Here is a 526465-nt window from a genome sequence, read left to right as displayed (position 1 = left end):
TGGGATTGTCAGTTTGCTTCAGAGGTAAAGTGGTAATGGTATGTGCTATAGGGTTTTCTGATATCATTGAACAGCTCTTAGTAAAGCTTATGTGCATTGTTTAATGTTGTAAAAAACACATTCCTTTGCTTTTTCAGTTCTGCCAGTAACTTCCTTAATCCAGAAGAGATAAGAATATGTTTGCCCTCTCTTTTTTCCAAGACAAGAGGCAGGAGAATCACTTAGCTTAGATGAGTTAGTGGCTCTCCCAACCAGACCACCATGCTTGTGTGTCTCTGCTCCCTCTGTCAAGCCCATAGCTTTCTCTTAACTAAATGTGATCTGGGTTGAATTCTAATTTTTTGTTTTGAAAACCTTATTTTATTTATTCTGGTCATGCAAAATGAAGAGAGAGAGTTTCTGGGTGTAAAACGTTTATTATATACAGTACAGTGACAGGTAAGGGAGTATATTAACATACTAACCAAGGTCATGAAAAGGTTATGTTTTGCCTCCTTCCCCCACCAAGTTTCCATGGATGTTGCACTACTTGTTTAGCTAAGACAAGTTTTGCATCCTTCTGAACTTTGATTACATTAAAATAATGGGATACAGATTTAGTAATTTAATTTGGTAAGTTGGAAGTCCAGCTCAGAGCTGTGCCAACTTCTTGATTCTTACGATGATGTCCTCCACTGTTGGTGGTTCTGGCACATGGACAGTGAGTGCTCCATTATGCTTGATGTGGCTTTTCATTTTACTTTCTTCATGGTAATATCCAAGCACAAGCCTGAAGAGATGGATCTGCTATTTGCCACTAACAGCTCAGCCTCATCATTCTCTTGGGGAAAATTGGCATTTGGAGTAATGCTTTGTTTTAATAGGGTTTTGTTTTCCTTTAATAAGGTCCTCCGTTTGTTTTTTATATATATGTATATATATAAACCCCAAACATACATATATTTGAATATAAAATCTATGTAAATAGACTTTTTTTTTTTTCAAAGAAGCTGAGGCTCAACAAAGATGTCTTTTTTAAAAGGGGAAGTGTGGTAGTTAAGGTGGTTCTTGGTGGCTAAAAGAGTTCATTCTTTAACCTCAGGCTCTTGGAAATTGTAATAACAGGTGGGCTGTATTCCCACAGTGGAAATTGTGACTTTATCTCAGGAATGGAGCAGTTAACTGCACCCTTTGTCTTTATACAAGTGCATGAGAGACTATGCTATCCTTCCTACCTGCTTTGAAAGAACAACAGAAACCCCAGAATTACTGTTAAAAAGTCTAGGCCCTTGATAAGCATCATTCAGCTGCAATGCTACCAGAAGTTACGCACTAGCTCCATCAGTAGGCTGACCTTTGACTTCAGTTTTGGTTGAATGAGTTCCTAAAACACAAGGCAGGTTTGCATTTGAGGCATGAGCTACCTGAGTGTGAGAAAAGGTAACAGTAATATTTTAAAAGAAGTGTTTCCTATCTCCCCTCAGACATTGCAATTAACCTGTATGAGGCCAGAACTATGTATTACAAACGAGCGGAGAGCTGTATTACCCCTGTGACTTCTGATTCCTCAGTGGACTCTGAAAGAATATTTCAAACAAGTTTGATTTATTGTTGCTTCACACTTCTTCAGCACAATAATATGCCTTGTTACCAGGTTAGCAAGCACTCCCTTCTTTTTATAGAAAAAGATTGAACAGGTCCTAGGAAATGCCTTCGAAATTGTATGGTAGTCCACACATCTTCTGGTAATAATATGTTCCCTATTCATTTTCATTTTTTTTTTCCTCTGTCAATCTCTAGCTTTGCAATCACACTCAGAGACCTTTTCATAACTCCTGACTTGGGCACTGCTTTCAGTCTGCTCACCCTGGTAGTTATATTGTGTGTGTATGATCCTCTGATACAATACATACATGCAACACTTTTATCTCCACTGGAGGTGAAGCTGCAGATCTGACCCAGACTGTGTGCACTAACTGTAATGTTGAAATTGCATATCACTGTCTACAAATGGAAGTGTGAAATTGCAGGCTGCATAATTTGCATTACGCTGGAAGGACGTATAAAGTGGCTGTAAGTGTAATGAGATATAATAAGATTTTTCCTTTATGATTATGAAGAGTATTTTAGAAATACTTTTAGGTAGGCCATTTTGTATGCCATGTTTTAGACAAGCGAATGAAAATTAAAAGGTGGCATTTATACATCTCTGAAGTTCTGGAGAGAAATAGTATGCAGAAAGCTCTGCTAGACTGGGGAATTTTCGCCATTGCCTAGATACTAAGTCTTGACAGGAATTAAGATACAATCTGCTGCGTGAGAAACATGCAGCATGCCTTTGTATCTGGTTATCTATCCTTCTGTAGAATCCTTTTCCAGACACTGCCTCCCTGGAACTCTAAGCTATGCTCACCAGCCCCACACAGATATCTTGCCAAAATGCGCACTGCCCCATGGCTGATAAGTTTTGGGAAGAGGAGGCTGCAGACAGAGCCAGCTCTTACAATGACACACAGAAGGCGACTTCTTAAATAGACTAATAAATGTGCCATTTTCTCTGGTTCCATCTATCCATTTCTGGCAAAGAAAAGCTATATGGTAGTGAAAAAAGAAGGGCTAAAGTCAGTGAGGTAGATGAGAGTGTATACAGAAAAAATGGCCCTTTCATACATAGAGATGAATCTCCTCAGACCCACAAAATACAGACTTTACTTTAGTGTTCTGGACTGGGCAGTAGCATGCTGGGGTCTGAGACTGTTCTTCTGCTCCCTGTTTTATTTAAATGGGTGGCCATGATTGTTTTGTTTGTTTGTTTGTTTGTTTTTTTCTTGAGTTATCTAGTCCGTAAATCCACCTGGATGTTTGAAGAGGCCACAGACTTCCTGGAGATCCAGGGTAAGGAAGCAGGCCAATTATGCCTTAACCACAGACTTTTCATAACTGCAGAACACTTGGGTGTAAATTAAAGGCAGTGATGGAGGGGCACTAGACATATGCTAGTGCCAAAAAAAGGGGCAAAAAGCCTCCATAAGAATTACAGGCAAAACCTGTAGGAGATCAACACCGCCCCTGTGGTGCATCCCCTATCAGTACCTGACATCAGATCCCGCTCTACAAGCCATCTCAGGCACTGTGTGATTGCCTCTGAGGGTTCCTCCCCACCACAGGCAGCCATGCCTTCCCTCCAACATCCGGGGTGCCAAGCAGAAATGCACAGGCCTCCATCATGGACAAACACCTGGCTTTCCTTTCAGGCAACACCCAAAGGGAAAAGCACAGATGTGGCAGACACTGAGGGCTAGTTTGCAAAAACCAGTCAAGGAAACAATGAACAGAAGGCTCAGCATCTTCTGCTAGTAGGTCCTAAACGAAAAGGTAAACCAAAGTTAAATTAGGATGCCTGATGCAGATGCATATTTGTTTATATCTGCTTGATAAACGATGCCCTGGATATGAAGGATGAAGTCAGGCACCCCTTTGTTTTTTCCCCCTGGTTTGTGAAAGTGAGGAGCTTGTCACAGCGTATCAAGTGTCTGAGTCACAAATCAGAAGACTTTAGCAGCAGATCATAGCAATAAAAAATGAAATTAGGCACTTCACTCTGAGACTGTTGCTATCTCTGAAATGGAGACTTTCCAGAATGGAGTCTTCTTTACTTATGCTGTGAGCAATTAAATATTCAGCATTTCCTGCTAAATTTAGGTTTATTGAAGTAAACAATCATGCATAAGGGCAGAACTGGACAATTCCATTTTTGGGTATTAATAATTCAGAACCATATTTGAAAACAACATAGGGGTATGCACAATACATCATAGAGGTTTTTATTATATCCACCCCCTGCCTACCCACCCACACAGAGATCTGGATACTGTTTCTGCTTGGAAATAATATAGCATCATCATATCTTAGGCTTGTTTAAGTATACAGATATACAGGATACATTTACAAGAATGCAGTGTTTTATGTGCAGCCTGATGAGTCATTCTTATTTTCCTGCAACCAAATCAGCCTCTTATTACTTAAAGTTGATATTGACAAACATTCATGCTCAGGATAACAGAAACAGTGTTTATCAGATTGCACAAAAATAGAGAAAACTGCATTCTACAATGTGAAAAAATACTATTCTAGGATAGCGCTCTGTCACTGAGCTCTCCAGTTTATTATTATGTTTAAAATCTGAGTCCTTTTATTTATCACATTTCCCTTATTTATCTTGCTATCACTTTAAGGCATGTAAAATTTGGTTGTTTGGTTGGTTGTTTTCTTTTTTTTTTTTTGCTTTGGCACCCATCTGAGAAATCCCTTGTACGATACTGGGTGTTACCTGTGTGCTCCCTGTCACTGCCTCTGACCAAAGCAGCCACAGAACCAAGAAAAATGTGGATTACATGGAAAAGGCAAGAGAAGAGAAGGAGAAATAGTGGATGCATCTGTTAAGGGTGTATTTTTACTGCAGTCTTGGGTTGTGGTTTTATTTAAGGCCTGATGCCTTAGCTGTCTTTCAGCAATTTCAAGATTGATTTAGCTCAAGTGTAAGAGGTTTCAGGGGTTTTTGCTTGCTCATGGTGAGCAATCCTGCCCCATTAGCCTCGGGACCTCTTTGCATATCTGCCAACCCCAAGATGCACAGGGCTGAGGAGAGGTGTGTGTGAGGCTGATTTCACCTTTCTGGAAATCAATCTAAATGCTGCTCCATAGACACTATAAGAGGTTTGACAAGAGACTTAATAACATTCAGACCCAAATCTAGCAAGTAAATTCCAGCAACGTGCTGAATTAGGCAAAAACCTAAGATAGTGAAAGAGGTAAACAGCTCAGTCCCTTCAATGAAATTGTTCCAGGATTATCCCAGTCGAATGAAAATCAGAACTTGCCTGAAGGGAGCTTGCTTTATTTCATAGCTATCTAGTTATTTTTTCTGATGCCCAGACCATCTGTTCCATTGGTGGGTATGCCATCATTCGCACACCCACTGAATGCCAAATTAATCCAAGTCACACAGCTTACACCTTCCTTCTGACTTAGACCAAACTATATTTTATTCCAGCATAAAATAGACATCAGAGCTAAGTTTGCTTTGCTCACTTCCATGGAGGAAAGGGTGAGCTTTGGGGCTCACTCTGATCCCCTAAGGGGATAACCTTCAAACTCCAGAACTTTGGTAGCAGATCCCACCACAACTCATCAGCGCTGGGCAATAATGGATGCCCAGTGGGAAAAAGGAATGTGAAAATAAAGGGAGCAAGGACACAGCCATGCTGCCAGAGCGCTCTCTCATGCTCTCAAGGTCTGTATCTTTGGGAAACCCTGAGTTTTTTTATCCAGTAGGTCTCAAATGGATTCCCTTTCCATGAGTCTTCTAAGCGCATGGAGACTTTTTGTGCCCACAGCCTCTTATGGCAATGAGTTACACAGCTGAGCTGTAGGTTGAAGAATTACCTTCTTTTGTTTTCTTTGAAACTATTACTATTGATTTTGTTTGATGTTATACTGAAGACAGCAAACAGTTGTTTGCATCCTTCTAGCCACTTTTATGGTGTGCCCTCCCTGGTTTTCTGTTCTCCCACACAAATGCTACTCTTCTCACTGACCACTTCTCATATCGAAATGATTCCAGACTTTGAGTATCTTTGTTTTTTCCCTACCCACTTTTTTTTTTTTGAGCTGGAAGGATGGGGACAGAACAGCACGCATTATTCAAATGCAGTTACACTGTGAATCTGTACAGTGACCTTGTGATATTTTCTGGTGTGGTCTTCATTTCTTTCCTCACATTTGATTTGCTTTTTTAAATGCTACTGAACACTGAGCTGACATTTTCATAGACCTTTTTATAATAACCTGGAGATTGCTTTCTACAGTGGTAACAGCTATTTTGGAGCATATCCTTGCATATGTATAGTTAGACTTTTTTCTCCCATGTGCATTACTTTACATTTGTCAATATTGAATTCAGCTGTCTTTTTATTTCCAAGTCATTCTTTCTTATGACATCCATCTCCAGCTCTTAGCAGCTGGCTTTAAATTTACTTCTTTGGATAACAGTATTGTCAGCAAACTTTGTTACTTCATCTTGTCCCACTTCCCAGGTCAGTTAGGACTAGATCACTCAGTATATTCCTGTGAGACTCCACTGGTGATCTTCCTCCACTGACTTTTATCCTTTGTGTCCTATCTTTTAACCATTTATTTCTTCATGAGAATACCCTCTTTTTATTCCACTGCAGCTTAACATTTTTAGCTTCAGGCTAGCTTTGTCCCACTAAAAATGTAGCTTAATGGCTTTGAGAAGCACTCGAATATTGGTTGTACTCAAAACCAGCCAAGTGGGACACTATGGAGGTAGGAGCAAACTGACTCTTTTCTGTCACAATTCAAAAACTGCTATCTCTCCCAGTGATCAAGGGTGCCTGAGACAATGTGCTGCTGCACAAGCATGCCCTAAGGATGTCCAAACAGAAAATGCACACAAACATCTACAGTAACAAAGAGCATGCCCATTTGCAAAGGTCTAGGTTTGCTCCACATTTGATTTGGGATTCACTAGGATGTGCTGGAACTTCCAGGCAGTAGATGAATATAATTAGCTGTGCTGTGGGGAGTAGCTTTGTTGATCTGAATTGATGTCAAGTGTGAGACAGACTGTGGCCTGCAGAGAAGAGGTCACTGAAATGTGTGGTTGGAAGACAACTGTGGGAGCTGCTGGCAGATTTGCAGACCTGGGAGGAAAACCGTAACGATGGCCTTGGGAAGAAGGGGCAGTGGAGGCAATTACCGAGTGAGACATTTCACACTGCAGTTCTGCACTGAATGCTGGAGCAGCAGTGATTTAATGTTAGAGGTGGTCAAACTAATAGCAACAAAAATATTAAAAATATTTAGAATTGTGAAAGTAAGGGGTAAATATGTAACTGTCACATAGGACTCACTGTTACGAGATGTTGCTGAAATGATGATTTCGTCAGAGCTCAGGTTTAGCGTGGGCTGCATCGACTTGCCTGGTGACAGGTCTGCCTTTGCAACTCTGCTACTGATGTTGCAAATCAGCTTTCTCTAGTGATCATTCCCATCAGTATCCCGTGTCTCCCTGCCTAGTCCTAATATAATTTTGAATGTGCCTGTTTATTCACTAAGGTCTGTTATCCAACAGCTTTTTTTTCTCCCTTTTCTTGAGAAAAAAGAAGTTATATATGTTTTCATCTTTTACTTTAAAAAACATGGAGCACTGTGAGCATTCAGTTCTTCAAGATCCTCAGCTGAATGGGCTTCATACCTGCGTTCTCTTGGTGCATCAAAGTTGGCCTTTTTGCAGGGAGGAGCCTTAGTTCCACCTCTCTTTTATCTAACTCAAAAGTAGGTCACTCCACTCAAAATATTGGCACATTTGAAATAAAGTATCACAGAGCACAGGAGTGAACTCCCTGAACTGGAGCATGAGTCAGGGAGGGTTAACAGTGAGTAAGGCAGGTGAAGCCTAACCTATTACTTGTAAATGAGCCAGTGTCTGACAAGAAACCTGTAACCTGTAGAAGAAAACTTCAGATGGCTGAAAAGTGGTCTGTAAAGCAGAGACACCGCCAGTGCTGAGGGAGGGAGCTGCAGCACGGCTGTGAAATAGCTTCCCTGGGCATGATAGCTCTTGCAAGGGCATCTTGTAGCTGAAACTGTGGGGATAGGTGGTCCCTCACGTGCAGCTCTGAGAGGCAGAACAGTGGCTACTACTTCTGAGCCCAGGAAATGGGGATTTTTCTGATTCAGAGAGTCTGTGGGTGACAAGGGAGGTAGTCAGGAGCAAGCTGGAAACCCAGGGAGGGAAAGGTGGGGAATTCCTATTACTGGAGCTGCAGGCAGGCATGACACAGCACACCTCCTCACTGCAGTGCTCACCTCTCCAACAGCAGGGATGGATAGCTGTGCAATAGGGGAGCGAAATATTGTGTCTGGGAAAGGCGGCTGCTCTAGTGCCACCAGTCATCAAGTGTGATCCACAGTGAGCAAGTACAAGCAAGCATCGTCATGGAGTACTGAGAGACATGCAACAAAAGACCACCAACATGTGTGGATGAGAGAAAAGTCTCTGAGAACAGCGATTTGATACAAAAGAGCTCATGCCAGTGCTCTGGGGCACCGCAAGCCTGACTGGCATCCTGGGGCTCGTCTACAGCCCCAAATCAGCCCCTGAGAAGGCCATCAGCCCCTGCCCCAGTGATGATGCATCAGGGCAGGTCTCCAGCTCCCCACAGGCCTGCCTGGCCTTGGGCCCCACTAAGCTGGACCCACCAGCAGGCCAGCAGCTAGGCCTGGCCTTAGCCTGTCCCCGGTGAAGTGCCTGAAGCTGGGACTGCCCCAGTGTTCCTGGCTGCTGGTTGGGGGAGGGGTGGGCTCTAGTGGGGAGGTCCTGGCCCAGAGTTTGCTGAAGCAGAATCCACTCCTGGTCACAGCACACTCTGGCTAGGAGGCCAGTTTTGTAGCACCTGGGCACTGCAACCGCAGCAATGCTGATTCATTGCCTATATCACATTTCTCAAGGAGGAAGCAGAAGAGGGTTTGTGCTAGGCAAAACCTCCTTGGATTTATTCCTGCCAGCATCAAAGCATATGGCTGCACCTGTGTGTCTCATCTCTCTGTCACCCCTGAGGAGGACCCTTCCTGCTCCCTCCCCCACCACAGCTTGTGTCTGGTGTGTGCTGGAAACTCTAGGATTGAGAAGTTTGGTAGGTGTCTGTGGGGAGTCATGGGGGCGCACAAGGTGCCATCTCACTCTGCAAGAGCTGCAGGGATAAGCAGCCATCCCTGGTATCCATATGTTGTGCAGGCAAAGCCACAGAGCTCTACTAGAGCTAGGAACTAGGATAACAGTGGAGGCACAGTGTTGCAGCCTGAGGAGCTCACTGCAGGATGCTGGAGTAGAGTTACAGGACTGTACTTCAAGAGCTATCTAACAGCTAGCTATCCTCAGTCCAAATATTACAGACCTTTTAGTGGATAAAAAGAAAGGTGTTCAGATATTTAAGTCTTTCATCTAAGGATGAATAAAACCGCTTGAACAAAAATATTTGCAATTATTTCACACTTGAAAGTGCTTGTGTCCCTTTGGTTAGCTGGCAAGCTGTGTAAGACAGCAGGCAGGGAAGTTTCCTAGGGTAAGACTTTTTGTCAAACCTATCTGAGAGAAACACAGTATGAAACAATTTCCCACTGCAAAATGGCCTTGAGCACTTTTTTGTCAGCTTTGTCTATTTTTGCTCAAGTATCGCCAGTGTTCATCGCTGGCTGAAAGGATCTGAGAAGCAGATTGATGCAGTGGGAATTCAGTGAAGCCAGATGCACACGCCTGCAAGAGAGGTGAATGAATCCTGCGTTGCAGAGATAAACGAGGTAAGGATTTACAGGTACTGCTGGGCCATGGGCATGCTGGTAGCACTCTTTCTTAGCCTGGAGATGGTCCTGCAGTTTGCTCTAGCCTGAACCAACTGCCACTGATGGTTTTGGGAACATGGTTGAGGGAGAAACCTGTATGTTAGATTTTGCAGCAGGTACTTGTTCTTGGAAACTTGATTGCATATTCTCATTAATTTCATTGAATTTGGATGCCACTTAAAAGCTAGACACTTTTTGTTGGATAACACCCTCACTTCCTATGGAAGAAAGAGCATGGATGGCGAGTCTTTCTAGCATGAATTCTGTGAGTTGAGAGAGGAATTTAAAGACTTGTTGGAGAGCAACATGCAACAGGGAGCAAAGCTGTCTTGTGATCAGTGCTGCAGCCTAAGCATTAGGCAGCCACTTCAGAGAGCTGATCCACAGTGCTGCAGGCAGCACATTTGTGTCTCCTTGAGGAAAATGTTTTCATGTATCAAGGATTCTTTGGGCAAGGGGGAGAAATACCTGTGGCCAGAGAACTTTAAGCTGGAGGTCCTCAAAGTTTTATTAAAGAAGGGCTCCCAGAGACAGAGCAGCTGGCAGCTGGCCTCAAAAGAGTGTGTAGCCTTTATGTTCAATAGATGGACCACTGAAAATGGACCTTGGGAAAATTTGCCTGTAAAATCTCCCAGGGATATATAGACCTAAAGGTTAACAAAGTCTTTTTACTGTCTAATGATCTTTACATGCTTCGATATGGCTAACTGTGGGTTTCATCCTAAGTGATGCTAGACCACTGAAAGCAAGCAGTGTTTTTTCAAGTCTTACATTACTACCAATCTTATGCTTTTGAACAGACCAAAAGTGGAAAGACAAATACAAATTATGTTCTGTAATCCATGTTTCAGGGTCCTGCAAACTGATTCTCAGTGGGTGGAAATCAGTAGCAGTGCAGAAAATGATCTCTTGCTGGTAAACTGAACAAATGTAAATAGAGATGAAGAATAGAAAGCCTTTCTGGCATACGTAGACCTGGTACCTGTGATAGAAATAGTGGCACAGCAGACCAGAGCTGAACTCCATCCCATAGGTGTGCTGTCTCTGACAGAAGCCCAGTATCAGCAGATTCTTCTGTAGAAAGAAAACAGAATAACATTCTGTCCCTGCTTCAGTTTGTGTGTGGGCTAATAAGACTGAAGGGGAATTATGTGATTCAGGCACAATATGGAGCTGCCTGACAGATTGCAGACAGATGTAAGCTTGCTTTGCCTATGCTCTGCACTCATGGAAGCTCAACTAATATATTCTTTTTCTCCGTTAGGCTTATTACATCAAGCTCAGCATTGTTCTGATAATGCAGTCACGTGGCTTCTGCATCTGAATTGGCTCTCTTCCTACCAGCTTGAAGCAAACTTGCATCTGTCTTCAAAATATGATGTAGACATAACCTTATAACAGGCCGCACTTCTCAGCCTGCATAATGTGGAGCTGAGACATGCTCAAAGCAGGAGGGAAAGGATCAGAGATCGTCTCAAGCTCTTTGAAGTAAAAGGGATTTAAAGATACATGGTAGTATACCATGGGGTTACAGTGAGCAGGAGCAGATGGTAGCTTGACTGACAAGTGGAGATGCTGAACATCTAAGTGTACTAAACTAACTGGGTCCCTGGAAGCAGAAAATTGAACAGTGTGTATTTCACATAGGCTTGTTACTGTGGCTATTCCCTTGCTAGCAAATTGCACCCGTGTGTGACCATTCTTCTTTATGCCTGTGCTGTGTTCCCTTCTTGTAACAGAGCAACCAAGTGATCTGATTGCCTCTATGCTGATACACATGCTTTGTCATAAAAATGGAGATATTGATTGTTCCATAAATTATGGTGATTATAAGTCAGAGCATTGCAGGGACCACCATGAGATAGCTAGAGAATGTCAGAAAGAATATAACTACTTCTGAGCAGGAGGAAAACTCTAACTTTTATTTACAGTATTCGTCAATATTCCTATATGAGCCTTCTGTTAACTCTTAGGTGCTTTTTGCTTTAAATTTGAAATTGCAAATAGGAACTTCCTGGCTTAAACTTCTTTTTTTTTAATGAAATAGTAAGTTCCTAATGTTATTTTGTGCTCTAAGTTCCCAATTCCACTATAAGTCTGATGGGTTTTATGTTTGGAAAAACTACCCACACTTGCCATAAAGACAAAAAAATTGAGCAGGTTTTTATTAGACAGACTCAAATTTCACCTGTATCCTAAATCCATTCCTATAAAATGCAAATGGATTTTTCCACTTTAGTCTTGTCCTAATATGTAAATGTGGATACTTTCCTGTACAATAGATTTGTTTTACTAAGCTTAGGCAGATTTTGTTCATTGCTGAAATGTGTATATCTGCCAATTCTAGTTAATTCTCCAGAGAAGCAGATGTAATAAGTGCAAGCATTTATGATTCTAACAACTGATGGAAATGAAAACAGCCATTCTTGCTACAATAAAAGTGTGTGTGTGTAGAACCTAACCACCAGTGAGAATATTAAATTGTTCACTTGAATTTGTATAGTAATAAAGATTGACACAATTTAGCAGTAATTTTATTTTTACAATGTAAAGTTGCAAAGGTAGTTATTTATGAGATCCTCTATTTAATCCTGTCTTTAGTTTGCTATTTACTGTTTAAAATCAAGACCTTCCATGCCTTATAAAGCTTGTACACAGTTGAACTTTCTCTGGGACCTTCACTTCTTGACCAAAATGCTCTGCCCTGGTTTCCACTGTGGCAGGCTTGGCTCCTACGCCTTTTGCTGTTCTGAGATTTCTAGTGTAGAGATGCTGGATGTTTTTACCTCCTGGTGACATTTGTAACCTAATGTATTTCTTATACTAAAGGGCCTTTTCATGAATAAAAGCTGGTGTATTATACTTCCATGAATTTAACACAGGAGGTTTGGGACCAAGGAAAGCACTCAGTAGTATAACTCTTGGGTGCTCTTCCAGATTGCTTGTTACAGTAAACTTTTTTTCTTATTTGTATTTTTATGAAACTTTACAAAATAAAGATCTAACTTGAGATAACTCCTCTGAAAACCCAAAGGACTCTGACGATTTTGCATGTGATTTATAAAGCAAAAGCTTGCTTTTCATTTTGTCTTAATTCCCACAAGCCTTTCTTGTGGTGTCTCAAGCATAGCAGTGAGAATTTATGATTTCAAGACTCCAAAATCACAGCATAATTAGCAGTGTTTGCTAATCAGCTGAACAAGTCACTTTGCCACCTGAATACTGCAATGATTGTTTTTCCACTGAGGAGAAAGAGTGAAGGGTTTGTAGTTTTGTTACATGGGATTTTAATTAAGCAGTAAATGGAAAGACAGCCTTGTATGTGCAGCAAAGCAGACTGCAGTAGCAACGTTCTGTGGTGATGAAGATATAGTCCTGCTTCTCCCTAGGAAGTTGTCTTTCTGAGTGGCAAGAGATAGATGTTCTAGAGAAACACATTTCAACTGTTAATAACTTACATCAAGAGAACTGTGGAAGCAGTGGATTTATCCCCAATTACTTTAGTTAAGTACTCCACTCCCTCCCCAGTGGATTCTCCAGTGTTTAACTACCATTAACCATTAGAAAGATTTTCTGAAAGGTCTGTTTAAATCTCGCATGCTGTAGCACAAATCCATTCAAGTTTTTCACTGTCTTCAGTCACATAGAGATTAATTCACCCAGGTTATTTTGCAATAATGGTTTAAATATTGAAAGACTCCTCATATTCCACATATTCTAGACTAAACAGCCCCATTTTGCTGTTTTTCTCATAACTCCTCCTCTTGCCTTCCCTAGACTTACTCCAGATGATCTCCATCTTTCCTGAAGCATGTGTTATGCCCAGCTGTACACTGAACTCCAGATGAGTGCTTATATACACCACCCCTCCCCCCCTTGAGACTCTATTCCTGAGATATTCAGCTCTGAAGCTACATTGGTGAAATACATACCTACATGACATAATATAGAATGCACAACAAAACATGTAGGACAGCAAAGTAAGGAATCTTCTTTGTAGGGTGTTTTAGGATTTTTATTTTTTAAGGGAGCATAGCTACACAACTGACATCTTCTATTTAAACAAAAATGTCTGTAACTGAAGAAATGTATGGAAATGGATGATGTGTATAGAAAAGGTGAAAGGTACAAACTGGCTTTGTCAGAAAGCTGGCACCAAGCAAAATATGGCAGCATGTGGGAAGAGTTACAAAACTTTTTGTAAGACCTGGGGCAGGAACAAAGAAGTAGAATCTGATGAGGAAACAGAAATTAATTAAAGGACTTGCAGAATTAATGTGCCTAGCTATTTAGTACTCAGCCCTTTCAAAGTACTTCTGGTGATTACACCCTACAGCATGAAGAATTAAATCCTTTAGTCTTATTCTAAACAAAACTAAAACATATCAGTGCATTGGCTGTATTTTCAGTTTCTTCAAAGTAGAGGTATCTAAGTACTCAGGACCTCATTTTTGGTTGCTGAGAAGTGGCAGAGCTAAGGTGTAGAGAATAAGGCTTACATTGCCTTGCAGTGAGTATTTACTCCTGGAGCCATGTTTTAGAGTAAGTGGAGATCCCTATGGGTTCAAATGCTTCCTTGCACTTCAGTTGTATGCATGCTAGGAGGTCTTAACTCAGGCTTTTCTGAGTCAAAGTCAGGAGGTCAGATCCTTGTCTGTATCACTGAACACTTGATATGAACTGTTAAATCTCAAATACTTCTTTTCTTAGCCAAGGGGGTGACATTTGAGCAATTAAACAAGTGACCAGAGAGAAAGCGATAATGGTGTTCAGAAAAGGGAAAACAGTGGTAAAAGCAAGAGGTAGTAATTTAACTTTTCCTGACTTCTTTACTGCAAAACTATTTGTGGAACAGGGAAACATAGTCTAGAGGGACAGACTGATGCAGCAATAGCTTGCCTGAAAGGAATCCACTGCTTGCTTTCCCCAGTTCTTTTCTCTCACGCTTTCCTGACAGTTTTCAGATTAGTTCATTGCCATAAGAAATGGGTCATCTCAGCAGCACTGTAGCAAATGCAGCACGGGGTGAGGACTCAGGCTTCTGAGCCTTCCCAGCTTGTTCTTGGCACCAAGAGACAGTCAGCTTTTCTCCTGGCACAGCTCAGTACCCATTGCTTTGGGGGCAGTGGCAGTTAGCATAGCTACTGCTGAAGAGATTAATCCCTCCCTGTGTTTAAACATCTCACAGATCAGGAACACTTTCTGATTTTACCCCAGCTGCCTGTATTCCCTTTTGAGTCACATTGGAGTTTGACTTTTTTACCTCCTCAAAATGGAAGCTTTAATTGTCCTTGTGTTACATCTCATTGTGGTTACAACACATGTAATTAGATGACCTCAGGCAAAAACTGAGTCTTACAATAAATTGACGTTGTTATCAGCCACTGGTCTACTGACCCACTGATTCTCATCTCTTGCATTTACTTCAAAAGCTGAGCACTACTCTAAATGGTTTTGTATTTCAAGGGTATGCCAAAGAAGTATATGTAGACTTCTACCTACTGCCCTATAATATTAGTTTCTGTTGCCCATATCCAGTAGGCATATAGTAGAGCAGCCATTAAATGTGATGTTCAATACATATGGCCAAAGGAAGTGTGTTTAGAAAGCATGGCTAATAGTGTAGAGACAAATTCCATTTTGTTTCCTGGAGATAGGAAGGCTGACAGACTGCTAGTTGCATGATCATTAGCTGAAGTGAGCTCTACAGCAATGCCTGAGGCAAAATAATAGTAATATGGTGGCAGATGCAGCGGGAACAGCACAAGTCAGCAGCACCAGTTAGCAATTCTTTTGCTTATTAGCAGAACATTCAGATTTCAGCCAGAATTATTAGGTTGTGTTTTTTCCTTATTTTTTCTTTCTGAATCCTTCCTACCTTCAGGTCTTTCTTCTTCATTGACACTAGTTTTTTTCAAAGCAATACCTAGAGACCTTAAATTTTGTTTTCTTTGAACAAGCATATGGGTAAGGGAAATTTTTTGTGGCCTAGGAGAGGCTATTTGTTTTATAACAGCATGCGGTGTTCAGGTTCCTAATTACTGTTACATTTTAAACATAATTTATGCATGTTTATTATTAGTACTCCAAAATGATGAGGTATAAATCTGTGTCCTGATGCCTATTCCTAGGACTGAAACAGTAAAGGACACAAAAAATCTGCTCTTAAATGTAAAACCACCGTGCTCTTTTACCATCTTCCTCCTTGATAACCTGGAAAAAAAAAAACAGAGGAGGATAAGGATTTAAATACATTCTTCATGATCTGTACTTCTTACACTGAGTGTGGCAACTGTAATAGATTTTATAGGTTTGCTCAAAGTCAACCAAATGTGAAACAATCTATGCAGAGCTGTGTTTTGTCCCTGAGGGGGACATCCATGAAAAACCATGAAGTCATATTTCATACTGACATATCTGCAACGCATAGTTCAGCCTTCAAATTTCACAGGTGCAACAAGTTATTAGACTTTAATTGCATTTTTTACTTCAGTTCCCAGCTGAAACCAGCCACTTCTCCACATTATTTAAGATTTCTTCAGATAGAAGCTTGTTTCCCGCTGCCCTCTCCAGAGTGAGTCAGTACAGCAGCACTGCTGTGGCTATCTCAGTGTCAGTGTTGAGCTACAGTGAGAGAGACTAAGACACCTTTCAGAATGTGTTTGAAATAGATCCATAGAGATGAGAAAACTATTCCAGGAGGTGAGTATGTGCATCTAAACCAGACCTTCTCTTCAGCACAACTAGACATTTGGAGTTACCCAATTGTTTTCTACTACATAGGGATCACAGATCTCTTTTAGGAATGTGTCAAAACTCCTTATTTTCTCCTATTAACCAGGGTGCCTGTAGTCTTGTCTATAATGGCTTGATCACACAAAAAAATAATTCCCAAGTGCTAGACTGGTCTGATTTTAAAGTGATATTTGACAAAAGTGACTGAATAATGGATGCTCCTTAATTATAGGGCATGCACAAGCTCTTGTGATTTCTATCAAGATGTATTATTAGAGATTTTTCAACCACTCATGTTTCTGTTTTGTTAAAGTTTCTGGGCAATAGCAAGTTGTCAGCTATTGAAACTTACTAGTCAGTGAGTTATATGGCCCTGAGTATCCACCTCTCACAGTTTCATTACAGCTTCAGTTCTTGGGTCCCACATGCCAATAGATGAATTTAGAACTATTCCTAGAGGAAGTCTGGGATGTAAGCACACACTTCAATACTGCTCTCAATAGGGATGGATCTAGGCAGATACCTGACTGCTCTCCTAAACTCAGAAAAGTGTGAGCATTTGTAGCAAGAGTAATTGCTAATGCTATTGCAAAGCTCATTAACCATGAATACTTGCATATGCAGCTTCATAAGAAATGAAGTGTAAACAGTGCTGTCAATCAAAATTTTAATCGCCCAAATGTTTGTGTAAAGCTAATTCAACATGATATGGACATATTAAAAGTGAAATCACCCTGAAATTTCAGCACTTTGTTGTGAAAGCATTTGCAGTGCTGACCCATCTCCACCTGTATTCTTTTAAAATGCTCTAGAGCTGTATCACTGCTGTGATTGTCTGGTTCTAAAATTGGTCTTGTAATAATAGAAACATGAAATTTGCTGACAGATTTCCCAGTGAGCAAGGGTGGGCTGAAGCTGCTATTTTAAGTACCCTTGTGAGGAAAGTGATTGGTAGTATATGCACTGAGCCCTGAATCAGCAAGAATGAGTGCAGGATCCCTGTTTCATGTTCAAGCTACAAGAAACATTGAAGAGGAACTCGAATAGATGGAAACACTATGAGAAAATCGTTTGGAAAACCAGATTAGTAATTTTGTTAGTAATAGAGAGATGAAGATTACTCAGAAGCATTCAGGTCTAGTCAGACATTCAGTTGATGAAAGTGGGCAGAAATTCAAAGAATTCAACAGGGTTATGATTTTATGCTTACTCAGGATTTGAACTCACATCTGAATGTGAATTTATTTTAACGACAATGTAATTACAGCTGCCATCACGTGAATACCCTTATATCTTGTTCTGCAATAAAGTCAAAAATGTCTCCCATCTCTGTATGAGCAGCTTGAACAAACAGGGAAAGCGGTGGACTAGGCAGTTAAACAGTCTAAACAGGGATAGACATGTTTAGATAATCAAAACCTACGGTAGATGACAGACCTCTAAAAAAGGTATTTTTTGACTTTAGTAATTCAGCTGCTCCTGGAAGTTGAAACCAGTTCTGGGGGTGATCATCCAGATTAGCTTCCTAAAATGGTCTGGGAAACGATGAGGTCTTAAAAGAGTGGTTAATAGTTGTAGTTACTGTGCCACTGAGATCTGCAGTACACTGAACTGAAATAGGTCCATATTTCTTTTCAGTTGAGGCTGTATTTAGCTGGAGATTATCCCTTGGCACGGCATGAAGCTAAATATGATTCAGAAAGACATTATCTCTAATAACTTCAGTGGTTTTGCACTTACTTAATTTTATTTTGTCAAGATCAAATTAAGCCAATTCTAGTCCATTAGGGAGGTGTATGCATGATGAGCCTGGGGATGTGGAAGGGGGAACCAGGCTTTGGACTGTGTGGATGCCAGCCCTGACAGCTCTCATACTCTCTCCCCAGGGGGCATGGAAAGAATGATGTAGCACAGCAGATTTTATCTGCATGTGATACTTACTATTATTGTAAGGGAATTTCAGGGTGTGGAGTTAACCCTCAAAAGTCTGTGTAACTATGTGCATATGTAGGTTTCCCTGCTCTTGTAGGGGGGTTAGACTAGATGATCCTTCGAGGTCCCTTCCAACTCTTGTGATTCTGTGATTCTGTGATCTGGCATCTCTTTCAACATCTTCCTGCTACTCTTGCCTTGTGGTGTTTCCGACTAACTGCTAGTTATTCCCAAATCCTGTTTACCACTTACTCCTCTATGTTTCATGATCTAAAGGAGGTAAGGAATGCTTTTCTGTATGCAGCCTTCCTAGAAAACAAGAGTAATCTGGACACAGTGCTTGGACAGTGTTTGGATTTTAAGGTTATTTTTTTAATATATTTCTTTTCCCTTAGAAGTGATGCATTTTACATTGGGGTACCTCACATGAATAAAATTTCCCAATGTTAAAAACCCCACAAAACCAATGTATGTATAATACCCAGCAGCTTTAGTAAAGAATAAATTAGTTTAGCCAGAAAAGGTGTTTGGACAGAAAAGGATGAGTTTAGTGCTTTGCCTCACTAAGTTTTTCTTGCAGTAAAACTGCCATGCCCAGTCTCTCCTGCAAATTTATCACATGTCCAGTATTTGCTCCAAAGTAAAGAAAACATCTTTTTGTGGAAGGAAGTGTTAAAGACAAAGCCCTAGTGTCCCTTTCCAAGCCTGCCTGCCTTTCTGGGCCTCCTGCCTGCAGTTCAGGATCCCAGTTTATCCCAAGGAGAGCAAAGAAGTGAAAAAGGCCCTTATTAAATCCATGGCCTTCCAGGCATCAGAGGCCAGGCTGTGCCTAAGCCAGGAGAGATGGTGGGAGCTGTGGTGCAGGGCTGCTGCCAAGCCCTTCTCCCATGACAGAGAGGTACCCAGGGCAGCTGCAGGCAGAGGAAGTCACAACAGGCATTTAGAAAGCAAGGAGCAGAGTGCACCCCTGCCCACTCATGTAAAATGGTCATGATGGGGAAACAATATGTTGTGTCCTGTCTTTAACAGCACAGCAGAGGCCAGGGTTTTCCTGCAGTCATGTTGGGAAGTATCCCTTCCCAGGGTTTTGCTGAGCAGTACAAGTCAACGCACCCTCTTCTTGAAGGCTGTGGCTTACCATCTTGGCTATATCCTAACTATATGTTTGATTCTGTGTTGCCTTGCCTGCCAGGAAGTAAAAATCAGACTCCTATTTCTTTGTGGGTTATTCCTTTTTTTTTTTGATCTCTGGAAACTGTAGCCCTGAACTGTGTTTTCAGTAATTGCAAGATTTATTTTTGTATTGCTGTACATTAATCACATTGAAAAGGGAGGGAAGCAAAAACAGAGAGGGAAGTGCATAATTATTCAACAGGAAGAATAACATCAAAACATTTATATCTAATTTTCTAAGACTTGAAAATGATGGTGTGATTTGGGGGAAACAGTAGAAAGAGCAAGCTGCTGAAAAAGTACATAAAGGCAAGTCAAAACTGCATAAAAGGCATGATGTTCCTTTAAAAAGCTACGTGTAATCACCAGGGTACCTGACTAACTGGTACATAACATGTTTGTCTAAGCATAGTAACTCTCCCACTGAGAGAAACACTGTGAGCCGAACAAGAATATACATGCTTTGGAAATACTTTTCCAGAATCATGATGCTTGTTCCATTAGTCAATTTGGTGTGCTTTCAATAGGTAGGAGACTGTTGAGCTTTAAGTGAAACAGTCACACAGCAAATACAGGGGGAAACAGGGGAGCTTAGTTTTAGAATATTACACTTCTGAAGAGAAGAAAATATGAGGACAAGGTACAATCCTCTTGGAGTCTGTCTTAGAGGCCCTCAAAATTCTACTGTACTTGAAGCCACAAAAATGCCGACCATTTATTAAACAAAGATAAAGCTGCAGTGGTCATGCAAAGAGAAGAACAAAAAAGAAGGAACTGAAAGCTGCAGCACTATTGCAAAGAAATAACTTTTCATGTCTTTCTAAATGTCTTTGAGTCTGTTATGCCTGACTTATTGCTGCTTTTGTCATTTCTGACGATTAAGTTGATTTTTCTGGAAAATGTTTTGTTGTCTTTGAGGTGAAAAATGCACCAGCAACATAAAAGCCAGCCCTGAGGAAAGGAGGGATTCCCTGTAAAGACTCTGGATTTTCGCTCCCCCAATGGTCAGTGCCATCTGTAAGCAGAGTGAGGATGGAAGGGCAAGAACTTTGGCCCAGAGTCTCTGAGAAAGGCTGAAATCACCTGTTTCCTTTGTCCTTCCACACTGGCAGGGCCCTTTGTCACATTGAGTGTGGGAAAAGCAAATAAATCACACATAATCCCTGTTGCTCTATAGCCCTCTGTGGCTGCAGGGATCGTGTTATACGTGGGGATGCTGGGGTGGGTGGCAGTACAGGGCAGTGGGACCATCTGCACTATCCCCTACTCGAGGCTTGGGTTTTGCTGAATGGCACTGGCTCTGCTCCAAAGCTGCCAACCGGTCAAAACTTCCAATCCCTTTCTGAATAGAATTGAATGCGTGGTTGATGGGGCCTGAAATATTGATGAACTATCGAGATTTTTTTTGTTTCCCGCACTCTAATTGATTCCTGGTGCCCAGTAAATGTAAGAAAAGCCCTGCACATGTGAAATGGTTCCCAACTACATAAATGGGAAAAACATCTCAAAAGGATAATCAATAAAGACCTGATTCTCCCTCTGCCTAGCTGGCTATGAGGGCTAAATTTGCTTCAAACCAAACCTGGTCCATTATGAACAAATGAAGTGGACCTGAGAAGTGGACAAGTGTTATGGAAATCCAAACATCTGTTTCCAGTGGTTGTCAGAGGTTGTGGCACACAAGGGAAAACAAAACGGACCATACTGCCATAAATGGGGTAGCTGTGATGAACCTACCCTGGAGCTGCCCTTGATCTGAGGTCTCAGTTACAGATTTCAGTAAAAGGTAAGTGTTCAGGAGAGAAAGAACAATGATTTCAATGATTTTGCTGGTGCTTGGACTCAGTATCTGCTCTGACTCTATGCGGTGCTCACTGCTGGCCAGGCCTTGAACATATGGGATCCCTTGGTGAGTCATGGGGACAAAACTGCAACTATTGAAGAGCATATTGATGGCTTTGATGCTTTCTTCAGCTGGAACAAATGCTGATACATTTGAATGGATTTGCATTCTGAAATGGTTTCAGAATACTTTAGCTATGTTCGGATTTTTTGTGGAATCGCAGGAAAGGGGGTCTGGGAAGCAGGGAGGAACCTTGTGCATGATCATGCTGTTCTTACATAGCCACAAATGGAGATGCTCTGTGTCCTTGGGGCAGTCAATTTGAGTGCTTCATTACCCTTAGGAATTTCATAGTGAATCCTGTATACAAGTATTGGAATTGATATTGTGCTGGCTAATGATGTATTACAGCAGGATGTATAACCTCATTTGGTGAGGTCCAGCATTATCCTCTGAAAACACAATGGGTACACAGACTTGGCTACCCAAGTACATGACTTAACCATCATTTTACATTGACTTAAGCACAAGTTACTTCGAGAATGGGCTATCTCACCTTCTCCTGCCCCTGCCCAAATATCTCTACTTGCTGCCTCCTAGGTATTCATACGGCCAGATGAGCTGTATGAGAATCGAGTCCTTCCCCTTCCATACCTCACCCAAAGAAGGGATGTTTTCTGGTGGATCAGGTCCCTGGTCTGGATGACTGTAAAGCTGCAGGAGTGCTCACACTGGCACCAGCAGCAGTGGTGAAGCTGAGGGATGTGGCTCTTCTGAGAACACTGACAGAGAATCATAAAATCATAAAATCATAGCCTAGTTTGGGTTAGAAAGGACCTTCAAAGGTCATGTAGTCTATCTCCCCTGCAATGAGCAGCACATCTTCAACTAGATTGGGTTGTTCAGAACCACATCCAGCCTGGCTGTGAATGTCTCCAGGGATGGCCCATCCACCACCTCTCTGGCAACTCACCACACTCACCACACTCACTGTAAAAAGTTTCTTCTGTACATCCAGCCTGAAACTCTTTTAGTTTAAAACAATCTCCCCTCATCCTAAACAGTGTCCCAGCATGGTTCTGCTGTCAGACTTCCTGTGCTGTGCTGAGAGAGCAGGAACTTTTGGACATCTGCAGAAGCAAGCCAGGAATGAGTCAAGAACTGAGCTGCCCTGGATTGTTTCCCAAATTTCAGGGCCTATTCCTAGCTTTGGGCTGTTGGTTTGGGGTTTTTTTAAATCTTTCATCTGTGCTTAGCTCAAGTTCTTGTCCTATTTTCCCCAGGCCCAGCTTGGGGGAACTTCCAGGTTAAGCAGGTGATAATGCAGCCTTTCCCTGCTGTTCAGTAAGGTCTTCTCCTTTCCAGGACACAGAATTGTACTGTTAGATGCAAAGGCAGGTGACAAGCACAGACATGGATGAACACTACAGAACTTCAGGCACAAAATCAACATGAAGGCTGCCAAACAAAAAAATAGCAAAAGAAAATAGCCATCTGCAAGGCAAACCGCAGCAACCCAGTCTAATTGCCTAATTCAAAGTCTCCAGCTAAATAAAGATAGCTCTGTAGATGCCTGAAGCAGCTCATCACCACAAAAGGCTCAGAAACACACAAACAAAACTCTGTGTGGGGAAAGGAGTGTGGGAGGAATAAGTCTTCAGAATAATCACAGAAATGATTAAATCAGTGTTTTTCCCACTTAGGCAGTAAAATTAGAAAATAATAACAATAATAGTGATAATGGTAATAATGCTTTGCTGTATTTACTGAAATAACACCAACCTGGACCAGAGATGCAGCTCCATAGATGTTGTGCTGAGAGACAACATGACCCGTGCCGTGTATGCAGCATGGCCTGGGTTGTGGAATGGCTTTAGGGAGTCCCCTGACACCAGGCAGGGTCCTCTTCGCGCATCAGAGCCGTACATCTTTTTCCCTCCTCCCTGCTGTGGCCTCTGGGAAGCAAAACACAGTGTACAGTCCACACCCCAAAGAGTATCAATGGAAACTGTGCTTTTACAATGACCGTCAGGACTTCTTTTTCTAAACTGGATGGTTACATTACCTCAGTATGGCAATTAATGACAGTTAAATATAAGCTGAGAATTAGTGTCTGCCAACTTGATATGATGTAGCCCTTAGCAGGATTTTTAAGCTATTTCCTGTGGAAATCATTTTTCTTCAATTACACTCCTTCAGCTAGTGTATAACCTGTGTATGTTGATTTTCAAATTAAAGCTTGGCATTGTAACAGTGAAGAAACACGGCATCTGCAGTAGAAATGCCAAAATCCTGGAAGCTGCTCCACAGGCAGATGGTAGCAATCTAAGCAAAGAAAATGCAAGAGGTGTGTTTTGAGGTTGCTGCATTTGATTTTAGGCATTTTTTTTCAATGTATGCAATATACTAGAATACATGTTAAAGCCCTGGCAACGCTCTGTAGAACAGGTGCCATTCTTAGCATTTGAGCAACAACATAGAGTTTCAAAAAAGAGAAAGATCATTGTGAATCATAACGATGATTTGGAAAGAACATAGAAAATGCTATCTCTTCAGCAATCAAGAAGAGCTCCAACCACTTCCCAGGATGCAGTTTCCAACCTTCATCCTACATAATGAAGTGAGCCAGGTTACACATGTGAACGAACACTTATTTAATAATGTTACCATAGATTTTCCAAGTGCATTAGTAATCCAATAAAATAATTTCCATGCTTCAATTAGATACGTGTGTATTTCTCCCCCCCATCTAATCGGGACGAGCTGAATTACATCAGACGGGGCCGTCATGCCTCCTTAGGCACGGACTGGCAGTTGTAAGATAGCAGAGCATTGCTTTGCTCTGCAGGCAGCAGACATTCCTGTTGCAGGCAGAAGATTATAACCTGTCAAGTCAAAGTCTTAATCTCTTCTCAGTTATGAGTCAGTGATGAAATGGCAGTCAGAGCATGCACAGGCAGCAGGAGAAAGATTTGTTGTGGCTAATGAGAACACTAAAGGAGAAAAGAATCAACTGACTTTTACTGAAAATGTAGCAGACTACAGTATGAGGAACAATCTGTAATAGCAGCACTCACAAGAAAATTAGAAATAAACAACCTAGCCATGATATGAGGAGAGTGGTGTATTTAAACCCACCTATTAATTTTGATGAATATGCTGTAAATGTTTTGACAGAAAAAGGAACATGTTGTGTCATGCTCATCTATGTACCTAGGGGATTCACAAATCCTGTAGCTAATATAAGAAAGATGGAGATCAGCTGGGTAAAAACACTGCTGACAAACAGCTGATCATTGCTGAAGTACTTACTGGTAGAATCATTGCTACCATTAATACCATATCTCTTATAATAATATTGTACAGTCTAATATATTCATTCAGGCATGGTGCAAACTCAGAATTAATTTCTCTCCCTCCCTTCAGCCAAAATAGAACGTCTGTTTCTTCTTTTTATCTTTTCTGTTTTTTTAAGAGATTCCTAAAAATGTAACTCAGACAAGCACTGTTCTGCCTTCTTTTTCATGAAGCAGGGATATGCTTCTGCTAGCATATATGTCAGACTAGAGATAAAGTCAGGCATGCATCTTTTCATGGAAGCACCTTGTTTTTTTACTAACAGACCATAAGACAGAAATCTTGCAGCCAAATTCTATGGCCCAAAATACTGGGGAGGAGAATGGAGAAAGCCTGGCAGGAGACACTGGCTCCAGCCATGGAAGATTGCAATACTTCTATTCACTTAAAAACCTGTAGAAAGGCTGTTTAATAATATTTTCCAAGACAATTGCTGGCTAGAAGTGTTTTAAGGTGTGATAGGTTGTACCAACTGCTAAGGGTATGTAGTTAGTGAATGTTTGTTTTCCACTGCCTAAATAGCAACCTTATAGTTAGAGGGCTCAAGCAGAAAGCTGGAGAGGTTGATTCTAAGAATGCTTCAAAGTCTCCTTAAAAGAATGCCTCCTCTAAGGAGACTGGTCTAGCCACCCCAGTGCCTGCCAGTGCAGCACCCCCAGTCTCTGCTGAAGGCTCGCTGTGAGAAGCCAGGTACCAAATAAAGTGCTGCAATGACACCACTACACTGCTTCTAGCTCTTGTTCAGAGTCAGGAAAGGCAGTGCTGAACAAGGCTTGCTGCTGTGGATTCAATTTGGGCATCTTCTGCAAAAGCGGAAGGTTTTTTTGACTGCTTTTCTGAGGTGCCTCCTGCAGCACTGTATAGAAAATGTAGCTGCCTAACCTCGGGCTTAGGATTCAGCTCTGAAAAGGGAGGGCAGTCAAAGTGGATTTATTAACTCTACCTATAATTGCCTCATTTCCTACTGCTACAGAGCTGTACTATGTATCATTCCAGGGATAATTTAGATGGATGAATATAAATGCACTGTTGCTAGAAAAAATATGAGTGTGAAGTGCACTTATATATCAAAAAATATCCATGGATAGATAATTCAACAACAGCATACCTGAGCTGAAGGACCATTTCACATAGCACCAAACATTGGTGCAGTCTTTTTCATATGCTCTGCCTCTCTAATTTTTTTCAGTCACCTTGTGTTTTCTAGAGCAGCTGCTTTAGATCCAGCCTCATCATCAGAAAGCACATAATTTAGCAGGTGTATCTTATGAAACTCAATTTCTGCCTGTTTTTTCTTGGATTCATTAAGCTTCTTCCATTCTCAGGATGATCCATGGCAGATTGCAATCTTCTCCCATTTACAACATACCCGTGGCTTTTTATTGTCTGTTCCTTGAAGATTAATTACTAATGTACTAACCCACAGAAGGTAGCATATAGCTACACATCATTTCTTCAAATGCCAAAGGTTCTTTCTGAGGTCAGTCTGGTGAGTTTTTGAGAATCAATACAGAGGGACTTAGGAATAAGAATCATTACAAATGCCCTAAATGATTAATGATTAATTTACATTAGCTAGGATGCCATATTTAAAAGTAGTAACATACTTCCACTTTTCAAATGCAAAATATTAGTTGTGTTACAAGTAATATTCCTCAATACCATACCTTGCGCATTGCATAGGGACAAAATATATAACAGAATTAATAACTTTGAATTAATATTAAATTAATTTTTAATTAATATATCACATTTACATAGTAATGTGTGATGGAGGGGTATTTTCAGGCTGTAGGGCAGATGAAGATTGAGCTATGTCATAAAATTCATGCATAAATTACTAATGGTACCCTATCTAAGGCTGATATATTGACTAACCCTCCTATGAACATCAAACAGATCAGTGCACTAAGAGGTTACTCACTAGCTGATGCTTGTGGTGTTTTCCTTATGGTAGTTTGAAAGGAAAAGAAAATAACTCAGATGTGGATGGTATTTTCACTATTGCAAGAAACATATGGCCCCATTTTGCAACATTTCTCTGAATTTGACTTTAGGAAACAGTTTTATGAAGTGCTCATACTCAGGCTCCCAGTGGTGCTGAGAAATGGGCAAGGCCAGAATGGCAGAATAGCTTTAAAGTTGGCTGCAGTTAAAGAGTAACTTGTATTTATTGAACCTGACAGTGCTCTGCTCACCTCCCATTACAATTAGAAAGCTAAATATAGGACAATACCTGTAGGTAAAGCTCCTAAATCATCTGTGAACTATCCATTTCTTTGAAGCTTGTTAAATGGAGGCAACCTAGCCAGGCATTCAACAGATCAACCAATATGCATATTTGTCCGAGCAAATTAAATTCTGCAGCAGTCTTATCACTGTATAAACCTTGCTGAGCTGAACCTCCTGGAAAATGACTTAAGCCTCAGTGGGGAGGAGATGCTAAATTGTGCCTTATACTGAAAATTGCTATGGATAATCTCATTTTTACACTTTAAAAAAATGTCACTTTTGTACACACATGACAATGTGCTTTTAACCTCTGTTGTGTCAAACCATACTGCACAAAGTTTGGGAGGGGGAGTGTCTCCTACTACAGATTTGTAAAAGCACTTCAGATAATGGGACTTTCATTAATAGTATTGCAATGAATTATTATAAATATTTTGTATTTATGAATATCTTATACTTGCACATGGAATATTTCTTTTCATACATTATTTAGACAAAGCTGGTAAGTGCAGCAAAACTGCATGAATGCCCCAGAGCTACATGGCTGTTCTAAACATAAAAGCTTGTTCATTTAAATTGCACATGTTCAGAGAGGGCTTTTGGATTTCCCTGTTAAAAAACAGCTTAGTACAGAAATACCCACAGAAGTTGGGGCTGGAGGGCACTTCTAGACTATGTCTTTACAAGAAACAGGGCCATGACCTCTTCCTTCGTCCTGGGTGCAAATACCGTGTTGTAGTTGAATACTTTCCCTCCTGAATGTGACAGCCAGAGTGGCTGTTTTTGGAGTCTTTTGGAGTGGCAGAATCTTTGGAGATTATGTCCCCAGGACAGTGACCAGTGCAGGGCTGAGTTCCAGTGGGGATGTTACTGGTAGCTTAGCTAGTAGTTTGGTACCAGTGTTTGAGCCTGCTGCCAGTGCTGGAGAGCACAGGGGGATACAAGTAGCCTGGGAGGCTCCTGGTTCATCTCCTTCCCTTTAGGCTAGGAATAAACTAACACCTCCAGAGGATTCCACAGCCTCCCTAACAATTTCTCTATGTATTTTGCCATTTTTCTATCCCTATTGTTGGAAATATTTTCATCACTTTTAATCAAAATCTATTTTGCTTCAGTTTAAGCTCATTATTCCCAGTGCATACCACATGAGATTGAGAGTACATTATTTCCCTCAGCTTTATTGTCACTTCTGCATTTTGTAAATGAAATATTTCTGTTTCCTTTAGTCTCTCCCTGTAGGTTATTACAGAAATGGCATGTCTTTTAGACCTCCAGTCATTCCAGTTGCTTCCCTCCAATTTTTGCCAAGTTGGCCCAATCTCTTCTGGAGTCTCACACTCCTAAGAGGCACCTTACCCACAGAATCTTGCACAGTAGAAAGACTTTGTATCACATATGCACGACATTCTTCTTGATACATCCCACTATGATGCAGTTTTTTTTCGCCATAGCATGCTTCTGATTTATGCTCAGCCTGTGATTCAGATCCCGTTGGTCCTTCTTGGTGGAACTGCTGTCAAATTCACGTTTTCCAATAATGTATTTAAGCAGCTGACTACTCCAGAAGAATATGGAGAGTTTGCATTTCTTTTATTGAATCACATCCTGTGATATACATATAAAACTGTTTAAACATTTTTGCTGATGCTCTACATTTTGCTGATCTTTCTTCAATGCCTACATCTTCCAATCTTCCATGGTTTTCAATTACTAGATTTTGAGTGGCAACTTGGCATATACTTATGGTTTGAAAAGTATGTTCAGCAGTCTTGTAAAGATTGTCCAGAAAGGCACCTGAGCAGTAGAGCTTGCTTTACTTTTGCTCCTCATTTTGTTCACTGTTCAAACCACAGCTGATAGCTTTCACCAGCTAGCCCTCTTGATGTTTATGCTGACTCCATCAAAATAGCTTTTATCTTGGAAGAACATGCACTGGGATAGCATCAATTACTTAATGCTTTTAACAATTCTGTGCTCTTGACATCCCTTGTTATAGCCAGAGAGACCACAGACTCTTTCCATGCTAAACAGCCCAATACCTTTCTTTCCTGCTTTCCCAAAGGAGGTAACTGATGCCTTGGGAAGTTTAGCATATCCTTCTTGTACAACAGCATCAGGTTTTAGCTGCGCATCCATGCCATCTTTTAAACAGTCATGAGCTCACTCTGTGTACATCTTTCTGCAGAATGCTTTGAGGTGCAGGGCTGAAGAGACGTGAGGCAAAGCAGGACTATTGGCACCCAAAATGCCAAGTGATTGTTTTCTGTCTAGCTTGCTCCTTTTTTCACTTTTTTTTCCCCCAGATGCAAGCACCTGAGTGCCATCACTCACCATTAATTGCCAGACAAAATGGGTAACACACATTCTGTCCCTCCTATACAGGCTAGCCAAGCTATGCAGAATAACTTATTATCATTCTTCATTATTTCTTGAGTGCAAGTGAAATGGAGTGTGCAGCAGAGGTGACAGGTACCAGTCTGGGAGACAACTGGTACAGAATATTAATCTAGTTATTGTGGGTGTCTCACTCTCTAACTAATGCTTTCTTTTGCTATTTTTGTTTGTCTCTTTTTATGGACTAATACAGATACTTTATCTGTGTCGTGCATTTTCTCCCCTTGGCTAATACTTCTGTGTAAGTAGAGTGGGATTCAAGGGCAAAACAACAATCAATATTACTAGAGGCTGTGGGATGTTAATTGTTCAGCCCTGCTTCATGCTTTGTTTTGCTTTTGGTTTGTTGTTTGGTCTGTTGTTTTTCTTTTCAAATCTTTTCCTTTATTGATTCCCTACCTCCCTACTAATCCCTCCCAGAAAAAAGGGAAGGCTGTCCACATCTTTCTAAATAAAAGTGACAGCTTGGGTGGTAGAGCTCAGATGAGCAATCATAGGTTATTTGTACCAGGAATTGCTGATGTTATTGAGGGCAAGTGCAAGTAAACAGGGGTTACCTACTTCTTCTTTAGTTGCTACCTATCCTCAACACAAAGTAGCATGACAGCACAGCCTACTGTGTATCCCAACATGAGAGAATAGCATGCACAACAGATGCTCAGGGGTGTTGTACTTGGTACTTGGGAATGCTCTGAATCTCTGACTGTTTTTTGAGACCCTATAGTGGGCACACAGGCCACCTAGCTTTGCAAACTAGAATCCTTCCACAGAGACTAAAGGGCCTGGCATCCTTTCACACCACTGTGGCTGCAAGAAGAGCTGAGAGAGATAGAAACGAATGGTGCCTGGGTCCCATGGAGACTGCCAAGATGTGCACTCAGGAGAAGCCCAAAGGGCAGTTTTATCCCTGAGAACACCAGCTAGAGAGCCATAGGCAGGACTTAGGAAAGGAGACAAGGTTCCTATGGACAGCTAATACACATGGGTCCTAATTAGCCTTCTTGTCTGAGAGAAGCTACATAAATGTACCATGTGGTCCCACTCTGTGTGTGTAAGGTGGGAGTTTGGAGAAATTCCACCACATAGGAATGTGGCCACCGCTGACAGACTTCAATGCACCACAGCAACTACTGCAGAAATGTGGCTACAGCCACATGCCATACTTGAATCTCTGCTCTGAGACAGGAAGAGGTTGTCATTGTGCATGCTTATTTTGTAGGAAATCACGCAAATTTATTTTTCCTTTTATTTTTAATCCCTCTCCTGGAGCATGTACCTTGTACCTGATTGTAGCTTGGCCTGTGAAACTCATGAGTACACAACAATCTCCTCTTGAAATGCAAGTCTTCCAGAGTTTCCTTATCAGAGCGTCTCAGGCTATATATGAATTATATCACAAGCAAGAAGGACCAAAGCAAACACTCCAATGTAGCAAATATTTGCTTTGTCTCATTATTTTATACAGCTAGTATTAGAATTACTGCTTTGACCACAGGTATTACTGTTGGGAGAGAGGAGGTGACCAGTGAGACAGTCATTTCTCCTTTACAAGAAAGGACAAATAGGAAAAAGCAGCCCTAGGTAACAAACATTTCTGAAAACCATACTCTGAGGAGCTTTTTAGTACAGGCAAAACAAATTTAAAAAGTGGGGGTTTGGAGCATCAAAAGGATAGCTGGAAGAACAGAAAGTCAGCAGTGCTGAGAATGATGGATCAACACAGACACAGTGTCTTTGGAGTATGGAACATCAATATCACAAACAGATGAAAAGGGATTGAAAATGAAAACAAAATTGTAATGTATCTGGGGAGACAAGGAAGTTACCAGTCAGAGGGAGGGGCATTAATTAGGACATGCAAAGTAGAAAATCATTTAGAGACACAGAACCCATTAACAGCTCATCGCCTCAAGCTAAATTTAAATAGGAGACAAAAAAATGGCACTTCTACACTGTCTGACACACACCCGCTACCCGCTACGCTATGTCTGTGATGAAAGCAGAGCTTAGTTCTGCAGTGGTTTATGAACTATATATATGGCAGTATCCCCCTGAAATGCTTTTATGTATTGGTGGGGAGGATGGCCACACTGATCTAGGCAAGGTGATGCATAGGCCTAGAGTACCCACACCAGAGGGGTGAAACTTCTCCAAGCTGAGTGGCCTGTCAAGGCTCCTCATTGACAAGACACTCTTGTCCCACAAAAGTACTATTAAATAACTCAAAGCAGTGCCTTTCAGACTCCTCGGATGCAGTTACCAGGCACATGGCAGACAATCTGGTTGATGGAAGTGTCCAATAACTGTGCAAAAGAGAAGCCCTGCGACAGTGAATTTTGCTGTTGTGCCTGTGGAAAAGTCTCACGACTCACCAACAAGATGCTGTGCAGAGCTCTTAAATGGCAGGGAAGGCAGTAGACAAAGACTGTCTAGCACTGCAAAAATAATGGAGTCTATCATTACACACACCAGAGATTCCCTGGCAACTCCTAACTCAGGTATTTTGTTAGCAAGCCAAAGAATACAAGCATGAAACAACTCCTGTGATTCTGAGAGCATGTAAAGTCTAATGTGCATTTCAATAAGCAAATAAAATCACCAACTGATGTGTACTTTGCAGGTTAAAACAATTCTGTGCTGCTGAAAATCTCCAGCTATGAATCTTCCACTCAACTAATTTCTTCCTGAACACATTGATGTGTGAAGAAGAAATCACCAAAACTACGTACATGTGAATCCCTTAAAGAGCAAATGTCTTGTGTAAATAACAGATAGGAAACTGAGTGAGATTTCATGACACATACTGGATTGTTTCAGAGACCTGTAACTTCTTATTTCCAAAGCTGTTCAGAAGAGAACATGGAAACAACTAAGAGAGGCTGCTACGAAACAGTAGAAAGCCATGGAGAAGAGGCAAGCTGCAGGGATCCTTCCTTTGAGTAGCCTCTGGGAAATGAAATCTTGTGGAGGGCAGCATAAAAGGGGCCTTGGTTTTGGCCACTTTAGTATTTGACAGCATGGGAAAATGGGGATTTAGGCTATTGCTGACAATAACAAGCCTAACTTTGTTTCCTAAATAGCAAGCTTGGCTAGATAACAACCTTTAGCCACCGAAATGAGTCCACACTGACATTGTGGCCAGCAGTGACAGAAGGTCAATTGTTTAGGAAGAGAATATACCTGCTGTCAAACAGAGTAACTGAAGGTGAATAGACAAGTAGTGCTCAGTTCCTTGAACCTGCAAGGGCCACTGCATAAGCCTCCTGAAAAATTACTCCAGATGCTCTCCAGTATTTTCTGTGACTAGAAAACAGGTTAGGACCATGCAACATGTGCATGGGAAGTGGATACAGCTTCACGTTGTTATGTTCAGGAGAGATCCCCACATCCACTCTTTGGGAAAGAAACGTAGGAAAGTACGTGTTCTCTGCCTTTGGTGTTTCTTAATTTCCTTATCCTGTAACCTGATATAATGTTCTTACTAGAGAGACCACTCAGAGAGCACAATATTAGGATTGTTGTATTTTATTTCCATTTTGGTTGTATTGATCAACTTTTAGCTTTAGATGAAGTGTAGCACTGTGATTTTGATTTTAGTGGCTGGAAGACCCCTCACCTATGAAGCCTGATCTCTTATGTCCTGAATTAATTCCTCAAGGTAGGCCTGAAACTGGGGCTGAAGGTTGGGAAGGATTGTTCCTCCATCTGCCATGTTAACTCTTGTCTTTGTTATGGGTGTAACCATTAACAGTTCCCTTGTGGCATAGAAGAATATTTGAGAGGAAACTTCTTGCTCCAGGAAATGCTCTAATACGCCTCCAGCCACTCGGGAGCAACGTGGAGATTGTACCCACACAGAGCTGCATTTCTCGTTCCCAGGATATTAGCAGATCTAAACATTTTTGCTCAACTTTGACTTTTAAACAACTAGATCTTTCTTTCAAACGAAGCAAAATCATTGCAGGAAAGATTCTTGGCAGCACTTTTTGCCCTGGCTTCCTGAGGAATGCACTTGCTTTAGAAACTGAATGAAAAACCAATGGCACATAAAGCTGCCTTATGACAGTGCTGGCAGTTCTACCAGTTTCTCATCCGCATATGATTACCAACCACTACGCATTATGTTAGAATTGTAACTTTGAAATGATAACCTCTGGGGACATGCTTTTTAACTTCCACGACCTCATTTTCTGCTCTAAGAGTATTGCAGAAGTGCAATTTGAATAGCGGATGCCAGCTTTTAAATGTGTGCAGTGATTTTAATATACGATTAATAATAGTACTGAAAAAGCTCTTCAGCTGAGACTGTCTGCATTCTCACACTCAGAGTCATCTGTACACCTGATGTTTGCTACAGCAGGGAACAAAACTCTCAGTGTTTGCAGCCAACTTAGGTCCAGTGTGGAACCCCTTAGGGTTCTTTTGGCTCCAGAAAATATCCTATTATGATGGCAATTTGGGTATTCCCACTTTATATCCCACAAAGCAGCAAGTGTGATGCTTAGTATGGCTTTAAAAAGCGGCTCATGTAGTATTTACCTTCTTTTGCAGTAATCCATTTTCTTTTCTCAGCAACCAAAACCAGTCTGTAAAGATGAAAATGTTCCTGCTCTAAACAGGAAAGTTTCAAGTTTTGTGGCTGAGAACATCAGCACCAGACTTCCAGCATGACACACAGAGCTGAAGACCCAAATTATAGGCCACTCCAAACTGAAAAGTTTAAAAGAGCCACTCCCCTCTTTCAAAAACTCCTCTGCATCTTTTTGGTTTCCCTAAGAACAAGTTGCTGATGATGGTATTTTCCTACTGTACTTACACCAGCCCGGATTTATAAAAGCCAGGCAGGCAACATTACCCAGCTGCAGCTGGAAGTGAGATTTGCTTGGGTACTGGTGGAGAAGGCTGCCCAGTGGGTAAGAAAGGCTCCTTGCAGAAACTCAAGACTTGTATCCTGTGATGCTCTCTCAAGCTCTGCCTGCAGCTGGAGCTTCCAGTGTGACCTACACTGATGCAGAGTTGCAGTTACTCAGTATCTCTGAAAAATATGTGATCCCTACACACACATAAGGAGCTTAACTTTGTATGCTTTCCTTTGAAAAACTGGTGCTTTTCCAGATGAAAATCTAAAAGCTATCATAGCATTTAAGACCAATAATAAGATTTAATTTCTTGATCATATTAGATGATGATCTCTTTAGTGGCACAAGCTGAGCTTTACCTAAACAGCTTGATGAGGCTTCAGTGCCTCATGCTAGCCTCTTGTTCAGCCATGTGTCAAACACAGAGAGCTGAGAAGTCTGAACTGCCACCACAGCCACATGGACGTACCAAACAGCAGCACAGATTTGACCAAAATAGGTATGCCCAGGTAATTATGGCTCGTGATCCAGGCCCCCTTCACCTTCTCTGCCCTTTGCTGTCTTAAGACATCCTTGTCCAGTCAGTGTGTGCAGGTGACGATCTCCACAGCTGTACCCAAGATTTGGGACACCAGGCACGTCCGTTTGGGATACTGGGCACTTTCAGTTGCAGATCTGCACGTGCATGGCTTGTCACAGGCAAACTACTAAGAGGGACGGTCCCAGTCCCCAAACCAGCATCTGTGTGATGCTGGCTGGTTATTTGCAGTCATAGGCATATATTTGGTGACTGTGATGGACTGCTGCTGATATCAGTCAGTGCCTCCTGAGGGACACAAGGCTGCTAAAAACACTAGCGCTAACTGGTGCCTTTTAGAAGCACAGCCATCTCCAAATGGCTAATTGTTGCACTACCTGCTGACAGTACGAAATACTTACTTTCTATTTGGGTTCACCTCCCTGAAATCATTCGCCCCCTGCTCCTAAGAGAACGATCGCATTCTGCTCTTTAATGCTGCAGGTATACAATATTTATAAACGCCGTGTACATGATGAGGCAATTCCTCCCTTCCTTAACGGGAAAAAACCCATCAGCCACCCAGAAGGCTGGCGTCCCTGGGGAGCTCTCGGGGACCGCCCTGCCGCGGGCACATGCTTCTCCTACAGCACCGGAGCAGCCGCACTGGGGTGCCCAGTGTCTCCGCTGCCGGCACCGCGGCTCCCCCGGGGTACCCCACTGTCGGATCGGCTCTGCCCGTGCGGAGGGGCGGGCCGTGCTGTGTCGTGTTGAACCGAGCCGAGCCGTGACGCCCCTCAGCTGTCCCCGCCCTCTGCCGGTCTGAGCCCAGCCCTCCCGGCGGCGGGGCCCGCTGTGCCATGCGAGGCTTTAAACGGCAGGTGCGGGGGAGAGAGGCAGACGCGCAACCGGCGGCTGCGGCGGCCCGGCGGTAGGGCGCCTTTCGGCTCGGCGGGAGCCGCGGCGGAGCGGAGCATGTCGGTGGCGACCGGGGGCAGCGAGGCGGCGGCGGCGGCAGCAGCGGGCGGTGGCGGCGGTGGGAACCGCGTTTTCTTCCAGAGTCCCCGCGGCGGCGGCGGGAGCGGCGGCTCCTCCGGTGGCTCCTCCCGGGAGGACTCGGTGTCGGCGGTGGTGCAGGTCCAGCAGCGGCGCCACCAGCAGGGGAAAGTCACGGTGAAATACGATCGGAAAGAGCTGCGGAAGCGGCTGGTGCTGGAGGAGTGGATCGTGGAGCAGCTGGGGCAGCTCTACGGCTGCGAGGTGCGGGGCAGAGATAGAGGAGCGGGTCGCCAGCGCGGCTGCTGCTGCCACAGCCCGCCCTGCCCGCCACTGCACCCCTTGTCCTCGGCATCCTCCTGCCGCCCCGAGCCGCGCTGCGGCCGGGGGGAGCTGCCGCTGCCACCTCCAAATGACATTCCCGAGCCGCCGCCCCTCGCCTCCGCCGTGCCCCTCCGGCGGAACGGGGGAACGTGTCCCCTGTCCGGCACAAAGGGTGGCCCCGTCCCTCCGAGGTGAACGGGACGGGACCGCCCTTGGGGGCCAGCGGCGGCTGCCACATGGGGGGTCCCTGCAGCTGCGGCAGGGCCGGGGGTGCGGGCGGCGCCGGGCTCCGGGGGCGGTGGTTGGGCGGGAGCCCCGAGCCCCAGGCAGGGCGGGCCGGGGTGCGGCGGCTCCTTCCTCGGGATGGGGGCGGTCGATCCCCGTTAGCAGCGAGCTGGCCCTGTGCCGGGCCGGAGGGGAGAGCGGGGTGCGGGGAGCAAGGCGGGGGAAGGTGGAGGAGGAGGCAGCTGCGCGGCGGCGGTGGTTGCTGCGAAGGATGGACCCCAGTGCGGGTACGGTCACCGTTAGATCACGGTTCTGTGTTACCCCCGGTCCCAGAAGCGGGGTAGGTAGTAGCCAGGAAATTACAGTTTGAGGATCATGAGGATGAAAATGGAAAACACTGGGGGTCTGTGTATTTAATTTGTAGGTATCAAGCCTGTTTGTCACTGGGCAAAAAAGTATTTCCAGTTGAACAGGAGGATTTTTCAAGTTTATTCGAAGGCACAGTAACTGTTCTATGTAGAGATGACAGTGTTGTAAAGGGAGCACCAGTACTTTGTTAAAGCTTCATTAGAAATGCAGACCTTCCGGTTTCCAGGGGATCCTACCTCGAGTATTTACAGTTAAAAAGGATCAAAGCATCTAAACTGAGGTTCACAGGTAGTTCTTCCCATCAGTAGTCTAATTTGCTTTTATTAATGACTTTTGAAGTGAGTGTACATTTTGCAGTGAGCATCTCCGGAGCCAACATCTCACTCCAGGGTGCCCAGCTGCTCCAGAGCTGGGAAGGTGAGAGCTTGACAGTCCCGGAGATGTGGATGTGAGGGCCTAAATAATCAGGCCTGAATATCTAACACATACGTAATACAAATGCTTAAAGAAACTTCCTTTTATCTCAAAACCAGTTTATCAGAAATTTGTCAGAGGGACACATAAAAAATGTGCATGTGACAAGTTAAACCTCCTTAACTATTCATATCCATCAGCCAAAGGAAGGAAAGATACAAATGGAAACTGGTTAAAACTAAGTAGTTGTTACTCTTGGTCTAGCTGTGATTTTCCTCCCCAGCCTCATGATTACTTAGGCCATGTAGCCTGTAGACTGCAAGGATTTCTCTAAGATCAGAAGTATTTGTGTCTGTTTGCATGAGCTGATGGTTTTGTGTCTGCACAAGCTGATAATGTGGTATTTGGCCTACTGGATCTATTGCCTCTTGCTTGACTCCCATTGTTCAAAATCACCAGGTCTGTTTGGGGTGTGTGCTGGGTGCTCTTGGCATACAGAAGAATGTAATACATGGGTCCAAACTGAGGTTCAGAGGAGCTATTGGTCTTCTTCATGAGATTCAAATAACTGTCTTGTTGGAGGAAAAAATCCTTTCAGTTTTTGCCTTACTGTGGTTGCCACCTCCAACTGAAACAGAAGGACGCCACCCTATTAAGATGGGGACCTTATATGGCTGCATAAAGAGACAGTTTGGTTTCTGAGGTGACTTTTAGGGGGGGAATGGTTTGACATGTCAGATTAAAATGTTTCTAGCTTTGAAGGTTGAGGGCAAAATGTGTAAGTCTTCATTGCTGTTATGCACGAACTCTATCCAGTGTCAGCATGGATGACAGTAGTGAAAAGGTCAAGCAATTCATATGCTATCAGAATAAAGTTGAAGGGGCATGATGAGTGTAGTGATTAAAGACAATAGCAATTTAATGCAAGATGCTTTGCTTCAATCTGCTTGAATTACATTTAGGCTTACAGATGTAGCTCTCAGCCTGAAACTTAATCACCTATGCAGACAGTTAATAACCCTATCTGAAGGCAGGTTGAGGGGGGTGTTGAGAATTGCTTGCTTTGACTTCCATGGGAGATCTGCCACAGCTTCTTGATACGATGCCACTTAAGTTCTGAAACAATCTGAAATCTTCCAGAATGTCAGAAATTACCATCAAATTGCTAATCCTGGAAGAGCTAACTAGTGTTAGTGCTTCATTGCTGTTCTCATTCGGAGCTCTGTTTCTAAGGAACAATGTGCTTCGTTCTGGGAAGAGCAGAAATAAGTAGAGGGCATTTGCAGCGTGGTACATTGTAAGTCTGCAAGAAGACCTGGGTGTTTCCTTGTGGAACTGCATAAAGGTAGTGCTTGCTCACTGTTTTCCATTTAAATAATGTTTTCTATTAAATTATGCTAAGATTCATCAGTAAGTGGGTATTTGCAGGAATATTCCCTTTATTCACATCTAAACATGTATTCATAGCCTGTTAAGTGCTTGCAAGTTAAGTCAGCTATAAGCCTGTTTTGGCTTGATGACAAGGTTGGGAAATACAGACAGGTTGGTTTGTGTTTATTTTCTAGTGGATCTTGTCTTTAGCAGTACACTTTTAGTTTTAAAAATTGGACACCAAGCAGGATAATAGTGGTGGGGAAGTCGTTTCGAAGGAGCTCTTTGAGACTATTTTTAATGCTGACCACAGATCTGTGCTACAAAGATCAGCATTAGAAAGGTTATTTTCACATGATGCAGACTTCAGAGATAAAAACAAGCCTGAATGGTGAAGGGTTTCTGAGATGGAAAACTTCAGTAGAACCAGAGACACTTAAGTAGAATTTGTTTGGCACCAGAACCGGTCAGGCTGATGTACTCAGGTCAAGTGCTTCAGGTGACTGTCAGTCTGGCTCTGTACTCCTGGAGCTGCTTTATTTAAAAAATAAAGTTTTATAACCTGCTTTTCTTTTTCTGTTTTCTGTGAATGCTGGAACTGAAATTGTGGTCACCAATTGGTATATTGAAAATGCAGTGCCTTAATTGCAGGACTTGAACCAACTTCGGTGTTGACCTTTGCTAGGTATCTTGTTTCTAAAAAATAGTTTTTCCACGGATGCTTCATGTTTTGGTCTAAGTCCATTATTGGTTAAGAATTGCTAAATAATGCTGCACAGAACAACTTACATCATCACTATTCATTCCCAAATGGTTTGCAACTTGTAGTTCAGCATGAAAGTGATGACAGTCTAGTTTTCCAGATGTATGATCTGTGTTGTGTGCACCTGCCAAAATTGAACAACTTTATACAGGACAAAAAAAAGCCACTGCATTTGTCCCCAGAAACCATTCAACCTTGGAGGTGAATTACTGTGCTCAAGGGTCCTGTCTGCTTGCAATTACAGCATTTGCTGTAAATGGCAGAATGCTGATGGAATGAGTGCATTGAGAGCAGACAGATTTTTGCATAGCATTAGTAAACAAGGAAGAAAGATTTTTGCTTCTGCTATGGGTTTGATGATGAGTATTTTTCAACATGGAGACTTGCATGTACAAATCAAATGAGCCCTTAGGCTTTGCACTCCAAAAGTTGAGTATAAGGCTTAGCTTAAATATGAGATACTGCTGAGCTTAGTTGGGTAATCAGCTATTTTATTAGAGTGTGTCTACTCACGTGTGGAAATCTGTGCTTGGCAAAGGATATGATGTTGGTCTGGAAGTAACAGGGCATTATGTTCAAGCTTATGTTTCTTCCATTCCAGGCCAAAACACCCTGCAATTCTGTTCCAAAATCCAGCATACAAGGAAATACAGGTAGAAGAGCTGCACATGAAAGCCCCTCAAGCATTTTCTTTAAGAGTAGAAAGCCATGGCAGACTGAGAGATGTCTTATGTAAGATTCTCTTCCACCTCCTGAGTGGCATGAAGGTCTGAAATGGATAAAGGATTTAATGGTGGCAGGGCCAATCTTTGGCCATTAGCTTCAAAATCAAAAAAGATATTGGTGGGGTATGAGAGGGAGGGGAGTGATTTGACTTGATCCTGCATGGATTGATCTCCTGTTCCCTGGCTGCTCTGTGTCTGCAGTGCTGAAGAACTCTCTCTTTGGCCGTCTTCCTGAAGCTGCTGGGATATGCTAGCACTGACAGCTTGTCTCTAATATAGCATCGAAGAGTCTGTTGGTCTGTATGCACTTCAGTTTGAACTGGCTGGTGCTAGGCAGGAGAAGGCAAAAGGAAGGCTGTAATCTAGGATGGAGGAAGAAAACACTAAAGTAAAACTTCCTAGCTTTCCCCTCCTGCTACGCAAATGTTTTGGCTGCAGTGGTAAAGCTAGTGGGAAGGTGTAAAAGATGGTCTGAGATTGTGGGGAAGGTGAACTGTCTGTTTTGTCAGGCTTTTTTGACAAGGATGGGGTTTTGCTGGAGGAATTCTAGTCAATGTGTTTAAAGCCCAAGGGCAGCTGGCTTGACTGTATTTTCAAAGTATTTTTCCAATGCTGAGTCTAGCTGCAGACTGATGTGTATTGGTGGTCTACCAAGAGCAGTGCTGCACATGCTGAATAATGGCTGTACAGCACCTCAGCTCCTCTGTGCATTTGCATCCTAACAGGCATGTCTTGTGATTTGGTGGACTCAGTTGCAGCTGTTTCTTTCCCTGCTGTTTGGGACTGTATTTAGATGGGGCACTGACCTTCCATGCAGTACGGGGCACCTTCTGCAGCCCACCAGCGCAGGGGTCAGTGGTTCTGCATGCCCCACAGAGCTTGTCTGTCTGAGGAAGTTGCCATGGTTACCAGTGATCTGGTTTGCTTTGGATATTGGAATAATGCTGAATAAAATGGTGCAAGGACTTCAGGGCCAAATGCCTCCTCCCTACATATCCCGGCCTTTCCAAACCAGCCTGGTCGGCAGGCCACAAAGGCTGCCGTGAACTGATGCGGACCTGATGGTATGATCAGGTGCTGCTTATTCCTTAGGTGAAGGTGAGGTAATGCTTGAAGTTTGTTATTCATTTCTCAGAAAGGCCTTTGGTGAGGAGATCCACTGAGTAAAATGCTTCCAAAACAAACTTTTCTGACTGTCTGACTCTTTGAATAGACTTCCTCTAACTTGGACTAAGATCCCACAATGACAGTTGCACACGGGGGAAAGAGGCTGAGAGGGGTCTGAGAATTAGAAAATGACACTTCTTGAAAGGATGCAAGTCAGTAGGAAATGTGATAAAGGATTTCCTTCCTTCTTCAGGAAATTGTCTGTTACATTCTAGATGCATTGGAGTAAAGTACTTGGAGGTCCATTAAATTGATTAGAAATGTATTTGGATCATTTCTTTTGGACAACTATTACAGATGTCAGATCTCCATGCTGCACTTTGGAGTACTTCCTTGAAGGCAGGGATGCTGCTCAGTATACCCAGTTGAAGGGTTGCTCTGATCAGAGAGCTACAAAGGACACGGGCAATACTGATGTAGCAATCACAGTAAAGCATCTGAATCCCAGAAGTAGAAAATAGGAAGCCCAAAATGGCATATAAAATGCATGCTGTTGTTTTCACTGAAGGGGTAGGTTTAGGTGCTTGTGAGGCTGCCAAGCATCTGATGGCCTTGAGGCCAGAGCCTTTTGTCTCCAACTGTGCTGCTTAAACTCTTATCTTAGATTCTAAAGATTCTAATCTAGTAGGAAATGTACTGCCATTCAGCTGTTTTCCTTCTTTTTAAAGGCAAAATTTGCACTGCATCTCAAAGGAATTAAAAAGAAGTTCAGCAAGGCCAAGTGCAAGGTCCTGCACATGGGTCAGAGCAGTCTAAAGTGAATACAGGCAGGGCAGAGAAAGGCTGAAGAGCAGCCCGGAGGAGAAGGGCTTGCAGATGTTTGTTGATTAGAAGCTCAACACGAGTGTGTGCTTGCAGCCCAGAAAGCCATCTGAGTGCTGGCCTGCATCAAAAGTAGTGTGACCAGCAGGTTCATGGAGGTGATTCTCTTGCTTTACTCCGTTCTTGCAGCACTGCATTCAGCTCTGGAGCCCCCCAACACAAGAGGGATGTAGATCTGTTGGAGTGAGTCCAGAAGAGGGCCATAAAGATGGTTTGAGGGCTGGAGCACCTCTACTATGGAGACAGGCTGAGAGCTGGGCTTGTTCAGCCTGGAGAAGACAAGGCTTCAGGGAGACCTTAGAGCAGGCTTCCAGTACCTAAAGGGGGCCTACAAGAAAGCTAGAGAGGGACTTTTTACAAGGGTATGTAGTGACAGGACAAGGGGGAATTGCTTCAAACTGGAAAAGGGCAGATTTAGATTAGATAGGAAAAAATTGGTCAGTATGAGGGTCGTGAGGCACTGGACCAGGTTGTGGCTGCCAAATCCCTAGAAGCATTCAAGGCCAGGTTGGATGGGGCTTTGAGCCCCAGTCTGGCACTGCCTGTGGCAGGGGTTGGAGCTGTTATTCTAAGAAAATTGTTCTTACTTGAGCTTTGTATGGTCTGGACATAGTCTCTGCACTGTTTATGCTTGGTTTTTCTGTATTAAGTAGCAGCAATATTCTTGACTGGTAATTTAGAAGCTCTGCAGCATAAATCTTTATTTTCCTTCAGCTATTCCATTGCAAATCTTTTGTCCTTTGGCTCTCCGTTCAAGATTCAACTGGTCTCTGCTGAAGCGGTAGGTGTGGTTGTTTTATAACAAGGCAAAGAAATAATTGATTGCTTACATCACTCAGATTTTTATAATTGTACTTCTTATAAAACAGTAGCTTCCAATCGTTGTGGCTACAAAGGTTCTTCTGCCTTTAGGCAAATTACTTTACTTGGAGTCAGTGCTTGATTATCCAGCATAACAAGGGAGGGGAGAGGGGGTGGAAGAGAGAACATGGACACAGTGGGGAAAAAAACATGGAATAAAAAAAATCAGTTGTAAACTATGCTGCAAATCGTGCGTTGACCACACAGCTGAAGGAGGAAGAGGGGCAGTCTGTCATTAATCTACCCCTTTTTCCCTACTCAAGTTCATCACGCAAACTCATCTACATTTGTTTTGGACTTGAGTCTAGCTTGGATGTGTCTGTACTTGTACAATTAAACTACAGCATGGATGATCTATTCACGGTGAGCTGGGAGCTGGTTTTATTGCACTTTGTTGAAGACACTGGGATGACGTGCACTGCTAGTCCCTTGTCCCCTGTGTTCTGACAGAGTGGGATCTCTCCCATTATCTTTGTAGCTTTGCATTAGCTGAGCTAAACTGTGCTATGGAAGCAAATGCCTGAAACAAAAATAACCCCATTTAAATGAGGAAAATATGTATTCCATGGCACATCTGCCTGTTCTTAAAAGGCATAGGAGATGTTTCTAAATAGGTATTGTATCTAAATATGTTCTACATGAAGTAAGACTTTATTTTACAAGTAGTATGATAGTTTAGTCTCATGACAACCTTAAACTAATTTTCTATTGATTCATGCTTTGCAATGGCTTGCTGAACTCCTGATGGCATTCTTGTAGTTATCCTTTTAGATTAGCTTATGTCCAGCCACTTGAAAGGTATTTTACTTGTCCCCAGATCCAACAACCTCCCCCCTCCCCAAACAAAACCCTGAACAATTTTGTTGGGAATATTCATGTACATGATGTGTGTAAAGCAGTTGTCTGATCAGCAGATGCTGATTAAAAGAAATGAGCTATCCTATCTCTAACCTGATTCAGTCTGTATTATGGTCACCTTGTCTCTTGTCACCACAGGTGATAAAGCAGCAGCAGCAACATCAATCCGTTCTTCCAGCAGCCCTGTGTCTTGCCTGCAGTATAAGAAAGCCAAGTTCTCATTTTTTCCCTTCCCTTTTTATTTCCCTTCCCTATATCTAAGTCCAGAAACTTCTATTTGACAGCAGAAATTGAGTAGGTTAGACATGACCATCCATCTGTGTCACCTCAGCGTTTGGCTGCCTGTCATAAGACATTGGCAATTCCTTTTGCTGTCCCCTCATGTGACGCATGGAGTTATGGAAGTCAAGGTTTCCAGAAGTTACTAATGTTGGAGAAGCGGGGATAAAATCTTAATTGTATGCAGTCCATGCAGCACCAATATGACTATTTCAAAGGCAGAATAAATTTAGTCTGTTAAAGATCTTTTTCTTGGAACAAGGAATCGTTTGGGCAGAGGTACACACTGAAACAAATCAAATTTTCTTTGAAGTGATAAGTATTTAATTCTGAGGATCCTATTTGAATAGCAGAATGGTTACCTTTTTTTTTTTCCCTTAGGGAGCATGATACCTATTCTAGGAACCAGTTCAGCATGGTATCTTAAACTGTTTTCATGGAACACCCAGAGCACAGCCCCAGAAGGCATCTTGTATCTTTTCAGTATTTATCAGTAGCACAAATCCAGTGGATTTAACCTGAGAGAAAAATCATAAGATGTACTATAGGTCTTTAATAATTAGAATGCTGGTAGTTTAATGCAGTGTAATACTATTCAGCATGTGGAGCAAAGCTGGTACAAAAGATAGTATTAACTTAGTGGCCTAATGGTAAGTAATAAGTAAGTAAATGGTGGCTTGTGCAGTGGCATGAGTCTACTGCACTGGAAGGTCACACTTCCAGTGGTGACTGAGAAGAGCTTACTGTTCTGAGTGTGCTACCAACAAGGTGATCGCACATTTCAGTCCTGTGTGTTGGACTTCATAAATGCAGATCAATGCTTAATGAATGTCCTCTTACCAGAATGTCTTAATAGGATTAATTTCCAAAATACAGATGGGAAGAATCTCAAAGGTCATAGGGTCTGCTTTCTCATTTGCAAATAAGCTCTTTGCATTTGATAAAATTTTTATTTTTAATGGAGTAACTCAGTTACATGAGGTTTCCTTCCACATTATTTTATAGATTTAAATATACCTTTTAAATCTTTTAGACACTAGGTTCTTTTCCACCCCCTTCATAAAATATATGAAGACATAGACAAAAGACCAGTGTTTGCTTTGGATGAAATTGTCTGGATTTTCACATTGGAATGGGGATTAAATAGATTTTAAATGTGCTTTACTGCCTGTCCTTACTCTGGGCATCATCGTGCTCAAGTGATAACCATAGTAGAGAGGTGGAAGTATCAAGACAGCGATTCTGCTTCAGGTCACTTATTACCTGTCTTTTGAGTAGATGTCTGCAGACTCTGGGAGAAATATGCTTGCTAATATTTCATGGAAGTAATTTATCAGTACTTGGAAAATATGATGTTAGCTGCTGTTAGATGTCTGAATCTAACTTATTTTAGCACTTGAGTGATAACTGCTTTGAGGTACATACATAAATTACTGTAGTACGAATTATTTGTTCTACTTTAGGTGACTGATATTTAACACTGACACATTTACTTTAAACATCACAAATGCTTTACGTTTTAAAAGATAATACATGAAACATACTTCATTTTTTGTCAGAAAGGAAATCCATATGTTCTGGAATAAATTCTTGGGTCTCTGTTTTTGTTACACTGGTAGTTACGCAATTTTGGGCTTACTGTCAAATTTGTATTCTTGTTTCAGGCGCACTGAGGTAAAACTGGTTAGTCTTATTTCTAAGACAGTTAATGAAACTTCCTAAATTTGGATTGTGGTTGAATTTCTTCTCTTAATATTGAAAACTGAATCCTCTCTGAGTGGAGAAACAAGTGTGGGGAGGATCGCTTGTGGGAACTAGCTCACTGCCAGTCAGAAACATCTCTGCTCTTACTGCAGCTGTCATCGTAATAGTTTACTAGTCTGCTTAGCTAAAGATTTAATTGACTTGCTTATAGATATTCACCTGCTATTTGCTTATCAAGACCAAACTCTTGGAAGATTTCCTTTAGTGTCTTGAATTTATTTTGATAACCAAAGAATGTACTTGTGCAAGGAAGCAAGATACCAATCCTGCACTTCATAATCTGGAGGCTGGCTTGTCTCGGGTTGCTTGCAACAGAGTCTTCCAGGGCTACTTCTGTAAAAGTAAATACTTAAACAGCCTCTCCACTTTGTTGTGTTTTTCAGTTGGTCTCTGAACAGTTTTTTCCGGGTCACTTTGTTGGCTTTTTATAAAGCTTATATGAAACTTCACCTTAAAGTGAAGCAGCCTTCCAGTATCTGAAGGGGGCCTATGGGGATCCTGGGGAGGGACTATTTGTTAGGGACTGTAGTGACAGGACAAGGGGTAATGGGTTCAAACTTAAACAGGGGAGGTTTAGATTGGATATAAGGAAGAAATTCTTTCCCGTTAGGGTGGTGAGGCACTGGAATGGGTTGCCCAGGGAGATTGTGAATGCTCCATCCCTGGCAGTGTTCAAGGCCAGGTTGGATGAAGCCTTGGGTGATATGGTTTAGTGTGAGGTGTCCCTGCCCATGGCAGGGGGGTTGGAACTAGATGATCTTAAGGTCCTTTCCAACCCTAACTATTCTATGATTCTATTCTATGAAAGTAGGTACTGACTACATTTGATACTACAATTGTTAGGTCTTACTCTGGATTAGCAGTTTGCAGTGCACTGAATGTAGCAAGTGGAAGGAGGCAGGACTGTTAACCAAAGTATGTTTTTTGGAATTTGACAGAAGCAGGACTGGAATCAAACAGGGATCCCATACAGTCTTTAGCTCCCTTCTTCCATGTTTTGTTGACCTTGGTGGGATAGTCACAGCAGATTATCCCACTTAGTACACCTGGAGCTGTTTGTTGAATTCATTTTAAAGATCCTTCAGGCACTCTTCTATCTTTCAGAGTCCAGGGACTTGCCTGGGGAGTGAAGTGGTGTTGCTGGCCCCTGGGAAAGAGGAGTGTCTGCTTTAAAGTGTGTTAGAACTCCTGCTGATGTTTCTTGACACCAGTGGAACAGCCAAAATGCATTGACTGCCAGTCCCTGGCCTGCCTGCTGCTCAAAATTAGTGTTTTGGGGAGGGAGAGGGCTAGCAGTCAGCACTGTAACACTGTAGAGCACACTGCTTATGCCCAGGCACCACTTGAAGAAATGAATTACTATGAACCATGAGAAGCATTCCAGGTCTTTTACAGGCGGAGTTTCTTCAACAAGATTATTATATTGCTCTGAAATTCTGCAGGATGCAAGAGTACTTGTTTTGGCATTACTGTATAAAACATTCCCCACCACCCTCAGAAGGCAGACTTCTTGTCTCCCATGTCAAATCTGACAGGACCTAATACTTCTGACTAAAGAAATATTGGCATTTGAAAACTCTCATATTCCAACCAATAACCCACTAATAGGCTGGTAAGGCAAAAATGCGGTGAGAAGACCATGAGTGTATCAGATGCTTGATGTATCTGTACTGTAGGACTTCTTTGCAGAAGTCAATTTACACACAGCTTCTCAGCACAGAAAAATCAATACTGGAGAGTAACTGATTATTTTTACAGGCCTGCTGAAGCTGAGAGCCATTTAGAGGTCTCCCTATTGCGTGTGCTCTTTCCTTGTGTTCTTTCAAGTGATCTGATAGAGTAATTAATCCTTGAAGTGCCCCAAGAGGCAAACCTACTTAATTGCACTGCTGTTTAGCCTAAATTCCCAGAGTGCAGAGGGCCTGGTGTTGATCCTGTTTGGTCAAAATGTTTCCTTAAAGTGTGTTCTTTGAGTCTTTTTTACCTCCACTATTAAAGCAATCAATTTGTCAAAATCAACCTAGCATGGAGTGTCCTTAGTGATCGGGGTCATGATAGGAGACTGTGGCACCACCATGGTGTGAGTGAAGGAGAAAACTGCTGATGAATCTCAGGGTTCTTCTGAGGTGCAAGATTGGCACATAAGATTCTTAAGCTAGTGTTGCGTAAGTTTTTATTTCCCTTTCAGAAAGGAATAATCTTTCCAGAGGCCAGAAAGTCAGTTCCAAACACGATATGTGTTTTCCCAAGTAAAGCTGAACTGGCATGGAAATGCAAGGATGAGATGTGGTAATCTATAACTGCAGAAAATGTCCTGTTAGTTCCTCCCATGTCATCTAACTCTGAAGTTCAGAGCACAGTCAAGCTTTGCTTCCATGTAGTGCAGCTTGCACTAGGGATGTCCTGCGACTGCTGTGTGGAAAGTCATCCCACTGATGTAATCCTCGAAGTACCTGGTGGCTTAACTTCTGTGCCTCTCAAGGATGACTATGTAACGGTGATTTAGCGTACAACATGTATTTGCTAATACCAAGCTATTTCTGCCCTGTGTGAAAGTGGGTGATGACAAAAACCATGATGTGTCCTTCCTATCTGCTTTGGAGTGTTTTGTTTAACAGAAGTGACAACCAAGCATAGACTTAGCATGTCCTATTTTTATGTTGAGACTACAAGGCATTTGCTTTGGAGATAGCACTTGGTTTTTAACAAATGTCTTGCTGAGGCTGGATCCATGTCATAGGTATGGTTAGGAAGTGCTGAATGCTTCTCTCTTCCTCTGCTCAGTGTAGCTTGTGATCAATGCCTCTTCTTCACTTAGCAATTTCACACTCTAGTGATTCCTTTAGACGTTTGTAGAGATGCACAAATTGCACAACAATTCCTTAACCAGCATGTTATGGATATTTTTGGATGAGCTGAAGTTATTTTGACAGTTCAGTTATGTAAACAATAAAATCCCAGTGTTAGTCCTAAAGAAGGCTAAATGAGGTCTAAAGCTTAGTTTGACTGAACTCTGTGCTTACTAATAACCCTGCAGTTGTAGAGTGCAAGATTCCTTCCTTTCTCTGGATAATAAGCAGAGGTGTTTATTTTCTTCTAATTAACATTATGGCTGAATGGAGTGCCTGATGTGCTGTATTACTGGCAGTTCCTTTTGGGGAAACGAGTGCTTTGATGTCCTAAAGTCTTTTCCTTTTAATTGTATCTTATCACCAATTGATTTTATTCTATGGTGTGATAAAGACTAGAAACTTATGGCCATCGTTACAGGGGATTGACTTTTATTATCAAAGTTAATGACACCATGAGGTGTGGCGTTCTCAAAATTCAGAATCTCATGGAATTTAGTCTTGTATTTCTTGTGGTACTTGTTTGTGGTACTTGTTTTCCGTCATCTAGTAGCAAAGGCATGAATCCCAGAAAACTTGCTGCTCCACCTTGTGTCTTGCCCACACCTCCACCTGCTGGCTGCATCTCTGTTTTACGGCCTGTGCCTCTGATAATTTACCCTGTTAGGATGCATACCACAAGACACATCTCCTGCCTTAAGAACTGCTCTGGAATTTAAGTGCTCGAGAGGGTGGGTGGTTGGGAACTTTTGGAAACCCTTGTCCTAGAAAATGCAAAAGCTGCAGTTGTTAATCGGACTCTGAGGAGATGGCAATTTTTGTACCCTTCCTCTGCTTACTTCTCCGCTGGCAGCAAGTGGAGATCAAGTTCTGTGCTGTTCTAAACACCGTGTCTTTAACTAGTGGAGAACAAATGCTCCTCCTCTTTAGAGCTTGCTTCTGGGCATCTCTATAGTAGGTGGTAGAAGGATATCCATTGGTCCTGAACCAATGGAGAGTGTTGGGTCATCAGGGCCAGGTGGGAAGGAGAATATGGAAAGTGAGTGGACCTGGAGAGGCAGAAGTAAGGTAGAGATGATAGAATGCATGTAGAGAGCATATGGTATGTTGCCTGTTTGTTTTTCTATGTTATGTCTTTCATTAGTGTGTATTTTTTATCTAGGTATGTGGGTACATGTCTCCTTGCCTAAACTCTGCTGGCTTGCTTCTAGCAGCAGGAATATGGACAGTAGAAGATGCCAATTTGATAAATGTAGGTAATTAATCAGTAGTCTGCTTTCTTCCTGTGCCCAAAAGTCCCTGATCCAGCTTCTGCCTTTCTGCCCCAAATCTTTCAAAAGTTTCTAAAGAACTTGTCCAGTGTTTATAGTAACTTGTGCAGTGTATCTGGGTGTCTTCATTTGCACTTGGGTAGTTGCCATCTCACTCAAGCCTATTGCTGATGGGTGAAATGGTCTTTGTAAATAGCTTCTCCTTAGACTTTCCTGGGCTGACAGTTGCTTAGTAAGACAAATTGTTTACAGCCACAAGGAATTTCTCATGCAACAGGAACCACCAGGTGCAAATGCCTGAGCTACAGGCTACAGAAAAAGTGGAATAGTAGACAGTTTTGAGCTGATGTTCTGCACTTTGCACCTCTTAGAGGCATGTTATATGGCAGATTTTTAATAGGAGCAATTTTCTACTCACTGAGCCTGGTTTAACACTTAGCTAATTTTAGTAGTCTAGCTATGGTACAAACAGTGTTTGAGACTAATGTTGAAAGACCATAATTTTTTTTTTACCTGTTCACCCTGTCAATGGCATTTCTGATATTCCAGACTACCTCTGTTTTCTCATCCTTTTGACTGAAAAAGAAAGAAAATCTTTACAAAAAGCCAAAACCTGAACTATACATGCAATTATTTCCACAGTGCTGAACAGGAGCACTAGGGCTGTGCTTCCGAAACACTGCAGGAAACTGGCAGGCAGTGCCTTGAAAAAGCATGTTGCTTCCCTTCTCATTTTCACAGCTGCAGTGTTAAGCATAAAAGTGGTGAACGTAGAGTATGTCTGACTCTGTCCTCCCACACTGCCTTATCTTTCATGTTGACTGCATCCTGTATGACTGTTTCTTTTAGGGAATCCAGGTTTCGATTATTTTATTTATTTTATTTTAATTTTATTTATTTTTTTGTTTTCAAGCAATCAGTTGTCAAATCAACATGAGTAAAGTCGCATTAAAACTTAAACTTAGCCTGGGAATTTCTTGCCCCCAAAGACAAAATACACAGACAAGAAGGGATGCCATCTGTGAGCTAGCAAAGACTGGCTCACAGAGGAGCTGTATGCAGGACTGTTAGCTCTCAGATCTGCTGCTGTAGATGAAGTCTTTGCTTGCTGCAGGGTAAGGAGAAGGGAAGAGCAAGCAGAGGCTGTGTGTTATAGGAGGGGTATTAACATATACAAAGACATGCCCATTTGACATTACTCTGCCTTACTCTGTGAGATGCTGCAGGTAATAAAGCATGCAGTGAAAGCTGGGGGGAAAGGGATCATGATCCCTTCTCTGCTCATACCTAATTTATGAACCCTCCCCTCTTAAATCTTGTAATACTCAGTGTGGAGCAGTAGTGATGCTGAAGCAGACTTTTGGTCAAAATATGGCTGCAGACCATTGGTACTGCTGATGAGGCTGGATGGCAGCAAAGGAAGGAAAACCTGAGCATCCTTCGGAAAGGAGGAAGGTCACAGAATCAGAATTGTTAGGTTGGAAAAGACTTTTAAGATCAGAGCTCACCCATTAACTCATCACTGCCAAGTCCACCACTAAACCATGTCCATAAGCACCACATCTACATGTCTTATTTTAAATACCTCCAGGGAGGGGCCCAGAACTGAACACAGTATTTGATGTGGGGCCTCACCAATGCTGAGTACAGGAGGGTGATCACTGTCCTGGCCCTGCTGGCTATGCTATTTCTGATACAGGCCAGGATGCTCTTGGCTGTCTTGCCCACCTTGGCACAAGTTGACTCATGTTCAGCAGCTGTCAGTCAGCACCCCAGATCCTTTTCCACCAAGCAGCTTTCAAGCCACTCTTCCCCAAGCCTGTAGCATTGCATGGGGTTGTTGTGGCCCAAGTGCAGGATCTGACACTGAGCCCTGTTGAACCTCATATGCTTGGCCTCAGCCCATCAATGCAGCCTGTCCAGATCCCTCTGTAGAGCCTTCTTGCCTTCAAGCAGGTCAATTCTGCCCAACTTGGTGTCATTTGCAAGCTTCCTGAGGGTGCACTTGATCCCTCATCCAGACTGTTGATAAACAAGACATTAAACAGAACTGGTCCAATACTGAGCTCTAGGGAACACCACTGGTGACCGGCTGCTGTCATCAGCAGCCCTGCAGCTAGCTCACCATTGCTGTGTAGGATGTATTTCTTGCTTGAGGTCAGCTGGGGATGCCTCTGCTGCTGTCTGCAAAAATAGTATTTGGAGGGAGATGTTGCTTTTCAGTGTCTGTTGTATGCAGTGTCTCACAGTCCTGTGCAGGGCACAGGCACAATATGCTGGTATTGTGCCTGTATCATGTGAGTTGCCTGGGCAGGGCCTGGCAGCCAGGTTCTGTCCCAGCTGGGATGCTGAGAGCAGGCCCAGGAGCCAGCCCAGCCCAGGGAATATTCCAAAGCCAGGCTGAAATGTGGGTTCAGCTAAGCCAGAGCCATGGCCAGGCAGGGCTGTGGGGAGCTGGAGAATGGCCCTGCTGTGGCATTGCTGGGGCAGGGGTTGGTAGCTGGGGGGGCTTACATGGGGTCCTGGGCCAGCCCTCTCAGCCCTGGCACTCAAGTGAGTCTGACTTTGGGACTGAGTTACCTGTAAGCAAAGCTCATTTTAAGATAAAAAAAGCTCATTTTCCTAAGAGCCTTTAATCCTGGGCATTTCTTAAATCTTTCAGGGGCAAATGTGGGAGTTTTCACCTTGTGGGGAGAGCTACAGGTCTGGAAAATAGGCTGTAATGTAAGGTGTTAGTTATAGTAACGTGTGTGTCAGAGACTGAGTGAAGATGTGGCTGCAGACCAGCTGTGTTGTCATAACCAGAGTGGCCACATGGACCATGATAAGGTGTGCGTCACACCGTAACTTGATTTTTATGTGAAGACTCATTTTTGAAGCGCCTTTCTTCAGACATGAAAACCATTTAAATGTCAGCTTCTTGAGCGACATTTCTTATCTTAATTTCCTTATATTACAGCAGTTTGATATGCTGAAAGATTCTGTTTGCCACAGACGCTAGGTGCTGAGGATGAAATAGCCGTACAAGGCAGATCAGAGAAGGGAGAGGAGGGGCAGGTTAAACCCAGACTCATGAACACTCTTTGTATGGACTGCAGTCCTGTTGGAAGCTTGGGGCTGGCTGGAATTGTCAGAAGGAGGAAAGATGGTAAGAGTCTGCGTACTGTTTCTTATCCATTATTGCTATGGAAGTTGCCAGTTCAAACCCCTCTCCTATCACTTTGTCATGGAAGTGCAGTGTCAGATAACACACGATGAAAGGAAGTACAGGAGCTAATGACTTTTCTGATTGTATCTTCATAATGTTTAGAGTACTGCCTGACCTGCAAAGGCTTCTGCAAAAATTCATGTAGCTAAGGGAAAAATGATTAAACTCATTGGATAATAGTTTCTTTGCAGCAATGTAAACCAGTCTTGGCTGCTGTTGTGTTAATGGTTGCCTTAAAACTATCAGCAGCCTAATGGCAGCTATGAAAATAGAAACTTGTGCTGCTCCATCCTATTCATCTCCAAAAAGATAAACATTTCCAATCCTAATGATCCATTTAACTGCCAGTATTAAGCACACCTCAAGAAAAGTTATATGCAATTAAAAAGGGAGAAGCCTGTTAATGTAATACTGAGGCTATGTGATTCAAGACAGTAAAGCAACTGGAGGACAGACTTTTAAAAGTGAGGTTAGTTTTAATTTGACTCTCGTATAATTTTATTCTTCCCATTTCCCAGATAAATATTTACACTGCTTTAATTCTGAAGCACAGTCTCAAATGCTCAAAGGTTAATGAACAAAGCTTCAGAACTAAGGGCTAGCTAAGTATTTCCTCCACGTCAGAGATGGAAACAATCACTTTATGACTTCCCAACGTCACACACATACTTCATGGCAAGATCCTACTACAAGACTGTTGGACTCATTCATCTTGTTTAACTGCAGGATTATCTTCATTCACTGTCTGTAATTCCTGTTTCCTAAATATGGCTCTCTTCACTTGTTTCAAGAACAGACTTCCTTGTGAATTGTAAACTTCTGCAAGCCCTGGGTAGCAGTCTTGTAGTGTATGAATGAGTTTGGTGTTCAGTTGTCATGTTTCTTCTGTGTGCAAGGTAGCCTGTCATGGTCCACCTGCTCTAAACCTGGATAACCTGGGCTCCCAGACCTGCACTCTAAGCAGCATGCATCACTGTGTACCTAGGCACTTTGGCCCCATATGTCCGTTGCTAGGACTGCTGGTGTCTTATTCCCATAGTTTCTTTGCTGCAGTAAACTGAGCTGCTCTTGATTTCCCGATGAATTGTGGGGCCCTGTCTGTCCCTGGGGCATATTTTGAGGGGGAAGGGAGGAAATTATTGTGGGAAAGCATCAAATGACTGAAATTGCTTTAGGGCTTCAATCAAACAGTGGAAGATCAAATCATCAAAAGGTGGAAGAGTACCAGCCCACAAGTAAGCAGTGGTGGGGTTTTTGCCTGTAGCTCCAAATAGACCAGAGTGGCTGGGAGTGGAGCTCTTGAGTGCATGGTGGACTACTTGTGTGGGTAGAAGCTCATTAGCAGCAATGCATGAGTAAAGGCCAAGGCTGACTTGCTACTAAACAAAGTGCTAAAAGAAGACCAGAATACCTTCTTATGAATAATAATAAAAGAAAAACATCAAACAAGACAGGTACCATTGCCTTGGCTGCTAGAGCAATGTGAAGATGCTTTGATGTAGAACTTTGGCCCAGTGCTCAAAACAACTCTTATCACCTGAGCTAGATTGCCAGGTTGAACATGTGTACAGCATAAGCCACCAAGGTCTGTTTACCAAGGGATGAGTAACTTTAATTTACCCTCTTGGCTTGTTCCTCTGAATTCTCTTTGTAGATTGGAAGCTCACCCAGCTGTTATTTCTCTTGTGGCACTATCTGAAATATTTCAGGATTTCATGTGAATGTTCCCTATTTGAGTGCATACCTTATGGATTCTCAATTCTAAAAAATAGTTCATTTTTTTTTTCTGTGTGTACTTTTTGTTTATTTGTAAGAACAGCAACAAGTAGGGACCTAAAAGTTAACCTGCTTTCCTTACTGTCTTTGTGTAAGTAGTGGTCCAGAGCTACATCTGAAACCACGGCAGGAAATCAGTTCTGGTCTGTGTAGAAACTAGGTAAAAATATGTCCTAATTTTTCTAATTAGGTGCATAATTGTTTAATTCCTTTGGATTGGAAAATGGTTTTGCAAGTTTGTGTATTTTGGTTTTGAATATATTTGTTTTACAAAAAATCTTGTGACTTGGTTTGTCTTTATTCAGTGGTAGATGCCAAAGGCATTATATGAAGGACCTCCAGCACTTTGAAGTGGAATGCACTTAAGAGTACTCTTGGCACAGCTCATCTCCAGCTTACTGCTGTAGGTAATGGGGATTTTAAAGGAGTATTAGATATATTAACTTTTAGTGTCAATGAATTCTGCACCTTCTTTTAAGTCTCTACCCCACAGACCAGTTAAAAAACTTGGGTTAGACTCTTTCCTGGTCATAAAATGCTCTCTGGATTCCTGTATTCTGCTGTGCTGAAATGACCAGGCAATGGCTGCTGCGCCTGTTTCATATTCAGTAGACTTCATCCTGTGAACTTGTTAGGAAGGCATCACTGCTTATTATGAATGTAGGATTTACTATGGTCCTGATTCCTGTGTTTGACACCAAATGTGCAGAACTGGACCCTTTATGCTTTATCTAAGCTGCTTGCCTGTGGGAGGAATATGGGTACAGTGTGCTTCACACATACCTTCTACAAGCTGTGAAGCTGGTTTTGAGGGGATTACTCAGTCTTCTCTTGCAAACCATCTGGGTCTGAAAGAATTTGAGGAGGATTAAAAGTAGCTATTTGATAGCTTTGGGCAATAATGAAAAAGTGGGATCCTTAAACAGTGTCTGGATGTAGCTACTTTAGAAACATCTCAATGTTCTTCTCTATTTTCAGAAGATACTTCTTCACCCCAGTCCTTTAGGTTGTTTTTGAGCTACCAGATAGAGACCTCTTAAATGGCATCCAAGGTCTCTGTTACAGGAGGGAGTCAGACATTTCTTAAACTGTTGCTCTGACAGTGAAATTTGGGAAAGAGGGTCAGGCAGGGGCGAAAAGTGCGGTTGCTGCTGTTCCTGGTGGAATTTGTAATGTCTAACTATGTGCTCATTCTGGAGATGTTCTGAAAGTGGTGAGGTGAACCTCAAACACTGCTTTCAGTGGCCATTTGAATGATTAAGAAAGCTAGCACCAAGTGTAGACCAGTGGGAAGGAGCAGATGACACCACCTTGAGTGGACTGGTATGACCCTGTGCCAGCCAGTGCCCCTTCTGAGCTAGGCTGAGAATGCTTTGGCTTGGTTTGCTGGAGCAAAGCTTGACTTTGGAGATTACATATGCATGCAGGCCAGCTCCCCTTACTTGGAAGAAAAAGTCAATCAGGAGGTTGGATTCAGGCCAATTACTCCATGAGAAAGTTCTCATACTGCTTCCATAGTTCAGCATGCTCACTCTCCCTGACCAGCTCTTGGAAAAACACTAGTATTTCTTTAACATTCGAGGGTGTCAGACTACTCATCTAAACTTTAAATTTGAAACTGGGTATTCTATTATTAGCTGTAGCCTGAAGTGATTTTCAGAATCCACCTGTCACTGATTATACTGACTCTTTTCTTGTTTTGCTTCCTTGTCTGTTGATAAGAGAAAATAATAAATGTACATTCCATACAGCTTGTGGCTAATGTGGTATGCTAATGTGTTTTTAGAATACCAAGAAAAAGAGCATTTTAAAGAAATCTGGTAGCATAGGTTGGACAAAGAGCAATCACATGCAATTGTGATGCTGCATGGGAAGTCTTCTAAAGCTCAAGGCTTTAATTTGTGTGGAAAAAAAAGATTTGGGGGCTACCTGAGCACTGATTCACCGCTACCAGTTTTAAGAGGGTCCTTTTCTAATGCAGAAAGTCTTCTGAGCTGGTGCTACAAGGTACTTAAAAGCTGAGTGTTTATGGGCATAAACACTTTTCCCAAGCTCAGAACAGCTTGCTGAACCATCCAAATACAAATCCTGAAAGCTGCTTCTCTGGACAGTACTAGGTTGGACTGACGCTCAAAAAGGGTTGGTTGTATTTTAAAGGCACTGAGTCTATTTGTTTATATTTTGAAGCTAAAATGGAAAACTAAAAGTGTTTTGCAGAAAATCGGTATGTGTGTGTCTTCTGCCGTGCTAACTTGTATAACACTAGCTTGAAATCGGCAGGGCGATAATGATGTTGTAGCATGATAGTAACTAGAATTTAACTGCCTATTTTCACAAAACTTAGAGACCCCCTGAGCATCTTCATCAAAGGAAAGGCCTTTATCCTTTATTAGATGGTAGTGAATCTACACAGGTAAGCTATTGTAGCATCCTGTATATTGTTAGTAAGGGAAGAGCTATATCTAGGCACCTGAGAATCAAGACATGAATTACAGGAAACCTGTGTTTCCTTAGCTCTAGTGCTCTGTAACTTGTGTCATTGTTTCTGCTCTGTGTAAGAGCATATATGAGGAATCCAGCCACAAATGTGGTAGGTAGCCCTCTTTTGACTGGCTTCTGTGTTGATCTCCAACAGACAAGATGTAAATCTGCTACCCAGCAGATCATAGCTCCATCTTTTTTTTTTTGTCTTTTTAGTTTATGGGAGACGGTGCTCACTTTGAAGTGGATGTTGTCCTAAAGAAAATTAAGTTAGTAATAAGTCAGACTTTGATGTGAAACTTATTTTCAAGCTACTAGTCATCCCCTGAATCTACTCAGTTGGTGTGCCATTTCCTTAGCAAAGGGTGGCACTGGCACTTTGTGTGCCACTGTGGAAAATGACAAAAGAACAAAGCAATCCACCTCAAAATACACCCCTGGACCACAGTGGCCCTGTATGTTATCCTGGGAGCTAGGTGAACACTTGTTCCTGTCTACAAGAAGTCTTGTGGAAGTCAGCTTTTTTGGGATGTATTGGATATGGTTTGTACTGTAAGCTATTTTGATGACTGAAATCTTTTAAAGGGGGGAAACAGCAGAGATACAAAGCAGGAGCAGTATGGAGCTTTGTCTCTTTTTTTTCCCAGGGAGGGAAAGGGAGTGTCTGACTTTGATCTTGTTCCCTTCCTTCCACCTGCTTCTGCATGCATGTTCATGCAGTTTCATGTCTGACAACTTGATTATAGTCTCTGGTGTTCCTGGGATATCTCCCATTTGAGAAAATCTGTAGGTGGAAATAGAAACAGGCCTGTGAGAATATGAAGAGTAGAGATTGTAGAAGTTTTCCTCATGAGCATTTTTTTTGTCCAGGCTGATCGCTCGCAAGGGGTTCAAATCTTAGACTTTGGATGTTTGTAGTTAGCCAGTTAAAAATAACTTGGTTGTTTAACACAATATTATACTTTGAATTCAAAGTTTCTTTGAACTGGCTATTCTGTATTACAGACAGAAAAAAAGATGTGCAGGAGTGCTTATGGATTAATTTTGTTGGTGTCAGTGCTGTACTGTGACTGTGAGATCAGCCTCGATGGGGCTTTTTGTCCCTAGAATGGAAGTAGGCTGCTGAAAAGATTTGGGTTATGTGCAGGTGTTCTGCATGCCTTGGTCATCTGAGGAGGAGCTCCACTGAAGGACTTTATTTTAGATTCCTTGGAGTTAGTTCCTTATCTGTGGTTATGGGATAATGATGTTATGTTTCTCACACATTCTTCGCTGTCACCCAAAGACTCTGGCTTTGAATGTGTATGCTAAGTACAGTGTGTCAGTGAGGGCACTGCTGCCCTTTACATACTACCACTCTAAGTAGTAATGTTTAACTGCCTGAAATTTTCTTTTCCTGCATTTCCAATCCTCTTTTTGATTTCAAAGGTAATATGAGAAGAATGCAAAATAGTCAGCTCTTTGACTAAGGTGTGCTAATGAGAAAAAGCTAATTTATACTCAGATTGTATTACTTCCTTTTCTTGGCGTCTGGAAGTAGAAAATTTCTACAAAAAGAGACTACAGAACTATATTGAATAAACAAATTAAAACCTGTCCAAGTTAAATGCTTAATTTGAGGCAGGCTAAGATTGGGGTATTTTTGGTTTCGGGTTTGGTTGTTCTTTTTCTTTTTCCAGTAAATTACATTTATTTACTGGTTGATAGTGCCCATCTTTAGAACTTTTGATGTGTTTCATTTGGTCTGGTATAAAAAGTTTGGTCTTAAAATACAGTGTAACAGATGGAAAAATGAAATTACATTAATTGTGATTTGTATCATGTCTCTTTTGGCAGAGCAGTGTAAGTAACACAATCAGCCAGGCTTTAAGACAATCTGTCCTTAGTCTCATGTCCTGACTCAACCTTTGCTAACCTTTATCTAAATCTCAAGAAGGCATTTGCTTCAGCTCCCCTGGACCAGCATAATGCTCTATGTTGCCTTCAGGATCAAAAATAGCAGCAGTGAACTTCAGCTATAAAGGAGGGTACAGGTCTTCTGTGCAGGTAAGAGATACCATTAGTGAGATTCATCTGCCTTGATACAGACAGACCTCTGTGCTATAGTTGCTTGATGCTTCCTTTAGTCTCCTGTTTACTGTAGATGGGTAATAGATGTAGAAAATCCCAACTTGTGAGTCCTGGGCCTTGGTAAAAAAAAAAGTCACTTTTGTATCTTTGCTTTAAAGTGTTGCCCACCACAAATGGTTCTGGTCAGACAAAGGTTTCATTCTGGAAGACTGAGCTTGAGTTAGACAGTTGAGCTGTATGACTGTTTCCATACTAAGAAACTTCATGTGCGTGTGGTCAGCATGTTTGTTTGAGAGCAGGGAAGATAAGGAAGGGAAAACGCTAACTGCCAAGTACTTGCAAGATGCAAGGTAGTGGAAGGAAAGTGAAACTCACAGGAATGAGCAGCTGAACTCTGAAACCAGATAAATCCTTGAATGGTTCCTTGAAAGTCTTCTAGAAACTAGCCAGTGCTGTCCAGAAGGAGGAAACCCATGCTGTTACAGCCTCACCTGATGCTTGCTCAAGCTGGTCTGGCTCCTTGCTGTAAATAAATTATTAGCTGTGTTCAAGATAGTGAAATTCTGAGTCCATATTACACAAATCTTGAGATAATTTAGACAAAGTTGATCCCTCTCAGCTCCTTAACTTCTCTTGCTAGCAGCTTCTGAATGATGCCAGTGAACTTATGATCAAAATAACTCTGGCTGTTGCAGGAGCTTTTGTAAGACCATTCAACTAAAACTTAGAGCCCTTGTGTGATAGGCACTTAGTTACAAACACAAATGAGAGATAGTACCGCTTTAAAAATGCAATGCTGAGGTGTCCAGTGATGGTGATTGTAATGCAAGCAAGTGAGCTGGTGTGGGATCCATCCGTGCTAAAGATGAGGGCCATTTTGAACCCAGAAAAGGTTCTGGGTGGCAGAAGTTTTGACTAATAATATTTTGCTTGTGAATACAAAGGTGACTTTATAGGAATTCAAGAGCTTGCCTTTCATGAGCTTGCAGAAGCAGGAGTGTCAGTTGGCTGGACGCCCTCTCAAGACTATCTAGTAAAGCTTTGCAGATTGTCTCTTAAGATACTTTCAATTAAGGTAAATATAAATGTTAAAATGCTTTAAGAAATGGCATCGTCAAAACAACTTCTAACTACAGTATTTTTGTGATGCTATTCCATGTTTTCTGGAGCCTGGAAAACATGTTTAAGCTTCTAGCCCTCTCCTCATGGGGTGTACAGAGAACTGGGCTCAAAACTTAAATCCTAAGCAAACTTTAGCTACTTTAGGTAGATCTAGTGCTAAAGCAGAAGGCATGTCTTGTGTTTAGTTGTTATATGGTCAGGGAGCGGTACACATAGAATTGTACAATAGTTAGGGTTGGACAAAATCCAACCCCTCTGCAATGGGCAGGGACACCTCACACTAAACCATGTCACCCAAGGCTCTGTCCACCTTGGTCTTGAGCACTGCCAGGGATGGAGCATTCACAACTTCCCTGGGCAACCCATTCCAGTACCTCACCACCCTTACAGTAAAGAACTTCCTCCTTATATCCAATCTAAACCTCCCCTGTTTAAGTTTTAACCCATTACCCCATGTCCTTTAGAAATTGGAAGGCTGCTATGAGGTCTCCACACAGCCTTTGTTCTTGTTAAGGCTACACAGCCCCAACTTTCTCAGCTTGTCTTCATACAGGAGGTGCTCCAGTTCCCTGATCATCCTCGTGACCCTCATCTGGACTTGTTCTAACAGTACCATGTCCTTTTTATGTTGAGGACACCAGAACTGCACACAATACTCCAAGTGAGGTCTCACGAGAGCAGAGGGGCAGGATCACCTCCTTCGACCTGCTGGTCACACTCCTTTTGATGCAGCCCAGGGTACAGTTGGCTTTCTGGGCTGCAAGCGCACACTGAAGCCAGCTCATGTTCATTTTCTCATTGACCAACACCCCCATGTCCTTCTCCACAGGGCTGCTCTGAATCTCTTCTCTGCCCAACCTGTAGCTGTGCCTGGGATTGTTCCGACCCAGGTGTAGGACCTTGCACTTGTCATGGTTAAACTTCATGAGGTTGGCATCAGCCCACCTCACAAGTGTGTCAAGGTCCCTCTGGATGGCATTCCTTCCCTCCAGTGTATCAACAGAACCACACAGCTTGGTGTCATCGGCAAACTTGCTGAGGGCACACTCAATCCCACTCTCCATGTCAGCAACAAAGATGTTGAACAAGACCGGTCCCAACACCGATCCCTGAGGACACCACTTGTTACTGGTCTCCAGCCAGACATTGAACCGTTGACCACAACTCTTTGTGTGCAACCATCCAGCCAGTTCTTTATCCACCGAGTGGTCCACCTATCAAATTGATGTCTCTTCAATTTAGAGACAAGGATCTCATGTGGGACAGTGTCAAATGCTTTGCACAAGTCCAGGTAGATGACATCAACTTCTCTACCCCTGTCCATCACTTTTGTAGCCCCATCATAGAAGGCCACCAAATTGGTCAGGCAGGATTTCCCCCTAGTGAAGCCATGCTGGCTGTCACCAAGCACCTGGTTGTTTTTCATGTGCCCTAGCATGCCTTCCAGGAGAATCTGCTCTCAGAGTTTGCCAGGCACAGAGGTGAGACTGACTGGTCTGTAATTCCCTGGGTCATCCATTTTCCCCTTCTTGAAAATGGGGGTTATATTTCCCTTTTTCCAGTCATCGGGAACTTCACCTGACTGCTATGATCTTTCAAATATGACAAACAGTGGCTTAGCAACTTCATTCGCCAGATCCTTCAGGACATGTGGATGGATTTCATCAGGTCCCATGAACTTGTGCACGTTCAGGTTCTGAAGATGGTCTTGAACCAGACACTCTCCTACAGTGGGCCTAAAGTCTTCATTCTCACAGTCCCTGTGTCTGCCTTCCAAGACTTGGGTGGTGTGGCCAGAGCATTTGGCAGTGAAGACTGAGGCAAAGAAGTCATTCAGAACCTCAGCCTTCTTCAAATCCAGGGTAGGCAGTTCTCCTGACAGCTTTCAGAGAGGGCCCACGTTGTCCCTAGTCTTTCTCATTATTCTCAATACATTTTTCTCAATGTACCTATAGAATCCCTTCCTGTTATCTTTCACATCCCTAGCCAAGTTTAATTCTAACTGGGCCTTAGCTTTCCTAACCTGATCCCTAGCTTCCTGGACAACATCCCTGTATTCTTCCCAGGCTGCCTGTTTAGGCATTACCTGGGTTTCTTATGGCCCTGGGAGGTAAGTATTCTGGCATTGTGATAGTCAGTGTGATACTTATGTAGGTGAGACTGAAGCCTATTGATAGAGGTGCATGTGCCTCTGGGTGATCAAAGTTTGTCTTAAAATACGATAAAACTTCACTTTTACTTTGTGCCAAGCAAGCATTCCTTATTTGGTTGGCTCTGTTTAAGTTGCTGCTCTGTAACTAAGGAAAGTTCTTCGTCTCCTGGTGTAGAGTTTAAGCTGCTTTTATTTAGGAAAGCAGAACTTCCCATCTTCTTAAGATAAACTGCAACATACCTTGTTTAGGCACTATAGAAGTACCAGTCTCCTTATTTGATGCTTCATTTCAGAAGAGCTCTGTGGAACCCCAGGACTCCATGTATGTTGTGTTTTGCTGGCTGAGTTTGCTGCAGGTGGGATTAAGGCTGTCAAAGCACTGATTTGCTCTAAAACCAAATGGCGTGCTTTTCCTCTGGTGAAACACAGAAGTTAAACTGTACCATTTGAAGGCCTTGAAGAGAAAACTGCTGTCATGGGAGGTGGTAGGGGAGGCAGAGGCATGTTCTTGTCAAAATGTGAATGCTTGTTTCTGGAGACACATCACAACAAGGTCCTTACATTAATGGTTAGTAGGCAGAGAGGCTACTGTAGTGGGCAGAAGTGGATTTTAGCAGAACAAACTAAGATGTAGCTGTGCGCCCTGCCAGAAACCTTCTCCTCTAACATGGCAAATCTTGTGCTGTTTGTTGAACCAGACGTCAGTTCTGCTTGGTTGTTCATTCAGCGTGTCTGTGTTTGTTGTGACGATCAAAGAATTATGTGGAGGTAGATGCAAGGTAAAGTGTCTGAGATTGTTTCAGAGTTTTAAGTGTGATAACAAGTTTTTTTATTGATGACCATAAAGTATTTTGAAATTTGACTTGTTAACCAATTCATCCTTTTAAGTAAGACTTATGCTCTGCTGGTTTCCCTGGTTGGAATTCAGAAACCGAGGAATTAATGTCTGACTTCAGTCCTAGCCTTCCTGACTTAACTTCTACACTTACTATTTTTTTAAGATGCAAGCCAGCTTATTTCATGAGTCAGTGGTTTCTTAGTGTAGTGCAGGTGATATTCTCACATTTTTGCCCCTTTTAATGAACTTGAGCATCTTTTAGCATGGGCCCTGCCATGATCTTAAACCTCAGGATTGGAGCCTTGGGAAAGTTATTAGTATGACCTCGATTATTTTGATGCCAGCTTTTCTAGGAGGAACTGAATGGAGGTTGCTGAGACTTAGCTTAAAAATATTGGAACTAGCGGAGGGCTGTTTTGTGTCTCTTCATAATAGCTGGCCCTGACAGTTTAACAGAGCTTATTGACCATCTGCTTTGTCTAGTTTGCCACATGGCAGAGTAACAACTAAGCCAAAATACTGGCTGCACACTGTATTAATTAAACGACTTGCTTGTGAACACTATGAAGGTACGAAATTGATTGATGTTGTACATTTAACTTGAAGAGTTTTGTCCTTTCCTCTGCTGCAGTTCTTTGGCTCTGCCAAATATTGAGCTGGATATTGAGCCAAAGAACATAAGAAAGGTGTTGAGAAGGGAGCTGTTCAACTGTGTATTAGAGTCCCTATTTATCTCCTTGCCCTCTGTCTTCTGTTACCCATTCTCAACAGATGGGACCCAGAGTGTATTACAGTTTTGTCCCCCTGCTGCTACTTCTGACTGCTGCTCCCTGCCTTTCACAAAGCTGGCAAAAGCAACAGCTGTTTCATAATTCCTCTGTTTGAAGGGAGGGAGAAATATAGCAAGGGGAGGGGCAAGAGACTGAAAGACTAGATATCTTGCTTGCAAAGGACTAGAGAGATGTTGTTCATGTCTCTTTTTTTCAAGAGCCAATTTCTCTTCTGAGAACAGCTTTCACATTCTTCAGTGTTCGTGTTCCTGGAAATACAAGGCATCCTTCTCCGAGGTGAGAGCAGAAGTTGAGAGCTTTAAGCAAATAGCATTGGTTGTGTCTGCATATCTCTATCTGGAGGAACCTGACTGTTGGCTGCTTCTTAGTGTGACTAATTCTGCTCAAAGGCACAGACCCCTGGGAAAGCAGTTTTTAAATCCAGACTGCTGGACTCAGAGACATAGAACATGTTATCTGAAAGGCATGTGGCAAGACTTTGGCAGTATCCAACAACTGACTGCCTGATGAAGGGACATGCTGTAGGTAGCATCTCTGCAGCTACAAGATGAATCCTGTTGAGCTTGTTATAATGAACAGATGGCTTGTTAATATGCTCTGCTGTGCTACAGCAAGCTGTACTTCTTCAAGGCCTTGCTACCTACACTTTCACTGCAGAAATCTGCGTACAGATCCTTTTTCTTCTGGTAACTTTCTGTAACAACAGGTAACTTCATACATATGTGTACATAGCTGCATATCTGTGGTCTGTTAACATGCTTCTGAAGGGTTAGTGTATATACATATGTATACACTGTGATTATAGTATACTGTTGAATGATGTTACATGACATAGTATTGCAACTCAGTATAACATAAATCTGAATGCAGCTTCTATTTGGCTGTATTTTAAATATACCTACACTGCTGGAAATGGTTTGTCTAGTAGGTAAATAACTTCAGGAGAATACTGAAAGACAGCTGTACTCATTTGGGTTCTCTGGAAAGCTGTCTAGTCTACTGCAGACAAAGCCCGTGCTAACACCTTCTTGTTTTGGCCTCTGAAAATTCAGTGCTAACTAGAAACATTCCTTTGATTGTGTTCTGGACTTCCAGGAGTTGCAGAGGATCTCCGATTTACATCGAAGTGCTTTGGATCCCAGGTAGTCCTGGGGTGTGGATGTCCTGCAGAACCAGGAAACTGTTTAAGAAATGACATCTTGAGTACGTGTGCAAGTTCTCTCCTTTCTGGGAAGCTTTGGTATTCCTGAAGATGGCTCCTTCTGGCATTTAAGGGATACTTGAGAAAATGACACTTCCCTTAAGATCTTCTTCTCACTTTCCCTCCCCCCCCCCCCTTCTTTTTCTCCTACTGTGTTAATTAATGTATTTAAGAATAGTCTGTCACTCTTGTTAACTTGAAAAGGTGAGGATTATAGCCCTTCTGCTTAGGCTCCAACCCAGTAATGAATGAAGGGCTAGGCTTGATGTAGCTTTTAAAAAGTAGTTCTTGCCTGGAGCTGTATTTCTGTCATAAGAAACAGTTTAAGCAGCTGTTTTCTTTAGCATGTTCATGGGAGTTGTGCTGCTGAGAAGGAGGGGGAAAAACTGTGTTCATCCTTTGGCAGCCTGTTGGGGTTCTTTCCCTTTAGTTCAGACCAATTGGAATTTCTGTCTTGACTTACAATCAGAGTCACTTGCCAGCCTGTAAGTTCATATCATTCAGGGGCCCTCATTAGCCCATGCTCTGTTTGCCTGCATCATCTTTCAGCTACAGTGATTTGTGAGGGCTTGCAGCTGTTGCACGAGCATCTGGAACTTTTACGGTTGTGCCGGGAAATATTGCCTGTTTGTTTATCCAAGGAGCATAAGGGCACCTGAGTGCTCTGGCCCCATTTTGTTTTGGGCTTGCTAACACTGTTATGATCATGTAGCCCGTCACAAATTTTCATTATCCAATGTGAAAAGGTCTGCCACATGCTCTCTGCCAGCAAGATAGCATGTCCTGGAAGATGATGGGCTCTTTGGCATTTAAAAAGTGAAGCTGTGAGTAAATTAGATGCTTCAGAATTACTTCATTTTGTTATTTTTATTCTTTTTTTTTGTTACTTTATACCAAGCCAAAACAACAAGTGTTTTGTCTTATGTTCTGGTTTTCTCCTTCAGTATGCTTTAAATAACTCTTCAGGCTGTGGTTATGGAGCCACAGAGCTTTTATTCCTTAAAAAAAGAAAAAATATATCCTTATCATCCATAACTCTTAATTCTTCTGGAATGCCACTGGCAAGAGAAATGCACATTTTAATTCAGGCTGTGACCATTTAAGCAATGTAAGTGATTAGAGATTGCTGACAAGTGCTGACTTGCAAGTTTGTGTGTGAAAAATGGAGGAAAATATTTTGATGTATTTATGACATTTGCTTAAGAAAGATAGATCTTGAAGTTGAAGCAGGAGAAAGAGAACAAATTTTAGGCTGACTGGACAAAGTGAGAATTCAATTGAAAAAGTGCCCTGTTTAGGGATCCTGGGAGCTGAAAGGAACGGTCCTGATGCTGCAGGCTACCTCAGAAGACAGGCTGGTATCTGTTCTTAAAACAGTTGATGCAGATCATCTGCAGGCTCTGTCATAGAATCATAGAATAGTTAGGATTGGAAAGGACCTCAAGATCATCTAGTTCCAACCCCCCTGCCATGGGCAGGGACACCTCACACTAAACCATGGCACCCAAGGCTTCATCCAACCAGGCCTTGAACACTGATACTTGCTCAGTTTGCTTTTTCAAGAAGGCGTCACCGTTTATAAGGTTGGCTGGCAGTTTAGAGTGCAATTCTTTGGCAGTGGGCAAAAGTTTGCTTTTCAGGATAGGTAAATGGGCACATAGGGACATAGGGGGCTTTGTAGTGGAATGGGTGGAAGAGTGAAGGAGGAGCTGGGACTTGGAAGGGTTTGTTGGAAGCTTTTCTCTTAGTGGTGCTTTGGACTTCACAGTGAACCCTTCTCTTGCATTCAGTGGTCCAGTTGAAAGGATGTGCTCTTAACTTGGAAGTACAGTGCTTTTTTACAACCTGTTTTCCAGAGACTCTTGGGCAAGAGTGCATGTGTATACTTGAAATGAAATTAATAGGAAGACATTTTTGCCAGACTTCTTAGAGCTTTTAAATGGAAGTATCCTTAAATGAAGTCTAAAGCCTAAATTTCTTTCGAATGTGCTACATTTGGATATAATAAAAGGATTTTGGAAAAGAGCTGGTAAAACTGGCAATTAGATGTTAACTAAAATGGGATGAGATGACATACAGAACTTATGAGCACCTATGTCAGGTAGTTAAATGGTGCTTTTGCAAGTGAGAAGGAGGGGTGATGCTGCAAGACAGAAATCCCAGTTAACATACTTGCTGGGATGGGAAGAAAATGCTTCGATGTAAGAAAGAGCTGAGTGCTTTCATTGAAAATCCCCATTTTGAAAGGAATTTATATGCCCATACCAGTGGCAGAGAAGATAGTCTGAACTTTGTTTAGCTTTCACCTTCTGTCACTCTCCCGTTGGCTCTGTCTTGCACTGATACAAACTTTTCAGATGAGACATTATTAAATTGTCAAGTGGTTGAGAAATGGAGCTTTCCTTGTATATTTCTTACTGGCTTATGCTATTTTGTCTGTTGAAAAGTGTTGGGGAAAGGCGCCTTTTTCTAATTTAGCAACTTCATCTGCATTGGCATCATGATTACTTTTCCTTGTAGACTAGGCAAGGATTTCTCAGCCAGGATAGGAAAGCACAAAGAGATATTCTGCCTTTCAGGAGAAGTGGCCGTGTTTCTGTTGTACTGGGAATCTGCGTCAGTGTCATAGTTAAAACTGTCTGATTTTTGAGGGCTGTCACATTTTTTTCTGAAGTTGTCAAGTACTCATATGCTAAAATAAGAGCAAATAACAAATTGCAACTGATGCTCGACTTCTATTTCCCAAATGAACCAAGGGAAATATTTAAATGAATGATGGGGCCACAAACCAAGCAAGGCATGCCAAACTGTGGTTTTTTGGCCAGCGTGGAATTCCTAGAAGCTGTTCTGTTCCAAGTCAGAGCTTATTTTGGTTTCTCACTGTTGGATGTTTTATGGCAGGAGATCTGAGCAAGTGGTTCCTAAACAGCTGCTTATACAAGAACTACTGTGTATGGACAGAACAGAGTCAGCACTGCAAGTGTGTGACCTCTGACTAGTGTTTCAGTCACCCATTCAAGCAACAGATAAATACCAAACTAAAAATAGCAAGTTCAGGGCCCAGGATAAGTATTTCCAGTCACCTACATAATAAGCTCTTTTGAAAACTTGTTAAAAACACAGGATACCAAGAAATTAATTTGCTAACCTTCCCCCAGCCCCAACCACTAAATAGTGTGTGTGTGTGCATTTTTTTTTTCACTCTTAGAAAAGCCCATTTAGCAGCTAATTAAAGTTCTCCTGTTGATTCTTTGGGAATTACTTCCTTAGCTCCAGTTTATTGGCCAAGGCGCCTGCACATGCCTCTGTTGCTGTTTATGGAGTTGTAGGCTGCATCCATACATAGGGAGTTACCTCCCTGCTGCTGATGGGTGAATGCAGTCAGTGACCTGTGAACAGCCAGCCCATGCTGGCTCTAAGGGTGTGTAAGTAGAAAGGCATGGCCTTCTGAAAGAACAGAGCCTTCCTTCCAGCCAAGAAAACTTGAAGAGTGTGTTGGTGACCAACAGTAGGCAGTGTGTCAGCTGGGCAAGCCTAGCCTCAATTGAGTTGGCAGAGTCTGAAGTGCAATAAAACTCCAATTTAGCTCTCCTAACACATCATTCTTTCAATAGGAGCTTTGTGGCCCTGCTAAAAAGCAGAACAGAACTGTGGGAAGAGAGGATCAAGGTGGTTTCTTCTAGAGAGACATCTTTAGAGTATTTAGCTGAGTTCATCATCATTACATTTTTCTATGGTCTGTATGGAGGAATTCGACAACTGTGGTCACTTTCATGCAGAAATATACAATGAATTTTAATGGCTGGTCAGCCTTTACTGATTAGAGAGCCCCTGACTTCCATCTGAAACTCCTGTTGCCATCACTCTTGGGTGTAGGTAGGCTGGAATCTACATAGAAACAGTTAGTTTGGGAAATTTTGATGCTTTGCTTATTACAAGCTACTAACATTATAAGTTGTTAGTATCAAGTAAATGTATCAATGTTTTTCAACTACTTGCTTTTTTTTTGTTGTATGATTTATTTGAAGTCTCATGTTGGCATAACTCTGTGGCACTAAGGCAATTTGGATGTGATGTGAAGCATCAGTCTGCAGTGCAGCAGAACCCAGCAGCAGGAGGCTGGTCTGGATTTTTTATTGCTCCAATTCTGTAAATGTTTAGTTGCATAGCCATTATATATACAGCTGTCCTCTGAAATTGGCCCTGCCTCCCCTTCCCTGAGTAACTTCACTTCAGTGAATGATTTGGCAGTACTTGAACCTGTCTCGCTGTGCTTTAACTTAACCTTCCCTTTCCTGTCTTCCAGCTGACTTTTGACACAGTTGGCTGTTTTACTTTTCCCCCACCCCTAAATGGGGTAAAATGCCATACATGCTAACCATGTTCTGATGTAGGACCTAAGCAACTGGCTTAAGCTTAGTGTTTGTGCAGACTGTAGCTGTAAGGAGTTTGTACAGAGGAAATCATGGTGTGTTGCTATTATCTTTCTGCCCTCTAGCCTTCTAATTGAAGGAAAGGCAAAACTGTAGTGGCATCTGCAAAAACAAGCAGCTGCCTCTGTGTTGAGTGTCAGTGCAGGCAGGCTTGTGTTCTGTGGAAGGGTGAAGATATTTAGGGAAGCTGGGTCGGGACCCCTTCTCTGGATGTGGAGGTCCTCTCGCTATCCTCTTCCCTTTTTGCCCATAAAGGGAGCTTTCACAGGAATTGCATTGAGGGATGATGTTCTTATTTCTGCTGGTAACCCTGATCACTCCATGCTGATGGAAGCACCCCAACTGAAGTAAGGGCACAACAGAGTTGCTTTGTTTTTGCAACAGTTGTGTGGTTGCTATTTTGGTGTACTTGCACACTATTTTATAATGAAACTTCACGTTGTGTTTACTGCTTTAGAGGAGCTGACTCTTTGAATGGAACTTGTAATTGGAATAGCATCTGTCCACTTCATCTGCTCTAGAGTTGCATGAGGGCCAAGAGGAGAGGCTGATCTGTGGTTGTGCCAGCTTGAAACAAACAACAGTGGTCTACAGTGACTGAGGGAAGAGAAAGAACCAGCTTGGGTAATGAGCTGGAAGAACTTGGCTTGAGTGGGTGCTCCTCCCCTGGTCATTGAAAATATTAGCTGCTGTTAATGGCTAAAATGAGGTTCACAACTAGAATTTTAAGTGTTTGTGTGTGCCTGTTAGTATATTTTTCATTTCCATTTGAAGTCTGAAGCTACAGCTTTACCTAACTCCTGGCACGTGCATAGACATTAAGATACCCTTATACTTAGATGACTCCTAGTAGATGTTTTCAATTTGTTTTGAACCACTTTTTTTAGTACTAATTTTCAAGTAAGGAAGTTTGATCTGTTCTTGGCTATTGATAACTAACACTAACATACAGGTTTAGTATCCCAGTTTGTCTAGGGTGATATCCTTATACCGGGATTGTCCTGCTTGACATAATTTTGTCCTGAATCCATTCCTCCCTCCCAAACATTCAAGCCTGTAACCCTCATGATTTATGCTTTCCAGGTGGCTAACTTTGCCCCCTTTCGTAGCCTTCAGAAAGGAATAAATGATCCTGAATATTCAAAACTCATAGAAGTCCCAGCCATTAAGGAGACATGCTCACAGGATCCCTCTCCTCTGCCTGTTTGTTGGGTTTTTTTTGCTGCATTTTGATCAAGGAAAGAAATAATTTGCTTCAGACGTGCTAGTGTGTTTTGTTTTGTTTTTAGTTAGCAGTGACTTTAGGACATCTTATCAAGTGCATAAAAAGGAACTGTATTTTTCACATTAACACTTGTAAATGGCCTATAGGAAGTGTGAGTGAAAGCCCTTCTCACCCTTAGTCTCATTTTCCCTTTGACTCCTTTACTGCTGTCTGTTGGAGAGCATACTCTGGTTTGTTCATCTAGATGGGTATGTTAGACCAGCAGCTTACTGTCATCTTTTGACAGTTCAGTTTTGCAGCCCTATGTGCTTTTTTCAGATACTTACAGTTGACAGTACTGTTTAAGCTATGTAGTTCTTCACCAGGAATAATGAATGAGATGTTGATGTAAAGCTAGAGAAGTTCTGTCTTCCCTTTTCTTCCTTGCTTACTGGTGGTCAGAAGTGAGCTCCTTGCTTTGAAGCTTCAGCTCATAGGACTTATTTTTTGTGAGTCACTTGTTGATCAGCTGCTTAAAGTGATGTGTATGGACACTCCGACATATTATTGAATATATGTCTTATGCGGTAAGTACTAGCCTGGAAAATGCAAAAGTATCTAGTCGCTGTCATATCCTTCACTCTGTCAGTGTGGTCCTTCTAGACTTCACTGGCTTAACTTGAATTAAGGTTATTTCTGCAAATCAGCCTCTGTATTTTGAAGTGGATGTGTTAGAAGGGTATGTTTGCTCCTGCTCAGACAAGGGGAGAAAGGAGAAGGAAGAATTCCTAAGCACACTGTTTCAGTGAAGGCTGGCTAGGTGACAGGATGGGCATGTTCTTCCGATTGTTCAAGGAGCATGGTGGTATTCTTCTTATCATGTAATCCTGTGTTTTTCTCATAGCATGTCTCTCGCTGGGGGCAACACCCACCTAATATGTGTACTGATACAGATCTTGAGAGTGGATCTTTAGACCTGGGAGCTTGAGAGTGCTCCCTGTTCCCTGGATTCAAACATGCGTCTTCAACAGGTCTTCTCTTTGGGGTTTCCCTGGAGTAAGATGTGCTCTTCATAATACAAGCTTCAGGCTATTTGCCCACTTATCTGCTAATCAAGGTAGGGTGAATTGTCAGATGCAGACAGGCTTTAGCTAGCTCTTTTTTCTCTGAGCCAGAAGAATGTGGATAAGCTTTGGTCTGGAAATCTGATGGCTGTGTTAATAAACTGTGGCACCTGAATGTAAATGCTTTGCCAATGGGGTTTATTCTCTTGGTCTGAAAGTTGCAGTAATGCAGCTATAGTTTCTGGACCACTGTCGTGGTTTAAGCCCAGCCCATAACTCAACAGATATGATGTGAAGCATCGCAAATCTTTGCACACTGGCTGAAGTCCAGCTGTACTTGCCTGTGTAGACATTATCCTTGTGTGTCTGTCTTTCCCATCTAGCTTAATAACCTTTTCCCGCAGCTTTGTCAGTTCTCTTAATTGCCAGGTACTGATGATTTCTAGGTAAGCTCCCCCTCTGCTTCACACCAAGGTGTGTATTCCTCCATGCAGAGCTGCATAAGCATTATTCTTGGTACTACTCTTGATTTAACGACTGGAAAATGCACTTTTTAAATGTCATATTTATCCAAGTTGAAAAAATCTGAGCTGAGGAGATTTGCAGTTGATGCCTGTCTCAACTGGAATACCTTGGGAAGATTTTTAGGTACGAATTCAGTTATTTCTCATGTTGAGACTGAAATCAGGAGGGGAAAAAATTTCTCCACATTGCACGAGAACTTTTAGCAGCTTAGTTTAAACTCTCGTATGTCTAATCTTGGAAATTTAGGAGTGAGAAGACTTGCTTTGTGTTGGAGATGCCTGTTGCCCATTGATGAATGTGTTCTCAGTTTTATCAAGGATCTCCCCTCCTCTTTCAGTTGTGCTTGTCATGTGTGCAAATTTGTTAAATATCAGCAATAAGCTCAAAGATTCTTAGGTGAATAAGTTACCTTTATAGGGAATTAGGAGGGGCTGGACTCTTGCAGTTGGACTCTTGCAGTTCATGTTGGTAGAGAGCCCTGACTATACTTCCTGGGAGCTGAGAGTTGCCTCTTTCTCTGCTTGCAGTGGTCCTTCCTCTGGCCCTTGGCTGAGGAGAAAGGGCACGTAAGAAGGAGGTAGAAGCAATACCCCAAAAGGTAGAGCAGAGGTGGTGGGATTTTACAGGAACCAAGCCATGGTAATAAAAGATGAGGACTAAATTTTTTAGAACAGGAGCAGAGGGAAGTGGGTACTCGAGGGCAAAAGTTAAATTGCCATTCCCCAGACCTGAGAACTGACTCCAGGGAAGATTCTTCCATGCTCTATGGGCCCTTGCTGTGTTTGTAAAGTGTTACCTCCCTCTAGTGGTGTGTGTACAAGGTAATAATAGAATCATAGAACAGTTAGGATTGGAAAGGACCTTAAGATCATCTAGTTCCAACCCCCCTGCCATGGGCAGGGACACCTCACACTAAACCATATCACCCAAGGCTTCATCCAACCTGGTCTTGAACACCGCCAGGGATGGAGCATTCACTACCTCCCTGGGCAGCCCATTCCAGTACCTCACCACCCTAACAGTAAAGAATTTCTTCCTTATATCCAGTCTAAACCTCTGCTGTTTAAGTTTCAACCCGTTACCCCATGTCCTATCACTACAATCCCTAATGAATAGTCCCTCCCCAGCATCCCTGTAGGCCCCCTTCAGAAGGTCTCCACGCAGCCTTCTCTTCTCCAGGCTGAACAGCCCCAACTTTCTCAGTAATGGGCACAGTCTCCTGCTAGCTCCAGTGGTTGAGGGTAGATCAGATGACACTCAGCATCCTTGACTTTTATCCAGCTATTTGTACCATGTTATGTAGATACAGATGCACTAGGTGTTCCTGTGAGATACTGGGTACCTTGCATAAGCCATTCTGCTGACGGGTGGTCACTTAGTGTCCTTCCCTTTCAGGACGTTTAACCGGATCCATGTGAGGTCAGTCTTTGAAGACAGGCTCAGCAGAGATTTCTGTTAAACAGCCACAATGCTGCAGATAATTATGATTATTTAGGAACAGTGGGATCACCAACCCAAAATGAGTCAAAAAATCTGTTAACTTTGCCTTTAATGTCTCTTCACATTTGCTTAATGGACAAGAGTGTTAAAGAAAGGTACCTCTTTCACCAGTCAGGTTGTGGTGAAAGGGGCTGCTGTTCTGGTTAGAGCAGCCTTGGTTCTAACACACCCAACACAGGCTTTTCTGTTAGTTGGAACCAAGACTGGATGGCATGCCCTTAGGGTTGTAGGGCATTGCACTCTGAGTTGCCTTTGAGATTGCACGTTCAACTGACCAGTTGCTAATGAGATAAGTGTCTGAAGTGGGAGAAAATAGTATGTAACTGCATGGTAAGAATTGTATTGTAGTGGAATCAGCATCCTAAACATGGTAACTGATTATCAGCTGTGCACACTGTTGCATGTGTTGGTTGAACCACTTCACTTGGACCAACAGAAATGAGAGAATTATTTTTTCATGTTTAACATTGGATTGCCATGGCTGCTACAGCATTACTGCTGTTAGTAGTTGAGAATTGGAGAAAACATTCTGTTATTTAGTAATTGGGTTGTACCACTAAGGATTCTTATTCCTACTGTAAATGTCCCCAAACCTGGCACTTCTGAGTTTCTTCCTACTCTTTTTAACATATTTCCTAATCTGTTGCTCTTTTTGTGCTGCCAGCAGCTTCATTTTAGCTTTTGTATTTTGACTCTCCACTTAAGTAGGATTAGCTTTACATCAGAAAGAGCTTCTTTTTTGATTCTGGATTAATATTTTTTGACCACTTAAACTGTTCTTTTTATTCTCATTTTTGTCTACTTTTGCCCTGGCTCATAAGTCCCCTGAAATAATTGAATACTTTGAAATGAGGAACACAAGGGTTTTTCCTGTGTGTTCCATACAAATGACTACTTGGGAGTATTCTTTTACCTGTACTAAGTGCAATCCATTCGTAATCCCACCAGGTCACATATGCAACCAAACGTCTTCTAGTACTGGTAGTTTATGGCACTTTTATATATCATCTTGAGACTTCGACAGTTACCTTGCATTGGGGCAGTGCCATCCATATCTGCAGATTAACTTGTTTGAAGCTAGCTGTATTAGATGTCCAGAATGTATTTCTTATTTTTAAATTAAATCTTTTTATATAATGATACTTCTAGAAGAACTGGTCATATTTTCTAGCTTGCTTTGGCCATCTTCCAGGACTTTGAGAGAAATCCCCAATTCAGACAGTCTTAAACTTTCATACCTCTGAAATGTATGGTACTTTCCTTCCTTTTTCTTCAACTTCCTCTGTTTGTCCTTTCAGGTTGTTTCTAAACTCACTGTAAAAATGATGGCTTTAGCTTCTCCTTTCTCTCCCAGACTTAAAATTTAAAGTAAAACCCAACCAAACCTATTTCGTTATTTCCCAGCATGGTAAAATGATGCACAATGAATGGGCAGTAAGGATGAGAGGCAGCAGGCTAATTTGAAAGCTGGGTTTATAGTGGCAAGTTATCCATAGGGCAGCTATCACCCTTTAAATTTTAAAGCTTCAGATAAATGCTTAATTGGTAAATACTTGTAACAATATCAGACCTGTTCTTGCTCTCCTGGAGGTGCTATCCTCAATAGCCAATAGACTAGGGAGTGCAAGAGTTCTTCACGTGCCCCTAGAAGATCCATCCTTTTGTCTTACTCTGCTGTGGAAAGTGATTTCAGAGGCTTTTCCCTTATTTCACTAAGGGATGCTCACCTGTTACTGTTCCGTTCACTGCTGGGGCTGTGATCACCTCTGCCAAAGGCTAAGTAGAAAACAGTTGGAGAGGTTGTAATGTCTTAAACTGCTACAGCTATTTATTACTTAATGTATGTCTGTGCCCCAAGGCATTTTCCCAGTAGCCTGCAAAGAATTCGTGCAACTTAAATAACCACAGGGCTGTCTTCCAATGTGAGATTGAGTTTAAATTGCATTAAATAGCACGGAAGCTAACGCTTGTGATATTCTTAGACTTCTGAATACTCAAGCGTAAAGCAGTTCATGTCTTGCTTATATTGTTAATGCAAAGTGGAAAGAGGGTGCTTAGAAAGAATGTCCATCCTCCCTTCCTCTGTTTCAGTTGATGGGTGTTTGCACTCACAACCCCCAGACCTCTTCTATTTTAGCTTCTCTGGGGGCTGCTCCCTGTCAGCATGCTTCCCCCCGTTCCCCTCCCATTGTCTGCTATTTGCAGCACCTTGTCTTCCTCTCACTGGATCAGAACATGGCAGTGCTTTGGTTTCCCTGCACAGCCTAACGGCATGAACAAGATTCTTAAAATATGACCTTCCTGCTATGCACAGCCCCTTTCAGGCTTGCTCCAGCCTACTCTGGGTCTAGCTGCTCAATTGTTGTAGGATCAACCACACTTATCTTGCCAATAAATTGAGGCAAACAGAAATGAGAGGGAAGGAAGAAAGAGTCATTACAGGTGTTGTGGGGTGGTCAGGCTCCTGACCTAAGCACATGTTTTTCATACGTAACATAAAACTCTCGGGATCATGCAGTATAATAGTTCAGATAGGGAAAAATGCTTTGATTATATTCTTTCATTCAGCCAAAAATAAGAGCAAGTGTTACCTTTTTGGGCTTACACCCCTCCATTTGTGTTGTCTATCAGAGTTCAAATTTGCTACGTAGTGGTGAAAATACACATGACCTTTTGCAGAAAACTTAACTTAATTAAAGGCCAGTATGTCAGGCACAGCAAGCTATCTTGTTTCTGAAGTATCCCTAACTTATTTTTTGTTATGGTTTTCGTTGAAGTAGAGGTGGTGTGTTACCTCTTATACCAAAGCTTAAGTGAATTACTGGCATAGTTGCCCTGTGGACAAATGGCAGTGTGAACCTTGAAGATGTAAGACAAAATTGATGTGAAGGAGGTAAGAATGATGAGGGACAGAAGCAAGAATTTCTCCCACATGACTGGTACCAATCAGGGTAAAACTAACCTTTCAGGAGTGCTCAGCTTCAACAAAGCGTGATCACGAAAAAAGCATTATATATCTTCTAGGGTATTCCCCCCCACACACTGTTGCCTTTCAACGTAATTTCAGTTTGCTAGAATGCTGTTCTGACAGGCAAGAATTCAGAATGTGTATCTTGACAAAATATTCGATGCGCAGAACACTTCTGAGCACACAGATGCACGTCCATGGATGTGTATCTTAATATATTTACAGTATTAATGGTGGTAACTCCATGCACCCTATCTCAACAGTATTTTTAATGAGCTGCTTAGAATGTTCAGGAGGTTTACTGTCTTATTTGGGGAATTTCTGGTTCTCAGTGTGGTTTGCTAATTAGTAGTATTGGATAGTAAGCTAAGGGTACCACTGCTAGGGATTAATATTTATACTTTCCAATCTGGTGGGTTTTGCTGAATAACTCTATAGTCTGTGGAAGACTTCTTACTCTTCCCCTCATGTTTAAATTGCTAGTGAGCCTATAGGATTAGATTAGGAACTTCCTTATTGCCAGATTGTGTTACAGTGACTAGTATTTTTATGATTCATCTCAGCAAATGCTCACACTTCCTTTCTGACTAAAATGCACGTTGACAAAGAGTGAACTTGCTAATTGGGCAAAGGACGTGCTTTGCGTACTTTTATTCATTGGCCTGCATGGCTGTGTACAGAAATGTTTCTGTACGCTTTCCTTCACAGGTGGGGAATGGGGAACTTAATCATCCTACTTTTCTCCTTTCTCCTCATATCCAAATAAATGTTGAGCAGCTGGAATTTTAGCTGGAGCTGTTGATACAAGTATTTGGCACTTTGGTACTTAACCTTTGTCAGATTAACTTGAGCTAATTTGTAACCTTCTTTGCTAATGTTTGAACTCTTATCCAGTAGAAAAGTGACTTTGGTGGCAGTTGCTGTTGGAGATGTTGAATGATTTCACAATTGTTAAAATTTTGCAGATCGATGGGCCCATCATATTTTTGTCAAAATGCTTCTTTAAAGGATCTTGAAAAATGTTGTTGGGATACAATGAGATAGCTGCTGCTGGGGATACTGGTCTTGTTGCTTCATCCTGGCTCTCAAATCCAGCCTCCCCTTTGGAGGCTTTTTCTTAGGTCCCTGTTTTCATTCAGGAGGTGCTAAGGTGATGCAGTGCCAGTGAGCTGATCAATGACAGCGTACTTGTGAGAGGGCAGACTCACAGTGCCCATGCATTGGCTTGGATGGAGCAGGGGAAGCAGAGGAGCCATGTGGCTGTGGCACTGAGGCCACTGTGAGGGTGGGACTTTGTGTGGCAAGGGGAGAACCTGAGACCAGAGTGTTTTGTCTGTGTAGTGAGATGCTTCTTTTATCATTTTGAAGTGCATTTTATGTTGTGAAAATGCAAATAATGGCCAGCAGACTGTGAATGCAATTAATAGGGATATCTGTGGATGAATTTTCTTTGGGATTCCAGAGCTTGGGGATCCTTCAAAATACGTGGTCTGCTGCTCTAAATCAGGGAGCAACGTGTCTGATATGGTGGTGGTGGTGCAGAGGCAGAAATGTATGGGCAGTGGAGATTAAAAATTATCTGAAATACTCTATGCTTTAGATTTTGCACTTCACTGGAAATCTGAACTTTTCTAGTGGATGTATGTGGCTTACAAGGATGTATGTCATCTTTGTAAGCCAACTTTGAACAAGAGAGATCTTCCATAGTGTAACAAAATAAGCAGTCCAATCAAGAATGAGTTCAAAGCAAGTTTGTGGATTGCTGCAGCTTTTATCTCCTTCTTCCCATAGCTCTTCTTCATCCTCTTGCCCAGTACTGTGAGAATAGCATGACTTGTGCTGCTGGGCATGGGTTAGTAACACAACACCTGGCTGAGATGGAAGGATTGTTTAAGAGCTGTCACCTCCTGTGGGGTCATGGCTTGGTCTTCTTCTGGCCCTGGAGCAAAGAATCAAGCCACCTTCCCTTACTGATTTCCTTCTTGCCTGACTGAAGGCAGATGGGGTTATGTGTGCTATCACTCGGCTGCTTTTGAAGTTAGTTAAAGGATATATATCTCTATCGACTATGTGGGAATTTTTGCTTTTCAGGAAGAAGAGATGCCAGATGTAGAAATTGACATTGATGACCTTCTTGATGCAGCCAATGAAGAGGAGAGGGCTCTCAAATTACAGGTAATATTATTTCCTAATTTCAAATTAGAATGTTGCTGAATTAATGCATCTGGTTCCATATCTTGTGTTTGATTAGAACTGAGAGGTTCCTAGGTCTGAGTTTAACATAATCTGCTGGACTATAAAAAGGTAATCAAAATCCTTTAGGCTAAAAATTTTCTGGAAGGTAGGTGATAACAGGAGTAAATAACGAGTTAAAAGAATAGAGTAATATAGGGAGATACGCTGAGACAGATTAGATTCATTAAACTTTTTACAAGTATATGAAATAAAAAACTGGAAATTGTTTCTCTGTCTATACCAGCTAGGATTTGGAGCCCATTGAGTTATCTTGGGGTAGCTTGTCTAAAAGCTTGAGGAAAGGATAAGGTGATCAGATGCAGGAATTAGTAGAGAAATTCGAAAGCTGTCTGCTGAAATTAAACTCTTCAAACCAATTCTCTAATTCTCTGAATTCTGCTTGAGGTTAAAGTTTATTAATGGAAGAATGGTGGAAGAAACATCATTATCTTAATAGAGATATATCTAATATATATCTAATTCAAGATAGAAAATGAATATGAGGGTCTCTTTATAATCTTTTCAGATGCATTGAAGAAAGGAAACCTGTGAGTGGTTTGCCCTCAGCTCTCTTCTGGGAGGTGATTAATGTGGTGCTTAAATGCACCACATCTGATTTGCAGTGCCTGTTGGCACTCTTTTCTCAGTGCCCATTGCCCAGCCACAGAGACATGGGACATGGCTCTACACTATTTACTCAGCGTTCATAAATAACTTTGCTGCTTCTACCTAAACTAGCTGCTGCAGCTGTGCTGCCAGGATCCCTGACCTAGCTAACAAACTAGCAAAGGTCTATAGGTCTGTACTTCTGCATCACAAAGACTGTGGTGCACTCACAGAAAGCTGCCTTTCACATGTGTATTCCTGGGAGAACCGTTCTTGGATTCTCATTCATTTTTCTTCAAGAGGGGGATTTTATAACTTCCAGCCTTGAGAAAGAAGCCATCACTTCTCTCATGTTGCAAATTATTCTGATCCATCTAGGCAGGGAACAAAGGTGACTTGCTGTAATGATAGGTTTTCAGTAGTTTCATAATCCAGTGTTTCCTGGTTCCTTCTCCTCTTCTTTCCCCATTCCCTTGCCAGTTTTTATGCTGTAGAGTTGTTTATGTTCACTGTTATTCTGTATTGGAACTGACACTTTCATATTTTGCTTCTAGGAAACTCTTGTAGATTGCTACAAACCAACAGAGGTAAAAAGACTTTTCTTAAATACTACTTATGTTTGGGAAGTGTAGCAACGTTCAAGCTAAAGTAACTTTTTTTTATACTGTTGATAAAGTAAATACAGGAATATTAACAGAGAACTGGTGGGCTTGGGGTTTTATATCCTAGGAATGTTTATTCTTGTCACTTGACTACAGTAGGAACAGGATTGGGCCCTGTGGAGGAGCTCCTGATCATTCCAGCTGAAGTATCTATTGTCTTCTGTAATGTTCTTGATTTTACTTTACCCACGCTGAAAGTTGTCATATTACAAGAGTACTAAACACAATTCTCGTCACATGGTTAAAACCCTACTATATTTGCATGAAAAATCAACTTGAGAGATGGACTGTGTGCCCTTCAATGTGAAGGCATTAAATTTTATCTCTGAAGGGAAAAATGTTTATTCTGGGAGCTGTTACTTAGGTATGCAGCTCAGCTAATTGTTTTTGTGAATAGACTTGAATACAGTTGTGGGATAACATGAACTAGCAGGATTTGAGCACTCCATTTTCAACTTGAATATTCAGATGTGTCCAGTGCCAGTATAGCTTACTTCTCATATAGTAATGTGTGCTTACTAGGAGGAGTAAATCATAGAATTATAGAATGGTTTGGGTTGGAAATACTGTAAGAAAAGCTTGGAATTGTTGTAAAAACCAACCAACCAACCAACCAAAAACCCCACGAAAATCAACCACTAGGTTGTGTGACATTTTCTTGGTTCAATTTATAGAGTCAGTGCTTTTCCACCTGTGGCTTTTGTGTAGTACTTAGTGTGGTTGGCTAATGAGATTTTTCTAGTCAGGAACCTTTCAGCTCTGCATGACTTCAAAGCTAGGCATTTGTTTTTTGAAACAAGGCTGCACATAGCTTGCTTCCTTTGTAACCTCTACAGCTGTAGCTACTTAAACTGTTGGGGCTTAGGGTAGTCAGGCTGTTAGGAAGAGCCACTGGTATAGTTAAATAGACACTTCTCTGTTTATCAGAGACTTTCTTCAGGGCTTTTCCTTTTTTTTTGGTGGTAGACTGGGAAAATTCTCCAGAATTGCTATTGCAGTTCATGGCACTAACTTTTTGACAGTGCAGGGAATTGACCCAGAAAAAAATAGCAGGCTAACGCTTCTATATCTTGGTCTGTGTTGTACCTTGGTTTCTTCACAGCAGATAACACAAGTCTCCCATTATGGAGATGACAGGCCAAAATCAAAATCTACAGTTGTCTCACTGTAGTAATGCTGCACTACAGATGACCCCTTTCAGCCTTTGAAGATGTAATATGAATTATTTTTCTTAGCTCTGAAGCTGGACACTTAATGCAAGGATAAATTTTGAGCTGTGACATGGGTGCAGGATAGATGTCAGTGAGGGTTCCACTGGAAACCTTGGTCATAGAACTGCAGGAAATGCTGCACTGGTAATTAAGTTGGCATGGCAGTTTCCAGGAAACAACATCCTGAACATGTGTACTTTACTGCTCTCAAGGCAACTGGATCAAAGTGACATTTTAATACTGAACTTGGGACTTGTCTCTTCAGTCCTTTGCTGATGGGATGGAGGCTGCTCCTGTACCTGGAAGAATATCCATCTTCCTTGACAATCTTTTGAGATAGCCAAGTTGAGCAGAGTATTTAATCCACTCTTCTGAGAGGACAGTTGCCAAAAGGGGAGCATTTTCCCAGGATTATTTTCACAACAGCAGCTTTTCCTTTTCATCTGTACTATGATAAGCCCAGTAATACTGCATGACTACTAATTTAGTCAAAATAGTGATTCTTTTTATTTGCCATGTGTGGACTAAAGAAGAGCCTTAAATTAGCTTAAGCTTGCTATATGAGGATCTGCACCTTGTCTGGAAAATCTGAAATCCTTTCATATTTTCAGACCATTCAAAACCACTGAGGTAATTGGTTTGTGAAGGGCTTTCTGGAAGATCTGTGGTGGATGAATGTGAGCTGATGGAATTTCTCCTGACCAATCAAATGCAATCAACCAAGTACACTAGGGATTTTAACATTGAGAGTTACACAGTTTGCAAAAAAGGCAGTAATCCCTAACTGGGGAAAAATGTAATATGTCATCTCTACTCTTCAGAACAGAAGGAAAAATGGTACAGCAGGTAGAAAACTTAATAACTTGAAGCTCTGACCTCATCTGTTTAAAAGCAAACAAACAAAAACACAAAACAAAACAAAAAAACCCTGAAAAACCAACAAAAACCAAAGCAAACCCCAAACAACCCCCTATGAGTCCTAATGTGTATTGTAAATAAGTTTTGCTTACTGCCTTCCACTTAGGCTAATGGTTAAGGAAAGACTGAGGGATTTTTGCATGTATTCTGGACGGACTTTTTGTCAGAAGAAGGAGAGTTATTCAGGTCACTTGAAAGGTGGAAGGAATTCTCATCCTTTAATAAATTGGCCGAAGACAATAGCTGACAGTAATGTATGAGGAACTGCTATGAAGTCTTTCTTCTAAGGGGAGATATATAGTCTGTTAAATGTGATCTAAAATGTTAAAAGCACTTTTTTTGTAAGCTAGCAGTTATGGCTGTTGCTTCAATTTGTATGGAAATATGCTTAATGTGGAAATCTTCTTGTGAAGAGCCATGTAGTTTGCTCAAATAAGGCAACTAAAGGTTATTCAGGAAAGCACACACAGTATGTTTTTGAGTGCTGTTTGAGTTTACGTGAATGATTCTTGAATTAAAATGTTGATTTCCTATCAAGATATATATGCAGTGCAACTGATGAGTCGTTCAGTCATTAAAAATTAGTTTTGTAAAATGATTTATGTAATTTCTAGGCACAGTTGCCAACTTGGTTGTTTCTACAAAATAATAATTAAAAAAACTTCCAACACCCCAAAACCACCCCAAAAAGAACCCCAGTGTGTTTATTGGTGTTAATTGCTGTAATATGTGACTTGTATTTATATTTGACATCATTTTACTTCAACCACAACCTCCTTTTTTTGTGTGGTTAAGATGTGCTTGTTGAAGAGAAGTTGAGTTTCTGCCTGACTTGAGGCATAGGCTTTGGGATCTCAAATGTGAACAGTGATTTGACATGTGATGGTTGTCTTCCTACCATGCACTACTCAGTGCCATGCTTTACCTGTGGAAAATCCCACTCAGACCTTTGTCAAGTTTCTGCCTTGGTTCTAAGTGATGAAGAATTTTAATGCAGGTTACAGGGAATTTTAAGTCTCATGTTAGCAGTGAATGTAACAAAGAAATTTAAATATAATCTGTAATCTTGATGATAGGGTATTGATACTTGACAATAGACTCATTATTTATAATAGGAAGGCTGTTGTGGCCATGAAATCAATGAGATTTTGTCAAGATGCATACTTTGAAGAGAGCCAAATTTATGTTATTGTATCTCTGCTATTGGTAGCAACTAGACCACCCATATGGACTGGGCTTTGGAGAAAATATGAAGTATTAGTGTCTGATATGAAGTAAAACTTCTGCTAGTGGGGCTGCCAAAGTTACCACAGGAAAAATGAATAATAGCCTGTTAAACTACTGTGGGAGAGAAATCCAGTGAATGGGCAATTTTTATGTTTACTGACTCTAAAAGATGCAGCTGAGCTACACAATGTCTGCACATAACCAATAGTTGATGAGAATGAGATAAATTAGATTTGGAGTTCCTTTGTTTCTGTCTTTCTTCATAGAAAGAATATGAATACATGAAGCTTCAGTCAAATAGGCTGGAGATCTCTCCCACTCAGGCAGGATTAAATCTGTCTAAACCATCTTGTTAGTATAATTTTTTATTTAGTGCAAAATGGGAGAAAAAGTAGCTGAAATTACATCCTTGAAGGAAGTTGCTTTGTTGGTAACTTGTAATTAATAACATTTTCCCATGCGATTTCCAAACAATGTGAAATTATTGTGAGTATTCTCTGGAGAATTTGGGCAGACATTTATGTCATTGACAGTTACTTCAGTGGCCAAACTATTTCAGCAGCTTTTAACACTTAATTCTGGGAAAGGTAGAGAGCATTTAACTATATGCTTCCCTAAGTTTAATTCTTAGTTGGAACAAGTAACGGGCTTGTGACTATTTTGGTTATGCCTTCAGATAATGTGTATTTAATATATAGACATGAATAAAAAGCTCAACCATGCTGAAATAGAATCTCTATAAACTTTTGACAGATTATATATATATTTTTTGTCCCTACTATGTTAGAAACCTGTATAAGTTAATATCACTGGTTTTGGTCTTTTTTTGTTCTTGTGTTGTGTTTTTTTTTTTAAATATAAATATAAGGCAGCAATACACTGCCTTATGATTAGATTAAAAAGTACATTTTTGAAGCAATAGTAACTAAGATGTGTTCAAAAGCCTCAGCAGTGTGTGCTGCCTTAGATCTGGGTGAGCCTAAGAGCTCATAGACATTTATTGCAGCTTAGCTGATGAGTGGTAAGTTATTAAGCCACTGTAACTGTATTAAGTGTCCATATTACTTGAAATCAAATAGGACAAATTGTAGGAAAAAAGTTAAGAAACAAGCATATTTAAAAGTAGTGCAGACAGAAGCATTTCTAGAAAAACATGATTTCTTGATCATCCATTTAACCACTCTGAATTCACTGAACTGAAACTGTTTATGTGCCTGCTGAGATCTGCCCTACATTGTACTACAGTGTTGGAGGCAATTAAGCTTGCATGCTTTCATTTCTGCAAGTGCTCATGAATATAACTTAAAATACCTATAGCAATATTATAGCAAAAAGAAAAAAAAAACTGAAAGAGGGTAGATTTAGGTTAGATATTAGGAAAAAATTCTTCACTGTGAGGGTGGTGAGACACTGAAGCAGACTGCCAAGAGAAGCTGTGGCTGCTTCATCCCTGGCAGTGTCCCAAGACCTGGCTGGATGGGGCTTTGAGCAACCTGGTCTAGTGGAAGATGGCCCTGCCCGTGGCAAGGGGTTGGAACTGGATGAGCTTTAAGATCACTTCCAACACTAATCTTTCTACAATCTTATGACTATTACAAGTATGGTGATTTGACAAGAATAAGGTGGGCTTGTTTTCATGCTGCCGAATTGGAGAATAGCTAGACTGCAGCCTTGACCATAGCAAAGCTTTGTTGTATGTAACCAGTGCCTTTTACTGTTTTAGCTCACCAAGCTCAATTGATGCATATTGTCCTCCTCTGGGCACTGATGGTGCTGAGGCCTCACTGGAGAGCCCATGCTGATTGGATTGTTCAGTGAAGCTACAGAGATTCTGCTGCACCCATTCATGCTAATACAAGGCAGCTTCTAGCCTCATTCTCCCAGATATGTGCCTTGTTAGTTCCCTTATTTGTATTTTGATCAGCTTCAGGCTTGCGCCTGTGTGGAAGTGAAGGTGTTTGGCAATAGGGTTCCCTTTTTTTCTTTTTAATTCCCATTCAGATGACATTTTTGAGCTATTGTTTGGTTTGTTGGCCAAGTAGCTATGGAGATTGCTCTTCTGGCTGACTTTACTTTTTACATCCAACTAATCAGGCTCTCTCCAGGAAATAGCCTTGGGCAAACAGTCAAGGAAATATTTTTTTTACTTTGCTGCAGGGAAATAAAGCTGTGGAGGAAAGCTGGTTTGGGGTTCTCTTTGTGCTCTAGTGAAGCAGGAGGACTAAAAACCCTAAATTTTGGTTTAGGAACTGGTCCTAGAACATGTGTACTGTTTGTGGAAGAGAGATCTGGAGAGACAAAGTCTATGTATTCTCCAGAATTAATTGGAAGACTTTGAATAGGAAGCCTGGAATTCATTGTCTAGCAAATAACCTCATTAAAACAGTGAATCACACCTCCAAAGCAGAGAGGTGATTTCCTCCCCTTTCCTGAATTATCATTTCACCTTCCTTTGTTGTCTTTAGAGTTTTCTTTTTAAATTCTGCATTAGATTAATGCTTTGCTGAAGCAAATGTCTTTAATTCAAGGGAAAGCTTTGCAGAAGACAAGTGCCTATGGCCAATTATAGATGAGTTCTAATGAACTATAGATTTAGTCTGTCTCATTTAAATTTGCCTTTACAACAGGAAAGATGTCTTCTAGAAACAATGATTTTGTATTATGAATTAACAGGCTTCTCAATACTTTCAACAAAACCATATGTAAAGGTGGTCTCACAGAATATCTGTAAAGAGAATTTAAACAGAGTTTGGATATTTTTGTGGTTATCTTTTTTTGGTGGTGTGATTTTTTTTGTTGGTTTTTTTTTTTCTTTTTCCTTTTTTTTTCCCCTCCCTCCCCTTTGCCAAGCCCCAAAGTGCTGTACAAGATTTTTCTTCTATTAAAAGCAGATGCGGCCTGTGTATTTCTGGTTGTAGCCCTCCAAGGAATAATTCATAAATTCTTGAGTCTTAAGCTGAATTACTGGTAGGGTTCTCCAACTCTACGAATAATGAAGTATTATGTAAGCATATATAAGTAGATAATCCAACCTGTGTTACAGAACTATTTTAAACATAGATTGGTACATGATCAGCATTCAAATGCATGATGCTAAGCTTCAGCATGTCTCCTAGAGGGGGATTTCAATAAAATTCACCATGTAAAATGAATTTTGTGTATGAGGTTGAGATAGATGTGGATATTACGCCTTCTATTATGCCTTGACTTGAATGTCCACAAGGAATAAAACCCCAGTTTTTGAGTGATATTTAAAGAAAACAAATGTGCATTACTGTCGTAAAGATGAGTTGGTTAATTATAAAGGGAAGGCTTACTGAAATGGTGTGAAGTCTCCTTTCCTGCCTCCAAGAAGGAAAATGTGCACCTCTTCTAGAATGCTGCCTTTTCTTGATGGGGAGCTGTCAGACAAGAAAGGCACAAGCACTGGAGCACAACTGTGTTGATGACAGCCAGCTCCATACAAGTGTCAGATGCAAAATGGTACCTAAACCAGAAATGTACTGAGCGAATGCTGTGGTTTGCACACTCGTGGGGTGTGCACAACAGTCCTACTGGGTTATGTAGAATGTCTGCCACATAAAAAATGCTCTTGTTGGGTTTTATTGCAAACCTTTATTTCAAGAAACATAGTTCCAGAGGGGTAAAGCATTTTCAGTTCTTGTATGTACTACTTCAAATGAATACAGCTCCCTTCCCCGTCATTACAAATAGCCTCAATTGCTTCAGATCTGCTAAGGGTGTTACCCTACAGTTTGGTTTATTTTGACAGCACTAAGAAGTTTCTAGGTAGTGTGAAACTTGCTTGAAAAGTTCAATCAAATATCTTCTTTTGCAAAAGAAGGTGCTTGTGGTACCACTTCCACTTCGGAGTATCAGGAGAACTCACCTCCCTTCTTGTAATGTCATATTGAAAAACAACTGACCCTGGCTGTGTTTCATATCCAAGGGAAACTTGCTCCAAATTCTTCTGAGTTGTGGAGGAAAATGGAGAGAGAGATGGCAGAGGTGCCTCTCAAACAGGCATATCCCAAATGGATACAGTCAGAGTACAATGGATTTACCTGTCCACTCTGCACTTGACCCTCCCTGCAATGCTCTTGCTTTCAGCTTCTATGAAGCAGTTGGGTAGTTCCCAGTTGTAGTGTCTTGTGGTGAATGAAGGTGGTAGAGATTATTTGTGGCTTTAACAGATGATTAATAAAGTCTTCCAAAGGGGAAAACTGAATTTCAGCTCACTCCTTCCCAAAGGTGTCTCTTAATCTGGTGTTTCACAAGTGAAAATAGCTTTTTAAGGAGAGAGCTGTTGAAGGCAATACTAATTGCATTAATCTGAAGTAAAAATCTTTTAAGGTAACTTTAGAGAGTTTATTTCTGTAAGGGTTTTACTGCAGGACTTCATTTAAGTTTGGTAGTAAAACACCTAAAAGTGTGTTTATGTGTTCCAAACAACACCATGCCACGTTAGTTTTGCATTATCTAGCAGGTGTTTACAATGATGAAAGGGTAATGCAGAACCAATGAATAGTGCATTGAAAGTTGTGAAGTTTTAGTTAACCTGTCTCCTTCCATTTTCTGATCTCTGAATAGAGGAGTACTGTACTCTGGGAAGTTTAGAGTGGGTATTGTTGCAGTGGCTTGTGGCTATATGGAAAAAGACAGATTTTAGTAGATAGAGGGAGAGAATTTGAGATCTTAACAAGTCTACTTCTCTGGTCATCCCTTTAGGCTGTCTGTTCAGGTGGCAAACGCAGTATTGTTAAGCTCTACATGTACTGTGTACTGGCCTTGATGTAGTTAGTTCAGGAGTGGAGGCCAGAATATGAAAGGCTCTCAATGAGCATTTGTAGTTCACACTGATGTGTATGCTGCGCTGCCTTTGCTGCTGTTAGTTGAAGCCGCAGCTAGTGTTGTTGCAACAATAACCATGATGCAACAGTACATTCAGTACAGTATAGATGTGCATAAACTATCAGAAAATTAAATTGCTCTGTTGGGGTGATACCTGCCAGGATTGTGGTACCACCACAAAAAACTGACCTCTCTTAAATTGAAATACACATTTATAGAGGATTTTCTTATGCACAACGTAGCACTTGGATAATGTATGATTCAGTGTGACTTTTCTGAAAGGTACTGTATTGCCGTTTAGGTGGTGACCTTGTACACTGGGATTTTTAGCCTCAAGCATTTGGCTAGGAAGTCATGCTTTTTGTCCTCATAGAATCATAGAATGGTTTAAATTTGAAGGGACCTTAAGGATCATCTAGCTCCAGCCCTGCTTCCATGGGCAGGGACACCTTCCACTAGATCAGGTTGCTCAAAGTCCCATCCAGCATGGCCTTTCGCATCAACCTGGCTGACTAAACCTGTAATTACATTCCATGTTTATAGCTAAATGATTTAATGATCAGAACCTTTTTGTAGGTGTATATGTAGTACTGTAAGATAAACCTTATTCTCCAATGTGACAGTAAGGGGGTGATTTAGCTTTTAATACACCTGCAGTTGCTATAAGAAATTATATTCCAAAAGGATTTCAGATAATGGTGCAACTGTAAGCTTCTGTTCTCCCACAATTTGAAAAGAGAAAATCTCCTGAAACTGAGGAAAGTATCACTGTGAATAAAGACTTGGCCCATTAATACTTTATTTCTGAATAGCGTCATTCACTGAACTCTACAACCAGTTTCACTTAGCATAACCTAGTGGTGCTGCCTCTGGCTCCTTGTTCCTGCCTTGCCTCAGACTGGCACAAGTGTTGGTGTGGGGCTGTGTGGTGAGCCTCACTAGAGAGCTGAACCAGATTCAAAAGTAACAGGGCAGGAGGAAAAACAGTTGAGATTTCAGCTGGATCAGCTTTCTGTTACAGCTGAGTATGCAGCCAACCAAAAGGCTAGTGCCAGCATTGAGAGTGGTGAGAGAAACACCCCTTTTTGCAGGAGTGTGGATTTCTGTGCAGGCTTAAACTGTGAAAGTCATCTTTAATTGTGTGCATTGTATCCAGACATAGATTTTGCTTGATTGAGCAGTTGGTAGAAGGGCCTGTGTAGTAAAAGCCTGAAAGGTGGCTAGTAACTGAGCCTGAACACTCACTCATTGAGAGGAAAAGCTAGTTATTCACACCTCCACTGTGTGATGAGAGTATGCATATAAGATTCTTGGAGATCAAGCCAGAGAAATTCCAGCTTAGCAGTAAAAGCTTAAATAAAAATGTATCACTTCCTTTGATGATTTTTTTCTTTTAAACCCAAAATCACGGCATTATGGGATCGTTAAAGTTACTCATGTTTTCTAATCTTTTTTTCCGTAGGAATTTATCAAAGAGCTGCTAACTCGGATAAGAGGAATGAGGAAACTCAGTCCCCCTCAAAAGAAGAGTATATAAATAACTCAAAGTAGTAGCACTCTGTAAAAGACATGGCAAGGGAAATGGGACTTTGAATACAAGACCTCTATTAAAATAATTGTCTTTCTTCACAACTTTTTGATTTCATTCAGTTTTGACTCAAGGAATTTCTTTTGTGTGTTTTAAGGGTTCTTTTTTAAGTGTCAATTTTTTTTTAAATCAAGAATATCAACAATTTGGATGCTGCTCAACTTTCACTTGAGGATTACTGAAGTGAAGAATCCAAGAGTTAGTGATGAGGGGCAGCAAGCCTGCTTGGAGAACCAGAAGATCTTATAAATTTACAGAGCTAGGAGACTTCTCCTTGCAACAAGTTGGATAACATTTAAGTTGGTTGTACATTTGACTCATGGATGTCAAGTTTCTTGTGCTTGTCTGTACATAAATTATAAAGTGGGTTGTGAATACTGTTTCACATGGATGGAAGGAAGTTTGTTACAGTAAATTATTTAAGTGGTGGTTATTGCAAATTTGCTACCAGAAGGTACCAATTAAGATTACTAAAATGAGTGCTGCCATTTTTCTAAATACCCTTAAAGCAGCCCAGTGAAGAATTTCATCATATCTTCTTATTTAGACTGCAGCATATGAGAATTGGGAAATTTAAGGGCTTAATTTGTAGACTTAAGAATTATTTGATTGATGCTTTGCCAGATCATTTCTTCTCCACCTCATGCTGTATTGGAACTGTGCTAACCTATACCGAATAAGGGCCTGCAGTGATATCTAGAGAAATGTCTATCACCATTTGAAAGCTGCTTCACGTGGAGGAAAGGCAGTGCTACCAAAATTAGTTACAAGCATTGTTTGTATTTAGTGATGTGGTCTTAATTGAATGCAGTTTCCTTTCCTGTTAAAGTGGGCAAAGAGTATTACAGTCTTTGTTTATGGCTTTGCCCTGAGAAGTGGGGAGACTTCTTAACTTGGGCTCTGTTACTCGTAAAAGCAGAACAGAAAAGAGATCCTTGCTCCCTCTTGGAACATGCCCATGAAAATGTTCAATAAGCTACCATATACTGGTAGGTGACACTAGTCAGGCATTTTATATCAAGGGTGCTCTGAACATATTTTATTTTTCAAAAGAAGTACATGTTTGTGAATTTTATGTATACTGGCAAGCTTTTTTAATGTATTTAATTTTGTAATGTTTACTGATGATTTTATTTACCAGATATTTACTCAAATAAATGGAACAACTTGTGACTTGTTACATGTATACTTCACAAGACTGCTGTTGCTGAGTAGGTTGATAAATGGATTTGCTCTTCAAAAAGAGAAGCCTGTGAGGGGGTAAGTACATGGGAATCCAGCTGTATAGACCTTAATTGGCTTCCAAGATGCCCAGTATCTCTGAGTCAAACTCCTGTAAGCTGGTGCACATCTTCACTTTTTAAAGTCTTCTCCAGATGAATCCTTCCTTCCCTCTGCCCTGGGGGGTTAAAAAAGGAGAAAAAAAAGAAAAGAAGGCTTGGAAATTATTTCAGATAAATGCTGCTGCTTCATTTTTTTCCTTCCACAAGAGGTGAGTGTAAGGGAGGGCTTACCCCGGGTGACTCAGTTCTCCACTGAAGGTGTGGCAGAAGGGGGTTTTTCAGGCACTCTGCCTTTCTCTCCACCTGTATCTCTCTGAATCTCAAAACATTCCAGCAGCTCTGAGAAAAGGGTTGGTCAGTTTGCCTGCAGCATCTTATGTTTAAAGCTTGAACCTTGCTGAAGTTGTAATTCAGCTCTGGTTTCCTCAGCGGTCATCCAGCAAACTGTTTGAAATTGTGAAGTAAAATCCGTGCTCCAAGGGAGATTGAGGGCAGCTTGTGATTTCATCTATATTTGCTGGGATTGCCAGCTGGTGTTGTCAGCATCATCAGAGGGATGTCTTTGGTTCTGAAAGGTCTGTATGAATGACCTGTCTTGCCACAAAGAGATCATTGCTCCTTGGTCTGTGCCTCTTGCAGAGGATCTGAAGTAGCTAGATCTAAATGACCAGATATGTATCAATATCACCTCCTGAAGGAGAGTTACAGGAAAAGCTTCCTTAATTCCTGAGGTAAGGAGCCTTTTGTTAGATTTTTCTCTTAACTCTGGAGGCAGAAATAAATGGTGTTAGAAAACAAGTCTTAGTTACTAGCAAAATTCTGGTGTTTTATTGGGCAGGTATTTTCATAGGACTTTTTCCAGAAAGCCTGTTGGTTTGTAAACTACTGAGAGCCTTTTGTGAACACCAAGTTTATGAAGTCTAAAATGGTAAAAACCTAAACCAATCCTTTTGATTTGAGACTTGTTAGCAATGTTTAGTTTTGAGTTAGTGTTTGAGCATGGTTACTGTTCCCTGGCTCGCATTTATTTAACACATGGGCTGAAACACCTGAGAGCAATATTCTGAGGTGATATTTAGAAACACTGAAACATGAAAGGTTCTAGTAATTTCCACGTCTACAGACACATTTTGTGATTTCACTTATGATGTCAAAAATATTTATTTTTTGTCCTTTATAATTATAGTTGTGTGTCCTATTTGTCTTGCACTGAAGTAGCTGCAGAAAGTAACACTCTACCCCTTCTATAACCAGCTGGGACCGTCCTTACTATTTTCTTGTCTTGTGTGGATGGGACAGTCACTTCCGTGAAGGGTTTCCTGTCTTCCAGCTGTACGTGTTTTGCTGTCTTACCAGTGTCAGGGAGCAAAACCAAACTTTAAATAGCTTTGTCTGCAGCTGGCCTGATTTTACTAGAGACTTACAGGGTCTTATTCTTGCTACTTTTTATTTAATGGAGATACTCTTGGCGTTGGTGTACGTGAGGAAAGAATCGACCCATTCACTGGAGATTTCATTGTGCTTTATGTCTTTATGCTGTGTGGGTGTTCTTGGCTCTGGCTAGTATTCAAGGGGCATGTCAATAGCACAGTGTTACTGAAACAACTTGAAATTAAATCTTACATCCCAGGCTCTTCACTGCCTTGGCTGGACAGCTTTCTTGAGAAGGACCAAGTCTGGCTGCAATGAGAGCATCCTCTGAGCTTTTTAAGCGGCTAGTGAAAAGAACTGAATTTCCTTCTTATAAATATGTAGCGAAGCTGAGGTTTTTGTTTTGGTATTGAGGTGCCTCTCCAGTGTACAAAGATTGCTTGCAAGAGTGTGTATTTCTGGGGTCTCCTTCCTGGCATAATTAGCCTTTGGATGTTTGACAGCAGGAGTTAACAGTATGATGTCTCGTGTGGTTGCTCTTCTAGTTGGCTTAGAAAGAAGAGGGGAGTGCTTGTAATCGTATTTAGTGAGCCTTGTGAGGCAGCAGTAGACAGAATAGATTATTCCTCTGGCACAGGGGAAAGTGAGCCATTCTTCTGCCAGCCTGGTTTTAGCCTCTTCCCCCCATTATTCCCAATGGGTTTTACTCCTAAATTGCCATTCATGCAGGAAACGTCTGGAGAAAATGTGGGAGGAAAACATTCCCTATTTGAAGAGAACATGACCAAAAAAAGCAGGAGAGCAAAATATCTCCTGCTTCTGTGCACTTCACATTTGTTTGACAATGAGTCATTATGGTAAGAGTAATTAGCACTTTACGCTGGGTGGGGTACTAGTGTATATTAAATTGGAATTACTCAGCAATCTATTTCTATGATGGTTTTGATGGACAAGACAACCTTAATGTAAACATGCACCTCCAGGGTAAAAAAGTCATGTGGGCCACATCAACAGAGAGCCCCTTGCTTGGAAACTAGAAGAAGATACAGGTCTCATTCTAAACAAGCAGTTGAACTCTTGGTGAAGTGCTGTAACAAAAGGATTAATTGCTTCTTGGCTACATAAGGTTTGTCATTGCCAGTATCTTGCACATATGTTGAGCAAGGGACTGAATAACTGCATGCAGTGTTTTTTAAAGGATGTTGAGAGAGTCAGAAGTACTGGGAATTGTAGGGGAAAAAAAAAACACAAAGAAAATTACCTGTTTTGTGTTGGCCATTAAGAAAACTGAGAAGAGTTTTTCTCTGCAGCATGTATTTCTGTATGGGAAGAAAAGGAAAGATCATAGAATGGTTTGGTTTGGAAAGGACCTTAAAGATGTCTTTTTTTATACTGGAGAAAAGCACAGGACGGAGAAATATCTGGATGATAAAGGAAGGAAACCTGAAGCATGGAAGAAGGTAAAACACCTCAGTGCTCACACAAAGAATCCTTTGAGCTCGCTAGAGGGAATAGGTGAGATCTATTTGTACACCCAAATTGAAATGGCATGCTTTTTTCTAGATAAGTTCCCATTAGATTTGTTGGTTTAGTTAAGATAACAAAAGGCCTTAAAAATCTAGATATCTGCTTCAATTTTTATAAATAAATAAATAAATATACTGATTTGTATATTTGTGTATTGCCGTCATGTCAGTACATGCTTATGTAGTGGTAAAATAAGATTACCAATACCAGCTCCATGTATACAACTGTACTACTATTTATTTCTATGTTACTACAATTTTTTTCTGGCAGTAAGCAAATAATAAGTGTGAGTGTAATTAAAATTGTTATTAAAAGCTAGAGAGAGATTGGAGAAATGTGCCTAGAAAGTACCTACTGCTGCAAAAATTTATTCTTTCTACTGTAGGGTTCTGCTATCAGTGTAAGTACAGAGTATTTCTGAAATGTTGAAGTTGCTACTTATAATAACTTTATCTAGTATGATGGGATTTTATTTGCCACTTTTTGTGGGTGGAACTAATGACCAAATTTTCTGAGCTATTAGCTTGCAGTACTTACAGACTTTTCTGGTTTCCACCAGAAATTGGAATAAGTTGTTTAAAATTAAAGAAACTGAGCAATTTGAGAACTTCTGAAAATGTATCTAAGCCTGAAACTTCTTCTGGAGGTGCAGTTAACAGGCTTGTTAAGTAGTAAACTTGGATGTCTTAAGTTCAAAATAAAAAGCATCCTGTGCTAGCCCTTAGCAGAGGTTTTGGTGTGACTGTATAATATTGGGTTGGACTTTGATAACTAATTATTAAAAAAAAGAAAGTAGGAGCTGATCCACTACAAGGACAGAGACTTGTCTGACCACCCCTCCTAGGGAGCAGAGTGGGACAAGAGCATAAGAAGCTTTCCTGCCTTCTAAAGGAGGATCCTACATCAGTGTCAGGAAGGCCTTAACTCTTGTCTTGGCTTTGTGGATGGGTCTTTGTTCCCTTATGTAACCCATAGTCATATTGGAGCAGTGAGTACTGTCAGGTATATGAAGAACTGGAGCATGCAGGTCTAGGACAGGATTGTGCTTATTCAAGATTGGTGTTTCCCTTTGTATTGCTTGTCCTGAGGCAAAATCAGAAATAGCCTTTATTTAATATATCGATCTAGAACAAAGAGGGAATCCCAATAGTGATAATACATTGAAAGGTTCCTGTCACCTAGCAAAAGAAGCCAATTTGTGACAGCAGTGGCTGTACAGACCCAATGAAGGAATGTAAAGGCTTGTGTGTCTTGTTTGACTACTGTATCATACTTGATCCAACCTGTGCCTGCGGCCTCAGGCAGTTTTGTACCTAGTTCTTGCAAGTAATAATCCTCAGTGAACTGCATGTTTTCTGTTGTGTGTCTCCAGTCTTAATTTCAAGCCTACCAAAGCAGTAGTTATTAAATCGTTTTTAGCATCCGCTGCCTCCAGTACTGTCATGGTGCATTTGTTCACAGTCTGCATTAATTTTCCCCATTTCTTCAAGTTTAACAGCTTGATTATTTCTCTTAAGGACTTTTTACTACTCAGTGGAAATGTGAATGTGTCATCTGGTGCTATTTCTGCCACAGAGGCTCTGCTGCCAATAGCAAATCAGTCCAAAGACTAGAAAGGATGCTGTAATTTTTAAGTGTCTTCTGAATTATGGCCTCATACGGCTGAAACTTACTCATTTTTTTGTCTGATTTCTTCACTTTCCCAAGTCTTCATCAGTGTGTGAATGCAACTCAACCACATAATATGTGGAGAGAGCAAAGCTCTAGACCTAACCCAACAATTTCTCTTAAATTTTGGGGGCTGGGGAGAAATGTGCCTTTAGGTTTTTCCACACATATCTGGAGGACACTCCAGCAGCATTTGCCGGACTGTAGAAATGTTCTCACTGAGAAACTTGAGAGTTTAACACAAGTAACAAAACAAGGAATAACTGGTGGCAGACATTCAAACTTGCCAAATGGAGCCCTTCTTTGTGTCCTCTTGGAAAAAAAAAAAACCTATCCATGTCTCCTGAGCTCAGTGCTTGTCAGAGATTAGCTCCACTGGGCTTTGTGCTGGGTCCAGGCAAGTGGCCCTGCAAAGAGGTGAGTAATGCAGATACAAGATACAGATAATTCAGGAGTAATGCAGATATAAGATTGTTTGTGTAATCACAGCCGACTTGCTCAACCCCAAATCCAATGTTTGGGCTGCTAATAAGCCAATATGTCAAGCACTGGTAGAACATTGGTAGATTGTGTCATCACCCTTTTCCATTTTGCAGTGGTTGTGATATGCGTAGGCTCTGCTGCTACTGCCAGTAAGAAATACTGCAGCTTTTCAGCCTTGAAACAGCATGGTTCTTTTGTTTGGGAGGGATAGGAGCATGTCACCAACTGAAACAAAAATAACTCTGCTATATGTACCTGAAAATCAAGTCTTTCAAATAAGAATAGGTGTGTATATGCTATTACAGACAGTGTCTGTTTCTGAGAGTGAATTAAACTGTTTAATGTTCTTCTATCTGGACCCATGCCTCCTAAACTCCAGCTGTCCTTTTAATAGATCTTTCACAGTCATCAGAAATGCTTTAATGTATTTCTTTGGGGATTTTTTCTGGTGCTGGTTTAGACTTAAAAAAAGAATAAAATGATCCCATATTGGAAAAGGCTATGTAAACTATAACTTGTTTTCAAGATTCCCCCCTTTATACTTATTTCAAAGGTATTTCTGTTTCCATATCAACAATGCAACACAGTAGTGCATATTTTATAATGGCAAATCCTTGGAATTCCAATAGTCTACCTCAAGAACTTGCTCTTTCTTTTGTCCTCTGGTGTGCCTTGTCTAAGAGCTGCCACTTAACATACTGTATTGATTATTTCTTCATCTATGAAGCTGTGCATTCAGCTCAGCACTTTATCACTCTGAGGCTGGATTTTCTGTCCTTGGCACAAGGACAGTGTGTTAAAAAACATATTTCAACTCTTAAAAAAATTACAATTTTGATACCAGGTTGAGTGGTGTGTGATAATTGTTTAACTTGTCCCCTTCTGGTTACCTTTTGAGTCTGAAAATCTGAGCACTTGCTAAAATCAGTATGACTTTTTTAGTTGTGGTCTCTTTAGCTGCTTCCTTATTCATTTGGTACTTGTGTTTCTTACAGTTTTTATTTATGGCTGTAGTTGGTATCTGCTCTAACAACTGTTTCCCCTCCCTCAGAATTCCTCTCTAGTGCTCTCATCCGTTTTGCAACAGAAATTCAAGTATGTCAAAATTATGCCACCTCTGCACCACCAGCAAAGATAACCATTCAAGAGACAGCAAATAAATCAGATTAACCCACATAGTGCTGTGTTTTCTTTGCTGAAGAAAGTTAGGCTACCGTGCCTCTTGTCTTTTCATGAAAGCAGATTCTTCCTTAGGAGGGTGGGTTTATTTTTCTAGGCAGGAAGCACCTGAAAGAAAGTGCTTAAAACTCTGGGAGTTTGTTAAAATATTTCAGATCAGGCTCATGTGAGAGGTTAGTTTTTTAAGAAATAACACTAGGACTGTTCAGAGCCTTTGCATCCAACCGCTGACTCTTGTTAACTAGAAATTGCGGAGCAGCTGTCAAATATGTGTCAGATCAAACAGCAGGTATGGTACAGGTGTATGCTGACCTTCCACTTTCAAAGTTTCCTCCCTGTCTGAACTTTGCTGGTCTCAAATGCTCAGAAATCATAAGGTAAGAAATGCAGGCACTCCGAGGCTATGGAGTCCTGAATCTTTTATAATGTGTATTGAATTGTTTGATGCTTTCTTCAGATGCTTTCTCAGGGGTCACTTGTAAGTTGTTCACTCTGTCGATGAAGGACTGAAACATCCTGTCCTGCCCCCAGCAATTTCAGGAACAGAAAGCCTTGGAAGCATGCTGGGCCAGTGATAAAAAGTGTCAAGGTCAGGGGCAATCAGGAGAATAACATTTCTAGATGCTGGAGATGACCATACTCCTGTTCTGCTACACTGACCTTAGGGACCTTTGTATCATGTGGAGCTCCCCTGGTGCTTGTAGCACCCCAAGTCTGCTTGTGCACAGAAACCCATGAGGTAGACAAGCTAGATAAAATGTGCTGACTCTTGTTGGGTTTAGACCTCATGTAGTTTACCTTCTATCCATTTAAATACAGGCTACTCATTTCCTTAACTGGAAAGAAACCTTCCCTTAAATTGGGTTAGTTGACAGGGCTTTCCTGTGTAGCTTCTGTGCTTTGCTACAGTACAGAGGGAGCCTGCTGGAATAAACGGTTCTTGGTGGGTGCTGGAAACAAATTTTGTACGAATAGTTGAGGACAGAGAGAAGCAAGCTGGCTTTTGAAATGCGTTTGGATTGAAATTGTGTTGCAGTGGAGCCTAGCTAACACTCCAAGCAATTATACTTCCAAATTTCACCCTTTGGGGACAGGAAAAGGCTGTCAAATGCTGGGCTGTCTTCAAATCATGGAAGTCTTTGAGTTCTGCCCATTGTTAAAAGGGTCACTTACTGAGAGCAAACAACTCTAATAAATGAATGGTTGTTGATGCTCAAGATTTGGCAGAAGTTTTTGGAGCTGTGCAATGGCATTTGGGGGATGAATCCACCGTTTTCTATGCCACGTGTTTGTAGGTTAGGGGGAGCAAACCAATATGACAACATTTTCATTACATCCTTTTTCTGTAAAGGACAGATTAGGTGTGTGGCTCAGCTACCCACACATCTTTCCCACACAATCTGGGACTGTTATACTGCTGTCAGGAAAGACAACCAGTGGTAGCTTTCTCTGCAGAGATTTTGACAGGCCTTATTTCATAAAAGAAGTATGTGAGTGCTACTGGGAGTTATTCAAAGTAAACAGTATCTTATTCTCCAGTTCATGGGACCACCCTCCTCCCCCAGCACAGGGTATCAGGAGGGTTCCCAGAGAAGGAATGGGGCTATGTTGGAAGGGCAGGCGATCCCAACCTGTTTGTCACGTGTCAAGCACCTGGAAGCTGAGCAGAGGTAAGTGCTTGAAACTAATTTCCATGAGAGCACAAAGAAGACTTGAAGTTATTTTCTTAAGGATATCAGTGAATCTTTATACTCAAAGTAAATACCACAAAATATTTTACCCCCTATTTGTTGGCGTTAACTAAACAGAATTGAGTTCTCTACTTCATCTGTTGTTCTGGCGCCCACTCAGCTTGTTGCAGCCTGATATTTCTGTCCCATTCGTCCTGTTCTGACCTAAATATCTCTTGTTGTCTGTGGTTTTGTTGCCTGGCTGTCTTCTGATTCGCAGATCTTGGAGGAATGCTTTCCACAAGAATGTATAAGCCAGCAGTTTCATTAACCCAGTGCCATGATGAAAACTGGCTGTTAATTCCTACTTGCGCTATCCCTACTTGGATCATGGCAGTGTGCTATCCATCCCTGCTTAGGGAAAGAGAAGGGCTTCAGTGAGTGCAGTCTGCCTGCTTGTTCCTACTGGGACTCATGTAAAACAGATCCTCATGCGCTCATGCAACGGCTGCCTGAAGTGATGTCAGCAAGTCCCATAGCTGAAAGCTCAGACATTGGTTGTACTCCCTCCTTGTACACATCTCAGGTGGGCATATCACCAGTCAACAGCAGTGTCAAAAAGTAAGGAGCAGCACCTCTTCACAGGGCTCTTAACAGTCAATGTACCCAAAGCTTTGTCTACTAGACAGTTAGTTGCCTGTAGAAAAACAAACACGTGAACTCTGCTGCATCTAATACTAGGTCACATTGTCAAAACAGGTTCTGGTTATTGTGGTGATGACAGCAAAAGTCTTCATCTCAAGTCCCAGTACCCCTCATAGCTTTGACAGCAGAGCTTCTCAGGACAGCAGTTTCCTTATTCCCTGATTCCTACTTTCCTAAAGAAGCAGAGTCAGTCCTTTTAGCAGCTGACATGTTAAAAGCATCCAGGAGGAGACTACAGGAAGCTGGCAGTGACTTGGAAAAACGAAGCAAATCTGCAGGGAGTCTCTTGGCTGATTCAGTGGCTTTCTAACATTTTTCCCTCCCAGCTGGACCTGCTACCAGGCAGCAAATGTCCTGTCTAGGCTGAACACATCAGAGGGAGAAGCAGCACACTGACCTCTAATTTCTGAGGATTAATGCATTTCACTGTGTAAGGCAAACACCTAGATGAATGCTGAGGAGCCTTGCTCATGTTTCTCTATCTCTTTCTCTCCTCCATCACCTCTCAGTTGCTCACTAGCTGAAGTAATAAATAATGCAGTGTTTTTAAAATAGCTTTGAAAAAAATTGGAATAGCTGATGTGCCCGGTGTAGTGTAAGATCACTTGTGAGGGCAAGCTATGGCAGATGTAACAAGTAGGAATCGTACAGAGGGACTGTTGGTTTTTGGGTATAGCTCAAAAGTTCAAATAGGAATAAGGTGTTTATTATTATTAATGGGAAAATAATCTTTATCTCTCCAGAATATTAGATAAACACCATTTCTTATGCCACAGAGGAATACTCTATTGGCAAATACAAAGTTCTTGTAGTCTGAATAGTCTAGCTTGAAGCTTGCCCAGCCTAACCGAGGATTTTTTCTTACTAGCAACACGTGCTATTTATTCTGCTGCAAGTTTATTGAGATCAGTAGCTGAGATATTCATAATTAACTACTGATTTGAAGGGTGTTGGTTTATTGGGGTTCCAGCATGGGCCACTTTGAAAAGACCTTTATTTAAAAAAGATTTACTCACTTCACAGTATTTTTCCCCTGGAACACTATGAATTTGAGGCTCCCAACTCACTGACCATTCTTGCAAATCTTCTGGGTATAGACAGGATGAATGACATGCACCTATTTAGGCCATGCTTGAGACTGCTTGATGCTGTAGCAGTAAATAAAAAATAACAAAAATCGAGGTTTTATGGTCATATAAACTGCCTTTTTCTCACAGGATGATGTTAACATCTGATTTGTATAGTAGGTAGTAGGGTTTTTTTGTCCTTTAAAAATAATGGGCTAAATTAAAACCAACCAAACAAAAAACCAAATCAAGCCTCCTAAACCACCTTCTGTTACTCCAACAGCTCTTTTTAAAATACAGCAGATAGTATTATATAAAATGTGTGTTTAACACTGACCACTGCTTCCTCCTTTGTCTGAAATGTGTATGCAGCCCTTTCTGCTATTTAAAGTGGGGAGAGGCACTTTGGTGTATTTGTGTGCCTCAACTCAGGGCATATGTGATTCTTTGCTGCAGAGCATGGCCTTCCTGGTGCGTGGAGCACAGCAAGGTCATCCACAGCAGGCTAAGGGAGGGAATAAATCAGTGAACCAAGGAAAGGCGGTCACTGGTAACTAGCTAAGAATAAAGAATAAAGGGCTCAGGTATGCAGTATTCACTGTCAGCAAACAGAGCTTGAAACCCTTAAGACAAATGGTGCATTTCTGAGCTTGGGGTGAGGCTTGGAGGACGCCTGAATTGTTATCAGATCTCGGGATGCTGTGGCCTGAGTGAAGGTCAGCTTCAACCAATGTTTGCTGACAAGCGCAATAGCAGAACTGCTGTCTGAGCTGGCTTTAATGGACTTAAACGAAACAAGAAACATTGGATCCTGAGTGTTGTTAAAAGGCTTCATGTATGAAGCCATTAACTCTTGGTTTTGCCTGGCTGGGAGATGGCAGAAAGCCTTGGGGTGCTCTTTCTGACCCAGCTGTTAAGGGAGGAAGAAACCCAAGTGCCTGACTGCAAAGTTTCCAGCCCAGTGGGCAGGCTGAAAAGAGCTGGATGATTCAAATGCACTATTAAAACACTACAGCTGCTCTGGGAAGGAAGTAACACATAGGGGGTTTCTTGTATGCTTAATCCGTTTTTAGTTTCATGTAGTTTTTTAAACTAGCTTCTCTGGCCATATAATGCAGCCTTGACATGCTTGCTTACAGATATTGCCAGCCTATGCTGGACCAGAGCTTGATCCAGCTCAGTAGAAAGGCCAAATAAAATAGTCCTAACCTTTACAGAGCAAGCCTCACACTGTTTCTGCTGTGCTTGCTTCCTTGGGGTGCTCTACTGTGCCTGACCCCATGGGCCCCAGGCTCTGGTCTGTCTGTCCTTTCACTCCCTTGCCAACACATCAACCCCTTCTGCTTTGGCAATCCTTTGTCCTGCAGGGGAGGGCAGCTTGAACTGCCTCCAAACCTCCTCCTTCCCCGCCCCAGGGCTCCACTCAGCTGCAGCCTCTCAGGGCTGTTCAGCAGTGCGAGGAAGATGTGCAGGTTTCTGGTTGAGCTGAGGGCTGGTACTCACAGCCAAGAAGCTGCACAGCATCACCCTGCAAGAAATTATAGGGATTTCCCAAGCTATTACTTCTGTGAAGTACCAGGGTGATGTGTGGCTTTCACCTGTTTGGAAGAGAGGCAGTTTTAATACAAATGAGCTTGGCTGCAATGAAGGAAAGAAAGCAGACAATAAGGGGTATTCTCAGCTCTGCATACTGGGATTTAAGCTTGCTGTATTGCCAGCAGCCTCCTGTGTGGCCTTAAGAAAGTCACTTCTGTGCATCAGCTCCCCTTGCAGTAATGGTCCAGGGCTGTTTTTGTCACAAGTATATTGTCAGGATAAATGAAGTTGAGGCAGAAAAACATGGTGGTGACCCGAGCCACTGTCTTGGATTGAATGCAGTGAACAGGGTGTGTAACACCTACATAGTTTCACTGTGGTGAAGCAGCTTTTCTTAGCTTGCCATGAAACTGTATTGATATTTTAAAGAGAAAACCAAAACCAACTGCAAAGTCCAGTGTATAGAGATAAGGGTTATTTTTAACAGCGGGGGAAGTGCTGTACTCACAAGGCTAATGCTACTCACAGTATGTGCCTTGCATTTTGTTTAACAGAAGCAAAGCCCTCTTGAGTTACAGAGCTGAAGGGAATAGCAAGCAGGTGTGCTAATAATTCCCATGTTACCATGTTTAAAGCTCGGCCTGTGTTTGTATCACTGTTACCCAGCAGTGCCTCCCTATGCCAGGTTACTTGAGGTGAAGCTGTTGTTTCCATTTAAGCCTGTGTTAATTTTCTGCTTTCTCTCCCCTCTCCCCTCCCTCCATTGTAGTCTTATGCTCTCATACATTAAAAAGAAATAAAATCTTGTAGGCAGAAACTTGGATTTGGCAGAGCTTTTGTTGTCTGGTTCAAATATTCAGAGTTGTATTTGCTGAGTCCAGCACCCTCCTCCTGCATTTGTGACCTTAGCTGTGGGTGCACAGAGTGGCTCCTTATTTGCCTGGTAGCTCAGTGCTTACTGAGTCAGTTTGTATGTGCAGATACCATTCAACATGTACAGGCAAGCTGACAGGTGAAACGGTTGCAGGCACAAAGCTCTTTTTTGCATGCCTGTCTGGGAAACCTGGCTCCCTTGGAAGGGCTCTGGCTATCTGTCCTTATAACTGTGAGGGTGCTTGTGGAAGGAGAGCTGCTGAATGAGCAAACAAGGCAGTTATTAGCAATAACATATTTTCATGAGAATTCCCATAAAAGAAGGGTAATTTTCTACAGGAATGTTGAAGGTCAATGTACAGCTTGTCCTCTGCAGTGACTGTCCTTCACCCCTTCAATGTGCAGGGAGATGTCCACATATCCATGCCTGTCAGCCTGTGGCACTGTGATAAAGCATCACTTACCTGGCAGTGGCACAACTGCCTGACTGCTGCTGTGTTCCTGGAGTGACAAGCAGACTTCCCAGGTGCATGGAGCAAATTGGGAAGGGGAAGAGCTGGAAGAGGAAAAGGTAGCAGCTGCTATTCAGAGTCATCGGGACAGAAGGTGTGAGAGGGAGAGGAAGGAGGTGTGAACGGGGAGGTCCTTATGCATTGAGCCATCCTGCTGCAGTCTCAAAAGTCCCTTGCTGTAGCCTCCTGTGTGCCTGCACTCAGAGGTGTAATATAAAGGTTATACCAATATGCTATTCCAGGCTTCATTTTTATTCAAGGGTGTGTGCGTTAAATTATTAATGTGCAGCACAGCAACTACCATGTTGTTAGACGGTGCCTCATAAGACCTTTTGAAATATTCATTACTTACTAACAGAATGAAACAAACAAGCAAGTAGCTAAAGGGTTGAGGGTGCACTTAGTTTTTAAACAGTTAAAAACATATTAGGCGACACTTCAGAAGACAGGCGCACAAAGGCCATTTGCTTTGTACTGAGCAGCCTGTGTGGCGATAGGAGACCATCTGGCTGATCTGGATTTCTGCGTGGGGCTCACTGAGCAGTTCAGTGATGGTGCTGTTAGGACAGTGATCCTGTAGCCTCAGCTGCCTGGCAGCTCCTGGATATATCATTTTATGTCAGCCACCATGGGAACTGTGCACCTTGCCTCATAAGGTGCATGTGCTGTGGGCAAATCTCACTGTGGTATGTCCTTGTAGACTTGTACTGGAGCTCTCACTCTGCCAGCTTCCCTCTATTTTCCCTTCTGTGTGGGTGCATGTTGCCAAAGCGAATGGATAGCGATCATGCTTCCCCCAGGCAAAGAAAATAGAAAACATTCCCCAGCAGCTTTCTTGGTTCCTCATTCCTAAATCCTGTTTATCTTATCAATATTCATGGTGCTCTACATATTTTCAGGGTATCTCATGGGCCGGTGGGAGGCTAAGTAGGTTCAGGAAAGAGCTCTTTTTGCTAGGGCTTGTGAAGCAACTTGCCCAAGATCATGCAAAAAAATGGGGTGTGGGGGCTTTTTCTCTGAGTTTGCTGGATTTATTGTTCCTTCTGGTTGCTGCTGCAGGAGCTCAGCATGATGGCCCTCCCACTATTGCTGTTGGCATCCAGAAACAGCAAGGGGCAGATGTCTGCACTGCTTTATAGCAGCTGGGTGGGAGGAGTGGGTATGATAAACAGACCTCAGTCCTACAGGAAAGGCTGATGATTTCTGTAACAGGTAGAACAGTAATATTGGGTCCCTGCTGAGAAGAAGAAATCAAACCTAACAGCAGCCCAACACCCAGCTCAGACCAGCACCAGATCTGCTTAGAGCATCTCCCATCTGTCTCTCAAAGCCAAGGGAAAGGAATAGTTTCACAGAGCCTCAAAAGCCTGACGGCTCTGGGGGTGGACTGAGGACATGTCTGCATGTGGGGCTGGGCTGTCAAATTTGTGTTGGTAAGGGCAGGTACCGGCCATGAGGATGGGAAGTGAGGTTAGTGCAGAGGGCAAGGGGGTGGATGTCCCTGGGGGAAATGCTATACTTGAGCCTGATCTCTCCTTGCAGCAGGAAGGGAGATGATGTGTGACACTGGATTGTGGTGGGGTAGCATGGTTATAGACAAGGGCTTGTGTCAAGCCAGGATAGCTGTATCTGAGAAGGAAGATGAAGATAGGAATTGACTGTGTGTGATAGAGATGTAGGGGAGCAGCATGTGTGTGAGGTAGAGGAGGGGAAGTAAAGGGAGAAGGAGATTGAGAGGCAGAGAACAGCTTGAGGTCAAATGAGTAAGTGGAGCAGGGTACTAGCAAGTGATATCCAATATAATAAAAATCCAAATGGAAAACTCAGTAAGGGTTAGGGAGCATAAAAAAAAGCATGGCTGGGAGAAAAGAATATTACAATAGTGGAAATAAGGTAAAAATGACTAAGGCTGCAGAAATAGTGGAAGATAATACAATAACACTAAACAGAGTAAGCACTAGTACTCATTTACTAAGATTGATCAATGCTGTATTTATTTGGGTGACACAAATATATTTCAGGATTGCATAAATGGATTTTATGGCTCTGGCCAGAACTGGCTGTAGTAGGTGACAGTAAATAATTATTGATGGAAAAGCTAGAGTTACTAATTATTGAGATTTCCTGACCCTGCTCATTATAAGGTCCTTGTTTCAGTTAGTTGAACTCTAAGAAGCTATGACTGGGCTGTAATTTTCCATACCAGCTGTCTGCCTCAGGCTGAATGTCTTTGAAAAACAGCATTTCAAGACAACTGGAACAGACTGGGAGCATGCAGGAGGTGGAATTTGGGACAGATAATAGGAGAATAAAGAATATAGAAGAATAAAGAAGTATAAAAGCATCATTCATGTGCCTGAGGACAAAATCAAGTAGACAAAAACCCAGCTGGAGCAAAGACTTGAGATGGACTCTAAGGGTAACAAGGAGGAATCCTGCAGGTATCCTAGCTGCTGAAAGAAATTCAGCGTAAATGTTGACCTGACAGAGGGGCAGGCAGCCTAGCAGTGGTTGGCTGAGGTGCCCAAGTACTTGAAAAACAGCTGCAAAGATAAAGGACCCAAATGCCTCCCAGTAGTGCCAGGCAGTGTATCAAGGGGCAATGCCCACAGGCTGCACCATGGAGTGCTGGGCCTGAAGAAAAAGGAGGGTGGTGCTGCATGGGAAAAGGTACCCAGAGGCGATGTGGAGGTTTTCAGGACAGAGCTAGACAAAGCTGCAGCTGACCTGATGTGGCTTTGCTGCCAGCCCTGCTGTGTGTGGGGGCTGGACTGACTCCCAGCCAGCATCTCCTCGGTGCTGCGATGCTGCAGTGGAAAAAAGTTGCTGTGATTATGCTCTAAATATGTTCTGTGACTTTTTGTTTGGGAAGCTTTGGTGCCTCGTATTTTAGCTTTGAGAGGCAAAAGATGTCAGATTTTAGGTCATGAATAGAGGACCCAAAGCACTGTCCACCACAGCAGCCTGTACTTCTAAGCCCATAATGACAACCCGAGTTTTTCTTTTATACTCTTCCTCTGCTGTCAGGAGGCATGTGAGAAAGCCTGGGGGAAAATGTCCTATCATCCCTGGTGCTGCAGGTGATAAAAGAAGCAAACCAGGCCTGGCTTTCAGTTGTGCTTCTCTTTCGGGTGGCAGCAGTTAGCTACACGTCTAAGCTCTGGCAGGGTTTGCACATATTTCTCCCCATTTGACATCTGAATGTTTCTGACATGCCTGGAGATCTGATAGAGAGGACAGCCTAGAAAAACACTGGAGGAAGAGACTAATTCTTTCTCCAGAGCTGGGATTAGATAGTGCCTCACGCAGAAAAAACAAAAACAAGAATATTGAATAACGGTGAATAAACCAACTATTTTGTGCAGTAAATGAGGAAGGGTTCCTGTGAGGAAAAAAGCTGTGGTCACATCATAAAGACTGTGTAGTTAGTGAAAATAACTGCCAGAAGTGATGGCTATTTTTCCTTAGATCTTGAGTACCATGAAGTGCTTGGTGTCAGGCAGCCAGGTTTAAGCAGGAAAGATCTCTCTAGCAGTCTTTCGCACAAGGCTCTAATTTGCCCTGAAACCAGGAGAACAGCATCTTGCTAAAACTGCACTGATGTATTTGTAGATCTCCTTTTAATTTAGCAGGCATGAGGTGCATGAGGCATGAGCGTAGGCAAACAGGGAGTGTACCTGTGTATCTCCTGTCTGTGAGGCAGAAACGTTACTGATGTGGTTACAGGGATTCAGTGGTTGTGAATATAACGAGTGAGAGTCCCAGAGCCCAGCTGAACAAGGTGGGGAGCTGAAGCTTAGCACAGAGTAGGGGATGTTCACTTGATGCCTCCCAAAAATCACTCTGGGGCATCCCACAGGAGGGAAAACCCTTATGTGGGTTTGAATTCAGAAACTAGGGCAGGAGAAAATGTGTGGTTCTTGCAGCAGAGAACAATCACCAGAGGAGCTCTTGGGGGGCTGGTGCAGTTCAGCAGATTTCTACATGACCTGAAAAAGGGGGTCAGCTGTGAGCTGCCAAAATCTGCTGACAGCATTAAATTGTTCAAATTAGTAAGGAGCAGGACCAGCTGTGAGAATGTGTAGACAAACCTGGTTAAGTCTGGGTCACAGAGCAAAAACATTACCTGTTAAATTCAATACAGATGAATGTTAAGGGGCGCACATAAGAACAAACCAGTTGTAATGTCATGTATAAAATAGCCCAGGTAGACCTGGAAAAGCTTTGAAAAAGAGCAACATGGGTGATCCAAGGTGTGGCAAAACTTTTCTGCAGGAAGGAAGATGCTAGACTAGAGAATCATAGAATCATAGAATAGTTAGGGTTGGAAAGGTCCTTAAGATCATCTAGTTCCAACCCCCCTGCCATGGGCAGGGACACCTCACACTAAACCATATCACACAAGGCTTCATACAACCTGGTCTTGAACACTGCCAGGGATGGAGCATTCACTACCTCCCTGGGCAACCCATTCCAGTACCTCACCACCCTAACAGGAAAGAATTTCTTCCTTATATCCAATCTAAACCTCTGCTGTTTAAGTTTTAACCCGTTACCTCTTGTCCTATCACTACAGTCCCTAATGAAGAGTCCCTCCCCAGCATCCCTGTAGGCCCCTTCAGATACTGGAAGGCTGCTATAAGGTCTCCACGCAGCCTTCTCTTCTCCAGGCTGAACAGTCCCAACTTTCTCAGCCTGTCTTCATACGGGAGGTGCTCCAGTTCCCTGATCATCCTTGTGGCCTCCTCTGGACTTGTTCTAACAGTTCCATGTCCTTTTTATGTTGAGGACACCAGCTGACTTTCTGAGGTGAGTAGCTCGAGACAGGACGCCTGCAACACTGGAGCGGAGCAGGGGGAGATCAGTGTCCAGGAGCCTCACATCAGAGCGACAAGAACCACTGAGGAGGGAGCCTCAAGTCCTTGACAGGACTTGCCCAGGAACTGGCAGCTCAGCTCCTGCAAGGAGGTGACTCACCAGGGGTGGAGACAGGAGGAGAGGCACCAACTGTGAGTGGTTAAAAACCTACCCAGGGAGCGTGACAACCAGGAGTGTGGTGACCAGAGCAGGTCAAAGGAGTTTGCACAGGCAGGCGAGTGGGATCGTGAGCGCTCGCCGTACGACCAGAGTCCGGTCTGGGAGCTCTGTCTTGACTGCCCCTATGGTGGCCAGCGTAGGCTCCCAGACAGAGCCGGTAAGAGGGGAGGCTGCGGTACAGAGGTCGGAGTGTAGAGAGTGCCTGCACTGGTCTGGTGAGGGAAAGGTGCAGAATGGGCAGGGCTGCACTCACTGCTCCCTGATGGAGGTCCTCCTCCAGCAGGTGGCTGAGCTACGGGATGCTGTCAGTAAGCTGCAAGATGTCAGGGAAGCTGAGAGGAAGCAGGACTGCTTGCTCCAGGCCCAAACAGCATAGGGGCCTCAAGCTTCCCCTCTACCTGATGGAGGAAAGAAGGAGGCTGTTGATCAGGGAAGCTGGGAATTAGTAACAAAAAAAAACAACAAAAGGAGGAAGAGAGCAATTAAAAGCAAGGGGCTTCCTCCTAAATCTGCTGTACCCACCCAGAACCACTTTGCTGTCCTGCAGGGGGCTGATGAGGAAATGCACTTGCACCAGAAACAGCCGGCTGGTGTACTGGTACAGAAGAGCTCTACTGGTGCCGCCAGGAAAAAGCAGCGGGTTGTAGTAGTAGGGGACTCTGCCTTGAAAAGGACAGAAGCGCTCATCTGTCGGCCTGACCCAGTCACAAGGGAGGTGTGTTGCCTACCTGGGGCAGGGATCAGAGATGTTGCGGAGAGGCTGCCTGCTCTAGTAAGTCCCAGGACTATTACCCGCTTCTAGTGATACATGTGGGTGCTAGGGATATAGATAGTAGTAGCCTGAGGAGTATAAAGAAGGACTACAGAGGTCAGGGGTTCTGGAGCTCAGATAGTCTTTTCGACAATTCTCCAGGACACAGGGGAGGACCTTCCAAAGGCAAGGAGGATTGGACAGGCTAATAAATGGTTAAAAGGGTGGTGTCATAGTCAAGGGTTTGGGTGTCTCAAACATGGGACCCACATTTGTAGGCCAGGCCTACTGGGGTCTGGTGGAGCTGCTCTGATAAAGAAAGGGAAGGTTGGCTTTGTTGGGAGGCTTGCCAGACTTGTCAAGGATGCTTTAAACTGGTTGTGTTGTGGGAGGGGAGCATCATTCCATCGCAACGCACCCTGTCAGTTACCAGCACCTATAATAAATGCTCGGAGCAATGTAGTGATATTCCAGCCGCTCCAGCCTATGAGCCAGCTTCATTTGGAGCTCAACTCAGGTGCCTCTATACAAACTCCTATAATATGGGGAACAAACGAGAGGAACTAGAGATGTGGGCACATCTATGGGGCTATGATATAATAGGCATCACAGAAACATGGTGGGATGGCTCCTATGACTGGAGTGTTGGAATAGAAGGTTATAGGCTTTTTAGAAAAGACAGGCCCGGTAGGAGGGGAGGGGGAGTTGCCCTTTATGTTAGGGATAGGCTGGAGAGTATGGAACTCTGTCTGGGGACAGGTGATCAGTCAGCAGAGAGTTTGTGGGTCAGGGTTAAGGGGAAATCGGTGATGGGACACATTACTGTGGGGATATGTTACAGACCGCCAGATCCAGAGGAACCTGTGGATGAAGCGCTCTACAGCAGATAGGAAAAGCCTCACACTTGCAGACCCTTGTTCTCATGGGGGACTTCAACCACCCTGACATCTGTTGGGGCAATGGTACGGCCCAGCACAAGCAATCCAGGAGGTTTCTCGATTGTGTGGAAGACAACTTCCTTCTGCAAGCAATAAAGGAGCCGACGAGGAGAGGTGCCCTGCTTGACCTTGTGCTCACCAACAAGGAAGAGCTTGTTGGAAATGTGACACTCCAGGGGAGCCTTGGATGCAGCGAATGCTTGGAAGGTGGACACAGGGACTTGGGGAATGACCCATCTTAAAAACCTGAATGTACACAAGTCCATGGGACCTGATGAAATCCATCCGCGGGTCCTGAAGGAGCTGGAGAATGAAGTTGCTAAGTCACTGGCCATCATATTTGAAGAATCATGGCAGTCAGGTGAAGTTCCCGATGACTGGAGAAAGGGAAATATAACCCCCATTTTCAAGAAGGGGAAACTGGATGACCTGGGGAATTACAGACCAGTCAGTCTCACCTCTGTGCCTGGCAAAATCTGGGAGCAGATTCTCCTGGAAGGCATGCTAGGGCACATGAAAACCAACAAGGTGCTTGGTGACAGCCAGCATGGCTTTACTAGGGGGAAATCCTGCCTGACCAATTTGGTGGCTTTCTATGACGGGGCTACAGAACTGACAGATAGGGGCAAAGCAGCTGATGTCGTCTACCTGGACTTGTGCGAAGCATCTTTGTTGCTGACATGGACAGTGGAATTGAGTGCACCCTCAGCAAGTTTGCTGATCACACCAACCTGTATGGTTCAGTTGATGTGCTGGAGGGAAGGAATGGACCTTGACACACTTGTGAGGTGAGCTGATGCCAACCTCATGAAGTTTAACCATGCCAAGTCAAGGTCCTACACCTGGGTGGGAGCAATCCCAGGCACAGCTACAGGTTGGGCAAAAAGGAAATTCATGGTAGTCCTGCAGAGAAGGACTTGGGGGTGTTGGTCGATAAGAAATGAACATGAGCTGGCTTCAGTGTGCGCTCTGAGCCCAGAAAGCCAACTGTATCCTGGGCTGCATCAAAAGGAGTGTGACCAGCAGGTCGAAGGAGGTGATCCTGCCCCTCTACTCTGCTCTCGTGAGACCTCACTTGGAGTATTGTGTGCAGTTCTGGTGTCCTCAACATAAAAAGGACATGGAACTGTTAGAACAAGTCCAGAGGAGGCCACAAGGATGATCAGGGGACCTCCTGTATGAAGACAGGCTGAGAAAGTTGGGGCTGTTCAGCCTGGAGAAGAGAATGCTGCATGGAGACCTCATAGCAGCCTTCCAGTATCTGAAGGGGGCTATAAAGATGCTGGGGAGGGACTATTCATTAGGGACTGTAGTGACAGGACAAGGGGTAGTGGGTTCAAACTTAAACAGGGGATTTTTAGATTGGATATAAGAAAGGAATTCTTTACTGTTAGCGTGGTGAGGTACTGGAATGGGTTGCCCAGGGAGGTAGTGAATGCTCCATCCCTGGCAGTTTTCAAGGCCAGGCTGGACGAGGCCTTGGGTGATATGGTTTAGTGTGAGGTATCCCTGCCCATGGCAGGGGGATTGGAACTAGATGATCTTAAGGTCCTTTCCAACCCTAACTATTCTATGATCCTATGATAAACCCAGATTCAGAAGAAATTCATGCGGTTCTCTAATCAAGTGGCTGACCTGAAGAGCCAAGTCTTTACCACAGTGTGTTGTGGGTGCCAAAAGTTCAAGGGAGACTGAATGATTAGTAGGAAGAGAAGGTCATTGGTTATTGCAGAAAGATAACTTCTCATAATTCTCATACATGTCTGATTCAGGACAAGCCTTGGCAGGAATGAGGAAAAAGGTAGGGCAGCCTTAGGGAAAAGAATCATGCAAGTTTTTCTTATTCCTATTTTTGTTTATGGTGACTGCTTCAAGAAGGGTTCCTGGGCCAAGTGGCTATTGGTCTGATGAAGTTGGTCTGATCTTATCTTCTGGAGAGAGCTGTCCAAGGGACAGACCCTAGGGCTATTACCACTTGCCGTCTCAGTGGAGTGTACAGATTTCTCATACAAACAGCAACTTGGTTACTGAATTTTGCTAAGTACTTTCACTGTTATATTTTAAATTGCCATTTTAAAATGCCTTAACTAGCTCTAAATGTTCCTAACTCTCCTAAAAGAACATCTGCTTTGAACACTCATTTCATGACAAGTCAAGCTGCATGGCCCTCATTCTGGTGTTAGGTAGGCAGCAAGTATGGTACTCTTACAGCAAGTATGGTACACTTACAGCAAATATTAGCTTTGGTAAAGCATCACTTTCTGCTCTGACCTTCACTAGACCGGTTTCTACGGCTTTTTTTTTTGGGGGGGGTAGATGATGAGTGTGCTCAGCATTTTGGTCATTCCCTCATTTGAGAGTGAGAACGGGGAAGACTAATAAAGGAGGGGTTTCTTCTGCCAGTATGTCCTATCAATTATCCTTTGATATGGAGAAGAACTTGTTCCTCTGTCAAAATAGGCCAATTTTGCACTGCGTGAATAAACAACATGAGCTCTACAATAACCACTGTGGTGGGAAACTCAATAGTCGATGCTCTAGTTCATCTCACCCCAAAGATTGTCAGGTTTCCTGTTAATTGCAATAATGGCAATGCAGGTGAGAACTGACCTTGGGATGAGGTTGTAGCTGAGAATGGGCTTAGAAAAGAGTGAGGATCTCCAGTAAGTTTTTGTGATGCATGTGGAATTCATGCAGAACAGCTAGAAACAGTCAGGTGCAATGAGTTATTGCAAGAATAGAGCTGAATAGCTGTATTGGAAGGAATAGTTGGAGGTCACTTAATCTAACTACTTGCCAAAAGCAGAGTTAAGCTCAATGTCAGATCAGGCTGGTCAGGGCCTGTTCGTGACTTAGCAGCTGCTTTGTACAGTTTCTCTTCCACTGCTCAGCTGTAGGCTAATCCCAGTGCAATGATCACTGTATGGATCACTGTGCCGTGGTCAAGGTTGTGAAGAAGTAATGAATCTTGCAAGGTCAGATTCTTTTTCTCATATCCACCCACATTACCTGCTTCTCACTGGGGCTGTGATGTTGGCAGCTCATGCAAGACATTGGGATAAAAGGACACTTAAGCTACCTGCCTGAGCTGGCAGAGTCAATGGCAAATACGTGCTACAAGCAAAGCATTTCTGATGCCTGGGCCTGTCCTGCCATACAAGCGACTGGGTAAGACTGAATCCCAGCTGCACTGTATGGAGCTGAGGAAAATTAGGAGCTTTTCCTGTTCATGAGAGCTAATCTTTGTCCAGCCTTTGGGTGTGGAAGGAGGGCCCTGACTGGATGCAGACTGTCTTGTGTGTTTTCTCTGTTTGCCTTGAGAGTATCTTCCCCAATAGCTTAACTTCTGAATCTTGTTGTCTTGCAGAGAAACTGACCAGTATGGGGACTGTAGGTGAAACTTCTTACTGGGTTGGAAAAGCCTGCTTTTGCCCCCCTGTGGCTCATTTATTACCAGCCTCCATTGCTGTTGTGGCCACTGTTTACAAGGGTAGGTTTGTCTTGGAAGTGTGTGTGTGACCGATTGGGTGTTCAAAGACAGTAGACACATCATTCTATCTTGAATTACTTCTTTTGGCTACTTTCTGCACAGTTTGTTGAATGGCATAAAAAAGCGCAAGTGAAATCCAAGTACTCTGTTCATGGTGTGTCTCTTCCTTGCCCCCAGCTCAGCCTCCCAGTTATGTTCCACTGCATGTTGCTGGTGAGCCCTGGTCTTATGATCCTGATCATTGTCAGGCTGGAGAGCCTGTGTGTCAAAGTCATGGCTGTGGATGACCTGTGGCAGGATAGTGTCCCAGGAAGCTGGGCATGGGGGCAGTGCACTGCTGCTCCCCAGCTTTGCTGTCTGCTGTGGCTCAACCGAGAGCTCGTGGGCTGCAGTTAATTTTTGCAAGCTTTCTGACACCTGCTTGCAGAATGAAAAATTAATATGCTTATGTGCTAAATTATGCTGTAGTCTAATTCCTGAGGAAAATGTTGATAGGAATGTTTTTGAGAAAGGCTTTTTAATATCCTTTCCAAGTGACTGAAGGAATTCCAATTAGACTGTAGATGTCATTTTCATTTCCCTTGTCGTTGCTGTCTAATTCTGAAAAATGCTTCCATCTCTAGTGCTTTCATGTATCATCTGCTCTTCTTATTTGTCCACCCGGCCATAATCCTGGTGGGTGACATGACAGCTATTTCTATGGCAAGAGCATTACAAATTCTAATAATATCTTCCACTGAAGTAACAATTTTATCCTGGTGTGGCTGTGCAAAATGGAGTTTTACATACATACATTCACCACTTCATATGGTTTTCTAATCTCACATTGTGCAGCTCCTGGTTACCACATTTCATGTAACTTAGAAAAAATACCCACAACCTTCTTTTTCTCCTTTGTGCTTGATTAAAAAAAAAAAAACCACCTTGTTGGTTTGGAATTAAGATTTATTTAGCTTTTGGATTGGAAACAAGCATTTAAAAATAGTAAGAAAGTGGACCTAAGAGCTAAAATAGGTTTATTTTGGTTTGTGTAGCAAGAAGTAAAACCCAGTCCAACGCCTCTGACTTTTAGCTGGTCAGCTTTGCTTTCATTTACTGCTATCCCATGCATCTTCTCTCTGGAAAGGATAAATGATATTTTTGTGCTGAAGATTTATAATAAATAATGGTTTCATCTGCCACTGAATATAACTGTTTTTTTCAAAGGGATGTGGCCAGTGCTCAGCAGTGTGCTGCAGCATTGCTCAGTAGTTTATGGGGTACAGTGAAGAGAGGACAATGCCCAAGCATAACGACAGTGAGGATTTGTGTGATCTGAATGTTAATGACTCAAATTGCAGTTTTCCCAAGGCACTAAGGTTAACTTCTTCCAGCATGGAGAATAATGAACAAGAGGTCTTCCTGGCCAAGTGTCATGGCTTTAGTTCAGCACGGATATGGAGGGAAGGTTGCTGCCGAACCATTAGCACTAGGGAGGTATTTTTGCAGTACCTGAGATAAATTTGTCCTTGATGATGAAAATGTGAAATGAAGGACTGGTGAAAAAACATCCAGTGACTTCTTTGGATGTTGGCTTAGGGCAAAAATGGTATTTCCTGTACACCTCTAATAGTTCAGTGTCTAAATACGTGTTTAAATGGGATAGCTACTGCTGCAGTCTTCACTCTAGGCTAGAGTTCATTTGTTTAAACTATTCTTTGCTACATCTGTTCTTGTATAATATAGGGCCTACCCTTGGCTGGATTCTTATTTAATTGATGTTGATCAGGAATAATATCTCAGGAGACAAAAGACTGACAGTGCGAAATAATGCAAAAGTGACTACAAGCCCCACAGCAAAAAATCTGTGGCTAATAGCAAAATGTGTAGCATATGACATCCTTAATCTCAGAGATATAAAACCTTCCAGAAAGGGATCACAAAAACTCTGATGTCAAGCCCCAGAACATTCTAGGATTCACCCAGAGTCTGGGGACTTTTCCCCACTCTCTGCTGCCTTACCTAGAAAAGCTGATTCCTGCAGGGAGGTGTGCGCTGCTGATAGCCCCCCAAAAGTCATCAAGACTGTAAACTTTGGCTGCTTTTTCATTGCTACTTTCATTTTCACTACTATTGTAGTATTTATTTTGTATATTTGTAGTATTTGTTTTGTAAGCTTTTTTTTTTTTTTTTAGCAGCCGTGTCTTGAATCAAGTTGATCAAGTTGAGTATCTCTGCTCTGACACAAAGTGTCTTTAATTCTCCCTTATTCTTCCTCACTTCCCACAGAGGAAGTACCATCCATTGTATACTGTAACTGACCATGCCAAAGCATCTCTGCATTTCCAGTTTGGGATCCTTTCTCCGCTGCTCCAGGGCAAATCTCACATTCCTAAGCAGCTCAGTTCAGTTGCCTAAACAACAGCCATCTAATGCTGTTTGAGTGCCTTGGGGTTTTTGACAGATCTTTCAGCATCAGCAGATGGGACATGGAGCCCACCAGTGGCCCATAACTTACAAAGGGGCATATGTAGCAGGCCGGTGTACTTTTGGGTATCCCAGAGGGCCTGAGGCTCCTATGTTTAGACAGGAGAACTGGACCCCCCCTATTCTAGAGTATCCAACTGAAGAAAGGAGGCAGCACCTGGGCCCAGAGAGAACAAAGCCAATAGCCAAGCAGCTGAGGGGAGCAGTGAGTAAGGCAGTTGACACTGGTGAGGACTCAGTTTTGAGTTTCTCAGGTTAGCATGGTCCCTCATACTCAGTTGGATCTATTTTGTCTGTTGCTACCTATCGTACTCTGGATATGGTAAGGTATAGGGAGAGTGCATTAATCAAAAGAGAGAAGCTGTTTTCCTATAAGCATTCAAAACCAAACAGACCTTTCTTCTTAAGGTGCAGGAAGAAGGCCAGAAAGAGAATGGTGGCTTCCAATGAGACTGCACAGGTAGCACTATGGTGATCACCTCCTGGGGCAGCTCTTGATAGTGTGGCAGCCTTGGCCCTAGGAGATCTGCTTTCTCTCCTTAACTCTGGGCTGGAGCAGCTGGGAGCAATGAGGACCTTCCCAGCTGTTGTCTAACCCTGTAGAAGAGACCAGCCCTGTGGCTGGAACCACATGCTCCTGTACCAAGGATGCTCCTACAACCCAAGATGGCTTCAATGCTAGGAAGAGGCAGGAAAGGGAGACTAGTATTAGGCAAAATGTCATCTAGATCTGTGATGTCTGAGTGAACTGTTTTGTAACCTGCCTGCTGAGCACAAAGGTAGGGGACCTCAAGAGAGGCTTGAATTGTTCACTTGGGGGTGTTGGCAGAAGGTAGGGGTTGTCGTCCTAATTGGTACCCATAAAGGCGTGCTCTGGGGGCTGTCTTCAGGTTGGGAGGTGGGAGACTGGTATCCCAGAATCCTTCATTAGCACTGTATGAAGTACTGAAGGGGCCATAAATAGGGCTCAGGAGGCAGGCAAAAAGCCTGCAAGAAGGAGGTGATGGGACAGAAAGGTAGGATTAAAGCATTTTGGGAAATGAGGAAGCTTCTGGGACAACATGGATCTGTGCAGGCTCTAAGACTATGCCATGGTTAAAATGAGGTCATGCTCTGCACCTCTGAAAAAGTTGTGAAGGAAATAAAGAGCCCAACAGTAATGAGCAAGGAAAATGAGACTACCTGCAATACTCAGCAACAGAGTTAGGGCAAAATATACCAGTGCTTTCACAGCAACACTCAGTGTTTAAAAAATAGGATGGGAGAATGAGAATTCTTGGGCTCAAATGGCAACCCTGATGGAGTAGTCATCCAGGGACGTGGTGGGTGGAGGATTATCAATGGAACAGTGTTGCCAGGCTACCAACCTTGCAGGAAGAGAAAGCAGTACATATTGGCGGGGGAGTGACACTGTGTTTGAAGGATAATAGGAATTATAATGGCATAGGAGTGTTCAAGGAAAAGCAGTATGCAACAGAAACCCTAGTAACAAGGTGTTGTGGTAGGATTGTACTGATGACCCGCTGCTTGGGATGGGGACTGATCATTGCAATGTGACCAGGCAATGTTACATGAGATGAGAAGCTGCAGTTGTAAGACAGGCAGTAAAGGGGCCAAGTGTAGTGTCCCTCTATAGAATGGATTGATGCCTTGTCAGGATGAGGTGTAGAGGTAAAAAATTTTGGCATGCTGTGTGACTGCTTCTTAGAATAACCTGCAGGAGAAGATGCTGATCTGTGTTTGGTCCCAAGTGGTGCATGAGACCTACTTCAAGAGGTAGCTGTCTCAACATAATTAGGTTTCAGCAAGAGCAAGCGAAATAAATTCAGAACATGAATATTCAGTTTCAAGAAGGAAGCTGTGAAAATGAAGCAATTTGTCAAAAAATAAAATAAAACAACCTGGAAAACAGTAGTCTAGGAAGTGAGGAAAAATGAGGTTTCTCAAAATTACTGTGTTAGAAGTTTAGGTAAATGTTGCATTGCAATTAAAAAGAAAACATAAATCCAGCAAAATCCCTTCAAGGCTTAATAGAGAAATTGAGGCTATCAGAAGGAAAGGATTAATATTAAAAAAAAAAATGGGAAAATTGCCCAAGTGAAGAGAGCTCATAAATTGATAGGTAAATAGGCAATTAGGAGGACTAAAAATACCCCTAAAACTTGGACAGCCTTGCAAACGATGCTGGAGCTGCTAGTGATGAGTTCTTCAAATGCAGCAGAATTTGGAAGCCAGACATGGAAGTGGTGGAACCACTTGCAGGCCAAAGATGCTCCTTGTCCAACTGTGCACTCAGTGTGTGGTACCAGAGAAGCTCACCGAATGTAATTTGCTTCTGCTGAGATGTCCCAGCAAAAATGAACTCACAGGATCCTTCAGAGCAGGATGTGTTGCTAATGGGGGTTTAATTACCCAGACATTTGTTGAAAACAAAAGATGACAGGACACAGATAGTTCTTCCAGCTGTAAGTGTGCTGGTGCAGAGTTGTGGTGGTGAAAACAACTGGGAGGGAAAGTACCTTACTTGTAGGAAGAGTTCAGGACTTAATGTTGGAGTTTATGTGACGGTGATCAGTCCATGGTCTTCTTGAAGACAAGAAATGGTGACAAGACACTTGGGGTCCTGAACAACTGGAAAACATGTGATACTGATAATTAAAAAAAGGGGAAGCAGGTGAATCCTTTTTAACCAATCTCTTCAGTTTTCTGAAAAATTCTGAAACAGTTATGTGGTGCTTTGTAGGCAGCCTTGAGACATCTCAACAAACAAAGTAGTATCCATTACGAATCTGTCAAGAGCAAAGTGTGTTAAGCCAATCTAAATTATTTTTACAGTATGGTAACACATCTTACAGGTAGGAAAGAATCATCAGGAGCTGGCGTTTGACGTTATTTCACATGTCTCTGTAGATAAGCTCTGGAAAAATTGCCAAAATGAAACTGTCATAGTGTGGGATCAAGACTTAGTGAATACCCATTTTCTCAGGTGGTGTCAAAGGTTTGTAGTTAAAGTGGAAGGACAGATCAAGCGGGGATTTGGGTAGTTTATATTGGGTATTCTTCCTTTTAGGACCCAAAAGCATTTTGGTAAATTGAAGAAAATGCTGGGAAATAAAAGGAGACAGTTCAATAGAAACAAGTGCAAGGTACTACCCAGAGGTAGTTAATAAGTGGAAGCAGTCAATATTTGCCCTGAGGCAGTCAGTCAGCATATGCAGTAGTCGATGTGGGGATGAGAAGGGATGAGAGTGCCAAGTTAGCAGCCTGCCAAAAGAGGTTCTGGGGCTCACAGAAGAGCACAAGCTGAACAGGATTGGCAGCTCCATGTGAAGAAGGCCAGCTTTGCAGCTGGTGGGGGAAGGAAGGTGAAACACCAGGAATTGGATACCTGCTGCTTTTTCTGAATAGGCCAGGCCAGCACTAGGGATTTGCACCTCATTTTGAGCAGTAGGGTTAAAGAAAAATTAGGACTGCCTGGGAGGATGAATGAGAGGAAACTGTGAGGATGATTATAGAGGTAGAAAACAACACCTGCTGGGATGAAAGAATGAGATCAGTTAATGTGAAGCAGGGGGATGAAGGGGAACAAGGGAGCAGTCTTTGAATATATGAAAGGTTCTTGCAAGGAGGAGGAGAACACAATATTTTCACAGTTATGGCAGCTAGGGCAAGAGGTAGTGGGTTTGACTCTGCAGGAAGTGCACAGAGGTGATTCAAAATAGACATTAGGAAAATATCTCTAAAATAAGTATAGCAAAGGATGATAGGTATAGCAACGGATTCCAGAGTGGCACAATTGATGATGCTCCATCACTGGAAATGTTTAGGACAGGTTATCCAAATCTGTCCAGGAAAAAGAGGTACAAAGTGATTCAACTACGGGACAAAATGATTCTAAGTCTCCATGTTCTTACTATTCTACGTTGTTCTGATTTGGTATTTTTAAATTCAAAACTTTTTCTGAACTGCTTTCCCTTCTGTGCTCTATTTTGTGTTCTTTTTGATGTGATGCTTTCTTTGGATAGTGCCACTGATGCTTTTCTGCTCATTTGTTTTACCTAATTCAAAATCTTAGAAATTGTTTGCATGACACTTTTGTTTCTAGTCTGCAAAACCTATCTGATATTGATGCAATGATCACTGAGGAGCAGAATTGCTTCAATGAAAAGCAGGAATTAGGAATACTTTTTGGTGTTTGTTTTCTGAGGACCCCTTGGCTTTATTGGGACTCTACACTTCTGTATTTTATTCTTCATCTCTCCTACCTCCTCCTGTTTTATTCTATTTTCCAAAGCCAGTAAGTTTATTAGCAAGGTACTTGTTGTTTCTTGTACTTGCATAGAACTGTTATCTCTCTGTAAGCATACTGCTTCACTCATTTTACTCAGGCTAGGTAATGGAGAAACCTCATCTAACTACTTAGTGAAGAGGTCTTTATATCATTGGTAACTGGAACTTATTAGGCATTTGCCATATTTGTGTCTGAGCAGGACAGTTGGGTTGATAAAAGGCTGCTGCCTGGCCTCCTGTGTGCATTGCTTTACTCTCAAGGTAATATTTTTCCTTTGTTAACCATCCACTCTTCCTGCCCCTCTTGTTGGAAGCAAATGGAGCAGTGAGTCAACATGTTTGTCTTCTGTGAGTAAATATTTGGCTTTCCCCAAGGCTTTCTGTCATGAGATAGTGTGGTGGAGCATCTGTAGCTCTTTCTGCCACCATAACCTGGAAGTTTTGCCTGGAAAATCTACATTCAAATCTGTCTAGCCATTTGGTTCTGCTTATGGAAAAAGTTTTCATCTGTAAGACACAGGGAACTCGTACTAGAGCCACCTGTTTAAAGTAGATTATAAGAAAGCCATACGAGGTTGTCTGACCACTTGTATGGGGTGTTTCAACTAAAGGATGAAATATGGGTGGGGACTGCCCGTGAGCAGAAAGCACAGGCAGTCAGTATGCAAAACCACATCTGCACTTAGACCACCACAGCTACATGCCTGGATAGCTTGTGCAGGTGTTACATAGTGTGGGTGAGAAGATCTGAGATGCCGGTGTCTCTGGTCACTTTGGCAGCCCTGGGATGGCCAACTGCAACTACACCTCTGCTGATGAAGACTACAGAAGACAAAATAAGTTTTCTGAAGGGCAGATGAAAAGATAATAGTTCTAGAATGTTTGCTTTGCCCTTCTGTAGGGTTTTTTTCACCTCTGGAAGCAAACAGGATATCTGTATGGGATTTGCCATAGCTTCTTTGCAAGAGCGAATGAGGTTAAATTCATCTCATGCCCACTGCAGTCCCCAGCACAGGAGTGGCAGCTACAGGGGAGCACAAGCAGACAGCTGGGTGTAATATAGCCAGAAGCAATGACTGAGCTGTTGAAGGCCATTGAAAATCTTGCCAGTGTCCTGAATGTTAAATTCACCAGATAGTAGCCTGGTCACTGGCAAATTCTGCTGGGGCCATTGCAGGCAGCCTTCACCCTTGGGTTTGGAGTGTCTGGTCAGACTTGCTATTGCTGTCCTGATAAGGCAGCTTTTTATAAAGGTACATGTGGGCTGGAAAGGGGTTTTATTCTCTGCTTGGTCTGTTTGTTGCGCAGCTACGCAGGAGGCAGGCCAACAAAAGGTACAGAAGAGTGGCTTTGAATGGATAAAGGGCTCTGATGTAGATGTATGGTTGCATCTGTTTAGTCTTCACGCTGCAGTGGTAATGTTCATCAGGGAGTATGAACCAGCTCAGCAGATGCTGTTGTCTTGGAGAGAATGTTAACACTGATGCCTTCCTTATTGCTCGTTTTGATCAATGATTTCAGTAATAAAGGAGAAATCGGTGCTTACCTATTAAGATTTTGCTGTAGAGCAAAGTATGACAGATAATAGACTTTGGTGGGTAGTGACCTTTATTTTCCTTGATAAATGCAAATCAATTGTATTCTTTATCCAAAGGCAAACTAACAGATAGCTACCAAAGGAAAGGACTTATATCCTTGCACCCCAAGGTGTGCAAAAACAGGCTGTTGAGAGAAACATGAGCACCCAGGTTGCTGGTGGTGGGGATGGGGAACTGTGGTGTGGGGTCAAGATGGGGTGAGTATGTTTATTGCACTCATAAGATGGGAGTACAGAGGTACAATCACTTGTGGAGAGATGGGTATTTTTGCACATTTCTGTTTCATGAGTTGGCTCTTCTGACTGTTTCTGACTCGGGGTGGGGGTTGGGGTGGGATGGCAGTTAAAGTCAGCAGAAATTAATTTACAGCATCTTGGGATAGGAAAGTCGCATTTGACATGAATTTTGCGGCTGAAATTCTTACAGTGATCACAGCTGGCATCCAAACGTCTGAGCCTGGGGAAATTGAAATTATTTCTGAGTTGCTCAGTTCTTTACAGCAGGGAGTTTGCTTCCTTACCTCTGAAAACCAGACTGGACCCCTGCCCCCCACTTTGGCCAGCATCACTTTAACATAACGTATTTCCCTACACGTAACCCTATCTCTCAATGAACAGGTGTTCTCTTATAGACAGCATTTTAAGCTTACCATTCAAGAGACATGTCAAGGCATTTTCCCCATGACATTCATCATTAAATACAATTTAAATTGACTTGAGAAAACCCTGTTTCTCTCTCATGGATTTATGGGTTTTTTTTTTTGTTTGGTTTTTTTTTTTTTTTTTTAGAGGGGAAATACCCCAGGTCATTCATGCGCTATAACAAGATGCTCATTCAATGATTTCAGGAAAGCAAATGCCCCCATTCTGTGGTCTTGCTTTGATTAGCACCCATTACAATACTTCTATGCTTGAATGCATTATGTCTTCCTTTAGCCCTCAGGACACTCATACTGCTCAGGCAGTGCTGTAAGAAAGAAATGGATTTTTTCTTTCAGAGTGTGCATTGAACTAGATGGCAGTGATTTACAGCATGCCTTAGAAAAAGTAAGAAGTCGGGGGACTCTGTGGATTGCATTCATAAAACCACCAGACTGGCACTTTGCAACACTCTCTTCTTGGTGAACCATTGCAGTTCCAAGCGTAACCTGTCCTATTGTTAATGCCATCTTGTGTGGTTTGACCAGATGTGCTCCTATGCAAAGCTTGCTTCTGTCTGTTTTAGAGAGGAACCAGGGACCAGGGGTCAGATTTCACTCTCGAGAGAGAAGGAGGCTGCTACAAGGTATGGGGCTCAGCCTGTGCTGTAAAGCAGAGCTCTTGGGCAAGCAGCTAGCCACTGCTGGCATCCAGAAGGGATGTAAGTGGATGTGTAAGAAACAGGGACAGCCAGTGGCTTTGCATGAAGACTGATGCATATTCAGAACTTGATGTACGTTGGCCAAGAACAAATACAGGCTAGGTGGAGAATGGATTCAGAGCAGTCCTGCGAAGAACTTGGGGTGTTGGTTGATGAAAAGCTCAACATGATCCAGCAGCGTGTGCTCACAGGCCACAAAGCCAACAGTATGCTGGGCTGCATCAAAACAAGCATGACCAGCAGCTTGAGGGAAATTTTTTTTCCCCCTTTGCTCTTGTGAGACCCCACCTGGAGTACTATGTCCAGCTCTGTCTACAGGAAGGATGTGTATCTGTTCCAACAAGTCCAGAAGAGAGCCAGGAAGATGATCTGAGGGCTGGAGCACCTCTGCTATGAAGACAGGGTGAAAGAGTTGGGTTGTTTAGCTTGGAGAAGAGAAAGCTCAGGGGAGACCTTAGAACAGCCTTCCAATACCTGAAGGGGGCCTGCAAGAAATTTGCAGGGACTTTTTACAAGGGCATGTAGTGACAGGACAAGGGGGAATGGCTTTAAACTAAAAGAAGGTAGATTTAGATTGGATACTATGAAGAAATTCTTCACTGTGAGGATGGTGAGGCACTGGCACAGGTTGCCCAGAGAAGCTGTGGATGCCCCATTCCTGGCAGTGTTCAAGGCCAGGTTGGATGGGGCCTGGAGCAGTCTGGTCTAGTGGAAGGTGTCCCTGCACATGTCAGGGGGTTGGAACTAGGTGATCTTTAATGTCCCTTCCAACCCAAACCATTCTTTGATTTCCTTCAGCAGCAGTTGTCTGGGACATCCAGCTTTAGTGGATCAGGACACTAGAGGAGGAATGGTATGAACTGCCTGACTGGTCTCCATGCATGTTAGACAGAAACACTTGCAATGAAAATCAGAGGGTGAGGATCATTAGGATAAGTCTCTGTCATCGGTATTACCTTTACACGTAGTAGTTTTCCTTATTCCAGAGAATATGGATGTATTGTAGCACAAAGCCAGATCCTTGCAAATATATTTCAAAGTTGATGTTCGCCAATATGCATATTCCTTCCTCATCTAGACAGCAACATTTGTAATTAAAAAGAAAGTTGTAGGAGCTTTTCTTGTAAGTGGGGCATTTTTTACCCCCTTTCCGTAGGGTTCCCTAATTTTTAATCAAATGTATACTCAGCTAGAACTAGACAATGACTCTTTTCTTCTTGGTTGTTTATTATGGCTGTTTTCAGGCAACTTGAAATAGCTGAAAATTACTGAGCTTGTTAAAGGGCATTTTGCACTGTGGTCAAATTTGGTTGAATTTGGCCTGTGGGTTTAAGAAACCCCTAGTGCACACACAGAGTGTGATTGCACTAGCTGTGTTTCCGCAAGAAAAATGGGCTAAAAAGATCAAGCTGTGTTTAGCTCTGAGGCCAAATATCACAGACTGGAAAAAGAGTTCTTGATTTAGTTCTAAATGAAAAATATTTGTTTCTAACTTCTGAGAATTCCTAGCACTGCAGTGTTTCCCTACTTTATTTAAGGATTTCAGCAATTAGAAGAAAATGAATAATGCAAAAAATGGATTTGCAAATTAATAGGCTGACTTTATGGTGCTAAAAATTAGGCTGCATTATGAATTATTCATGTATAGATAGATTAACACTAACTTTTAGTGTTCAGACTAAGTTTTCAGACTTTGTTATACAAATCAGCATAAATTTTAGTGTTTGTAGTAAAGAAAGGTTGTTAGAGTGTGTCATGAGTTGCTTGCTCAGAAACTTATGTTAGAAGATGTTAGAAAGATGCATCATGTTTTCTAAAAGGGCAGAAACCATAGTCCTAACTTAAGTGGCTAGGGACTTGCCATGGAGAAACTAAAAGTAGGTTATTAAACTTGGGGAGCAGTCCCCATGCTGGAGAAGCATTTGCCTGAAAAGGGCGGTCAATCCTGAAGCATGACAATTTTCAGGAAATTAAGGATCATTTGGGAATAGCTATGAGAGAGAAAGAAACACCCTATGACCATATACATATCTATGCCACAACAAGGAGCGCAACTAATTGAGTGAAATGTCCAAGTTTGGGATTCGAATGGACATGTACTCAGTACTTGGCTGTTGCAGTTCTCCACATTGTTGTCTTTGGCTGGAGGCTCCACAACCACAGTGAGACCTGACAGAGGTGACATACTGAGTCTTGACTTTTATCCTTTAAATCTGAAAAGGAAAATATTTAGCACCACGGGAATGTGACACATGGATGCAATTTACTGACAGACCATCTTTATATGTTCCAGGAGCATCCTGGTAATTAGCCATCAGCCAGCCCAGAGGTCCCTACCTGAGGTGCTGCCCTAGTTAGTGCTCTGTTTCAGGGCTCTGAGACTGAGTTACATGATGGTACTATCTCTGTGAATTCTTGGGGGAGAAGAAGGCCTGGAAGTTTCTCCTGTTTTGTTTTGCACACGTGTGGAGAATTCTTGAGTTTATTTGTAGAGAGGAAAGTAAGCTCAAATCCTATTGCCTTCCAAATCGCCCTTTAGGTTGCTCCTATTTAAAGTCAGATCAGTCTACAGTCCTTTGGGTAGCCTCTGTGGATGTTGAGCTTGTTCAAACCAGCTTCCTGATAAGCTGAAAACCCTAAATTTACTATGAGCTTTCTTTCCAGTATGTGTCTCCACCTTCATCTCATGCAATCCCTCTGGAGCAAAGTGACTTGCAGCTGCTACTGCTAGTGGTAATGAGCAGACCATTTTGACTGATAACCACTTCACACTGATGCTGGGGTAAAGAGTGCAGACAGCTCTTAGGCTGCAGATTATAAATGTGCGTCACTCAAGCCTCTTCACACTGCTAAGGGGAAAGGTAAAAGAAAAGGTGTGGGGAATATGTTGTTCTACTTTCAGGTTCTACATTTTTCAATACATCTTTTTCACTCATAGATGTTGTACTGTTCAAGTAGTTATCTATAGTTATAGCACCCCCGGCTTCTGTCAGTGATAAAGTCCCAGTTTGCCAGGTGCTGGGCAGCAGATGCCAAATTATTTATAACGTAATGAAGCCAAGATACTATGAATGGACAGAGCAAATTACTGAAAGGAGAAGCACGAATGGAAAAAGTAGCCGTGGGAACAGATGTATGCTTGCAGGCCATAAGCAAATGTAACTAAAGGCTTTGAACAATCTGTAGGACTTGCACACAAACACCACCTCTCTAATTTGCTTTATTCACTTTTTCCCTGGATGTCAGCATGTGGCACATTGGATGGACACTCAGGTGGAATTTTGTATAAAAGGACTTAGAAGAAGTTAAATGCTACAGTTTAGTTACCTTTGGGAGACTTTGCATCTGTTTTTGCAAACACTTATTGACAGAAGGGTGTTTTCCAAGTGGAGAGAATTTGGTTGATGCTGAGTTCTTGCTCTGTCAACTACATGGGGATTAGAACAGCAGCTGCTGCTTGTGTTTGAGGCTGGAAGGAGGGGAGACAGCCAATGTTAGCTCTGCATTGGGAACTGCCGAGAAAAGCAATCATTTCTCAATCACTCATTTTCTAAAATGTGATGGCTTTGCACTAAAGACACTGACTCTGAAACATCTCTTTTCCTTTTTGTAATACTAACCCATTTCTGAGAGACTGGGCACAGCTTCCTCCCCTCTCTCTCTCTTCTGTGATGTTTGTCAGTGCTTTTGCAGCCTTTGGCATCTTCCCAGCCAGAGCAGATTCCCTGCCAACAAACTCCTCTCATGGCTTATTTTCTAAAGGGCTGATTGCTTTGATGGATGATAAGGCTGAGAACAATGGAGGAGCAATAGGTTTTTAAATTATTATTTTTCAGCAAAACCCCCACCTCTTCCTTGCTTCTGAAAGACACATCGTGAATTGAGTCAGTCCAAACCTTGCAAGTTTTCATCATGAAGAAGACTGTCAGTGTGAAAGCTGTTCCTGTGGTGCTCTAAGTGTGATGGTAGGGGTGGGAAGCAGAACATTAAGGCAGGAAAGGTTAGGAAATTAAAAGGAAACTAAATCAAACGCATAAGCTACAAGAAAAACATAGTGAGTGGAGAGAAAAGGAAAATAATCAGTCAAGGGAGAGGACTGGAACAAAGAAGGAAAGAAACTGGGAAGCAGAGATGAAGCAAGAGAAACAAAAGGACTGAAAGCTTAAGAGAAACTGAAGTGAAATGCTAGAGGAAAGCAAGGCTTGTAGATATGCACCTGTGTGTACACCTGACAAAGAGGGATGAGCAGAAACAAGCTGAAAAAATAGAAAAGATAAATCTTACAATTCAGGCACTAAAAGAGTAAATCCAATGTGAAATAAAACATCAGCTGAGACAGGAAACATCAAAAAAACTAGCAAAGGACTAATTCCTTCCTTCCTACATCAGCCACCCCTGAAAAAGTTACTTACAACAACTTGTGGACATCTCCACAGCACCCCTTTCCCTGCCAAATTATCCATGGGTTCCTGCGAGATGGTTTGCTGCTCCTCAGTACTACTAGGGCTGACTGGGCAGCAACAATTGGTTTCAAGCCACTTTTTGAGACCTGTTTTCATTCTGTATGGGTTTGGAGATGAATTGTTTTGGCTGTGTTTTACAATTCACAATTGTCCTAACTGCACATGGTTTGATGCCAAATCTCCAGGTTTTGGACGCAAGAGTGTATTTACCCATTTAGGGATGGAGGTGACTCATGTAGCAGTCCTTGCTCTCAGGTACTGTTTGGAGCTCTCTAAATCCTGTATTTATCCTGTATTGTATAAACCCCTGTGAGTGGGAAACTGTCTCTTTTCCTTTGTGCCAGCCCTGATAAAACCAACAGGTTTCTGCACGATGTTCAGTAAATTCTCTATTTTCTCTCCCCAGTGGATAAGGACTGCAGGACTACTCAGAGTAACTCTAAGTGTCTGGTAATAGAGGAAATTCTGCCTTCTGGACCCCTTTTTTCCTCTACACCTCTAGCTCTTGCCATCACCATCCCGTTCCCATTTACTGCAGCAGCCCAGACAAGTGCATTCTAGAAATGATGCTTCTCTGTTTCATGGTAAATTTTCTCTCTTTCTTTGATACTGCTTGTTGTGTTCTCCACTTCAACGCAGAGTCAGAGACATTTCCTACTTGCCTGCTGCAGGCTATGCTGTACGGGTTGGTGCTTGTCTGCAGCCAGCAGGAATGGCCGTGGGCCCTGCTCTTCTGAGGATGGAATTGCACCAGGAGGGATCAATTCCAGAAGAGGGGGATGTGGACATGGATGCTCTCTAGCTGATTGGGAGCTAGCCTGGAAGAGAAGCTTTCTACAGAAAGGGAGAAACACAAGGTGTTTTCTCTCCCTCTCCAAAGCTGTGTTGAAGCAAGCTGGCTTTTGATGTGTAGGGACGTTCTCATTTCTTGTGCTGAATATAGCTACTGGTTACACTGTCTATAACAGTGATTAGATAATGTGTTTATACCTCTGCTGGTTTTAACTCTTTCTACTCCCTACGCTCAGAGTTTTGTCCCTGCTTTTGTTGTTGTTCTACCCAAGCTTACAAATCAGCCTCTTTAGGATACAAAGGGCACTTCTGAGGTTTAAAACACAGTTATCTGCTTAGCCACTATTGAGGTTTTGTGGGACATAGGTGCTGACCTGGAGTCTTGGTTTTTCAAAACATGCCCCTGGTTCCTGGTGATGGTGGCAGGTGCTGGAAGGTGGGCATTCCAGCCTGTTCTTCAAGGTGCATACACATTCAAACCCTTCCCACTGCTGCCTGGGTGCGGCAAAAGTCATGTCTGCTGGGATTATGCAGGCTTCAGTTTCAAAAGGACTTCAAGTGCCCATGTAGTCTGACCTCCTACACTTCAGACTTACTCTTATAAAGTAAGCCTGAAGGTCACAAAAATAATATGAATGAGTTTAAAGGAAATCAAGAATAAAAGTGAAATTAATTGCATTTTGCCTGTGCTTATTTTGTGGATCTTTGCTTCCTTTATCAATCAAAAAGAGATTATACTTCATCACTCGCTTAATACTTGGTTAAATATTATACAATCCATTGGCTCCAGCTAAATATGTCCCCAATTACATGGGGCAATTACATGGGGTTTCTACTACTAGAACTCAAGTCAAGCAATAGTCATTGAAGTAGATCAGACATCCAAATAAAGTGGCCTTCAGCTTAAGTTAGGTGCTGTGTAATCATGGCCCTCAGGGCATGGGGCTCAATCGCTTACAGCTTCTCATGTTCTTCCTGTAAGTGCCATTTTTCGAAATGAAAAATATCTTCCATTTTTCCTGTAGGTTATTTCAATTCATTATAAAGGCCCTTAAGTATTTCTTGAAGCCTCCTTAAGGGAATTCTATTTTTATTGGGATTCTGAAAATGAAATACATGGAGAAATGGGGAGAATTACTGTATTTCCTATTGCTTACCAAAATCTAACCTTATCTGAACTGAGCAATCAGAGCATACATAAGCATCAGGAAAGGAGAAAGTATTCAAGCTTGTGGAATAACAGCCTTACAAAATTCAAAGTACTAAATATTGGATGATCAGCTGAATGAAATCTCCAGGCCTAGAGTGTGGGAACATTAGCCAGACTTCTCAAAGGAAACAAAGCTTGTGCAGCTACACTTACTTCCTAGGCTGCCTGTCCTCCCCCCAGCGTAACTTACCCTCACTGGTCACCTGAGCAAATCTGATGGAAGCTCCGTGTTTCAGAAGACATGGAGTTGTTTCAAGTTTTGTGAAGGTGGTTGGTCAGAGGGGAGGAATAAAGTCTCCGTGGGATCTCTGTGGTAAGGGACCCACAGGTTGGAGGTAGTGCATTGGACCTGGAGGTCTCTGGGACTCTAAGACACCAGCCAGCAGGAAACCAGCTTTCTTAATCTATTGGGCCTCACACTCACAGGCCCTTGTTCTCATGGGGGACTTCAACCACCCTGACATCTGTTGGGGCAACGGTACGGCCTGGCACAAGCAATCCAGGAGGTTTCTCGATTGTGAGGAAGACAACTTCCTTCTGCAAGCAATAATGGAGCCAATGAGGAGAGGTGCCCTGCTTGACCTCGTGCTCACCAACAGGAAAGGGCTCGTTGGAAATATGACTCTCCAGGGGAGTCTTGGATGCAGTGATCATGAGATGGTCGAATTTGAGGTCCTCAAGACAATGAGAAGAACGTGCAGTAAGCTCACTACCCTGGACTTCAAGAGAGCAGGCTTTGGCCTCTTCAGGAACCTGCTTAGCAAGGTTCCATGGGATATAGCCCTAGAGGGCAGGGGGGCCCAAGACTCTTGGTTAATATTCAAGGATCACCTGCTACAAGCTCAGGAGTGTTGCATCCTGACTAGAAGGAAGTGCAGCAGGAGGGCCAGGAGACCTCCTTGGATGGATAAGGAGCTGCTGAGAAAAATTCACAGGAAAAAAGAGGCTTATAAAAGGTGGAAGCAAGGACAGGTGTCCTGGGATGAATACAGGGATGTTGTCAGGGTAGTTAGGGACCAAGTTAGGAAAACTAAGGCCGAATTGGAGCTAAACTTGGCAGGGGATGTTAAAGATAATAGGAAGGGATTTTATAGGTATGTAGCAGCTAAAAAACAGACTAAGGACAATGTAGGCCCCCTCTGGAAGCTTTCGGGAGAACTGGCTACACAGGACTTGGAGAAGGCTGAGGTTCTGAATGGCTTCTTTGCCTCGGTCTTCACTGGCAAACACTCTGACCGCAGCACCCGAGTCTTGGAAGGTGGACACAGGGACTGTGAAAACCTAGACCTTGGGCCCACTGTAGGAGAGGATCTGGTTCGAGACCATCTTAAGAACTTGAATGTACACAAGTCCATGGGACCTGATGAAATCCATCCACATGTCCTGAAGGATCTGGCGAATGAAGTTGCTAAGCCACTGGCCATCATATTTGAAAAATCATGGCAGGCAGGTGACGTTCCTGATGACTGGAAAAAGGGAAATATAACCCCCATTTTCAAGAAGCGGAAACTGGATGACCCGGGGAATTACAGACCAGTCAGTCTCACCTCTGTGCCTGGCAAAATCTGGGAGCAGATTCTCTTGGAAGGCATGCTAGGGCACATGAAAAACAGCAAGGTCCTTGGTGACAGCCAGCATGGCTTCACTAGGGGGAAATCCTGCCTCACCAGTTTGGTGGCCTTCTATGACAGGACTACAGATGTGATGGACAGGGGTGGAGCAGTTGACGTCATCTACCTGGACTTGTGCAAAGCATTCGACACTGTCCCACACGACATCCTTGTCTCTAAATTGGAGAGACATCAATTTGATAGGTGGACCACTCGGTGGATAAAGAACTGGCTGGATGGTTGCACTCAAAGAGTTGTGGTCAACGGTTCAATGTCTGGCTGGAGATCAGTAACGAGTGGTGTCCCTCAGGGATCGGTGTTGGGACCGGTCTTGTTTAATATCTTTGTCGCTTACATGGGCAATGGAATTGAGTGTGCCCTCTGCAAGTTTGCCGATGACACCAAGCTGTGTGGTTCTGTTGTTACACTGGAGGGAAGGAATGTCATCCAGAGGGACCTTGACACACTTGTGAGGTGGGCTGATGCCAACCTCATGAAGTTTAACCATGCCAAGTGCAAGGTCCTACACCTGGGTGGGAGCAATCCCAGGCACAGCTACAGGCTGGGCAAAAAGGAAATCCACGGTAGTCCTGCGGAGAAGGACTTGGGGGTGTTAGTCAATGAGAAAATGAACATGAGCCGGTTTCAGTGTGCACTCACAGCCCAGAAATCCAACCATATCCTGGGCTGCATCAAAAGGAGTGTGACCAGCAGGTCAAAGGAGGTGATCCTGCCCCTCTACTCTGCTCTCGTGAGACCTCACTTGGAGTATTGTATGCAGTTCTGGTGTCCTCAACATAAAAAGGACATGGTACTGTTAGAACAAGTCCAGAGGAGGGCCACGATAATGATCAGGGGACTGGAGCACCTCCCATATGAAGACAGGCTGAGAAAGTTGGGGCTGTTCAGCCTGGAGAAGAGAATGCTGCATGGAGACCTCATAGCAACCTTCCAGTATCTGAAGGGGGCCTACGGGGATGCTTGGGAGGGACTCTTCATTAGGGACTGTAGTGATAGGACAAGGGTTAACGGGTTGAAACTTAAACAGGGGAGGTTTAGACTGGATATAAGGAAGAAATTCTTTCCTGTTAGGGTGGTGAGGTACTGGAATGGGTTGCCCAGGGAAGTTGTGAATGTTTCATCCCTGGCAGTGTTCAAGGCCAGGTTGGATGAAGCATTGGGTGATATGGTTTAGTTAAGGTGTCCCTGCCCATGGCAGGGGGGTTGGAACTAGATGATCTTGAGGTCCTTTCCAATCCTAACTATTCTATGATTCTATGAACTTGTCAATGTTGTGTGAAGGAAGGGAGATGGGGAATGAATCTGTGTCTATGTGGGCAATTCTGATGTGTGGTTCAACACTTGGGAATGCAAAATAATGCTTCAGCCTCCCTCAGCCCCTTCCCCTGGTTCTGCTAACAAAGTGCATGAGGAAGAAAGAGGGCCCTTGGCACAGGCAGGGCTGGAGAGATGTGACTGAACTATGCAGCTGGCATCCTGGGAAGGTCTGACCACTGTGGTTCTTCTGTATCTCAGTGCAATGCTCCTTGGACACTGTGCCTGCACCATGTGGCTACCACCACAGTTGTTGTCTGGTTACAGGGGCCACCTGGTCTCACAGTCATGACCTATAACAGCCTCAGGATTTTTAATGGGAAGAAGGTGGGATGCTGATGTTCAGCAGAAACAAGATGACTTCCAATTATAGCTGCTCCTGCAGAAGCTTTGCCTGGTGCTGTTTTGTTTGTTGTCCTCTCTGTGAAGGTTGTGAGAAGGGAACAAAAAATACCAAGTGAGCTCTGCTTTAAAGTATAACCTCTATGGCATCTCTCCTTTTGCGTCAGAAATGTGCAAATAGAAAATGACAGCCGCCTTTTCCTTTTCTTCTTTTCTAGCTGCAGTGTGATTTCTCCCCTGCCTGGCATACTGATTTGCTGCAGAACCCAGGCAGCTATTCAGTGGAAAAAAAAAAATCATTACATACAAGCATGCTTTGCTCAGCGCTATATCATCACTGGACTCCATGTCTCTTTTTTTTTTAATCCCAGATCACAAAACACTTCTTGTGTAAAACACTGTCACATCCAACACTGTGTCTTCCTCTTTTCAACCTTTAGCCAAGGAGAATGATTTGGCTAGCTAGAATGTGTAGAGCTCATAAATCATCTCTTGGACATCTTAGAGATCTTCCTTATCCTTGCGTGTGCCACACAGTTCTTCCTCAGGGCATTTTTGCCTCACTGAGACAGCATGTCACAGTGCCAGGATTTTATGGTTGTAAGGCCTTTTTGTGTTTGAACTGAAAAGTGCGTAGAGCTTTATTGCTGCTGCCAGGCCTTAAAATCATTGGGAGAGTAGCCTGGAAGTTGTGAATTAAGATAGAATTGTTTGTGCTCTCATTTCTGAACCTGGGAGGTGCAGCCAAGCTTGCCTCTGGTGTGAAAAGAGCTACGAGCTCTTTTAAAACGTGCAATTCAGATAGAATTATAAAATGTTTGGGGAAGGATCCAAGGAAAAGGACAGATTTAGCACAGAACCCCAGGGGTGATTTAATCCATAAAGATGATGAAAGCTTACTGTAGGAGAGATTTTAATGCTTTTAGCAGATAACATTGGTGATGTGGAGCCTGACTCAAAGTTGACCTAGTCCAGACTGCTGTTTCTAACAGTGTCCATAGGTGAAGACCTATAGAAGACTGAGACAAGTATGTACTTGATGCTCTCCCAGGCTTCACTTTTAGGCTCAGATACTTCGTGGTTAGATGTGGTCCCTGGGCAGTTCCCTTCTGTGAGAATATGTGCAGCCTTCTCTTGAAGCCACAGAAACTTCTGCAGTGCCCTGTGTTGAGGCATTCCCACTACCCTGTTTTTGTTGTTTTGAGCTTGGCTCATGGACACTTCAGTTGGTGCTCCCCTAGTGCTGTTACTGTTACAGAAGTGGACAACCAGTTTTTACCCACCCTCTCTACACCCAGTCACAGTTTTGCAGACTTTTTTTGTATACCCAGAAGTCACTATGTCCTACCTCACTGATTTGTTCCTTGTGCAGCAGCTTTCCTTACCTTTGATCTTCTGCCCTGCCTTTCCCTGAATGTTTGTCAGCTCTGCCATAAACCTTTTGAGGGGTTTTCTTGCTCAGTTCTGTGTGGTTCATCTGCAGCTCTTCATGGCTGGTGCTAGTCCTTGCTACCCTGCATAACTTTGTATTCTTGGTCAGCTTCCTCACTTCACGCTTTTATACGTTGCCTGTAAATGCACTGAACAGCATAGGCCCCTCTTGAACTGTTGCTTATTCTTTGTTGAGAAAATATTGCTACTGTTTTCCCAACTGTGCCAGAATGTTCCATGGATGCTTGGTTTCTTTTAAACCTTAGGCAGAAGATTTTCAATGTCAAGGCAGCCTGTGTCAACCCAATCACCCTTATACACAGGTCTGTTGATCCCTTTCCAGATCTTCAGGGTGAGCAGGGCAGACTTTCTCATTATAAAAGCCATACTAACTCTTCCTGGTGTGATCATCCCAAGTAGATTGTACTTCTCTAGGTGCCCACTAATTTTGATCTTTATTACAACTTCCCCCAATTGTCCTGGTTCAAAGGCCAGGCTGCCTTTCCCATGTCTCTTTCAGTGCTTTTCTAAAAATTGGTGTCACTTCTATACCCACAGTCGTGACTGAATCCCTGGCAGTGTTCAAGGCCAGGCTGGCCTTCAGCAACCTGCTCTAGTGGAAGGTGTTCCTGTAAATGGCAGGGGGGTTGCAACCACATGATCTTTAAGGTCCCTTCCAATGATTCTATGATCTTATGAGTCTAGGAATGTTGTGATGCATCCTGAAGCTGAAGAGGTGGTCTCCAGGAGCTCAGGACCATATTGATGTCCTGGCCCCTTCTCTGGCCAGTTTATGGGAGCAAATCACACTGTTCTCAAGTGAAAGACTGTGTGCTCAGAGGGGAGGGCTTTATAGGCACATTGTGCAGAATCTTCTATCTTGAAGTACAGACAGACTGCATGCTCACATGGGAGATGAGGTGTACAGCCCCTACTGTTATGCAGCTTAGTCTTGCTCTGACCATCTTGCCTATGTGTGCTACGGGTGTAGTGGTATTTTCCTAGCTCACAGGGTTAGGGTTAGATAAATAGACTGCAAACAGTGAGGACCTTATTTACTACTGCAATTGGTGCCATAGTAGAGCCAAAAATAAGTGGGAGAGTGTACATACAGCCCCAGTGAAGCATCACTAACCTTGTGTGATGGAGTGAGGGCTAACACAAAGGAATGTGTTGTGAGGAGGGAGTCAGAAAGCCCTGTCTGAGCTCAGCAGAGACAGCCTCTCCTCATGGAAAAGGCACTGGTTTCACTTGTCAAAACACTGCTTCAGGCAGGACTTCTCAAACAGGGTGATTTTTGTCTGACTTGATCCCTTGTATCTGAACTTTTGGGCCCTGAGGTCCATAAATCTGTACCTTCAGACATGTCAGTGATCAGAAGGAAGTGCTCTTCATGGTCTGGTGGTGAAACTGAAATGGCAGGAAGATTCATGCCTTGTGAAACACAGACCAGCAAGTCTGGACTGTCACAGTGTGCATGTCGGCTGTAAGTCTGTAAACAGTAGTTGAAACTGGCTGGAGTAATGTTATTCTTTAAGTTGAGCTACAGCTTGGGTTTAAAATTCTACATGGAAATTACTTCCAGTGGGTAGTGATTTGCAGAAAAAAAAGATATGTTGTTTTACTCAGTGTCATGAAAGAGATCAGAGACTGATTGAGGCGTACTGAAGGGTGTGCTCTTTCCTGCTTTCTGGATTGTGCATTAGTCCAGCCACACCTAACAGAGGCATTTGCATGAATAAATAACTGCTATTTCCTGCACATCAAATTACTTCGAATTAGAATTTTAAATGACTTTGCAATTCCTGAACCATACTTGTTAGTGAGAGAGCGAACAGTGTTTTTACTGAGCTGCATTTAGAAAGGGACAGAGGCTCTTAACTCTTTCAAGAGAACAATTATTTCTGAAATGCATCTTCTGAGATGCATAGTGCATGCAGGGATCCTAAACTTACTTGCTTTATGCTGCTAACTGCCACTGAAGCTGGTGCTGCTGCTCTCTCTAGTGAGATATATTAATTTGCTGCTTAAACTTTAGGAGCAGAAGAACATAAACTATATTTGAAATGTCCTATATTAATGTCATGTTTCAATGACAATTACAGGGGCTTCTATACAGAGCAGTTCTTTGTTTTTAAAGTTTCCAGTGAGGTTGTTCAGGGCTTTTCATGATAGACCCTGTATGTACAACTATGCATGTAACTGTATATTAAGATGTCCCTGTTATCACATATAGAATCCACTTAAATTTATGGTGGGAATGTTCCACTTAGAGAACTGTGTTTTCTAAAAATATTCTTCTAATTTACAGGCCCTAAATTTCCTCATGCCTTGTGTCAGAGGATGATCAGAGAGCTTATCTGTCTTTCTATCTACCTGAAACACAGCCATATAATGAAAGGGATTGTATGAAATTGATGGAGCTAGGACATCATACTTTAAAGTTATGCGCTATGGGGACTTTGGCTGATATTCCACATCAGTGCATTGAAGAAAATAAATGTATTCGTGTTTCTTAGTTCCTACGAACCATATCTTGCATGTAAGTTAAATGACTTCCTGGCTATGTAGCATCATTTCACAGAGTCAAAGCCTCATTATGAATCTCTGCTTGAAGAACACCGTGCCCTGTTAACTGTTAATAAGAGTCAATGAATCCTGATTGATTCAGTGACCAAGGAATATCTGATGCTCAAGATCATTAAATATTATGAGAACAGACATTAATTTTAATATTTGCTGCCTATGAAGGAATGGATTAGTTAAAAGGAATAATAAAAGTGCAACTTGTTTTTCTGTATTATATGAAAACTATAGCAATATTCTGTAGCTAATAAACCGACAAGGGCAATGAAATGTAATGTTAAGATTCTTACTACCTTTAATCTTGCTGTGGCTGGAGGTAACGCAATGCACTAAGCAATAATAACGTGGAAATAATAAGACCAATATAATTGTAAACTGGGGTGGGGTTGGAAAAAGGAGAGCATGACATGTTTCTTGTCAGGTTTATGGCAGAATGATAGAATAATCCCTCCTGAAACCAATAGAGGTCTCCAAATTAACAATGACAAGAGAATTTGCCTTAAGTTTGCCTCATCTCTCCCTGAATGTCACAATTAATTTACCCTATCAAGTTATGGGATGGATTTAATGGAGAACTGGTGACAGGAGAGGCATTTCATTAGTGTTTTCCTTCTTTTGCCCTGAGGAGGTCTCTTGCCAGTCAGTACAACTATGGGGAACCTGCAGTGCTTCCTGGAGAGTGTCAGTGGTATGGGTGGTGACTGCTGAAGGTGAGCTCCTCTAGTAGCACGCAGACAGCTCAGGTTAGGATTTCACAGTCTTTAATGTCCTAAGTGGAAGGAAAGGCAATATTTGTGGTGTTAAAGAGTATTTGGATGTGTGATGGAGGCTGAAAGGACAATGTGTTATGGAATTGGACAGCAAAGAACAAAGGGAGAGGGGAGAAGCAACGGTTTGAAGCAAGAGGAAAATGGAGAAGCAGAATAGCATAGAGGGGCACAGCAGATGAGCAGGCAGACATTAAATGAGTGGAGCTGCCAAGCAGGTCCCAGAAGATGACACTGGGGAAGAGAAACTTCTCTCTGGGAGGCCTGAATTTACTGCCTACCCCTGGGGTATGATGGCTGTTGTCAGCTTGTGTCACCGTGTTGTCAGCTTAACCCCAGGAGGGTTTGATACAAGTGTAATGAACAGTGTGGAAAAGAAACTTTTTCTTATGCCACCTACTAGCTCAAGAAGCTCAACAATGAAAGGGCATGGTAATTCAAGCCTTTACCTTTTGAAGGGCAGACTGATGAATTTTCAGAGATCACAGTTGGCTGCAGAGACCACGGGCAGGAAAGGACCTGGTTTTGAATGTAATAGGAATAATGCTGGGCAGAAACCAGATAGGACAGTGCTGTACAATACACTTAGACTGTTAAATGGTTAACAACAGAGCTCCTGTTGTGATTCAGTCATGCCAGTAGCATAATGCCAGCTTCTGTCCTCATCTGACACTTTTGTGCTGCTTGGAAGGAACCGCTGGGGAAATATGCTTTCACAGATTGTTAGCTGTACAGCCTCATTCCTCAGAGCCTTGTATAATCAGGCATTGGTTGAGGAAGGGGAAATATCCAAGTGCTGGTCACATACCAGCTCTATTTTTGCTGTCAGCACAACCTCAAAGGCAGCTGACACTGGGTATGAGGCAAAGCTACTCAGGAGTCACCTCAATTAACAGCAAGGCTAGGACAGGGCCCCTGTATGGTGTCATAGATAAAGCTCTGCTACTTTTTCATTTACTGTGATGAACCTGACTAAAATGAGCAATTGGGTTCTTAAGCTAAAAGAAAAAAAGAAAGCCACTGGCAAACCACTAAAGCGGGATCCTCTCTGCATGTAACTGATGGCAAAGCATGTTACACAATGACAGACTACCTCCCTGTCAGCAGAGAAAGGGAGGATCACAGAGAAAGCAGTATATAGTCCTAATAGTTTTTTTTTTTTAAATTTTGGAATGATATCACACTGAAAAGCAAATCGTTGCAGTTACTGTTGAAAGATGAGCTTACTTATCTTTTTGGATACAGAAGATGCTCCAGCATTGAATAACTGTAAGGGCCTGCAGTGCACTGATTGCAAGATAAGATATGATTGGTTGCTGGACAGAATTCATTTGGTCTTGGAGCAGCACCTTGGTGATCTTTAAAAGAGTGTCAGCCACACATACAGAGCTGTACCAAAGTGAATGTAATGCACAGTAAATAGGGACTCTGTTGTTTGCAGGAAGATAATCTGGGAGCATCAGTATGACCAGCAGCCTGTTTTGTCACTGTATTGGTGACACGGAAAGGTGAGGGTAATTATGATGGCAGAATGCCTGGATTTCTGAGTTTACTCAGTCACGGTGAGCATTGTATCTTTTAGAAAAACCCATTCATAAATTTTGAGTAAAGTAACCTCTGTGGAGTATGTGCCTCCTCTTCCTCATGCCAGTCTGTGGTGGGGCAACATATGATTCTCAAGATCATTCAGATAACGCTTCTAATTATTCCCCATTGTAAACTTTTACTCTGGTGTCAAGGATCATGTTGTTATTTCAGGAGTAAGAGAATGTTTTTTACTCTTTCAGTCAAAAATTAGATCTTTTCAAATGGCTGTCATGGCCTGCGCTTTTTATATTGTTTTAATGAGACAACAAAGGAAAGAGTTTCACAGTGGGATGCAGAGTGGTTTTTGCCCATGTGATTAGGCTGAACATTTCAAAGAATCTAGGTCCCAAAGATCCCAAGGAAAAATTTCAGCTGAGCACATTTCCAAGCTGTGTATGCTGAAATCTAACCCAAGTCCTCTGAAGAAACCACATATAAAGTCCACTGGCTGGTGGAGTAGCAAACTTCAAACAATTTAACTGAACCACATAGCTGTATTTTTCAAACAGTCCACTAACATCCAGTTTCATTACAGAGAATGACTGTCTGTAAGGAACTGTTAGCTGAGTAAAGTGAATTGTTTGAACAGCACTGGGATTTTGAACTGTCATTGTGAGAAATGCTGCCTTTTGGCACAGCAGCCAGGGAAAACTGCTGCTTCTTTCTCTAGGAGGGAAGATGGTGAATGTTAATCACTTGTTGGCAAGCTGTCACTTGGTGGACTGCAACCCGAGAGGAGTGATTTGCTGATTAGCTAATGTGAGAGGTTATGAAATAAACATTTACACATGGGGTAAAAGTGACAGTAGAGTTGAGCAAGAGAGCTGTGTCTCCTGAGGCCTTAGATTGGTGATTTGGAAGCAGACGTTTTCTATTCTGAACTTAGAGAAAAGGGTGAAAATATCTTTGTCAGTTCTTTGTGGTGGTCCTTTAAATTCTTTGTGTGCTTGGGATTGATTCTGAAATAGATGGATCAAAATGAGAAATAGGTCTGTAATCCTGGGTTCATTGGCATGTGGCTTTCCAACATGAGGGCCTCTGTGGAGCCAACCTGACCACACAGCTATGCCACCCTCCCAGGATACTGAGATAGACTGCAGACAGCCCCTGTGAAGGAGAGAAGGTGGAAGGGGATTGGACAGATGGGCAGACCTCACCCATGGAAAAGACAAGGCTGTGGATGCCTTTCGTCATAGGACAGGGCTTCAGCCTCGTGATGGTTTTCATCAGGAGGCTGGAAGATGAAACTCATCCAAAGCACATAAAGAAGAAGAAAAAAAGCCCACAAAAACCCAAAACTCTTTGAACAATCTTATGATTACGTAGGAATTCAAGGCCTCCTTCATGTTCATAGCTGGAAACTGTTTTCTTAGATGAAGTTTTTGGAGGCTCAGATGTAATCAGCTAAGAAACTCTTCAAATAAACTAGCGGTGTGTTTTGATTTGGTGCAAATAAGAAGTGAAGTAATAGGAATAGCTATTCCAGGAATAGCTGAGGCTTTGAAATGCTGATTTTAAATGCTGCATGCTGCCATTCAGCTGTCCTGTCATAACAGTATGGAAAGAAAGACAATATACCTCTCTGTAAGTACACACAAAAAAAGTATTACAGCAATTGGAAACAGAATTCCACCTCTGAGAAGTAGGAGGTTTAATTTGGTTTGGGTTTGTTTGTTTTTTTACCTTTTATTTTTTGTTCTTTTGTTTTCCTTCAGTAATTGTTCTTTGCATCAAAAAGACAATGTTTCTTACATCAGCTACAAAGGATATCCAGTTATCATTTCTCTACTTCTGTTACTTGTCTTCACATCAGAATTTGAGAGGTCTGATCATATGGGGCACTGCTGTAAATGCACTGTAAATACTCATTTTCCTGCACCATGAACTGATGGGGAAGAGAGATCTGAGATGATGTTTGTGCTGTAAACAGAAGCCCAGGCAGAACACATACAGGCTCTGTGTACCAGTGAATGAAGGCTGGAGAGCTGCAGCTGCAGGGATCCCAGCATGGGTAGCTGCTTGCATACTTGCCTAGGGCTGTGGATAAGCTGGCACCTCATGCTTTGGGCATCATGAAAACTATGTGGCTCTGATAATGGAGCTGATTCTAGTCTACTTACAGCCATGCTTCAGCCCCACACCTCAGTCAGTATGGACATATAGAACCTGCCTTTTGAATGTCTTTCTAGGTTTTGCTCCATCTTCCCCTCTTTGGCCTGATATACAGAGAGTTAATTTTCAGTAATAATTTATCTGGGAGAAGCTACTCTCAACTTGCTGATGAGGGGATACTGGGAGGGGGTATTGCTACTCTTCCTTTCTCTTCCCTAAGCATTCCTCCTCTGAAGAGGCTATAAGAACTTCTTAGGCTGTGCTATCCCACCTATCATGTGGCTATTCAGAAATGGCCCATTATGCTTACTTTTTCACATGGGCTTGTTTCACAGGTAACTCACAGAAGAGATTTTAACATAGGCTGTTATGAGTCTATGCCTAAAAGTGATATGGAAAAGTAATGTTTTGTCTTTATGTACTTATTTATTCCCCATAGCTGGGGCAAAGATCTTTCAAAATCCATGTTATCTGCAGACCCTTGGTGGTTTTTCATGTAAATACAGTGATGTTTTCAGGATCTCTTAGCTCTTCAGCTTAGAGAGCTAAAGTTTTACTGAGTTAGTGAAAACTCACCCACCTGTGAAGCTTTACTTCAATGAGTAGCACTGTTAATGTCTACAACTCCTGCCTTACTCCTGCATGTTCATGGTGGTAATATTGGCACAGCAATAGCAAATTGCTCCTTCTCGTATGAAAATGGTGGTACATTAATTTCTCAGTAATTTTAACCTATTTAAGCTATTTTCTGAAATCAGAAATACTTTCAGGACCACAATTTTCCCATTGAGCATGAGTAATGTTTTTTTTTTGGTACCACAAATCCTAATAATGGATTATTCTATTTAGAAAGATATTAATGAACCATGTTGACTATATTGCTAGGTCATTTCTTCTGCCCTGTAATATACAAATATAAGGAGCTTGCAACTGAATGACACTACATCGAGGGCAAATGGAAAGAATTGCTGTACTGCATGGTGCATTGCCTCGTGCTTTCGTTGCTATGGGATGTAACTGTATTACCCGCTGTACTGATAGATTTCAAAAGGCTAGTTCATAAGCAATAATAGCATTTGTGGCAATCTGAGCTAAGTTAATGAAAAAGATAATAAAATCTAACGCTACAGGGCAAGATATCAGATATCTCCAGGGGTCATAAAGAGATCATACATCTGACTCCAGGGAAGAGAAGGAGGCAGTTGTATATATGGAGCACAGAAGAGACAACAGAAAAGTGAGGGTCACCTTGCTCAGCAGCAGTGTGTGCTTCTCACTGACAGAGGCAGGAGAGTATGTGCTAGATGTATCGCTGAGATGAAGAAGCTTATCAAGCTAATGATATTTTTAGTAATGCCAATACTTGATGATGTATAAGTTTCAGCTGATCCTGGACATTTGTCTCTATGTGTTGATTGAGATATTGGATTAAGTAGTTCACGTGTGCTTCTGCCTTGCCCATAGCAGACACATACTTAGTTGGGGGTTGATCATGGATGGCATTGGAATAGCCTTCTTTTTTTTTTTTTTGTTTTTTCAATAAACACTTACTCCAGTCTGAAACTCACTTCTGTTCCTGGTGTCAGCATAATATGTTATTGCATCTCTAGACAATATCCAGTGGTGACTTTTTCCTGCTTCTAACTCTAAATGCAGCAAGTTTTCTGTGTGGACACTTTCGCCACCACTTGAGGGTCCTGGCAGTGTCTTATGCACTGGGTAGTAGCAAAAATAGTGCATGTGCTCCTTGTAGGTATGTAATTGATAATGTTCAGTATGAGATGTGCAATGGTAATTGTAGCTGGCATCCAAGAACGTGTTTTCTCTCACAGACTTGTGCTATGTTTATTGCAATTATCTCCTTCATCCTGCTCTGCTCCTTTGTACGTTTTTGTTAGCATTTTTCTTTTTCTGCTTCTGCTCTCCTTTACACAGATCTGCTTTTGACTAAAGTAACAATTCTTATACCAAGTCCTAGCCATCTGAGGCCATCTAGTGCTATAGCCTGTGTCTGTACATGGCCAGAGGTAGATGATGACTAAAACCAAGAAAGCTAAGGACTGCATGAAAGGGTCTCTCATATATCGTTCCAGGTCTCAGAGACTTCCTAAATTAGGTGTTTTAACTACCATACTGTGCATTTGATAGTTTGGTATCATTTGATAGTTATTCCAATCTGAATAGAAGTTTTGACTCCTTTTTTTGAATGTCTAGATAAATATTATTGGTTTCTTATACATCCAATAAGAACTCTTAAGAGTTTTCCAGTAAAGTACTACTAGAAAAACATTCGTAGGAGAAACTGTGGGGACTGATGATTTTGGCTCTGCCTAGCCATTCACAGCGTCTTTCTCTTCTACTTTTGTGCATTTATGCAGCTCACATTCATCCTATACAGATAAAATGTTCACTGATAATCTGCACAAATGGAGACCCTCCTATCATTTACATTTTCTGTGCAACTCTTCTGTTAGATCCCATATGCATGTAAGAGCTCACCTAGAGGTTTGCCCCAGCCTAACTATGATACAATCTCATAATAATGTCATAATCCTCCAGCAGGATGAGAGGGATATGCTGAGGTCACGAGGATGATGGGAAGGACCAGCAGGGAATATCCAAAGCAGAAATAGAGCTACATAACTTAAAGCTCACAGCTTGGTGCTGAAAAGTGTCTTTGCTTTTACACAGTTCATCAATGGTGAAACAGAAGAGGTAGCAAATAGGTCTTACAATACTCAGCAGCAATCTCACATGATCTTAGTGCAGAGCTAACACACTGCATGGTAACATCTAGATATGTCCTTGTAGCCTATAAATGAGAAAAAGAAAGGGCTATATATTGATACTTGAGTACATTTTCTTTCTTCAGAACGACTACACACAGAAATTAATGGGAAATAATGAAGAAAGAACTTTAGATCCAAAAGCCTTTTAGTATGATTGTCTGCATCTTTTAAGTGTTTACATGGACTTTAGTATTCTAAATAGCTGTATTTCTATGAAAATTTTCCAGCTTCTTTTCACGTCTGTCAGAAAAGCTTCATTAATTCCTTGGAGCAGGGTTATTTGTCATGTTTCTCCTGACTTTTCTGAAACAAAAAAGTAAAAATCCAGCTGCTAGGTTTTACAGTAGAACAGAAAAAATAACAGTAGTAAATCTGCTTGAATTTATCATGAGAAGAATAATTATAATTCTATAAAGCTTCAATTGAAAAAAAGAAAAAAACCCAAAAAGCCCAAAACCCACAAACACTGATTAAAATCTACCATGTAAAAATTGACTGCTTCTACCCACTCCTCTCCACAGTTCCTGAGAGCATCACTGTGTTTATATTTTGCATGACTATGGTATGGAGCTACTGAAACTAAATCAGTTTTTAATAAAACAAGGTATTGAGGGATTTCTGTGGGGCTGAAGTTCAACCTAACAGTCTTGAATATATAACACCAACTATAGATTTTTCTTAAGTTAATACCAAAGGGACTTTTATTTAGCTTACTTTCTTTTTTTGCTCTACAAGAGAAAAATTAATCTCATCACCTCTAAGAAAGTCAAAGTTATTCCAGAAAAAGTGAGAGATTACAACGTTCCCAGCATTGCAAGTAGAGGTAGTGGTTTTAAACAATAGCATTCAACCTTCTGTATTGCTTCTCTCAGTCTTTCAGCACAGCCCTGAATCTCCACAGGATGGATTCTCAGCTGCAAAGCATCCAGATCCCAATTTATGTGTATGTGAATATTCAAGGTTAACAAGAATATACTCCCTGTGGGAGAAACAGTCAGTGCAATTCAGACCACATTCTTTTTTCCTTCCTTGCCCTAGAGGAGGCTGTTGAAAATATGTCTGATGAAACTGCAGGTTTCTATTCTACTCATGAACAAATATAATGTTTTTAATTGGGATTAGGTGAAGTACCTCTCCCCGTGACTAGATGGCCATCAGGCAGGATAAATGAGCTTAAATATCTGCTAAATGAGCTTACATATCTGTAAATTGAGGAGAGAATAAATTCAACTCTTTTCCCCACATGATAATTGCTGTCTTTTCCATTCCTGTACAGTGTATGGGTTGTGGAGTTTTTTGTACATGCAGTCAACGATCAATGACCCAAGCAGATGTCCCATGTCACAACTTGACTGGAAAGAAGGGAGGAAAAGATTCACGGCTTGTGTTTTCAAGCAGGTTGCCTTCTTAGCCAGGGGTAGGTCCCTGTTCATTGCCAGTTTTACTAGATTAGATACTTATGCACAACTTCTGCATATCCTCTTTATTTCATTTCTGATGTACTTATGCAGGCATTTGCTGGTTCTGGGGGTACCCTTCTTACACAGATTCCCATACATTGCCTGGAAGAACCAGGACCTTCTGGGACCTGGGGACTCTATGTTGGGGTAGGATGCACTGCAATGGCAGTGAAATATTTATTTTGCATCTATCATCTTGCCACCCAGCCACTGTGGCCACACATCCCTTTTCCTGTGCAGTGACCTGGTCATTAATGTGTGCTTCATTCAGGTAGTATTTGCTCAGGCATAGGAGCCTTTGGAGCAGCAGTGTCAAATGGGACTAGTAAGAGCATCCAGTGCTGCAGAACCAGTGAGGTGAGAGATGTGAGTGACTAGGGTATGAACTGAAAACCTGTCCAAATGAAGCCTGTGCATACGCCAACTTTTCTCCCCCTGTATGCCCTGGTTTCCACATTAAGGAAATGGGGGGTGCCTTAGGCAGGACCTGCAATGCTCCCCAGCAGGTGCTGGTTGCAGTGCATGATGTTCCAGGGCCCTGGGACATGCCATCTCCTGGAATGCTTACAGCTATGACTGCTCCCACTTACCCTGGGTGCGCTTATCCAAAATGCATATTAACTTGCCATGGTTAATATACATTTGAGTCTCTTAATGACACTTCAGAGCTAGCCTTATGTAGCATCACATAAGGCTTGACACAGCTGTTGTTTAGCTGGATGCTGGCACCTGTATGCACTCAGAACCCCTGCACCCTGCTCTCCACTATACCCCTCAGCACCCACTGTCATATGGCATTTCATTCTTCAGTATGTTCCAAAAATCCCAGATAAATGCATCAATTCAGAGCTGCTCTGCTGGTTCAGTTCCCAAGCAGCTGGCTGAGGTAAAAAAATGGGTTAAGCATTTAGGCACTGACCATTCTTGGATTAGACTGGGATACTGTCACTTTCTAATCTTTCCACTGATAAGATAGCTGGATCACAGTTTTAAAGTTCACTGCAGCTTAGGTATTCAGCCCTTAAAAATTTCTTACTTTGACTTCCTGAATTCTTCTTTTTAATTTCCCCAGAACATTCAGGACAAATTAAAAGGCGCTGTGAATCATCTCATTCATGCTTCGTACACAGGTAACGCTGCTGCTTATCTGTTTTATTGACCTGTTTCCATATAGCCAAAGGTGGAGCTGCAAGCTGACAGTCAATTGGTGATATTTTGCTTTCCTGGAATACCTGCACTATGACTGATTTTAAGAGTTAAACATTGAAGAGATCCCATCAGTTTTTAAAAGTCACATTCCCACTCGGTTCTTTCTCATAATCGTTGTTACATGGAAGATTACTGGGATCTCAGTAACAATAAAAATATAGGAGAGAAGTCTTTTGCCTTAGTCTGGTGTTTTGGATGATTTTTTTTCATATTGCACTCTACAGCATTTATGCATTTGTAAATGGTCTGTGCCTCTGCTGACTGTTTATTAGCAGTTTCTTCCCTGAAAACATACACACTTGGGTCTGCTTAAGAGCCAGAACACATCACAGATGAGATTGTGGGGGTGGTGGCCAAAAAGAAAAGCTGGATAGGGTCAAGGACTGAACCGTGGGTCCACCCCTTTCTGCTTACTGCCATTCTGCTCTTGCCTTTTCAGAGGAAACTACTGAACTTGGAAGGAAGACTCCACTGTTCCATGATCATGGCACTCTTTTCTTCCCTAACCCCAGTCTTCATAGCCATTATCTGTATTTTGATTGGGGTAATACTGAAGAAGACTGATGGAGAGAAGGAAAAATATGAGACTAAAAGCAAGCCTCTATCTCATCCGTGGGTGGATGAAGATTTAAAAGATGGCACAGACCACCATTTAGAGGAAGAAGGTAAGGAAAAACTTGTGCATTTGAGCACTTCTGTTGTTTGAATTTTATCTGCTGATAAGAATAAAGGAGATGCGATCTGGACTTCTCTGCAGTGACAGCAATACATAGTGCTACACTGGTGCTGTGCCCTGAGCTTCTCAGCTCCCTGGAAGGAGGCTGTCCCCATGTTATATCACTCTTGATGTAAATCTCGATTTCCTCCAGATCTGGCATGTCAGAATGCAAAAGGAAAATGAATTTTCCAAAGCTCCTGTCTGTCACTTTGCACATCAAATGTCAGATGTATTAGGGACAATGTAGGGAAAGAAAGGAGATACTGCTGAGGTCCCCCCAGCTTTTTCCCAGGTCTCACTAGTGTGAGCAAAGTGTAGACCTGAACAGAGAGTTTCTATCTGAAAGCTGATTTTGTAGTCTAATCCCACTTTACCATCCAGTGCTACATATTTGGTCTCAGCACCCCTAGAAAAGTTGGAAATGGGTTTCTTACACTTCTTACAGAAGTCTTTCATTTGTGACTTCTGAGATGTCTATTAGAGATTTAGCTGGATTGGAAGCGGGATAATTTGGGAGCTGAGTTGATCAAATATTTAAGAACAAAACATGGTAATGGTGCTAATCTGTTTACCCAACTGCATATTTGAATCTGTATAGAATGCCTCTTTTTTTCAGTAGTGACTTCTGATGCACAGCTTGAACAAAAGTCTGAGCACAAAATATTTCCTTTCTTCTTTTTGCTCCCTGACTATCCTCCATAAACTCCACTTATTTCTTTGTGCAATTAAAAACTTCATAGAAGACCTTTGTAGATTTTAATCTTGCAGATAACGTAGGATTTTTTTTTTCTTTTAAAGCTAGTTTCAAATGTTTTTTGTGGTTTTTATCCCATAATGACGCATTCTCTGTCTGCTTCTAGAAATCTTTAAACTTACATTGATTTTCTGCACATAGACCTGTTTCTAAGGACTGTTCTTTTGCTTTATTTCTCAGTGCTCAGTGTACTTTGTGTTAGTGTTCTTTGTCTGTTTCCAGAAATAGTTGATACTTGGAACATTTTGAACCATGTTGACTATTTCCCAAGTATTCTTAATGTCTTTAAAGATTACTTCATATGTCGTTTGCTTCTTTGTTCAATGCAAAATAGATTATCTATAAAATTGCTCCATATTTCTTTTGTCACTAATAGCTTACTTGTTCATTTAAATTGCCACAAACTAAAATTCCTGTTGATAGTTCAAGTTATAATCTATGAATTATCACTGACACACATCCTTGACTACAGCTGTTTCTCTCTGTTAAAAAATTTAGATCCTCTAAATAAACAAACCTAGTAACTCTTAGTAAGGAGTCTCACTGCCACAGCTCCATATATAAAATATTATTCTTTTAGGTCTTAGCTGATTTCCTTTTTATTCAGGTGCTAAATTCCAAACTGTAGTAGCTTGCTGTTGCTCAAAGGAGATGTATTTATTTTGAAACAAAACCTCTCTCAAGTTATCATGCCATCCAACATGAAATTAAGTTTTCTTGCTATGTTGCTTTTAACAACAAAGAGCCATCTTTCCCTTCATGGTGTGTGATTCAAACTAACGTCTTTGCAAAATAGACATGTCTTTTATTTCTAGGAAAATTACAATAATTGCATCATGCTTAGGGAAGTTTTTCTTCAATAGTGGAGAGCCCGGCCTAAGTGAGAAGAGACTATGGTAAGGATCTGCTACTCTGCTAATGCTGTAATTAAGGATCAAAACGTATTCACCTTGTCAGCGTTAAAATTTTCACTGACCACACTAGATGCTGAAACAGAAACATGGATTTAAATAGATATTTTCTTTGTAGAAAATAATATTTTACCTGCTGTGTAAATTCTGCTACTGTACTAGTGCATCTTACTTTATCAGGAAAGCTCATTTCTATTTTAATGTCTCAAGCTGGCTTGTGTTTAATGATAAAGTTCCTTTGAAAAGCATTTGAGTTAGGTGAGATCAAACATTTTTAAGGTCTTGTCTGAAGCTAGAATCTAGGGCTGCTGTAGGTGAATGAGTTGAATTTTGAACAGCCCCCTGACAGGAAGGGGTGGGTGAAGACCAAGTCTTTCAGTATGTTTCCAGGACCAAGGTGAGAGTACTTTGTCAAGAGAGTGAAGTGGTCTGTAAGAAAAACAGTGAACTTACTCAGGCAACAACAGCCCCGTGAACATTCCCTGAGGGGGCACCAGTAGGGATGCTGCCCCTCAGAGAGTCATACCTTCGAGCAGCAAAGCATTCAATGTAATTAGATGAACTGCTTGGACAGATTCAGTAGAGTCACATACTGACAGTAAAAGGTTGAAGGGGAGGGCCAAGTGCTCCCAAGCGTGTCTGAGTTATCGTTTCAGTAGCTGAAGAGAAGGATGTTTTTCAGAGCAGCCAGAAACCCAGTTCTTTGGTTAAGTGGAAAGCATTCACTCAGTCAATTTGTTTAATGCTTTAACTGGCAGTGCTTCAGATTTGTTTGCATACCCACCTGTCCTGTAACTTTTTCCTTCATTTATGAGATCCAGAATGAGAGACTGTCGGCAAGAATGGGCTGTGTATGTATTTATCTGGCTGTGTCTTGCATTAGGACATGTGTGGTTATCATTTCATCATTTCTTCAGTCTTGTCTGGAATGATGAATCACAAGGTTTGTCTTCTAGTGGTGGGCATCTAATCCCAAAGTGATGATGCCTCATCTCCCACTGCTTCAGGTTTACACAAATAGATCTGGATTGTTGCAAAGACAAGTTCAGTCTTTAGCTCAGGGAGCTTATTGTATATCGGTCACTTTATTGGTTGTATATTCAGATCAGTACAATTGACAGATAAGGTAAACACACAGTTTACAGTGCTGTGGAGGATGAGGTTGAATTTCATTTGTATCCTTGTTACCCTGGGGATCAGTTACAAAGATTAATAGCAAAGGCATTTTATTGCTGTGTATTTAGTTGTGGGGACTTTGATGATGCACTCAAGGACTAGAAAGCAATGTACAAAGGCTCAAAAGTTCCATCTCTTCTGAAAGTGCACTGCTCGTTGCTTGTGATACTTAGTATAGGTGTCTCCCACTTAAAGGATTTCTCTCTGCAAGTTCAAAAGATTTCCATATCTTTTAATACTACTACTGACATAAATGAGGCGGTAGCATTGAATTTTCCAATTTAATGACACTTCATGCTTTGTGTCATTTAGGAACACAGGACTTATGTAGAGATGATGCATTATTGTATTATTGTATTATTTTCCAGCCCTGGTGTATATCCTCTTGTGGTTTATAGAAAGCAAACAGATTACCTCTCAGCTTTCCTTTTACTACATAAACCAGCAAATCTCTTTATAAAACAGCTGCTCCATTCCTCTGAAGATCTTAAGAAACCTTCTGCAACTATATTCCAGTTTGAAGCAATTTTCACAATATTTTTGTGCTGGCTTTTTTCTTCCAGGGTCTGCCTCTTGATACTTCTGCTTAAGATCCCTGATTAACTCTTGAGGTTTTCAGGATCAGCCTGCTAACCACTGTTTATAACTCACTAGTAAGGCACTCCATCTCTTTTAGCCATGCACTCAGTTCAGGGTTGGATTCAGGACTGGGATTCCTGTAGTGGCAGATTATGTAGTAGTCTGCCATTGATCAAGCCATAAAAGACAAGACCAGTTGCCCAGCATTTTAAGTCTAAAGACCCGAAATCTGTCTTTATGTGCATTTGTTTTTCTATGCATCATGTCTTTGCACTGGAAGATTGGAGAGGAATTCTATGCTTAGAAAACAATTCCTTAGAGCAGAAACTGGAAGAGCTGGTTTAGAAAGCAAACACATTGGTCTTGACTGAGGTTTCAACTGAGGTTTCTCAAGGATTGGATTCAGGATAAATTGATAATACTATCAAGTGGTCTTTTCATAAAACCAAGAAGTGTGAAGGCAAAATTTCTTAATGACTTATAACTGGGAGCCAACAACAAAGGGAAGTGTCAATATATACAAAATAAGTGGCCAATAGAAATTAAATGACAAGTCATTGTTTTCAGTGTATGTTATTAGATATTCATTATAAAAATTTTTGCTACACACTGAGGCAAAATTATTACATCGTTTGTCAGCTCATTGTAACTTCCCATATGAACTGCTGAGAAGAACACAAGTATAATCCTAAAATGTATCCAGAGAAGACTTTCTGATAGAGAAAAAATACTTTTAACATGAGATTTCACTTGGGATGTCTGAGCCAAACCGTTTCCAGCTTTGCTTAAAACACAGGAAGACTGATGATTATTGTAAACATACAACAGAGTTCATGGCAATCTTTGGAATACTGGAAGGTAATAGACTGACTAGCATGATGTCTGCTGTCCATCAAATGATGCAACACATGTGATGTAAACAAGACATTTGTAGTATTGTATAACGTGACCATACAAACAGGAATATGTCTAAACACAGCAATTAAAGATACAGAGAATATGCACTAAACAGATGGTGCTGATTATGATTTTAGCTTAGCATATGGATAATGTTAACTGCTAAGAATGAATGGTAGACACATGATGGCAGAGAATAAATAGCTTAATTTATTAAAAAAATAATTTAATTGTCAGGAGAGTTTTGGCTTTGTGTGTCAGTTCTCTCACTTCTGGGCTCTCCTGCCTCAGTCAATATTCCCACTTTTGAGTGCATTAAGGGTTTTAAAGTTTTGCTTACAAGCTCATGCTTTAATTCTCTCTAGTCACCTCAACTTTGTCCCATGTTCAGAATCCTTGAATGTAGATTTCTTTTTTCACCATGTTGTTAAGTTGAACCACCCTGACCACAAAGCAGTTTCACTTTTCACTTCTTCTATTTACATGGTGGTGAAAAAAAAACCCCAAAACCAATGATGCAAAAGAAGCGAGCAAACCTCTCAAAATTTAACTTGGTTTTAGCTTTGGTGATACTCCAAGTTTTATACTTCCTGTCGTATGAGGTGTAGGTTTCTGTGTTACCTAATCCTTTCCTTCCATTCCTAGTTGCCTATAGGTCATTTAAGTGAGATATTTATTCAACCAATTACATTTGAGCTGATTTTTATACATCTTGATTTAAAGAAATGTCAAACTTCTCTGCTTCCCGATCCCTGAATTCTTCAGTCTGAGTTCTCCAGCTTAATTTTCCTTAATCCCTTTTTTCCCCCCAAGTTTGTTCCCTTAAAAATTGAAAGTCACAGTTATATCCCTACTTTTATTCAGCCTTCGATTTTGTCAATTAAATTTAATCAACTGATAATCTTACTATAGTGGTGCCTTTTTAGTTTTTTTTTTAATGTCCTCCCTTCTCACTGAAACTAAAGTGAAGAGAGTCACTGCATCAAGAGAAGAGCAGGTTGTTTGATTAAGGTATTGGATGCTTCAGCTAGGAAGCCTGGTTTCTAGTATGATCTTAATATTTCCTCTTCTGTCTATACCTAGGAAATTATGCTTCTGATGGATACTTGATAACAATGATGTGGTTGAGGCAATATGTCTCTATTAAAGGTATGTCCTGATCTAGATGTGACCTTGGGGGCCTCTGTAGGCTTCACACTATCACAGAAGACAGTGTATCTCAAAAAACAAGCCCTTTTTTACACATGTGTCCTGGGTTCAGGACATTTTTCTCCTTCTTAGTAGGTGGTGCAGTGCTGTGTTTTTGACTCTCAGCCTGAGAACTACACTGATAACACTGATGTTTTTAATTGTTGCTCAGTAATGTTTACTCTGACCAAGGGCTTTCTGAGTCTCATGCTCTGCCAGGGAGGAGGGGAAGCTGGGAGGAAGCAGAGACAGGACACCTGACCCAAACTAGCCAAAGAGGTATTCCATACCACAGCACATCATGCCCAGTATATAAACTGGGGCAGTTACTTGGAAAGGCTAGATCACTGCCAGGGTCAAGTTGGGTATCGGTCGGCAGCTGATGAGTGATTGTGTTCTCTTCCCTTGTGTCATGGGTTCAGCAGTAGCTCATGCTCTGCCAGGGAGGAGGGAGAGATAGGGCGCCTGGTCTGGGCTAGTCGGGGAGGTAAAAAAAAACAAAGCGTGTCTAGTACAAGACTCTGAGCATGTTCTGTAGTCAGACCATCATCTGTCTTCTTACAAAGAGTGGTGAGCAGCTTCTCATGAAACTCTGAAAACTGTAACATGGCACACCGTTGAACTCTAGGGAGGAAGGGAAGGAAATGAGAAACAGAATTATCCAATATGGCCATTCTCCCATTAAAGTGGTCCTCCAGCTTAGTATCCTGTCTTAGGAGTGGCCAAAAAAAAATGCCTATATGAGAGTAAAAGTAGTACATAAGCATATGTGATATCTCCCAACATTCCCAGTCTATTTTCTGCTCACAGAACTTCTGAGGTTAGTGTATATTTACTAACCTTCAAGGATTTTTTTTCTTCCTATTAACTTGTCTGGTAACTTCTAAACCTACACAAACTTTCACCATCTACAACACTCTTTGGCAACCACTTGCACATACCTCTCTGCAGCCTCTTGTGAGGTGAGGGGGGGGGGAGGGGAAACAAAGGGGGAACTGTGCAGATTTAGTTTAAACCACGACACCTTGTTATTTCCCTTATCATTATTATTATTGGTGGTAGCAGCAGTGGTTTGTGTTATACCTTAGCTACTGGGCTGTTCATATCTCAACCCATGGGAGTTATATTCTTTTGATTCTCCTCCCCATCCCTCTGGGAGTGGGGGAGCAAGTGGGGTGAGTGAGCGGGTGGCTGCATGGTTCTGAGTTACCGCCTGGGTTTAAACCACTACAACATGCTACTTTTTATTTCTTCGCAGTCTACCACAACATCCATTATTCCTTATTTTTTCATTGATATGCTCTCTGCACAAGTCACAGCAGGTACTGATATTGTTACTGCATCTTCATTCTTCCCTCCCTCTCATGTTTTGTCCTGTACAGGCACTTACAGTTCATCCAGTGTGCTGTCTAGGCCTCTGCACTGAACTGGCAAGAAGCAACATCCTCTCTGGATTAAGCACACCATCTGAGTGAGTTCACTAGCCACTGTTCTCATCCATATAAGTAACTTAGTCTTGCACTTCTTCACTGTGTTCTTCAACATTCATGTATGTATTGACGGTTTATCACCTACTTGACTTTCCTCTTTTTGTGTTTCAAAACCAGGTACAGAGATTACACAAACTGCCTCCTTCCTTTGTTCTGATTTGACAAATCTTCTTTCTAAAGATTTTCAGTATTTTACAGACTAGTTTTCATATCTCTAACTTGAAATGATTTCTTCTTTTTGAACTTTGATAAAAACCTCATCACAAGAAAGTAAATAGTGAGAGCACATAAAAACTCTTGGGACCTGAAGTGAGTTTTAATTGACTGTTTCTAGGCTAGAAATAGTCTATTTCCCAGGAGACTCAACATTGTAAACTTGTGAAATAGGTAGGGATGATCATCTTGGCACATTGATATAAGCACAAATAGTATAGTCTGACCTGTATTTTTCACCAGGACACTAACCCAACACCTACTTTCAGTACAGTTTTCTGGTCAGGTTCTGCCTTCCAATAGACAATACACAACCTCAGCCAATTTCGGGAAGTTTATTTGTTGTCATAAGGAAAATATTTCTCCCATTTAGAAACTACTCTCACGTGAGTACATATGGATAAAATTAACATATGTATCATTCTGTGTAACTACTAAATCTCAGTTATCTCAGCAATAAATATCTTTTCTGTAGTTTCAGTACTGCTATACAAGATGGTTTGGGAGGGAGAATTAGTTTTATTGGACCATTAAAGACAGTTGCAGGAGGCCAGCTAGCTTCCAGACCTGTAAGTCCTTTGCGAGGAGATTGCAGGAGAGGCTATGTCCCAAAGCTAGCTGATTTTCCATATTGTCTATGACAGTGGACACCTTCTGAATTTCTCTACTGGCCAGAAAGTTCTCAGCCAAGTCAGAAAGAGATGATGAGTTGCCATCTCCCTAGTCCTTATTTTTTCCCTTGGGGTTTTATACTTTTCTGGGTCACCACTTTTTCTCTGAGATACTTTGGCTGTCAGTTATCACTGTCTTGACTTCTGTCTGTGGAAGGTTTTGCATACTGGCTTCTACCAGCTTAACTTAGTGGTCCTTGAAAATGGCACCATATAGTAACATGTACAGCATGGAATGGGTGGAGAAAATGCAGAGTTTTAAACATCTCCCTGCCTTACCTCTCCAGCTACCCTACCACTCTAAAACATGTAGGATGTTGAACACTGAGTCCCCAGCAGCAGCTCTTTCTCTCAGCATCCTATTGCACCACACTACTTGCTAGTGTAAACATAACCTTTTACCCCTGTGGTAATCCTTTCACTGAATGGGGAGGAGGAAGAGCAGATAAAAAATAGGGGTGTGAAAGTTTCTGAAAGAGAATATCACCAGAATCCTAGCAAAGGGGCAAATCTTAGACAGTCAGTTGCCATTGAATAGTAAATAATTTCCTTTACTAAGTCTAAACCACAAAGGGAACACTAGGAAAAGGCATCCTTTTCCTTTTTCATTTGAGTGTGCAAGATAGCCACACAAATAATTTTTACAATGGGTCACTGCTTCCTATTACCTTGGAGTCAGGTCCTTGCAGACTGTGACTAAGAGTGCTTAATGCAGGCATGAAATGCTAAATAAAACAGATTTTCTGTGTGACTTCTTTGTATGCAAAATGAAATGTATGTTATTTGGGGACCAGAGTAATTCTGTTTAGACTCAACATATGACAGTGAATATGTTGCAGTCTCTTTCACATGCTGAGCCACACTTGTGAATATTTCACTGCTGTTTGTAAAATGAACAAAAAATCAGCTTGGTCTCTAAGGCAACTGCATGCTACTAAAACACAAAAATAATTGCTGTTTGAATTTGCACTGGAGATTGCTATGATTCCAGAATAATAGCCTAACAGTGACTGAAAAAAAACTGGAATATTTTTTCCTGACTCAGCCCTCTGTGGCAGATTGCTCAATACTATTGACTGGTCAAAATGCAAAGTTTAAATGGCTTTAAATTCCACATCATAGTTGCAAAAAATGCTATCCCTGCTGTTTCTAGGAATGTAGGAGAGAAAGAAGAGATCTCAGAGACAACAGAAGTGGTATTAAAAAAACCCAAAGAGACAGTTTTCAGTGAAATGAGGAACCATTTTGAGTTCTTAAATGAAAGAGAAGAAACATAATACCCTATATTTGATATGTTGTTATCCTAAGTATAGATGCCTGTCATCCATTTCCCCTTATGTTGAAAGTATCATGAAACCAAAGAACTTAACCACAAAGTCACATTTGCAGAGCCTAAACTTGTGCTTCTGCTATGAAACATGAATATGGAAAAAGCTGACATTCAGGTCTTCAGAGGAGATTTTACATCTATTGATTATTAAGTCCTCTTTTTAACTTCAGTAGTTTAATTAAGTCCTCTTTTTAACTTCAGTAGTTTAATTTTTTCTGATTAGACTGCTCAGAAAGGGACATACATGTTTGCATTTACTGATTGAGGAAAGTGGGCTGAAGGTTTGGCCACCTTTTCACCACTGTTTCAGCCTGTAACCCGTTTTTACAGGCAGGCCTGCAGACTGAAGTGGAGAGGACCATATCTTCTTTGTGGATCACACTTGCTACAGCCAGCCAAGATCCGCTTCCCTCTTGGTATTTAAACAAGGTGTTTATTCAGTAGCTGAAGCTAGGGATCAATGAGTTGTGTCAACTGGAATCTCAGACTTTGTCTCTATAGTGGTATAGAAGCAGAATGTATGCCAGTGCAGGCCAAAGTGCATTATGGTGGTGAATGCCAAAGATATAAACGGTGGTCTCCAGAGGTAAACAAAATAATTCCTATCTGCTTTTGTTTTCTCGCAGAGGTGGATGAAGAGTGGCAAGGTCCTGAGGAAAACGTTGCCCATGTCCCCTTCTCTGCGGAGCACTACACTGAGGCCGAAATGATTCAAAGGTCAAAGATGTTTTATGAGCTCCTTAATAAGAGGCGGTCTGTCAGGTTTCTTAGTGACGAGCCGGTCCCCAGGGAGGTTATTGATAATGTCATCAGAACAGCAGGTATGGTACCACGTGGTTCAAGGTCTGAAAAAAGAGGATCAGCATTGCTGTTCAATGGTGTAAAAATGATATGGAAAAGCCAAGGGAATTGGCATTTGGCTTATGGTGTTCCTAGTTTCACCTGTAGCCATAAGGCATGAACACCCATCCATTGATCAGAAATTACTCAACTTAAACAACTATGTTTGGCTTGTTTTTTTTTCCAAACAAATCAATGAAATTGTCTCAGCCATAAATGGTTGACATAAATGGTTAGGGTTTACTATGGGAAAGAATTTTCAGTCTAGAACAAAAAACTTTTCCAGTCCTTTCAAATAATTTCCAGTCCCCTCTTGCATATGGCCAGAGTGTTACGATGAGGACACTAATGGAGGTTATTTAACTGAATGTCAGAAATAATTCTTTTTTTTTTTTTGAGAATTTATGGATTTCAAAACATTACTGTCATGTGTTGGACTTATCTCATCTCTGCTTTAGAAACACAGACTTCAGCCAGGAGTGGTTTTGACCCTTATTAGTTCTCTTACTCTATGAACCAGCTACTGCTAATATAGACAATATTAGAGAAACTATATAGAAAACTGTAGGGGAATGTTCAGTAGCCTCTAGCAGGATTAATAATGCAGACATTTTTAGCATTTGAGGTGCATTGTTTTTCCATTAAGAACTGTAAGCAGCTTTGTTACTGCACAGTAACGAGTCTCCATCTTCCTCTAATTAGCTGGGAGTCATTAGAACACTGAGCATGTTTTGGCAAATGCAGCAAAGCGAACAAGCCTGGAGTGCAGATGAAGTACTTAGTAACCCTGAAAGCTTTGGACTGTGTAGAGAAAAAGAAAACAAAGCAAAGCATAAATGTCATCGGTTCTTAGGCAAACCTGAGAAGAGGCAAGGTTCACAATATAAACACATTTTAATATAAAAGGTAATTCAAGCTGCTTATTCAGTGTTTCTCAAACTGAAATCAGTGCTGAGGTAAGCAAATATTGTATGTGTTCAAGACCTTCAAATATTTTTGTATGTGTATGAAAGGCTAGATAGATCTAAATAGTTTCCTTATCTGTCAGCCTGCAGGGATAGCTATACTTTTCAGTTTCTGGCTTTCATCCTCTAGGCTGTTAAAATACTCTCCAATGATGTTGATGTGTAACAAGAAGGGCTGAATGAGCAAGTGCAGATTTAATATGTGCACACCTACATACACCAGCTGTCCCCGGGACAACAGAATCAAACCTGTATGCTATATGGCAGATGTCAGCATTGTGCAGCTCCTCGTCTTTGTCAGTCAGCAACAGATTCCTGGGGTGGACACTTAGCCTTGTTTCCTTGAAAGCCATTAGCTTTGCCCTTCAGCTAAAATTGTGTCTCAGAGTTGGATGCACAGTCAGATAGTGTGTTGCTGTTGTTATAACACTTTGCAATATCTTCACTGTGTGTATATATTGCATCATAACGCTACCTCATCACAGCAACCACAAAGGAATTTATACATCCCTGACTTGGTTTCCTGTAAGATGGCTGTAAGAAAGTACCAACCTCTGTTGTTGAATTGGGACTTCACAGTCTTTGAGAAAGAAATGGACACGATTGTCTGCAAAATTTATCTCAGTCCTTTTTTTTCACTGATTCATCCACTTGCTTTGCCATTGCTCAGCCTGAAAGCCTATGAGGGTTCCTCTCTGCACACCCTTTGCACTCTCACTGCACACCCTCCTTCCTGGGTTTTCATCTTTGCCTGTTTTGTACGAAGGTACTTCACCCAGTGGAGCACACACTGAGCCCTGGACCTTTGTGGTAGTGCAAGATCCATATTTAAAACATAAGATTCGTGAGATTGTAGAAGAAGAAGAAGAAATAAACTACAAAAAAAGGATGGGAGACAGATGGGTTAATGACCTGAAAAGATTGAGGTACGAAAAATTCAGTGAGCTAAGCGGTTTGAAGGGAGCTGTGTTTTAGTATAGGAAAAAACTATATTGGGAAGTTTTAGGCAGACTTTCCCCCTCCATCCCAATTTAATTTCAGGAAGGGGGGGGGGGGGGGGGGGGGGGGGGGGGGGGGGGGGGGGGGGAAATAGCAAAGCTGAAAAATATCCAGCTTGCTTTTTAAAACCTTTGCTTGTGATGAAGTGATAAAAGAAGCTTGTCTTGAATTCTCCTAGTATCCTTTTCCATTTCTTCATCCCTCTCACTTTTAATGTATTTCTAAGATTCACGTTTGAAAGAAAAACTTAAAAATACAAGTAGAATCCTGCCTTGGTGGCTGGTGTGTAAAATTGCCTCCAGTAAAAGAGATTATATGCTCTCCATCTTGAACATTTTCCAAGCATTTGGCTCTATTGTTATTTTTTTTTCTATGTAACCTCTGCTGTTACAATGCTTATCCCAAATTTTTTCTGCTGTTCTCCAAAAAATGAAGCTCCCTAGGTTGCTGGGATCCTTGCTGCCAGCTAAGGTAACCCCACAACTCGCCCCTGCGCAAGTGCTGAATTATGCAGTCTTTCATTATTCAAAAGTCTGACTTGCTTAACTTTACACAATGGGAAGATGTCTTCTGAGCCTTAGCTTGCCAAATGAAGCATGTGCATAAAGCTTGAAACCATATTTAGGTTTTCACCTCAGACCAAGAAGTTTTGGATTTTTCTGCTAGCAGTTTTCCCTAAAATCACCAAAAAGTTGGCACTGCTGGTAACAGGTGAACCTTCAAGTCTGCAAAATCCCAGGAATTAAACAATTTCAAGGGCAAATGCTTGCAAGGCCAGTTCATAAATAAGAGGTCAAGACCTACCTTCTATTTTTATGCAATTTCACTTTTGAGAGTGAGCACATCAACTTCTCAGCTGAATCTGTTGAAATAGAGACCTTTGTTCAAGCTTTTTCTTTTTGTCAGAAATGTTTCTATTTAAGCTGATAATAGTCCTTCACAATAAGTGTTCTAAGCTTTAGTTTACTGCCATAATTGTCCCGTGCCTTTAGTGTCCCTTTGCAGGCAGTAAATGTGACTTACAGAAAAGTGAAAAGGTTGCAAAATGAATGTCTGAAGTATTACTCTTTTGCAGAACAAACTGGATCAAAGAGTACTTGGACACTGCTCCATATCTGATCCTCATTTTCAAGCAGGTATATGGGTGGCTTCCCAATGGCAAAAAGAAGACCCACTACTACAATGAAATCAGTGTTTCTATTGCCTGTGGTATCCTGCTTGCTGCACTGCAGGTATGCTGACAGAACAGACATACTGGGAATCAGTATATTGGTTTGGATTACATACCAAGACTATTCTGCCCAAATGAGGGTGGAGCCCAATTTAGATTTTAACATTATCAGTCTTCTGGATTACTCCAATTTCTGACACTACATCTTAGTTTTGAGTTTTAAAGTTACTCTGTACATGTCTATGTCTGAGAAGGTGATTCCTATCCTCTGGTTAACAGGAATAAAAACATAATGAAGCTTATTTCCAGAGTTGTCACTCTGCTTCTGGCACAAGATTTAGCTCCTGTGGTTTCTGTCTTGGGCTGACAGGGTCTGCAGACTACCCTAGCACAGATGTGCAGTGCCACACTGTCCCCTTCTTTTCAGTAATCCCTAAAAAATTGGCTTGACCCCAAATCATTTTCAGTTCATAGTGTTGAAAAAAATCAGGGGCATATTTCACAGAAGAAGCTGTACTATTTCAATCAGTCTTTCTGAGGTGTTTCCAAAAGTGAACTGATTTCTAAAGCTCAGCATGTTTGACACTAGTCAGTGGATTTTCTCAGTGATTTCTTCATGTTCAGTTCTGCATGTTGTATCTGATGTACTCACACAAGTGTTTAAATAGTGAAGCTATTCCAATAGTTAACTTGGCCTGTCAGCAGGATAACAGCAAGGTGCTACCTCTTATGTCAGACCTATTTCCCACCAGGAACTAACATTTCTCCTGCATTCTGTTTTGAGTGATGCTTCCCTTCCCGAATTGCTGCTCCTTGGGGGGATCTTCAGATACGGGAAATCTGATAAGTGAGCAAGCACTGCAGAAGCACATTGCTGTGGTGTTGCTGCTCTGCAGCTGCACAGTGCTCTGTATTGTCCCTCCATGGAGCTGGGAGCAAAGGGAGTGTACAGGGAATGTGGCAGAACTAACACTATGTCACTAGTGCCTTAATCAGAAGTAGTAGGACTGACAAGGAGAGCCAGCCCATCATCAGGTGGGATTTCTGAGGCTCCCTATGAACTGATAGGCTCCTTAGTGCTGCCTCTTTCCCAACTTCTAGAAATCAATTGACACCGCTAGTGTAGTGAAAGTAGAACGATGTATCTGCCAGGGAAATGAATGGATCCTTAAGACTTTTAGTACAAGGCAGATGTATAAGAAGTTGGACAGAGTACCAGGAAAAAAAAGACTATTTCCAAGGCAGTAGATTGTCCAGTGGCTCCGCGTTCAGCCTTGTTTTCTAAATTACAGTTTGAGACTACATCATGGCAGTTCAGTGTGGTAAATTGTAAAAACCAGTTTTGGGGTTTGGACTAGATGATCTCCAGAAGTCACTTCCAGATCTAACAACTCTGATTCTGTGAAAAGATATAGTGCCATGGACGCATGATATTCAGCACCACCACTATTAGCTCTTCTCTTCAGAAGATCATAGAGATTACTTAACATGAGAAGCCCATTGTCTGAGCGCTTCTCCCTGGCTGACTTTCATATCTCAAAGCCTGTAGCCATGGGCCCCCAATTACAGTGAGCACTGCAGGCAAGGTCCTGCTGTACAGCACATGAACATTTCAGGCAGAATTTGCCATTGTTGAACTTCTCTGTAAGCAGAACAGGCATCTTTTTGTGGTACTGTTGAGGCTATTCGTAAATCAGATGTTCTAGAGCCTGCAGCAGAGTCTAACACAACAGCATTTCTGGGCTAATCAATAGGAGAATGTGTAAAGGCCCTGTATGAAATAATGGACACAAATACAGAGTGCAGATTTCTGTCTCATTCTGTTGCTGTCTGTCTTGCTGCAGAATGTGGGTCTGTACACAGTGACCTCCATGCCTCTCAACTGTGGCCCCCAACTCCGGGTGCTGCTCCAGCGCCCGGCAAACGAGAAGCTGCTCTTGTTACTCCCTGTTGGCTATCCCAAGAAAGATGCTACTGTGCCTGCGCTGACCCGAAAGCCACTGGAAGACATCATGGTAGTCATGTGAGCCCAGTGCCACTAGGAAGAAACACATTCCTACTGACAGCGTGTAAGCAGCAGCCCACTGAAGTTGTCACTGCTGTTTCTGTGTATCATCCTCCTATGTCACTGCTGTTCTGGCAGTTTGCACCTGTATTCCTCTTAGTGCTAGTAGTCTACCAATTGCATTGAGCAGTCAAGCACTGTGCATTTGGCAGGTGCTATTATCAACGAGACTAGGCAGTTGTTCCAGGAGACATGTACAATGGCATTTAAATGACCTTCATCACTCGATTATTTTTACGCACTGTAGCAATAAATCTTTACTTGAATGTATATTTTCCTTATACTTTCATGATTATCATTACCCAGCTATTTTCACTTCAGAATTTTAATGGAGGTTGTATTAAAAGATATAAAAGGTCAAACTCTGCTGTCTTATCTTGATCAGTGTGTGCTCTTTACTGTGCTCCCCTTCCCCTTCACTGTGTTCAGTTCTGCATAGAAGGAAGCTATTTTGCTCATATATAGTAGCATTTTCCCTGCTTGACTGATCTAAAAAAGCCTTGCCTACAGTAGGCTTTCTTAAACTATTGCTGGTACAGGAGTCTTTTTCTGGGGGAGTTCTAGTAGGATCAAGATGTCCAAGTAATTTCCTTGTTACCATTTATTTATACATGTTCCACGCACAGTTAGATCATATGGCAGCTATCTAATGTGTTCCCTATATTTGCTACTTCTGCTGGAAGCAGCCCAGAGAAAACTACTATTCCTGTTTATACATACAACTGTACCAGTTTAACACCCTGGAATTTAAACTGCTTTAGAGACCCTGACACATGAGAGATGCTTTCATGTCACACCAAATCAGGTATATTTAGGTTTAAGACCGCTTCCTACAAAAGCAATGCTCCCTACTACAAGCCCTGTCTACATGCAGGATGTGACTGGCCACTAGTGCGAATTGGTCACTGGAAGGATGGACGCTGCCGATGCCTGCGCTGGCAGAGCCCCCTCGTGGGGTTGTGGTTCCTGCGGGCTCTGCCAGCAGCGCAAGATGAGAACACTGAAATCAGAGAAGTCAGCCCCTGAAGCTGTCTGTTCTGTGGAATCTTTCCCCACCCTGCTCTCTGCTGCATGTAACGTAAGGCAAATTTGGTCAGATTGGCTTCAGCTTTCTTTGGGTGTTGCTTGAGTTAACTTGCTGCGTCTTGTCTGAAGTCAGTCCTATTCAACATGACTGGCTGGCTGTTGAGCAAGTGGAGGGGATAATTTGCAGAGGTACAGAGGTGTCAATGCCTCTGTCACCCAATTAAAAAAACTATTTTTCTCTTTGGCAGACCATTTTGCTGGTACCTAGACCCATTTCAAATCCTCAGCAGTATAGCAATGTCAGGAAGAGTTTCCCGTGTAGAACTATTCTGCAATGAGCTTTTATAACTACAGTAAAGTAAAAAAAGGAGACCTATATGTACATGCTTGCAAGGTCTAAAAGCTAGTCAGGGAGAGAGGGATGAACTAAACCAAGCCAAGCCTGGAAAGCTGCAGGTCCCCAGTTATCAGGAATCCATATTAAAGTTGCTGTAGCAAGCTGCCCTTCTGGTGCAGATGTTTCTCTGTCATATCAGGCCATTTCAAAGAATAGTTTATACCTGCTCTACATGTATATAAGCCATGTTTTGCTCATTTTAACTCAGAGTTCACATCAGTAGAGAACTGATTCTCCATTGCTTTGCAATCTCTTACAGCCACAGAAATAAATTGCTGCTGCCTGGCCTTGGTGTGCAAAATAGATGGCTTGTTTATTCCATGTCAGCATTCAGAGACACTTTTTCAGATTAATTCACTTTCAAACAGCATGAGTTTGCATATGTAAGGCCGTTTCTAGTATGGTTTCATAATTAAAATACAAAGAACTAAACCACTTCTCTAAAAATATACAAAAAATCATCACAATTACAAACACTGGTATATAACAATATACGTCTTTACACCAAAGAAGAAGATTAATGGTGGCTTTTTCCCCCATGTGTTGATTCCAAAAACTACATACATAGTAGCTGAAAAAACAAAGCCCTCACACCTACTAGATGGGAAAGATTCTATCCAAGAAGGCACTTCTGGAATCACAAAATGTAAGTAAAAGAAGGTTGTTTTTTTTTTTTCTCCCATACGAATGCTTATTCAAATGCAAATACGCCAGTAGTATTACAATTGCTGATTATACTGCAGTCTCATATAAATCATATTAGTGCTCCTGTTGTGACAAGCTTACTTAGAATTGCCACTGTTCTCTAATAAGTGTGCTGTCTTTAAACACAAATTAAATAAGAATATTTTTTTCTTTTCCATGCAGAAGATTGTAAGTAAAATTAAAGTTAGCATTTAAATTGTTTTACACTTTACTAGGGATTTTTCCTTTGTTTGGGTGAACAATGTTGTTTTTCAGGAAGAGAACATTCTGGGAGGAATGCCTCCCACACAACCAGTAGGGATTTGATTTTTATATTCTTCTTGTTATGTTTGAAACCAAGATTAAAAGACTTGAGGAGATCTGCAAAAGATGCTGGAACTTAGTGTCTCTCTTTGTGATACCTTATGGCCACATCTCTGAAAGGCTCTGGGCTCAGTTTACTCACTTCTAGAAAATGACTGTACACTCAGATGGTAACTGAGCCCTTTAGAAAACTTAGCTCTAAATACCAGTTTTCTAGAATCACAAAATAACCGAGGTTAGAAGGGACTTACAGCTTCCATCCTCTCCAAAACTCTGCTCAAAGCAGGCCTATTTAGATCAGATAGCTCAAGGTCTTGTCCAGACAAATCTAAAGAACTCTAAATATGGAAAGTTCATAACGTCTTAAGGAAACTTGCATGGTATTTTTTTCAATTCCATAGTGAAAAAATGTTTTTCTGCTATCTAAGTGGAGTTCTTAATGTTTCAGATTGTGTCTCTAGTCACTCTTGTGCCCTTTTGTTAAAGCATGACTGTTCCTTATAGCCAGATGTTTTCCTTGTTCATAAATCAACAGTTGGATGCCACCTTGTGAAAACATGGGTGATTTTGTGGTGACAAAAAGCTGCTAACACTGAATAATATTTTTAGGATCTTTCTTTCTTGAGCTGTGTGTACAAATTTGTGCATATTCAAGGATCCTCATTATTTGACATTTGTGAAAAAAATGGACTTGAAATGAGGTGCGACATGGTACCCAGCATCACTATCTGGTTAATTCAAGGAATGATTATCACATGTTGTTGGATCTTGAAACCATAGCAAACTGCCTGTCGCCTTCCATTGTATGGGTGGCTAAACATTGCTTTTGGTATGCTCTTGAATGCAGACCTTTAAGCTATTGCAGCTTACCTGGTTCATTTGCAGTACAGCTGACCACAAACTGAGGCAGGCAGCACTTCTGCTGCTACTCTTGGAGCAGGAGTATCTTACCCACTCCATCATCTTCCATTCAAGCCAGGTAAGCCAGAACTCAATTGGTTCTGCTAGAAAGTGATTTTCTTTTTTTAGTGATTCAGAGTGTAAGGTCTGAGGTCTCTGTTGTGCTGGTATATATGCCCATCTCCGCTATAGCTTAGAACTTACCTGAGCTTCCTGCAGACTACGAGGGCTGCAGTAATGATCTAAATGCACTGCTCTCAGCTTGAAGAAAATAGCAGGTTGTTGGTATTTGTCTTCTTTGCAAATAATTTAAAGCAAAGTGCCGCTGTCTTGCATTTGATGGAGATAACTGTGCCCAAGAACAGCTACTGAGTCTGCGCTGGTGCACAGGGACACATTAAACTATATTTTATCAGCACTTCTTACCAAATGAATTTATGCTAGTACAATAAAAGCAAAGCAAATTCTGCATGTAAGGGCATCTTAACATGTTGCTGTGTATCCCGCATGAACAGAAGAATGCAAGCCATAACCTCAGGTTGTGATTTTGCTCAAAGCTGCAGCACCTCAAAGACTTTTAAGCAAGTAGGCATGCAATCAGTATCTGATTGGTTTATTTCTTTGATTGCTATGTAGATCTCATGGATTAATGGAAAATGAATCTTAAGAAAGCATCTAGCTCATGCTCCAAGGCAGGATAAGCTGTACCTGAATGCCAGGTACTGACAGAACATGATTATGCGGCACTAATCCACTGCTCCCAGGAAAGCACTTGAAAGAAATGAAAACTCAAAAGTTGGTCCTACCAGTACAAGTGCTAGGAAGCTTTATTTTGTTCCAGAAGGGATCATGCCTTGGCTTCATGTTGCTGTCACTGGTCAGACCCCCATGGATATCATTAGGAAGAGGCTGGCTGTTGTCTTGGTTTTGAAGTGTTCTGCCCACCTGAGCTTTGTCATCTATTCTGCTTTGGCAGAACAGGCATTTTGTTAATGACTCAGAACTCTCAAGGTATTTCATTATTTCTTTGGCTAACATTACTTGAAACAGACATGCTAGAGAGCTCTAACCTCTCAGTCAAGTCTTTGTCATATAGATGGAACCTTGCATTGTGCTTGTGGAGTGTAAATGATGAGAACACTTAGTGGCATGAAAGCTGGGCAACAAGTCAGTTCAAATTTAAGGTGGAAGAGAGTCCTTAAAGCTTGAATCAGCACAGCATAAAGACACCAGTCAAAAACCACATCCTGTTCCAGATTGTGTGTATATGCAACAACTTATACTTAAAAGCCTTAGCTACAAGCCTGTAACTGTATTGGACTAGTCCTAATTGAAGCACAATGAAGGCAGTCCAAGACTCAGGTAACACAGTCTAAGACATGGGAAAACAAAGCTTGTCAGTGAGATGAGTGATGACCATAGAATCATAGAATAGTTAGGGTTGGAAAGGACCTTAAGATCATCTAGTTCCAACCCCCCCCCCCCCCTCCAAGAGTGTCAAGGCATCAGTTAACAAGTATTTTTTTGAGACACAGCATCAAAAGAGGAGATGTTTGAAGAATAATTTTAGAGTGCAGAAGTGTGAAGTACTTGGACTTATTTATATGGAGCTGTCCTGAGCCTGAGGGAAAGTTCTTGTCTTTTATATGAGGGTAGGATCTTGTAATTGAGATCACTAGTGACTCAGCTTGAAAGGGTGAGACCAGTCAGACAGTTTTGCCCTAGGATGTGAGTGTTGGTAGAGTTGTCCTGAGGAACTCCTCTTGCAAACACCATGTTCCAAGTATATATATCAAGGGTAGGCTAGACACAAACACAGCTGTGGAGATGCATGACAATTACAGATGTGCTTCCAAGAGAGGATCTGCTTTAACAGACTGATTTACTTTCCATTCGATATGCAACAAGGTCACTAGTTTGTAGATTAGTATTTGCACTTGATTTTAATGAAGCATTTATCTTGTTTTTGTAGTGCAAATAGTCCAAATATTGCAAGGCTTTTAACATTTTCAAACTATTTGTTTAGCTCACACATAGGATGGCAACAGTTCATGCAGGTTGCAGAAGGCTGTCATAGCCAAGTTTCTGTGGGACTACTCTTTGGTACAGAGAAATATATTCCCTAGTTTCTTGCTGTAGAAAGACATCTCTATGAAAGCAGTATTACCATGTGGAAGAGGTAACAGAAACTTCCTGGTTTTGCCTTCCAGGGACAAAAAAGTATGAGATATGATGTAAGTCTCATGCAGCAGGTGTTCTGAGTGATGTGAGATAATCCATAAGGCTGTTGTGACTTCTGGCTTTGTATAAGCAACATACTTAATTTCCACGTGAAAAAAAAAAAAAAGGACTAACAAAATAGTGAATTATGTTTTGTTAAAACTGCAAGAGCCTCTGAGAGTGCTGTCCCTGCAACAGACTTAAATGCTTTGCTGCAATCCCAAGGTCTAGCCAGGAATGGCTTCAATGTGAAAGACTGTGTGGTAGAAAGGAGTTTTGGGGTAGGGGTCTGAAAGATTTTAGCAACGGTAGTTTTGGCATCATAGCATGTTACTAATTATAATAACACTCAAGACCGTTTTGATCATCTCTTCTTCAATCTGAAGATTTTAGGCCACTTCAAGTAATAACATAATCTGTGTACCAGTAAACTTGTTCTTTGGGTTTTATGACCAAGAAAAAAGAAACAGAGTGAGACAAGCTGCAACTACTAGGCAATGCTTAAGTGCCCACACTAAGGGGTGAAAGAGTTGAGGGGAAGAAGAGTTTCCTGCCCTGCCATAGCAGTGTAGGTTGGGGATCGGCATCTGTTTGTTCCTGTTTATGATCTGTGATACATTAAATTTAGAGTTGTCTTAATTTGAGTAGATTATGTGGCTATTGAAAAATCTGTGTCACTCCTGAGATTATGTATAAAGGTTACTGCCTTTATATGTAATGATTTAGCTGCCTCCAAGCAGGATGTATAAGGCCTTTTATTTCTTGGAGTGCTTTTAGGCCTAATACAATACAGCAACTCATTCTCTAATTTTTGTCTCCATTTCCCTTTTTGCTGGAAGTTGAGATGAGGCACATGGTGGGAGAAGAATAATTTTAAATTCAGTGAAATATAAACAATGGTCTAAGTATAAAGGTGCTATAGGCAGTAAGTAGAGTGTTGGGCAGTTATACATGGCTTTATAAATATAAGTATTAAGTAATCGTGTATTTTACACAGTTTTGCAAAATAGCATGAAATAAGAGCATCCTCGAATTTAAACTAGGGTGAATTATCAATTAACTTTAGTATTATCTGGTCCTACAAAAGGAAGAAAAACTTCAAAATGAAGCATTGAAATATTTATAAACACACTATCTATTTAAAAATCAAAACCTACTGGAGATACTGAGTCATTTTGATCAACGGCAGTTTTTCATGCTTTTGAACATCATTGAAAGAATAGTGATTATTTCTTTTTACTGCTTTGGAGACCAAAGCAGCATATACAAGTGTAATCACTTGAAAGAGGATCTCTTTCATGCTGAACTGTATTTCAGACTGCCCTTGAAATGATATATTGTATTTTTAAGCCATCTGCTAGCTAAGATGTTAAGGCAACAACTGATCATCTGTATGTAGGATTACAGACTGTATCTCAGCTTAACGGTATGTTATGAGTTGAATAAGGCTTGGTAACTCATTTCTGTAGCTCAGTGAGATCTGCAAGACAAACATGATACACAAACTTTAAATATATTATGTCTCTAACATCTCACTTTGCTACAGTAGAATCATAAATGAAAAGTGCTCAATGCATGGTACCAGGCAGGGAGATTTTCTGTTGTGACTGCTAACTCCAGCTGTTCAAGTGTGTTTAAATGTGTATATATAAAAGGTATATGTATACATATAAAGCATAGGTGAAGAATGTGGCACAGCAGAATAATTCTTGCCCCATGTGTTACTGGATTTGTGCTTTGTAAGTGGCTGTAGTCTTGCCACTTTCCCAGGAAAGACATCTTTGCAAATACCAAACCTTGCTGGTTTCTGAAGGTATGCAATTAAGTCTTGGAAAAAAGCTTCACGGGAAGAAGGACTCTCTATAAGTGTCTAGCTTCTTATCACAAGGTAGGAATGTTTCACATAAGATCACCTTTATCTGCTTCTTCTCCCTGCTACCTGGTACACCTTGAATGCATTCATGGTCAGTGAAGAGTGGCAAAATTAGATTTCAAGTCGGCACCTCGTAACTTCATCTTCCTGCATCCATGCTGTTTGTACAATTACAGGCCTGACTTTTCCCTGTCTGAAGGTCATGTTTTCTTGTATTGACTGGATTCAGAACAAGACCTGACATGTAAGCAGTACAGTTATTTTCATTCTAATCTTCAAGCCTGTGTCTCTCTATACAGCCTATGTTTTGTAATATCAAACAACAGCTGATTTATTGTGAAGAGGACCAGAGCTATAGCATGATTCTCAGGTTTTGTGCGTGGGTTCTGGACACAGATCTAACCCTTTTAGATTACACAGAATAGCACTTCATGCTTTATCTGCCTTCACTATGCAACAGTCTGACGTGTGTGGTTTTAATAGAGAAGTATCAACTCTTCAAGGCTATTGTCAGCCTACAGAGGTAAATGACAGCCTTCCTGTACTTAATAACACCAAGGTATGAGCCATTTCTGGATGTATCAGCTCCATTAGCAAGACTGGTAAGCTGAGAGTTTCTCACATGTAACTTACTTCTGTTTAAAATGTATGTAACTTTACACCTGATACACATATGCAGAAATGTTTGACAGAAACAAGCATGAGTACTATACAAAGTGTGTTGAGCTGGCAGAAGAGCTAGGAAAACAGCAAGCACAGGTCAACAGCAATTTCTGTGTGCTTGTTTTTACTGAGATGTTTGTCTTATGTTGACAGAGCACCTGAACTCCATTCAGATATGTAACAAAAAAACATCTTCACTACAAAGTTTGTGTCTTTTCAGCTGAATTTGTTATATTATCTGTTTATATTAATTATGTTAATTAGATGACAGAACACAAGTAGAAGCAGGAATGAGGTAATAAAGTTTGCAGCAAACTGCTGTCAACTGTTGTCTATTTTGATTGCCAGCAGGAAATCTGGTAGATACCTCCTTTCCTGCAAATCAAAATGAGTAACTCTCTGTGAATATTACTTTCCCATTTCATTTAGTAAATTGTTGATGAACAAATTGCAAAGTTCGAGAATGTAATTATTCAGAATTAGTAGTGAATTTCTTTAGCACATAATTGATATTCTGTGGATCATTTGATTAGCAGCTGAAAACAGTTTGGAATTGATGCTGTAATTAGCTAGCACAGTGCTCACTCAAGTGAGCCTGCAGTGGTATAAATCTGGGTAGATCCAATTATTCAACCAGAATACACAGCAATGCAGCTTGTAACAGGAGACTACATGTTCACCTGCAGGAATCAAGCATGGAAGACTGGCAACCAGGGCTGGGTCCAAAATTGCCTCAGAATTCATTTACTTCTAATTCTGTGCTGTGTCAGATACCTGTGGGTTCCCACTTCATGGATTCAAATCTCACTTGGAGGTAAGGGAAGAGTGGTCTAAACGTGGTTGGTGCATGGAAATTGGCACAGAGAGTAATTATGAAGGGTGGAAAGCACTGTATTTTCTGTGGGATGTTCCTTCAGAACATGAATCATAGAATCAAACAGGTTGAAAGAGATCTACAAGATCATCAAGTCAAGTATTTTCATCTGCATAATCATGCAGCAGACATGTCCTGTAGGACGGATGTGATGCCCTTCTGCCTTTTAGATACAAAAAAGCAGAGTTCTCCTGTGAGCAGCTGAATAGGGAAATACTTTTTCTGCATGGATTATTCAGATCCCACTGATATAATAGGAGACTGTGTTGCTTGCAGACCAATATCCCTGCCCAGAATTAAAATATCTTTTGTAAGAAAAAAGTAAGTAACGTTTCAAATAATCTTTCTACAATTGGTTTATGAACTGCATAACTACCCTGGCACTTCTGTTATACTCTCTAAGACCTAGATATATAAATGCATTTATTTTTATTGCATTGTTTAGCTTCTCAGAATAAGTCTGTTCATGTGGAATGGGCTGTCCCTTGACCTTCTGTAGATACAGTAATCATTTTATCTCCAGCTGCTTCCAGCTGGCAAGAAAATAAAACATGAAGGGCTCCATTATATTTACTGCCATTTTCCGAGGACCACTAGATGGCACAAGAACACAGTGTAGGAGCAGAGGATTTTTGCCTTGACATGAGTTGGTCCATTAACTCCTCTTACTCTTACCTTTAACCATATTCAGTTACCCAAACCACGAATCTAGGAATATGCGTCTGAGAACTAAAACTTAGAGTTTTGCCTGTGACTGCACAGAAGGTCAAAATTTTGTATGAGCTTAAGAATTGACAATAAATGTAAAAGGTGAGAATCCCCTCATATGAGCTCTAATAAGCTTAGATAGGTGGGCTTTTCATCACTGTAGAAGGGACCCAGATTTACCTAGTCACTCAGTCACATACGGCTTTGTAGTGATACAGAACCAAAGTTTAATGTGAGTCATCCAGCAAACTGTCATGTTCACCAGGTGTCTTTTAAATAGAAAATGGTCACTAATTTCCAGCCATTTCCTTTCAGTGAATTAATTCCCCATATATTTCCCTTCCTCACCTGTGGGTCTTCATACCTGCATCCAGGCCTCTGAAATCCCCACTAGCCAGCAGCTAAGGTATGGCACGCAGGCACTTTTCTTCCAAAGAGCAAATCCCACTTTCATGCTACTCAGTGGCTCTTATTTGCTCTTGTGAAGCACAAGGCATGATTTGTCCTCTGGGTAAGACATGTGGGTGTAGAATTCCTGCTTTTTTGCCTGAGAGAAGAGGGAGCTCACTCTCTTTCTTTCTCTTCAGAGATTGCTATGTCATGAGTGAATCATGCAACACAAGACTGAGAAGAGCTGAGGAGAAAAATCTCACCCTCCTTCCCCCATCTTGCTTCTGAAGTAAATATTCATTTACTCTCCACTTAAGGAATTTGGAATGAGCTGTGTATGAAAACTAGAACTCTCTTTGTTTCCACAAGGAGTGTGAGAATTAAGCCTGGGGCTTTAAATAACTTGGGAAGTAAATACAAGACAGCTTATAATATGGACTGTGGTGGCCTTAGAAACCTATTGGGAGCATAGAAGGGAAAAAAGACCTGGGGGAGTGAAACACAGATTTGAAGGCATGTCTGTAATGTTGTGCTCAGACTAGGTCTGCTGTGTTCCAACAAAGAAATTGCATACTGGGGGAGGTAGGCTTGGGTTTGCCTGCAGGTACAGTGCACCTTTCATATGAAGACAGGTTGAGAAAGTTGGGGCTGTTCAGCCTGGAGAAGAGAAGGCTGCGTGGAGTCCTCATAGCAGCCTTCCAGTATCTGAAGGGGGCCTACAGGGATGCTGGAGAGGGACTCTTCATTAGGGACTGTAGTGACAGGACAAGGGGTAATGGGTTCAAACTTAAACAGCAGAGGTTTAGATTGGATATAAGGAAGAAATTCTTTACTGTTAGGGTGGTGAGGTACTGGAATGGGTTGCCCAGGGAGGCTGTGAATGCTCCATCCCTGGAGGTGTTCAAGGCCAGGCTGGACGAAGCTTTGGGTGATATGGTTTAGTGTGAGGTGTCCCTGCCCATGGCAGGGGGGTTGGAACTAGACGATCTTGAGGTCCTTTACAACCCTAACTATTCTATGATTCTATGATTCTAAAAGTTACTTGGTTGCAAAAGTAACAAGTCAGATGCCAGCATCAAATGAAGGAGCATGTGGTGCATTCCTCTTAGTGAAGATTCAGCCAGGTAGTTAACGCACAAGACTGGCACTCCTGCCCATATAATATTAGATTAATCACTTGACATGTTTTGTACTCTTTATCTGTCAATGCATTAACAGTGTGATTTGTGATGATAGTCTACAAAGGAAGCAGCCTATGATAACTTTGACCTTACAATGTCAAATTTGCTGCCTACATAAATTTTTCAGATTTCCTATTTAGCTTATCTGTGACTAAACCTCTTCTGTATTTGATCATTAATCATGAATGTATTCTTCCCGTAAATGTTATGGATTCTGAAAGGATACCAGGAAAATAGAAGGCTGAAAAAGAACAGACAAATGCTGCAGAAATAATTTAACACTGGAGAGACTGCCCGCAGTGTTTGTCACTTTGTGCACTTTGAGCTTTGTGCACTTGGGGAAGCAAAGAATGTAGGCTTGAACTTCAAATCTGTCTTGGCTGCTGCTTTCAGCAGTTCATTTCCCCCTGAGGAGGATGCCAGGTGTCTACTTGAAAACTGAAAGTGTTTCCAGGGAGGGTTTTCTGTCTGTGTCTGTGCTCCTGTACACACAAAGAAAATAACTTCTTACAAAGATTGGGCGCTAGATAGAATACATAGTGGGGATTTTTAAAAGATAGATTAATACCTGTTTAATGAAAGCCTGCTTACTATGTCTGTATAATGCTTAGATAAATATGACTGAAGTTTGTCCCATTAATGTGATTAATTTGTACCTTGTTGTGTAACATAACGTACACTGTTCTGCACTTCTGTCACTAGAGGCAATATAGAGCAGTTGACGGAGAAGTTGTAGAACACCTTTCATTTTTATTTTGAAAGGATTCCTAAAGGAAAAAACTTGGAGCAGAGGGAGCACTGAGAATTAGACAAGGAACGGGTCTTATGAATTCATGGCATATGTGGGAGAGAGCAGTTACTGTTTTGCAGATCTGCATTACTCAAAAGAAACAATTTCACTGCAATCTTGCTAATTATTCAGCATTTTTGTAAATCACAGCAATATGAAATTATTAGCTGCATGACCCCAGTGCAGAAGCTCCCCATGAACAATCTTAAGTTTGGAGTTTAGCAGCTTTGAATGCACTGGGATCACAGGGGCCTGAGTGTGTTCTCACCAGCTAGTGCCTGTGTGCTGCAGCAACCTGGGCATCGCGGAAACAACCAGAGTGTTCTCTTACAGCTGGAGCCAAGAATTTGCATCTGCAGTGCCCTCGGGGCAACCCCCCTGGTTGCTGCCCCCTCCTCTTTGCTGGCTGAACCTGGAGTTGGGGAACAAGAGCACCTTTGCTAGCATGGCTATGCTTGAAGTGGTTAAAATGAAAGAGGAGAAATCAGAGTCATGCTGAGGACTGCAGGGCTGACCACCAGCCACCTCACCCAGACTAGCCCATGGCTCTTAATGAGCTTGAGTGTGCCAAGTACCAGGCACACTATCAAAGCCTGTGGTGGTGCAAGCCAGAAGGAATGGATTCTCCCATGTGAAGAAAGAAAAGTATTTGGCTGAAGGAGGAAATAAATCACTTATCCCACAGCCTTAAAGCTAAACTCCCATGAAAGGCTGAAGCGTTGATTATATTTAGCAGGGGAGAGCCTAGGGGGAGGGCTCGTCAACTAGATTAAACCATTGTTAGGAGCAGAGCAGAATTCTCCTGCAGCACTTTCCATCACACCTGCATCCTGATGTGAAATAAAAAGTGTGCGTGTGGCAGGGGGAAACATGGAGAAGGGAAAAACTGCACTTGGAGAGCTGAAGTGGTTTCAGTTAGTGATGGAGTCACTCTTCTGTCAATGCTTTTGCCCTATTAGTTACTCTTATGGTGATTTCTCGCTGTTAATCCCCAGGATAGCCTCTGAGAGTTGTTTATCATTCTGGGGCAAGATGTTCCAGCCTCCTCTCACCACTCTGTCTTCCTGCACACAATGGTGCTGATATGTCTAAGTGTCCTGAAGAGCTGATGGCAGAGTGGGAGGATGTTTTCTCCTTTTTGTAAGCTCTCTGGGCCCATTACTTTTGCTCAGCACTGTTCTAGTTCCCCCTGCTTTCTCCCAGGCATCCAGGCTATGAGAAGCAGTACTGTCATGCTGCAGCAAACAAGATGCTGCACAGCTGCCGGGGCATTCATCCACACTGAACCAGGTGCTGTCTAACCTTACCTTTTCAAGCACATGTTTAAACATTGTTCAAAGCAGTCTGGTCACTGTGGGATGGCACAGGTGGGTTGGGCAGGACAGGGTATTATTCAAAACTGCCCTTTGCCCACTAGGTTTTACTAATTTCCTGGCTCTGCTGCATGACTTATCTCTCAGACAGAAGAAAAAGAAGGCTGGGAGAGTAAGCTTGTACCAGAGAGAGAAGGTATTTGAGAGGGCAGCTGGATCTTCAGCCAGGTTTTGTGGCAACAGAAGCTGGTTCTCTTTATGTCGAGCAAGCACATGAATATGAGAGGTGCCTTCAGAGACCATGAATTACAGTCTGACCTAGTTTGAGTCTCTCTTCTGCCCTTGTGTTTAATTCTTTAGGTCACAGCCATTTACAGAAGAAAATCTGTTAGGTGACAGTCTTTCCCAGAAGACTTACATGATTTTAGTTCTGGAACCATGTCCTGGTTTTGCATTGCTGTACAGGTCCTCAGCCTTAGCATCTCTGAGGCTGGAAGAGCAGGCTCGTACATAAACCAGCACTATGTATTTCCTAAGACCTAACCTTTGCCAGGGGGTAGAAACTGAAGACACATAAAAGCAGGTAATCCATGTACAGACCTGTTGACTTTAGAAGCCTGTGAGCTCAGAACTGAAGGACTACTGGGACCCCCAATTGTGGATGGAGGGAAGGTGGACTGGAGCCTGTCTCTCAAGTTGTTCTGGATACTTTAGGAAATGTTCCTTTAAACCTACTGAGATGGTCTCTCCTCTACAAGTTTTTATAACAGATTAGCCTGACTTCAGGAGGCCTTGTACAATTGCGTGAAAATGTTTCTTATCCTAGAGTATTCCTCTACCTACTTTATAATCTGAGAGATGAGGCCCCTCCAGAGCTTCTGAAGTGCCTCCTGAAGCTCCTGTGGTCCTAAGCGTGAAAACCCTCTCCTGAAGGGGTAGGTAAATGGCTGAGCTGTATGAAATTCAAATGTATTTTTCTCTGTCTGGTACAGCCAGCCTGTTTTTCAGTTTAAACCCATGTTTTTATACAGTAAATTGCCTTCCAGTAATTCAACAAGAATTTAAAAGATTATATATACAATTACAGACATCTCCAAATCTGTCACAGATGTCCTTGGGGTTATGTATGCCTAAAGGGAAGCCTTGGCTTTAAAAGGCAGAAGAAGCAGGAGAGATGAAAGGGAAGAGACCAGTTGTTTTCACAGAAATATGGGAATTATCAGACTGAGCTAGACTTAGACTGTGTAGTCTGGATTGGATACACTGAGTGCAGAAGGGGACTCCGATTACCATTATTTGCACCCACTGGTGGAGGACATGCCTTCAGTCATGTAGGCTGCTGGTGTCTGCATAGCTGAACCATCTTCCTTTGGAGCTGGAATCCCTGCAAGCAGAACTAGAACTTAATGACTCTGGTTGTTTGGTTGTTCCTCCTGGGAAGGGATCCACAAGCTGACGTCTGGTGTCAGCCTGAACTGAAGGAGGAGTAGGGAAAGAGGAGCCATTGCATTACTGTGGAACAGCTGCATTTTGGGATGAGTGCCAAAAGTGGGGGAGGAAAACTTCTGGAGGCCTGAAGAGATAAAGGCAGATCCCTCCAGATCTGAGGCTTCAAGAGGCCGTTGCTGTGTGTGGGCAGGAGTTGGGATGCTGTGTGGGAAAGATTTGCTTCAGTAGAAGGGGAGTTCCCTTCTGCATCTTCATGCAAACCACTTCCCCTAAATCCCAGGCTTTATCACAGATCTAGGCTAACTCTCTTGGGATGGGCTGCAGAGCTACAGCCTCCACCCCTTTCCACTCCCTGGCACCAGATACTGGTAACCTCTAGGTTTAAAGATGCAACACTTTTGGCACAGACGGTCTCAGAGCCCAAACCAGCAGTGAGGCTGTCTGAACCCTCTTCAACAGTGTGAGGCAGCACAGTATGGGAAGCTTATGCTCAGGGTGAGGAACTTGGCAAGTCTGTGTAATGTAGTTGCCACAGTTCTCAGCCTTTCATGGTTTATGCTTCATTGGGTTCAAGTTGGGGGTATTCCAGCAGGGCAGGCGAATATAGGGTTCAGTAATGCTGGCAGGTAGCTCTCAAAGGCCTGGCTGCTTACTATGAGTTGTTGAGCGTAAGGAACATGTATTGTTTTTACCTCTGGATGTTTAACATCAGACACTTAGAAACTCCGCAGGCATGCCTGTGCTTCCAGTGACTTCATTTAGAAGTGTCCAGCCACACCTGGGGGAGCCGTGAAGTGCAAGACGGGATGACAGCATCTTCTGTAAACACAACAGGATTTCCTGGGATTATGTTTGAATGCTTGGCCCTCTTGGGGAAGAGGAGAACGTATTTGTTCTCTGACAAAGCCATGAGGAGGCCTTCTGTATTATGTAATTTATAAGGCCGCCGGCTCTCATCAAGCCAGCAATCGGCTCCAAACTGAATGATTTAGGGATATCCACATAGTTGTGTTGAACAAATCCAAATTGCATGGGATACAGTTACATTAAAATCTTTCATTATTCTGTCTTTTTTTTTCTATTTTTTTCTTTGTAAGCATAAAAGGAAATGTAGTGTGAACCAGCTAGCTGTGTGTTACTTGCAGGCATGTGCCATAGGATTATGTTGTGACCCTGACTCATCTAAGTGCTTTTTCAATGGCTCACAGCTTTTTGGTATATTCTCCATAAAACTTTCTTCCTTTTTTGTATTTAAAATTTGTTCTGACTGCCTGAACAGGGCAGAATAAATACATCCTAATGAACACTACTATGAATGGGAAGCTACTTTAGCAAACTAATTTAATTTCCATGAACCTCATTGTTATTTTAATATATTCAATAATTACTGTGTGTTCTCATTGAGGGCAAATGCTTTTCTTGGAATTAAAACCATATTTTGAGCACAATGCTTAGTTCTTGTTGAGTGGCAGTGGGCCAGGTAAACCATGTTGTTCTAGAGCTATTTGCTGGTATGTGTAAGCTTTTTAATGTATAATTAATGCATAATATCTGCAAATAATGTGTATAGCAGTTATCAGGCAGCATTTGACTGGACTGTCAGTGAAGTACGCACAGGAAAGGACACACTGGTTCGAATTTCCCTGTCTGCTGATGGAAATAGTCTTTGTGGTATTTGTCCTGTTGTGTTACTGAATCCAATCAGTGCAACAAGTCATGGAGATCTTCTTAGGTGGGACCAATGCATATAATTTCAGAAATTCTGAGAAGCATTTTTAGGACAAATATGTTTTAAAGAATAAATCTAACTTGGACCAGTGATCATTGTTCCCATGTATTGTGGCAAAGTTGTCAGTACCATGCTGAAGTTCATTCTGATAGGGATCATAAGCTAGGAGATAATCAGTATCTATAGCATTTCCTATAGTATTACTGGAAGCATCTTCCCTAGCATGTACACTGTCCAAGTCCATGCAAGGCAGTTGATTCTGATCTCCTGAGGTTAATCTGGTTTTATAGTGGAGGGACTGAAGTGTCCCAAAGATGGGGTTCAAGTGGTTCTTTATTTTAAGCAGCCATTGGATTTCAGCAAACAGCAGAGAATTTTGAGGTGGCAGACAGCTCCTTTCCTGTCTGAGCTGTATCTTTTCTGGCATGGGATGCTAGAGATACTATCTTCTTTTCCATGTAGTGAAAGGAAGTATATCTTGGTCAAGATTAGTATTGACAGGAGATAACATTTACTTGGGAACGAAGATGTATTGTTCTAGCACAATATACTATAATTTAAATCGTTCACAATGCAATCTCTTCTGTGGGTCCAGTTTGTAAACTAAACCAGAAACTGATGTTTTAGCTCGGTGCATTCAGTTTTGAAGTACTGAATACTGCATATAACAACATCAGGAACAATTCTCATTTTCTTGCATCGTAACATTTTCTAAAGTAGTGGCTTTACCCCTCTTTCCATTGCCATCTGAATATAGAATCATAGAATAGAATCATAGAATAATTAGGGTTGGAAAAGACCTTAAGATCATCCAGTTCCAAACCCCCTGCCATGGGCAGGGACACCTCACATTAAACCATATCACCCAAGGCTTCATCCAACCTGGCCTTGAACACTGCCAGGGATGGAGCATTCACAGTGTGTCATTCTGGAAAAATACCCTGATGCTGTCAGGTTCAATAAACTTGTTTCAGCTCACCTGGTCTCACTATGCTATTGCTGGCTGAATGAATGAGTTAAAGGTTTTAGAATGAGATAGAAGCTGTTTAAAGGTACTTGAAGCTCAGTGCTGCAGATTGTGAAGAAAGTTGAATGTGTTCCTTCTGAGAACTGTGCTAGCAGTTTCCATCGAACACTGGTGTAAGGACCAAGAGGACATGAAAAGCAGAAGGCATAAGGAAAGGGTGTTCAGAATAAAACCAAATGAGGCACAATTTGCCAGAGGTACAATGCTATTCAGACCTCCTTTTCTCTGTTCCCTAGGGGACTCTATAGGAAGTGCCTCACACTGACAAAGGCATGTGATGGAAGGCTTTTGCTCTGTCCCTAGATGTTCACTGAAGGGTAGTTTTCTTCTCTGAAAGCACCTTGTTTAGTTGGATGGGATTAATCATTGCCAGTCTAGTCTTGAGGGGTTATGCTCTTCCATACCGTAGGTTTAAACTTGTCTTGGATGAGAGACATGATAGCAGAGTACTGTGAATTTGAAGCACAACTGTGATGTGCAGAAGTAGGTATCTGAATGTGGGCTTTGGAGTCAGTAGAAGACATGCTGCTCAGGGCAGCGGGAAGCTGGACAGGATCCCTGTTTTTGCTCCTGCCTGGGAATTGCTAATCTCAATGCCCAGGCTACATGTGGAAGCTGAATTTTTGCTAAAGGAGTCATCCTTCTGATTCTTTACTCCAGAAATCCGAAAGCTCAGGTGCCTTCTGACTCAGCACAGTTTGGGCAGGGTCAAAACATGGGAGCTGCTGTGTCTTTAGGGAGATGCCTCCGACTCCCAGGGATCGTCTGCTCCCTCTTATGACTTCAGTAGAGGTGGATGGAGGCAATGGACAGCTTTGTGCATATGGGAATTGGGAGCCTTTCACCTCTTTGAGAGCAATATTTGGGTTATCTTTAGTTTGGTAGGGCAAAGTATTCTGGCATGATTTTCAGGAAAGATTGCTGGGCCCTGACCTCCTTTGACCTGATTTAATTGAGGATTTTGCCAAGCTTATTACATGGGATTTTCTTTGGCAGCACTGAGTGAACAAAGCAAGCTGATCGCAAATTATCATTTACACGTGCACAGAACGAAACGTAAAAATAGCTCTTAAAAAAATGTTTCCTTTCCAGTGACATATAATAACCTTCCTTTAGTGGCCTGTCATAGACCTCAAGATCTGTATGACAGGTCACCTCAGCTTCCTCAGTTTTATGTCTTCCCAGACACATTACTAACACGTGGCTGAACACAAAAAACCTATATCTGAATATTAATTTCTCTTCTTAAACCAAATCACTGGTTCTAAAGATGTGCCCATTTTGTGTCTGCCTACCAGGAATATCATCCAGTACTGTCTGTTGCACCTGGTTATCAAAAAACACTTTTTACATACTCCCACATAATTATTTCAGGCAAAAAATAACAGCTGCATACACAAAGCATTTGCTTTGGAAGGGCTTACATATTCATTAAATCATGGGTGAAAACAAAGAGCAGAAAACTAAACTTATGTGGCCAGTGACCCTGGAGCACTACAGCTTGAATCTCAAGTATCTGTTTTGACCCCATAAAATCAGATATTTTTGGAATACATTTGAATAGCAAATACCTAAAGCTTCCTGATTGACTTGTAATGTGGCAGAAAATAAAGTTCATCAGTTCTGAGTAGAAATCAGGCTGAAGAGGGTTAATATTTTTATCTTGTTAAGAGGTGAATGTGCAGTTGGTGAATGTAAACACCCAGTGAGTATGTAGTTGTGTTCTAGCAGCAGCACGGTCACTGACGGAGAGAAACAGCTGGATGCAACATACACCAAACCCACCATCAAACTGGCAATAAATGGAGTCTATAGGGCTAATTCTGGGGCATGCCAGGGAAACATCTATCACATAAAAACAAAGCTCTCTGTGAATATTAAACCTCAGGATACTGGCCAGAAAGCTACTTGCAGTACAGCACATTTCAGGGTGTGAATGGATGAGACTACAGGATAGGTTAAAAAGGAATGACAGGAGAATTTATGAAGTTTCCTTACAGTTTCTAGGAAAAATGTAATTTTTTGAGAACATTATTCATTAACTGAAAAGGCTGCTCTGTACTGAGAAGTAATATTTTGAACTTCTCCATGGAAAAGAAAAAACATATTGCACTGAAACAGACAGCAGTCTTACTTGAAGAAACAGTCCAGAAATTCTCTGTTATAGCTCATCACCTCCTTGATGACAGATATATCTCTGGGCTTAAGACAGTCGATAAGAAAGCAAGCTCCTTGGGTGACACTGTTTGTGAGCAATTTTTGTTGTCTTCATAAGAATCAAGAGGTCATAAGGTCTCCCAGTGAATCCTCTACCATTAACAGTCTCCTCTTTCTTTGTCCTCAGAAGGTTACAGCAAACTGGTTGTCATCGAGTTAGTTGTACTCTTTTAGACAGCTTTTTATTTTCAAGCTGTGAAAATAGGACAATAGGAAGAAGATGAGGATTTACAGTTAGAATAACAGTAAGAGTCACTATTTTACAGAACAAATTTAAAATAACCTCATTGTCTTGTATTTTGAGGTATGCATCCTTCAGGACTGAAGAGATCTGAGTTAAGAAAAAGGATTTTAAAATTTGGGGGGGTTAAACAAAACTCTGGAAAACCTGCTGAAGTTCCTATTACTTAATTAGTTACAGGCCAGGTGCAAAACGCAGGCCTGAGCTGTAACCTTGATGTTACTATGCAACTATTGACTTTCAAGCCTGAGAGAATGTGGAAGGAAGGAAAGTGTCAGTTTTTCTGTAATTGAAAGCTAATGAAGCTACAGATTTTCAAAATGTTATTAGCTACCAGACCCAATAACTTGTCAAATCTGTGGAAGAAAAAACATTGATGATTAAACAGGTCTTGAGTCTTAGGGCTCATTCCACAATTGGCTTTGGTTTTGTTATTTAGAAGGTGTCTATATCTGACCTACCCTAACTGTGTATATATGTTGACATCAGTGGCATTCCTAAGTGTCAGGAAAGGAGACTAAACAATAATTAATGGGCTGCCAAAATTGCTGAAAACTGATATGGGAATTGAATGCTTCTCCTTTACCCCACCTTCTTTTTTTCTGCCTTCTACTTTCTGTTTGGTTGTTTCAAGAAACAGGTAAAGGATCACTTCTCTAGGATCAATGTAAGATACAAAAGAGGCACTGAAACAGACAATTTCCTCTGAATATGAGGCTTATGCATTGCCTATCAATCTCTGTAATTTCATCAATACGTTTTAAATTTTAAACAAATTCATCAAAGGTAGAAGTTTAAAAGACAGTAAGTCCATGAAAATATGAAAATTCTTTGTGAGAAAGAAGACAAAGTTTGAGTTCAGTCCTTACCTTACCTGTACTATTTGCAAATGTGATTGTCAGCATTCATGTTCTAAATTAGTTGTGACTTATGCAGCCTTTTGCCCAGTCAAACAGGTAATGTGTATGGCAGGGAAATTGAAGTATTGTGAAAGTCAGGGCAAGGGTGGAAAGTATGAGATACTAAGAAAATAGGGCAATTACCGTGGAAGAGATTTTGGGGACATAAGAGCAATCTGATTGATAGTGCAGAGGGAGCTTTCATTAGTATGATGCAGAGTTAAAAGTCTTTTAATGGCTATAAGGATATGTGAAATTCTTAAGAGCCTTGTCGTAGCAGGATTTGTGGATAAACGGTTCCTGTCTGGCAGTGCTGTCTGGACAGAAGCTTGTACCTGCAATACAATTTACTTTTCTGCATGTTTCCTCCCTTAGCCACCCTATCCCCTTTTCTCTTCCCCTGCTGCTTGACAAGCTTCCTCACTTACATCACTGCCAAGGTAGTCATAAGTCAGCTAGGAAATGAGGAATGACTAACTTCCTTCCCCTTGGGGAATTAGCACGCTGCTGCTATGAAACACTTAGGTCACCTGTCTTCCCAGCAAGAAAGCAGTAAGTACATGGTGTACTACAATAACTTCAGTGCTTCTCTTCCCTTTGGACGAGCCACTACAGTGGCTACAGGATCAGGGTTTTTTATACTCTAGGTGATTTCTGCTAATTTTTACCTGTATGAGTATTTTTCAAGTAAAGTTTTCTCAAAAGAGTCAAGTTTTCTGATGTCTCTAAAGAACCCTATGTTGTTTCTGAAACACTGCAACACTCCCGGGCTGACAATTGCAACGAGAGTGAATATCAGTGGCTCTAAAAGGGATCTATGTGACATTATAGAAACATAATAAAACATGGAATCACAGACATAGTCTAAAACAGAGTGAAAGGGGGTTTTTGAACAGAGTACAGGACCCCATCAAGGCAGAGCAAGCCTGACCATGAAATTGCGTTGTCTGTTTTGCAGATGTCATTTTGTTACTCTGCACCAAATTTCACCTAGTTAGGAAAGAGGCTGGTACTCCTGCCTTCAGAGATGCAGTGTGGCAGATTTAGCTCATCTTCTTTGGTGAATTTTGTGAAGCACAGCTAGAAGGCACTGTAGAAATGTAAACAACTGTTTGGGAGGTAGTGTAGTTCTGTGACAATCTGTGAAGCTCCTGGGAAAGAATGCACTGAGTTGTCTAAAAGAAAATGGAGTTCATGTGAACAGTTACATGAAGCAAAGAAGGTGGCAGAGATGGATGATGAGAAGAGGGAATTATGAAAAATATAAAGAAAAACATGGGTGAGTGACATCTGCCTGAGAAAAAAAAAGCTGGAGATAAAATGTCGGAGGGCAGTTCACAAATGGAAGGGGTGTACCCCCACCCTCCCCACAGCAGTACTTTCTACCTGTCCTTGATGGAATGCAAAGAAGAAGCTGCATCTGAATGCAGAGGTGGTGCCAGCCCTTGTTACAGAGAGAAGGCTCAAAGTTCATCAACCATTGGCACTGTGCATGCTTCTTGTCTGACATGGAGCTGATTTGCTCTGAAACGGAAGCAAATTGTTTTACAGCCCTAGGCTGCTCCTATAACACAGTGAACTTGACACAACTCTGTTATGGCATTGCCAGGCTGGAGCAAATTAAGTAATAGCGCTTGTTTTCCTGCCTCTGTTAAGTCATCCTGCTTTCCTTCTCCACCTTCTCCAATAGAAACCAGATAATTAGAAAAGGGGCCAAAACTGCAGCCATTGAGATTCATGCCAGATCTTAAGAAGAGTTCTTGAGTGTAAGCCTAGATGATTTAGAGAGAGCACCTTTCCTTCACTGCAGATGTTTTCAGAACAAGTTAACAGCATATAAATTAAAAAGACATTGAAGGCTGGGGCTTTAAGACCAATGTCACAGGTGGGCAAGCCAGTACAAGATCAGGCAGGTGTGGAAGCAAAATCAAAGGGATGTCAGACTGATTAAAAATAAACCACATCAGAAGTGCAACTGGTGAGGGACTTACTCACTCTGAGTCAAGTAAGGTAGGGAATACAGTATTCCTTTATGCTGTTTCCTGGGGGGAGTTTTGTCACCAGGTTAAGAGTTGAAGAAGGTCCAGTATGATAGGCTGTGGTCATCAGAGGAAAGATGAAGACTGAACTTACCTGGACTAAATGGGAGCAGATACTGGGATGTCTAGTGACCAGGGATCTGTAATTCACTCTTCCATAGCACACATTCGTTTTTTATGGGTTTTTTTTATGTTTGCCTCTGCTGCAGGAAGCGTCTTCATTACAGCAGTAAACTAGCTCATATTTGTAGTATTTTTGTTTCCTTATATTCCATAGCGTGCTGTGTTGTCAAGGAGCTCTAAAACCTGCGCTCTACTTTTTTCGGTATGGAGAACATTTCTATTTGCTGGGCTGGCAGCTGCTGTGTAAGCTTTTCAGTCCTTTTTAATCACTCTGCCTTCTTGTAGCAAGCTATTGTGCATTAATTCTCTGGGGCTTATTATCCAGGCTCCTTTAGCACACTCAAGAAGGAACAAGACATACTGAAGAAGACCCCAGGACATATCCTCTGCCTAACGAAACTCTGCTATGCCTGTAAAGCCACAGTGCCAGGAGAAGAGCGGAGAGGTCACAGCTGGGATGTGATCTGCTCTAGTTGATAATGCATGAGACTGCTTTGCATGCACTGGAAGTTAAGTCTGCTTTGAATGATACCACGAAACAGAAGGATAAGGATGCTGAAATCTTCATTTACCCATGTCCTTCTCACTTAACAGTCTGCAGTGCTGAAGTCACTGTGAAAGAGCAGTAGCTGTAAAGAGGAAGGAAAAAGTCCAGTATCACTGCTTTTGCTTGGGGTTTCCTCTGATTCCAGGGAATCTGATCTTAAGAAGCATGCCAGAGCAGAGAGGTAGGGCTCTTTGTAAGCAGCAACCACCTGACTGACTGAAGGAAATGAGATCATATGCCCTTGTGTCCCAGTGGATGGAGGTAACCTACCCAGATACGGCAGATTCAGAATGACACTGTCTGACAGAGATTTTGAATGAGAATACCTTTATATCCCTTGCTTGGCAGATGTGAGAGCAGCAAAGATCCTCACTTTTACAATGAAAAATAATTCTTCCCTGTTCTGCTTTGTGGTTGCTGCATGCTGACTGGGAATCTGTTGAGAACAAGTGATACAACATAAGGCTCTCTTCCCCTCACTAATTGAATCATAGTTAAGTGCAGGGACTAGTATGAAGCAAGCAGTTATAACAAATGCTGAAGCTTCAAACCCCAACAAACCTGTCCTTGACTGGAGACACATGCTACTCTTCCAGGTTTTACTTCAATAAAACTCCAAGGATTTGGACTCATTAAATATGGATTACTTTTTAATTGCAGTTTTTAACTCACTGGTTCTGCTACCTGTTGTTTTATCAAAGTCATGATCTCAGGGAAAAGCATAAGAGAGGGAACCAAGAGAGATTTGTTTCTGTGGTCTCAGGGTGTGGTGCAGTTGCTGCCTGGAGCTTTCTCACTGGTTTAAGTGTCTTGTGAAAGCATTGGCTATGGACTCAGTTACGTCTGAACAGACTAGGCTATGAACACCCTTATGAAGATACAGAGGTGCACTTACAGGTACAGTGTGTTCTTGCAGCTAGCAGCGCTAACATAAAGCATGCAGGGGGGCACACCAGCTGTGCACAGCTGCACCGTATTCAGCAGCAGAGCTGTTGAATATGAGCAAGGCTTTCACTTTGGTCTCAGTTCTTTCTTTCTCTCTTTGGTGAATGAATAAATCTACATCATTGCTGTTTATGCAATACAAGTGGGTGAGAATTAGCAGTTTGGGATTACTGGTTTGGGTTGTTAACTTGGGCTCATGAATAAGCAGAATGCCTAGTTGCAGGGAGTTATGCTCTAATTACCCTTGAGCTCTGCTGGTGAAAGAATGATAGAGAAAGAGCAAATAAACCAACAGCTTTTGACTATAGTTTTATTATTAATAGTATTGCTAAAAGGAGAAAAGCTTGAAAAAAATAATGGTTTTCCTGTCTGACTCTGGACTGTGCATGGGACTGCAGTTCAGGGCACCTCCTCTTGAGAGTGAATGACAGATGTGCTGCAGTTAGTATTTTTTGTCATGGTCAGTGTTAGCTTGTCAAAAGTACTGCTGGATCCCCTGTTGAGGGAACAGATCCCAGTCTGATACATTTTGCCCTGAACATCCACTTGGCTTCCACAAGACTGGTAAATGCAGAGGTTCATCTTGATTCCAGCTCTGGTAATGAAGCAGTTAAGTGAGACCTGCAGAAAACCCAGAAGAAATGTACTGATTAAATGCTTTAGTTATCTTCTACTATTCTTCTCTCCTGCTCTTTTTTCACCTTCTTCCGGCCTTGGCAGTGTGTGCTCTTGTATTTTTTGTTTTTTTTTTTAAAGCTGGATGGGAAATTAGTAAACACTTTATTTGGTTCAACATATGTTAAGGAAGTGGAAACAGCTGGGGGCCAAAGGGAGAATGTGGCTGGCAAGGCATGTTGTTATTTTTATACAGAGCTGTTCAGTTAAGTCTCTTTGTGTAGGGATGACACTCAGCCCAGTTTTATCCTGATGCCTCCTATTAGTCCTCTTGCCTTCCAGCATTTTGTCTTAGTAGCTAGCACACCTGCATGTTTACACTCTGTGATCCATTGCACAACAGCTTCTCCTTATCTCTCCCTTTCCTCAGCACCTTTCTCTTCCTTTTCCTTTCCTACAGCTGCTGCCTTTGGTGCACACCCCTACAGATACCCTAGGCAACGGGAGAGGTCTGGCCCAGCTTTGTCTGTTGCATTCCCAGCCCTTCCTCTTTCAGAGGGTGAGAGCCTAGGGTGAAAGCTGGTCTGAAGGAAAAGAGCCAGCCAACCTCTGCCAAGTTTGAAGAAACAAACCAAGGGCAAGCTGAGAGGAAATTGTTAGGCGGGGGAGAGAATGGGTTGTCCTTGGTGCCCAGGAAAATGGTCTCACTCAAGTAATTTGCATGAGGTCATAATGAAACAGGACTGAAAATTTCCATTTGATGTGTATATATATTCCACTCTAAGTTATTATTTACAATTATACTTATATAGCACTTTATTATATATTCTAGAGTGACAGGCGGCAGGAGAGAGCCCTGACTTATTCCATTAGAGAAACAGAGATGTACTCTATTAGATGAGAAAAAAGCAATGCAGTAAGTAATGCTGTATCCAGGCAAAGAATCAAATTATCTCCTTTCTTTCTCCTACACTTTCCCTGTATGTTTTAAGAATAACCTTCAGGTCTTTTGCTGCTTATTTCCAATAATGAATCAGCTGAGCAAGCTGGCACATTTCTGCCAGTCACATGGAGATCTTGCATAATGTAGGTTAAGCAAACAGATATTCTTGGGCTTTGGTTATACAAAGGCCACTTAATATGGCTAGAGGGATCGCTCTTGGTGTTTTTATTCAAACATCAAAGACCAAGGCCATGCTGTTATTTCTTCCTGGTTTGCTAAGGAAAGTGACTTAACTGCAGAGCTCTTATTCCTGTTTTATTACTGTTGTGTGTGAACTCAAACTCCTGGCAGCTGAAAAACAATTCCAACCAAAACATGATTTTGTTTGTTGGCTTCTGAGAATTTTGTAGCCTAATTCCTACATCAAAGATCAAATAAGACTTATCCAGAGACTTATGAGTTACACAGAGCCTTATGAGAGTCACCATGGCAAGACTTTGTTGGTTTTTTTGCAGCAATGACTCCAAAACTGGAACTAGGCAGCTCTGTGCAGAGGAGAAATGAAGCCCAGAGCCACCTTGCTGACTCTGTTGCCAGAGGAGTCTAAAACAGCCTGACTTCTGACAACCTCCCTGACGTAATTTCAAACTGTTTGATTGAGTGAATTAAGTGATTAAGTGTTTCTTAAAATTCATTTTAATGGCTTCTAATGGCTTAATTGTTGAAAGATATTTAGCATGTTCTATGGCTCAGCAACAACATTTATATTGTTATGTATTTTATGTGCAAGACAGGGTGGCCTCCTAGCTATGCAGTATCATTAAATGAGTACAGGAACATTAAACTTAATAGACACAGCAGTTACTTTACCTGATTATTAGATTTTTTTTAAATGCTTTTTAAGTGTTTACTTATGATGTAATTATTATATGCAATAAAATTCTCCAAGGGCAAAGAGCAAATATGTTAAACTAGTGAAATGAGTAAAACGAGTATCAGTTAGTTTGCCACTGCTTTCTCCCATTCAGCTGGCATGGGTCTTAGCCCTGGTTGCTCCACATTTTTTTGCAGTGTTCTATTTAAGGATCCTAGGTTGCAGACATGGTTTTGTCAGTTATAATATGCTGTTGTTATTGATGCCAACTAATTACTTCATTCTTACAATCAGATGTTTTCCATTCTAGAATCCTTTGATTTCCTATCAGTCAGATGGTAAAAAGAGGAGAGAGGTTCTGTAACAAGCTTTCAAAGAACAAACAGAAAAAAATATCTATTTAAAGTCTAACAGTGTAATTCTTGCCTTCTTTTTAGTTCAAAGGGACAAATTACCAGTGGCCTCTGAAAAACCAGAACATGTACAAGACTTCATTATAGCCAAAGGTTTCAGGAAATATTGACAGATCTACTTCTGAGGCAGAATTTCCTGCTTCCTGCCTTGGTGGATAAAATACTGACACACAGATTCATCTGTTCACTTTGAATATGTGCTGACAGAAGCAGTTTGGTCTGCAGAGCAGTATACACTCCAGGTGTACACAGTCGGGATGTCCCTGACTGCACAGAGCAAGACTCTTGCATCCTGTTTGGCATCCCTGGTGACTTAGAAGAGGAAATCGTAAGCTGTCATGGACTCAAAATGGCAGGGGTATGAAGGTGACATCCAGCTTTGTGTTCTTGCAGGAGAAGTAGCATTGCCTCCTGCCAGCCTTTGCAATATTTCTGTCCAGATGAAGAGAAGCTGGCTGAGTGATAAAACTTCAAAAATGGCTGTTCAAAGCAGTATCTGTCTCTACATTTTTGATCTGCATCCTCTTGGTCTTCTTTCTTGAGGACTAGTTATGACCAGATGAAAAGCCTTAAAAAAAAAAAAGTTAATCTAAACCTGGCTTGGTTGTAGCAGCATAAAGTAGATTCCTTTTTAAATGATTTTTTTTTCATAGATTTGGCATCAGTAGAATTGGTTACACTTACCAGACTGTCTCATCCCAGCCTGTCACAACTCCCAGCAGTTAGGGCTTGCTGGAATGATGGACATGTTGGTGGAAACAAATGGTTAAAGCTGAAGTGAACCGGCAAGGAAGGAGATGCCTCAGGAATATCTTCTGTCTGTAGGCCTTTAGAAAAGCTTAACTTATAGGAAACAATACACTGGCAATTAAGCTGTCTAGGCATGGGTGCCTACTATGAATTAATTTTGATAGGAGTTAAACCCTAAGGTGCTTTCCAAGTGCCCAAATACCATTAAAAAGGCTATGATTATCTTTTGGGGGCCATTAAAATAAATAACCTATTCAGATACTGTGTTGACAAAGATAATATTAAAAAAAATAGATTTGATAAAGTCATGTACAGTCAGTGTAGTTGTATACATCAGGAGATTCAATTCTAGAGAGGTATGGTTTCAGTCATGACCATGGTGGGAGTGGAAATGCCTATGAGAATAGAACATTAAAGAAGCAGCAAAAGGCTGGGGTATGGCCATGGTTGTCACTTAAAGCACATCTAAGTTACACACCTGGAAGCCACTCAGAATGCTTAACTTGGATAAGGGTGCTGGGAAACACTATTTGCAGATATGTTGGGCAGCTGTTTGCAGACTCTAAAGAAGAAGCAGGGAAGGCAAAAAATGAAAAGCCTGGATGCAACATGTGTTTTGGACTGATGATTATGTCCTCTTCTGCTTCTGAAACATTGCAAGGTTAAGGAGACTTCAGATAGCTAAAAAGCTGTAATTAAAGCCTTCTTCTGAAACATGAATTTGCTTCCCTGACACTGTGCAGGAGAGTTCCTGTTTTCCTGTTGTTTCCTGTGGCATAAACATTTATTTTAAATTTCTTTTGTCATCTGGATAGATGCTGTCTGGAGGAGACGTGCTTACATGTGACACTCTTCCTTCCCGCTGCTGTTTTTGTGGCCTCAAAGGCAAATGCAGGATATTCCTCTTCCAGTTCCTTCAATGCCTCTCCCTACTCCAGTATCTCTGATTGATCTATCTCCAGTGACGTCCATATTTCCAAAGAACTGATGTTGTTACCTGAAAGAAATGTTAAATAGACTGGTCCTGAATTTTCTAGGAAGGGCTGAAGCATTCTTCAAGCTTGTATAGATTACAGAGGATTTGGACAATTAAGTAAGTGTTGTCAGTACTGTAATATAAGTATTATTCAGAAGGCAGCAAGATGAGGATGAACATCAGCTTGACATATCTAGATCCTTTGGGGTCAAGAACAAGCTTGGCAAAACCCTCAGAAGGGTTTTTATCAACTGTGACAGTCTAAATAAAATTGATCCTCCTTCTATGCAGGAGCCTGATTTAGACAATCTCTCAAAGTCCCTTCCTCGTTGTGCTTCTGTGATACTAAACTGTATGGCTCTCTACTGGCTTAACAGGTGATATCCTGTCTCACCACTTAAAATAGAAAAGGTGAAAAAAATTCAACTAGCTTCTGGTGTGCACTGATAATCATATTTCAGATCTTAAGCTGCCTTCAGCACATCATTTCTTTACAGCTACCCAACACTGATCCATACTGAACAACCCAGTGGGTAAACCCTGCTAAGAAAGCGTTAGTGGGAAAAGTGTCGTAGGTTCATAAACTGGGAACTACATAGACCCCATTTCAGAATTAGCACTTCCTACGAGAAGTGCTTAGTCTGATTTACCACATGACCTTATGACGCATGACCACGTAGTTAAACACTGCTGGATCATCTACCTTAACTTTTTAATAGTTGCAGTAAATCATTTAAGTAAACCTTCAAAAAGATAGCTTCAAAGAATGAGCTGCTTGTTGGAGGTTATTAGAACCTCAGAAAACATACAAGACTGACATGAGGAATCCTTTCTCTTGGGTTGACTGGTGAAGTCCACTTTATTTATGATTAGCAAGAAAAGCGCTTTCTGAGGTTTGTTACTGATGAAAGCACTGAGTTTTCTGTTCATCAGGACAGAAAAAGGAGTAGGGTATGTGCCTTACTCTGAAGAAATGGGCTGGAATCAAAGATCATATGGGTTTATCTCGTACTGTGAGTTTCACAGCATTAGGTGACCTTCATTCAGTAATGCTTTTTTCTGTAATGTTGTAGATGACTCTACAGTTGGTTTGCTTCAGTATCCTGTGAAGAAGAGTAGGTAGTGTCAGAAGAAGAAAGTGAATGGTCAGGCCAGTGTAGTGAACAGAAAATAAGCAGGACAGGTTTTAGCTAGATGTACCAATGATAAATTGACAGTCATATAACAGGAGGGCTAGTGATCCAGTGATTTGTTATAAATTAATTAAACCCTGTGGGCAATTAACTTTGTGCAAAGATCTCTATTTCAGCAGAAAGAGGTGCAGTCTGCAAAATGGATAGTGAATTTTGCTTGCCATGCAGTTATCTTGCAACTGTTTACTCCACTATTGCATGAAGACTGATATTAGAAGGAAAGGTTTTAGCCGGTCTCAATCAAGGTTTCAATAGATAGTTCCAAGCTGTCATTTCCATAGCCTCGGTTGCTGGTGAACCAGCCTGTGTGATACCTGATAAATTTTTGTTTATTTTAGGAAACCTGGCTTACCCTTTTCTCAAGCAAAGTCCACCATATTCCTTTTCTCCTTCTGACTGGAATACTGTCAGCATCTTAGCCTGCCTTTCTAACTGTGAATTAAGATTTTCTTTGCATCTGTCCCCATGTACCAGATTTTCTATCCCATTTAAGGGACTGACATATCACTGAAAGAGTTATGTTGGTAGAAGTTACAAGTATAATGAATTTCACTGTCATTTCTGTCACTTTGTAATAGAATAGACCACAGTAGTATGGGTGATATTCCGTACTACCATCTCTGTGCCAGCACTTTCCTTTCACCAGGAGCAGACTGCAGTAGCTGATGTGGTGGCAAACAAAACATTAATGTTAAAACCTCAGCCTCTGTAACTCCCACAGAATTTATAGCAACAGGCAGGCAGTTCTGGTCTTTCAGTAACATTTGCTTTGGGATGCAGGTGAGCACCATGCTCTGCCAGAGGAGGGCAGGAATTTGGGAGGTGTGAGCAGTGGGGAGGAAAGCACTGCCTACCAGTCTGGACGTTGGTTCCACATCTTAGGGGAGAAGAAGCAGCAGAAGTAGAAGTGGTTTTGGTGGTTGGGATGTCAGTGGGCTGTTTGACCAGACAACATCTCCAAGCAAGGTCCCTTCAGCTGGAAAAGATTGGAGTATTGATGGGTAAAGTAAGATATGAATTTACTGTGTGGGTGTCAACTGCTCCTTAGTACCTGCCTGGGTACGTGTTCTTACTACATGATAAATTTTATCTGTGTTTCAGTGATGATTCACTCTCCCTGAAGGATAATGTACCTTGTTTTTAATACAGAGAAGTGGCATGTAAATAAGCAGTTAATGCAAAGTATCTGGCACTAACACACTACTACTTATAACCTGAGAAAATTGACTTTTTCTGGTGAAAGCATTAACTGTGTATTTTTCAGTGCTACATTGATAGAAAGGTGCTTCTTTCCTTCCTTATGCAACTTCTTTACCAGAGCAGTAGGGTTTTGCAGTGTGGAAGAAGATGAACGATGAAGGCCATAATCAATGTTGATAGAATTCAGAGTAGGAAAGAAAAAGTCAACATGAAAGAGTTTTTCTCTGTGGCTTCCATTACCAAAGCAGACAAGTGTGCCACAAAGCCATCAAGTGGAAGGTTCAAAACAAACAGGAGATAACGTCTTCACAGGCTGTTGCATGTTTAAGCAATGCAATCCTTTGTCACAGCTTCAAACATGGCCTGTGAAGGTTCATGGATGCAAAATGTCTTGAGAATTAACAGGTATAAAGATACCTGCTGCCATTCAAGGTGTCTGTCATATGCAAATCCCTGGAAACTGGGTATGAAATCTTGCAGAATGTGAGTCTGAACTTTCCATGCTCTTTTACTCCTCCCTGGTACCCACTGTGGATCACTGTCAAGCGCAGAACATTGTGTTAATTGTGATTTTTGATCCACTGTGGCTATTTTCATGCTTGTAATCATGCTGTTAAATGGCATATTTGTACCAGCACTACTGCATCTATGTATGGAGAAGATAGAGATATCTGGTATTGTTTTAACTATTCTTAAAGGATCTAGTTTTTCTTTGTGGATGAGCCTGAAAGAGTCATTTCAGTACCAGCACATGGGGTGGGAATAGAGCAATGGGCTGAAACAACAGTCCCTCCTACACTCTAAAAGCAGAAATGTAGTGAGAAATATTTTTAAGTACAATCTTTAATAACAAAATAAAACTCTTACATTTAAAGTCCGTGTGACAAAGAATACCTCTTAGGCAGAATTGAGTGTTCAATGATTTGTTCTGAGTAAAGAAAAACTTTGGATTTTGAATACGTGGGGAAAAGTGGAGACATTCACATCTGTTATAAGGGAGGTTTTATTAGTCTGTAGATACCAGCTAAGTTAATTTAACTGGGGCTTCATTTCCTGTTGTCACAGTTGTGTGAATAGGAAAATGATTCTGCTGTTCCTGAAGACTGACTGGTAATGTTATCATTTTGGCAGGAGGTCCTAATGGTTTGCACACTGCAGGCATCAGGCTGGAAGAAACTTGAAGCTGCTCACAGACAGTGGAGAGTCATTTTAGTCAGAATATAACTAGGATGAAGTAAAATGTTATCCTTTCTCTGATAGTTAATGGGCCACAGGTCATTTGTTGAGCACAAGTAGAGGGTGAAGAGGACAGCTGCTCAGACTAACCTTGGACCCACTAATGTGACGCAAACCAGAGAAGCAGTAGATAAGGCCTTACCCATGTGGTTGTTGTTGGGTGAGTCTGCCTTCAGGCTGGTCAGCAGGACAAGGGCAAACTGCAGGCAGCAAGTTTCTAAGACAGGTTATTACATATCTATGTCCATGCTATGAATCAGCTAGGGAAAGAGAAGCCAGGAAGGTTTTCCAGAGGTGCTAGAGCTCTCTATGTCTCTTGCAGGAAGCCTGCATAAACAACTTGCTGCCCTCTTCCCCTTGTTCTAAATACTCTGTGTGCAAGTATAAGAAGCAGGAGAATTGCAGACAGGACCAAGTTGAGGGCTGATAGTTTAGGAAACTGGGAGGAAGGAGAAGGAGGAGAGGGTAGGGTTCTCAACTTCTCTAAATGCAAAGTTTCTAACACAGCCCTGGTGCTAATACAGTGATGAGGTTCTCAAACCTCAATAGTTTTTTGTTTCTCTCTTTTTTAGTGCATGAGTAGGTTCAGAATACAAGTATCTGCATTTACCTTGGAGATGTGTTTACACTTAGAGATGGCTAAGGAAGGTGAAAGAAAACAGAAGTTTCTGGGCAGTGGATAACCCGTGATTAGGAAGGCACTTGTGTGCTGTTCATTATCGTGGTTCAAAGGAACTGTGATGGGAAGTGTGCAATTGCACTAAGAAAATAGCTGACTACATATCACCAATTTTGTTTCCCAGGGGAAACTGACTTCCAAAACATTATCAATCAGCACAACTCTGAGAGGCTGTGCTAGTTTTGCTTGGTAAACATTCTCTTACTTAACAAAAGCTATTACCAGTGAGGAAAGAAAAAGCCAGGTATACTTCTGCTGTGAAGTGAAAGCCTGCGGGCAGAATAGCTGATGTTCACTCAAAACCCTATAATTCTGCTAGTGAAGAAAAGAAAATGCACCTAACTGGCAGATGAAATGTACTGCTTTCTTTGTCTTCATGTAAAAGGTCAAGCAGAAAAAAAATTGTGAGGTCAGAAATAAATCAGGAACAACAAAAATAGTCCTTAAAGCACTGTGGTGTTAACATAGTGCTTTTCTTCCTGTAGCCTGATCTCACTGCAGAGCCAGGAGAAAAAACCCTGAGAGCATGCCAAAGCATTAAAAGTAATACAATTGCATTTTGAAGGGCAAGGAAGGAGACTTTGTGGTTAAAAGGCTGTGTCTTTCACCTTTCATCTCTCTGGTGGTCACCCAACGATCTCTTCTGCAATTATAAAAGGTGTTGTTTAAGACCATTTATGTTGCTTGGGAGAGTTATTTGAACAGTATCTGTGCACTGCTGAAGTAACTTTAATTGGGTTGCTGTTTAAGTGATGCAATTAAACTATTGGCCATCTGATAGCAAACTATCCAAATGAAATTGTCTTGTTTGGGTAAGGGCTGTTAAAATGTAAAGTGGCTTATTGGTGTGCTTCAAGTTTATTGACCTAACCTTCTGGAGTTACCTGTTGTAATGCAGAAAAGCCCTGTGTGCCTTGTACTTATTTAATAGACTTTTTTCCCTGGTTTGTCAAGGGAGAGATCTCAGAGTATCCTTTGCTCCCTATTTAGTACGTAAGGGTCCTCCTGGAATTGTGCATCTCCAAAGAGATTCAGTTCTTCATCTGAATGGATTTTTTAGCCTGCAGAGCAAGCTTTCACCATCCCTTCTAGGAGGAAGCCCAGGTCAGACACATGGCATTTGACTCTCAGTTTTATGTGAAGAGTTAACAACAGCTGTGTTTTTCCTACATATTAGACATGCATATTTAGAATAGCTTTTCATGCCACCTTGCTAGTTTATTAACACAGGAGTATTTGTGCATTTACATTGGATGATATGAACATAGATTATTTTGTAATGGTTTTCTGTTTGGAGCTAATCTTCAGGAAGGAGGAATAGAAAGCTGAGACCTGGAACTTGACATCAGTGTGGAAAGTATCTGTCTCTTCATAACTGTGACTGGCAAAGATTAAGACAACCTAAATGATCTGACCTTTTCCTCCCTGACATCCACAGGCTACTTTCCATGCCCTAAATTTTTACCAGCATTTTTTTTTTTTTCATCACCACCCTGCAGATGATGTCTGTATATCTGAAGCACACTATACAACCTAGTCTTCTTGTGACATCTATCTACCTGCACTCTGATGGAGAGACTTGTCTTTGAGACCTCCTCCCTGCTAAAGGTGATTACCCTTTGTGATTTAACCCTTTTCCTTTCTCAAATCCTTGATTTTTATTTTATTGTTATTTTTTATTTTTATATTTTATTTTATTTTATTTTTTAATTTTTCTGGTGACAGCAGTGGTTTTCCATCCTCCGGATGCTGGGTATTTCTCTCAGCCTGGCCAAGCACTTTGTTTCTCCCCTGTCCTCTGTGCCCCACCCCAAACCAACTTTTCTTTAGTTCAGGATGCTTTCTGACTTCCTGAACATTCCTATTCCTTTCCCTGTGGGGCAATGAAAACTTGTCCTACCCGGCCACTGTGAGTAGGCAGGACATAGTTTCAAGTCCTACTCTGAAGAGCTCAATTACAGGAGCTGACTTTTTTTCTCTCCTCCACACCCAACTTTAGCTCAAGCCAGAAGGGAAATGGATCTGATGGCTCTTAAAAAAAAAAGAGAAGAAAAAAGCAAAGTAACATTTTTATCATATTCTCACCACAGCAGAGTTTCAAATCCCATTTTTATCAAACGCGTGGAAATTTTCCAGTAGATCCAGGTCTGAGGCCAGTGTTTGTTAAAGGCAGACATGTGGTGTGAGCTAGAAACAGACATTGTCTTAACTGTTTTCTTCCTAGTTTCCTCTCAGACAGTAAATTCTCTTGTCCCATATGTGAAACTTCTTGTATGGCTGTTTTCCGGGAAGAAGTCTGGATGGATAGTAGCTTAGTACTTACTCTGCCCTTTAAATTCATATTTTATCAAATAATTATCTGTGAATAAGGTGAAGAAAGTGTGCTTTTAGAGCTCCAGTTTCCTGACAAACCACCTGGGCATGAGGCACATCTTCACATGTTCAGAGGCCCAGAGAAGTCCCCATGCTAAAAGACTCAATTGGAAGACTATGGACTATTAGATTATAAAGATTTTTTACTTAGAAATATGCCTAATTTTCCCCCCAGAGTTAAACTATGGGGTGGCACTAGGCTTGTTAAGGTTATTCAGCTCTTATGTGGTCATGTTTTTGCCTAACCTATGAAAGCATGTAAATTATACAGCATGTTATTAGGCCTCTAGGGAAAGGTGCTATTCTTCAAGGAAGAAAGGCAAAGTTTTTGCCAATATCGGGTGAGGAAAACCAGGATATATGTTGGTAGAATTGCCACAGAAGTTTTATTTTGCAATAATAGATAGGGTTAGCTTGTGGCCTATTTTTTTGTTTCTTTTACATGCTGATTATCCTTGCCTTACATATATTTATAGTTGGTCTCCCCCATGGGGAGAAAGGAGGCACAGACTGAGAAACATAGTTTTGAATACCTTCCACACTCCCTTTGTGCAAGCCCAATCAGCACTGCCCGTCTGCTTCAGGGTCACAGCTGCCTGTAGCAGGAGCAACAGAAGGGCAGTATAGGAACAGCCCCTCAGAAAGGACAGAAATAATTTCCTTATAACATTTAATTCAAGACTTTGATGATTGCCAAAATGGGATTAATCAATTTTCAACAGCCTAGATGAATTACATGTGCCTGGGGCCTGACCGGTTTAACCATAGAAACTTGCTATGGTGCAGAGGGAAGAGGAGAGCTGTAACACACAGACTCAAACAGGCAGCTCTGGTTGATTGCAAGTGATGCCATTCCAGGTGCTCAGGCTGCCCAAAGGCAGGTGTAAGGAACATACTCTCGGATAACGCTGGACCCCGTCAACATTCCCTGGCAAAGTGTGCCCTGAGGAGGTCTTGCCATTGATAGTGCAGTTGGAGAAGGGTCTTCCCTGCCCCAACAGACAGCCCAAGGGTTGGGCTCTGTGCCACTGGCAGACGCATAGGAGAGCCCCAGGCTGTGGGCTGCATTCGACCCTGCTGGCTGCCCTCCCAGAGCAGGGGCTTGTGGTCTGCACTTCGGGAGTCTGCAGGCTGTTTGGCACTGGAAGCAAGCTAATGCAAAACACAGTCAAACGCTTTCATGTGAGCTCCTGAGGAGAGGCTGCGGCAGCTGTAAAGAATACGCACAGCCTTGGGTTTGTTTACGAGGAGAGGGAAAGGGCTGCTGTGGGAAATGTCCACATCACTGTTCTTATGGTGTTCTGTACCTTGTTTATAAGATACTGCCAAGTAGCAAGCACAAACACACTTGTAATGGCGCATCTTGGGAACTGCAGAGCCTCCTTTTGATCTTGTGGAAAACCTAAAAGAGAGAGAGCTGTTTACATTTGTACTACTGTCCCTGCTATTCAACTGTTTGAATCTTTTGTCCCACCCCTTTTATGTTTACTTCTCTCAGCACCGGTGAGTTTCTAGAGCACATTAGAAACATCACAGGCAGTTTCAATGTTTGAAATCCATGCTTGTATCTTTGGGTGGACATTTTACCACAAAAACTCTGGGTAGTGTGATCATAGGTGTATTTGTAGAAACCTCTGTCTGTGATCTTCCCTCTTTTAATGGTGTGTTCATAAGTATTATTCCAGATTCAAATACAAAGTATTTCTCTTCATGTTTCATAAAAGCTCAGTACATTTTGTGAGCCCGGGAGTGTAAGAACTGCTGGCTTTGCAATCCATACTTTGTGGAATTAATTTACTTTTTCAGATTAGTTTTTTTCCCTGTAGGTATGTCCTGGACTCCTCTGTAGTAATTATTTTTGATGACTCCACTAACGCCTACTGCTGAAGGCAGAGATGATCTATTTCAGACTCCTTCGCTGAATGAGTTTAGCCAACAATCCACTCATGACTCTGGCAGATGTTTTTGCTTTCTTTCTTTCCTTCAGGCCAGTAAAAACTTTATAAATCTTCCCTCTACCATTCCAGAAATGTGAGAACTTTCTCCCTTGACACCTAAGACATCTCACTGACCTTGTTTGCATAAGGCAGAACACATGTTGGCAGATACTGCAGACACTTGAATTTAAATGAACAACTCCCCAACATTTACTCTTGTAAAAGGCTGATTCAGATTAACCTAGGCTCCACAACCTGGGTTTTTCTTAAGAATATTTACTCCTGGTGCTCATATACCCACAATTCAAAAGCTATCAACTTGGTTACCAGTCAAAAAGCTTATGCTGGTTGCCCCTCTTTTTATATTAACATGGTGCCTCCTGTCCTTAGTACACACATTAGTAGCTATGAAGTCAATGGATTATTTCAAATAACATCAGGAAATGTTAGCTGATGATCTATGGAAAAATGCATGAGATTCTGCTCCAAAGTAAGCCTGTGGCATGTTTATTACAATCTTTCCTTTGTCTCCATTTCAAGATGCTCATTCCTGGATCTGCTCTCCCATTGAAGAAGACCAGAATATTCAAAGAATCTCCTTCAGGCCTCCTTTTCAAATGTTATTTAAGGCTTTAATGGTTGTTTGGAACTGGACAGCATCAAAATATGTTGATTATTTCCATGGAAAGAGTAAAGTGAACTGATTACTGGAGTCCACCTCCCTCTAGACTAATGGATGCATTATATTTTGGAACTAAGCTTTGCTAAGAAGGCAAAGATTAATTGGCTATGGAGACAAAACTATCCTTTCACTTTGTAATTTATCGGAAAACATCATGGTGTTGTAACCAGAGGCTGTTAGGAGCATTCATGAAGATGGATAATGATGACATGATGAGACATGGCTGAAGAGGAATTTTTGAAACTACTGTAATATGAATAAATAAAACAGAGATTAGTATTCTAGGAAAAATACATAAACTCACAAAACTGCAAATGAAGATTGGCATGAGCTTTTGTATTTTCTTCTTTCCAGTTGTTCTGAAGTTGTTGGAGTTTTTCCAAAGTAGTAGCATAAAGGTTTGGTTCTTTTGTGTCATGGTAGCTCTCTGCCAATTGTAGCTTTTTGACAGCCACTAAAAAAGAATATTCCTGTCAAGGCAATCCTCTCTTTCTGTTGTCTCAGTAGCAATTCTTTTTCTTCTGTTCCTCAATGAGTCTACAGGGTTTCTATATAGAATTTGTAATATTTGACTATAAGAATTTTTGTTGTATTTCTTGGATGTCTTAGCTTCTCACACCTAGCTGGGTATTTTATGCTTTCTGTGCATGCTCTGCAACTGTAAATCCCAAATGCCTGGAACAATCAAAGGTTAGTATTAGTGGGTCTATGGGATGGATTCACTCAAGTTCTGTCCTTTGCTAATTGAGGAACAGCCATTAGTGTAAAGCTTACAGAAATGAGAAAGATGATGAACAATTAGTCCAAAAAAACCAATACCACACAAAAAAAAAAATTAAGAATAACTTGGCTAGGACAACTGTAAAGTCTGGTCTTTCTTGCAGCCACAATAGTAAAACAAAATAAAAATGAAAATTTATTGATCCTTTTCTCCTTTTAGTCCCTTAGAAAGAAAAGGTTTATGCCTGTGGCTTTGCTACAGGTTTCACTGACAATTTACATAAACCAAAGTAATCCCTAGCTGGAAGTGTCTGGGAGATGACTTTTGGATGGACTGAGTATTGGACCTCAAGTTTTAATTTGCAACAATTACGGGAAATACCTGCTCCTGAACAGGAGGCAGTCTAAGTCAGGAGCTGCTTTGGAAACCAGCATCCTTGTCCTAGTAATGATGGAAGTAGTAGTAATTCAGGAGACAGCTGGAATGAGGGTGCCATTTGCTTATAAAATGCTAGAAGATGATAATAATCTTTACTAATATGCAAAGAGGACTGCAATGGGATGAGATAGCTGTGTGTGTTTATTACCCTTTAAACACCTAGTTTATTAATCAAATTGCCATGAGCATTGTGTTTAAACTATCAACCCTCTATAAAGGTTAAGAGAAGACAGCATAAGAAGACAGTTGATCTCTCACGGCTTGTAAGGCACATTCTGCAGGACAGTATGGATACTGGGGGACAACTTGTCAGCTAATAACTTCCAAAAAATCTACAAGTCATGATTGCCTTATCTCCTCAGGCTGACCACTTCCACCTGTAGTAGATCACTCTTAAGTTATGTGAATTTGACCCCATGTTGGATTAATGGGAGCTTGCGACCTGTGAGACAGAATTGAGGTTTTGACGATGTACGAGAAACAGCAACCTAGCTGTGTTCACTGTCTTTGGGGTTTTGAGACAATTACCTATAGAAAGCATGAGTACTCTGAATGCAGAGAGCAGGTGTGTAACATGAAAAGATTCTGTTTCTTTGCATTTATTTTGCTGAGAAGAACATCCCTTTAATGATTTAATAATTAGAAACAATGTGTTTACTAACAGTAGTAATAAGTCCAAAGCTTAAATAGCTGCTTAGGTTTTAGGCCCAGTGTTTATGAATCTCCTAAGCTTCTACAAGTGTTTTTTGTGCGTGTCTGGTATAAGAACCTAGTAATATTTTAACATTAATGTTGTTACTGTAATCCTGTATTATTTGTCTGTGTTTTACACAGCACTGTTCTCCCTAAAGGTTTAGACTTTGGCTAGTGTTGCGTTCTCATCAGTGAGGAATGGGTTGTGCATCTGGGTTTTACATTGGGAACACAAGCTCTTGTTCATGTGAAACTCATTCAGAAAATTGACCAAACTGTTTTTCAAAAGTGGAACTATATTTTTATACCAGTGGAGTGCCAAAGGATTTGAGTTTATACATCCTTGTTTCTGGTCGCAGGAAAAGACATCAATGCAGAGCACATGTGGAGTTCTGTCCGTGCAATGAAGAAAATACTTTGACTACATTGTTTTTTGGTGTAAACTACTGAACTTGCAAACACCAAGTTGCACGGGGGACAAGCCAAGGTGGTGAAGTCCAAGCAAGATGAGGAAGCACAGATATGGTAAATGCATTATGTTCTTTTAAAGGAAACATGTGGTGTAAAGATATAGGGTCTTGTCTTTTATTTTGGTAAGAATAAGCTTATTTTTTTCTGAGGCAGGTGTCAAATTCACCAGGGAAAACAACCGTAGCAGAGCAGAAGTGGGCCAGAGCATTTAACAAAAGCCTGGTTATCTGGTGTTCTGTATGGCAGAAGACTAAATACTGCTCCTCTTGAAGTCAGCGGCAAAACTGTTTTTTTCCATGGCCCGGGAGTTTATTCCAGGTGTTTTGCTACCATAGTGACAGCCTTATTCACATGTGTAGGGAGCAGTTTAGTTTAAATTAAGAACTGCTGTTATCAAGCTGTAGTTTTGGAACCAAATGACAGTTATATGAATTAGATGTAACTATTATGAAAAAAATATTTCTCAGTGCACTTTCTAGATGCAGACTAGCACTCAACAGGATACTGCAGGCATTGGTGCAATACTAAAGATCACAGTTAGTACAGCAGAGTAAACATAAAAATAAGTTTTACCTTCAGAAAATTATGTTGTCTAAGTATATAGAGTTGAATGAGTAAACCAATAGAAACCAAAATGAAGGTGCAAATTCATATACATATACCAACTTGGAGTAGGGCAGGTGCTGAATAACCACACTGTTAGAACAGTCTATCTGTAACAAAACTATGCCAGGTATCAACCATGTTAGATTTTCCTGTAGTTTCCTTCACAAAGAGACTGACTTTAAAAAGAAAGTGTTTATTTCAACTTATTCTGTATTGTGGGAATAGCCTGAGTTCTGTCTGTTGATTCAGTGAGTACTGGTGATCTGTGTTCATCTTTTTCTTTAATACTTTTCAGAACAAGTATGTCCTGAACTGGTGATTCAGAATCTTGGTGGCTGGCATTCAGAGTAAATCAAGGAAGCTGGAAAAATTTGGGGGGCTACTAGTATCTTTCATATGTTTCTAGCAATGCCTCTTAGATCTTTATTAATGTCCTTCTCAAATGATAACTTGCAGATACGAAGTCTTGAGACTATATATAGGCTACATTTAAATTCATCTTCATGAAAGGCAGTTAGAAAAAATGGGACATGACAATGTTTTAGTTCCTTCCTGACTCACAACTATGCAGAACACTAGAACTGTTACCCTAAAAAGATCAAGTCACCTCATGCTTTTGGCATTGCTCTTTTTCTCCAGTTGCTTATAACAACAGTTTCAGCATCAATGGTAGTCCTGTCCCTGCTGCATTTTATCACAGTACATGGAAAAAAATCTGGGATAGTTCAAGTATGTAAAAAAATTCATTTGGGGCCTGAGGAGAAGGAAGAGAGAAAGAAAATAGTTCAGATGATAGAAAATACTTGTGGTTTTGCAGTCAGTTTCAAACCAAAAATTTAGTTTTAGTGTAGATCTTACCTTTGTAAATTTGAAAATAGGGATGCTAAACTATTACTGAAGTAAGTATAGTATTTGAGATCATCAACTTTATATTTGATAATATATTAAGATATTTGATAAGTATATTGAGATAATAAAATTTAGTTTTGAGATCATCATTTATAGTAATATATTTTAACATACTATATTAATTCAAATTTTATTTTCATGTCTAGCTCCCATTAGCTGTAGCCTGCAACATCAGCGCCAACTTTTAAAGTCTTTGGGAAGTGGAATTCGCACTGATGTCAGTGGCTGTTCAGTTCAGTGCATGTAGGCAGTTGTTTGCATCTCACTTGTCTTTATAAACTGGGAAATTATTTTTTGGAGATGCAGTTTTTGTGAGGCAAATGATCCCTATTGACAGATCTGATTCCATATGAGTCTGATTCATAGTGATGTTGTACATGCCACTTCTGGCTTTCCAGTGCACTTACCAAAATCTGATTTTTAATTCTTAGTTGCGTTTTGACACAAAATTAGTTATATTTGTTTCAATTTTAAAAGAAACCCAAGGTGTTCATGTCTTTGAATGTGTTTACTGCATCAGCTGTGAAGTCATTTGATAGCAGTAGTGCTAGGGAGCATAGTAAAGTACCCAACAAAAATAAAAGAGTATTTCAAAAGATCAGAAGAGCTTTTTAAGCTCAAAAGCATCTATTTAATTCAAACCACACAGTGTGTGATTGTGACATCATTAGAATAAATATTCCAAATGAGCCATCCCTCACCCTACATATCAAAGGGCTGACATAATTTCTGCTTAGTGTATTGATAGTTTCTGGTATTCAGTACGGAGGTCAGACAAGTAAGCTGGGAAAGCAAATTTTGTTCCAAAACACCACACCAAGTCCCAGCATGAGATTTTTTATTTTCTTTGAATATAAGATCATAACAAGTGAACTTTTATTCTCTTCTGTCCACCTGTGTTTACTGTAGCCAGGGGACTTTTTGCTTTCCTACTGCTTTTTCTTTTATTTTAAAGATAAAATGAAAGCAGAAGAGAATATGGGAAAACTCCTAATAAGGCAGATTGGGCTATCCCACACTGCGGTAGCTTCCAAGGAGACTGTTGGTCTTTGGCCTGGCTAATTTTATACTGTATTTCCTACTTTAGGGTATGGCTCCTACAGCATCAATCTCATACTATAAATGTTGTGGAAAATAGCATTTGCATTGAAGTCAACGACAGCTGAGCACATGCACTGCAGAAAATAAACACAAGCATTGCTTTCATTGGCTCTTCCTTCCTCTATTATGTACACTAAACTTTTGCTGTTGTTTTTTTCCTCACAGAGATACCATGAATATCACTGGAAATTCTGTCTTCTAGCTCTTTGAAGACAGGACAGAAAATCAGCTTTTTATTTTTATGTTTTTAATAGTGGAAGAATACCAAGTCACTACTCTGAAACTTATTCCACTGTGAAAATAGTCCTGCTGAGAACATAGCATGGCTTTGTTTTGCCATTCCACAGAAAAATCAAGAAGCTGATGAGCAAATGGAAAAGCATGTTGACAAAACCCTTTTTGCTTATAATACCTTGCACATGTTTATGCCTAAAAACATTTGCACAGAATAGATGTTTTTTGTTGAGGTATGTACCAAACCAACCCATTCACTGAACAATACCTAACAGTAGAGCTAAATGCTGTCTGCTTTTTTCCCCAGTAGCAGCAGAATGCATCTGACAGTGCCTGTGGTGCTGTTTGCAAAGAAATATATGCAAATTTGGGCTCATACTGTTTGCCAGATACAGAATGTTTTCTTTATGGTAAGATAAGCTACTTTCAATTTTTAATACAATTTTCTGGCTTATTGGCCATAGAGATTTTCTGTTGTATTTGGAGGTGCTTCATCTTAAGCCCTGGAGAGGCTTTGCATTATTTCTAGAAGTCCTTCTGAGATATGTGAGTGTGTATAAAGCAGAGACATAAATTAATGCTATCTCTTTTTGTCTTCTCTGTATTTCTTCATCGATTGAAGAAACAATGGGGGAAAAGAGATTTGAGCATCCCTAGTTTTAGTAATATATTTCTCAGACCACTATTATTCATGCAGATTTGTATATACATGTGTTCATCATTGTGTGTATCAGACACAAAAACTCCAGCTGTCGTCTCAGATATAGACTGAGGGAGAGAGGAAAGAGAGTTGCTGTGTTCAATGTAGAATGAGTTCTTCACTGTTGAAATATTTTCTTTTAGGAAGTGGTAGAAGAAAGCAAAGAAAAGCAGAGGAGAAATAGAAAATTGGGCTTCAAGTCTGTCAGAAGGATTGCCTGTTTATCTAAGCGCTCATCTGCTGGAATACTCCCCTGGGATGTTAATTCATGTTTCTCCTCCTACTGAAGGGATTTGAGTCATAACTCCTCAGAGATGCTTTCCCCTCCTAATGTTTCAGAGATGAGAGTTCTTCCCAAGCTGTAGCTAACTCCTGGATCCTGCTTGCTTAAACTGCCCTCTTGGTGTGTGAGCAAGAGGTACCTGAGCATTTTCTTGAAAGTTAGAAATACATCTCTAAGGTGTCTCAAGCAGGGGAGGGAACTAGGCTGAGGTTGTATCTAGGAGGAAGGTTTGCATCCTCAGATCAGTTAATGTGCAGTAGCCTGCTACTGTAATATTCCCTGGCTGGTTTGCAGCTAGGTAAGTGTCGAATGGGAGACCTGGAATGCGAATCTAGAACAGTTTCTTCCTGCAGGAATTTACCACGTGAAAACATTTATTTGGTCTTGTATCTCTACACAACCTATAATTTAACAAAGCATGTGGGTTTATAATTATCTTTGAGACTTGTAGCCTATGTTCATCTTCAAATCAGATGCTTTTATAGACCCCAAAATGTTTGGCAATGGGAAATATGATTATTTAAGCCTGGTGTTCTGAGAAAACCAAGAAACTTTGCTTCATCCTCTCCTACTTTTGTTGCTATATTCAACAATATATTCAGTTGGCTCTACTGTCCATAGAATAAAACAAACCACAACTCTTTCTTAATTTTAGATGATTTCTGTAAGTTGCTCATGTAGAATTTGAACTCTTGAGTAGAATCCCAAGATGTTTATTTCAGTGTAGCAAATGATTCCTTAGCTTTATTTCAGTCTTCTTGTTTTGGCGGGTTTCCAACAAATGCATGGCACTCAGGTATGTAATTTTTAGATTGAACCTTGTGTGGCAGACTGTCCACCATCCCACAGAAACTGGCCCAGCATATGTGGGAGAACTTAGTATTCATTTCCTCATTATTTATTCTGTCTTCTGAATTCTTTTCTATATTTCAGTGCAATCTGTTTCTCATTGGCTCTTCTCTCTTTAGTAAGCATAAAGGATAACATGAAAAGGTCAAACTGAACTTTTGATTTCTTTTTTTTTTGAGGTCAAAATTAGGCAAAACGAATTTGCCCATCCTTAACCAAAAACATCTTTTTAATATCTACATTAATAGCACTGGGTCAGAAAATAGGCTAGAGAGGGTTTTCATCTGTAGAATGTATTATCAAGTGAAAGAAGCACAGTGAAATATGGAAATAAACAAGAGAAGCAAGAGGAGTTTCTTGTCTTTTTTTTTTTTTGGTAACTGTAGAATCAGCAGAGCCCAGAAAGGCCATAAAGACTCTGTTGTGTATTTCAATGAAGTTTTAGAGCCAGATAGTTACAAGATAAATTCATTCGCTATATACAGACTGTGGAGCAATGAACATATCATTCAATCAGATATGACTGAAATGTCAAGACCCTCATAAAGAAATAATTCATTCTTCTGGGTTATTGCATCAAGAGATTTATATTTTTTTTTAGTCCTATAAATATAGGCCAGGGAAGGAATTGACTTATTTATAGTTACCTTCTTTTTTTGTAGTGATAATGCTCACAATCCCTCCCATATGGCTGCAGAGCTCTTTAGCTAGGAAATACATGGAAATTATATGACCTGGGTCATCATAGTTGCTGCTAAAAAGAAGAAACCTGAAAGGGCCTGATCCAAAAGAAGATCCAAACTCAGTTCCGGTGCCCTGCGCTCTCATGTAATATTTACTGTTATTTCTTTTGACTGTAATGTTGATGTCCATTTAAGCACAGATGTTGTCACTGTAAACTCATAAACCCACCATCTTAGCAAGTCCCACACTACTTGACAATCCCATTAACCTGTCTCAGCCAATGGCCAGTATCAACAGTTTAGGGAAAAAGCTCAAGAAACAGAGTAATGATCCATTCCTCTTTCTTCTCTTCTAGGGATCAGTGCTGCAGGCATTTCCTCCACTTGATATTACATTAGGGCCATTGTTCAGTTATCCTTGATAGACCTTTCCACCACTGATTTGCCTAATCCCATTCTGAACCTGTTAATACTTTTTGCATCCAAACTTAATTTAGTGGTGAGTCATACAGCTCAATTTCTTGTTGTGTGGAAAACATCCTTTTGTTTTAATCTGTTTTTAAACCTGCCATTGGATAAAATAATTTGTTTATATGGTGAGAAATAATGAACAATTGTTCCTTATTCATCTTCTCTGTCCTAGTTATGATTTTATAAGCCTCCTCTCCCTGCCACACACACAAGCCATCCGGAGTGAAGAAAGCCAGACTGATTAGCCTTTGCATGGGCAGATGCTGAGCCATACTTAGTGTCATCCTTGTCCCACTTCAGCATACTCCTAGTTCTACTGTATCCTTTTAGAAGGAGAGTAATCAGAATTATACCAGGACACTTGTCAGATGTGAAAAATATGCAATGACTCCAAGACATAAAATAATATGTTTTGAAACTTGTCTGTAGACTGGATGAGTAACTAATTTGTGAGTTTGAATAGTTTTTCTGGGGTAGAAGTGAGTGGGATTTTTTCTTCTCTCTTTATAAATGAGTTCAAGCTGCTTTGTATTTGGACTATGCAAGCTAGAGCTTGTTCCAGAATAGGAATGTCCACTCTTATAGGCAAGCTGAAGCAGCTGTCCGTTTAAATTTTTTTCCTTATCCTATTATATATCCATTTTCATCCACTGGCAACCCCTCAATCTTAAACCTTTATGCATTTTTTTTTTTCACAGGAGCACTGTGTGAATTAATTACTGCACATTTTGGGTTGAAATTAGTCAGTGCCAGAATTCAGTTACTCTCAACAGTTGCTCCTTATCCACACATTGTGCATACTATAATTTTTCATTCCTCTGGGATACATTTCTCATATGGGCTGCACGTGTTTAATAAATTAAAATGTGTTGGAGGTTTTTTTATTCTGGGATATTTGTGTGGTCTGCAAACCACAAACACAAGTAGGAGTTTGAAAGGCTTCAGTAGAATATGGTCTGCTCTAGTAGAGTAGATGCAACTCTACCTAGATGTCAATGGACATCTAAGTAAGTACCTAAGTTGATAATAACTCTGGGTGTACTATTTAGGCAGTTAAGAGGTGAATTGCCTTCTAGAGTAGCCTCACTTTGTTGAAGCATGACTATTCTCCATAGTTTTAACTCAGTAGCAGACAACCATTGTCCATTCAGTCCTGTACACATCTGTAACAAAGCATAAATAAGCAAAATGGCAAAATGCACAGGTCTTTCTAGCAATTGAAAATTATAGGAAAACACTGCATCACTGGAATCAAAATTGTCATTGAACCAAATCTCTTTGTTAAACCCAATATCTGGTGTGCAGTTTCAGTTCACTTGAACGGTTTCTTCTGCAGCCTTGATGATTTGACTTTTGACTGGAAAGAGTTACAGATACTAAAATATAAGCTAGCAGAGCTTTTACTAGGTCCAAGTTGTTGCAAAACTGGAAGAGATCTAGTGGACAATGAGACAGGAGGGCCTCAAGGAACCTGTATTTGAGTTCTGATATTGCTGTCAATTTGTAGTATATATGTGGTTATTTTTTTACTTCTGATTTTAAGTGGTTTGCTCAGGTGTAATGTACTTGCACAAGAAAGTTTTTGTTGTGTATTTGTAGTCTAGCACAGTGCACTCCTCCTTCTCTCCTGGATGTCTAATAGTCAAATTCCCTACTGCAAACCAAGTAAGCCAGGAATTTCCTAAAGTTGTCTGCAGGACATCTTTACCAACTTTGTAATTTTAATGGAATTAGTAAAATCAAACTGTTAAGTGAAGTCAGTGGCAAGTGTCCTTTTTAGCAGCTGAGGGGAGGTTGACCCACTAGCCCAGCAGGAAATTACACTGCAGAAGAGCTGGTCAGTTTTCTTCTAGGTAGAGGCAGTATTCAGAAGAGTCCAGATGTCAAGTGTGTAGCAGGGCAGGGAACAAGAGAGGCCAGGGCAGGTGAGACATTCTATTTGTGGGCCACCATAGGACACCAGTTTTGCTTGGTTGCCCATGGAGCCACAGCTGAATAAACTATTAAATCATATCAAATTATGTCTAATAAAATATTCACATTCTATGGTTCTTATTCTATAAATTAATCTATGATTCTATGTGTCATGGAACTGGAGCCTAGAAGCTTACTGCTTTTACTAGAGGCTTTACTTCAAATATTCTGTCCCTGATATATCCCTATTAACAGTGACACAGAGCAGTAGATACATTTCACTAATGGAGCGATGACTGTCTTCTGTAAGGGAGGGAGAAGTGGTTTTTGGTATTCTAAGGTGCTGATCTTCACTTTACCCACAGACTTTGTTTTGCAGGCTCCATTCCATGTGATGAAGTCGAACTGATGGTTGGGTTAAAGTTTACTACTGGGGATTTCAATCTTGAAACTACAAGAGGAAAGGTCTCTGGATTTCATCATGATCTCTTTTGAAAATGTTTGAGCATGCCTACAAATAATTACTGTTCCATAATGCAGTGAAATCTTCCAACAAATACAGAAAGCTGTCTGCAGTACTGACACCATACAGATCTGTTTGCTTGTTTGCTTTTCTTGGTAAACCAGGAGTTTTGTTACAATAGGATGCGTATTTTGGCTTTTGGAATACAGCAAGGATCACAGGAAGTGATACGTGCTGACAAAAGGATTCTGAAGTTTTGTTAGGAGGAAACAATTTCAGAGTCTCCACTAGGAAAATTCCACTCATCTTGATACATGGTATTTTAACTATTATTTAAAAAGAATTACTTACATGTTATCAAGACTATGAATGTTTGTTTTAGAATAACTTTGTAATTCTTGTATTCAACCCTTGCTTGCACACAAAATTACCTGGATTTCACTGAATTAAAACCACTTCTGTAAATGTTCCTGAAAAAATATCTACTATATTTAACTTTGCTGTTGAGTTCTGTGTTCTTTCAACACACAAATCTTCTTCCACTATGTAACAGAAACATTGCTATTAACTGAAGCTTCAAAGGGATGATAATGATTTCCAAAGCATATAATGAGGATCCCTCTTTGTAGCACCTTCTAATAAGGAGAGGGTCTTTCTCAAACAGGCTTAATATATGTTTCTTGCTAATCTGTTTTTTCTTGAAGCAATTTAAAGATGAAGGACAAAGAACTGCTGAACACAGTGGTACAGAAGCTTCACTCTCATGGGTGAGCGATGGTCAGGAAGGCTGTCTCAGGGCTGGGATTTCCCATCCATGCTGCATACACTTGGCTGGGCCACTGACCATTGTTTCAAGTGGTATGCTGTGCTGGCTCCCACACAAGGTGATTTTTTTTCTATGTCCCATTTACAGTACATGCTCTTCTCAGAGTATCTGGACCATTGTGGCTTCCATGAATACAAGGGAAATTCCTGGCATATGCCAGGATCAAGAAAGTTAAAAGGCTCTCATTGAAAATGGGACTGAACTCTTGTTGAAGGCATGTGAACTATGAACCTGAGAGTCAGAATTACTACCTCCCTTACCTCCCATTGTAGGAAAAAATAGTGGTGTCTTGGTCTTCTGTGTGGTCTTTTCTCTAGAGCAGTATACATCTCATGCAGTTTTGTCATCATACTGTAAAAGTATGGAATGATCTATTTAACTTGATTAGTGAGCATAGCATCTGATATGGAGCCATTATTCCTTAGTTTTCCTTGTTTCTAAGTGTCTGATTTATCAAGGAAGCTGTATCAATCAAGGTACCCCCTTCTAACATTAGCTTTTAAAAAAATAAAGAAAAGAAATAAAGAAAAGAAATGGAAAAAAAGAGAAAAAAAAGAGGAAAAAATAGTTTGGGGCTGAGGTTTTTAGGTGAAAGGGTTATAAGAGCATTAACTTTTTTAGCCAATCTGCTCCTGTTAGAGCACTGGTTTTGTCTCTTTGCTTTTGGTATATTCTTTTCTGTACTCTAGGGAGAGAAACCTTTGAGACAGAAACAAAGAAGACAGTAGAATAATGGACAAACAGTCTAAAACCTTCAGCTTTAGGTATAATTGCTTCTTTAATCTCACCTCTAGTTACCTGTTCTCTCTGTCCTCTCATGTAGATAAACTCTTAGGAGTCACATGTGTCATCTAATTTTGGGATGTTGACAAAGAGGTCAAGTAGATAAAAGGTAATAAATTGATAAATACAATGGTTGACTGGTGAAGTTCAATTTACTGAACATTCTCCTCTCCTTATTTTAAAAATGACACTTCCATGGAACATAGAATTCTCCATACATAAAGGTAGGGCTGTCTCTTGACTTGTTTCCTACTTCCAGATTTCCTTTTTAACCATGGCAGGAAGATTGTGGTTGTGACAGGAGGAAGAGAGGAAACACAGAAAAACAGTTAGTAGCAGTAAGTTTTCTCATATTTAGAAATAGCCTCTGTGTGCAAAAACAATTGTCAGCAGCTTTCACTGATTTCAGTGATGGGTTTTGTTTTCTCAGACCTGACCACCCCCTGTTCACAGTCTTTTCGCATACATCAGTCATGAGTCTCAGTCTCTCAGCCATCCCCGTGCTGAGATGTCATTAATCATTCTGCACTTTGAAAACTGCTTATGGCTCTCTATGGTGGGCAAAGCCTAGGGAGCAGGGACCAGCTCTGTTTTGAGTTCAGTCCATTGTAAATACACTGAAGTTTTTACTCACATGCATAAGAGGAAGATAAGAAATTTAAATTCTCTCAAACTGTTTGTAGCAAGCTACTGTCATAACCATTCCAGAGAGATAAGTAGAAGAGAGTCAGGTCTGACATCCACTCTCCAGGAGTGGTCTGTACAGTATTATCTGTCTTCTGAAGACAGATGCAACTTTTTCATGAAGCTCGTGCTTTTTAACACCCATATAAGATAATATGCAGGCTCACCAGTGGGGAACAGGTAGTTCTCATATTAAAACACATAACAAGGAGTCAAGAGACCAGTACTCAGATCCCAGCTTGGCTATTACAAACACTGTGAAATTCAAAGGTACAATTTTCTGTCATTAAATCTCTTCTGTGGGTAGTGAAAGCTAAACAGGGATAAAGTCAGACAATGGAACAGTAAACTCATCCTAAGCCCACCCATGTTACAGTGTTCACCAGTGAGACTGCAACTGTACCATGGGATCCTGAACTGCAAGTCCCCTTACAGTTTAAAGGACACACATCCTTAAGAACAGTACCATTTCTTCACTTACTACATCAGACCAAAATGCTGTAGTCAGTGTCCAGATCAGTTATGCTTTTTTATATCCATTTTTTTAAAGGTTAGTGCTAAAAAAATCTAACATTTTGGCTTATTACATTCACATCATCTTTCTTCATTCAGGTGCATAAATGTAATTTGATGTGTCTGTTCATATTTTTTGATATTTTTGTTGGTAGAAGAATGCTTCTGTTTTCCACAGTTTTGTCCTGCATGAAAAACCATCCACGACTAAGCTGTGGCCATTACATGTAAAATGACAGAAAACAAAAGCTTCTTTCACACTGAGATGCAAAGTAGAGGTGAAAGGAAAGGTTTAGTTGCAGTAACCTTTGCTGCTTCAGCTGTCTGTGCTAATGAGGGTGAGATGTTTGAGAGCATCTGCTTTTGCTCTTTTACTGAGTGCATCGTTCTGCCTTCCTTTAGTGCTGGGAACTTGGTGGAAGGTTTGCTTTGTCTGCAGGGATTCTTTTTGCTTTCATCTGCAATCAAAAGACTGGTGTACCACACCCTAGCTCCCGATGAGAGCTGCTTTCCATCAGTGTAGCAGAGGAAAGGAAGGTGTGGAGTTCCTGAATGCCAGGTGGGAGAGAGGTGGGAGGGGTTATATCCAGCCTAACCTGGTCTGGTTTAAAGTTTGGACAATGCTGTAACTTTGACTAATGGATTGTTGTGCCCCAAATATTTCTTGGATGTCTATGTTACCATTTTCAATTGTGCTAACTTAAACAAACCAGCAATCAATTAACTAGAATTACAGTACAACCAAAACTGTAGGTTTAACAAAACCATTGCAAAGAAACTGGCTTTCAGCCCAGTATCTGCTAATGATGGGATATGAAACCGCCTATTGATTCTGCAGCCTTTGAATTCTTGTACAAAAGTAGAAACAATGCTAATTGCTTTTTGAACAGGGAAAAAAAATAAATTCACTATCTCCACTTAAAAAAGGCAATGTGCATTACTGAGCCAGTTCTTAGGAGGCTATCCAGACAGAAGGACTTTCAGCACATTAAGAAAACCTCAGGTTAGAGTTATACAAACTTTGAGCAATCATAAAAGAAAGGCAAGAATACCACTGCTCATTGCAGGGTTTTGGACTAGACGACCTTTGAAGGTTCTTTCTAGCCCAAACTATTCTATGATTCTATGAACACTAAATTAAACTATATTTGTATGCTCACCTGTCAAAATTTTGCACAAACTTTTTGTTATATTTTCAGCTTTCTATGTTTCATGTAGAAAGCTATTTGAAAAGATGAAAGATCTCTGCCAAGTTTCTGTGCTGGTGACTGGCAATTTATTGCTAATACTGTGATATTTAGAGCTTTTCATCTGGCCTCAGATGACAGAACCTTAAAATGTATGAAAATTTCAGCTTTGGCTTAAAAGTTTCTAGTATTCGTGGTCTTGGGGGAAAATGTGGAAACCTGGAACAAACACACACAAATGGCTTAAACAAGAAGACAAGCAACAGCAACTGAAAACAGTTTTCAGAAAGCTCTTCGTTTTAATTAATCCTCTGTTCTGGAGGAGCAGTTTCGTGGTTTTTCAATACGTGAGGGTTGCTAATATGGAAAGTGTGCAGTAATTGTAAAAGCAACAACCAGTCCAGCTTCATTCCCTGTGCAGAAACTGAGAGGGACAACAAGCCATAAATAGTGGTGTTACCACCCTTCTTTGCCTCAGTTAAGGAGTATTATTATTCTAAACACAAAACAAACTATTGCTTGGGCTCCAACTGAATATTTCAAAGCCTCATAAATCTGCCAGGTCAAAGCCAATTTTCATTGGAATTTTGGAATGAACTTCTTTTCTTGAGAGAAATATCCAGGGCTAATTTTAATTTCCTTCTACTACTTGTTTTAGCAGCATTGTCTAAAAACACATTGTTCTTCAAATGAAAGAATATGAATTTTCCTCTAATTAACCTCATTCTATATATGCCTGTAATTTAGCACTAGCCTACTGCAGCAAACACGCGCAGAGCATCTACAATGGGTGTATATCCCCCTTTAGACAGGAGCTGCTGAAAACTCTTCAAGCAGAGATTGATTTGGGGAGTGACTGCTCATTAATTAATTACTGATCTGCTGTAGGTACAAAAGCACTACCTAAGCTGTTTTCTGTTAAGATCCCAGCTAAGGTGGGAATATAGCCTTCATGGAACTGAGTCCTGGAAGGGGTCATGTTGGGTGGCAAATGGGTGGGATGCAGCACATGAGTATCTCCAGTGCTGCGTGATGCTCAGTGGCCTGGAGGATTCAGTGGCATGAAACAAAAGCAGAGATCAGTGCAAAGTTAGTATGAAGTAGGGAGGGGGTTGTGTGATAAAAGGTTTGGAAACAGCCCTCCCTGATGAATGCTGCTGGCTCAAACATATGAAGAGGAAGGTTTCTATTATTTGTTTCAATAAAAAGGAAAGTCCTTCCATGAGGGCTCAGCAGACAGCTGAGGCAATATTCAGGGAAGTCTATTCAAAAGGACGGATGTGTGTATGCATTCTCTCTCTGATTGCCCTTCTGAGAGTATTTTTTATATGCAACTTTTTCTGCTTTGGAGTTTCTTCCTACACGGAATGGCCAGTCTTCCAGAAAGGGACATGGGGCAGAACAGAAATTATGTATTTTCCCTCCCTTTTCTTAGCCTATTTCTATTCTGCTAGTACTTTCCTGCTATAACACTTAAGTCTCTTCCTTTGTGCCTTAAGCATCTTCTACACGAAAAAACAGCTTGCAGTATAACCAGCTTGCAGCACAGTGTTTTCTAGACTCAGTATTTTATCTTTGTAGTATGCTGTGCTATATGTTTGCTAGTATGCAAAAGAAACAAGATGGGTAATATAAGATAAAATCTGAGGTGTCTTTCTTTCTGGGGATGTTTATTTCATTTTCATGGTTACTTCTGAAATTCTGTTCTGCTCTTATGCAGAAAAATTTAGCCCAAGACATCAATTAATGCAGTGAGAAAATATCCATGATCAATCCGAGATCCCCACAAGGAACTCAGAAAATGAGAAATGTGGCAAAAGGGTAGGTTGTAGGGTGAGAGAGGTGGCTCAAGATATTTGTTGTTGCGGGACAATCCTCCTCTTTTTTAATGTCTGTTAGATCTTTTTCCCCAGACAGAAACAACTGACTTTAACAAGCATTGGCAGTGTTCAAGGCCAGGTTGTATGAAGCCTTGGGTGATATGTTTTAGTATGAGCTGTCCCTGCCCATGGCAGGGGGGTTGGAGCTAGATGCTCTTAAGGTCCTTTCCAACCCTAACTATTCTATGATTCTGTGATTTTTTTTTTTTTGGTGGAAGAATGTAGTAGCCCCATAGACTCAGCCAGTCAAAACACATGGTTCTGAGCCTAAAGAAATAGGTCATAAAAGTGGATTTTTTCTTTTTCATGAAAAAAAAAGTAGAAAAAGGGATTACTTTACATAGTTCAAGTGACGAAGGTGGAAAAGACAAATGTTCTGCCTCTAATGTGAATTTAAATAAAGATGTTAATTTGCTTGTTATCTATTGTCAAAAAAGACCTCATTCTGAGACACAGGCTGAAAAAATGTTCCTTTGTCCACAATGCACATCAGCTGTCTGGTAGACAAATATGGCTGTGACTCACTTTCTTCACACAAAGAAGCAAATAACAGTGTGGGTATCTACAGGTTTTGCTTTCTGGTATATCAATTTCATGTTGTAACAGTCCATAAGATTCAGAAAAATAATTCCAATATCTGCTGGCTATAACAACATGTTGTAGTTAAACCTTCACTCTGCATGTAAAACCCAAATTTACAGGCTTGCCAGTCTTGTTGAGCTTTTTCTTATTTTGTCAGCTCTGGGATTCTCTGTTTTGCCCTAGGCTGTCCCTGCACTTTTGGACTTCTTTCTCTACCAGGGTATCTCCTGGCCTTATTAATATACACTGCTATTAAGAGGAGCTCTGTTCCAGCAGTGTGCAGCACTGACACGGTTGTGTTTTGGGAAGCACAGCTGCAAGGACACTCCTCCAGGAGCAGGGAACCAGAGAGTTATTCAGTATCAAAGCAAATTTAGCCTCCAGACACAAACACTCTTGCTTTTGTGCCTAGATAAACTAAGAAGCCTTGTGCAACCTATAACAGTGTCTTGTAGGTGAAAAGAAATGTGAAGCTGGAGGGCTGTCGGAGCTTTTTCCAGCAGTATTTGTGCCAATAAAACACCTTGAAACTTCCTTAGCCTTTGCAAAGCTATCATAGGCTGAATTAGTCACAGCAGCAAATCTGTTCACCTGTAGAGGATCTTCACATTAGATATTTTTTCTATAAGCCACATGAGGTTTAACAGGAATTGCTTTACCTACTAGTAAAAGCTACAGATTTTTACAGTCCCTAGAACTTGGTTCTATGTTTTCCAAGACTTCGCAGAATGAAGGTGAGATCTTCTGGCTCCTAAGCCCTTTTCTCTTACCTTTTTTCCAGTTGCTGTTATTAACTGTTCTGTCTGTGCGAACAAGTCTGTGGTCCTTTCATAGAATCATAGAATCACAGAATAGTTAGGGTTGGAAAGGACCTTAAGATCATCAGTTTCCAGCCTCCTGCCATGGGCAGGGACAGCTCACACTGGAAGGCAGCAGAAGTCAGTGGGGCTTAGTAGTATTTCTCCCTTTTAGTGTCTCTCTTGAGATACTTCCCAGTGTGACTGTCTCTCCTATTTAGCCAGTCAGTCATGTGGTTATAATACCATCAAATAATTGAAAAAGAATACAATTCCATGGCATCATTTACAAATCCATCTCGAATGGTATTTTCAATCTGTTTAAAATTTGTGGACACCTGTAAAGTAAATCTAAATCTATGAAAGCAGTTATCTTTCAAGGTCTCCTAAAAGTATACCATAGATTGAAGACCACTGATGGAGTAAAAAAAAAAAAACACCTTTCCAGTTAAAATTTAAACTGCTTTTACTCAAAGGTTCAGAGCACACTCAACACCACTTATATTGTAAATTCTGTGGTGTAGGAATCACCTTTTCATTGTCTACAAGTGCTGCATTCAGTGCATTAGTGACTGTGCCTTATGAGCATTATTGCAGTATAAGTAATAAATGCAATGTTGTCTGAGGGTGTGCCTTATGAGCATTATTGCAGTATAAGTAATAAATGCAATGTTATCTGAAGGCCTTCAGAAATATCACTCTGGATGGAAGTTTCTAATCACTGGATTTGGAATATTTGGAAATTATTACCATTAGTTACCCAGAATCAGGTTGTGCTTCATGATGGTTGTAAACTAGAGGTAAACGTCACAGCTGACGGAATTTGTGTGGTTGCGCCCTAACTTGTACAGAGGAGATGCCGAGACTGAAAGGAAACTTGGGAGTTTCATGGAGCACAATTACAATTGTTTATTCAATTATTAGCCAGTCCTGAAATGACTCACAACACAGCTGCTTAGATTTACAGGCAGTTAACAGATGTGTTGGCTTTTTTGTTCAAAGTGGTGCAGTGGGACACTGTCCTGTGCCAACAACTATCACAAAGTTGAAGATTTGAGGAAATGGAACAGACTTTTGTCTCTTTCTTGCATCAGTTGCTTTGTCTGTGGTTAGGAAAAAGATACTCTGAAGGTGATTTTATCTGCCATATCTCAAGATAGCCCAGTAATCTAGTAAATATTAAGTAAAAATTGAGCATTGTTGTCTCTGGGACACATGGCAAACTCTGGGAGTGTCTGATCTGCTATTTGCAAAGACTCCAACTTTTGATGTGACTTTATTTGGTAACTCTTGCATCTGTAATAATATGACAGTGTGCTGGCTGCTTGAGTGGTGGAATTCTTGCAAAATGTTGAAAACTGATACTCAGTTATGCCTCAGAACATTCAAATTTCATGCTCTTTCAAATAGATAATTGCTTTTCGCCCAGGGATAGATTAACCAATATAGGCCATGTCATATAAACAATTGTTTACGAGATGCTACAATACATTACCTTTTCTAAATGGTGTTGTTTCTAGTTGTAATTTTGGGTTACTCTGTACCAGCCTTCTATGCTAACCTACATTAAATAAAAGGAATTAATTTCATCATAACAAAGCACTGATCATATCACTTTAGGGTTTTTTGTTGTTGTTGGGGTTTTGGGACTGGGGTTTTTGGTGGTGGGTTTTTTTTTTTCACTTTCTTGTTCTATTTTTCTTCCTTATGACATTATCTCACTGAAGTGTCTCTTCACTCAACCTACCATGTCTGAGGCTGAGATAACTTCTTCCTCCCTTCTGTACTTCACATTTTCACTTTGCTATGTGAATCTGTTGAAGAATCAAAAGCATCTACCTGTACTGTAGGTAGCAAGATACTTAAAAAATATAAGAGATTCTCTATCTTTTTGTCAGTGACAGGTCTTCATTTTAGAGCTTATATCCTTCTGTTGAGTAGGTACGAACTGAGGTCAACACAAGTTCCTATTTGGGCGTTAACAGCCTTAATAGTTACAACTTCTGATAAAGCTTTGGAACTTCCTTTTCCACTGCCTTGTCTGCACTCATGTAGATATGTGCAGAATGAAACCAGAGCAGGTTTGTTAAATCTTTGTTCTGACTTGATAGCATCTGATATATCACTTTTCCCTGACCAGTCTGCAGTGGCTGAGTATGAGCTGCTCAGTGCAATTTAAATTTGCCTGAGGGCTGTGATGAATTATGCCTGCTGCCCATGACCCGGTTTACTTCTGACACTGCCAGAGTTTACTAAGAGACAGGAAAGTCTTTCCTCCAGTCAGCTTTTTGCTGCACTAGTAGCTTAGGACAGCATGGGATGCAGCTTTGATGAGGATTGGGATGACTGAATGGTGGCACAGCAGTTGTCTGATTGGGAATTCGTGCTGCATTAGACAGGGATACAGCAAAGCAGATTACAGCTCCCAGCTCTCTCTTGCAAATATGCCCCTCGGGATCATCTCAATCCATGCCTCGGGATCATCTCAATCTCATCCTGCTCTTGCAAGTCATCTCCCCTGGGGTCATCGCTCTCTGATGACAGCGAGCCAGACTAAATGCAGGGAAGAATCTTGGGCCAGTTGTGTTTGAGAAAAAAACTCCAGAGACCAGCTGGTGATACTGGAGCAGTTAGCCAGGGGCTGAAGTTAGTTTATTGCCTAAAAAAACCCCATGGTTATTACTCATTACTCAGATGGTAGTTTATAACAATTAGTGTAATTATTGTGGAGCATTGTGCTTTAAAAGGCACAGCTGAAAGCAGAGAACCGCAAGATATTCATGTAAGTAGTAAAAGTTCTTTTAATAACCTAGATGAGCTAGCAGAAACCAGTGGTTATATGTTTGAAGGAGTTTCCTTTAAGTTGAAGTGTATTACTGTAATCATCTGAGCAACCTGTATTAGCAATGCTGAAAAGTAATTCTTAGTTGCTGCTTAAAGCAGTTAAAGTGTACTCTTCATTGTCTCTTAAGTCCTTAGATTTGATCCTCTTTTTCTGTGCATGTAGACTCACCACAAAGCACAAAACAAACAAAAAAACCCTACTTTTTAAAGGGCATGATTTTGCAACCCCCAGATCAAATACACAAACCAAAAGCCTTCTTTTAATATGTCTTAATACTCTTTATGTGAATAATCAATTTAAGCTAAAAAGAGACAGCTGAAACTAGCTGAGAAAAAGAGAAACCAGCACCTCCTGTGTGCCCAGTAAGCCTTTGTGGTGTTTGAGCAACTGAACAGAGAACAAGGAACAGTTGGGATCCTGCTCTAGCTTTAATTTCAGTGCTTTTCAATGTCAATCATCAAAGAGATGTAAGGATTCTAGAGGAGTTGCAATGGTTCATTCTTACCTGGTGGCTTTGATATAACGAGTATAAAACCTAAGGGTGACTCTCTTCTATGTGGGGGTGGTTGAAGGCTGTCCTTGTATGCAAGGTTGAAATTAACTCTTAGTTCTAGCACCATAACCTAAAACATTCTAAAGATTTCACTGGGGAAACAACCCCTTGTAAGACTGAAACATGTTTTTTGTTTGCAAGGATCTAAATGCAAATATTTTCAGCCACAAGCTGGTAGAAAATTATTTCGGAGGAGAATTAATGGGAAATGTAAAAGAATATTATTTACCAAAATGCTTAAGAAAATATAATGAAGTGGAGGTTGTGCTTAAAGACCAAGACTTGTAAGGAATTTGGGACCTGAGCTGACAACGTAATTGTGCTAGCTTTTGAATTTACCAGAAGTCTATTTTGTGAAGACTGCATCTGGTCTGTGTGCTTTTTTTATGAAATACAGTTGTATTCATGGAGGATCCAAGCAGTGCTGCTATGTGGAAAAGCAAGGATGTTTATTTCTGCATGGAAATGTTCCCAGACAAAGAAGGAATCAAATCCTCCCTCTAGAAAGATTAAGTTCAGTCAGTTCCTTCTGTACAATATCTTCTTCTTATGTTGACAGTCTTCATTCTTGTAACCCCTAATCTTGTTCCCATTCTTTATGTGCACCCTTTGTTTCCCAAGGCAAGTGGCATGCAAAGTCACCTTGTATTTAAAGTTGTTGCAATTAAACTTTGCAGTAAGGTTTGGAGTAAGATGTTTTGAATTTTGTGGTTAAAAGTTTTAATGACCATTTTTGTCAAAACTTAAATATGCTTCCAATTTTTTTCACACGTGCATTAACTTGGAGGTAATTGAATACCTGCAGGACTCAGGCGTAAAGTAGGTATGATAGCATTTTATTTGATATTAATGATCTTACTGGAACAGGTAATTAATGCAATGATCGTGTACTCCTTGGCACTAGTTTACATGAAAGAGTATGTTCTATTAAACAGGGGCATAGCTCTAAAAAAACCACTTATTAATATTGCTTTGCAAAGCAAATGAGTGTAGCTGTGGCTGCCAACTAAATTGTATCGTAGGTGGAATAATAAATTTGGATGCTAGGAAAGGATAACACAGCAGATTTGGGTTTTGGTTTGTTTTGTTTCTTTTTATTTAGGCTGACTGGGGAGTGCCCAGCTTAAGATCACATCCATTTTCCCTGCCTTGCACCCTGTGGCAGCTTCTTGCTTCTATATATCACCCTGGTTCCCAGTAAATTAAATCTCAGATGTGCTTTTTTGTCTTTTAAGTGTTTGGGGAGTGACTTTAGATATATCAGTTTTCTGCTTTTTTAGGGACAGGGTTTTTTTCCCTTTGAATTCTAACTCAGAAGAGATAAAGTTATGCTTCTCTTTGAGTGAATGCTGCAAATGTCAGCAAAACTGAAGTAACACAGATTTCCCTGCATTTAAAAGTGTTGCTTATAGTTTTGCTGAGTCACAGCCAAAATGAGAAAAAACATTAGCACAATGACTGATGCAATTCAGTCCTAGTGATATAAGGAAATGTTATGGCATTTGACATCACATGTATATGTACAAAACTATTAGTAGACTAGTTGATATAAGCTGACTTGTTAGAAGAAAGGAAAATAATGTTAGATTACAGATTCCCAACTGTAATAAGCAAACCACTTTCAAGTGGTGTATGAAGGCAAATTCTGACCACTGGTGTGGAAGATACCAACTCATTAGTGGTGCAAGTTCCTGGCTGCGTGGGCAGCAGGAGGGACAGAAGTGAGGAGCTGATGGATGGAGTTGGATCCCACCTGATGTGTGAGGGGAAGGCAGAGACCCTACTGTGTGAGGGTATGAGAGATGTGAGAGCGAGTAGAAAAAGATGGTGCCAAAAAGGATGGAGGTGGAGGGAGCACAGGCTTGTCTCTTGCCTGTGTAAAAGAGTGCTACTGAGCCAGCTTTTGGGGAACCCTCACAACACCCGGTGCTCTTGTCTGTGCCACCAGCCTTCTGGTGCACAGGCAAAAGGTTGGCCTGCCTGCAGTCTCCTTTGTCACCCATGCCCTTTTACCAGCAGTCACCTTGATTACCTTTGGAGATAAGAGTTCCCACGGTATGTCCATCTATCTAATTCCTCCAAAAATGGGTGGTTCTTCAGACCTACTGTTTTATATCACAGTGTTGTAAAATTTGACCTTTAAACTTCTATCATTCTTTCTGCAACAATGACCATACTTGATCAGTCAGTCAACTTAAAACTGGAGGTATTCGGTTAGTCCACTGGAGCACTATTTTTAGCATGAGCAAACAGAAACCAGACTGGCTCATGATCAGGCCTTTGGGGAAAGGGAGGTAGGGATGTAGAGAGAGGAAGAGACTTCTCCTCTTGAAGATTTTTCCTGTTAGTCACAGCACTGAGGAAAAATGAACTCCATATGGAACAGATCATGTCAGGCCATTAAAATATATTTGCAGAGACTGTACAGTTTCTTTAAAGAATTTGGTATACTCTGTGGTTTGGGGGTTTTGTTCTTATATTTCCCATTTGGGGATGTGCATGCATTTTCATGTGTTTTAATTTGGCTTGAGTTAAATGCATCAACCAGTAGTTTGTTATATTATCAGATTTGAAAGATCTATTCATAAAAGAAAAGCATTCCCTGATTCCCCCAATGGAAAAGAGTTATAAATGCTTCTCTCCAAGTAGTTTCATTAGGCTTTTGCTGCCTCTTTTTGGTTTTAATTGGTGTACAAACAAAGGCCATATTTGTGTCCCCAGCACAAGGCCAAAGTGTGGTGGGCTGAGGCAAGGATGATCCTGAACTCAGACATGGAGTAGCTATGCAGTGCAGGAGATTGTGACCAGTGGGCTGGGTTTAGTGCAGCTGCTAGCCACATCTAAAATCAGTTGCCTTTTTCTCATTTGTCCTGTTGAGCAACTTTGTAGAGTGCCATTCCAGAGTATTAACTATGGAGTTCAGCCTTCTGTGATCTGCCTTTAGGCAGATAGGACAGTGGTGGTTCTAAAGGAAGGAGGCGTGGAGGGAGGTTTGCCCCTTGATGATAACTGTACTCTAATTCTGCAATATGTATAAATGTTATGCATAAGAATGGCTGTCATTAAAACTCTTGAGGTTCATTTTTCACTTGAGTTGAGAATCTAATGTAGTCCCACGTATTAAATGCAAACCTTTGGTTTGAAATGTGACCACAATTCACTGATAAATGTGTTCATCTCTTAAAATTCAGCAGTGGTCTGAAACATACTCGGTATGCATGTTGGGCATGCACACTGAAGAGTTCTGGGCTTTTGAATTAATGATACAGAAACAGACCCTGCCAGAGCTTGCTCTTCTTTTTTTCTTGAAGTATTCCAGTGAGAACAAGTAAGATGAGGGCAAACACTGAAACTTCCTGCTTTTCTGAATTACTGCTGTAATTACTTGTTTTGACATCTTAAAACTTGACTGAGTCTAACCTCCCAAATTTCCTCATATTCCACGTGCTGTATGTTAGCACGAGTAGAGGGAGAAACTAGGTTAGAGAACAAAAGCTATGGAGCTTTACTGAATGTGGAGTATGGAGCAAAGTTCCACAGGAAGCCGAGGGTTTTGTTAGGGCTCAGAAGAAAAAGGACCACTGAATGTGTGCAAAGAATTCAGGCTTTATTTCAGCAGTTTTTGTCTTTTGTATCTCACACAATATTAAAAAAAATAAATGAAAAAGTAACTTTAAACTCACCTTTCCAAAGAAGATGGCCAGGCAGACTGCCAGGAGGCAGGTGTACTCTCTAAAACCTCTTTGAATTTACTTCTACGGACTGTGTTTCAGGGCTGACTTTGCATTTTGGTCATTTGGGTTTACAGAAACTCTCACCGTTTAATACCGATGCTGTGCGTTAGATCATGGAATTTAAACCCTATGCCCATCTGCGAGGCGGGGATGGGGCTCTCGGCCGGGTGGAGAGGCGGCAGCAGCGGTAGGGCAGGGGAGCCGAGTGCTCGCTCCCGGCATGAGAACAGTAGCTGATTTATGTTTTATTATTACTTTTTTCTGTCTTTCTTTTCCTCTCTTCTTCTTCCCGGGGCTGTAATCCGACTGCTCTCTTTGGCTCGGCTCCAGAGGCAAGTCCGAGTGGTTAATGTCTCTTCCCCCCCCCTTCGCAGCCTTCAAGGGAGGAGGAGGGGGAGAAGAAGGGGAAGGGGAGCGGAGCGGAGCCGAGTCAACTGCAGCCCGGGGCCGGGCCGGGCCGGGCCGGGCCTCCCTGGGGAGGGGCTGAGGCAGCGGCTCGGCTGCGGGAACTGCATGGAGGAGGGGAGTTTCACAGACTCCCCTGCCCCGCCGGGAGGAGGAGGAGGAAGTTTGGAGATTAAGCCGCTGCTCGGAGCTCGAGCTCACGGAGAGAAGCCGGGGCGAGGCCACGGGCGCTGCGAGAGGGGCTCCCGGTGCTGCCGCTGAGTAAGTTACGGGTCGGAGGGGAGAGGGATAGCCTCCCGCACCCTGCGCCTGGATTTTAAACGGGAGGAGCAGCGTGTGTGCGAGCTCAGAGGACGGGGAGAGGTGGCGGCTGCTGCCGCCGCCTGTGAGCGCTGGGGCTTTGTTCGTGCGGGGCTCATCGCGAAGGGGGCGGTGGCTGCCGGCTTGGCCCGGGCCGGTCGGTGCGGTACCCGGTGCTCTGCAGCAGCCTGAAACCGCCCTGGCGCTGCGGTGCTGGGCACGGCGGCCCCAGCTCCCCGCCCCAGGGGGTCTGAAGGGGAGCGGGCGTTCTGTGTCCGCAGCCTTTGTGCGAGCCCCGCTCGTCTCCCAGCTTCTCCTGTGGCAGCAGGCGCCGGGCTCTGGCAGCGGTCGCCCGCCGCTCGCTTTGCCCAAGGCAGAGCTTTGTGTCCGGCCGGCTGGAGGAGAGAAGGGCTTAACTGAGGTGCGAGGATTTTCGGGAAGGAAAGAGTTGTTCCTGTTAACATATGATAAAACCGCGCGGTGTTCCAGGCTTTGTGCAGATGCTTTAGCAAACCTGTCTACTGGGAAACTCTGTTCCAAAAAAGCTTCGCTTTTTGGTGTATTACAGTATCACTAATAGGATTGGGATAAGTGCAGGCTTAAAGAGGGTTTAAAATATGATTAAAGTTGTCGTTAAGTGCCAGGAACGTTTATCCTAAGGAGGGAAGAAGAGGGAGATGCTATGGGACAGAGCAGTGTCCTGTGGGACCCTAGAAGTGTCCTGCTGTCCTGTGGGACCCTGAGTGCACCTCTCCATCTTTTGCCCTTGCCTCTTCCCCGCTTTGTGTGTTCCAGGTCCCAGTCCTTGTCCCTCTTGCTGAACAAGATGCCCGTCAGAGTTCATCTGTTGCTTAGCCTAGACAGACGAGGAGCACTAATTTCCTTCTTTCTTCACCAGCCACAGTGCTCCAAGTATGAGGGAAAAGGACCTGAAGCAAACTTAGCTGTACAGTCAGCTGGCTTCTAATACGGTCTCTCTTTAGTTGGCTGTTTTCGCCTTTAATAATTAATTGGCACACTCAGAAAGAGCTGTGTCCTTGCTTTTTTCTTTTAATGTTTGCTGGTACTTCAGCAATCTAATAATGCTGCCCAGAGAGCCTGATGACTTATAGGTGTTTTGAAAGCTGTGTAATAAGAGCCTACTAATAGTCTTCTTTTGCTACTGTTTCATTCTTGGAGGGAGCAATCTTTCCTGCTGGAGAGTTGCGGTTCAAATTTCCACAAGCGTTTGTTGCCCGTGCCTCTAGCTAAATTTGTAAAGGAATCCTGTTAGCTTGTACAAAGCTAAATCTGGCTGCAGCAACTCCTGGCTGTGCAATTCACTGTGGTTGGCAAGGCACAATGTATGGCTTCCTTGAGATTTATTTTTAAATGCTTTTTTTTTCTTTCTTTTTTTTTCTTGGTGTGTGTGGCACGTAGCTGTCATAATTTTGGGAGCTCTCTTTACCACTGTGTGGATGCTTTGAGATGAAACCATAAGAGTTATGCTAAGGTTAGAAAATGTATTAATAGGGTGCTTGTCTTGAAAACATGAGATGGCAGTTTGAGATTGGCCTCTTAATGAATATTGGTATTGTTCTCAAGTCCGTGCAGATGCTTAGCCATTAAACTTTGACTTTCTGCTTCTCCTCTGTTCTTGGTTGGCAAACTGGAAAAGATGCAGAGCACTCTAAAAGGTTCAGTTTTAAATGTGTTAACTTGCAGGAATGCTGGCTATTCCTCACAGAGGTAGAGAGCCCTAGGTAAACAACATCAATCTGTGGCCATACAACTGAATGCATCCATGCAAAGACACATTATGCTTAAAATTCTAGGTGCCAATGTGTAATTTTGCTTGTTTTGCTCATGATTTTCAAAAATGAAAAAGAAGAAAATATAAGTTTGTAGTCCAGTTGGTTGATAACATCTTGCAAAGACAGCATTGACTTGATTTTTAAGTAGGGGTGCATGTCAAGAATGCACAGCTTTGGAAATCTTCAAGTAGGGAAATTAGTTTGTTGGCAGCTCTCAAGATTTCGGGACATCTGCTAATGTGTTCTCCTTCTTCCTTGGGCAGGATGTGAGAATACAAGTTAACTGTCCAAAGGCATACTTTGGGCCTAAAATGGTTCATTGCAAGCCCTTGGTCTAAACTGGTCCCAGGAGAAAATGTTTTGAGCTTACCGAGCAATTGGTACCTTCCTCTGCAATGTGTTGTTTGGGATGTTTTCATTTGGTGGTGCTTTTATTTGTCTGGGTGTTTTTATGGGCTTGTGTTTTGTGTATTGTTATTTTATTTTACTTTAAACCTTTGTTCTGACCTAAAAGGCTAAAGCTAGAAGGGAAGTGAAAATATCTTCTTGCTTGTTTAATAAGTAATTTAGGTAAGTCAGTTTGTGGTACTTTTTGCTGCTGTTATTTGCATAGGTTGGTGTGGTTGAACCTTTCACTGATGCAATTTTTCATGTGGCACCAGTATTAGTATTTTTGCTAAGTCATTTGGAACAGTGTGCATGTTTGAAAGCTTCCTGTGCATTTGTTTGGGTTGCCATATACCTGCCATCCTCTGCCTTTCCCATGCATGCAATTTCTTGGCTCCAATTCAGGAAAGGCTTTTTAAAGCCCAGCTCGCTAGATAGGGCTGTAGCAATTGCTGAAGGCACATACTTGAACTTGTGCTTTATTATCTTTGACTATAAACTCTGCAGTGCAAAGCCGATCTGGTCTCTGCAACCATGTAACACGAACAGAACTGTTACTGTGATTGTGGCTTCTATCATTTTACCTTACTGAAAAGATTATTGGTACCAGGGATAGCCAAAGCTCTGTGATAGCATCACCCATGCAACTTTTAGCCTTTGAAATCAACCCAAAGACAGGGCTAACAAGAAACCAGTTACAAAATCTGCTGTTATTTTGAAGAATAGTTCCACAGATTAGCCGGAGATACTGCTATTAGAAAAGAAGTCTTTGAACAGAGGTATGATATTTAAAATTTAAGTGTGTCCTTTGTAATAGTATTTTAAAAAGACCAACCCACACCAAAGCAATTCCTAGGTAATATTACTACAGATTACATGTACTCGGAATAGACAGGGTTTTTTTTTGTTTACCTCTTAATTATGTTTTTAAAAGTTCCAAATATCTGTCTTTAACAGATACTTTGCACATTAAAGTATGATACATTAAAGTGTGCCAAAGACTCATTGGACTCTTAGTTTTTGTTTGTTTGTTTCCCTCATGCTGGGCTGCCATTCCAGCAATTGCTGGGCCCTACAAAGTCTCTTCCCAGCTAAGCCAGAGCTGCAGTTACTGGTTTTTGGAGCATGGGGTCATGAAGAGGAGAGGCACCACTTTGCTGGGTGGCATCTGGAGATAATGCTCAGCATGGCGCTGTCACATACCCCAAATCTACAGGGTCAGATGTGCTGGGTCAAGAAATAATTGAAACATCCAATCTGATGATTAAGGGAGCTGTTTGCAGAACGTTGATTGGAAGTGTTTCTTGGATTAGACATCTATAAAGCCACGGCAGTTATAAGTTAGTACAAAGGAATTAATCTGATGTGTGTTCCCTTTTGTATTCAGCTGTGTGTTGAGAAGCATGATTGCTGTGCTACAGAAACATGTTTTATTGAAACATTGTATTAGTTATGGCTTTAAGTTACTTTGCCAGAAATTTCTTAGAGGCACAGTGTAGTGCAAAAATATTTACCTAGAATATATAGTAAAAGATTGAATAATAGCACATGAAAAATGCAGTTCAGTAGTGCAATGTGTACTGAAGACGTTTGAAGTAGTTATGGTCGTATATAGCAGTCATAATGAGCTGGAATTTTTTGCTTGTGGGGGCAATGGAGATGCCTTACCATTACTTACTCTAAACAGCATTTTGCTTTTGTAGTGTTGAGTGGGGAAAAATAATTGTTGCATCCTTCAGCAAAGTCTGGAGTGGCAGAAGGACTTGCAGAGTTGATGCTAAATGGTTAGTTTTGAGAACTTGCATTAACTGTGGTTACACAGTTCTAGTTTGAAGAACTGGAAATGAGGAAAAAATTGAAGAAAGCATTATGCCTTTGAAGTTGGAACGCAGAGAACACAGAACCTATAGTTTCACCACTCTTCCCCTTCCTCCACTTTCACTCCCTCCTTTTTGTCTTAAGAGTACTTTTCAAAGCATTTCTAATAGCTGCTTATTTAATAGTTGATTAAGCTTCTCATTCTGGGAGACGAACCAAGAGTACCTAAAGTGTTGTGCTGCTTCACCAGTCCCAAACAGTGTCTTCCCTACTACAATAGTGGCTCAGACTTACCAAGCTTGTGTGTTTGTGTGATAATGTTGTTAACCACTAATCTAGTGATATTTTTCAGTTCCTTTCATTTTTAAGGCTATTAAAGTAATATTTTCCAGCTTTTGTTGTAACGATAATGCACAGAAACTTCTTTTTTGAAGGAAGAGCTGAGATTCTCATGGTATGTCATGGCACCAAGACCTGAGGCTTTGAAAAAGCATCACGCATCAGAGTGAGTGGGTGTGATTGCATAAACAAGGGGCAACAGGAGCAAAATGAGTGAAGAGGCTGAGTCAGTCTTACGCCTATCACCATTGTAGTGCTGGATTGGAAGTGATTGGAAATATGGAAGTCTTTTATATACGCAGCTATGAATACAAGAGATGAATGTGACCTGATTAAATAATGAAGTATCAGCAAAGCCTATTTGTGCTAATTCAATTTCCAAATGCTATTTTTGTAGTGTTAAAAAGTTTTTCAAATCACTTTAAGGATATAAATAGTATTTTTAGTTGTGGGTGTTGTATCAGATAGGTTTGTCTAGTCAAATTCACTGAAAGTCAAATTTATATGAACTTGGTCTAAATTATGTTTAACTGCAAATTTGATTACAAGTAGAGGAAAAGAAAGGGGCCTACTCAGGGTGGCCTGAGGAAGGAAATGGAGGAAAAGCTACTGATACTTACTGAGGAAGCCTGAAAGAAGCAGCTGTCTAAGCAAATACATGAGCTGCTTAAAACTGCTGTTAGCTGCTGACCGGGGTGCCTTCTGAAGGACCTGAACATGGGGTATGCACTGCCTGTGTTCTTGCTAACTATGATGCAGAAATTGCTGTGAAAATATAGAGCAAGATGTTGGCTTAAAAATGAATCTATAAGAGAGACTTGTTGCATTTAACTTGTTTTCTTTCTTCCTTCCATCCTCAGCATGAGCTCTACTTGTCCTGTTTCCTAGTCCTCTATGGGACCATGGGTGATTATTCTAATGAAAGTTGCATGTGTGTTTTATAAGTGTAGTGAACAGGTATAACTTGGGCTGGCAGCTGTTTCCCATGCAAACTTGACTCTAGTAGTGCTAATTATCTTTGAATCCTATAAGTCTTGCTTGCCTGCTCTGTCATTGAGGCTCCAAGTAGTGCCAAGCTTCTTCCTGTTAAGTATGCGTTCTGTAGAAACTTGCATGTGAGCCCTGCCCAGATGTTTTAAAACCTAACTTAATGAATGTTAACATTGAAGTATTTGAACATTACTATCCATTCAGACATTTCAAGATCATGCCCCAGGTATTTATATCATGCAGCTGATGTTTTGTGCTGATTGGATGAATGCATCCTCTCACTGGAAGTACTGAGCTAGAGGTAAAAAGGATGTTGTGGGAAGAGTGGATCATCTGCTCAGTTGCCTACTCAGAGCTGATGTATATAAAACCTTGATGCCTAGGCTCAGGAAATAGAAGGCTGTTTGGATTGCCCCAAGGAGCACCGTCAGGGACAATGGAATAGCCAGCTTCCTTTCATGGTCACAGTTGACATCTTTCAGCATTGTCATCTGGCTGGAGGCTTCAAGGTCAGCTTCTAACTTTTAATCAGCCTACATGAGCAGTCTCTACCTCCTAGCCACAACACATAGGCTCTAGTGCTTGTACTTTCTCCCATACTTTTGCTTGTGTTAGGTGGAGTTATCTGTAAACGGAGACAAGTTTTCCTCACTAGCCTCCTGTAAACTCTTCTTTGTTAAAATATTTACCAGTTGTTTCTCCCCCTGCATGTCCCCTAAGATTAGATGCAGTGTCTGCTGCAGCTTTGTTGTGATTTCTACATTCCAGTATCAACTTACTGTATTTCTTTTTTTAATCTGTGTGTGTGTATTTGTGTGCTGTTCCCAGTGAGTCCAGCTCATAGTTGAGGTCTCAATGCATTTCAGAAGTATAGTGTCTGCCACTACTTGCTTACTGCTACTTCCATTGATTTGTGGTACTCCAATCTAAAGTGACATAGAATCATAGAATAGTTAGGGTTGGAAAGGACCTTGAGGTCCTCTAGTTCCAGCTCCCCTGCCATGGGCAGGGACACCTCACTAAACCATATCACCCAAGGCTCTGTCCAACAGGTCTTGAGCACCGCCAGGGATGGAGCATCCTTTGAGTCCTTGATACTTGATATGAAGGAGAAATTATAGCTCATTCTTTGTAAGGAATTTTGAAAATAGATGGGTGAAATGAACTACTTACTATGCAAGTCTGTAATCTTCTTTATCACTTCAGTATGCACAAAACTTTCCACTTGCTGTTGAAACTGCAACCAACTTAATATCAGCAGAAACATCATTTTAGCTTGCAAGCAGGTTTGGTGCTGCTGAGATTAGCATGCTTCACACTGAAGTGTTTGTGAAGTTTTGACACTGTTGACTTTCCAATTCCTTCTCATTATCCTGATAACATACCTTATGTGGTTGCTCAGAGAGCTGTCATACTTTAGTGTCTGAGTGATGTCATCAGAGACTTCAGCCTGTTGCAGAAATACTAATTTCTCTGAAGAATCAGCAGTCTTGGGCTATTTGAATAGTAGATGATGATGTATTCAACAATGATTCATTATTGAATTTGGAGAGACATCTTTCCTTCCTTCATGCACTGCCAGCATATGAAGTTTGTAATCTCTCCTTTCCATCAGCCTTCTCTGGTAATTGTCAGCCTCTGTCATGCAAGGTGAGTCTGAAGTCATCTCTGATTTGATCCATCTTGGTTATTTTGTGTTCTTGCTGCCTTGAAGAGGTTGCTGTCTCTGTCCTGCAGACAGAGAGGTCCACTTCCCACACTCCTTGCTGGATGTGGCATTTTACAGTCCTTGCCTTATTAGGTTGGTTATGCTATGAAGTCTCTGTCTTGTGGTAGGAGGGTAGCATTTCTAGTATCTCATTCTTCTGAGTTTGAACTCATTTATCTTGTGAATTTTTCCCAGGTTTCCCATTAACTTCTCTTCTGAACATCTGCCTACAGCACCAAGTATCAGGCATAGTGTAGGCTTTTTAGTAAGCCACTGCAGAATTTTGTGATCTGTTATTAAATGAAAGATGGTAACAGTTCCTGAGGGCATCAATAACCTTTCAATCTCCAAGGTTTCTTTCTGATTTATAAGGCAATACTTCTATTTCTCCATTGCTTTAGATGACATTGTTCCTAAACTGCTTTCAGAGATGTCTGTATGCTTAGGAGAGTCAGTGCCTGGCAAATTTTTAGTTGAAAAGAACCAGGCTTTCTGCAGAACTTCTCTTTAGGTATCACTTTCCTCTTCCGTAAAGTCTGCCAGTAGGAAATGCGGAATAGAGAATCAGGAAAACCCTATTATTCTTTCTGCATGAAGGACAGAGTGGTTTGCCAAGGCATGAGCCATGTTGAGCAGAGTTTAAAGAGCTGATCTGCTGGGTGACTCAGCCTGGTGATGTCTACTACTGCAGCTTGTCCTTTGCCATTTTATCTGCAGTGTCACTCTCTCCCGGTAGTGTGGCCTGTTACCGACACAGCCATGCTCCCTTGGTCACAGCTGCACATGCCGACAACATCCCTTGAGTTCCTCAGTCCCACAGCTAAGCCATCCTGCTGCTCTTGTGCACAGTGCAGATTCGAAAGAAACCACATTGAAGAGGTTCTTATAACTCTGCAACAGAACGTCCTGCCAGTAAAACCACCCCTATTGTCAAATGCATCCAACTGATTCAGCTCTTGTACTCCTGAGGCCCCTCCAAAATGGTTTATTCACCCAAAGTGCAGCATAAGCACTGATGCTGATTCCCACAAGGTCAAAGCAAAGCAGAACAGGCATTTTTCTTCTCTTCATTGGCAAAGCTTTGATGTGATGGGATCTATGATAGGTACATATTGAGTATAGAGGAGAAGGAATTTCTTCCACACACTACTGCATGCTATTTGGGCAGGACAGGAAGAATTCTGGAAAAACAATCCCAGCTGTGGTTTGCTGTCTTCAGAAGAAAAGCTGGTTGTCAGCCTCTGGCAGTGAAGGTTTGTCAATTTCTAGTCTCTTTCATCTCTAGAGAAGAGTGCTTCTGTACCTACCTGACAAATTGGTCTGCTTACCTTGGCTGTGTGCATTATGCAGCTGTTCAAGCTTCCAGGGGGATATGGGTGCCAGGCCATCTGAATGCCTCTTCATTGCTTCTGTCTTGTAGTGAGGAGGAATCTGCCTTCTCTATGGTCATCTTTTTCCTTCTGCTTTTTTTCAATGCCTGTGCTGCATGAAGAGTCCTTTTGTTTTTAATGGAAGATTGGTGATGCCCATCTTCTGACAGTTTCATAAAGATGTACTGGGAGTTCTTCTTACTTTGTTCTTCTCATTTTGATTGTTTAGTATTTTTATGTTTTTACTTGTGTATATTTGTAATTTTTGGGTTGTTTGTGGTCATTTGCTTTTCTTGTTAGTCTTGGTGTTCTTTGTTTCTTGAGTGATGATTTTTTTTTTTTTTTTTTTCCTTGTTACTGAATATTTTTTTTTTTGTGTATTGATAATATTGATTTTTTTTTATTTTTATTTTTTTGCTGGGAGTCTAGTGTGTCAAAGAGCTGATAGACAGTTCTAGATATGTAATGCTAGCTGAATGCATCAGCTTTGTGTTGTCTCGGAATAGGTGAAGCTGGGAGCAGTGCATGTACCTAGCCCATGAAATCAGCTTAATATGTCTCGGAAAGTGGTCAGCTGATTGCATACGGAATAAATCCATTTCCTTGGAATGCAGCACATCTGTCAGTTCATCACAGTTACATCGTGCAATGAGAAGGTGCTGCAATATGTGGCCTTCCCTTGATGCTTTAATGGGCAAGCTGCTTTTCTTGGCCTGAAAAGTTGGGATATAAATACTGGCACATAACTCAGTAAAAATCACATCAAATAAATTCTTACTTTAGTCCTCATCACTGGTGATTAGACCTGCACAGTGGTTTGCCATTTTCCACATGGGAATTCTAGAAATATTTTTTTTCTCAGCTTTTCTTAGAGGATCAGTATGTGGAATTGTTTGGCAAGATTATTTGTTTTAAAATAATACTGTGTATGTTGTCACCATGTTACGTTAAATACACAATATGAGTTGGAAGGATGGAGTTGTCTGGATGCAAGTATGGTTGGGCACTAGGTAAGAACAGATATGACAGTATATTGATTACTCAATTTCTTTAAGTGGGCATGCGTATGTTTTCTTTATGGTAGTGTTTCTAGTGCAAAAGTATGCAACGTTCTGATGTTAATGTTTGAGAAATAAACCATTTAATCAGATAAATTGGTTCAAAATTTCACAAGATGAAAACCAAAATTTCCTTACTGATTGTTCTTTTACATAATATGACAATACCAAGATCTGCAGTAAACCTTCTTGAAAAAGTTAAAGAAGGTTGATAGAAGAATACCCTATAGTATCTAATAGCTGTACTTTGGTTGAATTGGATGTGACTGAAGGACCCTGTTTCAAGTCATCAATCTCTTTGAAAGGCTGTTGTGCCCTCGGGAAGTTAGCAAATATCTGTCAGCTTTAGGCCAATAATTTTACTCTGGAACTAAGAAGCTGTTATTGATGAAACTTCAATTAAACAAGAGTGTCCCTATAAAAAGTTTTGGCTTCTTCAGGTTTGTCTGTTTTCCTGGCTTTTAATTTATTTATATAGGTAAATACACATACACATGCACATACACACACGTGTGTATATTTAAATGGTTGTGGTTGTGTTGCTAGTCTGTGTCTTTCTAGGGCTCTTAAAGAAAAGCCTTTAGCCGTTGAAATGGAGTCCTTCGCCTCTGGAGGATTTGAGGCTAAGGAAACTTGCGTGGACTGCATGGAAAGTAGCACGGTAATTACAGCTCACTTTGTATTTTCATTTTGCTTAATTTACAAGCTGAGGTATAGTCAGATGGTTGGGCATTTGAATGTTACAACTGTTACAGTTACAGGATCCTGGGGAAACTACTCATGTATTTCCTTCTTCAGATTCATTGCTGTATTAGTGGAAGCGATTCTATGTATTCAGTTCTGACTAAAAAAACCCTAAATGCAGTAAATTATTATTATAATTGTCACCCATTGATACCAAAAGGGAAAAAGTATAGTCTTTTGATCTGTGAAATTGCATTGTAGTGTTCATTTATTACTTTAAATATAGCAACTGGAGGAGGAAGATGTATTGATTTTTCATAAACCCCCTCAATGCATCTCTTAGACGGAGTAGTTTTGTATTTAGAAAACATCTGTAGATGAGCATTATGCCATATTAGCAAGATTGAATTGCTTATATTACTGTTGAAGTTGCAAGTAGACTGATATTTTTAAATGGATCTTTGAAATATTAAATTTTGCCTGTTTATGATTTGGTTCCCCTAGACCAAATTAACTTGGATGCTCAGCAGTGACTCTATTTATTCTGGCATAAGAACAAGCATAGGGCAGAGCTTCCTGGTTTCAAAAAAATGGTGATGGTAAGAGGCCTCTGCAGAGTTCCCAGCCAGCTGAATGCTTGAGGTATTTTGCCATACAGGAAATCAATTGCAGCTGAATGTGCACTGTTTCCACTCCAAGTATATAAACAGGCCTTATGGTGATATTAAAAAAAGAAAAAAATCCAGTCTTGCATTCAGTAGTTTCTTGGAAGTTCAGGGCAAGGAACGTTTGATGCTTGGTTTCTGTCAGTGGATTCTCCACTGACACCATCAGCTGAGTCCCTAGCACAGAAATAGCTAAGAAGGAGGAGAAAACTAAACTTAGTGTCCTCAAGAACAGGCAAATATAAAGCAATGGCGTAGAGAAATGAAAATGATAAAAAAGGTATTGTTCAATTCTTGATGTTTCAGTTGATGTTCTGAAGCTGGAAAGGGTTACAAATTTAACAAAGGAACTGAGTTCTTTCCCTCATTAAATCAAGAATCTTTTGGGTTTTTAGGTTTCAAGATAAGTTAATAAATTTTGCTAGAAAAAGCTGCACCACACTTGCATCCAACTATCTGCTTTTTGTGAAGTGGCAGAAGAGACAAGACAGATTTCAGAAAGTGACCCTTGGCTCTGATTTGCTTTAACGGCTAGAGATGTGTCCTGTTGCTCACCAGGACAGTGAGGGTTCATTTGGATAGAGGTTTCCATGCACTAAAGCAAGTTTAAAATCAGTGCTAACAGTTTCCAGAAGGAGCATAGCCTGAAGCTCTCAGGGTTTAGAGCTTGGGAACCCAACAGCACTTCCCTGCTCTGACACAGACAACACAACCACAGACAAGCAGTCTGATCCTGATTTTTAATGATATGTAGGTAGGCACCTGCAGAGGTGGTAAGACTCTTAATGGGATTTTCAGAATCACATTAGCGTCTAATTCGTATTCAAAATCTGACCCTCTAGCCTGTCTGAACCGGATTCAGCTTGTGCTACATTTTATGCAGCTACTCTTTAAGGCAGAATGGGTTGGCAGTACAGGGAGCATGGCTCGGAGGCTGTAAACTACGGTGAGTGCAGCCCCCTGATGAGTTGTGCTCCTTTCTCTAATTCCATAGTTTCTACTCTCCTTTCAAAATGCCACAAATTCAGCAAAGGAGAGGAAAAGTGACTCCATTTGCCAAATTTAAGAGTGATTTAGTTGATGAGTGCTCTACCAGGTACAATTTTTTAATTATTATTTTAAGTTTTAATTTTTATTTATTGATTTTTAATAGGAGATGGTGTTTGTGCCTCTGGCTGAAGTGATTACTGATTATTGCTGAGGTTCAGTGAACATATCCAAGTAAACCATGAGACTGCTTAGGATGCAAATCCACAGGTCACCATACTGTACAGGCCTGAAATGTTGGCTAGGCAAGATAATGGGTTTTCTCAATGTGCATGCTAGTGGGGTTTTATGCTAATTAAATCATATTTTTTTGGGACCTAAGCAGGTAGGGGAGGTTACATCTTCAGCTTTAGCACTGTTTCTATAATGGAAATTTTGATAAAAGTCTGTAGCTTTTAGTTTTGTTGCCTGATTCCATCCTTTTTGGAAGCAGAAGAGTCACTTTCATGGAGAAACAAGGGTCTTTCCATGGGGCTTGGTTGCTTTTGAACTTCTCTGGTCTCCTGAGATTTCCTATGTTACTATATGTCATTTTGAGAGGAAATTGATCTTTCATAGCTTATTTTTTTAGGGGTTTAGTTTTGTTTATGTACTGTTACTATCTGGAAGCCTTGGGGGACCTGGAAACCTGAAAGCATAGGAAAATCAGGTTTAGATGCCATGGAAACGTAAGTTGATTGTAATAACTGATTTTACCCATTTGATTATCTGAAACAAGTTGATATTCCAGAAATCTCCACCATAGGTCTGTCAGGAGATTCCACAGAAAATTTTAAAGAAGAAGAGGGCGTTAGGGCAAGGTTCCTTTCTCCATCCTTTACTCCTCAGTCCTTGTGCCAACTCAAAGGAGTTTTTTCTGCCTTCTGAAGAAAGCAGATGTTCAGTGATGGGCTTTGTGGGTGGCAGCACAGACACCGCTTTGTGGAAAAACTCAGTGACTTATAAATAATCTATTTCATTAATTCCAGTGCTAATGCTGAAACCAGTGTAGCATGGGTTAGTTTAAAATAAAATGATTTTTAAAAGTGCATTATGTTAGTTGCCACTCTGGCTTCTGTGACCTGTAGAGGTAATACTGATATGCTGGATTAGACCATTAATTGGTATACTTACTATTTTACCCTGCTGATAGTGGGGCTTGTAAATAATTTTGTAGTATCTATTGATGATCCAGTTGTGTTTAAATGTTTATAAAATTTTAGGAGAGTGGCAACTTTGTGTCAGATCCAACGCTTTGAGATTGCATAGCTTGAATAGATACACCCTAGCAGAGCTGCGTAACATTCAGCTGAAGCTTACATCTGACAAACATTAGCGAGATCTTACTTTCCTTTGGATCCAAGGGAGAACAGTCTCTGTAAGCAGGAAAGCATTTTGCAGAGACTGAGAGAGGAAAGACCAGAAATTCCTCTTCAGGATTTCCTAAAAATAGCAAGATTTGAATAAGGTTGCATGTTTTAACATCATCAGAGAAAAATAATTGGCATGACCTAAATTTAGGACACTGATTGTCTATGTTATTTGCTGGTATTTAATTTGCTAGCAATTTTTTTGGTCCACAAATGTTGAGAATTGTATATTCCCAGGTTCCACACAGCAAATCAATTAATTTGTTTAGCTGGAGATATGTGCATATCCAAATGCATGTGGACTATTTGCCTAGTGACCTTAAAAAGTGAACTGTTTGCACAAACTCTCCCCTCCCTGTCTGATTTCCATTTAATTTCAAATGTGCTGCTTGGCCTTGGTTTTGAGTTGCAGTAATTTTAATGTGTTTTCATGATGAAGAGAAAAGCTAAACCAGACCATCTGACTTGAGTCACCTTTTTTTATAATTGAAAGCTGAGATAACATGGCTTGTGCATGTGTCCTGAGAGGCAGAGGATTGCCTAAGACTCTCTGGGATCCATGGCAGACAAGCGTTCACTGTGAAGTGCTTCAGAAAACTGTTGTATCAACAAAACTGGAGTGTGTGGGAATGTATCAACTAACAGGATAAGGCATTCAAGGACTAGATGAAGTACATTTAGTAAGGAATTAATACCATGGGAAAAAGGAAGAAACCTAAAATATGAGGAGTGGTGTTCTGTAAAAACAATAGCAGAACGGTTTGGGCAGATGCAGCTTTGAGGGACGAATATAAAATCTGTACCAAATAACCACCAGTAACTTTGCTAAATTTGCTTCATGTGCCAGAATTAAATCTGGGTTCTAAGAATATTTTCATTCTGAAAAACTTTTGGGGGTGGTTCAAGAGGTGTTTCATGAAATTCATTTATATTTTGCTATCAGTCATTTGACTTCTATAACAATATTGTCTATTTTTAATTGTTTCAATAAGTTGGTGTTTAGAATATGCTGATCTTTGAAAAGAATGAAAACGGGCTTTGGCAGTTTTTACAATCATGCTGTGTTGTATCAGAGAAGAAAACATCAGATCAATATACTTTGTTCTAACAATTCAGGATGAGTTTTAATATGCAGCGTGTTTACACTGAAAGTCACTACACAAAAAAGAATTCCCCGAGCATCTGCACATCACTGAGTGCTTTGTTTAGGCCATGTCTTTCGTGGCATGAGGGCTTGCAAAGCTGTGTGGGGGTGGAGAAGAATGATGTGTGCCCACGTGTGAGCTTTTCTCTAAGTTGGTTCTATTTTTGGTGTGCAATGGAGCAGAGGTACAGGGCAGAAATAGGGGTTCAGTTGCAATGTGAAGGCTTTTTAAAGCTTTCCTCTTGTGGGAAGCAGATACCAGGGTCTTAGAGCTGTTGCATTAGTATCCATGGACTATTTGGGTTTTAATTTATCATGCTAGATTAGGGCCTAATACCTTAATTAAAGCTAGCAATTTTTAATAAGTTTCCTCAAAACCCTTTGTGTAGTCAGACTGAAACAGGAATGACATAAAGTGCATCTCTAGGGTTTTCTGTTATTGGCAGTTTTATGAAAGCTGTCATTCTAGTTCAGAGTGATGAAGCTGATCAGTGAATGTAATCTTTAACAGAAAGATCCAAGGATGTGACTAGACTTCTTATAAGTATTAATACAAATAACTTATGCCAGTGACATATTGAAAGTGTAAATACTTGGTACATTTAGACAAATGGTTTTATAGAAATAGTGATAACTATTTGGAAAAAAAAAAGCTTTGTTCATTGATAACAACCTTTCTTAATGTTACTTAATTCTCTTCTCAGTTCATATGCTTGGGATTTTCCACTGTGAAAAACATTAAATGAATTGTCTGGAGAACTTAAGGAATAATATTATTAGGATTTTGTATAATTTGTCATTTATTTAAAAAGTGATTTATTTTTTAAACCTGTGCATATTAAGGAACTGAATAATACATTAAAAAAAAAAATCCCAGAATCCTCACTCACCTCATCTTCTTCCCCATGCTTGCCCAGAGCAGTCGCTCCTTTCCCACTGCCATCTTCTATTGTTACGGTCAAATGACCAAGGAAAAGTGTATACTTCCTTTTGTGTCCGGTAGATAGGGGTTCTTAATTGATGGCTGCTGCTTTCCTTTTGACAGAAAGGAAATGAATGGGCAGTAGTGATTATAGCACATCTGTTGTTTTCTGCTGAGCATCCTGTACAGCAGTGAAACTGTCTTGAAGACTACTTTTTTTCTTCTGTCCTGTTCAGGACTAGTTAATAAAGCGGGTAGGGGTGACATGTGACAGTATTGTTCCTTTGTCACAGGTGTCTCCAGAAAACAAGTTGCATGCTGGAACAGAAAGACACTTGTTTGGAAAAAAATATAAACAAGTATTTTACACACACACAAAACCCAACCAACCAAAATCTTACAAAGACTTCTGGAAGGGTCTATGTTTTGATCACATGTTGTAAGTAATGAGTGGTGTCTTTATAGTATAGTCACTGCGTTGTAAGTGTAACACTCCAAAATCACAGTGAAAACCAGTTCTTCTGGGGAAGAGGTGAAATGAAATAGCCCTTGTACCAAGGAACCCAAAGCTTAGGCATTCACGCAGGTTTCATGACAGTTTCTAGGATGCAGTTTCTAAGTCTGTGATATCCTTGTCCATCTGCTTGAACACCTTTTGCTTGATGCGTCGCAGCTAAGTACTGGGAATGCTGAGAATCTGGGTCGGGAGTTCTGTGGTGTGCTTCTGCCCCCTGGGAGAGCGGGTAGGGATGAACCCAAGAGAATCTACTTACCTGGCTTTACAGACTTCAGAGAGTGAAATTTTGGGGTCAGATGAATGATGAAATAGAGGATCTGGCTGAGAGAAGGGGACTTGAAGGTGGGGAACATGGATGACTGGGGAAATGATTGAGAGAGGCCACTGAAGCAGCTGGGTGAAGTAGGTATTGGATAGCAGTGGAGTGTACCACAGCTGGTCCTCTGCAGCACAACAGCCACAATTTTTCCACATTTTTTTTCTTTCTGATTCCTGTATTGTAAAGAAGCAAGTGAAAGTGGGATGTGCTCTGTGCAAACCAAGTGTGTTTTGGCAGGGAATCTCTTTGTTCTCTCTTGCCACACAAAGTGCTTTAAAAACAATCAAGAGCTATGTAAATCTGAATCCTTATTACTTACTTTGTTGTCCTTTGTTAGTTATTTTTGGTTTTGTCTTATTTAATTGTGACATTTCTTGTAAGCAAGGTGTCAGTACTCTGCTTTTTGCACAGAGTAAATATTTTGGTACTTAAACCCATAGTGCTTATGTTGAGATTGGATGAAACTGGTTAAATAAAGTAAGCAACCTGGGAAGTGCTGCTACCTATCTTGGTGGTGTCTGTGTCAGATAAAATTGGCAGGGTTTTTTTGCCCTTTCTTGTCACTTGGTATCCCAAGAGCTTCTCGGTCCCTGCCCTCTTAAGAGAGGATCTCTCTTGCTTAACATAAGAGGTATTAAGATGAACAACTTTGTATCCATAAGATGCTGTTTCACTGGAAGCTAAACAGGTTTTTCAAAATGGCTACTAGAGATGGGAAAAGTGAACAAGAATATGCTGTGCTGTAGGTGAACATTGACATAGCTGTATACAAAATTCATGATACCATAAATGGATTGTTCTGCAATTAATGCCCTAGTGACGCATGGTGTTGGCAAAATGGGCATCAAAACTGTGACCCTTTGATCTGAATTTCACCCTCACTTCAAATTTTTAGACAATGTGGAGTAAACAACTACATAATTATCCAGCACAGATAAGGTTAAACTTCTGTAATTGCTGCTTTTCCCTGATCAGATCAAACTCCAGAAAATGCGAAAACAGGTGCCAGAAAACCCATTTTAAATTTGATGGTTTCCCCCCTTCTTTTCTAGTGGTAAAGCTGCTCTTCTTTTGTGTGTGTAAGGGTAATTTAAGCAACTGAATAATTCTTTTGCTTTCTGAGTGAGATACACAGAGACCTTGTTCATGCTTCCAAAGCCTTTTAAACATTTAGCGTATCCCCATAGGATTTCAGGCTTATCTTACATCTGTTGGCAAGCATTGTGTTGTAGCTAAATATTAGTCATGGCACCAGCCAAGTAATACAGGAAAACCCCACAGAATCAGTTCAAACCTATTTGCTCAAGTCTTTGCAAATTCCTTTTTATGGATCCCTTAATGCATTATGGTAAGTTTTAAGAAAGAAAATCAACTGTTAATTTGAGATTTTTGCAATTCTAAGTACTACATTGATGCACCTCTTGCATGACTCACATGAAACACTTTAATATCTATTTGACTTAATGCATTCAAATTGCTACAAAGAAGTTTGCTAAACTGTTTTTATTATGGAAGCCTGGTGTTGGGAACAGATGTGACTTCTTTCATCCTGAGCTAAAGATGCAATATGTGACATAGAGCAGGACTATAGATTGTTTTACATTTTGAAATTTTGAAAGACTGCTCCTTGAGTATTAGAGCATTGATAAGTATACACACAAACCAAAATCCTGTTACAAATACCTGTTCTGTTGAGGCAGGTATTAAAGCATGGTACATAGCCATTTGGTAAAAGAAAATTCAGTTAGATTTCAAATTCTAAAAGAAAGATTAGGTACTGCTTTAATCAGTGTAGACATTGCTTTGAAGATACTAAACATGTGGCTTCCTTCTGGGAGAATTATGTTCTGTCCACTTGACCCTTTGTAAAAGTAAATATTTTTATTAGTTATGTTATGTAGGAATTTAAAAAAGATTTAATACATGAAAAAAAATAAAACCCAACCCATCTACCCATCTTTGCATACTTAGCTTTGGCTGCATAAGTCCAGTACACCAAATGATGCTTTGTTCTTGATTTGTGAGTTTCTTTTGTAATTAAAAATTGCACTACTATGGAATTTGACAGGAGACATGACTATGATTTTCCTTTCTTTCCTTGTTTTCCTTTAAAAAAAAAAAAATTCCTCTTTCTCCTTTGCTCCCTTGTTGCCTCCCAAGTGTGTTTGCCACCCCCGCAGACATTTGAGCCCTCCTTTCCTTTAGCAATGGCTGTAAATTGTACTTCAAGGGTAAATCCAGCCTGAATCGCATCTGTTTACTACATAGAATTATAGAACAGTTTGGGTTGGAAGGGACCTTCAGAGGTCATATAGTCCACCCCCCCTGCACTGAGCAGGGACATCTTCAAGTAGATCAGGCAGCCCAGAACCACATGGAGGCTGGCCTTGAACGTCTTTGTAATTTAGATGTGTAAAGTTACTTTGTAAACATAGTTGTATACTTTGTATTTGAGTCTGAAGGTTAAAGAATGTTGGAGTTTAGTTTCTAATCCTGTTTTCAAGGTAGACTACGAAAGACCTTCAAAACATGATTGTTATGTATGTTTCTTCCATGTGGAAATAGGAAAAGTTCCCTCCATACATACAGGTTTGAACACTGATGCTCCTTGGTTTGCACCAGTAAGAGGGTGAGCATGTATCTTTTAAAATATACAGTATAACATTTTTAGTATGGAAAGGCATTTGACTTTATGAAATATTGCACTTGGGAAATGATTTAAAAAGTGAAACTGGTTGGGAATTTTTCAGCCAAAATATTTTGTTGGAATTTATTGAAAACAGAACATTTCACACAGACAGTTTTCAATGAAATGATCAGCGAGAGAATTTCTGAGACCCATATTTTCTTAAAATAATATTTTAGTTCCATGGAAAAAGAGCAATATAATTGAAGTCTGAAGTGAATATTGTCTCTGGAAAGTTCTGTCTCTGTTTGGTTTGGGTTGTTGTGGTGGTTTTTATTTGTTATTTATTTATTTTAATTAGGATTACAAATGTCAGCCATGACACAGCTCAAGTGATGCCAAATTATTCCCCCTCTTCCTTTTTTCTCCCATTTGATGTGTATTAAAACTTTTACTGATGTCTTATCAATGAAGTTGATCTACTCCAATTCTTACAAATTTGATTTGTCCTCTTTATTATTATTATTAATAGTCTAAATTGTGTTGCTTATGTAATGGGCACCATAACTGCCTGTCTCTATTGGATACACATGTGTGGAGGTTTTATTAATTTTCAGGGTGAAGGCAAACTTTTCAAAAGACACTATGTGCCACTTTTAGTCTCAGAGTAAAGAGCTTTTGATCAAGTGGGTTGCAGGATAATTGAGGACACTTGTGCCAAATCTGTCTAGAATATAAACCAAAAATACAGAGTTTTCTGTGTTTATTTTGGGAATGCATACATAGTTTTAAGGTTGTCTCATACACCAATATTTATGAGAAATGACATTGAAGTGGACTTTAAGCAGCACATTATAATTTAAAATGTTGTTGTCTCTCTGAAGCACATCTGGTAATACAAGATCTAAAGCTATTAATTTGGCCAGGACAATGAGCTCTTTATGAATTGGGGCTAGCCCCTTGAAATGAGTTTGCTACTGAATTAATGATGATGGAGGGTGGGGAGTTTGGAGTAATGACCATCTGTTGGGTTGTTAACGTTCAGCAGCCTCCAAGAGACACAGCCATGGCTGGGGTAACATGCTTGTGCTAACCTTAATATCTGTATTGTGACTAAGCATAGAACAAGAAATAAAAGCTGGATGAAACTATGAAATACATGTAATTTTGTATGTGTGTGTGAGGACCATCTTCCAGGGGTGGAAGTTTACTGCTTGTCCAGTCGAGTGGGAATGCTCAGCACAAACAAATTAAAAAAATCACTACCAGCCAAATTTACCATTCAATGCTGTTATCTGTTTTCCATACCTGAGAATAGCTTTGACTTGATTCCCACACGTCACAAAAGAGATGATGAGCAAAAACCCTAAGCGCTTTTCACTCTGGGGACTGGAGGAGCTACACACAAGTGCCATTGTGCTTCATCTGCTGTGGTGCAGCAGGGCATGTGAGAGAATCAGATGAGTCCACAGCTCATTGTCCCTCTTGCTATTCATTCCACGTACCTAGGTTGTAACCCAAGATGTAGTTTAGATGCCTGAAATAATAATTCTCGTTAAGCTGTTTTACAGCTTTTCAACACTGAAAGTAAGGTATGATTCTTGATATTGTCAAATCAGAGTTTGTCTTATCTGTACCTTTATCAGATGTAAGGATATTGATACTTGAGTATATTCTGTAGTGTAAATATAAGTATGAATGACAGAGGCATGAAATTCACCTGCATGAGCCTACTTGATTGGACATTGGTTTTCAAGATGAGGAACAGAAGTCTGCTGCATGCTTGCTGGAAGTAAAATTAGTAGCTGGGCGTTTCCTTAAAATGAATTGGCAGTACAGATAGAAGAATTCTTTCTCTGAACTTCATTTTGTGTGTGTGTAAAGCATAATGTAAACATACTTTCATTTATAAATAGGTGTAACACAAATATTTTAATATCTCTATAGTATTGTACTTCCTGACGTTGATCTATATCACTAAAAGTAAACAAGTCATTTTGCCTTGATGATTCTTATATGTTAATCTAGGATTGCAAAGATGCTGCTCATGGTAGATGTCTTGAAGATGGCAGTGTCCATGGTCTTTTGCTATGATAGGATGAATTAAAGGGTTGAAGGCTTTCAAAATGTATTTCAAAGTGTCAGTACTTAATTCATGCTGTTTGGAGTAGGATTTTCACTGTGGTCTACAATAGCAGGCTCACACTTACTCCTAAGCAGAGCACAGCCCTCCTGGGGCACAGGCACAAGCAGCCCAGAGGAAAAGTGGGATGTGAAATGCTGCCCAATAATCAGGCACTGTGGAACCTGTGTGCCATCAACTTCCAGTTCTGAATCTGTAGAACATTTAGTGTTCTTTCTAATACGCATTTTTTTTGTTTATTTTAGTTGAAAGATTGAAAGCCTTATTTCACTTGGTGTTTTATCATGTTGCCCAATAAGCACTCTGCTGTGTCAGAGTAGATCTTTGATAGAGTACTTGCAGGGCAGAAAAAAGAGTAAAATTGCAATAAAAACCCACAAAACATGCATGAGGTTGAAGCAGACTTTACTATTTCAGTTTTAATACATGCTTAAATTGGAAAAGGAAAATTATGGTTTTGTAATTACTTCTCTGAAAAGTGGAGCAGTTCACTTACTTCCTCAGAGAAATATGCTGAATCTTCAGCTTCAGAGATATGAAGCCAGTAGTTACAGGTAATCTGTTTTAACTAGTAATTTTTATAACAAATGACTTTAATAGATGAGTTTGCAAATTCTGCTGGCAACTAACTTTGGAAAAAGACAAAATTATTCTAGACACATTATAAAAGTTATGTTAATTTAGCCCTCCAGGGCTTACATAATCCAAACCCCTTTCTTTGATTTCATTTGTGATTGTTCCCCCTACATCTGTTTTGCAAATAAAGCCAAATAATAAAAATGATTTGACAGAAGGACCACATGGGCACATGGTTTAAAATAGATCAAACTTTTCTTACACTTAGGTGTAAGACTCTCAAAACTTTCAAAATTAACAGATAATTTTGAGTTTGGTAGTTACTCCAGCCTCCATTGTAGTTATTTTTTTTAAGTATGCTGGGTTCCCATTTACTACAAACTAGGGTAAATGACAAACCAGTTCTGAAAAATTTGGCCTTTGTTTTGTAATAGTTATGATTCATTGCAGCTTTTTCCCAGACTTCAATGGCTTTTGCTGAAACTGTACTGGAATTTGATTTAAAAACTGAGCCCCTCAAAAGCCCCCAGACTACAAAAAACTCTCTTCCATTAAGGTTCTGCTTCATATTTCATGCTGGCATTAGCTTGCTGGTATCACAGAGATTCACAAACTTCAGACTTGTGTCTGAACAGCCATGAGACCATATTTCTTCCTACAGGAGAGCTGGGCAGCTGTCTCTGAACTCTTCTTATGGGACATCTTTCACTATGACACAGGCAAAGGAAGCATCCTCCAGTTGTTGGGCTATGTAGGACTTGAGATGTTGCAGAGAAATTGTCCACAGGTATAGAGACAGAAAGTTATGCTTTTTGAAAGATTTTGAAAGATCCATTTTAGAGGTCAGGACTGAAATGTAGAAGTGTACCCTGCCACTGCTGATAGAATGTGTGTAAGGGAAGAATAGTTCAGTTGTATGTAATTATGTTTTCTGCTCTCCAGAGAGTATGACTGTCTTTTCTTCTCTCCTTGTTTTTGTGGTGACGTGTGCATCTGTCTCTGGCTCTTCATTCAGAGTTCTTTAAAACTTTGGAGTTTGTAGTAAAATTCAAGCAAAATTGAAGAGAGAAAAGCTCAAAGCATTTCAGCAGAGTTTGTGACGAGAAACTTAACATGAGCCAGTTTCAGTGTGCACTCACAGCCCAGAAAGCCAACCATATCCTGGGCTGCATCAAAAGGAGCGCAACCAGCAGGTGGAAGGAGGTGATCCTGCCCCTCTACTCTGCTCTCGTGAGACCTCACTTGGAGTATTGTGTTCAGTTCTGGTGTCCTCAACATAAGAAGGACATGGAGTAATGACTTTAAACTGAAACAGGGTTAGATGTAAGGAAGAAGTTATTTGCTGTGAGGGTGATGGGGCACTTGAAGTTGTGAATGCTCCATCCCTGGCAGTGCTCAAGGCCAGATTGGAGAGGACCTTGGGTGACATGGTTTAGTGTGAGGTGTCCCTGCCCATCCCAGGGGGGTTGGAACTAGATGATCTTAAGGTCTTTTCCAGCCATTCTATCATTCTATAGGTGACCTGAGATAGCAGTTCTACAGGGTTATAACTGCATTAAATTCAGATGTGTCTAAGAATGTTTCCAGGCCTGGAAGAAGATGGTCATATTTGCTGGTATGATTTGGGTATTATGTATAATTTGAGATATATATAAAAAAACCCATAATAATCCAGAACTGGCTAAATTGAGATATCCTGGTGGGTCAGCACATAGTGGCAACTGTTGGGCAAAAAGCGATAGTGGGCTGGTGATACCCTTGGGAATAACACACGAGGTGTGGGGAGAGTGACAGGGTTAGGATGAGAGAGATGGAAATAACTGCCACAAATTCTAAAGGGAGCAAATGCTTCTTCTACTTACTTCTCCTGCCTAAATGCAGTAAGGCTCAGAGGGCTGCAGAATCATAATTTGTTGATGAGATGGAGTGGTTTCCTGCTTTTTGTGGTAATATACTTGGCCCTTTGTGTGTTTGAAATAGAGCAGGGACTTTTTTTCTTTCCTCTGTTGCCCTGCTGAATAGGCTGACATCATCCCAGAGCCGAGGCAGGGCCAGGTGGTGTTCTTGCCTGGCTGTGCCTTTCATCAGATCCAACAGGAGCTCAGTGTCGTTAGTATGCGCCCCATGTGCCCATGTCCCTCAGAGTACAAAATGTGGGCTAGGCAGCAAGAATGGAGGAACTGGGATTTTTATGTACCAAGGATGGAATTACATAACTTGAAACAGCATTACTGGAATACCTCTGTGTTTTTGGGATTGGTACATCAGTACTTAATATTTGAATAAAACATTAAGGTTTATAAATGCTGAGTTGTGTGTGTCTTGGCAGTGCTTTAGGTCTGTTCCACAATTACTAAACTTGGGAGGCTGTTTTGCAGAAGGTTCACTTAAGTTATTTCTTCCCTTAAAAGTGGAAGAAAAGGAACTTTCATCTGAATTCACTGGGCTTCACTATGAGAATTCAAAAGGCTTCGGAAACTGGCTGAAGCTCTTGGTACCAATTTGACTAATATCCCCTCGAATATTTTCTTTAGCCAGACCTATTCAGAGATACCAACCCTGCCTTTATTTGCATTGATTTCCAGTACTAGATTAAATGACCAATAAAATACAAAACTTTGCTTCATTAAAAGAATAAACAAATATATTCCTGTAGCCTGAATTTGTTCTGTGTTTACATAAATTGGCATAGCTGGGAAGACACATTCATCTCCATTGTACTGCAGAATGGTATTGTGTTGCCAGTGGGAAAACACTGTAACTTGTGAATTTTAGTTGGGTTTGGAACCATAGTGTTGATTATACACATTATAAAAAATGAAACAAGTGTTTCTGATCATTTCTTACTGCTGTTAGCTTTCATGGACAGTTCTACTATAGGATTTAAGGTACAGTGAGTTGTGAAGTTGTCTTATTAGTGTCCAGCCAAACTTCTATTACAGTGCATAATCTTTACATGTGCTTTGAATTTTCTTGACATAACTGGGATATTGGTTTTAACTTTCTTTATGATGAATAAATAAATTCTGTTATGTAGCTGTTTGCTCTTTTTCATAATCTTCTCAAGATAGAAATGAAATACTTGGTTACCCTTTATAATGCCTTCTGGTGTTGTTGAAGTACATGTGATCCATCTAGTAAAATTTTACTTGGTGGGGATAGGACATCCGTCTAACAGTAATTCTGGCATCTCAGCTGGATCAAGGAAAGCTGGATGCTGAATGCATTATTTGTTTCTGATTCCCTACTAACTATGTACAAGGAGAAAAAGCTTCACTCTTCCATGTGATTAAAATGGAAAGGTGACCTTTGTCACTGGTGCAAGGTGAAAAGAGGAGAATGTGGACTTGGAGAATTACTTGCAAATGAGCTGATTTGTTCAAACCACCTCACTTAGACAGATGTAGAAAGGAGAAAAACATTCAGCTGAAGGAAATCACCTTTCCAACTATAACATTTGTAAGTTATTTTTTCCCCATGTGTTTTTTCTGAATGGAACTAGTGTTCTCATCTGGGGCCAGTGGAGGTCTGCATTTTGCGATGCAACATTTAGTAATAAATACAGCTTTTTGAAGAAAGCATGCTGGTGATAAGAACCTTTGTATGATTATGGCATTATAGAGGGACTTTCCTTGTCTAGAGAATACTGCATTTTAACCCAAAAGCAATGTTTGTTCAGCAGTTCATCAGTTGCTTCTCTCAAGAAGGTAATTCAAATTCCTTTGAAAATTGTAGCAGGTTAAAGATTGTTACTGTGTGTAATTTCCCTTTTACCAGTTTTAGCCTTCTAGGCTCTCTATTTGTGTTGCTCATAGGTGAGTGAAATAATTTCCTCTCTTTTTAATAATTTTTAATTTTATATTCCATATTTCTTCTTATGAAAATAATATATGCATGTATTTATATTTATGTATGTATATACAAAGCCTGTGGTTTGTCAGAGATTAAGCATGAGCATTATTTGAAACAGTATAGTTTTGCTGTACTCTGCAGTATGCATGTGCATTTCAATGCCACAAAAATGAATAGGACTAAGCTTGCAGTTACAGAGCTCTGCTGAACTGGGGACACGTTATTTAAAACTAACATATAGTGAGAAGTCCCTGGTTTCTCTATCACAACTGTTCAGTGTCCTGTAGATAACTGCAGACTTTGGCTCTAGAAAATATGCTGTCTGCAAGCCACACTTCAACAGTTGCACTCTAGAGTGCCTTAATAAATAATGGACTGTTTTTACAGGAAATGTCCCAGTCTGAGTTATGAGGCCATTCATTTGGACAAAGTGAATGTGCACAGCACTGTTAATTTGTCTGTTATTAATTTCCTTTTTTTCCATGTGTGTGCAGTGTGTATATATATATATATATATATATATATATATATAAACATACACACAGCTGTATGTATTCGCAAAGCAGGGGGAAGGAAAAGCTGGAGGAGCATGAAGTGGTCCTGCCATCAGCTGACTGAGCCAGGACTGGGGGCCAGCCAGGCTAGGCGTATGGGCAAATGGAACATGTCAAGGCTCAGAAAACTTTAACCGCTGACTCCTTTTTGCGATTTTCTGTGTTGTTGCCTAATGTTATATGCTCTGTGATGAAAACAAAGACCCAGAAACTTTCATTAATCATACTTTACTGTAGTCAAAATGTTAGATGGACTTTTTCTGATGGCTGTGGGGAAAAAACGTGTTTCACAGGGTATATGTAAGTAACTTTGTTATGCATGGCTCTATGTTGGCCAGCCATCCAAATGACAGTTTCTGGAAAAGTCAACTGAGTATTACTTGTTGATTAATTACAAAACATAGGTCTAAACCTCTAATTTCAGCAGAAATACCATGTTCAGACAATTGCAGTTGAGGGAAAAATAATTAAAAGGATAAATGGGCTTCATAGGAGCCCTTCTCCTGAGGGTGAATCTGTGCCCATTCCTTTCCTTGCAAAACATATCAGAGTCACTGTGTGTTATGGAAAGAAATGTAGTAAATGTAGGATCCACATGTAAAGTGATCATTATCCATTATCCTCGTTTTAAGTAGGCTTCCTCTTCATGAACACGAGTCAGCAATGCCAAACCAAACATTCCTTTGTATCCTTTTTATTTTTTTCCCCCTCCATTCTTATAGCTCTCCAAAGGAGTTTACAGTTGAGGGGAAAAATATCTTTCTCTCTTGTTTCCTTGGAATTAATGTTGTTTAGGAATTTTTTTTTATCAAAGTAAATGGACCTTTTGGACAGCTCTGACTTTTTTTGTCTTTCATCAGTATGATCTTTTGTCCTGTGGGTTTTTAATATAATGAGATCTAAAGTTATTTCTTTGAAAATATATAATGAAGCCAAACATATTACAAGCATTTTGTAGAAGAGGTAAAACAGCTTGGCTGGACTCGATGCATACTGATTGCTCTGTCGTTAGTGAAACTGGAAAAAACCAATAGTGATGCTTTGAAAAATGTGCACATGAGAGCAATAAACCTCTGATTTTGATTTGGTGCAGAGCTGCCTTTTGTGTTTGTCTTGTCTTTTTTCTTTTCCTTATAGGGAGCTTTCAGAAACATGTATTTAAGCAAAGAGAAGAAATACCCATAAACCAGCTGACTCTAAAATGGACTTGTCTTTATTTATATTCTTAAGAAGTATTGGGTTGTTCTGTAGTCTTTGAGTATTTACTTTTGGATGTACCTTATCTCTTTGTCAAGTTGTGCATGAATGTGGTTTCAAGGTTTATATTGCATACTGGTTATGAGTTTAGGAAGATGATGTTCCTTGTCTCAGCGCCTTGACTCTGGCCCCACATGAAGTTAAAACACATACGAATTTTGTTTGTCCCATAGATATTAGCTTTTCTACTGACCTTAAAATATCAAAAGTTTCTCTTTGAGGGTTATAAAGCTTTCATTTAAAACAAAACAAACCCCAGAAAAACCTTCATTATTATCACAGTGTTGTGATTTCAGGAGACACTACCATACATAATATATGCAGCCTGATGGCCTTACTAAGTGGATGGCAAGGTTGTTTCCCTTTTTCTGTAAACTAAGTGTGACACTCAGCTTAGTGCCAAGAAATTTCCAGTAACAGAAATGGAAATGCAAAAAAGAAGTGTCAGGAGATGAAATGTGAGCAGAGATGGTATGTTTCTCCCATAGTAACAAAATTCTTCAGATATATTGGAATCCATTGGTGGTATCCACCACTGAGTAATATTTATCCATCACATAGAACTGGATTAAAATTGATTTAAGGCTTTGCATATTATAGTTTATTTTCACTGTGATTTGACTTGTTTGCACTGATTGGATTCTTTGTGCTCTAACAGCTTTGCTTCCTCACAGCCTGTTTTGATTTGATTTCCTTTGCTACTTGAGCCTGCAGTGAAGTGGTGAATTTGCACAACAGTGGCCTTTTTCCAAGGCAGTGTGTAGTGATATCCTAAGCACAGGCATCAGGCAAAAAAAATAACTATTTAAGTGCTACCACACAATATCTGCAATAGAAAAGCAATTTGGAGGAGACATTAAGCCTATGAAAGTAGGTATCAGGGGCTTTTCACTATGTATGCCAGGTACAAGTGTGGAGTCATTTTGGTTTTGTTTTTTCCTGTCTAGAAGAAAATGGGATTACAAAATAACCGTTAGGATGCTAGCTGGGGTATTGCCCTTCTTTGTTTCTTTGGTTGGCTTTTTAATTGTTTTGGGGATTATTTTTTTTTATTAATGCAGCAGCAGCCCTTGCCATCAATCAGGAATTTAAAGCTGCAGCTGCTGAGCACCAAAGACTTGGACGTGGAAAAGACTAAAGAGGGAAATTTTACATGTGTGCATCTGCATGACTGTTTATCAGCCAAATCAGCATCTCTCCTAATTGCAGAAAAGTTCAGAGCTTTGAAAAGGAGCTTGTGTAATTCTGAGATCAACACAATGCTTTCCTCTTCAGTTTCCTTTTCTTAACCATGTGCACTGTAAAACAACTTTTGTTATTGCTGAGGTTTGACAGCTTCATATCCAGCTGTGGAATGCTCTTTTGTAAATGTATTAAACCAGAACTTTTATCCCAGTAGCGAGGTTTATGCTGTGCACTTCACTAGAATTAAGTCTAGTCAAAACAGTGACCTAGTGCGTCTGCAGTTGTATTTCTCATGAGAAAAACTTCAAGAAAAGCATCTTGTAAGAAATGATGTAAGTGTCCAGTGAAAATATCAACTAATACCATACAGGATTTTTTAATCCATACAGGCTCTGCTCTCTCGGGTGACATAAAATGGCTGTGTGAGTTCTTACAGTACTGAAGAATTTGTCAAGGAAATGTTCATGGCATACATCATGGTTTTGGCTATGGGTTTGGCTGTTCTTGCAATAGGAGGACTTGTACCTTAAAATCCTTTAGACTCTTTAGCACTGTAGTTGGTGTATGTGCATAATGCTTTTTTTTTTTTTTGTGCTGTTTCAGCACTTGATATGTGCATTACTGAAGAGTTACAATTTAATGGTACTGGAAACAAACTCTTCTAATAAAAAATGTTGAACTGCATGTTCTTCTCTGTACCTGAGGTATCTGTTTTCTTTTTGAAAGATTTTGTTTCGCATTCACTTTTTTTTGGTACCCTAACTAGCACTTAACAGTAGAACTATTGTTACCTAAAAAGTTAAATCAGAAAACAATGTAATGGTAGCTCAATTAAAATATTTAATCTCTGTATTTATAAATTTCAGTGATGAAGACTATGCTTTTGGTTGGGTTTTGTGGAGTAACTAAGTGTAATACACTACAATGGTCTTTTTGCTTAAATTGCTCTGAAAATGGTTTGTGCAGAACACACTTTCTTGTTCAGTAGCAGTTTTCTTTGAATAGATGACAGCAGTTTTGCGGCTATGACGTGCTATGTCTGTACTCATGCATTTTGTGCTGGGACTTGCCTCTAAGTCCCTAAATATCTTGCTACTTTTCCTGTTCTTCATTGTTTTTCATCAGAGCACATGCCATGCATGTCCTGTGCTGAGCCACCACACTCAAGTCCATCTATTTTCTCAACCTTAGATTCAAAAGAGAGTGTCTGAAGTGAGTGACCTACTGTGTGTGAGTGAAACACGATCTTTTGATGGAGTTTTTGTTTTGGTTTGGTTTTTTGCTTGTTTGTGAGTGTGTTTTTAACTTTTGTGAAGGCCTGGAAGGGCTGCTGGGGATAACATGCATTGTACAAAGGCATGAGAGAAGTGATATATGTGTATCTAAGTTGAAAAATGCCCAGTGCTTTAGGAAAGAGCTGTGGTTTGTTCTGATGATAGGAAATTTTGAAATAAGAAAAATGTTGGTATAGTGGCTTATCTGTCAGGGTGTCCAAATCCAGACTTGAGCAGTAAGCAGAATGATTTGGGTATCTGAACTCTAGACAGATTTATAGCCTCTGCTTGGCATGCTGGCCAGAAGTGAGAGGCAGTTTCTGCTGCAAGCACTATGTGCTGCGCACTGTGTGGCACTGAGGAGCAGCTAGTGCCACCTGCGGGAGCCTTGCTGGAACGGGTGCTTTTGTACTCCAGAGATGCATCATCATGGGAAAGTACAGCCAGGATTTCACAGCACCACAGGAAAGGCGTTGGGTTGCTTTCTATCAGCTTTCTGCGGTACAGTGTGACTATATGCAATGTGGGCTGACCTTGAGCAAAGTTGCATGTATAAAAGGCGGTATTTTCAAAGCTCCTCATTTACAGTTTATTTTTACAGAAAGAAAAATAACAGTGATTAATTATACAGAGTAATTTCATACAACCTGTACAGAAATTACTTGAGTCTAAAACCTATTGCTTGTTCTGAGCTCAGAAATTGCTGTGATCAACACAGAGTTAATGCATCAGAAGTAGGTATGTGAATTTCACCAATTAAAACTGACATCTTTCTGCTTAGGCTTTGAATTTGTTTCACAAAGGTATCTGGGGAATGTCAGTCAAGGTTTTGATCCCTCTTCCTCCTCCCAGAAGACCCCATGAGGAAGGTTTCCTCCTTGTTTCATTTAGCATGTTAGCAGCATATGTTGTTAAGTGAGGAGTCATGCAATGTGGGTGGACACTGACCAAATATTGAGTATTATCTCATCTTTTCAAGAAGTTCATTCTATCCAAAGCTTGAATAAGATACCATGTCTTGTTCTCTCCTAGACCTCATATTATGTGTTACTTTGTAAAAAATAAACTCTCTTGACTTGCAGACTGAGACGCAGTGATTAGCTGCTGAACTTGATCTTTTAGTGGGTTTGGAAAACTATGACCAAAGCCTTGGGATAGCACTGGGAATGGATTCAAAGCTACTGGAGAGCTGGGAAGAGGGAGAAGATGTACGCATAGCAGTTAAACCACAGAGGAGCCAGACAGCTCATTCCTTATACTAGAACATTTGTGATTTTCACATTCAAACACACTGGATTACAGTAAAGCAGAATGAAAATGACAAAGGCATTCTGTGATTTGGTCTTTGCTTGATGGGGAAACAAGTGTTTTTGTATTGCAGCTGCAATGTGGATGATTAGTTCCAGAAACTAGGCAGAGGATGCTGTAGATTTCTGCTGGTTTGAAGAAGGCAGGAGAGAGTGATGTTACTCTGACTTTCATCAATGGGGTAAACAATGTACAAGGGAGGTTTTGCTTCTTCTTGCCATCAGAAGGTCTTGTTTGGACCAGCACATCTTTTGCTGTAGTATCAGTGCCACTGATACTGGCCTGTGGAAAAGAAGGTGCAAGGGTGACCTAGTTTGGGAAAATCAGCAAAACGTGTACCATCTTGCAAAAAAAAAAACAAACAACCACCACAACAAATCAACCACCAAAATATACCCTAGATTTGGAAAACTTTGGTCTGTGTTGTTGTGCAGGGGAAAAAAAAGCTGGGATACTTTTGTAGGTCTTTGAAGGAGAGGACTTTTAGAGAATGGAAGCTCATGCCCACATCCAGAACTGTAAAGGAAGGGTATGAAAAAAGCCATCAGAATTCTGTGCAATTTTGAAGGAATAAATGTTAACGTGAAACAACACTTTAATCTTACACAGATATTTCTATGTTACTTGGTATGGATGAGGAGTAGTTGTAAAATAGGGGCAGGTATAAGCCTTGATGGCATACAGTGGTTTGTGTCCTCATAACTCCTATCGTTTCTGTCCATGTTATTTAGAGTTTCTTTCAGTGTCAGTTCTTGGTTCATGTGAAAGAAGTGTGTTAGTGTTAGCATATAAACTTGCTTTTATGGTTTATGTGACCTGGGATCAAAGCTATTCTCGTGGGGTTCAGAGCAGCAATGCTTCTGCCCCAGAAGGGATTTTATAGGCAAACAAATGGCAAAACCTAGATCTGGGATGGATGTCCTTATTCTTTAGCAAAGATGTATGCAGTATTTAACAGCCAAATGTCAAATCCTGGTCATGTTAATGTGTGTGGGAATTTTACCATAGCCTTCCTTGGAGTCTGCAGTATGTCCTGCAACCTGGGATGTTCTAAGTGCTGGATTTGGCATCCTGTGAGTGGTTCTGCATTCAGAAATGCAACATCCAATACTCTTTACCTGAGAAGTGTATTGGTGTGTCCAGGGTGTGTGTGGGTATCTACAAGTCCTTGACTGTTTACAAAATGTTTGATACTAAAATCCCTACTAATATCCGTTTACTTCCCAGGCATTCTTATGCTTTTTTTCTTAAAGGAAGACCTCATCCAAATAGCGTTTAAAAACAAACCAGCAGATGGCTTTACTGTTAACAGCACAGTGTGTAATGTGGATCTTCAGGGCTACAGTTTCTTTATATGTATTGATTTGTATGCAGAAAGTACTGACTCTTTTATATCTCAAAAGCTGCATTTAAAAATTAAATACAATATTTTAAAAGAAACTGTATTTTTATTGTGGCTAAAGTGGCCAAAGCAGAACCTTCATATTGATGCTGATTGCTCCTCTGGAAAATGGGAAAGAAATGGTCTAAGGGACCGTATTTGAAAAGTTTCTGAAAACATCCAATCGACTTTCTAAAGTATGATCACTCCCAGCTATTTGGAACAGATGCAGACTAAGGGCCAGGGATTTGACACAAAGAAGGAGGTTCAGGTTAGATTTCAGTTAGTGATGATCACTGTTCAACATAAATACATAGCTGGATTCCATAGTTACAGCTGTAAACAATCCTATGGTGAACAAAAGTTTCTTTCAAGCTGCTTTATGCTTTTTGAGTACAGTGATAAATTGCTGAGAGAACAAAAATGACACAAAAGTCTTCTCTCCAATTAAATTTTTCCTATGAAATTTTAAAATTAAAAATTGTGATTATTCAATTAATAGTTATTTTGAATAATTGGAAACCCTTATTATTTTTTTTGGCAAGTACAGTTAACTTTAGAGACAAGGACTATATGTGTCTGACATTCAGGTAATCCGTATTTTTTCCTGAGCAAGCTTTTTTAAAGCACTTTTTTGTCTTTGATGTGCTACAAGTTCGAATGTTTTCATGTTTGAATGTTGAATGAATTCAACTGTAGCATGCTATTAATTTAGTTCTTGTGTTTAAATTAACTGAGCTCTTATTTTTTCATAATGTTAAAGCTGATCTGGAATTTTTAGCAGCTCAGGATTTTAAAGGCAAACCAATCTACAAAAAGGGGCAAAAAATTTCTTGAACTAGGACCTCCCAGTATGCCTGTTTGGGTGGCCCTGGCTGATTATGGCCTGTGAAAATGCATGGTCATGCATCTGAATGTTTTTGGTTACTGTTAAAGAGTTTTGCTTAATTGAGAAATGTAAACAGTATGGCTGTGTTTATTCATAAATTATGAATGCATATGTATTTCAAGTTGGCTTACTGGGATGTTCTGTGAAAAAGTGGTCAGAAGAGTAAGCAATAGGTAGCAGCATTGAGTGATGAATTATGAAATACAAAGGAACTATGGGAATAGCTCTGCCTAAGATGCAGAGACAAAGCTATATCAATAATTGTATTGCAAAAGTATTTGGAAGGGTCTAACAGGACTGTTTTTATAAGCTACTGTAAATTGTACCTTATACAGAACCTTTTACCTTATTTCAAGGTTGATCTTGAAATTTTTAGTAGTAGTATCCCAAATTTTGCACTAAGATTGTTTTGCTGGATGGAGATTATTTGTACAGAAAGCAAGCAAGATTCACCTTTTTTTTTTTTTTTTTTTTTTTTTTTTTTTTTTTTTTTTTACATCTTACCAGCAAATTAATAGCTACATGCTGCTTCTCTGCTGGATTTTACATGAGTCCTGATTGGCCACACTGCCAAGAGAGAGAGATTTACTTTCCCAGTGTGATGCATAATGTTTGTCGGAGATTTCCTTCCTAAATTACAACTAAGGACTTTATAAATAAATAAAGGAATGCTAAACTTTGAATTCTGTTTTTTAAGTGCTTCAAAACTTGGTATGCTAAAGAAATGAGGAGCTCTATATTTCCTTTCTTTAGATCTTTCTTCCTTCCACTAGCTTTGGTATAACTGTCAGAGAAGAAAAGCAAACCAAATCTTACAAGAATTAAGTTTATCATGGTTACATGAAAAGAAATCTTCATTAGTTGGTGGTATGACTCGGAGTGATAAGGGGCCTTTTTATTAAAAAATGTGCTGTTTTGGTTTTTTTTTAGTTGTTTAGTATATTCTGCAATTTTTAGCAGTGTGGAACTGGTTTGCATTTATGAGAGAGACGGAAGGAAGCATACCCTTTAGATTTTAAACTATATGTGCTTCCATGTTTTTTAAAGAAGTCACTGAAGATACTAGTCAGTGACAATAACTGGACCTCAGCTTTCAGGTATAATTTTTAAAATTGACAATGCTACAGGAAAATGTTGAAGGCTCTGTATGAGTGTTGTCATTTTTAAACCTGGTTGAACTGCTCTGGTGCTATTAATCATCCATGCAATTTAAAAAATCTAGGAAACAGCAACACATTTCACAGACCGTTTCGTTACTGAAAACCATTGAGAGAATGGTGTTTCTAGACAGTGTTTTGAAGATGCACTGCTCTAAGCACAGAGGCTTTTTAATGCAGAGCTGTTTAAATTGGTAAATCTGCAAAACCATACATGGGACAGTAGTTTTTAAGTTGCTTTGGATTATCCAAATGAACTCTTGAAGTAGATTGCTTCTGTAGCTGTGGAAATTCTGAATCTGTTCAATAAATATCCTGGCTTGTGTGCAGCAATCGAATGATCTAATTTACCATTCCATTATTAAAAAAGCCAAGGTCATTCAACACCCATTTGAATCTTGCTAAGTTTTGTGCTGGGGATGATAGGTCATGCTCCATAGAGAGGGCTGAGTATGGGCACTCTGTTAAAGGTGTTGCAGTTAATATCTAGGGAGTTTTGATTGTTTGTGTATCTCACATACAAACATGGAAATGATGAAGACAGAAAATCTGTCCTTGTGGGGGTCACGGAACAGGGGAATGGTCCTACTGAAACATACTGGTTTTGATGGAGAACATTTTCTCTGCTTTGGGTCCACTAGGCTTTCCTAAACCTGTGTCTGCAGAGATGCCGGATAAAACACCAGGTGGTACAGAACCCAACCCTAGGAGTGAAGGTTAGTAGTTTTTTTCTTTATATATATATTATTCTTTTTATATATATAAATTATTCTTTATATATATATATATAATTCTTTATATATATAAATATATATTTAGTAATTATTGAAGGAAAGAAGCATTGTGATTTTGTGAAAGATTTTTCAAGTCTGAATTACTTTTATGTGTGCGTGTTCATCTAAATATCAGGGACTTATTTATGTGTAACCTTTCCCTCCCTCCCTAGTCCATCACTTATGATATTACTAAAGTATATAATGAGGGAGAAGAACTGGTGAGCTGCTAGGATTTCAGCTTTACAGAAGATGTTTGTCCTCTTTTGGTAAAGAGATCTTGTTGACTGAGGCCAGTTTTTTTTTAATAAGGTATATGTAAGTCTGACAGAACCAAAGTGGACATTTAAGATGTGGGATGATTGACACAAGGAGGAATTGAAAATGCATGACTTCCACTAAAATCAGTGGAAACATAAAATACCCAGGCTTCATGAAAATCAGACCTTTTTTTTGTTCTCAAGGTCCATTAACTTTAAATTAGTACATCTGAAAGTTTGGTGCTTGTTTTCAAGGAAAATCTTTTGTCTAAAAACCATTGTAATCCTGCTAACTTCAGTCCTTCCTCAGAATCACTGCTGCATGTTTCATTAAAATATTTTATACAAATTTGATTTGCTGTTTCACCTGATACTTGTGAGATGTTTTTGACAGTTTTGTGGCAAAACTTGCAGCAGTTCTTGTATATGCTTTCTTTCTAGACCATTGCCATCCTCACACAAGGGCTGTATTCATTCAAATGTCTGTTTTAGTTTGAAAGAAGCTTTCAGCTCAGGCTGGTTTATACTGCTTTCTCTCTAAACCTAAAGATATGCATCTCAAAATCTAGTTTTAAGTATTTTTGTTGCATTTGAACCTAATTTTTTATATTTGAAGGACATCGAGGAACATGTTGCAATAATAATTTGAAAAAGTGCATCAATAACAGCAGAGAAACATAATTTTCCCTGTAAAGGGTATTAAGTCATGCTTAACTGCAAAAGGCCTTACTAGTAGTTTCTTTTTTAAATTTCCCATGAAGCCTAATGCACTATGAAGAGACTCACCACAAGAGAAGCAGTTACAGCTAGTTGTGCAAAGACTGAGCCCTCTCTGATTCACACATTGTGTGCCTCTTTTATACATAAATTCTTATGCTGAAAACACTGTGATAAAGCTGTTAGAACCAAAGCCTGCATTTGTACCAGGAGTTAAGATGTGGAACAAATTGTCCTGTTCATTCTGGTTGCTTTTCTGAAAGTAAGCTTGCCCTTGGTATTTATAAAGTCTAAGTGTGTTATAATGGTACTGATTATAAATTTAATTTCTTTTCTGGGTATGCAACAGTGGCAGATGCTGCCACATCTCAGCTCTCCACCCTCTGAGAAGAGCTCTAGTAAATTAAACAAAACACAAAGATAATGTAAAACTTTCAGATCAAATCTGGAGAAAACTCATTCTGTCTGTGAAAGGCAATGTTATTTTCTCTTGCTGCATTTTAATTTACCACCTAAGCAACTTCCAGTAAGCAATTTGTAAGGTTTTCTTTAGCTTTACATCAGGAGTTAGAGAGGGTAAAACTTGAGGGTATATGACAGGATAGCATAGAGCTGTAGATGGGCTGGGAGCAAGGTCTCAGGTAAGGAAGGGGAGAAAACTGAAAGAATCATGTAGAGCATCTAATGATGGAGTCACTGACTGAATCATGTGGCCATCAAACAAAGATTGATTCTCCTCATCATGCTGGTAATCAGAGACTGATGTCTGTGAAGAGAGATGGGTGAGGACTGAGAGCAGGTGTGTGCATCTGTTAGACACGGAAAGACCATAGTCTTTGAGGTTAGGACATCCCAAGTTATAGTTTCCAATCAGTTTCCTGTTATCTCCATCCCCAAATTAGAAGGCTGAAACTGGACACAGGAGTGCTCATGTCAATGTACAGGAGAAGGGAGGCTGGAAGCACTTTGTTTCATTTAATTTTTGGAAAATTTATGAAGTCTTCAGTGTCTCTTTGTTTCTGTAAATATGGTTTCATTTCACCAGAACTGCCAACAGGTAAAAAACATTCCAAAAACATCTTTGCAGTTAAGCAGAGATCTAGAAGCTGCCCTGAGGATCTTTTTCAGTACCTTTGAAGATTTTGTGCTTTTCAGTACCTTCTGAGGTCTGTCTAATCAATCAGATGCATAATATAGTGTCCTGTGCATTGTCAAGGAAAGTTAAGACTGGAAAGAATTCACACACCAAATTAGGCTGTAGTGTTTAGGGACACCACAATTAAAAATCTTCTCTGTGTACGCTTTGCTGTACTAATTCCCTCAAAACAGAAGAGATTCCTGTGACTTGAAGTTTTCCATATGCACAAGACACACGAATGTCTGAGTCATAAAGAAACTGCTCATATAAGGTTGCATAACTGTTTATGTATTCTCTCACACATACAATATACACATATATAGAAATGTGCATATGTAGACATATATATGTAGCCTTAAACCATTAGTTCCTAAGGGAACTGTTCCCATGGGTGGCATGGTGAGTGCTAATTTTCTGGGATTTGCAGTTTCAGGGTCCCCAAGGTAGTGGGGCAGGGATGTGGCTGGGCCTTCTCTGGCATGCTGAGCTATTTGGAAATAGTTCAACTTCTCCACATCATTTCTGTTTCCAGATATTACTGACTTTCCCTCTCTTCCTAACCTTATACCTCAGGAAAATAGATAAAATACTCGGCTGTGGAAATGAGCTTTGTAGGTTTTGAGGTGCAACAAGCAACTTCAGTGAAACTTGTTTTAGTGCATTGGTTTTCTTGATGCTCTGTTTTGTAAGCTGCTAGCATAAGAAAAAAAAAGCGCTGAATAAACTGCTACCAACCTAAACCACTTGTTTCTAGACTGGAGTAATGCATCTTTAGGTACTTAGATGGCTCACTAGTGATGATGGTAAAGTAAGAAACACATGCAATAAAATAAAACTAACTAAAATTATAAGCTAATGCTGAGTCTTCATTTTCAAATTACAGTTATCATTGTTCTGTTGTGATAAGAATTTATGAAGGTCTTCAAGCAGTTGGTATAAAAAAAGTGCTTTAACAGATGAAATGTCTAATAAAGCAAAACTTGGTTTAATCCGGATGCTTTGTTTTTAATCACTCTTCTGGAATGAATTCTTAGATGTTTAAAAAAAAAAGGTGAAATAATGAATAAAAATGAATCTTCACTTAGAGACCTGTTTTTAAATCCTGATTAAGATGTTCTACTGAAGACAAAACATGATACTAGCGTATGCTGATGATACTAAATTGTTAGTGCAGGAAGTTAGAACTTCGAGGGGTTTTGTTGTTTTATTCTGGTAAATACTCTTACTTTCAAAGAATGTTATGATAACTGTTGTTACTAAAAAGAATTGTCAGGCATATGCCAGGGGCTGCTCTAGCACTGACTTCTAAGATAAACTTTCATCTGCTTTGATCACATGCATCTCTATTTACTTAATGTTTATACAATTTACTATAATGTAGAAACATTTCACTGGTATGACTGAGTCAGAATTAAGAAGTGAGTGTTTCATTTCTCATGCTTAAAATATCACTGCTACTTGCATGCATAAATGTTTATGTGAACTTTCTTCATTATTTCCAGACATTTTATTGCTGCTTGTTTTTTTTTTCCCAAAGAAATATTCTTGTTATCCTTTGTTAGTTGGGGCTTTTTTTGTTGTTATTTTTTTTTTAAATGTGTACTGGTTATAAATTTCTAACAATTAACCTTTCAGGGTAATAAGGGTCAAGTTGGGTTGAGCTAAGTGTTGGCAACGTAACTGATTATCTGGAAGCTTTTCAAAAGTCAGTGTTGCTTTAACCTGGCAGTTAAAACCCTCCCTGCCCCTCACCCACTGACCCACTGCTCCATATACTTGAGTTCAGCCATGAAACACACAGAAGCAGACAATTGAGAAATGAGTTTCCTGTAATTAAGTTACTGTAACTTAGTCCTTGACTCAAGGGTCTCCAGTGAGAGGGCAGAGTGTTTGCTTTTCTGCCACCTCTTCTGTCAAACTTTTTAGAGTCAACAGTTACATTTATAAATGTCATTTCTTGCTTTGTGCTGTAGGAGGAAACCCAGATTTAGTTGTGCAAAGATGGAAGTGTGTGTGCATCACATGTGAAATATATTTTTCAAGAAGCATGTGTAGCTATCCAGGAGGGTAGACATCAAAACAAAAAAAACCCAACACAGCCCCTACCACTATCCACTTATAACTGTTTCTTAACTGTTTTCCTAAGGCAAAGCTATTATATTCTATTTACAATGGATACATTTGGAACAATGTGCTATGTCAATACCAGGAAGTGGATTGAGTGTATTTCTGTTTTAGCTTGCAAAGGAATTAACATTTGTTCTGCTTACGCTTGCTGAAAGGTCACTCTTAAACTTCTAGTATAGTATATAAAAACCACTGGAAATTGGTCTGACAGGGGTACCCCACCTACTGCATAAATTCCTCCTTTCACTTGCAAAGAGGATGCTGTGGTTCACAGCAACTGCTTGTGATGGTATCTGGAGTTAGGCAATTGTTCACTTGCAAAAACTTAGATAAATAATTGTAAAATATTCATTATGAATTAACTTTTTTTAATGGTTAAGAAAATTTGGTAATACCAAATGGTTTTCATAAAAAGCAAGTGCTTCATCCTGCGGAGAGCTGATTAATTTTTTGTTGTGATCCCTTTGACCAGCTGTTCATAATACAGCTGGGCTTGCTTCCAAAGAAACCAGATGATGTCTACCTTAGAACGCAATTGGAAGGCTGTGACTCAGTTTTTGGGGTATCAGTCAAATAGTTTTATGCAAAATGCTTAGAAAAGCTATATGGTTGTGGGAACCTTTATTAGGTCTTTCCAGTCAGCTCAACTGGTTGTTTTCCTGTGCTTTAAAAGTAGCAATTTTTTAAGAGAAAGATGTGAGGAAATTAAGCTCTCCCAAACTCTTCTTCCTTTCCCCCTTCCCCTCCATCTTCGTTCCTTAAGCAAGAGCCATGACTTCCCCCAGCTGGATCCATCCTTACTGGCTTTGTGGTTCACACTTGCATGATGAAAGAAACAAATGTTACACCTGGGCTTTATAAATAACCACTGACAAACCCCAGTGGGCAACATCCTATGTCATTGTAAAATATCCTATAGTAACAACAGTGTATTTCCTTGCATTGTGTACCTGATGGCACAAGTGGGAATCTACCAGCTGTTACTGCTGTTGTTCGTGATAACTCATTTAGTTTTTTTAACTCCTATGACTTACGTTTGTGTGCTATTTCTGCTGTAATGTGCAACACTGAATAAGCAAAAAAAGAAGCCATGTAAATCTGTAGACTGGCCAATCAGATTTATACTTCCAAATTTTGCTAAGACTGATTTTTTTCATGGCAGCGCTACCAGGATATGGTCATTGAGGTTAGTAAATTGCTGCCATCTGCACAGTGCTTGCAGCTTTCAGTGGGTATTCAGCAATGTACCATCTTGTGCTATCTTTATGGAGAAGGCTCTTGTTACATTTTATTACTACTACACCTCTTTTAAAGAAATGCAAAAGCAGATGGCATATAAAGCATCTTTTCTAAAGCTTTTTCAGATCTTAAGTGCACATGAAGTCACAGATAACTACGGTAATAGTGCACTCGTAGGCTTAATGGTACCTCACTGGGCTGAAATGGGCACAAAAACATTTGTGTGCTGGAGGATGGTGATTGTATATTTCATCTACTTAGTCCTGTTCTTTGGAACTAGTTTATTTTATCTTGCTCCATTCACTGTTTCCTGAAGCTTCTTGCTGCCTAATTGAAGACAAGAGATGTCTGGAATAAGCAGTAAATACCAACTATACTATTTTGTGGACAATAACTTGTAGCTGTCAGGTAACGTTGTATGGGTGAGAGCCATAGAATCATAGAGAAGTTAGGGTTGGAAAGGACCTTAAGATCACCTAGTTCCAACCCCCCGCCATAGGCAGGGACACCTCACACTAAAGCATGCCCACGCAAGGCTTCATCCAACCTGGCCTTGAACACTGCCAGGGATGGAGCATTCACAGCTTTCCTGGGCAACCCATTCCAGTGCCTCACCACCCTAACAGGAAAGAATTTCTTCCTTATATCCAGTCTAAACCTCCCCTGTTTAAGTTTTAACCTGTTACCCCTTGTCCTATCACTACAATCCCTAATGAATAGTCCCTCCCCAGCATCCCTGTAGGCCCCCTTCAGATACTGGAAGGCTGCTATGAGGTCTCCATGCAGCCTTCTCTTCTCCAGGCTGAACAACCCCAACTTTCTCAGCCTGTCTTCATATGAGAGGTGCTCCAGTCCCCTGATCATCCTCATGGCCTTCCTCTGGACTTGTTCCAGCAGTTCTATGTCCTTTTTATGTTGAGGACACCAGAACTGCACACAATACTCCAAGTGAGGTCTCACGAGAGCAGAGTAGAGGGGCAGGATCACCTCCTTCGACCTGCTGGTCACGCTGCTTTTGATGCAGCCCAGGATATGGTTGGCTTTCTGGGCTGTGAATGCACACTGAAGCCGGCTCATGTTCATTCTCTCATTGACCAATACCCCCAAGTCCTTCTCCACAGGGCTGCTCTGAATCTCTTCTCTGCCCAACCTGTAGCTGTGCCTGGGATTGCTCTGACCCAGGTGTAGGACCTTGCACTTGGCATGGTTAAACTTCATGAGGTTGGCATCAGCCCACCTCACAAGTGTGTCAAGGTCCCTCTGGATGGCATTCCTTCCCTCCAGCGTATCAACAGAACCACACAGCTCGGTGTCATTGGCAAACTTGCTGAGGGTGCACTCAATTCCATTGTCCATGTCACCGACAAAGATGTTGATTCTGTGATTCTAGATTCTGTGATCAACAGTCAATATAAAAGGTCTTGTCTATTTATGCAGAAGGTGGTAGACACTGTGGATTTCCCTGGCAAAGGATATTGTGAATGTAAAAAATTTACATGAGTTGAAGGGGGTACCAGAGAAGTCTCTGGAAGGTAGCTCCAAATGAATGAGCCACTGCAAACCAAGGAAATCTCTTAAACTGAAAATGTTTCGAAGCTAGAAGAATGCTGGGGAAAAATATAGTACATGATTGCTATGTCCCCTCTGTCACCATTAATGAAGTCTTCCTGTGCTAGGTTAGTTTTTTCTTTCTTACTATTCATAACCTCATTTTCTAGCAGCTTTTATTCCCCCCCCCAAAATCATACCTTGAAGGAGGAGGAAGTGTCTACATATAGACAATATTGAAGTTTTAAACCTAGTGTTTATAGAAGAAGATGGTGAAGCCAAAGGAGATTTGAAATCTGATTGGAAATTGGAGAAAAGCAAAGCAAAAAGGTGATGAAATTGGATATTCTGTTTCTGACTTCTCACTAAGCTGTTGCCCTCTGTGAAAACTGAGAGGTTGGCACATCTTTCTTTGAAACACTGGTTGTAGACTGTTGTCATAATGCATAATGACTCTTGTCATAACTCTCTTGAGAAATCTGGGTTAGCTCCAGTCAACCAGTATTAGCAACAGCCAAATCAACCATTGTGCCATGCAGATACTGTGGAGCAGTATTTGCACAGCGCTTGCTTTGCTGCAACCAGACTGTTTTCAGCTCCCGTGTTCTGCAATGCAGCTCATATTCTCTGGTAGTGTTATGATGCAATAAATCACAACATTGAACCTATTTGCAATTTTCCTGACAGTATTTTGATGAACTGTGTTAGTTCCTAGGCTGTGATGTTTGGGTCCAACTGTCTGTGTTGCCAATAGGCTGTTAATTGGATGGGCTTTAAAAACTTCCTCAGCTCAGTGGAGTGAAGAGGAAGAGGTGGTAGTAGTTCCCTTGATCTAGGGCAGTGAAAGGTAGACTGTTCTGGACATTGTGAAATGTTTGAGTACTGTAGAGCGTGCTCCTCATCAGAAGTGAAGATGAAGCTGCTGTAAAGTAATAGAGGTTCAGTAACTGATTACAAAGGCTAAGCTATTAACATGTAGAATAACTTGTTCTTCAAATACCAAGCACTTTCCCTGGTGTCCTGGCTGGCTAGTATCTCACCAGAGATCAGTGTTTCAGTCATCTGCAAGTCATAGAAAACTTATGTGACCTGAACTGCTTAATCTTGAGGTTTGAAAAGCTATGGATTAGTTTTGGTTTTTTATTTTTGTATTGATGATCACATTTCTAAAGAATTACTTTTGCTCTTCTGTTTCAGTGGTAATTATTTCTTAGTTCTCAAGCAATTAAGAAGTGTAGCACTTAAGTTTGATGCACTTTTGTGCTTTTATATACATTGTACGCAATACAAAATTATGTGTATAATGATTTATAAATAATGTGCACGTATGAAGTAACCAATTATGGAGAGAGTACAGAGTGGGGAGACTAAATGTGCCTTGCATGAAGCAATCAAATGTGATGTGTTCTTATGAGAATCAGCTAGTTTCTTTAAAGCACTTCTGAATGCTGAGGGTCTGAGTTATTTTTAAATTGATGTTCAAAGTTGGGAGAAATCTAACCAATTCAAACATTCCTGTTGCTTGTTGAAGCAAATAAATGAGTGTTATACTAATTACCTGTGTATTCTAGTGTAAATATTCCTCTCAGTTAGATGCTCTTAAGAAGTGGTTGAAAATCCTCTCTTAACTGTGAGCTTTTTTTTAAAAAAAATGATTACATTTAAGCTGCAAACTTTAATTTGACATTATTCTGACTTAAAGCTGAGCTTGCTTATCTGGAGTAAAGTATCGCTAGTGGAATTTTTAACTATACAATTCTCAACTTTATCCCATTCACATAAGAAATAACCCACAGAGCTTGAAAGTAAAACAGTGATGCCATTAATGAGTTTCCAGTGTCTGCATTACTGATTGGAACAAAAATTTTAGTGGTCTGTTTGCTGTGCTTGAAACTGTCAGTGGAGGCAGAGGGCAGCTTCGATGGAGCCTAAATGATGCATGGTGAAGCAAGACAGGGGGCACCCAGTACTCTCCCACCTCCCCAGCTCCTGCCCCAGCATTCTTCTAATGATGGCTTATTCTTAGTGTTCCATGTTGGGATTGGAGAAGAGAATGCTTCCCTTCATGGTGGATGTCCATCAGGACTAATAAATAGCATCTAATTCATTACTTTGAGCTTATGTATCTAAAACACTTGAAAGAAAATGTTTGATTGAGTGCTCCTTCATAAATAGCATTTTTTATTTTTGTATTATGCTTAGTTAGCATCTGTCTCGCTTATCATCTAGGAAATGTGCTGCTGATCCTAAGGAAACTGTTGCAGGTTTGAATTCTCTTTTCCTGTTTAAAAATAATTTGAGCACTATAATAATACTTGGAGAAGACTCTGGCCTTAGGATATATTCTGATATCTCTAATACTGCAATCTTAGCTGTATGTGACCTGGAGTGAAAACATAGAAGTACTATTCCAGGATTACAAATGTTAGCAGTATAGTTTACTTCTGTTCTTTCTAGGTTGGGAATGATAGCCATTGCTTCTCTTGAGTTTTTGTTCTGATCTTTTTTTACTGGGAAGATTTTGTCACCAAACAGAACTACTGTGTGCTAAATTACTGTTCTGCAGTACTGGAACATCCTAAAAAGATGCACTTATTATGAAAATTGTCATCTTAGAAATCTTGATTTAAAGTAGTTTCCTTTGCCAGTTTCTTCAAGGGTTTGGGGGTGGATTTTTTTGTCTTTTTTTTTCCAACTATCATATGTTTCAGGGGTTTTACTACTCCTTATATTGTTGTGTGGAAACACCAACAATGGTAAGAACTGTAGGCTGCTTCCAACACACAGGGTTAATATACAGAGAATGGGCAATAGTAACAGTTAATCTTTTTGTCAGTGTTAATATTGGATTTTGTTTACACTACCAGGCTGCAAAATACATTTCAGTTCTGCAAAATCAATACTTTCTTAAATGTAAATCAGATTTCATCCCAAAGCCTGTGCTTTCCCCCACTTTTGAAATTTTCCCCATATTTTATCTTGCTGCTTTGTTCAAGTGGCGTACCAGAAATCTGTTTTCAGATTAATTGATTTTTCCCTCCTCCCAAGCCATGTTTCTTCCAAAACAAGGACATAGATGTTTAAGAGGAAAAAACTGATCACTTACTAACAGTTAAAGTGAGCTACAACTCTTAAAATAAATTAGATTGTCAAGGTTACATTCTTTCATCTTGGGCTGGCCACAGCCTTAAAACCAAGAGTTCCCAGGTGGTAAAACTAAAGATGCAACTACTTTTTGCCCTCAGTTGCCAAGGCAGCACAGGTACCTCCCAATTATTAACCACTTGACTCTGAAGAACTTAGCTAGCAAATATAGTTTTATACACACATAGATATATATAGTTAGCAAAACCAAACCTATTGTATTATCACTTGAGAGTTGTAGTGTTTGTTTGTTTGATTGTTGTTCTTTTTTTTTTTCCTGTCTTTTAGTGACTTTGATTATATGTCTAGCAGTGATTTCAGACTATGCCACTGACATAAGAAGTGGGCTGAAAGGCCTTGGTATATCCTAAATTTAGAGAGATTAATACAGAGGAAAGCTTAGTTGTTAAGTTTTGCTTTTCTAATTGGCTCCCCACAGTTTAATTTAGCTTTAAAAAAGGGGGAATTGCTGCTTGCTAATAAACCAGAAGGGGAGCTGGCTTTGATGTTTTATGAGCAATAAAATATTAATAGAAACTTTCTACGTGTTTTAGTGCAATATGTTGAATGACTAAAGCAGCTTCTTGAAGAGTCAGCAAAGCTGAGGGGAGCAGGAGGTGAAGGGGGAGAAGATGGGAGGCTGCACCTATTGCGCCCTATCCAGGTCCATTAGCAATGCAGGCAGGAAAGCCTCATAGAGGTTGGATTTAGCATACAGTAGGCTTTTATTCTTTAAATTAAATCCAAATTATGTTCTGAACATAGTTTGTTCTGAACAGTCAGAACATGCAGTAAAACTGATTGTGCAGTTTAAGACATTAAAACGTACCAAATCGTTTGAATATAGTAGCTGTTAGTTGTGGGTTTTGTGGAACACGGCTTAATATAAATTCCATTACACGCATCTTGGCAGTGGTCCCCACAACACATATTTTATAGAATAATTGAAAGTGGACACAACTTCCAGGTGCAATATATGGTTTCTTTCTATATGCACACAATGTAGTCTTTCCTTCAGATGTTGGAAAGACTAAGAAATTAAGGTGGTAAGAGTTTGAATATGACCTCTCTCCTAGCAAGTCTGGACTTTCCTGCTTCAGAAAAGCCAGGCAATCCAAGTTATTTGGATTCTGTTATGTCTAGTTTCTGTCAAGATAGTTAAGAATCACATGCTTCCTCTCAGCATCTGTGTTTGTGAAGAAGGATGGTTATCAGTTTATATATTTGTACTTTTCACTGTATAAAAAATTCATGATGATGGTTAAATCTTATCTCATGAGAGGGTGTATCTTTCACAATGGAAAACAATATTTGAAGAATCAAGTTATGCATGAGGCTCATTGTTATGGAATTTTGCCTGTTGTCTGGCCAGGAGATGGTTCTGTCTGGTTATGTCCAAGGCAAGCCAGTGTTTCTAAAGATGGGATATCCTGTCTTGAATGTTTTCTTTAATTAAATATATGGTTTGTAGGCAACAGAAAATCCTTTGGAAAGCTATGACTCTGCTATGACTCTCCCAGAAAGAAAATGGCTGCATTTCAAAGTCTGTCCCCAGTTAGGATCCCTAACCAGTGAGACAGTGTTAGATCCCAGGCCTAGGAGCTCTGTAGTAATTTCAAATGAAAGACAGAGCATGCCTTCTTTGGGATGTAAGAATAGATATGTATAAACAGATTTTTAGTGGTTTTGTGTGGGTTTTTTTCCTCTTCTGTCTTACATCCTTTGTATTTTTTCTTTTCCCCAGTAAAGTAGTAGTAAAATAAATTATTTTTATTTAAAGACTGCCTGATGTTTCTGAAATCATAGGCTCTCCACTTTCTAAAATGTGGCAGTATAAAATAGAGGCACTGGCACTCGAGGATGAAGTTGAAGGTGAACCAAAGTTGCCTTACTTAACCTGAACACATAAATATTTTGTGACCCGCTAAAACAGGCAAAGTACCTAAAGACTTGTTCCACTGACAACTGCTAGCTAGAAAATCCTTCCACATGACAGTAGGATTCTTCTTGAGTGTGAAGTCTGCCATGACCTTGTTGCTTCTCTCCTTAGAATTATTTATAAAGAATGTCCTAATTTCCTTATGAAACCATATTTGTAGTTAAAGGTAACTGTTTAGTTCTGCTGTTTGCCATCCCCTCTCATAAGAAAAAAAATCACACCCACATCTTTCTGTATGCCTGGAACCCACTTCTCCAGACTGTGGTGTTAACAGAATTCTGTGCTATAGGCCTGGAAGGAGGTGGGCTTTTGGAAGTTATGGAGTAATGGGTGGGTGCAAGTAGCTATGTGGTTGAGTTGTGTTGCAGGACTGAGGTTTTAGGTTGCATCTTGAAATGATAATTTTGGGGTATACAATATAATTATTTGGCTGGTTGCGTATTTCTTGTTAATGTTGGGCTTTTAATGAAGTGATCAGAAATACTTTAAGTGTTTCATAAGAGAACCACTGAAGGAGTATGATGCTGCATTTCATATGGCTAAGTCGTCTAATGACATTGAGCTTGAGTTCTGTTACAGTTCTGCAACTCTGCAAGAATTACTTTAACTGCAAGACTTAGCTATGGCTAGAATAGCTGGGACTGATGGCTTTTGAACAGGTCTTGTGTTTATGCCTAATATTTTCTAACAATGGAGTTTGTCTGTTGGTAAGAGTTGGCAATTTGAAAGTGTTCTGAGAGTACTGATTTCCTGGCTTATACCCAAAACTAAAAGGGTTCATGATGATATGACAAGCTTCATTTGGTTTGGAAAAGCAGCAGTGGGAACTCACAGGGTGGCGTATGCTTCTGAGGAAAATTGCTGCATACACTGCTTCCAGAAACTTGTCTGTTGAGTCTAGCTTTCTCACCGAGAACAATTGTTTCTAAATACAGCTGTGCCTCTGCGATGTTTTACTGTGACTTCAACTTTGGTAATATATATGGACGTTATGCATTTATCACAGACCGCAACTTGCTCACCACTTCAGGCCTGGCTGGAATCCGCGTTATTAATACAGCTCCAGTCCATTTTGCGGCACATCTTTCAGGCAGATGCAAAAATGTGGATATGATACAGACAATGACTTTGGAGTAATTTTGTGCTCTAAATCAAACTGTCCCATCACGTTGCTATGCCTTGTGCTACGCAAAGCTCTCCTGGCCAGGGAAAGGAATGGTACAAGCCTATCAGGGCCAGTTTCAGCCCCAGCTGGGCTTGTGTAACCAGGGCATGGGAGATTGAGCCAAACCCACCAGAATTACCGCACATGTTTAAGTGTTGAGCCCCCCTTTTCGGGAACAAACTGTAGATGGTGGTTTTGTTTGGAGGACAGGTAAATTCTTCCGCCTGTGCTCTCCCTCAGTTTGATTGCTTTAGATTTTTAAATTTACTTATTATTATTTTTGTAACCCCAAGCCCTGCTGGGGAGGATCTGTCTCAGCTTTTTCCATTCTCTCGATGTTTAAGAGCGTACATTTCAGAAATGATTTTTTTGGGGTTTTTTTTTGTTGTTGTTGTTGTTTTTGTTTGTATTTTTCACTTCTCTTCCTCTTTGGGGATGCTTAGTCTATATTTAGATTTTTGCATTTTTGAAAGACAGCTGTAAGGTGGCTTCTGGGGGTCCCTTCCTTGAGAAGTGGGAAAATCAAGGTTTTTCCTGAGAATAAAAATCAGTGTACAAGCCTTTCAAGTTCTTAAATTTAAAAGCTGTGGAATTACTGCTGTGACTGAAGTATACGATACCCAAACCAAGACTTGCACTTATCTGTGGTGGGAAAATGTCACTGTATTGTTGTCACTTCTAAATATGAAAACATAACTGCCTTTTATAATAATGTCAAAGTTTATATGCATATTTACTTTACAGCTACTTTTATAAGTTACCCACACCCTTCTCTGCATGCGAATAAAAGAGCTGGAAAGGCCACACTGATAATGTCATACCAGGAAATCTTTAATGTAAAATACAGAGGGAAGGGAGGGAGGAGGCTTGAGGGGATGAAGCAAAACATACTGAAGGTAATGTATGGTGGAAAAATACACTGCTTTTACTTTTATGGCTTTTTTTTAAGTTTAAAGAAATAGTATTTAAATGCCTATTATTAAAGGCATTATTTGTTGCTTTGACATAAGCCAACAAATGTGTTTGTAATTACAGATATACAAGGAGATTCCTTGGTTACATGTTTGAGCTTTTATAATTCTTCTAGAATTGAATGTGAATTAAAAAAGTGGGAGTAGAGCTTAAAATCTCACAAAACCCCTGAATCTTGCAGAGCTGCCTGTTGACCAGATCCTGCTTAAATTTTTTTCTGCCAAGTTAGACATTCTGTCAAGTTTCCTCAAGTCTGGATCTATTCAAGCACTGTATTTGGCAGACTTAGTTTGTTACTAAGTAAAGATATATGAAAATCCCAGTTCAAACATTTCAGTTTATAGTTGTTTTTACAGTCTGTCAAGAAGCACAACTAATTGATATTTCACTGTATACATATGATATAATTTTTCTTACAGTATGTTATGTATCTGAAAGTAGATTTTCCACTTGAATATTAAGTTCTGCTACTATGTATTTCATATAAGACACTTTATAATATGTAAAATTTTACAGAGTATGTGTTCTTTCTACTCGACAATGTATAGTAACGTTTGGTAAGTCATTAACAAAAGCTTGTCACTGTTTTTCTACCTTTTTTCCAATTGACATCTATCAGGTCTTGGGTTCAAAGTGTTTAATTTGACTTTAATGCAGTCCATCCCTGAAGGGGTGACATTCTCATTTCTCAACTATAATTTTATGAGGATCCACAAGACCATTATATATGAGACGTTCTGTACCTGAACAGGATTGTTCAAATTGATAATTTTATTCCCTATATAAAGCTAAAATTTAAGATGATAAAAGTAAAACTAATCAAAACTGTATGGTTGTTTATAAATGTTAATTGGTCTTTCTTCCAAATCCAGGACTATATTTTGTTGTCTACAGCAGTAATTCTGCTTGTCACCACAAGTATTACCTATTGGATTTGGAGCATGGGGAGAAAAGTGGAGATTTTTGGTTTTAAATGAGTTCTGGTTTAGCTGAAGAAAATATGTGGATGTTCTGATGGAAAGAGTAAATACTAAATCTGTGCCATTGGAGAGGTCCGTAGAAATTTCTGAAGCCTGGAAGGACTGCAGTAGGTGTTCAAGCCCATCTTCTTCATGATGATGGGGTCTTTGGAAGTTGAAGAACCTGAACTGCAAAAGATTTTATTTCTGATATATTATACTAAGAGATTTAGTCTTTAAAGCAAGAACTTATGTTGAGGAATGAACCGTGACAAAGAGATTTTATCCCTAATTATGCCATCAGTTCAGTCCTATTTCTAGACTGAACATGTCTGTGCATTTAGCTTCCAACATTAAACTTTTGTTTGAAGAAATGGTTGTCACCCTCAGACAGGTACTTATGGGCTGTATAAGCTGAATAGACCAAGCGTCTTTGATATGTTGGTATAATGTAGGGTTTCTGACAGTAAATGATTCTTATGCCTGATTTTGTAGTTCTTACAATTTTTTTTTGTATCCTTTTTGAAATGTAAGTGGTAGGACTTGATTGTATTTGAATTATGAACCTCTTCTTATTTGTCTAGAAGTAATCATTGTTTCTTTTCTCCCACTTGGTTAAAATGCTTAGGATTATAAGTGAAAAGGGAAAACTTGCCTCCTACCAATTTAGAATTAAACAGCACATGCAGAAACTTGGTGAAATTAAATATTGCTGTGTTCCTAAAATAACTAGAAAGGCTCTATAAGAAAGGTATGATCTCGTTAATAGATTACACAGTGTTACACTTAGGCACCCAAGTAAGTTAAAAGTGGATTTTTTTTTTCACTGTTTCTCACAAGAAAACCACTTGGAACAGGCTATTCTGTCCTTGTAATTGATGCAGATGTCAGGAATTCTTTTCTGCTGACATGGAATAAAGGCTAATCCAGGTCAGTCAGTACCTTGTAATTAATGCACATTCTTTTTTCTTTTTTACCCCTCTTTATTTTTTTCTTTCTTTTTTTTCTTTCTTTTTTTTCTCCTCTTAGATAAGAAAAAGGAAACAGTCTCTTGTTTAAAGCTCTGAGCTGGTCCAAAGTGATTCTAAAGGTTTTGAATGGAATGTAGGTTACAGAGTAAAACTGCTAAACAACAGAGCTCTTTTTACAGAAAAGGTTTAAATCCAAAAGAGTTTTGTAGGGTTCCCCACCTCACCCATCCCCCCCTTGGCAGTCTGCAGGCAAACAGTATCTTGCATTACTATATAACAGCTATCTCAGGGTGTTTGAAAGGTTAAGGCGAAAGGAAGATAAAAGCTACTTTGAGCTTACTTTGTTACCTTGAACTTTGGAGGCTGTTGAAATATAGCAATCATTTGTGATCACAGGTATTTTAGCAGCTGTATAATCAAAAACTATAAATGTCCAGATAGGAAATGACCCAGTAATTAGAGGAAACACTACTGAACCTCATGACTTAAAGTTACTTTCATTCTTAAATCGCACAGTTGTAGCTGTTAGACTTTGTGCTGTGATCTTTTCTCAGTACCTTGGCAGAGTACTTAAAAACATTGATAATCAGATTGGCTGAGAGTTAGAAAAGAGAGAAGGATTTAATGTTTCTGCCTTGCTTTTTGTAGCTCCTCATCCAAGAAATGCCTCCTGGCTGAGAGGTGTTGCTTAAGTGGACTGGGAGGAGGATAGAGGTTGATCTCTGTCCTTTAACTAGATGTCTACCTTTCTTTCTTTGTATATATTATATTGCGGGTATTAATAACAGTGCAAGAGATGGCTCTTGCATGGTTTTGTATACATGCCACTGAAAACAAAGTTTGAAAAGGAGCTCAGATTTTTAAGTTGAAAGGGTTTCAGAAAATAAAATCCATGGCCTACTTACTGAACAAATGGGAAATATATGTTAAGTTTCTCTGTGTAATACAGCCCTGATTTTTATGTTTTGTGGGTTTTTCTTGTTTTTCTTTTTTCTTTGTGTCTTTTTATATCTTGGGATTTTTGGGGGTTTTTTTTCCTTCTTTTTTTTCCATCAGAATCTTATGAAGCTCATTCAAAAGTGAAATGGGTTTGTCTAAAACTGATTATGATTTTGAAAGTTAAGCTTCAAAGTAATCAGTGAAGAAATTCTCAGTTGTACAAGAGAACTCTGTTTTTAGAAACACAAACCCCCTACCACTTATGTAGTGTTGAATAGTTTGTTATCTAAGCAACTAAGTATATATGTATATATATATATAGCATTAGCTGCTTCTTAAAGTACTCAAGTGTAGGTTTGCATATCATGCTTAATGACATATGCTTATGACTTAATAATCAAAATAATGGCTTATGAATGTACTTGTTGGCTCAATCCTAATTATGACTTCTGTTGCTGAAAGTTTTCTTGTCACCTCTTCAGATTCTCCCAAGAGATTATTCTTGATAAAATGCCAAGATTACTCTTTATCAATATTGGATACTGAAAACAGTATAGTGTTAATAAATGGTGAAATATGCAGTGATTCACTGGCTTTATTTACCACTGTGGTAAATATACAGATACACAGGTTTTGGTTAAAAGTTCTAAGGACACTATGTGAAACTCTAATTTTCTCCTTTAAAGTGTCACTTTCAAAGAACTAATATGTGGCAAACACACAGAAAAGAGCTGTTTATGGTCTATTTTGGGTCACACTTGGTGGGCCTATGTTCATTCCAAGTCCCTGCAGCCAATGTTTCTGAATTCATTGACTCCTTACCCCAACCCTAACCTCCAAATTAATGGTTGGAAACAGTCTTTTGTCTTAATTACCCACAGGGTGGTTAAGCATTTGGTAAGACATTTGAAAGTGGTCACCTATATATGCACATACAGACCATGTTCCAGTCTTATTTAGGTGATTTTCCTAAGACTACATAAAGGACTGTGAAGGTGCTTTCTTTGTGTGGAGCAATGAGAGTTTTGTGGTGTGTGTCTGCTTAAATTTGGGGGAGGGGGTGGGTAGGGAACTGCTTAAAATCGGGTATAGAGCTTGCATAATTGCATACGGTATTTCTTTCCTCCTGTATTTGGTAACAAGCTCCAGTAGTGCAGCTGAATCTTGCAGAGGTACCATCATGGGAAAGGAGACGTCTGAGCTGGTGCCAAGTCACAGCCCTGGCACATGGGAGGCTCACGTGCTGGTTTGGGCACACAAATGGTACTGCCACCTTCTTGTGTGACCTTGGCACACTGCTTGATATCACTGTGCTCTGTCCTCATATCTACTGGATAGTTGTGACTGATATCACAGCGCAGTCTTCTGAAATTTACTCTGTGTCTTTTATTTCAAGTCAAGATGTTATAGCAATATTTTGTGTTTAAATGAGATATGAGAATGGAATGTCCAGAAAACTGACATGTACTGTAGATGCCTGTGCTTAAAAAAGAAGAAAAAGAAGAAAGATCTGAAATGCCACCTGTAAGCTGTGCTGCTTATAACAGCTATTCTAATGTTGTTATAGAGAAAATACACTTTTAAAGTGCTATTGCAACCAAAATCAGCATTTTGGAGATTGGTACTGCAAAGTTCTTGGAACAAGGCGTTTAAACAAGTGTTTAACTGAAAATGAATGTAAGATTCATCAATTTAGAGAGCCTGACATGCTCATGGTTAAGTGCTTGTGTTACAATTCCTCAATTCCTACCTTACAGGAGAAGACATGGATGGGCCTTTGAGCAAGCTGGTCTAGCGGCAGGTGTTCCTGCCTGTTGCAGAAGTTTTGGAAGCAGTTGATCTATAAGGTCTTTTATAAACCAGCCATGATTCTATGATATCATGGTACAGCTAGGTAGATTTATCATTAGTACTCTGAGAAGGAGCAGTCTTGTCTTCTCTCTAGCTATGTATTCACCTGCCTCTGCTTGCTCTAACCCAGCATGCAAACCATGATGTTTCAGGAGCAACACCAGTAGGAAAGTAATTTTCTTTTTGGTTTTGTGTGTGTTGTTTGCCTGGGGTTTTGTTTTTGTTTTTTTTTTTTTTTTTTTGTATCTAAACTATTTAGCCCTCCCAGAGGCAATTTACAACGGAGCCTTGCCGTTAATCATTCATGTTGGTTATGAATATTTTGCAGGGCAAATCATGCTTTGTGGAGTGGACTTGCCAAACTTTGTGCAATGTAGACACTAAATTCAAGATTAATTCAGCACTTAGTAAGCTGCTTTACTTCATGCATACTGAAGAAGCGACTGTCACTCATTTCCCTTCCTCCATGTTAACTTTGTGTTAATGAAATAACGGCATTTATGGACTCAAGCAATAAAAACATACTTTGCCTCTGAAGTAAATGGGGCCTGTTTCTCTTCTAGCCAGGGCAATGATACCTTTAATGCCAAGTTGGGAAAGGATGTAAATGCTAGCTTTACACAGAGCAACAGGCAAAGCTTGCACAGGGAAAGTGGCGTTTTTGTTGGCTGCAGGACGAGTCTTTGAAATCTGTCTCCGTTTATTTCCTTGCCTGTAAGACTTACACAAGTCATAGAATCATAGAATAGTTAGGATTGGAAAGGACCTTAAGATCATCTAGTTCCAACCCCCCTGCCATGGGCAGGGACACCTCACACTAAACCATATCACCCAAGGCTGTCTCCAACACGGCCTTGAACACTGCCAGGGATGGAGCATTCACAACCTCCCTGGGCAACCCATTCCAGTACCTCACCACCCTAACAGTAAATAATTTCTTCCTTATATCCAGTCTAAACCTCTGCTGTTTAAGTTTCAACCCGTTACCCCTTGTCCTATCACTACAGTCCCTAATGAATAGTCCCTCGCCAGCATCCCTGTCCTTGCCTAAGGTACCTGATAGGAACTTGATTGTGTTCTAGACAACTCATAGGGAAGAATTTAACCTGTCATTTTAGGGGAATTTCCTCTTCCATTGTTAGTACTTAATGATATTTCACTCTGTCCATCACCCTTCTCTGTTCTAAATGTTCCAGATCATACCCTGAGGCAATAAAGAAGCTGTTGCCAATTATATCTTTAAAAAGTAGTAACTATTCACTGTTGTAGGGCTCTTTAATGCCTACTGCTTGTATTACAGGAGATGGCTCGTTGCAGTTGGACAAAAGTAGCTCTGAGTAGGGCATAAAACTGAAGCTAGGTGGTTGGGTCTTTTTCAGGTGAAGCTTCACTCATGCTGTAACACTGAGTTTGTGAAAATGTTATCAGTTTTGGTTGAGAGATTAAATTACAATGACAGCTACTTCGATTATGGATTTACAAAAGATAGCATTCTGTTATATACAAATATAATCTTAAATATTTTTGCAATGGTAGTTGCACACTCTGCTTTGCAATCCTTCACAGATCTCTTCCACTTGCGGTTAAAGGAAATGTCACCATGGTACTAGAATTCAGGAGGCTCTGCTGTACTGCAGATTGAAATTCAAAATGGAAAGCAAAAAGCATACTGTCTAAAAAAACAAAAACCCAAAACAAACCACTATAATCTCATTATCCTGAGCAGGAGAAAGGCAGCTGTCATTTTGTTGACAGATTAAACTGTCCAATTTTGGAGAAGTCAATGTGCAAATACACAGCAAGGACGAAAGAAATACTTTCTGGGTTCTCCTCTGAAACTGCATCTATAAAGGGTGGAAGAAAGGAGACACTGCTCTTACTTTAGGGATTGGGAAATGATGTAGAGAAATGGATTTGCCTGTAAAATACACCATAAATATGTGGGCTTTCCAGAAGTAAGTGCTGCTTGTTGAAGCCCTGGAATTATATTTACCAGTGATTTGATGTAATTATTTGATTGCATTTAGAATGCAGTGCCCAGACTATCTTATTCTTTATGTAATGATACTTAAATAAAGCCTGTGGTTGTGATCTGTACTCTCCAAATCCCTATTCTATTTGAAGCAGAGCAAACAGGAGCTCTGAATTTCAGGTGTATTCTTTGTGTATATATATATATATTTTTTTTTAAACAGTGTTTGCTCAGTGGTTGGTATAATCCTGTTTAAAAGATTTTTGCTTACTCGAGCATGTTCTGTCTGGCTACCATTGTTTCATCTCTCATTCATAACTGAGTAACTTAATGCTGCAATCAAACAAGTTTGAGTTTCAAACCCAGAAAAGGTTTTTTTGTCATTCCATTTTCATTTGACTTTGTGCAAACAGGTAGTACTTTTGTTGGCTGTTCTGCAGCCAGCAGTCTCATTGAATGCATTTTAAGCCAATTTTTGTGCAGAGTAAACATTCTGTGGTTAAATGGCTTAATTAGCTCAGGTGCCTTTACTGCTGGTATATACCTCCTTATCTTGAAAATAGTATCCACCAGCTAATCCTTTATTTATGTTGAGCTTTGGAATTTCCCTTGAAATGCCTTTTTGTAACCTCTCCCACTAGAAATGGGAAGTGAGCACTCTGTCAGGTAAACAGTGAGGCTGCAGGTAAGCAAATTAATAATACACATTAATATAAGTTTCTTTTCACTGGTGGCAGGTTGGATGCCTGTGATTAACCTCAGGAGTGCCAGTGGTGTGCTTATTCCTGTGCTATGGTTTGTTACCTTTTGGTGTACAAAGGAATCTTTTCTTGCGTTTATGCATGGGAGGACTGAATTTGTTAATCAAATGTCCAAGGCTATGTTTTCAGTGCTCAAAAGAAGGGAATTGTTAAACCACAATAGCTAATTTGTGATAGCAATCTCAATGTGAAATCCTAGTGGGCAGGTAGATATATTCCTCTAAAGCAAGCTGAGATCACAGTGTATTCTCCAGTTCAGTGTGAACAAAACAGTAGCCTATTTCCATTTTACGATGATGGATCTAACTCCACTTTACTCCCTTGGCATGAAAAGGTATCATTTAGTTTGGTTTTGGTAAATTCTTAGCCCTATTGTGAAATGGTCTTTCTGATTACAGGATTAAAGGTAATCCTAGAGAATCCTGATAGAGATGGCTGACAAAGAAAATCTGTAAAACCATTGTATTCTATTTCTCAAGGTCCTGGTTTATGATTGCACTGACAACTGGTTAATTGAAAGTGTCCCATCATAGGAGGAGAACAAGGAGTATGACAGAAGTTCCAGCTTTTCCTTTCCCATGTTGAGAGAAAATGTCCAGTCTGACACTTTTCAAAGGTAGCAGTGACGGAAAGTTGAATTGTCCAGAATTAAAGAAATCACGATTTTGGCTTCGCTGTACCCTGTAGAGTAAAAGAGGCTTGTAGGCATCATATCTGAAAAAGCTGCCTTCCCATTCTCTGCTCACCCCCCTCTCCCCACCCCTATCCTCCTCACAAGATCCTCCTCACAAAACACAACGGTGTTTTGTCATTTCAGATTAGATTATGGTGTATGCCTTGCCTACAAGAAGAAAAATAATTTTTCTCATCCAAGATACTTCAGCAGCAGCAATATTTCTGTTAGTGTGCAGTGGAGAAAACTGGGCTCGACTGAAATCATACAATCATAGAATGGTTTGGCTTGGGGCCTTAAAGATCATCTAGTTCCAACTGCTCTGCCATGGGCAGGAACACCTTTCACTAGACCAGGTTGCTGAAAACCCCATCTTGAACACTTTCAGGCATGTGGCATCCACAGGTCCTCTGAGTAACCTCCAGTGTCTCAATATCCTCATAGTGAAGAATATCTCCCTAATCTAAATATACCCTGTTTCAGCTTAAAGCGATTATCCCTTGTCCTGTATCTACATGCTCTTGTAAGAAGTTCCTCTCCAGATTTCTTGTAGGCCTCTTTTAGGTGTTGGAAGGCTGCTATAAGGTCTCCCTGGACCTTTTCTTGTGTAATGGAGGATAATAGTCTCTTTTTTTCTCTAATACTCCTTGCACTGAGGGTCTGAAGGAAGGATTATGCATGCCCATATTTGAAGACATTTTTTTGAGCTTTAGGATGACTGGTAGGAATGGACCCACAGGCAGGTGTTGTGACCATGGACACAGGTGTTTTAACTGAAAGTGATCACCCAGGCTCCAGCTGGCAGGAGAAAGCAAGAAAAATGCTGCTTTATACCCAATAAAAGTGACTGCTCCTGAATGTTATTTCTGCTGTGAATTTAACACATGATGGTAATAGAGCATGTGCCTTCTTAGAGGCATGTAATTCAGCATTCAGGGTTGACTTATTGAGATCAAAGAAGGAACTCAACCAAATGACTTACATTTTGAGAGATCAACGATTTTTTGTTCGATGGTTTGGGTTTTTTATTTTTTCTTTTTTTGGTTGTGGGGTGTTTTGTTTTTTTTTTTTTTTATTGCTTGTTTGGTTTCTTTAAGGCTGTAACAATCCACAGATCTGAATGTAAGGTTTATCTTGCTCGAAGAAGAACCAATTCCAGGGGAGAATCAGAAGTATGATAGTTTTCCATGTTCATTCTCTGGTGGAATAGAGTCAGAGAACTTTGGCTTTTATCAGAGAAAGCGTCATAATCTCATCAAGCATTCCCTCCCTTCCTCATGACTCCCCAAAGGTGCAGTACTGGTAGTTGCTTTTGGCAGAGAAAAGCTATGAGGAAGTCAGGTAATATGTTTTATTTTATGTTAGTGTCATTAGTCTGAATTCTTAATCTAGAGTTGCAAAGACATTTTTCATAAGGGTATATCTACTGTAGTTTACATTTTTTTCCACTCCTCTGGGTTATATAAGGCAAACAGTGACTGACACATGCTTAACTTCTATTTTTCACTCTATACTATTTTTCATATATTTATATTTGATTGAGCTGTAATAATAATAACTCATGAGGCAACACAAGGTGTTTCTAATCAATATAGCTAGTAAAATAACACTGCAAAGCCTCCAGTACCTAAAGGGATAGATTTAGATTAGATAATAGCAAGAAGGTTTTTACTGTGAGAGTGGTGAGACACTGGGACAGGCTGCCCAGAGAAGCTGTAGATGCCCCATCCCCGGAAGTGTTCAAGGCCAGATTAGACAGGGCTTTGAGCAAACTTGTTTAAGTGGAAAGTGCCCCTAAGTGGAACTAGAGGACATTTAAAGTCCCTTTCAGCCTAAACTATCCTATGATTTTTTTTCCCATAGAGAAGTTGTTTAGCATTTGATCATAGTTTCTGTAAAAAGACTTGTATTCTTTGCTACTTTGATAGTATGAATCTAGATTGTATGCTTATATTCTGTATCTAGACTATACTGAGAGTGTTTGCTTAAATTAGCATTAAACATAGTCCAACAGTGATGGACTTGATGGTCCTGTGGCTGCTCCTCATGTAAGCTGAGCAATGTTATGGAGCTGGTAGTCCTTCTGCTACAGTTGCATCTGTACGTTGTAAATGCCTGCTCAGAAATTAATAGCTACAGTTGTCATATGACCTTACCTGTCTTTTCCTCAGTACATCTATTATATATTGGTCTCTGACCTTTCTGTTTATTGTGGAGAATCCCTTTTGTAGTTTTTACTCTGTAAAAATGCATACTTAAAAACAAACAAAATTTCTCTGTAAGATAATACAGTCCACAATAGAGCTGTGGTATTGTCACAGCCTGAGCGAGCTTGGCTGGAACAGCTTATAATTGGAAAAAATGAAGAGTTCTTAGTTAATTAATGGACATATAACTTCTGAATAAACTCATGTGGGATATGTTTAACATTTAAGTGAGGAACTCTGCTTACGAAGAAAAGTGAGACAGTTCTGACCTTCATTCTTTGCTCGCAAGAGCAAAGTTAAGCATGTGTGATAAAGATAAAAGCGTGCATTGCTGTTTGCTGAATTGAGCCACTGTCGATATTTGAATGTGGTGGCCAGATCCAAGGCTGTTAAAAATAGGTGAAACTTGGAACTAGGTCAGGCATTACCTGTTGTTTCCTTTTTGATATGCAGAGCTGAAATTCAAACCCCAATTCCTCCAGATGGTTCAGGTGTATTAGAAAGGTGCATGAAATATGTCAGTGCATTTTTGTACAAGTGTAATATAAAATCTCCAAATTCTTGAATGCAGATCATAGTAATGAAAGGAACAAATCTGTTTCTGGTTGCACAGGAAGGAACTGAAAAAACAAACCCTGTATTTACTTGTGAATTTTTGTTCAGGAAGATGTAGCTCATTTGTTTAAGGTTGCCTGGGGGAGAGAACTGGAAGATAATTAAATTAGTTTTCAGGGGTTTTGTACACAGCCTTTGAGTATTATTACTGGGTCAATTTGGTTTACTTTTTTGATCAAAGGTAAGTACAGAACTGAGAAGTTAAAAGCCTCTCGGCTCCTTCCCCTCTGCTGTCCCATCTCCTTTCCTTGCCATCCAACCTAAAAACCTTCAGTAATTACTCTGATGATTGAAATTATGGAAATACTCCCAGAGATCCAGACCTGCCAGGACTAATTAAACCTCAGGATTTGGCAGGGCTTTTTTTTTCTTTTTTTCAATTTAAAATTGAGCTTTCTAAAGCCTATCTGAAGACATGATTTCTATTATCTCTCTAGGAGCCTTGATTCAGTTCATATTTTAATATAATTTCTAGGGAGTAAACTTGCTTTATCTTTAATTAATGCAGCTCTGAATTTTAAAAAGAGTTAATGAAAAACCTGCATTAATTAATATTTTGCCATTTGCAGCTTCCTTGTTGCAAACTTTGGTCATAATGCATGAAAAGAGATGTAGGTAGTCTCCTTTAAGCTTTAATGAACAGGGTGCTGGCCACTACCCATCAAGTATTTTAGTTATGTTTGTGGGGTGTATTTTTAGCATATCCAGTGTGTACCTAGTGATGTTAACAACTACTGAAGTTATTTCACTGTATTTTCCAGGAGCTTTCTTTTCAATTTACAGTTTGGCATGCACGGAACGATATTGCCACTGTTTGACAAACACTGATGGAGCAATAAATTGGAGCTGGTATGCAGCTTAGTGCTTAGGCAGTGTATGTATTGCCCTCCAATACAGCTAGAATTTATCTTTTAATGCTAGGATAATTTCAAGTAATATTTTTACTCTTTATGAACGCTTTGTACTACCGATACTAGAAGCCAGAGAGAACATGACCAGCAATGGTGAGCAGTACTTGGTGTTTTACAAAATGTGCTAATTGCCCTACTCATTGATTTATGTTTCTACGCCCTAAACTCTTGTACTCTTCAAAGTTTAAAATTCTTTTTAATAGGTCAGTGTTTATTATTATCACATGATCATCAAACATCAGTGTCTGGTTCTTTATTATGCATGGCTCTCTACCTTTAGCTTTACTGATTGACATTATATATGTGTAAAACTGATCTCACACAAGAATCATGAGTTTGTCTTTGCTAAAAAGGACTGCTATATACCACTGTGATTTTCTCAGTTAATTTAGATCTTGCTTTTGTTCACTCTTTGTTCCAGGTTGAGACTCGTATTAAAAAATGAAAAATACTCTTTCTTATGCATGGCAGTAATGTTTTCTTTTTTTCCTCTAATTTCTGTTCTTTCTAAAGGTTTGCAAGCTTTTAGTTTTGGATTAGAAAGAATAGTACTTAAAAAATAATATTAATTAAAAAACCCCAAACAATCAAACAAAAACACAGAAAACTGTCCATTCATATTTGAAAACAAAAAAAGAAAATACAGCATTCATATCACCTTTGGGAAAGAAGTTAGACTGGTATATTTTATTCTGTTTTTACTAGAGATGTCCACGTATGTGGCTTTGATGCTCCTTGGTAACTTCACTAACTTAAGTGTGCGTCTATAAGAGAGAATAAAGAAAGATTCATATGTAAACATGTGCACTGAAGTTTGAGAGGTTTCTTTTATTTGTTGTTCCTAAATTCTTACAGAATATTTAATATCCAACCAATTAATTGTCTCTTTTATGGGAGAAAATCAAGAAAATAAACGTTTTCTTCTTGTTTCACTTGACAGATTATGTCAATGTAAGTTAGTGATGCAGTGTGTATGTGTGGGTGGTGGTGGGGATGCTACTATTTTACGAAAGTCTTTTCCATCAGTCCTTTATGTAGTCTGTACAAGGATTTTGAGTCCTAGCCACAATGCAAATTTGCCAAGCAGAATTTCCCGGACAGCTTATGGAAAGCAGTTCTGGAGGATTCCCAAACTTAAATAGCTGAAAGATACTCCTTGGTGTGCCTGCAGAGCTCTGGAACTGGAATGTGAAATTGGCAGTGGAATAAACAAGCTCACTGAGGAGGCTCAAGATGCTGCAGAGCAGCAGATGGGGGAGGAAGAATTTTCCCAAAATGCACTTTTCTGTTGTTTTTTAAGCCATGTTCCTCTTTGAGGCCTGCAGTGATGGCAGTTGTCCAGCTGTGGTATCAAAGCTGTGGCTTTAGAATTGGAATGAGAGGATGGCTCATAGCCTCTTGTTAATCCTGTGCTGAATGTCTCCAAGAGACTAACCAGTTACACAGCTTCACAAGTGCAGAAGTTATCATGGGGTGAGTGGGGAGGCTTACTCTGCAGGTGTGTTTCTGGACAAGAGCATTTCTAGAATGTTTGAAACCAGCAGTAGCTAATTATCTGTTATTGGGAGGTACTGGAATGGGTTGCACAGGGAGGTTGTGAATGCTCCATCCCTGGCAGTGTTCAAGGCCAGGTTGGATGAAGCCTTGGGTGATATGGTTTAGTGTGAGGTGTCCCTGCCCATGGCAGGGGGGTTGGAACTTGATGGTCTTAAGGTCCTTTCCAACCCTAACTATTCTATGATTCTAAATGGGAAGTATGGTGTGTACAATGCTATGGCTCCAGTGAAAATGAATCTGCATTTGCTGTAGGACAAGCAAGGGTAAGCCTCTCTTTTTTCTTTCACCTTTTCCGTCTTTCCCACTTTTGCTGCTTCCTCCATAAGTTTTCATCAATATTTGGAGTTTCTGTAAGACCCTAAAACCAGACCATTTTTTGTCATAGGACAGCTATATAATGTACTACAGTTAGCAGTTAGTGACTGTTGAGTCAGTTGAAATAGGAAGTTTACTGCAGTACTTCATTTGATTTCTAAGGTAACTGTAATTTCCAAGAATGATATAGCAAGAAAAATATCAAATACCAATACCCTATATTTTCATGCCAAAATTTTTCTGAGGAGAGTTTTTCCTGTATTGGTTGAATCCCCTCATAGCTGAGATGATCTGGCCCTTTGGCCCTTGCGGCTTGTTCATCTCAGTGATGTACCTAACTATCTTCAGTTCACTACTTGAGTGGCAAATATTGCAGTTTGTGTGGGTTGATATAGTGTTGTAACATAGATTTTTATTCTTCTATAGCTAAGTATGTTATTCCTGGGTATTTCATTTGCCATTTCTCTTTGAGGTGGGGGTAGGGGTGAGAGGAAGACACAAACTGTAGAGTTTATCTTTCAGATAAGTTTTATGCTGATTTTTTGCAGAAACCATAAAAGTGCAAAGTATTTCTTATTTTTGTGTCAGTGTAATACCTTATTCCTGCTACTATTAATGTTGGTTTATCTCTAGTGATTTATTTGTGGAAGTGTGTTGCACAGAGACGTGAAAACATAAGTAGCTGTTTAGTCAAAGATCAGGCAGATCATAGTCTCACTTATAAGTCTGGTTTCTTTTTTGTGTCAGAAGATTCGCTCTCTCCAAAAATTGCTAACTATAAAAATAAAATGTTATTGATTACTTTTACAAAAACCCTTGCAGAAACATTCTCCCTTTAACTGGCTGGCTTTCAGGGGAAAACAAGTTAATTACCTTTCTATGGTTTAAAATAAGTCACCTGTATGTCCTGGCCTCCATGTAAATGCTCAGCAGAAGGTGGATTGAAGTGAAGTTATACTTATTGTGGGAGAAAGTGGGAAGAAAGAAGAATGCATTTAGCACTGCCCAAAGGAGCTAGCTCTAACAGAAGGTACAAATTCCCAAACTGTACCTCTGAAGCCACTGAGATTTACTGCAACTCTTGTTTTGCTTGAATCAGACAATAGGAAGCAATATCTATCCAGAAACTGATGTGTTGTGTGTGAACTTAGACGTGTGTTGTTGGATGTTATACATCTAGTTAAAACAGTGAAACTGTATGCCTGAAGCTAAGCCTGTATTTAAATCAGAATAAGAAGAGGTCATAGTCCATCAGTCTGCCTGTCTATTATAGAGCTCTTTCCTTGTACTTTTTTTATAGCTTGCAACCCCTACCCTAAGGTCCTTCAATAGGTAAGGGAACAGGCAGGTATTCTAATTGAACCAGCAAAACCCAGGTGTCCAGTTTTGGACAGCTGATGGTTTGTGCAGCTCCAGAGCACAGGTACCTTTCTCCCAAAGGTTTACAAACACTTTGGTGTAGAAAGAGAGCGGACACCCCTCTTTCCCCTGTAGCCCCTGGACATGTATTCCTGCCACTCCCTCACTTTGGTATGAACAGTTGCAGGCAGCTGCCAAATTTGAGCAGAAGCCTGGTACAGGTGAAAGCTGAGTTGGAAGGCCACAGAACCATTACTGCTGTTGTGAGCAATAGTGGGCCTTGAGAGTATGCGATCTAGACTGAGAGAGGCAAGCCCACAGGTGGGTTTTACAGGGATTTAAAGTGACTCTGAAAGAGTGCCCTGGGACTGAACTGGTCTGACGATTAAGAACCTGTATATGTTTTGCTCACTGGCTATGATATTCTCATATTAGCATTTAATCTTCCTTCAAGGGTTCTGACTTGACTATAAACCAGATCCCTCTTTTATTACAGCCTACCGAAAGGAGTAAGAAAATATTTTTCTTGTGTCTGAGAGCGAAAGAACAGCAACAGATGGAAAATGCATTATATGATTATTTGCTTTAGGGATTAATCTTTGGTATGACCAAATCATTGTATGGGGAGGTATGTTTTGCCTGTGCATGATGTGTTGTTTTTTTTTTCCACAATGCATATAAATATACTTTAATTATGTTTGCTAGCAATGTTAGGATACCAAGTGTATTTCCACAACCATGTCTGGGTTTTGAAGAGCGGTCTAGAGATTGTTCAGATATTATAATCTTTGATAGCTTTTCTAATTCATTTATTTTTATAACCTGGGGCTTTCCACTTCATTGCATGCTTACTGACCTTTAATTTCATTCAGTGGAGGGTGGGGAGGAAAGAGGAGAAAAGAAAAGCCTTAGGAAATCCCTTTCCCCACCCTGCCAAAGAAGGTAACTTTCTGTTTAAGTCTTGTTTGGTTTAAAGGGTACAAGCAGAGGAAAAAATACAGATAATTTTGCATCCTTCACAAAAAGCCAAATGTTGAAAGCAAAGTATCAAATAGTTAGGAGCATTACAAATTCAGTACAACCTCTCTTATAAATGAGTATGTCAATATATAAAAAGTGTAATACAATCTGAGCAACTTTTATTTTGGTACATGATTATTTCTAATATACTGTAGTTACTGTTTCAGTAGTGCTTACTCAAATTGGTTATTTATTATAATGGATTTTGCTTTGTGATTACAGTGCATATACTAAATCATGTATCAGTTAAAATGCTTTTCTTCCTACTTAGAGATCATCCAGTTTTTCAAATTTAAATTATTACTTACTGCAGTGGTTTGTTTCTTTGTTATATTAATTTAAGCCACTTCTTTACTACCATTTTAAATCAATACCAGATATTTGTTTTAGTGATGCCTCTCTCCTATGATCCAGAGGGTTGAGTTTGTCAGCTGCTTTTCTACAGCTTGAGAAAATGTATTTGTTCATTTCTTAACCTTTTGACATGTCTGTTTTTATGAGCACGGCTGTTTTAGATGGGGGATTGAAGTATAGAGTAACAGCTACAGAAGGAAACATCTCTTTATGATCAGAGTGTAAACTGAGCCTAATGCAACAAGGAGGGAGTATACTTACTTAAAAGATTTTTACACACTCAAAAAAAAAACCCCAAACCCAAAAGAGAGACCCTCTTCTTCTTTCATGTAAATGCTTGTTGAATTTGATGTGCTGTAATAAAAGGTTAACTTTTAAAAGTTTTATTTGCACATCTTCTACATACAACTGTAGAATTGAGTAGCAATTAGTTCAACCACTGATTCTACACTATAAAAGTAGGCTCAACAAAGTCAAGACTATCCTTACCTCCTCTTTGTGACAGCAAGTGAGTCGGGTTTGAAAAGTCAAGACCATTGACCTCTGCATGAAGATCCTGAAATGCCCTTACCATTGTGACTAGCAGGGAAATGCAGGAGTCTAAAACATTCAGAAAGGAATCTGTTTACAGGATCTGCACGCTAAGTGTTTTGTGATGGCATGCTGTCTCTGACCCTAAGCTCAGGAGTGTCCTGAGTCACTCGTGCATGTATGTGCTGAAGAAAGAAGAGTAGGTTTATCTGTCTTCTGACTTGAGGTATTATATCCATCAAACCTTTAAGCTCCAGCAACCTAAGACGAATCCTACATTTAACACACTTGGAAGGCATAACATTACAGTAAAATTACTCAACTTTTTCTGTACTTTCCTAGTAAAAGTGGAGGGTTGTAAGAGTGTGGTATGACAAGAAGTCAAGTTTTCATCCTTCTCTCTCAAAGTAAGTTGTATCATGTGGCAACAGATGATTATTATGTATGTGCAATGCATAAATATCCATAAAGTTGAAAGTTTTTTTCTCTTCTTATGACACAAAAAATACATTTCTGAGTATGTTGCAGTGACAGAGGACACTACGGTGATTACACGTCATATAAACATGTGTGAGATGGCTTCTACACTAAACTTAAGAACAGATAAGGGTCTATCTACTGCAGCAAAGAATCCAAAAGTGCATAATCCTGTTCCTGATCCTATGGACTCAGTAACTGGGGCCTCTGTTGCTAGTGGGACCAGGTAGCTGTGCTGGAGGAGAACCAGCCATGCCCTAGCTCAGAATTTGTGGTAGAACGTGCAGTGTGACTCATGGGCCTAGCAGGGCAGAACCTAGTGCTGTTCCCAATGTGGAAAATGAAGAGCCACAGCAGATGGAAACTGCCCTCTGCACTGAGCAGCTATTAAATTTCTTTTGTCAGCTATTAAAGTCAGTGAGTTACTGTTGTTTCACAAGCTAAATATCTAGCTCCAGGACCTGCTTTTTAAAGTTACCATACTCCTTCAGCTTCCCCTTGCCTGAAGCCCTGAGTGCTTAGCATTGACAAGGAACAACAAACCTGGAAACGCTCAGCAAAAGGCTGTTCTGAAGGCTGTGGCCTAATTCTCTTGCTGTGACATAAAGCTGTATGAGATGAACCTCAAAGTTACCAGACAATCTGCAAACTGCTAAAATTTCATTGTGTATAATCTCTGCTTTCACTGTGATACTTATTTCTGCTTCTTAAAATGTGCTAAGTCCTTTCCATTTCAAGTGGGAATTGCTGATGAGCTATATGGCTGCCATCAGTTTTCCAGTCAAGAGCACATGTAAGTTGTGGTATCAGACAATCTTGAGAAGCATAACTTATGTTCGCAGTTATGAACTTTTCTTCATGCTGGCTTTTTTTTTCCATCTAACCAAATGCATGAGATGGACCCCAGGGTATCAGCTCAAGTGTAAGGCACCAACTCATTTGCTGTGAGGATGTTAAAGGGTAAATCATTCACATTAATGGCTCAGGACTTACATGCATACAGAAGATATGCCAAAGCCATTTAAATTTTATTGCAGGTTAAAACATAGCACCTCTTTCAGAAAATGTTTATTTAATTTTAAAGCTTTAGATGTAAATATAAATGGGATCTCAACCAAACATTTTATTTGGCCTATTGTGTGTGATTAACGTGGTGCATCCCAGTGACAAAGAACAGCTTGTGTTTTAAGTGGGTAAAAATTATTTTCTCTTGGGCTACTGATACCTAGTTATAAGTACGATTTTTTTAATATATACATATTAGTAGGATGGCTAGTCTGCTTTATGATATAAGTTCAATAAATGTTTCCTTAAAGCTCCTCTAGGAAAAGCCCATGGCTAAGCACTTTGGAAATTTGGAAGCCTGGGTGTGCTACATGTGTACACCTTCTGTTCCACTTTGGCAAGTCTTAAGACTTTTTTTTTATTTATTATTTTGTTTTTCTTAAAATGAATCTATTTCAGATGAGAGTATGGAGTTGTTTAATTTGTTTAAACTAGCAGTATCAGCTCTCACTTCCCACGCCCATTCATCTCTGTAACAAAGGGGATAAATAAGGGGACAAGAGGGACTGCTAAGGAATTCCTAGCTACATCACTATGTGTAGAGTAATATTACAGGCTCAAAGCAGAACCAGTATCAGTGATACATTCCTAAACCAAATATGTTAGTTTGAAAAGAGAAAAGCAAACATAAGAGAAAGGAATGTCAATACAGGGGGAAAACGGTGGGCTTGAGTGTCACACACTCAGTGCATACTCCATAATTATTTTCCTGTTTGCTAATCGTGACTATCAGGTCTTTTATCTTAAATATGCTTCTTGCCACTCTGGATGCGAGAGACAGAGTGCTGACATAGACTTGGAGTTTGAACTATCTTGGAGCTTGAACTAACTTGGAGTAGAACTGTCATTTTCAGGTTATGTGGAACCTGAAAACAAAAAAAAACATTTTCCTTCCAGTAAGAAATCTGAGAAATTCTGACAATATTTGTTTTAATCCCATTCCTGTATGTCAGTGTTACCATGGGACTGCTGAGAAAATCAACACAAAGGAGATCACAGCTCAAAATCCTATAAATTGGCAGTAGAGCCAATTTAGGTTAAGATATTAAGTGGCTAGGACGTCTGTTCTAAATTTCTTGTGCTTTCACCCTCCCACATTTCTTTCCATCCAGCATTCTTCTAAGACAGAGTTATTAGCATATACAAAAATATTAATGAATTATCTGCAGCACCAGGACTTTCTCTTGAACTTTCTTCTAACAGGAAAACCTTCTTCCCTACGTAGGAATAAGTTGTAAAGAAATACATATACAAAAAAAATCAACATACATTAAACATAGTGATTAAACTAATTAGAGTTTGTGCAATGCTCTGTCAAGCTAAATGTTTCACTTCTGGAAACACAGATTATTCATCAAGTTCTAAAAATTGCTTTACATTGTACCTTAAAGGGCAAAAGGGAATACTGATGTTGAAGCCCCCTCCTGATAATTCCGTTGTATCTCTGTTCTGCTTGTTGAGAGATGCTTCTATCACTACAGCTGTGACTCGAGTGTCTCTGGTAATTTTGCCATGGAAGTTCTCTCACCCATGGTCATCTCTTATCCATACTCATTCTCGTTGGTCCATGAATCTACATGTGAACATTGTGGTTTAGCAATGGGTCTCTTCCATTTTTTGGTGCTGCATTTTTCTAAGCAGAGGTCAGCTACAGTTATTGCCATGCAAAAGACAGCAGTACCACCACATTCAGTTTGACTCTTCTTGCTATATGGTGCTCAGACCTTCAGTGCCATAAGCCTTTGTCATTGTTTTCAAGGAACTTTGCTCTAATTTCATCAGAAGGGGAATGCTTCTCACAGATTGTTTTTCTAACCTTCAAAATATTTTGCAATGAATTTATAATTGGCAGAGTCTGTGCATAGTTTAAAGATTTAAAATGTTTCAAGTCCTTTGGTTTTAGCTCATAAAGAATTTTTTTCACTGGAAAAATCATTGAAGTGAAAATTTCATATCTTTTGGTGCTCTCTTAAGTGACTGCTGAGCAATCAATGGAAAAGTGACCTGTTATACTCTTCTCATTTTGCTTGTACTGGGAAAGAATATAGCCATTCTTACAGCTTACTCTGTTGAGAAATAAATGCTTTTGGATGTAGAAATAAGTGTAACTGATGTAATCTAAGGCTGTATATAGTAATTGATGCAAAAGAAGAAAAATGACATGGAGGAGAACAGCCTTCCTTCTGTTTTGCTGAATATAGTTAACAAAATTATTTGCAAGCTCTGATTCAGTTCAAGTATTTTACTAAATAGTTATGGCCAATCAACTCTTTGCATTCTGTTACTGATTCAAAGTACACAAACTTCACAGATCTTTTACCAAAATCTTTGTTAATAAAACACTCAAATAGCAATAGGATTTCTATATAACTGTATAAGTGAGATGTTTGTTACTGAAATTCTGCCTACATGACTAATATGTTGTAGGTAGGAGAGCAGGAAAATGCCTAGCCAAGCATCTTTTAACCTGTGCCTCTTTGTAATAAAATAATAGTAGTCTGGGTTTCCAAAGAGATGGGGATTTGAAAAGTGAGCACTCCAGCTAATAGCTGTGGTAACAGGCTGAACGTAGTGGAATAATACCAGTGTAGTGGCCTCTCAGTGTGTCTCTGTGCCTCAGAGCTCAATAGTGAATGTGCAGCATTGTTCAGCCGTGAAAAGTCCCGGAGCTCTTGGGATGTCAGGGCAGACCGAGGGAAACTGATTTTCAGCTTGTAGCTTCCTTGTAACAGGGCTAGAAAAAGTCTATGGACAGTTAGCTATTCCTCCCTGCTCTTTTGCTCTATCAGCTTCATGCTTGTAGGTGACAAATCCCCTGCAGGGGTCTTAAAACTCAGCAGTATGCCCATGGCAGAAGAAAAGAGAGGAGAAAGATTTTTTTTTCCCCCTTGCCTCTTTGTCACATGAGTTTCATGGTTGAATGTTAAGGGAACTCTTTCCCTGGAAGAAGCTGGAAGGCAACATTTGAATTTAAGGAAAAGCATAGGCATAACACAAGACATGTTAGCTGAGGATTTACAGCTTGATGTTCTTAATCTGATTAGAGGTTTTGAAAGAAAATAAAAGCTTTAGTATGTGAGGTGTTTTAAAAATAAACCAGGACTCTGGGTAAGTTGTGAGAATGCCTCTTAAATGCTAAACAATGCACCAAATTACCTTGTAAGATCTGGTGTGTGTAGGGTATGGAGTTCAGAAACCTCTGTTCTCTCTGAAAACAGGAACATCAAAAGGAGTTGCTTTCTAACATGGCTTGTTTGGAAAATCCTGCAGTTCCACCACAGAGTTAATACATCCTGCCCTCCTCAGCCCCCACCCTCACTCATATTTGACCATAGTATTTTACTTTGTGGCCAAGTTTCTCTAAGTCCAGACTGTATGTTTTGGGTTTGATAAATTAATTTGGATCCCAGCTCTAATATTTAAATAAGGAGGGATTTGTTGCTCCTTTCTCACTGAAAACAAGTGGAAAACCCAAACAAGAATAACGGTGGGATTGAATGTCCCTATCTGGAAGAAAGACACAGCATGAAAGAAAATCTAAGAAAAATAACTCTCTTTGCTGTACTAACAGGATTTAAATAAGGGTCTAAGTTTCTGTTTTCCTGTCTCTGATCTAAATACTGAGAAAGCTCATCTGAGTTGTTTACTGAATACCGGAGCTTGTTTCGGCCACATGAATGGATTTAGCTGTTGTTTATCACAATCGGTCTGAAAACTGGCCAATGTAACAGCATTTGAAGGCTGCAAAAGAAAAGTAATATGGGACTGACTGTGAAGGTCAGAAAAGCAGTTGTTATCTGCTGTTTTTCTAGAGTATTAATTTTTCTCCTACCTTGCTGTAAAACATATAACGGTACATTTATATGAAGGAGTTTTCGAGCCCCTCACTTGTTTGTGTTTCTTGGGATATTTTTCCCTCAAAAAATTGGATAATACATCCAACTGTCAGTAGAAATTTGAAAATCCCTTTTCACTGACTATTTGTAGGGTGTTATTTGTGTATAAAATTAAATTAAAATACCTCTGAATGGGCATGGTAGAGCATTTTAATATTTTTAAGTCCATGGGGTTATTTTTCTGTAGCTGTTGTTAAAGAAGACATAGGGGCTCTGCAATATACATAACAATATATAGAGATTTGATAAGATAACTGTCCTTCTGGTTTGAATTAAGCATGTAATTATTCTTATAAGATGTCCCGGTTTTAGCTGAGGGTTAAACCATGACATAAGAAGAGAGAGCAGAGAAAGGCTTATGACTCAGGAAGTCAGTTGCTGTGAATTATGCACCAAATGTTCACCGTAGGCAAGTCCAAACCTCTAATCTGTTTGCTTCTTGCCCTGTAGCTTCTGAAGTGTGACTCTTGGCACTGTTAATTTTGAATACTGATATGTCTGTTGATAAGTGTTGCAGGCATTAACAACATCTGTTTGTGGGTGCAAAGGCTACAATGCTCTGTACAGCAACACTGTAGTGATCTCAATCTCAGTTCCTGCTTTGCTTCTTGCCTACAAAAGTTCTAAGGAAAGTGTTGCTTTTTTGAGACAGGAATTTTGTTGTTCTCATTGTTTTTTCTTCATGAAATAACAGCTAAAAGTAGTAGGAAGTATTACACACACTGCAGAATGGCCCTAAAGCAACTCTGAAAGCATTGTGAAGCCACTTCATCATGAATGATTCTATTGGAGTGGCTTTCACAGAGATACCTTAAAGATGAATGACAAGGAAGGGAAGGAAGTGGTAGGGACAGACCAAAATCAAGTTAAATGGGAGATTGGAAGTGATAGGATCATCAACAGAAAACGAAAAAAAGAAGATTTAGGATGACTGTGTTTTTCAGGTCTATTTTATGTCACAGCAATAAGACTCCTTGATTTTCTGCTGTGACAGTCATTTTGTCACCATTTAGCAGTCTCAGTTGTCTTGACTGTATTTTTGCAAAATTCTCTACTCTGCTATGTAAACAGCACATTGAGAAGAGCTGAGGTATGTTGTACTCCTTGAAACTTGAAAACCTGCTTGGCTTCTTTTTACTTATTTTCATTCAAGGTGCTGCGAGATTTCAAAACACTAATTATTGTATGCTGCAGAAATCTGTTGCAGTAATTTGCTAAGTCCTGAGTCCTTTAACTCCTATTGAATAGCTTTAACTCCTATTGAATAGCTTCCAATTGAACTGGAATTTTGAAAGAGTTGTTAGCTTACTTTTATAATGCCACCTTAAAAATAACACCTACTATTCCCTTTTAGTGGAGTAGGCATATGAAAACGACTGATGACTTGAAATGCCAGAGCCAGTGTGCAGTGAAGCCAGACAATCAGTTTGTCTTAGTTCCAACCTGGGTAGAATGGAAGTATTCTTCTCCCCAGGATGTAAATACTACTTTCTGCACCCTTTATTTTTATTCAAGAGAGGAAACCCAGGAGAAAGTTTTTATTTCAGTGTAAATGCTAACATCTGGTAGTATGAGTCTGGTGTTACTATTTCAGTTCTGTTTCAAAATTCTAGTTGCTAAACTTCCTGAAGTGCAGAGGAGGTTCCAGTAAGTGTCCTCAGTTCAAAAGCAAACAGGAGAAATCATTTAGCTGGATTTAAAGTAAAACATCAATTCTTTAGAACTTCTGAAACTCACTTGTATCTGGCATTCAACAAAGCCAGCTATTCCAGAGAACTGGTTTTTACAAAACGTGTGTTTTTTCAGGCAGGATTTTCACTGGGAAGGTTTGAAAGTCAATGGAAAATTCAGTGGCAGAAGTGAACAACAGACTGTTAAAATTAATTTAAAAGAATTAATCTCCTTGTGCTAGATATTGTAGCTACAAATTCTTTTTAAATTGGAAGATACTAGTTGTACAAAGGTACCTTCTTTGTGGTCGTGCAATCAAGTTTTTCACTGTACTGGTAAGAATGATTTCTAGATGATATGTTTCCCTCTACTGAAACATTTTTTCCCTCTCTAAATTTGTTTTGCTACTTTGCATTTATAGCTGTGAGACCATTAACATTTTTCAATCTTAAAAAGGTTCTAATATCCTTGGTAAAACAGCAAGCATCTCGAACTGTGTTGGAGGTGCCTAGCCAAGACCTTCAGTGTGCTTGTGCTGCAATGGGCTTTGAAAGGCTGTGAACTTCAGCAGTAATTTTAGCCAGATTAAGTGAAGCTGAAAACTTGCCTTAGCAGTAGTATGTTGGCATGATGGGATGTATGCTTGGAGCAGTAGACTAATCCAGGAAGAAGCAGAAACCAGACCTGACATCCAGGCACTTTTACGGTGATGTAGTGTAGGATGGAATGACACTAGTGGTGTGCCAGCAGCAAAACCTGATTCTGTATGGTGCTGGGCAGAAAGAAGACTCTGTGTGAAATTTCATTTGGGTGCTGGCACTGAAGTTTGAATGTAAAAATACTAAAATATTCAAGCAGCATCATGTTAAACATTTCTTTTTATTCTTCTTCACTAAATGCCAGCATGGGCTGGGAGAAAAGAGTGTAAAATTGTTGACTGCATTGTTATCTAGGGTATTATTCCTCTGTATGTGTTCACATCAACATGCCCTTGCTGAATTTTCCCTTGCTCTGATTGCAAAGAGAACATAATAAGGCCATCTTTCTTAAAACAGGAGAGAAGCAAACCTTCAAAATTCACAAGGAGATGAAAACCAATCCTTTTAAAAGGCCTATAAATGGAGCACTGGATCCATATGCTCTATTTGTGTTGCAGTACATCAGCAGCATGTGATGGCTTGTTCCTTTTGTTAGGTGTCTCTGCAGTACTGTATACAGATTAAATAGCTACTGCATTGCAGAGAGTTATTAATACATTACATTGCACTTTCAGTGAGGATGTCAGTGTGTCCTTAAGTCTCAGTGTACCCTGTGGTTGACTTATAGTTTTTCTGGTTTTGTTTTGTTTGTTTTTTTTTTTTTTAATTTTGCTGAGGAAAACTTACTTCTTCAGTAAATCCTCAGCCAATTGGGAATTACAGAATAACAGAATTCCTAATATCTGTAAACTCCACTTATTTTTCAATTTTTTACAAATACAGGCTTTATTCTAAAATAAAATGGGTCACCCTCTGAACTCCTAATCTTAATGCATGAATAATGGGGTCATATTGGCTCTGTGCATACAATGAGAAGGGAGCAGGAGATGGGACAAAAAGAGGGATGCAACTCCTAAAAGACAATGCAGATAAACAAAAGCTAAACTTGGGATGTGAAAATGCTAGAAAATGAGAAGCGGGACAAACCCATGACTTTTCTGGCATGTGTGAATTATTTCATTGACAATACGTATTAGACAGTAAAACGCGCTTGAGTTTCTAAACCCCTGCAATGACAACTCTCAGTGCTACACCTGCCTAAAGTGATGGGGGGTGAAGAATTGTTCTTGGGAAAAGTAAACTTCTACTGGCTGATACATGGGGTTGTAAGAGAGAGGTAAGGTCAAATGTGGATGTGCAGTGATGGAAGAGCAAGGCAGAGCAGGGTAAGGACCTCAGCTCTGTTCCTCTCTCCCCTCCACCCACAGCAATACTCATGAAAGCTCACTGTGCTGGCTCACATCAGCTGCTAAAGCTCATGATGCGTCGCTGCAGCCCCTGCTTTTATACCTAGCCTGCTGAAGCAGATGTGTGAATTTCTCTGTCACTGGCTGCCCCTGTATCAGACACAAGCCTGGATCGGAGAGTTCAGAAGGCTTGTCATTTCTAAATGACAAAACTGATGGTAGTGTTTCTGTATCATAGGTTTTCACAGAAGTAAGCAAGCAATGCCCTATGGCTGGTTGATGCTCTACAGGTCTGCTCAGGAGTTAGTTAAAACCTCCCTCAGAGGTTACAAAAGCTCCATAAACAAGGTAGCACAAGGGGTGAGGAAGTAGAGGTCCAGAGGAATGAATCTTTAGCTCCTGACAGAAATATGTGTAAATGTTCAGCCTGGAGAAGATAAGGCTGCATGGAGACCTCATAGCAGCCTTCCAGTATCTGAAGGGGGCCTATAAGGATGCTGGGGATGGACTCTTCATTGGGGACTGTATTGACAGGACAAGGGGTAATGGGTTCAGACTTGAGCAGGGGAAGTTTAGATTGGATATGAGGAAGAAATTCTTTACTGTGAGGGTGGTGAGGTACTGGAATGGGTTGCCCAGGGAGGTTGTGAATGCTCCATCCCTGGCAGTGTTCAAGGCCGGGTTGGATGAATCCTTGGGTGACATGGTTTAGTGGGAGGTGTCCCTGCCCATGACAGGGGGTTGGAACTAGATGATCTTAAGGTCCTTTCCAACCCTAACTATTCTCTGATTCTATGTGAAGCATAGGAAATATATGGTAAAATGGTCACATTCGGGTTTTTTGATTATGTGAGTGCTGCACTGTGTTATACACAGGACACTGAAACGTGTCAGCCATGCTGTGCCTGAGTGTACCCAGGACTTACAGATATATGGTGGCTCTGTCTGAAGTATTAACAAACATCTAAGTATAAAAACCGGCCAAACAAAGCAAGCCTCAAAAACTACTGGAGAATGTATGTGAAAGTGCATGTATCAATGATCTGAGACAAGGCAGCATGGCAACAGGTTGTAAACACCTGATCTTTTAGCCTGGGTGAGAGGGACTTTCACCCCAACAGCCCTGACGTTCACATCAAAGTGTTTCACAGTTTTGCAAATGGTCTCAAGACTGTTTTCACTTCCCTTTTCTGCGTCCAGTTTCCAGCTGAAAGGCGTTGTTCAAGGACTAAACTCTTTAGGAAAACTCAGAATGAAGCCGGGACCATGTTACATACAAGGAGAGGGAGTGAATTTCAACACGATTTTAAAGATAGAGCCTCTCTTTGTGTGCTAGGTTTGAGGACACAGCTGTAAGAGCACACCTGGAAGGTGGTGTCAGCAGCTGCAAACTCTTTTGACTTCTTTTGCCTACCAGCCCCAAGATAGAAACACCACCACACCCTCCACAGGCCAAGAGAGCCATCAGCTTTCCCACTGGTTAGCACTAGTCTATATTCATTTTTCTCTTTCTCTCTGTTTCTTTATTTTTGTTCCTCTTCTCTCTCTTGTTCATCTTCTGACCCTTCCCCACAAAACTTTCTTCTTTTTCTTTTTCCTTTTACTTTGCTTCACTGTGATTTAGCACTTGATGGTTTCACATTTTCTTCTCTCTTAAAAAACCCCCCAAACAACAACAAAACACAGAAGCTTTGAAAGCACCCTGCAAAAGCTTGATCCTGTTTGTGTTAGGGCAGAACAGGGTCCAGACTGGTCCTGTTGCCGAGGATCACCCTATTGCATTGCAGGTTCATGTGAGTTGCTAACATAAACACAGCAATTTCACAATACCAGCAGGTGATTTATTTGCTTTACATGCTTATCAATACTGTTTGCAAATCAAGGAACAAAGCGTAATAAATGCTGTGGAAGTAGGGGCTCTATTTGATGTTTTCTCAATGTTGTGCCTAAAAAAATGGAAGTTAGTGGGTGTTGCTCAGTGAAGTGTGCATTTGAAAGTTACCACAGTGATGCCCATTGTCCTGTCCCTGAATTGTGCATGATGTCATGTTTCATTTACGGCTCTTAGCGATCCCGAAGACTGTCGGTGCACTGGGAGAAAGGCGGTGAGAAAGTTGTGAATCAGGTTTCTGTAAAGCCTTTGTGTTTAGGGTTTTGATAGATAAAAGCTGACTCATGCAATATTTCTGGCTAAGGAGCTGTACAGACTAGTAAGAGCTTCTCATTTTACCTGAGTGCCCAATGAGGTAATTCGGGAACAGCTGAAGGCAGAGCCTGCGCCTCTCCTCTGCCGCACAGGTAGGTTGTGAGTTGCTTGGAGAGGACTGGAAAAATAGAGAGGACTTGTTCGTCCTGGGTGCGAGGAGCCAGAGACATTCCTCAGGGGTGAGATACTGTCGCAGAGGATTTTCCCTTGCAATAATGTTCTTGTACATTAGCGTGCTTTGTTGTGACAGAGGCTATTCTGCTTTAAATATTGGGGGAGGAGAGGGGGAGGGAACGCAGAGAGACAGAAATTTGACAGACAGAGGCACATTAATTGGTGACTTTTTTTCCCCTTGTTGTAAGATTTCTAATAAATGGGATTTTTGTTGCTCAAAGTTCAGTTAAAGTACTTGGCAGCATATTGTTTGTGACAGTTCAAACTAGAGACCTAATCCTGCAAATATTGTAGCTCTCTAACATGATTTTGTTCACAGAGGCTGTTTTAGCAATGATATGCATTCATATACAAAAATTAGTAATAAAACAACCTGCTGACCTTCACTTGGACGATATTCAGAGCAAAGGACATGGGGAGTGTATTTCAGATCATGCTGGGATTCTTGTAGCAAATGTATTTTAATCTTTCTCATTTGGTCAGCTGAATAACATTTGAAATTGATACTGAATGTAGAAATTGTTCTAAACAGTCTTGCTTAATTGTATCCACAGTATCAATGCTTTATTTGAAATATGAAAATATCTCAAGGAAAATACAGGAAAGATTTCTTGTAGTCTCATTACTTTCATGTAGCTAAACTTCCAGAGGATGTGAAGCCTGTAATTTCTGGTAAGGCTGACTTTGTTGACTTACTCATATGTTTTGTAGATAACATCTGAGGTGTGCCTTTCACGCCAGGAGAAAGGCAACAACAATACTAATTAGGAATAGAAACTGATTTGTGAGGTTTTAGTCATGCATTACATGTCATGTGCAGTAAACAACTTAGAGAAATAGGCACCTATATTTAGATGGGGCTTGTGGATCTTTGTATTTAAATATGAAATTGACTTAAAGCATTTTATCTCTTATTGTATGATAACATTCTAGAGTAGCCAAGGCTGCAGAGATAATGGAAAACTATTTATCATTACCATGAATGTAGTTTCAGGAAGGTGGTATTAAAGAAAAGCAAGTGATAGAAGAAGTATATGCATTTTTTTTTGGTGAGAACTTTTTTATGATTGCACAAAGAAAACAGGAGCCAAGCTTTGTGTGTGCCTTCAGTGTTACAACTAATATTAGGTGCCTGTTGTGAAATGCGGGGGTTTTTTGCCCTTGCACCAGTGTGGAGTAAGGATGTGTTGGTGTTCTTCCTGGGGAGCGCTCTGGAGTTGTGCCATGCCAGTGTGTGTGTGTGTGTATGTGTGTGATGGGGAGCAGGAGTGAGCAGGGATGTTTGTAGGGACTGGGGAGGAAAGGCTGACTGAATTCATGCAAAGGCACAAACAAGAAATGACCTTGTTTGGGGAGCGTGTTTCCTTGTGAGTAGGGACAAGTAGTAATTATCCTCATTTCAGTGCTGAACTAACAAATAATGACTGTTATTCCTTAATTAAAGTATGCAAATTTAAGTTGGTGTCTCCTCCCCCCACCCCGACTGAGTTAAATACCGTTATTCACAGCTCACAAAAGTTCTCAATGTTATTTTAGTTCATCACTGAAAAGGCTCAGTAAACAAAACAATGCTGAACAAAAACCGCAGTGAACCAGGCCAGACATGGGTCAGGGCATTCAAGACTTGCTCAGAGTGTGTGCTTCTGCAAGGGTCTGGGGGTGCCTACAGTTACACATACTGTTTTGCAGCCTGAGTTCTGGTGAATGCACCTACCTGCTGCTGGTGCTGCTGCTGAAATAGGGGCTGGCATGGAGGGGGCTTGAAAAGCAGTCCCACAGAGTATGGAAGAAAAGAACTTCATAGTAAGTTTGTATCAAAGGCAGCAGTTTCTAAGAGGTTACAGGGTTCGCAAAGGCAAGGTATCACTTACTACACACAGAGAGCAATCTTGGGGGAGGCTCTTTCTCCTCTCCCCTCACTCTCATTAGTTCACTTGTGAATTTTACATCAGGCAGTTGGTACAGTCCTCAGGCACATGGTGTGAGAGTGAAGTTACTTCGCAGTAAAAATTTACCAGAGCTCTGAAAAGCCAAATGCAGACCCTGACTAGAGCAAAGGAGATGAGTACATGGCTGCACAATGAGCGGGATTCACCTGCTGCCTGTCCTGATGGACTTGTGACTGCAGAAATCATCTAAAATACAGCAGAGGTAATGCTGCCTAGTTTTAGAGGTGTTTGTGAAGATAACCTGTGAAGCCTTGGAAGATTCACAGATCCTGTGTTACTGGAAAGGGCTATAGGTTTGCAAAAGCTACCTGTAGCTGAGGCAGATATTGAGGGCTAGGCAGAGCCAGGACTGGTCCCCAAACCCTGACTTTCGTGGGCAGGGTGCAAAGTGTTGGTAGAGGACTTGCCAGCTGAGGAAAGGAAGCTGCTTCCTGGTTTTGTGCCACCCTGTTGTTTCCTGCCATGTGCATCCTGCCTTTCTGCTGGGTTCATCAGCTGTGTCGATGCCTTGCTGCTGCTCTGCAGGAGCAATGCCTGCCATCTGTGTGGACCCCCAAAAAGTAAGTTTTGCTGGTAGGAGATGCAGTGAGTAAAATTTTAGCAAAAACTCTCCAAAGAGAAGCCAAATGAGTGATTTACATCTGCTTGAAGAAGAAATAAGAATGAAGCAAAAAGTAACTTGAGGCTAGCAATCAGGATGAAGTTTTGAGGACAAAAGACCAAGACTTTTTCAAGCAGCCATAGTTTGTGTGGTGTAGTGTACATAGAAATATACAGGAATGGTCATTTGTATGAAAAATGGAGGAACTTAAGTTAAACATGTTGTATGCAATTAATTAGCCATGCCTGGCAGGTGCCTGGAGTTCACCAAGGTCAGTGGGAATACAGGTGTTAATGACCAAGCCCATTTTAGCTATTACAACTACTCCTTATTGTTTTTTTAGTAAGCAATGACATTGCTATTACACAAAAAAATAAGGGGTTTCATTTGTTTTATTTTTCTAAGATGTAAGAATCTCCAAATACTCCTGGCCACAAGTATGTCTTAAGAAAAAACTGCTTATAACATTTATTTTGACTCCAGTTTAATTGACCTGAACTGTGATTTGTTTGGGTTTTGTATTAATGAACCTGGCAAAGTTTGTGAAGCAAATATTACGTCTCAATGCCTTCAGGTTATCTGAGAGGCAGACCGCGCATCAGTGAAATGGGGAGAAAGGAGCATGGAATAATGGAATATCACAGGAACTCTTTATTTCCCCTGTAAATGTGGCTGATCAGATGTTTCTTTGTCATGTAATTTTAGTAAAATATCTTGGAGTGAGTTAGTGGAAGGGTATCCCTGTTACCTTGCTTATCCTGTGCATTTTTTCAACAGGGTTTACATCTATCTGCACAGCAACATTGTGCTTTCTAACTGAACATAAAAAATGATCCGAAGCTGATAACAAAAATACATTCTTCCTTATCAAAAATGCATGCTTTCTTATCACGAACAACAGAAAGGCAAACATCTTTGTCTGTACCCATTTACAAACAAGAGAACTTCACTCTGCTCTCCAGTTTTAAATATTTTCCTGATTTATTGCTTTATATTTTATTTTGGAGTTGTACATGATGTAGTTTTTTACAGAACAGTAAGAAAATATGCTTTCGTACTGCAAAACCAGAAGAGCCTGTCACACAGAAAAGCTATAGATTTTCAGACTTCAAGGTAAAACTTGGGTTACAGAGGTGCCAAATTAGATTTTTAATCTAATGACCAATTTCTGACCCATGTAATGAGCAAATTACTTTCAGTGTAATTCCATGTGTTACCTTGAGGGCAATACTTCCCTTTAACAAAAAGCTAATACTGTCATCACTGAAAGTGCATTACTCATGTACAAATAAAATCTTATGCATTCAGCATACTCAAATAAATCAAACACTTTTTTTGTTGTTTGCTTTGGATTTATTTTGAAAAATGGGAGTGTGGCTTTTTGCTTTGAATGAAATGTTCCTCCATCCTGACCAACTGCAGCAGGAGCAGGGGCCAGGAGGTTTCTGCTTGTAATTGCATAGCAAGTCTGCCTCAGGTTAAGAAGGGCCACCTTAAAGGCTGGGCGGGTTCAATTTGCAGCTTACCGGCTTTATGGTTTCTTTACCGAAACTGCTGTCTGGAGCTGTAATTGCTAGTATGACTTTTGAGAAATGAGGTTGTCACTGGAGTAAAATAAGGACTAAGCTACCACTGTGTGGGTAGTTTCAGTGTTGTTTTTCTTCCTAAATTGTCCCAAGTTTCCCTTTTTCATGGGACAGACATTTTTAAATTGAGTTGTTTGAGGCAAGATGCTTTGGGTAGTCTGTTCTTGCTGACACGAGACCTTGAAGTATTGAATTTACCTGCAGCTGCTTTTGCACATTCTCATGGTGCATCACACACAACTTGGCCAGAAAGAAATCTGCATTGCGTCATGGACAGTGCCCTGTAGGGCATTTTAGCAATGAAAAAGAAGTAGAATTGAAATGCCGACAGGAAGACAGACATCTTATTTTGTTGTTGCACTGATCTAACAAACAGCTTTGGGTCAGTTCAGCAGGGGGTAATATTCTGGCTCAAGCTAAACAGTATTAGAATGACTTATTTTCCCAGTAGAAAATACTGGCAGCACTCCTTCCTGCGGGAACTCTTTTTTAATTTTTTTATTTTCATTGGGAAAGCATTCCAGCTTTAGTGTTTTTCTACAAGCCATAGATCTGGTAATTGGTAACTGCTTTTAGGTTTTGTTTAACTGTCATCCTTACAGTATTAAAAATGAAAGACACTGTCTGGTGTCACTGTGAGATTCCAGAGTTTTCCAAAGCCTCCAAACCAGGGTTAATGCTCAGTTTGGAAATAGGAGGGACTGCTTCTGACAGATGTTTTTTTTCTTAACCTTAGGGAAAAATCTTTGAGTCTAAGTTCTTTCCTATGCTGAGCCCAGGCAGTGCATGCACTAGCAACAAGCCCAGCACGCTGGCACAAGAAGGACATGTCAGAGACATATATATATAAGTTGGAGGCATGCGGTGCCTGTGTTGTAGCCCCCAGTGGGGGATCTCCACCACCTAAAAAGCATTAGAGCCACAGAGACCCCCAAATTGCATTATTCTGGTTGCCTTTAATTTAAAATAATGTTGTGGCAGTTTTCATGCAAAAAGCTTTAGAAGTATCTGTTGTCAACTTTCCTGTTATGTGGGGCAGCAACAGTAAACTCTCATCTTCTCTTTATTTTTTAGATGACTTCCACTTACCTCTTGATGATTTACCAGCTGTGACAGAGGCCCTTGACGCCAAGACAAAAGGGGAAGATTTGCACACGGAGAACAGACCTTTCCGCTACTGTGAAAAAAAAACCATGGACCTGTCAGACAGTGACCGTCCTGTCAGCTTTAGTTCCACTTCCTCCTCTGCTTCCTCCAGGGACAGCCACTGCTCCTTTGGAAGCAGAATGACCTTGGTTTCAAACAGCCACTTGGGCTTGTTCAACCAGGATAAAGAAGCAGGTGCCATCAGGCTAGAACTGGTCCCAGCCAGGCGATTTTCCAGCAACAAACCACGCAAAAACTCTGCAGAGCAAGAGAATCCTGAGGAAAGCGTTGAAAAAAGGCTAAGCATGCCAAGGAAAGCAGAACCAAAAGGAGCAAGCAAAAACTGTGCAATGTCCTTGGTCACAGAGCCCACCAGTCCCAAGCTCCTCTATGTAGACAGAGTTGTCCAGGAGATTCTGGAGACGGAAAGGATGTATGTGCAGGATCTAAAAAGCATTGTCAAGGTAGGAGTCTTGGTTAAGACGGTGTTATATGTTCCAGAATGATATTTTTCACATTATTTGATTTCACAAAAGGAAAGATGGACCTGAAAATGGAATTGGCACCTGCTGGTCTTTATAAATTAGTGTAACTTTGTTCTTCTGTGTTTCTAGTTTCTAATTGATTAGGTATCTCTAAGCTGTTACTATGTGTTAATGAATAACAAAATAAAAAACCCAACCGCCCTACAGTTGACAGCAGCAATGAGCAGCAGAGTGTTAAACTCTTTGCAATAACATTTATTTAGAAACAAAAAAAAAAAATAAGAGGACAGTTTTCTGTTTCCTAGAAAGTATAGCAAGAAGCAAACAGCAGACATCTTGTTTGCCCATTTAAATGCTTTATTTGAAGGGTCTCACTCTATTGATTTTTTCCCTCCCACCCCAAATCCTAGCTTTGCAAGTTTTTTCCTGCCTTTTCCTCCCTCCCTTTCGTGCAGCTCACAGCTGCTGCCTGTTAGCTCCATGCCCTTGCTGTGTAGTATTGAATATGGCATGTGTATATGCTGGCAAATGCCTTGTTTGTTATATGAAGGAATTTTGGTTTATTAGTATCACCAATTCAGAGTTAGTATTAAATGTGTGTAGCATTTATTAGCAGCAATGAGATTTTAGTCCAATCCCCAGCCTAACAGTATTTTCCATTTCTCTTTTCTAGTACAGGGAAAAATATGGATGAGTCCTTCTGTGGGTTGTTCTTCTTACTCCATATACTTGTAACTGTGCCATCATTGTCATGTTCTTTTGTGGTTTTGATGATGACAGTTAGGTCCCTTATCTGTTGTTTGTAGTCTGTGTACTTAAAGGAAGCCTATGTACAAAGGAAGGATTTCTTTGGAGGCACAAGTTTAATATGTTCCTTATAGAATGTGTACCTTTAGGTAGCTGTATGAGGTTGTCTGCAAAATAAAATATCAGTCAGTTGGAGACGATATATCCACCTGCAGCTCCAACCTGCCTGGTCCCCCAAGCAATGAGCATGGAAGAAGTGCTCAGGCTTTGATAACGAAAATGCATGTTGTGATGAAACATGAGCACCCCCCCTCCCCACCCCCCCAAAGTTCTCAAAAAGAAGGCTTTTTCTGCAAGACTTCATTGGTTTCTGTAGCTGGTACTGTTTCACTACATTCTACTGTTGCCTAAGTTTCTTTTTGGAGTGTTTAAGTTTGTCATATACTACAGAAGCAAGACGGCTTCTGAGCATAGTCACTGCTCACCAGGCATGACCTCCACTGTCTTAGAAATCTTAGCCCTCACACGTCCTGCTACATAGTAAATTGAACAACTTGAGAACCTGGAAACTATTATTAATACCTAAAACCAGATATTCTGTTTACAATGAAGAAGGCCAATAAATCCTTACTAGAAACAACTTAGGCATCACTACAGTACTTGTAGATTAAATGAGGCAAATGCACTTGAGATTTTGAAAGAACTGGAGTAATTTACTTGTGAAATGCCCAAGCGTATTTCATGTAGCAACTAGTAAACAATAAATCTTGAAAGCTTTGTGTGGCATTAGGCAGCCTATTTGAGAGATGGAGTGGTTGACAGTGGCACTTTTCTTAGGCAGGTGTTGAGGATCCAAGGGCTTCAAAGGAGCTCCTTCCCAGATGGTTGAGGACAATGAGGAGCCAGCTACTTCAGCCTGTGTAGTATTTTTGCTTGGCTTCAGGGAAGAGAGGTGTGACTGGAAGCACATTAGGGAGGATCCCATTTTATATGTTTCTCAGGATTGTTTTTTCTACAAGTTACCTTAGCAATACTGCAATGATTTACCTAACTCAGGGTGGGGGTTATGAGAAGAATGGAAAGACTCCGCACACATCTGTAGCAGTGCTGTAGCCTTATGGGATTTGATTATCTGGGCCTCTATGACTTGAGGCCGTTTAGTTTGGCAGCCAGAAGTCTGGTGCTGAGCCAAATTAAGATGAAGGGAAGCAGCTTGAACTGTCTTATTTTCCAGATAAACATGGGTCAGATTTTGGCAGCTGGTTAGGAAATGGGATGAGAATGGGAAGAGGGGAACTGGGGAAAGGTCAAAGGACAACTGCTGCCACAGAAGTGAGTGGGAACTGAGAAGATACATGAAGAGGAGAACTGGTGGAGGAAAGCATAAGCAAACGAACCAGAGAGAGAAAATAATTAGAGGGAAAACAATATGAGGAAATGAGAGAAAACCCAGAAAGTGGAAAGTTAAAGGGAGTACAAAATTGGTTGGAACTGGAACTCCGTAGTGAGTTTTGTATTTGACTGCAATGCGGTAGCTTATGTACAGAGACTAAAAATAGTAGGGAGGTGGTGTTTTGTTTTGGGGAGGGGTTTTTTATTGGAGGGAGTGAGGAAGGAAGAAAACAAAGCTACCCAGGTACAAAGCACTAAAAGCTGAAGAGATGTCATAAGAACAAAAAGGGAGAAATTAATTGGTAGTATTTTAATCACTCTCTACCCCCAACTGAGAACTGTCAGTACAGATCTAGTCTATCGCTTTTTTTTCACCTGGTAGTTGTGATTTGCTGATGCTGCCTTCTTTGTAGACAATGGAAAGGTACTTAGAACACATTTTCATTGTTTCTAGCACTTTAAAACAGGTTCTAAAACTTCAGCTGAGAGGGTGTCAAAACTCATGTCCATGAATCCACTCTAAATTTCCAGTGTAAAGTAAAGCATATTTGTCTGTGATGCACAGTCATGTGTTTTTGGTTTGTTTCTTTTTGGTGTGTGTGGTGTTTTATTTTTGTTTGTTTGTTTTGTTGTTTTTTGGGGGTTTTTTGGGGGGGAGGGGGTGTTGGTTGTGGGTTTTTTTTTTCATTACTTAAATATATGTACACTCTTTCCCATCATCCAGATCATTAATGAATAAAATGAGACTGGACCCAGTATTGATCCCTGTGGTATGCCACTAGATACTTGCCTCCAACTAGACTTTGTGCCTTTGATCACCACCCTCAGGACCTGTCTGTTCAGCCAGTTTTCAATCAACCTCACTGTCTACTTATCCAAGCCGTACTTTATCAGTTTTTCTATAAGTATCTTATGAGAGACAAAAGCCTTGCTGAAATCAAGGTAGACAATATCCACTGGTCTCTACTCATCTGCCAAGCCAGTCATTTTACTGTAGAAGGTTATTATGCTGTACTTCCTCTTGGTGAATCCATACTCACTATTCTTGATTACCTGCTTGTCCGTTGTGTGCCTGGAACTGGTTTACAGAATTAGCTGTAGACAAATGTAAAGAACATACACACCTGTATACAAATGACCCAGTAACGTGAATGGTGTGAAATTGAATGCAGTATCCTGGTACTATTCGTCTTATCCAATGGCAGCTCATTAAGAGTCAGCCTAGTGTAGCATAGTGCTGGGCAGTGTCCTTTCAGCCTGTTATCCTTGGAACATGTAGAGTTATGCTTGGCATAAAGGACTATGGAGTGAATGGGGGAAAACGGGATTTCACCCTTTTTTATGCCTTTATTGATCTAATGCTGTTAGGGCATTAATAAGTAAATAAAAAACTAAAAAGGCATAACTTATAATGCCTTGACTACTGGGTGGTCTTTGATCTTAACAGTGCCAAGTTGGTAAATAGAGGTAGAAATCAACTTCTGGGATATGGTTAATATGATCTTTAGGTGATACTGGAGATCTGCTGAGTTTCTTCAGCTTTTAACTGCTGATAAGTATTTAATGGGCTCAGGGTGGGTGAGAGGAGGCTGTACAGGCACTGTTTGGCTCCCTTTGCCTGAGGTTAAGCTTTAAAAACAACTGCTTTTCTAGCCAGTACAGCCACTTTTTCTGTGACCTGGAAGAACAGTTGAATTATGAACGTTTGGAGGCATGCTGTTGTGGTTCTTGCTCAGGCAAGCATTGTAACAAAGATAGAGCAAACTTTTCCATTGTTTGGCATGTTTTATCAGATGATCTGTTAAACATAATTAAAAAATTGAATTAGTACAGCTTGAAGCATGTTTTGGGCAAGTTTGTGATGAGAAATAGGATACCTCTGCTTCCTGCTTGTGTCATACTGACAGGTGTACTGACCAGGTCAGAACCTGCAGACCTTCTCCTTTTCAGGAGCTAGCCTGGCTTTTTCAAGTAGTAGTTTAGTTAGAATAAGCATGAACTTCAATTGCAGTCACTTACTGAAATAACTTTTGGGTTTTTTCCATGAGTTGATAATAGAAATATATTTTGATATTGTGGTTCATAGCAGTCAGAAACCCTTATTCGTAAATTGTACAAATGCTTGTAAGTGTAGAAAAAGACATCCCCATTTGTGTTTCAGCTTTGCAAAATGAAGGAATAGTGCAAATGCACTGTTACAGTGCATGCATCTGTCATGTTACATTACACAGACTCTCATAATGGTATTAGCCCATTGAGAACATCTAGATCACTGCATGAATCTCAGCCATTTGCTATAAGAACTCCTATCAGTAAAATAATACCAGTGAAAAGTCATGGGCATATATAAAGTAACTAGAGGGAAGAGAAGCATGTGTTGTTGGTGTATTTCATAAACATTTGATGCAAACAGAGGCTGAACTTCAGGAATCTTGAACTCCAAGATTCTGGGTGACTTGTTTTACATGAATGAGCTTCTCTATCCTTTCACTCCAAATGTGACATTTCTCTAAACCACCGCTGCTGGGCTAGTTGAAGTGTCTGTCCTATATCCTCTAGAACTTGTGCCCCTAGCCTCCTCTTTTTATATTTAAGGATCCTCATTCGAGCCTTTTTACTCAGAAAGTTCCATTCTCCTCTGCTCAATCTTGTGCCTATGGGCTTCCTGTCCATCCTAAATCTTCTCTCAGTAAATCCCATCCTCATCCCCTGTCAGTCCATATTGTCTCATTTCCTCACTTTTTAGTCTTTCCCATGTTCTTTGTCCCTGTTGACTCCAGATCTCTCTCCATAGTTCTCTCGTGGGTCTGACATTTTTCTTGCCATTCATGATTTTTCCACTTCTTAAGTTGTGCTAACATTCAGTCTCCATCTTCTGGTGTCCACCAGCCTTTTTTTCCCGCTTTCTCCTCCCCATCTTTCTGTAGGACTCCTTTGTGTCTCCTCTCCCCTGGAACTGCACAGCCTACTTCTTCATACTGTATAAGGTCTGCAGAGGATCACTAAGACTCAGGAGCTATCTTTTCCCTGCTCTTGCTCCAAAAGAGCAGATCTTAACCACTGTAATTGGTGGCATCTGAGAATGGTAATTGTGGTTAATGACCTTTTGAAGCCTGACCTGAAACATCCAAAGGACCATTGATAAAATTTGCTGTTGGGGATATGTGTATTTGAGGAGTTTCTTCTCCCCAATATGGTCAAATATGGGACATTTGCACAAAACCAGCAAAAGATGTATACTCAGAAACAAAACCCCATTATGTTCCTATCTGCTACTGCACCTCCTGGAGGGTATGGTTCCTGTCCCTGCTAGTCAGCTTGAGAGTGCTTCTCTTCTTGAGGAGGAAAAGTCACTAAAATTTGTCAACAAAAGTAAAAAAAGGCATTCTTTTTCAAAAAAGCCCGGGGGAATGCTTTTGTTGAAATCTTCTAAAACAACTCAGCAGGAAAGCAGGTTTCTGGAATGGAAAACTTCATCTGAGTTGAGCATGTCTGTACTTGGGGGGGTGGGGGAAGTCTTGTAAAGGGAAATATTGGACCTTTGCAGTATATACGTCTTGTGACACCAATGATTAAGGGAAGCCCATCTAAGAGGAAGTCAGTATCGGAATTCTATTGTTCCTGGTTTCCTGCCTTCTGGTGTTGCGGTTAGAGGATGTCTGTCTGTTTTAGGCAATTAATTAAAAAGACAGTTCTGAAGACTGCAGTGTGTGTACACTGTCAGTACTTGTGATATGTTAGTAAAAGCATAGCTGTTTCTGCATTGGGTTGCTGGATAGCATAACTCTTAGAGAAAGTTAATTCCTCCTAGATTCATAAGATGGGAATCCCAATATAGGTAAGGCATCCCATAATGTTTGTTCCCACATTATACTTAATTTTGGTTTTCAACCTCTTTTTCTATGGCTGCTAGCCTACATGCCTGAGGAAGGTACCATTACATTGCTGATGGAAATTACAAGTGAATATGTTATTCTGCAAGAGTACCTCTGTTTCACAGTACAGAATTTTGGCACCCACCAAAAAGAAATTGTTTAATTAATAGAGCTACTCTTTTTGACTATTTTGTAGATAAGAAACCTTACAGTGTCCTTCAATGAAAAGTTTATTGAATGTGACTGAGAAGTTAACTGTGACGTATGAGGATGTACCAGTCCCTCTTGTAAAAGCATCCTGGATTTCATGGCACTGCTGTAATCGTCAGTCTGTAATGATGGCATTCTTCTGAGGCTTTTCATCGCTTTTATTTCGCTTAGTATAGGAGAAGTGATGTGTGGTCTCATAATTAATATTTTTCTTCAGCGCATTAAGGCCAGAAGTTAGTGTACTGTATCAGTGACTTTAAAGCTATGGAGCAATACCTCTGCTTCATGTACAGGCACTGCAGTTTTGCAAGTCTAGTCTGTGTGACAAAGACTGCTGACATACTTAATTTATTTGTCTTGAATTTCCATCACAAAAGAGAGAATGCAGGTGATAGATGCATGATTTTTAGACACTTTGCTTTTAATTTTCTCATTAACAGTGATGATTTAGAAACAGGCCCTCTCTGGGGCCAGCTGCAGAGACTGTGATACAGACAGAAAAGGCATTTAGTTCAGATTTAAAGAAAATAGTGATATTCAGAGTGAGGTTCATTCTTTCTTCTTCAAAATTTGTCTTGCTATGACTAAAAACATTTAGCAATAGATTAGCACAGATGTTACTCTTTCTGACTAGGGATTGATCCTTATAGAAAATTTGAGCAATTTACCTGCAAAACAAATATTATGTTCTTGTTATATATAGTGTTATATATAAAGCATATATATAGTTATATAAAGTACTTGTTATACTTTTGAGCCGCTGAACTTTCTCACTGCTTGTTTTTTCACCCATGAATGAAGAGCTGTGTCAAATTGTGATGGACCTCCTTAGGGATATGATAGCTAAAACGAAGTTGTGCTTGAGGATCTCAGGACATACCTAAGAGACCTTCTTGAAGACTGTGAAGTTTAAACAGAGTTACAGCAGTATAAACTGGAGCAGGAAAATGTTCCACTTGAAGAACCGATAATAAATTTGTAAGTAGCTGTACTGGAGAATGTCAGTGCTGTGTTTAGATTCTGGAGTTGTTCTTTGAAAATCAGGACTATAATCTGCAGTGAAGACTGTGGAGAGGTGAGGTATGTAGGAACACCAGTAGCTATGTTACCAAACAGGTGTAAACAGCTGTTCTGGCTACCCATAAATAAATATCTAAAGTCAATCAGACTTCTTTTTTCTGATGTAGTTGGACTACTCCGTTTTCCCTGCAGGCTTCTTGCTTCCTGGATGTGAGCCATATGAAACATCCTATAGCATCCTAAAGTGATGGAAGTATATGCAAGCTCTTGTTCCTGTTTGTGCCCTAAATAGTTTTAGATGATGTTGTTTCTGAAACTCTATGATCTTAAACAAAAATATTTTGCCTGCTATGTAAGCTTTAAGCTTCTGATCATAAGTACCCTTTAATGAAACCAAAACAAAAAAAGCAGAAACAAAATACAAACCTTGTTTTTCTGAGCAAATGAGAAGTATTCTGGGCTTTGAAAAAAAGATGTTTTATAGCTGTATAGGAGGGGAATATATCGTGTTATGGACAACAAGAAGTAGCCTAACAAACTTGTATGTGGTGAAAGGCAGCTGTTTATGTTATGGCATGAGCAGGGAGCTATTTGTAAACTAATCTCACAGGAAATGTGCAAAGCTAGGGTTAAATGTACTAATGTGTGTTTTTTCTTATCTGCATGATCACGACTTTGGTCATATTTCTGCTGGTAACATTCATAAATTTCTTTCATTCAGCACATTTCCAAATAGTTGAAAGACACAGAATAAAATGTCATCATTGCCTTGTGTTTCTTTCACCTGTACTTTGCATCCAGTTCTTAGCTTACAGCTAGATTGTAGGAACCTGTTGAGGCAGGAACTGCCTTTGTTACGCAACTGAAGAGCTTCACCCTATGGCTGAGACTGCACACATTAAGACAGCACAAATATATAGCCATAACTTTTTGTGTGTTTTAAACTCTCTTTGTTTTAAACTCTCTTTGGACAGCACAAAAGGGTGAGTTATACTGCAGTGATAAATAAGCTGTCTATAAATGTACAGTGAGATTTTCTCAAGCTCTGGGTGGGAAAGAAACATCAGGGAGGGCTGCTGCTTTTAGAGGGAACTCCAGATTGCTGAAAAACCCAGCTGCCACTGCTTTTCTCCTCCCTTTTCTTGCAGCAGAGTATAAATCATTCAACTGTGTTGTTTACAGCCTCTACCCACTTTCTAAATATGAATGAATATAGATAAAAGGGTGAGAGTTAATCTTGTGTTCCAGAAAACTTTATTCTTTTGGGAAGAGGGAGGCAAAGGGAACATGTAGTCAAGTACAGAGTGTACCATTGAAGCGCACTGGTGGTGAGTGGGGGCTCCAGGAACAAAACTTTGTTCTCATAGCTCCACTGAAGCTAGAGAGGGAGGTTTTGTCTCTGGTTAGTGAGGATGTATAGAGCCCTTTTGGAGTTCAAAAAGTAACAAAGTTCACCTCTGGTCTCTGACTTGCTTTAGTCGCTGGCAGCAGATGAGGAGCTCTAGAGGGCAGACCAGAAGCTCCGGGAAATCAGTGAGCTTTTAGAGGGTAGACAGCAAAACTGGGAAGAATAGGTCTGAAGGCTGAGAGGCAGGAGAGAGGAAATTTTTGCTGTGAAATTTTTGGTAAAAATTTAAATGCTTTAAGATGATGATATATTTATTTGTATATTCATATATTTATTTTCAGAATTTTTAGTATTTCTGCAAAGAAAGTTCAAAATTCGGAGGTTATAATCTTAAAGCCAAACAAATTTCTGCATTTCCAGCCAGACCACTGTTTCTGAAATTTTATTTGCTTATTATGACCATTTCCATTTTGGTCCCTGGAAATATTCAACCATTATAAAATTTATTGTACCATTGCTATTAAATATTACTTGTCAGCTTACAGTGTTCTGTTAGTACTCCATGACCTTCATACCTGAAGGCTTTACTAACCACATAGCAGTCTCTTTCTTTTTCCGCTCTCACCACTCCCACAGATTAAGGTGTGGAGGTAGCTGCTATTTTTTGTGGTTTCATGAGAAGACCGTTTTGCAAACAAGACACTTCTAAAAAGTTTTTACTTGCAAAGCACCTACTCCTATAAGCTGCCATTTCATTGTTTTTCATATCTGAATAATAAAAGTCATCCGTAAGTCTCTGGGAATCATGTGGTTAATAACATTAAGATAAATGTGTGTTTAGGATGTGTGCAGATTTTTTCCATTATGCTGGGTTTGCATTTCTATTCTTTGGGAAACAGACTCTTTCAGAAAGTTTCCCTTCTTGTGTTCTAATTGTCTTCTGAGATGTCTCATTTAAGTTGTAAGCATATCAAGATATCCTTTAAAAAATGTTGACATTCATTTGCCTTACAAATGGGGAAAGTTTATTTAACAAGGCAAGGGTCTACAGTGCAAGACTCAGGTTCCTTTCCTGGCTGGTTCAGAAATTCAGAGGTTAAATGTACCTTAATAGTCCTTTGCTTTGTTTGACTGTGATTCCTTAAGGTTATAATCAGACCAACTGAACTGTGTTATGAGAACTAATTTCTAGGTGTTCTGATGAACTTTGTGATTATTTTCTTTTTAATTTGTAATAATTAAACATTCTATGCTGGTGCTTTTTAAAAAAGCTTGAGGTTATTGAATGATGATGATAGTAGATACCGATGATGATAATCAACATCAGTGATGTCAAGCATCAGTTGCAGGTTTAGATTTAGAAATCTTTAGAGCACTTGCTTCATCTGCCTAGAAACTTCAAACTATTTGACATCCCGATTACTGTTTAATGTTTTCATTTTGCCGTCCTCATCACTGTAGTTTTTCTTCTGTATTTCCTTTTAACTTTAGGAAGTCTGTTAGATGGGGGCCTCACATAGCTCTTTAATGAAATGTCAGTAAACTACTGATAGCGTTTGTTATCATTCCATGATCTTCATCTGCTATCTGAACTTGTTTCTTACTGCACCTCTGAGGAGCCATTCTGAGTGCCAGTTTCTGGGAAAAGTTCCTGTAGCTGTGATTTAGCAGTGGGTCGTGGCAGATACCTAAAGATAGTGGGAGGTGGTTTTAATGAGTGGGTTACAACTTTGATGAGTTATTGCATTGAAGTGTTTAAGTGGGGTTACCTGTGAGTTTCTATTCCCAGTAGTTTATTCATGTCTTTATGATGTCTTTACATGTCTTTACAGATGATGGAAAATTTAGTGGACTTGTCTATGTACAATCCATGAATCCCAGTTTCAGTTTATGAGTGCTTTTAGTGCATCTGTATCAAATTTCAGTTTGATTTGACAGCCTGCCTTCCATGGTGTCTTTTGAAGGTGGAAAATTTTAGCAGATGAGCAGGGGAATAGTCTTGAACTTTGATTGTGTTTTATTAGAGCAAAAATTCATTTCAACAAAGAAGGCAAAAATTCATGGAAGCAGTCCATCCAAGCAGGCCTGAACACTGGATCAGGTGCTGGCAGGATCTCCAGAAAGACTGTGTTCCTTCTAAAATGGCTTATGAGACAAAGGCAACACAAGAAGAGAGCAGACAGTTTCTTGGGGCAAAAGAAAAGGACATAAACTTTTTTGTACAGTTGGAGTAACCATTGCAGGACATGTGCCTCCTTCCACACCAGTCTTAGGATGCAGCTGCGGAGGCAGTGATGGAAGCTGACGTGGGCATCCTCCCACATTGTGGGGCAGGGGTGAGAGTGCATGCAGGACTTGTTTTTGAGGTTCAGGCTCTAAAGTAGTGAGGGGAAACCCACAGCTGCAGAAAGCTATGCTGCTATCTCCCAGACATTCATAGTGGCAAGGCTCTTGTCTTGTCTCTCAGCTCAGGGACCCTCTGGATGAACTCAGTGCAACAACCCAGAGAGTTTGTGGGACCTCTCCCTGACAAAGTTTTCCAGGGCAAATGCTTCAGTTCAGTTCCTGGGAGCAGCTATGCTCTAACAGCTTGAATTTCTGTCACAGGATCTCTTGACTGTTACGTTGCTGACATTGATGTGCCCTAGAAATTTCTGACTCTGTATACAACCCCACTTGTGCTCATGACTACACGGGCACAACTATTCGAAGGCAGCTTAAACCAAACAAAGCGTGTGTTTTAGAGGTGCAAGGCCTAGTGTCAGGACTCAGGATTTCCTCACTGCTAATTTTGGCTGACACATACTCCCCTTGTGGTTTTTCATGTACGTGGATGAAACCAAGGGGGCATACTAGGAGTCACTGCTACACGTACTTAGTATCTGCAAATGTTACAGTGTTTTAATATCTCTCATATAGGTGAGGAAGTCACATTGATTAACAAAAATCTGTCACTCAGAAATAGCTACATGGGAAAAAATATTTTTCTTCCCTTTCTCATCTGTAGGTGAAACTTAAGTTGATACTTTTAACTTATTTGCAGACCCCTTAACAGTGGAAAGCATAGGGAGAAGTCACATCACTACCTTACTCTCTGCAATGTTAAACAGTGGAAAGAAAACTTCAAACATGCTTCACTATTTTTAGTCTTTCTTCATACCATGGTCTCACAAGTGCTCTCACCATCAATCTTTGCTTTTCTACATGCAGTCAGTGGAGTATCGTCTTACTGTGTCACAACACCCACTTTATTGCTGTTACCCGTAGCCTGCGTGTGAGCCAACTGCATGTGTAAATTGAGTTCTGAGGAAGCTGGTCATAAGCACATGTGAGTATAGTATGGCTTCTGCCACTCGGGGCTTGGGGAGAGGACTGGTACCAGTGAGGTGGCCTGCCGGTTCAGAGACTCTGCTCTTTGCACAAACAATGTAAAGAAGTCAATCACCACATGTAGTAGCAGGATTACTTTGGCCATTCCCATTTGGAGAGTTGCTGGCTGTCAGTGAGAGGTATTCTTTGTGCCCTTCTCTCTTGATGGCAGGGTCAGTGCTCTGCAAATGTATAGGTGGGTGGGTGCTTTGGAGCCAATCTGAGAGGCCCAATGGAGTTGTTTCCCAAAAGGGCAGAGCTTTGCTACCACTAAGAAGTGGCAGCCTTATGGTCAAGGTACTGTGGGACATAAAGTGAATGGAAAGGAGGGATGAGAAGCACATGGAGCCCAGGAGCTTTCTGCTTTTTTTGCTGAAGAGAGCAGAGGAGGCTATATCTCCAAGTCTGATTGTCCTCAGAAAGACCCTGGCTTTGGCTGTCAGTTGGTGGCAGGACCGTGCTGTGTGGTGTATAACCCCTGACAGCTGCTGATCTTTTGGACCTGTCCATTCCTTGGCTGATGTGAGAGCTTCCCAGCTTCAGATGTGTTGTGGTTTGAGTCCAGCTGGTAACTCAGAACCACTCAGCCCGCTTGCTCACTCCCCTCACTTCCTTCCTGCTGCTCCCCAAGGGATGGGGAGGAGGATCGAAAGAATGTAACTCTCATGGGCTGAGATACAGTCAGGTAGCTAACATATAACACAAATCACTGCTGCTACCACCAATAATAATAATGATAAAGGAAATAACAAGGGAAGAGAGTACAACTGCTCACCCCTCGCTGACTGATACCCAGCCCTACCCGAGCAGTGATCTAGCCCTTCTGGGTAATTGCCCCCAGTTCTACATCCTGGGCATGATGTGCTGGGATATGGAATAACCCTTTGGCTAGTTTGGGTCAGGTGTCCTGTCTCTGCTTCCTCCCAACTTCCCCTCTTCCCTGGCAGAGCATGAGACTCACAAAGTCCTTGGTCAGAGTAAACATTACTGAGCAACAACTAAAAACATCGGTGTTATCAGCGCTGTTCCCAGACTGAAAGTCAAAACCACAGCACTGCACCACCTACTAAGAAGGAGAAAAATGACTGCTACTGCTGAACCCAGGACAAGATGTCTTTAAAAAACCACCACCGAATACTGCTCCCAGTCTCCCCCTCCCCATATTCCACTAAAAGTAGGAAGTGGAAAGACATGCTTGCAGAAATTTCCTCCTTTTTTTAAGGTTCTATTTTTACAGGTAGAGAAGCTGTCTGATGGCCATTGTAAGCATTTTTTGAGGTTTGATTTACTGGCATCATTAATTTTCAACATCTGTAGCAGAAATAAACTCAAACAGTATCTACAGTTAAAAGTATGCTTGTTAGTTAAATATAAGTATTTAGCTGTATTAGCCTCTTGTATGACAATGTGACTGTTACTTATAGCCTGGGCTAGTGGGTGTTTAGCTCATGTTGGAACTGGAGATAACTGCAGAGTTTTTGTCAATGCTCTCTGAATCCATATAGGTAAGACACTGAAACAGAGCTGCTGCCACTTCTGCTTCTCCTGCAGAGAAGTGTCAGAAGTGGGAGGTTAAGGACACCAATTACCTTTACAGGTATGGATTTCTGCCTGCCAAGTGGGAATGTGCCAGGCTGTCTCTGGAGGGCTGAAAATGGCATGAGCTTTGACATTAGATGGGAGGTGGGAAATGGTTTCAAGGGCAATTGGGCAAGCGTTTTCACTCTCAGAGGGAAAGTATAGTTTCAGTCAAAATGAGGCTGCCCATAGATATATGTTTGACTGCTTAAGAGACTGACGAGGAAGGATATGGGAGAGGGATGTGGGGAGGAAAGCAGTCAGAAATTTTTAAGTTTAAATCTGTCTGCATGAAATGTTTTGCTACAGGTGTCTCCAAGTAAACCATTGTGCAGATTACAGGAGATGTGCATCAGCATAGTGGGCTTGTCTTCTTCCACCACAGAGGGTGATAATAACAAAGACAATTATGTATTTTAAGCAGAAATCCAGACAGAAAATTTTGATATGGGAAGGAGATGTTGGGTTTACAACTGCAGCTTTGCTTTGCAGGCTACAGCTGACTTTAAGTAATTTAAAAGAGCTGCAGTGAGCTGCTCTGACCAGAATTCAGCATCCTTGGCCACCTGTTGTGGATAGTATGCTATTTTTTGACCCACAAGGCATTCAGAGTATGTTGCTGTACATGCTGGATAAATTAATAAATAAATAATAAGAAAAAAAAGAATAAGGAAAACAAAATGGGCAAAAGGAGAATTGGTACATAATTATCTATGTAACTGGCAGAATTAGCAATGCAGTGCATGTTATAGAGGTTATTCGCTCGTATAACTGTTGCCCAGCTTCCTCTTTGGTTACAAATGTGTAGATAGTTTGGCCAGCGTGGCTCTAGCTAGCAGGCTACAAACAGGATCCAGTTTGTGGAATGTTTTCCTTCTGGCCTGCTGCATTTTTCTCAAAGTGGTATGGAAGTAATGTTTAGATGGCCAAGGCTGCCAAAACATCTGATCTGGGCCACATGCACCTGTGCTGGGTAGAGAGGAGTCTGGCAAAAATATGCCCAAATAGCATCTAGGAGTAAACCCTGCCACACTAGTAGCACAGATCTAGGGATTATGAGAAAACTGAGAGTCTGAGTGATGTTATAGCAGTGCTTGGTTTAGATCCTGACTGATTTAATATTACATATTCTTCCTCAGGCTGCAACACTGGAAGTCCTATGAGTTTTGTTAAGTAACTGGTTTTTAGCATATTTTGCTCAGATACTAAGTTTTCCTATGTAAGTCCTCATTTCTTGAGTGAGCCAAAGAGTGTGATGCTGAAGTCCAGACATACAGCAGCTTTACTTTCTCCTGCAGGCTGTATTTAGGCATTGGAAAGCAAAGCACCCTGGTGGGTAGAATCCTTCTTTTTGTTTTTCTTCTTTCTTTTTTTTTTTTTTGTTATCAATATTTAATGATATTTTCAATGTCTTGTGTGCCTGTCTCTTGGTAAAGGTGTATCTGTGCAAGAACACTGCTCTTTTCAGCAATTTTGTTTGCTTTGGCAATATCCATATATGTACAGTACTGCTCTGTTAAGGGATTACCAAGAACTTCTCTAGTATATAAGTTACTTGAAGGGGAGGGTAAAAATTGGTTTTACAAGGCAGTGTGGCTTTTACCCATATTTTTAGCATTCCCATGTTAACATTACCATTACTCATTTTAATGTGTAATTTTAACATTGCCACGTTAATAGCTGACTTACTGTTTACTGTTGTTCAGCTTGTAGTCTGTTATTAAAGGTAAACATGTGTCTTTTTTCAAAGGAAAACCTGGGTGTCTGGATGAAAATGTCCCACTAATTTGTGTTTAGTTTCTAAAGTCTGGTCATGGCAAACTTCTATTGATATCTGAAAATGTTTATCTTCATTTTGTCTTTTTCTCAAAAGTTTTCTCTCATTTCAAATCAATAGGATTATATTTTAGCCTCTGAAGTTAGTGTTGTCATAATTTTGTTCCTCTAGAGATCTTTCTTGTGTAATTATGAAGGAGGAGACAGTAGTCAGGACATGTAGCTTCTAACAGACATTTCTTCTTTGTGGATTCGGTGTGATGAAAGACAAATGTGAACATCAAACCCATCAAGGAAGGCAGGGAAGTCTGGCAAGACTCTTCTAGTTAGAACACTTCTGCTTCTCTTTTTGGAGAGTTTAAGGAAATAGGATGGAAAAATTGTGCAATATCATTAGTGCAAACCTTGCTCCATAAATCAGTCTAAGGAGATTGGTATTTGTAAGCTTTTTTTTTCCTCCTGTAAAATAAGGTAAATATTTCTGCCATAATTGCAGAGAGGCAATAAAATGTTAGTGAAGGAGGAGGTTATAAACAAATCATTCGGTGCCAACAGAGGGTCCAGAGATGCTGACAAGAAACAAATATAAGTGAATAAGGCCGGGACTCTGTTCTGATAAATTTCATTGATTTCTGCACCATGTTATTATGGCTGTAGTCTGCAGTGTTATCTTGTACTTCCAAACCTTTCATTATGACTTCAAATGATAACAGCTGTTGATAACCTGCAGGAGGTTTCAGTGAATACCATGGGGGTAAAGTACCATTTGCTGAGAAATAATTAGGAAACAAAAAAATGGCTAGGTAGCTTTGATCTGCCTGTGATGGTGTCCTTGCAGAAGACTTCATGTGCCAATATTGCATCTGTTTCCTGGATAGGTTCATGAAGTCTTTATGAGAGTACACATGCTCTATAAAACAGTATAACCAGAAGTGTCTGACTTGCTGAGTCAGTGCAAGAGGTGTGCTGCCGCACTGTGCCTGGGCTTCATCAGGCCAGTGTGCCAAGACCTTTCAGCATCTACCTTTTTCATGTGAATAGGGACACCTAAAGCTTTTTGCTGTTGTGACTGTCCTGCTGTCTGTATCACATTAGGTATTCACTTACACATGTAACAGTGAGGTAAACATGTCTATAGCTGTCTGACTTGGAGAAGCCTCAGCAATATTAACAAAAATAGAAAGCAAAAACATGAAAGTAGTTCCCAAATCCTGTGTGATTTCCTAACAGTATGAGATAAGCTACAAGATACTTCTGAATCCCAAGCATTTTAAGCAAATAACCATCTCCCTTTATTCTAGGTAAGCACAAATCCAAGCATTAGTTTCTGGATTGTTTCTGATTTGATGCTGGGAGGAGGAGGAGCCTGAAGTGTAGTCTTTAGGAACTTGCAGCAAATGGGAGCACAAGCTGTAGGTGTGTGGGATAACCTGATACTGGCATATGATATTGGAGATGCTGGAAAATTGCCAAAGCACTTGCAGGCTGCTGCTTGGCAGGAGCATTAGAAAGTCCTTGGTTCCCTCCTTCTTATAAAAGAGTTGGTAAAGGACTGAGAAGAGTATGCGTATGTGGAGAAAAACTGTTAAGAGAACAAAAGGAACACAAACCAGGTTGTGTTCATTGCACTGTCTGTAGTACTGGAGATACCTGAGGGCTGTTTGTTATTCTGAAGAAACCCAAGCTCTAGCTGTGCTGAGATGAATGACTTTGAAAGGAACTCCTCTTTATTTAATAAATTAGCTGTGTGGAGTTACTTACTGTATGATTTCCATTCCCCTGCAGACCAACCCTCATACCAGCTCAGGGTGCTGTAGTGTTTCTGCAGTGCTAAAAATGTTTTGAGAGGGTCACAATTCCATTGGAGCTTTTCTGTGCCTTGCTTTTATATGCTGATTTGTATTAGTTGGCAGAAAAGGCTATTTATTTACTACTGTCACTGGAGTAGCCCTGAATCTGTCATCTGCTTCTGCCTTTGACGTAGCATACTGCTCACTGCAGTTGTGTCTGCCTCACTGTATTGAACCTTTTACTCTTCTGCTGCTTCTGAGTATGAATAAAAAGCCAAGGACAAGTTCAGGGAGTCCCAGGGATGCAGTTCCAATGATTTAATGCACAAATATGTTTCAAAGACAGGTTTGGACTATGAGGCTACTCTCAGCTAGGAGAGAAGGTGGAGTATGGGTCAGACACTATCACAAAAGAGATTGAATGACTCTCCAGGGATCTGCCTGCTTGCCTGGCCACTGACACTTGCGGTTCTTACAGACATGGAGATTGCCTTGGAATAGGCTTCCTTTCCCTCAGCAAAATATGCTGAGTTTTGGGGGTGACGAGGGGTATCTTTAAGTGGAGGTGATGCAAGAGTGTGGATTATTGAGTGTTAGGATAAGGGAAGGGGACAGAAAAGTCTACTGATACCTAAACCTGAATCTTGGTTTTGTCTGTGACTCTGCTAACACTGTTTCAGTTGGAAAGAAGGACATGGGGACAAAGGCTTGAGAGCTGCAATTCTCTGCCTTCCTTATGAAGGCATGTAAAATCCAGAAGTCAGATCCATGCTCGATCCAAACCCTTTGTCTTCAAGAGATTCACATTGAGAATAAATATTGGCCAGAGTATGTGTTCTGTGGTACGTTTTTATTTATGACTCTGGAACACAGTTATATCTCAGAAGTTTTCATGGTCTCCTTGGCATTTTGCAGGGCGCCTTTGCAGCACCATGGAATGCTGTGTTGCTTTTGGGAGGTTGCCACACCACATTGTCCAGCCCCAGGCTTAAGGGATTTTATTTATTTTTACTTCACATTGTTTCAGCTGTTTTCACTTTTACTTTATACCCATACTCCCGCAGAATTTCTTCATGAATGTGACAGCACGTTGGGTTTCTTGGCTTATGAGTTGTAGTTAGTTAAATAGGCTGCTGGATTTGTTTGTTCTTATCTGAGAAATTTTAATACTGTAGCAGCAACAGAATGAAAGGTGACAATTTGGGAGCTGAGCTCTTATCACAGAGATGGGAAAGTTGTTCTCCCAGAACACTGCTGATCTGAGGTTTTTCTAGCTGTCTTGCTCCTACTCAGTTGAAGACCCTGGATGAGACACTATTGCCCTTGTAAACGCAAAAGGAAATCTTTGCGAGATTATGTATTAATGTAATTTGCAATGTAACTGTGCATGTAGCTAAATTGTGTGCACACATATACAACCAGATCTGTCTTCTACAAACTCTGCATTGTTGTGTTTACTGATCTAAAATAAGAAATAAAAACTAAATCACTGGTTGGTTTTCTGAGCCTGTGTTGCTTGTATCCTCTCTTTATTATATAAGTTTTCTGTTACTTAAGATTACATGAAAGACATTCTTCATCTCTTATTTTTAAGTTCTTTTTACTTTGAGCCACTTACATGATCAATTAAACTGTCATTGTAAATGAAATCTGAATACATTTGTATATCAGTAGCAAGAGAAATGTTGGCTGTCCCATCTAGGGGCTATAATTTAGTGTTCAGTCTTTTGTTAATTTCTTGGATTCAGTGAACAGGTAAGTATTGTTACTTTTCATAATAGAGGGACGGTTCACCAAGGGGCTATTGAAGGATTTATTGTAATAATAAGATGAAGCTGATATGAAGAGATTGATATGTACAATAAAACTTATCTCCATCTACTGATCTAGAAAAGGAAGAAACATCTGTTCTCGTTGCTCTTGCAGGATTACCTTGACTGCATCACGGACCAGACCAAACTCTCCCTGGGGACAGAAGAACGATCAGCCCTGTTTGGAAACATACAAGATATCTACCATTTCAACAGGTAAATTCATATTTAGCTAAATGAAAACAGTTCAGTAGCCTGAGTTACTGGAGATGGAGCAAACCAAGTAAATACTCTTCATCACTTTAATAGAGCAAAGATATATAAATTGAGAAATGGTCTATTTTTGATTCTTAGCAGGACTGATTTGCTGAGATCAGATTATTTTAACTGTTCATTTTATGAATCCAGTGTGGTCTTAATTTCCTTTTTTTGTTTCCATGCTGGGTATTTTCATGAATTTAAGCCTAACCTGCCCTGTTAGGCTTTAACTGAGCCTAGTGCAAGACCGCTGTGACTGAAATTTTTGCCTTATTAAAGGAACGTCATTTTATTCCTAATATATTGGGTCCTTTTTTGTACGCATATGCATCACCCAGGTCTGGCTTTTCTAGTGTTTTATAGTGCTAGCGGGACTCCCTGAATTAATTTCTTGAATTGTGTTCAAGTATCTTCCATTTATTGAAGGCTTCCATTTGGTATATTTACAGCCTTCACTAAAAATCTTAAGATGGGATTCTAGTGTATACTGGGAGCATGATGTTGAATTTCTTGCTTGTATAGCCAGTGCAATGTTGTGTGGAACCTGCAGTATCTGCAGTTCTAGGAGCATGCCACTACTGCTTTTGTCTGAATCCTCCACACTATAAAAAAGCTTATTCAGCATTTAAGTTAAACCTGAATATACAACCAATGCAAAAAATGTATTGGCATAACATTCCCACATCCTTTATATTCTATTAATCCTGTAAAAGCTTTCTTATCTTTACTATAATTGGCAAAACATCTCCCAAACTACTGTGTTCTTTGAAGAACAACAGATAATTTAATTGAATCAAAAAAGGATTCTGAACTGGAGGACTTATGTCAAAAAGCATCTTCAGTGTTTTTCTATCATCATGGGAAGCTACTTTAAAGTACCTCACTTGGAGTATTGTGTGCAGTTTTGGTGTCCTCAACATAAAAAGAACATGGAACTGTTGGAACAAGTCCAGAGGAGGGCCACGAGGATGATCAGGGGACTGGAGCACCTCCCATATGAAGACAGGCTGAGAAAGTTGGGACTGTTCAGCCTGGAGAAGAGAAGGCTGCATGAAGACCTCATAGCAGCCTTCCAGTATCTGAAGGGGGCCTATAAGGGTGCTGGAGAGGGACTCTTCATTAGGGACTGTAGTGATAGGACAAAGGGTAAGAGGTTCAAACTTAAACGGGGAGTTTTGATTGGATATAAGGAATAAATTCTTTCCTGTTAGGGTGGTGAGGTACTGGAATGGGTTGAATGGCCCAAGGAAGCTGTGAATGCTCCATCCCTGGCAGTGTTCAAGGCCAGGCTGGACGAAGCCTTGGGTGATATGGTTTAGTGGGAGGTGTCCCTGCCCATGGCAGGGCGATTGGAACTTGATGATCATAAGGTCCTTTCCAGCCCTAACTATTCTATGATTCTATGATTTCTGCTGCTGGGGTTACTGTTTAGTATCAAAAGGAAGAGCGGGGATGGATCTATTCAGAACTCTTGGATAAAAATGAAAACTGGAAAGCTGCTGTGTCCTGCTTTAGCTACAACAGCTGACTTGACTGTTTAACATGATGGAAAATACATAGTGGTAGGCTGATCATCTGTTTTAGAGCCTTGAGGCAATGGTTGTGAGCTTATAGCTTACCAGTGGTGACAGGATGGAAAAATCCAATCCTGGCCATTATGTTTTCTGATCCCTCACAAGCAAGGACATAATTATACCAGCATCATTGCAAATATTACCTAACAAAAATATCCTCAAGTGTGAAAGTTTATTACACAGAATAACTGAGTTGCAAAAAAAAAAAAAATTATGGAGGTTAAAAAGAAGAAAAAAAGAAAAAGAAAAAAAAGCTGTTTTGAGCAATTTTAGAGATAGATATGTTACAATGGTTAAAACTCTCTGGAAAGTTTTCCAAAGCCTCTAGTGAGTTACTAATCTATTTCAGGCCTTCTGATTTAAAATTCTACATGGAAATTGTGAGCTTGTAAGACTGAACACACATTGTAGATCCCAGTATATCTTCAAGGATTAAGCTTCCTCCTGTGTAAAACTTGGCATGTAGCTTCTGGGACCTAAGCATACTCTCAAACCTTTTTATTTATTTTTACCTTTGAAACAGGTCCATTTGGCAGTTCTGTGTTAGTAGTTTCAGATGCTGTTTGTGACCATGATTTTGTAGTTTCAGAATTACCTTGGTTTTTTTTTCAACTTTGAGTTTGACTGTTAACCATTAATCAAAGGTTTTAGTCTTGGGTTTGTTTTTTTTTGACTTTCTATAGATCTGAGAAATTTCAGTTACTGGAAATTTCTTTCAGCTAAACTACTTATGATTTTTATGTGTTGAATTGAATGGCAGAAATGATGATCAGAATGCTAGTTAGCTAGGATGTCAACTGCTAGTCTTGTGACTAGAATCTCTTTTTGGAAAGGTATTTCTGAAAGTGGAACCACTGATTATACACTGGCCCACTGGTCCTGTGCTACCCCTTGGGAAAAGATCCCCACTATTAGTTTATTTATTCAGAATGTGTTAAGTGTCAGCATTTGCTGCCTTTCTTTCCTGGCCTCTCTTATTGAGATTTCCTATAGTGTCAGTTTAGGATAAATTCTCTACCTGATACCATGACTTGATTCTGAAATGGAACTCTGCAGAGAAACATGCTCAAGTTTAGTACTTCTACCAGCAATTAGATGTTCTTAGGAGAAGCCAAGCTGAAATGCATGCTGCTGACACAGGTCATCCTGCATAGTCCTTGTCCAGCAGTGATGACTGAAGCACACAAATACAGTGCAGGGCCATTTTCTGTAACAGCCATATTCAGCATTTGCTGTGCTCTGAGCTTTGTAGTGGTAAAGGCTGGATTGTTGTCAGGATGAGCCTGCATAAAACCTGTAAGAGCTCACATTTAATGGAAAAGTTGGTTTGGTTTTCTGAGTGGAGAGAAATTATTATTGGCCACAGGATTTTTGTGACAATGAAGCTATATCGAGGCTAAATTTCTCTTTAATTTTTTTCTTTTTACTGAAAGTCTGAACTTTTCAGATTAATTTCCCAGAACTTTATATGGTGAAAGTATTTTACTAGGAAGACCACATTGGACTTGCTATGTCCATTTTTTATTTGAATGCTCTATTCTTTCAGGCATTGAGAGACAGAAGATTTTCAGAGATGCTGTTACTTTAGCATTTATGGCTATACTGCACAGTGCTTGGTCATCAACAGTTTGGTTTGGTTTTTTTTTTTGTCATAGGTTTGGGACAAACAATGCAGTTTTCTTCTTACATCTTTGCATTCCTTCCATTCCGCCGAAATTGTCTGTCTCATGTCCTATCTCTTATTACCATCTCTCACTTGCTTCAATTCAGATCAAGGTGGAGGAGAAAAATACTTGTGTTTCATTTTAAAATAGTGTGATGGTGCTATAAAATTCATAAAAATTTTTAAAAGTGCCTTATCTGAATTCTGTGTGCAAATATGGGGATTATTTGCAGACCTATAAATGTGTTTATCTCTTTCTTCTTGACCTCCTGTAGTTAACAGCCTGATACTAACCTGCCTTTTGTCCTACTGAAAGTCTTCACCCATGGTGGGGAGACAAGTGTATTGTCTTGAAAATAATTCATACTCCAAAAAAAAAATCAAAGCATCCTAAAAAGACATTGTAATGAGACTTTCATTCATTTGGCTTGAAAAGATAACTAATTCACTGCATGAGAAATAGTCTCTTTATGCTTACACCTCTCATTCTAGAGGAGTTAACATTAGCTATTGAGGATGATCCTAGATTCAGATTTTTCCAGCCCACAATAACTCAAGCTGTATAGCTCAGTTCATGGTCTTAAATGGCACTGGCACATGAGGCATACTTCAGTCTGAATCTTGTTAGTGATTCAGCTGCAAGAGTATGAGTTCCTCTAACAGTGGTCCCCCATGCTCCCTTCCTGCCTGGGTAGTTGGCACAAGTGAGTCACAGAGGCTGAGAGCTGTGGTAACACCTGTGAACAGCATAAAACCTCTGGATGTTCAGGTGAAGGGAGCTAATGCTTTTCTCTGTTGTTTTTTCTCCCTTCTACGAGGTACTTACATGGAGCCTATAATAATAGCCCTGCTTTTTCACATGTCAGCTTGGTTGTATAGGGATTTATTTAAGTTTTGCAGGATTCCTGGGCATGACACATTTGTTATTTTTACAGTAGCAGGCTGCTTTTGCCAATCCCATTCTTACCACTAAGGTGAAACAGAAGGGAGTGCAGTATAGATACACAAAATCCCTAAAAGCATAGCCCTTGCACTATGGGCTTGAGCTGAAGGCATAAGCCACTAGCACATTTACTGCATAAACCTGGACTTATTGCATGAATATATGAAGTCTTTAAGTGTTGCACTGCTGTGTCCTGTAGGAGGAATAACATGATATTATAGGAGACCAATAGGAATAAAATGGCAATCAAGGAGCTATGTACCTTTAAGCCATCAAAAGAATCTCTGCCTGCCAGACAGCAGGAATCCTCTGAGCCTGTTCACTGTGTCTGAGGTTATTTCCAAAACTCATGTGTGGAACACAGTCATTATAACTAATGGTTATGGTCACCATTGCTACAACTTCTTTTGCTGATGTAAAGGAGCTTCATAAGTGTGGGGTATCAAACAGAGGTCATATTTTTGTTCTCATTTGCTGAAGCGTGGAGGTTAAAGTGTTGCTGTGCAGAGTGGCTTAGTGACCACTGAACCTAAGGTCTTTGTCTGTCTTTGTTTCTTGTGACTGATTGCTGATTTCTTCCCTTCCTTCCTCCACTAATTAGAGAAGCAAAGAGCAAGTCAGGAAACTTTTCTGGTTTACTCCTTTTCTTACTTACAGAGGGAAATTGTGACTGCTTAGAGGGGAAAAGGGTAGTTCCCTAGATAAAGACGAAGCAGCTCTTATGCAAAACTCATTCAAGGAACCAGCTGTGAACTGGGAACAAAGTAGCCCTAAATGGAAAATCATCTGATGAGGATGAGGGGGAGTTCTATCAGAAAACAATTTGGCAGAAAACTCAGTTTCTTCTCTCATTTTCTGGAGTACCTCTTTCAGTAAGACTAAAGACTACTTGGATCAAGGAGAGACCTCTGAGGTTTTCTTCTTCTGCTTGAACACTTTCTTTCACTGAATTGGCTTTCGAGAATAGAGTTTCATACAACAATGAACATGCTCCCTTATTGCTTTGCTCCTGTTACAATGAATTCATTTCCTGCTTGGCATGTCAAAATTGTAAAATCCTCTTAGTGAGGTTTTATTTTTATGCATGTAGAATTTATATATTCCCTTCCAGAAAACGTTTTGCAGGCTAACCATTTTTCTTTAGTGAAGAGACCCACTAAAGGTAGATTAATTTTCTGAGTGAGCTTATTGCCATTCTTCTTGTATGTGTAATACATCCCTGGTTCTCATCTGTGTTTTTCAGACCAGCTCCTCATCTCCCTCAATCATGTAAAGCTCATGGAACATACAAAATCTTTTATAGGGCAGCACATGTGCTTCAACAACTTCAATTTTGTTGGTTTAAAATTCTATTAGTTGTTATACAAGCTTACACAACTGACTGACTGTATCACTGTATCGTAGAAGAGCTGTCAATCTGAAGGCAGAGGCTTAGCTTTGCTTAAGAGATCAGCAATCCATTATTATTGTGATGACTTGAATTTTTGAGCATGTGGGAACACCATTTCCTTAGGGTGCTCTTTTGCTTTCAAACAAAAACCAACAGAGGCTATACATCTAGGGGGAAGAGAGGCATGAAACTAGTTCTCATTCCCTTTTATAAGACTTCCTGCATCGTTAAGTGATTTGGGCATCACTGCCATGAATGATGAAGCACTCTCTGGCCCTGAATATACATATGTGTCTATTCCAAGGTGTGCCATAATTGTCTTTTCCTGTATTTTCTTTTAGTGAACTTCTGCAAGATTTGGAAAACTGTGAAAATGATCCCGTGGCTATAGCAGACTGTTTTGTTTCCAAGGTAAGTGGCTACTGCGTGAGTCTGTAGCACAACACCAGTTGCAGAGTGGTATGGGGAAGTAATATTAATTTATTGGCTTTTGAGACCTAACTCTGACAGCTTGTGTGACTTCAACCAAGAAAAGCTAGGAAATCTATGGAAAGGAAAGGAATTTCTCTTAGTAGGTGATAGGGAGATGCCCCTGATTTGCATTATTTTTATATCGAGCAAAAGGTGTTATTTTCTTCAGTAAGTGTATCTGAAGTGGTGGAGCTGTTGATCCAGCATTTATTTTTAGATTTTTATGTTTTTGTGGAGTATTACAGAAATTCATTTTCTTTTTTTTAGTATAGATGACCAAGTGATGCTCCAATTTTATATTGTCAGCTTAAAACCAGCCGGAGAATACAACTTGGCTGCACTTTTTAAAAAAGCAATAACCTTACCTTAACATGTGCCCATATTGTTTTCTGAGATGCATTTTTCCTGAACCCAGCAGCCATACCTTTACTTTTCTTACAGCAGATGGCTGAAAGTTTAGCTTTAAGATCCCTATCTCATGCTCTCTGACATACTTTGAATTTTCGGAACACTGATCTGAACATCTTTATTCTGTTGGGCAGTTTTGAAGGCAAAAAATATGGAGAAAGAGAAATTGTCAGGTGCAGGAGAAATACAGGAAACCAAAGTAGGTGTCCTTCATTGTAGGAAACCCAAATCACCAGTCATGGAGAAGGGGAGTGGCTACAATGGGTAGGACAACAATAGATGAAGTAATTTGGGGTACTGATTACTCAAGTTCACTGCAGACATCATCAGAGAATTTACATTTGCCTTGAATCTGTAGAGTCCACATGTATTAAGAAATAATGCCATTGCCATGGTAACTTTGGTACAGAGGAGTGGAAGAGGGTGCACACAGTTGTTTAAATTTGGATAATCCCTCTATAGGTCTCTTTCCCTTTACAAAAACCCAACCAAACAAAAAACCCACAAACCTCAACAAAACCAGAAAGTCAAACCCTGTCATGTTTTATACCTTGTTCTGAACTCAGTATTGTCAGCACCAAGCATTCAGTGTAATAGGTCTAACACAAGGATTTAGGATTAACTGGATCACCCTTTCATGGTGGTCCAGTAATTTGTTTGGCACTGTTGTGACACAAGGGGTATAATGACACTAGCTTAACACTGCTGTTGCCAGATCATTTGCTTAAGCTGAGTTTGAGAAAGCTGTTATTTACTAGGAATTGATCCTTTGTAAGCACTGAAAGATCTTAGTTTCGGTACCACTAGTACAAAAGTAGGATGTATTTCTTCCTCATTGCAATGCGTTCATGGTATGTTGCTATTGCTCCAAATAGCCTATACTTCATTGAAGGAGAATGAATGGGACATGGGCAAGCACAAAGTCCTGCTTCTGGGATGGAACAACCCCATGTGCACACTGGACCCAGTTCACTAGGAAACAGCTTAGCAAAAAAGGATTTAGAGTCCTGGAAGACAGCTGAGTATAAGTCAGCAAAGTGCCTGTGCACAAAAGGCCAATTGTGAGGCCTTCAGGATATTTACAGATAGCACACTTTGGAGCTAGTAGATGTTTTTGTTGTATTGCTTGCTTATAGCTTGGACCACTGGGACTACTTCTGGCTGAGACATGAAACAGAGGTGGTGCAAGTGATAGTAATAAGTCCAGGAAACTGTTGTGCTCTTATTCAGTTTGGCCAGCTGAAAGGAGTTTTCTGGTAGACTTTCTGGCCATTAGTTCCAAAATCCATCTGCATGTCTTTGCTCGTGCTTTTTGTTCCCTTGTCAAATGCTTTTAGCATTTGTATTATTGGCAGACAACTGCCTGATGGCTCAGAAATTGCTAGAGATTGCAGTTCTAAAAAGCATTTTTTAGTTTCATCCAGACAAATGCAAATACTTAAAAGCAAAATCAAACAATACCAAAATACCCTGCAGTTCTGGTTTTAGCCATGAAGATGTCATTACAGCAACAGCCGACTGTTAACAGGCTCCAGTTGTTCTTTCTTTTTGATTGTATCTTCCCGGCATTGAGTAGTGGAAATAAAACTGCCTTTTTTGGCAGTATGCAGTTCTTCAAGTCTTAAGGGACTTTGGCCATTTATTGTTTGATTGTTTCAAGTGTGCTGGATCTTCATTGTGAGTTAAAGACAGTGATAATATCTCACTGAAGTCATAGCTCACAGCCTTAGCTGATGGATGTAGCTCTGCTGGAGCTTCTTTAATGCTTCCAGTGGAACTGTGTTTAGGTTACACAAGCTGTGGATCTAGTGTTAATTTTCATCCTACTGGTTCAGCTGTGCATGCTGCAGCTGTTGGGAATTCAAACGTATAATCAAGTTTTCACTGTAGGTACTTTGTTTACTTTTTTAATTTCATGAAGCTCAGTAACTGCATAAAGTAATAGCCATTTCTTTCTTAAGAATTCATCTGAAATGACACAAAATTGGTTTACATGTATAACAAAACAGTTATGGTCAAAGTAACTCTGGAGCTTGTTGCAACTAAAGTGTTATATAGTCATAAAAATATCTAGGGAGTTCAATTTTTAAGGCCTAGTTTTAGACTGACAGATATTTGATAGACTGTTTCTTTGAACTTTGTTATTTGGTTTCGCTCAATAAAAATTGTATAGCTTATTATCCTTCCCTCACGCAATCATACATTGCTGTGCTTCCAGTGTATAACTTCCATGCTTGAGCAGTAAACAGCCCTGCAAATTTTACTTTTAAGAGAAATTGAGTAATGATTATCAAATCACATTGGCACATTATAAACAAAATCTCATAATTGTGGATTTGAATCTTAACATTTGTTGTACAGAGTTCCCAAAGCAGATAGCTCTGAAAATGGCATCTTTTATTCATTAGCAGACTTCAGCAAGATTTATAACCTAGCCAGTAACATGGAACCCACCAATAAAATAACCAGGCAGAGCTATGACTAAATATAAATATAAGTATTTGATAAAAACTTACAATGTTGCATTAAATTCCTCTGCTTCCAGATGATCTGAGGGTCCTTTCCAACCCTAACCATTCTGTGACTGATACCCCACAGGCAAAGAGGCAAAAATGCAGAAAGACATGCTTTTTAAAACCTGCTGTCCAGTTATGAATTGCTGGTTTACCTTTCTGCCCCAAGCTTTAGATAGTGCGGGTGGGTATTCGTTTAAGCAGTGTGGGATGGCTGCTGCATGGGAATAACCTGCCACTGAGGATAATGATGTACTAATTGAGTTTCTACCGGCTCTGGTCCTGCCTCTTTGTCTAGAATTGTATTAACTCTAGTACATTAAATGTCATGGAGACATTTTGTTGCTAACTGTAATCAGAGGCTGATAAAAAGTTTCCAGTGCAAGTTTAGCTATAGCTTAATTATTCACATAAAAGATTGCTTGTAAGTTTTCTTGCCAACTCAGTCTTTCATTTTCATAGTAATGATGCCAACGTTAATTAGAAGAGTGACTTGAGTACTCTACACATTTACATTTAAGTGAGTTGTTGTAAAGGAGAGCTTAATTCTGGCACATTGCTCTTCTCACTCAGCACCCCAGAAATTCAGAACATGTGTTTTCTGAAAGACACACCAACAATTTAACCAAGGGGAAAGGGAGAATTACTCTAATCTAGCATCTCATTAATGAAGAGGAGATCCAGGCAATTGGCTTCAGTTTACACTCTGACTCAGCTCATTTTCTCAATCTCCATTTTCTTTTAAAGTGCCTTTTATGGCTATAAAAAAGCACAGAGCATTGAGAGAAGATCAGGGACATAGCCACGTGCTTGGCACTTCATGTGGAGGAGACTTGCAGTGAATTGATGCAGCAGCAGGGGACAAGTTAAGTACAGCTTGGATCTGCTTGCACTTGGCTTTGTTCTTGAGGGTGCCTTGTAGTCAGCACAGATGAACTCTCAGCTTGAGTCTTAGGTTTTCCAGCTTCTACCAAATAACAGGTTTGGGACCCAGGATTAAAAGTGATCTGTGGAGTGATTCCAGTCTCCCAGCAGAGATCTTTGTTTTTTTTTCTGGTTTGAAGATAGTTGAGGTGAACAAAACTTTCAAGCTGAGGAAGTTTAAAAATGTCTAGAGAAATACTGATGAGCATAGCTGAGGTTTTGCTTATAGTGTGAATCCATCTTAGTCCCACTTTTTTGTTGCTTCTGAGCACAGCTGACAGCATCGTCTTTAGCCTGCACAGTTTGTGCCCAGATATGCTCCCAGTTACACAGCGTTTTATCTGGGGAGTCTGCTGTGAGGCAGAGAAGACCAGCTGGGAGTGTGAACTGTAAGTCCCTTCTTTGACCATGCAAAAATAACAAGGCAGGCAGTGGAAACACAGCCTTCCCCAGTAGTGTGGCTTCCTCAGGCGGAGGAAGAGCCTGTCTTGGAAGTGGTTCCCTTGGCCATGCTCTGAATGTGTTCCTGCTGATGCCTAGGCAAGGTGTATGATGTTGATTCACACCAGGTTTGTAAGTTTGAATGCGTATCAACAATCTCATTCTGGAGGCAAAACACATGTAATTGACTTTCTACTGGCATTATGCTTGCATGCATCGGTAAAAGCAAATGCTTTCTGGTGGTTTCATGTGATGAAATGAGCTGTGGTGCAATGAAGTGAGTACACATGTAAGTGCAGTATGAATTTTGGTGTCGTGTTTGTTCAGGAAGCAGCAGTGATTGTGAAACAATTCTTAAAGTTTTTTGAGGTGTTGAGGGCATGAGAAACTACCTTTTTTATTTTAAACAAGTTTGTTCCATTTAACAGCTAGACTAAAATCCTTTTAAAAACAAAAATCTCATTCAAAGTAGTTTTGACCTTGTGTGAAAAACAAAACAAAAACCCAACAACCAAAACAAAGAGGGAAAGTGTGAAAAGGCTCCTGGGGATTTCAGACTTGCTTTTGATTTTGTGGAGAATGTGCACTCTGTCCACTCTGAAACCTTGACATGTTTAGCCTTGCTTGTTTTACAGATACTGTTTTCATTTGTTAAAATTTCCCAACAGATTTTTTTTTCCTTTTCATTTGAAAAGCCAACAAGGATGTGACTATATTTATGAGCAGAATACATATATATGAATATATATATATATATATATATATATAAAACAGTACAAAAACTTCTGCAGAAATCACATTATTGTGTGATTATAGCCATGGGAATGTATTAGAATTTATACCAAAGTTCCTAAATGAGTACCTTGTGTGCATATATATGTGAATATATAAAATAAATTACCTTTTTTTGTCATACTGAATTTCATTCTTTTGCTCTCTCTTAAGCACCCTGACTTATTTTAAGTGCTAGCTAGTTTAGTGGAAATTGCCATAGAAAACTGCACATTGTAATCTCTGCAGTGCTCTTCATTTTGAACAGAGGGGGATTGGAGCTGTGGCTGGGGTCCCAGGCATGGACATGAACAGGCTATGACATGAGCTCACTGCCTCTGGATGTAGACATGGCTGTGAAAACTAGCAGCAACAAAATTAGTCTAAACATAAAAAACAAGCTAAACCATTTAACTGTATTTGTACCAAGACTATATTTACTTGGTTTGTTGGTTTCTAGCAGACCAGTTTAATAAGCTTACAGCCTGCTAGTGAGTAAATGGGGACTGAAGTCCCCTAGAAAAACATTTCTTAGACATTTGTTCTAGTTACTTATTTTTTCAAGACAGTTAATATTGATATCCAATAAGAAATACTGAAATGAACTGCAATGATTTGTACTCATGTGGAAAAGGATCTTTACATGGCATCCTTATGAATCACTGCTCAGTGGAGAAATGGATGGTACAGACTTCTTTAACCCCTGCGAGAAGGGGAAAGGAGCAGTGCTGTTGCAAATGAGAAAGGGTACTGCCTGAGCTAGCTCTTTCTGATGTATGGCCAAAAAAATGCAAACCAAGCAAGGAGAAACAAAAGCCACAGCATCTATCAGCCTTCTCCTCCTCAGAGCACTGTTGCCTTCTGGGAAGGCAGATACTTGGTCTCACCATTCACCAGTGACTGCCCTTCACAGAGCAAAGCTATTGTGCTGCAGAATGCCAGAGTCTCTTCTGGAGATGCTTCAAGTGGAAACTGGGGTCTTATTTACCACAGGAGGATTGATTTTTGTTCATCTAGGAAAAGAAAAGTGGTTATGTGAGCAGTTGGCCATTCTGCAGTTGTCTTTAGGACTCCAGAAAGCTGCAGATATTACATATTATTTGGGATAGAAGATGATAGGCAGATGTGAACTTAAAGCACATAAAATCTTTCTGGGAACCTGTTCTTACACAGTTAAATGAAGAGAAACCATACAACTTAGGCAAAGAGGAAAGGAGTGAAACACAAGGTTTTGCTCTGAGAAGCTTGTCAGCATCAAGCATAGGCACTTTCACTGAGACAGGCAAGTGTGGAAACCCACCTAAATCTAGTTACAACTGAGTAATAATTGTCTGCTCTCATGGAGTCATAAATTACTTTATAAAAATATTTTAAAATCACTTTCATGGCTTATAATTTTCACATGTAAACTACGCACAAATGTGAAAGTATTTATAGTTGTTCGAAAATTGCACATCAAACAAACCTACAAAATTTACTTCTCCTAGCAAATGTGTGTGCCACAAAAATATAGGTATGTGCAAGTCAGCTGTTTGAAGGGGATGGTGTGGTAGTGGTGATGCTTTGTGGGGCTTTTTTTAAGATGCATAGATTGTTGTAAAGGACCTTGGAGGCTTAGTTACAAAGCCAGTTGTGTTATGTCTGTATGGTTTTCCTTGGTTTTTCCTTCAAGTAAAGGAAAAATCTTGCCCTCCCCTCCTAACTGGAACTCAGTTAATAAGTCTCTGGTACTGTTAGGACTATCACAGTGAAAGCAGAGAAATCACTGATCAGAAACAGAAGTCATTGTCTTGACATCATCATCTTTATTTTGTACCTGTGTTAGCTGTTATTTTGACAATAAAAAACTGAATATGTATTAATCTTTCCTCCCTATGCAGAGTGAAGATTTTCACATATATACACAGTACTGCACCAACTACCCAAGGTAGGAATACTGGATTCCCTTTCTTCATTTGTCCCTTGGCCAGTTTATATAATGTAATTTACAGTCTATAAAGAAAATAAATAATGTGAAAAAACAGCTTCTCCCCCTCACAGATTGCAGGAATGGTCAAGGAGTTTAACTTGCAAAAAGACAAAGAGCAGTGACTGGATTAGAAATCTGCTTCCCCCCTTTTAGAAGGGAATTAAAAAATCAGTTCTTGACTTTACCTACGGACTTATGGTGACAATGTATCTTGAAGCTACGCATTGATGTTTCCAGGTCAGTGGCTGTATTGACGGAGTGCATGAGGAACAAGGCACTGGCCAAGTTCTTCAGAGAACGGCAAGAAGCACTGCAGCATTCTCTGCCCCTGGGCTCCTATCTCTTGAAACCTGTCCAGCGCATCCTCAAGTACCACCTGCTTTTGCACGTGAGTACCCATTATAAATGTGTTTAATTTATGGCTACTGCATGTTAAAATTCCTGCTCTAGTACAAGATTTGATGATTAGAAAGGTTCTGGGTTTCCTTAAATGCTCTCTCTTTTGGGGGTGTTTGATTTCTACCTATGGAGACTCTGTCACTTCACAGCGTATGCATATATTTGGAATGGGGAATTAATGGTAACTGATTTAGACACACTGAATCAGTCTGTGCATCCAAATAATTATGTGTTTGGGTTTTTTGGTTTTGTTTTCATTTTTTTTTAAACTGTTCTGTAATTCTGAAGTGGAAGATTCATGTCATGATTAAACAGTTTTGTACTCAAATCTATTGTTGCAATGGAAACCAACATTTTTCCACATGTTGCAATGTTGGGGGTGATGGAAAGAGGACTAAACACATATAAACACCCTGAATGGTAAGAGTTTCGTGGAGACAAATAACTGAGGAAATTGGAACACTTTCCATCTTCACTGAATTGAGTTAAGCAAGCTTCGGAAATTCCTGCTTTATTGTTAATGTTTTCCACATATGTTTCCTATTAGAGAGTCATGTTCTAGTGAAGTGTGAAGACACTGATCTTGTTTAAAATGTCTGGTGCTTTTCTGCTCTCCAACTGTAAAGTAATGCCTAATGTAATTCCATCAGTGTTTTGTAAGTGTGTAGATATGTTCTGTGTTTTAAGAAAGCCATTAAACGCTGTCTGAAAAGGTCTCCCACCAGGGCGCTGTGCTCTCTTTCTGTGCCCCTTTGCTCACATCATCTGCTGCAAGTATAGTTGCTGCTAAACTGACCGTAAAGGCTTGGCTTTGTTAGTCATCTTGTGTTAATCAAATTGATAACAATGTGTACTGGTAACAAAGACAGGAATGTTGCGTTTGAGCGATCACAATGTGAAGGCAAAATAGTACAGATAAAAACATAGTGTTGTGTCTGGCTGGGAAAATTCATTTAGAAATAAGAGGTCTTTTTTTTTCTCCCTGTCTTAGGAAATAGAAAACCACCTTGACAAGGACACTGAGGGCTATGATGTGGTCCTGGACGCCATAGATACAATGCAGAGAGTGGCATGGCATATAAATGACATGAAGAGGAAGCATGAACATGCCATCAGGCTGCAAGTGAGGTTTCCAAAGAGATTTTATGGGTGTTTGTGAGCTGTTTTTGTCAATATATATGCCATTAACATTTTTTTAGTTTATCTTTCCTTTTAATCTTTGACAGTCATAATTTAGACTCCCATTGAGTATGCCTGTGGCTGTTTGATCTTAGAAACCATGGTCATAGCTTCTGCAGGAAGATCTCAGACCTCACTACCCTGCAAGCAGCATCCTGTAAAGCATTTATTTTGCACTAATGTGGAACTTAAGATAACTTTTCTTTCTTCCTTTCCCTCAATTGTACAGCACTGCTGTACAACCCTAGGGCATGGCTTTGTTCAGAAATCCTGTGTTTCGCGATTTTTTCCCCTTTGTGCTGATTAATTTTGTTTTGAGGCATTTCTTGTGCTTCTTGTTTAAGTACTTTCCTCTTGGGCTTTTGAAGACTCATTATCAGTTGTTCTGCGAAAAGTATAAACCTAGAAATATGATAGTTAGAAAAAAGTTTACTTTGCTTCAAATTAAGAATTTTTGAGGAGAAAACAACAGCTACACCCTGAGTTACTTTTGGCATTGAGAACAAGCTCCTTTGCAGACTTTTTACAGGCCTTTCATTCTGTTTCAAGCTTCCCATTGAATCGCAATTTTACATTGTTTTCTTCAGCAGTATTTATATTGCTTTAAACAAACTGAGGGGATTTATTTAAAAGGGTGTAATAGGTTTATATCATTCCAAAAATCTACATCATGTTATTCTTTGTCCTTTTTTTCTTTTTTTTTAATATAAATGCAATTTTTTGCCCTCTTTTTTTTGGTAATGTTTTTGTTTGTTTGTTTGTGTTTGCTGTTGTTATTTATGTGTAGGGAGAAGAGGGCTACATTTTGTAACATCTTCCCTGCAGCAGAATAACCTTTGCCACACATTACTGGAAATGCTTGCTAATGACTTCTAGCAACAGTCTGCCATAAATCTGAGTAACAATAACCAGTAATATTTGGCAATAAAGAAGGTTAAATGCTTTTGAGGAAAAAAGCTTTTTTCTGAAAAATATTTTTTTTTTTAGCTGGTAAATGTATGGGATTATTTAGAATACTTATGTTCCTATTTACCCTTTAAAAAAGTAAAATCTCTCTCTGCAGCCATATGGGTAGGTCTTCTGTGGGCTACCACACTGCCTTTTGATCTGCAGTGTTGTGGGTACAGCAACAGCAGTTCCTGCACAGTCACCCTCAACAGTGGTAGACTTGATCCCTGTGCTGTACTCTGCCTTTGGGGTTTTCTTCCTATGAATCTTCTAGGTTGCATTTGTGCTTCAAATATACTAAGAAGTTTTCTAGCTGAATGCTGTATTAAAGCATAACATCCTATAGAGAGACCAGTCTAGGGTGAGGAAATCTGTCCCTGTTCTGCTAATGCTGCCAGGTTTGAAGTCCAATGGATATTTTTAAAGATTTCTCTAGTTAAGGTTTAGTTTGCTTTTAGAATTTGCTGTCTTGTGCTTATGTCTTATGTCATTGCCGCTGACAGAAAAAACAAGCAGCTCAAGGAAATGAGAATAGCCAAAGCTAAATGACACAGACTTGCAAAGATGTTCTTAGATGTTTCTCCAGCCTTTTTTTTTCCCTTAAGTAATAAATAAGCTGAGAAATAGCTATGGTATGTATGAAATCATTAAAAAATACAAATAAATCATTATCTTCAAATGGTCAGCTGCCCAAATCACTTCTGGTCCTTTAGTCTTATGAGAAACATCTCTTCAACCTGAATACCTCACAGAAGTGTCTTCTGTGATGGGGCTACAGGACACAGACACAGCATTATAATTCACTCAGTGGGGGACCACACAACTTCAGGACAATACACAGGGTGAGAAGGAAACATTAAGGGGGTTTGGTTAGGAACATAGAGGGAGATGGAAGCAAGCACAAAAGAGGCTGATGACTGAATTACAGACCATTTTCCATTCCTGAGTCTGGGGAGATGAGACTGTGCTATTTCATTACAGGCTGCTCCATGGAGCTCAGTGCTTTTTGCTGGGTCCATGCAGAGGCAGCAACCAGTGCTCAGGAGGGGTATATTTTAGTCTGGGCTTGGCAATAGGCCTCCAAGCACCTGGCTGCAATGTTGCACATAACCTAGGACTTTCCACTGTTGAATGTTATATAGCAGAGTGGGAATGGCATTAGCAGATTCTTTGAGTCTTCATTTCAGTAAGATCTCTGAAATAAGTGTTGGTTGTTCTTCTTGATCTGTTGCAGGAGATTCAGAGTTTGCTCACTAACTGGAAAGGGCCAGATCTCACGAGTTACGGGGAGCTGGTGTTAGAAGGAACATTTCGCATTCAGCGAGCCAAAAATGAGCGCACATTGTTCCTCTTTGATAAGCTGCTGCTAATTACAAAAAAGAGAGATGAAATGTTTGTATACAAAGCTCACATACTGGTACGTTGGAGATCAGGGGGTAACATGCTGTCTCCAGGTTTCCCCAGAACTCCTCCGTGATTCACATCATTGCCTCTCTTTATTGCAGTGTGGGAACCTGATGCTTGTTGAAGTCATACCAAAGGAACCACTTAGCTTTAGTGTCTTCCACTACAAAAATCCCAAGATGCAACATACTGTCCAGGTATGACAGAAACCTCCCTGCCTCGTGGATAACCTGACGGATGACTGTATGCTCTTCCTGACCCTGCCTAACACAGTGATGCATTTTCTCATGGTGCTACTATGTTTTTATCAGGCAAAGTCGCAGCAAGAAAAGCGCCTTTGGATTCTTCATTTGAAGAGGTTAATTCTAGAAAATCATCCTGCTAAAATTCCTGCAAAGGTAAAAATTATTAAAAATGAAAAAAACCAAAAACAACAAACCAGAAAACACCTCCTTGTATGTGTGTAGAAACTTAAAGCACTCTTAGCTGCAAGATGCATGTCAATTTACAGAAAGTTTAGAGTCCAAGAGATTTATTAACATGCTATTTCCTTATGTCTTTAAAAGTCCCTCAAAATTAATTGGTACAGGAGTAGATGGCTTAGCAGCATCGCTGTCCACAGTAGGATTTGCCTGCTAAAGCATCAGTAGCATAGAATCATGGAATCGTAGAATGGTTTGGGTTGGAAGGGACCATAAAACTTATCTAGTTTTTTATCTAGCCCCACTGCCATTAGCGAAGACATTTCACACTAGACTAGGTTGCTCAGAGCCCCATTCAGCCTGGCTTTGAACACTTCCAGGGATGAGGCTCCCACAACTTTTCTGGGTAACCTGTGCCAGGGCCTCACCATCTTCACAGTTAAGAGTTTCTTTCTGACACAGAGATGCAATGTCAGAAAACTTGTATATAAGAAATGCCTTAGCTTAATACTGCTTGCGTGCACAACACCAACATGCTTTAATCACAGCATCTGTAGATGTTACCAAGCTAGTTTTAATCTATCTTGGTTAGATATCATAGAAGTAAAACCATTTGAAGCAACACTTCACTTTACAAATACATACACCTATCTAAAATGAACCGTGCATCTTTAGCTGGGACATCTAAAGATGCCAGTTTTGGTGAAACAGCTTGAAAACTTTATGCTAGAGAACATGAGGAACTGATGTCGTATTCATAGCTGTTATGTCTTGGAGGAGGGAAACCTGGTCTTTTTATTTATGAAATCCTGTCTTAGAGCTCCAGGTGATGCTTCCCAGCGTAACATACTGCACTACTCAAAGGATGTTAACTGTAGTCAACTCTTGCCATGACACAGCAGCCAGTGACTCATGTGGAAGCAGGATTTATTCTGATTTTACTGAGTTTACTGCTTTTAGTTTGTTTATTTTTTTTCCTAAGTATAAGATTCATTGATCAGTTTCCCTATTTTTTTTTCACTGACTTTCACACTGTAATGGCTGAAAAATGTTCCCTGTGACTTATGTGCTGCGCTAACTCTCATTTTCAACAGCCTAACAGAAAGAGAATTATGGGGCAAAAAAGCCTCAGAAGTTGCCATTATTAATTCTTCCCTTATCTTTTTGTTGACAGAGTTTGTCAAAGGTATAATATTTATGCTGGTAACTATACTTACAATGTAAATACTCGCTGTAGTTTATTAGGTTGTAAAAAAACATGCTACCGCATGATCTCAGCTTTTGTATCAAGATACTTTATCATTGCATTATTTTTCTTAAATCTGTGGGCAGGAAAAAACCTACCAAAAGTATAACACCATTTTCTGCTCAGGGAAATAATTTCACTTGAGAAGGGAAAACTCGAAGCAAAGAAATCTGAGGTTTTCTGCCATTTTTATTTTTTTCCCTTTGACAAACCGGTAGCAGCTAGTTAGGAGAGATCTCTTTGTCCAGTTCTTGAACGATTTAGTAGTAGTCCACGTGTGACGCCTGGTGGATAACTATCGAACTGCACCTGTAGAAGTGCAAGTAGGTTACATAGGATATTGTATTTTAGTTTGTTTTCTTACTAGCTCATATGCTTGATAAAACTTCCAGAATTCCTATTTAAAAAAAAAAAAGTGACAAATTTTGCGCAGTCATGAGATGCTTTTTATCCTGGTTCGATCTTACTTCAACCAAATGATGATTTAGCTTTTTTAATAGCTGCTCCTCAAGGAAATTCTTACAGGAAGCAAGGTTGGTAACAATGATCTCTGGAGATGTGAGAGAACCGGTGTGTGCACCGTGCTCTCAGCACAGCACAGCCTCTATCTTTGAAGCCAAAGCAATTTTTGTGGTTAGATGTGGCATCACTATATCCTCCAGCAATTCCTTGCGCCAGTGGGTAGGTAGATGCTGTAGGTACATACTGCTCCCCTTGTGCTACCAGAACAGAAGTGGGCACTCAAGGCAGAGCTGCCAGGTCCATGAACAACAAAAGTTTGTGTGAAACCTTAAAGATAAGCTACTGCCAGCAAAATTCTTCTTCACATATGTATTGTATCCAATGCAGAATAAGACACAAAATAAGGCTGCTAACCATATTTAGTAGCTCAAAAATTAAGCTTGCTGTTGTTTACATATAAACTCACTACTATCTGTAATATACAACATAATTTGTCCTTTTGCTTACAATTCAACTTTTTCATTTGTTACTTTTTCAGGCCAAGCAGGCAATTCTAGAAATGGATGCCATACGTAAGTTGCTTCTGTTTCACTTTTGTTTTACAAAATGAATAAAAACATCTTCAGAAGTGTGGCTTTAACTGTAGGTTCCATCTGACACAGAAGACAAGGCTTATTTATCTTCCTTAAACTATGACCTTGCTGGAAAACCCAAAATTCGGTGCAGATCCTGTGCAGCTCTGTAGGCACTGGTCTGCAATCAACAATTTATGTCTCAAAATGAGCAAGGGAAGAGGCACAATAAGACCACCTGTAAACAATGGACACTCTGTTTTACTTACTCCATGCTGACTAAATGTATGATCTGTTTTGTAGCATGAACTCCTGGCTAGTACCTATTGAAGAGGTAGCAGTAAGCAAAAGCAGCTTATTACTATGTAACAGTGTTCTGACTTCTTCATGCTGGCAAACCTACTGCTGGATAACAGTGAGGCTTATGCTTATGTCTGAAGAGTTTACCTGTGTGTCCCAGAAGCCAGCATCAAAAAGCACATGTGATGTTGCTGTCTGCACTCCAAGTTCAATTCTATCTTCATGGTCCCTGCTGTTGCATCTTCTGCTTGCTGCCTTTGCTAGTACAAGCTGTGTTAGCTCTTCACATTGCCAGTGATCCCTAGCAGTGTAGGAAATGAGAACAATAGTCCTACGATATAAATTCTGAGGAAGTCTTGGAGTAAAGCAGGCTTGTTATTTATGTATGTGGTTGTTGTTGTAGACACTTGGTCAGGAAGCTCTGACTGAGAAACTGGCAAACACCCCCCATTATGGTGGATCAAAGTTGCTTGGTTAGCCATCTGGAGTAAGGCCCAACTAAGTGGGCAAAGTGTTGTTATGGCTGAGCACTTAACAGCTACCCCACAGAAGCAGCATATCTGCTTGTGTTGCTTCAGGCTCTGATGAAGTTGCCACTGCATCAGTCATAAAGGGATGATTGCACTGTCTTTGAAGAGAGCTGTTGAGGTATGTGAATTGACACACATAACTCTTATTTATTTTTTGTGATTCTGCTTGTTCCACAGATCACCCAGGCTTCCACTATAGCCCTGAGGGAGAAACAAAATCGTTGTATCAGCCTAAAGAAGGCACTGCTCCTCAAAGAGTGAGAAGGAAATCAGGTGAATAAACTCCTTTACAACCTGGATGACAAAAGCAAAAACAAGCAGGGTTGTTTACAGTGGAGTGAGGATGGGCATGTGGAATTGGTCTGCAACTTGCACTCCATGAAGATTTAACATGGCACAGTATCTCTAGGATACAGGTGGACCATCTTACTAACCGTCTGTTGTGTGATTTATGTATTTTTATCCACTGTTTGCATTTAATTTCATGGATATACATTCCTAGTGTTGCACGCACAAAGAACAGCTGGCGCTCTCTAGTGGATAAAAGAATACATATGCATGAAAGCTAGCCGCATAATTTGAATCTGACATTGCCCCTCCCCTGCCCCAAATAGTTAAGTCTCAGAAGTGGTTCCATCCTGATCATGATAGCATTGTTATTTCAGAACATAATTACTATCTTTACTTGGTGTAATGTCCACCTTATGGATAATAGAGATTTGAAAGGTAGCTATGGTGACTTTGGATTGGTTTTTTTTCCCCTCCTAGCTCAAACATACACCCATAATTCCTCTTGAAGTCATTTCCAGTGTCTGTTTAGTGGGTGACTTCATATTACAGTCACTGTGTTCCTCTTCAGCCTTTCCAAGTTGGAGCATGTAACATTGTGTATTGGGAATGACTTAAACAAGGTTCATGAGAGTATTGATGCAGTGATTTATCATAGAGCAGCATTTGTGTCTGAAAAAACAATCAAGTTTTAATTACTTTCGAGATATCTTCCTTTGTTTCTAAGGTGAATCATAGAATCATAGAATAGTTAGGGTTAGAAAGGACCTTAAGGTCATCTAGTTCCAACCCCCCTCCCGTGGGCAGGGACACCTCCCACTAAACCATATCACCCAAGGCTCTGTCCAGCCTGGCCTTGAACCCTGCCAGGGATGGAGCATTCTCAGCTTTCCTGGGCAACCCATTCCAGTACCTCACCACCCTAACAGGAAAGAATTTCTTCCTTATATCCAACCTAAACTTCCTCTGTTTAAGTTTTAACCCATTACCCCTTTGTCCTATCACTACAGTCCCTAATGAATAGTCCCTCCCCAGCACCCTTATAGGCCCCCGTCAGATACTGGAAAGCTGCTATGAGGTCTCCACACAGCCTTCTCTTCTCCAGGCTGAACAACCCCAACTTTCTCAGCCTGTCTTCATACAGGAGGTGCTCCAGTCCTCTGACCACCCTCGTGGCCTCCTCTGGACTTGTTCTAACAGTTCCATGTTCTTTTTATGTTGAGGACACCAGAACTGCACACAATACTCCAAGTGAGGTCTCACAAGAGCAGAGTAGAGGGGCAGGATCACCTCCTTTGACCTGCTGGTCACGCTTCTTTTGATGCAGCCCAGAATACGGTTGGCTTTCTAGGCTGTGAGCACACACTGAAGCCAGCTCATGTTCATTTTCTCATCAACCAATACCCCCAAGTCCTTCTCCACAGGGCTGCACTGAATCTCTTCTCTGCCCAACCTGTAGCTGTGCCTGGGATTGCTCCCACCCAGGTGTAGGACCTTGCACTTGTCATGGTTAAACTTCATGAGGTTGGCATCAGCCCACCTCACAAGTGTGTCAAGGTCCCTCTGGATGGCATTCCTTCCCTCCAGCGTATCAACTGAACCACACAGGCTGGTGTCATTGGCAAACTTGCTGAGGGCGCACTCAATCCCACTCTCCATGTCACCAACAAAGATGGTGAACAAGACCAGTCCCAACACTGATCTCTGAGGGACACCACTCGTTACTGGTTTCCAGCCAGACATTGAGCCATGGACCACAACTCTTTGTGTGCGCCCATACAGCCAGTTCTTTATCCACCGAGTGGTCCACCTATCAAATTGATGTCTCTCCAATTTAGAGACAAGGATGTCATGTGGGACAGTGTCGAATGCTTTGCACAAGTCCAGGTAGATGACGTCAACTGCTTTGCCCCTGTCCATCAGTTCTGTAGCCCCACCGCAGAAAGCCACCAAATGGGTCAGGCAGGCTTTCCCATTAGTGAAGCCATGCTGGCTGTCACCAAGCACCTTGTTTTTCATGTGCCCTAGCATGCCTTCCAGGAGAATCTGCTCTAAGATTTTGCCAGGCACAGAGGTGAGACTGACTGGTCTGTAATTCCCTGGGTCATCCATTTTCCCCTTCTTGAAAATGGGGGTTATATTTCCCTTTTTTGCAGTTGTTGGGAACTTCACTTGACTGCCATGATTTTTTGGATATGATGGACAGTGGCTTTGCAACTTCATTAGCCAACTCCTTTAGAATCCAGAGATGGATTTAATCAGGATTTAATTGGTTCTGCTTTGCCTGTAAAATGAATAATACAAAATGCTGATTTAATGGCCTTCTATGTAATGTTCAGCTACTTACATTTTAAAGCCCTGCTAAGCTGTTGGTATCTCATACATATTTCTAATAGGAAGCAGTCAGCAGTTTAGAGCAATAACAGGGATGACCAAATTCTTTGAAAGCAGGAATCTTAACATGGGATAGAAATTGATGTGGCTGCTTTCATGAATGGTAGCTGCTACTACCTTAAGTAACACGTATGTTCCTTGGCACCAGCTGTAGGTTTGTCACTTAAACAAATACTTTTTCTTGTGGGGAAACTGGGTGATTAACAACCGAAGATTTGACTTCCCTGCATGGGCTCAGAAGCTTAAATTTTGCTATCAGTGTTATAAAAAGTTGGCCAGGATGCCCATAGCTGCCTTCAGGATAGTGAAGTACTGAAACATGTTGTTGTCTTTTTCAGAACCTTCATCCAGAGTCCATAAAGTTTTGAAGTCAAATGGTAAGCTACTTTGTCTACTGTTTATTGACCCAGTGCTTCTGTACTTTGTAGAACAATTAAAGATGGATCTTTTTCTCCTATAATTATCCCTAAATACATTGAGAAGGGTGGGTGGAGGAGGAATCGCATAAAGAAAGCAAAACTTTAGTGTTTAAATCTAATGTCTGCTTGTCCCCACTTGGGTTCTGGTCCTGTAAGCATCCTATCAACTAGTAACTGAACACACACAGCCTTGGCCATTTTGAGTAGTTGTTTGTGTTATATCTGTGTGGCAAATACAGAACCTCAAATGGAACTGTGATAAAACTCGTGCCGTCTGTTTTATCACAGTCCCTATAGTCTGTTTGCTTACCTGCTGCTGCATTTAACCCCCTTTGGGGAATTAATAATTGGGATATTAATGTAGCACTAATATAGGCATAGTCTGATACTAGTTTGATTATTTACTTATGATGAAGCATATATTTCTGTTTTCAGATATAAGTCCAGATATGCAGAAGGTAAGTTGTTTCTTACATTTCTTGTTTTAGCACTTTTAGATGACTTAGAGCACAGTATTTACTGTAGAGTCTCCATCTTCTTGGTGTGTTGATTTTAAGAATGGAAATAAAATAATAAATATTATTTAACATCTCTAGAGAGATAACTGGAATGAAAGCAACAGAAATACAGCTATTTCAGGAATAGCTAATGAAGAATATGTGACTGATCCATATACTGTTGTACTTCATAATACAGAACAATCAATTATGAATGGTATAGAGTATTTAAATTACCACTATAATAACAGAAATGCTTATATAAATGTATAAAGATAGTGTGTATTCTTTGTAGCATATTGTCTTTGCATTTATTAAATAAGACTGGAAAGTTTGAGCTTATTCTGATATGTATCATATACATAAATCACAATATATGACAAAAAAAAGCAGATACAGCTTATGCAGATCTAATTTTCACATTTTCTGTAAGAATTTGCAATGAGTTGCCAGTGCAGCCTTGAAATCTCATGTTGACTTACAGGTTCTAGGGTTTTAGTTGAGATGGAATTTAAAGTGGGGGTGTGTGGAACATTTACAAACAGGGTACACTAGACATGACTTCGCTGAAATGCCATAACACCAAAGCTTACAACTGGGGTAGGGGTTTTTACATATATTTATTTCAGTTCTAAATAGTCTATGGAAAAATACTGATAATTTTACTTATTTCTTTATCAAGCTTATTTCTATGTGGTAGCTTAAATATTGCCTATAAGTCTGCTATAAAACAGTGTCTTACTAAAATACATAATCTCTAGAGCTTCTAATAAAAATTTTGTGGTGTTTTTTTTGAAGTGTATCAGTATTGAAGGAGCCCTCTTATCTCAAGTCACCAAACTAGGATCAAATGAAGCCCTGCTGAATTCTAGGAAGAAGGTTCCACTGGAGCCCAGTGGGCTGGAGAGCCAATTCCAAGAGTCCATTGAGCCAGCCTACAGCAGTGATCAGGATGAAAATCTTCAGACTTCTGCTACAGAACAGATTGATGCTGATGATGAAGAAGAAGCTGAACAGGTAGGAAAAAAAGGGGAAAAATAAAATCCTTTTTTACTGGGGAGGATGGATGAGGGATTAAAATAATCTGTAAAACTGCAAGGAGCCAGGAACATGTTACAAGCATTCACAGCTTTCTCATCTTAGAAATATTTTTATTTAGACTTCAGCACTTCCTTGTATTTTAACAGAGAATTGGAAAATTAGCCCCTTTACAGAGGAAGGTCCCCACTGCTTGAAAGAGATTAGACCTTTGCAATCCTCAAGTCTAGTTCTGACAGAAAGCTATTCTTTTACCTGTTGCACACAGCTGACTTTCCTTGTTTGTCCAGTTGATGCTGTGAAAGAAACTTTTTCAGGCCACATGCAGAGACAGTGCCTCCAGGTCTCAAAACTAAGGACTTAAATATCAAGTTAAGGTTCAGGCATTGACAAGGGTGATATGATATTTCTTGACCTGTGAGCTGCTAGCAGTAGTTAGGAACATGTGAACTTTCACAGGACTTGAGAATAGGATTTCTGAAAATGATAATGTTTACCTATTACTACTGCAGGTGGCAGTTTTCCCCACTCCGCATGATGTTTCCACATGTATGTAGTGCCTCTGAAAGAATAAACCCCCAGCTTTGAAATGTGCTTGTGTTAAAGAATCTAGATTTTATTTTTTTCTTCAGTAGATGCCGAAGTCCTTGTGTGTCCCTTTATCTTGTGAATTATCCAAAACCTATTATTGAAACTCTTCTTGAAGTTTACTGTGATTTCTTCTTTGAAATTACACTATTTTGATTGTAAATCTTTGATAAAATAGTATCTTGTATCAGTGTAGTTCAGTGTCTTGTTAATTCTCCCTCTTCCTGACATGAACAAGTACAAAAGAATAAGTGCAAAATAATACCACTATAAATATGTATAATAGTAGCTTAGTGTTTAATCCTATGTGTGGCAATAGTACCTTCTCAGATTTTCCCCGCTCCCACCATACATGCCCTTCACTGTGAATTAATTTTGACACTACCCAACATGTAGCATTGTGGCCTTATGTTGTTTTGTTGGGGGGTGTTTCTGGGAAATTAGATGACAGTGTATTTTTTAGTTTAGACAGCTTTCTGGTTTTCAGGACTGCAAGTGATAAGAAGACTATGCCCTCCCCTTTATATACCAAAACCAAACCTTTGAAATTTGAATTTTTGTGTCACCATTTTCTTCTGTTATAAATTTTGGGGTGAGATTAAGCCCTTTCCCATGCCCTATGTATTCTTCTACATATATGTTTTTATACACAGGTTATGTTTTCAACTACTTTTGAGAACTTGTATGGATTGATATAATTTAATAGGGACCTATATAATTTAATGGGGACCTATAAGGATGCTGGGGAAGGACTGTTCATTAGGACTGTAGTGATAGGACAAGGGGTAACGGGTTACCCCCTCCAAACTTAAACAGGGGAGGTTTAGATTGGATGTAATGAAGAAATCCTTTACTGTTAGGGTGGTGAGGCACTGGAATGGGTTGCCCAGGGAAGCTGTGAATGCTGCATCCCTGGTAGTGTTCAAGGCCAGGTTAGATGAAGCCTTGCATGGCATGGTTTAGTGGGAGGTGTCCCTGCCCATGACAGGGGGGCTGGAACTAGATGATCTTAAGGTCCTTTCCAACCCTATTCTATGATTCTAATCGGTTATTGTAAAGTTTTCTGGGCTCTGAATCATTCTTGTGGCAGTGCTTTGACTACTGATGAGCATTTTGTCCTCACAGTGTGGATACCTGGCCTGTTCTAGCTTCTAGTGATTCTTCTGAACAAGACTGTACAAACAACTGTAGATTTTATTACCACTCCCTTGCTCTTTTCTTTTAAATCACAGGGAGTGCAGCAAAACTCACTGCAGAAATCAAAAGGTGGAAGAAAAAGACTTAATAGTCAAGCTGCTGAAAATGTTGAAAAACGAAGAAGTGTTAATCTCAACAAGCGTGAAACACAGGTATATATATTATTTTTTAACTTCTGTTTTTCTATGCATCATAGATATGTCAAAGAAGTCGGTGTTTTTCCTACATAGACAGATAAGTAATCTTCTATTTATGTCATGTTAATATGAATAGCATTGAAATATTAATCTGCATGACAAAAGACTATTCTTTTGGGGGCAGGAAATAAAAAGAACTCAACCAAAAAGACTAAACAAACCAACCAGTGTTAACTTCAGGCAAAGAAATTATCTTTCCCTTTCCTTCCCAACCTCCTGGCCAGGAATATCTACAGCATCCTTTATGTTACCATTAGCAGTCATGTGACCTTCCTGTAGGTAAGATTCGTTAGTAGAACTGGATGAAAACTTACCCCAAAAAGAAAATGAAATTTTCAGTGGTATGTGATAGACAGCATAACATACCTTTCTGCTAGGGTTATAAGCCAAGGGAAAGGGAGGAGAACAAAACTTCTGGCACAAGCCCAGCATCAGATTAGCTTAACCCAACTGTGAAACTGCAAAGTTAGCATGAAAAGTTTAATCTAACTCCTGCCAAATAAATTTGCCTTTAATTACTCATGCATTAACATAAGCCAGTGTCTTGTATTTCAAGTAAGATGCTATTAAAGGCCAAGAGTGAACTCTGAGCCATGGTAAGGGTTAGGAGGAAAAGTAGTGTGGCATTGCCATCTTGGCACTCTAGTGAGTAGCCTTCTCATCCTGCTAAGCTCCACCTGATTCTGTGCTATGGGACACACTGGTGCTATGGCAGTTCTGTAAATGGAGGCAATCATTGTATCCTATTGCAGGAAATACACTAATGTTACCTGCATATTTCAAATCTCTTACAGAGCTCCAAGGACCCTTCAGATGAAGAGTCAACGCAGTCAAACACCGATCTTCCATTTCCCCGCTCAGCTAGACAGCCACAGTTGCCTAGACAGTTTAGCACACCCCAGAGCAACTCGCTGATAATGAATATCCTGGGGGGAAGTACCTCTGTCAGAAACATCTGGACTGACCATCAGATCAGGCAGGCATTGTTTCCCAGCCGGCGCCCACCTTATGAGAATGAAGACGATGAAGACGATTATCAGATGTTTGTACCATCTATGTCTGCATCCAGCACTAGTTCAGCTGCTGGTGGAGAAAGAAGAGGTTCTTCTGGGCGCCCATGCAGCTGGCACTTGGGAGTAGTGCATCAAAATGAGAATTCCAGCCCTATTCGTCACAAAATTGTCAGGCGGGCCAGTAGCGCTGGTGAAAGTAACACGTGTCCTGCCAGTGCTAGGTATAAAATAGGGGAGCGTGGCTCTCAGAGAGAAGTGAAGAGAGCAGAGGTGAGTGGTATGAATGCATATCCTGAATCTTCAGAGGAGCTGACCATTGATGATATCGAACATGTTTATGATAATATAAGCTATGAAGACTTAAAGCTGATGGGTCTGACAAGAAGGGAGGAGACAGACCGTGGTCCCCAAAGGTCTGCTAGAGACTCTCTCTATGAGGCAGAAAACAAAAGCAGCTTGGAGTCACCCTCCAAAAAGAGGACAGCAAATCAAAACAGGACCTCTGTTTGTACTAGTAGGGATGAGATACTACTCACTAAAGAAGCACCTACTTCAAGTTTGGATGAGCTCAGGATTGTTGAAGACAACATCTATGACACCATAGTGCTTCCAGAAACACCACTATCAAATTTCAAATGTGACTCATTAAAATGTTCTAAAAGAAGGAGTTTACTGGGCCTGGAGAAAGACTTCACATATTGTGACAGTCTGCGGCAGTTTGTTTCCGAAGAAAGTCTCCAGTTCAGTGAAGATGAAAGTCCTTATCATCGTGTTCCCATTGACAATGACTATTTGAGCTTGGTAGATAGCTCCTCCAACTCAGATTCACTGTCCCATAAGTCTGCAGCAGATAAACTCTCAGAGGAAGTAGATGAGATTTGGAATGACCTGGAGAACTACATCAAGAAGAATGAGGAAAAGACAAGAGACCGTCTCCTTGCAGCTTTTCCTGTCTGTAAAGATGATATGCAGGAAAGGCTGCATGCTGGTAGTACACCTGAACTGAGTAAAGATGTAGAATACTCGCTGTCTACTCTCTCTCTGCCAGAAACTCCTATTTTCCCTAAAACTGTGAAGCCCAGGGCTGCCACCATAAGTGACGCTAATCTCAGGCCTGAAGACACTACACCATTCAAGGAGAACTCTTTCATGAGTCTGAACAGATCTTCCTTCTCCAGTGAGGTGGCTTTTGTAGATAGCCCATATGAATCAGCCAGTGGGGTTCTGTCCAATGCGCATGCAGAGGGTATGGAAAATGACTTGGCTGTTGTGGATAAAACAAAGAACAGAGTTTTTATGATGGCAAGGCAGTACAGTCAAAAAATTAAGAAGGCTAACCAACTTTTGAAAGCTAAAAGTCCAGAGCAGGAACAGCCAGCTAGCAGACAACAGAAACTGAAACACAAAGATCTTGCTGCTATTCTGGAGGAGAAGAAACAAGGGGGTCCTGCTATTGGTATGTTTAAACTCTTTCTATACCGATCTATTTCTTTAGTAACTTCCAGTGAAATTTGTGTACTGATCCGGGAGATTTTCACCACCTTGTTAGTCGAGTATCAGTATTGTATCTTGTGTCACCACTGAAATGAGTTTTCTGTGACTGCTTTTAATATGAATAGTCTTTTATATCTCAATTCTTGTTGTTACTTGATAAAACTGGGAAGAAATTGTGGAATAGTGTCAGGAAAGGTCAATTCAGCTGAGGCTGGAAATAGAAATTATGCCTGAAGCACTACTGGCCTCTTAACAGAAAAGCAGTTACTTCCTTTAATAGGAAGTGATCTTCAGAGTTCGACTAAACAGGTGTATTTTCAGTTAGACCCACCTTCTAACAAGTTATACAATTTGCTAAGGTATCATCCACATCAGGCCTGCAAGCATAAGGAATGAGGTCAGAAAAGAAAGAGCTGGTGGTCTTGCTCTATCTAATGAATGTGCAGTCATTGATATGCAACAGCTTTGGAATTCTGTCAGTGGTCAGTCGAAACAGATTGGAGACATGGAGCCAGCAGACTCTGTGCACTAGAGTGTCATTCTTGCCTTCTGTGATATTTATAAAAGTCCCTAAATATCTTACTTACCAGGCCATTTTCAGAATGTCCTTTTCCATTTTAACATGAAACAAGCAGCATATTACTGGAATCATGTGGTACATTGTGTCCTGCATGACTGTTCACTGTTGCAAGATATTTTCTGCTTCTTTTTCTGAATACAGTGTACTGAAATGTCATGCAATGCACAACTCTTCCGACCTCCATTGTTACTTTGTTGAGACTGAAGGTATTAACACAGCTGTAAACTTTTTTTTGACCAATACAAAACATCTTGAGATTTTGAAGTTTTCATTCATATGGATTGCTTGCCTCTGCTAAGTTAATTCTCTCTCCTTTCTAGGGGCCAGAATAGCTGAATATTCCCAGCTTTATGACCAAATTGTCTTCAGAGAAAGCCCACCTAAGGTCCAAAAGGAAGCCTGGGCGACTCCTCAGGAGCCATCAGCTGGGAGGTTTTCTACACCCATGGCTGCATCTCCTCCCCATTCCCAGACTGCTAGTGAATGCTCAAGAGCAGAAGATTGGCTTTTGCATTCTACATACAGTAACGGTGAGCTCGCTGACTTTTCTCCGTTGCCCGAATCACAAGACCCAAAGTCCAAGAGCTCGTATACAGAAGCTGTTACAAAAAGCCATTCAAAGCAATTGCCATCAGCTGGATCTGTGCCTTCCCTTCAGATTTCTAACCGCTTGCATGTCCCAGCACAGAGGTGGAGTGCTATTATAAGTCAACCAAACAAAGAAAACTTACATCAAGATCACATCTATAACTCCCTTGGGAGAAGAGTAAGCAACGTAAAACCACAGACATACAGCAGGTCACAGTCGTCTTCTTCAGTTATGGTCAACAGATCTGAAGAATCAACTGTATATCCTAACGAAATGGACAAGAAAAAGCTCCATTTGAATAGGAATTTCCAAATCAACAGCCACCAAGCACCAGGTATTGCTTCAGGATGCACAGGGCCTGAAATGAGAAAGCAGATCCCTGAAAACTGTGCAGATATGATTCTGCAGGATTCTCAAAAGGTACTGAGAGTTAACAGGGCCTCCCCTCTGACAGCACAGTTGGCTACTCAGAACTATTTTTCAAATTTCAAAGATACTGAAGAAGGAGAAGGAGATGATGATGACTATGTTGAAATAAAGTCTGATGATGAAGGATCTGACTTGGAGACTTCTCAGAACCAAGCAAGGAGATCAGATCCCAAACTGCCTAACACAGATGCTGCTCCTTCTGAAATGCTCTGCAGCAAAACTGTCTCTTGCACTCCTGCGAAGTCCTCCAGTGGCAAACACACACTTACTCCATATCTGACTGCATACAGTGATTCGGACAAACTGAATGACTACCTGTGGAGAGTACCTTCTCCTAATCAGCAGAATATTGTCCAGTCTTTAAGGGAAAAGTTTCAGTGTCTCAGTTCAAGTAGCTTTGCTTGATGTTCTCAGTAATTTCTAGCTGTACTGCCTTATCACAACAGAATACATACTAGGACAATCAGTACTGGCATAATGTATTTCCATAATATTACACAATCAGGCATTGTATCACAGTAATATTGTAAATAGATGTGAAATATATCTTTTTTTTTTAAACGGTTTAGAATCCTGGAAGTGAAGAAGTGTGCACTGTCTGGTGTTTTGCTCCATAGTGCAGGTGGACTTCTCATCTCCTATTCACCCTTTGTATCTCTTCCTTTGTTAGGTGTGATGCCTTTTGATTTCCAAACCATTTTAGTGTGTGGAAACCTTAGCATTTGGACTTTGAAGTTGGCGACCAGTGTTCTGCATCCAAAATACCCATGTGATTATTCTGGTTCCACATGGGAGAATTTAGCTGGGCAGCTACTCCTGTGACTGTGCGGATTTGTGAGCAGAGTTCTGGTAATCACACCAACATGCTACATGTGCAGTTGCACACTTTTTGCACATTACTTTTCATCAGATAGATTTCACATGTGTGGGACCAATGCATATGCTACATTACTTTAGAACAGCCTTCTTATGTTTTAAACAAAGTCTAGTCCTAGTGCTTGGAAGGGGTGCCAGACTGATAGCTCTGGGTCTGAAGCCTCTTCTGACCTTCTGTAACTACAGAGTAGGCAGAGGATGGGCAGTGGCAGCTTTCTATGTGAACCTGTGGGTGTGATGCAGTCCTTACCTGGAGGATGCTTTGGGCAATAGAAGGGAAGATCTGCTCCTTGTCAAGGTGGCTAGACCAGATTTGGTACCTCCAGTGATGATGGTGCTTGTGACATGCAGGCAAAATTTGAGGATCTTGTAGCTCAGAGCCCAGCAGTTGAAAGCTGCTGTGTGTGAGTTTGCAAAGTAGCTGTATTTTATATGCAGTGCCCTGCAGGGCATTTATTTGAGTCCTGAAGTCAGTAACCCTGAGAAGGGATGAGGCTTGACCAGCTGCTTGGGTGAAACATTAATCATGGGGCATGTTTGGCCTGTAGAGTGGCTCAGCAATACAGCTGGTTGAGTGACAAGCTGCCTTCCCCAGGGAATGTCTCTCTCGTAGTAGGAAGTAACCCTTCCTGGCAGAGAGAGGCAGAATACGTATTTTCTAAACCAGCCATGGCTAACTGTAATTCAATCTTCTGTACATTAAAGTAGCTTAAAAATGAGAATACATTCCATTCTTTTGCAAATAATGTGTAGATTAAATGCTGCCAGTCCGAACAAGAACAGGCTCTCCAATACGATGCACATTTACTCCGTTTTGTCATCTTTGTTGCACAGCTTTGGATTCTGTTACTTGAAAACCTTGTACCTGAAGGAAAGCCTAGGCATGTCTACACTGATCATCTTGTGTGACTCTTGTTCTCTTTTGGTGCTTAAATTCTTCAGATTATGTGGATAAAAAGCCAGTATCGAGTTAACATGTCTACAAATAAAGGAGTTCCACTGAGACACTATTTTTACTAATCATATATCACTCCCCTCAGCCACAGGGCACTGTACTTCCAGAACGGCCAGCTATTTACTACATTGGTTACCATGAGGGAAAACTGCAATTATCAGTGTACAGCTAATTACTTGTAGGCTAAGATTTAAGGACTTGAATTTGTTAGAATGGGTTAAATTATTTACCACACATATCTTGCATTGGCTAGGAATTGTAATTTTGCTGGTTGGCCATGGTACTCACTAGCTTGTACCACAGGGATACTTGTTACAGTCGGCATATCCACTGTGATAGGCCCCACATTTATCTAGCAAAATCCGACTGAGAAATAATGTTGTACATATTTAAGATGCTGAGGTGTAGCAGAGCCTGTATTTATTTAATATAGCTTGTAAAGTATTGTAAATACAAATAGAAGTAAAATCTGTGCTTTACCCGCACATATCTAGATTTGTTTAAACGGCTAGGGGAGTGTTGGTTAACTTGCATCTCACGCATCAGTGGAGTTGGGAGTGAGATAAAAAAATAAACAGAAAAAAGGGACTTTGACTAGTGTGTAACTTCTCCCAGGGACCATTTCATACTATTTTTAATAAACATTGAGTACGCAAAAGCTTTGGGCTCTGTTATTTGGGTCGATGGGAGCTAGCGGGCGGAAGCGAAAGGGGATAAGCGCCGTAAAGGGGGGTCAGGGGGAAGGCGGTTCTCGTCCGAGCGCCGCCTTCCCCCTTGCACTGCGCCCGGCCGCGGCGCTGCTGCCGGAGCCGGCGGGAGGGATGCGGAGCGCAGCGTTGCGTTGGTGCGTGGCCCCGGCGGTCCGTGCAGCCCCGCCGCCGAGCCGCGGGCTGTGCGGGAGGCAGCTGCGGGGGGCAGGCGGCGGCGGCGCGGCGGAGGCAGCAGCGCGGTAAGAGGCGCACGTGGGGCGGTGGCACCGGCTGATGCAACCCGGGGGGATGGAGGTTACAGAGGGTTAGGGCTGGGAGGATGTTTCGCCGGGGGGTAGCGGTTCTGGGGTACTCGATGGGGAGGTGGTCCCGTGGTAAAAGTTCCCACCCCCGCCGTAGCCACCGGTATTTTTTTTTTTGCCGTAGCTTTTGTGTTGCGGTATTTTGAGAGTAATTGAGCGGTGGTTCAGGTGAGGCTGCGCGTGGACTTCTGCCTGCAAAATGTGTCGTATCTGTGGCTTCCTTCCCCCTCGCCCCTCCGCCCCGCTTCAGCTGGGACAGTCCACCACGGCGTTGACTTGAATAGGTCATTGGCTTCTGAGAGGGAGAGAGGTTATGTGGTAGCAAAACCCCTGCCCTTAGGCTGTATTTTCCTCTGTTAGTCTTGCCTGTTGTGGGGAACAGACAGGCATCTTTCAGGGGTTCTCGTCCTTTTTCTGCTGGATAAGTATCATCTGCATGAGCAAAAGGTAACAGAGCTGGCCACCACTTCTCCAGAAAACTTTTCCAGAAAGCATTCCCAGTGTGTGGCTGACACCAGTTTTTCCAATAAGCAGCGTGGCAAACAGAGCTCTTCTGTCTCCCTTCTGCCCGCAGTTTGAATAGCATCCATGAGAGTGGCTGCTTTTTAGGTTTGCTGCTCTTAGGGCTGGCAATGTCTGTTAAGTTGTAGCAGTCCCAGGTGTAAAGGCCTCAGCTTCTGTCATTGCCTGCACCTCAGGTATGGGGTCAAAGGATGCACCTGAGCCGAGGGCTTGAGGTGATGGTACCCTGTTGTGCTTCCCATGGTGTGGCTAGACAAGCGTTCTCATGAAATAGCATAGGCTAGCTATTAAGTGCTGGGCATGTTGGAGCGATGACACAGGTAGCTGTAAAACAAAGGTATTCTGGACTATTAAGGTTCTCTGTACCTGCCTGCTGAACACTAGCTTTCAACATTTACATCTCCCTGTAATTTTGGTGATTAAAAGCATATGTGCCTAAACGTTTGTTCTGCATTGTTGACTAATAGGTTTCTGCTGACTAATGTGAGGAAGGTTTATGTTGCCAAAAATTTGCTTGTTTTTATTGTGTTGCAGCAAAATCACTGAGAAGGCAAAGAAGTCCTTGGCCGCTCTTAAAAAAGAAAACCCTCGGCTTGAGCCAACACTTGCCATAATTCAGGTAAAGTATGTCTGTATGCTTGTCTGAAACTTCAGAAGCATGGGATGCAGAAAGTAGCTTTTTTTTCAAGGATAGAAGGAAGCACCTCCACCAGACTGTAGACTGCTGTTCTGCAGGCCTGAAATAGCACAGCAAACTCCAGGCTGTGGGAAATGTTTGTAAAGGAAGGGAGCGATTTCATCCCTTCCTCCTTTTGCTAAGAGTCTTTCCCGTTGTTAGTATAGGTTGCTTTTTCTCACAGATTGTCTATGTTGAGTCAAAGCAGTTGTTCTCAACCTTTATTTAGCTTGAAGCTTTTATTGCATTCCTGAAAAAAGTGTTTACATGCTTGCAAATGTGACCTTTCCTTTATCTCCCACCCCTGAAATAACATCGTTGGGATTAAGGAAAGACCTTGCTGCTTCCTGCCAGCCTTGTTGTCTTTGGGCAGCTCTAGCTTATGACTGCTGTCCTAAGGAAAGGAAAACCACACTGAAAAGACCCAGTCATCTCAATAGGGCCTGTGTGAAATAAACGCTCTATGTAAAACATTAGTATCCTTTAGAAACAGCAGCACTTTCTAAGGTAAAGCAGTTATAGTAATTGAGAGCTAGCTGCTAACACTATGAAGAGTTTTCCTTTCTGTCCCACTGGCACTGCCGTATTTGAGATAGGCAATCAAACTCATAGAAGAGCATTGGTATCCCTGGAAAGGTGAACGATGTTCCTCTCCAGATTTCTTAAAAGTTTCAAAGACAAGAAACTAAGCATGTTTGTCATTCAGAGTAGGATCCAGGGCCATGCAGGCAAAAATGTTTCTGTCCTGTTTTCTAGAGCAGGGGTGTTGGTTTTGATTCAATGCACACAGAATCTCTCATCCTATAGGTTTTAATCTTAAATCCTAACTATAAATATTTTTAAAGTACTAATATAAGAAATGCAGCACCAACTTTATTTCAGTAGGTCCTGTAGTGAGGCCAACTGAACAAGCCCTCCCATTTCTTACCTTCCCTGGGTAATTGTGGTTAATGTTTTCCAATAGCCTTCTAAGGCTGTAAATTTAAGCACTGCTAGAAGAGCAGTTATGTGTCTTATCAGTGACCTGTTGTTTCTTACTCCTGTCTTGTCTCCATCCAGTTGCACTGTGAGCTGGATTGGAACAGTGATCTACCCTAGGCTGGGGGGCCGTCAGCCACATTTAGTTCCCAAGTCTGGTTTTCCACACAGCCACGTGTTTTATGCTGGCACAAGGGAAAGGATATTGTTAGGATGGAGTGAGGAGGGTGAGGTTCCTGTGCACTTTAGTATCAGCTGAGATGCATCTACATTGGTGTTTCAGTTTTGATCATGGTTGTGCTTTAAATGAATGTCCTTGTCCCTGTTTATCCTGCTTGTTTTGCATCATGAAGTGGCCAAGGAACATGTGGCCAAGATCATTCTGTATGAAATTCACCCAAACTGTGTTCCCCAGCTGCCAGTCACACTACCCCTAGTCTGGCTGTAAGCAGAATTAACCATTTTAAATGTGTACATAAAATGTTGGTACAAATGTTGTTGCATGTCAGTGTGGGGACACATTTACTGGCATGTGGGAGCAGCTGCTGAGCTGTCTGTAGTTCTGTCTCTTCTTCCCCTGCTGCAGTGTGAGCTCCACATGCATTCTCAGTGGAGAAACCTCTGTGCTGCCTCTTCACCCACAGCTGCCAGATTTGGGGAGTGGAAGACTGGTAGTGCAGTGCCAGGGATGCAGGTGGTGCTGCTATCAGGGAGGTTGCTGAGGGATGGAGGGCAAGCCCTCATCCCCTGTCAGGAACTGCCTCTAAATGGAGCCTGTGCTTTTAAATGAGCTTTTTTTCATTGTCAGCAGTCTTGAACCATTTGTGATTAACAGGTTGGTAAATGATTATGGGCTTGAACCAAAATCATTTTGGGTGATGCTAGTGACAGTTGAAGGCAGCACTGGCAGCTGTCCACAAAATGAGCGGCCCAACTCTAATGAGAAGTCATTGTCACTGAGACATATGGAATGTAGAATGTGTTCATGAAATTGTAACAAACCCTTTTAAAATGATTTATTTCAGTGCTGCTGTCTGGGTTGGAAGACAGATTTTATCTATAATCATGGCTGTGAGAAGAATCTTATTCATTTTGTTACGAGGGTGGAACGTTTTTGAGGGTGGAACCCTCACTGAAAATAGAGGTTTCTAGTTCTGGATATTGAATTCTCAGTTTTATTGTTTAGAGTATATGAAAATATTTGAAGAGCTTCCTCAGGATCAAGAATAACTTGAAGAGTAAAATTCAATTGTAATTATTCTGATTAAATATTGTAATAACATACAGTACATACTGATGTAGAGACCTCAGGGAGGAGAATTTCTTGGTGAGATAGTCTCCCAGGTAAATCTACCCAGGAGATACTAATGTGAGTGCCTGCTGTCATTTGGGAGGAGCTGATAACGTCTCTTGCTTCTGTATTGACAAAACTAGGTGTAATGTATGTTAATAATGATTTGTCTTAGTTTTGGTGGTAAAGCAGACCAGTGTGGTTAGGTGATATGGGGACGCTGCAGGAAATGCTAGTACTGCTATTGCCTTTTTCACCCTTGTGTGGCTGGATGGAGAAGTGCCTTCAGAAACAGACTGGTACCTTTCTTAAATGGTGAACTTACATTAAGGAAATGACCATTTGTGTCTATAAAGCCAGGTTAATATCAACACACACTTTAATCAAACCAGAATAACTTTACTGGATGGCCTGCTGCTTCTTTCTTAGAATTACTAACCTTTTTATTAGTTTGAAAACTAATAGGCACAAACATCCTCACTATGTTGTTTTCGTACACCTGCACATTTCAATGTAATTTTCATTTTATAACTTAGTTTCTGTTTTGTTCCCCAAGGCACATAATGATCATTTGATTCAAGATATAAACAAGAACTTTGCCAAAGAGGTAAGCCTTAGCCAATATACTTTTTATTCATCATGAGCTACTTGCCTTTGGTAATTATAAGTATTTTCTTTTGGCAGGTTGGTCTACGTGTTATTCACATCTGTCTCCCTGAAGGCAGCAGCAAGGATGAGGTAACTGCAGAACCTGAAGGACTCTTTTTTTTTTGCTTTCATCATAAGCTTTTTTTTTTTTTGCTGACATTTGTTATCACTTTGACTGACCTCTGTTAACTCAAATTAGGGTTGGGACTGCCTTAGTTCAAGTAGCAAGTGTTATCCCCGTATTGGCAAGTGTGGGCAAAAAAGGGAAGTAATGGGCTTGTCTGCTGTCTCCTCGTAAACTGAGACAGGATCAGCAGAGTAATGTTTTGGTTTGTGTCTGATATTTAACTGCAGGATCCCCTCATACCAGCACGGTATCCTATCTTCCCCAGTTGCTCTTGTGACTGTACTTGATTCTTGGCCAAGTTATTCTGGGAGATTAAAGATTAATTGATGATAGAGGGGGAGGAGGTTGAATTTATTTGTCTGCTTATTGATCTTGTAATGTTTCAGTTATGTATTAACAAAATCACCCACTCTGTATCACCAGAGGGATGAATTCTTACTTTGTCAAAGGCATTAGGCTGGAAGCACAGCACTAGCATCAAGTATGTTTTAAATATAGCAAACCATATTAATATGCATGGTTCCGAGGCATTTGAAAGAAAGAACAGTAAAGGAATGTGTAGTGAAAGATGCCAGTGTTCCCACCTGGTCTCCTTGTGCTTGGAGAGTTTGATAGTCCTGCAGGCTTGTGGATTTTGTGTACTGTTTAAAATGTTACTGGCTTGCACTGTAATCTCAAGAACAGCTTCCAGATATATTGAGAGGAACTTACTGTGAAGAATTTTAGGAGTCAAGTTTTGTGAATGATTAATAGGCAGCTACCCGTTTAAGAAGGGTGGGCTTTTGAAATTAAGATCAAATACACTTTGCTGTTGGTGCATGTGTTGTATTTGTTGAGTAACACAGTAAGAAATAAGTAAAATATAGTGGGTATGCAACAGTAGTTGCTGTTACTTTGTAGTAATATCTTGAGAAATAGCTGAGCTATGTACATAAGGAGAAAAGTGGGGTATTTTTGTTATTTGAAGAAAGTTACTTTAATGAAAGTTCATAACAGTTTCCTTACTTTTCTGCTTATTCACAATGACAAAGTTGTGGGTTTTTTTTCATCTGTTCAAATCCACATGCTAGTTTGCCTTCCCTGGTTTGGGAAAGTGGGAGGGAATTCAATACTGTGCACATTTTGTTCTGTCATGACTGCCTGTGCACAAAAACGTACTAATACAAGGTTGCTTTACTGTGCATGGGTTGTAAGCATTTTAAATGTTATAATGAAAAGCTGAATTAAAATAAATGCAGTAAAAAAGGAAAAAATGAATTATTTTTGCAGGAAGCAGGAATATAGTTTGAAGTTCATTGGATTCAGGCTATTTCTGAGCTGTTTCCTTTAAGTGCTGTCTTGTAGGGTTTGTAGCATCTCAGGATTTTTTTAAGCAAAATGTGGATGTTTTCTTATCCATAATCTGGTGTATACTCATCCTTACTTTCTATTAGAATGTATACCAACCCTGTAAAATCACAAGGTCTTACTTTACATGCCTGTTTCTGTCTCAGAAGTCAGCAAATTGAAGAGGCATTTCTATACCAGTGACATGCTTATATAATCTTTGTTAGCATGAAAGTAGCACATTCTCTTGGTTCAGAGCTGCAGACAGCCTAACACCTACCAAATTCCCCTAGTTTAATATTGATTGTATATCAAGCGTTTGGACAATAGAGTTCACAATTATATTGAATAGTTTAGATGAAAAGTATTTTAGGAAGGCATAATATTAGGTAAGGAAAAAAAATCCTAATTTTCTGTTGGATATTAATCCATTTAAATTATACAGCTTTGTGGTGATTGTACACTGATTTTATTTATATAACAGAAAGACATGCTTACATGGCATTTCTCACACACAAAAAACCTTCAGTGTGTTGTACTCCACTGTATTCTTCATGGTCACAGCAGAAGAGCATTTATCGGTATGGATCAGCATTGCACATTGGTGATGAAGCGATCAAGTGTGTAATAAAATAAAACTTCACTTGTATAATTTTTTTTCCAGGGTTACACCTTTTTGTCCCTGTTCTGTGTTGGTATATGATCTAGTCCTGTTTTGAACGAAGACTTCTTCTAAAAACGCCTTCTCAAGCCATTACGGTGTCAAACTTTTGCTGAAGTTTGGAACAGTGAAAGACTAAATGCTTTTGGCAGCATAATGTCATGTAATATGTACTGCCTTTGCAAAATGTTTAGAATAGAGTTAAGGTGGCTTAATTTGGTAAGCTGTGGAAATATAAAACAAAGAAAGCGGGTTATTGCTTTTTTATTTAGAAGTTGTAGTAATACATTAAGGTAGAAAAGTTAGTTTTTAAATATAGGCTTTATCCCCTTCTAATTAGATTCTTCTTTTGTATGTGTTCTGATCTTTAATGCTTTTTATTAACTTCCTAGATTGTCAATGAAATCTTGAGACTGAATGAGGATCCTAATGTGCAGGGCCTTGCCCTTGACCTCCAAGAAAGCTTATATAGCAGTAAGGTATTAAACGCTGTGAAACCAGAGAAGGATGTGGATGGGTAAGTAAAGCACTGAGAAATAAGATTAGCAGACAAAAGGCTGATGGCTCTGTAAAATCAATTTTCCCCTGTGCTTTTCATTAATGGATTCCTCAGACAATATGTCTAGCTGGGCTTTTGAGCAATGATAAAAGGTGCTACTGAATCAATGAGATGTCTTTTGCTGAAGTAATATTGATCGTTATCTTTTTAATCTTTATATACCATATATTCAGGACATGGTCTTTTCAAAGAAAGGAAAAACTATGTTCTGATTTACTTACAACACTTAATGTATTTCAGTACTTCAGTAATGGTCGTCTCAAGTACTGAACACAAACCCCCCAATTTTCACAAGGACTGATGGAAAAGTTGCGGAGAAGGTTTTCACTACCTTACAGCGCACTCTCGTGGTGGGAGAGTAGGCTGTAATAGTTTGGACCCATTAGCACAACTTTCTAATCAGTCTAGAGCTGCACTGCTCTGGAGAGAACACTGGCATAATTTAGGTGTCTGGCTTACCATTTTGCTGCACTTACAGTGTTCCTGTTCTCAACTGCAGACCATTACCTATATTTATTTTATTTTATTTTATTTTATTTTATGATTTTATTTTATTCTTCTGTTTTTTTTTTCATGTCAGGAAAAAAAAAATCTTAACATTTGGCAAATTGGTTATCTTTCCACTATCCGGAGTACTAGAGATTGTCAGAGAATGGAAAATTCAGAGTGTTCTTATTCTGTATATGAAAGAGAACACCTGAGCTCTCCTCAGCAAGTCAGCCTGAGCCTAGAAGGATGGCTCTAGCAGCACTGCTCTGGTTCCCTTGCAGCCACTGAGGTGTCTCAATGTGACATGGGTAGCCCACCATGATGAGAGTTGCCTGTGTACTGTGGGCTTGTATTACTTGTTGTAACTCACAGATCCTTTTCCTGGTCTCTCTTGAGGCTTAGTGTTTGTGTGAGTGGGATACATGATGATACAAATCACTCACAGCACATGTATATCAAAGGATTTACTTTTGCAGGACACCTTTGCTCTTGGGATTAGCTGTTAGCCATGTTACAAGTGTTACTGAGAATTTGTATTACACAAATTCCTAAAAGAAAAAAATGACATATTTTCTGCTGCAGATTGTCCAGTATAAATCTAGGACGTTTGATACATGGTGATGCCTACAACTATCTAGTTCCTCCTGCTGCATGTGCTGTGATGGAGCTTCTTGAAGATTTAGGTGAGACCTTCTATCATAATTATTACATTAATTTCAGCCTAACTGTTTTTCTTAGGTTTAATCCTGACTGAGAGACAAATATAATATCACCTGGTTGTGTTTTCTGGTCTGTGTTGTTTTTCTGCCCAACATACATTTGTTTCCTGCTTGTGAGGAACCTCCGTGAGATCTGAATGGAATACTTGCAGAAATGGACCTCTGTCCTACACATTCTGGATATTAGGAAGAGATTACCTGCCATCAGCAGCTGTAATCTCCCTGAAGCCACTGGAGACATCTGAGTTTACAAACACAGAAATACAAACATCACTCAGGCATTTCACTTACCATTTTGAGTAGGGTGAACAGTTGGAAAAATTCAGGTCTGCTTGTAAATAACTGCTGAACAGATCTTTTGGTTTTGATTGCATTAGGTAAATGCTAACATTGAAATAGCAGACATAAAAGTGGCTTTACAGTGTGTGAAGACACAGTTAGTTTAAGGCAGTGTTTCAGAAGTACTCTCTCTTGTAGTGATTCATAATTGTTGAAACAAGGATTTCTGAAACAGAACTGTAAGCAGGAGATAAAATGTACTTGGTAACAAAAGATAATGAAAAGATTTGTGCAAATAAAATACCAGAGAACCAGAAGAGCAGTATTTCTTTACTAGATTTAGAGGGCTGCCAAGAAACAATTTAAAACCTGTGTTTTGTGTTACTGCATGGGCTCCAGAAGAGTTGCCGGTAGTGCTACAGCTGCTGGGGTTGTGCAGACACATGGCACTGTCCTGTCATGAGCCTCTTTCCTGGCTTTTCTGGATGGATTTAGTGAGGGGGGAGAGCCTAGTAAAGGAGAGGAGTTCACATGGATGCTCAAACTCTGAAGCATGATGGAGCCTGGTGCTAGCACCTTTGCAGCCGAGGGTGTCTGAACAATTTGCCTTGTGTCACGCAGGTGGAAAGACGGTGCTCCTGGTGGGAGCCAGTGGGGCAGTGGGTGCTGCCTTGCAGTGCATGCTGCAAAGGGAGGGAGCTGTGACCGTGAGCTGCCAGTGGAAAGCCCCTCAGCTGCAGACCAAGGTGAGCACACTTCTGTCTGCCCAGTGCTGGGGGTCATCCTGCAGCCCCATCATCCAGGCATTCCTGTTTGCTGCCATGTGGCACTGCTCCCCTTTACTGCCACTCCTGAGAGGGAGATACATCACTACAGTTGTGGGTTGCATTGGAGCTCTCTAGTAGCCAATGTGTGTCAGGATTTTTGCTCTTCTTCCTGCTTGTTCAGAAATGGTGCTCAGGCAAACAGGGGACCCTACCAAATATTGCATACAGCAGCTGCTATAACTTCATTATTTTACACCAGTAGCTGTGAGAGAAAGGATTCAGAGTATGGTTTAAAACACGCGTGTTAGGTCTTCCTTCTTCTTTTCATTGGTATGTGAGAGAGATGCTTGCTTTCTTCTTCTGTATATAGACATCTGTATGAAATGACTTTCATTGACTTTGTGTCTTAAAGTTTTGCCAATGCTACTTCTTTTGGGACAAGGAGGATCACAGTCTGTATCTTTGAAGAGCATTGTAAAAGGATTCAGAGAAATTCAGGACCCTTAATCTGAAGTATCTAATTTATGTGGTCTTCGTTTGTTGCTTTTTGCAGAGCTTTGAACAACTTAGAAGCTGGAATGACTTCCATTCAGACTTCCCAGTTTGGTCCTTAGTCCCACATTTTCTAGAATAATACAACTGGGAATGTGTTATCCTTTGAGCATATGAGGAGAGGTGCAGATATTATTTGTAGAAGTGGTACACCTACTCCGCAGGCTGTTTGCAAGTTGCTGTAGGGGTGAGGTGTGAGGGACAGCTCTTGCGTTAGATTTGACACACGTTCCACAAGGTGGCAGCCAATGCAAAATGATGGTCTCAAACCTCTGGGTTTTGAAGGCAAGGGCAGGAGAAGGAAGTAAGTTTAGGCAGCTGTGATAGAAAGATCTCTGGCAAACCTGTGTTTTCACAGCTGCAGATGTTTTTGTGAGGCTGTCTCAGCTCTCTGCTTTAAGTGACTGATGGCACATAGGAAACATATGCCTCTCTTGGAGATGCGAGCACTGTGAACCACTACTACCCGTGTCTCATCCTTTAATTATTTCTCATTGCTAGACTGTGCTAGAGGACTGCTTTGGGCTGGATGGTGTGGGTGACAGGGTGGTCAGAGGCATTTCCACGGGTTCACAGCAAAAGACTTGGACCAGGCCAGAGCTGCTTTTGCAGTGCTGTCTATGCTGGAGAGAGATCTGTTTCCTTCCATCCAGATGCTTTCCCATAATCGTGCTTTGTTTTTTAGCTTTCCCTGAAGCTTCTTGCAGCAGGTGACTGATGAGAAACAGAATAGGAGGCCTAAGCCGGAGGCAGCTTGAGGGTTTGCACATTGGTGTTCCCAGCTTCATTTTAACTTTTGGCAGTAAAGAAGTTTCTGCTTTGCCTGGGAGACTAGTCAGCAGTTTGGGGGAAACCTACCTTCCTCTTCTGTTGTCTGGAAAACTGGAGCAGCATGTCACCAGTAACCCCCAGAGTGCTGCTGGACCTGACTGGATGTAACTCTGTTATCGTTAACTCTAGCTCCTAGATAAAAATCTAATATATACAGGGAAAACTATTCTGTTTCATATTCTCAGAACTTGAGAGTCAGAAATTGAGCACAGATTTCCTAGTGGACAATGAGGCACTGGTGTCTTATGGCAACCTGTATTTGAAATATAACATTGTTAGGTAATATGATTATAGCTGATGCTATGAATTTATTTTCTCTTGCTTGTTTTAAATCCTGATTAAGTAAAAACAGTCCAAACGCTCATAGGGTTTCTTCTCTTGAGATTTTTTTTCATCCGAATTTCAAGTTAAAAAATGTTAGTTGATGTTGAGGTTTTTCCAAGACTAAGAAAAATTAGTTCATGTTTTGTTTTTACTGCACAAAACACTAACTTTAGACGTGGTTTGTACGCTTTTTGTCCTTCTTCTGAATGTGATACCTTTACAGTAGCAGTTTGAGTGCTGTAGTGAAAGTGTAACCTATGGTAGTATAATAACTTAATTTACAAAATGATGGATGAACTTATGAAGAGTATGAACTTTTCATTGGGGTGCATTTGTTTTGCAATATATACCGGGAAAGGAAAAGTTGATCTTAAGGATGGGTGTACCTTGTGTGTATTAATCCATTGCCTAACAAGTGTTTTCTTTAGACATTCTTTTGATGTAAATGATACACACAACACTAAGGTTGTAAGGGGGTTTTGTATTGCTGTGGACGTGTTGCTGTTTCTTTTACTCATGTACTTTTGTAACAATATGTTGAAAATGGTCAAAAGGAAGGTATGTATTAGTCTACTTTAGGAAAAGTCTAGCAATATAGAGGTACCTCTGCTGACAAGCAGCATAGTACCATCTGACTTAGTGTGCTTGGTTAAAGCAAGTCTTTTCTGTCCTGTGGCAGGAAAATGGGATAAAATAAACTATGGTACATTTTAATTTCCTTACTTTGACCTGAATGAATAATGGACATACTTTGCGTGTTCTTTTCCCTTCTTGCTTTATATTTTGTTAAGGGGAACAGAAGATTGACCTAGTGACATACTTTCAGGAACATCTCTCTTGTCATTTAAAAATGGAACTACCCAAAAACTGATTCAGCATTACAGGTGAAGAATGGGAACTGATGTGTTTAATCCTTTATTATGTTAGAATTAGGCTTTCTAGTTTGAAAAGAAGTTATCAAATAGATTCAAATTGAAAAAATACAGGTTACTTTCTTGCTGAAATATGGGTAATACTTAGTACCTATGAGAAAATTTAATTCTGCTTCAGTCATCTAAATTCACAACATCAAGACATCTTAAATGTAGTCTGTATATGAATTACGCCATGCTTGTTTTAAGAGAGCTGCTATTTTACAATTTTTTTGTAAAATAACTGAAAATTGGTTTATCTAGGTATAATTAAGAGTGGAAAATTTGTTTGTAAAATCCTGGTTGAGAAGTAGGAGTGTGGTTCAGCTGGAGTGCATGAATGGGAGGTTCCTGTTCAGGCTGGATAAGAACCTCTTTTGGCCACAGTCTTCTTTTTCTTAGAGTCAACACTGAAGCTTGCTGTGATTGAATTGAAACCTTATTTGTAAACCAATACCTAAAATAATTCTTTTTCATAAAGGGAGTTATGACAAAACTTTGAATCAGGTTCATATTCCTCATCCCATCTCTCAAATTTTAGGTAGCCAAACTTCATACCCAAAAAATTTAAATGTAATATTTTACATTTAAAATACTAATTTAAAATAATTTTTCTTATGTATTTAAAAATCTCTTTTGTAGCAGTCATTTTCACCTATGGGGAAATCAAATTTTTATGCAGGCTTCATGGTAAAATGGGTCTTAATTTATCTGGAATATACAGCTATTTGAACTATTATCATTAAATACTTGGCTGGTAAGACTGTATTGTTGTTTTAACATTTGGTGTCCTGTCTTGGGAATGGGTGGTGTGTCTTAATCTGCTTCTATATAAATTTTGGTGGAAAGAGTCATATTTTTTATGAGGTTTCAGATTATTTATTGGCACAGCTCTTCCCAACTGAAAAAATATTTACTGGTAAGAAGGTGGGATACTACTGGAGTATTTTCTATGTCTTCAGCCTTTTGCCTAGTACGTTATGGATGATTTGGCATGATACTTGTCATTCCTTCCTCTAGCCTGCTTCATGGAATACAGCCTGGCATTCCAGGGAGCATTGGGCTGTTGGTTGCCTTATGATCACATGTTCCCCCCTGTGGCTACCTCCTTGACTTTCTGGCTATGGCTGCCTGTAGCATCTGGTTCCTGTTGGATGTGTCCTCTGTCCAGGGACTGCACAGTGCATTTGCTAACGAGGTTGGATGTGATGATTTCATAGGCCTTTTCCATCTCTAACACCTATGATTTGGTTTTGATGTAGGAGATAAGCCTGCACATGCCTCCCAGGGCTGTTTGCTTGCTGTCAAAAAATAGTTTATGGGAAGAGAAGTTAAAAAAACATAGGGGACGCATGGGCGCAACTAATTGAAACCAAAATCCGCTGATGGAGATCACATAAATATCTTCTAAGGACACCTAAAATTCTGTAAACAGCTATTTTGCTTTCAGTGGACTCACTCTGCAGTCAAACAAGTTTCTAGATGTATTTAGAAAAAACAAACAAACAAACAAAAACTATAGGGGAATAAGATTCTGTAAATTGTGATATTTACTTTATTGATTCTCCATTAACTTTTTCAATAGTTGCACATAAAATACTTGCTTATAGCAAAAGATTTGCAATTATATGTGCTTTTATTTACATTTACTTTCTTTGTGAAATAAGGAAATAATGGTGGGGAGGGCTCTGAGGTGAATGTGTCTTCAACCCATAGGACAACTGCTCCCTGCCCTGTAATACAACTTTTTTCATGGAGGAGGTGGGGCAGGACAATGAGATGAAAGGTTCAGCTGGTTTTCCAATACATTTACAGGTATGTGCGACATTAGCCATCCAAACTAGAGTTACCATTGGCTACAAAAATGATGGTGTTCATCTGTTAAGAACATTTTTGAACATTATGATTGGTAGTCATAGAGATGAATATTTGGTCAGGTCAGCTGTTTTCTGGCATTATAGTTACATTGGATCAATTCTGTCATGAGTATGTTGGCTGAACATATGTCAAAATTATTACTTGTTGCAGAGTTCTCAACTGGTTCATAGTTTCCCCATGCTAAGTGCTGTGCAAAGCTCTTAGTCCTTGTCCCAGAGGCTTTGCCTGGGAAGACATACCCGACTTTCAGTGTATGAGTTATAACTGCTAGAATATGAATAAATATTTTTCTTGCAAAAAAGAAAGGCTGGATTTATGTAACTGAGAATAATGACTATTTTTCTTTGTGTTGTGATGACTGTTAACAGCAGAGACTGCCTCCTTTTGCAGGGGAAAGTCTGTCCTCAACATAGTGCTCTCTGTGCACAGTCATTGCAGCATCTTTTTATCCAAATTTGCTTGCAGATTCCTCAGTATGATTTGACTTGGCACTGGTCAGGCATCATGACTTACGTGTCCTTCTAGGAGTGACATGTAAGTTGATATTCACACCAGATGCAGGAGTGTAAACAATTTGGATAAGGCTGAATGACTGTTGAGACTACGTTTGCAGGCAATAATAGGAGTGTTGCAGGACTTCTCACTGAAGCCTGAATCAGCTCATTGCATTAGTCATTTGTCAAGTAAGTAAATCTTTTGCACTTTTGGCTTTGTTTCTGTATGTGCATCTCTAAGGAGGGTTAGGCCATCCTTTTGTCCTCTGAAGAGAATATGGAGTTTTTTAGCTTTTTGCCTTTTCCACCACAGTTATGCTCTTCTCCTCTCCTGGATGCTTAGCTGTGCCAAAAATCTGCTATCCTGACAGGATTTGTAGCTCTTCTGTCTTGGCTGGGGTTTTGGGCAGGGTTGTGTCAGAGCACTTTTGGCCAAAAAAGAAGCTGGAACGCTTGTCAGTCACAAATCAATTCATAGTGAGACTTGCCGAGTTTGTGACACTTGGTATTAATTTACATTTTTCAAAATATTCCCCAAATCACTGTATCTCTGATATAATTTTTACATTCAGGCCTGAGGCAGTGCTGTGTCTGTGTTTTGCTTTTTTGATGGATCTTGATACATCTGCTTCTGGTCCTGTCCCTTATCTCATGGTGATTCCGATAACTGGTAGAGGGCCTTGTTTCAGAGAGGGGAGGAAAGGAAGGCACTTATGTCTTTGATTATAAGAATTTTTGTAGTAACCGTTTTTACTCTAACATCTGTCAGGTTGAACTAAATCAGAGGCTCTGATTAGCAAACATGAACTGAGAAGGGGAAAAACGCTTTAATTGGTGTTCTTCAAAGGCATTGACGTTTGCGGATCAGGTCATCTTGCATTCCTGTCAGCTGGCCTGGTTTTCTACTGTCAGATTGGTGGACTGTACTATATATAATAGCCTATTTACTGTCTTTCAACCCTTCTCTTTCTTAAGTCTCTCCAAGTTATCTTGTTGGACAGGACTTTGGACAATGATAGGGCTTGTTCTTTGAAAATATGTAATCCCCATTAAATATCATTGGTGCTGACTGACTCCACTTGCCCAATTTCATGGTTTATTTACCTGACTTCATTTTAACTGTTCTTAAATTTCATGTGGGGTTAGAATCAAGCCATCAATTTGGAATTTTTTCTTTTTGTTGTTGCTGTCTGAAAATACCTTGCTCAAAGACCATTGCTGTGCAAATGAATAATACATGATGAATATTTAAGAACGTATTTCTAACATTAATTCTTGTTTTGTTTCTGGGGGGTGTTTTGGGCTGTCCCTAGCTTCATGACGCAGATGTGGTGGTAGTTTGCAGTACAAAACGTGATGATGTTCTTCTGAGCTGGATAAAGCCTGGAACCACCGTAATCAGTTGTTCTCTTCATTTGCTGTCAGGTAAGAGGTGTTAAAAGACAACAGGTTTTGAAAGTGATGTACGACAAGTCTTTGAGCTAAGTGTGTGGCACATTGGTGGCAACGAAATATGATTGAAAGCTATGTCTGTGGGAAAGAGCTTTTAAAAGTGGGTGTTTGTGTACAGGGGATGTATACATGTCTCTGATGTATAAATAGGAAAAAGATGTCACGTGAGGGAAGAAAGGCTGGAACAGATTCTTTATACCAGGATTCTTAAATCAGTGATGATACTGTAGATTCAAAGAATTCAGAGAGAAGATGTTTGGGTCAATGAATGAGCTATTATTTAGTGGTGTTTTGTATAGTGTGTGACTTCTGTGAACTCATCTGGAACATGGAGAATAGAGGATTAAAAACATGACCTGCCAAGTCCTGAGAAGCTCTTCAGGAGAGCAGAGAAATCATATGTAGCTGACAACAGGAAGAATGTCTCCTGTAGTAATTACTCCTGCAAAAAAGCTTTGGATTCCTATCCTCCCTCTTCCCTGACTGGTGTGCAGAGAGGGTATATGTTCATTAATTTCTCAGTTTAAAAATGCTACAGAAAAGTATTAGGAATAAAACTAAGAAAGTTTCCTGGAAGTTACTGTATTCTATTGCTAGAATTGCATTTCCTGTAAAATTCCTTGAAGTCCTGTGAAGATCCCTAGGTATTTTGTAGATTTTTCATATGTATATGAATATGACTGTTCATTGTCCAGATGGGATTATTCTGTGAATGTATGAGAAACTAAAGAAGTACATGGGTAGCGTGATTGGCTAATGTGTTTTTCTGAATCTATTACAAGTGTGCTTATTGACATCTATTGATATAAAACTGGGAAAATGGGAATAAGGCCAAGGACAACTAATTGTATGGTTCTTAAACTAGGGGTATTCCCTATGGACAAATTAAGCAGTCTATGCAGAGCTAATGCAAGATCAGACTTGTAATAAAGCAGCTGTTGTTGCCATGCAACAACATGTGGCCATAGATATTCCTTTCCTTGTTTTTCATGATATCCTCTTGACTTGAACACATGCTGGGGATGTAGGAGATCTGTGTTATAATTCACTCAATTGTCTGAAGACATTTAGGCATTCATCTTCCACCTCCCAGACCAGTGCTCTGATCCTAATGAGGATCACAGGGTTGGGTACCGAGCCTTGTTCCTTGCTGATGTTGCATGAATTGTCCAGAAGTAATTTATTTTTTATTTTTCCTAGTGTAGTGATTAGGAGACTCCTCACATATTTAATGACCATTTATTTTGCATAGGGTTTGGTGGATAAAATTGTTAAGTATTTGTAGGGCAGGGCTTGGAGCACAGGTCTCTTCAGCAGGTAGCCAATATACTAGTATAACATACTCTTCTATGAAGGAGGAATGGGGGAGAAAGCGAAAGGGACAGAAAAGAGAGAATGGTGGTAGCACCTATAAAAAATAAATAAATAAATGAAAAAATAGTCCCTCCTCATTCGAATCCTAAGCAGAAACCTCTTAGGTGCTGGACTCAGGGTGGAGGTGCTGGTCTATGAAGACAGGGTGGGGGTAAGCCAATCCTAGCAGTCTGAGTGGGCACTGATAATGACAGCTCTCCTGGCTCTATGTGCTGTCTGGTGCAATCTCACTTTCATATACTTAGTTCTCTTCCCCTGTTGCAGAGAGAGTCTGGGTCTTCAGAGACATAGAAGTTAAGCAGTATAACTATGCCATGTCTTGAGACTTAAGAATTATATAGATATATATTCATATATATGTAAGTATATATGTATAGATATATAAATACTTAAGTATTTGTTCTATAGAACTATCGATAATACTCTTTCCATTGCCTAAAAGATTGTTGTTAGGAAAACTGTATTAAAACATTTGAGTGTCCCATTGACACCCAGTGTACCACAGCAACTTTCATTCTTAAGGCAGGAGATGTAAGATTTGGCGTAAGTATATAGATTTCTTTGCATTTTTCAAGTTCTAGCAGTGGGCCATGCCAAGGATTTATTTGGAAAGGCAGCATAAGATTTCATTACGCAGATAATTTGAATAGAGCTTATAAGATAATTTGAATAGAGCTTATCTACCAAGTGTCTGTCTACCAAGTGTCTGTCTTTATGGTTAGGCTTTTGAGATTGTCAGAATCTTGGAAAAACTCTGAAAGAATAGCAGAAATGCATTTTAGCAGCTAAAAAAAAAATCTGTCCTCAAGACTTACTAGAGAGGTACATGAAACATGGGTGTCTGTTTGACAGGAAGAATGTACTTAGTTTAATTGCAAGATACTGATTAAAAGCCTATTGTGGAGTATTCATGACCTTTGAGAAGAAACTGAGTCTTACAACTGACTCTTCACTTTCAATATGTGGTAGAATCTGGCTGAGGTGCTTGGAAATTGCTCTGGATTTTTTCTTGCTTTAGAAATGTCCAGCTTAACATCTGCGGGGTTACAGGAGTTAAGTGAAACCTGAAAGCAACAACCGTGAAATTACTTTTATTATTGCTAGATGATGGCTGGATTTCTATCTTTCATAGTTATACATGTATTAAAACACAAATATTTTAAAACCCCTCAACATTTGGAAGGACTTGGCTGAATTGGGCAGCCAGAAGAGTAAAAGCTAAAAGTGCTTGCTCCAAAGTGGCAGATATTTTTTCAAGTCCTTTTTTTTAACCTGATCAAAGATTTTGAAATTATCACAATTTCAAAACATTCTCCAATTTCTAGCAGTGCAAAATGTTCTTCTGCTTCACTAGTGATTTTGGAATCAAATGAATGCTGGTAGTGTTATGCAGGAAAATACTTTATATGCAAATGCACAGAAATGGAAATAATTTTCTGAACAAAACTGGAGGGTGCCAGGTTATTTGGGTTTTGATGTCCAGCTCCTTTGGGGTCACTTGAAAGCTGAAGCTCATATGATTTAAGTACATTAGTGGGAAATTCAACCATTTCCCTGCTTCTTCTCTATTCAAAACTGCTTCAGCAGACAGGTAGCACATGACAGCAACTCTGCATGGTAGGTTATGAATAGATGGGTGGATGGGCCTCTGTTGGGGTGAGTCAGAGGAGGGAGCACCATGTCTGCAGTTCAGCTGATTTTCTGGCCGTAATCCAAAGCAGAGAGTGCTATTCTGTCTCCATCTGGAAAATTTATCCTAAGAGAGCTGTTGCACACATGAGCTTGCAAGACAATCACAGGATTGCATGACTTTCACCTTTAACTTCCCCTTCACCCCTGTAAAAGCCTGGTTAGTCATTTGTGGGGTGAGTGTGTAGCATACGCAGCCTGAGAGAAGTAGTTTATTGAAGGGAAATGCCTAATTCTGGTATGTATTTACACACATGCTAGCTCTGCCCTGATAAAGAAGTTGTATTAAGCCAAATAACATAAAAAGTTGATATGTTTCTGTAAAGCACAGCTGTCTGAAAGGGGATTTTAAACTTCATTCTTCCTACTTCATTTGTCTCTTTGGCAGCTCTCCCAGCTTGGTCTCAAAGCAACAACAGTCAACTTATGACTGTGATAGACTGTTCCAGTAAAACTCCTCTGTCTCACTCTAAATCTGAGTATCTCCAGAAGGCTCTTTTCTTCTTACTTATTTTTTTCTTTTTTAAATTTTAAAGGATTTTTGAGGCACGTTCTTAATTAGAGTTTAATGCTAGGACTGTCACCTTCTGCTTCATTAGCTCTGTCACTGATGTATAGATGCCACTCAGGCTTCAGCCTGAGGTTTCCATGGCCTGCCACCACCGGGACCCTTGTTGGGAGGGATAATTGTGCAAGGCAATGTGAGCGTTTTATGATGCACAGATGGGATGAGTAGAGTGAGAGCTTGACCAGGTCATGGTTTGCACTTCAGTTCCCCTGTGGGGGAAAGGCTAAAGCTGTCAACATACAGTTGTTATTTTTTATTACAGTAATGTCTACGCCCTTCAGAATGCAGCTAGGGCCTTGATATGCCCACAGAGACTAAGATATGAATTTTGGCGAAATTGTGTCTACATAAAAGTCAATAATCAACAGCAGAACAAGCCAGAAGAATCATTACGAGAAAATGACAAAATAAAGTTTAGTTAGGGTAGCTAATGTATGATTATTATATGATATATTGCCACTAGAAACAATTATAACTATCTCTAAAGTTGGAATCTGAATTGTGTAGACTTCAGAATATCTACTTTAAATGTCACATTCATGAAGATAGTTCCTGCTGCTCAAAAAATCTTGCATACTCTGTTTCCAAGTTATAAATCCCATTGGATAGTAATCCTATCTACTATTTTGTGACCCTTTCATTGTTCTCTCTCGATGTAATGGGTGTGTGGAAAAGGAGACAGGCTTTACTATGCTCTTATAGGTGTTCTGTTATATAAATACATATAGTTGTTTAAATCCTCACAGCTGCCTTGCACTTTTTCTCACTCCTTTTGCATTTTGTGTGATTGCTTTGTTGTTTTTTGGTTTTTTTTTTTGTTTGGTTTTTTTTTGTTTGATCCAATAATTTGGATCCTGGAATTGATCTCAGTGTTTCCCTGTTTTCTTTTTGAGGTATTCATATGCTTTATCATATGCACGTGTGCAATATGCATATTATGCATGTATGTTTGTGTAATACGCTTCAGAGCATACAGTTACTCCCTGATTTTTCACTGTATATCCATCCTCCTGGGTGATTTAATTTGAAATATTAAAGAAGCCACCTACAATTTTGTCAGTGACTTTAAATTCCAAGTCAACACTCAGAAATGTTTTGACTGGAAATAGTTTCAACTACACATGCTCCCACTCACAAAAGCTTTGTGACTTATTAGTGCAATACTTCTGTTTTACAGAAAAACACAACTATGGTCAGCGAGACAACCATGCTGCTGAAAACGCTGTTGGTTCTCTTGCAATAGCAATGCGAATGCAGGTTAGTGTCACTTCAGGCGTTGTAAATTTGTTTCTGTTTCTGTAAACTGCAGAAATTGCTTCTGCAGCGTAGATTTTAATTTTTGTTATGCTCATTTGAACATCTTTAGTAGCAATGTTAGGGTGAATCATGCCTGCTACATTTAATTAGAGAAAAGGATATTAAATATTAGACATCATCCTTCTGGTGATTACAGTAAAGCTTGGCAGAAGCACTATGTCAGTAGACTCATGTTACTTATTCCGGTAGGACAGTAAAGATTATTGTATCTGCGCACATTTTTGTAGTGTGATGGATAGAGGGTCCAAAAGTTTATTTCATGTGGTATCAGCATGAATCAGTGAACAATTAATATCTTCCATTATTTTTAAGGTATGATAGAAGAATAATAACTCTCCGTCTTACCAGAATAAAATCTCCAAGTGCCTAGAGTCTTTTCTCTGCCACTTACGTGTGAATGGTCTTGTTTGTTTTTGACAAACAACAGGACAGTTATAATGCAGTGGTTTTTTCTTTCCTCCTAAAACCATGAAATGGAAAGATTTTGAAGTTGTGCTTTTTTTTGTTAGTCTTTGCTGTAGAAGTTATTTCAACATATTCATACTCTTGAGATCATTTGAAATTAGTGTTTAGCATTTATGATACAGCTGGTGTGTGCTGTTCTCTTGTTTAAAAACAGAACATGGTGAAAACCACAGAGCGATGGATCCAGTCCCAGCAGTACAGGAAGTGGGACCTCCGCTGCTTGAAACTGCAGCCTCTCTCCCCAGTGCCCAGGTAATAAGTACAAAAGAGTAGACAAATGTTAAATGTGACAATGAACCTAAAAATGGTCCGTGTCTAATCAATTTTTAATCATCTTATGTGGACTTCATGTTGTGCTGTTTTGTTGTATGTCTCATTGTGACCATGTCCTTCTGTTTCCTATCAATTTTTACTTTTATGATGTACACTGGAGCCAAGCTTTATTTAATGAAGACCTAAAGCTGTGAGCTTTCATTGAGGGAGGGAGATGAAGCCTTGTGTAACATCAACAGAAATACAAATGCAGGAAGTTCCTAATCACTAAGCCCTACTGTAGGAAGGTGTTTATGGATCTAGTTGAGGCCCAGTGGTTTCAATGGCATTTGATCTTATACTTATTTTCTTCCCTCAGTAGAAGTACTTTCTCCTGCATTAGACTTTTATATTCCTGTGTAGATGTGAAAAGCAGGAAGCATATTTATTCTCATAAAATAAATCAGTTCCTATCACTTACCTCCCAAGGACAGTGTCTGGACCTCAGGCATTTTATGTCTGCCTTGGCACGGTTGCTGATGTATCTGATATTTAGATCGGCCTGAGCTCTTCACTGTGCTGCTTTTCTTTGTGTTGGTTGTACTGGGGGACAGAGGGAGGAACCAAGCACTTGAAGTGTGGCTCTGCCATGTAGGCAAGCATTGAAATTTTTTTTGTGCTTATTTCTGTGCTTGCTTCTGAGCCATGCAGCTGCTGAAGGAACCTCATATAGGACAAAAGGCAAAGAGAACTGGGACTGCTCAGCCTGGAGAAGAGAAGGCTCAGGAAGATCTTATTAATGTGTATAAATACAATGAATACAAATAAAAGGTTACAAAGAGTACAAAGCCAGGGTCTTCCCATTGCTGCCCAGTGGCAGGACCAGAAGCAGTGAGCACAAACTGAAATACAGGAAGCTCCAGCTGAACATCAAGAAACACTCTTGCTGTGAGGGTGACCAAGCACTGACACAGATTGCAAAGGGAGGTAGTGGTGCCTCCGTCCCTGCAAATATTCAAACACCACCTGGCAACTAACTGGCCCTAGATGGGGGACTGGACCAGATGAACTCCAGAGGTCCTCTTGAACCTCAGCCAATATGTGATTCTGTAATTCTGAATCCCACTGCTATGTTCTTGGAAAGCTGTACCAAAATGTTTTCTTTTCTAAGCATTTTGATTCTGTTTTCACTGTCTCTTAACAACAGTTTAATGAGAATGGAGGCAATTGTAATTTAAAACAGAGATGGCAAAGAATGAGTTTTCTATTGTACCTGGAGGCACAAGGGGGAAGAAATACCTGAGCTTCTCCTGGGCCAGCATGTAATATTTCTAGAATTAAAGCCTGAAAATCTAGCCTTAAATAATACAGTTAAAAGGTAGAGTAAAGCACATGGTGTCATGAGCGTGGTGGTAAAAAACTCTCAAAAAAGTGTTCCCAAGCCTCTCTATGACATTGTGTGTTTAGTACATAAATATCTGCATAATATATATATAATGGCATATAATATAACCAAAAATAGGAATTCCATTTATTTGATAACTCTATAGATTTATATCTTTTTTCTTTTAAATGTAAAGTAACTCTTCAGATGGAAAGTATCCTGCAATAGAATGTAATCTTGCAGTAATGCACCGTGTTGTGTGGAAACAGATGGAGTTTTCACTGAAAATGGGCAAAGCTGCTTAAGCACTAAAACTAGGAACATCTGCTTTTTGATTTCTGTGAGATCTGGGTGTTAATTGAAGTATTTCCAAAGATACTGGAAATGGAACAGAAGATTTTCTTGCAAATATGCAGTAAAAAAAAAAAATCCAAGCATACAGGCAGAGTAGAGGTAGAGCCTTACCACATCTTTAAAAGTTTCCTGTGTTTTATCACTTACATTGTCAGTGGCGGACACTTACAGTATCAGCGGAGCCACTATTGCACATTTCCAGTTATTTCCAATATAGAAATTATATTCTTAAACTAAAAGAGCTAGCTACAGATGTAGACTTCTAAATACTAGTAATAATCAAATCCTTAATTTCCTGTTTTAGAAAATAATTTTACCAGAAATTATAGACTAAACGTAAACATTTAATGCGTTGCTTAGTCCCTGTAGTAGTTAAGGTATCAACATAAATTTGTTATGAAATTATGCCTTTTATCACTTTATTGTGGGCATCAGTGTGCAATCTGTCACTAAAGATTTTCTGAGTTGTTAAAAGTCTAGTTGCCTTAAAGGTCCTTGGAGGAATTTCAAATGGGCAAATGATGACAGCAGTGGTTTTATCAACCAAGAACTATAGGAATTCTCTGACAAATTTACTTCTAAAAATATTTGTAATATTATTTATCTAGAAATGCTTTACTTTTTAATTTATTTATAAATGTACAGCTTGGTTAGTTTTGCTTCTTCCACTTTTTGCCAGTAGTGGTACCTGCAGGATGGGAAAAGCATCATTGTTTCTTCAGAGTTCTCAGGGGGAAGAATCTGTATCCCAAGGGATGAAGGAAATAGGAAGGGCTGAAATTGCTGCAGCAAGTCTTGATAATCTGGCTTGAGATCTGAAATGATAGTTTCTGTCTTTTAGTAAAGAGGCTGATACATTAGTAGGAGGGGGGGGGAAGCCAGATTGACCTTCTACCACACTGTCATCAACAAACCAGTATTTTTCTGTGATTCAAGTTGCTTTTATGGAAAGAGTTTTGAATGAAAACTTTAAATATTCTTTGCCATGTGATATTTGTAAGCCCCTCTGTCGTGTGTTCTTGATACATTTTTATGGCTTGTCATATTTAAAGTAATGCTAAAGGCTTCTTTTTTAAAAAAGGTTTATTTAAAGTATGCCTTGTATGCAAGAGGATGTGCTCAGTATGTCTTTGAAAGAAAGCAGATTCCAGGTTAGCATATGCAATGAAATGGTCATCCACCCAACCACTGAGTGCTGTGAATGGGAACCTTCTTGTTCTCTTGTACTGGGTTATGTCATTGTCTGTGTTTCACTTAGCTGGTGAAGGGTACAAAAGTGGGATACTTGAGAATTAGAATTGAATAATGGTCCCAGTTTAGGATATCCTCAAAGAATGGCAAACAATTAAGTTGGCAGAAGCTGATTACTTGCTGGTAGATGGAGAAAAGCCAAGGTCCACACATAGAGTTGAGATCTGGCAGTAGTTCTGTGTTCATCTGTGGGAATTTGAAGTCTTGCAGACTGAAGGTTCAGGACATTAACTTTGATTCCATTGCCAGATTCTATCTTAAAAATATTGTAATCAACTGAAAGTGCAGGAAGGAATTTAACTTGGTTAGGCAGAAATTAATTAATCTCTTGGTAATTTTTTAGCTTGCTTTTGTGGTGATGTGAGCAGTTCAAAGCCAAAGGAGACAACTGTTCTCAGCTTGCGTGTCATGCACTGGACTTTACTGCCATGGAAGCTTACAGCTGCTAAACACTTATGTGAACATAAGGGGCAACTAGGTTGAGCTCACAGATGAAAAATCCATGAAGGAGTATTAAATCCAAAGACCCCAGGTGTTCTAGGTCAGGAACTGCAGATACAACAGTATCCCCAGCCTACAGCCACCTTCCCTCCAGCAGTCTACCATGTGTGCTTGCACCATGCTTGTTCTCTTAGCTCAGCTGCCACTCACAGTCCCTACTGGAAGCAGTTTATAAACTCGCTGGACTTCTGGTCTGAGCCCTGTGCATTAAACTCCTCCTGTGTGGCCATTGTCATTTTAGCTGCATTTTAGAAGTGTATGAGTTGATCTTCAAGTGCCTTGTTTCATTCAGTGCCCTCATCGGAGAGTAGCAAGGCCTAGTTTGCTTGGCAGTACCCGCTGATAAAAGGTGCTACATGCACAAGCATCAGGTTCAGCTAATGTGTTTGTGTGACTGTTGGCCAAGGAATGTATGCACTTTTTAGTAAAGTGGATGTGCTGAAATATACTGGGAGGGAGGAGAAGAAAAACAAACCCAGAAACATCCATTCCGGTAGGACACACTTGAGTATCCAGCAGACACATTTCTAGCTCGACATGAAAGCATTACACAATATTTGAAATGTGATTAAACGAGAGAACTCTGTGAAATTGTAGCAATTAACAAACGCTGCATGTGATTCTCAATGTTATATTAGGTGTTAGTTAATATTAAGGTTTGGTTAATAAAATGTGAGAGAGGATTGAAAAACTGATTACAATAACCCCATTGTTGAAGTATTTGCTGTTGTTTTGTGCTCTGTTGTCGACCACCTAAGCTGAGAGAAATCTCCTGGCTCCTATTTGTTTTCTTTTCCAGTGATATTGAGATTTCCCGAGCACAGAGTCCAAAAGCTGTTGATGTACTTGCCAAGGAGATAGGATTGCTTACAGATGAAATTGAGATCTATGGCCAAACCAAAGCCAAAGTGCGTTTGTCCCTGCTGGAAAGGTTAAAGGATCAACCAGATGGAAAATATGTTCTAGTTGCTGGGTAAGAATGTACAGTTATGTCATTAATGTCCATTCTTTCCATTCATATTAATATAAGCATGCAGCTTACATCTTTTGAATACACTGCACGACTAAGGACCCTGAATGTTTTTGGCTGTATGTTGCTCTCTTCTGAAAGTTTTGAAAGCAGTTTTGAAAATTTCTGGAGTAACACAGCTTTTCTTCCAAACTGTTATTACTGAAGTAAAGTATATTTTATATAAGGTAGTTTATTCTAAGCATCTTAAATGTTATCTATTGGTGTGTGGAGTTTTTCTTACTGTCTTATCAGGATTTTAAGTGTTTAACTCAAATATATAAGTCTGTGTGTGTTGTCACTGTTTATAAACAGACTTTAACAGAAGCTACATGCTAATCTGTTGATATTAACAACAAATACATTTTTTATTGAAGAACAGAGAGCAAAGTTAAAAAAGGCTTTTTTTTTTTTCTCTGAAATGTAGACATGTCTCCAGGCAAGCTTATCCTGCTCTCTGTTCCCATGATTATGGTAAATGCTATGCTCAGCAGGAATTATCCTCTTCTGTTCTGAAGAGATAGATTTTTTTTTTCTGCATTCAGTGACACAACATTTTTTCATTCACCTGGTTTGCTAAGTACAAACTTCTAATTGTTCACAAATGTGAAGGTTTTCATTAGTATTTAAATTACATATGTTCTTTATATTCTGAATTTATATGGCTGTTTCCTTGTAAGTAAAAACAATCAGGTTTAAAATACAACTTTATGCTGATGCAGAAGGCTGTTCTTAACTGCCTTGATCTACCGATACCTCAGCTGGGGTAGTGTTTCAAAAACTGTTTGCTTTACTACCTCCCTATAGGGACAGCCTGGATTTCTGGCAGTATCTGAGGTGAAGCTGTTGTAGACTGAGGGACATGATGTTGCAAAGCTGAGGCAGACAAGTTATGAAGCTGTCTTCAAAGCTATGTAGTAGAAGTGCAATGTACAAAGATGTTCCTGGAGGACATTGGAGCAGTTGTTTAAGAGAAAGAAACAGTGGCTGGTTGAGCTTGGTTTCCTTCAGTAGACTTTAATTTTGTGTTTTGCTGTTTTGGGGAAAGAAAAGCAGATTCAGCATTTGGCTGAGTTTGAAGGAAGTTGCCAGTATGTGCTTTCAGGCTCATGTTGTCAACTGCATCAGTTGGGCACCATGCTGCAGGCTGTGCCAGCGCTCTAACAGAATCATAGAGTCATAGAATAGTTAGGGTTGGAAAGGACCTTAAGATCATCTAGTTCCAACTCCCCTGCCATGGGCAGGGAGACCTCACACTAAACCATGTCACCCAAGGCTCTGTCCAGCCTGGCCTTGAACACCACCAGGGATGGAGCATTCACAACATCCCTGGGCAAGCCATTCCAGTGCCTCACCACCCTTACAGTAAAGAGCTTCTGCCTTATATCCAATCTAAACTTCCCCTTTTTAAGCTTCAACCCATTACCCCTTGTCCTATCACTACAGTCCCTAATGAATAGTCCCTCACCAGCATCCCTGTAGGTCCCCTTCAGATACTGGAAGGCTGCTATGAGGTCTCCACGCAGCCTTCTCTTCTCCAGGCTGAATAGCACCAACTTTCTCAGCCTGTCTTCATACAGGAGGTGCTCCAGTCCCCTGATCATCCTCGTGGCCCTCCTCTGGATGCAGAAGCACAGCTTATTTGAAAATGTTTTGAGGTGGAAGATAGTATGGTGCAAAGCCCCATTCAGGTGGATTTTAGTTGTGTCATATTGCATGCACCAGTGCTTACATTTCTTCACTCTGCTTTGTCTCCCAGTCTTCTCCAAGGAAGTCATCAAGCAATTGTCTGAATGCTGTTTTGTTGGCACAGGCAGAAGTTTATATACACATAGAAGAAATGGGGGAGTTTATCTAGCAGGAAAAGCTGTCAACAAATAGAAAACTGTATGTTAAGTTTATATGACATGTGTAAAGAGTGAACTGTGTTTCACAAACGTTTGGGTTTGGTACCTACACTACTTGATTATGCAGTATGTTGTTATCTATAACAGAAGTCATTGCATCTGATGGGGTGCCTAGGAAGCCCATCTGCTGTACAAGCAGTACCTGGGTAAAGTGATTACAATGGTGGGAACATGCTCTTCTGAGAGAGTTAAAAGTTTGAGTTTGAACTATTGTACATGTAAAATACATGTAGAACTTGCGTTTATGCTTTCTCAGCTGTTCTCATTTGCTGAAATGACTGTAGCAGACAATGATTTCAAGAAAAGTGGGGAGCTACATCTGTTGAGGAAATGTTTAGTAGGATGAAAACTCAGTATCACTCCAGTGTGGAAATCAGCGAGTGAAATAGTATCCTCAGTTGCCTTCTTCATCCTCTCCCTGCCAAGATAAGGTCAACCAAAACTTTTGGTCATCCACTTGGAGGATTATTGGTGTTTGTTCACAATAACCAAAGGTACTTAGAAATTCTTTTAGAATAATGAGGTATAAAGCTTCAGAACAAGTTTCCAGTGCTTCAGAGGAAACATTTAAGATATATGCTTGTCCTTCAGGGTATTTGGTATGACAGAAATATATATATATTATGTATGATGTGTACTTACTGTATGTGAAGGGAGTGAAAAGTGTGTGTGTATTCAGTAGGCTGCAAAATGTCTAATCTCTGTCCGTGATGCAGCTAGTGACATTTGTGCCTGTAATTCCACAATTGGATTTTAATGTTTCATGATGTCTAGGAATGATAAATACTTTCTTCAGATGTGCTTCTAGTTTATTCCTGATGTGCCCAGACTTGTTCTGAATAGCAAAATGCAACCACATGTACCTTTTTATCTGTAAGGATAGGTGTATTGAAAATAGGATGAAGACTTAATTTCTTCATAACTTCGATATTCCTCTGTGTGGATAACATTCTTTCACTTTTTTCATTCTTAGTCGGGGTTTTGTGTGTGTGACTTGTTACAGGGCTCGTGTCACCTTGGGGTGTCGTGGTTTTAGACCAGCCACTAAGTAAGAGCCACAAATTATCATGCAGTAATTAGCTCTTGGGCATCTGCTGCCTTTATACAGGCTCTTAGTGTACTAGAAAAGGATTATGTTGCAGGATATATTAACTTAAACTGCCTCCCATTCACTGCAAGCTGAGAGCATGCAAATGAATGAAGCTTGTGCATTGACTTAGTAGCTAAGTTTAAAATAACTTAGTCATGCATTCAAGTATGTAGATGGCATATTTGTAAGCACAATAGTAAACTACCTCTAAAATTAGTTAGACCCTGTGTGTTCCAGCAGTTTGTTTTTAAATGCTTCAGTGCTGTGGGGTTTACCAGATAATTCTGAAAACTTCTTCATTTCACAATTGCAAGCAGAGGAATAACAGAATGTGGAAAAAATATGGAATATAGTGCTGCTTTTAGTAAGAAGCATGTTGGATTTTAAATACTGGAAATGTAAAATCATTACTTTTCACCTAACATTAATAGGTTGTTTTGTGATGCACTACCCTGTTGGTTAGGTAAAAATTGAAGATAATGAATACTAACTTAATGCTTGTACAAGTTGTGTGATGGTAAATATCTTAGGGACAGAAATTTCAGATTTGGAATTGCATTTACTTCTCATGGGTATGGATTGGTTTGGATTTCTTTTCCCTGTATTTCTTGGGGCACAAGGTACTTAGAGGAAAAATAGTAGACATCAAGAAAAAAAAAAGAAAAGGAAAAATAGAGGGAAGAATAAGATGAGAAATTACCACTGTGTTGATGCACTGAAAAATCTGACAGTCCAAAGCAAAGTCATGGCTGAGACGGTTTGTCATGTATTCCACATGTCATTGCACAGCTCCTGACTGGGATTATCTTGGATAAGTTTGTTGGCTTTTGAGGGTTTGTAGCTGTGGATTCCTTAGCCTGTTCTGGCTTTGTTCAGTCATGTTAGCTTCACAGTGACCACTGTGCTTTCATACCAAGAAGCTCAAATCCCATTTTGAGGATGCGCCTGCAATGTTGTCATAATCTCACCTCCATGAATTAGGAATTGCAACACTTCTGTGCTCAGAAACACGTTTCTGACAGCTGTAATTTTGTATGGGAGATGTGTGTAGGTGAGGCTGTCATTTATGGGAACTCAATTGCCCGTGCCCCCATTGCTCAGCTTTTCAGGCTTCCAGGTGGAACACAGGAATGGTGAACACATTAAAATCTTGAAAATTGCTGATACTGATGAGTTGAAGATAGAAAATTTGAAAGAAGAGTATTGTCATGTATCCAGCAAAACTCTTGCTGGAGTCACAGCGGCTGGAGTAACTGTGAGGAGGTTACAGCTGGTGCAGTGTATCATCTCACTGTTTATTTTCTCTTTGTGAGACCTCATGTAGCTTTCCCACAGAAACAGCTCTGCTGCAAGCTAATGTGATGTATAACAAACAAACAAAAAGTCTGCATATTCTTATCTTTGTTTTGATATACATAAAAGAGAAGGCTTTCCAATGTTATGGAAAACTTACTTTGCCAAGGAGCTGGTGACTGCTTGGTAGGTGGCAAAGTAAGTTTTAAGGAGGAAAGTGATTGTGAGGTTTCTGTGTTTAGATTGAAAACATATTAAGGAAAATTGAAGAATAATGCAAATGGCTGTAAAAGTACTATATTTTAAAGGAGGAGTTATTTTTCTCTAGATTTGCATAAGATCAAAACACAGCATTGCACAATTGAGCTAAAGTTAGCCATTGGCAGTTGTAATTTTATACTCAAGCGAGCAAGTGACCTAAGTTGCTGTACTGTAGGCTCAGTAATGTAGCCAACAAAAACATCTCAATGTCCATAAAATTGTTAATTGGATTATTCTATGTGTAAAAACTGATCAAAGGAGACCAGGTACAAAAAGGAAGTATTTAAAATAAGCTTTCTAAGGAAATTATTGGAATAGAAATTTCTTTTTATTTTAGACTTTTTTTTCCCCCAACTATTTAAAACTGAGGTTCTGGTAACTAGAGAAACTATTAAAAAACTATTTAATTCATGGGATTTAACCTGTAGTCTCTAGGCTGCTACTTAGCCTATGAGAATCAAAGGTCTTGTCAAGGTATCTCATGTAAGATGAGAAGTTGAAGATAGGTAAGTGAATTGTCCAGACCTATCTGGCTTCACTGAAAAGTGTGATTTCCAAGTCCCTCACATTTTGTTCATTCTTTTAGGTGAAAAGAGATTGAAAAGTCAGGTTCCGAGATTTGACTTCTTAGCTAATACTGCCTATTCCAACCTGCTGCAGTGGATGCGGTTTCTTGGGGGAGTGGCACTCAAGTGCTGTATGCCATTTATGGAAGTGGAGTTGCTAGTTTTCTTTCTCCATCTTTAGACATTTTGAGCCTTTAGATGTCCATCTGAGTAACTCTGGTTGCAGGAAAACTAAGGATGACAGAGTTTCTCAGAAGGGAGAGAACAGACTAAAACAAACTGATGTGAGGAACACATTGAAAATATATGCTGTTAAAGCCAAACAGGTTTGATGAAGTCAAGGTTCTGTCTGTAAACACATGTCCGTTTGCTGCTGCAAACCATTGTGTGCTTGCATGAGTACACTGGTGAAAGTAAGCTTGCTGTAGTTAATTTTTACTCCCACTTTGGTGGAGGCTGGTTCTGCCAGAATGCCACATTCTCACTCTGTGGATCTCTGTGATTTGATTGGTGCAAAGTGTCATTATATTGTAAATTCAGAAGAGGCAAAATGTATTCCTCCTGTTGTTTCTCTTTTGTTCTTTGGAAAGAGGTCTTTGTCATAGAAAATTCCCAGTGCTTTCTGACTTGTTTTACATTGTCATTTTAGAATGTACCAGCCTAGTTACCAGAGCATTTTAGTAACGTGTTTCTTGATAGTGTGTATTTTCTGTGACAGGTAGATACTGTTCTTCATTTTACCATCAACATGCATTCTGTTTATGCATTTGTCAATTCCAGTTTCCTTGCTTTTACTAAATGGCAGACTGTATATTTGATTTTTTGATTGTTTCGTAAGACTTATAAATATGAGTCCCTGTGCTGCTCTGAATGCCAAACTTAGCCTTCTGCCATGTGTTGAGCGACACTTGAGTAAATAAGGTAGTGGTGGTGTCTCTTAATTCTCTAGAATGTGAACTTTGTGTGTCTGATGTTCAAAATCAGAGATAACCACCAACAGGAAGAACTGCAAATACAAGTTGTTTTATTAGCAGCGTAGCCATTGTGAGCACTAAGCTTTGTGGTTTTGTGGCAAGCCCTTTACTGGTAACTTCCAGCAAACTGTTATAGTTGTCTTTTTCATAGCAGAGTAGTTTACTTTTTGGTGGGTTTATTTTTATTTGTTTATTTTGTTAATGTTGTGTTTTAAATAACTTAAAGTTATTATCTTGTTATGTCTCTGAGTGCAGTGACACCTCAAGATTACTCCAATATTCTTTAAATCTGGCTTTAATGCCCAGGAATAAGAGGATCAAGTAAATGAGATTAAGGCAATAGGCAAAAGTGAATGAGACAGTAGCACAACAAAGGGCAGGGAGAAGCCATGCTAATAATTATTTCAATGGGCTTGGGGCAATCAGTGTTAACACAGTAGTCAGGAGGGTGAAACTGGATGTGAAAATGGGTTAATCTGGCCTTGGTGCTCTCAAAGAAGCATCTTTGTACAAAAGTAAGGATCCCAGGACAAAATGGAGATTGCAGAAATAGCGATGGGAAAATGGAAGCTGTCATTGTAGCAGTAGTAAAACCAGGAGGGCTCACTGCATGACAATGTAGAGATTAAAAAGTCTCAATTCTTCTAGCAGCTGCAATCATGAAGTATTTTGTGCCCCTGCAGTAGATCAGCAGGAAATACGGTGGCATAGTATGGTTAAAAAGATGACAGGGACCAAAACTGCTTTTGAGAGTAGATAAAATGGATCCTTCTCAGCATATGCTCTAAATGTCCCACCTTTTGTTGGCTCTACATAGATATTTTGCTAAAAATCTGTGAATTCCCTTTAAGTTAAGAGAGTGCTGTTCTAGGAAGCTAGGATGCTGAAATAGTCTGGATAGTAAGTTACTAAAAATATTTAAGAATTGGGCTGTGGGCAAACCTGATGTTATAAACTTAGGAAAAAATGACTGAAAACAAATGCCCAAATTAAGTAACCCATGTGCTACCTAGTCATATGAAAGTAGTTCAAAGCTGCCAGTAGACAAAATGCTATTTAAAAAGAGTTTCAGTTTAGGGAGTCTCTTACAGATGTACTAAATTCCATTGATTTCACTGAAACTTGAGTTAGAACAGCACTTTTCAGAATAGAAAAAATATTTCCTAGAACAGTACAGAATCATAGAATCACAGAATAGTTAGGGTTGGAAAGGACCTTAAGATCATCTAGTTCTTTATCCCACCTACCATGGGCAGGAACACCTCCCACTAGAAGATGTTAAATTGGCTTGCCTCCTGTTGCCCAAATTTTTCCAGACAAAGGATTCTTTTTTTCTTAGCAAAAAGCCCAGGATCTGATGATGAAGTAAAAGATAGATTTCTGACAAGTTAATGTTTTTCATGTGTTTACATTTCGTGGGACAAAGAAGGGCTTTTGTAATTTTGTGAACTGACTGAACTAAGCTGCATCTTACAATTCTACTGATGTTTTAATGCATTTGAGTTGTGCTCTGAGGATAGCAATAACTTGGAAAAATTACTGGTTGGGAAAGGAAGTGTTTCTAGTTAGAGCTAGATGTTTTAGCTCAAGTTTTGAAGAGGTCATAGAATAAGGATTTCTGTTCGACTAGGATGTGTGTGCATGCTTGTATTTCCTTGGGAATGAACATTAGTTCTTAGTGTCAACTTCACTAAGGTACTTGCTTCTCTGCAAGTAATGAAGACAGAAAATATAGTAATGCTTACACTTTGCCAAAAAGTTGGACTTGTATGAGAGCTCTGTGAGTGGGAAAAGGACTGGGGCTTTCTTCTTTTGCCAGTCAGAAGGAGAAATGCTGTGCTTCAATTGAATCATTTGAATGCATTTCGGAGACATGAGGCATGTTCCTACTTTAAGGAAGAAAAGGAAAAAGAGAAAAACTGCAAAACTCTCCCACTTTTAACATGGACCTTGAAAGTAGGGAAGACATCACTTAAACTGAGGTGTGTCTCATTCACTGAAGGCTGATGAAGTTTTCTACTTACAAAATCAGCTGTCATTGTCCGCTCATTAAAGGTACAAGAATAGAGTCTTTGAGAGGAGGTTGGAGTCTCTGATTCGAGGTTGGATACCCTTCTAAAATTCTGGCCTGGTTCAGTCATGGTCTAGGTGTGGGAGTTATAGCATGAGGCTTTTGAGCATTTGTATGGGAGGTTGGACTATGATTGTAATTGTCTCTCATCACCATTAAATCTGCAACAATATCATGAAACATAAGTGTAAAATAAATCATGCTCAGTTGAATATAGCGACTTTTGTGCCCTGTTTTAAACAAAAAGCAGTTGATCTGTCATTGTTGAGGACTGCAATGACATGGAAGCTGGGGAGGGATAGTTGAGCTCTACAAACAGAAGTGTTGGTTATTTAATTTAAAATATTCTGTTATTTCATTCATATTTTGAGCAGTGGGAATAAAACATCTCATGCATTACTACAGAAAAGTATTAATATGTGCTCAGAATATCTTGATGGATGGCTTGTTAATGAAACTGGTGAGACTTATGCTGTAATAAAAATGTCTAAATTCAACATATTCTTTTTAGAACTTTTGCCAAAATAATCTTCTCTTTTTCTGCTATCATAGTAAATTGGTTAAATCGAAGACACATGTATATTAGCATTCCAACTTGAGCTAGGGGCTAACATTGTGGTAGTATTTTTGTGGAGATAAAGTAATCTTATTGAAATTTGCTGTACAAATATTCTTCATTGAAATCAAAAGCTTTAAATTCTGATATCCTTAGCCAGGCTGACATCAGCAAAGAATTTGATTAATCTTTTTTCTTGTTTTGCTAGAATAACCCCTACACCCCTAGGAGAGGGGAAAAGCACAGTCACAATTGGTCTCGTTCAGGCGCTTACTGCACACCTTAGCATTAATTCCTTTGCTTGTCTGAGACAACCTTCTCAAGGACCTACTTTTGGAGTTAAAGGTACATAATATTTGCAGACCTTTGTAAGATTAAAAGGAAATACTTTTTTCTTTTACTCCTTTTTTTATTTTCATTTAAATTCTTTAGTTACTTCACTCAGTGAATTGTCTGAATGGTAGAATATTGGATTTTTTGAAAGTATATAACTAATAAATAAATGTTTCTTGCACATGTCTTCCCATGCAAGGTTCATATCTATGTTCATGCATTTAATGTGTATTGATAAGGCAGATGAAGCCCAAACATAGTGAAAGGCATGGGGCTGTGTTAGCCTTTTGTGCAAGTACATACAAAAAGAGCTGCCCTTCTAGCAACTCCTTTGCTCGGAGACTGTCTAAAAATGTCTCTAAATGTTATTGTTTAATTATTCCTTGAGAAGGAGTCCTAAATCCACTCATATTGATTAAAAATATCCAATCTAAGTAAGTTGGCAGGTAAGCATATGGTTCAGCTCATCTGCATCATAAATTTGGCTAGATCTGAACCTCTTCTTTCTGTTTTTCTGAGTTGTCGCCCTTAATCACAGCTTTTCTGCCTAGAAACCCTTTAAGAGCATGAGGGCCGGGTAAGAGCCAGCCAAAGTTCAAGCCTGTCTTCAATGCTGATAGGAAGTAATATAATCTTTTTTTTGCCATTTCTCAGCTGAGTTTGATGCCTAACTGGGCAAGCACTCCCCATCTGCTCTACTTTGCTTTGCTGAAGTTTAAGTTAACAAGTTTGATTTCAGCTGGAAGGCTCCTGGTGCTTGGTGCTTCTCAGCCAAGACTGGTGAATGTGAGTGCTTTAATCCCTCCACTCAACTTGTGCATAGGCTACAGCAAACTTCTTTGCCTGTATCCTGAAAGGCAGCAGGAAAGGAGCACTCAGGCAAGGGTGTGAAGGTTTCGTTCAGAAGCAGTTCTTGCTTGTAATTGGTGTGTCTTTCTACCTAACAGCTGCATGTGCATGACTATGTCCTAAATCTGGGCAGGAGCAGAGGGTAGCCATTAGGTAGCCAAAGTCTGGGCCAGCTGTCATGTGTGGGCTTTCATTTCAGATCAAGAATTCCCCTTTTACTTCCTGCTCGAAAAAGTCAGAAAGGTTTAAGGAAATTCTGTTCATTTGGGTGCATCCTTAATCCCCTAATAGAAATTGAAATGCTGAGAAATGTGTCGTCAACACTGGGCGTTTGACTTTGTGTGTTAAAGGGTGGTTGTTTTTCTCTAATACTGATCAGAGTCAGGTGTGACTATATGTTTTCCTGCACAGGTGGAGCAGCCGGTGGTGGATATGCCCAAGTGATCCCCATGGAGGAGGTGAGGCAGTGGTCGGGGGGCAGTGAGTCCCTGTCCCTGAGGCTGAGGTTGCTGCTGCAGCACTTGGTCAGTGGTGATGGTCTGTCAGAACAGGCAGCCAGGAGGACTGGGACAGCCTCAGCCCAGACACTGGGCGCTTCCATGGGGACGGACTGAAGCTGGGCTGGGACATGAGCAACTGATGTGTCTGGCTTGGTGAGGCCTGTGGCTGGGCAGGGCTGCAGCAGCTGGAGACCAGCCTTGCTGCAGCATGGCTGGGGCAGAGGCTGATGGCACTGGGGACTGACAGGGGCCCAGGCAGCAATAGTCAGGGCTGCTGGTGCTCTGGCACTGTCAAAGTGAAAGAATTATTTTCTTACCTGTAAAGTAATCTGCAGCTGTCCTCTACTCACAATTAAATGGGTTTCTGTTGAAGACTGCATCATCCCTAGTGCTGTTCAAGGGCTTCTGAAAATCATGTGCCAGCTTTTGAAGAAGCTGGCTGGATGCACGCTTTCAAAATATTTCACTGTGAAAATAATGATACTCTGAAGCATGCATCGTTATCTAACACAACATTCACAATGTAAAGCTACATGGTCCATGCGTTTATGGACAGGCTGTGTCAAGGACAGAGATGAAGTGTAGACTGTGTAATGCCAGTTGGCTGCTGCCATCTAAGCTGGGTGCCTTCCTTAACCTCCCTCCTTTGTCTGCAGCCGGCTTAGCCATGTGCCCAGGGGCTCAGGATGCTGTAGTTGAAAATGGAGTTTTTCCAGAGCATAAAATGCAAGTAAATCTCTGGGCAGTGGGACATGTAAGGATAGCATGGCTAAGCTTACACGTATATTCAGTGCTTGTTTGGAAATGTGTGATGGTTTCACCCCAAAAGAGCCATAATTTAGAGCTCAACAAAACCACTTGGATAGCCTGAGCTGGTGAAGTACTGCCTTGAAAGTGCACAGCTGGTCCAAACAGAGCCCTAATGTAGCAGTTGGTTAGAGTTTTGATTCCCCTGTTGCATGTGAGTGTAAGCACAAAGGCTTGTGTCAGCTGCTCTCGATGCCCCTCTGCAGTCAGTGCTGCAGTGCAGCTGAAATTGACCTCCCACTTCCTTCTGTCAGAGATATATAAGAAATAAAGTACCTACTCATCAAGTCCTAATCTAATCTAAACTGCTGATTTCAGATTTTTCCACAAAACTTTGCTGGACAAACTTTATATCAGCAAAGTTCATGCCTGATAAGGCACAGGCTGTTTTCCCATGGCAGCAAGCTGACATACACCCCAAAACCCAGCATGCACAGTATGCTCTGGAGAATTCAGCAGAAATCTGCACCCCTGCTCCAGCTCAATTAGTGAATACTGACGGTATTTAATTGGTTTAGTATTAATGATTTGGAACTGTAGCCCTGGGCTTTTCATTCTTGGATCATTTAACAAGAAATAAAGATGCTCTTGGCTTTGTTTGGCTAAACTAAGGGTACTTTACCATGTATACAGGTGAAAATCAGACCTTCATATAGCTTAGTGTATTTTCAGCCTGATAACATTTCATCTACACTAATCAGGTAACTAATCAGAGCTGCAACCTCAAGGAGATAGCAATGATTGTTGCTGCTAATCTGCCTGAAATTAATAAATTGAGTTAAATGGTTTCTTATAAAAGGAATTTGTTGTTTTCACCTCCTAGTTCAATCTTCATTTGACTGGCGATATTCATGCTATAACTGCTGCAAATAATTTGCTGGCTGCTGCTATTGATGCTAGGATCTTGCATGAGAATACTCAATCTGATAAGGTGAGAGTTGTTTGCTGATATCCACATGACACTTTTTGCTTTCCTGCTTTTCAGTAAACTGCATTTCAAAGCAAAATAAATTATCTTTTTATATTTTCACTGTATGAACAGAAACTATTGCTGAAGCCATTCTATGTTCTGCTGGGAAATTTTGCTTATCGAATATGTTTTTTTGGCAAATAGCTATCATGAGGTAGTCTTAAGATAAGGATCTTATGCCCAGAACATTATCAACTATTTCAGACTGTACTAAATAATCTAATAAAATATGTTGATATGCCTAATAAGAGATATATATCATCTTACTCTTTTTAATAATTTGTATACTCCTTCTAAAGTTAAAAATTACATTTCTGACGTGTAGTTGGCTGTGATGTACCTTAAGAAGAAGCATTTGTGGAGAAAATAAAGTAGATCCTCTTCCTTCTACTAAATATGTTGTGATCTTGACAAAAATGTAACTTGGGTCTTTAAAGGAAAAAGGGAAAGTAAAGGAAGGAGCTTCCCTTTCTTGGCTCAGTGTTAAAACTCAGCAAAACTTGAGTTAAAACAACCCTTTACTTGGTATAATACAAATGTGCATTTAGGTCATTTTGCAAATGATAGCCACAGTTTGAATAATTTTGGACCTTGGTTAAAGTTTTAAAGGGTTCTCAATTTCAAAAATAATACGTATTTGTTTGGTGAAGCATAGAAACACAATCATTTCTTTAACTGGATTTAGACTGTTAAATCATAGGCATTGCTCAAAAGCCTACCACCTTCTTGGAACTGTTTTTTAAATCACTAACCAGAAGTCCACAACTTATGTGGTGGGGAAATTTTAATTAAATTACTCTGAATGAAATGAAAACATTAGTTTTTATTTGACTAGTTCCTGGTTGTAACCTTTTCTTTCATTAACTTCTCCTGTGTTTTTTCTAGGCTTTGTATAATAGACTGGTTCCAGCAGTTAATGGCGTGAGAGGATTTTCTGCTATTCAGCTTGCCCGTCTGAGAGTAAGTTGTTAGTGTAGCGTCTCCTCAATGATAGTATCTCTTCATAAAACATACTCTTTTATGCAACTTGTTTAAAATTGATGTACAGCACCGAGTTTATATAGACCTCCCTCATGAATTTTTCCAGTGCAGATTTTTTTTTCTGAAAGCATCATCCTTGAAGTAATAGGATGTGGGTTAGTTATCTTCATAACTGACATTTTTGCCATGCATTTCTCTCTTGAAATAAACCAATAATGTTTTTAAATGCTGCGTCTTTCCTGATGAAATATTAAAGTTACGGTATTTAAAATACTTTTCCTATTATGGTAAAGTCATATTTGACAGCTCACATTCTTAGGTTTTGCAATATTTTCTGGGTTTGAAAGTGTATCATGGCATATACTTCTGGGGTTTTATTGATGTCAATTTGACAATCTTTCTTTGAGGGGTAGAAGTACATTTGTGTGCATACTATACTTTTGCATCCCATCTTGCTTCCTAAATGCTTCCAGCAGAGCTTTTGGTGCAATTCATGTATGAATAACATAATCTGGATTTGAGGCTCCCTTCTAATAAGTACTTAGAGGGCAACACAGTGCACTAGCATAGGGGGCAGAAAATATGAACTGCTTGAATTGTCCCTTAAGGATAGCTTCAGTCTTCTGTGTCCAGTTCCATTTTTGCTTTTGGCTTTTGAGCCCTGACCAGTGCTGTTTCAGAGTCATCAGGAGACAATGGGTAGCTGCCAAGTGTGCAATTGGAATTAGGGGTGGAAAGGAGAATAGAGGTAATATCATATTCTGTTTTGAAGAAGGGGAAAAAATGTTTCTCATAACAGTTTAAGCATTTGTGCTGCTCATTTGAATGCCAGTAAACTAAACTGGGCATGATGCCTGCGTCACTCTGTGGCAGAGTAGATCTCAGAATTTTCCATAACAATTTTGAAGTGTTTTCAATTTTTCCTTGTTTACACTGTCTACAGGGTATCAGGTAGGGAAGGAGGGGGAGTGTTTTGGGTATGTTTATACTTCTAGATTTACTTTATTTTTACTAATTAAGAAGTGTAAGCATGTTGGTTAATTCACTGAGGGATGCTTTTCTAATGCCAGAGAAAATAACGATTTAAACAAAAAAATTATTTTCTCTTTTTTAAGACTACAATTTCCCACAGTTTTCTGATCCATCTTTATGTAGATTCACCCAAAAATAGGTTTGATGTTGCTGAAATAGCAAATCTGTAAAAGTTGGGGGGGTATAGGCTTATTTGTTATAAGTGACTTAGTTCATGGATGATGGGCTCTAGAAGCAGATTTTTTTATTTCATTCAAAGGTGATTCACACAAGACCATGCATGGGTCTTTCAAAGGTTTCCACAAAATAGAGCAGGCATTTAATTATCTTTTTATTGGTAACTGATAATGTTGAATTTCATCTTTGGTTTACATTAAGAGGTTCACCCATGTAAGAAAGAGGCCTATGAGTATTTCTCTTTTATTGTTTCATTTCTCCATCTACATTTGCCCATATTTTAGTTACAGGTGTTTTCCTGTGTGATTTGTTTATTTAATAGTTTTGGTTCTGAGATGCTTCTTCCCAAAATGCTTGCTGAAAGAGGGGGTGATAAGCCAGAGCTGCTCTACCTTTTGTAGCAAAAAAAAAGCCACTTCACTGTGTTTCTTTAACTTGTTTTTCTGTAGAGACTAGGAATATATAAGACTGATCCTGATACTTTAACAGAAGAGGAGGTTAGGAAATTTGCTCGCCTTGATATTGACCCATCTACCATAACATGGCAAAGAGGTATGTAGTCATAAAGCCTCACTTCAGCTTGGATTTAATTATAACTTATTTCCTAATTTACTTAATTTTACCTGAATTGGAGCTGTTTCTGTGCTCTGACTATAAGAATGACCTATTTGCAAGTGGGAAATGTGGGTGTATATCAAATACAGATACTGTATGTTGTTCTAAATTTGGTCAAATATCTGCAGTAACACAAAAGACTTTGCTAGTATTCTGAAAGATAGGTTATTCTGACAGTTTTAGTACATCCCTTCTCTCTCATATTAAATACATGTCAAAACATGGAAGTTGCTTTTCTGCACAGTTTACAAATCTCATCCATTCTTTTCTTAACGGTATCAATTATGGTTTAGATTATTTGTACTTACCCTACTTGACTTTGGTCCCTCATGCTCACCAGCTCAGCAGTCTGGGTAGCTAAGAGACTAAATAGACATTAGGGATTATGTGTTTTTCCTGTTTTTGAAGTGTCTCTAGCTGTTTGCTTTGATAGGAAGAAGAGGTGAAAGATGTAGTACAGTTTCAACTATGTGTGCCAAGCAAATCAATGTCCACTCTCACACCCTCAGACAACTCCCCTCTGTTATTTTCCAGTTCTAGTGCTGGGTTAAATTTCAATGTTTGCCTCAATTTCTGTATCTCTTTTTAAACAAGTAAACCCTGCATAAAATTATGCGCTAAATTCCATTGGATTTTATGATCTTCCCAAGTTCTCAAACACTGCAGTTGTATAGTTCAAAATCATTGTTAAATTGTTATATTGTGATGATCAAAGAAATAAGGTGAATCTGTTGAGAAATGGGGCTTCTTGGGCAGAGTTTACTGTGCCCTTTGTGTGCATGTCATCTCAACTTGGAATGTATTTCTCAAGGTAATACTGGGCGATGTGGCACAAGATGTTTTTTATTATATACAGTGTGTCTGGAAGAGACCTGTATTAGGATGAAGAAGTAATATAAATATTTAGTGTAATATGAATCATCGTTTTTATCAGCACGGGTTTGGGAGGAGGCAGCATTACTCAACAGCTGTTAACCTCAAGTGAGTTAATTAATCTCTAACAGTGTTAGTGAACTTCCTATTCCACACAACTCTGTGTGATGTACATGTCTTAAAAATTTCAGGAAAAAAAAAGGGGGGGGTTTAGATAATTTGGAAAATGTTATATTTGGGACTGTTTGTGCAATCCATATGTATGTGAATCTTGTTATGTACCAGAGAATTTGAAGGGCAGAAGAGAAAGCTTTCAGATTGTCTGGAAATTAATTTTAGTCAGGACCCGTTTCCTTAAAAGTGTCACAAGCTTAAAGTTCATTGCCATCATATACTAACTTCAGCAGGTACAACATACTGAAAAGAAGGAAAGCTTCCCCCACTTACCCTTCCCCTGGTATTCAGATCCTGTTTATATCTCTAGAGGATCAGGAAGTAGATTCATTAAACCTGACACTTGGTTGAACCTAAAATTTCCTGAAATGTTTTCTTTGGGTAAGGAAAAGTAAAAATCTGGAAAAGGAAAAATTGCTTTAGTGGCAAAACCAGTTAATTCTTATGTTACTACTTCTAAACACAGATATAGGAATACTCCTGAAGAATGCATTCTGACCATGGTAAAAAAGCCAGAGTACCCCAGTGACCAGAAAAACTTCCAGGGTTAGTTATAATTTCATCATAGGGAGTGTTCAGGTTATATGATTGCACGAGGAAGGACCAGATAAAAAGCAGCCCACTGGCTGTCCAGGCTGGTGGGAAGGCTAGTTCCTACTCTCAGCAGTGTTTGAGTAGTAGGAAAAACATTTAGGTCTGCTTGTGGCTTCATGGTGGCATATGGTACCACAGCTTGGTATGAGGCTACTGCTTCCATGTAGCAGGCTCTGTTCTGGAATTTCTGCCAGTGCTGTAGTATATTATAGTATATAGTAGTGCTGTAGTATGACTATATATAAATAGAAATGGTTGCACCATCCCTTAAATGGAATTCCTGAAGAAAGTAGGGGCCTAAATACTATGTAGTCTGAAGAGTAAATACCATGAAGTCAGAAGGCACATATGGTATTTACAATGCTTCCACAAGAAATGGCCAAGTAGGGGAAGTGGCTTAAACCTTGCTTTTCTCTCAGCTCACTCACAACCCCAAACTGGTATTGTGTAGGTTAGAGATTCAAAGTCCCTCTTGTTCTTGGGGAGTCACAATGTCCTTTTCTGAAATTTGTTAATCTCCAAAAGCAGCAGGAAAAATGTGAGAAGGTGATTTCACTGACCTTCAGCGCAGAGAACTTCTCCAGAGGTTTCTTGATTCTCTGCTTCTAAATTAATAGGGCTCAAATCTACACCTAACATAAGATTGACATGATTGCCAAGCTACTGCATGAACTGATTTAGAGTATCTTCCACTCTTTCTTTTAGGGTCAGTGCAAATGAAAACATTTGTAGATCTAAAGAGCCCTTAAGAAAAGGGGAGCCCATTTTCACATACTGTAGGGATTGCCATTCCTGGGAAGGAGAGGTCTTGGAGTTTGGTCTCATTTTCTAACAAACAGAAGTATCCTCCTGATGTTTCTTCCTAATAAAACATCCCAATCAGTTTTCAGCAGATGAGAGAGCTCTTTTTCCTACAAAGGCACGTTAGAAATTGAGTGTTGTCAGTGCAGAACTGGAGAATTTGACTCGCAATGATAGTGAAGTTGGTAATTCCACAGGATGGCTTGGACATGCCCTTGCAATACCAAAAGTGTTTCCAGGTTAGAAGTACAATTGTCTAAAACTGAAGTTGTGTTAAATAGCAGATGGATGATCTTGGCAGTTGAAAAAAAAACTTCCTTTAGCTTCTGTGCAGCTGAATGTGGAATTAGTTACTGTAATGTGCATGAAAGTGGCTTGTCTGGAAGAACCAGTATGACAACATAATCATCCTTTAAAAGAGAAACAGACCAGGTTTAACCTACGTCATGCAGCCTTAACAAGTAAATGATGAAGCAGATGATTTGAAGTAAGCCTGAGGCACATTGTACCTACTAAGACAGTTTTCTGTTATGTAGGAAAATATTCAATTGTATGTTAGAATATAAGAATCTGTTAGCTTCAAATAGTGTTCAGAGAAATTGTATTTGAGTTATTTCAACCTGTCACCTAATAGTATCAATTAGAAGGGAGAAACCAAGTCAATGCTATTGCTGAAATGCAGGAGTGTGGCTGTCTGGTTACAGTGTTCAAGCAGCTGAATCTTACATGCAGATCAACAGGTATGCCTGGAATAAAACAGATACCTGAGTCTTTGCTAACATATTTTGCTTTTGCTATCCTCTTGTTTCAGTTGTGGATACAAATGACAGATTCCTGCGCAAAATAACAGTTGGGCAGGCAAATACAGAGAAAGGATTTATCCGTCAGGTATGTAAAGACAGTTAATATGTTCTGGACAGACTTTAGAGGCTGAGAGATGTTTCTGCAGTTCTTTCAGCATAATTCTTTGAATTGCAGTGCTAACATCTTTTGCTCTTTTATAGTATTCTTGTAGTGATACTGATTGTGTTAAGGAGTAACTGAGTCTGAAGTTTCAGAGCCTAGAAATTAATGCATATCACACAATGTGTTGAAAGCACTTGACAAAAATGCATGTTAGGGGTTGGACATTGTTGTCCTATGAGTATAAAAGGTGCTCTTATATTCTCATAAGGTTAATCTGTATGATTTTCCTTACTTTTTTAAGTCACTCAAACTAATTGAGTAGTATTTATGCAGGGGCAGGTCATGTGTTGCTGGTCCCATTGATGAGGACTGGAAATGACCATTAGCTTTCCTTCTTATGCATCTCAGCTTTGGGATCTAAACTGTAAGAACTTGGAGCATGTGCTTAATTTTAGTATGTGGGCTTAAGTGATACTTCAGAAAATGAGTATGTGTGTAAAAAAGCTAACCTATGTTGCTATATGAGAGCTTCTGGAAGTCAGTTAAAGAACTCACTGATAAATTGAAATCCAGACTTTTCCAGCACTATCTAAACAAGTGTTCCTAGTGTTGTGAGAGTGAATCAGTTTCTGAAACAATGCAGTGTGGAACAGGTGGAACAAAGTCATTGTGATGATGTGGATATAATTTGATGAAGATACTGTAATCTAACATTCTGAATCATGAAAATCTTGAAGTTCTGACTATTTTGAGGTGAATAGCTATTGCGGTAGAAATAATGCTTTCCTTAATTTTGGAAATTGTGTCTTACTTTTTCTTTAGCATTTCAGGTCTTTTCTAGCCTTTGTGCCCAAATAAAGAGAGCAAAAAGTAATGCTAGTATTTTTGCTCAATTCAGCAGGTTAAAACAGTCAAATTGGAGAGAAGAACTTAAAAAGGAAATCATAGAATTATAGAATGATTATGGTTAGAAAGGACCTTAAACAACATCTAGTTCCAGCCAACCCCCCTGTCCCCCACCATGGGCAGGGATGCCTTTCACTAGAAGTGCTCATTTGTTTTGGTTTTGCACACACGGGTCAGAGACTTTTCTGTCTATAACTTACATAAAGCTCAATATTGGCTTAGACTTATTTCTGATAATGGGTTGGGACTACAAAATATTATACTTGGTACAAGTTTCTTCAACACTTGAGACGTTTTCCTATGTTTAGATTTGTTTCAGTGTGAGTGTTAGCTTTGAGCGAGGTTCTGCCAGCCTTATTGTGAAGCATTTTACCACCATAATTTTACTGCTTATTTAAATGTGGGTTGTTTTATTATGGAGTACTAGTTCACATATGGCTGTCAAATGTTGCTTCTATACTGAAGTTTTGGCTGAAATTACCTTGATGCTTTTGGTTTCGATATGTTGGACTTATGCATACCCATTCACCTTTTAACATATACTTAGTGACTTGAGGTAACAGGAAAATTCTTTTCAGAGCCTAGCTGGAGATCCAGAGAAAACAGGACTTCATAGTTAACAGATGCATTTTATAAATATTTGGAGTGATGTTCTAGCACTCTTAAAATCAATGACACCTGTGTAAAATGGCAGAGCACAGCAGGCACAAAAGTCTGCATTTTAATGAACAGGGATGCTGTGGTTTCTAAAGAGTATTACATGACTGATGCCCTTGATCCTGCAATTGAATCCATGTGGGTGGATCCTTTCATCAACAGGGAACTGAATTTACAGCTGAGTCTTCTATCAGCACTTCATAGGTGTATAAAGGTTATTAGAGTTAAAACAGCACCTGCTAACAGTCTTTTGTGCCTGTTTTTTCAATTAAATTTTATGTCACTCTTTGAGTATCTACCTGGGGTTGTTTTTCCTGTCCTTTTGGGTTTATATAGAAACAGTGATAATAAAAACTTTTTTTTTGGTTTCCCAACAAAGTTAGATAATATTCTAGTATGTGACTTGGACATAGATTCCTCAGGCTTATTTCCTGTTTTACATATGCTGCAATGATGTACCGGGGACATTCTTAACTTCAGAAGAGATAGTAGCATCCATATCATCACAACACCAGCAATGTTCACTGTGTACACAGCTATTCTGTTATGTATAGAACTACTTCCAGTGAATACAGAAAATCTGCTTTGTGATTTCAGAATTTCATTTGAATCCCTACGCTGAATATCTCAATTACAGGATTATTTTTTGTCTTCTGTATATATCTCTCCCTGTCTGTGCCCAATGCAGAAAAGTGCTTCCGTGTCTTCAGAAGTTTTGACTAAACATGCAGATACATAGAGGTCAGCCTGAATATGGCTGCTTTGGGCTGTACCTGTCAAGACAATATAAAAGCAGAAATATAAGTTAAAAAAGGGAAGAAGCTGTTAGAGTAGTAGGCAAATGGATAGGACTGGTAAGGTACATGTTGAACAGTTCTCTGTGTAGAAGCTTCTTAAAAATAGGCAAAGCCTTCAATTTGAACAGGTTACTCTCGTATTAGTCAGTATGGGATACATCTAGTAAAGGTCTGATATAGAAACAGTCCTGAGGCTTTTTTACGTAGATAGTAGGATGTTGATGACTAAGTTTTTGCATAGGCTTTAACTGCTGGACATAGATTACTAAAGAAGCTGCAGAAGAATGCAGCCTCAACATTGCATTCCTATCGCATAATGCATTAAGGACTTTGCCTTCTCTGTTTACATCTGTTAGCATGTGGCCTGGGCTTTACTAATAGTGAATTAGTGCAAATACTGCTAACTGCAAGATTTTAAGGAAAAGTAAGGACCACAGCTTACATTGTTCTGAAACACAGCAGAGTATGGATGTATTTCTACAAGAGCAATAGAGCTGGTGCCACATGTAGTTCTTGGAGGGTTTTTTGACATATATTTGTTCATTAAAAAAAAATATGGGGGTGAAGGGCAAGATATATTTAACATTATCATAGGTCAAGCATGAGACCTAGCAGCATAAACTCTAAATTTTGAGTTTGTGTAGAAAATGAATGGTTAAATGTAGCAAGAATGTCTTTGAAATCAGAGTAAAAAACTTTTAGCGAGCATTATAGAAAGAAAAAGGAAAAAACAAACAAACAAAACCCAGCACAATGCTGTGCTTATGCCAGTAAAGCACAGAACACATCTGGTGATTTTTTTTTTTTGCCACAGAAAAAAAATTATTGGTTCCCATAGAGGGTTAAGGATACTGCGAGCCAAGAGGCTAAGCACTCTGCAAACTGGTCCCCAAGTAAATGGAGTGTAACAGAGTACATTAACGAAGGAATATAGACTAAGTGTTTAAAGTTACTGTAGTCTGAGCAATCTCAAAAGCCTCAGGTTACACTTTAGAACTCATTTGAATTCCAGTGTGAAATCAGTCTTTCCTGAGGTTAGTCCTGATGATTCCCTGTGAGTACTTGACCTGACTTTGATTTGGTTCATGATTCTCACTTCTATTTTACAGGCTCAGTTTGATATTGCTGTTGCAAGTGAAATTATGGCCATCCTGGCACTTACCACCAGCCTTCAAGATATGAAAGAGAGACTGGGGAAAATGGTGGTGGCTAATGACAAGAAAGGAGAACCGGTAACAGCAGAGGACTTGGTACGTTCAGTGCTGTAGAGACCTGTGAATAACCTCTGATGCATTTTTTTTTTTTTGCCTCTTGAACCATTAAAAAGACAGGTGCATGCCAAGGATTTTGCTTTGAACAGCAGTCAGATATCAAAGAAAGATCTTCTGGGCCAAAACTTGCTTGCAATGAGAACAAGATGTAGAGCTCATTCTTCCAGCTCTCTGGTAACATCTGGTTCTGGGAGTCTCTGTTCTCCATAACATACTTGGTTAGTTTTCTGCAATTCTTAAGGCAAACAAATTTGGTGCTGGAGGGAGTCAGAATGTGGGCTCCTATTTGAGAGAGCCGGTAATGTTTGCTACTGTACTTGTAAAGTGTGTTCAGATGTTACAGTGATAGTTACCACATGAAGGCTTATACCACTGAATCAGAATGGAAACAAGCTATTCTTAATTCTCATATTGCTGACAGTGCTTGGGACAGGGTGTCCTGGGTTCAGCTGTAACAGTTATTTTTCTGCTTCTTAATAGCTAGTGCAGTGCAGTGCTGTGGAGGGACTAATGACACAGTGTTATCTCTTCACATCATTAAGATTTGTCTTCCTTACCTTCATTAGTTAGTTGCTGTTTTCTCATTCCCTACTTCAGCTTCTGAGTCAATATGCTCTTCCTTTGTATCATATTCTAGCCCTTATAGCCAGGCTATGAGTCAGTAAATGGGGGCTGGAAACTCACACTTTTGTCTATAGCAGGTTCTGGTGGAGCCAGAAGCTACCAGTTAACTCTTGCAGTCCAGCTGTATGGCAGGAATAGGCTCACTGTGATTGGAACTAGTTTATTGTAACATTACATTACTTGAATTTTGAAGCCTAATTGCAAAATTAAATTCATATATTGCAGATTGACAGCACACTTTAAATACAGTAAATCTGATAATGCTTTGCTTTATGTTTTTTTTTTTTCTCATCTAAGTATATCCTTTTAGCAACTGCAACGTCTTGGAGCCATGCTGTTGGCAGTGACTGTCTGATTCACACAGACTTTGTGTGTTTTTTTCCTGTTTGTCCCTTTTATGTGGACACCTGCACAAATTTACTGCATGTTTAGAATAAGTAAAGGGACCATTATCCTGGATTGTCAGCAAATCCACAAGCCAGGAATACCTTCACATGGCCTTAATGGATTCCAGTTTAATAAGGAAATGAAAACATAACATTGGGCTTGACTGGATTTAAGATTGAAATTAATATAAGGGTACCAAAATTTCTAAGTACAGTCAGCATTAAAATTCAAAGTAAATTAACTATTCCCAATTATGTGGGAGAAATTAAGAACTACATTTACTATTCTACCTGTTGAAGTTTTGATTTTCCTTTTCAGTTGCATAACTTTATCTTGGCCAAATGGAGGGAGGTGGGGAATGAGCTACCTTGTAATGCATATGCAAAAACCTTGAAATCATTCAGTGTCAGAATTAAAGCTACATTTAAAATACATTATTTTAATCTTGATGCTACTTTCACATGAAGGCAATTCAGCATATTAATATTGCAAAATATTTAACCTGTCTTTATCCACTTAATACTAATTAGTTTGCTGAATGAAAGCATTTGCTTTTCTGCAGTTTGTTTCAGCTATAGGTGCTCTGTGGAAATATGATGTTAGGGCTGAAATTATGAACTGTGCACAAAGAACTGTAAAATTTTTCCACTAAGATAAAAGTAGACCTCAGCAAAATAGTATTACTTCAGTTTTCTTTGGCCTTTATTTAAATAAACTTCCCATGCTTAGTGCCTCAGTCATTTGAGAGTGTCACTTGTGGAGAACATGTGTTCCTAGTTCTTCTTTAAAGCAGTGTTCTATATTATACAATAGAAGAACTGCCCAGAATAAAATATTCACCCGTATCAAGGATGTATGACCATCTGCAGCTATGCTGCTGCATTCTTTTTCTTCTGCAGGCCCCCTTCTTCATACCATGCACAGGGAAAACTTGGGTGCATGTCATGATTGTGGAGTGCAGAAACTCCTACCTCCTTTGTTGTGGAGTGTATTGCAAATGAGGATGAGAACTCTGGGAAGAATAGGAAGGTGATTTCATCATTAAGGCAGAAAAATACCTTTTTAGAGGATTAACTTCTACTTCACAAAGCTTATGTGTGATGCTGTGTCCATATAAACTGGTTCTTACAGTCCATGAGGAGTTATGCATTCTTCAACCTGGGTTGATACCCAGGAGCTAAACAGATGATATCTGTGGAAAGAGTGGAACACCACCAAGAACTTAGAACCAGGTCTTAGGCTGAGCATCCAGAATTGGTAAATACTTTTGAGTCTGATCCTTGTTGGTGCTGATTTCTCTTCTGAAAACAGGAACAATTGTTCATTTCTGCGGGCTTATTAATATTGGTGAAGAAGTTGGATGCCATAGTGTTGGGACTTAAATGTCAGAAAAGGAAATTAGTAGTGGGTTTTCTTGCTAAGAGTTCTTTATCAAATTTAATACTGCCTATTTTGTACAGGTAGAGAGCTAATGAATAACTGTACTGTGCTTGTGAAAAGTGAACTGTATAAAGTTGAATCCTCTGGAAACAATAGCCAGAGATCTATAATCAAAGCCCACATTGTGTCATAATTCATATGTACAAAGAAGGTAAATTTCAATTCTGTCTGGTAGCATTTCATCTCTGTTCCCGATTTCTTCCTACAGGTGGTCAGTTTTTCTGAACTGCTGTTTCTAGACTGTAAACACAGTGTCTACTCTTCCCCCTGCTCCTTTTGCTGCCTATGTTGTTACTATTCTTCTGCAAGCCCAGCTTTTACCCCTCTTTATTTGGACTTCACAAGTTGTATCTCTTTCTTGTATATGTTAGGAAAGGATTCCTCTGAGATCCAGGAGAAGAGATCTTTGCTTGTGGCCCAGATGTCCAGACCTAGAGCTGGTCCATCCTGGTTCAGTACTGTAGATAACTGTAGTGGTTACACCTAGGCTGCAATACGTGGCACATTGAGACTAGCGCTTTCTGGGCAGGATAGGGCAAGGCTAAGTGTTCACTAGTGAGTATCTGTGAGCTGCAATTTTTGTTCTCCCAGTGTTTATATCTCAGGCAAATCTTCAGATGTGGTAAGAGATTTTATGCTAAGCCATTCTCCTCCCACATGTTCATCCTTTTTTGAGTCAGGATCAGAGAGGAGGTAAAGCTTTATAGCTCAGAAAGGAAAGATGTCAAGTCAGCTGAACATGGGAAACCCAGAATACAACATTTTTGAATGCTCTCAGTCCAAGACAGTTAAATCATTTTGCCTTAAATTTTCGTTTTTAAAAATCTAGTTTAAAAGCTTGAATCTATCCTAGCCACTTGACATGGAACATTTTAGCTCAAAGAACTGCAATTGGCTATAGTTCTAACAAATTTGAAAGGCAGCTTTATCAAGGGAAGTAGCACACAACCTGAATAATATGTGGTAGTCAGTCTACCTGTCACTTAAAAAATTCTAGGGTTCATGTACTATATATACTACCTGGACTGAAATTATGCAAGTTAAATGTTTGACAGTAATCTTTAGTTTGTTGGAATCTACATGAACCAAAACCGCTAAACCCTTCCCTGTGATTTGTTTCCAGATATACACACAGTATACTTCACAAAAACACAGTTGCTCTTAATTTTGACTTTATATGCAATATATTTATAATGATAAAATAGTAAAAGCCTAAAATACACATTAGCAGATATAAACCAGATGCAGAGGCAGGATTGGAGTAATAGAAAAAAGATAAATTGAATAATTCATGAATTGAGAAGACTCCTTCCACAAGAATAATGTATTAGATATCTGTCCTCTGTAATGGAACATACAGAAGTCTTTGCCAAAATGTGGTGCTCATTGTATGGAATTCTGAAGACTGAATTGCTTTTTGGCTTTTACAGTGTAGTAGAATTTTGATGGACACATTTTTATGTGAAACTAAATGGGTATGTGTGCCCTAGATCAGTGTTTCAACAGCTATGAAAAATATTTAATAAGTTTGTCACTGTTTTTTTAAGTAAGACTTCTTTTCGGCTTACTTTCTATGCCATACAGTTAGATTTCAGTAATTTCAGAACCAAAAGAAAATAGCTTCATATTTACTGTTATAAATGATCTATCAGCTGAATGAATATATATTGTTCTCTGGTTAATCAGAAACATTGTGTGCATACTTTGCTTTAAATAAAAGTAGTTGCTGTCCTCCTCAGCTTACAGTTTAGGGTTTAGTTTTTTACAGAACCGATATTGCAGAAAAATATTATTGTTTTGTTAGAGATGGTAGTTTCAAATGAAGGGAAGTTACAAGTACTTCATTATTTTTCTTAGAAAGAAAAGGGGTTTTCTCTGCCCTTCAGTCTTTGTAACCCTTATTCATTTCACAGTAGTTGCTCTCAATCACCTTCCTTGTCATCTAATGTTAGCTTTCATTTGCACTCTTGATAGACTTCAGAAAGTGCTCCACTGGAAGTTGCTTTGAAAATGTTTCAATTTTTTATCCAAGTTTGCCTTTTCTGTGTAATTTATTTTGTGCTCTGTGATCTTGGTGTCTTGGGGAGTGTACTTGCCCTGATGGCTGGTGGATATATGGAACGGGTATTATTTTCAGAAGTACTTGGGATTAGTTCCAGGAGGGAACCCAAGAGAGTTGGCTGTCTGTATACATTTGATTTGGAGTCCTGCTTCTTTCTCCTGACAATGAGTTATTGGAAAGCTAATGATTCTTGGGCTTTCATATGCCTAATTAGTGTGTAACTGTCTAAGCCTTTAATTCTTTTATGAAAAGTTTATCTACCTTCTCTGAATTGGAAATGGAAAGCTGATTCTTTAAACAGCTTTGAGAATAAGATCCAGGATTTTCAGTGAGCTGTGGGAATTGTTTGCTAGCTGCTTGGAGGACTGGGGATATGAAGGAATGAACACTTGATACTGACAGCATCATGTCAGGTAGACATGAAAACTTTATTGTCTGTTTAACTTTTAAGGACTGTTGTTGACACCAAGCCTGTTTAAGAACTATGAAAGGCAGATAGATATGATGTGTGCTAATTGGAGTCTTTCCATCTTTTTTCTTTGCTTGCAGCTTCAGATACAGTGAGTTGTGTCCAGGATACATACCTAATGGGGATGAAGTTTCCCAAAAATGTTGAAAAACATGGGAATTATTTGGGTTTTTTGCTTAACTGGTTTTTTTTTCAGATTAGTGAAGAACTATCAGAAAGCAAAGGAGATAGGATGTGAGCCATTGTTAGCTGTGGGGGGAGTGTCCTGATTTTATTTTATTTTTTGCTTCTCCCTCAAAGTTTTTTTTCCAGTCAGCATGGCTTGGATCCGCACATAGCTGTTTGCGTGCTCACTTTAAATGAGCTGGTGGTCTTGTCCAGTGTGAAGTAGAAAACAACCCCCTACATGGATGGCTACAGTTGGCATGAGTTAAGACTTGTCAGTCCATAGGCAGTTTTTCCAAGAAGAGCGTTAAGACTGATCCATGGCTGTTCAGGTGGTTAACCTCACCATTGACCAGCTGGAAGATCTGATGTAGTTTTCCATTTGACTGTTCTTCTCCAGAAAGTTGAATAGCTATTACAATGGTTTTTAATGTGGTAAGACTGTAAACTGTCTTAGTGTTCATGTGTCAGAAATGTTTGGCAGCTGTTTCTGTTTTAGCATAATGATGAATAATTTTTGCTATATGATGGTGGAAAACCTGAGATACAGGAGGAAAATGTAAAATTAACTAACTTTTTCCTTCAGATATTTCTGTTACCTGTAACCTCCTGACTAGTGTGTGTACATGGTTCTGCTTTTCATGAGATAGAAGTTGAACAATTTAACTAGCTGGCATATTTTGTGTTGCTAGCAACTAGTGATGAGCATTATTTCCTTCATCTGGGGGGTGGGAGCAGAAGAATGGTTCTTCTGGTCTGAGAAATTCTTTCTCAGTTGGCTGCTGAATCAATCAAAGAGCAAGAAAAGGCTTATGGATGTGCTCAATAAGTGTATTGCACACTGTGGGTTCTTTTTCTCTTTTTTCATGAATTAAAATTCTGCACTGTGATCAATGGGAAAAAATATTTTTTTAATATAAATTAATAGGATTAAAAACTAGTCTTTAATGGATAAATCACTAGGATTTAGATGTGTTTCATACTGAGATTGTTCTATTTAGTATTCTGTTTTGTAAGTGCTTCAGATCTGGAAATCAGTCAAATAGGTTTTATAAAACAAATTGTTATATTGAACAGATTTAAATTTTAATATCCTAAGAAATAGGGCCACTTTAGAAAGACTTTTACAAATTACTGAAATACAAGAAATCAAAGGCAATAGCAATGGCAGTTATTTTTGCATGGTCCTAAAAAGAAAATTAATTCATGAATAAAATACTGAAGTTACATTTTATTCCAGTAGCAGAAAATTTTGGAGGATACTGGTTAAATGAAGCATTATGAAACATTGTTGAGATTTGTTCTGCAGCTTTCGGTTCTTTATCTAAAATAATTAGTTTATAATCTTACCAATTAAAACAATCTGCAACTCTTAAGAAGCCAGTGGGAGTGAAAAGCATCAATTATTTAATTTCACTTTTTAACACATTTTTCCTTTTACTTGTATTTAGGGAATAAATACATTAGTTTAATTTTTATCTGAGGCCAAATTTTATGCTTCATTTTCTTTTGAAGTCTGTATTCAGATATGATGCTTAGAAAGGGGAAACTAGAATTTGTATAAAATACTGCACTTATGTAATCACTGGGTACTTTTATGTGTCTTATCTGTCTGTCATTAGAATTTGCACACAGAGTCTGATTATTCAAATTTGGGGTTAGATGGCAGGTGCCATGTTGAGAATTATACAGGTGCTTTTTTCATGCTGTTCTTTATTTGAAAGTTATTGTTTAGCTCTTAATAAGCTACCTGTATAATGGAGCTATGTTTTTCAGTCTTCATTTTGAACTGTTCGTGACAGCTAGTATTTTTATTTGGGTTTAATGTTCTTTTCAGTACAACAGTGTATTAAATAAAAGTTTTGTGTTCTCTAGCAAGTCTATGAGACACTCAGTACTACATTCATTTTTTATTCATGATTTATTTCAAAACAAGACACATCTCAAAATCAAAATAATTTAGGAATAAACTGGAATGTATGTGGTTTCTAGATAGCACTCTACATATAGTCTGATAGTGATGTGCACACTGTAGGCAATTTTTCTAAAATTGGCATTGAAATTTGGTGTAGGGGGTCTTTATTTTAAATTCAGTCAGTATGAAATTTGTACTTAATGTCAAGTAAAATTTTTAGGGAGAAGTAGTACAACAATTTGCTCTGCTCCTATTTTCCTCTCATTATCACAGTACAGCATCTCTAACTTTTAATCTTGTGATGTATCCATTATCTACCGCTAGTCAACTCTGTGTCTACTTTCATCTTGTGTCTATTATGTATATATTTGTACAAGTCTTGAAAAATACCCCTTCTGGTTGCTACTAGCTATTGATTCATGCTATCGATTCCTTCGTGAAAGAAAAAAAAAGTCATTTCTTTAGGCATTTTTAGCAAGTTATTGCCTTCTTGTTTTCTCAGGACTAAATGGCCTTTGATTCCTCTTCATCTTGTGTTCCCATGAACATCCTTATGCTGATCACTTAATAATTCTGTTTCTGGTCTGTCCATGAAATAGGAAGAATATTTACCTACTGCCTTTTTAAGTATATTCAGAACAAAATCATTACTATTTCTGGCACACTGTGTAGACAGAGTATGTTAGAAATCTTGAGGTAACGTCTGCATAAATTCTTTATGCAACACCGTAGCCCTGCTTATTCATAATAGTCTATGAAAAAAGTTTCTTTCTCTCCTTTGAACTGTAAGGTCTTTTCCCTGTTTTAACTGTAAGCTTAAGTGTAACTTCAGAATGTTGCACCTTAGAATTGACTTCCTTAAAATGTGGACTCTCTTGTGTTTTAGGGAGTAACAGGTGCTTTGGCAGTTCTGATGAAAGATGCAATTAAACCCACACTAATGCAGACATTAGAGGTGAGTATGGTTTCTGATACCTCCCCTTCTCCAGCTTTCAAGTTCCATATGTGCTAGTCATGCTTCTCTCCACTGACTGCGCTTAATTTTCAAGTTTCAAACCACCATCTTGCTATAGTTCCTTCAGGGACTAAATGAAGGTTTGCTGACCTGTGAGAGGAATGTTTTACACATACCCTAGTGAGCTTTCTTCCAGCAGCTCAAAGAACACAGGACTAGTACACCCTACCATTGTGTCTGGGCCATCTAGTATTGCCTTTCCAATAGTAATTTGAATGATGAACAGTGTTCGTGTGGAGAGGGAAGAAACAAAATGGGGAAATGATGAAGCTGTTTTGAAAATAAATGCATTTGGAGAAAAAAATAATGTATATTATTGAAAGTTTGAGCATCAAAATTACATAGCTGGAATATTTCACAACAATTCCTGATATGGTGAAAAGTTGAATAATGTAGAAACATGCAAGTGCAATCCTGGGTTGGTAAAAGTTTTCTACATCATGTCAAAGTGGCAACTACCTTTTTACTTTTATGTTTGGATGGGAAGAACTTCCTACTCTTGGGGAATATTAGAAAAATAGAACTTGTCTGTGTTATTTTACTGTAGCCATCTTAATTATTTTCTCTTGCAAAGAATATCTGTTCTTTCCTGTGGCAGTAAGAAGAATGTATGTGTGTGTCAGAACTTAATATACCATCTAATAGCAGCAGAAACTGGAGGTCACATAGCATCAAGAATGTCACAGCTTTAACTGTGTTAAATCACCACTTGGATAACATTGTGTGCACTAAGCATCAGTGACAAGGTAGCTTTGATTCTTAGTGTTTAGTCTGCATCACTCTATTTGGACTTTCTATATCTGTTAGAAAAAAATGTGGTTTTGTTGTAGTGTTCTAAAAGACAATTGTAAATGTCAGAAGAGTTTCATTTGATCGATAGGCATTTGGTCTGGGACTTGTATGCTTTCTTTTTTTTTCTTTTTTTTTTTTTTGCACTGCACTTCTTTATATTCACATTTCTGTGTGATTAAATTCCCAGCCTTTATGTGGTATTTTCTAGTCTAATCTATGCTGTGGCTGAAATATCTGCCAAGTTTCATCAAACACTGTTGCTTGCTAGAAGGAGCTCAACCGCAGAATCTGAGGGTATTTTTCCAAAAAATTCTCACAAAGTTATTTTTACAAAGGCAGACTAAAGCAGCTGAGAAAGCTTCATGCTCTACTCCTGCCATTTGAGACTCAAACACAAACTCTTTGAGTACCTGTTGGTTTGCAGGCTGTCACCTATCCAAGAACAGAAAACTCCAGTTTATCTAAATGTTTCTCAAGATTGTGCTTTGTTTTGGCTGATGTATGTCTCTTGGACTGTGTCATTCTTCTTGTGTGGACATGCAATGGCCTACTCTGTTACTGCCCATGCTGCTGTTGCTGTCCATGAGCCTCAAGCTTGTGTCATGTCCCATTTTGTGAATAAATACATTTAATTGTTATTAATTATTCATGTAAATATCTTTAAGAGGCGCTAATTTTAATAGCTTTTTTTTCAAAAGAGAAACAAGGAAGCTATTTTGCCCTGAACATCTGAATGCAGCATAGTGATCCACCTGTGAGTTTAGAGCTCTCCAGCATGACAGATTTTAAGGCAAAGTAATCCTACTGTACACTGATGTGGTGGATGTAAGAATGTCTCATCTGCTGTAGGGAATGACATATTTCTGATGAGTGTCTTTCTTCTCACAAACCAGAAATGTGGAGACTTGAAACCTAAAATGCACTTGCTAATAAGTATCATCCACAAGAAGAAGGATCTTGTAAGTTTCCAAAGAGGCTACCAGTAATAATTGGGCAACTTAATCTTAATCCTTTCAGTGAGAACAAGTTCTCCATACAAGCATAAAGCAACATCTCCATGACTTGACAACAGTGACATTAGTAATGATCCTACAGCACACAGGTGGTGGAAGACTGGAATAATACAATTAAGAGAACAGAAGCAGCTCAGACTGTGCCCTGGACCCATCCTGCAACTAGGGATGAAACTCTTCACCAGAGCAGGTCTTCTGGTCACTTTGGTATTGAGAAGCGGCAAAAAAGACTGCCAGAGGAGGTGGAGCAGGAGATCTTCTGGATTACTTCCAGCTGATACTGACAGTTAATTTGGCATCATTTATAAGTGATAGTGTCTGTGAGTAGCAGCAGCTGAGATACCCATTGCAGAGATAGCTGCTGTTCTCTGTGATCAGGCCAAGAGCCTGGGAATTGTGTTAAGCTGTGGAGATCTGAGGACTTGCTTCTAAGGGCTTGTGAAAGGGGAGAACACTGACCTACTCATTAGATTTGCATCAGCTTTACGTTGGCATCTGTGTGCACTGTAGAAGAGGTTCACAAGGTCATAAATCAAAAATGACCGAATGCCAGTCCTGCATGGAACTGAACTGGCAAGTCATGACAATGCTTTTCTTCATATGTGAATTGATGTGTGTGTTTCAATTTGCTGTTTTTCAAAGAGGTTTCTTGGTGGGATGATTTCCATCAGAAATCTGCTACTGTCACCAGAAATGCTGCTTCAAGACATAAAGTGATTGACAGTACTTTATATGCAGGAGTGACACTGAAACCTCAGGATGGGAAACACGATGCACTCCACCTTCAGTAACTGCAGGCTTCAGTAGAACTTGTATCCAATGCTGTAAAACTGAGATGACTTTGGAATGTACAAAATGATTTCATGGTATTTATCCACGTTTGTCATGACAGATTTGTTTCCTTGTGAACTGATCCCTTAATGGTTAGCATTTATTTATACCACGCATAACAGAGGAACTGCTCTATGGGACAGCTCTTTGTAGTTGCATGCTGGCTGCTCTGGGACAGTCTGCTCATGTTACATTTGAAGTGTCACTCAGTAAAGATGAGGGGAGGATGGAAATAAGTATTATAAACAGCCTTCTAGCAGCCAGATAACTTCAGATATTTACTGACATTCTGGGTTTATTTTCTCATACTGAAACTTAGATAGTAACATTTCCTGTACCGAGATCAGTCAGCAGAATGCATCCCTGCACCACTGTTTCTCCATATAGTTTATTAAGAGTGTATCAAAAATAAGTGGTACTGTGCAGAGTGGGATGGATGGGCTGACAGAGAGTCACTGAAGCTGGCCCAAGAAGACATTGTTGTCCCTGTTCCAAGGTGTGCCTGAGGCTCCTGAGGTCCTACTGGAGTTCCCTCCCTTCAGTACCTAGACTGTATTTATTTCAGGATTGCCCTTCAAAAAAGAAAAAACCAACCTAACAACATTCAAATGGCTCCTTTTCTTTTGGTTGATTTCAGAACTCCAGGGGAGCATCTGTCCATGCCAGTGGTTTAGTAGTTTGTTTGGATTTCAAGTTAGTGGCAGGGGCCCCTTGCCTACCACTATTCTGGATGTTGGATCCCACAGTCAAAATTTCCTTCCTACCCTGTTGTGTGGATGAACTCTTGGAAGCACAATTGCACCAGGAACATTCTGGGAGACCCTTCTGGTCCCCTCTCTGCTTAGTTATCAGAGTATGGGCTGGGCTGCCTTCTTACCAGCTGTGGTTGTGCTTCCGTGCATTGCATCTGCTCATGTGTGTGCTGGGCTCTAATGAGAGCAGCCTTGTAAAAGCTTGCCACAAGAAATTAAAGACTTAGAAAAGTAAAATTGAACTTAGTGAGTGATAAAACACAAATCAGAATATATTCAAATATGGATTTGAACCTGGTAGCTGAAAACAGCATCTGGATTAAAATACTGGATTAAAGTAGATGTGAAACTTTTATTTTGTGTAAGGTACAAGCTAGGGTAATAGGGGTAATCTTTTATTTTGCACAACACCTCCCATTATGTTGATGCCCAGATATTAGAAGAAGCTTTGAAAGTGTCCATAGGTCAAGTTAAATTTTTACATAACTATGCAAAATCCCAATTGATATTGCATTGTGTGGCCGTTAGCAGATAGAAAACAGGGGAAAAAAATACTCCTAAGCAAACACCGTGAAGTCAGTGTGTTCTGATGACAACAGTCTACATCATTCCTCTTGTTACAGAACATGATTTCTGGTTTGTTTACCTTTTCTGCCCCTGTTTCTTCTCTAAAATAGATGAGGCAAAGTTGTCTTGAGTTGTAGCTTAGTTACATAGGTTTTGGAGAATATCCCACACCCCTATGTATGCATATTCTCCCCTTTCCACTCTTAATTAAAAAACCAAAACAAAACAAACATAAAAACCTGAACAAAACAACACCCAATTTATTAAAACAAACCTGAAGTTTAATGTGCCAGAAGCTAAAAATTATTTGTCTGAACAAAACAATTAATTACATATAATTACTCCTAAAGGAAGTAACAAGATGTTTCTTGTTGATGTTTTCATGTGATTTGTATTCAGCATTACTGAAACAGGAAAATCTGTTTTCTATAGTTAGGAGTATTTCATTACTGTAATCAAATTTTTCTGGTATTTTATGGAAAATATGGGCATTTTTATCTGTGCAGGTTGTTTTCTTAAGCACTAGATGGGACACACACACACACAACCAACTTCTGTGGTTAATAGTTTCCATGTTGTGGTTCATGGGGCTGTTGGATGTGATCTACAGCTGATCCATGGAACACAGTTCTCCTTAGTTGGTGTTTCTGGTCAAAATTGAGGAAGATTGCCTTGTAGGTTGGCAGTAACTCCTAATACAGAACGTATAAAGAACATTGATGGTGATAATCTAAAGTTGTCTCCTTACCTTTACTTTAACTAGCTGGGCTTTTTTGAAAGCATTAACGCAACAATGGGATTTCTTTGCCAAAGTGTTTTATAGTAAGGGAGCTGAAATTACATCCTTCTGTCTGACTGTGTATTATGACTTAAAAAGATAGCAGTTATATTATCTTGCCTAATCCTAATCAGTTTCTGTAGATGCTAATTTTATAATTTTTTCTATCCTTGGAATGCCTGCCAAGAAAAAGTAATAGGAAAGCTGAGAATTGCTTGCCATCTGACAAATTTCCCTATACCTAGTTGATTTGCTTACTGCTATTCTTTTACTGGTTTAGATTGGTCCATGCTGCAGAGTCTGTTTTCCTTATGTATTTGTATAATATCTACTTAGGGGAATTTAGTTCTGCACCTGGGTTCCCAGGGAATCTGTAGCAGTGGTGACTGCTTTTTCCATTGTATGTCAGTATCCCCACTGCACCCCAACCATGTTCCTTGCCATCTCTCTTCAGCTCCTTAACCATTGACTCTCATCCCTCATTGCTTCTGCTGGCTGCTTTGCCTGCATAGGAATGTCAATTACAGTCAATGAGGAAAATGGGAGCAGTAAGAAGTTGGAGGGGACACAGCCAGGACAGTTGACCCCAACTGACCAAAGGGGTGTCCCACACCACATGATGTCATGCTCAGCATATAAAGCTGAAGGAAGAAGGAAGGAGTGTGGGGGAGACGGTGTTTGGAGTGATGGTGTTTGTGTTCTGAAGTAACTATTACACATGATGGAGCCCTGCTGTCCAGGGGGTGGCTGAACACCTGCCTGACAATGGGGAATGGTGAATGAATTGATTGTTTTGCTTTGCTTGTGTGTGTGCAGCTTTTGCTTTACCTATGAAACTGTCTTTACTACAACCCATGAGTTTTCTTACTTCTACTCTTCTGCTTCTCTCCCCCATGCCACTGGAGGGGAGTGACTGAGCAGCTGGGGTTAAACCACAACACATATTTGTTAAATTAATAATATGTATTTTTTATCATTCAGGGAACACCAGTATTTGTTCATGCTGGACCTTTTGCTAACATTGCACATGGAAATTCTTCTGTTCTGGCAGATAAAATTGCCCTTAAATTAGTTGGAGAGAAAGGATTCGTAGGTGAGTGATTATTTTGTTCATAATATTATGGTGTGTTGGTAAGTTGGCAAACGGTGATGTAAATGAACAGATAAAATAGCAATGAAAGGGAAGAATGCTGCTTTGTTTTATGCTAATATTGGTAATAATCTTAAAGTGAATGTGCAAAAAACCAAAACACTTCTTCTGTTACCCTGCCCTTTGTCTCAGATGTTCCCCTTACCATGTTTGAGATTCCACAAGATGACTGAACCAGTTGAATGTCTGGGCTGCACTGAAAGAGATGTTCTGTAATTCTTTGTATTAGTACTCGTCTGACCTCTCTTGATAAACTGAAAAACCATTCCCTTTTCCTGCTGAATTATTTTTCTGCCAATTTAGCAAGCTCAGCCAAATCATGGGTCAGATGTTCCTGAGCCAGTGCAGCACAACAGCAGAGGGAAGGTGGTAGAAGAAAGAGTAAGACTGCCTTATTCTAGTGGCAGTGAGCCATTAGGTTGGCCCAGCTGCATTGTAAAACCTCACCGTGAGGCCCTCCTGTTCTCATGAAAGCATGTGAGTGAGCAGGCTCTTTTTATATTACGAATTTGTCCTGCACAAGCAACACTAGACGTGTAGAACTTTGTTATAGTTACAGGCAAAATAAACTTGTGGCTGAATAGTGAACTACTTTCTATAAAAATTGTTGTGCATGTTTAAATTTCAGAATTAATAAAATGACAGAGGCATTGCTGCTTTGTGGTAGTAATGCCTTTGCACTGCTGCAGCCATCCTCATCTGTCCCCTGAACACCCTGGTTGGCTTACATTAATCCTAAAGTTGAACTTTGAGTTCCTGTGGAACAGTGCTCTTGAAGAGGTGCAGTAACATGAAACATGAGTTTTCTTATGCTAGCGCCCTTAAACTAGGAGACAAAAACATCTGTATACGTTTATGTTTTACCAGTATATTGCTGTAAATAACATAGAGAAACAAATTACCTGAAAGTACTGTTCCTGTCGCAAATCACTGGTTATTGTAGAAAGGATGGAAGTATTTTGCATTGTTACAGAATATGTATACGTTATGTTATGAAACAACTTAAATACTTACAGGTAGAAAAGGAGGTTTCTTATACAGGGTAGCTGACTAGTGAACAAGAAGATAAAGGAGTATCTTCTTACAGAAATCTTTAACAAAAATTAATACTAATAAAAATAAAGCATTGAAACCTGTTGTAGATCATACTGACTTTGGGAAAAAAAAAAAGAAATATGTTCCTTTGATATTCTTTGTATAAAAAAAGGTTGAACAAGTAGAAAATCTGTTTACCTGTATTCTGTTATCTTGAGAACTTATTTTTAAAGAGTATTTATTGATTTTTCTTATTTTCACTTACTCATCTTAATAGAAGTAAGTTTCTGATCTCCCTGAGCATTCTGTGCCTAGAGGAAATGTTTTCCATCTTTTGGGGTTTTTTTTGGGGGGGTAAGGTTTCATTTAATTTTTTTAATGGAGCAGCAAAGTGTGCACAATGATTTTTAGATCTTTGTTAGGACATTATTAACACTATGAATTCCTAGAGTCAGTTTTGCCTAACTTCTGCCCTTCTGATTCAATACAGTTTGCAAAGATTGTTGGGTATTTATTAACATGTAATATTTTGATAGCAAGAGAATTCTTGGAAAACACTGGATTCAATATTCTGCTCTTGCTTTAGCCAGTAGCAGCTAGGGAAGTGCTGACCTGTGTAAGAAAATACAGCATTGCAGTTAAGGTGGTGAAACATGGGGTTTTCAAGGTAGCCTGGCTATGTGTTACATGTTTGTGTTTCCTTTTTAAAATGCATGATCATGTCAAGGAAAATGGTTGTTTTCATCAGTATTACTGTTGTACAGCTAAGGGGTTTGTTCATTTCCCCCATATGATCAAATATCCATTCAAAGTAAGAACATTTTGCATTCTGACTACATTTACTCAATGATAATAGAATTGGTAATTTCATTATGCCATGCTTGTTGTTATAAGGCTTTGTGGAATGAAGAGCAAACATTTTCATAGGCTGAGTGAATTGACTTTGTTTCTCCAGTAAGCAATCTTTTCAAGTGGGAAGTCTGTTTTATATTGTCTGAATGGAAGTATTTTGGCAGCAGTCTTGGGTCTTGATCCAGGTTTTGGATACTGAAAAGTATCACCTTGGGTTTGGATTCCCTTCCATTCAGTGCTTCCCTCAGGCACTGAGAGCATACCCTTGCATTTCATGCTTTTTGGTCTTATCCACCTGTTTGTCTTTAACACACTTTTTTGCTTTGTTCTTCTTTGGCCCCAGTTTCTCTGTTGGGAGATAAAGCAGTATAGCTGCAATAGAAGAAAACCTTTGTGTGTTGCCAGCTAAAGGCTCTTTTTCAAATTCTATTCTACAGACCACAAATCCCCATGAAACTGGCTTCAAAATGAGCCCGCCTTTGCTCTCATGAGCAAAGAACTTCAGTATGATTTTTAGATCCTTGCTAGATTATTAAAAGCCGCAGTTCCTAGAATGGCCTACTTAAATAAACTTTTTAGGTAGTCACAAGTGTAAATGGTTGTTCTAATGTTTGTAATTACCATAAGCTTTATGGTTTAAGGTACACTGGCTTTGGTAACTAGCCAGAGCACACGGGCAGAGACTACATGTCACGCTTGGTATTACTAAATACTGTCCTATGCTACCCTACATAACTGAAGTCTAAAATGACAGCTACGAAGTGTGTACCAGTCCACGTTGACAAGATGCCCATACAGGGAGACAACCCAGTCCTTCTGAAGCTACCCAGCAAAGCAGTTAGGAAGATACTTCACTGCATTTTGCAACATGTGGTGTGTGCCTAAACCCCATACAGCCATTGAAACACAGGGGGGAAAGCTGATCCTATAGTTAATTCAAACAGTAGGAGTGCAAGGCAGCTCTGCTGCAGTTCTGTAGCTGAGCAAATTTAATTACTCTTGCTCAAAGTAAACATTTTTACTGCTCCACATTTCTCATTTGCCAGTGTTCTTGTGTAGTTCATCTGTTTCCCCCATTGCATCTGGCATTCATTTAGGTTCTTGTGCAAGAGACTGGAGTTCACGCTTTGCCACACAGATTTGTTGCATAAGCTCATGAAAGAGTCTGGGAGGTGCTGGTAATAGTGTAAGGTAATTGGCAGAACTGACAAGAGGCTTTTAGGGAGCACAATTCATAAGATAGGTTCTCGGCCTTGTGTAGCTAAATACAAAGCAGAAACATAAGAAATCTGTGAGAGAGCCAGCATTTAAATTGATTTCCTGTATAGTAGAATAAATATCTTAATATATCTTAATGCTAGCTCACTCACTGTGAGATGGGAAGATGATATACATAATACATATATATATTTATTGTTTTATGTATTTTATATATTTATTCTTTTATTTTTTACTTAAGCCATAGATAGCTGTTCTACAGCAGAACCTCCTACTAAGTGTGTAGACAGTACTAAGGAAAATAGCATGGCCTGAATTTGTACCGGTTTTACAAATATAGGCATCTTTCATTTTTTGTCCCTCTTTAAGCAGCCTCTTTCCTCCAGCTGCTGTTTCCAGTCCAGCACACCTGTTCATAGAGCCACATGATGAACTGAACTGGAGAGTTGATCTTGACTGAAAACAACCACAACAACAGAAAAATCCCTTTCCTTCCCGTCACAGACAGTGCCTGGGCCAACAGCTACACGTGTGACAGGGAGAAGGTGAAATAATGCCACAGAGGATGGTGGGTTTGCTGAAATAAATATTTATAATATGATAGCTATTGGCTATAATATTTGGAGCTTTAAAGTGCCAGTAAAGCTATTGTGGATGCACTAGTTTATTAGGCTAAGCCTGTCTCCTTTCTCAGCCTGTGCTCAACTGTTTTTGCATGACATCCCGGCAGAAACCTATTGCCCTTTTTGTTGGCTTAGTTTTCTGCTGACTTAACACAGAAGCAGTTCAGCCCAGAGTCACAAAAACACCCGAGCTAGTGCAAAGAAGGGTGAGTAGTGAAAAACCAATCTGTTGTGTAGATCCCACTGTTTGTGTGACTGTGTGCCATGGCCAAGGTAAAAAAAAGATCCTCTTCATCTTAATTTTATTTGTAAAGCTTTCTTCCTCTCTCTGGCCTGCATTGTCTGTTTCTCTGCCTGCTCTGCAGCTGGACCGCAGTGTGCTGCGCCTTTTGAGTAGTGTCAGTTACAACCATGTAGACAGTCTAGTTTAAAAAAAAATCCAAACAAAGTTTAACCATTGAGACCTGTTGTGAACTCTCCCTAATTGAAGGCATTCCCTGCTTCAGTTTCATGTATCCAAGTGAATCACAGGCCTTCATTAAGTTGGAGATAGCCTAAGCCTTTTGGCTCAGCTTATTAATTCCATCTTCCCTGAGCCATGTTGCTACATACTCACAACCCAGTCTTTTTGCTCTAATTTTGAGGTCTCGGTCTGTCTCAGCAGGCATAGGCTGGCATGCACTTTATCTTCTCAGCCTTTTACTGCTTCTTGAAGGTTTCCCTGCAAATTCCCCCCATCCTTGCTGTGACCAAGCGTGAAACTCAGGCAGCCCCTCTGAGTGGTTTGGGTGCTGCACGGCAGCTGGGCCGTGTGAGGCAGCTGTGACAATGATACTGGGGCATGTGTGTCATGCTGAACATACTGATCTTCACAGTTATCAGAGCTTTGTGGTCTCACACGTCTTTAGCTCCTCTGGTACCAGCTTTAAGTCTTTTTCTGACATAATTTTCCTTTTGTATAACGGTTGCCTAAAATGTCTTGTTTAACCAGTTCTATACCACTTGCTTTTGGTTCATTGTAATATTTAAGTAGCAAGGACAGCTGACATCTCAGCAGTGGTGGGGAAATGAGCTTGGCATTTAAGCTGATTCCTATGCCAGGGCTGAGTGGGGAAATATACCTCATTCTGTACTTAGGCGATTTCTGCTTTCTGTTTTGTTTTGATTTGTTTTGTGGTGTTAACCTGCTTCATTCCCCTTTTGTTCTTCATCGCTGTCCTCTTGCAGAAATGTCAAACTTGTGGCTCATTCGCAGAAGCTGGTTAATACTGAAGGCCACACCTAGTATAAATTGCAACTGAAGTTTTTACTGACAGACCTGAGGATAAAGTTGCTGCTTCTGTAAAGCTCTTATTTTGAACACATTTCTTCTTGTGTTTGCATTCTTGTTTCATGCTTCAGGGGAGTGCATTTTGGTTTGCTGAAAGTCTTCTTTTGAAATTATCCCTGTACCTCATCTTTCTTTCCCCCATAGCTTCCCACCATTATTTTGAGGAAGGTGTTAATTGTTTCAGAAGTGTCATGACAGTTTTTGCAAACAAGTACATTAAACAGGTTTCTGGATGTCCAAGTTAGAGTGATTACCCTAAGTGAACAAAGAATTGTTGTATTTGTTTGTCTGACAGCATTCATTCCTACTCTTCTGTTGGCTTAATGCAACAAAATACTTGCCTTGTAATACTCCGAGTTCTTTTCCTGTGTCAGTCAGATTGTTTAATACCCTGTTAAGGTGAATAGAAAGGGTAAACTATCAGGTTTGTAGTCAGTGAATACAGGCTGCCCAAGAGGTGTTTTGAAGGCTTAAAAGATGAAAGAGGAAGAGGAATAAGTTTTCCTGAGTCATATTTGTCAGTGTGTCAGAAATTAGGGCAATCTGCTAAATTGTTTATTGCAATATCTGTCACTTTAATCCCTTGAAGGTGTTTCAGCTGAGGAGAGGGATTCTGGTAAACTGGAGACAAGAAAAGCATGAATATGTTTTTGGAATCCTAATCCAAAGTAATTTTGACGTTTGTTTTTCAGGCTTGGAGTATAAGTTTGGCTATTGCTTTCTTTTCTACTCCTAATAAGTTATGTCCCATTCAAGGCTGAGAGCATGGTGTGCTAGGCAAGGTTGAGTGTGACTTTGTCTTTCCTGTTACTGTATGAGGTGACAAGAGGAGGCCTATTGCAAGCTGTTGGTGCCTTTCATAAGAAAGATTTGCTTTCTGTTTCTTTAGTTGATGGACTTGGTGTAATTGGAAAGAATTTGTTGCATATTTTTGATGGTATAAACTTGAATAGAGCAGTAAATTTTTATAAGCTAAGTTTACTCTTTTTATTGTGCTGGTGCTCTTGTTAGAATAAGCTAATAGTGTTAGCTGCTCTATCTGTTCAGTACACACAAAGTTGTGTTTTGAAAGGTGTCCGTTTTACATACTCTCAGAGCAGATATTGTATAGCAGGGTTATAAACCACGTTACAAAAGTTGTACGTGTTTAATGAACTAAGTGAATAATCTTCAGTAGATTTTTTCTATCATAAGACATTACTTTCTTAGTAGTAGTCTTTTTCCTAAAAAGGAAATATAGTCCAAATATTTTGGCTAAAATTATTTTGGCACCAGTAGTACATACAACATTGCTACACTCAAATGTTGACTTTGAGGATTTAATTGTATTTTTTTTGTTGCTGCTTGGTACCACCAGACAGAGGTTCCATGTGGTAACCCTCCAGAGAGCTTTAGATCTTGAGATACTGTCCATTGTCTTTCTAGCTTGTGTTATTTCATCTCTGACTTCTTCACTCTGTATTCACACAAGAAACAAAATGCAATGCGATTATGTTCTGATATTTTTTGAGGGTTTTTTCTTGCTTAGGGAGTTAAAGCAAGTTTAAGGTTTCATGGTTCAAGGTGGTTGACAGCGTTATCTATGTAGGTGTTCCTGGCCTACTCTGAAACGTGTGCTACAAACTAGATAAGGGGTGTTGAAGGCTTTAACAATATTTTCTATGATCCCATTCATAGTGCAGCTGTTCAAGCCGCTGTGCTTTCGCAACTGTGGCAGTGGGGAGGGGGGAAGGAAGGTGACACCGTGTTAGTATTGTTGCAAGGCTTTAAAATCATAGTCTAATAGTGCAAGAGGCAGCATACCACACATCGAAAATAAGGTACCATTACTGCTAGAAGATCTGCGAATCTTTGCCATTCACTTGTGAATGGTGATGCCCTTCACACCTCAGGTGCTCTTTTTATTACTTTCTTCATGGTTGCTGAAGTAAAAGTAATTCCATTTCTTTCACATGTTGTAAAATGGAAACAAAAAAAATTTTCTCCTTCTCCCCTTTGCTTCTAAAATCTTAGCAATTTTCTTACCAGTAAGCTGGAAACTCTTCAGAGACAAGAAATGTAGTGCAACACATTTTCCTTCACTGACAGGAAGTCAAAGTTCCTGGAAGTTTAATTTATTGCCTTGTCACAAATAATCTGGCTACAAATCATGCTTCCTTTGCTTATGGATTACTGTCATTGAAAGTCAGGTAACAATGATTTAAATTACTTTGTATTGCAGAAATGCTTAAAACAGTCTTTAAATGCTTTATGAGTTATTCTGCCAAATGGGACTCAAAACTTTTTGCACATCTGAGTATATTCAATGTCCTTAAGAAAGTTCTGAGTGACTCCATATATTCATTGCAGGTATCATGTAGCTTTTTCTTCTGACAGTTCTGATCTTCAGAATACATTGCAAAATAAAGCTTTTCAGAAGGAAGATTGGGTAGAATAGAGCTGTCCTGGATGTTCTTGTGTCTTGGGAAGCATTCTAGCATTGACTTTCGTATCATATGTCACTATTTCAGAGTTGAATTAATTCAAGAGCTCATAAATTATGCAAAGTTAAACTCAAAACTGGAAGTTGATATCGCTGGTGAACTACTGAATTATGTCTAACTAATATTACATAAAAAGCATTGTTTTGCCCAATAAGGAGAGTTGATGCTATTTTGAAAATAAAAGTTCCCAAATTATGGACTGTGTTGTATTGAGATTTTACCTTCTTCCCTTTGAAGAAAAATGCAAGTGTTAGAAATTGACTTGGCATTTCCTTGCTACAAAATATATTTGTAAATGTACATTCCCAAATCTGTTGTTCATATCCAGAATGATGAGGGCAATTTACAGGCATAAAAGAACATCTGATTATAAATCATAAGCCATTTAGCCGAGCTCTCTGCTTTATCTGACAAGCACATCAGATGATCTCCTTCATAAACTGACTGAGCTCCAGTTTGAAACTAGCTAGGATCTTTAACTCTTGCTGCTACTTCTGGTGAGCTAGCTGGGTTCCCATGGCTAATTTGGGCTCGTTTGCTCTTGTTCTGTAATACTGTGTTCCAGCTTAGTCTTCTCTTTCTTAGTTGATATTTTTTATACTGTCTATCTAACTAAACAAACACAGCTTTTCGGATCTTTTATACTTGCAGTTCCTGTAACACAGCCTTAATCTGCTCTGTTAGTTTCTACATATGTTACTGTGTTAACTTTCTTCAACACAGGTGCATGTGCAGAGCTCTGCAAGATTACTCTTGCCTATATCCTTAGTTCCATCACCTTTTTTCCCCTCCATACATGACTCATTCTGTGACTGCATTAATATTGCTAGACTCCCAGACTCTTCTCTGAGGTTTGCAAGTATTAAGTTCCGCTTTTTCCTGTGTGATAACCTAGTTCCTCTCCACACTGGCGATGCTTTCAAACTTTTGGCATCACTAGTGATCTCCATCAGCTTTCGTCAGGCTTTCTGCTGAGATTGTTTAGCAAATAGTAAATAAGAGCCCTCAGGCTGGATCTCTCTCCTGCCCCACAGGTCTGCTATCATGGCTGCCTATTCTCCTCTCTCTTAATCATGTAATCATAATTTTCTTCTAGCCTTACTAACACATTTGTACATATTGCTGAAGCAGGTTTTTTTCCTGAAGGCTGTATTGATGAGATGTTGTCACATCTTCATTACCAGAGAAAGTCTGTATCTGGCATAGCCTGCCTTTTGTAGACAGAGGTTATGTTTCTTACCTTTTTTTTTTTAGTTACTCTTTTCTTAAAAGTCTGTTTAGAAACCATTAAGCCTATGTTCAGATTTCCCCCCATTCCTCTTACATTACAGGTTTTAAAACTTTCGAGTACGAGGCACCAAGAGAAAAGGAACTTATTTAAAAAGCTGATAAAAGCTTTATGTTTGGTTTTGTTGGGTTTTTTCCTTCCAGGATTTTTGAATTCCGGGTTCAGTCTTTGTTAAGAGTAGTGCATTCAGCTTTTGTGTACTTTGTTTTTTTTAGTTCCATCTTTAATATGATGATCTCATTTTATTAACTTCTACTTTTTGTGTTGTTGAAGACCACTTTGTTTTAATTTCTTTTGCAGGCTCTGACACTCATTCTTTATTGTAGTAATTCCATCTTGTCTTTTCCTTTCTTTTAGAACTTATTCACTAATTAATAGTTAAGTGTCTTCTGCTCAGAAGTCCACCCTGCAGAATAACAAAGCTATGTTTAAAGACTGTGTTTCTTCCTAGTGACCAAGAGTTACTGTTCTCAGGCCAGATGTCATGTGAAAGACCAGGCATTTTAATTAGTGTATTTAGAGGAGTTTGATTTCATAGGTGAAGTGATTTTAGTGTGAGGAAGGCAATTTAAAACATAATGATAATGTGATAGAAAATAATGAAGAAAGAGCATAGGTTTGCATGGTTGTTTTCAAGGGGATTTTTTGGAACATTGCTGGTGGATGGATGCTGCTCTGAGCCTCACTGGCAAAGGAATTAAATGTTTTTTTTTCACAGACTAAGAGCTACGAAGTGGCCTCTGTGTGTGTTGGTCATGCACTGAATGCAAAGGCATACTGTAACTGAGATGGTTGGGTCAGAAGCAAGCAAAGAACTGGACATGCATAGCTTATTTGAGAAAGCCATGCTTTCTTCTCATATGGATTTTCAGAGTAGAAGGGAGATGTAGTGAGATAGTGTTTGTGTTGGGAATGTATGGGGTGTGGGGGGTTGCCACGACGATGCTGGGGCAGCAGGAAGGGAAACGTGAATATTCCTGCTGACTTGCTCCTGGAAGAGTTGGTAGCTTGAGGAGACCTCTTCTTTCTCTTCTTTCTTGCCTGGTAAAAGGTGAGAAGACAATGCTGCTGAGTCCATGGCTTGTCACCAGCAGCACACATTCTCTGATTGACATTTCCTTGTCCTTAAAAAGCTGAGGCAACCTTCATCCTTGACTAGCTTCATGGCCTTAAGCAATTTCAGTCCCCATGCCTGCATATGTAATCCCATTCTTCCCGATTTGCCTGTTCCGTTTATAAACTTTCTTGGATGCAAGAACTGTCTCACCATAGCAAATGGGGAGATGTGAACAATACAATAATAGGAACTTTAAGGTAACAGGTCTTTTGTAAAGCCATAGCAGCTGCCGGTACTTAAACATGCGTCAGGAATTCACCAACAAGCTGACATGGTACTTTAATGCCCTGTATGCTGACCTCTTCTGCAGCGTGTTAGAGCTTAACACAACTTGTTCCTCTGTCAATGGCATTCATAAATTAAAAGTATGGAGTGTACAACTGTTAAAGGCTGTCCATTATTCTCAGTCTCAGGACAGTTATCCCGAGGTAAAAATAGATAGGAAGCATCTGTCAGTCATTCAGAAAGTAGAGGTACTGCTCAGTTCCTGATAAATAAAATACCATTCTACTAAGTCGAAACTGATGACATTGCAACTTCTGTCCAATTTATGTTCCCTTTCCTCCCCAAGTTAGCAATCTTACCTAGTTTTAAAACTCTCATAAGAAGCAACTAAGCAGTTCCTTTTGTTCTTTTGTTACCTACTGGTTGCATTGCTTTTATTTATGAAAAGATAAGAATCAGAGGTTAAAAAAATGCAAACAATAAAACATCATACATGCTAGGAAGTTCACTTAATTCATCACTTGGCAAAGGAAATAAAAGCAGGCTCCCTAGCTAACAGTGTTACTTTTGCTTAGGGTTATTTGGCAGAAAATCCATCATCCTCTCCTCATTTGTATTTCATATTGACTTATACCCTTTAGCAAGGGTCAGCAGGGCAGAGTATACATAAAGAGTTCAAGTCCCATTTCAAAGGCTGAATTTTAATTTTAGTGGATGGTTTATTTTTAATAACATTTGAAAATGAAAGCTCTTTATTAGATTTTTTTTTATTTTATTGGCTTTTTGGTATTGAATTCTAATGTTCATTTTATGGACTACTTGCATAAGTATTCAGTTTGTTCAGACATTTCTGTAATACTGGAGAAACTGGTTTTGCTTTTTATTTTCTGAGCCAGTGTTCTGAATCTGCAGGCAAGAGTGCTTTGTTTTCTGAAAGCTTTTATAATTAAAATTGCTAATGATATGCGAGTATGGATGGTGCAGTGTTTGTTTACTTTGTGAACTGTTGTCTTAAATCTTCAGTGCTCAGAGAAGTCAGCACAAATGTGAAATGTGGTGAGAATGCAAATGCATGTATTCCCATTTTTTATTATGGTGGTTATAGTTGGCAGAATTTTAATATAGTCTAGTACAAGTTCGTATTAGCAGAGTTGATTTGCTGTTTTTCACTGGTATTCCATAAACACATGTGCACTGAGCTCAGTTAATAGGTGTTTCAGGGAGAATTGTTCAAAGCTACATTGTTTTCTTTGGGATCAGGACTCCAAAATATTTACTTCTTTGCCTGTGCTACCCCCCCTACCAGCCCAATTGAAATAATGTCACGGTTTGCAGAAAAGGTTAATGTATGTCTTTAGATGTTTTTGGAAGAAAAAAAGACAGTTCCTAAGATTTTTATTTGAAGGTGTTTTGTTTTGCTTCATAAATTTTATGAAGTACTAGATGATAAAGAAAAAATAACTGTGATTTCTCTGAAAATACACTGACTTCAAATTGTTGGAGTTTTTGAGTTTTCAAACAGCAAACCAGATGTGTTGTTATATGCTGGAAGTTTCTAAATAGTTTTAACAGAAAAATAGGTGTTTCCCTTTGAAAACAGAAATTAGGTTTGCTTACATATCTGGTCTTATAACCTGGTGTGATTAGCCTTAAAGAAAAATGTCAAGAATCCATGACTAGGGATATAAACTTGTTTCAAAACCATTTATCCATTTCTAAACATATTAATTAGATTGCAAATAATCCTAGGTTATGTATGGCCAGTATGATTTGTTAATGGGAAGAGTGTTGCTTTGGCAGGAAGCCAAAGTGCTTTTGAAGGTCAGATGTTGACAATATTTGAAAGGTCTTTGATTCTATAAAATAATACATTAAAAGAAAAGATTTATATCCTAAATGGTATATCAGGGTCAGTTTGCTGCTCTGACCTTGTAATTTTATTTTTGTAGTTATATAAAACTGCTGTGTAATTAATTTGATTTGATTGAGGAAACAGATTAGATTCAAATACAGTAAGAGAAAATGTGGATTACAACTATTTTTAAATTTTGGGTGGCCTATCTGTCTTTTATATGGTGGGTCTCTTTATTCTTGATTTGCTGTGCTGACAGCTTTATTGAAGCTGACAATCTCAAACTCTTCAACTTTGCTTCCTGCAGTAATAAGGCATATGCTTGTAATGTATCTTCAGCTTACCCTGACTAAAAGCTCAGAGTGGGAATGAAGCTTCAGGGACAGCAGATGTTTTACATGCATGAGGACGCTGCATCTATCTGCCGCCTCCATCTCAAACAGAGCTCCCAAGAGGCTGAGTAACAGCTTCATAAATCAAAGATTGCAGGTTCAGCTTTTTCTGCAGCCAATTATTAATTCAATATATGGTTTGGGGTCCTTTGCTGCATGAGGAGTGAGAAAGCACAAAAATGAGGGGGAGGGCTAAAGGCAACAGAATAGCTGAGATGACAAGATGATGACCAATTATGAAGACTAAAAAAAGAATAGTAATTTATAATCTGTAGTAAAGGGAGATCCACTAATAATGTACAAATACTTTAGAACTGGTAATAGGTAGTTCGCTATGGCAGTTCTGTTGCCTTATTTACCTGAATTGTGGTTAAGTGGAGAAATTCACAGTAGGCATTATAGAATTGGTTTAGCCATGAGCAGTTGAATGGATTTGTCTTGTACTCTAGCAGAATAATGGTTTGTTTGATTTCAGTTTCAGTTACGTTCTTAATTGAGAAATCCATGTAGGAAACTCCTTCTCCATGTGGAATTTGCTGGTGTGTGACCTTAGTACCTTTAGTCTCCTCAGTTTGTGATTCTTACTCTAAGATAGATTACATGTATACACACACGTATGGTTCAACAGACATTGTTATTTTCCACAGCAATTTTAACCAGCTGAGTCCTTTATCCTCATCCAAAAATTATAAAGAAAACTGTAAATACATATTCATAAGTTTGACAGAAGCCATTAATCTTACACTTTGAGTTGAGGTTCAGATGCTAGGTTTGTACAATTTATTTTAAGTGCATAGATGATTACAGTCAAGTTAATGCCTACCTCAAAACGTATTGGAGGGCTTGCATCTCAAAAGCTTTCATGATTTCCAGAGTTTCTTCTGCTACTTTTCTCCATGCATGTGGCTATTTCACAGGGTCTGTGCAGCACAGTGGGCTTTACGTGCTTATTTTTTTTACCCTCATCTGCTCTTCTGTTGCTTATGCCACATGTATGCTGCTAGGCATTTATTCCCATTTCCTAAAATATTACTAACAGTATCTGGTGCTTTCTTTCTCCATGGAAAGTCTTTCTGTGTATTGATATTTTAAATTCTGTATGTGTTTGGTACATGTATTGCACTCTGTAGAAGTTGGCCAGCGCTCAGCTCCGTAAGTTCTTGGGATAGTCTTATTTGCCTTTGCATCAGATGTTTCCTTGGGCATTTTTTTATCAAGACTAACTGCTAGTGCCGTGGAATACTCTTCTTCCTGGGGATACATAACCGGAGATGCTCTTTGCCGTGAATTTCTAAAACATGGCTCAGTAGTTTTATCAAGAATAGTGTTGTGTCCCCTCTCAGGGCAGTCACAAAGGAGCAGTATTCACTACATGCATACATGAAAAGACAGTTCCTAAGTCATGGGTGAAATCATTATCATAATAAGCAAGCACTCCCCAGGTTTTTAGAAGGGCAGAATGTGGATACTTCTCAAAATGTGTGCCTTGATGAAGAGGCTGGGGGAGTTTTAACAAGGCAGCAGCCCAAGGCGAATAGTTGCATGCATTATGGGGTAGTCTTACACTTCAATGATTGATGACTCCATGCCTGGTATGCCTCGGGTGATTGCACCAAGTGACAGGAGCATTGATCATCCTGATTCAGCGATGGCTCTTTGTTGTGTGACATCCACTACAGCCTCAGCCGACACCACTCTCCTGCCATCCATGCACGCAGGTGCTCTTGTTTTGTGATGAGAGCAAGGAGGAGTATGTATGACTGGCAAGGTGATTTCATGCCCTCGCCACCTCTCATGGCCATGCCTAGTGCCTATCTGAAGTCATGCAGGAGTGCATGAGCACCTGCAGACCAGTGGGTGGTAGTGGTGGTTGATTAGATGGATTTTGTCCCTGAGTTGTGGTAGGCTCTGAGGGTACCCTGTATGGCTGCAAAAAAAATTATGTATTTGTCATTCATGACCTATATCATCACTTGTTGCCTGATTGTATTTCTGCTGCTCTTTAGAATGTATGTCATCTTCCAGAGCATATGCTGAAGTGGTGTTCTGTCTCAAGAATAAGTCCTTTGCATCCCCTCTTTTCTTTTTCATGATTCAAGGCAATATTGGTGCTAACACAGGTGTTACTTCATGGCCATTTAGTGAAATGGGTAGAACTTTTCTAGGGAATAAATCTTCAGGCTCTCTTGAAGACAGTGATGCTTGTAACATGACTTCTTCATAGCACGTTCAAGATGCATTTTCCATAGCTCTTCCAAGGGAGTAGGAGGATCCAAAACCTGAATGCTCAATAGAGCTGTCAGTCTCAGCTTCAGTTTGTGGTGGGAGCTTCAGAGAACTGGATCTTTTAAAAGTCAAAGTAAATGAAAGTTTAGCAGTGAGACAGGCAGACAGACAAGGTTTAGATGTCATGAAATTTATTTTAAACACTTAGGCAGTACTGGGGGTACCAGAAGTTAATATACTCCTTGCAGTTGGGGAATTATACAAGAATGGCATTAAATGAAGATCCATCTGTGCTGCTGTTACTTATTCCTTCCATGCAGCTCCAAATAAAAAAGTGGTGAGGTTTTCATTTTGTAATTACTAGAAGTTTAATAATTCTTTGCCAAAGGCCATGATGATCTCTTAAGCAGAGATATTTGAGATGAAGTAATTGCCTTATTCCTGTGTCATTAATTGTGCTCCACTTTAAAAACATGGTCATTTGTCTTATCAGCAAATGATACTCTCTTACCTCAAAGGAAATGTGCTATGAATAGTAAAAGGATGCAACCTAAAATTCACAATTCTGTTTGAACTTTTCTAATTAATATAGTCATAAAAGGAGATTAGAAAAGGGGAAACAGTGTATATTTGGTTTGTGTATTCCGTTATGCATTACAGTTCCTGTTGGGGCCACCACTTACCCTAAGAATTATGAGAGTTTAGATGAGTATAGGACACAGGAGTTAAGAGAAAGTGACTGTAAAACCCAGCAGACTTAGCAGAGGATGTCAGAGGAACATGTAGCCTGTGAAGCCACATACAGCTCATTTATTTATATTAGAATGAATTGTTTGTGGTTTGTAAGATGTCTTCAGTCTTTTAATCTCTAGTAATAAATATAAGTAACAAGCTCATTATTAGTGCATTGCAGGAACATGTAAGGTTTACATTTGAAATATCAGAGTACGGTTTGACAAGGTGGCTAGGGATGAAGAGTTTTCTACCATTTAAATCAGCATCTCCCTTCCTTCCTCTGCTTTTGCTTGTCTACTTTTGCTGCTTTTTTGACCACGTTCAGACACTTGTCTGGTCTCACTTCAGCTGATTCAAATCTAACTCAGTGGAAATTTTTCTGTTGTAGTTGATCTGTGTTTTTCAGTTTGTTTTCTGGTTAGCATATTCCAGTAGTTTACCTTCCAATTAGATGGGTGCCAAAACCTGTGGGAAGCCTGGGCAGCATGGAGAGAGCAGGGGGGTGAATATTGGAAGACTTAAGAGGGAACAGGAATTGCCCTTTCAGCAAGGCAGGGTGCTCATTTGGTTAAGCCACAGTGTAAAACCATGCCCTAAATTGGTGCTTTGTAGGAAGGAATCACTGCAGTTGCACTTCTGCATATTTTCAAGAGGGGGAGGCAAGCAGAGCTGTGGAGATGTGCAGGGCATGCTTTCTGTCCTGCTCCTGTCAGCTCCTGGGTTTTTCAGTTTTATTTCCCCCTTGAATTTAAAATCCAACATGTGCAGCATATATATATATAAGCAGGCATTTAAAATCGACAAAGAGGAATTGTATCCTTAATTGTGAGATAATTGAAATTGAAGGGTTATCTTCACCTTCTAGCAAATAAAGTGAAGTTTCTCTTTTAGATTTTTGTCTATAGTCTGGGAATAATCTGTATGAGTCATTGTGCCTATTCATTTAAGGTGTGGGAGTCTTTTGGAGAGTTAACAGCAGTTGGCATCAAAAGTGAATAACTGTGAGAGGTTATGCTATAACTTTTAGTTTCTTACTTAAAACTGCTCTGCATTCAAATAGTAAAATTCATCTCTTATGGAAAAAGAACTGTTTCTGATCAAAAGGTTGAAATAATTTGTTAAGGGGAATCAGCATTTAAATTAAGTGTATTCCTGGGTGCTGAGCTCGCCATGCAGCCCTGGCTGCCAGGAGGCAGGCAGTGATGTCCTGAGACTCTCAGCCACTGGAGACAGGTCTTCTTTGGAGGAAGGCAGCATGAGTGGAACTGCTACTGTCATGGGGTATGATGGCAGGGTACTTCAATGCAAATCTTTGTTTCAGCTGACATTTTGTTTATGTGGAGAAGTTGAAAATTTCCACAAGACTTTTTACCTCCAAAGAAATTTATATTAGGAGGGGTCTCAAGTGCTAGAACTTGAGTACTGCAGCTTGGGAGGTATGCCAGTAGAACCAGAAACTGGGCATTTACAGTGTGCCTCTCTGGGTATGCTCATGCAGGTGAGCTTTTCTGTCTATGTTTGGAGAGAATTCCACACAGAGAGTCTCAATAGTATTTTTACTATTGAACATAACTTCATATAATCTGCTTTCTGAGAGTAAAGTTTATTTTGCTTATGACCTCTTTCAGAAGAAATCCCGTTAATAGTTGTTAAAAATGTGATCCTTTTGGCTTAAGAATGCAGGACTGCTGTATCTTATGGTTTAGTCAAAAGTGTGTATTGGTGGTCAAAACTCAGAAAACTGCAGTGCCCGTACCTCTGCAGAGCACATACTGCCCTGGCATCTTTCTTTAGCAGAGTGAAAAATACCTCCAATGCAATTTTGTTCTGCTTAACTAAGTGGCAAATATTTTTCCTATTACCTTTTCTCCTAGGCCTAACAATAACAACATAATACTTTGTTAGCCTCTGCAAATTATTTTCCTCATGCCATGAAAAATGTTCAGCCTTAACATAGGCATGTGTGCTGCACTTTGTGTCCAGCAGTGGTAGCAGCAAGTGCCTGTATTGAATGCCATCTGAGAATACATTGGAAGAAAAATGAACAGGAAAACTCCCTCTGTTAGGAGAGAGGGGAAGGGGGGGGAAGGGGGGGGAATAGAAGAGAAAAAAAGTATCTGTTGCATTCCAAAATCAGTCATAATAATGGAAGTTCACATCAAACATTTGCCAGAGTCAGAATGGACAAACATCTGGTTTATTCATCCTTAGTTATACTAACAAAAATATGATATCCTGTTAGAGAAATCACTGATCATCCTAGTTTATTTTGGCAGTTGTGCACCTTGGTATTTTTCACTTAAACATGAACCTATCAGTACTTTACAGCTAGCATGCCTCCAGCTCCAGGTTCACAGTTCATGTGCTTCTCTGACTTTGAACTCTTCTTTTCCTGAGTTTACCATCAGACAGCTGCACCAGAACAGATATGTTTATATGTGGGGAGTAAATGGCAGCTTGCAGCTCAGAGTTTCCATTTCCTTTTACATTGTTCAGGATTCCAGGTTCACAATTTGTGTCCTAAAGCTTTGCCTCATGTGTATGCATCTGACTTGGCCCTTTATAGTACAAATGTTTTATTTTGACATTGATTGGTTGATAAAAAGGGCTGACTAGGGAGAAGCTACTTTCACTGGGAATGACCCTCAGTTTACATCAATTGTGGGTGTAATATCTTAAAAAAAAAACAAACCCTAAATATCACTTTCTCTAAGGCTTTAACACATACATAAATGTGAGGCTAATGTGAAACCACTTTATGCAGCTATAGCATGATAAATGTATTTTTACATGGGGAAAAATTATGTTTTGTATTAAGCATGATGATGGAAGCTGATTAGCTGCTTAAACCATGACACTATTTGAGCTATAGTCATGTGTAGGTGATAAAATATTCCCAGATGTGCTTGGCAAGGCAGTAATTCGATGAAGAGGTTATGGTAATTATAAACAAGAAACAAAACCATCAGAGTGATTTGTTCATTTACATGAACACTAAAGTGAAATCGGAGACTGATGTTGAATGAGATTTGTCTCAACACCAACCGTGAAGGAAGAGTAACCACCCGTTACTGGTCTCCAGCTGGACATTGAGCCATTGACTACAACTTTTTGCATGCAGCCATCCAGCCAGTTCCTTATCCACTAAGTGGTCCCTCCATCAAATTGATGACAGTCCAATTTAGAGACAAGGATGTCACGTGGGACAGTGTCAAATGCTTTGCACAAGTCCAGGTAGATGACATCAACTGCTCTGCCCCTGTCCATCAGTTCTGTAGCCCCGTCATAGAAGGCCACCAAATTGGTCAGGCAGGAGTTCCCCCTAGTAAAGCCATGCTGGCTGTCACCAAGCACCTTGTTGTTTTTCATGTGCCCTAGCATGCCTTCCAGGAGAATCAGCTCCCAGATTTTGCCAGGCACAGAGGTGAGACTGACTGGTCTGTAATTCCCCAGGTCATCCATTTTCCCCTTCTTGAAAATGGGGAATTTTCCCCTTTTCCAGTCATCAGGAACTTCACCTGACTGCCATGATTTTTCAAATATGATGGCCAGTGGCTTTGCAACTTCATTTGCCAGCTCCTTCAGGACCCGTGGATGGATTTCATCAGATCCCATGGACTTGTGCACATTCAGGTTCTTAAGATGGTCTCGAACCAGATCCTCTCGTACAGTGGGCCCAAGGTCTTCATTCTCACAGTCCCTGTGTCTGCCTTCCAAGACTTGGGTTGTGTGGTCAGAGAATTTGCTGGTGAAGACTGAGGCAAAGAAGTTATTCAGAACCTCAGCCTTCTCCAAACCCAGGGTAGCCAGTTCTCCTGACAGCTTTCAGAGAGGGCCTGCATTGTCCCTAGTCGGTCTTTTGTTTGCTGCATACCTACAGAAGCCTTTCCTCTTATCTTTCACATCCCTAGCCAAGTTTAATTCTAACTGGGCCTTAGCTTTCCTTACCTGGTTCCTAGCTTCCCAGGCAATATCCTTGTATTCTTCCCAGGCTACCTGTCCTTTCTTCCACCTTTTATAAACTTCTTTTTTCTCCTCTTAAGTTTCCTCAGCAGCTCCTTATCCATCCAAGGAGGTTTCCTGGCCCTCCTGCTGCACTTCCTTCTAGTCGGGATGCAACACTCCTGACCTTGGAGCAGGTGATCCTTGAATATTAACCAACAGTCTTGGCCCCCCCTGCCCTCTAGGGCTCTATCCTATGGAACCCTGCTAAGCAGGTTCCTGAAGAGGCCAAAGTCTGCTCTCTTGCAGTCCAAGGGAGTGAGCTTACTGCACGCTTTTCTCACTGTCCTGAGGATCTCAAACTCGACCATCTCATGATCGCTGCACCCAAGGCTCCTCTGGAGTGTCACATTTCCAACCAGCCCGTTCCTGTTGGTGAGCACGAGGTCAAGCAGGGCACCCCTCCTTGTTGGCTCCTCTATTGCTTGCAGAAGGAAATTGTCTTCCACACAATCGAGAAACCTCCTGGATTGCTTGTGCCAAGCTGTACCATCCCTCCAACAGATGTCAGGGTGGTTGAAGGCCCCCATGAGGACAAGGGCCTGAGAGCGTGAGGCTGCTCCTATCTGTCTATAGAGAGCATCCACAGAGCCCTCCTGATTGGGCAGCCTGTAACAGACCTTTCTGCTGAGCTCTTCACCCTCAGAATTGCGGCTCCTGGATGCTATATTTCCCCTTGCTCTGGTGTTGAAGGCGTCCTTTCTGGAGCTACTCACCTCGGCAAAATGTAATATGTGTATTAATTGCAAGATTTGACTTATGGCACACTATTAAAAGTAATGTAATGGTAGTGCACTGCTGATGCATGAAATTTTAATTATTAATCCTCATTCTAACCTTCCTTATGATACTTAGGCTGTAAAATAGAAGCATAAAATCAAGCAACGGAGTGTTTGTAGAATTAGTGTTTGCATTTTATATGGCCACACAGCAGGAGAGTCAAGAGAGCTTTTCTCACTGAAAATTACATCCAGAAAATAATATTTTCATATTTGTCCAGATCATTGTCCAGCCTTGTCAGTGCAAGAATAGGATCCAGAATGCAAATCAAGGCCTGGAACTGTAAAAATCCGGGGCTGTCATATGTTGCCGTGGGATTTTGTTCTCAGGCTGGAAATGCAAATACCTGTATGTTTTCTGTTACCTTACTGAAGGCAAAAAAATTACCTATTTACTTTCTTCAAAACTGCTGGGTTTGTGGCCAGGAAATCAGAGCAAGCGGTTAACATCATACTGATATCATCACATCTATTACAAACCCCTTACCTGCTTGTGGGCAGCAGCCCAGGTAGCAGTGATTGATGGGGCTGCAAAATGGCTCCTTGGCAGGGGACAGGATAAAGAGCTTTTGGGGAGGGGGACTGAAGCTGGATAAAGACGGTGTTGGCAGATAATAGTAGTTGCGTCAAACTATCTTTCACTTGAGGTACAACAGACCACATCTGCCTAGGTATACATTTGTTCCCAAAAATCTTGATCAGTTTACCTGTAATTTCTAATTGCCTTCTGTTGACAAACTGTGTAAATGAAATGATAACTGAAATAAGTGAGCACATGTATCACTTTACATTTCTGTTCTTGCATTTCAAGTTATTAGCTGTTTTATCTCATAATCTCTAAATGTAGACTAGCTTGAAACTTTCCATTTGTAGTCTGTATTTGCTTTTCATTTACTCTTTCATTTGAAAGCAGGAAACAATCTAAAAGTAATTGTATTAAGTGTTTTAGCACAAAGATTTTAAAGTATAATAGCTTGGCATATTCTCTATCTTCTCGCTATTCCTTGGAGGGAATAAAATGAAGTTGCAACTTTCATCCAGGCAGCTTTACTACAACATCCTGTTTCCTTCCGCACACTGAAGAAAGCACTGATATTGGTCTCCCTTTCCTTTGCTTCAAATTAAGAAATCTCATTCTCCATGTTGCAGCACTCTCCTCAGTGAACACTGGTGTTCTGTTAGCTTTTTGGATATTGATATATGGTTTGGGTTGTTTTGGCAAATGTGCATTTTTCCCTTTACATCAAAGGAAAACATTGCAAAGAACAGAAAAATATGCATAGCTATCCAGATAAGTGCACTGCACAGTTTTTCTCAGCATTTTCCATAGCTGTCTGAAGGGTGGCTAACAACTTCATGAGTTGCTGTGCTTCCTGGCAGGCTGACATCTTGCTTTTCTCTCACTGAAAGGTAGACTTACAATCCGCCTTTCTCTAAGGAAAATTCACCCTTCAAAACTTGAATAACTTCCCCTTGCTTCACTAAGGGGAAATTCTCCCTGACCAATTTGGTGGCCTTCTATGATGGGGCTACGAAACTGATGGTGAGAGGTGGAGCAGTTGACGTCATCTACCTGGACTTGTGCAAAGCATTTGACACTGTCCCACATGACATCCTTGTCTCTAAATTGGAGAGACATCAATTTGATAGGTGGACCACTCGGTGGATAAAGAACTGGCTGAATGGCCACACACAAAGGGTTGTGGTCAATGGCTCAATGTCCATCTGGAGACCAGTAACAAGTGGTGTCCCTCAGGGATCAGCGTTGGGACGGGTCTTGTTCAACATCTTTGTTGGTGACATGGACAATAGAATTGAGTGCGTCCTCAGCAAGTTTGCCGATGACACCGAGCTGTGTGGTTCTGTTGATATGCTGGAGGGAAGGAATGCCATCCAGAGGGACCTTGACACACTTGTGAGGTGGGCTGATGCCAACCTCATGAAGTTTAACCATGCCAAGTGCAAGGTCCTACACCTGGGTTGGAGCAATCCCAGGCACAACTACAGGTTGGGTGGAGAAGAGATTCAGTGCAGCCGTGTGGAGAAGGACTTGGGGGTGTTGGTTGATGAGAAAATGAACATGAGCTGGCTTCAGTGTGCGCTTGCAGCCCAGAAAGCCAACCATATTCTGGGCTGCATCAAAAGGAGTGTGACCAGAAGGTTGAAGGAGGTGATCCTGCCCCTCTACTCTGCTCTCGTGAGACCTCATTTGGAGTATTGTATGCAGTTCTGGTGTCCTCAACATAAAAAGGACATGGAACTGTTAGAACAAGTCCAGAGGAGGGCCATGAGGATGATCAGGGGACTGGAGCACCTCCCATATGAAGACAGGCTGAGAAAGTTGGGGCTGTTCAGCCTGGAGAAGAGAAGGCTGCGTGGAGATCTCATAGCAGCCTTCCAGTATCTGAAGGGAGCCTACAGGGATGCTAGTGAGGGACTATTCATTAGGGACTATAGTTATAGGACAAGGGGTAACGGGTTAAAACTTAAAACAGCAGAGATTTAGATTGGATATAAGGAAGAAATTCTTTCCTGTTAGGGTGGTGAGGTACTGGAATGGGTTGCCCAGGGAGGTAGTGAATGCTCCATCCCTGGCAGTGTTCAAGGCCAGGTTGGTTGAAGCCTTGGGTGACATGTTTTAGTGTAAGGTGTCCCTGCCCATGGCAGGGGGTTTGGAACTAGATGATCTTAAGGTCTTTTCCAGTCCTAACTATTCTATGATTCTATGGTTCTAAAAGGCTTGGCATGAAAAGGATTAACTCCCTGGAAACTCTGTTTGGAAATGTTAGGAGACTGCTATGTGTATAAGCTGGCAATCGCTAAGAGACAAATTATTTTCCCACCCTCTCAAGTACTTGGTAGTTTATCTATTGTTTATATTAAAGATTGATCATGGTTATATATTCATGACTCAGAGGTCTCATTAATCACCCTGTACCACAGAAGAGACCAGAGAAGAAGAATGGGGGTTACTGGAAAGCAGACATGTGATCCCTGGCTCTGCTTTTAATACGACTTATCCTGACATTAGCTTTGTTCCTGTGAATTATTGTGTTTGTGTAAACCTCTTTCTTTTTTTTTTGTTTCCATGTGTGGTATGTCTCTTTCTCAGGGCTGTTCAGTAAAAGATAATATACTTATTACAGTGATTTTGGAGAATGTTAATTATGACACTCGCCATATTACTATTTCAAGAGGTCTTTGCTCCCTCACAGCCATCCCCTTGTTTGCTAGTTCTTCCTTCCTCCCCCCAGCCATTTCCTCCCTCTGAGCAGAGCCACACAGGCAATTGTTTCAGTGTGTGCAAAATGAAGAAGAGGTGGAAAAGGACCAGTGGGGCAAGGACAAATGTACAAAGGCTGGGACTTCCTAAAGCATATCGGCTGCCAACAGAAAGATGCTTCCTCCCACAGCAGCAGAGCAGATCTGTGCCTCCTCCTCCTCAACCCTGCTGAAGATTTCCAGCCCCAAAATGTTCAATCAGCTGTTTGTGGCCCCTCCAGTCCTAAGTATGAGAGTCAAAACTGCTGTCAAGAGAAAAAGGAAAATTTACTAGTTTTGCAAACTGATTGGGGTTATAAGTTCATGTTACCAGCCCTGCTTAGAGTCAGGTCCAGAAGCCTCAGGAGTAAGCTATTTTCCCACCCTGCCTGAAAATCCCTTCATATCTTCCAACGGCACACACTGAACCTAACTCTTCAGTTTGTTCTGGTGGGAAATAGTTATATTGGCAATTTTTCAACCAACGGAAGACTTAATCCCTTGATTTTTTATTTATTTTTTAGTTGCTGTGTGCTTGTAGTTTGTCTCATGAAAAGAAATTATTTGGATTTTGAAAGAGATAATTGAAATAATAGGTACTTGAAAAAACAGTCTTTGAAGAGACTGACATGATTTAATAGAGATTAGCTTCTCTTTTATTTGTAGATTCGCTAAAACCATTGTGCCAGGTGTATCCTAATTCTGTACAGTTGCTTGTCCTGGGTCATGTTACACCAATGTCTGACTTTGGTGCAAAATCCCGTTATAAAATTCACTATTTAATAGTATCTTCAACACTGAGACATGCCAGTAACTGCTGGTTTATGTTTATAATTAAACATCCTCTTCACAAAACCAAGAAGTGATCAGAAGTTCTGCAAACCTAGGAGAATTTAGGCCCATTAGTTGTGATGGAAGCATATCATTAGTGAAATCAAGGGAGGAGGAATAATAAATGGAAGTCTTATTTGTGTAAGACATTTAAACATAATTTCACAGAAACAGCCATTTTAGAGGATTAGATGTTTTTAAAATACTGTGATTCAAACTATTTTGGATTTCTTGAGGATTTTCCCCCTATGTGACTTACTTCTGATGACATATTGTGCATATCAAGAATAAGATAATTTATTTCTAAGGTGGGAATAGTTTTTTAATCAGAGTCAGTAATGTAAATAGACCACTATTTGAAAGTTCATTTAAAACTGAGTACTTGTATATATTTAAGTGCACTGTATGCTAAAGTAGAAATATCTCCCAGTGTTTAACTGAAAGCATGTTTTATGTGTTGTTTTGTTTTGTTTTTTTTAATGTTTAACAGTAACTGAAGCTGGCTTTGGTGCTGACATTGGGATGGAGAAATTCTTCAACATCAAATGCAGAGCTTCTGGCTTAGTTCCCAGTGTGGTTGTACTTGTTGCTACAGTGAGGGCTTTGAAGATGCATGGAGGTGGGCCAAATGTAAGTTTTTTGCACCTTTTTAGAGGATAAAATTATTGCAGATGTTTGAAATAAGTGAAATATCTTGGTTTAAGAAATACTTGGGGTAGCCTGTGGGCCAGTATTTAGGTATCCTTCCTGAGTTACCTCATTATATAGAAGTTACCTCTATGCAGGAATGGAAAGACACAGGTGAAAGAGGAAGGATGAAAAAGCTCTGTAGAAGTATTAAATCTTGCTAATTTGCTTGCATGAAATAAAAAGCTATAATACGTATATGTATTCTTTTCTCTGCCTTTTAAAATAGTGTTTGTAAGCACACTCACTATGTGCTCTTTCCCAGCCAGTAGTCAAAGGCTGGAAAAGTTGGCAGCTGAGGAGGAATTTGAAGGGTTTGGGTTGCAGTATGCACATAGAAGTAGGGAACATTTTTAGGGAAGGTTTTGTGATTTATTTCACTGCAGTAACGGAAATCTTTCTGTCCTTCCAATATGCTCAGTTTAATTCCCTCAGGGATACCAAGGTAACTGATAAAATTTTGCAAGTGTTTTCCCAGTGTACCAAAAGTCACCAGTATATTGGTTTTTGCTATTTAAACCATGAAGAGGCTTGTACAGATTACTGATTGTAGAAGTACTCCTCAGTCACACAGTCAGATCAGACTAGCCAGACAGACAGACACACTTTCATCTGTCCAGCAGCATGCAAGAGGTGATGCTACCAGGGAAACAGTCTCACTGGGTGAAAATGCCAGAGCTGTTTCCACAGGCACAAAATTTTGGAATGCATGGTCTCCCTTAGAGCTAACAATTTCTTAGTGCTAAAGCTGAGTTGTCCTTTTTCAGTCTTTCAGTTTGATATATAACTTTTTACATTTTTAGTCCAGTTCTAATGCAAGTTTTCTTTTTTCTATTGATATTCTTCCATACCTACCAGTGCAGATGTATTTGTCATGTATGTATCATTAAATCTAGCAAAAAATAGAACTTAATAATGTCTTGATAACTGTTTCTATTTCTGTCTGATCTGTGTCTTTAGAAGTATCAAGCTTTCATTTGTTTACATAATGTATCATAGGGGCATGTAGAGTAGCAGATATTTTTACTGGGAGATTAGCTATGAAATGGACCAAAACCAAAGTGACAAAGTCCAGCACCTGGGATCAGTGTGTTGTGGTCCTTGTAGATTCAGAATAGTACTCTGACGATACTCTTTTTCTGTGTACCTTTGTGCTTTCCAGCAGAGTAACTTATTTGCATTCAGCTCCTTGTCATGGGCACTAATTACAGGACACCCAAAGATGATGTTCTTCTAGACAGCTGTGTCACTGTTATTCCTTCAGCCAGATGTTGGAGGTTACTCTTCATTGTCTTTGCACTGCTGGTGCGTTGTTAAGCATGGGATCCCATTACCTCCCCTGTAATAAGTCTTTTACAACTAGTTGTTGAATTACTACCTGTATCTTGATATTCAAATACAGTAGGAAGTGTTGCTTTTCTCCATGTATTAGTTTTATTGGAATAAAACAGAAGCTGCAGTTGAGCTGAGATTTTGCACGCAATGTTATGTGCTGACTGGCAGTATGAAAAGTAAGCAAAAATGCACTTGTGACCAATTAGGATTATGACAAGTGTCAATCTGTGATGATGTCAATTGTTTATTATTGCAGGTAACTGCTGGTGCCCCCTTGAAGAAAGAATACACAGAAGAGGTAAGAAAAACTATTATAAAACTTTAGGAGAAGTTTTTGTTTAAAAGGACATACTAACGTGGTGTATGAAGAATCAGAACTTGTTCTTCTGGATGGATGGTGTGCACCCTCATGTTTGACAATAGTATGCTCTAATGCTGACATTCAATGAACACCTCTAACAGGCATTGCCAATCTTCCCCCAGCCACTTAGTGTTATCTCTCTTGTGTGTGCTATGTGTGTGACTGCACAGTAGATTGTACTGAGGAGCTGAGCTAGCTGAAAAATAACTTTTTCCAGTAGTTTTTCCAGATCCACAAAATTGTCATGCTGCTCAGTTCTTCAGTCCATCATAGTGTCATTCAAGGAAGCACAAGAGCAGAGGGGTGCAGAGGTCAAAAACACTCCCTGAAATTAATGATAGCTTAACCTATTCATTAAACAACAGTTTTAATCTCTTTGTGTTTCACATTTGGTGTTGGTTGTCACTCTTCAAACTAGAGTATTCTAGAGGTTTGTTTTCTTGTCTGTTCACTGTAGACAAATTATGGTCTTTTAGTTTTATCAGACTAAGGGATATGTGTGTTTTGCAATTAAGGCCTACAAAGTGTGAGGTAAAAGAATAAATAAGAAAATACAGTAATATGTTTGTATTTTTTCTGGGATATATGTGTACATATAGATTAGACTATGCATCTAGCACATCTAGAGACTAACAGCCCTTTCACAGTTGTGACAGGCAACCAGTCATCAGCCGCACTGTTGTCTCCTATCCCAGAAGACAGCAATGCATTCATGTGCAAATTTTGGGCACTGCTTAGTTAAATATGTCTGTTGCTTATTAACTGAAATGAGAATTAATAAGTGTCAGGATATTTTTGTCTGGAAGCATTTTACTTGCCTGCAACTGTCATGAACATCACTGTTTATGTTCAGTTTAATTTATGGAAAATTCTTTGGCTGGAGAAGACTTAATGTATCTTACAATTTCCATTAATTTTTATTTAAATGCACAGAATCTCCAGCTGGTAGCTGGTGGCTGCTGTAATCTACAAAAACAGATTCAAATTGCTCAGCTCTTTGGAGTTCCTGTTGTGGTTGCTGTAAATATCTTCAAGTAAGTCTAGTGTTTCATTACTCTTGTGAGTAAATGCACAGCTAAAATTTTACACTCTTCTTGATTTTTATATTAATCCATTTTGGCATGGACCAATTAAGCTATTAAAGAATTTCCTTTTTCCGTTATGAATATAAAGACCTTTAAATCCTAACTTGTTCTTAAGGTTTTAAAACCACTAAAAATGTATATACTGCTATGGAACTATTAATCTTACATGTTAGTTGACTATAACACATACATACACTGTATATAAATACATTATGTATATGGAACAGTTTCTGTATATATTTGCTTTACAACTGTTGATTGTAGAATAAGTCTAAGTATATAATGTTATAAAAGATAACTAATTAAAATAATGAGATGGAACTGTTTGGTTGGCAGAACCGACTCTGCTGCTGAGGTTGATCTAGTGTGTAAGATTGCAAAGCAGTCTGGAGCATTTGATGCTGTACCCTGCAATCACTGGTCAGCTGGTGGTGGAGGAGCAGTAAAATTAGCTCAAGCTGTGGAAGAGGCAGCCAGGCAGAAAACCAGTTTCAAGTATCTCTACAGCTTGGAGGTAAGAGGGTTTATTTGACCTTCTGAAGGGCTGGTTGGTCGGTTGGTTGGGGTTTTTTGGTTGGTTTTTGTTCTGCTTTAATAAATGCATGCTGCATCAGTGTTGGATTTAAAAAAAGAACATTGCAATAAAGCTATCTAACATACTTGGAAAGAGGCTTGACTTGGCTTAAAATCACAAAAGCTGGAGAGAACAAAACAATCTGTGGCTTATCTTATCAGAGGTTCAGGATACTTGCTGGTAATGGTGGTTATTTAGTGCATTGAATGGTGATTCTGATACTTTCCTGTTTAACATAAAAGTATGTAGGTGAAACATTCACAAATTATTATGGGAGACTTCTCCACAAACACCTCACAGACATGGTGTTTGTCCTGACAATCAGCTAAAATTAAATATAGTTACCATCTCACTGTCATGGCTATTGCACCAAGTTGTGGTTCCTTGAAGCATTCAGTCTCTGTATGAGAAGGTAGCATGTGTACACACTCGTGCTATATGTCTGCTCAGAGAGAAAGCACTGCATTTACACACCCACAGCCCTCAGATGAGCATGAAGAACGTAACTTGCCCAGTCCTATTCCTTCTCTTCTGCCAGTAAGGACTGGAGTCTTCTAGCACAGTATGACACACATGATATATGGGTCACTGCTGCTGTAAGCCTTAGATACTCAGTCTCTTCAGGAGCAGCCTGCAGTACCCCTGTCCTTCTCCAGTTGCTGGCAACAGGATCCACTGAGGTTCACAGCTGACTCCAGTTGCTGGCACTCATGCCTCTCCTCCTGCTCTTTAGCATTCATACATATGCATCTAGAGTAGAAAGCACACCCACACAGAAGGTAGAAATCAGATTTAATGAGAATAGAGGACAGACTGTAGTCCTCAAGCTCAGACTTCAGTAAAACAAGCTGCCAACCAGACAACTTTACACTCCTGTCTTGCCTATCTTCCCCTTTTCCCTCTATTTTTTCCCATACTTCCTCCTCCTCAATCCATCTTGATTATGCTTGTTCCCCATCTTTGGTCCTTCTATTAAATGTGCCCTAACAATCTTTACACATTTCTACAGTCCCCTTCTAAAATCCTGTCATGAGTTTTACATTTATGTGTAAAATGCTCTTCCTCCTACAGCAAACCTGTGCTGCTGTACTCAGTCACACCCTTTCATTTACAAAGTTTTCTGATGAGTTTCTCCATTGACTCTCCATTTCACACCAAGGACAATGGTCCCATCCTTCCCCTTGTGTGGTCTTAGGCAACGAGCAATTCAATGTGCTCTTATTTTCACTGATTAGGTTTTTCCACTGATTACATTACTAGGGTTCCTCCACCTATCATTGTTCCTCTGATCCTTGCTTGGGTTTTGTGTTTAATTTGCTTAGTCAGTTAGTCAGATAACCTAACAAAGGATATTGTGGTCGAGGTTTCAGTTCTGAGATTGAAGAGTGCAGACTATGTTATTACAGTTGTCTGTCTGCAAAGTAACATCTCAGCAGCATGAACTGTCAAGAGGAGCAACTTGCAAGGAAGGGCTGCTCAGGCCCCTGAAAGTGCTATGCTGGAGTACCTCCATGCAGGCAGAACATTTGGAGGGTTGTATTGCTGAGAAGGTTATACAAATGATTTCTCAGGACCTTTCTGACTGTCCACATGTGGGTGGGTTAAAATTTATTCAGCAAAACAGACTTCTCTGGCACCAAAGAAGCCCTTGTCAAATTTCAGATCCTGTTGCCCAGTTGATAGTGCTACTTAACTTTCTTTAGAAAATATCTGAATGCTATTTTTTAACAGCAGAACCTCAGCTTCATTCTTTTAAATGGCTGAAAGTTCCTGTTTTGATTCTTCTCTCCAGTAAAAAGTTCAGCCTGAGGTAGATATGCCCTATGTTGTCTTTCACTCTCCTCCCTGATAGGTACACCATATCTGTTGCACCCATTTTATTTCTTCTTTCCACCTCTCACATTGTTTTGCCAAATGTCAGTAATTCAGCCAACTCTTATTGGTATTAACTACTGCCTCCACAGAATAGATGGAAATACCTTGTGAATTTGAGTGCTACAACATCTATTCAAAGCATTTTGCCCACAGAACATTTTTACAGCCAAAAAATGGATGATGTATCTGCCTTTCTGAGTTTGTCTCTAATGAGATACTCTGGAAACAGAGGATATAATTTTTCAGGTTTTGCATAATAAAATGGAAACAAAAAAAATCTTACAGAAATATGTGTAATAGTTTTCCCTATAGGACATTTATGTTACAGAGATAGTACATTATTGTTTGATGAGTCCCAAGCTCTGCTGTTACAATATTCCATGTAGGTTACGGTCTTGTGGTATGAATGAGTAGAAAGGATTGGTAAAGGTGGAGTATGAAAGAAGAAAATGAGATTGATTTCTACTTTAATGTCTTTCCCAGACACATTATTCTGTTCTGCACTGCATAAGCAGCATGATCTTAAGCACAAAGGGAATAAATCACATCTTTACATCAACTTAATATCCCATAACTTAAGTATTATAAGCCTCAAAAATATGTTGAAAGGATTTTAAAATACTGTAAAAGAAGTAAATTCAGGCCAACAAAACCAGTGTAAAGTTCAGGCTTCTGTTTCATTCTTGCTTTGCAAAGGATAGGGACTGAAGCAGTTGGAAGTAGCTGAGTGAAACAGCAATGCTATCGCTTGTACAGTATGGTAGGTCATTTGGTCACTGGGCTCAGAGAGATGTGAAAGAAAGATACCTCTTCCAAATAAGCCTGTCCAGATATTAATTAAGGTTGTAATAGGATTTGTTTGATGTAGCAGTTTAGAGGACTGATATCTTCTGCTCAAAGGGGTAACTATTATTAACAGGATAACAGTCAACTTTGAGTAATAGCTAGGAGTAACAGACAATTAAGAAAGAGTAGATGTAGTAAGATGGGATTCAGACAGATGGTTCCTCCCTGTCATTGTCCCTAGAGGCTCTGTAAGTGAAAGGACATAGTTCCATCCCTCGTTATTAGCAGTAATTGTAACAAATACTGTAGTAGCATGTGGTTTTAATATGAATTTTTGCCTCCCACTGCACACTAACCTCTTACTTTACTGTTGAATTTGTTTCTTACCAAGAATTTTTCTTTGGTGTTTTGGGGATAAATTTGGTTTAAAATCCTCTTGAACTCTATAAAATAATCTGTGGTGTTGGGATTTGGGTTTTGGGTTTTTTTGTTTTTTGTTTTTTTTTTTTCATTGTATATATTCTTGCTACATAAGGAAAATATTGAAATATCAACTCTCTTATCACTGTTGACTTCCCTTCTGGGTTCACTTTTATTGAAGTATGAGTGTGTAAGTTGTAGCCGAAAGCTATTACACAAAATAAAGCTGACTGATCCATTAAAATTAAGTTTAGATAACTAGCGTGAGGATAGGAGACAATGGAAACGTATACATCCCATTCCCAAATTTATCTGGTTTCAGTGCCTCTTCCTGGCATGGGGGAAGCTATATTTCTCACGGATGCATTACTGTTGAGTAATCTGCCTTTCACTATCCTGGTCTCCTCTCTTTTCCTGTGGTGAACTCTCCCTTGACTTACAGCAACCCTCCTTAACCTGGGGGAGGAAACACAGGTCTGAATAAAGGCAGACTTTAAGTCTTTAAGAGGTGCATTGCCTCTTCCTGCAAGACAGGTGGTGTGCAATGGACTAGCACTCCAGGAGACAGAAGAACAGGCATATGGCATGAGGCAGGATTAGCATATCTGGCCAGTCAGTGAGTTAGTATTGTCCCATTTAAAGACTGAGATGGTAACCTGACAGATAAAAACCAACAGAAAAGCCTCAAATAACATGATTTATGCAGCACTGAAAAACTAAGCATGTAAAGGTCACAAAAAGGAGAGAAGGCGTTGTTCCAGTCTTCCAAGTTTGTCAGACATCTATTTTTTCCAGTGCTCTGCTCTAGGTAACATCATGACAAATGAAAACAATTCCAGGTTGTACTGTGGAAGTTGACTGCACACTTATTTTGGCTGAGTGTAGTGAATTGCCTGGCCAGACTGCAGAACAAAGGAGAGCTTTCTCAGCTTGGAGCCATCCAGTGGGAATGAGGTTGAGAAGGAGCACTTCTCAGGGAGGCATTCAGGCACTTAGCAGCTTCAGCACTGGTGTTGTTCTACCCCTCCTGGGAGCATGAGCATAGAATGGTTAGGGTTGGAAAGAACCATCTAGTTCCAACCCCCCTGCCAAGGGCAGGGACACCACACACTAGACCGTGTCACCCAAGACTCTATCCAACCTGGCCTCGTTACACCATTCATTACAGAATCACAGAATCACAAGGGTTGGAAGGGACCTCAAAGGATCATCTAGTCCAACTCCCCTGCAAGAGCAGGGTAACCTAGAGTACATCACACAGGAACTTGTCCAGGTGGGCCTTGAATATCTCCAATGTAGGAGACTCCACGACCCCCCTGGGCAACCTGTTCCAGTGCTCTGTCACTCTTACAGTAAAGAAGTTCTTCTGTTGACTACAACTCTGCGTGCAACCATCCAGCCAATTCTTTACCCATAGGGTGATCCATCCATCTAATTGATGTTTCTCCAGTTTAGAGACAAGGATGTTGTGCAGAACAGTGTTGAACACTTTGCACAAGTCCAGGTAGATGACATCAGCTGCTTTGCCCCTATCTATCAGTTTTGTTACGCCATCATAGAAGGCCACCTGGCTTTCTTGCCCCATTTCCTTTTTGTTGGGATACAGTGCTCCTGAGTTTGGAGCAGGTGATCCTTGAATATCAACCAGCAGTCTTGGGCTTCCCAGGGCTTTATCCCATGGAACCTTACTGAGCAGGTTCCTGAAGAGGCCAAAGTCCACTCTCTTGAAGTCCAGGGCAGTGAGTGTGCTGCATGCCCTTCTCATTGTCCTGAGGATCTTAAATTCCACCATCTTGTGTTCACTGCAGCCACGGCTGCCTTGGAGAGTCACATTCCCCCCCCCAGCCCATCCCTGGCGGTGAGCACAAGGTCAAGCATGGCACCTCTCCTTGGCAGCTATAATATTTATTATATTGTATATTTAATTTGTTAATAATTTTATTTATGTATAATATTTTAATATGTATTTATATAACTAGCTATAACTTGGGCAAATCTGGAGCATAAGATCACAGTTTGGTCATCAAACTGGTCACCTTTTCAATCCCACTGTGACTGAATGGGGATACTCTCAGAGGTACTAGGGGTTTCCTCCACTAATACCATGGCTGTTAAGCTGTGAAAGCTATCCATTGTGTGTTTGCTCTCACATCAGCCCAACACAGGTCTGTTCTTTCACCTAAGAGGCGAATAACTTCTCTGTCTTTCTTTATATAGTGTAGAGTTTAATCATGTATGGACCCAGTGAAAGGTCCTTAAGCACTACTAGAGTGAGAATAAATAAAATTATATATGCTCCTTACTGAAACTTTTCCTAATAAATGATGGAGATCATTTCTCATCTCAAAATGCAGACTGTGCTGCCCTCCTGGGTATGCTAGTTTTTAAACTATTCCCCCCACCCTACTGCTAGTAAACTATCTAGCAGTGAAGACACATGAAAGAGGGATTCCACAGAGCTATACCAGCCTCTCCCCCCACTCCCATTAAAGAGATTTTGGTGTATCTGGGACACTTCTTGCTCTGAATTGGGTGTTGGAAGCTATCTTTCTTCCACTCCATCCGTGTTTTTTGAGGTTGTAGGCTCTTGACAGCACTGCATTTCTGTGTTTGTTTTCACTATTTTCCTGTTCTTTGTGTGAAGCAATTTTCTTGGTCACAGCTGGGGTTTCAAAGTTGGGGAAATGGAAAATACATCTCTAAGGCCACAGGCTTAGGTGTTGATTCACAAACTGTTTAACTTGACTGAATCTTGTCCTGTGCCAAAAGAGGAAGGGGAATACTGAAGACTTGGGAATCCTGTCAGCCACAGATCTTCCGTAACCAGAATACACAGATACTTCAGTAAATATGTTTTTATTTTATCCAGAGTATAAACTAGAAGTAGGAATTTGAATGTGCAGAGTCAGCTATTGTTTTTGCACTGCACTCTGTCACCCCCACAGCACCTTCAGACATACTTTCATCATATGTTTTCATTTGGCAACCTTCCCAAGAAGAGGAATGAGTGATGTCTGCATACTGTTTCACTTAGCCAACCGGCGATTCTTTTTTATTGCTTTCAGTGAATGCATAAGTTAAAATTAAAAAGCAAAAAAAGCTAGTGCCTTCGTTTTGAACTATTTTAAGAATTTCACTAAAAACAAGCAGCTTATTTTAACAATAACAATAAACCAAGAGGTTGTGACCTCATAATTAAACTGTGGTGATCTCATAGTTAAAAACAGGCAGTGAGACTAAAGTGAATGTTTAAAGAACTTGAAGCAGTAAATGTAATAATTTTACAAGTTAAGAGGTGCTTTTGTATATTTTCTGGTTAAATGCAGGGTTTTTCAGCAGAATCTAATGTTTTCTCTGAGAATAAATAGTTTTAAATATTTACATTGTATAACATCCAAAACAGATCCCTTCAAACAATGCGACACTGACAAGCATTCACTTAAGGTATTCAATTTAAGCTAGCTAACACCAGTGCTTCTCATAATAGTGTGGTTTAGCTGCAACTGCTATTGACTCTGGCTTTTCAGAGATGTTTTCTGTTGGCCTCTGTTTTGGTAAGGAAGTCAACGGAAACTTAAAAGCAGAAGAAATGAAGGAGGAAAGAAACAGGTTGTTTTAAGCAGTTTCAGGGATTGGCTATGGGGAGTTAAAAAGATTAACTCCTTTCTCCAGTAGCCAAACAGTTTAAAGTCAGATGTCCAGATTAGGATGCAAAAGATGGGAATCCTGAACACAGTCTCGAGGCAGGTCGTGGGTAATCTGCATGTTTTGTTTCACAGGATTCTGACTTCTGGCAACAAGACTGATTTCAGGAATCCCAGCCCAAGCCATGTGTCCCTGCACAACTCACTGTTTCTGCTGGTACATTTCAGTGATCACTTTTGAACAGTTTGAGTAATTCTTTCCATAGATACAGTATTTAAGCCATCTCTGTCTCTCTGCTTTATACTGGCTTTGTCTTTATGGTAAACTGGATGTGTGATCTGATCAGGGTTACAATAGGGGTTTTTTAACCTGGGTTATATTTTAGCCACTATCACTTTCTCTGGTATGTGCAGCTACACAAACAGCAGTGCTGCCCTCTCAGTTGCGCTGGCACATGGGTGATTGTGAGCAGCAGAGGAAGGGAGGATGAAGAATAGTTTCTTGAAGCTGGACTGCTATCCACGGAAATCCTCACCAAGCACCACATGGAAAAATAGTAATCTGCAGTCCTTCACACTATAGTTGAAGGAAGAGATGAAGCGTGAAGGAAATGTGAGGAAAGGGTAGCAGAAATTAAACAGTTATTAAATGAAGTTTTGGTTAAAACCTTGCTTTGATAGTATTGCAAGAAAGAAAATTGTATCATAAACAGCACCAGTTTTCAATAACATCGTGCCTTGCAAGTGGAATGGTTGGTGGAAGTAGCAGTGTATCTGGGTGACAGCACTGGATAATCAGTTTAGTCTTGGGAATGACAGCCTCTTCTCTCTCATTGCTGATTCTTAGCTTAATTGTTCTCTATCGAGTAATGAGATGTACAGCTACACAGATACTGATTTGGTGAAAGCAGCTTGTGCAGTTACGGTGTAGCACTTGTTGTGCTTTAGCCAAGGAGATAATCCTGTTTATGGTGTGGGTGCTTGGCAGCCTCAACAAGCATGTGTGTTTGTGTTTGCCTCCAAAGAAGCATATGGCTTTGGTAGCTCTGAATGTGTGAGATTTCAGAAATGCACATTGTCTCTGGCAGGGCTGGGGAGATTGGTTGTTTCTGAGAGAAACATCAAAGCTACTTGTTGGCAAATATTTATGCTGTGTGACCCTGCAGCACCTTCTCATAGTTGGTATAAATATACACAGAGCATTTCATGCTATCATTTTTTTGAGAAGCTAAAATTGAGTTTGTAATGAATTTCCTGAAGCTGCCATCATTTCATCTGCATTAGTATTAATATGTAGTTGCACAGAAGTCAGTTTTTGTCTAAATCCATACTGCCTATTGTGTATCTTGCCACCTGTTCTCCACCTAAATGTCCTTGGTTGTGTAACATTCACAACCTTACATAAGGGAAATGAGAATAGGAAGAGCTTTTATGGCTGAGCGTAAATCTTTCATGCATTTGATACTGCACATTTTTTAAATATCATTATCACCATAGCTTTCCAGATAGCAGAGGTGCTGTAGAACCAAGTTGCTGTTCATACAGGTGCATTGATACTCGATGTTCGAATGAGACTTTTTATCCTTCTTTCATTAGGACTGTTTTACTGATGTCTTGCAGATAGTTTCATCAACTGAGGGTGCCATGTTGTTCACAAGAGGGAACAAACAATTGGTTCAGGAATACCCTAGGCCACTGTAGAAAATTCTCAGACAAAAAAAAGTGAGAGATGTGAAATTGCTTCTTTTTTCTGAGTGTCTAAGATACGTGGTTTCTGACGGCAGATATTTGACCAGTGTTTAAGGTACAAATAGGTGGCTCACATGATTTTTTTAGAAGAGTCTGGTATCAGCTGGAGAAAAAATCCAGCTTAAAATCCCATAATGGTTTAGTTACTTGTGCAATGTGCCTCTATTTTTCTACCCCTTCAAATTCAATTAAGCACTTTTCCATATGAATTAGCACTGTGAAGCATTACTACATATGGTGACTGTGCCCATCAGTTGGAGCTTTTCCACAGTGAAGTGCTGAATAATCAACAGTTTTGTTGAAAACCTAAAGCTAAACTTGCCTTTAAAGACTAAATAAAAAATAGTAAGAATTGTTCCTACAAGTGTCTTGTAAACATCCAGGCTTCTGCTATGTCATATATGTAAAAAGTCTCTTGAGTTACTAGGGCTTCTTTTCTGATAAATGCCAGTAAGTTATTTTCAAGCAAAATGAATTTTTATTTCTCATGTAAAGTACAAGGTGGCTTTTCTTTCAAAAAATACTTCTTTAAGTTAAATTAAAATGAAGTTTTCCAGCAGTATTACTGGATAACTGAAATACAGGAAACTTTTTAGCTTGACATGCTGTTACACTGTGATTCTAAATAACTAATCCCTTAAAAATCCCACTAAATACTAGGAAACAGGTGGATCATTAGCATGGTGTAGTGCTCAAACTCCTACTTGAGCCTACTCCTCAAACTTCAGGAAGGAAGGGTATCTAAGAGTGCGCACATGCATGGACTGTCTTAATATGTATAAGAGCATCTGTACCTCCCTGCTGATTTCTCTCCTAATTAGGCTTAGTGAGGACTCATCTGCCTGTGCTGGGAGATTAAATAGGCTCAAACTCTCCCCTAACACTGTGCACATAGCCTCACGTCTTTGTAAGAACCTGCCTTGTGAAAATATATGATCTCAGAAAACCACTTTTGTTTGCCGTGCGCACTCCCATAACTGCTGATGATTCTTCTGAGTTTACATTTGCAAAACGTGAGGTGTGGGTACTGGTCTGAAAAGTATCTGAAATTCTAGTTAAAAAAAAATACCCATAGAGATACGTTTGACTGTCCAGCTTGACTCAGTCTTGCAAGGTATTGCACAAAGCCCAGGAGGAGTAGAATGCCACCACTGTCATTAAAGCAGTCTCCTCTGATGTTAGCCAGAGCTCTGCTGGATTTCATTTGGAAACTGCAGCTATGGTCAGTGTGAGAGAGCTGAGGGCATAGTTATTATGCTGCTGTCAAATTAGTTTGAAATATTTTGACACAGATGCAAGTTGAATCTAAATGAAAATCTCCGTCTCAATGAATTTACTGAGGTTTAAACAGAAAGCTGTTAGTTTTGATGTTAGCCTACTGATAACTGGGGGCAGTATTCTTTTTGCCCTTGCTGTTGCTGTTAGTCCTGGACATCAAGCAAACAGTGCTCAAAAAGCAAGCTAACAGACATTTTGCACATGTGGTGTTTAAAACTGCCATGGGTATGAACATATTTAATAACCTGAGAGAAGTTTCATCTCATGACAGCTATCCATATCCATTCAGCTTAATGCTGCCAGGAATTATATCCAGGATATTTGCAATGCCTTATCTCCAATTCTCATCAGATTTTTTTACACTGCTTGGATTCCTTTAAAAAGCCTCAAGTCAGGAACATGGCATCATTCTACCCAATTGAGGTGCAATACACATATAGTCAGTATGCTCACAAAGCATCTTGTAGAACATCTTTAAGCCATACTTTGAAGTTTCCGGTCTGAAGGGGGATTTTATTTGAGCCTCAGTAGCTTGCAACTGTCTTATATTGAAGTTACTTGACAGTCTGGCAAGCTTTTTTGGTGATGTCTCTGTTACTGGATTTCCTTACTAATGTAAAGACAGACTACTTTAAACTTTAATTTTTCTAAAATTCAGTCATAAATACAAAAAAGGTCAGTCTGACACAAGCCCTTCAACTGATGCATCTTTGCAGAAAACCCATTACTTCTGGACAGGCATTGCAAAAATGTTATTAACTGTGTAACACCCTATAAATGCATCAGATAGTTTGTTATTCACAAACCAGTTTCTTGCCTTTGTTGGAATAAAATGAAATGCTTCTATTTTGAGTTCTTGTGCATCCTGTGTTGCTTTAGATTATCAAGTGTTCTTCCCCAAGTGGTATCTCTTTAGATTTTGTTAAACTATTTTTCTACATGTATTGTTAATTAAATATGCTAGAGTACCAATTGCTGGGATGGGATGTTCCTTGGAGTATTGCACGCATCTCTGGCCAACTGTGGTCAGCCCTGAAGTAGCTGGACTGATGTAATGATCCTTCCTTCATAGAATCATCAAATCATAGAATAGTTAGGGTTAGAAAGGACCTTAAGATCATCTAGTTCCAACCCCCCTGCCATGGGCAGGGACACCTCACACTAAACCATATCACCCAAGGCTTCATCCAACCTGGCCTTGAACACTGCCAGGGACGGAGCATTCACAGCCTCCTTGAGCAACCCATTCCAGTACCTCACCGCCCTCACAGTAAAGAATTTCTTCCGTATATCCAATCTAAACCTCTGCTGTTTAAGTTTTAAATCTTCCTGTTCTATTGAAAGAAGTCAAAGATGATTACTTGTTTAAAATAGGCTATATGGGTCACAGTTGCTCCCTCTAAGGTCATTCAAAACCAAAAGAGAGAAAGAGGAAGGCATTGTTTATGCTAAATAAACAGAAATGAAGGCACAAAAAAATAAATGCCTGGTCTGACCACAAAAAAAGCCCTGTCTGCTGCAAATCTGTGAAAAGTTTCTAATGGCTTGAATGTGGGAGTCTACACCAACCTTCAAACAGAAGCCATAAAGGCAGAACATGTGTTCAGTTTGAACTGAGTAAGAAGATGTGGATGTGAATAGTCATAGAGGCAGGGGTTGAACTTAAGTGTCTTAAGTGTACCTAGAATGCTTTCATTTTTTTTTTAACTGTCCAAAGTGTTTTACAATATCAGTGCTACAATTCAAAATACATATTTTAGGAAGGATAGGAGGTGAGAATCAAAAAAACAAAAGAAACTATGATCAAAGGGGCAGTGAGGAGAAGCAAGAAATTCTGCTAGTTTCTTGCTTCTCAGAAGAACCTTCCCTGGCTGCCTACTACGTTGCCTTGTCCACTCACTGTTATAGATTATCTTTGTTGTGAAATGAAATTTATTTGTCTAGTGATCCCTGTTAATCCAGTGGAGCTTGCTTCCTTGTGTCTACAGTGTTTGCTGACTCTTGATCTTTAAAACTACATGGCAGTATTTTTCTTCCCCACTTAGGCAAGAATGTAAGCTCATGTTGTCAACTCTGTAATGCACGAATTGTGCAGGTCCTAAATGATGGTCATAATTCCTGTACCTGTCACTGAATATCGTATCGATCACCAGTACCCTTTACTTGCTTTTATGCTTTAGCAAGTCTGTTTAACAAAGATCAATTTAAATGAGAGATTCAGATTTCTCTCTTAGCAAACCAGCTCCTAGTTTTTCTTGGCTAATGTTCATCCCTGTATTGTTTCCTTGTCTTTGCAGCTTCCTATTGTTGAAAAAATAAGGATCATTGCTCAGAAGGTGTATGGAGCTCAGGATATAGAGTTGTCTCCTGCTGCACAGTCACAAGTTGATCGTTACACCCAGCAGGTAAGAACATGTAGTCAGGTATCTGCTGGATGAGAGTCTTAAGAAACATCAGGGTGTAGGAGGTTCTCAGTTTGGGGTGTTTAGTCAAGCTTTGCTAAAAGGCATGAGCTTACCGATGGAACTGAACTGTGGAGGTCAGTGGGGATTGGTTTAGATTAGATTAGGTAGAATAAAATGGTTTTAAACTTGAAAGCTATATAATCTCCTGCAAGAGATATATGGTGTTTGGAATCATTCAGAGGTTATTGGTGACACTCTATACTTTCTATGCAGAGGGATAATTTTGGATTGCTGCCTTAAATGTGACAACTGCACATCTGCAAAAGTAGCAGTTAGTGAATTTGCCTAGTTTTGGCATGAGTACCAGCATAGAATCATAGAATCATAGAATAGTTAGGATTGGAAAGGACCTCAAGATCATCTAGTTCCAACCCCCCTGCCATGGGCAGGGACACCTCACACTAAACCATATCACCCAAGGCTTCATCCAACCTGGTCTTGAACACTGCCAGGGATGGAGCATTCACTACCTCCCTGGGCAACCCATTCCAGTACCTCACCACCCTAACAGGAAAGAATCTCTTCCTTATATCAAGTCTAAACCTCTGCTGTTTAAGTTTCAACCCATTACCCCATCTGTACCAGCATGAGTTTTGGCATCTGTACGAGCAAAAAATGAGTTTGCAAACATAAAAATATCTGCACACAGCTATATGTGTGTTGATAACAAAGCTCCCAATACATGTAAAATGTTTGGTTTTTCTTCCATCCCTACTATTTTCAATGGGTTATAGATGCTAAAAGGTGAAATAGATCACTGTTCCTAAAGCATGTGGTAGTGGGCTTTGTTACAGTATGAAAACAGTTTTGAAACCATGATGAGAGGTAAATGTATTTTCTGTAATGGAACAGCTTCTGCATGTAAACATAGCTGGAGCCTTCCTTTCAGAAAATAGAAGCTATGGATGATGTGTCATGGAAAAATTCCTGAGTATACTTCCGCAGCCTAGTCAGACAGAGAGAAATATAGTTGGCTTCTCTTACACAAGTCTCCTGAGCATTAATTTGTTTTCTAGATGGATAAGAAGCTTACCTAGTGTACATGAAGCAAAATAATCCATTTCTTTATCTTTTCCTTCTGTGATTCTCTAATCCATTTTTTAGTCTAAACATTAGTAATATTAGGAAAGAATTTCACAATGTCATTAAGGAGTTGTTGTCAGCAGTGGGCTGCAGAGGCAATTCCCTGCAGTGCTGCCTCTCCTCCTGGCCTTCTGAATTGCATCCCTGTATGTCAGGGAATTGAGCAGAAGAGCGGAATGTGCTTGAGTCAAGGCTAATCAAAAACCTGGGGGACAAATAGTGTTGGGGGAGCTGCTGAGGGCCTTGCCCTAATTTTGTACCACTTTTTGAGTCATTAGGGGAGAGGGTACCATCACCTCACACAGTTTTTGTCTTGTTTAAAAACAAATCAAAGCATTATTATCCTTTTGTATTTACTTCCAAGAAGACATTAGTACCCTTAGAGAGCTTTGGACTATGAATCCTGTTCTCAGATCCAAGTAGGTCATTAAAATACAGAAGGAAGTGCTTTACTGAGTTTTATTGAGTTGGTGTACATTTCTTGTTCAGTCGGGTGCCCGTTGTTCACCCTTTCTGACAGTAGCGCACTAGCCATCGTATAGGCAAATTTGTACCTAACTGTAGATTGAGAACCCACTCTAGAAACTGGATATCACTACAGCCAAGTCTCTGGAGATAGAGGCCTGAGCTGATGGGGAATAGCATGCAAAATACAGTATTCTGTCATTTTCTGAAATATTATCGGTTAAGAAACTGAAGTTAACTATTGCTATATGGATTTTTGGGTTACTGGAAAATACTGATAAAAAAGTGAAAACATATTATGTTTTACTGTAATCTTAAAAACATTTTTTGATTTTCTCTTTCCCTTTTCTGTTAGGGATTTGGAAATCTTCCCATTTGTATGGCAAAAACTCACCTATCCCTCTCCCATCAGCCTGAAAGGAAGGGCGTTCCCACTGGTTTCATTTTGCCAATTAGTGATGTGCGAGCCAGTATTGGAGCTGGATTCATCTACCCTTTAGTAGGAACGGTGAGTGCAGTGTATTCAACTCAATCACTCCCCTTCCTTTGACCCAGCTTGACAGGGAAGTGCATTTCCTGTTTGTCTCTAAAAATAACATGTAGAACCAGGTGAGTTCCTGGGGTTTTGTAAAGATTTTATCCTCACATTTTTTGTAGCTCTACATTGATATGAAAAGAGAATTAGGAAAATGTAATATATAAGAGCTTTGATTACAGGGTCTGAGAGAAAGGCTCTTGCCATTGGTTCTGTTTCTGATTAGTTCTGTTTGGTTCTGATTGGTTCTGTTTCTGTTAAGCTGCAGAAAAAAAATTAATTTACATGTCTGTTGCCTTTCCTTATTCAAATTGCAGCCTGTAAATAACTGTAGTGATACGATCATATTCTCAATGTCAAATTTTTCATCCGTCACTAGAAAGCATTGTAATGTCTTTAGATGACAGGAATTTTGTTAGGAAAAAGTGTATAATTAAAATGATTGCATTTTAACTGATGAGCCTGATCTATTCCCAGTCCTTGTGAACATCTCTGCTGGTCCTGTAAAAGTAAGTGATGATGGAAAAGGGTAGATTTCTAACTGCAGAAGTAGTAGCACATTCTTTCTCCTTTTTTAGAGATTTAAACAATGAGATGCTAAATAGAAGCAATTGTCATTCTTTCTTCCTACCTATCCTTAAAAGTACAGAGTTAGATTAGGAAGCTACTGATATTTTCTTCCCTCACATGCCTTATCAAAGTTGCTGGGAAGCTAGTTAGCTCATGCCTTTTGCCAGTCATGCACATCTTATTCCAAACAGTAGTTGAACTGCATCTGACATCTCATAGCATGAAGTGTTACTTATATGTAGCTGATTCATTGGATGATGCTAGAGAAGGGATGCAAAAGCCATTGCATTTCCGGAAAGAGTACTCTCCCAATGTTATCTTATCTTTCCAGAGCACGGCCTGATTTCCTTGCATAGCAGTACACTTAGGAAAGGTTGAAAGTTTCTAATCTATTGTTTTTAATTCCCTCTGAAACAATCAACTGTTTGAAACAAGGAAGGAAGTACTTTCTGACCAGGAGAGTTCCTGGAGTTCAGGAAACTGTGTCACTTTAGCTCACTGGACTTGGGGATATGCTTTCATTCTGCGTGGCCACATTATGCGCCAGAAGTGAAGCACAGCTGTGTGTTTAAATTGCGTAAGACCAAATTCCAATTGCTGGTGACAGAATAAAATTTGTCAGAAGTTCTAGTATCGACTTCATGGCCTGGATTCAAGTTTGTACTGTAAGTTGTGTGTCATAAGGTTGTGAGGAATGAATGTGAAGAATGGGCAGCAACTAATTCCAGTCCTTGAGGGAGCTATTCTGTAGGATGTCAGAGTGAAATGTGCTTGGGTTGAGCCTTCTGAATGAGTCACACATTGCACGCTTCAATACAAGCTAGCTGCAGTTCAGTCTCATAAATCTATAGGAACTGTCCATAGGAGCAGTATAAACCAAACAAGTTCAAGCATTACCTCTCATTTCAGTTTCCACCTAGAACAGAAGAAAAGCCCACTGTTCTTGTGGAGGACATTTTATCTATGGGATTTCTTACTGAGTTATATTGTAAAAAATACACCTTAGTTACACTGACTTTGATGAGAGGTAGTATAGCCATGGAATTTTTCGCATATCAGGAAGTGCAGGCAGTATACTCTTAGTGTTGTGTATTTCAAGACAGTTTGTAGGGCAAGGTACTATATAAACAGAAGATCGCCAAGAACTAAAAATCTAAATAGACATCAATCATTGGTTGTTTGGAAACTATTGCTAACGTTCAGGAATGTAAGATAGAACACTCCTTGGAACTTTCACAATTGCCACAAATCAAAGTGAATGAATGAATATTAATGTATTCCTAATATCCTTACCATACAATTCTTTCCCTGTAATAAAACTTATGGCAAGATGTCATAGAATCATAGAATCATAGAATAGTTAGGATTGGAAAGGACCTTAAGATCATCTAGTTCCAACCCCCCTGCCATGGGCAGGGACACCTCACACTAATCCATGTCACCCAAGGCTTCATCCAACCTGGCCTTGAACACTGCCAGGGATGGAGCATTCACTACCTCCCTGGGCAACCCATTCCAGTACCTCACCACCCTAACAGGAAAGAATCTCTTCCTTATATCAAGTCTAAACCTCTGCTGTTTAAGTTTCAACCCATTACCCCTTGTCCTGTCACTACAGTCCCTAATGAAGAGTCCCTCCCCAGCATCCCTGTAGGCCCCCTTCAGATACTGGAAGGCTGCTATGAGGTCTCCACGCAGCCTTCTCTTCTTCAGGCTGAACAGCCCCAACTTTCTCAGCCTGTCTTCATATGGGAGGTGCTCCAGTCCCCTGATCATCCCTGTGGCCCTCCTCTGGACTTGTTCTAACAGTACCATGTCCTTTTTATGTTGAGGACACCAGAACTGCACACAATACTCCAAGTGAGGTCTCACGAGAGCAGAGTAGAGGGGCAGGATCACCTCCTTTGACCTGCTGGTCACGCTCCTTTTGATGCAGCCCAGGATACGGTTGGCTTTCTGGGCTGTAAGCGCACACTGAAGCTGGCTCATATTCATTTTCTCATCAATGAACACCCCCAAGTCCTTCTCCACAGGACTACCATGAATTTCCTTTTTGCCCCACCTGTTGCTGTGCCTGGGATTGCTCCGACCCAGGTGTAGGACCTTGTACTTGACATGGTTAAACTTCATGAGGTTGGCATCAGCCCACCTCACAAGTGTGTCAAGATCCCTCTGGATGGCATTCCTTCCCTCCAGTGTATCAACTGAACCACACAGCTTGGTGTCATCGGCAAACTTGCTGAGGGCACACCCAATTCCATTGTCCATGTCAGCGACAAAAATATTAAACAAGACCAGTCCCAACATCGATCCCTGAGGGACACCACTCGTTACTGGTCTCCAGCTGGACATTGAACCGTTGACCACAACCCTTTGTGTGTGGCCATTCAGCCAGTTCTTTATCCACCAAGTGGTCCACCTATCAAATTGATGTCCAGTTTGCTACCTTTCAAAATTGTCAGTTGTGACCATTGGGAAACAAGCAAGAGTTGTACCACTGCTTTTGAGATCACTTTTCTATTTTGCCACCTTCAGATTTTTTGTGTGTGTTGCTGTTAGCAATTAAATCTTAGGACTTTTTAAGTTGTGCAAGAACAAGTATTTTTGTTGTCAGGTTCCAAAACTGAAAGTCTTCCTTTGACAGTTCTCTTAGTAATAAAGCTATCTGAAAGTGTCTACAAAAACAAAGCAAATATAAAAGGGTATGTCCTGAAGGTTTACAGTGGCTGGAGATCAGATGCTGCAAGTAGAGGAATTACAGAAATCCTGGTGACAGTGTATGATGAAAGCATCCAGTCATGACAGTGGATTAGATTTCTTTATATAGGAAAAAAAGAAGGAGCGGTATGTATTTTTTCCTTTTGTTACTTGCTGGCTAATTGTATTCGTGGAAAAGGATCCTTCATATCTAAGCTGTTTAGAGCCTTCTTACAGCTAAGACCTTTCTGATGGCAGAATAAATGCTATTGGACAACACCTTTGTTAAAGTTGTAATGATAATTCTGATGTTAGTTAAATGCCAAACTCCATTCTCAGAGCAAATTTTTTATTGTACAATTTCCTCACACTCTAACCTGGTAGAACTTATCAGTGTTAAAGCAGGTTGTTAGAATTCTACTCCAATTTAATTGGGAAGAGCAATACCAATGGAAGAGATAAGTACTGCTGAAAGATAATAAAACATCTGCAGTAATTACCATTTGTATTTTAACCTTGTTATTAACACATGTAAATTAATTACATTTGTATTTCCCTAGCACTGATAGGCTATCCTTTTTTTTCTTTTTTTTTTTTAAACTAAATATTTAAAATGTTGTCTTCATATTCTCTGAGCAATATTTGTTTTGTGTTATGGTTGGCTCTGGTTCCCTTAGAGCATGGAAGTCTTTCCAGGAAAAATGAGCTGAGCCTTATCAGAAGAGATCAGCAGTGAAACAAGAGGTGCATTTAATTAACACTGGCACAGCTTTTATGCAAGTGCTCCGTGACCATGACCCAGAGGGCTACATCACTCTCACAGGTGGACTGTTGACATCATTGCTTGGCTCAATAGAGTGATGGCAGGAAGACTGCTGGAGTATATGTAGGAAACCAGTGAGGTCATTCACTAGCAATGCTTGGGTGGAGAATTATTAGATTTTTGTAGTATGTGTAGTATGTCCACCCCCACCCAAAAAACCATTGCAGTTTGGTGCTTTCTCACATTCAGCCACGTTTCCATTGTTCTCTTTCATGTGGTGTGCAAGAATGCAAGCTGGTCATAAAAGTAAAGCCCATTGTCTTTTGTCTATGTGAAGTGACAGTACCAAATCACTAGTGCAAGTAATACAGCTGTGTTTGAATCACAGTGAGATTTTTAAATACGTACTACCCTTTTCCAACCATGTACTTTTGTTTTAATGGGTTAAATATACAGACAAGGTCTCTTTGAAAATGTGTGGAGCCTTTGGAGTCATGCCAGCTCCCAAATTCTCACAGAGAACATCTTTCAGATATCAACATATCTGAGAAAGGGTTGGTCTATTACAGAAATATTATTTTTTTTCCTGATAGAAAAAGCAGTTCAAGTCTCTGGAAGTAGTTCTGAAACTGTATCCTCTGGGAAGGAACTCTTGGGGTGATCCAGTGTGGTTTGAAATCAGTTTATAGGAGTAATAAAGCCCTAATTCACTTGTGGGTGAGAGCCAGGACTGTCCTGCTAAAATATTACCTGAATATTGTAAGGGGGAAAAGACCTTGAAAGTAAGTATTTTTATGAATATTTTAAGAAGGAAAATATTGTTCCCTGTTGCATTTATTTCTTCTTTCATAGTGGTTAAGAGCTTTACAAGTTTTAAGGGTCTCTGTTGAACATAAGCTGGAGTCCAGGCCCAAATGAAGTGAAATTGCAGTTTCCCAGTGGTGCATGAGGCCCATCTCCAAACTGTCTTTTTGTCACTTCCCTCAGGCTCCCTTATGGGACAGCTGAATAATTATTGGTCGATTGCCCAGCTCTTCCTGACAGCATATGTAACATAGAGTAATTTTTCAAAAACATAAGTGTTGGTGACATTTACATTTGCCTCATAAAACATTTAGCTTACAATGCAATTTTATATTGTTTACAAGGGAGTAGTGCTCTGCTAGGTATTCCGACCTCTTTCAGTCAAAAAAATTGTCCCTGATGATGTGGCACTTGCCACTTGCCTTTGGTGTTCTGTAGTTGCTGTGTTGTAGCAATACTCAGAAGTCCCCAAACAGCTGGTTGTAAAAATACTGGGTGCTCACAGACTCCACAGGCAGGTTTTGAGATAACTGCAGTAAGTGTGGGAAAAGTTGCAGAAGAGGAAATCGATGAAGTTAAACTCACATGGGAAATGTAGGCTAGCAATTGTGCAGTTCTTAATTGAAAAATGCTAACAGGAAAAGAAAAGCCCATGCTCTCCCCTGTTAGACGATGTGCCTTTGCATTTATTACAGTAGGTGTAACTTCTCTAAGGAAGGAGGGAAAGACATTTTCTGAATTACACAGGGCACATAGTTCCTGTATAGTGGCATGGGGTGCACATGCAGAAATGCTGAATGATGTTACACTTGGTGGAAGACTGGGTAGGGTTGACAGGGCAGAGGGTGAGTAGTAAGATCAACGGCTGGAAGTGAAGGTGAGGACAGTCAGCTTTAGTTCTTTGTGTTTAAAAGCTAGATGCTGAGAGATGGTTGGTGTAGCAACAGCAAATCCACCTGTGTTCTTTCATGGATTCATGATGCAGTTGTGGTAGTATTGGGTTGGCCAGAAAAGGTCTCTGTAGGTGAGGCAAAAATAGACCCAGGTGAATGACTGAGCTGAAGGAATGAGGATAAAGTTGCAGCTTTTAAAGAGAAAAGGGTATGTGGCAGCCTTCGGAAATGTCCCAGGTGTGTGGACTATGAGGCATTTAAGATTCAAGGATGACTATGGCCATTTGTGATGAGGAGATGGGAACAGAAGAATTGGAAAGACAGGATTGGCTGGAAAGGAAAAGAAATTGAGTTATACCAGTGGGAGGAGATACTTGTGAAATTATTTGAAGACACATCCAAGATCTACATGGAGACCTGGAAAAGGGCACTGAAGTAACAGTGACAAGGGTAAAAGAGATTTGAAGATGTTCCAAATGCATTAGTTGAAACAATGACATGATCTAAGATCTGGCCAGGAAGAACTCATGGGAGTAATTGGCAGATATAGTTACAGGAGAACAGAACATGCCTTGCTGATGACTAAGGATATTTTTAAAATCAAAGAGAAAAAAACTTTTGCTGGCTTGAAAAATGTATTATAATTTCTGTAACTTTTTAAGGTACATAGAGAATGATTAATTCTATTAATTCTATGATTCTAATTTAAATGATTGATCAGAAATTTTTATAGGCTCTGAGCATTTGCTGTTTACTTCAATTATATTAAACTGATGTGGATAAGCCAGTGCTTGTTGGAAACAGAGTAAATATACTTTACTTCAGAATATTGTACCTCCCTGCCATAGTCAATAAGCTGTGACACAGACATATGGTAAGATATCCTCTTACACTCTAAAAAAAAACCCCAAACCGCCTCTCTTCCTCCTCTTGACAGATAATGGAGGCAAAGCATTTAGATTCTGTGTAGTTCATGCTGTCTCTCCTGACTGCTAGTTGTCTGCAAATAAGCATTTAACCCACGTTATGATATAGTACAATGTATTGCCTTTTCTGAATGGAAGACCAGGTCCAATTGCTGGTCATATCAGCAAAATTAATTTGGAACTTATTACAGCTTCCTTCAACCTAGCCTTACATTCCTCAAGGGCCAGCACTTGCAGTCAGCAGAGCTAAAGGAATGGTTTTGCTTTGTTTTCTATTGAGAAGAAAAAAGAAGTGTAGGCATGTGTGCTATTTCAGCAAATTGAACAGTTGGAGGAGGACTAGTTTCTTTGGGACAGGACGAAACCATTAGACAGCATATCACAGAAGAAAATAGACTCTGTGGTTTGGTAAGCTATTTAATGTTTAGATTAGATGAGAGTTTTCTCAATACAACCTCCATTGTAAGCAATTTCAGTATGAGTGTTGTAAATTAGTTCTTTGTATTTGGAGTGTCCATATTATTTTTCTATCTTACCATATTTTAAGCCTTGTCAGAGAAGATTTTTTTTGGTGCAAATGTTTAAATTTGCCTCTAACCACTTGAAAATTAACTTTTTAATTATAAAAAAGGAACCTGGTGTATTTCTTTTATCTGACAGGTTTACTTGGTCATCTTTTCCAAGGACATTTGTGTTAATGCATCTATAGAAACGTAACATTATGTTCAAGCTCTTAGACTTAAATAATAAATATTTTTGGGTTAATTCAAAATAGTTTATCTGAAGAGGTCCCTTAAAACAGATGTTTATTTACAAGTACAAAAAAGTGACTCTCATGTTTCATTTTAGTCAGTAAGTGATACCCTGAAAATGCATTTTGGCAGCCTCCTGTTCATTGAGGGAATATTACCTTACCTCCTTTGCTTTTTATGCAAAGGAGCAGAGGGCATTGTCAGCCATTATGCTATCATCAAAGGTATGATAGGTTGTAGCTGCTGCAGAGGAATTTCTGAAACTGGTATGCCTAGATCACAAGTGCTTTAGCACATGTTTTCAGTTAAGATTAGCTGACTTGACACATCAGCTTAGGCAGTATAGATTCATCGATCAAGAGTACTGCCTGGCTAGTGTGGACAATTTTAAGTGATGCTGAACAAAGATAACTCATTATGCTCTGAAACAGTTTCCTTCAGCATGGTTGTTAATGTTTTGCCCTTTTCAGACCTGTGAATTTGTATGTAATGAACTCAGTGCCACTGTCTTAGGCTGCAAATGCTATTAGTGTAGGCAAATAAAATGAGAATCACCTGTAGCATGAATGCAGCCAAAGGGGCACCTCTGTGAAAGCATAGTTTCCTGAAGGACTTCAGAGAGTCTGGGAGTCATTAAGATCCTTGCTGTCTGTTCCAGTAAGACCTAACCATGAGCATGGTTATGTTTTCTATTTGTTTCATTCCCTTGCCTCTAATGTACAGTGCGTGATCCCAGGCAAGAATGGATATAACTGCATCAGTTAAGAAAGGAAAAATCAAGAGATTGATATTCCATATGGAGATAAAAGCTCTTTGAATTATGTACATTAACCTATTTGCATGGGGCTTGCTATTAACAAAGATACACCAGTTGAAAGTGGGAAGTGTAATTTGAACAGAAGCCAGCAGCAATTTTGGACCATTGCCCTTAGTTTTTACATGTGACTTCAGACATGAAATATGGATGTTACAGTAGAAATGTAGGCATATGCAAGTCTGAGCAGTTAGTGAAAGCCTTGCTGGGTGTTCTCCAGGGCAAAGAGGGGGACTGGTGACTGAATCATGCAGCTCATGGCAGCTACTCCGTGGCACAGCAGTGCTGCCTGCCCACCCTGTTCCTCACCCATAACCCTGACTGCTACATACTTGTACTGGTTCAGAGCAAATAAATGGGTTTGACTAAGAACTCATTCAATTAATCAGCCTCATATGGACTTTGATCAAATGTGAAGAGGTCTACAATAGGTCTATGGAACATCTTGAAACTGCAGCATTAAGGGATAATGCTATCTATACAAAAGATATACAGACTTGATCATTAGAGAGGGCAGCCAGATATTTACTTTCCCTGTTCATGATACTTTGGATGACTTGCTGCATGAAAAGGCTGGTGCTGCCAGGCCCAGTGGTCATTGAGTCTGGTGGCTTTGGGACAGGTTGGGTATCGCTGCTACCTGTGTTGATTCAGCTTGGAGCTTGGTAGCAGCAGACATACTCTGTCACTTCCAGCTTTCTGCTGTTCCTCCATATAGGGATGAAATGAAATTGTGTTTCATGCTGGTTTTGTTTGTTCAGTCTGATAAACTTCTTTAGTTTCTTCAGCTTCTGAAAAGGTACCTTGTGGCTCAGTATTGGAAATTTAGAGATTCAGCCATTCTTCTAAGGAAGCAATAGTTACCTTTTTTAAACTCCTGTCTATATGTAGGTTTTTGAGAGGCTGTGTTATGCTTACTGAAAGAAAAAAAATGTCCCTTCAACATTCCTCCACATCATAATTTTTCTAATTATGAGTTGCAGATTTAAAAAGTTTCGATTCCTTGGTAGGCAGCAAAAAATCATTTAGGTCAAATAACTGATATTTTTCCAGACTGTCCAGTAAGACAAACTATCTAGCAGATGTAGATAACTGTATATTTGAGTTTGGCAACTAGCTGTTATTGCACCTCTAAAAGAGATTTAAGGCTAATAGCAGTAACCTAGCTGGAGGCTGCAAGTCTGTGACTGAACAGTTTTATTGAGTTCCGGATAAATAAGGTGAAAGGTGTTTTGAACTTAATAATGTTCCCAGCAAATTGCTTTCTTTCATTAAATTGTGAAATATAGGATGAACAGTGTGCTAATTGACATTAAAGAAGAATGAATATTTGTGCCTACTGGTCAAGGGATTATCCTTATTAAAACAGGAAATAGATGTTGATTTCCTGTTTTCAAGTTATTTCTCCATAAACTTTGCATGAAAAATTGAGGTTAAAAATAGGTTACACTTTTACATAGTAAAATATATCTCTATTATTATATAACAAATAGCTTATATATGGAAGGAAGGGCATTTTTCAGGTTGTTTTACATTGAAACACATGCATCCTGCTAATACTTCACCAAATAGCAATTACTGAGAAATTAGAAACTGCGCTCCTCTAATCTATTACATTGTGACATGGGCTTTATAGAAATTACAGTACTCAACATCTGCATATCACATTGTATTAGTAGTCTGCTAGACAAGCAAATTTTTGATACTGTTTTTAAAATAAGGAATCCAGAGATGCAAATCCAGAAATGCAAACAGTAAGGTCCCCCTGACAAATCAGGGGCAGGACAGTGAATAAAATTCATGGTTTCCTGGACTGCGAAATCATGAAATGTTTATGTCTATGAATGTGAAGAATCAGCTTCAGGGTATTTCCATGGTAGTAGGCTGACCTACGTTCTGTGGACAGCAATAAAAGATAAAGTTATGCTGCTACTCCTCCTCTACTCCACCCACCCACTCCAAAATCCTGAAGTCTTTCTGGAGATACTCATCATGTGTTCTTATAAAAAAAAAAAAATAGAAGGTACACATGCTGGCATGCTGTATTTTGCCTTTGATAAGTGGTAATGGGTTTACTTTGAAAAAACCAGTCTTTCTTCACTTCTGAAACTGTGAAATGCCGTGAATAGTGTTACCTTTTGACCATAACTGAGAAGGGGGTAGCATAAAACCACTTTGATATTGGGTTAGATGCCTATAACTCAAGAAATGTCTCCCAGATGAGGCAGTTCATTAAAAACAATATTCTGAGCATGATACAAGTGGCCCACAGGCTTCTACAGATGCAGCATTTTTAGTATTTAGTACTCAGTGAGACTGCTTGATACTGCCCTGTGACTTGTCATTTACCCCATGCAACTCTGCAGCCTTGGGGAGGAGTGACTGGAAAAGCTGCCTGGGGGAAAGGACCTGGGGACATTGGTCGACAGCCAGCTGAACATGAGCCAGTTTGTGCCCAGGCAGCCAAGAAGGCCAGCAACATCTTGTATCCGAAATAATGTGTCTAGCAGGACCAGGGCAGTGATCATTGTCCTGTACTTGGCATTGGTGAGACCGCACCTTGAATCCTGCGTTCAGTTCTGGACCCCTCACTACAAGAAAGACATTGAAATGCTAGGGCACATCTAGAGAAGGGCAACACAGCTGGTGAAGGGTCTGGAGAACAAGTCTGGTGAGGAGGGGCTGAGAGAACTGGGATTGTTTAGTCTGGAGGAGAGAAGGCTCAGGGGGGACCTTATCACTCTCTACAACTACCTGAAAGGAGGTTGTAGTGAGGTGGATGTTGGTCTTTTCTCCTAAGAAGCAGGTGATAGGACAAGAGGTAATGGCCTCCAACTGCACCAGGGGAGGTTTAGACTGGATATTAGGGAAAAAAAAGTCACTAAAAGGGGTGTCAAGCACTGGAACAGGCTGCCCAGAGCCATGGTGGAGTCACCATCCCTGGAATTATTGAAAAGATGTGTAGATGTGGTGCTTAGGGGCATGGTTTAGGAGTGGACTCAGCAGTGCTACGTTAATGGTTGGACTTGATGACCTTAAAGATCTTTTTCAACCTAAACAATTCTATGATTCTGTCTCTCTTCCCTTGTCTGCTCTTCCTGTACACTGGTGAACATCATGTGTCAAAACATTATTTTTTTCTATATTTTCCTTAATAGAAGGAAAGGAAGAATAAGGTGCTTACCCATGTGTGCTTGAGGAAATTCTGCTCCCAAGCAGAAATATGTTGCAGTAGTTGACAGCATTTGTGTCTGAGGCTGCAACCCTACTCTGGATATCCAGTCAGCTTGTCCAGAATGATGCTTTACTCTCTCACACCTATTCCATGGTGAATAAGTCTGCCAGCTTTACTCATCTTTTATACCTACTATTTTCTCCTCATATTTTGGGTGATAAGAGTGTATTCAGTTTTACATCAAGATTGGGCCTCTCCAGTTTAATGCCTATTCGACACAGCTGTTGGGAAGATTCCGTTGAATGCTTCCTTCTCTTTTACATTGTAAAAAGCCAAGAACATTATTTCTTGGCCTGGAGCTGGACTTCTAAGAAGGACCTTTTCATAGGCCTGTGAGGAAGAAATATGATCAGGTCAGAAATAACAGTTGGACAGGTAAGCCAGGAAATAACTGTATCTGTCTTTACCACTTTTGACAACTACATACAAAAGTGTGTCAGTACGAGGTATCTTGCCAACACCATTGAAAATTCTTTATTGCTGACTGTGATGCAGCGGCTGCATTATGGTATATTTTTGTCATAGATGAAAACTCCCCCAGAACCCAACAGCAGTTACAACTGCCTCACCATGAAAAGCCTTAGGCTGATGCAGAGCCCAAGCCACGGTCTGTACATTTCTCCTATATTTGGAAGGTGTATGTTAGTTAGATGTTCTCAAAATGCAATATAAGGTGCTATGTGAAGAAAGGCTTGGCTTGTGGGTTTGTCATGTGCAGGGTTGTATGTTAGACCGATCCTTTCATTTGGGTGATCCCAATGAAACACGCTGAGTAATGGTGCAGTCTGGACAGCCATAAGAAATAGGAGTGGAATGTGGCATAAGATGCAAGTGTTTTCTTCTGTGGCAAAGTTTAGCTTTTTGGAAACATTTTAAACTCTTACCTCTATGGCTGTGTGGTGGCTGATAGTCCCATACTAGCTATACCAGTGTTTGATACTGTGTATAGGTTGGTGCCTGGCAGCTGGACATTCATCTTTTGCTTGAAGTATAAAAATGTTTAATATAAAAATGCCTAATATAAATAGAACATCATCTTTAACTGGTTTCACATTTTTAATAATTTTTTTTAATAACATGTCGAAGTTTGGAGCTATTTGTGGGCTAAACAGTTTCTCTCCAGGGAGTCAGGATTTTCTGAAGATAAAATCCTGTAATTGCATGATATTTTAGGCTGGAGTGCCTGCCTACAGCATCTTTCTTTAATAACCATGTTTCTTTAAACAACAGAAGGAGCTGGGCTTTGGGCTTAATAAGAAAAGGTAGTGTCATGAAGAACTTAAGAATAAGCTATTCAGTTGTGTAGGAATGTTGCAATAGGAAAAAAAAATATCTTAAAAATGTTAAGGATCTGCACATGCTGTCCTACTTAAAGCATAACAATGCTCTTAAGTCTAAACTTAACCTCAGAGTACGTGCTTTCAGGAAAATGAGTGAGAATTAGGTAATCAGGTCATGGTTTCCTTTTCTGCACAGCTGCCCTAAATTCATCAGGGGCTATTTTTTTTATCACTTTTACAGACTTTTACTTAGGGTTTTTTTTAGGGAGTGACTGCATGTCTTTAGCAGCAATATAAAAAAGATGGTTGGGTCCAAATCAACAGATTCTTGTTTCTACAAATATACAAAATATCATAAAGATACTGAGCTTTAATTGTCTTCAACCAACCAACGCATCAATTATTAAATGTATGGAGGCTTGTGATAGTCACAAAAATATCATTTACATCCCTTGCAACCTTCATAAAACTTTTTCCAATTCTCTTAAATTCTATTTTAATACTCAAAAGCTGCCTATGAATGAACACTGAGTATATGTCAGTGAGAAAGCTGTATTGATGCATGCTAAAGGAATCATAAAATCAACTAGGTTGGAAAAGACCATTAGGATCATCAAGTCCAACCATTACCTAAGGACTGACAATGAATGAATGTGTCTAGCAGTACCTCTTACAGTGGTGGCAATCCTTTTTTATGTAGTAAGCCACCTAGCAAGCTAACACCCTGCAATACTGAATATTAGGTGTGTTTTGAGATAGCCTTCTGGTTTCGGTGTTGCAATCAAATCAGCATACTGTGAATGAAACAGCAGAAGAATGTGGATAATGTGTTTACCTTTTAGTAAATCATCAGTAAACTCTTATGCTGGGGGTATCTGGTTATGTTACTTACTCAATAAAACCAATCAGTATACTGAGGCCAGAAGAATTGTGACAGTTTGTCTTCTATAGAAACCTGTTGTGCTGCTTCTGCTCTTTTCTTAAGCTTCTCTTAGATAACTGAAAATAAATCTCCTGACCTCATTTTACTCTTCATTTATCTTTTCCACAAAACTGCATGAAATTCAGCACCACTTAAAGTTCATGCTTGGCTCCTTGTTTTCAGTCTGCTGTGAGGAGCAAGAGTGCTGCTGGAGAAGTGTCCCTGGGGACATCACTGCCGCTATTGTACTCAAATTTTGACCTAAAAGGTGCTTCACAGAATTACAGTGTTAAATCTCAGTGGTGTTAATTTATCAGATTTCTTGATAAATGCTGATAACATGGTGTAAGAAAATCTTATCTTATGCTTTTTTGGTTTAGGCAATATATATATCATAATGTGGCAAATGCACACCCAGTAGTGCAAAAAAAAAGAAGTGTTAACACCACATAAGTGGTATCGCTGAGTTCTTTTTCCCCAGTTCCATTTGCAACACTTGCTTCTTGCTGCTCAGAAATTACTGCATTTACACTACTGTCAGAAACTGCCAGCACTCATAAATGAAGTGCTAATCTGGGAATTTGCCAGGAAAGCTGTACTACAAAAGCTGTGACTTTTACTTCTATTTGATCCATGAAATAAGCCAAAATACAAAGGTCTGTGGTTATTATGCTGGAAAAAAAATGCTGGTGGAGCTGGGTATCTTACAGGCAGTGCTGTTTGTATTACAAGATTATGAATACCTCATTGCTCTGGTCACAGAGGAGTTTGCTTGCAAGCATATCCAGGCTTCCTTCAGCCAGGGGTGGTTCAGAAGGCAGTCCTGCAGGTTCTTCACACCATCCACCTCATGCCAAAAATTGCAACTGGGCCGAAAGATTTCCAGCTGTTACTACTATGCAGGATGTGTTTGAAAGCAACATCTTCATGGGGTTTCTGGTCTCCTCTCTCTTACAGTTTTCTAATTGCCCACGCAAATCCAGCCCTATCACTGAGTATTCAGGCTCTTCTATGCACCGTATCAGTATCCAGAGGAATTGTGTGTGCTATACAGTTCAACTCCTACTCTGCTTTGCCATTAACCAGCATTTTGAGTGATAGCTCTCACTTGTTGAAAGTGTTTTAAAGATTTCTGTGTATTTATATTGAAAAGGCAGTTTTCCACCCATCAGTTTATACATGTTTGACTCAATTAATAATGTTATTAGTGGAGCAGTCATCATTTGATGTAAGAAGAATTTCCTTCTAAAAGTATAGAGAAATATAAATTGCAAGAATGAATTTGTTGGTAGAAGGTTGCATTTAGTTGGGTCATCAGGTGTTCATGGCAAATTTCTCCATAATTGAGCAAGAGATTTCTGTGGACTGTTGAGTGCTAAGAGTCATTATTCTGTTGTTTATCTCCATTTTGTTTGGATTATAGACTGCATTGAAAACACATGCATTTTTTTACCCACTGCATTAAACCATTCTTTGTTTCTCCTAGCTGTGTTCAATTTTGCTACAAGTAAATATAATTCCATAGATGACCACCAGTTGTTCATGGTAGCAGTCAAGAACCTAACCTATTCCCTCCTTTTTTTTCCCCTCCTTATTTTTTTTTCCTCCCTTCCTTTTGTGTGGGTGTTTTTTTCCCCTCCTTTTTTCTCCTTTGAGCTGTTTTGGCAGCTGGAGTTAGTTTTTATTTTGATACATTTAACATAAAGGATGGAATGTGTCCAGTTTGGGAAGCAGAAAAGCTAGTGCAGAAAAAAAAGTTCTATCATTGTATTACCAAAATCAAGAGTATGCTTTCTGGTCCATCAAGTAGCAATAGCTTTTGGTTCCAGCTTGGGGTATACATGAGAAAAAATTACAATTTAAGGGCTTTTTTTCATTTACAGGGAGAGAATTTAGCTATGTTGTTGGCACCATAAAACTTAACATTTTATGGAAACAAAATGGAAAAACAGGTTATAGCATATATTAAAAATAGAATGTGTAACTTACAACTTTGGGATCCAGCCAAGAGGAAGTTGTATATTAAAAAAAAAAAAACAGTAACCATATATATGCTCTTAGGGGACTCAGTCGTGGACTGAAAGGAATATGCATCAAAACATGTTTTTTTTCTGTTTGGTCAAAAGTTCAAAGTGAGCATGCCACTGAATTGTCCTGAGTTCATTCAAAATATGTAGGTGTTTCCATGTGCCTACTCTGCTTGTGCAGAATTATGCATACCCCCAAAGCATGTGTGCAGTTACCTCCTTTCTTGTGCCTCTGCAGTTGTAAAGGGGAGGTCTGCTGGCCTCATCTCTGTGTCACTCAAATCCATGTTTTACTTCCTGACTATGAAGTGTTACATCCTTTTGCATTAGTGTCACCACATTTTGTTCTTCAGGCTTGCCAAAAAGGACAGAGGGTGGGGAGGGATTTCAATTAGAGGAACTTCTGGCATCTTCCAGGGGGAGAGAGCCAGAGAATGTACTGAATGAAAGGTGTGTTCTTCATGCTACTTGCTTGGACAGCAAGCAGCCCCTACATCCTAAATCTGATCTCAAAAAGCACTGAACTCTTCCTGATCTTCAGCTTCCTGCCCTAGCTCTCCTTTCTGTCTTGTGTTATGGTTTATGGGCTGGTGTTACTGACTCTCTATTAACTTCAGGCATAATCTCAAGAAATCATGACAGTCTGTAGTATTAGACTCCTGCCAAATGAGACCCACCCTGGAAAACATAATTTAGCCCTTGCCACAGAGTGAGCTCTACGTGTTGAAATTGTTTTGATAAAAGGTACTTTGCCTTCCAGTAAACTTTATTCTGTAGTTTTGTGTGGAAAAAAAAACCAACAAAACCAAACAGAAAACCAAAAAACCAAGAACACCACCAAAACAAAACAACAACAACAAAAAAAACAACACAAAGTGAAAAGACAAAAGAATTTACTACAGGTAAATTCAGAGGGGGAAAAAAGTGACAAATTAAGAGTAAATTTGGAGAAAAGATTGATAAGTGCATAAAATACATTTGCTTTAATTGCAAAATTAATCAAAACCTTCACCTAAAACCATTTTAACTTAATTGTAAAGATCTCTCTAGTATAGGACAATGCTGTGATTGACCTGGTGGTTGTGTTGAGTTAGCATGTCATTTTGTATGAGGCAAAACTATCTACAGGATCATAGAATCATAGAAGCATAGAGTAGTTAGGATTGGAAAGGACCTCAAGATCATCTAGTTCCAACCCCCCTGCCATGGGCAGGGACACCTCACACTAATCCATGTCACCCAAGGCTTCATCCAACCTGGCCTGAACACTGCCAGGGATGGAGCATTCACAACCTCCCTGGGCAACCCATTCCAGTACCTCACCACCCTAACAGGAAAGAATCTCTTCCTTATATCAAGTCTAAACCTCTGCTGTTTAAGTTTCAACCCATTACCCCTTGTCCTGTCACTACAGTCCCTAATGAAGAGTCCCTCCCCAGCATCCCTGTAGGCCCCCTTCAGATACTGGAAGGCTGCTATGAGGTCTCCACGCAGCCTTCTCTTCTTCAGGCTGAACAGCCCCAACTTTCTCAGCCTGTCTTCATATGGGAGGTGCTCCAGTCCCCTGATCATCCTCGTGGCCCTCCTCTGGACTTGTTCTGGTAGTTCCGTATCCTTTTTATGTTGAGGACACCAGAACTGCACACAGTACTGCAAGTGAGGTCTCACGAGAGCAGAGTAGAGGGGCAGGATCACCTCCTTCGACCTGCTGGTCACACTCCTTTTGATGCAGCCCCGGATACGGTTGGCTTTCTGGGCTGTGAGCGCACACTGAAGCCAGCTCATGTTCTTTTTCTCATTGACTAACACCCCCAAGTCCTTCTCCGCAGGACTACCATGAATTTCCTTTTTGCCCAGCCTGTAGCTGTGCCTGGGAATGCTCCAACCCAGGTGTAGGACCTTGAACTTGGCATGGTTAAACTTCATGAGGCTGGCATCAGCCCACCTCACAAGCGTGTCAAGGTCCCTCTGGATGGCATTCCTTCCCTCCAGCGTATCAGCCAAACCACACAGCTTGGGGTCATTGGCAAACTTGCTGAGGCTGCACTCAATCCCATTGTCCATGTCACTGACAAAGATGTTAAACAAGACCGGTCCCAAAACCGATCCCTGAGGGTCACCACTTGTTACTGGTCTCCAGATGGACATTGAGCCATTGACCACAACTCTTTGTGTGCGCCCATCCAGCCAGTCCTTTATCCACTGAGTGATCCACCTATCAAATTGATGACACTCCAATTTAGAGACAAAGATGTCATGTGGGACAGTGTCGAAAGCTTTGCAGAGTCCAGGTAGATGACGTCAACTGCTCCACCCCTGTCCATCACTTTTGTAGCCCCGTCATAGAAGGCCACCAAATTGGTCAGGCAGGATTTCCCCCTAGTGAAGCCATGCTGGCTGTCACCAAGGACCTTGTTGTTTTTCATGTGCCCTAGCATGCCTTCCGGGAGAATCTGCTCCCAGATTTTGCCAGGCACAGAGTTGAGACTGACTGGTCTGTGATTACCCGGTTATCCATTTTCCCCTTCTTGAAAATGGGGGTTATATTTCCCTTTTTTCAGTCATCAGGAACTTCACCTGACTGCCATGATTTTTCAAATATGATGGCCAGTGGCTTTGCAACTTCATTTGCCAGCTCCTTCAGGACCCGCGGATGGATTTCATCAGGTCCCATGGACTTGTGCCCGTTCAGGTTCTTAAGATGATCTCGAACCAGATCCTCTTGTACCGTGGGCCCAAGGTCTTCATTCTCACAAATATTACATATTACATTGAAATTGGAATGCTCATTTGTAAAGTCAGGAGAAACCACCAGGCATTCAGAGGAAGACAGTCTGCATCTGTTCTCTTTTTATGTTGTGATTAAGTTTGCTTTTCTGAATTGATGAGTTAATGTGTTCATCAGTAATGCAAGTCACGGAGAAGCTTTGCCAGGTACTTCATATTAGCTTTGTTCAATTAATTAAATTAAGTCTGATGCAATTTACTGCAGTGAGAACTTAAGGAGATAAATCTACTGAGAAACTCTTAAAAGTAGGTGTTCTAGAAAGGAAGTTTTTATACAATTGATTAGCACAGTTTCAGGAGCTGTTATAAACCAACAGAAAACCAACAAAACTCAAAGGATTTTTGTAGTTTTGTGGAAAACAAGTCAAGATCCAACTGGCTTTTTTGGTGTTCAAAGATAAAATGGGAAGGAACATGCTTGTCTAACATTCTGGACCTATCCTATTCTGTTTCATGCATCTTATGCTGTACTTGAGCCCAGCTGTAGAATAAATTGTAGGGGGACTGGACTTATAGAAGAAACTAGAAATAATGGAAGAAGACTGTTTCCAAAAAAAGTAAAAAAAAAAAAAAAACAAAAAAAGAAGGAAATTAGGTCTAAAAGTTTCTGCCTTTCACTACTTTTTCACTTAGTATTTTCATTGCAGAGTTTTCAAAGCTCTGTAAATTTTCCATGGAATAAAAGATTAATTAAATTTAAAATTATTTGGCTTTGGATGCAATGACATATTGATTCCTAATTCCATGGAGAGTGGGGTTTAAGATGCATATGATAAATTCTTAATAAGGAGTTCCTTACTGCTGTTTTAAACATGTATTTCTCAGAAACCCTCAATGCCTTCATATTCTTTTCCTTGTTTGCTTTAGCTATTTAAAACCTGAGGTCTAAAAAATGGGAATTCTACCTAGTTCACAGGCACTAGGGCAAAATTATTCCTGAAGTTAAGGCTACTGGGATGGATGTTGCTTGTATCGCATTAGAAACTGTATGTGTTCTCAGGCCTTAGTTGTTTTTCTTGCTGTGAAGGGAGACTTGCTAACCCTTTTTGTGTACCATTTCATAGAGGCATATTATTTTATATCCTGTTTTCAAAGCCATGTTCTTCTCAATGCCTTTTTTCTTCCAGCTGCTAGACTTTAAATGTTTTGATTCCTTCATTTAATGATTTTGCTTTACCTCTCCAGTAATTGAAATCAGCAATCATTTTCCAAGCAATATCTTAACTCTGTCCTGAAATAAATTTTGTGTTTATTCACATAGCACATTCCTATTTAACTATTTTTTCAGTCTTTCACATGCATTCCCTTTGGATTAAGAGTCTCCTCTGAATAATTCCTTTAGCCGATAGCCGGAAACTGGGGATATTTACTGCAATTTGCAGACTCAATTACCTAAAGGTAAAAGTGGTTGTAGATTTCTTAGTGTGCCTATTTTATGCCTTGAGGCATTCATGAAATATAAATAAGGTCATAAATGACCTTACAATAAGGAGACTGGATTGGGGGGCTGTGGGGCGTGGGTGTGCATACTTTGAATAGTTTGTTTAACTTTTATCACAAGGTACTTCACATGCCTTTAGATAAAGTGTGCAAAAGGTGTATTGTGAAAGCTGTTCATTGATTGATATCAAATCTGCTGGCAGTAGGCAGACAAACAAGATGGCAGGCAGTAGATGTTTACTGCACTGTGGACATCCTTAGCAACTCCCAAGTGTACTATTCAAAATCAATTTGCAGTGCTATTCTTCCCGTTTGGTAGGATATCAGATAATATATTTGCAGTAACACACCATGTCTTACATACTGTTTTTCATCTGTAACTTTCTGAAGTGTCACAGAGGAAATGCAAATTAGGCGCAATCCCTGTACTCAGGTGAGATGGAAATTTTCCATCAAAAGCAACAGAACTGGGAAATTGGCCAACTTTTGTGGAAATCAGGCTGGTATTACTAGCAATAGTAGGTGTTGCTTGTTTGAATGATAGTACAACCTGAATCTTGAAATCCTTTGAGATGTTGAAGCTTGCTGTGTTTATTCGAAAACATTTCCTTAAGCATAGTACCAGATTAGCACATCTCTTCTGCTTAGGGTCCCGTATCTTATCTGGGAGGCATCATAAAAGTGAAGATACTGGATGTGTCTGCAGATTCAAGCTTATCAAAAGATTTGCCTGTCCCAAGTTAGCTTACACAGAGCTAGCAAAGGTCCTGCAGTCTACAGGACCAGCCACTTGTCCAGGAATGAGAAGTTCTCCCCAGGAATGGTGCTGCAGACTTCCTGTGAACACACCTACCTTTGCCATGAGGCAGCCCATCCTCTTCAAGCTGCAGTCCTTTCCTTCCAGAGACAGCCTTCAGCCTCTGGGCAGAGTGGTGAGTTGAGTACAGGGTAGGAAAGAGAGCAAAGCAAGGAATGCGGAGCTGTATTTTTTGCACTGAATATCTATTCTTTAGTAGTGGTTTCCCACCTGCTTATGTTAATACACCAGGGTTAACACTCCCTGCTCCCTGCTGTTCACATGGTCTTGAATTTTGAAACACTAGGAATGGTGTCAGTTGTTAGTTTGTTTTTTTAATAAAAGAATAACTCCTGATAACTAGAATCAAGCAACCCCATAATAATAAACAAGAAGCCACACCTGATATTGTTTGTAATTTGAAGTTTAGCTAGTTTTCTGCAACCCCTTGGAGAGATCTGCTAATCTTTTAACAAAACTGAAAGTAAAATTTTTGTGTGTCCCATCAGAAGTATTTAGGAGCATCTGAGGTTTTTCCTTTGAATAATCATCCCATGATGTAAACTCCAGGCCATGCAGCTGCAAAGCCTGGTTTCGAAATAGTCTGTGAAACATTGCTACATCATCGGTGGTGCATTAGGGCATAATGATACTTGCTCGTTGTTTTAAATGAAACATCACCTGACTCCTTTCAACTTAGTAAAAACTAGCTCCTTTTCAGGTCTTCATCTTTTGTAGATTGTTCTTTATGGATGAGAAGGTAGAGGTAGGTGCTGATTCAGCAGTGGATGTAATACCTCGGAATATTGTTCTACTTCTTGAGCAAAAAGGAAGGGTGGTTTTTGGTTTTTGTCTATTTTGGAAGTGTTTGGAGTGGCACCTTTCCCATCCTAGCTATGGAGTATTTGGGGGATGTAAAGGAGATTCACTTCTCCTGGTAAATCTTCCTTGCATTTACTTTTGAATCAGAAAGCTGCCACTAACATGCTTTGAAAGCTTGGTCCTGTACTGATGACTCAATGGAAAACAGCCTGTATGAAGAGTTATGGGTATAGCTGAATTGCTATGTAAGTATCAAAATGGTAGACATTTGCTAACTGACTCCAGCTGCCTTAATAGCAGAGATAGAGAAGAATGAAATCTGGAGAAACACAAGTAAACTGAAATATGTGTGTGTTTGCATAACATCGGTTAAAGAAAGTATTAGCACCCATTTGTTTTTAGGACTAATTAAGTGAGCCTCAAAGCTTCTGACAATAGGCGAGACATTCCTTTTTAATTCCAAATAGGAATTCTGTTTGGAAACTTGATTAAAATTCAGCAAACCACTGGTGCCAGAAAAACTTGCTGTTTTAATAACCTACCCATATTTCATTTTATATTGTCAGTTTTCTCTCTGCCAAAGCACCTATCACCTCATGCTTCCAATCCATTGTTGTGCTGGAAACATCTGTAAAGGTTTGCTTTACCATAAAGACTTGCCCTTCCTTTCAAAATCACTGTCTTATGTTCACTGTCTTCATGACTATTCATTTAGCATTCATTCTTGTTCAGTTTCATTTCAGTAACAAGAGGCTTTTGAGAGATGCAAAGTGACAAATCTTTTCTTTCAGGAAGTAAACCTTCTGATGAAAGCTAATGTAAGGTATTTTGTCATCAGTGAATGCAAAAGACCAGTCAGTGTTTCCTGATTTCAGCAAAGCTTGGACAATTTGGTTGGATTGCACAGTTGTTTTTGCTGGACATAGCCCACATTTTGAATCTGGTGTTGTATTGCTCTAGAGTGTGTTCTTTCTTAGCAGAAGGAAGAGGAAAAGAGCAGGATAAAAAATAAATCCAGAGTTTTGCAACACTAAGCACATTGAGTTTGCAAGCTGATGGTAATATTGGCTTGTCATATGGACCAAGTCATGTATTTAATAGGCTGTAAATCAGAAAATCTGTTCCTTAAACTACTGCTGGAGAACTTGTTTCAGGTAGCAAGAATCGTAATGCTATCAGTCTCATCAAGTTCCTTTTATGAGTTACTTGAGACGAACAGGCATACAGCAAATGCTGCTTCCATTCACGTACAGCACAAGCCACCCTATGTCCATTGCTGATACACATGCAGAAATCTAAGATGTTTGAACTGTGAGTAAGCAAACAAATATGCAGGTGATGGTAGTGATGAAGATCCAGCTAGCAGCTGCAATGCAGGCTGTTGAGGGATTCTGAATGTGTATGGGGCTTATAAGTCCATGATGAAATCCTCATGACTACTGTTGCAGCTCTTGTGTTAAAGCTCACACATATGCCTGCCATTGTGGTAGCGGTTGGGTGTGAGTTACATCCTCATTTTTGCCATGTAGGTCTGTCTTTTACTTTAAGTACAGCTTTGGTATTAGCAATTTTGTCTAATCAACACCTTTGGCAAATATGACATTGATTTAATTTCTAACTTTTTTTTTCCTAATAACTAGTGTCTTGTGCTGAAGACAAGATGCTTTCTCCTGTGCCTTATGTAAGCTGCCTCATATGTGTCAATTTTTCTTTTATACAAGACTTATTTCTTTTGTAGATTTTTGTGTTTAGTCTGAATTTGGTGCTATATTTAAGATTAATGTTTGTAACATTGCTGGCATTAACTTGTAAGTTCAAGCTGGTGAATGAAAGTATTTTCTTCCTTTCCATTTCAGATTATGTAAAAGGATTTATTTAAAGTGTGCCTTGCAGCCCCACCCTCTTACTCCTCCGAAATAAACCAGGATCCGAGTTATGTTACGGTACCAAAGTGAAGGACCATGCTTATCTTCCATAAAAATTTTCTTTCTTAATAAATGAACATAACATTTACTCTTCTACCGTAGCCTGGAGATTACAACATTGAAGATAAATGTAACTTACTACAGCAAGCATAACAGTACTATCTGTCTTACTACATGATAACTGTTTGTTATCCTTCAAAAAAAATGTGTGGTGACTAGCCAGACAGCAAGCAAATGCTGTTTTGTACACCTGTATGCCAGATGTTTTACAGCTGTGCACATACTGCTGCTGCTGAACTGACAGTGAGTGTCATGGGACAGTTGATTCAGGAAAAGTATTAATTTTTCTCTTGGGATGGGCTGAAATGAGAGTGAAGGGGACAGAGCTGCCAGTTGAAGGAATTGCTAGTGCAATCAAGAAGCAAATCTTTTGGCATCTTGTTTGGGGATATCACTGATACTGAGAGTTTAGGAAGATTTCCTCTGGCTTCTTAACAGCTAAAATATTTTCCATGGAACTTCAGTGTCTGACGAAGTTAACACAGGAATTGCTGAAGTAACATAGGTGAGCTGATTCTAGTAAATGAGCTGCATAGATTGAAGTTTTACAAAGATATATTGGAATTATGGACTAAAAACTCGTATTATTTTTAAGGGCAAATGGGCATCTGAATGTTGTAAAGCCTTGAAAATCTTCTCATTATTGAACTTTTCTCTTTTTTCCCAAAACAGATCTTTTTTCTTAGTTCTGAAAACTGTGGACAGTTTGACAAAGGAAATGGTGCTGTCATTACAATCCCAGTCCATTTTCTTTCCTTACGACTCCTACAATCATTCTCCTTTACAATGTACTTTGCAGCATTGATTTGAAAATTGCAATATTTTGTAAGGAAGTGGGTTGGTTTTACTAGCATGTAATCTTTTATTTATTCAGCAATAATAACATACTGCTTTGAATGTCAAAATGGAATTTCCAGGAACTGATAGGCTGCACATGGTATTTGTAGCCAAATCTCAGTGTAGTTGCAGCTGGACTCTGTATCATGTCTTTAAAGAGAGGAAGGAGGATATCACACACTGCTCTGGGAAGGAGTCCAAGGTATTTGACATGAAAGTGGGCAGGCATATGTGCCTTTACGATGGGGGGAATGAGGGAAAGAGTGTGGTCCTGGAAGTCTGTATAGTGGCGGACACATTTCTGTTGCTTCAGAAGCCAACTGAAATTTTGGATTAGCATCTGTAGCCTAGTCACTGACCCAAAGTTTTTAAGGCTTTTGAAAATCTGTTTTTAAGTTGTTGGTTTCTGGAATTTGTTTACTAGTGACCTCTCAATCTGGCAATGAAACAGTGTTTTCTGTTTTGTTTCTTACTTGTCTTCCAGGCCCATGAAGCAGGACTGCAAACATATAATAATGGAGAAGAGAATTATAGCCACCACTGTTACCTAATTTGATTTTTAAATGCAGGATCAAAAGAAAAATTATGTCAAATTAGCATCATGATACCTCAGTGTGAGAGACATTAATGTTTTGAAAGCAGATAGCCAAAATCTTCCTGTTAAAACCCAAACTTCTCCAACTGTGTTCATGCTTACTTAACTCTCCAACAACTAACTTTTTGGTGCTTTTGAGGAGCACTGAAGGTAGCACTTCCATAGGCTGTAAAGTGTGAGTGGGAGGAGCCCATTGCACACTGTGTCATGCAGTGTGGAGATCTGTGAGGGTATATATTATGGCATGGTGGACATGGGAAGGACTACCTACAGTTCCAATGTTGGCAATTAGCAGGGTGCTACTCCTGAATGACTTTTGGCTCAGTGGCATGTCCATCTGAATGTATAGCTAGCTTTTGCTTCCAAAGATACGGTGTTGCTAATGGGCTTTGTTGTCTTTGCATTATGTTGAGCTGTGCTATGTCAACACAGGGCATAATTGACGAGCAGGGAGGGCAGCAATCCTGGACCCACATGCAGCCAGGGAGAAGTTTTCCCTCTGGTTTTTGGGAATATTAGCTGTGGTGCTGAAAAGGCAGCTCATACTCTCTGCCTGCTAAATGGATATTTCTGGTTTCCCATTGTGCTATTAAATTCATTATTTCCTGTCTCAGGCATAATAAGCGTTTAGTGGTGGGGTTTTCCCCCATGATTGTTTCCTGAGTTAGTAGATCTTCCTTCACTTTGGCAAGAATCTTCCTTAATAAGCAGTCTTATCATCAGTTATTAATTTCATATGACTGGCCTGTGAAACACACAGGATTATTGAAAGCTATAAAATTTGTGTTAGCTGTTTTCCTACATCATAATCCAATGATCTCAGTAGTGCCTCAGTGGGTTTGATCATATAAATTTATTGCTGGTTACCCACAGCGACCCAACAAGCTGCAGCTGTGTGATTGGAGGTCAGATGAACTTATCTGCTTATACCCAATGTGGTTCAGGGTAAAAACAGCTGTAAAAGAAGTGTTAGTTTTAGTAACAGTTGCTGTGGTTATAACAGTTTTGTTTGAGGTCTTTTTGTGGTTGTAACTTTTAGTTGATTTTAGTAGCATGAAGTTACAACTTCATTTACTCCTGTTTGTAACCCAAACAGCAAAAATGTTGGTACTCAATATTGCTTCATAGTGAAGTGGGAAAAGAAGAGTTACTGTGGTAGAACAGTGTGCTACTAATGAACTAACATAAAGTATCATATTATTATTTGATTTAATGAGTCCTTAGATCCTATGATACTTGAGAGAAGGTTAATTGGTTGCTTACAACCTAACTGTGATGGACTGTGTTTAAATGCATCATTTGATTCTAATTTTCTTGAAATCTTCATTTATGAGGTTTTCACACCCCACCCCCAATATTTGTATCTTCTCTTGCTCTGACACTGAAGAGCATTAGCGCAAAGCATAGTGTCACTTCTAGACCTTTATGTCCCTTGATGTGAATGGGCGCTGTGCTCTGAAAATCCGTTCTCTAGTGAAGAAGAAACATGCCTGTCTTGGCTGATGGTTCATGTGGCAGGTAATTCTAAATAGTGCCTCTCTGAGAAGTGTGATCAACTGTAACTGGTTTGGCGCATTTATGTTGCATATTAATTTCCTCTTGTTTGTATAGATCGTACAAACAGCAGTGTGGAACCATTGTGATTTTATTTTTCTCCTTTTGATTCTGTAAAATAAAATCATTTTCTTCTCTTGAGAGGTTGAGTGCTAGAGATGCCCAACTTCCCTGAAACGATGTGTTTGACACAGCCTTGCTTTACACGCAGGTTAAATTACTGCTGCTGGATGTGCTGGAAGGCTCTGCCATAAAGGGAAATGTGGCTGCTGAAATAGCTGTGATCTAAGTCTCAAGAAGGCAAGCTATTGCAAACTCAGCCCACATGCTCTGTTCTCAGAGCTAGCTCTCTGCAGTGCCTGAGCAAGCTTGCCCAATGTTTCTGTTCTAACAAGACAAAGTGCTGTGTTGTGTATTAGAGGGAAAGTTTAAGATATTGGGCTGTACCCCCAAATACAATTCATAGTGCTGGAACCTAGAGGTGGAGCATACATGGATTCTGCAGCACACACTGTGACTAATGTACTGTGAGCCACAGGTACAGCAAGCCAGAAACTAAGAAATGGTGGGAGCATTTCAACATAGTTGACCTTGTCAGCTCAGCCTGTCACCCATCATTTTGCTGATGCCATAAAGAAAGAAAAAAGTAAAAGTCTCATATAAATTCAAATCATGAACTGAGATCACACCCAGGGAAAATTTTGGAGGAAATTTTAAATAAAATACTGCTATACAATTATTTTTAAATAGTTTATTTTTGACAAGAAAACATTTCCTTCTTAGACACTCAAAATAGTGGGAATAACTACCCACACATATGGGCATACTTGCCTACCTGCACACCTACACACCCTTAGTGGCAGATTAGAAGTAAGGATGATTCCAGTTCTGGATTTGTATTTTTAGGATAAATTAAGACACTTAGATTTCAGAAACATTTACAACTAGATTGCATTGTCAAGAATATGTATGCTTTGACAACAGTGAGAAGCAACTAGTAAGAGTTCATGGGGATAAAATTCTTATGCATATCTGCACATTCATCTTTATTGGTAAATAAGTCATACTTAATAGTGGCTGCCTTCCTGAGCATTAGGATATTTTTCATCATTCCTTCTCCTTTTTTCTCATTTTAACCACCATATATATTGGATGTGCAGGAATAGATTAAAATACAAAAGTTGCATCAATATACAGTATAATGTGTTTGAGGATTTTTGCATTTTTGCTGGAAAACAAAACATTCCGGACAGTAGGAGAATGATTTCTCTGATAAAAAGTTGCAGTCTTATTTATTTGTATGAACCTTCTCTTGGCTGTGTCCATCCAAAGAACATAGTCTTTTTTACCATCATTTATATAATTATGACATATTTTACACCCTTGTTCCTCCAAAAAAAAAATGCCGAGATACTCTTTTCATTAGGAATAAGGGAGAAGACATCCAGGATTCAACATTTGCATCTATTTTACCTTTCTGCTTTCTCTTTTTTTTAGCTTTCCTGTCGCCTCGTTTAGAAAGCAGCAGCTGTTTCACATTGTGTGTCACCTCCCATCCTTTCTAACAAGCAAGAAGAGACTTACAGATATTTTTCCGCTTCTTTCTCATTGCTCCATCATGAACTTGTAGTACATCATCTATGTGGTGCTGCTCTGTGTTGTCAGAGGACTAATTTAGTTAATTTTCATTAACTGTTCCTTAAATTAATTTTTGAAATACAGATATAATTACAAACACAGCACAGGAAGAGCATAGGAATAATGTCTGGCAGAGCTATACAAATAGATGTATTACTTCAAATATTCCCCTGCTGCTGAACAGGACATGTAAACTATAAAGGATTATATATGTAAGAGGGCAAAAGATACTGAAAGCTATACTGAACCTTATTGAAGTTGTCAAAGCCAGTAAAAAAAAAAGAATAAAAAAGTCCCAAAGACGTCCAATTACGTAAGTGCCCCAGAAGTGCAGTGGCTAGTCTTCCCTCTCTGAGACAATCAAAAAGGAAATCACAGTTACCCTAATGCCTGTGCTTTGGCCATTGTTGTAAAGGAAAGAGCCACAGTGGTGTTTCAGCCTACAAGCAGCATCCCTAAGAGGTGGTGAAGGTTTGCATTCCACAATAGATTGAATAGAAGCACAAGCACTGTGCCAGTAGCTCAGTATTTTGCCAGCTGAAGTCACTCAGGAGTCAAATGACAAGCTGGAATTAAAAGCCCTAGGAAGCTCATTTTGAAATGCCTGTTTGTCTTTTCTACATGGTAAGGCATTAAAAAGTGGGGACCACAAGTCTACACAAGCAAATAGGGCTTCCTAATAGCTTAGGTTGGTCAGTAATGCAAAATGGCCATGTTGCGTAAGGATCATCAAGTCCCATAATTGTGTTTCCTCTAAGCCAGTGCTTTTTTTCCATTCCCCAGTTGCCAGTTTGAATGAATGATCTGATAAGCCAAGGGATGGGAGCTCTTGAAGGCAGGCCATATTCACTAAAAGGCGTGCTTAAGGGTATTATTTCAGTGTATTTCACCAGCAGGGTGCCCTAATCGGAATGTAGAAGGCCATCTACACATGAATCCTTAGTTAGCTGAGCAAGCTGTGACAGTCAGTGCCCACAGTTCTTTATATTCCTGATAAAAGTGCTGCTGCAGAAGTATATAGTAAGAATGGATTCTTTCACCTTTGCTAAAGGAAATGTCAGCAATCACTTCAAATCTTTTAAATGCCTTTTCCTAATGCTTTACTTGTGTTTTATAAAATAGGCACAGTTGGGGGACTTGCTTTAGTCCCTAGCCAAAGAGAGAAACCTGGGATGGGAGAATGGATGGATATATTCACAAACGCCCACCACACACATGCACACGTGTCATGCTGGAACAAGGTACCATTGAAATTTAAGCAGAAGGGCTGTTCTAGCACATCTGGCTGTGAGCATTCTTATTCCAGGAAAAAAGTGCTTTTTTTTTCTGGGTAAACTGAATCTGCTCTGAAATGTTAGCCAAGCCTATGTATACCTTGCAACTGGAAAGCATTTGATACACTTTAAAATGGCATTTTTTAATGAGCAGCAACTTTTTGTTTCTTTGGGTTGTTTAGGCCAAATGGTCCATTTCATTAAAGATGTGTTCTGAATTCTGTTTCCTAGGTACAAAAGCTATGATAATCCAAAACTATGTGTTCATGTAGACCTTTCGGCATGATTTCTAGTACAGTTTAAAAATCTAAAACATTTTAAAAAGTAGTATACAAGATGGACCCAGATAATTGCAGTGTAATGCCTAGTGGTTTCATGGGGTACTGTTTTCCAGGGATATATTCATAAAAGTTCAGCTTTAAGGGAATAAAGCCATCTTCATTTTATGGGGCAAATAAAAGCTTCTGTTTTGATATTCTGGTGTCTTCTCTGAGACTAACTCACATACATACCGTAGAGGAAGGAAAATGCTGCATGACAGATTGCTGCTGGCTTTCTTCATGAAGAATTGCAGTATTCTCCCAGATGGAATGAAATCTACAGGGGAGCTGGATTTTTTTAATAGGTCTCTATTATAGCTAACCACTCTTCTACTTATCACTGTGGATACATGGAACACTGCCTGGATTTGGAGTCTTTCCACTTTATAAAGTACAAAGTTACATTAATATTTTTTGACACTTGAGTAAGAAATATTCTTAAATTTTCCTAGGTTCAAGATAACTGACTGCCCTTTGATTTTTTCCAGACACATGTTTAGTATCAGTCACAAAGGTAATATAGGATGAGATTTAGGGTTCTGAAAGACATGTGCCTGAAATGAAAATCGTATTTCTGATATTGTATCAGTCCCTGCCTTTCTGAGGGATGGTGGTGCCCCAAGTGTAGGGATGTGTCTTCTGCTTGCGTATCAGCTCCACAGCAGTTACAGTTTACTATATTTAAGTGTTTTGTAGGAAAAGGACATTATTTTTGGTTTGCCTTATATCACTCCAGAAAAAAAGTATTGTCCAGAAACTGGTTGAGTAGCAACTGAGGTGTTTGGGCAGTAATAGCTGAGAGAGAGGGATGTTAGGACTATCTGTCTTGTCTCTTACTGCAAGCCCAGCTGTTCTTGCTGGTTGATCAGAGTCCTAAATCATTAAGCCCTTGGTGAATTGGAGCATGGCGAGACAGGCAGGGTTGCAGCCATGCCCTTCTTTGCAACTGTTTGGGTACAGATAGAATCATAGAATCATAGGATGGTTAGGGTTGGAAAGGACCTTAAGATCATCTAGTTCCAACCCCCCTGCCATGGGCAGGGACACCTCATGCTAAACCATATCACCCAAGGCTTCATCCAACCTGGCCTTGAACACTGCCAGGGATGGAGCATTCACTACCTCCCTGGGCAACCCATTCCAGTACCTCACCACCCTTACAGTAAAGAATTTCTTCCTTATATCCAATCTAAAAATCCCCTGTTTAAGTTTTAACTCGTTACCCTTTGTCCTATCACTACAGTCCCTAATGAATAGTCCCTCCCCAGCATCCCTGTAGGCCCCCTTCAGATACTGGAAGGCTGCTATGAGGTCTCCACGCAGCCTTCTCTTCTCCAGGCTGAACAGCCCCAACTTTCTCAGCCTGTCTTCATACAGGAGGTGCTCCAGTCCCCTGATCATCCTCGTGGCCTCCTCTGGACTTGTTCCAACAGTTCCATGTCCTTTTTATGTTGAGGACACCAGAACTGCACACAATACTCCAAGTGAGGTCTCAAGAGAGCAGAGTAGAGGGGCAGGATCACCTCCTTCAACCTGCTCCTTTTGATGCAGCCCAGAATATGGTTGGCTTCTGGAAGCTGTAAATCTGTGCTGACTTGGGGAGGAGCCTGGGCTCCTGCACCCTGCCTGCCACAGCCTTGTCTGAGGGGAGAGTAGTGCGAAGGGCTGCCTTTTGCTTCCTGTGTTTTTTTTAAGGGGTCTTCACTACCAAAGAGACCATAAGCCTTAAATAAATATCAGAATGCGCTAGGCAAGGGTCACAATCTAATGAGAGGAAATGAGTAATAAGGATGTCATAGAGCATCTCCTAGGTTATTTGGACTGATGCCCTGGGTATGTCATCATTTTCCCTTCTCTCTCAGAGTCTTTTTTTTTAAATAGTAACCTTAATGACAGTGAAATGGATCTGAGTACAGTACCTGTTAAATGCCAGCTTCCCCTTGTATGGCACCCATCTGTAAATGCAATTAGAACAAACATCTGCTCCCAGAAATGACTTCCTGACCTGTGTGGTTTTTCCTGTGTCTGCCAGGCTTCTCATTGCCCTCCCCAGTAATCCCAGCAGATCCACAAAAAAGTAAAGATCCTTATTCATGTGCCATTGCAGCCAGTTCATCTGGCTTCTTGAAACTAAAAAATTGTAACTGAAGCAACAAAACCATGCTATTCACAAGGAAAAGATGGTTTTTTTTTTTCAGTTGGGAAGGTTTTTGCATTGGTTCCACATACGTAATCCAGGTTACTTCTGCATTATAACCTGGATGCCACAAAAAGGAACATTTATGTAAAATACATTTTTCAGCTACAATTTAATTATCAAGCAAGTGACTAGACAGTAATCTCAAAAAGGAGAAGACTGTAATACAGCCACACATTAATATGTAGACATACCCTTTTGAAACACGATAATGAATTTGGTCTTACACATCAGCTGGCACACAGTGTGATGTGTACTATTTTGTATAAGCTTGCCGACTTAAAGTGTATACTTAAAGCTAACTGCTGTTATCTGAGCTCTGCTGTTATCTCTGAATCATCTTAGCAGTTTTTCTTCGGAATATGTCATTGCTCTATGAAGAGACGTTGCCAGGCATCTATATTAATACCTCTATAAAAGAAGGAAATACTTTCTCACATGTGGTTAGAATGTGGAAGTCATTAACACAGGAAAGCCACTGAGGCCAAGAACTTAATGAGGCTTCTAAAGGGTTATAGCCATCAACAATACACAGTGTTTTAATTAATATAAGTAATTTGGAAAAAGCGCTAAGCATAGTGTTCAAGGATTTGGTCAGCCCACAGCTATCAACTCCCAGTGTTGGACAGAGATTCCTTTGTCAGCCTCCATAGTTTTAGCTTTTCTTTGTAGAGCATCTAACACCAGCCGCTGCCACAGACAAAACCTTGGGACACGCATATTTGCTCTGACATGACAAAGCGTGCTCCCTGTCTGCCTTCTAGCTGATTTAAAGCATGTAACTCTGTATTAATTGATCATGCTGCGCCAGTTTTCCATGAGTACACAATGCCCTGCTGCTCTGTACATGTAGAAGGCAAGGCGATAGGAGCTTTTGTTACTAAACTGCATGAAATGAAGGTAAAATACAATGTTTCACAAATAAATGCAGGAAAGTAGATACAGATACTTCCCATCTTCATCTGCCTTTGATGAGTTTTTCTCATTCCTGTATTCCTATGTTGTGCTCAGGCACTTGCTCTGCACTGTCCTACAGGCTCACACACAGTTGCAGCAAAGCACCGGGAGCACAAGGGAGATAGAACATGCAGTGGCACACAGGGTGGAAAGCCTTTTGTTGTGTGCCCCAAAGAGAAACGTTATGCTGCTGGCACTGTATATGTCAGGTTTGCTTTTTTGCCTGAGACCCTGAATGAGCCATGCTGACTGTAAAACTCTGATCCAGACTAGTAAAGAACTCAATGCCATGGCATTTGGCATCTGTAGTAAAGACGTGGTGCAGTGAGTAGATAAGGAAACCAAATGCTCTGCAGGTAATCTGTCCAGAATGGGATCAAGGCATGTTTGTGACAGCACAAATAAGCTCCCTCTGATTTTGTGAAACTCTTTGTCTCTGTACTTTTCTCTGGGAAAAATAAAAAACTGGATTTCTTAATAACATTCACCAAAAATCAATTTAAAACCAGCTTCACAGTACTTAAGCAATGACAAAGGAGAAATGTAATATGGAAGCAAAGATAAAGCAGTGTTTTCTCATAAATAAACAACAAGTAATATTCAAATGGGAATCGACTAAAGGAATTCCAACTGCTGACAGGGATACTGGTGATGAGATGGCAGCACAATCCATGTCTGCATCCAGGGGAGAGCAGTCATGCTTACCAGCAGCCTCTCTTCAAGGAAGATGCCCAGGCCTGTGAGTAGCAACACACCGCTGGGACACTGGAACTCTTCAGGAGAGGCCAGTGTGCCATCACAGGGGGGCCTTCACTTGTGGGGTCAGCAAGAGGTAAAGAGGCAGGCTGAATGTTAGTGAACATGTTGTGGGTTGTATCTTTTATGCCTTTGGCTGAGCAGTGGATCTAAATGGTTTGTTTGCCAAAAAATGAAAGTTCATTACAGACTGGCCTTGTTTTGATTAGGAGGAGCTGGCGGGGGACTACACCATAAGTGTAAATAAAACTTTTGACATTGTCTGCTAGTTTGTTCACTTTGGCATTAGAGAGTTTACGTTCTAAATGGTTTTTAATTTCTGTATTGTCATTTTACTTTAGTCTTTTTATGATTTCCTCTGTGCACAAATAAACTTCCTATGACATGGCGCTTCTACACATTTTTAATGCTTGAGAAGAAGTTCCCTTAGATCGTTCCTGTACTAGATGTTTGTCAAAACTTTATTAACTTTGTTCATGTTGGGATGCAGAAATTTATTATTAACTTCCTTTTTTTTTTTTTCTTTTTTTCCTTTCATACTTTCATATGCTTCATCTGGGAAAAATACTGAATGCCACCCACAAAACATCTGCTTGGGGTTGGTTTGTTTTTCAGACTGAAAAAGGGTGTGTTTCCAAATACGGTTTATTTTAGTTGAAGGGTTTGACATCATTTTTATTGCTTATATTAATATGTCGTTATCCTTTTTGTTGTATTACAGAAACTGTGGTTAGAGAAGTGACTTACTGCAAGTTCATACTGAGCAAAGTGTGAGAAATGGAGAAAGTTGCATTTAATTTAAAAACACTGATGCAGAGGCTTCAATATGTAATATAAAAGGATATTCCATGCAAATTCCATAACATGCAATTCCATGCAAGTTATTCTTGAGTTTTGGTTATGTGAGATTAAGATGAAAATCAGAACTACCAATGTCAAGTTCCATTCTCCTGGCAGCACATCAGCTCCTTTTGGCAAATCATTTAACCTTTTCTGCCTTCTTCTCATTTACCTTTTAAAATTAAGATCTTATTTCATTTATTTCCCAGATGCACTTCATATATTTAATTCCTATTTGTAAGTGCTTTGTGAGGAATTTTATTTATAAATATAAAAATATAAATCTTTGTTACATTATGTAAGAATACTTGTTTGGAAGGTAAAGATTGTGCTCTCTGTCAGTTAACAACATTTTGCCTGGTTTTGTTTGACAATTAAGTTTATCTGACAGTTTGTTAACTCCTGGTTCTCTCTCAGTGACCAGAAATTAGGGTGTTAATATGCTCCTAAGTAAAGAAACTTTGAAAATCAATATTGCCATAACAGAATTAAATCACACACTCATGGGTAGGTTTTTTTTCCTTTCTTCTTACAGTTATTAGTGCAGTTCAGGCAACTTGCAAAAATAAAAAGTGCCTCTTCTGAAGGCACTAGCTCATCAGAAGCCAGTGGCTCTCAGCCTTTTTAAAGCATTTCTATGCTTCTCCATTTTCCAGGAGAAATGCAAGCTCCAGCAGCCTTTTTGAGACCTCTTAAAATCGTGGTTTGATACACAATAGGATGAAAATTGCTGATCTAAGAAATATCTTTCATTTTTTATTTGCTTCCTTGTCAAAAGGAACTACAGTACGTTCTGATATGATTTTAGAGGACACACTGTATTGAATAATATGTACTGCTAGAGGCAGAGATACGTGATGGACTTTTGATGGAGAATATCTGGTTTACACAGACAGTTTAACAATTTGACATCATCATATCCAGCCACACTGGATCTATTCTGAATTTTCTGGGTTAGGAACAAATAGAAAGGAAAAGTTTTTTAATTCTTCAGTGCAGCTAAGATAGCATTGTCTTAGCATGTCAAAATAGCAATTTGCCTGAAGAAAGATGGTACAAAACTGCATATGGTTAAAAAGCAGCTGCATCGAGAATTAGAATGTAAGGTGCTTTTTTGTAATTGTCTATTTCCTATTTGCTTCAGTCTGTCACAAAATAATATGTGTTAAGGACTCCAAAGAGCAAATCATTTAAACTATTTATTCAAGCAACAAATGACTGGACAAAGTAGATATAGAAGCTTGAACTAATGAGATTAGAGATGATCACAGGTTGATGCGTTATGATGGTACAGTGATAGTAACTGAACATGGTGATGCCCACCATGTTTTGATCATTCTTTGGAAACAAGCCCCAAGGCTCTTCTTTCTGACATCTCCCATGATAACTACAGACCAGAAAGTTGGACTGCGCCTGTAAAGTGTATATCCTAGGCATTATTGCTTCCCAGTACAGAAAACTATATTGTGTCAACTCAGATGGGATTAGCAAAGTATAGATCCCTCCTTTTTCACTTTTCTCAGGTCCTGTTGCTTCAGGTGTTTTCCAGAATTCTTGTACACTTCAGTGTTATAAAGGTCACCACTGGCACTTAAATATTAAATAGTTTAAATATAGTGATAAGACCAAGCTAGTTTGGAGATTTAACAGTTAAAAAGAACTAATTTTAAGGCATCCTTTGCCATAATCTCTCTATGTTCTTTAGAAGCTGTTCTTCCCATATATACACACACACAAATCATCTTTGCCTGATATGATGCTTCTTAGGGAACTTTACTTACCTCAGGTATCAATGGATCTAGTTAATTGTAATCAAGAGGGCTAGTGTGACAGCAGTTAAATGTGTTTTTACTCACCATAGTTATGCAATCTTTTGGGATTTCTCTGTGTTGTAATTTGTTGTTGAAATGACTGCATGATGTTCTTCCTACCATAGCTTACTGGGATGGGTAAAGTTTGTTGCATGTTGAGCACACGTATTTGTTTTACATAATCTGCAGCTGCCACCATCTCCAGTTTCTGGGCTGTGGTTGAGGCTCTGTGCTTTCCTGTGTTGATATGTCAGGCTGACTAACCAGCAAGTCAAGTCTCATATGAAAGATGTGAAGCTTTTGAAACAAAACGGCATAGTGAAGATCAAGAGTAGAGAAGGGGACATGCTCCTGGTGTTTGAAGAATGACCCTTCTAGGGAAATAACTGGTACAAAATAAACAGGTTTCAGAGGAAATAATGTGTGCCTGATCCCTGAACAAATGCAAGGCAGTTGGGATGGGTCCACCTGAGACTCTCCTTCTTTAATACCACAAAGCCTGCTCCACTTTCAGCAGAACCTGACCTGCTTGCACAGCTTGGACACCTCTTCCTAGCCAGGAGATCCAAGCACTGGACAAAGCAGGAATATTTTGTAGCCATGAACATCAGATACTTCAGATATTCTGGTTGCTGAAACATCATAAGAAGAATGTCTTTATCCCCTGGATTTATTCCCTCAGAAGTCTGTTTCCAGCACTGTCTGATATATTGGACAATCACCAACAATGGGAACAGCCTTGGGAGCCTCTGACATCAGGGGTGAGCTAGAGGGAGGGATTTCTTCTGGCTGAGGAGGTGATTTTGTACAAGAGGCAGCAAGCGAGAATCCTCTGCCAGGGATTCTGTTGAAAGCCCAAGGGGAAAAGGAAAATCAGGATGTAGGTCTTGGCCAAGGGAGCAATTACTCCTGGAAATGGATTTGAGTGGGCTGGGATGGAGGGAAGTGTTTTGGAGCAAGTCACCTGGAATTTGTAGTCCTGTTTTTTCTCTCCCCCTTTATTTCCTCTGTGGTTAGTTGCTTGGGAGGGGTGTTTCATTTTGGGGAGTTTGTTCGGATTTTGTATCTCTCTTTTTTGTAGTATTTTGTTTATCAGTTAACCTATTGAAGGCAAAAAACTGCTCTGACTACCCTGTAAAACGTGCTGTATTGTGGACGATATGAAAAAATAGTCCATTGAACACCATCTGTCATGCTACCTCAGAGAGAGAGAGGTGTATTTTTTAAGTAAATTCAAAATATTGATCCCATTGTGCTGTTGTGATGGGGAATATTTTCTTCTGTTTCAAATATGGTTTTATAAATTCTAAGATGAAAATGAGCTGAGACAACTCTGCTGAGAGAATCTGCAGTCATATAAGTGTGTCCTAAATGTTTTTACTTCATCCAGGAAATTGCTCATTCTTTTACAGATTGTATCTATGCCTAGATATTGTATGTAGTAACTAGCAAAATGCCAATTCTGGGTCTTTAGCACATCACTGCCAGCAACATTTGAATTCCAGTGGTATTTCACTGACCCATTCACTAAGAAATTGGCCAACCAAGCACTGATTCTTCTCATCCCTGCTTCCTTTGGGATATGCACCCACAGGCCTCTCCAAAACCTGTACTGGACAGATGTGGACAGTTGTGTGGGTTTGGGGTTTTTCCTTAGGATACCCAGGAGATCACTTTTGGACTCAGAACTTCCGCTCGACATGAATAAATTGTCCTGGTAATCCCACAGAGAATGTAACAGGGCACAAGCTACTTCTGCCTCATGTGAGCACCTGGCAGCAAGGTCAGTTAGGATTGTATAATCAATACTCAGTACTTTATAACTTCATCCAGATGCTGATAGCAGAAGAGCAATGTCCATGCATTTTGTTGCTGTAAATCCTTTCACAAAATCAAACAGTTGCCAAGAATGTGGAAACATTAAAGTTAGAGACAATTATAATAGAATAATTGATGCCAGATGGACTTCTGCACCTGATATCAGTCAGCATGCCCATGAAACAGAGCCATTTAGAGCAATGAATACTATAACATGCATTGGGGTAGCATCAGCATCTTTTCAAACATTATTTTGATCATTTTGAAGCCTGATAATAGGTTGAGTTTTTTACTGTGATTGTTCTTATGCATTGCAACAAGATCCTTTTCTGTTAAAGATTTCCTGAGAAGGAAATACGAGCTTCACTCTCCCTGTCTCCTCTGGCTATCATCAGGTTTGGCAAATTTTCATTAAAACTTGTAAGTAAACTGTTATTTAAACACTGACTAAAGATCGTTGCTTAGCTGCTTTTAGAAATCCTTGTTATTTTCAGGCAATGAAAAGTAATGAGATAATATTTTCTTAAGCATTATGTAGCTATTAGAGATTTTAGAAATTATTGCCACTTCCAAGGCTGAATTTATTGGTTTTTAAAGGTTGATACTTTTTCCAGGAAGCCCCAACTTGCTGCCTTGGGCATCTGCTTTTCCTAATGTTAGAGTTTGAGGTTTCTGTGATTTTTAAGAGGTGGTGAAAGGTCACTTGAGTGTCAGTGCAGTCTTTGGTATGCTGTTGTTCCCCTCTCTAATACCTGGGTGTAGGGTTGTAGGCTATATAGTGCATCTTTTGTTTTGGCCAGTTCATTCTGTTGAATTTCTTTTAATTAAGACAAACAGGACTGTTTTCTTAATTATTCTTTTCTGTCATTGTCATGTTTTGGGTTTTTTTCCTTCTGTCATTCAAAACATGATCTACCCCTGCAGTGATAGAGCTCTACAGAGTGGGGGAATTTTCCACTTCTGTGGAATAAACTGCAGCCTGATCCTGGAGATACTTAGGATATGCTGCCTAGCTTCCCTAGTCCCCTCTTAAGTGCACCCTGAGTGCCTCTGTGCTGTGTAGGACAGCCCAGTTTGAAGACGGAGCTGAGTGACAACTCACTAGAAGTGTTTGCACAGTGTCATACTTCAGAGTGCCATAGTCCTACCTGCTACCGTCATTGCATGAGTAGTCTCATGAAAAATTTCCAAGTGTAATTCTAAAATTAAGAGTGCAGGGACTTTAAGGCACCCAGTAAAAAGATCTGCACCCATTCCTCCAGTCATGCAGTGCAGTGGTTTGTCTGTTAATTTCCTTCTCCCACGTCATGGATTACAGTTTCCTTGGTCCCAGTTTCCCGTGTATGGCCAGCACCAGTGTCAGTGGCTGTAATCTGACAAAGATTTTGATAAAGGTACTGATAGAGTGCCTGAAGGCAGGCGAGATTGGAGACCTGGAGGGATTTCTTCAGAAGGGCACAAAGCTCTTCCTTTCAGCTTCACATGACAGATACGCTGCAGGAGAGCAGGTTTCTGATAGTGGATCTGTCTTTCAGAGCTCTAAGTCAGAGTAGGAAACGTTATTGAAACCCTGAAGCATAGCTCCTTCGTGCCGCGCCTCAGGATTCCAACAAATTCTGGCACGTTGAACATAATGCATGCAGGTTTATAGGGCTATTTATAAATCTCTTGAGTTTCCTCTTGTATTGTTTCTTGCTGAGGGAATGTGGGATGTGCAATTCACCCCATCAGATTTTATTGAGGACTTATCCGCAGTCATGAGTATGCTGGATTCTCTTGAGAAACAACATCTGTTTTCTGCAGTATTTAAGGTTTGAAATGATTGTGGGTTGCCTTAACTTATTTAATTAACAAAAGGATAGAATTAGATAATGTGAATTACTTGCACTTCTTGTCAAATGCAACATTTAACTCCATAGACCCCAGAATAGTTAGGTTTCCTCAATAAGCTGTTTGCTGTTTTTTTTGTTATCTTCTAATCTTCTATTTTTCCTACTTTGTGTAAGTAGAGATTCCTCTGTTTCCTTTCTCAAGTTAGAAACCATACTATGTCTGTAAAACAGACACGTCTTATAGGTGGAAAAGACACTAAACATGAGCTGGATGTAGTCCTCAGGACCATCTGTTTTGTGAATCGTGCCATTGTGCTAGCCCAGTTAAAATGATCTTGGGTCCTATTAGAATTTTTCATACATGAAGTGGGGAGTCGGAGAGAAGTATGTATGGGTATACACTTGAAGTAAAAGGCAGGATATGTCAACCATTGATAGGTATTTGCATGATAACAAGGAAGTTTAGCAGCTTAAATATTCTTGGGACCATAGCAAACCTGGCTAGCAGATTCTTAATGTTTGACTGTGCAACTGTTACGTAGAACTTACAGCTAACTGAAATTACAAGTCAACTCATACCTGTGCTTTAAATGAAACTCCAATGAAGCTCAACTTAGTCACTCTTCCAGTGACAATGGATGTGTTCTTGGAGAGGGTGTGGAACAGCACATTCATATAGCTTCCTTAAAGATAACTGGCATCCTCCTTTTATAATGAAGCTCCTTATGTTTTGGGGAAAGAGGGGAGGTTGTTTAGTCATGTAAGTAAACTTCTGGAAGATCATAAATGGCTAGCATAAATAATAGTAGCCTTCAGGATTTCATGACTAAAATTGTGTTTTATTTTCCACCAGTTGTGCATTTCCAGGAGCATAAATGATCCTCAGGGTAACTGTGAGATTTGCTGCTTTTGCCTCCTAAACATATAGAGTGCCATAGTCGTAAATAGGCATTTTTTCACATCATATTTCTGTATTTGATTTGCTCTCATGGACATATAGACAGTTGCGCAGTTTGCAGAGAAAGTGGTTGATTCCAGTGAGTTCCTACTAAACTAGTTCCTATTAATTCCTATATGGTATGTTGTGGGAAACAGCTGGATGAGTTCTTCAAAAAAAAACTTTTTTTTTTCCCCCTGCATAAAGCATGCATATGAATTGCATTAAGTCTTAAGATACAAAGTTTGTGCCTTATATATTCCTTCTCCCAGGGTAGCATGATAGTAACAGTTTTGGTCAAATTAAGTGCTGATTATTTTGGACACCTAAATTCAGTTTGCACTCTTAAGTGGATAACGTGTTGTTATTCACTGCTTCTCACCCTGCTCTTTTACAAATCAGGTAATTTTAGTAAGTAGTTATCTCAGAAACCCTTGAAGAGGTGGAGGTAGTCTTCCAGCCACTGTGCAGGTATGGTATGTGCTGCAGCCGGGGGGCAGGTTAGTATCTCCCCTACTCTGTGCACAGAAATGTAGCTCCAGTTACTTAGGGCAGGAAGAGGGATGCTTCTGGGTCATGTCTGCTGGGGTTAAGACCAGCCTGTGAACTCCTTCATTAATGCCTTCATTCAGCGTAATGGAAAACAGTGAGAGGGAAGAGGATCATTCTGAGCCCGCAGCCAAGTGGAAAGCCAGTCAGCTGAAGCCTCAGCCTCTCACCTGACTGAGCCCTCTTTTCTCTCCTGCCCTTTTAGCTGCAGAAAAGAAATGGAGGGCTGGAGAGGGAATAATCGGTAGTAATCTCCTCCATCAGCCAACCGTCTCCTCCTATTGACCTTGAAGTAATGAAAAAGGGATAGATTCTTCTACATGTTACCTCTGTATCCAAATAATGAGAGCAGAGAGAAATGTTCGTAAATCTACATGGCTTTGCCTGTTTGGAAATCTGGGCCGTGGGGAAAAGGACAGGATGCATTTTATTTTCACTCTGTAATTCACACAGGTATTTGTCCCAAAGTTTTTCCTCTGCAGGTTTTTCTGCCTTATACTTCATTTTACACAGCAGTAATTTTAATTCAGATGAACTTGTTCCCTTTTGTTGACATAGGTTTTCAGTATGAGAATAGTTGTATTCCCTGAACTGGCAATAAACGGGTTTGATATTCACATTTTATAGATGTAATAGATTTCTATAACTTTATACAGTGGAGTTACACTGGTGTAGAACTGGGCCTATAAACAAAAAGTACAGAAAACCAAATAAAAAACACATATGTAGGACTTTTTTTAAGCTTTCTTTAAAAAAAAATAACAAAACTAAAGAAGCCCCTATTCCCTAAAGTGATTCTAGTTTTTATTATAGAGGGATAATGAAGAATGGCCAAGCTTGTAGATATATCAGAAAAAAAGGTCGGGGGAGGAGACCTGGAATTTGGGAGTTTACTTTTGGCTGTAGAACTGTCATGCACAGAGTAACCACCAAGTTGTCTTTGGCAGTTTGCTCATTCCCCTCCCAGTGAGATGTAATTCATTAAGGCAGTTTCTTGTCAAGTGCTAACTCAGAAACTGGGATGAATCTGAGACAGAAAATAATTCAGTTACCCTAATGATGTAGTACTCCAACTAGTGTGGCCAACAGATAAAGAATACTAACAAGGTGTTTTAATACTTAGCTAAGATGCCAAGGCAATGTTAGCCAATAAAATGATGTCATATAATCAGTGACAGGGCTTGGTCAATGCAAACTGACAGTTTTGTCTTTTAATCCTACTGTGTGCAATAACAAAAGATCAGGAAGCACTATATTTAAAAACAGAGGAAATGTACTAAGAAGTCCACTAGAAAAACTAGTTACATTGTTTTTTTTCAGAGCTAGGTCTCAAGTGAAATGATGGTTGCACTGGTACTCCCTGAGCTCCTTTTCCCCCTTCCCAGCATGGGATTAGCCTCTGAAATGGCAACAGAGCTCTCTGGAGTAAATGAAACTGTGATGGAGAAATCTTACAGTTTGCTTGTATTCCCACAATGGAAAAACATTACATGAGCATTTGGAGTGAAGCTAAAGCATATGAGAGATGCTAACCCCATCACTGTGTATGTAGCAGAGCACGCTGATGTAAAGAAGTAGAGCCTGCTCCAGCCCAAAGGGGGCCTGTAAATCTGGCTCTCTGTAGGAGTTAGGTTGGTGGTCATTTATTTTTCCTCTTTTGAGGCCAATTAGCAATTTAGAACTTGCCTTTGGCCAGAGAAAACAGCACAGCTGAGTTGTACCCTAGTTCCCTTTGGGGAACTAGGGAGAACAGAGGGAAGATGCTGCCCAGCCCTATGCTCTCTGCTGGGAGGTGATGGCTGGCTACAGCTTGCTCTGGCCGCTGTCCTGCAGCGAGTGGCCAGGTGGTTATCTGGTCATGCAGATTTAATTCATCAGCCAACCAACCCTGGCCACAGAAATGTGTATTTTCATCAGTTCAGTGTGTTGAATGAGGTTGGCTGCAGTAAGATGAGAGCTATAGCCAACTCCATGGGAGGATCATCCCAGGGGTTCACAGGTTGAAACTGTCTCCTTTCAGCACCAGGTTTCAGCTCACATCATGAAAACATACCCCAATCTGACTCTTTCCTTAGATAACTGTGTTTGGAGTATTTCTGGTACTCAAGCCAATATGTTTTTTTCTACACAGCCATGTTTGAAGGTTACCTCCTGGAGTCAGATCAACCACCAACTTTAATGAGTTTTGCTGACTTGCCTCAGCTAAAATTTTGTTCCTCAAAATCTAGCATCTATTATATAAATTCTAATGCATAAAGGCTCTTAGCCAACAAACAGCTGAGCTAAGCTGAACTCCAAGTTTATTTCCAGAGATTGTAAGGTCCTCCATCTCTTAGGGCCTAACGTAGCAGGGCCATCTTCCACCTCTTGAAGTTAAGATATCAGAAGGGTTTACGGAGTCTTTAAGCCCAAATGAGTGCCGTGAATTAGTGGAAACTTGGTAAGATATCCAGGGCTTCCCTCTGTCATTTTAGGAAGACATAGGTTGTGAATAAGAGTGGTTCAGGTTGGTCCAAGCTGGTCATGCCTTAAAACTACCCTGCAGTTGCAGCCTTTACCCCATGGCAGTGTTGGGAAAGCCCTTCCTGGCTCGAGGTGCTGAAACAGCAGAAGGTGAAGCAGATGGGAAAATAGCATTATTCTGCTGAACCTGCTCTCCAGACGTCTCCTTTGCAATGGAGAAGGAGAGAGTCCTGAGGTGGGGGAGGTGAGAAGCTGCAGTAACTCTGATTTAAAGAGGCTTAAGCTATTGCAGACCAGCTCCTCAAGATTTCCATGTGACCCACATCTTTAATTGCTGCTAAAATGCCAATTGTAAATAATGGTATAAGTAGCTTAAGCAGGGCCATAGTTAACTCTGTCATTTAAGTTCATGAAACTATTTACATGTTTTAAGATACATAGATGCCAGTGTCTTATGCTAGATCAGGATCTTAATTATGCATAGTTTGAGATAATTGGGTTGCTTTAGCTTCATAACTCAACCTGCTAATTCTAACTACTAAATTAGGATTCAACTGTTACCCATGTATATTAAGTTGAACTATTTCAATTTGTTCCTTATATTAAATAAGCAGTTATGAAAGTGTCGTGATTAATTCTGCTCCTGTGTTCTGGTTTCTGTGGGAGAGGTCTGAGTTCAACACATTCATGTCACCAGGTGAATTTGGGCAGTTATGTCCTTGCCATTTCCTGTGTGATTTTTTTTCCAAGAGATATAAATGGATAAATGTTCTGGATAAATATTCAGAGGAACACGTCCCAGAGTATCTTCATTTTCTTAAGGCATTTATTCTTAGGTTGCTGTTCTAGCCTGCATTTTGTCCCTTTTATTTTCTCTTTCCTGTCTTTTAGAAATGTGTACTTAAAAATGAACCTAAAAAGTAGCAAGATTGATATTTTTAACAGAAGCAAAAAAAAAATGTGGTGAAGATCACAGCTGCAGTTGAGACCATGATGAACAATACAGCCTTTCTCATAATCTAAGGTTTACCTGAGTGGAGTGATTATGTGCTTACAGGTGCAGAAGTATAACTTCATTTTATCGTTTCCACAGATGAGCACCATGCCAGGACTGCCCACGAGACCATGCTTCTATGATATTGACCTTGATCCCATCACAGAAGAAGTGAAAGGGTTGTTTTGAGAGTGACATCCAAATTCAGGTCAGTCAATGGCCTTTGTTTTCCTGTTTCAGCTTGGAGGAGGATGTTTGTCTCTAGTATGCATACAGAAAAGGTTGCCAGATGTTTATCTAGGCCCTGATTACATTGAGGACTCCACACAGTTTGGGGGGATTTAGGGGAGTATTTCATAATTTGTGCTTTATTGTATGGGTTTCCCATTTGCTGAATGGTGGCTGGCATTTTGCTGGTGTGCACTGATGCTGCATTTTGATGGTGCCTTTTGGATTTCCCAGCTCTCTCAGTCCAGAATGAAGAAGAGCTGGGTCTGCAATTGTACTGCTCTTGGCTATTAAAAAAGTCAGCCTAAAGAAATCATGTCTTGTTACTCACCTCAAAAGAAATAATCTAGTTCATCTTTGATACTACTCGTGTGGTGATGTGTTTCTGTCATTACCTAGGTGTCAGGGGAGATGTTTCACAGCTTTGTCATGAGCTTTGCTTTGTTTTTTCTTTTCTGATTGCCAACATCTCTCTCAAATAGTAATGAGCATTTCAGAAACAAAAAAGCTGTCCTCTTAGCCTGTTTTTCATGTTGAGTTCTCTCCCATATCCTTAAAGGTTGCAGCTGCCTGCTGCCTCCTCCCCTTCTCTGAACACTTAATCTTCTTGATGTCTTGCTTCAATTTTGTGTAGCACATGAGGGGAGATTATGGCTGGATGTCAGGAAGAAATTTTTTACAGTATGGGTGGTGAAACACGGGAACAGGTTGCCCAGAGAGGTGGTAGATGCCCCATCTCTGGAGACATTCTTGGCCAGGCTGGATGTGATTCTGAGCAACCTGATGTAGTTGAAGATGGCCTTGCTCATTGCAGGGGGGATTGGACCAGATGAGCTTTAAAGGTCCCTTCCAATGCAAATTATTCTATGTTTCCTCACTTTAAAATCCAAGTTGTTATGAAAATATTCCATGCTACCCCATTTTAACCTTGTTACATAATAAGTGAAGTAAGAGACAATGTAATCCTAACTGAAACAAACCAGTTTGCTATGAGTCTATTCTTAGCACTTAAGTCTCTCCCATCCCTTGCTAAATCAGTCTGGAGAGTAAAACGGTTACTTTTACCAGAACAGCAACATGACCATGAGCTAATAGGACTGTGATGAAACAGGTGCTTTAGCCTTGCTCTAGCAATCCTTGCTACAATGGTTTGAGAGAACAGTCTTTCATTTTCTGTTTCTGTGTTTTGGTGGATTGTTTGGAGGAGGGGGGAGGGTTACACAACCCAGTGAGGTTACTGTTCAGACCAAATTAACTGTTCACTTGCCCACACTTGAATGTCACAGTATTCACGTAACATCTGGTGAGAGCAGATTTTGCCATTTTTTGTGTGTACCAGTCAAGGCAAGTAAAAAGCAGTTAGCCTGAAAGTTGACCCGCATGCACAGGTAATTGCTACCTTATATGCAAACCATCAACCGACTATTCTGTTGCTAGACAGTGTTAAGCATACCACTTCTTGGCATATATCCCATTCATGTTACTGATACACATTCTATGTCTGATGGCTTCATTGCATACATATTGATTCATCATGTGTCAGTCATGTAATTACTTCTGAATCATTTGAAATTACTGTAGAATCCTGATGTAAAATCTATATGCAGATTCACATAGCTTCCTTAATCTGGTGTTTACTGCCTAGTCTTACACGAATCTGTCCAAACCATGGATTGCCAAGTTTTGAAGAACAACAGCAATTAAGCAGATAAAATTCTCCATTCCAACTGTGAAGGCCTTTCGTTTGAAGTTGTGCACGAAATGAAAATGTTAAACTTGGCTTTTAGTCAGTGATGGTGTTTTTTCAGGTGTAAAAAGAAATGCTAAGTCAGAAAAACGTAATAGGTAGGAAATGTATATCCAATGGTTAATAAATGAGTTTCATTATGGAGGTATTGCTGGCATCTGACAGATGAGTGATTCACCTCACTTAAGATTAAGCCTTTTAAAGAAAAAAACAGCTTGATCATATATATTTTCATCAATGTAGGCACATACTCACCTGTGTTCCCACCTTTAACAATATAAATATATGCCTTGAGAGTATTGTAATACCCAGTGAACACCACACAAGGTAGTCAGTGTACATCAGCCCTAAAATTCATCCAGTTCATGGGCTAGATTTGTACATTTCTCATTCTGGATAAAGAGAAACAATATTCCCATATAATCTTAACTCCCAGCTTTCTGAAGAGAAGTTTAATTTTATTCTTTGCTTTCACACATTCACTGAAGTGAACCCACACTGTCACTGATACTATGGTTTGACATATTTGTGAGTTTATTTCTGTGATGGCAGAGCAAGGCATTCCTTTTTTTTTTCTGCTTTATGTGAATTCTTAGGGTTTTAGTGTACAATGTAAAATTTCTAGTAATATGATATTGTGGAAACTCATTAAAACTGATTCAGATATGGTAATTGAAAAATAAGATTTGTGAAAGAGCTGCAGATGTTTCATTATAAACATGCATGCAAAGCTGAGAATGGTTTAGTATGCAGTTTATATTCTCCTCTGCAATACAATCCTCTTCATGAGACTTGTGAGGATACAGGCAAAAGTTCCTGCTGCTAGGGGTAACTCTGTGAGGCTCTTACTGAGCTGAAACACTGGATGTCATTAGCCTCTGATTTTTCTCTACCACTTCACTGTGTTAATGAAGCAGATGCTAGTTATCTCAAAATTTGGAAAATACTGATCATTAGAATATATTCTAAAAGTCATAAAAGCAAAAATAACTGTCAGGAAAATCAACTTGGTTTTTTTTCTATTGACAAATAGCTAATACATGGAACACACGATGTTACAGTCTCTCTGGAGGAGCAACATGCTCTATGTAAAATGAAATGTTAATACCTGGAAAAGAACCTGAAGGAATCTGGATAATTCTTCATCACTGGCTACTATCCTATATAAATTGTACTGTCCAGCTCATACACTAGCAAGGTTCAAGCTGTTTCCTTAGCAGCTGTCTGTATATATTTTATATATAAATATATATATATATCACCCATCAGAAAAAGGTTTACATGGAGAGAAGTCTGACAGTAGGAAGTATTTATTTGTTTGCTTTTAAAAAGTGCTGTTTGCACACTGAGGTGAATTTACGAACCTGACCCACTCTGCAAAAGTAGTCTGTAAAGGACCCTTGTGAGCTTTAAGCATCCCTCTAATTTAATCAGCAGCAGCAGGTGCCTGCTCTTCCTGTGCCAGTTTGGCTTTGGGTATCTGGGCTGATGGTGGGGGGTGGTAGTTTTCCTCCCTTGGTTGTGACTTAGTAAGGCCATAGCTGCTGATACATTCTTGCACTTCTTCAGAACTGGCAGAGCACCAGAATGATTGTAATACACAACATGGGTATTTTACCACCCTCAGAGCTCTTCTGAATGTGGGAGGAACCCCAGAGCTCTGACTGTGAGCATCTTCAGTGCCATAAAGAAGCTCCTGAGGGGAGGATGCCAAAACTGATGCCCTAAATGTTTTCAACTTAATTCATTCAGATATAGATAGAAGCTGTTTGATGACCTTTCCTTTGCACCCACAAAACTGTTCCTACTAAACAATAAACTGATCTATTTAAGTCTCATTCAACAGTATTGAGTTTCATCAGGAACATTTACTGCAACAAGGTACAGTCTGAGTCTGTATCGTATTCGAATATGAGTACCCCTTTTTGTTTCTCACCTAGTAGGGTTATGCAGATAATAAACACGAGGTGCATGTGGCATAACTAGATGTTTTTATTATGGTTAAGGCAAAAATAAGCAATTTCAGTAAAACACTGCTTTTAAGTTGTGATAGTTCTATTTTATTTAGTTGGGGGTTTTTTCTCTTTAAAGAAAGCAAAGATGTCTTGTTTCAATGTATAAATTCTTTATCTTTCTCATTTCAGAGGCCTGGAAATTAAGAACTGCAACCTTCCTGCTTCCTGCAAGTAGGAGACAAAAGTGAATCTGAAATATTCCTGTTATGTGTCTCTGGAGGAATGTCAAGCTAGACCAAAGAGCAAAAGTTTACTCTTTCTTCAGACTAGTTTTTATGATGAAATATAGCTGTAAGGTTAAAAAAAAATAAAAAAGAGGCAAGCTAGTTTTTCTTGCTGTAGCACAGGAAGCTCTCTACTGGGGCTTTTGCTTGTTTGTAGATAAAAAATGACATTGAAAAAGAGAAATTTTTCACCTTAGAGTTCGTCTTTTCTCAGAGGAGTTTATGGAAGTATTTCCCTTATCTTGGCCATCTACAAACATGATTATACCGTGTGATCAAGCCTATTTCTCTCTGAAAAATCCGCTTTTGCTCCTGGCATTCAGGAGCTGAAACTACACACAGATTAACCGCACATTTCTGAGCTATCATTAAGTGTTGCTCTGGATGCATTTGGGCAACAGCCAACCTTCAAGCAAGGAAGATATTAAGCAGAGAAAGAACAGAGCATGTACTTTGTAAAAGATTTTAAATATATAATTTGTTTCCTTGCTGGGCAAAGATCTTTTGAAACACTTAAGCCATAGCTGCCTCACGTCCATAGGTCTGTCTTTATCCAAAGTGTATGTTAGAGGCTGTCCAGCTGATTATGTGCTTGTTGTGGTGAAGCTGGTTGTTCAGAGAGGGCACTGCTCCTTCTGAATCCCTGTTTTGCTCCTGTTCATGGCTAATGAAGCCTCCTGCTGTGCTGGTTCCTGACCCAGAGTTTTTCTTCTCATGTCCCTGGCAGTACACAACACCCAGTAACAAGAGAGAAATGTCCATCAAGCAAAGATGCAATAGGGAAGAGCTTTGTTCTGCTTCATTTTGCTGGTTTTAACCACCATACTCGTAAAACTGGAGTGTTTCTATTTGAAGGGGGTATTCAAACAAGTCAAATTAGAGCACACAGTTTAAGATTTATCTCAGCAACTTACCTTGCCTGGTTTTAACTAAAACTGCAGTAAAACAAGCGTTAGGCACAGGATACTGCATTTAGTTTTCAAGCTGCTGCTCCTCAGGAAATTCACCCTGACAGACTGTTGGTTCCTTCAATAACAAAAAATGCAACAGAACAATAGGGTGAATTGAGACAATAGGCCATTGTTGGTTTAGGTAAAAAGCAGTGAAATAATGATGAGAGAGTTTATTTTCCTGGTGACGTTTTCCATCCTGTCGCTTTGCTCTGCTTACGTACATTTGTGTGTTATGAGCTTCTGCAGCGCAGTTTTGGTTCCCTTCTACATAGCCACATTTGGAATCTTAATTATCTCAGGAGCTCTGTTGTAATTGAGGGGTTTGTTTTGGTTTTTAAAACTATGCTTTGTTATTTATAAACTCAAAACTATAATTATGGACAGAAGAGCAAACTAGGGACACTTAATTATCTGTGCCTTCCCTGCAGTAGCACGGAAATGTCTGTTGACTGCATTTCAGAACTGTTCTATTCATAGTGTGGTCCCCCAGCACCATGGGGATTGCTGTGATGATAAATTTAAACATAAAAAAATAGAGCTATTTGATATTTTAGCATGATCAGATGATAAAGCTTATAATGACCTAGACTGTGGATGCCTTAATTACACTGGGGCAGGACAAACAAGATCAATGAAAAGTAAGATTCAAGTGTGGCTCTCGCAGCTACAGGGAAGAGAGATTTCTGATGCTTTCTATTACATTGTGCCCCAAAACCCCACCATAATATCATACACATGGTGGTGGTGTAATTTAGTCTTGCACACACTGAGCTATCTAGCCTAGAAATAGCCAAAGACTTTTGGAAGAAAATAAGTGTGGTTTCCAGCCACACTTTTCCTAGTACTTATTTTTCCTTAAAAGAAAAATATGTAAAGTTTTCCCTCCTTTTTATCTAGAGAGATTCAGAAAACCGTAACCGTGCCTTACTAAGTAGTCATTCTGGTTCCCCTGCAGGTGTGTTGAACCCATCTCCATGCAGTGTGGGATACAAAACATGGCACTAGCTGTCCACCTTTGAAGCTTCCATATGTGTACAGATGCCTGAGCAATAAGTTTTATAAGTAATTTCAACCTGCTGCTTGATACTCCCACACCTTCTATAGTATAGTCTCCGTATTGTCCCTTCAGGCCACACACACAGTGGGGCTGTTAATCTGTCTGGCCCATCAGCCTCTCCCTGTGATGGACCATTCCAGCTCCATTACTTGAGAGCTGACAAACATCCTGTAATTTTTCTCCTGTCATTTGCTCAGGATTTGTTCCAGTGTTTTGATAGCTTCGATAATTCAAGGAAAGCTGGAATCACCCTCTCCTTTTTGTCCTAGCTTTTCCCCTGCCCCATCTAGTTAACTATCTGCAAAGTCTCTTGAGCTCCTACATTTTTTGGTCCTTAATTTTACATTTTAATAGAATAGTTGTTAAAAATAGTACACACTGGTGTGCAGACTCCGTCTCATGATCCAAAGGGATTGAGCTCTTGGCCATCAGCTGAGCTGCAGAAACTGCCTCCGTATGTGGGCCTGTCCTAGTTCTGGGGCCACCATCAAGAAGGGTTTGAAATGAAAACTTTTTAAGGTGTCAGTGGTATTTGTGTCATTTTTACATGGATGCAATTTGCATCTACTCTGAGCAATTTTGTGACAGGGCAGAGCCACAGTTTTATAAGGCAGCTTGCTGTGCTTATCCCTGCATTTGCTAAAGCACATTAAGCACAGTACGGTTGTTTGCTGTCAGAAGATCTGCTTTTTGTAGTGACTGAATACTTTGTTATTGCTCCTGCTGAGCTACTTCTGTAGTGACATTGAGATACTTCAGACAACGGGTTTCTTCGTTTGTATTTTCAAATCCAAACTCCCAGACCTTCGGTTGCCATGAACATGAAAATAAAGAGTACGTGTGTGCTGTTGTTCCGTTTGCACAAGCAGTGCCTGTCTCAAGTCTGAATTCATTAATAAAGCACGTCCACTATTTAATATTGTTCTCTATCTGCCATCTTGTCTATTTAAATAGTGACTTTCTTTTACACCTCATAAGCCACTCAGTCTTGTCATGTCCCTGTCCGCAGCTAAACACAACTATGCCAAGGAAGGAGGGGACCTCAGCCACATCCTGGTTGAGTACCAGATGCAAGCATGGCCTGGGGCTCTTCTCCAGTTCCCAGGAAGCCAGGAATGCATTTGGTTCCTGGCTGTTGCCACAAAGGGCCATACACCAGAGGGTTGTCCATAGTATCCTCTTCATCAGTACAGGCCTTTTGAAGTTGGTTTGTGTTTGGGGAAGGACACACCAGACTAACATCCTGTCCTGGTCCCAAAATATTTTGCTCTTGCCTTTGCTTCTTGGTGTAAAAGGCTGGATCAGACGCAAGGGTCAGTTGGACACTTTCCACCTCTCAACTAGCAGCTGGATTTGTATGAAGCAGTATCAGGTACAGGAATACAGGAATACAGATTTGTGAGCTTCTCAGGGTGGGATTTAAATACAAGCAATGCAAAAGGCCACAGAACTGTTGGAACAAGTCCAGAGGAGGGCCACAAGGATGATCAGGGGACTGGAGCACCTCCCATATGAAGACAGGCTGAGAAAGTTGGGGCTGTTCAGCCTGGAGAAGAGAAGGCTGCACGGAGACCTCATAGCAGCTTCCAGTATCTGAAGGGGACCTATAAGGATGCTGGTGAGGGACTCTTCATTAGGGACTGTAGTGACAGGACAAGGGGTAACTGGTTGAAACTTAAACAGCAGAGGTTTAGATTGGATATAAGGAAGAAATTTACTGTAAGGTGGTGAGGTACTGGAATGGGTTGCCCAGGGAGGTAGTGAATGCTCCATCCCTGGTAGTGTTCCAGGCCAGGTTGGATGAAGCCTTGGGTGATATGGTTTAGTGTGAGGTTTCCCTGCCCATGGCAGGGGGTTTGGAACTAGATGATCTTAAGGTCCTTTCCAACCCTAACTATTCTATGATTCTATGAAAAGCCTCAGGAACTATGGGTGTCAAATCAACTGAACCATAACACAGCAGAAAGCATCCCAAGGGCAGGAATAAATAAAATGGGGAAGTGGGAGGGGGGGGCCATATTGGATATCAGTTTTCTAAATAGCTAAATGAAGTCTTAATGATATGATTTGGATTAGTGCTGGGTTTTTAACTTCTCATGGCTAGATTTCCAAGCAGTTTTTCAGCTCCCCTAAAATGTTTTAGCAAGGAATTTACCCATATGTAGCAGGTCTCAAGCACCAAGTTTGTGCTTCAGTGGTACCTGAGTCAGTCCTGCTGATAGCCACCCAACAGCCAGAGCCAGCATGGGGGAGATGCACACTCCACTTCACTGAATTATTTGGGGTGGCAGGGAAGGGTAACCAGTTTCACCCTTTAACATGCAGTTTTTCATAGAGTGTTCATTTTGAAATGGAAATACTGAACCCCTACAAGCATTTATCCCAAGAACAGGACTGCTGTGCTATACATGTTACCCTACACTGTGGGTTTAAGGCCAGAATATTTGTTTAAAATAACCTATATTCAAATATTTCCACAAGTCTGGTCATAATAACACTTCCCTGCTCCATGCACTCAAGTATAACGTATTCCATATACACAGGCATGGGGAGTATGTATTTGTGCATGCAGGTTTTTTTATGTAAAAATCTTCAGTATTCACTTCCCAAGTATACTTTTTCACTTGGGTGATGATGGAAAGAGCTAGACTGCTACACACCAGCATAGGCTCAACTGGACAAGACCCTGAAGAGCCTTCTTAAATTAATCCTATGTTAGGTGATCTCCAGGTCCCTTCCAAGGTGAAGCACCACGCTGAAATACACACACACTTATAGAGGCCATAGGAACTTTTCTTTGCCAAGTACTAGTAAAAGAAGATGTATCAAATACAAGTCATGCTCACTTTTATACAATACACTAAATCAAGGTTGAAGTTATGACATTTTAAAAGCTGTTTCCCACTGGGAAATTCCCATCATGGTATTGGAACTCAATTACCATCAACATCTGGTCAAAGCTTGATTCCTAATTTCAGCTTTTCAGAACACAACCTGTTAGTTGCCCATATAACACAGTACCTGCATACTCTCATCACATGCACAGTTTGCATTTATCCTCCAGAAAAAAATAATGACTACTGTATTTGTACCAAACATGTATTGTATACATGCCATGTAACTATGCCACTGTATGAATTTTAGGATGTTTTCTTCCAGTTTCAGTTTTTGCTGAAAGGCTCAAGGGGAAATCTGATGGAGAGAAGAAAGCCCCATGTCTGACTTTTGGCAGCAGATCCACTCCTACGGTTTTCTGTAGAAGCCAAAATCTCTGCAAGGAGACAAAATCCCTCTATTTGCTGGTTCCATGGCTTGCATGTTACACATTCCCACCCTGCTCCAGCTCATCTGGACCATGTATCACTTTGGTGTCTCTACTGCAGTCAGAAAAAGCTGCATTTGCCAACCTGTTTTTTTTTCAGGTATTTGATGTAAGTGAATAGCCCCTGAGGAAGGTTTCTGAGGAAAGCAACAAAACCAACACCTTACAACTCCAGTTTGTTCTTTATGATATTAGCCTAAGGTAGCAGTTTAATGAAGCAAGCCCTTTGCATCAGTTCCATACAGCTGTTGACTTTTAAATGTTTTTTTTCTATATGGAGTGAGTTCAACCACTATAATTCAGCATCAGATACTGGAGCCTTGTGAAACCTTGTTGACTCAGGATGAAACCCAGATCTAATTCTGCCTCTGGAACTACTAGAAGTCAGACAGGCTTTAGTTCCCAGTTTGTTAGTAGTAACCAAGTATGCAAGTTCATTAATTCTTATTAGTAAGTGCAAAATGGAAAAGAACAAATAAAAGAAGAAAAGTAATAGGCAAATGAAGGAACAAAGCACAGGAATTAAATTGGCTCTTCTGGGACAAAATTGTATGAAAGCAATAGATGCAAACCAAGCTAAGTCTGAAGTTATTTCACTAAATCTCAGTTTTAAATTTACTTTAAAAAGAGTGGTATATAACTTTAAATTGAGTGGTCTATAATTTACTACCAACAGCTTTGAAGAAGACTATATAAGCCCCCCCCCAAATTATGTTTATCTTCAAATTCCTACTGAAGGAGGAAATGATACTCTCACAGAAGCATCAAAGCTTACTTTCAATGTTAATTTGGTTTTAAAGAGACACTAAATCAGCACTATGTTATCAAATGGTGATAAAAAATAATAGAGGTGAGCAGTAAGTGAAAGATGTCATCAACAAAAAAAAGAAACAAAACACACCCCTAAGAAAAAAAAGTACTCTAAAATATCTTCTGAGAGAAGGACATACTTGGTAGGTGAACACTACTGAAGAAGACCCAGAACCAATGCTTTAATTCATAGCCAGCATGCTGTTCCACATCAATTCTTCCTCATGGTGCTGGGTACCATATCCCCAGAGATGGGAGGAACATCTTGCACTGAGCTTGTGCCCAGCATCACCTATAGTAGCTGCCCATAACCAACAGGGTGACAGCAATTACCAAGGGGGCAGGGAGGAGCCACCAGTCTTGGACTCCTGCATTTATTGAATTCTCCTTGTACATATCTCCTCTGAAGTGGGCCACTGCACAGATAACCTCACCTTCTGCTAAATTCAGACATCTGTTTACGAGTGGTTTAGGGTCACTCAATAAATGATCATTAAAGGTATTAGCAAGAGCAGTTTTAACATGATTTATAAAGGCACAATTTCAAAGAATCCAGTGATAATGTGCATTCTATTACTTATTACCTGGATTAAGTGTACAAAGGAAAATAGAGGTGAAAAATCAAGCTAAAGATGACTGATACAGAGACTGAAGGCACAAAGGATCAGGGAGACCCTTCCACAAGGTTCAGAATAAACCCCCTTGCTTTATAAGGCCCTGATGGAGTCTAAGTGCAGCTGGAACTAGTCTTAGTCTCAGACTTGGTCAATGGTATATATCTAAAAGGTTACCAGTATAATTTAACAGCAATTTGCAGTTTTAAGGTGGATCTTATAAAGTGAGTTAATAGAATTCAGTACAATTGCTATAACAATCTATATGACAGTCCTCTGATTCTCACAAACTCACACCACCGCATCTCAATCCCATGACTCTGTTTACTCAGCAACAAATAAACCACAGGCCACCTCGAAACCAAAAGAAGAATTATACTGGCTATGACAATGATTTACACATGTCTGGGAGTTGTACAGACAACCTGCAATTATCAAACTGGGAGTGTCACCAGCCATTTAAAAGACAGATGGTCTGGTTTTCAAACCCTTCAGAAATTGCTATTGTAACACTGTGTTGGGGGTAAAAAAAAGAGTACAGTACCTGTGTGGAAAAAGGTTCCCTGAAGTACAACTTTTGTGCTGGTACTCTAGTTCTGTCCCTTTAAACACACACACACAGAAAGAAAAAGACCAAGACCCTCAAACATCACTAGTGAAAGTATCATAGAATCATAGAATAGTTAGGGTTGGAAAAGACCTTAAGATCATCTAGTTCCAACCCCCCTGCCATGGGCAGGGAAACCTCACACTAAACCATGTCACCCAAGGCTTCATCCAACCTGGCCTTGAACACTGCCAGGGATGGAGCATTCACAACCTCACTGGGCAACCCATTCCAGTGCCTCACCAACCTTACAGTAAAGAACTTCTTCCTTATATCCAATCTAAACCTCTGCTGTTTAAGTTTCAACCCGTTACCCCCTGTTCTGTCACTACAGTCCCTAATGCAGAGTCCATCCCCAGCATCCCTATAGGCCCCCTTCAGATACTGGAAGGCTGCTATGAGGTCTCCACGCAGCCTTCTCTTCTCCAGGCTGAACGGCCCCAACTTTCTCAGCCTGTCTTTATACCATCAAATACATTTTTGTACCTGTGAATGGATTCCTACCTGAAGCGTCTCTAATGCTTGAGCTTTTCCACTGTGTAAAGACAAGTGGTAGGAGCAAACTGACAGGAGAATACACTGATTAAACATCCTTGTATAAGGGATGATGAAGTGAACCTACAGAGCCATATCCAAACTTTTATAGATACAAGCCTGGAGGCACAAGAGCAATTAAGTTTGCATACATAGGAAAACACATTTGGGGAGGACTTTTTCAGTCCATAGCTCCTGTGAAATTACTACAGTACCCAGCTGAGGGGGGAGACAGACTCATGGAAGAGCCATACCTTACTTAGTGCGTCTGAAATGGAAATGATCCAAGTAACCGTTTACTCATGTACATAAACTTGAATCTTAAATTTAGCAGCATTTCACCTTTTGACCTTGAATTTCATATTGCCTTAACCAGCTTGTCTTGAGCCTGAACAGCTACAGAAATGTTTACAGCCCTTTGCTGCAGCAAGATTAAAGAAAGACTCATCTGGATCTTGAAACCAATGTCTGGGGACCATTCAGATGCAATCAGCATTGAAACCACTTTGAATGGAGTTTCTTTACTGCAACCCCCAGGGCTGGTCAGATCACTCTCCTCACAGCATCCCATCTCACACACATGGCAAATCCTGCTCCTGCCAGCCCATCACCAGGTGAAGATGCTGGATGCCTACTATGTGGAGAGGTGTACATGTCAAATTTAAAACCCACCCCCACAATTTATAAATTTAAATGCTGGGCTCAAAAAAAGAAAAGAAAAAAAGTAATCAAACCTATTTAAAATCCCGCATGCTTTGTTTAAATGTCAGTGCCCAGCAGTCAAATAGATGACAACCAGAATTTATAACAAACAAGTACCAATATGATCCGGCTCAGCAGCTCTGTTTTGTTAAGC

The 526465-nt window shown here is 40.2% G+C and overlaps 4 protein-coding genes across 5 annotated transcripts; all 4 read left to right on the top strand.

Annotated features, from left to right (window-relative positions):
* The first annotated feature begins 35297 nt into the window (after nucleotides 1-35297).
* On the top strand, nucleotides 35298-91326 carry PPP1R14C (protein phosphatase 1 regulatory inhibitor subunit 14C). The gene is made up of 4 exons (XM_034061197.1): nucleotides 35298-35707; nucleotides 78930-79013; nucleotides 80234-80266; nucleotides 90011-91326. Exons 1-4 carry the CDS (start codon nucleotides 35423-35425, stop codon nucleotides 90083-90085), a joined length of 477 nt encoding a protein of 158 aa, XP_033917088.1. The 5' UTR covers nucleotides 35298-35422; the 3' UTR covers nucleotides 90086-91326.
* A 56790-nt stretch (nucleotides 91327-148116) lies between these two features.
* Nucleotides 148117-163561, top strand: IYD (iodotyrosine deiodinase). The gene is made up of 5 exons (XM_005150085.2): nucleotides 148117-148297; nucleotides 158186-158380; nucleotides 160131-160290; nucleotides 161439-161595; nucleotides 163379-163561. The coding sequence occupies exons 1-5, from the start codon at nucleotides 148117-148119 to the stop codon at nucleotides 163559-163561; spliced, it is 876 nt and encodes a 291-aa protein (XP_005150142.2).
* Nucleotides 163562-227504: 63943 nt separating this feature from the next.
* On the top strand, nucleotides 227505-364099 carry PLEKHG1 (pleckstrin homology and RhoGEF domain containing G1). 2 transcript variants are annotated; one of them, XM_031049816.2, is made up of 19 exons: nucleotides 227505-227615; nucleotides 262608-262682; nucleotides 310628-311163; nucleotides 330216-330316; nucleotides 336270-336339; nucleotides 343337-343383; nucleotides 343663-343813; nucleotides 344816-344947; nucleotides 347186-347368; nucleotides 347457-347552; nucleotides 347667-347753; nucleotides 350024-350057; nucleotides 351065-351160; nucleotides 353908-353946; nucleotides 354424-354446; nucleotides 355284-355502; nucleotides 357344-357460; nucleotides 358300-359974; nucleotides 360913-364099. In XM_031049816.2, the coding sequence occupies exons 2-19, from the start codon at nucleotides 262634-262636 to the stop codon at nucleotides 362013-362015; spliced, it is 4758 nt and encodes a 1585-aa protein (XP_030905676.2). In that variant the 5' UTR covers nucleotides 227505-227615; nucleotides 262608-262633; the 3' UTR covers nucleotides 362016-364099. The 2 variants fall into 2 exon arrangements, with proteins under 2 accessions (XP_030905676.2, XP_030905677.2); XM_031049817.2 differs by lacking the exons at nucleotides 227505-227615; nucleotides 262608-262682 and adding an exon at nucleotides 305386-305422.
* A 25-nt stretch (nucleotides 364100-364124) lies between these two features.
* On the top strand, nucleotides 364125-520620 carry MTHFD1L (methylenetetrahydrofolate dehydrogenase (NADP+ dependent) 1 like). Its single transcript, XM_034060760.1, has 28 exons — nucleotides 364125-364390; nucleotides 365468-365594; nucleotides 368477-368527; nucleotides 368605-368658; nucleotides 371075-371199; nucleotides 372313-372413; nucleotides 373350-373474; nucleotides 379799-379910; nucleotides 384746-384825; nucleotides 385505-385602; nucleotides 389892-390065; nucleotides 399028-399164; nucleotides 400413-400459; nucleotides 402132-402239; nucleotides 403164-403238; nucleotides 404918-405020; nucleotides 408337-408413; nucleotides 411901-412041; nucleotides 420011-420079; nucleotides 425854-425965; nucleotides 450762-450901; nucleotides 452550-452591; nucleotides 453588-453688; nucleotides 454076-454253; nucleotides 466363-466470; nucleotides 468434-468586; nucleotides 513598-513706; nucleotides 517618-520620. The coding sequence occupies exons 1-27, from the start codon at nucleotides 364125-364127 to the stop codon at nucleotides 513685-513687; spliced, it is 2994 nt and encodes a 997-aa protein (XP_033916651.1). The 3' UTR covers nucleotides 513688-513706; nucleotides 517618-520620.
* Nucleotides 520621-526465: the final 5845 nt, after the last annotated feature.

This window comes from Melopsittacus undulatus, chromosome 3, assembly GCF_012275295.1.
Source record: "Melopsittacus undulatus isolate bMelUnd1 chromosome 3, bMelUnd1.mat.Z, whole genome shotgun sequence".
Classification (NCBI taxonomy): Eukaryota; Metazoa; Chordata; class Aves; order Psittaciformes; family Psittaculidae; genus Melopsittacus; species Melopsittacus undulatus.
This window is presented reverse-complemented; position numbering and strand designations above follow the sequence as displayed.

Coding starts and splice junctions, on each gene's coding strand:
- PPP1R14C (XM_034061197.1), top strand. CDS start 35,423: ATGTCGGTGGCGACCGGGGGCAGCGAGGCGGCGGCGGCGGCAGCAGCG. Junction 79,014..80,233: donor AGAGGGCTCTCAAATTACAG/GTAATATTATTT, acceptor TTTTGCTTCTAG/GAAACTCTTGTAGATTGCTA. Junction 80,267..90,010: donor ATTGCTACAAACCAACAGAG/GTAAAAAGACTT, acceptor TTTTTTCCGTAG/GAATTTATCAAAGAGCTGCT.
- IYD (XM_005150085.2), top strand. CDS start 148,117: ATGGCACTCTTTTCTTCCCTAACCCCAGTCTTCATAGCCATTATCTGT. Junction 148,298..158,185: donor CCACCATTTAGAGGAAGAAG/GTAAGGAAAAAC, acceptor GTTTTCTCGCAG/AGGTGGATGAAGAGTGGCAA. Junction 160,291..161,438: donor AATGACCTGAAAAGATTGAG/GTACGAAAAATT, acceptor ACTCTTTTGCAG/AACAAACTGGATCAAAGAGT.
- PLEKHG1 (XM_031049816.2), top strand. CDS start 262,634: ATGCCGGATAAAACACCAGGTGGTACAGAACCCAACCCTAGGAGTGAA. Junction 347,754..350,023: donor CTGCTAAAATTCCTGCAAAG/GTAAAAATTATT, acceptor TTACTTTTTCAG/GCCAAGCAGGCAATTCTAGA. Junction 354,447..355,283: donor TAAGTCCAGATATGCAGAAG/GTAAGTTGTTTC, acceptor TTTTTTTTGAAG/TGTATCAGTATTGAAGGAGC.
- MTHFD1L (XM_034060760.1), top strand. CDS start 364,125: ATGGGAGCTAGCGGGCGGAAGCGAAAGGGGATAAGCGCCGTAAAGGGG. Junction 390,066..399,027: donor AAATATGTTCTAGTTGCTGG/GTAAGAATGTAC, acceptor TTGTTTTGCTAG/AATAACCCCTACACCCCTAG. Junction 405,021..408,336: donor TACCATAACATGGCAAAGAG/GTATGTAGTCAT, acceptor CTCTTGTTTCAG/TTGTGGATACAAATGACAGA.